Below are 576,716 nucleotides of genomic sequence, written 5' to 3' on the forward strand. Positions count from 1 at the left end.
TCACACATATACACAAAAGAATCACTGCAGCACTTTTTGCAATAGACTACAGGGAAATAAACTACATGACATCACAGAGATGGGCTAATAAATTATGGGATGGCCAAACTCTGACATACTAGCAGCAGGCTGGTCTGCGTGTGGAGAGATCTTTTTTTTCCTTCCTTTTTTTTTTTTGGCCATGCCACGTGGCTTGAGGGATCTTAGTTCCCCAACCAGGGATTGAACCCAGGCCCTCTGCAGTGAATGCACGAGTCCCAACCACTGGACCACCAGGGAATTCCCAAGGAGGTCCTTGATTTAATATTAAGTGAAGAAAAGCAAATTGCTAAACAAATGCCTACAATATAATTCCTTTTTTTCTTTTATAATGATAAATGGTCTAGAGCAGAGGTCAGCTTTCTGTAAAGGACCAGAGAGTAAACATTTTGGGCTTTGTGAACCATAAGGTCACAACTATTCAACTCTGCAAATGCAGCCCTAGACCATATGTAAGCAAACGAATGTAAATAACACTTTATTCACAAAACCAGGCGGGGGTAGAATTTGGCCCTGAGGCTATATACAAGCTGTAGTTACTGATTCCTGGTCCAGAAAGATAGGTACCAAAATAATGTCAAAACTATTGCCTCTGCGATAAAAGTGGGAGGGGGTAGAGGGGGGTTCTTAGAGAAAAAGAGGACTGCAGGATCTGGTGGCAGACTCCCTGGACCCAAATCCTGAAAACTATTGCCTCTGCGATAAAAGTGGGAGGGGGTAGAGGGGGGTTCTTAGAGAAAAAGAGGACTGCAGGATCTGGTGGCAGACTCCCTGGACCCAAATCCTGACTCCAGGGTCCCTGGGCCCATTCATCAGCACCCCTCACCACCAGGAATCCCCAAGACAAGCCTGCCCTAGGGGTTTGAGGGACCAAGGGGGCTATTAACTCTATCTGCTATGGGTGAGGACCCTTCCTTTTTGGGGGGGGCTATGCCACACGGCTTGTGGGATCTTAGTTCCCTGCCCAGGATCGAACCTGTCCCCGCCCCCGGCAGTGCTAATGTGAAGCCTCAACCACTGGACCGCCAGGGAATTCCACCTTCCATAGTATATTTACCTTCCATAATATATTTATCCATTCTATCACAGTAAAAAAAAAACCACTTCTATAGTGCTTACTAAATGGCAAATGCTACTATAAGAACTTTCGATTATTAAGTCATTAACTCCATTTAAGCCTCATAACAACAACTTATCCACATTTTAGATGAGGAAACTGAGGCACAGAGCAGTTAAGTGGGTTTGCTCAAGGTCACACAGCTCATCAGTGGTGGAGCCAGGATATTCAAATCCTGTGTCCAGAGATTGTACATCAGCATTACTTTTTTTAGTCCTGCTGTGTTGTTCTGTTTCTTTAAATAGTGTGCCAGCCATTCTAATAAAGAATTCCATTTTTATACTGAAGAAAAGGCATGATTGAGTGGAAAAGAAGCTATTCTCTCTCTTTATGCTGAGACCACGAAACATCACCATTTAACTGGAGTGAATATAAAACAAAGTTAAACACATAAAATGATCCGGAATGACACACTCCCCACCGGATCACAAGTTCCATGGCAACAAGGATTGTGCCTTGATCAGGTAAAGGAAAATCACACAGACGGAGTCTGGACTAGAGAGATGAAATTCCAAGTTTGAGTGCCAGCTGGGTATCCTCAGACAAGTCACTCAGGCTTTCTGAGCAGCAGCTTCTCCATTGGCAAAACAGACACATACACATGCCTTAGGGGTTGCAATAACCTTGCAATGGGATATATGCACGTAAAGCACCCAAGAGACAGTGGAGAAATGGGGTTACCAGCACAACTGGCCTTTCATCTCCCTGTGGGCACAGCACAAATTCCTGCAGGATTGGTGGACTTCCTGTTTGTTTTGGCCAAAAAGCCCAAGCCTGCTTTGCTCACAGCCATGTGTTTGTCTCCTGCACAGGCTAATGGAAGGATTACAGCCACAGCTGGGACTAGGAAGGACTTCTGAGGCAAAGCCCTGGAGGGCAGACCCGAGACACCACCAGAACCCTGGCACAGTCTGGGGATGGGAGGGAGTTTGCGGGGGCGGGGTTGGGGGGGAGGCGGGTGGTCCAGGAGCAGGGACTAAACCCCGAGAATAAGTAAGTGCGAGTTACAGTTCATGGATTCCTGAGTATCCCAAGCCAGGACCCCAAATCCAGGGCCGGTGAGAGAGCCCATTTTAGAGGTGGGCAAGGTGAGGAGCCTGAAGGAGCCTGGAAAGGCATCCACCCATTCTCCCAGGTGCCCTGACCCAAGGAAGGCCAAAGCCATCCCCACCCACAGAAGGTGCTCAGTTGAGCCAACAGCCTGTATTGAACTCAAACTTCCTTAAACCGTTGTGCACTCTGCAATTCACCTTCGTCCTGGGGATGCCAGCTTCACGCATGGATCTGACCCCGTCAGCATCTGAGTGGACCACCCCCAACAAACAGGACTTCATGGAATTTTCAGTCACCACCCCCAACAAACAGGACTTCATGGAATTTTCAGTCACCACCCCCAACAAACAGGACTTCATGGAATTTTCAGTCAGCCTAGGGTACTGTTATCCAGTTTGACAATGAAGGCCCAGACCAAAGTTCAACAGAATTAGGGAGTGAGGTCCTGGCAGTGTGGGTCCCTCCAAAATAGTCCGGCAGTTGGACTGGGCACTGGGAGGTGGTGCAAGGTGGGAGGGGGCTTGGGGCTGTGTCCTTAGGGGAAAAGAGGAGCACTGCGGGATCTGGCAGCAGGCTCCCTGGGCTCAAATCCGGACACCAGGGTCGCTGGGCCCATTCATCAGCACCCACTCAGCGCCAGGAATCCCCGGTACAAGCCCTGCCCTAGGAGGACTGTCCCTTTAAGGCTCTGGTGTGCGGGCCCAGCCATTTTCAAGGAGCTGACCCTGGCTGTTTTTCAACCTTCCAAACTCCAGGCCCAAACAGGAAGTGAGTCCCTGCAGGAGAATGCCAGGCTCCCAGCCTTAAGGGGATATTCACGGACGACCCTAGGTGCCCCCGGGGGAGGGGTGGGGGCCCAGGACTTTGCGGGGTGCATGGCTCTGCGGGTGAGGGAAAACGATTTCAGCATCTGCTTGCATCACTGAATGGTGTGTCTGAAGGAAGTTCTCAAACTCAATCCAAGTTCGTCCAGTTGACCAGGTCATGCAGCTCACATGGGCATCCTCCAGTCCCTGACCAGGTCCCCAAAACAAGAAATTGTTGCCTACAACCCCAGGAGGTAGTTAACCAGCGTCATCCCTATTTTGAACGAGGAAACTGAGGCTCAGGTTAAGGTAACCTGCTCAAGGTCCCAATCCTCTTGAATTTGAACCCGAGCTGCAGCTAGACAAGGAATGCTCACAAGTACATTCTAGACAGGGCAGATGCAGACAGATATGGGTTCAGCTCCTGGTTTGGGCACCCCCTTAACCTTTCAGTGCCTCTGTCTTCTCATATGTAAAATGGGGATCCCCTCATCCCATCAAATATGGTTAAGGATGTCCACCCGGTGACAGACACAATGACAGTGAATAACACACATGGCCTCCAGGAAAAGCAGACACAACGCAAAAGTAAACCAGTAAATAAAATCACGACAGGATGAGAAACAAGGGGCATAGAGGATGATGGGGGAGGGGAGGGTCCTATGAGATGACATGGAAGACGAACCAAAAAGAATAAAGTGACAGCCTTCTCAACAGTGGGTGAAAGGGCACCCCAGGGGGCAGACATAAATCAAAAGAATTCCAGTATTTGCACAACTTGGAGCAAATGTTCACAAGGAGAGGCCTCTGGGGAAGGTTCCAGTGGGGTGGCCCCCGAGCCCTGCTAGGTCATGCCCAAGAAGGGAAACCCTCATCGCTGGCACCTGCTGAGAACACCAGCTGGGGTGACAGCTGACCCCAGCCTCAGACGGGGCCACCTCGGCGCCCAGGGCCTGGAAATAACTCCCTCGGCCTTCAGGCACCCCACCCCTGCCTGCCGTGAGCCTGTACCAGCGGTGACCCCGCTGGTCGCCCACCTAAGCCGGGACATCTGGAGGGGCGCCCACTATGTGGGTTCGCGGGCAGCCGCTAGGCGCGCAGAGCCAGCCGATTTAAAACGAGTTTCATTGGGCAGCTTAGTGTCCGGGACGTCATGTCCCAGGACGTCGAGTCCCAGGCGGCTCCGCGGAGCCCACCTGCCGCGCTCGTGCTGTCCTTGGGTGGAGGCCCAGGCCTTCCCTTCGAGGCGGGTCCGTCGTCCCGGTGCCTCTCCCCGACGACCTCGGCGGCCCCTCCTCCCCCAGAGCGCCCTCCTCTGGCCCGGGTGCCTCAGCGTCCCCCGCTGTCACCACTTTCCATCCTCAGGACAGCCGCTCTGGCTCCCCTGGAGAAAGGGACAACGCTCTCTTGGGGCCCCGGTACCAGGATTAAGAACTCGGTGCTCACCGTGAGACGGGTATCCTTCCGTGTGAGGCGAGTATCCTTCCGTGTGAGGCGGATATGCTTCCGTGTGAGGCGGATATGCTTCCGTGTGAGGCGGATATGCTTCCGTGTGAGGCGGATATGCTTCCGTGTGAGGCATCACACCATTTCATCCTCCCTTACAGACGGGGAGGGCGAGGCAGAGTGGCCAACACTTGCCCAGGTGGGTGGGTGACTATACCCACAAGGCTCCATGTCGTCCGAGCACAGTGGCCAGCGCAGCCCCGAGGGCTCCCCAGGAGCCCGCTGCGCACCCAGCCCTGCACAGGGCAGTGGCCACAATGCCAGGCACCCAAGCTCCACTCTCATCCGGAAAATGGAGCTGGCAGGTATCTTCACCCTTTTCCATTACAATACTCATTACTAATACAAGGTACAGGTCTGTACAGGCTGGCAAAGGAAGAGCTCCAACTTATTTTTTTATAAATTTATTTATTTATGGCTGCATTGGGTCTTCGTTTCTGTGTGTGGGCTTTTCTCTACTTGCAAGGAGCAAGGGCTACTCTTCCTTGCACTGTGTGGGCTTCTCATTGCGGTGGCTTCTCTTGTCGCGGAACACGGGCTCTAGGCGCGCAGGCTCAGTAGTTGTGGCTCACGGGCTCTACAGAGCGCAGGCTCAGTAGTTGTGGCGCACGGGCTTAGTTGCTCCACGGCACGTGGGATCTTCCTGGACCATAGATCGAACCCATGTCCCCCTGCATTGGCAGGCGGATTCTTAACCATTGCACCACCAGGGAAGCCCTCCAACTTATTTTAACTGAAAACAAAAAGTGCAGTTGAGAGTGTATGTGACCCTTTTTGTATAGTTTTTCAGGAATACGTATATTTAAATTCATGTACAGAAATTCTAAAGTGCGCCCAGTAACTCTTGACAAGGTAGGGAGACTGGGGGTCTGCACCTCACCCTGATTTCCTGCAACGGGGAACTGCTCCTTGAAACAGGATTCCAAGCTGAGTAAATGCAATGGCTGGCACGCTCTGGGACCAAGGTCCTTCATTTCCTGCTGTGCCCATCAGCCCCGGCCTTGGCCCAGCTTCCCTCAGGGGCAGAAGGCCGCACAACTCCAGGCTCAACTCCACACACGACAACATCCCAGAGGAGACAGCTCAGGAAGACTTGTCACCTTGAACTTTTCCGTACTATTTTCCCAAGTGCATGTGTTACCAATAAAATTTTTAAAATGTAGAGATAACCAGGTAGTAGGACTTAGGACCCACTTTTATTTAATTTGCCTTCTTTTAAAAACAGAAACCCTGTCCCCCCCCCAGACCTTTGGATTCTGTATGTAGGTGGGGAGTCCAGGAATCTGTATTTTTAAACCTTTCCCAAGGTGACAGTCCCGCCAGGTGCAGGAGAGTCATCTCCTGGGGCAAGACTGCTGGGTCACTCCTGGTGAGTCATGATTCACAGCGCCCTGGGGCCTTGTGGGTGCAAACTTCCCCCTGCCACGCCCAGTAAAACAGCCTGCCCCAGAAGAATGTCCAGACTTCCTGAAGGCCTAAGGGACTGAAGGTGGCTGGGCAGGCAGCTAAGGGGAGCGGCGGGGTACAGGACCAGCTGCCCTCAGCCTCAGGGCTGGCCTGAGAGCCCAGTGCCACTGGCCACCTGCCCAATAAACAATCTGGAAAGGGCCAAAGCACCATTCCCCTCTGGATTCTCTGAAGAACCCACCAGAGGTCCTTGGACAGTTGTCTGTCACTAGAGGAGCTTGAAAAATGCTAGTGCCTGGGTCCCACCCCAAGGAGTCTCCTCTAGTGTGTCTGGGGTACACCTGACCATGGCTGATTCTAATGTGCAGGTAAGTTGAGAACCACGGAACTGGAGAGGAGACGAAATAGCAAAAGGAGCTGGAGTCGAGCATAGAACCCAGGAGAGATCCTTCTCACACTCTAAGGGGATTTTATCCAGCCAGGTGGACAATGGAGGGGACCATATTGAGCGGCTCCTGGGTGTGCTTCCCACGTGCAGCTGTCGTCCCAGGCATCTTCACCTCACCTCGGACAGGAGACAGCGCTCACCTCACTGACCACCATACCCTGGTTCTTGACAGACTGTGAAGGTCCACAGGGAAAAAGAGGGACTTTTCATGAAAATCTAGAAAACTTCAAGCCACCTTTATCTACTCACTCTTTCAAGAAATGTCCAAGTTCCTACACTTTGTGCCAGGCGCTGATATCCAGAGCTCCCAGGTTTTCAAACTGGGTGGGAAATCAGTGTAGTAGTTCAGACAGCATACTGTTTAGAGAAATAGCAAGAAACCATAAAGTCAAGTGCACCACACACAAAAAGGTAACAATTCTCTACAACTTGTTTCAGTTGTGGGGGGTGTGTGTGTGCATGTGTGTCCACACTAGGTCTTCAAGGGAAAGGTGTTTCTTACTGTGGATCACAGTCCAAATGCTCGAGAAACACTGAGATGGGCAAGAGATAACCCTTAACGTACCAAATATAATTGTGTAAGCAAACACAGTTCTGTAGACATTTATGTTAACCCAAGAAGCCCCAAACAGCACATCAGAACTTCGTGGTAGTTACAAACTTCTAGATACACCTTGAAATCAACACTGCCTTTGTGGTCGTGAGACTCACTGTAGAAGAGATGGGTGAAAAAAGCAATCAGCCTCCTCCATGATTTGATCAATGGTCTCCTCTCCCCCAGGAATTTCAGCCCAGCATCACCACCACCCCTAAGGAACAGATACCAATGGCCTGAGAATCCTTCCACAAATCCCAAAGGTACAGTGGCACATACCTTGGTGGACTTACGGGGGTCATCTGGATTAGGAGCCCACTGGGGCCCGGGGGGCTGAAAGCACCCCAGGGAAACCAGTGGGGGCGGGCTGCCCCAGCACCCCCAGCCCTTCTTCCTCAGGCTGCACACCTGCTGAGCCTTCCTCATTGCTGCAGCTGGATAAAGCCTAGGACTCCTGGCGCTCTCAATGACAGCTCCATGAACGATCGGAACCCTAAACACTTCAGGTAGCTCAAAGCACACACCCACCAGATCCGCAGCAGAGGACTACCCCAGCCCTACCAAGCGCCGCTGTGCTGCAACAAAGCACAACCGGGACCTGCACTGAACTCAGAGTGGACACGCCCACCCAGCACCCAGTCCCCTGGGTTCTGAAGGCCTGGCTCCCCAACTCGAGGATTAAGGACTCATAAAGGAAGGTCACCTGTACTTGCTGGCCTGTGGCATCCTAGGTAGGCGTTCAACTTCATTCTTGAAAGTAGGATCTCACGAACATGTAGACAAACTTTTGCCCTAAAAACTAATCATCACACAGACCCGCAAGCTTCACCTTGTGCTTGGTACCTACCCCTCTGTTCTCAAACTGTCCCAGGACATGGTGAAATCAGCCCATTTTCAAGCCTGGAGCTTCCACGTTCCAGTCTCTCACATCACTCAAGTGTGTGATCCAGCACTAACTCCTACACAGGAGTCAACCAGCACAGCTGAGTGGCCACACGCATGAAGGACTTAGAAACCTACAGAAAATTGCTTGGAAGGTTACTCTCCAAAACTATCCAGTTTTTACCTTTGGAGAGGGCTGAAAGCCTTTACGCTAATGTTTGACATTTTAATTTTCTTTATAAAAACGAGTATGTTAATCTTTTCAATGGCACATTAAAAAAAAAAAAACTATCAGCCACATTCCAGAGTTAATAAGGGCTCCACTGATGGAAGGCAGATTATAAATGCAGATGTAAATGTATCCATAGAATTCAAGTCACTAAGCTTCGCATCATTGTTTTCTATTTCACAGATGATGAAACCGAGCCCAGAGAGGCAAACTTACCCAGGCTCCCACACCTAGTGAGTGGAGGGGTCAGCATTCAAATCCACATGATTTCAAGCAAAGGTTCCTCCTTCATACAAGGGGGCAAAAGGCAAATGGAAATCGTGAGATCATTTCTCTCTGCAAGTAGTACAGCTACCCAACACTGGCTAAGATGTAGGGGGAAAGGCACTCTTATAACCATGTTGATGGAAGTATTAGCCGATCCTCCTTATTAAATATTAAATATTATATACATTATATATATACAATACTAAAGTATATCAATATTTTAATATTGAATTTTAATATGAAATTTAATATGAATTCCTTTGAACCAACAACTTTACCTGCAGAAATTTATCCCATAGGAACCTAAAAAAAACTTGAGTGTTCACTGTTACTAACTGGAAAAAACTGGGACCCACCATGAAGGCCCAGACATACCATGGAATTCTATTTAGTCACAAAATATCACCATATACATTCTTATGCAGAAAGACCTGCATATACTATAAGCTGCTGTGTGGCTGGATTTTTCCTGTTAAAAAAATTTTTTTTAAGCATTAACTCAACACAAATAAAATGAGGGGCCATCAGAAATTTGCAATAACATCAATGAAACTTCCCAGTTTTGCCGAGGGCCACAAAATTTGTGCTGGACTCTCAAAATCCTCTTGCATCACAGGCTACTCTGTGCTGGACTCCACAGAGAACATGCAGGGCCCACCACAAGAAGTAAAACCTTGTCAAGTGCATCAGTACAACACAAAGTGACCCCACTAAAACATCACACACCTCACAAACATTCCAGCGTGGGGTGTGGAAGCAAGACATACCAGGTGAGGTCATCTGAATTGATCAAAGTTGTAACAGCTTTCAAGGAGGGAGCAGGTACTATAACAACATCTGATCAGAATAACCTCCTAAACTTAACTAAATTAAACATATGAATCTTAAGTTTAAAATAAACAAGGGTTTCTTCTGGCGGAAGCTTTCACGTAACTGCACTCCAAGAGTCCAGAACCTACCTATGAAAGATTCCCAACCTCCTAACTAGACACCTAAATAATCAATCTAATGGATGAAGTGGCAGGTAGTAGCAAGCTATACAAAATAAAATGTAATGAGATTAATCTGCTAACAGTCACTATACCTCTCAAAAAGTTCAGGTAGTAATGGTGCCAAAAACTACTGATCCACTCATAATCATTTTCTGAAATTAACTGTGCTGCCTGTGTCCCCAGCTAAAGGCCCATTTCCAAATCATCTCTTGGCATCTTTCACCTTCATTGCACTGAGGCTAGCTCACCCTCTTGGCCAGGCCTTGGCGACCCCCCTTACTGTTCAGCAAATTAGCCCAGCTTTCACTGCTGTACGGCAACCTTAAGGCCCAAAAGCCACAGTAACTCAAGTTTAATGAGTTCCACCAGCCCTTGGGAAAAATATTTCGGCTAGTTATTTTTTAAGCCTGAACTTCATCTGATTATGTCAAAGTTGTTCAGATGTGATGACCAAAACAAAACTGCAGACAAGCCCCATAGTTTTTTTTTTTTTTTAATTATTTATTCATTGAATGATTTAAGGTGTGTACCACTACTCCAGTTGGGTAAACCACATTGAAGAATTTGACTGCAGGTCTTTAGATTCAGCCAAATGCTTTCCATTAATTTTGCTCTATAAAATACCAAACATTATATACTTAAGTTTTTAATGCTTCAGCCATGCTCAGAACACTGCAGCTTAAGGATAACTCAACCCACTCATGCCAAGTTAGGGTAACAGGAACAGAACTCATGAGCTATGACGTCTAAAAGAATCAGAGAATCTAGCTTAAGATGAAAAGAGGTTCTGTTCCCCCAAAGTAAACTGTCAGCCTACACTGTTCTCAAAAGACTGAAGGAAAAAAAAAAAAAAAACCCAACATTAAAAAGTATCACACAAATATGCAATCTTCCATGATTTGTTTTGCATCTAAAATGGCACAAAGAAAGGCTGCAAAAATCTAGCAGTCAGAACTAAGTTTTCCTAAGAGAAATCATTTCTCTTTCTACTCCTAGGTCTTGGTTTATTCTGTGCTCGGGTGGCACAGGAGAGCAACGGGACGGAGATGGGGGGAAGAGTTACTGCTGGGTGACAGAGCATTTAGAATTAAATGCAATGGAAAAAAGTAACAAATGCTAAAGTTTTCAAAAAGTTTAATGGAGCCAATAAGATATATAAATTGTGTTCTGGCAGACATGAAGACCTGCTTTCTCTTACCAAAGAAAATGGCACATGTTTTATCAAAATTTGACAATCGAGAGTAAAGGGTATTGAGATTAAGCTTCAGAGCACCAACTAAAACAAAAACCACCAAAAAAAATTTTTTTGTTGTTACTAACTTGGAAAGAGGAACTAGAACCAAGGCATAAAGGGGAGATTAAATATGTGTTCCTCAGCCTCAAAATCCTTTAGGAAGAGGAGTTCTGGCTGCTTGTGAGCAATGCTTCACACCACCAAACCCAATTCCAGAATCTAAATTTACGATAGAAAAACAAAGATAACTCCAGATTCATTTCTTGATATATTCCAAAGGGAAGCCTGAAAGTATTCATAATACATAGGCTCACCCGTTTCCGGTAAAATGATACATTGCTATAATTCTTCCTATCATATTCAAACAAAATAAATGATCCACTTTTGCAAAAATTTAGAAATGCCTCACTTTCATTCCTAGGTTTAGTATGGAATTGACTTTTTTTTAAATAAGGGCTGTATCTATAGTGAATACAGAACTTCTTCAGTTCACACATTACATTCACATCCCACCCAATGAATATTATGGTTAACTTAGCAAAGTTTCTTCACAGAAAGATTATTAAATGGCTGAAGAAATTGCAAACGTTAACAAAGTGCTGTGAGTAATTACTGGAAAAACCCTTACACTGATTTGTAATGGTCTTTTAAGGATAAAAACAAAGTAACTGATACTGAGCTACAAGTTTGCAAGGAAACATTTTCACTGTCCTACTTGATACATTTATAATAATATGATAGAATAAATTACAGTACCTGGCAGGCTGACATCAGTTCTTCATCTAAAAAAAGACTACCATTCAGTTCAAGATATTAAAAATGAAGATGAAACATGCTCTAAAACATTGTAGGTACAAGAGGTCTTATGTTTACTCAAAAGAGGAATCTATTGAGAACTTTTATTTAAGTCTACCTAACATCTAGAGAACCTCCATGCGATTCCATCTTTTCCAGAATGAGATTCCAAACTGCACTTTATAGGAGAGGGATTGGAGAGTTGGGTTTTGCTATTTAAGGTGTGATCACATTATTAGCAGATAAAAGACCTTTATCTTCCACCCATTCCAATGGAAACTGCACAAAGTAGAACATTCATGAAAAATGTTAAACAGAATATAACAGACTAGAATACCTACCCTCCCACCATCCATCTCGCTCTCACTAATACTGAACCAAAAAGGAAGCCCATGAAGTTCATGACCTCTCTACTTTAGGTCACCATGAATGCAGTCTACATGTTTACATTTACCATAAGGACAGTACCCTGCATGGGAAGTAGTACTTGTCTTAAAAATGAGTATTTCAATCCTACAAGGTTAATCTGGGGGCAATTTAATAATATTGCTACTTTTAGAGCACTAACACACACAAAGTGAATCCAATAAAGTTGTGTATTGATTTGATATTAAGTATTAATTGCATGACCATCATAGCACCTCTTTACATCACACAATCACCAGAATTAGAAACTGCTTTGAAAACTAAAAATAGGGCACAGTTCAATAATCAGAAGTTGCACACTGTTACTAGAGAGAAACCAGGTGCATGGTACAGTGCTGCTGCAAAAATGGAAGCCTGGCGATTTGACGAGGAAGCCAAATCACGTGTTTTAGACAATTTTAGGAACCTGGCAATACTGTTGAAGCAAAATACTCAACACACAGGAAATGGAGCCCCCCCCCCCCCAAAAAAAGCGTTCTATAACCAAATAAACATCTGATACTTCCTTTCCCTTTGAGAATAAATACAGTTAAGGTCACTTTTAGCCTTGAAACGGATATATGTTTGCCTATGATGATCTTGCTAACGACTACACGATATCTGATGTCCTCTGCTAGGACTATAGTTTTAAGAAAGCCATAGTTACAAGAGGCATCTACTGTAAATACCTAGAACTTCCTTTTATGGCAACCACTATAGAATTCACTTGTCTTAAACAGTGAACAAGGGAAGATGGCCTCATGTTTCCTTTGCAATAATAGTATATGTTGAGGATCAAGTGGCTTTCAAGCAGCATGGTGGGTGTGAAAATGTTTGCAGTTTAGATCATTCTGTTGCGTTTATGGGTTGGTGAGTCTGTAATGACATCGCCACACTGGGCTGAGGTACGCTTTCTAGTTCCACCATTGTCCAAGTGGAGTGCCATTTCTTCTGATATGAAAGTGTTCAAATCGACATCATGGAGTCCATTTCTCCTTCGACTAGCATTCGATCCACTGCTTACATGTGTAGGAGAGCCTGGGGTACTCGAACGCACGCTTATACTAGCCATTGCACCACTAAGACCTAGGAAGAAGAAAAAAGGTTTTAGAGTTGCTCGATTATTTAACCCTCTTGAAAGCAACCCAACTTTACTTTCAACGTCGTCATAGTGTCAAAGGATGTCTGCCTATTTTCCTTGCAAGGGGGTCACCGGGCAGCAGTTTTTTCCTGGAAGAACGAATCATCTGGCTTTGACATAGGAAATGTTCACTGGTAATACTACCAATATTTACAATATCGGTTACTACCAATTACTGGAAGCTTATGCGGCAGGCACCATGCTAGGTGTACAACTCCATTATGAAATCCTGCCATCTACTCTACTAGGTACGGACTATAGGTAACTTAGAGCTGAGGAAGGAGGTGCTTGCTTTAAACAGGAGAAGATTTTGGTTATACAAAGTCACCGTTCCAATAGATCCCTGTGCTGTGTGTGTGTGCAAACAGGGGAGCATGCAGTCACTTGCAGGCCTGAGTGGGCTTATTCTGACATTTCTATAGATAAGGCGACTTTTTAATTTAGCATCTAAAACAGTACACTACTGAACATGAAAAAGGGTCACTATTAAAAATGATCCTGGGACATCAAATACAAAGTGATTCTGCCCTGGACAAATCAGGCAATATGATCACCCCAAGGTCTGGACTATACTATACTTGGTATAAACCCCTTAGGGCAGCCACACTCAGCATCATCTCTAATCCTTCGGGGGGCGGGAGAACAAGGGTGGTATAAAAAATCCTGCTGCCTTGCCTTCAAGGTTAAGAGTTACTAAATCCAGAGTATTCCAGCACTCATGGTCAGACACTCATTCCTTAGACCCCTGAACAGTTAAAGGAGGCCATTGTATGTTCTGCTTCTAAATGTTCAGGATACACCTGTGAAAGGCATGAGAGGCCTGAAAACAAACCACAGCATTTAATTTAATAACCTGACATCACCGCCTGTAGATTTTCCTTCTTACGGACTCCCCCTTGGGCTATCCTAGCCTCATATATGGATTTTGTTAGTGCTTGACTAAACTGATATGATCTAGTATAATCAGTGTTTCCCAAGAATAGGACCTGTACCTTAAAGTAAGCTTAGAGGTTGGTTTCGTAGGGGCCCATTCTCATTTACTCCATAAATGTACTTTAAATTTGAACATTAAGTTGAAAAAGGATTCTCTGCTTCCTACCACACCAAAGCTATTAAATTCCCTTTCACATTGTTCTCACTCTACAAATACTGTGAACATTCCCAAACCCTTGGCCTCAACCACCTCCCATACATGCTGATCAAGTTCTGCAGTCCACACCTCCTTTCTAAACTGCTCTCAACTCCCTACGCTAGGAACCAACCAGTCCCCTCACTGCTCTCCCTGTAGAAGATGCATCCTCTCTCCCTTCCCCTGGTGGCCAGAGGAAATCTGATCTCACTCATTTCCAAGGCTAGTGCCTATTAAAAATAAATAAAAGCACTAATACTGGAATACTTCCTATGTCAGGCACTGTATTAATAAGCACTTTTTAATTTCATCCTCAAACTCAGCCTATATTTGTGCTATCTTTTTTGCCGATGAAAAGCCGAGGTTAAAAGGCTGAGCAAGGCACTCAAGGTCACAGAGCTAGTAAGCAAGAGCTGGGACCCAAGACAAACAGAATCTAAATTCCTACTCATGTTATGCTACCCACCTCTTCGAGCCTAAATTATTTCAGCCTCAGGACCTAGGGCCCGGCCTGCCTCGCAGGTCTGTCTCTGAGCAGCTAAAGCTAACTCTCCCTTCTGCCCTCTTCACTCCCATCCTAAGGCTTAATAATCATGCACTGCCATTATCAACTTATCTGCAGTTCCTAAAAATGGCCCAGGCTGCACCTGCCTCCCAACATCTGCTCCCCACTGCCTGAGGCCCAAGTTCCTCCAGCACCGCCTCCCAGTCTGGGGCTACTTTCCTGGTTCTCCTCCCTCTCCTTAGAAACTCTCCTCTTTGCTGTTCTCCAGCCTGCCTGCTCCTTCCTCACTGGCCTTTGCAGGCTTCTCTTCTGCCCCTCACAGGCTGATGTCACCCAGGTGAGAGCCTTGGCCTCTTAGCTTACCCACAGGCATCATTTTCCACATCCGTGCCACAGGAGCAGACATTTTTCCTGAGATCAAGGGCCCATCCATATTTCTAACTGCCTGTTGGCCCTCTCAAACCGAACATCTTCAGGAAAAAACCACGCTGCTTCTTCCCCGGCCCACACAACTTTATTAAAAGTTAAAGAGAAGGGAAAGAAACGCCTCGGGCTGATTTCACATAGCATAGCACCATTGCTCATCTCTTCCTATAGACACTGTGTCTTTACATCTGTATCTCATGAACACAGTGCCTGGCACATAACAGAATGCTTCAGAGCCCTACCCGTCACTCTGAAATCCAAAGCTGTTGATGTTTATTCACCTCTCCAATGCCAGGAAATATATACCCAGGTGGCTCTCTTCACTTAAATCTTTGCCATGAAGTTAAAACTCAATTATTCTCAACTTGCTGGGTTTGGTTTTTTCTTTTTCTGTTTTTAAGTTCTCCACCAAGACTGTAAACTCCTTGAGGGGAGAGCTGTGCCTTTTTTCCTAATCTCGCAGCCTCTAACATACTGAAAGGTGTCTGTGTACTTGAGACCACCTTTTCATACCTGTTTCATAATGCAGGAGATTCTACGGTAATTATGCTGCAAAATGTGGGCCCTCAGCAATAAACCGGGCTACTTCGGTAATTAAACTCAGGATCCCCTAAGCATTCAATACCCAAAAAAGAACTCAACAAACCCTGCTCCAATGCCCCTCTTGTTAATGTAGGAGCCACGTAGCTGTATGTTTAACACCCAAGGCTCAAAACGCTCCATCAGAAGTGAAGAGGCACCTCAAGCAAATCCTTCAACTGCTATCCTCCATGAAAAAAGAAGAGAGATTAAACATCAATTTGGTCAATTTGAAAATTCCCCAGTAACTTCCAGAAAACCATAATCTTTTTTCTGTTGGGTGTATGACTCTGGGCTTAGTTTGACAGCTAAAGCAAAATCACAATGTGCAACATTACCTATTTATTATTATCTACTCTCAGCAGTGAAAATTCTTTTCAAAGTTTAACTATCTAATCTTCCCCCAAAAGACTTTTCACAAGTGTCAAAAAAAATTAAGATTAACAACCAAAAAATATATATTTTAAACAACCCAAATTTTATTTTATAAACCAATGACAGCTACTAGAAGATGCTTTAGGAAACCTTAGCTAAGCCACATGAACAATCAGGCCTATACAAGTACAGAGAATCTAAACATGCTTCAGAACTAAAAACTAAGTTGTATGGCCCAAGGGCATACAACTTAATTTCTACCAAAAACACACTTTTTCAAAAGGGCTATGGGAATATCAATTGACAAAAAGCAGTAGAACAAGTAGTATGATTAGACAGAGAAGTCTCCATTGCTTAATACAAGATAAACTTATCAGTTTTAAAAGTTTCTGCATTCATTTTAAAGGATTAGTGCAGGGGTGGAAAAAAGATCAAGAGGATTTAATCATACTTTGAAAAGAAAGCTCCCACATGAGCTAAAACAAAGTTACAGTCCAAGTTATAGGAATCTAGGTTACATGGCAAATTGTTAAAAAGTAGCACAGAACTATTATTTTCATACCAAGGTCATGCTTAGGGTCATAAGAAAATCCTGTTTTCAGAATTAATTACATATAATTCCAGTTTACCAGCACATAGTTAGGTCACACAGAAAGAGCAAATGCAGAGCCCAGCCAGCCTCCCTTCCTCCATCCGGGAGCCCTGGAAGTGGCCTAGAGGCCGCCTCTACCCTTTCTGCTGGCCTCCCAGCCCCCTTCAGCACCTGCGAGCCTCGAGACTCGCCCTGGAGGAGACAAGGCAGACTGTTTACTGTGGTTCCACTCAGCACAGGTCCAGGACCCTCTGCAGGTCTGCGCCACCAGCTCTCTCATCTCCGGCAGAAGGGGGATGTGAAATCCCCACAACTTGGACAAAGTGATTAACATTCTGACTGGGAACCCTAAGAAACAGGCATTCTTGCATTTGAAATGAAATGCACTAATCAAATGGACATACACTCCCTTTGCACAAAGTTGTATTCTGAGGTTTTAAGCAAGCAAGCACTTGTGTGTAAATGTCGTGTTTTAAGTGCACCAGGGGAGGAGTTCAGTCCTGGAAAAGTGAATTCTACTAGGAAGATTTGGGTAATTTGAAGTAGATACCACTCCCCACCCCAATCTGTAAATTGTAATACTGAACTTTTATTGAAGTAAAGCACACTAAATCAAACCAATTACAAAGATACATGTGTCACACCAAGAAAACATTTTCAGTTATGCTGACAGCCCAAAATGCTTTCAATTTTTCAAAGACAGTTTTAATGCCATGGGAAAAATGCTCACGACGTTAAAATGAAAAAAGCAAGATACAGTACCATATACGCAGCATGATCTCAACTATGAAATAATTTTAATATTTATACATTGAAAAAAAAGACTGGAAGAAAATGCACCAAACATTTAACTGCAGTTATCTCTGTATAGTTGGAAAACAAGATACTGGATTTTTTACTTTTTGGAAATTTTCAAATTTTCCAAGAAATTAATATTTATAAATCAGAAAACTAGTGAAAAAAAATAAAACTTAAATGTTAAACTACCAATGGATTATTAAGGAAGTACTAGGTGAGTAAACTGGCTTTGAGGCATGGCTACATGGACTTCACCTCAATGAAAAAAATGTCCAAGAAAATTTTACTGCAAATTCATAACAGTTTTGTATTATTAATGTTGGAAGCTTTAGTTAAGTCCTACCCACAGAAACTTCAGTAGCTAATATCTAATCTTAATATACAGAAAATGCCAACTTTTCATCAAAAATTTAATGCTATCTTAATTGCCTTAATTGTTCTTGTTCTCAGAGGCTGGTCTGAACAAAGGGTATAATTTAAAAATTCCAGCCTTCACAAGAGTTTCCATTAAAGAAGGTTACTTGAAATAATCAATCTTAAGCAATTAAGAGATGAGATTTGCTTTTGGTGCATTAATCTCTTACATCTTAATTTCCAAATAAGTTTTTAAAACATTTTACTGTTAAATGACTATTGACAGTTCTGTTATTTCAAGAAGATGCAGAATGCAACATTCAACAAGCATTTATTACGAATCTACTGTGTTCCACACATTGTGCTAGGAGTGTGGGCAAGAGGAGGAAAAGGGATTTTGAAAGGTGGTTGGATATAAATCCCCCACAGGTCAGTTCTAATTAATTCTCTACAACAGAAAATTGCCAAGAAGTTTCTTTCATACTGTACCATTGGTTTAAAAGCACTTAACCTAAGTATCTGTGTGGCTGTCAATGTTTGTTTCTATATATTTAGCTTTATCAACAGAAGGAATGAAGAGTGATAGAAAAGGGGAGAGACACAGAACCAAGCATAAATAATCAAATTTCTTCTTAAATGTACAGATCTCAATTTTATCAGGAAGATTTGTTCTCACCGAAATTTGGTAACTTCTCTACTACACACAGGCCAAAGAATGTTCTGAAAAAATAACAAAAGCTACAAAACCTGTGGCTCGAAGGAGCAAGAAAATCCTATTGGTCCATGCTGCCTAAATTCACAGCTTTCCAAAACTCTAGAAGAAGGGATCCATTTTATGACAAATTCAGAATCTGCCTTACATTTTTTTCTAAAGTAAAAATTCCTACCTGACCTTACACCCCTGAATATGGTATCAAATGAATGCATTTTTCTTATATGGCCCTATACCCAGTCTCTCCAGATCCAAGAATCTTTTCAAGCAATTTAATGATTTAAGAGACTAAGGATCACCACATATGCCAGAAAAAGACTTTGTTAGACAAAAGAGAGGCCAGATATAGAGCCTAGTAACTCCTAAAGTGATGGCACTGTGCCTCAATCTGATTGCCTGGGATTATGTTTCAAACTAATAGTACAATTCTATTAGGCTAGAAACTCCTTGAGAGATTATGTGATTCATCTTTGTATTACCTGACCCTATCACTAGCCTCTAATAAATAGAATGCTTGGCTGTTTACTGTGTCCAGTAAATGTTGGGCAATAGGAAAGGCTACAGAATGACAAGATACACTTGCATTTTTAAATGACCGCACCTTCCACAGAAGCATTTTAATTGCAGAAATCAGAACTCATAACACCACAGCCAGACACACACACACACACACACACACACACAGTTTCCAGACTAAAAAGCTTCAGATTTTAACCCTCGCTAAAAAAGCTATCTTTTAACACACACAGTGTTTTCTCAAAAACAGACAGACAAAACAAAAACCTTTTCTTTTGTTACTTTCCTTTTTCGGGGGAAATTCTCCAATATCATATTAAAGGCTAGACTACCTGCATTTGCCTAAGACCCTTTCAGTACTTACAAATGTAGCAGCCCACTGTCTTTTTTAAACTTTTGTTGTTTAAACACAAAAGGAACTTGAACTTGAGCAAGGAGATATCTTAAAGCCAAATGCCAATGACAGCAATGGCTCCCACCAGTGACTAGTTTTAACACCCAGACCCTGTGTGAACTGATGAATTTTACAGAGGGTCAACCCAGTCCCAATGGGGTTTTAGTTCCCTGTACTACAGTCAAGAGAATGCCATCAAAATGACTTTTAGAACTACCAGCAAAACCAAGTGTCTCCAATTTTTATGGAACAGTCTGAACCAGGGCCAAAAACCTACAAAGTCCACCTATGAAATGACTGAGAGCAGGTTTTTAATAAAGTTAGCAAATGAGTGAAGTCTGACTTGGCATCCAGCTTACTTTCCCATCCAGGTCTCTATCTTCCACATATATGCCCCATTCTAGCTCTGGACCCTTTTTACCTAATCCCTATGATGACAAACAGAACCCAAAATGAGGAAACCAGATTTCAATCTAAGGCTTTCTAGACACAGCACTAGCTTGGGCAAGTCAGCTCAGAATCTCTTCATCCAGTAGACAGAGAGAACATTCAACTTCACCAGTTTATACCAACATAAAAGAAGCTCAAGATCTCAGCAAGTAATATAAGTAGGTAGTTAACACTAAGTTTTAAATTATCCCTTCCTCTGCAATGATTATCTGCAATTTAAAAAGCCACCCTTCCTGAAAAGGGAGAAAAAGTATCCTCAAAGGCCACCTGACCTCCAGGTCTGTTTTTGCAGTAATGCTAGCCAGAGGCAAAGAAGGCACTCAGGACTTAGAACTAAGCAGAAGTCCTCCTTCTCTCAAGGCAAAGAACACTTTGTTTAAGGGTGGGTACTCTGCTTCTCACTTTATGTATCTCCTTTTCAGAGGAGACTGCCTTGGAGACATTAGCCATCTTGCCCAAGGTCATGCTGGGAATGCAGCCTATGTACAAAGCCTAAATACTCTTCCTGCTAAAATGAACCAGAAATACAGGTTAAAGCCATTCATCTTCAAGCCTACTTATCCAGATTCACTTATGGGGAAAAACCCCAGCAAGAAATACCAAACTTATGTATATAGTCTGATGTCTTTAGGGAAGAAAAACAAGCCTAGAGACCTTTCCCATGCCATCCACCAGCCCTACTAAGGGGGGTGGGGGGGAAGAAACCCCAAATGTACACATGTAGAGGTACTGAATTGGGGAACCAGACAGATCTGGAATATCTGTTCTACCATTTACTGACCTGGTCTATTTTATTTAGCCAAATAAGCCTTCTTCATCAATAAAACGGCATTAATCCAGGGGAAGTATTAGTTTTAAATGAGACCCTCCTCAGCAGGATGCTGACGTGAAGTAAACACTGAAAGAACCGCTCTAAAGGTACATCACCCTCAGGTCCCACTCCAAGACTCAGTTGTTCAGTGTGAAGAGCTGACTTTGCAGCACTAAGATACACCCGGCTCTGTTCTCCATTCTCCTCACCCTCCTCATACTGCAGTCACCTGGGGATCTATAAGCCTCAACTCTTTGGAAAGGTTCTCTGCCCCCACTACGTTGACTTAGCAGACCTCTGAATCCCTGTGTTAAGCTCAGAACACATCTATGCCAGGTTCTGTTAAAGCCAGAAGCTCCAAGACACGGTCCCTGCACCACTGTAGCCCCAGTCTATGGGAAGGGATAGCTATGGAAGCAAAGCAAAAGGGGAGAGCAGACACACAGGTCAGGGAAGGTTGGAGAAAATCGGGGGAACTGAAGGAAAGCTTCGTCACAGATGTTCGATCTGTCTGAAGAGATGAACAGGCAGAAGAAAACCTTAGAAAAGAGCATGAAGGTATTCAAAAGATTACACGGTATAGCTAAGATATCTGACCCAAGGTCAGATCAAACCACAAGGGTCTTACAATGTTGTGCTCAGTTCAGACTTCACCCTAGAGGACACAGGGATACAAAGGTTATTTTTCAGTGAAGCAACAAGATCAAAAAGATCACTCCAGTGGTCCCAGGAAAGAGGGACTGGTGAATGGGTCAACTCAGGACTGGGAAGCAAGAGCAGGAAGGAGATTATTCCAAGCGCCCAGAACTCACCTCCTCCAGAATAGCCTTCTCTGAACCCATGGCCAGGCCGCACTGTGAAATGTCCTTTTCTGACCCCAGAACACCTTACATATAACATCAAAATAAATCATCCAAGTATGCATTGGCCTCAACAGAAAAGGAAGCACCCTATTCAATCATATATTCCCTAGAAACTGCACAGACTCTGCTACGTACGCATCTGCTGAGTGGCAAGGTCACAAAAACAGAAAAGACCTGTTTTTGCTGTTGTTGAGGCTAGATGAGTCCGCTCTGAACACCTACAGGACACCCTGGTGAAGATGTCCACCAGGGGACAATGGGGCATACGTCTTTAGCAGTCAGGAGAGAGGGTCTAAACTATAAGGACCAATTTTGTAAATTAAGACTGAAATGGCCCTTAAAGGGATTGCAGGAGAAGGTGGCTAAAGGCTAAACCCTGGGGAATGTAACCTAAGTCACTGAAAGGTCAGAGGTCAAAGTAGCCTAAAGAGAAGACAATAAAAGTCTCTAGAAGAGAAAGGATGACTAAGAGAGGAATAATCAGAAAGGCAGGCAGGGAACCACAAAATGGTCCAGATGATTTCTGGTCTATCTGAAATTTGTTTACATAAAAACAAGGTGCCAGCTATTAATTCAGTTCTCAGTAAATTTTTGATAATGTTATTTTAAGACAAGGATGAATAAGGAAAGGACAGAGATCAATTTAGCACATGCATATACATTTCCTTGATTTCTCTGGTGAGTTTAGCATCCAGATAAGGAGATACCATGTTACACAGAAAATAAACAACATATGTTGCAAACAAGTGCCAAAATAAAGCACTGGATTATATTCCTTAAACCTCCATAACCATTAGTTGACAGTTTTGATTGAAACTGTTTGATAATCATTAATTGATGTACTTTTAATTGCAATACTTAAATGTAAGGCTCATGAGGGTACTGATCAAAGGATCTTATCATCACACCCTCACTGTCTACATGAAAAACTCTACAATTATCTTATATCTTGGCCATCTGTCTTCATATAAAGAACATATAGCACATATGGGTGGCATTTGTTGGAAGTGAGCCGATAAAGAAAAAAAGAAAAAATTACAGGGGTAACTGTCCTCTTTTTTTTTTTTTTTGCTGTACGCAGGCCTTTCACTGTTGTGGCCTCTCCCGTGGCGGAGCACAGGCTCCAGACACACAGGCTCAGCGACCATGGCTCACGGGCCCAGCCGCTCCGCGACATGTGGGATCCTCCCAGACCGGGGCACAAACCTGTGTCCCCTGCATCGGCAGGCGGACTCTCAACCACTGCACCACCAGGGAAGCCCTGTCCTCTCTTTTAAGGACATGAGGTTGCTTATGGATAAGAATAAATCAATATGACTCCTACACTAATGTTTGCTTTGATTATAAATTTAAGTCAGCCTCAGTATACCAATTCTTTTCCTGTCTCCCCCGGCACCCCAAAACTTCATGAATTTAGACTCTCCCTCCAACGTAGAACCCCAAGAACTTCAATTTGACCTCACATTTCATAGATCTGGCTAAGCAAATTCTATGCAAAACCAAATTCTGACCAGTATGTACCCTAATTAAGATGAATTTCCAAACATATTTTAAAAGATCTAAACAGTTTTGACTTCAATTTACAGCTATTCAATAAATCAGATCATGAGGACACCTGGTTACAAAGTTAGTCATTAATCTGCTTTACAATTTAGTTAACAATGCCCTATTAGAAATCATTCAAATTACTAAAAATACTCAAGTCAGACTAGCATTCCCAACACAGCTATGTCCTCTAAAACCAATATAACACAAAACTCAGTATATAATGTTCTGTGTACTCTTTTCAAGGGGCCCTATTACTGCATAGCAACTTCATGTTTTAACTACATGAATTCAGTTTATGAACCCTAGGAATCCAATGTACTCTGGATTGGCACTACTTCGTAAGTTTATTGAAGGGAAAGGTTATTTTTCTATAGCTTTATAATTAAACTTTTTTAAACCCTCACAATTTAAACATAAGTCAAAATTATAAATAGTACCTTCCAAAATCTACATCACCACTAAAACTCCCAAAGTTCAGTAAAATAATAAATCACAAGTTGAATAAACTCAATTTAAGAAAATGTAATGGGATGTGGAGAATATAGTAGTTGCAGGGGGGAGGGCTGCTAGCTTGCCCTTTTTACAATGTGTACAACTGCATTAAGATTTTATAACAAGAGTGGCATTTATGTTTCTTAAAACTACCTTCTACAGTAGAGTATAATACAGAAAAAAAGACACTTCAACAAGAGAAATATGGAATGAATCATAAATCCACTTGATGACAAAGGAAATCAAAATGCTTAAGGAAAACACAACTACATCAAATACTACCATGCACTAAAATTAATCTGACAAACTATGTACACTTGTAGTAATTTTTTTCAAACAATGGTAAAAGATGTGAAACTAATTCAGTAGGAACAGATCAATCTCTATTTTGCCTGAGTTTCAAACTTTCTGACAGCATCAACTATTCCACTACATTAGAAACAGCAAGCAGTCTTATGTACTGCATCCATACATCATGGACTTCCTTGCAATAAAATATTTTTGTGTTTTTAACTTATCGTAAACAAATTCACAATCAGGAGGGGAAAAAAACAACACTTTTTCCAACTCCCATGTTCTGAATGGCGTTTTAGATAAAGAATCAATGTTTGCCAAAGAGAACAAGAATCTCTGTAAGCATTAAAGCTTCGATGATATAGAAGCCCTTTGTATACATCCCACTTTTTATCACCAGGTTATTTTATTTTAGATGACCTACACTATGGCTCAGAAATATGTTAACTTTTAACAGGACTCATGAGCTAACTCACTAATTACTTCTGTTTAGTCACTTGTACAATCCATGTTTTCATCTTGGCTTCAACCAAGTCTTATTATTTTGTTGTTTTATTTTTACAGCAGTATTGAATGTCCTATAAGTACCTCTCCCAGTTCTATCTGGAAGCCTGTATTAGAGAACAAGCAACAACAAACTTACTGACTACATACCCCAGGCTTCTCCAATAATACTTAAACCCCTCAGCCAAGAATGTCTTTTTATGGCAGGTCTGGCCTGGGGAGATGGTGATGGACCTGTTCTCTAACACTCCTATCAAAGCAAGGCCCTAAGGGACAACAGACATAAGGAAAGTCAATTTAATTATTCTTACATCTGTCCACTCCCTCTTGGGTCATCAACGCTCAGGTTCTACAGGCACACTCAATAACCTAAGGTGTCAAAGGGAGTTCCCATGAGAACTAGCCCAACAGTTATCTGCCTTACTTGCCCGTAACTGACTAGGCTCTCCAGGTAATTATAAATGCAACAGTATTCTTAAGACACAAGAACTTCCTCTTTGACTCAGAAGAGTAAGGAAACATGTACAATATCAGTGTGTAAAGCAATAAATTCTAATCAATGTTGCAAAAAATGCTGTTATTGTAACACCAATCAGCTCAAACTAACTTTCTAAAAACATTTTTTTTAGGATAGGCTGGCTAACATTCAAAAATTGCCCATGTAAGTTCTTAGCTTACATTCTATTTAAACATTTCTAGAGCAAGTAGTAACTAGAATAGACAAAAAACAGACAATATATCTGGACCTAAACCTAAATGTGAAATTGGGTCCACAGGCACACTCTTAACCATTTTTCCAAAGAAATATGTTTAAACGGCTTTACCATGCAGAGCTATGGCTTCCCGGAAGGGTTGCAAATCAGTCTCTACAGATGAGCTAGTTTCCGTTGAAGTAGCTCGGTTAGGGGACACTACAGTCAGTCTTGGGGGAGCTCTAGAGTTTCGCGGTGGAGGAACTTTTCCACACAGGAAGCTGATCAAATCTTCTCTACGAATAGTTCTTCTGCGCTTTTTAACCCAAGCCAACACATCCTTATTGCGTCGCTGATAGCCAATCTGAATTCCAATATCAAAACTTCGCTGATGGGTATCCACGCTTTCTGTTAGGAAAAAAGAAGAAGAAGAAGATACATGATGATCAGTAGAGCCAAGCTGCATTCTCTCCTAAAGAAAACCACGATTTTACAAGTTCACCAAAATGAGTATCATTAAGTATGGGGCTCTTTAAGTCTATCAGTAATCTATTAAACTGAACTTAATTCATGTTTAAAATATCATACCTGACACCTAATCATAATGTTCTAAATTCAGTAAACACATCACATAATCCTAGAGCTTCTGCCTTGTTCTTTAAAAAAAAAACTCAACAGATAAAAACAGAGACTACTTATTGTTAAACGAATTACCATTTTAATAATGTTATTTCCTTAAAAAAGCTTACTTAATCTAATCAAGCTAGTTTATTTAGTAATGCTAACAATAGGTGAATTGGGCTTCCCTGGTGGCACAGTGGTTAAGAGTCCGCCTGCTGATGCAGGGTGCGCGGGTTCATGCCTTGGTCCGGGAGGATCCCACATGCCACGGAGCGGCTGGACCCGTGGGCCATGGCCGCTGAGCCTGAGCGTCCGGAGCCTGTGCTCCGCAACGGGAGAGGCCACAACAGTGAGAGGCCCACGTACCGCCAAAAAAAAAAAAAATTTTTAAATAGGTGAATTATTAAATGCTTATTGGTACTATACCCAGCTTCCTCTGAGAAGAAAGGGACACGAATACCTTGAGAGCAGTACTACTGTCCCCTCATTGCAACTGAGCAAACAGACTCTACCACAGTATTCAAGAGCTGGAATTTTTGTTCCAGAGTCTGTGGTTCTTAACCACTAAGCTTTGAGAAAAGAAGGAATTCTCAGGAGTTCTAACTAAACAGGAGCGTTCACATCATTCACCAGATGACTATACACCGCAACAAATCACTCAGGCGGTGCTCACCTGGCATGTACCATGTCATTTCGGAGGTGTACTCCTACTGACAGGTTCAGCACCAAGAACTGGAAACACACTAAAAGCAGTAGCAAACATTTTAGAAATAATAAGGGAAAATTAATTCTGATTGACTGCTCAACAAAGCCAAACAGCACTGTGGAAACAAGAAGCTTCATTCATTTCCCAGGAACGTTTTCAATCTGCTTCCAGCTCCCAACAGTTTTCTGTAACTTATAACCACTTCCAAAAGACCCTGTCTTAAAATCTCTCAGACTGGTCTCCTATTCTCCCTGTAGATACTGCCCGCTCCCTGTACATACCGAACCCAGATTTTCAATAAAATGATGCCTGCCCCTTTAGTGGCTTTACACAGTTGAAAACAATATTAATACTTGCAAACTTAAGTCACTGCAATTTATTTTTAGTTGATCTGCTGTGCTAGCAGGAAAATCACCAATATATCTTCATTCCTCTTACTTTTCCTGACCTGGATTTTAATTCTGTCTGCGACATCTAAAGTAGATGCTGAAAGGATAAGCAAACCAGTGAATGAAGACCTGTGTCCCAGAAAGACAATAATCCAGACATCACAGAGGCTCCCAAGCTGCATGAATTTGCATTATTAAAAAAGATGGCAAGAGGGCAGCACAAACAGAACTTTATAACAAGGCCTATTCCTTAGATGATCAGTTCTTATTGCTAAAAAGTTAAAAAGAAAAATGAAAGAAGTTACCCACAGGAGTACTCTTTAAATATTAAACTCCATCACAACTTTCTAATTTTACAAATATAAAAAAAGCTACTCGTGGGACTTCCCTGGTGGCACAGTGGTTAATAAGACTCCGCCTTCCAATGCAGGGGGCCCGGGTTTGATCCCTCATCAGGGAACTAGATCCCACGTGCATGCCTCAACTAACAGTTTCGCATGCCACAGCTAAGGAGCCCGCCTGCCACAACTAAGACCCAGTGCAACCAAAATAAATAAATAAATAAAAAACGCGTCTAAAAGAAAAAGCTACTCATGAATGAAGTAATTTCTCCAGTGTCTCACTACTAGAATGCCCAAGTTACAATGTGAATCAACGTGTTCTGATTTCTCATTTCATCATAAACAAAACAAGCACGAACCCCATTTCAAAGGTAAATAGCATTTAAGAGGCTAATACAGTGCTTTCCCATCTCTTAGTCTTAAAGACTTAGATGAAGCCAACCTTAAAGGATGCATAATCTCTAAGATGACCTTGTAAAGTTATATGTAGACCTTAAGTGATTCTGAAAGAGCTAGAAACATTTTAAGAGAAATCAAATCATTGAGTAAACTAAGCCCATCCCATGGGACCACAGAAAGGAGGATAACCGTCCACTGTTATGGATCTACAAGCAACTAGATTTCTACAAAGCTGCCCTACCGAAGAGAGCTGTTAAAATCAAGCTCTTAACCAGAGAAGTTTGTTTCCAAAAAGAATGACTCAGGAAATTTTATTTTTCGAGAACCAAATGGAGGCAGGTCCAGAATTGGAAGTATAGAGGGACAAAAAGTTGAAAGGGGTACAAGAAACAAGTTCGAAGCAAGCATGGATAGTGCAAAGTAAGATGAAGCAGGCATGTAAATGTACACCTAGCAAACCAGACAGCAAATAAGAAAAGCTGAACTTGATACAAAACTCAAGAGCCAAAGGGAAGGAACCAGATGAGGCAGTTTAAAAAAAAAAAAAAAACCCTGACAATCCTGGGAGGAAGAGCTTTGATTCGTTTTGATTGAGGACACAAGGAAAGCCCAAAAGTCAGATCGGCAACAGGCTGATGCTTTAATCACAGAGTTGAACAAAGTTGGAAAACTCAATATTCATACTTTTGAAGGAAGGCAGTTATATAAGTAGTTGTGAACCTCTTTTAAAATGTATGCAACTGACCAATCACTTCACCTCAAAAATTCTGCACAAGTCTCAACAACACAACCAACCAAGAACACGCTAAAAATCAAGTATTTTGTAAACAGACTTTTACAGACTAAGAAGTACAGGAGGAGAAAAGCAGATTTAACATTTAAGGTCTTCGGGTACATACATGCTTTTGCACTGTCTGGGCATAATTTGGTCTTATACCATTAACATATCCTGAAAGCCAAATCCAATTACTTTACTGCCCAGATTAATCCAATCTCAGTTATTTCCTTAAACAGAGAATCTCATATTGACACTAAAACATAGTTTAAAATATAGTTCTTATGTTTGAGAACGTTAAAGAGTTACTTGGTTGAAAATTAAACCCTCCTATCACATCTTGCACTAAGTAGAAGAGATCTAAATGCTCATTGGAGAATCTTAGGAATGACCAGACTAGATTTTAATCACTGGTTAATTTAGTGTCCAGTAAAATAATAAACGTACACACAAAGATGGCCTCCAGAAGGCTCTCAGCCAAAGACTGCTTTGAATACTCCTGAACCTTCCAATTAGACACCCAAATTCTAGAAATGCAGAGCAAAGAAAACTGTGGGGACAGTCTTGTGTTCAACACTTTTACTGATGCCAAAGCCACTGTGGAAAAAGGCCATGATCTCGAAGGTTAGGCAAAGCCCAAGGGCATCAAAATGTCAATCTAACCTTTAATCATAACACATTCATTTCCTTATTCAAGAAACAAACTGATTCATACAACTCACAGTAGACATCTTTGTTTCATATTTTTTTAAACTGTTCTTATATAAATAGCTGAAATTGAATTCAAGGGATTTTTATTAGTCTCATTTTCCCACTGCTGGCAAGGGGCAGTAGGCAAAGAATCATATTGATTTCTGAAATGAAGACCAAATGCAGAACTTTCTTACATGAAACATAAACACAATCAGATTTCACTATCTATAATTTTTTGATACTTACTCACCTTATGTTGAGTTAGCCAAAGCAGATACCTCAATTTCATAAACAAGGAATTGGAACTGAGGCTCAAAGGGCCTTGCCCTAAAAAGTTACTAAATAGCAAAAGTTCTTTCTACAATCGATTTTTCCCTCAACAATAGAGAAGTCATCTCCCATTCTCCTTAGAGGATCTACAAACCAGAAAAATCACACTGCTAGATCAGGGTACATTTCCAAGGAATACTAGTAACTACAAAACATTTAAACTTAGAACTCAATCTGCACTAACCAACTAGTCTGCTGTAGGAAAAAATATGTATTTTAACTGTTTCATTAGAAACAAGTATCTAGGGACTTCCCTGGTGGCACAGTGGTTAAGAATAGGACTGCCAATGCAGGAGACACGGGTTCGAGCCCTGGTCCGGGAAAATCCCACATGTCGCAGAACAACTAAGCCCGTCCGCCACAACTACTGAGCCCACATGCCACAACTACTGAAGCCCGCGCGCCTAGAGCCTGTGCTCCGCAACAAGAGAAGCCACCACAACGAGAAGCCCACGCACCGCAACGAAGAGTAGCCCCCGCTCGCTGCAACCAGAGAAAGCCTGCACACAGCAACGGAGACCCAACGCAACCAAAAATAAATAATAATAAATTTTTAAAAAAGGAAACGATATGAGTCATGACCAAAATAAAACTACTTTTCAATTGTTTTTTTTTTAATATTTACTTATTTATTTATATTTTATTTGGCCGTGTCAGATCTTAGTTGAGGCACGTGGGATTTTCATTGTGGCATGCAGGATCTTTAGTTGCAGCAGGTGGGATCTAATTCCCTGACCAGGGATTGAACCGGGATCCCCTGCATTGGGAGTGCAGAGTCTTAGCCAGTGGACCACCAGGGAAGCTCTTTTTTCAATTGATTTAAGGAAACAATTTCTAAGTTCCCTAACAAAGTGGTATCCAAAGATAAACACGAACTTCTAGGTAACTTACATACTGACTTAAATCTTCACCTAGCACATACAAACAGCAGGAACCAGGGAAGGATCAGAGTGGCCACGGTTCCCTACCATCCAGTCCTCGTCCTCCCTTTCCTAAAGGTACTCACAAGTTTTTGTTTGGATAGCTCTGAATAAAGGCTTCTTCCACATTTGCTCAATTGATGATGAAACTTGTGGTATAGTCCCAAACAAATCTGCATAACCCCAAAACTGTGGCTATGATACTGGTTCTGAATAACCATGTGACCCAATTCTGTCCCAGAGACATAAGTCATTTACTGGTAGCTCCTGGGAAAGAAGCTTCTGGGCTCTTCTAACCTTCCGTGAGTAACCCTAAGCTGTGAGGTGTGAGCTGCCAACACTGAAACTAGCCTAATGACAAACCTGGTATGCGCAGGCCCACACATGGACTACAGAGAGCTACAGAGCAGGGAGGCCTGAGCCACTGGATTCAATCAATCCCACCTTCAGGCTTCAAGGCAGAGAGCAGCCAATCCATGTCCAGCCTGACTTGTCTTTTCTGCTATTTGCAGCTAAAACATCCTTTTACAGAGAAGTTACACATCAGAAACTGACAGTCTTCTATAAAAATTCACAAAAAAATCTATAAATGGTATTAATAATGACTGAGGCTGCTGCTTAGTAAAATAAAACAGGGTATTCAACTGCAATCCATACTAAGGTTTTTTGAACACTCTCAAAGTTCAATAGTTTTCTGCAGCAGGAGAGTCACAAACCAACTCCAGAAAGTCAAAACATAAGCTGAAATTTCATTATTTGCCTCCAGGTAGAACATGCTTTCTCTGACCAGTTGTTTATACACCAATCACTCATCCAAAAATTTTCAGTACGTTCCGTTCACTTTCAGTTCACAGAGAAGCCCAAGAAGGGCACAATGAAGTGACTACACACTATAAACAGGATCTGGAATCAAGATGTCTCAAAAATAAGGACTTTAAAGGGCATCACACTATTTTTCTCCTGTCAATTCTATTTACTTTCAGCCCTTTCAGGGAAAAATGAAGACACACCACAAAGGTTATTCTGACAGAAATAAAAATAAATAAATAAATAAGAATTTCTTCCCTTCATCTTAAGCACTGCCCATAGCCAAAAACATCATCTGAAAAACAGAACCTGACCACCAACACAGTCCATGCTTGAAGACTCATTGCATGACACACTAAGAGCCTGCACTCTAAGTTGTGCGTACTTACTCCTACTCACAATTGAGAAAATGAAGGCTTACAATAGTGAAATATTTTTTGTTCCATTATCTGTCTCCAGGACCATACGACTAAGTAAAAGTAACAGTCTAAAATCTGAACTAGAACAATCTAGCGGAAGACTCCATGATAATGATGCTGCTGGCCTTCTCCAAGTACCGCTAGTCACACCTTGGGGCAAATGCTGTTCAAGGAGAAAACCAAAAACATCTTTAACATAAACAGTATCAAGAGAAAGCTCTTAACATATGTGGGAGAAGTCGGTATACAACTAAAGTTTCAGACAGTTTTAAAATGCGGAGGAGCTTAGCATTAAACAACAACAACAAAAAAAATGGAGCTTAACATAAAACAAAAATCGAAAAAGAAAAATATTACAAAGCTGAGGGAAATGACAATAAGAAGCAGCGAGAAGTGGCTCTGGGGGATGTGGGTGAGCACTGGCTCCCAGGCAGCTGCTGCAGAGCAAGCAGGGCCCCAGCGCCCACCTCCGCTGACCACGAGGCTCCAAAGGACGGCCAGCCTCTACTGAGCAAGTAACCCCACACCGTAGAAGGAATTTAGAATTCATTATTTTCCTAATGAGGAGTCAGGAAAGAGGTTGCAACCAGTCACCCAAGGAAATGGGAGGTGTATTTAAGAGGCAGAAAGAGATGAGCTTGACAAAGCATTTTTCAGATAAGCATCAACCAGGCTAGTTAAAACCACCTCAGTAACTTCACTCCCTTTGCTGCAGACAACAGAAAACGTACTAAGCCAGGGGACACAACACCACTGAATATTTAACAAACATTACTTCCTTTAGATTTATCAAAGCAAAGTAAAAACAAAAACCAGCCATCAGAATTTTCTTCCCTTCCAAAAAAGGATGCCAATGTCTGACTCAACTTACTATGTGGAGCAAAAGGAACTCCATTTTGCCAAATTCTGTGCACACTGAGGACACCCCAATTCACTCTCCTCCAAGTCTCCAGCCACATTCAACCAAACCAACTGCATCGTTCAATGTTTCAAAACGCCACATCAAAAGGCGCCCTCTGCTAGACTTTTACCTCAATTCTGACCTTCCTATGTGCTCATCTTAGGTGCTATCAGGAAGCTGGTAGAAGTACCAACCTCTCCCCAGGCTGGGTGAGGCAAAATGAGCCATCTTTAGCTTGTCAGATAAGCGCTTAATCATACAAACTGCAAGAGCATTGCCCATTTACAAGGATCCTCCAAAATCTCCCCCCATCCCCGCCCCCATAAATTACATGTAGATATTGAATAAGAACTGTGAACACTCTAAATTTACCACTACTTACAGCTGCATGCACTGTGACACTACCTTGCTAATTTTATTGGTTCTATTTAAGGTACCCAATTATTCCTACAGTTGCATTCTTGTTCTCTGAAGACCACACCCTGAAAAGGAGGAAGAATGTGAGGATCTGCAGAACTTATCCACACTTTCCTTGAGTCAGCTAGGAACAGAATAATGTTGCTATACTACCAAATTCCACAAACCACAATTAACCATTCCTCAGGTAAAAGGGGATATATTTCATTTTACAGAAATAGGACACAAAATAAAGCTAAGGTTGGACTGACAATCCAGCATTTGCCATAATGCAAGAACTTCATGTTTATTTAAAAAGAAATTTAATGTCTTCCATTACATTTTCTGAACAAAGGAAACTAATACATTATAAGAAGCATTTTCAAATCAAGAAATCAAATTAGGGATTATTTCAGAGTTCAGCTTCTGAGCCCACTTTTTTACTTGAAGAATTAACACTAAAGAAAACCGTCAGCTACAGTCCTAAAGAGATGCATTCCAGGAGCACACAACAGCACCAAAAACTGAGAAGTCAGAGAACATTCATATTTTTCTACGGCCTAGTCCAAGAGCGTGGCACACAGATGCACTAAAACTATGTGTTGCTTTCCCCTTAAAGCAAAAAATAATTGCAAAACCTGAAATGGATAAACCGTGATACCTCCACACACAACACTAGTCAGAAAAACAAAAAGCACTTAACAATTTATTAATACCTGCAATGTGAACTGAATAGATCAATCTCAAAAACATTATGAAAAGTGGATAGAAGATACCAAACAGAAAAGGCTACCTACTATAAGGTTCTATTTATTACATTATGGAAACACAAAAACCATATATACAGAATTCAGATCAGCGGTTGCCTGGGGTGGGGGGAATAGATATATTCCATTTACTAACAATGTATGTTTGTCAAATTCATGCCATACACCTTAAAACGGTGAATTTACTATATGTAAATTATACTCCAAGAAAGCAGAGTTTTCCAAAAATATGAGTTTGAAGTATTATTTCAAAATTCCCTGTCTGGGTGAAACCAAGAGCCATTCCAGAGAGTGTTAAAAACCCTCAAGCAGTAATGAATGTTAGAGTCAAAATTTAAGGAACTCAGCTATATAAAATCAAAGCTGACCACTGGGGCACCACTTCATTAGGTTTCCTTTTCTCAGTAAGCCTAGATTATTAGCGCCTCATTCCCTGAAATTAACATTCTATTCACCAGGTTCAGTTTACATTCTCAAATTATCATCCCAAAAAACTGCAAGGTTTAAAAGGAAATCCAAAATAAGGGATTTTTTTGCCTAAAGAATGTTATCTTAATTGGCTTATTCTTATGCAGATAAGAATCTGAGAATCAAATCACTCCACAGCCTGTTTCAACCTTATTTAGATAATTCTGAAAAACACAAAGCTCTACTGCAATTATCAACAGCTTCTGGCAGTTTAAAAGCATTTATTTAAATTACATTTTTACTAAAATTAACACTCAAATTCAAATCCTTTTCCCACAGAAACCTTGCCAAATATCAAACCCAAATTTCCAAATCTTCAAAACAAATCTAAACCCACTGTTGCTGAGAGAACACGATGGGCAAGAACATTTACTCACATATCTTCACGTGGGGGGCGGGGATTAACTGCAGAAAAGCACTGCCATGAAACACAAATCTTGATATCAACTCAAACTGATCAGATTTCCTGCCAACAATGTACCGTCAGGCAAAAAGCAGCTTGGAAGGCAAATATTTGATGGAGTTGCTAGGGAAGAGCAACTCCATCAAATATCTGCATGTTAATGTGCGTACAGAGTACTCCAATTAGCTAGTTTTCGACGCACTTAAATTATGCTGTGCCACCATCATGCTCGAAATTGCCTAACTCAAGAAAAACTATTCCAAGAGGTGCTTTTCCACAAACAAGTTGTCCCTCCCACCTCTGTGCGAGACACACTCCTCTTCCCTGGGTGCCTAAGAAGCACATCTCAGTCTGGAGCTCTGGGCCTCTCAACCTCGGCACTACTGCCATTTGGGGGATGGAGAGGCTGTCTCGTGCACCGAGGACAGTTAGCGGCCTCCTCTCAGTGATGACACTCTGGAGTGCCCCAGACATTGTCAAAAATATCGCCATGGGGTGAGAGGACCAAACGCCCCCGGCTGAGAACCCGTTATCTAGATATAACATCACACCGCCAGAATTCTCAAGTTGCAAGATACTGAGAGTTAGTGGCTGGATTCAGAAGCAAAAAACACTCGGGAGATACCTCCAGGTCAAGGTGGCCAATGCACTAAGGAACGCAGGACTTAAACCCTGACGCAGACCGCCCTTCCCCTTAGCCAGCAATGCAGCAAAGTTGTCCTTACCTTTGTAAAGGTTGGTGACGGCAGTGGCTGCATTTTGGAAGGGAACCCAAAGAGAAAGTCCTGGCTGCTGACACACTCGGTCTGAAAAACGACGAAACGAAAGAGAAAAAACAAAAAAACACACAAAGACAAAAAAAGAAAAAGCAACGTTATTTGGGCGTCAATCACTCCGGAACGGCCATATTAGGTTTCGCCATTTTGTTCAAGGGTTCCGGGATCCCGCGCTAGGTGGGGAGCGGGCAAGAAAGGGGTCGCGGCGGGGCTGGAGGGGGAGCCGCGGGGCCCCCGGGCGCAGCCGGGACAGATGCGCGGCAGAGGGAGGCACCCCTTCGCAGTCCCCGCCCCGAGGCCGGCTCCAGCACAATAGGGGCCCCGCGCCGCCTCCCTTCGCCATTTTGTGACCGGGGGCTCCTCCCCCGCCCTCCCCGGCCCGGGGGCACCCAGCGGCCCGGCCCCAGGAGCGGGAGGGCCCCACAGGCGGCCCCAAGCCCGGCCGCCCCCCACGCCGGCCCCCGGCCGCCTCCCGAGGGCCCGCCTCCCGCGGCGCCATCTTGCGAGGAGGGGGCGGTGGGGCCGCGTTGCGACGGCCGGAGCCCAGCCAACCGCTCCCCGGGCTCTCCGCCGACGGCCGGGCGCGAGGCGGGGGCGGCGGCGCAAAATGGCGGCGGCGGCGGCCCTCACCTTTGTAGAGCTGGGCCACGGCGGTGGCCGAGTTCTGGAAGAGGTGCCACAGCTTCTGCTGCTTGTGCTCGGGCTGCGCGGCGGCCGCCGCCTCCTCCTGCAGCTCAGGGGGCAACTGCTCGTCCTGCTCGGCCTCGGCCAGGCACTGCCGCTCCCACTTGGAGAACCAGTGCTCGGGCCCGTGCTCCTGGATCTCGGCCTCGCCCTCCTCCTTCCGCTCCTCCATCCTCCGCGGCCTCCCGCGGCCTCGCAGCCGCCGCGGCCGCGTCCTGCTCAGGCGGGGCCCCCGCGGGAGCGTCGTCGTCGAGCGGCCCGGCGGCGGGGCCCAGCGGCCTGCGGCGGCTCCTCGCGGCGGCCCAGGCCTCCTGCACCCCGACGGCCTGCGAGCCCCGCCCCGCGGCCCCGCGCTGCCCGGGACAACCCCCGACCCAGTCTTCCCCACCCCCGGCCCCTGCCGAAGGGCGCTGCGGACCGGATGAACACCGCCGCCTCTCGCCTCGCCGGCCTGAGCACGTCTACCGCCCCGCCATGGCGCCGCGGCCTCCCTAGGGCCACCGCCGACCGCTCCGCGTAGCCCTACCGGCGCCGCCGAGCCTACCCCGAAGACTGAGGAACGTCGTCGTTGCTGCCGCCGTCGTCGACGCCTCTGCGGTTGCTGGTCCCCGCCCACATGCTGACGGGGAAGCACCGCCCACTTGGCCCCGGCTCCCCTGCCCGGTTGGGGCGCGCCGGATCCGACGGCTTCTATTGGTCCAATCCGACCGGTTCCGCTTGCCGGCCTCTAAACACAGCGCCGTGATTGGCTCATCGGCGTGTCCGCCTGACGTAACCAAAGGGCGGGGGGAAGGGAGTGAAAGGAAGGGTGAAGACGGAGAAGGAGGGGGAGGAGCTGACAGTGGTTGCGTCCGAGCCAACCTAAGGGGGAGGGGGGAGGGAGAGAGAGAGGGAGGGAGGGAGGGGGAGAGAGAGAGAGCGAGAGAGAGAGGAAGGCAGGGGGAGGCAGGGAGAGAAAGAGGGGGAGGGAGGGAGAGAAAAACGGGGAGGGAAGGAGAGAAAGAGGGGGAGGGAGGGAGAGAGGAAGGGAGGGAGAGAGGGAGGGAGGGAGAGAGGGAGGGGAGGGAGAGTGGGACGGAGGGAGGGAGAGAGAGGGAGAAGTAAAGAGCGAGAGAGGAAGGGAGGGGGAGGGAGAGAGAGAGAGAGGGGAGGGAAAGAGAGAGGAAAGACAGGGAGGGGGAGGGGAGAGAGGAGAGGGGAGAGAGAGAGGGGGAGGGGGGAGGGGGAGGGAGGGGGAGAGGGGGAGAGGGGGAGAGAGAGAGAGAGAGAGAGAGAGAGAGAGAGAGAGAGAGAGAGTGAATTGCGCATGCGCACTTGCTCGCTGGCCAGAGGCAGCGGGCAGGAGTCACGTGACCCGGGGCTCCGAGACCGCACCCCACAGGAGGGCTGATCCGGTGCCGCCAGGCCGTAGGGGACGCAAAATCAACTCCCGTGACCGCTCTGCGGGGACGGAAGGGTGTGGTGGGTGGCATCCCGCTACTCCAGCCCCTTGGGCTTCCAAAGGGAGGAGGGAATCGAAGAAAGTGAATTAAACGCCCAACTTGAATCCAAGTTGGCAAAGTGCTTCGCCAGCTGTTTACTTCAGACCCATTTCTTAGATGGGCAAGTTGAGCCTCAGAGTCCAAAGAAAAACTTCCGAGATGCGAGGCCCGCGGGCTCCCACCAGCCTGCTGGGCAGACAGCAGGCACGCGGCTCGCTGCGCGTTGTGCGTGGGGGACCCTCTGGCCCGCCCCACTAAGACGCTCTGGCGCTCTCCGAGGACACCTTCCCTTGACCAGACCGCAGCGGCCACGAATCTGAAAATAAACCTGAGTGGGAGACGGGGTGCCGAGGCCCGGCTGCGTCTGCGCCTTCGCGAACTTGGCGGCCCCCGCACCTGTCCCGAAAAAAGCACACTCCTGGGCCACGTGCGGCCGCCTGCCTCACGTGCCAGCCCCCGCCCCCCCCCCTCCTACTACCGGAATCCGCGTGGCCGCGCCGAGTGGGAGGCCCCGCTTCCAGGGGGAAAGTTCTGCGCCGACTTCTTGTTCAGCCTCCGTGCGCAATCGCCCGGTCAGCCTCCGCCGACCCGGGCTGCGCGACTGCTGTGGGCCAGGCGCGGGGCTGCGCGCTGCGGTCACCCAGCCGGGGGCGTCCTCAGGGGCTCAGGGTCTGAGGAGTAAGCCGCCACTTAAAGGGGCGATGACCGCACAGAGGCAAAACTGGCCCTCACAGTTTGGCGGCGGAGGCATGAGCCACTGGGGCTTGGAGAAGTCCCACGAGCTGCAAGAAAACCCTTCTACAAAGCAATTTGGCTGTAAAGCCATCACCTTGGGAATAAAATCTGACCTCCTCTCTGTGGGCTACAAGTCCCTGCAGGACCTGGCCCCGCCTCCTCTGTGTTCATCTCAAGGCCAGTCTCTGCTTGGCTTGGGCTGCCTAGCCACACTGGCCTTCTTTCTGTTTCCTCGGAAACTGCCTTTGCCCTCGCAGTTCCCTCTCTCTCTGGAATCTTTTCCTTCTCGTCGTCATTCCTCAAGGTTCCTCTCAAATGGCCCGCGAGCAGAGAGCCTTTGTCAGACCAGCCTCGTTAAAGCACCACCCTCCACACTCTCCTATTGCCTGGTTTTGTTTTTTCATAGCCTGTATCAGTATCTGAAATGATTACTTATGTGTCTCCTTTCAACAAAAAGTAAGTTCTTAGAGGGCAGGGAGCTTGGCAGTCTTGCTCCTGGTTGAATCTTAAAAAGATAAGGTTTAGAAAGAAAGGGGGATGGAGGCCATGGCAGGAAGGACATGCCAGGCAAAAGTAAGGCTTGTAGAGGAATCCCAAGTTCTTTAGGTCGACCAGAATGGGAGGGAGCGGCAGGCAGGGTACTTGTCCACTCAGTATTAGAGGAACACAGCCTAGGGTCTGTTTTGTACAGGCACTACAAAAACAATTTATTGATTCTATAATATGAAAATGTTTTTCAATTTTTTTTTTACAATAGGAAAAATCTTCAGTTATTTTTACAGCAAATAATTATTGTTATCATCATCATCTGAATGCATTGTAACGTTTTCTGTGATAAGTGAGATTCTTCTGGGAGCTACCAAGGTCTTAGATGAATCTCTCTCTCTCTCTTTTTCTCTGTCCCACACAAACACATACACACAAAATGACTGGAGACCAGGCTACTGGCTACTGGCAAATGAGTTTATTTTTTTTCATTCTAAACTGCCTTTTTTAAAACCTAAGCAACATTATTACACATCAACACCTGGTGGGTGCTCATAGCCAACCTGCAAAAGCTGTGGGGTGAGTCTCACAAGTGGCCACTGTGAAAAGCAGCATGAGCATGTGCCAAATGCTATTTCCCAGTGATGAGAATCAGGGAGGGCTTCCTGGGGGAGGAAGCGTTGTAGCTAAGCCATGAAGCACAGGCAAGGCTCCCTGAAGGGAGAGGCCCCTCAGAGTGGAGGGACCCATAGATTCAAAGGCACAGAAGCAGAAAGGGCTCCAGGAACCAGGAATGATCTGGTTTGACTTGAACTACATTCTCTTTCTGATGATGGTGAGATGGTGCCATGTCATCTGGCTTTCTAAATAATTGTACAGGCACTTCCTAGCTGAGTGTCCTTGGGCTAATTACTAAGTCTCTCTGAGCATAATAAATGGAGATGATGTTAGAAAGTCATAGGGTTAAAAAAGGGGTTAAAAGTCTCAGGATTAAATGATAAGTGAGGAGAGAACAAACTCCTACAATCCCAGCACACAAAATCATTCAACAAAGACTAGCACTCAAGGGGCCTGGGAAAATGCTTCTGGATTAGCCTCCAGCCTTGGAATTGGGAGGCTGTATGAGCCACAGTGAATATAACACCTTTCAGCTAAGATCTGGAAACTTCAATCCATTTAAAGTAACCAGAAGGAATTCCCTGGCGGTGCAGTGGTTAGGACTCGGTGCTTTCACTGCTGAGGGCCCGGGTTCAATCCCTGGTCAGGTAACTAAGATCCTGCAAGCCTCAAGGTGTGGCCAAAAAAAATTTTTTTTAATAAATAAAGCTTCTGAGTTTTGCATCAAGCTTAAAAAGGCCTTCCCCACTCCAAGATTCTTAATGTGATTGAACTAAAACCACAATGGCAACAACAAAAAAACCCACAATGGCAGCCCATCTTTTTCCTCACCTTTTTTTTTTTGTGTGTGGTACGCGGGCCTCTCTCTGTTGTGGCCTCTCCCGTTACGGAGCACAGGCTCCAGACGCGCAGGCTCAGCGGCCATGGCTCACGGGCCCAGCCACTCCGCGGCATGTGGGATCTTCCCAAACCGGGGCACGAACTCGTGTCCCCTGCATCGGCAGGCGGACTCTCAACCACTGCGCCACCAGGGAAGCCCTTCCTCACCTATTTGACTACTGAGCAGAAATGTCAAGAGAATAAAGGATACCAATAGCTTCTCACGATACATAATGCATGCATTCATCACAGTGGGCAGCAAAAGTGGTCTCATGGATTAATTACTGCTAGAAAGGTCAAAGTTAGACTCAAGGACATGAGACAAAAGACATAAGAAAAGTCAAAGAAAAGTCAAAGAAAAAAAAGAAAAGTCAAATCATATTCAAAAGGCAATACTAATAACAAGATAAAATAAAACATCTTTTATTTAACATTTAACAGCATACAGGGACTTCCCTGGTGGTCCAGTGGCTAAGACTCCTTGCTTCCACTGCAGGAGGCATGGGTTCGATCCCTCGTCGGGGAACTAAGATCCCACTTGGCACAGCCAAAAAAATAAATAAATAAAAAATTTTAAACAGTAAATAAATAAAAAATAAAGTGAGTTAAAATTCACATCACATGAAATTAGCCATCTTGCATACATTTAAAAAAATAATTTTGTCACAAAAATGCAAACAGCATCTTAAAAAAAACACCTAGCAAAAACGTTGCTGAAATCTAATATTGTTGCAATCAGAAGAGAGAAAAATAATCATGATGATCATTTCTCGAGTGCTGACTAAGCACCATGCACAGAAATAAATGACTTAGGTCAGCAGTTCTCAACTGGGGGTCATATTGCCCCCTCACGGGACATTTGCTAATGTCTAGAAACATTTTGGTTGTTGTAACTGGGATAGGGGAGACATTGTTACTAGCATCTAGTGGGTAGAGACCAGGGATGCTGCTAAACATCCTACAGGATAGCCCCACAACAAAGAATTATCTGGCCCAAATGTCAGTAATGCTGAGGTTGAGAAACCCTGATGTGTATCCATCGATTGTCCCCTTTTACAGATGAGGAGACTGAGGCTTACAGAGGTTAAATAACTCATATAAAACCACCCAGCTCGGACATCCCTGGTGGTGCAGTGGTTAAGAATCTGCCTGCCAATACAGGAGACAGGGTTCAAGCCCTGGTCTGGGAAGATCCCACATGCCACGGAGAAACTAAGCCCGTGCGCCACAACTACTGAAGCCCACGTGCCTAGAGCCCGTGCTCCGCAACAAGAGAAGCCACCACAAAGAGAAGCCTGCCACTGCAACGAAGAGTAGCCCGACTCGCCGCAACTGGAGAAAGCCCACGCGCAACAACAAAGATCCAACACAGCCAAAAATAAATAAATTCTTAAAAAGCAAAAAAAACCACTCGGCTTGTAGGCAGTAGAACCAGGATTGAAACTCAGGCAGCCTGTCTCCAGAATCACCATCCTTTGCTGAAGCAAAGACAGCAGGAGGGGGATGACTTAGTGAGAAGATCTCTTGGAGAAGAAGGAATCCAAACATCTCACTGAGAAGACACATATTCCCAGTCCACAGTCTGATCTTCAATGAACCAGGATGGTGAAATGAACAGATGAGGAGCCTCAGGCTCTCCACAGGCTGCTTGAGTGTCCTCAAGACATGGCTTCCCCAAAAGTGAGTGAGCTGAGAATACCAGGCAGAAGTTACCCTTTTTATGACCTAGCCTCAAAAGTCACACAGCATCATTCTGCCACATTCTATTCCTTAGACGCAACACACTAAGTCTGGGCCACATTCAAGGAGAGGGGGGAATTAGACCCCATCTATTGAAGAGAGGAGTGTCATAGATTTGGAGGACATGTTTTATATTATTTTTTTTAAGATTTCTTTGATGTGGACCATTTTTAAAGTCTTTATTGAATTTGTTACAATATTCTTCTGCTTTATGTTTTGGGTTTTTGGCCACAAGGCATGTGGGATCTTAGCTCCCCGACTAGGGATTGAACCTGCACCCCCTGTGTTGGAAGGCGAAGTCTTAACCGCTGGACCACCAGGGAAGTCCCATGGAGAACATGTTTTAAAACCACCAGATCTAGATTTCACCCAGGCTGCATTCAGCTCTCTAATGAAGGTGGGATTCTCTGATTGTTCAAAAAGTCCTAGACTCCAAAGGTGACCCAGAAGGCCCACAACTCACCTTCCAAAGTCATCTTGTACAGGAACAGGAGGTGAGTGTTCCAGCAAGTAGGGAAGGAAGGTGGAAGAGGTGGGTTCTGATTCCCCTTTTTGATGCCTTTCTGAGAGCATAAATGGCATGCTCATGATTGGATCCAGTTACAACCCACTTACCTCTTTTGGTAAACTGAAGGTAAACTCTTGTTTTAAACAGTAACACAGATTGAAAACAAAGATAAGTTTTAAAGAAAGAAATTTTTAACAGAAATTGGAAGCCTTATATGTTCTCCTCCCCTTGTTATGAAATACAGCTAACCTAGGGCAAGTAAATTCTACCTGCCTTGACAAACAATAGAAAATAGTGCTGCTAGTCTGTTATCTATGAGACAAAAAATCTTTTACCCAGACGTGTCACAGAATCTCAGACCTCATGGGGGAAATGGTGGATTTTCCTAAGGATCTCTCAAAACTGAGCACGGAATGGGATAATATATATAACAGAGTCTGCTAGCTCCCTTCCCAATTATCATTCCACAGTTGTTCTTTGCTAACAGAGCCTACATTTTATTCAAGTGGGCAATGTGCCCTTTTTCTTTTTTTCAGGTATGAAAACACAACATTTTATTGGGATAATCGTTCAGATGGCTCCTTTTGAGGCATTATAATGTCCAAGGCCATTTTATTTTGGAGGAGAGCTTTTTTTATTAGAGACATTCAGTGTTCAGGAAGAATGGGCTTTGTTGGCCATCATTTAAGCTTTTCTGGGTGAATTTAGCAAGGGCTATCATGTCCTCCAGGCCAATGGAGGGAACAAAGATGGCAACCAAATGATCGTACCTGTGGGAAACCAAACGTGCCCAGCTGGCCTTGAAGAGAAGGAGGTTGGCAGCTTTAGGAACTTAATGTGTCCATCTTAAGAACTACATTTCCCAGCATCCCTTGAAATTAAGGGAGGATGATGAAATAATAAGAGGAAGTCATTGGGTGGGGCTTCCAGGAAAGCTACTTAGAGGGAACTGACTTAACATGCCCACTTGCTACTTCCTTCTTCCTTCTACCTGGAGCACAAGCAAGATTGCAAGGGCTGCAGCAGCCATTTTTGACCATGAGGTAACCTTTAGGAAGGAAGCTATAAGCCAAGGATGGTGGAAGAGAAAGGAGGATATCCCAAACTGGGGTACAAACCCATGTCCCCTGCATCGGCAGGTGGACTCTCAACCACTGCGCCACCAGGGAAGCCCCTCAAAGGATTTTTAAAAATTTATTTATTTTATTTTTGGCTGCATTGGGTCTCTTGCACGTGGGCTTTCTCTAGTTGCGGTGAGCAGGGGTTACTCTTTGTTGCAGTGCATGGGCTTCTCATTGCAGTGGCTTCTCTTGTTGCAGAGCATGGGCTCTAGGCACGCGGGCTTCAGTAGTCGTGGCACACGGGCTCAGTAGTTGTGGCTCGTGGGCTCAGTAGCTGTGGCACACGGGCTTAGTTGCTCCGCGGCATGTGGGATCTTCCCGGACCAGGGAGCGAAACCGTGTCCCCTGCATTGGCAGGCAGACCCTCAACCACTGTGCCACCAGGGAAGTCCTCAAATGATTTTTTAAAACAGTTTTAAGTACATTCCTGTAGCCAGGTGTACAGCAGCCCTGGCTGAGGGTCAAATACTTTTACCCACTTGAAGGCGTCCCAGGACATATATGTATCACCAGCAATGGTGATACTCCACTGCCCTCTCCCCCAGGTGGAACAATCATGTCAGCCTCAGAGTCAGGGTTGAGGGAGCGGAATTGGGCCTCTGAGAAAGGTGGAGCTTAGGGGATGCCCAGCCACGTACGTGTATATATAACAGGACCACGTGTGTCTGTGTGCTCTCCAGAATGTGTACATGGCCAGCAGTCCATGGGGTTTATGAAGGAAGGTATACACCCCTGCCTCAGGACTCAGAAGACAAGAATCTCTGAGCCTGCCTGCGTTCTTTCATACAAGCTCGCGTGTGTCTGTGATGTAAATGGCACATGCCCCAGATGTGCCACCTTCATGCAGTTCACCGCCTGAACACCTACACTTTATGGGTCCCCAATACCCAGAATGTTTCTATGCATCATTCCCCAGACTCCTGCCACGATTAGCATAACATTTCTTCAACTGATGCTCTCAATCAGGAATCTGGAAGCTGGCTTGAGACCAGAAATTGGGAGCTGCATCATATTAATAGCCAGATTATTCTACTCATCCTTGGAGGACATCAACTAGCCCAGGAGCTAGCCCTCTAATTCATCTCTTCTTAAGCCGGAGGTAGCTTGAAATCAGCCACCATGGAAACTGGCACATGTGACAAATCAGAGATTTTCTTTTCTGAGAGTTGATTGTTAAACATTTACCAGCACACCGCTGATTTTACTTACATTTACCTATTCACATGCTCAGCAACTATTTAATGCTCTTCTAAAGAATACCAGGAGCTTACAACCTAGTAAATGGAGACAGACGATATATAAGTATACATAGAAACAAACCAGATAATTCTAGGTAGTGGTACAGTACAAAGAAAATTAAATGAAACAACTAATATGTTGAATATACTTCTTTTATCCTTTTTTTTTCCCCGCACATCATATCATGAACAATTCCCCAAGTTATAAAAAGGTCTAAGGACCATTCTTTTTTTTTTCTCATTTAGTTGATTTACAATGTTGTGTTTACCTTCAGGTATACAGCAAAGTGATTCAGATATTTCAGATATATGTAAATATATATATATCTGAAAAAGAATATATATATTCTTTTCCAGATTCTTTTCCATTATAGGTTATTACAAGATATTGAATATAGTTCCCTGTGCTATACAGTAGGTCCTTGTTGTTTATCTCTTTTATATATAGTATAAGGAGCATTCTTCTTTTTTTTAATTTTTTAATATTTTATACAATTTTAAAAGGTTACTTTCATTTACAGAATATTGACTATTGTTGTACAAGGAGCATTCTTCTTAATGGCTGCATAATATTTATTCCTTGTGGGAATCTTCTAATTTATTTAAGCATTCTCCTATAGTGCTGGGTTTGTCAACACTGGCACTACTGACATTTTGGGTCAAATAATTATTTCTAATTAATTTCTAATAATCCTAGCTGTCCTATGCATCATAGGATATTGAACAGCATCCCTGACTTCTACTCACTAATGGCCAGGACCAGTTATGACAACCAAAAATGTCTCCGGATTTTGTCCGCTGGGGGGAAAAAATCACATCAGTTGAAAAATCACTGCCATGGTTGAACTTCCCATTGTCAAAGAAAAGGTTCCAATCGGGTGGTGAGTCTCAGAGTGTGACCCTTGGCCCAGCATCACCAGCACCACGTGGGAACTTGTTAGAAATGAAAATTCTCAGGTACCTCTCCAGATAGAAGAAATCAGGTATAAGAAATCAGCATCGCTAGGGGTGGGACCAGGCACTCTGGGTCTTCACAAGCCCTTAGGGGATTCTGATGCACTCTCCAGTTTAGTAGGGGGCAGGGGATGAAGGTTTTAGAAATCAAAATAGTGTTTGATGTGGGAAGCTCCCGCAATGCGTGTTTGTGGTTGCATCCTGAGGACGTTCTCCTCTCTGGTTGATCCGCGGCTGGCATAGGTGATTAGTGCAAATTAGCTGAGTTCAGGTGTACTTTTGACTTAAGTACCCGCTTTCAGCGCAAGATTACCAAACACCTCTTATTTTTTCCCCAGGGAGGCTCCAGGGCCAAAGACAAAATTAAGAAGAGAGAGCAAATGGGTCAGCTGACTCTAGGCTTTAACCACCACTTGGGGTTCACCACTGCATGTAAACCTTAGTTCTTTAAATAAAGACAATTTTGGTCTTTTCAGATACTGAAGAACCACAGAATGCAAGGCCAAGCCAAGATGTGCTACTAGCAGTTACCTCTTGCTCTTGTGATCATCTTGGACCTCAGGCTACCATGAATTCAGTTCAGAAATATGGGGGTTCATAGGTTTTCTTCCATGGTTCCTAAATGGGGGCAGATCCTTGCCTAGTGCTGGAACCAAAGATCCTCTGGTCCAGTGGGTCTCAATAGTGACAGCACTGCCCCATCCCAGGGGGCGTTTGTAAAGGGGGCTGGGGGCTGGGTTATCACAATGAGAGGGACCTCTGGCATTTAGTGAGTTAGTGCAGTGATTGTTAAGCATCCTGTTAGAGTGCTCGTGGGAATGTAAACTGGTGTAATCACTTTGAAAAATAATTCAAGAGTTTCTTCTAAAATTCAACATGTGGGGGGAATTCCCTGGTGGAGCAATGGTTAAGAGTCCTCCTGCCAATGCAGGGGACACGGGTTCGAGCCCTGGTCCGGGAAGATCCCACATGCCGCGGAGCAACTAAGCCCGTGCTCCACAACTACTGAGCCTGCGCTCTGGAGACTGAGAGCCACAGCTACAAGCCCACGAGCCGCAACTACTGAAGACCGCACGCCTAGAGCCCGTGCTCCGCAACAAGAGAATCCACCGCAATGAGAAGCCCGCGCACCGCAAAGCACGGTAGCCCCAGCTCTACGCAACTGGAGAAAGCTCACGCACAGCAACCGAAGACCCAACACAGCCAAAAATTATAAATAAGTAAATAAATTTATAAAAAATAAAATTCAACATACACTTATGATAAGACCTAACCACTCCTAGATATTTATCAGAGAGAAAAGAAAGCCTACGTGCACATTTATACACAAATGTTTATACCAGCTCTATTTGTAACAGCCCCAAATTGAAGGCAACCTGAATGTCCATCAACAGGTGAAAGATACAGGGGCTATTGTACGTCCTTACAGTGGACCCGGCGATCCACAGCGATACGAAGGATGGACTACTGGTACCTAATACGACGCGGATGAATCTCAAGATAATTGTGTTGAGTGGAAGAAGCCAGACAAAAAAAGAGTACGTGCTTTATGATTCATTTCCTTTACATACAGTTTTGAAAAAATGCAAGCTAATCTATAGTCACAGAAAACAGATCAAAGGTTGCTGGGGACGTGGAAAGGGGAGGGGTATGTATGACGGGAGGGCTTACAGCGGGGATCCCACTGTAATCTCCTTTGGGAAAGGAAACAGTTTGGGTGATAATTATATTAACTAACTCCCCGTGGGGCAACCCGAGACCTGGCAGCTGGTTTCTTTCAACGGAGGGAGAGAGAGAAAGAGGGTGCTGTTCAAGACTTTTGATAGAGCTGAAATCCCCAGCTCCCCTCCACCCCTTCCTGGAGGTCGACGGTTGGGTGCTAAGAGTTCTAACCCTCCCGCCACTTGGTCTTTCTGGTGAGCAGCCCCATCCTGAGGCTGTCTAGGGGCCCCACCCTAAGCCGCCTCATTAGCCTAAACTCAGATGTGATTGAAAGGGGCTTCTTGTGAATAACAGAAGCCACCCCTGTCACTCAGGAAATTCCGAGGGTTTTAGATCTGTGCCAGGAAGCAGGGATGAAGACCAAATATATTTATTATACTATAGAGGTTAAACAACTCAAACAAGCTCCAATGGCCCTTGGCTGGCTGTCCTCTGGCCACCCTTCCAGGTCCACTCTGCACATTCTTCTCTCGGCTACCAGCACAGGAAGGCTGACCAGTGTAGCCCATGTCCACAAACTGGGATATGCCCTCTCATCTCCAGTAGTCTAGATGATGGGAGCCCAAAAAGAGAGCAGAGGGAGGGACATGAGTCAGGGTACTTATTCCCCCAGCTCCTTACCGGTGGGGTGGCAGCAGACTACCCATTCTGACTACTGGTGACCACTCCCTCTCCTTGCCTTTCCAGCACAAGAGAGGTAACTCAGCTGTCATTGGCCTCCAAGTACAACATGATCCCCTGTACTGCTCTCTCCTCAACTCACCCGATTTGAGCGGCCACCTCTCTGGTGCAGGGACCTTGGCTGATACAGAAAATAAGCAGTAGGGACTTCCCTGTCGGTCCAGTGGTTAAGACGCCGCGCTTCCACTGGGTGGAGGCCAGGGGGTGGGGTTTTGATCCCTGGTCCCCAGTCATGGAGCTAAGAACTAAGATCCTGCATGCCTCAGGGTGTGGAAAAAAGGAAAAAGCAATAGAGCTGGGATTGGCCTAGTGTGATGATATAATTATTTGTCAGGTTCCTTTCTAAAGTGCACTTTGATGGCTAAATACATAGAAATCACATGATTCAATGTAGTAGATCAAAGATAACTTTAAAACTTAAAACTAGGGCTTCCCTGGTGGTGCAGTGGTTGAGAATCCGCCTGCTGATACAGGGGATGTGGGTTCGTGCCCCGGTCCAGGAAGATCCCACATGCCGCGGAGCGGCTGGGCCCGTGAACCATGGCCGCTGAGCTTGCGCGTCTGGAACCTGTGCTCCGCAAAGGGAGAGGCCACAACAGTGAGAGGCCCGGGTGCCGAAAAAAAAAAAAAAAAAAAAAAAAAAAAAAAATTAAAACTAATTTTTTCTTATCACAAAATCAAAACATCGTCATTGTAAGGAAATGTAAAAATACAAATAAATGGAAAGAAACCAAACTCTTGGCCCACAACTCAAAAAACAAATGTAATATTTTCATACATATCCTTCCATTATTTTTTCTCTGCATATACATATATACATTTGTTTTACAAAATTAGAATTTTCCTATCAGTGCTGTTTTCCATCTTCTTTTCCCTGCCATAAATTGTGATTAGCTACTCACACCTTTATATCCTTTTAAATGGTTGGTTGGCATTGGATTGTGGGGTTATGTCATCGATTTTAAAGCTAATTTTCTATTTGGGGCACTTAGTTTATTTTCGATTTTTGGTTCCTACTAATATACCGTACTGAGTTGGATTGAGGTTTTTTGTTTATTTGTTTGTTTTGGTCAAATCTTGGCATATGTATTTATTTTCTTCATATAAATTTCTAAACATAGAACTGATGGATTCAGGTGGCACATTTTAAGACTTTGGGTGCGAAATGTCAAACTTCCTCCCCATCTTGACCCTAACTCCAGACGGCCTATGAAATGTCTGTTTCTCTACATCCCCACCAACACTGCATATTAAATAATTGCTTAAAAATCTCTACAAATCACTTCAGTGTGATATTTTAATGTAATTAAATGTATTCTATCTGAAAAAAATAAAAGGTCTCTCTTTAAAGCACGAATTCAAATCAAATAAGTTAAAACCAGCCTTCCTTTGAATAGATCTATGCAGCAAAAATTAATGTCAGAATTACAACCACACAGCCAAAGAGGAAACTGATGCAACAGTCTATTAAAATTAGGGCACATTACAGTGTGGAAATCTGACAGACACCATCTCTGCCAGGTGATCAAAGTTCACACCAAGAGTGAGAAATCATACTGGTAGCATACACCTTCAATGCGGGCAATGAGAAGATACTTTACCTCTATGGTTTTCCTCCCCAGAACCCATAACAGTAGCATCATCATGCGAAACATGTGAAGGACATTCTACAAAACACCTAAGCAGTACTCCTTGAAGTTATTAAGGAAAGTCATAGCAGCCACAAGTGAGTATGTCCATCATTGATAAATCCACATTTTGGATAGCCAAGATGTGCTATATCCCTTCAGTGGAATATTATTCAGTCGTGAAAAAGGAACAAAGGGTTGATACCTGCTACAACACAGATGAACCTTGAAGACATCATTCTTAGAGAAAGAAGCCAGATACAAAAGGCCACCTGTTGTATGATTCCACTTATATGAAATTTCCAGAATAAGCAAATCCATAGAGACAGAAAGTAGATTAGTGGTTGCTGGGAGCTGGGGGCTGGGGCCGTGCGGAGTGAGTGCTACGTGGGTGTGTGTTTTCTTACAGAGGTGAAGAAAATGTTCAGGGACTAGTAGTGATGACTGCACAATTTTTGAAGATACTAAAACCCACTGAAGTGTACACTTTGAAAGAATGGATATTGTAGTATATGAATTACATCTCAAATGGAAAAAACAAAAAACCAAGAAAGTCTGAGAAACTGTCACAACCAAGAGGCATCTAGGGAGCCATGATGCCTCCATGTAATTATGTGTGTCCTGTATGGGATTCTGGACCAGAAAAAGTACATTTGGTAAAAACTAAGGAAATCTGAACACAGTATAGACTTCAGTAAAAATGTATCAATATTGGTTCATTAACTGTAGCATATATATGGGAATAATGTAAGACGTTTATAATGCAGGAAAATCACAGAGGAAAGTGGGTGTGGGTTATATGGGAAATCTCTACTATCTTTGCAACTTTGCTGTAAATCTAAAAGAGTTGTAACTTTAAAAGTTTATTAAAAAAAAAACAACGATCAAGTCATACCCAGTGGTGATAATTTGGGCCACTTTAGGAAAAACAGAAGGGTTCTTGCCTCTGGCTTTGAGGACTCAGTATATTCTGATTTTGTCATCAGGAAAACTGCCCATTTGGTAACTGAACCCAGCGTTGGCACATCAGGTCACCAGGGAAGCTGTTGGCTGAGCTAAGGATAAACACCAGCGATTCTATTCTCAGTAAGTGGTTCTCACCACTAACCATCCTTCCTTCCCCTTCGGTTTGTCTGTATCATGTCCGGGCCTGAGGGTAAGTCCTGATTCTAGTGATTTTTGGTTTGAAAAATATTGGGAGATTTCAGTGGATTTGCCTAAAAATAAAATCTTACTTTTTTTTTTTTAAAACAGGTGGCTAACTTCAACATTAATGCCAATGCTTATGACCAAGGAAATCAGATGATGCAAAGCTAAGCAGAATTTTCAAATGACATGAGACTCTAGGTGACATCCAGGACACTGGTTTGCAAGGGTGCACTGGTGCACAGCCCTGAGAAGCAAGCTACTCTTGCAGAAACACCTAGCATATTGAAATATTAAATAGAAAATAACCCCCTCAAACTTGGAAGTTAGGGTCTTGTAAAAGTTTATATTAGGAGAAATTGTACTCAAAGAGCTTAAAAGTCTATGGAAAAACAAGGTTGTGGACTTCACATCTGTGAACATTCTGAGAAATCACTTAAATTCATTAAAATTATTATTTGAACAACAATAAAAATAGTCCTGGGTAACATTTTCTGCACATGCAGCAATGCTGTTTGTTCCCTTTTTAAGAGAAATCCTGTGACCTCTCTCTCCACAAAACCAAGTATTGAGGCTGAGGCCTGAATCATTCTGGATACACCCCTTGGAGAAGCTTGACCCAAACCAATTCAAAACAAGAAAATGCCGAAGTCTTGGCTTTTATGAGTTCCTAAGCAGGCTTTTGAAATTCATGGCAGAGACTATAATCTTGAAAGCCAAGGCTTTTGATTTGCAGGATTTGTAAAAGAGAGGCTTTTTTTTTTTTTTTAAAGGTCTCTAAACTTTCGTTTTGAGTATCAAAACTTTGGATTCAAAAGCAAATCCCTGATGAAATTTTGGAATAAAGTTTATGCCGTAACAAACAATACGTTTGCAGGGGAATTGATGAAAAGTCAGATTATCCTGTCCTTGAGCTGAAATTCTTAAAAAAAAAAAAAAAAAAAGAAATCCTGGAGTGGAGGAATTAAAAATCCCAGGGGTCCCGGCAGTGGGTAAAACTGGATTGGCCATAAGCTGATTAGCTGATTGTTGTTGAAATTATGTTCATTATTTTCTTCTCTCTACTTCTGTCTATTTTTTGAAATGTTTCCATAATAAACAGTTTGCTCTTGTGAGTTTTAATGTGGAAGCTGGGAGACCAGCCAGCAGTTTATTGATACACCTGAAACTAACACAACACTGTTAATCAACTATACTCCAATATAAAATAAAAAAACTTTTTAACCAAAAAATAAAAAAATAAATTATGTAATTTAAAAAAATAAAAGAGGGACTTCCTTGGCGGTCCAGTGGTTAAGACTGGGCGCTTCCACTGCAGTGGGCACGGGTTTGATCCAAGTTGGAGAATTAAGATCCCACGTGCTGCCTGGTGCAGCCAAAATTTTTTTTTTAATTAAAATCAATTAAATTTAAAAAAAGAAGAAGTTTATTTAAATTATGCAGGCAGGGCTTCCCTAGTGGCTCGGTGGTTAAGAATCCATCTGCCAATGCAGGGCACATGGGTTTGAGCCCTGGGCCGGGAAGATCCCACATGCCTCGGAGCAACTAAGCCTGTGCACCACAACTACTGAGCCTGAGCTCTAGAGCTCACGAGCCACAACTACTGAGCCCGCATGCCACAACTACTGAAGCCCATGTGCCTAGAGCCTGTGCTCTGCAACAAGAGAAGCCACCACAATGAGAGGTCCTTGCACCCCAATGAAGAGTAAGCCACGCTCTCTTGCAACTAGAGAAAAACCCGTGCACAGCAATGAAGACCCAATGCAGCCAAAAATAAATAAACAAACAAACAAATAAATAAATAATGCAGGCAAGAGGTGGTGGTGCCTGGATAGGGCAGCCGTGATAGAGAGGAGAAAAGAGGCTGGAGAGAGGCGTTTGGCTTCAAAATATATCTGGTGGGATCACAATGGATTATTACATCTCACACCCTAAATCCCCTGTGAATTTTCCCACCTCCTTCATGTTGAGAACTTACTGTCCCAGGCACTTGACTTTGGGGAAAGAAGATGGGTTGCGAGAAAAACAATATGGATGGGGTTAGCCCCTGGGCTGGGTTCCTGAGAAGGGTCTCTGTCCTGGACACCATCTACAGCCTGCGGGACTTTAGAAAACATCCAGACGCCTGTGGGCTTTAGTCTAGGAGCTGTGGGAACCTCAAAGGGTCTTCAGTAGGCTGTGGCCTGAGCTGATTTTAAAAGTCCCTCAACCCCAGCTACTGCATGGAGCAGTTTGGAGTGCGCTGTCTGTGGAAATGGACCAGTTATGAAAAGCTGAAGCATTCCGAGTACTTTACATAAAGGTGCTCTTTCACTCCTCCAAGCAACCTTGTGAAATGGGGATCATTATCCTCATTTTGAACACAGGAAATCTGAGATCAGACAGATTGAGTGAGTACTCATGGTCACAAAGCAATTACCTGTAAGGTTGCCAGATAAAATACAACAAAACCTGGCATGGAACATAGTGATACTAAAAAATTATTCACTGTTTATCTGAAATTTAAATTTAACTGGGTGACCTATATTTTTATTTGCTAAATCTGGCAACCTTAATTACTGACCAAGCCAAGATTTGAGTCCAGGATCTGTCTCCAAAATCCTGGTCCTTCCCCCAAACTACCCAAATTCTATGGCAAGAGTTTGCTCTGGTTCATCTTCATACCCTGCTCATGGCCTCACTGGGGCCTTGCCAACAGACAGAGAGTCCCTGGCAAATGTTTACTGAGTGAATATATAGAAGGACATGCAATGACAGAGAACTTGGAGGTTTTTCTGGACAATCAAAAATTCCAGCATAGTGAGTCTCCTATAGTGGGTAAGAGCGTAGGTTCTGATATCAACTCCCTGGGTTCAGATCCTGCTACCATTATTTACCCACCAGCAGCGTGATTTAGGACAAATCACTTAAGCCCTGGGCCTCAGTTTCCTCATCTGTAAAATGGGGATGATAAAAATAGCACTAATAATAGTATTTTGCTCAGAGGTCTGTTTTGAGGATGAAATTAGCAATGCCAATGCCATGCTTCACAGACAGTAAGACCTAGGGAAATGTTGGCTATGATAGAGGTCAAGAGGAAGATAAAGAAGTAAGTCAAATGCTGCAAACCCTCCTCACACTGCCAGAAATACTCAGTGTTTTTTTTTTAAGGGTGGGAACTCAGTTTCCTTCCCCATCTTCCCCGGTGTGGTCACAGAGCCCTGCTCCTGGTAGGGGGTGCAGTAAATACTGATTCAATCAATAAATGAGCCAGGAGCAGAGTTTGTAAGGGGATCAGAATTGACCTCTAAAAATAACCCAAAACTGCACAGAGAACTGTATTCAATATCTTGTAAAAACTTATAATGGAAAAGAATCTGAAAAAGAATATACACACACACATATGTGTGTGTGTGTAACAGAATCACTTTGCTGTACACCTGAAACATGTCAAATAAATCAGACTTCAATTAAAAAAAAATTTTTTAATCCAAAAACAAAAAGAAAAAAACAAAAACTATATTAGAGGGAAGTAATTTGAGGGACAATTCCAGAACGTGACAGTGAGTGAGTCAAAGCATCTATTATTGAAAAGTTTGTATTTTGAAACATTTTTTAAATAAATTTTATTTATTTATTTGGCTGCGTTGGGTTTTCATTTCTGTGCGAGGGCTTTCTCTAGTTGCGGCGAGCGGGGGCCACTCTTCATCGCGGTGCGCGGGCCTCTCACTATCGCGGCCTCTCTTGTTGTGGCGCACAGGCTCCAGACGCGCAGGCTCAGTGGCCGTGGCTCACGGGCCCGGCCGCTCCGCGGCATGTGGGATCTTCCCGGACCGGGGCACAAACCCGTGTTCCCTGCATTGGCAGGCGGACTCTCAACCACAGCGCCACCAGGGAAGCCCTGGAGGGGTCTACTTTTGATGGATGGTCATGGAAGGCTTCTTAGGGGAGGTGATCCCCAAGCTGAGACCAGCCAGGTCGAGTTGGTGCTCAGTAAGTATGGAAGGCACGAAAGGAAGCAAAACAGAGTGGGCAAGAGTCGTAAGTGGTGGTGACAAGCACAGACTTTCTGGGTTTGAATCCTGCACTGCTAGGACTTGCTGTGTCGTCTTGTGCAAGCTGTTTGCCGTTCTCCCATGCCTCAGTTTCTCCATCTGTAAAATGGGGGTGACAGCAACACTTGCTTCATGGGGCTGTCATGAGGAATCCATGAATTGATATTTATAAGGCACGTGCATGTTTGACCAGCCTGAATCAAGCATCACGCAAGTAAGTGTCCCAGAGGCTGTTGACTCTGGTTACATCCTCTGCTTCACCTGAGCTCTAACCTGCACTTCTCCTCTTCTCTACCTGAGGGCGCTCTCCAACTCAACCCAACACAGGCTCACCCTGGAAACGTGGGGGGAGTTAAAGTCCTGAGGGCTTCTCTCAACCAGGAAGGACAGACGTCGGTGGATAAATGCCTCAGGCTCTCTGCCCTCCATTGGAGTCACAGTGACCTGCACCCCACACAGGCTCTCAGGGGACCCCCAGGGAAACAGACCCTGTTGTCCAACATGGTACCCTGCCCATTAACGCACCCTTTATTGGTTCTTCTCCCTTCCCTGTCTCACTTCTCTCCCTCTCGGTGCTTCCTGGAATCAGCTCCCAGGACTGGGATGGGGCATGCGATGTGACTAGAGGGTAAAGCATAAGGATGCAGTTCAACTGATGAAAGGGATAAACACATATGGTCTATCCCTATGATGGAATAATATTCTGCCATAAAAAGGAATGAAATTCTGATGCATGCCACAATGCGGATGAACCTCAAAAACATCACAATAAGTGAAAGAAGCCAGACACAAAAGGTCACATATTGTTTGCTTCCATTTATATGAAATGTCTGGAAGAGGTAAATCTATAGACAGAAGGCAGACTAGTGGTTTTCAGGGGTTTGAGAGGAGGAGGAATGAGGAGTGAGTGCTTAGTGGGTACAGGGATTCTTTGGGGTGCTGAAAATGTTTTGAAACTAGATAGAGGTGATGGTTGTACAACACTGTGAATGTATTAAATGTCACTGAATTGGGACTTCTCTGGTGGTTCAGTGGTTGGGACTCCACGCTCCCGATGCAGGCGGCCCAGGTTCGATCCCTGGTGGGGGAACTAGATCTCACATGCATGCCGAAACTAACAGTTCACATGCCACAACTAAGGAGCCTATAAGCCGCAACTAAGGTGACTGCCTGCCGCAACTAAGACCCAGCACAACCAAATAAATAAATTAAATAAATAATAAATAAAATAAATATTAAGAAAAAAAAGTCACTGAATTTTTGGGACTTCCCTGGTGCTCCAGTGGGTAAGACTCTGCGCTCCCAATGCAGGGGGCGACTAGATCCCGCCTGCCTGACACAACTAAGACCCAGCAAAGCCAAAATAAATAAATAAATAATAATAAATAAATATTTTTTTAAAAAAGAGTTACTTTCTATTAAAAAAAAAGTCACTGAATTTTTCACTTTTTCTTCTTTTTAATTGGCCGAGATGCATGCTGGATCTTACGTTCCATGTCCCCTGCAATGGAAGCGCAGATTCCTAACCACTGGACAGCCAGGGAGTTCCCTGAACTGTTCATTTTTAAATGGTTAATGTTAACTTTATGTTGTATGAACTTCACCTCAGTTAAAAAATATATTAAACACACGCACACGCACACCCTGAACAACTTTCTCTTCCACTGCTCCGAGGCGGGGAATCCTCAGCCAGTCCTGGGACCCTGTGTGGGAATTGTCACCTGGCATCTGCTCCAGGGAAGGGAAGCCTCTTCAGTGCTGAAAACCATGTGGTCCTTCCTTCCTAAAACTGCAAGAAAGGGAATTCATATTTCTTCACTGAGGCTCTACTATGTGCAGGCCCCGTGCTGGACACTGGAAACTGTTTCCTTCAACGCTCTTTTTTTTTTTTTCTTCAATTTGGCTGCATCGGGTCCTAGTTGTGACACGTGGGATCTTCGTTGCAGCATGCGGGATCCTTCACTACGGTATACGGACTTCTCTCTAGTTGTGGCGTGCGGGCTCAGTAATTGCAGCACGTGGGCTTAGTTGCCCCGTGGCATGTGGGACCCTAGTTCCCCGACCAGGGATCCAACCCGCATCCCCTGCATTGGAAGGTGGATTCTTAACTACTGGACCACCAGGGAAGTACTCCTTCAACCCTCTTGACCCTCTCTTGCCTCATCCATTTAATTTTTCTTAATACCACCTGACATTACATTACATATACATGTTTTCTCCCACTAGGCTGTAAGTTTCACAGGTGCCAGAAGTTTGTCTGTCTTGTTTATTACCATATCGCTCTCACCTGGCACATAGTAGCTGCTCAATAAATACTGATCAGGTGAAGGAACCTAGCAAGATAGGCATTAGCATCTCCAGTTTACAGGTGGGGAAATGCATGCTCAGTGATTTGCCAAAATCACATGACTGGTAAGTAACAGAGACTGAATTTGAACTCAAGGCCATCTGGGGGCACAGCCCATGTGGCAGGGAGCGGTCCTTCATCAGCTTCCTATGCGTGGCTGGGATGAGTTAGAAGTCTGAAAATTAAAAGCCTCAAAATGATGACTCATCTCTTAGGCAAAGAAGCAGGGAATGGTGACCCGGAGCTGAGTCACTGTTTCCGCTTCCCTCTGCGCTGACTTGCTCAAACCTCCAGTTCTTGGCCTCCCTGAGCTCTTTGTGGGGATGAGGCCAGGGACTGAACATAGCCTGGTCCTCCATTCTCATCTTGCCTCTGCCCTCTCGGCTGGGACCGTCTGACCCAGATGAAACCACAGATGTGGGCCCAGGCCGGCAGTCGCTATACAGCCATGGCAAGCTCTGAACGCTGGCAGTGATGAAACTTGAAGACATTCCTGCTACGAGGTTTTTCTTGGATGGACGGCACCAGCTGTAACCCCTTCCATACCTGACTTATTTAAAACACTTATTTAATCTAACTGTTAGAAAAGAAGCCTTAACATCAGAAAGAGATGGGTTTGAAGCCCAGATATGTCATTTATTAGCTGTGTGACCTAGGGCTCACTACTTAACCACTCTGTTCTTCAATTTTCTCATCTGGAAAATGAGGTACTAATAGTATCTGCTTCCAAGTGTTGGCAGGAGGATGGAACAGGACTTTTTTGAGTGGGGGTGATTTGTACAGCCCAAAGAAGGAAGAAAAGGTGCTGAAGACTGAACCCCACGGTAGGGATAGGAGTGGAGTGGGGTTGGAGGTGATCAGGGTTCTGGGTGTGGGCCCCAGGATGACCAGTTAGTCAAAGGTTGAGACTGGCCAAGTGGCTTAATACTGGCAACTTCCCCTTCTCCAACTATACAAGAGTGGGGGATGGATCACGCTAAGCCCTGCTCTGTGCCACACAGAATTAGAATACGAGCTCACCCAGAATGAGAACATCCCACAAAAGGAAGAATGTTAATCAAGCTCACGGTTGGGGATTTCAGGGTGATGGATATTAAAACTATTACCCGGGCTTCCCTGGTGGCACAGTGGTTGGGAGTCCGCCTGCCGATGCAGGGGACACGGGTTCGTGCCCCGGTCCAGGAAGATCCCACATGCCGCGGAGCAGCTGGGCCTGTGAGCCATGGCCGCTGAGCCTGCGCATCCGGAGCCTGTGCTCTGCAACGGGAGAGGCCACGACAGTGAGAGGCCCGCGTATCGCAAAAACAAAAAAACAAAAAAAACCCCACTATTACCCTGGTAATCCTTGAATGTATTTTCGTTGTGAAAGATTCTAACACTCCAGATCTATATAGAGCAAACTATGAAGTCCCTCTTCATCCGTTTCCACTATCAACAGTTTGGAGCACACTCTTACTGTCTTTTTTCTTTGCATTTATGTAGATAACGTGCACAGGGCTAATAGCTAACACTAACCGGGCATTTACCACATATCAGGCACTGCCCCAAGCAATCTACATAGCTTAATATATTGAATCTTCACAACAGCCACATGAGGCAAATTCTTTTATCATCTTTCTTTTACAGAGGGGGAAACTCAGACCCAGAGAAGTGAAGTAACTTCCCCAAAGTCACGCAGCTTCGGAGAGGAGGAGTTGGGATTCAAACTCAGGCAGCCTGGCCCCGAAGTCTATACATGTAACCATGGCATTCTGTTGTCTCTCATATATTTTCTTTTTTCTATAAACGGGGTCATACCTTGTGCATCTTTTGCATCTTGTTTTTTACATTTGATATATTTTAGAGAACATCCCATGTCAGTTCACATAGGACTGCTCCTCTCACTTTAATGGTGGCACAGAACTGCATGGTATTCCACAGACAAAGATGCTATAATATATTTGTTGATTCCTTGTTGATGGACTGTTAGGGTGTTTCCACTCTCTCATTTTTACAAACAACCCTTTCACCGTCATCACTTAAACATGTATCTTTGGATCTTTGGGAACTCATAGCTATTTCTAGAGATTCCTAGAAGTAGGGATTTAAATCTTCAGAAAATATTGTTAGATTGTCTTCCCAAAAGGAAGTCCCAGTTTACACCCCATCATCAGTGTATAAGTCCCTGATCCCCACACTCTTGCCAACACTGGGTGGATATAACTTTCATTTATATTTTCACTGGATGGGGGAGATGGGAAAGTCATGTCTCGCTGGATGTTTTCCTTTGCATTTCCCAGATTGACAGTGAGCTCAGCATCTTTTCTTGCTTTTTTTTTTTTGATTGAAGTATAGTTGATTTACAATGTTGTGTTAATTTCTGCTGTGCAGCAAAGTGACTCAGTTATACACATATATACATATATATATATATATATATATATATATATATATATATATGTATGTATTCTTTTCCATTATGGTTTATCCCAGGAGATTGGATATAGTTCCCTGCACTATACAGTAGGACCTTGTTGTTTTCAGCATCTTTCCAAATGTGTATAATGACCATTTCTGTATTACCTTCTGTGAATGCCCTGACAGAGTTAATAGGGCTGTGGAAATTTAACGTTTTTTTTTTTTTTTATGAAATTTAACATTTCTTTCTCTGTGTACCCCAACTCCACCCTGTAGTCACCATTTATGGCTATCCAAATCCTCCTCTTTCCTGTGATGATAGTCCCTGTGTCCCCCTTTTCACCAATCTCCTGTGTGGTCACATTCACAGCCTTTGACCCAAAGGGAGCCAACAGGTCCATCCCCAGGTCATGGTGATGGGTTCAGGGCAGAGCTCACGACCCAAGAAGGGCCAACCAGAGAAAACAAGCCTCCAACCTTGACTTCTTTTCCATCTCTTGGACAGAGAAACTCTGTCTTCCTCTGCATTTGGATCAGTGACATGAGGAATCCAAAGTTGCCAGGGAACCCCAAGAGAAGCAGGAAAATGAAGAAACCACAGAGAAGGCAAAGTGAAGGAAGGCAGGGATTCTGAGTCTGGATGGTATTATTATCTGAGCCCCTGGATCCAGCTTCATCCAAAGTCAACCCATGCCTGAACTTCCCCATCATGTAAGGGAATGGATTTCTTTGTTTTAATTATTATTATTTTTAAAAACAGCTTAGGTTGAGATTGTTGGGTTTTTTGGTTTTGGTTTTTTTCATTTTCACCTTGTAGTGAGTGCTAACTGATCCCCATGTCCAGAAGAAAGAAAACACAGATTTGTATTGAAACAGAGTAGGACCCTATGGCCCTTCCCCCTTGCCCCAAGTCCTCAGCCTGCCTTTTGGCTGTGGAAAAACTTTAGCCAAAGAAAAAGTTTAATTAGAGAAGTGAGAAAACGCAGAAACAAAGGAAAACAGTCCAACAAGACTATATAATAATAGTTGAGTCATTAAGCATAGTCAAGGACTTTTAGTTCCTTCTCAAGAGCTATAGATAATATTCTGAGCCATATCCTGTGAGCTGTCTTACAGATACTGGAACCCCCAACAGGTGGAGAAGTTAACTACATGATGACCAGCCATGACATAAGCTGCCACAATTCTGAGAACTGGCCTCAAGAAATGGAAACAGAGATAGCCTCATCCACCAGAGGTCAGACAGCAGAAGCAAGAAGAACTACAATCCTGCAGCCTGTGGAACAAAAACCATATTCACAGAAAGATAGACAAAATGGAAAGGCAGAGGGCTTTGTACCAGATGAAGGAACAAGATAAAACCCCAGAAAAACAACTAAATGAAGTGGAGATAGGCAACCTTCCAGAAAAAGAATTCAGAATAATGATAATGAAGATGATCCATGACCTCAGAAAAATAATGGAGGCAAAGATCGAGAAGATGCAAGAAATGTTTAACAAAGACCTAGAAGAATTAAAGAACAAACAAACAGAGATGAACAACACAATAACTGAAATGAAAATTACACTAGAAGGAATCAATAACAGAATAACTGAGGCAGAAGAACAGATAAGTGACCTGGAAGACAGCATGGTGGAATTCACTGCCATGGAACAGAAAAAAGAATGAATAGAAATGAAGACAGCCTAAGAGACCTCTGGGACAACATTAAAAGCAACAACATTCGCATTATAGGGGTCCCAGAAGGAGAAGAGAGAGAGAAAGGACCCGAGAAAATACTTGAAGAGATTATAGTCGAAAACTTCCCTACCACGGGAAAGGAAATAGCCACCCAAGTCCAGGAAGTGCAGAGAGTCCCAGGCAGGATAAACCCAAGGAAAAACATGCCGAGACACATGGTAATCAAACTGACAAAAATTAAAGACAAAGAAAAATTATTGAAAGCAACAAGGGAAAAATGACAGGTGACATACAAGGGAACTCCCATAAGGTTAACAGCTGATTTCTCAGCAGAAACTCTACAAGCCAGAAGGGAGTGGCACAATATATTTAAAGTGATGAAAGAGAAGACCTTACAACCAAGATTACTCTACCTGGCAAGGATCTCATTCAGATTCGATGGAGACATCAAAAGCTTTACAGACAAGCAAAAGCTAAGAGAATTCAGCACCACCAAACCAGCTCTACAACAAATGCTAAAGGAACTTCTCTAAGTGGGAAACACAAGAGAAGAAAAGGACCTACAAAAACAAACCTATAACAATTAAGAAAATGGTAATAGGAACATGCATATTGATAATTACCTTAAATGTGAATGGATTAAATGCTCCAACCAAAAGACAGAAGCTCCCTGATTGGATACAAAAACAAGACCCATATATATGCTGTCTACAAGAGACCCACTTCAGACCTAGGGATACATACAACTGAAAGTGAGGGGTTGGAAAAAGATATTCCATGCAAATGGAAAGCAAAAGAAAGCTGGAGTAGCAATACTCATATCAGATAAATAGAATTTAAAATAAAGAATGTTACAAGAGACAAGGAACTACATAATGATCAACGGATCAATCCAAGAAGAAGATATAACAATTATAAATTATGTGCACCCAACACAGGAGCACATCAATACATAAGGCAACTGCTAACAGCTATAAAAGAGGAAATCGACAGTAACACAATAATAGTGGGGGACTTTAACACCTCACTTACACCAATGGACAGATTATCCAGACAGAAAATTAATAAGGAAACACAAGCTTCAAATGACACAATAGAACAGATAGATTTAATTGATATTTATAGGACATTCCATCCAAAAAACAGCAGATTACACTCCCTTCTCAAGTGCACATGGAACATTCTCCAGGATAGATCACATCCTGGGTCACAAATCAAGCCTCGGTAAATTTAAGAAAATTGAAATCATATCAAGCGTGTTTTCCAACCACAACGCTATGAGATAAGAAATCAATTACAGGGAAAAAAATGTAAAAAACACAAGCACATGGAGGCTACACAATACGTTACTAAATAACCAAGAGATCACTGAAGAAATCAAAGAGGAAATAAAAAAGTACCTAGACACATATTACAAAGAAAACACGACGATCCAGAACCTATGGGGTGCAGCAAAAGTAGTTCTAAGATGGAAGTTTATATGAATACAAGCCTACCTCAAAAAACAAGAATCTCAAATAAACAATCTAACCTTACACCTAAAGCAATTAGAGAAAGAAGAACAAAAAAAACCCAAAGTTAGCAGAAGGAAAGAAATCATACAGATCAGAAATAAATGAAAAAGAAATGAAGGAAACAGTAGCAAAGATCAATAAAACTAAAAGCTTGTTCTTTGAGAAGATAAACAAAACTGAAAAACCATTAGCCAGACTCATCAAGGAAAAAAGGGAGAAGACTCAAATCAACAATATTAGAAATGAGAAAGGAGAAGTAACAACTGACACTGCAGAAATAAAAACGATCATGAGAGATTACTACAAGCAACTATATGCCAATAAAGTGGACAACCCGGAAGAAATGGACAAATTCTTAGAAAAGCACAATGCTCTGAGACTGAACCAGGAAGAAATAGAAAATATGAACAGACTGATCACAAGTAATGAAATTGAAACTGTGATTAAAAATCTTCCAACAAACAAAAGTCCAGGACCACATGGCTTCACAGGTGAATTCTATCAAACATTTAGAGAAGAGCTAAGACCCATCCTTCTCAAACTCTTCCAAAAAATTGCAGAGGAAGGAACACTCCCAAACTCATTCTATGAGGCCACTGTCACCCTGATATCAAAACCAAATATACTATAAAAAAAAAAGAAAATTACAGATCAATATCACTGATGAATATAGATGCAAAAATCCTCAACAAAATACTAGCAAACAGAATCCAACAACACATTAAAAGGATCATACACCACAATCAAGTGGGATTTATCCCAGGGATGCAAGGATTCTTCAATATACGCAAATCAATCCATGTGATACACCATATTAACAAATTGAAGAATAAAAACCATATGATCATCTCAATAGATGCAGAAAAAGCTTTTGACAAAATTCAATACCAATTTATGATAAAAACTCTCCAAAAAGTGGGCATAGAGGGAACCTACCTTAACATAATAGAGGCTGTATATGACAAACCCACAGCAAACATCATTCTCAATGGTGAAAAACTGAAAGCATTTCCTCTAAGATCAGGAACAAGGTAAGGATGTCCACTATCGCCACTATTATTCAACATAGTTTTGGAAGTCCTAGCCCTGGCAATCAGAGAAGAAAAAGAAATAAAAGGAATACAAATTGGAAAAGAAGAAGTAAAACTGTCACGGTTTGCAGATGACATGATACTATACACAGAGAGTCCTAAAGATGCCACCAGAAAACTACTAGATCTAATCAATGAATTTGGTGAAGTTGCAGGATACAAAATTAATGCACAGATATCTCTTGCATTCCTATACACTAACAACAAAAGATCAGAAACAGTTATTAAGGAAACAATCTCATTCACCATTGCAACAAAAAGAATAAAATATCTAGGAATAAACCTACCTAAGGAGGTAAAAGACCTATACTCAGAAAACTATAAGACACTGATGAAAGAAAACAAAGATGACACAAACAGATGGAGAGATAAACCATGTTCTTGGATTGGAAGAATCAATATTGTGAAAATGACTATACTACCCAAAGCAATCTACAGGTTCAATGCAATCCCTATCAAATTACCAGTGGCATTTTTTACAGAACTAGAACAAAAAGATCTTAAAATTTATATGGAGACACAGAAGACGCTGAAGAGCCAAAGCAGTCTTGAGGGAGAAAAACGGAGCTGGAGTAATCGACTCTCTGACTTCAACCTATAATACAAAGCTACAGTAATCAAGACAATATGGTACTGGCACAAAAACAGAAACATAGATCAATGGAACAGGATAGAAAGCCCAGAGATAAACCCATGCACCTATGGTCAACTAATCTATGACAAGGGAGGCAAGGATATACAATGGAGAAAAGACAGTCTCTTCAATAAGTGGTGATGGGAAAACCGGACAGCTACATGTAGAAGAATGAAATTAGAACACTCCCTAACACCATCCACAAAAATAAACTCAAAATGGATTAGAGGCCTAAATGTAAGACTGGACACTATAAAACTTTTAGAGGAAAACATAGGAAAAACACTCTTTGACATAAATCACAGCAAGATTTTTTTTGATCCACCTCCTAGAGTAATGGAAATAAAAACAAAAATAAACAAATGGGACCTAATGAAACTTAAAAGCTTTTGCAAAGCAAAGGAAACTACAGACAAAACGAAAAGACAACCCTCAGAATGGGAGAAAATATTTGCAAATGAATCAATGGACAAAGGACTAATCTCCAAAATATATAAACAGCTCATGCAGCTCAATATCAAAAAAACAAACAACCCAGTCCAAAAATGGGCAGAAGACCTAAATAGACATTTCTCCAAAGAAAACATACAGATGGCCAAGAAGCACATGAAAAGCTGCTCAACATCACTAATTATTAGAGAAATGCAAATCAAAATTACAATGAGGTATCACCTCACACCAGTTAGAATGGGCACCATGAGAAAATCTACAAACAACAAATGCTGGAGAGGGTGTGGAGAAAAGGGAGCCCTCCTGCACTGTTGGTGGGAATGTAAATTGATACAGCCACTATGGAGAACAGTATGAGGTTCCTTAAAAAACAAAAAATAGAACTACCATATGACCCAGAAATCCCACTCCTGGGCATATACCCAGAGAAAACCATAATTAAAAAAGACACATGCACCCCAATGTTCACTGCAAGACTATTTACAATAGCCAGGTCATGGAAGCAACCTAAATGCCCATCGACAGACGAATGGATAAAGAAGATATGGTATATATATACAATGGAATATTATTCAGCCATAAAAAGGAACGAATTTTGGTCATTTGTAGAGACGTGGATGGATCTAGAGACTGTCATACAGAGTGAAGTAAGTCAGAAAGAGAAAAACAAATATCGTGTATTAACGCATATATATGGAACCTAGAAAAATGCTACAGATGAACCAGTTTGCAGGGCAGAAATAGAGACACAGATGTAGAGAACAAACGTATGGACACCAAGGGGGGAAAGTGGCAGGGGCGGGGAGGTGTGTGGGATGAATTGGGAGATTGGGATTGACATGTATACACTAATATGTATAAAATAGATAACTAATAAGAAACTGCTGTATAAAAAATAAATAAAATAAAATTCAGAAAAAAAAAAAGAAATGGAAACAAACCAACGCTGGAACTGAAGATTAACTGTACTTACAACAGTCAGGATGACACTGGTCAGACCACCGATGACCAATTTCAAGATGACTGTCAGAGCTGACTGTGCTGTTTCTGCATGTAGCCCTCTCCCTTCACCTATAAAAGCTCTTACCCCCAGATTTTCACAGGAGAGGAATGGGGAAGGAGCTGGCCTTTGGACAGGCGTCCACTGCCCCCACCCCCAGTTGCCCTCATCCAAAATAAAGCAGAGTTTCCTTTCCACCACCCTTGCCTTTTTATTGGCTTTTGGGCGACGAGTAGCCTGACCCCACTTTTGGTTACAATATTCAGCCAAACTTGGCTCTCAAGCCTGAGGGCCCATAGATGTGCTTCTAGACCTGCCCAGGTGTTAAGTATGATTTTTTTTAACGCTAAAGCAGACGAGCTTGAGCCGTCGCCCCGCCCTCTCCCTCTCTCTCTTTCTGCTGGTGGATTCTGGAGAAGATGCGCAGAAAGGGCACCTCGCAAGGGGAAAGAAAAGAAGGAAGAACAGATCATCAGCCTCGGCCCTCAGGTGGCTGAGCGAGAAAATGCATTTGGTGTGTGCCACCTTTTTGCATCCTTCAATGACACTTTTGTCCATGTCACCGACCTTTCTGGCAAGGAAGCTATCTGCCGTGTAACTGGTGGGATGAAGGTGAAGGCTGACTGAGATGAGTCATCCCCATATGCTGCCACGTTGGCTGCCTAGGATGTAACCCAGAGGTGCAAGGAGCTGGGCATCACTGCCCTCCACATCAAACTCCGGGCCACAGGAGGAAATAGGACCAAGACTCCTGGACCGGGGGCCCAGTCAGCCCTCAGAGCCCTCACCCGCTCAGGAACAAAGATTGGGCGGATTGAGGATGTCACCCCCATCTCCTCCGACAGTACCCGCAGGAACGGGGGGTCTCCGTGGTCGCTCTCTGTGAGAAGGACTCCTCAAATTATTGTTTTCTGTTAATAAATTGCCTTGATGTAAGCTCAAAATGCGAAAATGCTAAAGCAAACGGAAGGCATATGTCCCACTGTTTTGGAAGGAAGCAAGGTAGACACAGAAAAGACAATGACTGGCCCTCCGATCCTCGGAGACTTTTTATTTTATTTTATTTTTATTTTTTTACTTTTTTGCGGTACGCGGGCCTCTCATTGCTGTGGCCTCTCCCGTTGCGGAGCACAGGCTCCGGACACGCAGGCTCAACGGCCATGGCTCACGGGCCCAGCCGCTCCGCGGCATGTGGGATCTTCCCGGACCGGGACACGAACCCACGTCCCCTGCATCGGCAGGCGGACTGTCAACTACTGCGCCACCAGGGAAGCCCGGAGACTTTATTTTAAAAGAAGAAGAAGGAGGAGGAGGAAGCTTTGTGATCTGAGCAAACGGCATGGGCGGGAGGAAGGAACAGACGGTCTCGTTACTTTTTGTTTGACTCACGTTTTCTTGCATGGGGGGGGCGCGTGGGCAAGGGTGATAAGAGGGCTGGTGGCTCTCCTTTGTGGGAAGAACCACAGCTGTCACCGAGAGAGGCTTTTACACACTCTGTGAACAATTGCCTTTGACTTCTAATGTTTATTTTCCAAATAAAAATAACTGGTCTTGAGATTAGTCAGAAGTCCCCAGACTGGGAGAGAGGAGGCTGCTAGCCACTGGTAACGCTGGAGTTTCACCAGAAGGCGAGAGCGGGGAAGGGTGGAGGGTGAGTGAAAAGAGGTTGGGACTCCCAATGTCAAACCCTGACTCTCCCACTTACCAGCTGCTCTGGTTGCTATGACTGCAACACAAAGTACCCCCCAAACTTAGTGCCATAAAACAACCATTTATTTTGCTTACAGATGCCGTGGATCAGGAACTCAGGCAGAGCACATCAGTCAGGATGGCTTGTCTCTGCTCATCCTTATCTGAGGCCTCAGCTGGAAGATCCAAAGGTCAGAAGCTGGATCATCTGAAGGCTCCCTCCCTCACACATGGGGAGGTTCATGCTGCTTGTAGGCTGGGCCTCTCCAAGTGCTTGGCTTGGGCTTCCTCACAGCATGGCCGCTGGGTTCCAGGACCAAGCATCCTCAGAGAGAGAGGCAGCTGGAAGTTGTATCACCATTCATGACCTAGTTTTGGGAGCTACCTAGAGTCACTTCCCCCATATCCTATTCATTGAGGCAGTCACAAGGTCCTGCCCAAATTCAGATAGAGGAGTAATAGATTCTGCTTCTGCCTTTGGACCCTGAAGGTGGTTCCCAAACCTGCTTTGTGCAGTTCTCCCAACTAACGGTGTTTTCTTTAAAAAAATTTTTTTAGGGTTTCCCTTGTGGCGCAGTGGTTGAGAGTCCGCCTGCTGATGCAGGGGACACGGGTTCGTGCCCCGGTCCGGGAGGATCCCACATGCCACGGAGCGGCTGGGCCCGTGAGCCATGGCTGCTGAGCCTGCGCGTCCAGAGCCTGTGCTCCGCAACGGGAGAGGCCACCGCAGTGAGAGGCCTGCGTACCGCAAAAAATAAATAAATAAATAATAAAATAAAATAAAATAATAAAAAAAATTTTTTAGAGTATAGTTGATTTACAATGTTGTGTTAGTTTCTGGTGTACAGCAAATTGACTCAGTTATACACATACATATATCCATTCTTTTTCAGATTCTTTTCTCATATAGGTTATTACAGAATATTGAGTAGAGTTCCCTGTGCTATACAGTAGGTCCTTGTTGGTTATCTATCTTCTACATAGTAGTGTGTTTATGTTTATCCCAAGCTCCTGATTTATCCCTCCCCCATATGTTTTCCCTTTGGTAACCATAAGTTTGTTTTCAATATCTGTAAGTCTGAAAACTATGGAACGTTTCATGAATTTGCGAGTTATCCTTGTTCAGGGGCCATGTTAATCTTCTCCACGTCATTCCAATTTTACTGTATGTGCTGCTGAAGCGAGCACCTAACTGTGTTTTCTGGTTAAACATTATTTTCAAATTAATTTGACAAAGATAAAGTAGGGGTTATTGTTAAAACAAACAAAAATACCGAAGAGAATAAGTTCAAAAAAAGCAATCCCCTTGCAGTGACCAATCCCACCATAATGTGATAAGACCATTAACTGTTTGGTATATATTCTTCTTCTATACACGTTTGATAATTTGTACACAATATATGCTCTACAAAAATGAATGCATGGACAGGGTGTGTTTTCCAACAGTGAGTTCATGTGGTACGAACCCTTTTACTACCTGCTGTATTCAGTTAACATAGCTGGGAGATGAGATGAGAGCTGATGCCAGGACCACTATCATGTGCAAATGCAGAGGGCATCTTCATAGAGGACAGTGTGAATGGGTTGGAGAGGAAGCATCACAAGGAATGCCCAGGCCGTGAAGCTTCAGCACTGTGGACAGGGGCACAGCTCTCCCCTCCACCCCTGGCAGTAAGCATTTAGGTTTATGGTAGATGCAAAGATGACTTTGCCCTCAGGGTATTCACAGTCCTATGGGAGAGTCAGCTTTGCGGTTGAATAATAATTTAATACTGACATATCAAGATAAAACAGAAATAACAATTATCATTAACATTCACTGAGGACTTCCCTGGTGGAGCAGTGGTTAAGAATCTGCCTGCCAGTGCAGGGGACACGGGTTCGATCCCTGGTCCGGGAAGATCCCACGTGCCGCGGAGCAACTAAGCCCAAGAGCCACAACTACGGAGCCTGAGCTCTAGAACCCGTGAGCCACAACTAATAAGCCTGCGTGCCCGTGCTCCACAGCAAGAGAAGCCACCGCAATGAGAAGCCCGCGCACTGCAACAAAGAGTAGCCCCCGCTCGCCGCAACTAGAGGAAGCCTGCGCGCAGCAGTGAAGACCCAAAACAGCCAAAATAAATAAAAATTTTAAAAAAATTCCTGTGCTAAGCACTTTGCTTGCATTATCTGAGTTAATCCTCATCACCACACTATGATGGAGATAATTATATGATCCTGTTTTACAGATGAAGATGCTGACGCTCAGAAAAATGAACTGACGGGAGTGAAAGGTCATGACCTTACAAATGCACAGGGAAAGCCTCTAGAAGTGGTGTTTTGGTGGCAAAAGCCTGTGGCTGGGTATGACTTTCAGCTAACTGGCCTTGGGGGGTAAAGCACATGCTAAGAGAGGGTGTGCCTTGCTGTTGGGCTGTTTATTTATTTACGTCACAATAAGGAGGTGCTGCTAAATCTCGCTCACCTACTTACTGCACTCGAGAACTGCAAACACGTGTCTCCTGGCCTTTCAGCTGTGGTTGTAATGTTCCAGAGGGCCACGGCCACGTCTTGTATTGCCTTTGTGTCTGTGGAAGTGTCTAGAGCAGGACCTGCACTTGTTCAGAGGTGCCCCTAGGGCTTGCTGCTTTACTTCCCAGACAGGACTTCTGCTGGCTCCCTCCCGCCCCCTGCTGTCTGCTTTCCATACTACAGCCAGCATCCTCTAACAGATGCGTATCTGACCCTCCTTGGATGCCCCTTTGAGGCAGCCCACCGCTCTTGGGGTGTGGTGAATGCTCCTCGATGCCCCACACCTGGCTTCCAGTCCCCTCTTTGTGCATGGACCCTGCTGACCACCCCAGCTCCCATTTTTGCTCTGATAACCTGCACTTTACAGCGTGGCTATGCCAAGCGGCTGTAGGCACCTCCTTCCTCCTCAGGTCAGCCTGTCTTCTGAGAGGGAGGCATGCTCCACAGGAACCAGGGCTGCTCTCTGCAGCTCCTGGCAGGGCTCCTGCTCATCACACTGAGGACCTTTCATCATCCTCACCATCCGCATCAATAGTGGTAGGACATTACTCTGCGGATGCCTTCCCAGAGCTACACATCACTCCCCAGGAGGCTCTGAAACACAGCTTTGCTTACTTTGTTGAATCAGTTCCCTGGAGGAACTGGGGGTGCCTCAGGACTCTGGAGACTCCAGTGTCCTATCCTTCCTTTCTCCTCCCCCTTGCAAAAGTGTCTCCCAGCCTGTCTCTACAGAGAAAGTCAATCCTTGGAGACCTCAGGCTATCGTCTAGGGCCTGCAGCATGGCTGTGAAGAGCTGAGCCCAAGTCCAAGGTGGAGAGAACCACAGCAAATAGCAGACCTATCCCTACCTAAGCAAGAAAACAAGCAGAACACAATTGGAACTATACGCACCGTCTTAATCTGTCCGGGCTCTTGTAACAAAAATACCATAGACTGGGGGGCTTAGACAACAATCATTTATTTCTCACAGTACTGGAGGCTGGAAGTCCAAGGTCAAGATGTTAGCAGATCTGCTATCTCGTGAGGCCCTGCTTCCTTGTTTGCAGATGGCTGTCTTCTCACTGTGTCCTCACATGGGCAGGAATAATGAACACTCTGGGATCTCTCTTTTTTTTTTTAATATTTACTTATTTGGTTGCGCTGGGTCTTAGTTGCTGCAGGCGGGCTCCTTAGTTGCAGCTCACTGGTTCCTTAGTTGCAGCACGCAGGCTCCTTAGTCGTGGCATGCAAACTCTTCGCTGAGGCACACGTGTGGGATCTAGTTCCCTGACCAGGGATCAAACCCAGGCCCCCTGCATTGGGAGCACAGAGTCTTAACCACTGCGCCAGCAGGGAAGTCCTCGGGACTCTTTAATAAGGACACTAATCCTACTCGGTGAGGGCTCCACCCTCATGACCTAACCACCTCCCAAATGCCCCATCTCCAAATACCATCACATTGTGAGGGAGGATTTCAACATATTAATCTGAGAGGGTGGGGTGGTTGGACACAAACATTCAGTCCCTACCAGGCACCTTGGAGAATCTCTTGTCTCTTTGTGGAAGACAAAAGCCTGTTTCCTGTAGGGACTTGTTAAACTTTGTCATCAAAAAGCTATAGTTAGGGCTTCCCTGGTGGTGCGGTGGTTGGGAGTCCGCTTGCCGATGCAGGGGACACGGGTTTGTGCCCCGGTCCAGGAAGATCCCACATGCCGCGGAGCGGCTGGGCCCGTGAACCGTGGCCGCTGAGCCTGCACGTCCGGAGCCTGTGCTCTGCAACGGGAGAGGTCACAGCAGTGAGAGGCCTGTGTACCGAAAAAAAAAAAAGCTATAGTTAGATGTTCCACATCATCAGACATCAGGGAACTGCAACCCCAAAGCACAGTGAGATGCCACTTCACAGCCACTAGGATGGCTATAATAAAAAAATTTTAGGGAATTCCCTGGTGGTCCAGTGATTAGGACTTGGGGTTTTTCACTGCCAAGGACACAAGTTCAAGCCTGGTTGGGGAGCTAAGATCCCACTAGCCATGTGGCATGGCCAAAAAGAAAAAAATAATTAATTAATCAATTGAAGAACAGAGGTTTTTTGTGTGTGTATCATTTCAACAAATACTTGGTTTTTTTAAAGTTATTAATGAGATATTTTATGCTCTTTTTTTTTTTTTCATATCAAGTCTTGAAATCCTATGAGCATTTTACACTGTCAGCACATCACAAGTCGGGGACCCCACATATTTCATTATTTATTTGTTTGTTTGTTTTGATTTTTCTTTTTTTTTGGCTGGACTGTGCAGCACATGGGATCTTAGGTCCCCAACCAGGGATCGAGCCCCACGCTCCCTGCAGTGGAAGCGTGGAGTCTTAACCACTGGACCAACCAGGGAAGTCACACACACACATTTTATTTTATTTATTTATTTTTTTGCGGTACGCGGGCCTTTCACTGTTGTGGCCTCTCCCGTTGCGGAGCACAGGCTCCGGACGCGCAGGCTCAGTGGCCATGAATCACGGGTCCAGACACTCCGTGGCATGTGGGATCTTCCCAGACCAGGGCACGAATCCGTGTCCCCTGCATGGGCAGGCGGACTCTCAACCACTGCGCCACCAGGGAAGCCTCTCAAAGGATTTTTAAAAATTTATTTATTTTATTTTTGGCTGCATTGGGTCTCTGTTGCTGCACGTGGGCTTTCTCTAGTTGCGGTGAGCGGGGGTTACTCTTTGTTGCGGTGCATGGGCTTCTCATTGCAGTGGCTTCTCTTGTTGCAGAGCATGGGCTCTAGGCACGTGGGCTTCAGTAGTCGTGGCACATGGGCTCAGTAGTTGTGGCTCGCGGGCTCAGTAGCTGTGGCACACGGGCTTAGTTGCTCCGCGGCACGTGGGATCTTCCTGGACCAGGGAGCAAAACCGTGTCCCCTGCATCGGCAGGCGGACCCTCAACCACTGCGCCACCAGGGAAGCCCCCACACACATATTTTAAAGCCCTATATTAACCACATGTGGCTGACCGCTCCCATATTAGTTCTCAACAGGAAGTTACCCCCCTCCCAGGGAAACATCTGGGAAATTTAAGGAGCTCTTCTTGTTTCCACAATTATTGGGGAGCTCCTGGAATTGAGTGGGCAACAGCCAGACATGCTAACTCTCCTGCAATGCATGGGACAGTGCCGTCAAATGAAGAATTGTTCCGTGTCCCCGCTGTGACTTTTGAATCTTCCACTGAACATTCACAAAGGTGGTAAAACAAACAAACAAACAAAAAACTTGTAGGCTCTGAACCTACCTCTCTGTTTTATGTATAATCACAAAGGGTCTTTTGTACTATTTTGTTATACCCAGAATATTCCAAGAAGTTAGCTACCCTGTAAATCCTAGGAAGACCATGATTTGCTTGGTTCGGAATTTTACCAAGAGTCATGTACCATCTGGGAGATTCACATCCTCAAATGTGATATCCGTGTGGCTACACAGCACAACCCTATCAATTTGCATTTTTAGCATCTGCCTGCGAAAGTCTCCCAGAGTACTTGTGCCTAAGCATTTACTTATAGAAATGGATGTTATTTTATTATAATATTTTTCCTTTTTTTATATATATATTTTTCCTTTTTAAAATACAGTTGGAGAGGGGGGAACTTCCCTGGTGGGTCAGTGGTTAAGACTCCGAGCTTCCACTGCAAGTGGTACAGGTTCAAACCCTTGTTGGGGAACTAATATCCTGCATGCCACACAGTGCAGCCAAAAAAAAAAAAAAAAAAAAAAAACACAGGAAGAAGAATAAAATAAAATACAGTTGGGGCATGGTATTCATTTTTGTAAATTATGTGTGGAAAGAGGCTACATTGTCCATGAATTTTCTTTCAGTAAAGTGAGGTCATGAAATTTTTGTATTAAAAGGGAGCTTTGGGTGTAATGGTTTGTCTGCAGGACCCAGGCCCTGACCCAGCCCAGCTCTCATGTTGCTTTGAGGGACTGAACTGTCTTTTCACCACCTGGCGTTTCTAGGGCATCTCCTGATGACACACTTTGATTGTGTGTCCCAAACCCTAAAGGATCTGGGAAAAGTAGCCAGAACCAGGTCAAGAAGGGCCTTAACTGCCATCCTAAGGGCTTTGAACTTAATCCTAAAGGCAAAGGAAGCCAGCGAACGGTGGCTATTTGTTCTGTGTTTTATTGCAAAACTTCCACGCCCAAAGTAGCTCTTCAATTTTTCCCACATATTTAATAAAGCCTTCATGTTGAAATCATTTTAGAGTTCCAAGAATTTGCAGACGTGGTATAGAGAGCTCTCATCCACCTTTCACCCAGCTTCCCCTAGTGACAACATTTTACATAAACAAATAGAGCCCATTATCAAAACCAGGAAATTAACATTGGTATAGTGCTATTCACTAAACTCCAAGCCCCATTCACTTTCACCAGTTTTTACAGGCACTGGGTGTGAATGTGTGTGTGTGTGTAATACTATGAAATTTTATTACATGTGTCTAGATTCGTGTAACCACCACCACAACAGGATACAAAACGGTCCCAACACTACAGTGTGTGTTTAACAACTGTGTATTTTACTAATGTGAAGGTAATTTTGCATTATTTGGTAAGTATTCACAGTGGATCATTGTATAGTTTATACAAACAAGGAAGGGGAAAAAATGACAGGACACTTCCCTTTTTATTTCCTTTTGACCATGAAATTGATCAATGTAGTTTTTAGGGTTAGAAGTATTGTTTCCACATTCTAAGCAGCTAACGTTCCATAACTGCTCAGTCATATAACGTTGTTTCATCAACGTTTTTTATCTTTGTCAAAGGACCTCAAACTAGAAACCAAAACACGTGGGATGGCATGACATATCCTCTTTGCTGTATCTTTTTTTAAAGGAATCTTAAGAATAATTTGTGAAATAATTTTGATAATGATTCAGTATCTAGACAGTGAATCTCAATCTTGACTGCAAATTAGAAACACAAGACTAAAAATATTCTTACGGACACAGAGAACAGACTGGTGGTTGTCGAGGGGGATGGTGTTGGGGGAGGGTTGGAGTGGGAGGTTGGGGTTAACAGATGGAAGCTTTTATATACAGAATGGATAAACAACAAGGTCCTGCTGTAGAGCACAGAGAAGTATATTCAACTTCCTATGATAAACCATAATGGAAAGAATATTTTTAAAAAAGAATATATATATATATATATATATAAAAAACTGAATGAATCAATTTGCTGTATAGGGACTTCCCTGGTGGCGCAGAGGTTAAGAATCTGCCTTCCAACGCAGGGGACACGGGTTCGAGCCCTGGTCCGGGAAGATCCCACGTGCCGCGGGGCAACTAAGCCCGTGTGCCACAACTACTGAGCTTGTGCTCTAGAGCCCGTGAGCCACAACTACTGAGCCTGCGTGCCACAACTACTGAAACCCACGCGCCTAGAGCCCGTGCTCCACAACGAGAAAAGCCACCGCAATGAGAAGCCCGCGCACCGCAACAAAGAGTAGCTCCTGGTCGCCGCAACTAGAGAAAGCCCGTGCTCAGCAACAAAGACCCAACGCAGCCAAATATAAATAAATAAATTATATTTTAAAAATTTGCTGTATAGCAGTAATTAACACAACATTGTAAATCAACTATACTTCAATTTAAAAAGTAATTAAAAAAAAAAAAAAGACGAGGTGACTTCCCTGGTGGTGCAGTGGTTGACAGTCCGCCTGCCAATGCAGGGAACACAGGTTCGTGCCCCAGTCCGGGAAGATCCCACATGCCGCGGAGCGGCTGGGCCCGTGAGCCATGGCCGCTGAGCCTGCGCATCCGGACCCTGTGCTCCGCAACAGGAGAGGCCACAACAGTGAGAGGCCCGCGTACCGCAAAAAAAAAAAAAAAAAAAAAAAGACGAGGGGAATTCCCTGGTGGTCCAGTGGTTAGGACTCTGCGCTTTCACCACCGAGGGCCTGGGTTCAGTTCCTGGTTCGGAAGCTAATTTCCACAAGCCGTGGAGTGTGGCCAAAAAATATATAAAAAAATTAAAAATTCCTACATCCAGGTTCTAATTTAGACCAATCAAATCAGAATCTATTAGGATAGGGTACAGGCATCAGTAATTTTTTAAAACTTTTAATTTTGAGATTATTTTAGATTTATAGAAAAGTTGTAAAAATAGCCCAAAGAGTTCCTATATACCCCCTTATAATCATAGGGCAATAGGATTATTTGTTATGTAGCCATAAACAACTAATATATGTGTCTACCTCACAGTTTTGTAAAGATTAAATTTAATAATGTATGTAAGGGCTTATATAGTACCTTATATAAGTGCTTGTTAATGTATGTAAAAAAAATGATACACACACATGCACAGAGATTACAGACTGATAGAGATCCCTGGGACAGCAGCAGAGGAATAGGGGTCATCAGAATGTCTTGAGGAGAGAAAAGTACAGTGGCTATTGCTCAACGTCTAGAGAGATTGCTCAGGAAACTTAAGGAAAGAGGATTGCAAAGCGGTGGCCTGAAATCAGGATTTAGCCCAGGAAAGTGGGCTGGAAAAAAATGTTCTATAAAAAAAAATCAAGTTACTATATAAAACTCAAAAAATTGTTTTAACATCAAATTCCACACTTCCAGTTTCTCTTGAAAATTCCTAAGCTATGGCAACACTGTGCCTACACTTACCCTGGCAACAAGCAACTGGAATTCAGCAGTAGCTGCCCCTTTAAAAAGGGAAGGGTTGGGATTCCAGTTTGCCACAGTCTCTACTCCTCCCTATTGCCCTCCAGTGCTGAGGATGAAATCCAAACACACTTATCATTTGACCATTTGAGTTACTGTTTTTCTTCCAGCAGAGCCATATTTCTCAGTACCCACTTCTCTATCAAAAATGGGAAAGTTAGAGAGAAGACTTTTTGGCATTTGAAAAAATAAACCTAAGTACTGTATCATGCAAAGAAAGATTACTCAACTCTCCCTGGCATTTAGTTGCATGAACTTACCCTTTTGAACTTTAGATTCTTGCTAGCACTTGTCAGAAACTGACAAGCCGAGGAGGGAGGGGGTAGGGTGTGGTGGGCGGGGGGTGGAGAACACAGGAGATTCTAGGACTCAGATTGCATCATTGCTATAATTGTAAATGTTAGGGAATGAAAGAGAGCTCTGGGAGGCTCTGAAAAACAGGAGATGGACAAACTGCTGTTTTCTTCAAATCCCCAAACAGCCAGCATTCTTGGCATGCACTGAATTGTATGAGACTAGAGAAGGAATTTCTCAGCAATGTGCATTAAAATCTAACTGCAGATTTGATTCAGTGCATTTCCTCCTCACCAATAAGAAGTTGTTGTGTTAATACTCCTAAGAATTATTGGATTGAAAGGTATATTTTTAAAGATATGAGGAAAGAACGAATAAGAAGGATGAGGTTAATCATTTATCTGATCACCTAACGTGCCATGAGTTTTTACATACTCTGAGTTTTCTCCCCACGTCTTTCCCTTCCTTTTCCCCGAATTCATACTGAAGTCAGCCTAGTACTCATTGCCTCAGGGGAGAGACGTAGCAGGGGATAAAGTATTGGGTGGGCCAAAAAGTGCCTTTGGTTTTTTTGGGTTTTTTTTTGGCGGTATGCAGGCCTCTCACTGTTGTGGCCTCTCCTGTTGCGGAGCACAGGCTCCAGACGCACAGGCTCAGCGGCCATGGCTCACGAGCCCAGCCGCTCCGCGGCATGTGGGATCTTCCCGGACCAGGGCACGAACCCGTGTCCCCTGCATCGGCAGGCGAACTCTCAACCACTGTGTCACCAGGGAAGCCCCACAAACCACTTTTGACATGTTAGATCAGTCACGGCACCTTCTCCATACACTGCACAAATCTTTTTGTGCGTTTCAGTCCCCTGCATTGGGAGCTCGGAGTCTCACCGACTGGACCACCAGGGAAGTCCCTAGGAGCCTTTTGGATACAAATGAGTGAAACTCGTCTGAAACGGGCTTAAGCTAATAGGGAAGCGATTGATTCACATCATTGGAAAGTCCAGGCGGAGATGTCAGGTCGGCTGGATCCAGCACCCATGTGAGGCTTGGTGCCTTTCCTCTCCCGTCTCTTCCCTCTTCTCCTGTCTCATTTTGTGTTCCTTCTCATCTCTTTTCTAGCTACAGTTACCCTCCTCCTCCTCTCCATCTCTCTCACCATCCTCCCTCCCCCCCATCACCTCCTCTACCCACTAGAAACCAAGAGCACACACACACACACATGTACACACACACAGCACTTGTGACAACCCAAAATGTATCTAAACATTGCCAAAATGTGTGTATCACCCCTCTCCTGACTCATTTGAGAACCACTGGCCTAAAGGAAGAAACCTGTAGCTGTGAGATAATTACAGGCTGGAGCAGTGGGGAAAGGGAGTCGGTGTGTCCTGAATCTAGATTTTTCTGAAGATAAGATTCCCATTGCCATGTCTTTAGGTGATTTGGGGAGAGCCTGCGTGAAATCCCCTCTTATCAGTCCCTGAAGCTTTCTGCGTCTATGTCATTGTTTGTTTATGTTTTAATGCTGTGAGAATAAAAGAGATATTTATTTGAAAATGTAAAGCATGGAGCAGAACTGACAAGTTTATTTTAAGGTCAAGCAAACCAGTCATGAGCGCAGGGTTTGATTGCCACCTCTGCATCAAATTAGTGGCCTTCAAAGATGCATTAAATTGTCGCTTTGATCTAATAATTGCCTTTTGCTATGGTGATGCCTCCCAGCTGGAACCAAAAGCCACTGTTAACTCCTCCAACTTAAAGAAAAATGTGATTTTCTCAGAAATGAGGTTTAGGAGATGACGACTCACCCAGACTTGACCTTTTTCTTCCCAGATCTGGGCTGAGAATGACATCTGGCTTCCCTTCTGAACTTAGTTCCTTTTATCTGACAGCAAAAAGCTTACACTCTGTGTTTCCCTTTTCACCCCAGATTCCTGGAAACAGCTAAACTTAAGTACAGTAAAATGACTATCAAGTTCATTGACTGCTTCCTCCCTGGTTCCTGATGCAATTAGCCTGTCTTCCTTTTAAGTGGTTAGAGGTGAGTCTTTCTTCTTTATTTTAACATTTTTACTTGCTCTGGGTCATAATATTTCAGGAAGGAATCTCTGTAGATCCCATTGGGGAAATGAATAAGTGAATACATGAATTGTTGGATTTTAAGCTGAATCATATGAAATTCACGTTTTGTGACTCAAAAATAGCTGAATATCAACAACTTCATATCCTATAATCTAGTATTTATGGGACCCTGGAAAAGCCACAGAAGGAACAATGCACCCAGATTCGGGACACAGATGGTCAGGAGTGTCATTAGGTTACAAATGGTCCCAAAGGGGCTTCCCTGCTGGCACAGTGGTTAAGAATCTGCCTGCCAATGCAGGGGACACGGGTTCGAGCCCTGGCCCAGGAAGATCCCACATGCCATGGAGCAACTAAGCCCGCGTGCCACAGCTACTAAGCCCACGTGCCACAACTACTGAAGCCGGCGCTCCTAGAGCTCGTGCTCCGAAACAAGAGAAGCCACTGCAATGAGAAGCCCGCACACCGCAACAAAGAGTAGCCCCCGCTCGCCGCAACCAGAGAAAGCTCGCGCACAGCAATGAAGACCCAACGCAGCCAAAAATAAAAATAAATTAATTTTAAAAAGAAAAAATAAATGGTCACCAAACCCCAGCAACCCCTGGGAGGTCATGTGATGATATAGACCCACAGCTACCTATAGCAGCCAATGCAGGTGTGTTTTACTTTCTTCCTTACAGCATGTAGTTATCAGTGGTTGCTTGGAAATTGGAAGTAACGGGGAGGGAGGAAAGAGTAGGAGGAACACAGAGGGATCCCAGGAAACTTTTGGGGGTGATGGGTATGTTCACTACCTTGATTGATGGTTTTACAGGTATATATACATATATGTGTCAAAACTCAAAATCAAAATGTACCCTTAAAATATGTACCATTTATTGTATGTCAATCGTCCTTCAAAAAGTTTATAACATTCTGCACTGTTGCAAAGATTGTGTATCATTTTTAAAGTATTGTGAAATGATGTTGTCACACCCATCAGGATGGCTGCCATCAAAAGAACAGAAAATAACTGCTGGCGGGGATGTGGGGAAGTTGGAACCCTTGTGCACTGCTGGTGGGAATGGAAAATAGTGCAGCCACCATGGAAAATAGTATGGAGGTTCCTCAAAAAATTAAAAATAGAATTACCGTGAGATCCAGCAATCTCACTTCTGGGCACATATCCAAAAGAATTCAAAGCAGGATCTCGAAGGGATATTTGCACACTTATGTTCATTGCAATATTATTCACAGCAGCCAAGAAATGGAAGCAGCACACATGTCCACTGACAAATGAGTGGATAAGGAAAATGTGGTACGTGCACACAATGCAATATCATGCAGCCTTAAAGAAGGAGATACTGTCACATGTTACAATATGGATGAACCTTGAAGACATTATATTAAGTTAAATAAGGAGTCACAAAGGACAAGTACTGTATTCAGTCAGATGAAGTATCTAAAGTAGTCAAAATCCTAGAAACAGGAAACAGAAAGGTGGTTACCAAGAGCTTGAGGGAGGGGGATTAGCGTTTAATGGGTACAGAGTTTCAGTGTTGCAAGGTGAAAAAGTTGTAGAGACTTATTGTCCAACAATGTGAATACACCATTCAAGTGTATATTTAAAAATAGTTAAGATGGGGCTTCCCTGGTGGTGCAGTGGTTGAGAGTCCGCCTGCTGATGCAGGGGACGCAGGTTCGTGCCCTGGTCCGGGAAGATCCTACATGCCGCGAAGTGGCTGGGCCCATGAGCCATGGCCGCTGAGCCTGCGCGTCCGGAGCCTGTGCTCCGCAACGGGAGAGGCCACAACAGTGAGAGGCCTGCATAACACACACACACACACACACACACACAAAAAGTTAAAATGGTAAATTTAATATTGTGTGTTTTTACCACAATAAGAAAATGATTTTTTAATAACCTCAAACTGGAAACAACCCAAATGTTCATCATCAGGAGAATGGATAAATAAATCGTGGCATGCCCATACAAAGGAATACTACTCAGTAATAAAAATGAATGAGCTACTGAGACATGCGACAGCTTGGCTGAATCTCAAAATTATTATGCTGAATGAAAGCAGCCAGACCACCCAAAGATCGAGCACATGATTCCTCTTACAGAAAACTTTTTAAAAAATGCAGATGAATCTACAGTGACAGATAGCAGATCAGTGGTCACCCGGAGATGGGGGGGCAAAGCAGAAGAAGAGAAAGGGAGGGAGGGAAGTTTACAAAAGCCACCAGGAAACATTTGGGGGTGATGGAGAGGTTCACTGTCTTGATGGCCATGATGGTGTTACAGGTGTATATGTACATCAAACTCATCAAAATGGACACTTAAAATATGTTGCATTTATTATATGTCAATTAGCCTTCAAAAAAGCTATAGTGAGACAACTACCACTTTTTCAATGCTCATGAAGCACTGTTCTCATTGCTTTATACACACTATCTTGATTACCTCCTACCGCAGCTCCACTTTACAGATAGAAAGACTGAGGCCCAGGAAACTGAAGGGACTGCCCATGCCCACGCAGCTGATAATAGGTCTGTCTGGCCTCCAAGTTCATTCTCTTTCTACTCTCATCCCCAAACAGTGTCCCTGCCATACATATTACAGCTAATCTTCATTATTGCTCACCATGAGCTAAATACTTCTCACGCATTAATTTAAGCCTGAGCCTTAGAGAGTTTGGATTTGCCCAAGGACAGACAATGAGTAGAGTTGGGATTTGAACCCAGGGAATCTGAGGCCAGAATTACATGCCGAAGGCAGGTGCTTCCCACGGGACACCCTTACCAATTTCTCCTAGGAGCGCTTCTTGAATAAAATACTTGTCCACGAAACTTTGTCATGGCTTCTGCTTCTGGAGAATGGAACCTAAGACAGCATGAGGCTAAAAGGCTTTCTCCTGAGCATAAATATTCTAACCATCAAGAGGAGGGGGTATCCCTTTAGGGGTCAGAGTCACTGCTGTATCAACAGAAGCTAGAAACTGCATTGGGGGCCAGAGGATGCCCCAAGATGTGGAATCCTGGGGTGAGGCAGGAGGGGGAGTGCTGCAAAGCCACCACGGATCCTGAGAGGAGAGGCTTTGCCTAGTCCGTCTGATGCCATATTCTTGCCTAAGGGGCCAGCTCTGACCCTGATCAATTTGTCAGTTTCAAGTTGCCCCCCCAACTCAGTGTGGCTCAGCCATGGGGCAGGGAGGGGGCATCCCAATTACAAAGGAAGAGAGACCTATTCAATCATTCACTGACATTCACCAGGCTTCCCACTCCCGGGCACTGGAGGGGGCCGATGGTGAACAAATGCAGTCCCCTGGTCTCACGGAGCCAAGGAGAAAGCCCCAGAAATGAGCCATCTCAGCTGCACAGCGATTTGATGGAGGAAAGCACAGAGCGCTGTGAAAGTGAGATGAGGGGCATCTAACTCTTTGCTGCTCCAAGTGTGCTCCATGGACCAGCAACATCGGCATCACCTTGGCAGGTGATAGAAATGTAGAATCCCAAGTCCCACCCCAGACCTACAGAATCAGAATCTGCATTTTAAGAAAGGCCCACAGCGATTTGAACGCGCATTAAAGTTTGGGGCGTATTAATCTAACCGAATCAGTGGGGAGGCAGGCTGAGGTGTAGGTGGGGGTCAGAGAAGGCTGCCTGGAGGAGACAACACAGGAGCTGGACCAATGAGTACAAGTCAGCCAGGTGTGGCAGAGATTGGCTGGCTGTTCTCCAAATCCGCTTCTTCCTTTCGGGCTGGACCGCATTCCAGCTCCGGGCGGCCACGTGACCGGCTTCTGGCTGCTGGAACTTGAAGAGATGCCTTTGGCACCATTTGCAAGACTGGCCTACAGAAACCTCCAAGGTCTGATCCCCTTGCTCTTTCCGTGTTCGCCAACCAAACGGAGAGGACATTGAGGAAACCAGAGCCGTGGGACAGACCAAGCCTGAGTCCCTGACTGATGGGCTGGCTCACTAGCCAGGAGCTCCCACAAATAAAGTTCTATTGTGTTAAGCCCCTGAGGTGTGGGGGTGATTTACAGCAGTTGGACTAGCCCCATTAAGACAGCAGACAAAAGGGAGGGTGAGCTTTTGTTCATTTTTGTTTTATTTTTGGAAGGTGAACAGATGTAGGATCATGAGGGTGGCTGAGGCCATGCTAAGGAACAAGAATTTTCAGTGATTCATAAGTTTTTGGAGGGTTTGGAGTCAGAGACACCCTTAGTAGCCGATGAAAGTTATAGACCCTCTTTCTTCCCAAATACACACAAACAATTGAAGAGATTCTATTTCTGAGGCCTGTATGTGGAGACTCAAGTGGTCCGTGGGTTCCAGGTTAAGAAAACCTTCAGATGATGGGGAACCACTTTAAAAAAAGAAAGTCATTGGGAATTCCCTGGCAGTCCAGTGGTTAGGACTCTGCACTCTCACTGCCGAAGGCCCCAGTTCAATCCCTGGTCAGGGAAATAAAAGCCCACAAGCCATGACGGTGTGGCCAAAAAAAAAAAAAGAAAAGTATTTCTGGTAGTCAACTAAGAGTTTTATTTCTTACTCATGAGAGTCCATCTTCAATTCTGTGTGAAAATCAACAATACAACAACAATGAGATACCACTACCCACCTATTAGAATGGCCAAAATCTAGAGCACTGACAACACCAAATGCTGGCAAGGATGTGGAGCAACAGGAACTCTCCTTCAGTGCTGGTGGGAATGCAAAATGCTACAGCCACTTTGGAAGACAGTTTGGTGGTTTCTTACAAAACTGAACATATTCTTACCATATGATCCAACAATCTCACTCCGTGGTACTTACCCAAAAAACCTGAAAACTTAAGTCTACACGAACACCTGCACACAGATTTTTATTTTTATTAAAAAAAATGTTTTTTTGGCTGTGTTGAGTCTTCATTGCTGCACACAGGCTTTCTCTAGTTGCAGCGAGCGGGGACTACTCTTTGTTGCAGTGTGCGGGCCTCTCATTGCGGTGGCTTCTGTTCTTACAGAGCATGGGCTCTAGGCACATGGGCTTCAGTAGTTGTGGCACGTGGGCTCAGTATTTGTGGCTCGCGGGCTCTAGAGTGCAGGCTCAGTGGTTGTGGCACACAGGCTTAGTTGCTCCGCGGCATGTGGGATCTTCCTGGGCCAGGACTCTAACCCGTGTCCCCTGCATTGGCAGGCGGATTCTTAACCACTCGCACAAAGATTTTTATAGCAGCTTTATTCATGAGTGCCAACACTTGGAAGCAACCAAGACGTCTGTCCTTCAATAGGTGACTGGATCAATAATATTCCAGACAATAAAATATTATTCAGCACTAAAAAGAAATGAGCTATCAAGCCATGAAAAACCATGGAGGAAAATAAATAAGCTGCAAGGATATATTGTTCAACACAGGGAATAGATCTAATAATTTATGTTCCTTTCTTTCTTTCTTTCTTTCTTTCTTTCTTTCTTTCTTTCTTACTAGTATGATAAGCTTCATTTTTTAATTTTTTTAACATCTTTATTGGAGTATAAGTGCTTAACAATGGTGTGTTAGTTTCTGCTTTATAGCAAGGTGAATCACCTATACATATACATATATCCCCATATCTCCTCCCTCTTGCATCTCCCTCCCACCCTCCCTATCCCACCCCTCTAGGTGGTCACAAAGCACTGAGCTGATCTCCCTGTGCTATGGGGGAGAGGGTGTGGAGAAAAGGGAACCCTCTTGCACTGTTGATGGGAATGTAATTGATACAGCCACTATGGAGAACAGTATGGAGGTTCCTTAAAACACTACAAATAGAACTACCATATGACCCAGCAATCCCACTACTGGGCATATACCCTGAGAAAGCCATAATTCAAAAAGAGTCATGTACCACAGTGTTCACTGCAGCTCTACAATAGCCAGGACATGGAAGCAACCTAAGTGTCCATCGACAAATGAATGGATAAAGAAGCTGTGACACATATATACAATGGAATATTACTCAGCCATAAAAAGAAACAAAATTTGAGTTTTGTAGTGAGGTGGTTGGACCTAGAGTCTGTCATACAGAGTGAAGTAAGTCAGAAAGAGAAAAACAAGTACCGTATGCTAACACATATATATGGAATCTAAAAAAAAAAAAAGTTTATTTTTAAAATATTTATTTATTTGCCCTGGGTGTTAGTTGTGGCTCTCAGGCTCCTTAGTTGCAGGACGTGGGCTCCTTAGTTGTGGCATGCGAACTCTTAGTTGCGGCATGCATGTGAGATCTAGTTCCCTGACCAGGGATCGAACCCGGGTCCACTGTGCTGGGAGTGCGGAGGCTCATCCACTGCCCCACCAGGGAAGTACCTATAATAAATTTAAGTGGAGTATAATCTATACAATTGGACTTCCCTGGTGGTGCAGTGGTTAAGAATCCACCTACCAATGCAGGGGACATGGGTTTGATCCCTGGTCCAGGAAGATCCCACATGCCACGGAACAATTAAGCCCGAGCGTCACAACTACTGAGTCTGCACTCTAGAGCCCGCGAGCCACAACTACTGAAGCCTGTGCGCCCTAGAGCCCGTGCAACAAGAGAAGCCACCGCAATGAGAAGCCCTCACACCGCAGCGAAGAGTAGCCCCCGCTCACCGCAACTAGAGAAAACCTGTGCACAGCAACGAAGACCCAACGCAGCCAAAAATAAATAAATAAATAAAAATTTTAAAAATCTATACAATTATTGAATCACTATGTTGTACCCCTGAAACATATAATATTGTAAATCAACTATACTTCAATAAAAAATAATAAAAAGAAAAAAATTTTAAAGACATGGAGGAAACTTAAATGCATATTTTTTAAATTTTTATTTATTTATTTATTTGCGGTACGTGGGCCTCTCACTGCTGTGGCCTCTCCCGTTGTGGAGCACAGGCTCCGGACGCGCAGGCTCAGCGGCCATGGCTCACGGGCCCAGCCACCCCGCGGTATGTGGGATCTTCCCGGACCGGGGCACGAACCCGTGTCCCCTGCATCGGCAGGCAGACTCTCAACCACTGCGCCACCAGGGAAGCCCTTAAATGCCTATTATTAAGTGAAAGAAGGCTGTGAAAAGGCTACATACTGTATGGTTCCAACTATATGACATTCTGGAAAAGGCAAAACTATGAGGACCAAGAAGATGCGTGGTTGCCAGGGACTGGAGAGGCATGAGAAGGCAGAGCATAGAGGATGTTTAAGGCAGTGAAAATACTTTGTATGATAGTATAATTATGGATGCATGTCGAGAAACATTTGTCCAGACCCATAGAAAGGACAACAGTGAACCATAATGGGGACTTCCCTAGTGGTCCAGTGGGTAGGACTCCAAGCTCCCAATGCTGGGGCCTGGGTTCGATCCCTGGTTGGAGAACTAGATCCTACATGCATGCCACGACTAAGAGTCCGCATGCCACGACTAAGAGTCCACATGCCACAACTAAACATGCCACAGCAAAGATCCCTCGTGCTGCAACTGGGACCTGGCACAGCCTAAATAAGCAATAATTTTTTAAAAAAAGAGTGAACTATAATGTAAAGGATGGACTTTGGGTGATGATAATGTGTTCTTGTCAGTTCAAATCTACCACTGGCAGGGGGTGGGGGGGTCTTGATAGTGGGAGAGGCCGTGCATATGCAACAGGACTCCACATATCCAGCAGGCCATGCATATGAACAGGGCGTACATGAGAAATCTACATACCTTCCCCTCAATTTTGCTGTGAACCTTTATTTTTTTCCTATGAACTTTAAATGGCTCTAAGACACAATAAAGTCTTTTATTTTTAATGAGAAAACAAGATTCCTTTTATAACCAACATGGCTGGGGCACATTTATTTGATAAGGCCATGGACATCTGTGTTTATTTAGCACTATCATTCTTTTATTTATTTTTTTTAAATAAATTAATTTATTTATTTTTGGCTGTGTTGGGTCTTCGTTTCTGTGCGAGCGCTTTCTCTAGTTGCGGCAAGCGGGGGCCACTCTTCATCGCGGTGCACGGGCCTCTCCCGTTGCGGAACACAGGCTCCAGATGCGCAGGCTCAGTAGCTGTGGCTCACGGGCCCAGTTGCTCCGCGGCATGTGGGATCTTCCCAGACCAGGGCTAGAACCTGTGTCCCCTGCACTGGCAGGCAGATTCTCAACCACTGCACCACCAGGGAAGCCCTCATTCTTTTATTTTTTAAATTAATTTTTATTGGAGTAGAGTTGATTTACAATGTTCTGTTAGTTTCTGCTGTACAGCAAGGTGAATCCGTTATACATATACACATACCCACTCTTTTTTAGATTCTTTTCCCATATAGGTCATTACAGAGTATTGAGTAGAGTTCCCTGTGCTATACAGTAGGTCCTTACTAGTTATCTATTTTATATATAATAGTGTGTATATATCAATCCCAATCTCCCAATTTATCCCTCCCCCCACCATCATTATTTTAAAAGAGATGTCTGACTGGGATCCGTTCTTCTGAGTTGTCTCTGTTATTTACCTGGTAGTGCAAGGACTGGAGAGTGTGTGTTTTCGGCACCAGCTGGGATCCAGCTCCCAAATCTCTGCTGAGCTGCTAAGCAGCTGTTTTCTCGCCGTGGCCACTAGAGGGGGCAAGAACCCCGAGCAGCTGCTGAACCTTGGCACAATTCAGGCAACTGGGGTCAGGGCTGTGTCTAGTGATTCAGCACTGGAGGCCCTCCCTGCCCCCAACGGGCACGAACTGCAGGCTCTCCAAAGCCCTAGGACTGCAGGTAACCTCCCCCCCTACCCCGCCGTTAGCGTCAGAGGTTCTGTTGGGGTCCGTTCCAGCCATGCTGATGGCAGTCTGGGGTGGTAGTGCCTGGAGACCCAGAGGAGCATCCTCAGGGGTCTTTGCTCTCCCTCCCTCAGTTCTGCATTCCTGAGACTTGACCCCACGAAGCAGCCACAGGGCAGCTTGAAACCCTCTCAGCCCCTCTCCAGTCTGGCCGTGTCTGAGCGCACACAGGTACATTACAGGCTAGAATAACCCTGTAATGGATCAGGCTGCGCTTCCTGTACAAGTCTTGGTTTTCATTTACTGTAAGTAATACTGCTTCTCCGATGATACTTGAGAGAAAGAGGAGGAAAAGGGCAGGAGCGTAGCCATGAGTTTGCTTCAACCAACATGGCGGCCTCTAATGGCGGCCACAGCAGCAACAGGGACCAACCCAGGCCTCTTAGTAAAATCTAAGGAGCCTTGAGGACAGGTGGCACTGGGAAGTGCATAAGGGTCTGGGGCTCCGGAGTCAGTTTCTTTTTTTTTTTTTTGCGGTACGCGGGCCCCTCACTGTTGTGGCCTCTCCCGTTGCGGAGCACAGGCTCCAGACGCGCAGGCTCAGCGACCACGGCTTGCGGGCCTAGCCGCTCTGCGGCATGTGGGATCTTCCCAGACCGGGGCACGAACCCGTGTCCCCTGCATCGGCAGGCAGACTCGCAACCACTGCGCCACTGTAGTCTTTTTCAACAGAAGAAAGTCCCACAAAAGTTATAATGTGACCCTGACCATGCCTGGCACAGAGTAAGCCTCAATAAATGTGAGGTGTTTTTATCATCCTCATGATCGTTGCTATTATTGGCAAGAATGGGCATGGTTATCAGACCAGTTTAGCCAGGTGGAAGGGTAAATACGGCCAAAGTAATACTATGGACCAACAGTGGTGAGTGCTGAGTGGTGAGTTTACACACCCTGCTTTGTCCTGATGACAATCATTGTGATCCACCCAACATGCCTATCAGGTGGGTATTATTATCCCCATTCTACAGACGAGGAAATGGAGGCCAGAGCAGTTAAGTCATTTGCCTAGGATCACACAGCTGGTTAGACGGGAGGCAGGATTTGAGTCCAGGTCTGTGGGATGCCACAGCCATATCCTCTGTGTACTAATCAGAAAAGAGAGAAATCCTCCAATGACAGTCATTGGAATTTGGATTGGATCAAACAGCTAACAACACCGGGAGGCTTTTAGAAAGGAGCTAATGGCATTTAGGGAGCTGGATTTGGCAGCAGTGCTTGAGGTCTAGGTGGGTTGTCATATTAATTCCAGGGAACATTTGAAGAGGTGTCTGATACTGTTAAGGACCCTAGCTAGCCACCCAAGGGATTCATTCTCTCTGGAAACAGTCCACCTGGGTCATACACTGGTTTAGTATTAAAAGGAAGTTAGAGGCACTGCCAGCCCAACCACCCGCCCAGTGATGATCTGCTAGAAAACGATCTCTTTTAATACCTTGACTTTGTGGTGGGAAAAATGCTACAAACCCCACTCATGACCTGCAGGATGGCTTTGTTCAAAATGATCTGGCTCTAACAAACATTGATCTATTAAACAAACATTTATTACGTGCCTAGTTTGTGCCGGGTAGTCCATCAGATAGCGGGACGCAGAACTGAAAAGATTTACAGGGACTTCCCTGGTGGTCCAGTGGTTAAGACCACGTTCCCAAGGCAGGGGGCCCAGGTTCGATCCCTGGTCAGGGAACTAGATCCCGCATGCCACAACAAAGATCCTACATTCAGCAACTAAGACCAGTGCAGCCAAATAAATAAATAACTATTTAAAAAAAGAAGAAGATACCAAGGCCCATCCTAAAAAAAAAAAAAAAAAAAAGACTTACAAGTCTCTGTCCTCTCAGAGTTTATATTCAAAGAAGGGAGTGTGTCCCAAAGGAAACAGATAAGCAACTAAAATAATAACAGATTATGACCAGTGGTTCTGGGAAATAAAGAGGAGGCTGCTTATTGGAGATGGAACAGAGGTGACCGGTTGTCCTCCCATATCTCTTCTTTCTTTTAAAGTCATAGATCCCCCAGTTTGTAGCTGGGCACATGGCCATGCAGCACTTCCCAGGCTCCCTTGCAGCAGGCTTGGCAATGTGACTGAGTCCTGGCCAATGGGATGGAAGCTGAAGTGATGTGTGCACCTTACAGGAAGTGTCCCAAAAGAGGGGGTGGATGGGAAAATGCTGGAGTACCTGTCTTAACCATATAATGAAAGTCATGCACTGCACAGCAACAAGGTAGAAGGAGCCTGGGTTCCAGACACCATGAAGCTCCATCCCTACCCAGTATTGCCCACTTTCAGACTTTTAGGTGACAGAGAAATAAATACCTGTGGTTAGAACCCAGCTAAAGGGAGAGGGCTTACTCTGGGTAGGGTGGTTCAGGAAGGCTTCCTGGATGAGGGGGCATTAAATGGATGCCATCCATTAGAAACATAATGCAAACCATATATGTGATTTCTAATTTCCTAGTAACCACATTTTCAAAGTAAGAAGATACAGGTGAAAATTAAAAATTACTGAGGGCTTCCCTGGTGGTGCAGTGGTTAAGAATCCACCTGCCAATGCAGGGGACACGGGTTCAACCCTGGTCCGGGAAGATCCCACATGCCACGGAGCAACAAAGCCCATGCCTCACAACTACTGAGCCTGCGCTCTAGAGCCCGTGAGCCACAACTACTGAAGCCCACATGCCTAGAGCCCGTGCTCCACAACAAGAGAAGCCATTGCAATGAGAAGCCCGCACACCGCAATGAAGAGTAGCCCCTGCTCACCCGCAACTAGAGAAGGCACGCGTGCAGCAACGAAGATGCAATGCAGCCAAAAATATATAAATAAATAAAGTTATAAACAAAATTATTGATCAGATATTTTGCTTTTTTTTTTTAAAATGCTAAGTCGTAAAAATCCAGTGTGCATTTGACGCTTATGGGACATCTCAATTTGGACTAGCCCCATTTCAAGTGCTTACTAGCCATGTGCGACTGGCTGCTTCTGTGTTGGACAGCCCAGCTCTGGAGAAATGAAAGCGCCAAGGAGAAAGCCTGCAAAGGGCATTTTATGCTCAGGAAACCAGGCTGAGTACAAGAGACCAGGGTGGGGAAGATCGGATCTGAGAAATATAAGTCCTCGCTTGATAGAATCTTCAGCAAACACAAGATTGGCCCAGTAGGGGGCTGGCACGCTCTAACTAATATCTTTTTCTTTTCTTTTTTTAGCTTTATTTCCCCTGACACTTTTAAAAAAATTTTATTGAAGTATAGTTGATTTACAATGTCATGTTAATTCCAGGTGTACAGCACAGTGATTCAGAGAGATAGATATTTTCTATTTCAGCTTCTTTTCCCTTATAGCTTATTACAAAATATTGAGTATAGTTCCCTGTGCTATACAGTAGGTCCTTGTTGGTTATCTATTTTATTAACTAATATCTTGAAAGTGTCTTGATACCAGACAGATTTTCCTTCTTCCCCTGGCAAGTGTAATGCCAGGATTCACCACAATGAGTGATGAGTCAGATTTTTATTGTCAAATCTTTGCTGTTTCATACTGCTCTGTGACCTTGGCAAATTACTTAATCTCTCTGGGCTTCAGTTTTTTTCATCCCTAAAGGGTGGATGATAATAATAGAACTTGCCTCAGAGGTTGTCGCAAGGAGCGTATGTTAAGCACTTGGAACAGTGCTGGGCCTGTGGTGGGTGTCCTTTAGACACTGGCTATAGACTTGGAATGGATTTCAGCTCCTAAGTTAATGATGTGCAAGAAGAAACAAGTAGGAGATGAACCTACTGCCAGCTGGGTTTCCTGAGCTTCAGACAGGAGAGGTGAATGTTCCAAGAATGCAATTCATTTAAAGTCATAACATAAGGAAGTGGGTGGTGGTACAGATACAGAAGCAAGTTGGAAAAAGTTAGCCAGCAAGTAAAATAAGCCAGGAAATAAATGGGCACAGAAAAATAAGGGCCACTATTTTTTGCCTCCCCGCCAGGCCCCAAGGTTTGGAAACTCTAATGAATGCCTAAAGGATCTAGGCTGATTTTGCAAATAAGTGAAGCAGCCTGAGCGTAAGATGATAGAATACTGTGAGGTCTATGGCAGCAAGTTCCTAGGCTCAGCCAACTGAACTCGGTACTAAAGTGCATCTTCTCTATTTAGCAGAGTGAGTAAGAGCATTTACAGTTGGAATTTCATCAGTTATGTGACCTTGGACAAGTAGCTTAAACCCTCCGTGCCTCAGTTTCTTCATCTGTTAAATGGGGGAAATGGTAACTATTTACGAGAATGAATGCAGGTGAATTTGAACAGTACTTGACATGTAGTATGAGATATTCAACAAGTATTGTATACTATTATTATTGTTGTTGTCATTAGTTGCATTGCAGAAACGGGGGTGGTGGGGCATTGGCGCACCAGCTAATCCTCACACCCCTGTGATTAAAGGCATTAGCATGTAAGTGAGACAGACCCAGATCTGCCACTTACGAGTTGAGTGACTCATTTGCATTACATAACATCTGTGAATTCAGTTCTCTCAAATGTAAAATAAAGGTAAATGTCTACATGCATCAGCAAGATGTTTTTGGCTGTAAGGAACAGAAATTTATATCAACCATAAGAAAATGTATCACCTCACATAGCAAAATGCCCAGAGGTAGGATGGTCTTCAGAAACGGTTAATCCGGAAGATGAATCTGGTATCAAGGACCCAGAAACTTTCCATCTTTTTTATCTGGGGTTCAGCTTCAGGCTAAGGTTGAGTTTCTTTTGTGGCTACTGGATGGCTTCTGGCTTCTCGTGGTAATTGAAGCCACATGCCTTGTTGTTCCTAGCCAATGAGCAACAGTCACCCCCTGATCATAGAATAAAATTCCTTCCTTTCAGTCTAGTTGGTCCAATTTAAGACTGAGAACCCATTCCCTGGGGAACGCCTGAAGCTGACAGGCCTAGGCCTGGTTACCTGAACCAATCATAGGCAGCAAAACGGGATTACCAAGTTTAGACCAATCAGACCCCACTCATGGCTCTGGAGATGGGATTGGCTGGCCCTCAGTCACGTGGGCCACATGCATTTCTGTATTTCAAGAAAAGCCAGACTGGATGTGCCGAGTAGGAAATCAACAGTGCCCCCCCCCACTGCCTCCCAGGGTTATCAAGAAGATTAAATAAGAAAATGTCTTTAAAGCACTTAGTAAGGTGCCTCACACCTATTACTAAGCTTATCTGTGTTAGTGGGAGCTGAGTTGAGTGCAGGGAACTGCTAAATTGGTTTCCAAAGGAGAGGACAGAGAGTACTGGCAGGACTGATTTTTTTTTTTTTTTTGTACAGTTAAAAGAAAAAAAGTATAAATATTCTTAACCATTTGCCAGCTGTCAGGTGCCTTGTAGACAGACTGAGAGACTAATGTGGTCATGAGGCAGCGCTTGAGTTTAATCTGATATAACATCCTGGAAAAAAAAATAGATGCAAACAAATGAAATGACTGATGCTAAGTGAGTGTGAGGGTAATGAGCGTGAGTTTTGGGGGCCTGTACTTATCTCTTCCTAAGCACTGAGTGTATGACATTAGAGTGTTTTAGGTGCTATGTTTACAAGTCATACGTCTGCCTTTTTGGTACATTAGATCGGGGGTAAGCAGGGACATCCCTGGCGGTCCGGTGGTTAGGACTCCATGCTTCCACTGCAGGGGGCACGGGTTCCATCCCTGGTCGGGGGACTAAGATCCTGCATGCCACATGATGTGGCCAAAAAAACAAAACAAAAACAAAAAAAAATCAGGGGTTAGCCAACTATAGCACTCGAGGCAAATCTGGCCTGCTGTTTGTTTCCTAACAATTTTAAAATCATAATTAATTTTTTTTTCTTGAGGAGGGCCACTCCAAAATCACATAAACTGGAGGCCCCAATGTGACTTTCTCTTTTGAATACAAACCCAAACTTATAGAGCTGAGCTTGGAGGTAGCTGATGGGTGAAAATCGCTGGGAACTTCAGAGGTCGGTAAGAGCTCTTTCTCTTTCTTTGTCTCTCTCTCTTTCTCTGTCTGTTCTATGAGTTGCTGCCTGGCTTTATTTTGCATGGATATTCTTGCTACGTAGCAGAAACAATGACCTCTGGTGGCTTCAGACCCCCAGTTCAGTAGCCCCATTAGGAGAACTTTTGCCTCCAACATCTGTCAATCCATCCTAGAGAAGATTCTGATTGGCCCAGCTTGGGTCACATGCCTATGCCACGAGCCAATCCAATGGCCAGGGGAATGGTCTATTCTGACCAGCGTGCGCCACATGGAGAGAAGGGAAGGGCAGCCCAGGACCTCATGAAGTTCTCCCAGAGGAACTTGGAGAAAGGGAGGTGGAAACATATAATGGTTAACTACACAGTGTTATACGGAGGAACTGCGACCATTCACTCCATCCCCGTCATGTTATCTCTGAGGGTAACGTGACCCAGAGAAGGGACATTTCAGTTTATACAAGGTTGCCCTGTATTTGCATAGCAGATCAGTCAGTATTATGAAATCACAGACCTGCTATAAAATAATCCTCCTCTGACATGCCCCGGGTGTGGTCGGGGTGGGGGAGGGAGAAAGTGCCACATTTATCATGTCGCTGGATATGGACTCATCACCTTGGGCCTTATGACCCAGAAAAATGGGGAAGGCCTGGAGTCAGACTGTCTAGCAGGACTCGTCAAAGGGATTTCTTTTTTTTTTTTTTTTTTTTTTTTTTTTGCGGTACGCGGGCCTCCCACTGCTGTGGCCTCTCCCGTTGCGGAGCGCAGGCTCCGGACGCGCAGGCTCAGCGGCCATGGCTCATGGGCCCAGCCGCTCCGCGGCATGTGGAATCTTCCCAGACCGGGGCACGAACCTGCGTCCCCTGCATCGGTAGGCGGACTCTCAACCACTGCGCCACCAGGGAAGCCCCGGGGATTTCTTTGAATATTACCCCCAGAGACTCTGCCTTGTGGAAGCTTCTCTGGGTGCTGCCAGTGCTGCTTTCCTAGAATAGCTACAGTTCAGGGGGTGGAGGTGGGTATCTTCTCATCCATTAAGTGCAGAGAATCCGACGTCTTTTTTCATCACTACCTTCAGGGACTCCAGCACCACCACACCACTCCCCTTTGTACACTGGGTGTCATCAGAATCTCACCTCCCAGCGGTGTTGGGCAAAAATGTCTCCCTGTCAACCCAGGAGAATGACAGCTGTAACCAAATGCTTCCTCTGTTGTCAGGAATCTGCTGGGGCAGGAGTGCAGCCAGCTTGAGCAAAAGCAGGGGCGGGGGTGGGGAGTGGGCGGTGGGGAGCTTGATAGAAGGACATGGAGCGCCTCGCAGAACCTAAAGGCCTCAGGAGGGTCCAGAAATGGAAAGCCATCAGAAATGCAGACCAGATTTGCATTTCAAGAGCCTCTTGGCTCTGTTTCTCTCTGCAGGTTGCATTCTTTCTTTCTCTCTCCAGCCTGACTTTCTCTGCTCCTGGACCACTCCAAGGACTGGGGCAGCTTCAGAGCTCAGTCCTAGCCACACAGCGTCTTTCTCTCAATCTCTCTATGTGGCTGGTAGAGGAGATAGTGTGGCCACAGATGGTTAGGCAGGTTCCGCACTGCACAAGGGCCCCTGAGCAATGAACCACCTGGAGAGTGAACCCCAGTCCCTCCTGTGCTCATCAAGCCATTCATCCAGGCTGAGAGCTGCATCCGCCCAGGGGAAAGGTCTTCCTCTAATTCTGCAAAGATGTTGGATGGATTAGTGATGCCCAGAGCAAACTGTTATCTGAGCTCATCCTCCAACAGCAGCCCTTGATTTCCCTTCAAGGAACTTCTCTTTCTCAGCCACTTGCAGCTTGGCCGGATTTGTTGATCAGGGTACCAAAGGGTAAGAATGTGCTGGAACTCGACCTGTCTTGGAATCTGAATCTTGGAGCTGGCTCACCCTGCAGCAGTGCCTAGAGAGACTGTTGGATCCTGCTTCCTGGGTCCCAGGGCTGCTCTTGTCCCTTACTGGGGTCTAGGTTGTTCAGCTTTTCCTTTAGTTCTCTGATCTATCCTCTCTCCTTCCAACAAATGCCTATTTTTTGCTTAAGATAGTCAGAGTAAAGTTGTATGTTGTCTAGAACAGAAGAACTCTAATTTATAACAACAAAAACAAACATATTGAGCACTTACTCTGTACCAGGCACTGTGCAAAGCACCTTACATGTAAATTCATTTTCTCCTTAAAACAGCCCTATGAGGTAGGTACTATTGTAATTATTCCCATTTCACAGATGTGAAAACTGAGCCCCCAGGAGGGGAAATAACTTGCTTAGGACTACCCAGGTGTTAAGGAGTGGAGCTTGGATTTGGATTCAGGCAGCCTGCCTCCAGAATCCACATTCTTATTTAGTCCCAATTCCAAATTCCCAGGGAAAGGATTCCCCTTTGCCCAAGATGAGTCAGATAGACAACCCTAGTCCAATAAGTGGTGCAAGGTGCATGCTGCACACACGGCTGCCAGAGACTCGTTGCTATGGGTGAGAAGGGTGGCATGAAGGTCGTTAGTGATGTTGTCCAGGTATTCCCTGTTCCCCCTTCCCGGGCATACAGTGGGATGGTACTTCCTGCCCCCTAGTGGATGTGTGGGGCTCTGTGATTACTCTGGTCAATGAGTCATGAGTGGAAATGACTGTGTTCTTTTAGCATCCCCCATTCTGTTTGGCACTGAATCCGGCCACGTTAACCTGGGCCCCTGCGTCCCAGGAGCAGAGCCTCCAATACCTGGCAATGGATGTGTAGCATAAGCAGGATGTAGACCTTTGTTATCTTAGGCCACTGGGGTCACTGGGCTCTTGGGGTCGTTTGTTACTGCAACAGAGCCCAACCTATCCTGACTTCAAGGAGTCACCTTCAAGAGATGCTTAACAGCGTTAGTCATCATGTTCAGCGTAATGCTCTGTGCCAGTATTTTTTTCTTAATTAATTATTTTTGGCGGCACTGGGTCTTCGTTGCTGTGCGCGGGCTTTCTCTAGTTGTGGCGAACGGGGCCTACTCTTCATTGTGGTGCACAGACTTCTCATAGCAGTGGCTTCTCTTGTTTCGGAGCACAGGCTCTACGCGCGCGGGCTTCAGTAGTTGTGGCATGCAGGCTCAATAGTTGTGGCTCATGAGCTCTAGAGCGCAAGCTCAGTAGTCGTGGCGCACGGGCTTAGTTGCTCTGCGGCATGTGGGATCTTCCCGGCCCAGGGCTTGAACCTGTGTCCCCTGCATTGGCAGGCAGATTCTTAACCATTGCGCCACCAGGGACGCCCCTCTGTGCCAGTATTAGTTTCCAGTGGCTGCTGTTACAAATTACCAAAATTTAGTGGCTTAAACAACACACAATTATTATCTTACAGCTCTGCAGGTCAGAAGTCTGACGTGGGTCTCTTAAGCTAAAGTGAACTTGTCAGCAGGGCCATGTGCCTTTCGGGGGACTCTAGAGGAGAATCTGTTCTCTTGCTTTTTCCAGCTTCTCTCAGAGGGTGCCGCCCATTCCTTGGCTCATGGCCCCTTCCATCTTCAAAGCCAGCGTTGGCGGGTCCAGTACTTCTCACCATGTCACATCCCCAGTTCTGAATCTTCTGCCTCCCTTGTCCTTCTTTTAAGGGCTGTGATTACATTGGTTCCACCTGGATAGTCCAGGATACTAATCCCTATTTTATTTTAATTAAAAAAATTTTTTTAAATTTTATTTATTTATTTTTTTTGGTCGCATGACTTGTGGGATCTTAGTTCCCGGGTCAGGGATTGAACCTGGGCCATGGCAGAGAAAACACTGAGTCCTAACCACAGGACCACCAGGTAATTCCCCCTAATCCCTATTTTAAAGTCAGCTGATTAGCAGCCTCAACTCCCCCTTGGCATGTAAGGTAACAGATTCCAGGGGTCAGAATAAGGACAATGTTGAGAGGTCACGATCCTGCCCACCACTTCCTTCTGAGGAAATCACTAACCGTGGCAGGTACACATCAGATCGCCTCCTTTCTATCTGTTTCGGACAGAGTCCAGGCTCTGTTGGCTACCATGAGCCGCCCCGCCACACACAGTGCACGTGGCCGTCACAAACCGGAAGAGACCAAGATTAGTATGATCTCTCTGAGACGTCTCCGACCTCTGCAGAGGAGAGAGGGGCCACCAGGTAGCAATGCTGCTGCCCATATTGTCTTCCCACCCAGGCCAACCGGATCTATGTGTCTGAACATTTATAGCAATAAATCTACCCTCTTGTGGGTGGCGCCATGCTGAAAACAAGCATAGTGCGTATTAGATCCAAACTGTGGTCCTGACCACCTCAGCCCCAAGCATCAAATTCCCAACCAGTTCCCCTTCCTACTGTCAACAGCATCCTTGGAACTGAAGGGACATCTGATAGAAGTCGCAGCTGCAGCTGGAGGAAAAGAGGTCTCGATACCAACTCCATGGCCTGGGAAACATCTGGGGTGGGGGTGGGGGCGGGGAGCGGGACAGACTTCCTGTTCATGGTCCGTTCTGAACCTGCCGCCTGTTTAGGGCATCTGGTGTATGAAGGCAGCATGGCTATGAAGCACTCAGACAATCCTGAGTTCAAATCCCAGCTCTGCCTCTTCTATCTGTGTGACTTTGGATGAGTTATTTTGTTTCCTACTCTGAAAAATGGAGATGGTAATTATAGTACTGTCTCCTGGGAGTGTTAGGAGGATAAACATGCAAATGTGAATGCAAATGTCATGCAGATTTGCCTAGTAGGTCCTAAATAAATGTGTGCTCTTGCTTTTACTACTATCTCAGTAGAAATGATAGGTAATGAAGAGCTCATACATTTTCTAGACCCAGGTGATCCTATCAGCTGGTACAGACATGAATAAAGACAGAGAGATTTACACTTAGTTTAGCTATCCCCGTTTATTTTATTTTATTTTATTTTATTTTATTTTTGCATGCACCGAGCAGCTTGCAGGATCTTAGTTCCCTGACCGGATTGAACCCATGCCCCCTGCAGTGGAAGCATGGAGTCCTAACCACTGGACAGTCAGGGAATTCTATACCAATCCCCATTTAAAATAAAAATACCTATTGTATTCCCATGGATTCCCTAGGGGTGGTCCAAATCCCAGCTCTATCAGAGTCATTGTGTGTATGGGGGGAGGGTGCTGGGAGGGGGCTGGTGGAAACAGCAGATGCTCAGGCCCCAGCCCAGTCTGACTGAAAGTGGGACCTAGGAATCTGCATTTTTAAAAAACACCCCAGGAATTCTTGTGCTTATTACATTGAAAACTGCCCTCTCTTTGTACAGAGCCTCTGGAGGGAGATGAAAATTGCAGTCTGTTGTTTGGATGTCACGAGCATCTCAGCATAAGGCAGGCCGGTGGGGACGGGCGTGCCCGCTCTTTTTCCTTTCTGGCAACGCTGCCACCTGGCATCCCTCTGATGGCAGATGTGCAGAGCAGAAGTTGAGGGCTGGGTGTGAATCAGCTCCTGGCCTGCCCAGGAGTAAATGGGTGCTTCATGGTTTCTACTCTAGCAGTTCAGCCCATCAAAGTCACAGCTGGTCCCTCTGGCCCCCAGTGAAAAGGCTGACCTGTCGCCAGTCTGAAAAGATGACAGCTATGGTAGAAGAAGAATCAAAGAGAAGGCGGGCAGATGGAACAAGCATCCGCCCTACTTTCCTACAAGCAGCAGGCTTATGTCACCTACAGGTGGCACTTGGAGTGAGGGAAAACCCTGCCCCAGTTTTCTCCTGGGAAACTTTCCTCCCTTGCCCCTCCCTGCTTCTGGGAAAACACCCACTGCTCTGGATTCACCTGAGCTTGGCATTGCACGGAGGTCAAGAGCGTAGATTCTGGAGCCAGGTTACCTCCCTGGTTCTGCTGTGTGACATTGGGCAAGTTACTGAACTGCTCTGTTCCCTCAGTTTCCTCATCTGTAAAATGGGGATCACAGAACCTGCACCTCCTTGGGTCAGGGTGAGAATTGAATGAGTTAAGGGATGTCTGGGCCCAGAGCACTCACTGCCTGTGATACAGCAAATGAGAAATAAGTGTTTCTTGGTACCATTGTCAATACTACTGCTAATAATAATTAATAATGTTCTCCAAGCGCTTCCCAAATCCATGAGCCTGTGTGAAAGCTTTAGGTACATGATATAATCTTCGTAAAAACCCAATAGGTTCTGAAACTATTGGATAGTGGCGATGGTTGCACAACATTATGAATGTGCTTAGTGCCAGCAAATTGTGAATGGTGCACTTTAAATGGTTAAAATGGTAAATTTTTGTTACATATATTTCACCACACACACACACAAAGCCCACTGGGGTAGAAGCTATTGTGATCACTCCTTTATTACAAATGAGAAAAACTGAGGTCAAAGAGCCCCTGTGCTCGCCCTGGGGTCCCAGAGCTGGGAGTGGCTCAGCCTGGATTTTATCCCAGCATGTTTTGCACTGCTGTGAACACAAAGACCCAACGGGCTGTGCCATTTCCGCCCCCTCGACCCTTTCTCCTTTCCTCATTCTATTCTTTCATCCAACAAACTTGAGTTGTACCCCTACTATGTGCCAGGTCCTTTACCAAGTGCTGGGGATTCAACAGACAGCAAGGGACACAGTCCTCAAACACTCTCCCAAAGGAACGTGCATTTACCACCTGGGCTAGTGCTGAGAAGGAACGTACAGGGAGAGGAGATGACAACTGGTTTGAACCAGTCAGGGGAGCTTGGCAATGGCATCTTGGAGGAAGTGACAAAGCCAGGAGTGAGAGATGAAAGGAGTCCTCGAAGGGAGGTGGGAGGAGAAGAACATTCTTGGCAGAGGAAGCAGCCATTCATGCAAAGGCCCTGGGACCCGTGCGGCTGGTGAGGCGAGGCTGGGAGAGATGGAGGAAGCCAAGGGTAGAGAGGACCACAGGGGCCTCGCCACACAGGCTGCCCCTGGGGAAGCTTTGCCTTTGTCTTAAGAGTAATGGGGGGACTTCCCTGGTGGCGCAGTGGTTAAGAATCCGCCTGCCAATGCAGGAGACATGGGTTTGAGCCCAGGTCCCGGAAGATCCCACATGCTGCAGAGGAACTAAGCCCGTGCGCCACAACTACTGAAACCCACGCGCCTAGAGCCCATGCTCTGCAACAAGAGAAGCCACCACAATGAGAAGCCCACGCATCACAACGAAGAGTAGCTCCCGCTGGACACAACTAGAGAAAGCCTGCGTGCAGCAACAAAGATCCAATGCGGCCAAAAATAAATTAAAAAAACAGAAGAGTAATAGGGGCCTTTCAGGGGTTGAAGCCAGGAAACATGACCTAATTCGCCACCCCCAGGAAAGCCCACCTCTCTCTAGCCTCGACATCCCACGGCAGCAATAAGGAATCCAAGCAGTGCTCCTGCAAGACCTCTCCACACCCTCATCCTCCACACCGTACAGGGCCTTACCTGCCCTGCAGCCCTCTACCTGTGCCCTCCCCCAGCCTGCCCTCCTCCCGGCTTTATTCCTCTCCAGAGACCCCCTGTGACCCTGTGCATTTCACTTCTCAGCTTGGCTTTCCCCTCAGGAAGGAAGGCTCCTCAAGCCGAAGACTTTTGTCTCCATAGTGCCCCCAGCACCCAAACAGGGCTCAAGAATCAGGCACCCAACCCTTGAAAGGAGCCCAAATGCCACGTGCAGATGGCACAGGAACAAGAGTGGGGGGCCAGGTAGGGATCCGTTGTGGGAGTTTGGGTGGAGGTAGCGGTGCTTGGTCTGCAGAAAAACGAGAACGTTCCAGAGTGGTCGGGAGCAGACCTAGACAGGCTTCTGAAGATCATCTTGTCCCAGGAGAGGGGGACAGGTTTCCTTCTCAGAGGAGAGACGGCCCAAGGTCAACCTGGGTGTGAGAGTAGCACTGAGATTAGAAGCCTAATCCGGGTCTCCACCCAGCAGGCCAAACCTGATCTCGCACCCTCCCACCTAGACCCCTCCCGTCTTCCTGCTACTCAGAAAGAGCCCAAAGCCAGCCTCCAGGTCTTTGCCCTCCTGGTTTTCCCCTCCTTGATGTAGCCTCTGCCTTCTCCTCCCCGCTGGTCTAGCTTCAAGGCTCAGCTCCAATGCCAGTCCTCCCAAAAGTGTGGGGGAGGGGGGAAATGGGAGTGAGTGGAGGGGAAGGGAGAGAAGGTCAAAACACGGGAGTTCTTCGGATTCATTCATTCATTCACCAAACTGCTTTTGAGCCCCAATCATATGCAGGCTTTGGGGAGACGGAAAGCAGGCTGAGGAAGCTCTTCTGCTTCGTGGAGCTGACAGTCAAGTGGGGAGATGGACATTAACTGTTGGAACAAATTATTATGATTATGATCACTACTATTATTATTCTTTTGAACAGTCTGTATAGAGGTGAGCTGACCGCACTGGACATCAGAATCTGAAGGAGACGTCCTGGAAATACAGGGCTCCCTGCCCGGCCAGTGTCCTCATGACAGTGACAGCCAGCACTCGGGTTCTCTGGGCATTGCTCTGTTCCATCTGCAGAGTAACCCCAGGGGCTAGCATCCCTATCTCCATTGCTCAGAATCCAAACACTGAGGCACAGAGGGGCCTCCCCCTGGCAAAGAGCAGGGCTGACAGCCAGAGAAAGCTGGGCTGTTGAATGCTTACCTCCTACGGCCCCTCCTTAGAAGGCGCTCCTGGACTACCCTGTCTTACCCTGCCTTGCTTCTCTTCCTGGCACATAGAGACGGATCTATTTTTTATCCGTCTCCTCCACGAGAATGTAGGGCCAAAGGAAGCGTACTGATGACTCATCCCCTGCTGGTGCACACACCCGAAAATAATTGTATTTAGAAAGAAATGAGTGCAGTTGACTTTGATTAGCCCTTTAACATCATACCAGGTCTGGGAGGTCTCCTATTGACAGAAATCCTTGCTAGACTTGCTTGGTTCACACTCTTGCTCCCAGGGCCAAGCACAATGCCAGGCACATAGTAGGTGCTCAGTAAAGACCTGTTGAGGAAATGAATGGATGAGCGAAACCATTGGGGTCTTGCCTTCCATCACGGCTAAATTATAGCCCCAATGTCCACCCTGTCCTCCTCTCTCCTTCCCTCCTTCCTTCCTGATCTCCGCAACGTTTGAGTCCCTACTAGCTGTCATGCACTTATGTAGAGCCTCGGATAACAAACTAAAAGTGACACAAAGCTCACACTACTGGGTTCGATAGACACATTTTTTAAAATTCCCTTTAAGATAATTCCCTGATGGTCCAGTGATTAGGACTCCATGCTTCCAATGAAGGGAACCTGGGTTCGATCCCTGGTCAGGGAACCAGGATCCCACATACCACACAGTGCAGCCAAAAAAAAAAAAAAAAATGTAATGTACCAAACACTATTTAATTTATTTTTCTATCCCTTATTTTTTTCAGCTTTGGTATACTTAATATACAAAAATGGCACACCTTTTTTTTTTTTTTTTTTTTTTTTTTTTTGCGGTACGCGGGCCTCTCACCGTTGTGGCCTCTCCCGCCACAGAGCACAGGCTCCGGACGCGCAGGCTCAGCGGCCATGGCTCACGGGCCCAGCCGCTCCGCGGCATGTGGGATCTTCCCGGACCAGGGCACGAACCCGAGTCCCCTGCATCGGCAGGCGGACTCTCAACCACTGCGCCACCAGGGAAGCCCGGCACACCTTTAATGTATACATTTTTGTGAATTCGGACGTACACAGGTACCCGTGATGCCATTGTCACAGTCAAGGGAACACGCATATCCATCACCCCTAGAAGATTCTTGTGTCCCTTGCTTTTCTTTTTCTTCTTTTGTAGTACAAACTCTTACCCTGAAATGTACCCTCTCAACAACTTTTTAAGTGCATGACGCCACTGTGTTAACTACAGGACCTAGGTTGAAGAGCAAATCTCTGGAACTTTCTCATCTTGGAGTTAGACCAAAGCTAGAGGGGGGAATAATCCATTCTTCGGGGGGTGGGGTCGGGGTAGAGTGTAGAGAGTGGGGTCAGTGGAGAAGGCTTCAGAAAGAGCAGAAGTCTGAGGAAGACTCTGAAAAATGTCCAGAATTTCATCTCCTGTGGGCCATGGAAACTGCTGGAACAAAAGTGTGGAGGCAGAGAGAGACAATTATTTTATGATATCACTTATACGTGGAATCTAAAAAATACAAAAAACTGGTGAATATAACAAAAAAGAAACAGAGGGCTTCCCTGGTGGTGCAGTGGTTGAGAGTCCACCTGCCGATGCAGGGGACATGGGTTCGTGCCCTGGTCTGGGAAGATCCCACATGCCGCGGAGCGGCTGGGCCTGTGAGCCATGGCCTCTGAGCCTGTGCTCCGCAACGGGAGAGGCCACAACAGGGAGAGGCCCGCGTACCGCTCAAAAAAAAAAAAAAGAGAGAAAGAGACTCACAGAACCAACTAGTGGTTGGGGAGGTGCTATGGGGGAGGGAGGGGAGGGAGGTACAAAGTATTGCGTCTAAGATAGGCTCAAGAATGTATTGTACAACACAGGCGATACAGCCAATATTTTATAATAACTGTAAGTGGAAAGTAACCTTTCAAAATTGCATAAAAAAATTTTTTTTGGGCCTCAAGGCATGTGGGATCTTCGTTCCTCCACCAGCAATCGAAACCGCGCCCCCTGCATTGGAAGCACGGAGTCTTAACCACTGGATTGCCAGGGAAGTCCCTGTATAAAGTTTTTTAAAAATAATAGTAAAAAAATAAGACGCAAAAAAATAAGTAAAGCGGCAACTGACATCAGAGGAACCCCAGGGACCTAGGGTAGCTAAGTGTGAGGGGGTTTGTAGGGAGTAGCAGTTTGTCAGGCCAGTGAGTCCGTTTTAAAGTACTTATGACTCAAGTAGCTGCATATTTAACTAGCGGTTATATCTGCAGCAGAGTTTACATCAACATTAGAAGGGTTTTATGTTTTACCTTTATTGAGGCATAATTTACACATCATAAAATTAACCCATTTAAAGAGCACAATCTAATGATCTTTAGTAAGTTTACCTGACCTGTGCCACCTTCACTATAATCTAATTTTAGAATCTTTCCGTCACTCTCAAAGGATCCCTTGGGTCCATTTACAGTTAATCCGTTTGCTCCATCAGCCCCAGGCAACCACTAATCCACTTTCTGTTTTGATGCATTTGCTCATTCTGGACATTTCATATAATTGGAATTCCTACTTTCTGTGGCCTTTTGCATCTGGCTTCTCTCACTGAGCATCATGTTTACAAGATTCATCCGTATGGTAGCCTGTGTCAGTACTTCCTTCCTTTTTATGACTCAATAATATTCTGTGGTATGGCTAGACCATGTTTCATTTATCCATTCAGCTGATGGACATTCAATTCTTCCAGTTCTGGGCTACTGTGAATAACGCCCTTCGAAATGTTGACCCAAAGGTCTGTATGGCCGCATGTTTTCACGTCTTTTGGGTAGATACCTAAGAGTGGACTGGCAGGTTGGATGAGAAATTTATGCTTGTTAAAAAACCGCCAGTACTGTTTTAGGGGCTTCCTTGGAGGTCCAGTGGTTAGGACTCTGCGCTTCCACTGCAGGGGGCACAGGTTCTAAGATCCCGAATGCTGCACAGCATGGCCAAAAACCAAAGCAGAACCCTGCCAGTATTGTTTGAGAAGTGGTTTTTAATTTTTATTTATTTATTTATTTTTGGCTGTGTTGGGTCTTCGTTGCTGCGTGCGGGCTTTCTCTAGGTGCGGTGAGCGGGGGCTACTCTTTGTTGCGGTATGCAGGGTTCTCATTGCGGTGGCTTCTCTTGTTGCGGAGCACAGGCTCTAGGTGCATGGGCTTCAGTAGTTGCAGCATGTGAGCTTCCGTAGTTGTGGCACGTGAGCTCAGTAGTTGTGGCTCGCAGGCTCTAGAGTGCAGGCTCAGTAGTTGTGGTGCATGGCCTTAGTTGCTCCACAGCATGTGGGATCTTCCCGGACCAGGGATCAAACCCATGTCCCCTGCGCTGGTAGGCGGATTCTTAACCACTGTGCCACTAGAGAAGTCCCGAGAAGTGTTTTTTTAAAAGGATGCAGAGGGTGTCTTGCCCAGGCCTCAAGGCCCCCCAGATAGATGGTGGCCCCCCCAGCTAGATGGCAGTGGAATCAGGACTGCAACAAAGCTGTCAGCCTATACAGAGCATGTCCTTAACCACACACTCACTCTCAGAAGCCCTTTGTTCATTTAGAAACTTGAAATCAACCCTCACTCATGTCCTTCTGGAAAAATCCCAGGCAATGAAATCTTTTCCCATTAAGCAGAATCTTTCTTTTATTTTATTTATTTAATTTTTTTTACTTTCTTTTGATTTTTTTTTTTAGTTGATTTACAATGGTGTGTTAATTTCAGGTGTACAGCAAAGTGATTCAGTTATACATATATATATGTATATATTCTTTTTCAGATTCTTTTCCCTTATAGGTTATTACAAAATATGGAGTAGAGTTCCCCAGAATCTCTCTTTTAAAAGAATAGCCTCAGGAAGTGTTGAAAGAAATGACCAAAGTTTGCAAAACCCTCCTTTGTCATCTGGTACTAAAATTAACTGGAGTTGGGGTAACTGGAGTTGGGGGAAAGAGCCCAATGCGTGCAAATTTTGATTAACCTGTACATTAGTCATTTAACATTTTTGAGCATTTTTCGTGGTTTGTATAGGATATATAATTTGGTCAGTAGATTTTTTTTTTTTTAAAGAAAGCAAATGGTTTCAGATCAGTAGTTTGGACTAAGATGGTGCAATCATGGCAAATTGTCTCTCTGTTCAGCACCTGTTCCTGTATTAAGAGAACTGTTGATGACAAATAGTCATTGGGTGTTACCTGTATATGTAAAATTAGGCTGGAAGCTAAGTAAGGTGGGGATTAAAAACCTTTCTTGTTTGTATTCAGAAGACTTATTGTTCAGGGTCCTGTATATACTAGGTGCTCAATCAGTGCTTGTGGGAGGAGCAAACGTATGCATGAAAGTGTGGGAATTTAGTCCCTAGTATTATTAACCGTCAACCTTTGCTGAGGCCACCCTTCACATCAGGCATTGTGCTAGGCACTGGCTATAAACACAAACAGGTACTGTCCTGGCCTCCGGGGGGCCCTCAGGCCAGTGAGGGGCAGGCCAGGCCTCTTGTTCAAAAATTACGAAGGGGGGAAGGGTAAGCTGTGACAAAGTGAAAGAGTGGCATGGACATATATACACTACCAAACGTAAAATAGATAGCTAGTGGGAAGCAGCCGCATAGCACAGGGAGATCAGCTCGGTGCTTTGTGACCACCTAGAGGGGTGGGATAGGGAGGGTGGGAGGGAGACGCAAGAGGGAGGGGATATGGGGATATATGTATATATATAGCTGATTCACTTTGTTATACAGCAGAAACTAACACAACATTATAAAGCAATTATACTCCAATAAAGATGTAAAAAAAAAAAAAATATGAAGGGTTTCAAGCTGGCAACCAGTGTGGAGGCCTTCTGGGCACCAGCCTTTGTGCAACCATACATGCTGTACAACCGTGAAGGCAGCCCTGTGTGTTGGTTTCTCTACACATGCAAACCTCTGAAAGGACTCAGCAGAAATCATTCATGCTGTCTGAAGGGGCCCAGACAATGTCACTTCCATGCTCAAAAGTTCTTTGTTGGTACCCCGTGTCACCCAGAGTAATAGCCAAGGTCCTGACCCCCGGCGGCCAGCACACCCACTCCCTACTTCTTGGCTCTCCTGTACTCTTCTCCTAGCTCTCTCCACTCACCCACTGTGCCTCCTTGTGCTGTTTTTGTCCAGTAAACCTTGCCCAGACCTGCCTCAGGGCCTATGCACTTGCTATTCTCCCCAAAGCCTCCTGGCTAACTCCCTTTGTGAAGTCACCTCCTAGCATTCCTAGCTGCTCTGGTTAAAGCTGCCACTCCCTCTAATGCTCTACCCCCCCTCCACAAACCCCCTAGTCCCCTAATTTCCTTTCTTTTTCTCCATAGTACCTGTTACGTTTTAATAGACTTAATAACTTGATAAGACTTGTTTCATTTTGCCCCGCTCGCTCTAGAGTGTAAGCTCCTCGAGGGGGGGGATTTGTGTGTGTATATGTCTTTTTTGATCTCTGCTATAGCCCCAGTACCTGCAACAGCACCTGAGCTATAACAGGTGCTCAATAACTGTTTATTGAGGGAAAGAAGACAGACTTCTCACGTACAGGCAAACGTGGATCAAGCCTCTGAATTAAATACTATGACGGGTCCCATATGAAGAAATTGAGGCATGTCAGGGAGTCCTACTATCAAGCCAGCTCAGGTAACCAGTGTAAGAACCTCGGGATCACAGGGGAAGCTTTTGCTTTTCTTTCAATGCCTTTCTAGACTATTAGCATTTTAATTTTTTACCATGTGTCCATATTCTTTCTATTTAAGAAAAGAATCTACTACAATTTTGTAGAGAAGTTGTACAAAGAGCCTGTTGTTAATTTCCTAGATTTCTGACATTGATTTCATAGGGCGGTGCCTTGGCATTCAGGAGGCACTCAATATTTGTCTGTGGTGTGAATGGAGAGAGACTGTATACTCAGCAGAGGGAGAAAAGGAGAGACACAGAGAGATTTAAGAACAGTGCTGGCAACCAGTTAAGTGTAGTCATGAAAATGCAGTGGGGGGCTTCCCTGGGACTTCCCTGGTGGCGCAGTGGTTAAGAATCCGCCTGCCAATGCAGGGGACATGGGTTCAAGCCCTGGTCCGGGAAGATTCCACATGCCGCAGAGCAACTAAGCCTCTGCGCTACAACTACTGAGCCTGTGCTCTAGGGCCTGCAAGCCACCACTACTGAGCCCAAGTGCCACAAGTACTGAAGCCTGCGCGTCTAGAGCCCGTGCTCCACAACAAGAGAAGCCACTGCAATGAGAAGCCCACGCACTGCAACAGAGAGTATCCCCTGCTCGCCGCAACTAGAGAAAGCCCGCGCAGCAACAAAGACCCAACACAACCAAAAATAAATAAATAATTAAATAATTAAAAAAAAAGTGTAGTGGGTAGCAAATTTTCTGATGGCAAGAGCCTACACTCTATTTTCTTAAGACTTTTTCATTGAGTTATAAAATAGCCTATCCTCATCATTCATGGATTCTGTATTTGTGAATTCACTTACTCACTAAAATATGTTTGTAACCCCTAAATGTACACTCACAGTACTTCCGAAGTCTTTGACAACTATCTGAGTCTCCCGACAAGCACATTCCCAGCTGAAGTCAAACAAGGCGACCAACACCCTGACTTTTGTTTCGGCTCTGATACAGAGCACCAGTGTCCTTTCGTGGTCTATTTAGTGCCATGTTTTTTGCGCATTTGCACTTTTTGTGGATTATACTGTTTAAAGCGGCCCCCAAGCGTTGTGCTGAGGTGCTGTCTATGTTCCTAAGTGCAAGAAGGTGTGACGTACTTTAAGGAGAAAACGCATGTGTTAGAAAAGCTCCATCAGGCACAAACTGTAGCGCTGCTGGCCCTGCATTCAACGTACATGACACAACAGTATATATTAAATAAGGTGCCTTTAAACAGAAACACACAGTTTGGCCGTTCCCAAACACCTGTATGACAACCTAGTAAGGATTTCTGCAAAATATAAAGCTTTTAAATTTACCTGATTATTTCACATTCATGAACTCGTTAACGGGAGCTTTGTGAAGTATGCGTCAATATCGTACAGTATGTATGGCATGCAATCATGTTATACAAAATTATTACTTTTTAAATGATTTTTGCCTGCAACAATTATAGTTGTAGTATTGTTGCAAACTCTGTTTAAAAAAAATAAATGTATTTATTTATTTTTGGCTGTGTTGGGTCTGTTGCTGCGCATGGGCTTTCTCTAGTTGCGGCGAACAGGGGCTACTCTTCGTTGCAGTGAGCGGGCTTCTCATTGTGGTGGCTTCTCTTGTTGCGGAGCACAGGCTCTAGGCACACAGGATTCAGTAGTTGCAGCACACAGGCTCAGTAGTTGTGGCTCGTGGGCTCTAGAGTGCAGGCTCAGTAATAGTGGAGCACGGGCTTAGTTGCTCCATGGCATGTGGGATCTTCCCAGACCAGGGCTTGAACCCATGTCCCCTGCATTGGCAGACAGATTCTTAACCACTGCATCACCAGGGAAGCCCTGTTATATAAAATTATGTTTCCTTTAACTATGGAAGGAACCTCTACTGTAACGTAATTAAACAATGAAATAATGTGTTAAGGTTATGGGGATATTATCTAAAGTGGGCTTGATTCTGTAGCCCCAAAGGTACCCAGCAGAAGCTAACTCTGGGACCCACGAAGGGCTAAGTCTTCGGGGAAAGAATGGGTGAGATGAAATGCACAGTGTTGTGGGTTTTTTAAATTTATTTTATTTAAGTATAGTTGATGCACAGTGTTGTGTTAATTTCTACCGTACAGCAAAGTGACTCAGTTATACATATATATACACTCTTTTTCATACTATTTTCCATTATGGTTTAGCACAGGCTATTGAATTCCCTGTGCTATTCCCTGTGCTATACAGTAGGACCTTGTTGTTTATCCATTCTATCAATATATATAATAGTTTGCATCTGCTAATCCCATACTCCCAGTCCATCCCTGTCTCACCCCCCTCCCCCTTGGCAACCAAAGGTCTCTTCTCTATGTCTGTGAGTCTGTTTCTGTTTAGTAGATAAGTTCATTTGTGAAATGCATAGTGTTTAAATGGTAGACACTGATTTGGACCATTATTAAATGGATTCTATCCTCTTATCTACCTATCTATATCTGTCTAGCTGGCAAAATGTCATAGCGAATATTTGAATGAAAGTCCAAATATGAGGGAGTTTTGCATGTACTTCAATACAAGGTAGAGGCTTCAAAATTACTTTAGAGTAGTCCTTCTTTTGTCCTGGAACCACACCTTGCGTAAACCTTTAAGCTATGCAAATGAGCAAGGATTCCATACCCAGCCTTCGGAAGAGCTAGGGGTGGGGAAGGGGTGGTGGTGGGAGGGAGCCTTCAATAGGCTGGAGGCTGAGAAGGGTAGGACCAGATCTCTTTCCCTTCACTGCTGGGCCTCCCAAGCACAAGACGCTCTTCATGCTCCCAGAGAACTTACTTTCTTGGGATTCGCCATGCCGTCAAAGTCAAGGCCGCCTCAGAAAAGGAAACGGAAGCCTGAGTATAGCTGGAGGACCAAAGGGGCATATGTCCCCCAATTCCTGAGGCAACGTACCCCTAACACCCCTGGCACCAGCTTACGCTGCAGGTGGTTTCTGGATGCCTGGAGGGGCACAAGACAAAAACAAGGTATGTTTTTTAGAATCATGTTTTCCAACTTGATTGTCGGTTTGTAAGAAAGCTGTTGATTTCAGGGAGGTAGATCTTGCCATGGGCCAACTTATAGAAATCTTGAATTGCCTTCCATAGCTGGTTGGTTTCTTCTCGGGGGGGTTTTAGGTATGTGAGCGTGTGATTTGCAAATAAGCCTTTGACCTTTTCCTTTGCAGTTGAGCCTGTGTTTCATTCTCTTGCTTTTGGCGTTGTTCCTTTGGAAGTTGACTGAATCAACCAAAATGGGGTTGGGTCTTTGAACAGCTAGTGGAAGGATGGGTATGGGGGACAGAGGTTAGGGTTAGGGTGGAGAACAAAAGGGGAGCTTATCAGTCTAACCAGAATAATGGTTGAAAGGGCTCCTCCCCCAGGCTCCAAGATGGGCACAGATGCCCAAGTGCAGTCCTAATTACCCTTGAAAATCCCTTAAATCACTTTTGTTACCTATTATCTTCCAAGGAAGGAACAAGATTACCTTATTGAATACAGCTGAACTGACTGTTGTATTTAGAAATGTCATAACATTTCCCCCCTTCAAAAAAACAAAACAAACAAACAAAAAACAACTTCAAATCCAGAATCACACCAGTCCAGAGCTGAAGTCATGTAAGTGAACATGAAAATACTGAGCATTTGTTCTATCTCCATAAACTTGTAAGATCCCTTTCCTCCCTTGGTTTCATCTGAAGCTCGCAGCCCTTACTCCCATCCCTTTGTAATTGACGTTCAGGCCCACATTTAAACACCGTCTTCGGCTTTCTTTTGCATGGTTTTTGTGTTTCCCCGTACATTGGATGCCCTTCCTTGCTTTACCTGCACAGAGAATTCAACCTTCGGAACCCCACAGACAGGGAGAGGGTTGTGTGCCGATCGTGAGGTTGGAACATTGGAGAAAGGTGCGGGGCTTCACCTTAGTAGGTGGGGCGGCTACAAAGCTCTGCTAGTTCCCACAGCTGCCACTGAAATCCCGGCTCCGAGAAACCTACAAAACCTACAAACGAATAGGTTTGTTCCTTTAGTCGATATTTGAGTCTTTTCCTGTGGATTCTAACTTGAAGGAGATAAGGGCAGTTACTACCCTACTGAGCACACATTCCATTCTGATGGAGGAGGCAGACTTTTTTTTTTTAATTTATTTTTTGGCTGCACTTGGGGCGTGTGGGTCTTAGTTCCCCAACCAGGGATTGGAACCCGCGCCCCCTGCAGTGGAAGCGCAGAGTCTTAACCAGTGGACCAGCAGGGAAGTCCCTGTACAAGTTTTTGTGTGGACCTACGTTTCCAGTTCTCTTGGATGTATATCTAGTCGAATGGTTGGGTCATATGGTAACTGTTTAACTTTTTGAGGAACTGATTTTGAACTTTTTGAAATGTGACTCATAGAAATTTTAAAATTGCATATGTGGCTCGTATTATCCTACAGCTGGCCTAGAATGTCCCAAGCATTGTGATGAAAGGTTGGAGAGAATTTATACTAAAGGGTGTGACGGGGAGGCGAGGGCAATGCTGGGCAGAGGGTACCCTTCTGTAACTTTTATATCTTACTTTATATACCTTCATCATCTCTGTTGATGATAATTGCCAAAGCCTGTTAACTGGTCTCCCTGCTCCAGGGCCAATCTCCATCCAGCAGCCAGAGATATTTTTAAAAGTGTAATTCTGATCATGCTATTCCCTGTTTAAAACACTTCAATGGCCTCCCTGTTCCAATCATATCAAATGTAAATTCTTTCCCATGGCCTGGCACTCATTAGTTGCTCAGGAAATATTTGTTGAACAAATAATGGAAAATATTTTATGTCTTTTTTTGTTTCAAATCTATATATTTTTTAAATTTAAAGAAATTTCAAATTGAAAAGAGTAAAACACTTAAAATTTATATTTCAGGGCAACATCCCACGTGCAGTATAAGTCCATTTTCCTGTATCTTCTCCATCACTGGGTATTCATCTTTTTAATTTTTAACTACGGCCTATTTGCTGGGTGAAAAGTATCTTGTTTTAAAGTTGGATTTCTTTGTTAACAACTAGGTTGAGCATCTTCTGTTTGTTCACTATTTGTTATCTGGTTTTATGACCAAATTAATGATTACAAGCTTACTTTGTTTTTATCAAAAAGTATTCTTTTCCACATGAAAGATCTCCAACCTTTGTCTATGTCATATTTGTCCTTTGTTAGGTTAACAAAAATAGATTTTTTATTTTTTTAATTTGGCCACACTGCTCAGCTTGTGAGATCTTAGTTCCCCAACCAGGGATTGAACCCGCATCCTCGACAGTGAAAGTACAGAGTCCTAACCACTGGACTGCCAGGGGACTCCCAACAATAGATATTTTAAAAAATATCTTCTAGAAGAAAATGCATGCTTACAAATAAAACTAATTTAAAATACAGGTTAAAAAAAAAAGATCGGTTATAAAGCAGAAACTAACACACCATTGTAAAGCAATTATACTCCAATAAAGATGTTAAAAAAAATAAAAGATTGGTGTGTTAGGAAAATGGTTAATAAAGAAGAATAAATAGTAGCTGATATTTATATGGCAAGTGTTATTTTTTATTTTTATTTTTTTGGCTGCGTTGGGTCTTTGTTGCTGTGCGCAGACTTTCTCTAGTGGCAGAGAGCGAGGGCCACTCTTCCTTGTGGTGCACAGGCTTCTCATTGCTGTGGCTTCTCTTGCTGCAGAGCACAGGCTCCAGGCGCACGGGCTTCAGTAGTTGCAGCACACGGGCTCAGTAGTTGTGGCTCGCAGGCTCTAGAGTGTAGGCTCAGTAGTTGTGCTGCATGGACTTAGTTGCTCCGCAGCATGTGGGATCTTCCCGGACCAGGGCTTGAACCCGATTCCCCTGCATTGGTGGGTGGATTCTTAGCCACTGCCCCACCAGGGAAGTCCTGACAAGTGCTATTCTACCTAGAGCATCCTTTATCCCCTGGGGCTAGCAGTCTGTCCCAACTACTTCATTCTGCCATTATAAGAGCCACAGACAATAAATGAATGGGTGTGTCTGTATTCCAATAAACCTTATTAATGGATACTGAAGTGTGAACCTTCATAATTTTCACATGCCATGAAATACTATTCACTGATTTTTTTTTCCAACCATTGAAAAAAATGTAAAAAACATTCTTAGTTCTTGGGCTATGCAAAAACAGGAAGTAGACCAGACAAATGTGGCCCACGGGCTATAGTTTGCCAACCCCTGCTTTATCCCTTTTGAACTTGACTATAGCTCAGTGAGGTGGACAGGTAGGCATGATTCTCCACTTTCAGTACCTGCAGGAGCAGATTCAGGGAGGTGAGGGCATGGAGCTCACATAGTCTGGCTGGGTCCTGCCCCATCACACACAGATGCTCAAAGGAAAAACCAACAAGAGCAAACAATTCCGTGGAAGCCAAAAGCTTTTATTCAAATCCAGACTGTTATAGGTTTTAGAAACTTAAGTTTTTAATGAATCTAAAGCTTTAATGATTCCACCCTAGACCAAATACTTTGAAAAAGGAATACCATGTCCCTTTGAGTGTAGCTATTGCAACACTTTCCTTGCCCAACTGGATCCCATCAGTGCTATCCACTTTAAACTCAGAGGGTGGGATTTTTTCTTTTTTTTTCTTTCTTTTTTTTTTTTGCGATACGTAGGCCTCTCACTGTTGTGGCCTCTCCCGTTGCGGAGCACAGGCTCCGGACGCTCAGGCTCAGCGGCCATGGCTCACGGGTCCAGCCGCTCCGCGGCATGTGGGATCTTCCCGGACCGGGGCACAAACCCATGTCCCCTGCACGGGTGGGATTTTTAAACAACCAGGATAATTGGAGGGCAGTAGGGCCCCAGCTTCAGAGTGTAGACAGACTTAGAATCCTGTCACTTATTTGCTGTGTGACTTTCGACAAGCTGCCAACCTCTCCATAAGAAGATCACCATCTAGGGTTTCATTTTCAGTGCAAATTTGAATCAATGCCATAAAAATAGGAGTCAAGTCCCAGTTTTTGTCTGAATGTGAAATAATACAAATTCCTTAGACACCCCCCCCCCATATTAATTTAAGGCTCCAAAAATCTCCAAGCACAAAGGACCAAGAGGCCTGAAGCACCCATATGTGTCTAGACAACTAGGACAACCCCATGTGAGTAGGTAAACAGAAATACCCATCCTCCATTATCAAGGGTAGTCTTGAATGATTAGCCTTATTTTTTTTAATTTAAATTTATTGATTGATTGATTGCTGTGTTGGGCTCCTGTTGCTACGTGAGGGCTTTCTCTAGTTACGGCGAGAGGGGGCTACGCTTTGTTGCGGTGCGCAGGCTTCTCACTGCAATGGCTTCTCTTGTTGCACGGGCTCTAGGCTTGTGGGCTTCAGTAGTTGTGGCACACAGGTTCAGTAGTTGTGGCTCGCGGGCTCTAGAACGCAGGCTCAGTAGTTGTGGCGCATGCGCTTAGCTGCTCTGCGGCATGTGGGATCTTCCCGGGCCAGGGCTCGGACCTGTGTCCCCTGCACCGGCAAGCGGATTCTTAACCACTGTGCCACCAGGGAAGCCACTGAATGATTAGCTTTAAATGTCGCCAAGTCTTCAGGAACACAACCCGCTCAGAAAATATGGGAGCGTGGGATACATCCTTACCCGGCTGGTGTAAAAAGTGGAGTTAAAATAAGGAAAGTAGCTGGCATGGAGTGGATCAGGCAAAACAATGGCTATTTGTATTAGTTCAGTGGCAGAGTATTAATTGAGGAATTTCTTGGATGTGGGTTTTGAAATATTGACAGGCCTGCCTGGGCGAGGGCAACCTGGTGTGACTCTTAAGACCTCCTATGGAGCGGTGCTGAGGCTGCCAGAGTGGGAATCTGTTTTAGTTTTTTTTTTTGGAAGGCCACTGACTTTATTAATTTAAAAAAACTTTACAAGGACAGTGACTCTTCTGCCAGAAAGAGGACCAAATGGCGTAAAACAGACCCGAGGTGGGAGCAGGGGGCGGGTGAGGACAGGGCCAGGAATCACTCAGAAAAGCTGGTAACTGCTGTCACAAAACTGGCAGGGAAAGGCGAAGGGAGATGCATGCAAGGGAAAGAATTCCAAAAACGTTGAAAGGTGAGGGGAGAGAACTCCCCAAAGACCCTGGAGTACATGGGAGCTGCGCATGACAACAGCAATCTTTTCCTTTGTAGAGGACGGGGGAGGAGTCCTCACTTGGCTGCAAACTCTGGAGACTTAGTGCTGGGGCTCGGGGTCGGGGGCTCCCCAGAGAGCATCACAAGAACACGTCGCACCACTCTCGAAGGCAACCGAAGCAATCCCGCGACTGCTTGGCGTTGGCGCCGCACGTGTCCTTCGGCCATTCCCGGAAAAGATCTTCATCTTTCTTTAGCACCAGAAACTGACCAAGGACCACATAGGCCTTGTCAAAGTCCCTTTCCTCCAGCTTCTTGCCCAGGACTTCGCCAATCCCGGCCAGGCTTCCGGCTGGCTTTTCCCCCACGGGCTCTGCCATGAAGTCTCTGTGCTTTTGGGAGGTTGTCGTCTTGATCAGGCTTAATCGGGGAATCCTGTAGCTCCGGTTCCCGTAACGGCTTCTCCCGCCGATCCCTCAACCCATGAGTGTCTTGTTTTGTTTTGCTGAAGTAACAACAGCTTTAGTGAGATAGAATTCACATACTATACAACTCTCCTAGGTGTATAATTAATTCAGGTGTTTGTAGTGTATTTAGAGAGTTGTGCGGCCACCACCATGGCCAATTTTGGACATTTTCATTTCTCCCCCCAAATCCCATACCCACTAACAGTCCCTGTTCCCTGTCCCCACAGCTGCTGGCAACCACTAATCTGCTTTCTGTCTCTATGGAGTGACCTATTCTGGACATTTCGTATAAATGGAATCAGACAATATGTGGCCTTTTGTGTCTGGCTTCTTTCACTCAACATATTGTTTTCAAGGTTCATTAAGATAGCGTGTGTCAGTGTGTAATTCCTTTTAATGCCTGAATAATATTCCATGGTAGGATATGCCACTTTTATTTATCCATTCATCAGTTGATGGACATTTTGAGTTGTTTCCAGAGGTGAAATGACACTTTATTGGACTAGTTCTTGGGCCAGTTAACCTCCTGTCTTGGCCTCCTCATCTGTAAAATGGGGTAATAGCTCCCAATCACAGGCAGGGCCAGGACTAGCTTACACAGACCCTTTGCTCGAATTAAGAAGTGCCTCTCTTGACAGACACCCGTCTCATCCCAGGGCAGGGGAGCCTTTGTTGCCAGAAGCAAATTTGGCCAGGGGTTCTTAGCCTGGATTTCAGCCCAGTGTTTTGTTTTGTTTTTTTTAACGTAGAGTGCTTTAATTTATTTATTTATTTATTTATTTATTTATTAGTTTTGGCTGCATTGGGTCTTTGTTGCTGTGTGCGAACTTTCTCTAGTTGTGGCGAGCGGGGGTTACTCTTCATTGCGGAGCATGGGCTCTAGGTGCACAGGCTCCAGTAGTTGTGGCATGTGGGCTCAGTTAGTTGAGGCACGTGGGCTCAGTAGTTGTGGTGCACGGGCTTAGCTGCTTCACAGCATGTGGGATCTTCCCGGACCAGGGCTCAAACCCGTGTCCCCTGCATTGGCAGGCAGATTCTTAACCACTGTGCCACCAGGGAAGTCCCCAGTGCTTTGATTTTAGCTTTATATTTTCCATTAAAAATACCATTTTCCAAAGTCATGTGTCAGCTCCTGTTTTCTCCCACCCCCTTCAATGAGGTTATGTCGAACACTTGCGATATAGATTCACTTGTTACTGTCTGCATTCCATCCTAGGATCCCCCAATATCCCTCTTGATTTTTTAAAAAATTTGTGTACAATAAAGTTCACTCTTTTTTCTTTTTTTATAAATTGATTTTATTTATTTTTGGCTGCTTTGGGTCTTTGTTGCTGCGCGCGGGCTTTCTCTAGTTGCAGCGATTCGTTGCAGTGCGTGGGCTTCTCTTGTTGCAGAGCACGGACTCTAGGCGTGCAGGCTTCAGTAGTTGTAGCACATGGGCTCAGTAGTTGTGGCTCACAGGCTCAGTAGTTGTGGCGCATAGGGCTTAGCTGCTCCGCAGCATGTGGTATCTTCCCGGACCAGGCCTCGAACCTGTGTCCCCTGCATTGGCAGGCAGATTCTTAACCACTGCACCACCAGGGAAGCCCCAATAAAGTTCACTCTTGGTGAGGTTCTATCAGTTTTGCAGATGCATAGGGTCATGTATCCCCCTCCCCCACTATCAAAATGAACACCTTAAAAATTCTTCCACATCCCCCCAGCCCCGTAGTTGACTCCTCCTTCTCCCTGCCCCTTCCCGACACTGATCTGCTGCCCCACGCTTTGTACGATACACACACTGGACAACTACAAGCATGGCTCCGCTCCTGGGGTTGTCAGGACATGTAAATGAATGCATGAGAAGCACTCAGGACGGAGCCTGGCACTCAGGAGCCTGGCACGTGAGTGCCCACCACATCAGAGCTGTTGTAACTGTAAGACTGGGCTTTGTCCACCGTGGGGTGAGGGTGGGGATGCTGGACACCAGCAAAGCACAACAGGCTGCCAAGGGTGTGAGTCAGCACTGCCGGTGGGGCACGGAAAAATGCCCAGCCCCAGTCTCACCCTAAACCTACTTGAAAGAGTCTTCCTGGTACAGGATGTATTTTTGGCCGCACTGAGAGGCATGAGGGACCTTACGTCCCCAACCAGGGATTGAACCCGCGCCCCCTGCAGTAGAAGTGGAGAGTCTTAACCACTGGACTGTCAGGGAAGTCCCAGGCAGGATGTTTAACAAGCCTTTCCTGGGATGGAGATGCTGAATGTCCTGGGACATGCGCAGAGAAACTGCTTTGGGGTGACTTGTATAATGTGGATCAGAACGTGCTAGAGAAGTTCTGGTGACCCTGGGGGAGAAAGGGGACAAGAGGAGGTGTTCCATGGCACCAGCTCTGGCTGAACCTGGGAACCCATCGTACCAGATGAAACAACCAAGAAAAATGGTACAAGGGTGGAAGTCTCAGATAAGGGCCACCTGGACTCCCTACCACCGACCCACTCCTGAGCCCTGGGGTCTCAGCCTTCTCATCTCAGAGGTTCCCTGTAGCTCTGCTCGAATGCTATATAGTTTTGATGTGTATTTCCTCCAAATGTTATTATTACAGTATTATATGCACATGATTCAAAAAAATTCAAACAGTACAGCAGGAATTGACACACTTTCCATTAAGGGCCGGATAGTAAGTACTTTTGGCTTTGCAGGCCATATGACCTCTGGTCTTTATTGCAGCTTCTAATCCTGCCTTTATAGGGTGAAAGCAGCCATAGACAATACATACATGAATGAATGCTGTGTTCCAATAAAACTTATTTTTTTTAATATGCAAAATTAAAAAAAAATTATTGGCATACAGTTGATCTACAATGTTGTGTTAGTTTCAGGTGACAGCAAAGTGAATCACTTACACATATACATATATCCACTCTTTTTTAGATTCTTTTCCCTAATAGGCCATTACAGAGTATTGAGTAGAGTTCCCTGTGCTATACGGTAGGTCTTTACTAGTTATCTATTTTATATACAGTAGTATGTATATGTCCATCCCAATCTCCCAATTTATCCCTCCTCTACTTTACCCCCTGCAATAAAAGTTATGTTTACAAACAAGTGCTTCCATATTTGGTCCACGGACCATAGTTTACTAATTCCTGTGGAAAAGTAAAGTCAAAAGTAGACACAGAATCCCCCCACTTCCTCCAAGGAAACCACTGTTAATTTTCTTGTGCACAGTATTGTGGCTAAACGCACAAAAGTCAAGTTGTTACATGAAGGCAAAATAAAACAAGCCAGGTAACATCATAAGTTCAAGTGAAACCGAAAAAGCCCAAACCACTTTCCACCCTCTTCCATGCCTTGAATGTAATAGAGATACAAACATATTTGTTTTTCAATTGATAAAGCAAATCAGAGTCGATAAGTAACAATAGAAATGATCTAACATAAATGGCTCCTATGTTTAGGGTAATGACCAACTTAGTAGGTGTTCCAGATATGTTTGTGGCATCGTTTGATTAAAAAAAAAAAAACAAAACACGACTCCGGAATGACAGTCATTCTCCTAGAGAATCAGGGCAGTTCAATTTAAATTTGGCCCAGTTAATTAAATGCAACATTTGAAGCAGGGCTATAGCAATCATGTAGATTTATTAATTGAAGATTTGTTTTCTCTGCCATCTTCTTTTGAATTTCTACTCTTAGGGTATCTAAGAATTTAATTCTGTCTTAACTGTATTTTACCACTGCCCTCTTGCACTCATTTTCTTGGGAAGTTACTTCAAGTCAATAGCAGAATTAACCTCTGAATAATAATAAATAAAAAACAAGTACAAAGTGGTTAAATTAGGACTCGGGTAAAAGGTCACTTTTTCTCTAGGCCTTGATTTTTCTTATTGTGAGAAAAAATATCTCAGTAACACCAAATCCTGAAGCACATGGTTCTTTGCCACTTAAAAATACTATTGTTGATGTTTAAAGAAATTCAAAAGGCTCTCTCAAAATGTAGATACTTGAAGTATAGACAAGAATTCCCAGGGGCTTCCCTGGTGGCGTATGGTTAAGAATCCGCCTGCCAATGCAGGGGACACAATTCGAGCCCTGGTCCGGGAAGATCTCACATGCCACAGAGCAACTAAGCCCGTGCGCCAGAACTACTGAGCCTGTGCTCTAGAGCCCGCAAGCCACAACTGCTGAGCCCGTGTGCCACAACTACTGAAGCCCACGTGCCTAGAGCCGTGCTCTGCAACAAGAGAAGCCACCGCAGTGAGAAGCCCTGCACTGCAACAAAGAGTAGCCCCCACTCACCGCAACTAGAGAAAGCCCGCATGCAGCAACAAAGACCCAACGCAGCCAAAAATAAATAAATAATAAATTTATTTAAAAAAAAGAATTCCCTTTCTGCTTTACTTTGGTAGACATGCCAGGGAGGAGCAGAGATTATTTGTGAATAAAAACTACTTTCTAAAGAAATATGGTAGTTATTAATATAGGATATCTTTCTGTATTAAGTCTTTGGAGGTTCTGGACTATTTAAAGAAAAAATAGAGGTAGAACACTCACCAGGGTGCCTGGCATGTAGTAAATGCTTAATAAACGTTGTCCCTTTTTTGTGTGTAATTTTCTTTAACACGAAAGGGACCTTGGTGTTCTCAAGCTGGTTTGTTGCCCTCAGAACCTGAGACTCTTTCCCTATCAACCTTGATATCAAATGCCATTATTTTAATTAATTTAAATTCCCTGAGTTCCCATCTGGCAGATGAAATCCAGTTGCTCCTTGCAACAGTTACTGCACTCCTAACAGTGGTGCAAGAAATCTGCCTATGGCCAGCACGTGTATTCGTTGATTCAATCAAAAATATTTCCTGAGCAAGGGCTATGGAAGGAAAGAACTACTTCCTGACCGGCCGTAGAGCCCCGTAGCTTAGCTGTGCTCTGTGTCTAAGAGTCCTAAGAGATGGGAGAGCGGGGTTCTGAGAAAGGGCATTTCCAGCTGGAAGGATGAGCCAGCCTCATCAGCCAGGGGACCCAGATTACTGCCTTAAAGCAAGATTTCTTTTTTTCTGCCTCCATCCAGACCTTGAGTATGCGGGCCAGGAAAGGTGTTTGGCCAATATTTGTTGAAAGAATGAATGAATGACTAAGTGTGAGGTTAAATGAATTTTACTTTTAACACATAGATATTCTCCACCCTCATTTTCAAATGTCTTTGAAAATAATTTTCCAAGTCAGCAGTTTATTTTTAGGCTTATTAATAGAAAAGTAAGTTGAGTCATTGAACAACCCAGTGCCAGTTCTGGAAGCATTTTTGTTTGTCGCAGTTGCTATAGGAATCCAGTGGGTAGACCAGGGATGCAGCTAAACATCCTACAGTGCACAGGAGAGCCCTAAATGGCAGTGGTGCTGAACCCATCCAAAGCCAGGAGCTCCCTGTCCTTGGGAGGCAGCTCTTAGGCTCGACTTCTGAGACAGGCAGAGCTAAGTGTGAATCCCATTTTCACCATCTCCTCGCCATGCCTCAGTTTCCCCATCTGTAAAATGAGAACAATAATACCTTCTAACAGAATGTAAAGCATGGCATAGTGGTTAGAGGCATATGCTATGGGATGAGAGGATACTCTGGCTCAAATCTTTACCTTGTTATTCTTTTTATTATAGTAAAGTACATAAAATAAAATTTACCATTGATGACATGTCATCCATTCACCATGTTATGCAATCATCACCACTATTTCTGGAATATTTTCATTACCCCACTCCCCAAAACCCTGTATCCATTAAGTAGCCACTCTCTCTACCCCCATAACCAGCCCCTGGCAACCACTAATCTGTCTTCTGTGTCTGAGTTTGACCATTCTGCATATTTCGTATGAATGGAATCATACAACATGTGGCCTTTTGTGGCTGGCTTCTTTAACTCAGTGTTAATGTTTTCAAGGTTTATTCGTTTCGTAGCAGGTATCAGCGCTTCCTCTTTAGTGGCTGTGTAATATTCCATTGTAGGATATACCACCTTTGGTTAACCTATTCATCTGTCCATAGACATCTGGGTTGTTTCCACCTTTTACCTATTGTGCTTTGTGCTGTTATGAACATTTGTGTACAAGCTTTTGAGAACCTGTTTTCCATTCTGTTGGGTACATAGCTGGGTCACTCATCTGCTAAGTCTGTGCTTAACCTATATTAAGAAACCCTTCCCTTGTTTTTATTACCTCTGAGACTTTGCGCACCTGCCCTCTTTGTGCCTTGGTATCCTCCCCTGTAAAGAGGGGTGCATGACAGTTTTAGATCACAGGGCAGTTGAGAGGATTAAACAAATGAGTTGCTGTACACCCTTGGCCCCGTGCCCGCCACAAGGAAGCGCTCAGTAAACACGAGAAATTACTACTGTTCTTACCTGGTTGTGGGGATTCAGATACTCAACATAAAGCATGTTACCTGGCTCTTTAAGGAGTGCTTATTATTTGGTTTACAATTCGTGCTAAGAAAATTCTGTCAAGAATGTGCACTATGTGACAAACTTCTAGCCTGATATTAGCCAAATATAGAGTTCATTGCCCTTTAAATTTATGTGTTTATTTATTTTTGGCTGTGTTGGGTCTTCATTGCTGCACGTGGGCTTTCTCTAGTTGCAGCGAGCTGGGGCTACTCTTTGTTGTGGTGCGCGGGCTTCTCACTGCAGTGGCTTCTCTTTGTTGTGGAGCACGGGCTCTAGGCGCTTGGGTTTCAGTATTTGTGGCACGCGGGCTCAGTAGTTGTGGCACATGGGCTTAGTTGCTCTGCGGCATGTAGGATCTTCTCGGACCAGAGCTCGAACCCGTGTCCCCTGCATTGGCAGGCGGATTCTTAACCACTGTGCCACCAGGGAAGCCCTAGGAATCGTTTTGAGTGAAACAATGGTGGGTCAGGAATGGGGAAGGCCTGGGGTCTCATCTCATTCTCTCTCTTACAAGAACCATCTCACAATTTCTGGATGGGAAAGTAGTTCCTTAACAGCCACTTTAGGTAGAAACTGCCCTCCCCATTTCCCTGATAAGAATGTTGAGTTCAAAGAGGTTAAGTCAATTTCCCAAGTTCGAGTTTGCAGGACCCCTCTATGGAACCCAGATCATCTGGTTTGCATCCTAAAGCCTCTTACCCTCCCAAACTGTTTACAGCGGCATGACCTTGGCCAAATGCCTTATCTCTAAGCCCGCATCCTCACTAACCTTGTGGTTTGGGGGTTAGGTTGTCTTTCCAGGTATGGATTATAACTTAGTTATACTGGAAAAAAAGTGCCTCTGATTCCTATTTCCATTAAGTTATTTTAGACCCTGACCAAAACATAGCTTCCAGGTAGATAAATATTTTGGGTCTCAAGAAGAAAAACGAACCGGCTGTTTATGCCGAGTCATGGCATGGGCCCTGGGAGCAGCAAAATATGTTTTGCTCAGAGAGTAATGATAGGGTGGCGCCCCTCCCTACTTGGCTCTACCTAATGACAAGGCAGATGGTCCAGCGGTTCTTGTCTCCCCAGTTTTCTGTCTCTTCCTCCGGTCACTGGTTTTGGAACCAGGGCAGGGGTTGTGAAATTTCTAAAAATTAGCAGTGATCAGAAATAGTGCCCTAGGGGCTTCCCTGGTGGTGCAGTGGTTGAGAGTCTGCCTGCCAATGCAGGGGACACGGGTTCGAGCCCTGGTGCGGGAGTATCCCACATGCCACGGAGCAACTAGGCCCATGCACCACAACTACTGAGCCTGTGCTCTAGGGCCTGTGAGCCACAACTACTGAAGTCCGCGTGTCTAGAACCCATGCTCTGCAACAAGAGAAGCCACCACAATGAGAAGCCTGCGCAAAGCAACAAAGACCCAATGCAGCCAAAAATAAACAAATAAATAAATAAATTTATATAAAAAAGAAATAGTGCCCTAAATCCTCTTGCCCTTTGGAGTTCTCTAACAGATCCTTTGAGGCATCTTGGCATTAAACCTCCCAGGAAGTAGGCATTACGCAGCTGATACACTTCTGCAGAGTTCTTCCCCAAGTACCCCTTCTGTGTGCAAATGGTTGTTTTTTTTTTAAATTAATTAATTAATTAATTAATTTTGGCAGCATTGGGTCTTTGTTGCTGCACACGGGCTTTCTTTAGTTGCGTCGAGTGGGGACTACTCTTCGTTGCGGTGCGCAGGCTTCTCATTGCGGTGGCTTCTCTTGTTGCAAAGCATGGGCTCTAGGCGCGCAGGCTTCAGTAGTTGTGGCTCGCGGGCTCTAGAGCGCAGGCTCTGTAGTTGTGTTGCGCGGGCTTATTTGCTCCGGGGCATGTGGGATCTTCCCGGACCAGGGCTCGAACCCATGTCCCCGTGCATTGGCAGGCGGATTCTTAACCACTGCGCCACCAGGGAAGCCCGCAAATGGGTTTTATAATTCCACCAGGGGAAGAAGAAAACAGGCTAGCAGAACCCTCTGGAATAATTGAGTCTGGGCCTTCTTGGTAGGCCTCAAAGTGCACTGGTCTTGCCCTTTTTTCTGGTCACCTGGCTTGGGGGATCCTAGTTCCCCCACCAGGGATTGAACCCTGGGCCTTCGGCAGTGAAAGCGCGGAGTCACAACCACTGGACCACCAGGGGATTCCTGGTCTTGCTTTTCTAGTAGCCATGGTGGCCTAGGAATAACTTCTCCACCTGTCATCCACTCCTCCTTGAAAGATGGGCAAGGCAGGAAAAGAGAAAATAAGTGCTGTTATTGAATCCCTATGAAAATCCATCTGAGAAGCCTTTAAAGCACGCAGGCACTCTTTTCTACCTTTATATCCCAGACAGCCCCTAGCTCCTAGCAAGCAGTTAGCATCAGCTGAGGTGAAAGCGTTCATTCAACCTTTACTGAGCATCTGCTATGTGCCAGGCACTGTGCTAGGTGCTGAGGACAGAACTGTGAGAAAGACAGTTTCTCTCATCAAGATGCTTGTAGGAGGGGACACATTAGTTATGCATGTTCATTTTTTATTGCTGTGTAATAAGTTATCACAAACTTAGAGGTGGAAAACAGCACCCATGTATGATCTCATAGTTTTGTAGATCAGAAGACCAGGCCAGCTCCAATGGGCTCTCCTCTTGGGCTTCACCAGGCCAAAGCCAAGGGGTGGGCTCTCTGACAGCTCCAGGGAAGGGCTACCTCATTCAGACTGGCAGAATTTAGTTTCGAGGCCCCCGTTTTCAGGCTGGTGGCTGGGAATGCCCCCTTAGCCTGTAGGGGTTACTCTCAGATCCTTCCACGTGGCTCCCTACATCCCAATACCAGAGAACCTCCTCTCATCTGTCACATCTCTGCCTTCCTCTTCTGCCACCAGAGAAAACTCTGCTATAAAAGACCAATATGATTAGGTTGGGCCAAACCAGATGGTCTCTCTACTTAAACTCGACTGATTACCAACCTTAATTTCATCAGCGTAAGAGAATGCAATCGTAGGAGTAGGATCTAGGTTGAAAGTCCCTTGTAGAACTCTGCATACTATGCTTTGTAAACAGTTATTCAAAATGTGGTCCAGTGGTTAGGACCGGGGACTTTCACTGCCGAGGGCCGAGGTTTGATCCCTAGTCCGGGAACTGAGATCCCACAAGCTGCACTGAGAGAGAGAAAGAAAGAAAGAGAGAGAGGGAGAAAGAGAAAGAAAGAAAAAGAAAAGAAACTAAATGAAAGAGAAAGAAAATGCTGGTAAGTACTATGAAAAAGTAAACCAGGTCCCAGGATGGAGTGACTGGGTGGATGGGTGAGGGGCCTATACTTGAGACAGTCTGCTTTGCTGGTCCCTCTTTGTATCAGCCTCTGACTATGGCCCAAATCTGCTCTATCCCCACCTCCCTAGGTGGCCTCCAGGCTCTCATACCATCTCCACACATCTTTACCTCTAGCCCAGACTCCTGTTGAACTAACTCCTTACCACCTCTGTATGGATAATGTCTAACAGGCATCTCAAATGTAATACAGTCCAAAAAAAGCAAAAATACAAATAAAAACAACAAACTCCCCAAAATGAAGCCAAAAGAAACTTACTCTTAATTTTACTTCCAAACCTGTGCCGCCCCCAGACTTCTCCCCCATGTTAGTAACTGGCACCATCATTCACCCAGTTGCTCAATCCAGAAATCTGAGAGCGATGCTTGATTCTTCTCTCTTCCCTCCCACTCAGTTCCAGGCTCTCAGCAATTTGACCTGCCTACATACTAACCCGTTTGCTCCATCTCCACCCCCAACCCCACCCCCAGTCCATCTCCAACTCTCATCTAGAGTATGAACAGCTTCCACTCTGGTCTTCCTCACTCATTCTCATCTTTTAAAAAGAATTAGTTGGCGACTTCCCTGGTGGCGCAGTGGTTAAGAATCCGCCTGCCAATGCAGGGGACATGGGTTTGAGCCCTGGTCCGGGAAGATCCCATATGTCACAGAGCAACTAAGCCCGTGCACCACAACTACTGAACCTGAGCTCCAGGGCCTGCGCGCCACAACTGCTGAGCCCGCGTGCCACAAGTACTGAAGCCCGTGCGCCTACAGCCTGTGCTCCGCAACAAGAGAAGCCACCGCAATGAGAACCCTGCGCACCGCAATGAAGAGTAGCCCCCACTGGCCACAACTAGAGAAAGCCCGCGCACAACAATGAAGACCCAATGCAGCCAAAATTAAATAAATTATAATTTATAAAAAAGCAAAACAAAACAAATTAATTGTATTGAGATCTGACACATACCACGTAATTTACCCATTTAAAGTGCACAGTTCAATAGTTTTTAGTATATACGCCGAGTTGTGCAACCATCACCAGAATCAGATTTAGGATATTTTCATCACCCCCAAAAGAAATCCTGTACTTACTAGCAGTCACTCCCAAACCCTTAACCGTCCAGTCCTTAATCTATCTCACATCTCTATAGGTTGATTTTCCTGTTCTGGACATTTCATATAATTGGAATCATACACTATAAGATCTTTTCTGTCTGGCTTCTTTTACTCAGCACAGTGTTTTCAAGCCTCATCCATTCTTCATTGCCAAACAGTATTTTATTGTATTGGGTGTACAACATTTAATTTATCCATCGTGCGAGGTATTCTTTTTACTCTTATTCTTTTTAATTCCCTGGTTGGTTTTGAACCTAGTGATGAAGATAAGGTTGGCCAGTGTGGAACCCGATAGGCACCTTTATCACTCCCTGCCACCCCTTCCTTTGCCAGAGCAGTCCTTTCTGCCCTCCCCCAAGTCTCTAGAGAGCTGGAGAGAAGGATTCCTTTGCATCTGAGAACTGTTCATTAGCATTTGTGAGAATCTGTGTGAATAACAACACCTCTTCAGAATCTGGGGGTGACCCAGGGGCTGGGATTGATTCCTGGTGAAGTAGCTCCTTCCCTCTTGTCTGCTCACTGCTTTGGTCCAGCAAGAAATTCACTGGGGGGAAACATTTAAGTGTATGAAATGCTGGGGGGGGGGGGGTGGAAGGGAGCGGAATCATAGTCACACTTGAATCATACATTCATTCAACAAATACGTATTGAGTACTTGCTATGTCCCAGGCATCTGGGATACCACAGTGCACAAAACATTCTTTTCTGGACGGGGAGACGGACAGTGAATAAAGTGGAGAAAACTGGAGAAAAATGCAGGGACAGGAGATAGGGAGATAGAAAGTGGGATACGAATCACAATTTCTTGGTCATTTGGGGGCAAAATTATATTCTCCCTTGAGACGGTCACTTAGAGGTGCACCTATGTAGAGATGTGTATTCTTTTCTTCCATTCTCTTCTTTATCCACATTGCCTTGGTTGTCATCAAAAAGTTGAGACCCCAATCACCGGTCTCTCAAGGATCGGGAATGAGGGAGGCCCTGGGTGAAGGAGCTTAGCCAGACTGGGCTGATATGAAGGGGATAAATTAATGCCAAAGGAAGAGCTATTTGGGTTGGTTTTGAGGGACCAAAACCTGTTTTCTGGTTTGGGCTATAGTGAGAAAAGAAGTTCTCGTACGCGAGGTACTGGGTGAATAAATTACAGATCTATTAAAGGGGGTAAATAACAGTGCCAGCAAGTGCTGATCCGCGCTGGCCGCTCGCTCCGATCCGGGCCTTCTTCTCCGGAGTCCACGGGCGATATCAGCTACCGGCCCGAGGTCACCCGTCTGCGGGCAGGGTTTCTGCCCCTACCACTGGCGGCCGCAGGGGCTTTCTGGGTGACCAAATGCCCGGGATGGGGCATTTGCCGGGCCACTCGCCCCCTAGGGCTGGGGCACCCAGTCGCCCACATCGGAGCGCCCCCGGGCCCGGACGCGAGGCTCCGGGCGGGCACCGAGGACGGGCACCCGGCGAGAGGCCGAGGCGGGCTGGGCGAGGGGCACGGGGGGCGCGGCGCTGCGGGCCGCGGGCGGGCAGGCGGGCGGACCCAGGAGGCGGTGGCGGCGGCGGCGGCGGTGGGCGGGGCGCTCCCTGCTCCGCCTCCCCGCACCGCCTTCCCGCTCCCGCTCCGCCCTCCGGCTCGGCGCCTGCCCGCCTGCTCCCTGCGCCGCCCGCCCGCTCTCCTCGCTTGCTCGCTCGCTCTCGGGCCCCCCATGCGGATGTGACACTTCACGCCGCCGCCATTTTGAGAGCGAGCCGAGTCGAGCCGGCGGGCGCCGTGTCCGCTGCCGGAGCCCCAACGACGACGCCGAGGAGGCGGAGGCCGCAGCGCCTGGAGCGCGGCCGGCCCGTCGCCCGCCCGCGCCGCCGCCGCTCCCGTCGGCCCCAGGCCTCGCAGGCCCTCCGCGGCCGGCCAGGCCTCCAGCCCGCCGCGCCCGGCCCGAGGCGGGGCTGACTCCGCGGCCCCCGCCCGGCCGCCCTCCGCCCCCGGCCGGCCCGCGGCCCCGCAGCCCCGGCCCCGGCGGCGGGAGGCGGGCCCCGCGGCGGCGGCGGCGGCGGCGGCGGCCGCAGCGAGCGACGAGGCCGCCCGGCCCGGCCCGCCGGCCGCCCGCCCGCCTCGGCGCCGAGATTGGGCGAATCGCGAGCAAGTACGTGCGCGTCTCCCTGCCGCCGCCGCCCGCCGCGGGCCGCCCCGGGGCCGCCGCCGCCGACGACGCGCGGGAGGAGGAGGAGGCCGCCCCGCCGCCGCCGCCGCCGCCGCCGCCCCGGCTCGCCGCCGCCGCCCGCCCGCCGGGCCCGCAGCCCCGGCCCCCGGCCGCAGGCGAGGCCCAGGCCGCGGCCGACATGAACCACCAGCAGCAGCAGCAGCAGCAGAAAGCGGGCGAGCAGCAGCTGAGCGAGCCCGAGGACATGGAGATGGAAGGTGAGGCCCGGGGGCCGGCCGCGGCGGGGCCGGGGGGCGCCTTCCATTGTGGCCGGGGGGAGCCGCGGGAGCCACGCGAGGGGCTCGCCATCTTTAACCAGGCCCCGGGCGGCCGCGGGCCTCGGCCTGGCCGGCCCGACTCGGCCGGCCCGGGCCGGGCGAGGCTGCACAGTCATGCCGGGCCCGCGGGCTGGGGGCGGCCGGTGGTCCCCCGCCCGGCGCATTGTCCGGCCCGCGGGACCCGGGCGGCCTCGTCGGCACAAAGCGCCCGGAGCCCGGAGTTGTAAATTAGAGCGCTCCGGCGGGAGGGATGCGGGCGTTTGCGGACTGCTGGCGGCCGCTGCGCGCCCGGGTTGGGGAGCCGGGCTCCGGGGACCGTCTCCCCGTTCGGACGTCGCGGGGTCCTGGCTCTGGCCGGTAAAGTCGGGGAACCGGAGACCTCCTTGGGCTCGGGGCTCGCCCGCACCTGCTCCCGCGCGCTCCCCGGCAGAGCCCACCGGGGCTTCGAAGCGGACCCCGAGATCGTTCCATAACAGCACTTGCTGGCGTCGGGCTTCATTTGGAAACACCTGCAAGGGGCGCAGATGTTCTCAGCCTTTGGACGGGCCCAGAGTCCGGAGTCAGGCGCTCTTCGTTTCTGAGTTAGCTGTATTTCGGGGAGTTTGGCTGTGTGCGGTGCAGTCAGCCTCCGGCCAGGTGTGTCTTTGAAACTACGTGAAAGCCGCCGCCCTCCCCCCCGCCCCACGACTACCTATCTCTAAATCCACCCTGACTCCAGAGGTAACTTAATTTTCTGCCCATGTGCCAGCAGTTTTCCAGGGTATCCTGCTTTGAGATACAAGGCCATGGTAATAGAGGTTTGATGCAGAGGCACTGAGCGCGGAAGGGTCTCGGGCTTACCTACCTCAAGAGGACTTGGTAGTTGGAAGGCATCTTTTGTTTCTCGTGGCCCCAAGTACTTAAAAGGGCAAAGTCTAAGGAGTCTTAAAAGAGTCCTTACCTATTTCGAGGGGGACGGACAGGCAGGAGTCAAAAGAGTGCCCCTGAATGAACGGGACATTGAATGTTCTGTTCTTGTTTTGCTTTTAGCCAGAGATCTTGGGGTGTGGAAATGAATGGGGGTGCTAAGGAAGCTCAGGTGAAGCAGCATTTGTCCTGTGGGGTGGCTGCACGTGTGGGGTGCTACATCCTGGTTGGTGGGAACTCTTACCATGACTGGTACTCCCCTGTGAGTAACGTACTGCCAACAGTTGGATGTGCTCTGAAAAAAATGGCCTGCAAGGTGGCAAAAGGCGAAGTGGTGGAGATGCCTGTGGAAGGCACTTCCCGCTGGTACTTCAGTGGCCAGTAATGGGGTCAGGAGAACCCAGTCCATGCCAAGGACCAGGCTGTCCGTCTCACTTGGCCCCAGAAAGGCAATAACTTCGTAGAGTTTTTGTCACGTGTCATTAAACAATTAGCTGAAGGAATACATTGCTGAGAGAATTATGTATATTCCTTTTAATGCCTCGTAAAAAGGGATTGCTTTTCAATTTCCTTTTCAAGTTATCCCCCAGTCGAGACAAAAATCCACTAGTGTTAGCATATCCGTGTCCCACTTATGTTGTCTTAGCACTTTTTAAGCGTTTTGAACACAGGTGAGAGCTGATCAGCATGGGCCCCAGTGCATAGTGTATTTCTGGTACAGAACTGGGTGTCAAGGGAAATAGTCGTGTCCACAAGTTTCAAGGGCTTTTCTATAAGACTAGAGAGTGTTGAGTGGAGGAAGAGTTTTCAGAAGTCATGCGTGCTTTCAAGACTACTTTTTTTTTCCTCAAGGAGTTTTGTTCTCATATCCAAGTTTTCGTTGGAAAAGTCGCCCGTAAAATCAGTAATCTGCAAATTTACTGGCGTCTCAAACTGAATGGTAAAGGTTGTAGTTTATTATTGCTGATTCCGTAAACTTCAGTCTTCTTCTGAGTGGGCCTCAGGTTCATTATCCAGAGGGTACCTTGTCTTTGTAGGGCTTACGGTCGTCAGCACCCTGTGAGCAGCCGCAGGTGTGCAGTTTAAAGAGCTGCCCATGTCTTAGGCAGTCTCTTTCAGCCTTTCTTAGCCTTCCCACTCCGAAAATGTGGCGTTAGGTTTATACATTGTAGTTTAGGACCAACAAGTGTGAAAATCCTTCCTATTAAAAAGCGAGAAGGGTGGGATTTAGTGACCATCAGCTCTGCGTGGCCTCGTCTGCCAGGCTCTGTGAGTGACTCTCGCCTGCTTGGTGTTCGCCTTGGTTCCTGTGGACTCAGCAGCTGGAAGCTGTCAGGGCTCCCTCTGATCAGCTTGAGGAAGGGAAGCTTTGTGGATGTGGAGCATTTGCCCGCCCCTCCTGGGCAGGGCAGTTTCGAAGGAGCCGGGGAGACTGGTTTGGTTGGCCGTTTTTTCCTACCGACGGGTCCGGTGTTAGTTTGCTCTCCTGCTCTGCTTTATAGGGGTCACATTTGCTTTTGACTGATCCCTGCACAGCCCTTGCACATCTGCTGGAGAATAACAGTGCTCAGGATCAGTTATATTAAAAATGTCTTGTTTTGAGCCGTTAGGAAAGTTATGAAGGGTGAAGGGCAGAGAGGGAAAAGATGGGGGGGGGGCGTGGGGTATGGTGGCAGTTCTGTGGGGTTGAGACCACATGCTTCCTTCCTGTGAGGCCCGTGCAGGTTTTCAGGTTGGGAGGCAAAAAGCACCATGGAGGTGGTGGCCTTTGTCGGCCTGGCCAGGAATGAATGTGCTCCACAGTTTATTCATTCTCTAACTCAGAGGCAGCGCAGGCCGAGGGGCTGCAGGAGGGACCTGCAGTGGCCTCTGCCCTCTCGGGTACTTGAGAGGTGATAATCTGGTTTGTTACGCCCCCCTCCAAATCAACAGGAAGTTTTCCCAAGGCCTGGCTTCTGCATAGGCGGGCTGGCACAAACGTCAATACCTTGATGTTTGTTCCTTGGTGTGGTTCTGCCGCCCGTGTGAGCAGTCTCTGTTTCAGAGTGTAATCTTTGAGACTAATGGGCACAGACAGTTTTGGTTGACTTTTGTACAACACTCAGACCACTGCTATCAGGACACCAAGCTGGGAGCAAATCAATGAGTTGTCTGCAGTTTCTGAAAAGAATTGATCACTGACTTCTGTGGTTTTTGTTTGGGGGGAAGCAGTGGTGGATTTCTTTTTCTTTCCAACTTGTGTGGGTAGATGGAGTTTCAAGTTACTTTTCTGCTAAAGCAGGTTTGGGAGTGGAAAGTGAGTTCTCTTGTACACGTGTGCCCAAATAAACTACACTTGGGCATTTTATTATATCTAAAACATGTTTGTTTTTCAAATAGCGCTGTAACAAGACAAAAATCAAATAATATGAGAATATTGATTTTCCTCTCACATTAGCTTTGGTTGGTAAAAGAACTCTACAAAGTGAGCATCAACTTGGAGAACCCAGAAAAGATAGAGACACATAGAAGAAATTAGGCCAAACTTAGAAACATCTGACTGATGTGAGCCTGTCAGGTTTTGATGGGACTGGACGTTACTTTCCAGAAGGCATCCGCCCTCCTGATTCTTCCAGGCTGCTGATTTTGATTATCTGTAAACAAAAAATTGTTAACAGCACATATTGGAAAAAAGTGTATACCTTCATCTTGTTTTTTGGGGGGTGGGGTGGGGGGGATCAGTTTTGTGGAAAGGAGGAAAGAAGCCACTGAGTTAACTCACGGTGGGGCAGTGTGGTCAGAGAATACAGGCTTAGCGCCAGGCCTGAGTCTGAACGTGGACTTCACCGTTTAATTGTTGTGTGACCTCATGCACATTGCTTAAGCTCTCAGTGCCTCAGTTTCTGCATCCTTGAAAAGGAGGTCTGTCGTATCCTGCAAGGATGTTGTGAGGGTGGAAACACAAAGCATGTGTGACGTGCTGGGCACAGAGATAGGGGCATCAGTGTTCACTCATGGTGTTGTGATGGTAAAAGGGTTACACCTGAGGCAGGGATGGGCACAGGTTAATCAAGCATGGCGCACACAGGTGGGGCAAGTTGACTTTCCTGGTTCTACGGTAATTATATCCTGACTTGGATTGGGAAGAAAACTGACCAGCCTCAATCTAAGCAGCATTGTTTATGAAATCCTAGGCTTGATGTGCCTAAATAGCTATATAAGGTTAATGCTATAATATTTTAAGAAAAATGTAGTGGATGATAGAGGTGTGGATAGTGGATTTGGTGCGTTGTTACACTGCTGCCGAAGCCTGGTTAGCTCAGTGGCCTTCGTGATGAGAGTATTCTTGCTCTTGCACTAGTGTTAGAGCATCTACTAATGAATTTGATGAGGTTGCCAATCAGGTTGAAGCAGGGAAGCCAGGTTACACGAACCTCCAGACTTTGGGAGTCGGCCCTGAATTCTTGTCTCTAAATCCCACATCCTGTTACCAAAAGCCCTTTCGGTTTTCCATCCACCACCCTAAACCAGGCGGCCCCTGTTGCCTCATGCTGGAACTTTGCAGTAGCCTTCTTACTGGTCTCTGCTTCCACTCTTCCTGGACCGCACACAGCTGTCTTTTCACTGCCCTGCTTATTAGAAGGACTCAGGTGTGCTGCCTTCCTCATGCAGGTAGATGGGTAGTCGCACAGCCCGGCCTCTGCTATCAGGATCCTCGGTCAGCCTGCTTTGTGCTTCAGGCTCTGAGTGCACACACACTTGCACTGCATGACGTGCAACTCTGGCTTTTGGGCCCTGTACTTGCACAGGTAGTGTCTCCTTCTCCTTGAATGCAGACAGGACAAGAGACCCCAGGAAAGTGATTCAGATGCCACCTTTTCCCTAAACTTTTCTGGTGGTCTCAGCCACTTGCCTTGCATAAGAGCCATGTCTTGCCCCATGAGCTACTTGTGGGGTTGCTCTTCTGTACTCATCTTCCTCACCGCTGGACTGTTTGTCCATCTGAAGATACCCATCTTATGTTCCTTTTTTGTTAAATGTGTTTGTGGGAGACACTCATTCAGGAAACAGCAATTTTAAGGCAAAACAGTAGTACAGGAGATGGCTGGCTGGCAGGGTGGTGTGTGAAAGAGAATGCCAAAGCCATAAACCAATATTGCTTTGATAGCTGCTAATTCAGTTTTATTGCCTTTAACGTAAGTTGCTTGAAGTGGCATTTTTGATCCTTTTGCAAGGAAAAGCTCCTTTTCCAGACAAGGGTATTGATGGACCTTATTGAAGTTTTCTATTGAGTATTTTAAAATTTGTTACTGTTTCTGGTTTTTTGCATGGGTAGTATGTAGCCTGGGTACTTCTGCTTGATTTCCAAGGCAAAGGAATTTTACTCTGGGGACCAAGTTGTAACAAGGTATTTCTTGACATGTACTGTGACGGTTAAATGTTCAAATGTCACCTGCTTCAGAAACTTCTTGTTCTGAACTAATTTGGACTTAGGCAAGTTGGAGGAAGCAGGATTTTTAAGTGTCTTGCGTAGGCAAGAAAGTCAAGTTATGCCATTTTGGTAGTAACTTAACACATGGCTCGGCCAATGAGAAGTCAGATGTGTTGAAATTCTCTTGAAGAGAAGCAGGCCTACTTCTGAGCATTGGTGATTTAAACTTGGAAGTTGGACATGGAGGTAGTTAGAAAGTTGGTTGTGTAGGGAAATACACTGACCCGGACTAGAGTGAATGCTTCCAGAACTTAATGATGACACTAGTGTGAGCTAGCAAGAACCAGGGAGTAGGGAGGCGGAGGGGCCTCGGTGGGGCACGCCTTAGGGAGTAGTGTCACTGTCTTTGCTGTTGGGCAGAGCAGAGCGCTCCAGGGGGTGACGAGACTGGAGGGCTCATTGACTGTGCGGCTGGGCCCTCGCTGGGCTGCGCACGTGCTGTGTTGTCACCAGCTCGGCTGGGACCACTGTTGTGTGGGCACAGCTGTTAATATTCTCAGAGATGCCCAGGTGTCCTTCCAAGGAGCCCAAGTCATCTGCTCGACCTGGGGTTTATCTTAACAAATGTGAGTTCTGTATCAGAGTCTCAAGGTGGTGGTCCTCCCTTCTTTTTAGGTCATTTGAGAATCTGCAGGATAAAGAGCAGGAGGTTCCCTTCTGTGACCACAACAGTTCCACGTGATTTTCCTGCCTGGCATAGAATATTCGAAACCCAGGCCCTCCCTCGGTTCTGATTCCATGCTAGTGACTAATTGGTTTCCCTGACATCCTGATACTGGGAGGGCACTGTCCTGTATGAGGTACCAGCCCCCAGAATATTGACCAGAGGAAGGTCTAGCTTTTGCAATAAGTTGTTGAGCTGGCCTCTGCTTTGGAAAGGGGCTGTATGAGATTGTTGGGGTGACCTGTAATGCAGAGTGTGATCACACCCAGGGTGTGGCCACCAGTGTCTGGGTAGTGATCTGACTTCTTGGCTCCCTCCTGCCCCCCCCCCCCCCATGGTACTTTCAGAAAGAGTTGAGGGGGCTTTTCTCTAGGGTATAGGCTGAGAAAACTAACCTTACTCACCTGGAGTTGCAAGTGCATTTTGTCAATATGACTTTGGGGAATAAATTACATTTCAAGGCCCTTAATTGACCCTGTGCAATTGCTGTTTTCAAGTAAGGACATGTAATGCTCCTTAGCCTGTTTGCATGGTTAGAGAGTCCAGCTCCTCCTTGTAAATAATGTGGGGCAGGTAATTTTTTTTTAATTGAAGTGTAGTTGATGGGTAGGTAATCTTGAAGTGCTTGATTCTTAGAGTCGGTAGTTTATGTCAGCTAGGAGGAGAAATTATTCAGTCAAACAAAGTGTGTGTGAATTGGTTAAAAACATTCCTCAATCCCTATTGCTGTTTTATAACCATCATAGATGGGCACGGAAGAATACTCCCCCAAGAGTCTCAGCCTTTTCCTCTTCTGTCTTTAGCTTGTTAAGGACAAGAGGGAGAACAGATAGGGGCTGGAATGCCTGACCTGCAGAAAGTCCAAAGAAGTAGCTGGTGGAGTGAGGTTGCTGAGCTCGAACCCTAACCCAGCTCCCAGTGGTGGCCAAGCGGCGGCTTCTGATCTGTGTGATATCCTGCCTGTGCTAGCCAGAGGACTCCTTCATTCTCTAAAGCACTCCAGGTCTCCTGCTGCTACCCATGAGGACAAACTGAGTCTCTTTTCCTACTGAGACCTGGATTGCTTGAGAATGCCAGCTCGTATTCTTATGGGGGCAGAGGAGAAGACATGTGGGGTAGGAGGATGCTTAAGGGTTTACCCTGCAGTGTGCAGTAAGGTAGCCACCAGCCACATGGTGGCAATCACATTCCTTAACTGACTAGCCACGTTTCAAGTATTCAGTTGCCACCCGTGGCCAGTGGCCACCACATTGGACAAGCAGGTACAGCACATGTCCGACAGGGCAGACAGTGTTAGTGGCCAGAGTTCACCGAAACAGTCTGGTTGGATCCTTAGCTAGAGGGTGTTTCTGGTAGCATTAGTGTCACATTGGATGTTGGAAAGATACAGTGTGTCCTGGAAAAGCTAAATTAAAATGAGTGAATAAATAGTTCCTGGGCAAACGCTACAGAGCAGGCTTTCTTCGGTTATTTGTGGTGAAGAACCAGTTTTGTTTTGTTTTTTTTAATTTCCAGTCTGTTGTGGACAATTTCTTTCTGTATTTTGTAGACATGCAGTGTAAACAAATTGTTTAAGAAATGAAATAAAATACACATACACAATGCAAGCCCCAGGTTGTTATTAAAGTCACATTTCAACAGTTATTGCTTAGAACAAACACGCAGGGAGGATTTGCAGAAACTGTACGTGTTCATTGCAAGCGTGTATAGGCCATTAATACAAGGGAACGTGCTATTGCACTTGTAACTTTGTCATTCCACCATGGTAACTGAACAGTTTTGTGTGAAATATCAATTCCCCGTATTAAACCTTATTTGCACACTACTTTTTAAAGAAACAAATAATCTTGCTTCCTGCTTGGATGGATGGCATCCCTGCTCCTCATAGAGAATGTTGATCCAAGTCATTTCGATGTTCGTTTTACTAATATGCAAGTGAGTCCAGTGCTGCGGAGGTATACCCCTGAGATTGGGAGCCATCTTCCAGCAGTTTTCCAAAATGTATCCATAAACAGCTCCAACTCTATCCTATAAACTAACATCTAAATTATGTTTCGTTGAAAGAAATGGGTTCTGGGTCCTATTGACTTGGGTTGCAGTTAACCAGCTAACCCTAAACTCTTACAAACTGTAATGGGGTCCCGAGACACGTGACACCACACTCCAGTTTGACAGCGCACCCACTGGCCCAGGCTAGGGTGTTGCAGGAAGTCAGGTTGCTGCAAAGTCTCCCCGCTTGCTCTGTTTCGGTCAGGTCCGAAGAGGGCACCTGCTTGCAGGCTGTGTGCAGGCACCTTGGGCTTTGCCACCCCCGCCCCCTGCTTTCTCATCTGGATGTTCCCGAGCACCAGGCCTCATGGCTTGCTTCTGACTCCACTGTACCCTTGTGGCAGCAGAGCTGTACTTGCTGTGCACTCGCAGAGCCTGGTGCAGGGCTTCTGCCCACGAGATAGACATTTATGCAAACCCTCCCAACAGGCAGGTACAGGGCTGGCTGCCCCCAGCACGTGAGTGAAGGCTCTTGGTAAACATGTGCCAGGGAGGGCTGTGATGGGGGGGGTGGGTACTGACCTACGGTGGGGAAGCGAGTGGGTCATCGGAGGCTTCACAGAGGAGGGGACACAGCTAAGTTTGAAAAGAGGGAGGGGTGGTGTGCTCAGAGGCAGGAGGTGTAGAACAGCATCATGGGCTTGGGATCTAGAGGGAGAGGATCTGTGGTCACCAGAGCAATGGTCCACAGAGATGTCTGTCCTAATCCCTTGGAAGCCGTGACTGTGTTACTTACCTGGCAGGGAACTTGGCAGGTGCGATTAAGTTCAGGATCCCTAGATGGGGAGATTATGCAGTGTTACTCAGGTGGACCCAGTGTAATCACAGGGTCCTTAACCCGTGAAAGAGGGAGGTTGGAGTGGCGTGATGTGAGAAGGCCATTGCTGGCATTGAAGATGAAGCTGGAAAAGGCCAGGAAGCAGATTCTCCCCTCAAACCTCCAGAAGGAGCCAGCCCTGCTGACACACTGATTTTCGCCCAGTGAGGCCCATTTTGGACTTATGACCTCCAAAACTATAAAAGAATAAGTGTGTGGTGTTTAAGCCAGTAAGTTTGTGGTGATTTGTTCAGCAGCCAACAAAACTAATAATGATCCAAGAAGGTGGGTAAGAAGCAGTAGGTGGGTGTCCAGTAAACTGGGCTTGAACCTTAGAGAGCTACATAGAGGCTGGGAGAGCTTGGCAGCTACCCCTCCCTGGGCCAGGCCCCTGGACGTGAGGGCTGTGTCTGTATCAACTCATTGGCTCCTTACCACAACTCTGAAGTAGATGCATCATCATCCCCATTTTATAGCTGAGTGAAACAAGGCGCTGAGCAAGTTAAATAACCTACCCAGGGTTGGTGGCAGTGGTGGGATTTGAACCCAAGCCATGTGGCTTCACAGAAATTTGCGTCTCATCATAGTCAGTGGACGCTATTTGTCATGAAGACGTTGTTACTGCTTTTTTTTTTTTTTTTCCGGTACGCGGGCCTCACTGCTGTGGCCTCTCCCGTTGCGGAGCACACGCTCCGGACGTGCAGGCTCAGCGGCCATGGCTCATGGGCCCAGCCGCTCCGCGGCATGTGGGATCCTCCCGGACCGGGGCACGAACCCGTGTCCCCTGCATCGGCAGGCGGACTCTCAACCACTGCGCCACCAGGGAAGCCCTGTTACTGCTTTTTAATTTAAACTGCTGCCTTCTCCCGCGTTTCTTATCTCACCACCCCAAGTGGCAAAGCTGCAGTTGGGCTCCTCAGTCTGAAGATTTTTGTGTGGCTCACCACATGCTTTGAATATAGAAAGTAGCTCACTGCCGAAATCAGCCGGGGCCACCTTATACTTCAGCAAGTGGAATATGGTGGCAGAAGCAAAATAGATGTGTTTTTAAAGGTAGATGCCTCCCTTCTTTGAGAATCAGGTATTCAGTAATGTGATCCTAAGCTGAAATGAATCATCCCTAAAGCAAACCATTCAGGGCTCTGGGCATATGGAGAGATTTAAACTTGAGAAGGCTTGAGCCTTGTCTGCCAGGGCTCAGGGCGAAAGCATACTGCATTTCAGAGGGCCAAGTTCTGTGGAGCTACAGGGTCAGACCTCAAGGCACCTTGTCCACTCAGGTCCTCCTGTCACCTCACCCTCATGACCCTGCATCTGCACATGAGCAAACTGAGGCTCCTCCAAGCCACACAGATGGCACCAACCTGACTGTACCCCTGCTGTGTCTTGAAGTCCTGACCAGCTGCATTCCTCTCCTCCCTGTCGCCTGAATCATCTGTTTCTTTCTTAAGACAGCAGCTTCCACAAGGTGGAAGGAAAACAGGGTCGGAGGTGCCAGAGCCCGGGATTGCTCAGCTGAGCAGGGGTTGAAAGAAATGAGGTCCTAAGAGGCCAGCCAGTCTCCTCGCTTGACGGACTTCCAGCTAGTTGCGTGGTGGTGTTTCTGTGGCACACACAGAATATCTTCCTTCTGGGCCTCTTTCCCTGACAGTGAGTTTTAAAACATGAGATAGATTCATACATACAACTTTAACAAACTGCTAATGCATTCATCGCTGGGTTGGCGAAATTGAGACCTTCAAGCCAGTGCATTTGGGGAGTCTAGAGAAGATGCAAATAAATGAGGTAACTCTTGGGCATCCTAGTAGGGGGGACGACCCAGAATGCAAATGATCCGTAGAGGTGACTAGTTCAGCTTCAAGATGTGCGGCGGCCAGCCACACAGATTCGCACACGGTAAGGACAGGCGGTCCTGGTGGTGGCTGTGATGGTTGTGGGCTCCTGCAGGATGCCCAGGTCGTGGGGATTGTGATGTTACAGGCATGGTCCCTGGGAGCTGTCAAAAGTCTTCAGAATTATTCTCAAGTTAGTCATTAATTACCTTGAGGGCTACGGGGAAGAGGGAAAATTAGTACTACAAATCTGCAGGTTTTCTGTTATAGCCAGTATTTCCTTGGGAATCAGAGGCTATTATTTGGATTTCTATTTTGATGAAGTTAAAAATCCTATACTTTTTAAGGCCTTTTGTTCTTAAAATACTGGTTTCATTTTGGGTATGTTATCAGAGAGCTCTTGGTCACATAATTTTGTTTTAGAGCAGAAAGCGACTATTCTACCCCCTACTCCACGGGCCAAGAAACCATGTCTCTGGGGGCTTGAAGTGATTTAAGTAAAATTAAGTAAACCCTCAGGTCCTACGTCTCACTAGCGCTATTTCAGGGGCTCCATAGCCACCTGTGGCTCGTGGCTTCCGTATTGGGCAGCGCAGCTGTAGACCACCTCCATCATCACAGAAAGTTCTAGCGGCCAGTTGCTGCTCCAGACCCAGCCTGTGGACTGGGTTTAGCTTTGCCTTTCTAGAAGACTGCCTTGGAGAGGATTGTTCAGAATAACAGAAAACCGGGCATTTTCTTCTGTAAAAACCTGGGAAGACGGTTCCCCAAACTGGCTCAGCACAGCGCATACTTGGCCCTTCGCCTCAGATCGCTGCTTCAGGCCCTGGGCTGGGGGGTGGTTTACAGAGATGAAGAGGTGATAGGTGTCTTTGCAGAGGGAGAGTCAGCAGGATATAGATGGGTCACGTGAACATGTAATTAATGCAGGATAGAAAGCGATGAATGCTGCGAGAGGTGCAGAGAGAGGGCTCTGGAAGTGGGGGAGAGCAATTATGTCTGGGGGCAGGGGAGCAGGAAGGCTCCTGAGTAGTACTGGCAGTGGCCGGAGCGGGTGGTTAGGATTTGAGTTCTGGGGGATTTGAGGTGAAAATGGCAGAGGTAAGGCCTTTGGGTAGATGAAAATAGAGGCCCCTCTCTGATTCCTGCCCAAGTGCATGGATTGTAATGAACTGTGTTTCTTTGCTCTTCTCCCCTTTAGACTTTGAGGCCAGGGAGCATTCTATTCTCTACACCTTGAACAGCAGTTTCTACCAGATAATTGAACGCATTGCATTTTTATATTTTAGTTTCAGTAGGACTGGAACATGCCACCATGTTCAATGCCAAATAACCTTAATTTTACCTACTTTGGTAACCATTATAAAGGGTTAGATTTGCACCTGCCCTTCTATAAGTCTTTGTGGGAAAATGTTAGTAGTCACCATGAATTTTATTTGTATTTATTATTTATTTTTTCTAGAAAAATTTTATTTTTGACTGCATCAGGTCTTAGTTGCGGCACACAGGATCTTTCCTTGAGGCACGTGGGCTCAGTAGTTATGGCACGTGGGCTTAGTTGCCCCACGGCATGTGGGATCTTCCCGGACCAGGGATCGAGCCCATGTCCCCTGCATTGGCAGGAGGATTCTTAACCACTGCACCACCAGGGAAGTCCCTATTACACTTCTTGTTGTCAGGATCCTGGGACAGTTTTAAAATTGGTGAGAACCCCAAAGAGCTTCTGGGTAGGTGGGTTATAGCTATCATTATTTGCCAAATTAGAAATTAAAACAGTCTTAGTTATTCATTTAAAAATAATAAACCAGTACATAGTAACACATTTAACATACTGCTTGTTTTGGGGTTTTTTTGGGCCACGCTGTGCAGTTTGCAGGATCTTAGTTTCCCAACCAGAGATTGAACCCGTGTCCCCAGCAGTGAAAACACTGAGTCCTAACCACTGGACCGCCAGGGGATTCCCACATTTAACATGCTTTTTATAGGAAATATTTTCTAAAACAAAAATTTAATGAGGAATGGCATTGTTCATACATTTTGCAGATTTCTTTATTATCTGGCTTGATAGAAGACAGCTGGATTCTCATATCTGGTGCTGTCAGTTGCAATGTAAATTTTACTGGAAATATAAAGCAAACCCAGTCTTACAGAGGTATAGCCTTTTCAGGCAACTGTGGCAATTCTTTCATACTACATCAAAATTTGGTAGCTTCTTAAGGTTGATTACAGCATGCAGTTTGAAACCCTATGATTAACTTACCGTGCTCTGTTACATTAAAATTTATTGGGTTGTCTTGTACTTTGAATGGAGCATTTCTAATACCATTCATTGGTCATTTGGAAAATACTGATTCACAGAGTTATACAGATCTTTTAAATGTTGGCATATTTCATTATACAGTTACATTAAAAAGTCCTTAAAATACCACATTCATGTGTGTAACAGCCTACCTAACTCGGTATAGGGTTGTAGTTATAACTCCAGAAAGCTCGCTGGCACAAAGAGAGCAGTGACTTTTGTCCTGTATTTAAGAGTCTTACTACTATCTGGCAGAGGACGAAGATGGTTGGATGATAATTAGCTAGTGGCAGCCTAGTTGTCCGCAGCAGCTGACGCCATGGGGACGGGCAGCAGGGGACGGGCAGCAGGCAGTGCTGGGTGGTCCCCTGCAATGGGAAATCGTCCTCTGGTCCCCCTCACACTTAAAGGTGTATGTAAGATGGTCCTGTTAAGATGAGTAACAGATATTTTGTGAGAATTCAAGGAGAGCGTGCTTAAACCAGAGGTAATTGTGATTTTGATTATTTTGCTTTCTATTCCTCCATCATGGTCAGCCTTCCACTTGTTTATTGTTTGTCTTTCCCCCCATTTTCTCCGTTTTCCAGTAGCTTGCGTGGAACAGTTGGAACTCTTTGGGAATCGGTCTGATTTTTTTTTTTTTTGCGGTACGCGGGCCTCTCCCGCTGCGGAGCACAGGCTCCGGACACGCGGGCTCAGCGGCCATGGCTCACGGGCCCAGCTGCTCCAATGGCATGTGGGATCTTCCCTGACCGGGGCACGAACCCGCGTCCCCTGCATCGGCAGGCGGATGCTCAACCACTTCGCCACCAGGGAAGCTCAATCGGTCTGAATTTAAACGTAGCTTATGAAGTAGCACACCTTATTTATGTATGTGAGTTTACTGGAGCAAAGGGTGTGTCTGACCTCCCATTTTCCTGGCTTTTTGACGTTTTTGACTCCCTCTCTCCTCAAAGAACAGGAGCTGTGATGCACACATTTGTGTACAAGACCACCCGAACAAAGGTCCTGAGGCAAAAAGACTCAGACCTGTATATCTTTTATGCTCTCTCAGTTCTCTTTTCCCGAATGGTTAAAGATCTGAACCCATATCCCGGGGCAGTGCTTATTTAAAGAGTCAGTAAATCATTTCTTATTCTCCCTGCCCTCCAGGTGTTTTTTTCTTTGTTTTTCTTTCGTTGTTTTTCTTTTGCCTTTGGGGTGAATGGCTCTGAGTTTCAGCACAGGTGTAGGTCTGCGTAACCACTGCCCCAGTCAGGACCCAGAACCTCCCCTCACGCTGTGCTGGTTGTGTCTCCACCATGGCCATGCTCCCCATCCCATACAGGTTTGTCATTTTGCAGATGTCGAGAAAATGGAATCATACAGCATGTAACCTAATCAGTAGTTGCTTTTTATTGCTGCTTCCATTCTGTTCCACGGAGGGACACCTGGGTTGTCTCCAGTTTTGGGCAGTTACAAATGAAGCCATTATAAATACCCGTGTTCAGGTTTTTGTGTGAACATGAGTTTTCATTTCTCTAGAGGATGGTGTAGAGTTGTTGTGTGAGGTATGCTTCGTAAGAACCTGCCACCTACTTCCCAGGTGCCCGTGCCCTCTCCCACTCCCCCATTGATCTTCATCCTCGCCAGCACTCAGAGTGTCAGCATTTTTCACTTTAGTCATCCTGGTAGGTGGATAGTGGTTTTAATTTGCAGCTATCTAATAGCTCACAGTCACACATCTTTTTATGTATTTATTTGCCATCCCTATACCCTCTATGAAGTGTCTGTTCAAGTATTTGGGGTTTTTTTGTTTTGTTTTTCTGTCAAGTTTGGAGAGCTCTTTATATGTTTGATATAAGTCCTTTGTCAATAGGTGATTTGCAAATATTTTCTCCCAATCTGTAGCATGTCTGTTTATTCTCTTAACAGTGTCTTTCCGGAGAAGTCCAGTGTATCAAAATTTTTTTCTATGGATCTTGCTTTTGGTGTTATGTCTAAGAATTCTTGGCCATGTCTCACGTGATTACTTCTAAAAGTTTTAAAGTTTAAATCTATGTTCATCTACGGTCTATTATCAGTTAGTATTTTTATAAGGTGTGAGGTTGGAGGGTTTTTTGTGTTTTTTTTTGCCTATGGATGTCCAACTGTTTGTTGAAAAGACTGCTGTCCCTTTCCATTGAATTACTTACACCTTTGTCGCAAATCAAGTAGTAATGTTTACATGGGTCTATTTGCGGACTCTCCTGTCCCATTGATCTGTGTCTGCGTAACACAGCACCATCTTGATTACTGAAGCTTTATAGTGAGTCTCAAAATCAGGTAGTGTAATTCCTCAAACTGTGTTCTTTTCAGAATTGTTTCACTTACTCTGCTGGATTGCGATTGGAATTGTGTTCAAATATACCGATTAATTTCAGGAAAGCTGACACTGTTGCTGTGCCTACCAGCCCTGAACACCATATGTCTTCTGCTCCCACGACTTTACCTGGGAAACTAGTTTTCCTCCCAGGAACTTTTCAACACTTTCTTTGGCCACTGGTTTTTTAGAAGGTTTTGAAAGTAGGTGTTCCTTGACAGTCCGGGTGGGTCCCCTCAAAAGGAGGGTAAGGCCTGAGTGGTGGTCTGCTGACACCAACGTGGGGAAAAAAAACCAACCAGAAACAGCTTAGTCCTCTGTCCTAGGCTGTTCTGTTTGTGGCTTTATACAAATAAAGGAACTCATTTGAAATTGGCTGTGCTTGACTAGTTTTCAAAAGTTTTAGTTAGCACAGTCACAGTATGTTTAAAATCTCTCCTCTACTTCTGACCCCAATCCTCAGCCCCCGAACTTCCTTGTCTTTTTAAGTAGTTCTAAAGAAAATCCAGGCATTTAAGAGAGGATGCTGCCATTTGCCCCGGTGTAAAAGGACCTTCAAGGTCACAAGTAATCTAGGTAATCCCTTTGTTCTGGGATCCTTTTGTTCCTACTCCCTCCTGCCCCCAAATGGGCAGCTGCTGTACCCGTTTCTTTCTCTGATATAACCTTTTTTTAAAAAATTTTTTATTGAATTTGTTAAAATATTGCTTCTGTTCTGTTTTGGTCTCGGCATGTGGGATCCCAGCTCCCCAAGGATGGAACTTGTACCCCCTGCATTGGAAGGCGAAGTCTCAACCACTGGACTGCCAGGGAAGTCCCCACTGGTACAGACTTTATGGGCTGCTTGAGGTGGTGTCAGGCCTTAGGCAGTACTTTGGTTGTGCCTTTCTGCATCTGCTTTGCTTTGCTTCGCGTGTGTGGGTGGTTTTACCTTCATTATAAAGGCAGTACATATTCGCTGAGACATTAAAACAACATGGAAGCAAGAAGGCAAGAAAGACTCCGTCCCTCAGTGAACATGTGTACTTAACGTACGATGGGTGTTGTCCTGTTTTTCATCTCGTCCACATGTACAGCTTCCTTCATTCTGTAAGGACATCCTGCTAATTGATTTCTCTCTTGGTGGACATTGTCCCTTAATATAGTTTTACTTTCTTTGAAACTACATGAATGTAGAGTGAATTTATGTACATAAATAAATTTTGTAGATAAATGGGTTTTTCAAACACCAAAAATGTTTAATACTTTTAGAGAAATACTGCAGAAAATGGAACACTTACACCTGATTCAGTTGTTCAATGTACACATCATTCACTATGCCGGGCCCTCAGACAGCTGTGATTTGTGGAACTATTTGTTCCCACTCAGAATAGCCCATTTCTGTCCAGTTCTTGTCTCCCCCCCCCCAAAAAAAATACAGCTTTATTGAGATTTTATATATCCTGCAATTCACTCATACAATTCAGTGGCTTTTAATAAATATATTCACCCATCACTACAGTCAATTTACCACTCCAAAAAGAGACCCCTGCACTCCTTAGCCATCACCCTTCCACTCTCCCTCCCAGCTCTAGGCAAACACTGATCTGCCTTTTGTCTTTGTGGGTGTGCTTGTTCTGGGCACTTTATATGAATAAATGGCGCCATACAATATATGGCCCTTAGAATTAATGGGCATTTATGTTTTAAGTTTTTCTCTGTAAAAAATGGTGCTTCAGTATAAGAAATATGCTTGTATATATCTTTGGGCATGTATGCTAGTTTCTTTGGAATGGATATCTAGAAATGGCATTTTGAGTGAAAGAATATTTGACTTTGGTTTTAATAAATACTGCCTTTGGGGAGAATAATTTGACTATAAATTTAGACTTTAGCCATTTGACACCACCCATTTTGTGATGTGAGACTTAATCTGGTAGATGAAAAGTGGTATTGTGTTAATTAGGAAAGTTGACCAGATTTGTCATTTGTATTTCTTAAGAATTTCTCCTTGTTGTGGTTGCGTTGTCTCTTTTGATTGTAGGATCTCTGTGTGTTCTGCATATTGATCCTTTGACTCCTGTGGGTTGCTGATACTTTCTGCCTTCATCCTGTAGCTTCTGTGCAGCTCCGTCTCTGCTGGGCTTGCTGGGACTTGTTTTTCCTTTCCACAAGTGGACTGCCCTACCCAATATAGCAGATAAGACCAGATGTGTAAGCAAGCAGCACAGACATAATTATAAGCTCCTCAGTCGTGCAGGGTGTACACCCCTCTCCATGCCCGGCCAGTGTTCACTCAGTCATCAGTCATGGTTTGTGGGACAGACATGATGGCAGTTAGCATGATCCTCTAAAAACAGATGATTTTTACATAATGAAGCCAAACTGAAGACCCCAAACAAATAGTTTTATTTAAGGAACACAGATTTATACGTGGCCTTCTTTGGGGCTTTATTTTCATATAACTAATTTAAATCAGGATTATTTAAGAGTATAGAGCTAACTGTCAGGTTTCAATACAGAGTCTACTTTGAATCCTCAGACTCTCCCCAGGGCAGGACCACCACCCGCAAGTGGGCTTTCAGCTCCCTTCATGGGGCAGGCATGGAGCCAATTCATATAAAAATCAAAATAAAACCAGAACACCGTTGTGGTATTGATTAAGCCACGGACGGTTTCATTGTTAATATGACCGAAGGAATTCAGAGAGTCACTGGAGGCAGCCCTGCCAACTTGGCAGGGGCAAGATAGCCCAAAACCACACCTCACGCACATCCTCCACAGGGCAGCAGAGGCGCTTCTGATGGGGCTCTGCTGCCTGTGATGATGAGGACAGGCTTGATCAGATGGCTGCCTGGGGCTGGCAGCCAGGGTCCAAGCACCGGCACCATCTCAGTTCTGACCCACCTGTTTTTTGGTTTTTTTTTTGGTTTTGTTTTGTTTTGTTTTGTTTTTGCAGTACGCGGGCCTCTCCCGTTGTGGAGCTGGACTCGCAGGCTCAGCGGCCATGGCTCACGGGCCCAGCCGCTCCGCGGCATGTGGGATCTTCCCGGACCAGGGCACGAACCCGCGTCCCCTGCATCGGCAGGCAGACTCTCTACCACTGCGCCACCAGGGAAGCCCTGACCCACCTGTTATTGAGTGTCACAGTGCTTTCAGGGCCACCGGTGGTTTCCTCTTCATTTGGTGGGACATAGGCTTGACGTGAGCATTCGGAGATTTTCAAGGCCCTGCCCACCCTCAACCTGGGCCTCATCTCCCACCTCCTCCCTTGCCCATTGCCTTGCTCCTGGTCACTCTGGAACTGTCTGGAATGTGCTTCTTCAGGATCTCTGCCCAGCCGGCTCCCTTCACTCTCTGGTCCTGGCCCGGATGTCCAAGGCCTGTGGCTGTTTTCCCCTCTGTCGCATTAGCCCTCTTGTGTGAGGGCTGCTTATCTGTTCCCTCCTGAAGCCCAGGGCGCAGCCTGCTCTTGACACATCAAGACACTTGGCAAATAGGGGGACTGACTCCTGTGAGAAGAGGGCACCCAGCCTCAGCCTCTACCTCCCAAGTTAGTCGTGTGTGGAGAAGACCAGTGTTAGGAAACAGTCGTTAGAATGTCGCCCTCCTTACTGTAATTGCAGGCAAATACGGTGTGCCCGGGGTGGGGGTGGGGGATGAAATCCTTGTAATGCAGTAGTGGATTAGAAATGATGTTTTTGAACCATAGTTGCAGTTTTCCACTTCTAAGAGGTTTCACAAGAGGGATTGAGGGCCGGAAAGCACTTGGGCACTTCCTCATGGCCCACAGGCACTGTGGTCCTTGTCTGACTGGGGGGCGGGGGTGAGCTTGTTGGTGAATGGGCCCTGCTGCCTGGTCAGCACCTACTCCTTTCCACCCAGCGGCTGCCAGGACTGGTAAACCTGGGCGAGAGCAAAGACAGCTCAGACCTGCAATTTTGCTCCATACCTTTGTATCCTTGGTTCCCTCCAGGTTCTGCCCAAGGACTGGATCTGGATCTGTTCCCCAGTCTGTGCGAGGCCTGGCTTTGCCTGAGAATTCCCCCAAAGGGGACTGGAGTTGACACAGAGCCATCGAGTTCTCCCACAGAATTGTAGGTTTTCTGGGGGCGTCCAAAGTTGTTTCCCAATGCCCTGGAGGTTCTGGTTTCTTGGGGAGTGTGATAGCTGACACCTGTGGGTCCTTGCTTTTGTGGAAGCCTTACCAGACCGCCCCCCCTCTAATCAGCTCAGCTTCTCAGCTGGGCTTAGTACGAGTGGTACATCTTCTGTCTCTCACCTTCAAGTTATCAGATGTCTCTTTGCTTCTTTGAGCTTAGAGCCAGGTTTTTTGAGGATCAGCACATTGGGAAATCAATTATATCTGAATTCTTGAAAATAAGTGATGGCGCTAGAAGAGTTCTCCTGAGCAGCGTGAGAACTTGGTGCAGGAGGCTGTGCAGTGCCACTTGGTAGTGGCTTTGGATGCGTTGTTGATCTTTGCCACTGGGAAAGAGCACTGCTTGTGGGAGCTCAGTGTGTGAGAGAGATGACCCTGACAGATGACCACACAGTTATACAGCGTGCTGCAGGACAAAATCATTGTACAGTTGTTTGCTTGTAGTGTCACTCAGATGGCCAAAAAGGAGGTGGTGGTGGCTGGGAAGAGTCATCTGTAGGGGATGGGTGAGTAGATCATGACATAATGGTATGGTGCTATTCGAAATCAAATCCATGTACGCATATCTGTATGGATCCTGAATTGGGATCCACGTATTGTGAATAGTAAAAGTGCTTGTACCTTGTGCACGTGTATGTACATGAACATTGGGAATGCCTTCCTTCTACTTAGACTCAGAGGCAGGGAGGTCACGATTTCCCTTTATTTATCACTGCACCCCTTGCCTTGCTTCTGTGAGCATTTCATTCATTGTGTAAAATCCTGAAGTAAAAATACCTGTCTCTTTGCTCAGGACCTGTACAAAAATGTTTACAGCCACTTTATTCATATGTAATGCCTCCAAACTGGAAGCAACCCGGATGTTGCCGCTATCTGAGTGAGCAGATAGTGGCATGTCCTTGCCACAGAACCCTCTCAGCAGGAGAAAGGAATGCATTGTTGACATGAGTCTCAAGGGAATTGTGCTGTGTCAGAAGGTGCTCCGTAAGCTTACTTACACATGCTGTGTCCATTCTTCAAATGGCAGATTGTGGATATGGAGAAGATTGGCCATTGCCAGGGGTTTGGGGCGGGCACAGAAGGGAGGTGGGTGTGGCCGTAAAAGCACCCTCTGAGGGTCCTTGTGCTGGGCTGCTCAGTATCTTGAGTGTGGGGAACACACAGACCTCACATCATGAAATGCATGCAAGTGAATAGGAGGAGGATCAGTATATTGTCGCTCTCCCAGTTGTGATATTGCACTATAATTTTGCAAAATGGTGAGAGTAGGCATTTTTAAAGTATTTGTGGCTAAAGAACTTTTCACAGCATTGTGCCTCTTTGCTCAGGACTTCCTTCTTTATTTCTTCCTGACCGGTGCCTCTGGCTTCATTCAGGAGCTCCATCTAACATACTTTATTTCAGGGTGAGCAGTCCTCCTTAGGGAAGGGCCACTCCTGTCTCATGGAGGAAAAGCAAAGAGAGTAGCTGCTCCACAGCTTACAGGCCCAGGGCAACATCCCTCTCAGTCCAGCCGGGACCCTGGGTCCATCTGTAAACACCCCATCTGCCTGATCCCAGGCTGTGATCACTGCCTGAGAATGTTTATACAGCGCCCAGCACACAATAGGGACCAGTACTTGGGAGTTACTTATTTGTGAAATCCTGGGAGCAGACGTTAGATCCTTCTCACGTGCCCAGTGTTTCCTCTGCTGCTCCTGCCCCAGCATAGACGCCAGCCCTCTCTCCCAGGCCGGCCCCTCCTGAGGAGCTGTGCTCTGTGCACCCGCCCAGTGTCTGTGTGGGAGACTTTGTTTCGTATCTCAGCTCTAAGCTGCCTTGCTCTCTACCTTTAATTATGTGAGAATTTCACACATGCTTGTATGGATGCTTCATGCCGAAAATTTTCCTGTATAAGTTTAATAGCTATATTCCTTGCCTCTTAGGCTTGAGGGTTTCTTATGTTCTCTTTTTAAAAATAAACTTGAAATTTTGGGTTAATTTTAGATGTACAGTAAAGTTAGTAGAGTGTGTTCCCATGGACCCCTCACCTGGTTTCCCCCACTAGCAACTTACATCAACACCTGAGGGAACTAGTAACTCCAGACTTCTTTCTCCCACACTGATACTCTGTGTTTTGAAGGTGGTCGTGTAAATTGATGAGGTTGTTTGAATATGCTTCTGGCCCTAATTTTGTGGGGAGCTTTTTAAAAAAAAAAAAAAAAAGAATTCTGAGGGAGAGCTCCTGGAGATTCTGTGCAGTCACTCTGATGTAGCCAAGAGAACCCTCCCCGCCCCCCCCCCCCAGAAGATTCTGCTGCTGAGCCATGCAGACATGGCAGGGAACCATGGGCTTGTACCAGAAGGTGATTCAGGAGCCCAGAGTGGGGGCCTTACGCCACTGATGGATTTTCAGAACCAATATGCCATTTCTGAACACTCCTTCTGCAGTATATTTGGACTTGCAGAAAGATATCAGTGTTCTAATTTACCTTGATAACCCCTATTTTATGTAATATTCTTTAAAATGGATTCAGTGCCAGGAGAGAGGAGAGGAGGAGGACCAAGCAGAAGTCTGGGGGTTTTGACTTGGAAGTCAGGGTGAACTGGTAGACTGGGGCTTAAAATGTGCTGGTTAGGCTCTGCTTGACCAATTCAGGGACCGAGTGTTGGCCCATGGCCTCTGGTAATCCATGTGTTCTGCCCTTTTAACTGAGCCATGGTTTTGCTCACTGGATTGTATTACTAGTTGGGACTTTTTTTTTTTTTTTTTTTGCGGTACGCGGGCCTCTCACTGTTGTGGCCTCTCCCGTTGCGGAGCACAGGCTCCGGACGTGCAGGCTCAGCGGCCATGGCTCACGGGCCCAGCCGCTCCGCGGCATGTGGGATCCTCCCGGACCAGGGCAAGAACCCGTGTCCCCCTCATCGGCAGGCGGACTGTCAACCACTGCGCCACCAGGGAAGCCCACTAGTTGGGACTTTTGAGGAGAAATCTGGGGGGCTGAGTCGAGAGTGACTCTGGGGCATGGCTGGATCTTCGTGGCCCAGGTACCTCCTGGTGGCAGCATATAGACTCTTAGTTGGAAGACCGTGAGGTGGGTTTAATGGGGTTGTTTGGTTCCCTCTACCCAGCGTTTTGGGGAGAGGTTTGAGAAATATTTGTGAAGTGATAGAAAATGTCAAGGCCAACAATTTGGAATTTTCTATTTTTCTCATCCAGGAGTGAGATTCAGGTGCTAAATCAGCACCACATCATTTCCATAGCAATTGGCCAGTGTTCTTTGGGGTCAGGAGCTCTGGGTTGTGACATCACAAACAGAAGTCTGTGGGGAGAAAAGCTGGATGTAAGCACAGGCATCCTCAGTAAAAGAGGAGGAAATATAGGCTTTGTAACTAAACAAGGGAGCCTTTTGTGTTTCTGAAGTCACTCTTTAAAAAAGGTATTTTGTGCCACATATATATTAAAATATGCCTCTGGTACTTATCACAAGGTTGTTGTCAAAAGGCTTACCAATTGTGAGTAATGGAAATGAACTCCTTTCGTATTTCTGGGTGTCATGTATATATTTCGGAATGATAATTGCTCTCCTCCCCTCCTTGACATTTAAGTATATCAGAGACCTTTTTGTCTATGTGTTTGAGGCATACCATATTGTCATTGGTATTTGCAACTGTGTGTGTCAAAAAAATTAGTGTTGTAGTTCGTATTTGGCCAAATGAGAGTTAATACATTGGGAAAATTCCAACTAGGCAGGATATAAAATTCGGGAACAGGATCACTTTATATAGAGTGATAAATATATGTATGTGCCAATCTTGCACTTCTTCCTTGATGATAAAGACAGCCTTATCGTTTAGGATATTTCTGGAAGCTTAATACAGATTGTGGTATCAGGCGCTTTTATCATTTAATTCTGGTCCGGGGACTTACCGTGTCTTAATTAAAATTTTAATCCTCTTGTTGAACTAACTCATTTTTATGAGAAGCTTTTTTTAACTGGATATTCAGTCCCTTAGGAGCTAGACTTGAGTTGCCAACCTTTTCTCCAAGGGTCCCATGGCAGTTGGTTGGGAGGGCCTGTTGCTCGACAGGTTCCTCATGTACATGCTGGGCCAACCAGGAGCTTTTTGCAGTTTCACAGCCACCAGCCTGGACCACCGTCTCCAGGCCTGTGAAGGGTGGAAAATTGGTCAGCCCAGCAGGAATGTGTACCCATCGTGTGTAAAAGATGGGACATTGCTCAGGAGCACCTGGTTCAGCTGCAGAACCCTACTTGCCTTGCCTTTTAGGAGCCACCTGCAGAGAAACCTTTGTCATTTTTGCATTCGTGCATTATAGACTATGTTTTAAAGCTCTTGCCGTAGGCTGGATTTGAACTGAGGAACTAAATTAAAAGTACCAGGCCTACGTCAAGCAAATTACTTTAAGATTTATAGTGCATTCATGTGATGTGTGTGTGTGTGTCTGCAGTGAAGAATCACTCTACTGCTGCTTCTACAGAACCTCTTACTAGTTTGTGTTCTCCCAGTGTTTGCTTATTGGTATAAAGGGAAATGAGAATGTACACACTCTTATTCCATCACAGTCTCTCTCTTTTATAGCAAGGGTTGCATATGATGATATATATTGCTTGGTACCTTAATTTTTAAAAACTTTAATATAACTCAGAACATTTCATATAGGTACACTGAGAACCTTAAAAAAAACTGCTGCATAATATTCCATTGGTGGAATGTGCTGTTTATTTCAAAGGCCTTCATAGGGTTTTTCCTCATAAAATATTTTGTGTGATGGTTTGAGGTGGTTAATATATATGCGCATATATTTATTTATTTATTTATTTATTGGCGCCACACCGCGAGGCCTGCAGGATATCTTAGTTCCCTGACCAGGGATTGAACTTGGGCCCTCGGCAGTGAAAGTGCAGAGTCCTAACCACTGGATTGCCAGGGAATTCCCTGAAATGGTTAATTTAGGAGGGTAAATGTGGAAATTCTGTCAAAGCACCCAATGTTTCATTTTGCTTTTTAAGCATATAAGTTTTAGAGTTTAGAGTTCAAGCTAGTTAAGCAACAGGAAAAGGAATTTCTCCTTTCCCTACTTCCCTCCCCCAGTTTTTCTGTCAGGATGTCATGGTTGAGGGGTCAGTTTAAAATTTTATGTTTTCATAGACAGCTTTTAACACAATTGCTAATTAACTGTATATATTGATATTTAATAAAACAAAAGTATCAGGAGTGGCAGTGGTCTAAATTTGAGTAGTAATACCTGTTTCTTAGCTTCCAAGGATTTCTAACGTGTGTTTTGAGATGCTTAAGAAGGAAAATCGGATGGTTTATATTCAGGAATTATTTGAGAAAAGTAACCTGACAATTGGAGTTTGGAGTTTGTCTAGAGGGGAAAGGGGAGGGTGCTCTCCATGGTGCTGAATCAGATTGACTGCTGATCCTAATGGTGTAAAGGCTCTGAGTATTGGAGTCCAAGGACACAACTGTGCAGCTATTTAAAAAACCACATCTCCTGTTTGTAGTTGAGACACTTAATTTCTATTGGAGTGTCTGATTTACCAAGGAAAGCCGACTGTACAGGCAAACAGAACAGCATTAGTTGCAGTGAGCTATTCTGACATGCTGGAAGGACAGGATTTAAATGTGAAGTATGGGCAGTAGAGGCTATTTAAATCCTAAATCCCGCCAAAGCCTTTTTAAAATTCTTCTTTTAAACCGTGGACCTATGTCAAAATAAAGGTCATCGCAAATGGAGCTGATTATTGTGAGGTGTAATGTGTTTTCAAGTCCCATTTAGCATTTTGAAAGAAACAAAAGTTTATATTTAGTAAACATACTAGTAAATACTTTTTGGGTTAAAGTGCAATTATTTGGGCACAATTGGAACTTAATAGTGACTGGAAATTGTCAGAGTACAAGTATATATATATATTTTTAATCTAATTCAAGCCATGAAGGTAAAAATCATGGAATTTCTTTGTTTTCTTTAAAGCTGGAGATGCAGATGACCCACCAAGAATTACTCAAAACCCTGTTATCAACGGGAATGTAGCCATGAGTGATGGGCACAACAACACAGAGGAAGACATGGAGGACGGTAAGTACCTGGGCTTTGTTTACGCGCATTGGGCAAAAAACTGTCGGAAACAGACATTTCTTCCTTGAGTACTTCTGAGTTTCTTAAGAGTAGCTAGTTTTCAGGAGGTTGTATCTGAGGAAAATTTAGGAGCCTGTTTTGGTTTCAAATTTCAAGGTTGCCTACAGATTTCAAGGTAAGTTGATTTTCCCCAGCCTAGGAGAGAAGGTTGAAATACAGGAGTTTGTAATAGATGGGTATTTGCTCAGGCCTACAATTAATTTTCCAGCCACTCCTAGTATTCAGAACACAAGTATATCTTACTGTCCTTTCCTTCTCGTCTGCAGCACGATACTTCTAGACACTGGAACGTGGCTTTCTATTGCATTCTTATTGTAGCAAGTATATCAGTTGTTTGTAGCTAATAATCTCTCCCCACTCCGGTTAGGTGCAAAACCAGAATCGAGCTTTGGGCTTTGTCCCCCAGACTGACTTTTGGTCTTTATCTTCTCTGTGGAAAGTGTATGCATTTGTACGTGCATGGACATTTTGTGCCTAGGAAAGCCTTTCTTTTGAGGCTGTTTCTTCGCTGTAATTTATTAGACTGTGTGACCTGTGCATTTGCCAGGTCGAAATCATGAGAAGGTAGCAGCCAGTAATCACTTTATGCAGCCCCTGGAATCTTGCAGTGTAATATGAAACCATGTTCTGTCAAAAGCATGTCCATCAATCCTCATGAGGGTTGTGTCCTTCCCAGGGGTGTAACGGGGCAGTTGAAAGAAACCATCAGTCACGGGCTGCACCACCAGAAGGACTGCTGTTCAGACCTCCTGCCAAAAGTTCAGCCTCCATGAGAAACTGCAGCCGTAGTTGAGAGTTCTCTCACAGTGCGGTTTACCCCTGGCAGCTGGCTGAGGCAATATCTGAGGAAGGTAAAGAGGCGTGGTCTGACCCGCTGCTTTGTTACCTGTGGAGTGCACTTTCCACCGCAGATGAGGGCAACGGTGTGGGTGTGGTCTCTTGGTTGCTGGGCTCTTGGTTTTATTTCAGACCCTGGAGATGCCAAAAGAGGTTCAGAGAGTGCAGTTGGGAAGGCATGACCAGGTCTGATGTACCAGGCGTGAGTCAGGAATCGATTGTAGTCTCTCCTGGAGCAGTGAGCGGTCCAATCCAATCAGAGCCCTCCCGGTCTGGTTTCCACAGAGCAATTTCATTCTCGTTTTTCCCCAGGTGTTTTTACGGGGAGGGCTTGGGAGGAGACAGATGTGGATAAAAGGGCAGGTTCTGTTGGCCTCTGATGCCTTTTTTGGTGGATACTTCTTTGTTGGAAGGGACTGTCCTGTGCCTTGTAGGATGGCAGTGTCACCTGTCACCACCACCACCACCCCACCCCACCCCACCCCCTGTGCAGTCGTGACAACCGAAAATGTCTCTAAACATGGCTAGAAGTCTCCTGGGGGCCCCAGATTGCCTCATTTGAGAATCAATAAGGAGATCATAATGTACATAAAATCCCTTTTGAGGCAAATTTTACTAAATTATTGGTAGTAAATAATGGTGCTATAGAACCTAAAAGTAGAAATGCTCCTACTGCGAATTACCAGACGGGAAAAGCATGTTACAGGAGAAAGTAGAAGTGATCTTCAGTAACGCTTTGTTCCTGGCCTTTCTAAAGGCCCAGGGTCAGGAGAGAGAAAGATCGTATCTATGGCAAGGGGGGTGGGAGGGAGATGGTTCTGTTTCTAGGAGTAGAAGCCTTCGTTTACAGCAGCGTTTTCCCAGTAGTGATAGGTGTTTTGAAACACTTAATGGCAGGATATGTGCGTTGTGAAAAGTGATCAGAAAAATCTAGGAAGTTTGAGGAGTGCTGGCTTAAGCATGTTTCTTAAAGTACGTCTAAGCTGTCAGCCTCCTAACATCTTTCTTCAAAAGACTTGTTTTGTTAATGATTCCCCAAGCCTCTGAACGTTAGAATCTGTTTTTGCTGAATCTCCTTTTAACATCTTTGGAGGGCACACAGTATGGGAAACACTGAGTTAGAATCTGATTTTTACAGAGAGGCCTTCTTAGTAGGGGGAGTTTCTTACACAGTAGTTGAGTGGCTAGCAACACAGGTTGGAAGAATGTTTAGTAGAGGGAGAGAGTGATTGTTGTAGATCTAGATTGTTGGTACCCGTGAAAAAAAACTTATTTCTGGGAATTAACTAGGATTTGCAAAGACTTGTATTAGAATGAATAATCGATGTTTGATACAGTTACTGCAAGAGCGCCATTTGGGGAAACCTCAGGCCTGCCATTTTTTTAAAAAGACCTAAAGTGGTGGGTTATCGAGATTTCTGACAAGATGTGTTGAGGGCAGCAGGTAGCACGAGCTTGCCATCCTGTCATTTGCGATAAGATGCTGGAGTAGGTGAGTCCGTGCTCTGTGGTGTTCAGGCAGGTTAGAGTCTCTGTTTGGATGAAACACTAATCCTGCAGGATACAAGGTATCCTTCATAATCCCAAGTATACTACTTTTACCAAAAAAAAAAAAAAAGTTTTGTTTTGAAGCAATTATAGATACAGAGGAAGTTGCACAAATAGTACATGGAATCCCGAGTACCTTCCTCCCATTTTTTCATGTAGCTCCCTTAGGGGAGGGTAACAAGGCTGGCCCTATCTGCCAGAGATGGGTTTCACGTCTTCTTCTCTTTTGTAGACCCTCCTGTCTTGACCTGGTATTCAATACAGGTTTTCAGTTATTCAGTTAGTTATGAAGAGTTTGCAAGGCAGCAATGCTCACCTCTATACCACCAACGCCACACAGTATGAAGAGCTTGGAGCTGTGGGGTGGTGACATTTTTATTCACATGAAATCTCATGTTAAACTTCCTCATTAGCATACTTTGGAAGATAATCCTGTGCCTTGAACATGAGGCAGAATCTCACATCTAGTGTGTGATTCAGCAAGTGTGAACTGCACATGGGGGCCAGGGTGGCGCCAGGCTCAAGACCCAGAGCCTTGGCCTTGGAGGGCTAGCCCGCTTCTGGATGCGTGCTGTGCTGAGCTCCCCATCGTGTGGTCCTATTTAATGTTTAAGATAAATTGAGGAATTTGACTAAAGGGTCGGGAGGAAGAGCAAAAAGGCATTTATAATGTGTATCATTTTTTTGTCTGTATAAAACTAATCCTACAAAGACCTGAATGGTAACTGACAGTCAAGTAGGTGAGTTGGGGGGGGGGGGCTTGCGACATGATGTCCTTAGGTCCCAGGAGTGTGTCCTGCCATCACTGTACAGCAGGCCGGGTTTATTGGGCTCTGCGTTTGGTCACCTAAACTCTAGGATGGCAGTTTACAAACCAGAGGCAGGGTCACTGTGCTCAGTGTCCAGATCTTGGGTACTGAGACCCCCTGTGCTCACTTCTTAACACCTTGGATGAGATAAGCCACTTAACCTCAGCAGGCCTCGGTTTCTTCATCTGTAAAGTGGGAATTAAGTAACACCTGCCCTTGCCTACCTTGTGGGGTTTAAATGCTGCTCAAATATGATTTGTGTGGCTGTGGAGGAGTGGCCCACTCTTCTCCTCAGCCATTCTGGACCTCATTCTCTGGAACAAGTTGCTTGTCTTTTCCGTGGACTCTCATCTGTGCAAGGGATGAGGGTAATACCTGCCCCTTGAGGAGGCTCGAATGCAAAACGCACCCATCCAGCTGCTCTTCCTTTGAGGGCCTCTCTGCTAACAGCTGAGCCAGGTTACGGGTAGTAAAAAAAAAAAAAAAAAAAAAGATGGGGACGGAGAGCCTTTAAACGAAGATAAAAGCGCTGTTACACATCCTTTTGGGTTTTATTTCTTTGGTAAAGAATACTACCCTCTCATGAGGACTGATGGACATGTTTTCTTAAGAACAAATTCAGTCACAGTGGAGGCAGTTCTGTGTGCGGAGAAGTCTGCACCGCAGTGACCTGAGTGAAGTGTAGAGACGGGCTGAGGGCACAGACCTGCGAACCCCACTTTGTGCGTGGGGTCAGGGATGTCAAAGTAGCACCTGCTTCTCAGCCAGAGAAGGCCTTCCTGTTATTCTATAGACCAAGTGTGGCCCTTGGCCCCTGGGCCTGTGAACTGTCCCCAATCTGCCACGAGATAGGCACAGAGAGAGGAAGCGCTTAGAAACTTGTATAGCAATTTGGCCTTCCTGCGGCAGTTTTATTATATTTTATAAAAGTGCTGGCCGGTAACAGGTTGGCGGGTGGCCTTGGGAGAGCTGCTCCCCTCACGGGGAGAGCTGGAGAAGCATGGACACTGCTGGGTTTGTCAAAACTAATCCACAGCCTGGGTCACTTGAAAGGAATAGTCAGCAACAGAAAAAGCTGGAATTCCAAGTGTGACTTTTAGTTGAATTTGTATCAGTGCTTTGCATTTTATTGGGGGAAATCTTGATTTCTTAAATTGGCCTTTGGTCTTGCTGAGTAAATTTAATAGTTCATTTTGTTCACGTCAAAAGGAATGCCAGTTTCTTCTTTTTTTCAAATAATTCCCCTTAGAGAATCTAGTCTGATATTTCACCAAAATTGTGAACTAATGAAGTTAACATTTATTTTTAGCTAACTTCTTAGGAATCTTCTTATCTCTAAACAGTGCTGCGCTTCCCAGGAATGGCTGTCGCCCACTCCTCGGAAGTTCTTGTTTGCCTGCAAATTCATGTTTCTTCTCCACACTCAGCCCAAGTCTCAAGCCCTTTTCTTTTCCTCCTCAAGTCCTGTCCTTGAACAGATGTGACGTGAGAAGTTTTACTCCTTTTCTCCAGTCTCTCCACTCACTGCGGATTACTTGGGAATTAAGACAGAGTAGAATAGACATTCTTAATCACACTGAGCTCGTCTGGTGGGGAATGCAGGTGTGTGTTGCTAGCCCTCTGAGTTTGGGATTTCATTTACACAAACTATATGTCATCTCACAGTTTTAGATTGTTACTAAATTGGAAATGATGCTATCCTTTCCCCAAAGGGTTAGATTTTAGCAGTTGAATATAGAATGGTTAACCCAGGTTTGTGCTGCTTTCAGTGTTGTCTGACAATGCCGGGCTTGGTGATTGACAAAGCGTTTTCTTGCAGACACGAGTTGGCGCTCCGAGGCAACCTTTCAGTTCACTGTCGAGCGCTTCAGCAGACTGAGTGAGTCGGTCCTTAGCCCTCCGTGTTTTGTGCGAAATCTGCCATGGAAGATTATGGTGATGCCACGCTTTTATCCAGACAGACCACACCAAAAAAGCGTAGGATTCTTTCTCCAGTGCAATGCTGAATCTGATTCCACGTAAGACAGTTTAAATGATGCAATTACAAATCCGCAAGTAGTTCTAGTACATTATTGGAAGCCAAATTGGCCTCTTTGAATTTTGGATTTCTCTTTGAATTCCCTTTCTGCCTTTACATAGTCATTTGATTTTAAGTTATATTAAATACAATTCCCTCTTTAAAACTCACTGGTAGGTACTATATCCAAACTAGAAAAGGTGTATATTTTTCTTGCAAATAAACTGAACTTTGTGTGTTAGAATCTACCTGCCCGTGGAACATGGAATCAGGGCCTATCTGGACTAGCTGACTGCTGGATTACCAGGTGTATTTCTTATTCTACCAGTAACTGCTAGGGGGGGAAATTGTAGTTAAGGAAAATTCTGCAGGCAGACATCCTCACTGTATGTTAACCAATTTCTATGGGTTATTCAGAAAGTTAAAATTAAAAAGCAAAGTGTCGCTGTTCAACGTTTATCAGAAGCACAGTTGAGAGATTGAAGGGATGGATTCCAGATCACTGTCACCCTTTCTCATTCCACATCCATGAACCCACGGGAAAGCTGCTTCCTTGACCACGTCTCCCTGCCACTGCAATTATGGCCCTTGGCACCCTTGATGAAGATGTTCCCCAAAGGGCGCTGGTTCCAGCTGTTCTGCCAAAGCTTTCATTTTCCTCTTTACTTGAGTGTTTAAGAAGCCAGTTTTATGGGGCAGTCAGGGCCTTGGCCAAATTTTTACTTCTTGTGTTCCGTTCACATTATGATCTGATCTGATGAGCGTTGAGGCTGGGTTGGTTTTATTAGTCTGACAGACAACTTGAGCCTGAACGGTAGTTTGGGAAACATCCAGCAGTCCATGTCCAGCGATGGCATCCCGAGCGAGCGGCATCCCCGCGGGAACAACACTGCCCTTGCCCTTGTTCTGATGAGTCTGCAGTCGAAACATTCCTTTATAAAAAGCTCAGTCTAATGAGTTCAGTCAAAACCTTCCTTTATAAAAGCTCCACTTTAAGTTGGTTTTTAAACATTTTACACGTTGATCCAGGGACCCTTTTGGGGTCTGCCCCAAACAACCGCACCTGCCGTTATTCTCGGGTGGTGGCATCCTTGCTCAGAGCCCCCTATACAGCCTGGTGTGGAAGCCTCACAGCACCTGAGTGGGGCAGGAGTGACACTTATTAGTAGAGCCTACAGCTTTAGGTCTGTTCACCTAAAAAATAGCTTTATCATCATTCTTCTATTCAAGTAATAGCCGTATTAGGTACTAGAACTATTATCTGACCAAAAAGCTATTGTCTCTTGTAAAATCTAAGGACAGTATTTAAAGTTCAAACACTTGTATTTTATAGATACCAGTAAAAAACTTGAAACCTTTTAGAAATTCAAAAGACATAGGGGCTTCCCTGGTGGCACAGTGGATAGGAATCTGCCTGCCAACGCAGCGGACACAGATTCGATCCCTGGCCCGGGAAGATCTCACATACCGCGGAGCAACTAAGCCTGGGCGCCACAACTACTGAGCCTGAGCTCTAGAGCCCGTGAGCCACAACCACTGAGCCTGAGCTCTAGAGCCCGTGTGCCGCAACTACTGAAGCCAGCACGCCTAGAGCCCGTGCTCCGCAACAAGAGAAGCCACCGCAATGAGAAGCCCACGCACTGCAACGAGGAGTAGCCCCTGCTCACCGCAACTACAGAAAGCCCGCGCGCAGCAGCGAAGAACCAACACAGCCAAAAATAAATAAATAAAATTTTAAAAATTAAAGAAAAAAAGACATAAAGCATTGAGTTAAATCACTCCAGATCACACAAGGGCACCGCCAGACCCTCTTCACATTTTTTTCTCCATTAAAGATAATGTGTGTCCCCTTATTCCATCTAAAAAATAGAAGGAAAAAATATGGGAGGTTTTGTGTGCTGTTTTAAAAATTGTGTAAAAGTCAGGTAAATCTGTCGACTGAGGCTTAGATTGTCCTCCCTGAACAGGTCTTGGTCCTGTCATGCACAAGCGGTGCTGAAGATCATAAATTACAGAGATGATGAGAAGTCGTTCAGCCGGCGTATCAGTCATTTGTTCTTCCATAAAGAGAACGATTGGGGATTTTCCAATTTCATGGCCTGGAGTGTAAGTAGTAACAATGTACTCAGACTGAATAATCTGAGCGTTGTTCTTTGTTCCCTAATTCTCCATTCTTCACATCCATCTATTCATTATAGGATCAAAATGTTTGCTTTGTAAGTTGGATAGGTAACTGAAAACGTGTTTTCTCCAGTTTCCTACGTCAGGTTTTTAGCAGCCAACAGGACTTCATCTCGGTGTTTTGGTCAAACATTGTAAGGTAGTTTATAGCCTTCCTGATAGGCTAGGTTTCCTTTAAAAGAAATAATACTGAGGCAGGCATAGTGCAGGGTGGTTTCCTGTAACCAGTGAATTCTCAAGTCAGCGCGTTTGGGCTGCTTTTGCAGAGGTGGAAGCCAGTAGGACTTAGGAACGCCCTGCTCAGCTCTCTAGTGGGTTCTCGGCAGCCTCCCCAGACCCTGCCTGCTGAGTGGATGCTGAGCCCCTGACACCTCCCATTCCTCCAGGAGACATCCAAGCTTTTGCTGTTTTCATTCAGAGAACATTATTTAAAACAAGCCAAAGCACTGCAAAACTAGAAGCACAATTTAGGTGTTTTGAAAAAGTAGTATTTTAATTGATTAAGTACAGGGTAATTGTTTGGAATGAAGTGAGCATTTGCGGGTTCTTATGCAAGTTGGATATTCTTATTTTTTTTTTATAGGAAGTGACTGATCCTGAGAAAGGATTTATAGATGATGACAAAGTTACTTTTGAAGTCTTTGTACAGGCGGATGCCCCCCATGGAGTTGCGTAAGTTTTCCTTTAATTGGATGCTATTAAGAGATGTTGTGAATTCTAGTGAAAGGAGCAGAGGTGCATATATACAGCAGATAAGCACCCTCTGTGTGCTCATCCCTTGGCACACAGACCAGATCAACGTACGTGTGCCAGCTTCACGTTCATGCCTTTGTGTGGCGGATTTATTGAGCAGTTTCTATGTGCCAAACACTCTGCTGGGCTCTAGGAATATAATTATGTTGAACAAGGCAGCCGTGGTTTTCTGTCCTCGAAGAACCTCCAAGACCACTCGGGCAGAGGAGTTGACGGCAGTAACTGCAGCAGCAGATGTGCTGTTATTTTGTGGTGTGGATGGCGCTGGGAGGAGAGGGTTCCGTCCCTGGGTCCAGGCGGTCTGTGGGCAAGAGCACGGTGTCGGCCTTGAAGAATGTGTCGGATGTCCTTGAGGATGTCCTTGATTGATAAGGAATGACCGGGGGAATTTGGAGGTGGGGAGAAGGGTGTGAGTAAGGACACCTGGCAGGGAAGTTTGAGGTGGGCGGGGCACTAGGAGAGTGTGAAGAGGGCTGAGATGGTGCCTTGGGATCAGGTTGTAGACGAGCAGGACTCTTAAGGCCAACGAGCGAAGAAATAAAGTGCAGCCTAGGTGGGAAGGAGTCAAGTGTAGGCGCCCCTGTCTCTTCCCGTTTTTTTTTTCTCTTCCCACGTGGCCCTCCTCTGGCATGAGTGCGTAGGCTGCCCCGGGTGGGATGGGCAGCCGACAGCCCAGAAGGGTGGTCAGGTCATTCAGTCCAGGTCCTGGCTAAGGTGGCCTGCATGTGGCCCTGGGAAATTTTAAAACAAATAAGATTTATTAGTTTTCATATTCATTGGGCTGATATCAGAGGAATCAGGCTTTTCTTGAGTAGCCTTTTGGAAACATACCCTTGAATTGTATTCAGATACCAGGAGTGGGGGGTAAAAAGGTGGTATTTCTAGTTAAACTTTTTGTGGGGTTTTTCCCCTTCCTTTAGAAAACATTCCCCCTATGCTTATGATACATCTTTTGACTAAGAAAGTAGATTGGGTTTTTCAGACTTACCAATCAAAACAGGTATCTTGGTTCAGTCTTGCAAAAACCTCTTACCCCCGGCATCAGAGTCCTGCTGGCCTGAACTCACAGTAAATGTCTAGCAGTGGTCACACATTTGCACCGTGCACAGAGGGGGAGGGGATAGCGCTGGGGAGGGCTGTTCTGCTTCCTGTTAACTCTTGGGGGCGAGAGGGTACAGACCGTTCTCTCTCCTAACCAACCACCTGTATAACAGAGTAAAGGGAAACGGCTCTTGGAATTGAGGTCTGAACCTGCCGGTATGCATGCCTGTCCTTCTCCGTGTACGGGACGCTACAGAAAAGAGGGGTTTCGGCTGTTCCCGTCCCGCCTTGTGCTGACTACACGTGTGAGCCGACGTGTGTGTGAGGGAGCCACACTGGGACTCAGTTTGATAGAAATAGACTTGAACTCCTCTCTGAGAGTGCTGCTCTGGGTAAATGATGGCACTGCTGCTGTCAGCACACTGCGCGGAGGCCGCCTCTCCGGTGCCGGGCTGAGTTCGCACTGGCCCACGTGCTTGAGCAGACAAAACTGGTGACTGCCGGAGGGAGCCGTGTGATAACTGCCAGCCTGGCAACGAGTTATTCACTTGGAGGCGGGTGCTCGGACGTCGTCACCCCGTGTCAGGATGGTGGGAAGGAGGTGGTGGTGCAGAGCAGTGAGGTGCCGGCCCCCAGTCCCCTCGCCCACACACGTTGCAGAAGCAAGGAGGTGTCCTGTGCAGTTTTCCCTCAACCTCAAACTGATCTTGTAGGTGGGATTCAAAGAAGCACACGGGCTATGTCGGTTTAAAGAATCAGGGAGCGACTTGTTACATGAACAGCCTGCTGCAGACTTTATTTTTCACAAACCAACTGCGAAAGGTAAATGGATGGTGTTTCTCTCCCTCAACCTTCCACCCACCCTTTTCTCTCAAGTATTAAGGGGCAAGCAAAGCCCCGTCACCAGACTTGTCTCTTGCCGCGTCTCCAGGGAGGCCCCTGCTTTATGCTTATACATAGCTCTATTCCTCAGTGTTCGGACGCTTGTGAAGCTAACTTAGGTGATGAAAAGTTTACCACAGCCGACAAACCTAACTTTATTGGGCTAGAAATAATAAAAGCTTTTTTAAAAAATATGAAAGTCATTAGCAGCAACATTTGAAAAGTTTTATATTAAAATTGATTAGTTGAAAAACTCCTGGTCAGGAATCTTAATTTTTCACTTACTATAGCTAAAACTTCTAAAAAATATAAAATCTAACGGAGGATAGTTACTTGCCCTTTAGGAATGCCGTGCAAGCAGGGGAGCAGCGCAGGCAGCACACACTCCTGGTGTTGGGGGGACCATTGGCTGGTCTGCTGGCGTGTCCTTTTCGCACCATTCTTCCAGGCAGCGTTAATTACCAAGATAGGATGATATCTTGGGGATAGTTGAGTGTGGTTAATTGCAGTAGCATTGAAGTTCCATCAACTCTTTTGTTCAAAGTCATGTTAAGTTAAAAAATGTTGCTCTGCTCTAAGAAGTATGAAATAGAAGTGGTTCTCATTGGATGGTGAGCCTTAAGTCATTTTTAAAATTCTTTTTTCACTGTCTTGATTTTTAAAAGACCTTTTGACCCTTTGGGGGGGGGGATAGTTAAAAGCCCTACCCAACTGCCTTCGTCATTGTGGTGTTAGAAATGATACTTTCACATAAAATTCCATTTTTATTTCTGAATCAATTCTTTTAGGCTGTGTACATGATGCCGACAGAGGGCGACGATTCATCCAAAAGCGTCCCTTTAGCATTGCAAAGAGTGTTCTATGAATTACAGCACAGTGATAAGCCCGTAGGAACAAAGAAGCTGACCAAGTCGTTCGGGTATGTGTTGGGAGACCTGTCCATTCTGCTGCTCGAGGGCTGAGTTAGTGGACGGGGAAGGGTTGAGAGCAGAGCTCAGGCACTTGAGTATGTCAGGGCATTTTATCAGTGTCCTTTGTTTGACCTCTTTGGAAATGGAGGCTTTTAGAATTTTGCTTGAGAAGCAGTTCACCACTTAGGTTTACCTGTCAAGGAAAGGATAACATATGGTCTCCAAGTTTCTGTACATTTACTTGCAAACACGACCTCCCCTTGCAGTAAGATGTTCAGAACAGTATAAAGTTGTGAACGTTTTGGTGTCTGGATAAAATTCAGTTTGTCTTTGAATTATAATCTTCATAAAAATTTAAGAATAATGACTAATTACATGGTTCGGTTTTTTAGTCTGAGTTGCTTGTTAATTTACTCTTGTTTGAAATCTGGAAGTTTAAATATAAATTCATTTTATCTCTCTAAGGTGGGAAACGTTAGATAGCTTCATGCAACATGATGTTCAAGAACTCTGTCGAGTGGTGAGTTTTCAGCCGGAATTGTTTACTACTTACATTTCATATTTTGAAGCACTGTCAGAAGTTGTTACCAAGTAAAACCTCAGGCCTACTTCAGTCACTATCATTCCAGTTATGCCCATCTTTGTTCAGGACCAGAACTAGGCTAGAAAGAAAAGACAGCATGTATCTAGTTTAAAACCAGAAAGACTGAAAAATTATTTGATAGGGAAGTGTGAGGGAAAATGTAAATTTGAATAGTATAGGTAGTGTACTTTTAATGTGTTAAGTTGGCATAATTACCAGAGTTACTAATCCAAGAAACAACAGATTGGCTTGAGTAGCTGTCCTGATGATCCCACTTCACTTTAGAATAGTGACTTCTGTTCTTACTCTGTAGCACAAGACCCAGACCCCGCCTTGGCACAGAACTTCTGGTTGAGGCAGACCTCTGTGTGGGGGATCTTCCCCCAGACCATCTCTAGTCACTAGCAGACGCGCACTCTTCCAGTTGTGATGAAAGAAATACACACACACACACACACACACTCACACACAACATGAAATGGCTATTCAAGGTGATTGGCTGGGCAAGGTGTGTTTTCTTTTTTGCAGCACTAGCTGGATTGAATCCAGTTCATTAAATATCCATGGACAAACCAGTCAATCCTGTTGACAGGCTCAACCTCATTAATCTCTTGGTGTGGACCAATACGAGTTAAGTTTAGTGCTCAATTTACATGCTTTCCCACAGAGGTAAAATGAATATAAAAAATGCTTCTAAAGGCACTACAGATTAATAATTCATTCCAAAGGCTGTATAGAGGGTTAATCTCAACTGTTGCATGTAGATATTTTTGTAAATATCCAACCAAGGAAGAAGATTTTTGTATGTTTTTGATAATTGCATGCTAAAGGTCATAATATTTATAGTCTAGAATTTCTTTGACCATTGAAATTTCCTAGTCACATTTCAAATTACTGTACGTTAATTAAGCATAACATTTTCTGAAAGCCAAAACTTTCTCTTCCAGTTGCTTGATAATGTGGAAAATAAGATGAAAGGCACGTGTGTAGAAGGCACCATACCTAAATTATTCAGAGGCAAGATGGTGGTATGTGATAACCAGTTTTAAAGAGTGATTTTTAAAGATTTTAAACATGCAAATATTTTGACGGTTAATGCTTAAGCCATCTTATTTTCCTTATTTGTAGTCATATATCCAGTGTAAAGAAGTAGACTACCGATCTGATAGAAGAGAAGATTATTATGATATCCAGCTAAGTATAAAAGGAAAGAAAAATAGTAAGTTCTGTGTACATAATGGCACCACCACCTTTTCATAATTTGGTTTGGTATAATGCTTCATTGACACGGTGGTTTTTATTGAAATACAGTGTAGAGAAAATTGCCCAAATGATGAAGGTACTGAATGAACACAGTCTGGTGACCCCACCCAGGTCAAGAAACAGAACATTTGCAAAGCAAGATGGTGGCCCTTTCTGGTCACTGCCTCCCCCTCCTCACAGGAAACCACTGTTTGGCCTGCTGACATTCTTTCCTCGGTTACTTCTGTGGTATTTATTTACGTAGATGGCATCGTGTAGGGTATGTGTCTCGTTCTCTCTTTTCTTTTTCTCAGCGTTGCCTCCGTGCACTTCATCCTTATATTGAGCAGCAGTATCGGGTCATTTTCATGGCTTTATAGTATTCCACTTCAGGAACATAACACAAATGTTTGAAACCATTCTTTCCTTGATGGGTGTTCGGGTTGTTTTCAGTGTGAGGCTGGTAGGTGTGAGGCTTGTTGGCCGGTCTTGTGTCCGCCCCTGGTGCATTTACGGTGAGTGGAATGCTGGCTTGTAGGGCCTGTGTGTATATGTCGAGCTTAGCAGATACAGCAGTTTATCCATTTCTGCTCCACCAGTAGGGTGCGAGCAGTTGTTCCACATCCACTCCAGAGCCGTCAGTCGTCAGACTGGTGTTTTGGTGGGAGAATGGTGCTATCTTGAGTTCAATTTGCATTGCCCTGGAAGTCGGGGAGATTTTACCTTTTCGAACGCTTATTGGCAATTTGGGTGTCTTCCTGAACATATGGAATGTAGTTCGTAATAACTTGATGTCCTGGTCCAATAATTCCGTGATTTCTGGATCTTGTCTCCATCGATTCGCTTTCCATCTCTGGCTGTGAGTTCCAGCTTCTTTGCCTGTCTGGTCATCTTTTATTGGATGCCAGCTGTTGTGATTTTTATCCTGTTGGGTATTGGATATTCTTACCCTTTGTTCCGGGGCACATTTCGTTATTTGGAGATAGCTGATTCCTTCGAGACCAGGAGGAGCCTCTCACGTCGCCGGGGCTCTCCCGCGTGGCTCTCCCCAGGGCCCTCCGTCCTGCACGTGGCCACTGCCTCGGGCCCCTGAAATCCCCACTCTGTCTCAGGGAGACTCTGGGGCCCGTTGGGGTTTCTCTGCCCTGCGCTGCAGCCTGGAAGTTCCACGCAGTGAGCTGGGGCGTTGGAGGGCTCTCAGTGGCCACATCCTGTCCTGCCTGTTGTCTAGCGTGTGAATACGGTTGTTGGCCTTGTAATGGAGCCCAGTGCAAGGGAGGGAGTGCGCTTCCTGTTACTCCCTCACGGCCACAACGCGCGAGTTCTTCACGGGCTGTGTTCGCTGCTGCTCGCCTGGGTTTCGGGCTCTCCGCCAGCGTGGGGCTTGCCTTTTCACTCCAGCAGTGTGCCCATTTGGTTAACAGAATGTCATAACTGTAGTGAAATCCAGGGTATCAATCTTTGCTTTTTGTGTCTGAGAACACCTGCCCTGAAGTCTTAAGATAATTCTCTTATCTGTTACTTTTTTCTCTTTTCTGTTTATTTACAGTCCACCCAGAATAGTTTCTTTCTGCTTATGGTCAGAGTGGACCAAAGGTGCTCTGCTGCCCCTTTGTCAGCAGCGAGCCCTTCGCATCTGTGTAGACCTCTTTCTAGACTCTACCTCCTGGTCCATTGGCTATCATCCTTGGATGGATTCTTCCTTCTTCCTTTTCAGCTTTATTGTGGTTTAAGTGACAGGATCGTAAGGTGTTTAAAGTGTTCATCATGGTTATTTGGTATGCTCAGGTATTGTGACAGCATGACTGCCTTCTGGTCAATGAACTTGACTTACACGTGGCAGCGTTATCAGCCGTGTCCCTGTGCTGTGCACAGGAGCCTCCGCTCTTACTCCCTCTCACAGCAGAAGCCCGTGTCCCCTTCCAAACTCCCCCTCTTCCCCCACCCACCCTCCCACATGCCTGCTCTCTTTCTGCACTGACTTTAGAATAAGTGTTTGGGTTAAAATTTGTACTTTAACATTACTTAAGTTTATTAAAACATTGACTCCATGTTATCACGTAACACCCTCAGTGGCCTTAAGAGTTCACACCTTTTGCTGGATCGGTGAAGTTGCAGACCTGTGCTCACAGCTACAGTTATTTACATTCCTCCCTGGCGTGCCTGAATTGATTGATTGACTGTTATAATCAAAGCTTTAGTGATAACTTCGGCTGACTTTTTTCTCTTTCTCTCTTGAAAGTATTTGAATCATTTGTGGATTACGTGGCAGTAGAACAACTAGACGGTGACAATAAATACGATGCCGGGGAGCATGGCTTGCAGGTAACTTGGAGATTGTGTGCTAGTGTCCCGCTGTATCTTTCCACTTTGTTTTCAGATCTTTTGCTTGACTGTGAACTAAACATTCACTCGTATCTTTTCACATGCCGCTGGTGTTTAGAACGCAAAAGGATTTTATTTCTCAGTCTGGACGTTGTGTTAGAGAGCTCTGATCGTGTTGCTGGTGTAGACAGGCAGGGGTGGGGAAGGTGTTGTGCCTCCTGGCTACCAGAGGCAGAACCATCACCCGACACGTGTACCCCCCCCCACCTCCCCCCTGCCCCAATTCCATCCACAACTCTGCCCCTTACTTCACTGATGTCTGTGCCAGAGCTTCCCTCAGTTTCTCCTAGTCACAGATAGAACTGCTTAGTCACTGGGACTCTGGTTTTGGCTGGTGGTGGTGCTTTGCTCTCCCGCCGCCGCAGTGGAGTGTCAGTTAGTTTTCTGAGGATCCTGACTTCCAGAACGAGGAGTGCATTTTCTGTTATTGTTCCATACTCGGTGTCCCTGCTTGTTTTCCACAAGGCCCCGCAGGAACTCTGGCAGAACAATGAGTGTTGAAAACAAGCGGCAGTGCATGGTCAGATGGAGGGGCCCGGGCTGTGGCCTGGTCAGGCTGCTTGGTGGGTCAGCGGCATCCTCAGGGTCCAGCCCTCCAGGTTGGACCCTGCAGCCTCATAACCTTGACTCACTGGCTCAACTAATATATGATTTTTTTCGGACCATCCTGGGTTTACCAAGCTCGCACGTTTATAATTCACGGTGCTGGTGAGACCATTTTGCCGTGGGTCACAGACCTGCTGTCCTGCTTGGTCAGGCCACTGATTTGTAGATCAGTAAGCTACTTGGCAAACATGCCACTGGATTTGCTTAGGAAACACTTGAGTCAACTCACGGAATTGCCCTTATCCACACTGGATATTTTTGGCTCTGGGTGAACAAAATATATTTTAGAATCAGACTCTCAATGGACAGTGGCTGAGAAACATGATTCTTCTATTATTGTTTCAAGTTGTACTAAAACCGTGCCATTCCTTTGTGTGGCAGTAGGTTCCTGGGTTTTTGTTTTTCTTCCCAGAACTACCCAGTTTCCTTAACCATGCTAATGTACAACAGAGAACATTGCCACCTAGGACACCAGTTCCTCCAGGTGGGTGTGTTCTAGCCAGTGTTGGAAATAAGGTTTACAGCTCCGAAGGAATACAGCCGTGCTGAGGGCCGCCAGTGGCCTGGTGGTGACTGGCTTTGGTGAAGGCTTATTTGAGTGAGGACTCAGCTGGCTGAGGTGGGGGGAGGAGTGAGGCTGGGCCTCTCCCACAGAGGCCTTGCTCGGGGTGTCCTTTGCCCCAGAGGCTGGTGACGCCTGGGCAGAAGCTGTGACGGTGGTCAGAGGGCCTTGCTGATACCGAGTCGGAGGGGTCTTCAGAAGCAGGAGTGAACAGTTAGCACGTGACCGTGCTCACGGGGAAGGACGGCGGTCACGGGCAGTTCTCCCAACCCAGACCGTGCTCGTCTTACTCTGTTCTGGTGTCCATAGGCACACCTCATTCACATAATCATAATCCTCTGCTTTTCCATTTGATTTTCCCGTGTTTCTCCAGAATTTTCGTAGTGTTTAATGACTGTGTTAATAGGGCAACAAGTGACTGAGCTGTAGTTTACTTCACTGTTCCCCTGTCGCTGGACATCAAGATAGAGTATAATGCAAACTAAGAGGAAATCCCACACACAGAACATTTTAAAGGCACCCTGTGCCCATCTCCCTACCAGAAGTTCCCAACGTGTTCCACCCTTGCTGTGAAACGCTGTTGCTTTTGTTGCTTCGAGAAATAAGTAGAGGTAAACTAAACCTGTGCTTCTTTTTCAATGTTCAGGAAGCAGAGAAAGGTGTGAAATTCCTAACATTGCCACCAGTGTTACACCTACAACTGATGCGATTTATGTATGACCCTCAGACGGACCAAAATATCAAGATCAACGATAGGTAATCTAGAGTGGGATGTGAGAGTTAAGATTTACCCATCATCCTGATTTAGGGGGTTAGTCTCAGTGCTTTGTTTAGTTTTTCTGTTTTCGGTCTCATCTCTGATTTATTTAGGTTTCCTCTCTGCCGAGGTGTCCCAAGAACTGTGCTTTTAAAGGGATAATTTCAGGGGCTGCTTCCTCCGTATCTCCTCCTCAGGGAGCCCCTCTGTCTACACTGTGGCAGACTGAAGTCTGTGGGGAGAGGGTACTTTCTGCTGCACAGGCTTTGCTTTCCCCAGAAGTGGCATTTGCTATTATTACACTATTGGTTTACATAGGATTCGCCAATATGTTATCTCTCAGTTGGTATAGGCTTATAGAATGTGCTAGAATCCTCAGAAATGCTGGCGTAGGTGGGTGTGTCCCCCATTCCAGGTGTTTTATAGATCCTTAAAGTACCAGTTAAAAGGTTGGTACCACACACTGCTTTGTCTGGTTAAGGAGACAGAACTTGAACCCTGATTAGTTGGAGCAGTGACTTTGTACTCCTTGGTCAGGGGGTACAGCCTGACAATAACCAGCCTCCTAGAGGTTGGTCAGTCACCCCGGAAACTCGGCGGAGAGTGTGACTCGATCATATCACCTGCCACCAGCCGGGCCTGCTCGTCTGTTCTTGCCCTTTTCCGTGGGGTCTCTTGAGACGGCAGACCTCACAGACCAGCAGCCTGCAAGCTAGGCCCAACCTGCTGGTGTGCTTTGTTGGGTCCTCACCTTGGTTTTCTTTCTATTTTTATTGGAATTAGTTGCCAGCGTTTTTTCAGGTCGTGAGATTTCACATAAAAGTCCAGATTTCTGGCATCTGGCATTCAAAACACTTGGCAGTGCCGGGCCTGAGTTCCCAAGGGCCGTGCTGGGTGGCAGCTGCCCCTCCACGCCCAGGCTCGTGCTCTGCTCAGCACCACGGTCCTTGTGCACCCACCTCACGCTCTTCCTGCCTCTCAAGCACCCCCCGCCGCCCCCGTTCATGACAACATTTGGAAATATCCACATCCTAGAAAAGTCAGTGTGTTTTTGTCACAAAAACTGACTGTTATGTAATATCCTGGAATTTAAAATTCCGTTAGGTGTGTCAGTGCTTTTTAGGTATTTTTCTCAAATCAAGCTTCAGATTTTGTTGACGTGTGAATAATTTGTTGTGATGAGTAGGAGCTGCCCTTTCCAAGTAAAGAGGAGCCAGTGAATTAGAAGGTCTAGCAAGGAGTAAAGCCTAAAGGTGAAATATTTTACAAGTAAATGAAACCTGGATTTCTCTTAAAATGTTTTTATTTTAAATAGGTTTGAGTTCCCCGAACAGCTACCACTTGATGAATTTTTGCAAAAAACGGATCCTAAAGACCCTGCAAATTATATTCTTCATGCAGTCCTGGTTCATAGTGGAGATAATCATGGTGGACATTATGTGGTTTATCTAAACCCTAAAGGGGATGGCAAAGTAAGTGCTGGGGAGGGTGGACGTGATGCTGTGTAGGGGATTCAGTGACGCTCAGCTTCAGACTTGGCCTTGATAGTGAAGGATCCCTTCTTGGCCTCTGTGCCTGTATGTTCCTGATACTTTTAAAGGTGGATGGTAAATTATGATTGTACTTGATATATACATCTCGTTATTAGTATTGAACGTTGGACCTTATAGGATCCCTTTACATCTAACATGAGGCACTTAGTTTCCACTTAGAATAATCATCTGTGGCCCGCACTCACGGGCCCGCATTGGTTGTGTGTTATTGCACGTGCCCCATTACCCGTGCGATGTAATGCGCGGTCTTTGCCTGGTTCACGTGGATCCCATCACGTGATCTTCACCAGGAGGAGCAGATGAGGGTCTTGGGGTCTGTGTCCAGGGCCACAGGGCCAGTGAGGAACAGAGCCAAGGTGGAGCCCGTCCAGCTCATGCCGAGGGGATTTGAAGGCGGGACCCTCATGGCACCAGATGCGGAACCTGTAACTGTAGGATTAGTGCCATTTAAAACGACTCCATCCACAGTGGACAGAGATGGAGCCTAAGCTGAGGCTTAGGATATTTGAGTACATTACAGAAATTGCCCATGGACGGATATTAGCAATTTCTCCAGAATGTGGGATGAGGACGGCAGAAGTGCTGGCGAGTTTTGTGAGGGTCACCTGAGGCAGGTCATGTGTTTTCGGAGAATGCTGCCTTTTACTTTGTGTGCTCCTCAAAGTGCCGTATCTCTGCTGCTCCCCGTTGCAGTGGTGTAAGTTTGACGATGACGTGGTGTCCAGGTGTACGAAAGAGGAGGCCATCGAGCACAACTACGGGGGCCACGACGACGACCTCTCCGTGCGGCACTGCACCAACGCCTACATGCTGGTTTACATCCGGGAGTCGAAGCTCAGTGAGTGCAGCGGGTGTGTCGTGCCCTGGCTGTGCCAAGCTCGCGGCTGGGCCCTGAGTCTCGCCCGCTGGGGCATTTTATACCACGTTACAGTGGACCTAAGCTAGAGCCACCTGTCCAGACATTTGCCTGCTTATGCTGCCTTACAGCATCATCTGGAAGCAGCTGGATTGGGGTTGCGGGTTTGGATGTGGACCCAGGGTGCCAAGTAATTTTACTTTGAAGGGTGGCTTTATTTGCGATGACGTGCACAGAGGTGAAGGAAGATGCATTTGTCCTGCAGGTGAGGTTTTACAAGCTGTCACCGACCATGATATCCCTCAGCAGTTGGTGGAACGATTACAAGAAGAGAAAAGGATCGAGGCTCAGAAGCGGAAGGAGCGGCAGGAAGCCCATCTCTACATGCAAGTGCAGGTCAGCCTCTGGGCAGGCGCGAAGCTGCTTCACGGGCCAGGGCGTCGGCGACGTGTCTGGGCAGCCCCCTGAGCGTGCGACTGAGGAACTGCAGGCCAGTTCCCTGACCTTTGGGAATGTTCTTTCCAGTTCAGGATATGGGCTTAGATGTGAGAGGACTCAGGCTGCCAGAGCAGCGGTGTCTTAGTGTTTATAAAGCATGCAGGGGACCAGAGAAGGAAGGGTGAGCAGAACCCAGATGAGGCCTGGCAGGGAGAGCTCTGGCAGCTGGGGGGGTGGGGGGTGAACTGCCAGGTGGTTTTGGTTCATGATTTAGTTGCAGTTAGGAAACAGGCATTTGTTTTAACAAACAAATAGACTACCTGGAGAAAAAGGTACATGTGCATCCTGGCTTTATCATATTTGGGGATCACCATCCAGATGGATTTCTAGTTGATGTTTATGGATGAGTTTAGAATGGCTGCATGGAAATATGTAGGGTTTCCAAATATTCGTACCTGATTTAGTTCTTGGTCATTTTGGTGCTTTTCTGCTTGGGTCTTCTGTAGAAGGTTCATCAAAGCAAAAGACTAGTTGTTCTTTTGTCTGTTTTGTTTTGCGGTACGCGGGCCTCTTACTGTTGTTGTGGCCTCTCCTGTTGCGGAGCACAGGCTCCGGACGTGCAGGCTCAGCGGCCACGGCTCACGGGCCCAGCCGCTCCGCAGCATGTGGGATCTTCCCGGACCGGGGCACAAACCTGCGTCCGCTGCATCGGCAGGCGGATCTCAGCCGCTGCGCCACCAGGGAAGCCCAACACTAGTTGTTTTTAGTTTTAGCATTTGAACCTTGGTTTCGATCAGCCTGACCTGGTTCTCTTGTGTGTGTTAGTGGTGTAAACTCCATTCTGCATTTTCATCCCTATTTGCAGATTGTTGCAGAGGACCAGTTTTGTGGCCATCAAGGAAATGATATGTACGATGAAGAAAAAGTGAAATACACTGTGTTCAAAGTGTTGAAAAACTCCTCGCTTGCTGAGTTTGTCCAGAACCTCTCTCAGACCATGGTGAGCGCCCGTCCTCCTGTTGATAGTTCTCTCTCCTTTTTCATAACTGGACCCTGGAGGATCCTGCCCTTGGAGGCAGGCACTGTGTCCAGACACCACCTGAGAGTGAGCTTGGGACCAGAGTTCCTTCCCTTCCGGGTTGTGCCCTCTGGCATCTCCCCTAATTTCCCCCTCCTCCGCCCGCCTCCCCCTTGGTAAAATGGGCTTGAACTTCCGGGACACCAGAGATCCCGAAGGCCAGGTCACTGTTGCCCATACCAGCAGGGAGAGCTGTAATCATGATTTTTTTCCCCTTATAATCATAGAATCATTTCCTTGATGTTGAATTAAAATATAAGCTGATTTTGCTTCAACTAATTTAACTGTAATGATTTCCAGGGATTTCCTCAAGATCAGATTCGACTGTGGCCCATGCAGGCGAGGAGCAATGGCACCAAACGACCGGCCATGCTGGATAACGAGGCCGACGGCAGCAAGACGGTGAGTGTGGCGGTCTGGTCTGGTCTGGGTGTGCGCGGCAGGCACTGTGTGCCCTGCGGTATTCCCCTCGGTCCAGTTACATAGAGTTGGATCTTGTCTTCTACTTGAATATAGTTTTTCACTCTCACTTAGCCATTAAAATCTTCTAAGCCCAGCATCTCTTTTGGGAATAGATGATTGAACTCAGTGATAATGAAAACCCTTGGACAATATTCCTGGAAACAGTTGATCCGGAGCTGGCTGCTAGTGGAGCAACGTTACCCAAGTTTGATAAAGATCGTGAGTGCCTCCTCCCCCAGCCCAGCACCTCCAGAGAGTGGAGTTTTATTCCCGGAGTGTCGTTCTAAACACACAGGGTTAAGTGTTCTTCCCTTGCAAAGAAATCTTGTTAATCCCCCAAAATGCTCGCGAAACATCCACCGTGTTCAAGGCTTCTTGATGAAGTCAAATCAGACCGACTGTGGGTTGTAGCGTCCTGGCAGGTGAGAAGGTGGCAGCAGCGTGGAGTCCAGCACATTCCACATTTTTCTAATCACGCTGGTCTTGTGTATACTTGACAGATGGTGTAGAGCAGGGGTTGCTGTCAAGGGCCAGATAGTCAATATTTCATGCTTTGTGGGCCATACCGCCTCTGTCTGCTATTGTAGCTACTAAGCAGCTACAGAGATTAGGTAAAAGAACTGTCTTCCAGCGCAACTTTATTTACAAAACAGGTAGGTCCAAGATTGCTTATTTGTATTACTTCAAGTGGTCACTTCCCCGGCAAAGACTCAGACACAACCTTTAGCGATACTTCGATGGTAAAACACTGCTAGTGAGGACCAGGTCTTAAAACTAGGTTTCCTAAATTCTCTGCACTCATTCTCATCTTTCCTGCTTCAAATGCAGTGTTCCCCATGGGTTTGAGGTTAGAAATGATGCCTCAGACCTAGGATCAGCCTCTTAACAAACTTCATTGCACACAGTAACTTTTAGGTGCCCTAAGTTGTCGTTTCAGTTGCTATTTGTTAACATTGCACTGACCAGAAGATCCTAACAAAGCCTGTTTATTTAACCTTGTAGATGATGTGATGTTATTTTTGAAGATGTACGATCCCAAAACACGGAGCTTGAATTACTGTGGGCATATCTACACACCAATATCCTGTAAAATACGTAAGTCTGGCAGCACTCACCTTCTGAGTTGATTTTGCCAAAGTCTCAGTGTATCACAGCTTTGAATTCTTCATTTTTCTTGAACCTAGGTGACTTGCTGCCAGTTATGTGTGACAGAGCAGGATTTATCCAAGATACTAGTCTTATCCTCTATGAGGTTTGGATCCTTATTTTTCTGTAATCAGCACATGGTTAGTGGTTTGGGGAGGACGACTTCTGCCTGTTTTGCTAGCCCTGCATTTGTTGTGTCAAGACCACAGCTAAATGGGGCCTCGGGTGATCTTGAGTCAGAATCCTCTCTGTACATTTCTGATGTTTCCCTCTTTAGCGTCAGTGATTATTATATCCTTATTACTAGTATTTCGTACTCTTTATTTAAAATTGTAGGGCTGTTGGAATTGGGTATAGAGAAAATACATACAGTGTGTGGCCGTATTAAACATTGGACAGACGTTGCGTTGTAACCATGTCCTTTCTTTTACTGTAGGAAGTTAAACCGAATTTAACAGAGAGAATTCAGGACTATGACGTGTCTCTTGATAAAGCCCTCGATGAGCTAATGGATGGTGACATTATAGTGTTTCAGAAGTACGTACTTCTTGAAGTTCTCTCTGTGTACTAATATCAGAAGTCCTAGAACCAGGAAATGATTCTCTAGACCCTGAGTCACGTTTTGTTTGACATTGACAGAATGTTGACAGCAGTTGGCCTTCTCTGGGTTTTGGAATTAGGGGTGGCAAGCATTTTCCTCACGGAATGCTTTTATTTCCCAAAAATGTCTACAGCGAGCATGACAACTAGTAGCAGGAGGGCAAAGGTCTTTAGGGAAGAGCAAGATTGTTTTCTTTCCTTGAAAACATGAAATTCTTAGAATGCACCTACTTGGGTAATCACTTTAATCTGTCTGCGTGGAAGCTGGCAGGTGTGCAGTCTGAAGGCAGCCTGATGACGCACTCGGCCCTTTCCTTGCTCTTGAAGCCGTTTTGCCAGGGCAGGGCAGCCCTGAACACTGACCATAGGGAGGCTGCAGGGCCCGGTGGCCAAGAGCAGGGGTGGCAGACCTCTCGTTTAAGGGCCAGGCAGTAAACATTTTAGGTTTAGCGGCGACCCGATCCTGCAACCTTCGCAGGGAAGTGATAACCTATCAAGTCCCGGTTGGGGAGTAGACTCAGCAGAGCCAGCAGGGTGGGCCCCGCAGTGCATCCTGAGTCCTTTCCCTTGTCTGCGGAACGAGAGGGCACTGTTCTGTTTCGGGAGCGAGATCAGGAACGGAAAGCAGCCAGCCCTGTGCGTGGCTCAGCGCACACTTCTGTCCACGATCGCCTTTGCCTGGTAGCCGGGCAGGCTCCCAGCGTCGGAAAATGCTAGCCTGAGTTTAGATCCACACTGCTCAGCGTCACTGTTACTTGGGAGATGATGCCTGAACCCTGGCCTGGACTTTGATTGTCTGTGTTTTTCCCCCCAGGGATGACCCCGAAAATGATAACAGTGAATTACCCACTGCAAAGGAATATTTCAGAGATCTCTACCACCGTGTCGATGTGATTTTCTGTGATAAAACAATCCCCAATGATCCTGGATTTGTGGTTACATTATCAAATAGAATGAATTATTTTCAGGTATTTGATAAAATGCTCTTTTCCCGTCAGATTCCACACCAGAGAGACCAAGTTCTTTTTTAAAAAGCTTGCTGATGAGGCTGTGTAATGGGTTTGGTTCTGGAGGAGGGGTTGCAGTCCACTGTCTGAGGAAGTTCTTGATGCAAGTGGGTTGGTGTTGATGTTGCCGGGGGATCAGAAGCTCTTTTCCCCTCACTCGCCTACCCCCACCCACTGCCCTGTCTTCTTGCTCTTTGAAATCCTCTTGACCCCTGGCATAAGTTGGTTTCAGAGATCATAGTTTTAACAGCAGCTTTGCTTCAGTTATAACATGCCAAGTGTGAACCATTAAAAAAAAGCCTTCAGGAAATAAATCTACAGACAGACCTCCCCAATGAAAGTGAAAAACACTTTAAAAGGTTTTCTTCCTCAGATACGCTGTTCCTGTGGTGATATACTAAGGAATATAGTTTATTCCTGTTAGATGGTAAATTTCCGGGGCATTTAAATTCAGGCTGCTTATAACAGGTTTCTTTAAGAGCACTCAGCAAATGAACAGTGATAAAGTGTATCAGCAAGTTTCAGTTTGTTCACCGGATGTGAACCTTGCTCCCTGACTCTGGCCCTCCCTCCCCAGGTGGCAAAGACAGTTGCTCAGAGGCTCAACACCGACCCGATGCTGCTCCAGTTCTTCAAGTCTCAAGGGTGAGCCACACTCACAGATGCCCCGTGTTTGGTCTTGACTGCATGTGTCCCATAGTTCATCCAGACATCTCCGAACTAATGTAATAAGTAGCTGCCACCTCACCTGACATGCCATTTCTTGCTTAGTTTCAGATATAGAATTGTCACCACTTACATCTTGACCACGCTACCCCAAGATGTCAAAATAATTGGCAGCCTCATCTAAAGCCAGGCTTACTTTAGAGACCTCATCCACACACCTCCCTCCCATGTGTGTCCGGCTGGGCCTGGCCCGGCCCGGCTTCTGTGTGCCGTGTCACCCTTGCAGAGAGTGTTCAGGTGTGACAGACGCAGGGACTTAGGACCTGGGGACAGGAGTAGTCAGAGTCCAAATTTCAAGTCTAGGTGTCAGGCCAGAGGTTTGCTTTTATGCTCACTCACGGATATTTGTTTTAGGCAAATAAACAAGTCTTTTATTTATATGCTGTTTTCTTGTGTAGTTATAGGGATGGCCCAGGTAATCCTCTTAGACATAATTATGAAGGTACTTTAAGAGATCTTCTACAGTTCTTCAAGCCTAGACAACCTAAGAAACTTTACTATCAGCAGGTATGAGTCCAAATTAATGTAACCGTGGGTAATAAGGAGAAGGCTCGGGTTTCTGTGGAAGCGAATCTAAAATGAGTCTCTCTTTTCTTAATAGCTTAAGATGAAAATCACGGACTTTGAGAACAGGCGAAGTTTTAAGTGTATATGGTTAAACAGCCAATTTAGGGAAGAGGTGAGTCTTTTCTATGGTGTGAGTCTTTATTTTTATTGCATCTTGTGTATTGTATCTCTTCTCCAGACCCTGAAAACTAAAACCACCAAAGAAAGCTCCCTAAGCGGTAGCGTGTGTTAGCGGCTCGGCTCGAGAACCCCGGTGGGGGGAGGAGCTCTGTCCACCCAGCCCCTGCCGCCACCTCTGAGGCTTCAGGCAGAGTGACAGTGTCAGGGAGACCCTTTCCGACTGATTGGGACCTTGCTGCTTGGCCTTGGAGCCGGTGGCAGCTCCGCTGGGCCCTTTGCAGACGACACAGCCTCACATTAAGTGGTTCTTCTGGAAAGTCTGTACCTACTCAGACACCCAAGTCGTTCACCTTTCTAGCTCTACCGGTATTGAGAGGAAATCTGGGACATGTGCCATCCATGTTGTCACCCGTGTGCAGCTGTCAGGCTGAAATGACACAGTCCACCCTGGTCCTTGTCCTCTGTCTCACCATGCTGAGAATTGGACAGCCTCTTAGTGACCTTTCCGGGGGGAGAAATTCCTGAGAAGCTGTCCTGTGAATGGCGAGCTTTTTGCCTCAAAATGGCATTTCTTAGACTCCCTGCGGTGTGGGGCGGCTGCCAGCCTTGGACAGGTGGTCTGAGTGATGGTCGGCGGGGATGGGCCCAAGCAGGCCCTGCGTGTGTCTTGTTTCCTGTATAGCCTTCATCTTGTCGTTTCTTAGGAAATAACACTATATCCAGACAAGCACGGGTGTGTCCGGGACCTGTTAGAGGAATGTAAAAAGGCTGTGGAACTCGGCGAGAAGGCATCAGGGAAACTTAGGCGAGTATTTCCCAAATCCTGAAGGTGGAGGCAGGGGCAGCCCTGGCCCAGCCCTGTACTTGCGCAGTGCCCCCCCCCCCCCCAGTAGTTGCCATGCTCACCTTTCAGCCCATACTTTGCAACACTTTATATAAATACTTCACATTTAATCCTTTTCTTTTGCCCATCTTCCCTCCCTGTGTCTCTGGATATTAATTAGCAGTAGTGCAAAAGGGAGATTCAGGTAGAAAAGTCAAGCAGAGGAAGAGTGATTCAAGCAGACTGATCAGCTGAAGCTGGAAAACGTGGGCCTTGACTGTGTCTGAGAAATCTGGTCACTTCTCATCTGTTTCGCCAGCGTTCAAGCCGCAGAAAGAAGCCCAGATTTGATGTTCAGTTTTTATTTCAGAGTGTCAGGTGCTGGTCTCATCACCTTGTCTTACACTCGGCTCGCAGGATGGAACAACCTTTGGGGCTCTTTGGTTCCCGGAATGTTTTCTTTACAAAATTAATAAAAGAATGAGGCCTTTGTTATCTAAAGAGTGAGAAACATATCACAAGCCCTGCCCAGTTTGGAACCATAGCAAGAAAGATTTACACACGCTCCGAGGGTGTCCCTGGCCAGTGTTCTGTCTGCTCCCCAAGGATACCTGCTTTTGACATTTCAAATCTTCATAAGAAGACAAGCGAATCTTCGTAGCTTTGTAATAAAATGACGGACGAATAGTTTTCTAGAAAGTTTTTTTTTTTTTTTTTGCGGTACGTGGGCCTCTCACTGTTGTGGCCTCTCCCGTTGCGGAGCACAGGCTCTGGACACGCAGGCTCAGCAGCTGTGGCTCACGGGCCCAGCTGCTCTGCAGCACGTGGGATCTTCCTAGAGCGGGGCACGAACCCGTGTCCCCTGCATCGGCAGGCGGACTCTCAACCACTGCGCCACCAGGGAAGCCCCTAGAGAGTTTTTTTTACATGAATGTATATAGTTCACATTCTTCTTTGTTTTGCACAGGCTGCTAGAAATCGTAAGCTACAAAATTATTGGTGTGCATCAAGAAGACGAACTCCTAGAATGTTTATCTCCTGCGACAAGTCGAACGTTTCGAATAGAGGTGAGCGTCCCTCTGGCTGCACCAGGGAGGAAGGGCTCCTGAGCCCCGGCAGGTGGGGCGGCCGCCCGCAGCTTATTCAGGCAGCACGGCGGCTCCTGGCAGTGGCTGTCGTTTTGTTTGTGTGCCGGTAGATGAAGTGACCCCTGAGGTTAATGTAATTCTGCCAGATTTTGAAAAATTGAATGTTTTATTATGATAAAATAGACCTAACCTAAAATGTACTGTTCAGTAGTGTGAGCACATTCGTGTTGTTGGACATTCCTCACCGCCATCCATCTGCTCCGCTGAGACTCTCGCCCCAGCTTCCGGCAGCCACCCTTCTACTCTCTACTACTCCAGATAGCTCACTTATTTGTCCTTAGAAATTAATTTTAAGTATGGATCATCAAGCACATCTAGTCAGAAACTGGGTCCCTGTTGATTTTAAAACTGCTGAGATTTCCACAGTAACTGGAACAACTCATTATTTGGTCTCTTAAAACCCAGAGTTTTGGGACTCCCCAGGTGGTCTGGTGGCTAAGGGTCTGCCTTCCCAATGCAGGGGGCCCGGGTTCAATCCCTGGTCAGGAAACTAGATCCCACATGCCACAACTAAGGATCCCACGTGACGCAACAGAAACCTAATGTAGCCAAATAAATAGTTTTTTTTTAAAAAGTTTTCTTTTTTAAAATATTTATTTATTTTTGGCCGCGTTGGGTCTTCGTTGCGGTGCGCGGGCTTCTCATTGCGGTGGCTTCTCTTGTTGTGGAGCACGGGCTCTAGGCGCGCAGGCTCAGTAGTTGTGGCTCATGGGCTCTAGAGCACAGGCTCAGTAGTTGCAGCTCACAGGCTTGGTTGCTCCACAGCATGTGGGATCTTCCTGGACCAGGGATAGAACCCATGTCCCCTGCATGGGCAGGTGGATTCTTTTTTTTTTTTTTTAAATACATAAATTTATTTATTTTTATTTTTGGCTGCGTTGGGTCTTTGTTGCTGCGTGCGGGCTTTCTCTGGTTGCGAGTAGGGGCTACTCTTTGTTGCGATGCGCGGGCTTCTCATTGCGGTGGCTTCTCTTGTTGCAGAGCATGGGCTCTAGGCGCACAGGCTTCAATAGTTGTGGCATGCGGGCTTAGTTGCTCCGTGGCATGTGGGATCTTCCCGGGCCAGGGCTCTAACCGGTGTCCCCTGCATTGGCAGGTGGATTCTTAACCACTGTGCCACCAGGGAAGTCCCCAGAGTTTTCTTTTAAGCTTAGCTATTTCTCGTGGCTCTAAACTCTTAATTATTCTAACAAGCCCCAAACATGACATTTTGGCAAAAATCTGACCTAGCTTCCCTTGTTGGAGGAGTGAGTCAGAATTAAGAATTAAAATGTGGCGCTGTGTTTGCATTAACTGAATTTCTCAACCCCTTGTGTTAAAAACCTGTGTCCCCAGGAAATACCTTTGGACCAGGTAGACATAGATAAGGAAAATGAGATGCTGATCACAGTGGCACATTTCCACAAAGAGGTGTTTGGGACATTCGGGATCCCCTTCTTGCTGAGGATACACCAGGTGAGGCGTCCTTCTGCTAAGAGACTGAGTGTCTCGGGTCGGGACCTGGGCCCTCGCGCTCTGGGTTAGCGTTGCTCAGTGGGGCTCCTTCCCTGAGGCGGCAGCACAGGAGGGCATGAGCTTTGTGAGCACATGCGCCCTTTGTCGTCGCAGGGCGAGCATTTCAGAGAAGTGATGAAGCGGATTCAGAGTCTGCTAGACATCCAGGAAAAGGAGTTTGAAAAGGTACGCGCTTCTTGGATACTTGCAAGTAATTTGTCGGGCGGGATGCTAAAGTCTTCACTTTTTTTGCCAGAGGTGTGAGTTTTGCTAGTATTTGGAATGAATGGCGTTTTCGATTTTTGTCTCTCAGTTTAAATTTGCCATTGTGATGATGGGCCGACACCAGTACATAAATGAAGATGAGTATGAAGTAAACTTGAAAGACTTTGAACCTCAGCCTGGTAAGAGCCCTCCCACAGGGAAGAAGCAAGTAGTAAGTGGCCGGGAGGCCGGCAGCCCTGGGTTCAAGTGGCGGCCCTTGTATTTCTCCAGCTGGGAGATTGGGCCTTGTTTTCCTTATCTGTAGAACAGGGAGGAACGGCAGCCTGTAACTGATGAACTTGGCAGGCATCACACAATGGCCGAAAAAACTAAGGTCCCAGGGGAGACGGTGCCGCCCTTGGGAGCCCTGAGACCTCAGTTGGGGGTGGGGTGCACTCGCTCCAGGGGCCCAAGCCTGGGCTCTGTGGTCTCAGTTGCTTTCTCTCCCTGCCAGGTAACATGTCTCATCCTCGGCCTTGGCTAGGGCTCGACCACTTCAACAAAGCCCCAAAGAGGAGTCGCTACACATACCTGGAAAAGGCGATTAAAATCCATAACTGACTTCCTCCCCTGGCGGGTGGGCGAGGCGGACCGTGGTGGGTGTGCCCTTTAACAACAGCCAAGAACTCTGGTGCGCGAGCACTGTCCCAAGTCTTCAGCAAGAGGATTTGCTGCTGGTGTTAATTTTATTTTGTTGAGGCTGTTCAGTTTGGCTTCTCTGTATCTATTGATTGCCCTTTTTGAGCAAAATGAAGGTGTTTTTATAAAGCTTGGATGCCAATGAGAGTTATTTTATGGTAACCACGATGCAAGGCGCTGTCAGCGTGTCGGGGAACAGCCGGTGGGTGCGGCGCGGCGCTGGACAGGCTCGGCTGTCCCCGCTCCGGGGCCCGGCCGCCAGCCCCACAGCTAGTAAGTCTTCTGTTTAGGCTCGTCTGACGTCTTTCCCTCAATTATACTTTTCAATGACCTTTTGTGCATCTGTAAAGGCGAAACAGAGAAACTCACAACCTAATAAATAGCGCTCTTTCCTTCACTCGTGTATTGTCGCCCCTTCCTCGGTCTCCCCAGCTGCCTGGGTCTTTTTAATAAACTCGTCTCCCTTCCGTCAGCCACCGCTGTCCTGCAGCCCGTTTGCAGAGTGGATGCACTGAATACAGGCCTGACAGACACTTCGGGGGTCTTTTTATTAAATTGAAAACGCTGTTCAATACAATTAAGGTGTACTATGCTGCCTCTCGGCAAACCTAACGATCTCAAGAGTTCATTCGAGCAGGTGAAAAAATTATAAATAGACTTGTCTCCTTAAAACGGAACAGGCGGAACCAAGAAAGGAGGGCCTTTTAGCAAAGAGGGCATGCCCACTGGTGTTAGCAAGCTGTTGACTTTGTATAAAAAAGCTAAATAAAAAAGAAAAAAAAAGGAAAATTGAAATTGTATATTTAATGAATGAACATGTACAATTTACCACTGGGAGGAGGTGGCATTTTGTTGGGTGAATCTAAGTGACTTTCACTGATGTTGATATTCATTGTGTGTAGTTTTCTTTCAGTCCGGCCTTTTCCTTTGGAGCTGACGCCAGCTGCGTGTCTAGTTTTGAGTGCAGTAAAATAGAATCAGCAGATGACACTTATTTTTCATCCTTTTCCAGTATTTTTCGTTTGTTTCTGTAGCAGCAGTGTACACCGACTCTTCCTGTATATTGCCTTTTTGCTGGAAAATGTTGTATGTTGAATAAAATTTTCTATAAAAATTATAACTCAGTGAGTGACGTGGAAGTTGAGGGAGATTTCTGCTCTCCCTGCAAATAGGCCTGGGGAACCTATTCCTTTATAACGAGGTTTTCGGGGGGGGGGGGGTTGTTTTTGCCTCTGACTCATCCCATTTAAGCTTAAGAAAAAGTTTTTCCGGGCAGGAACCAAGTACAATAAGATGACCAGAAATACTGAAATGGTGGAAGGCGTGGCCCAGGGGAGGTGGCCTTGCATCCCGCGCCTGGCGCACTGTGTCCCTGGGCTGCTCACCACCTGGCGGGTACTTCCTGCCCAGGTGCCCACGGTGACCATAGCGCCACCCGCCCCACCCTCCTGCGGAAAGTCATTCTCCGGGTGCTCGACTTTGAACATTAAAGTATTGATTTCTTTTAGGTTTTGGCTCAGGGTTGATTATAGTCTTAAGTCACGGAAACTTATTGTCGAGTTACTAAATGGCTTTCCCCAAAGGCCTTTTCATAACGTGGACGGTCAGCAGGTAGCGCGTGCGATTTACTCTTCCATTCCCTCCCACTTACGGCCTTGAGTCCGAGTTCATAAAGCTGATGGGGGTGGTGGGAGGGGTGCAACCTGAAGAGGACCGCCTTTCACACGGCTCGCTCTGGACCCTGAGACTGGTGTGTCTTCCCCTCAGGCCCCTAGAACCACAGGGTAACGTTGAAGAGGGGCTTGGGTTCGTCATGACTGTACCGGCAACAGCAAGCTGGGAGAAACGGTCTCATTTTAGAAAGTAAGAGCAAACTGCATTTGCAAACATACATTTCAGATGTCAAGACGGAGCCGTAGATCCCCCGTTTGGGGGTGGGTGGTGCTGTGGCATTTTTGCCACTCTCGGCCTTTTTGTTCTGACCGCTCACTGCCCGATAGAATGTCCGCCGTTGGGGTGGAGGGTCCTCCGTCGGCCCTGCCCAGTGAGGGAGCCGCGAGCCCCAGGTGTCCGCTGAGCACCTGAAACGTGGCTAAAGTAGCAGAGAGAGTGAGTTTTCACTGATTTAATTTTAAGTTGCCACATGTGGCTCAGGCGTTCCAACCACATTTCCCTCGCTTTGTGTGTCTTTACAGTGATCAGCTCCCTCGAGCTGTCGAGTTAATATATGATACATAAAACGCTCACTCTGTGAGGCCTGGAACCCAGGCCCCCCGCCGGCTGAGCTGTTCAGACACAGAATTGCAGCTCATCGCAGCTTTAAAGGGCCACTGACCCACCCGACGGGCAGGCACCGTTGTTGATGGATAGATCCAGGGATGGGTGTTCACAGCATGATCCTGCCCAGTATGATGGATGTTCTGAGTTCGTCATAAGATGTTGGGAGAGAACCCACACTCAGCCCCCCTGAAGCCGAATCCTGCCCCCTTCCCACCGGTACAGAGGAGGCGCCCTCGTCCGTTCAGACCCAGTGCCTCAGAGGGTCAGGGCTGCTGCTGGGGGGCTGGTTCGTTTCACCCGTTCACAGGTGGGCAGGTGGTAGAGTGTGACAGTCCGGCCAGGCCCCTGTGTGCCCTCCCGGCCTTGTGACGCCTCCTCGCCTCTGGACACCCTGCCCAGCCTTGCTCCAGGCTGGAAACAGCGGGAGGTGTCCCCAGCACCCTGCCTGCAGCCGTATCACACCCCCCAGTCCACTCCTGGAGGGGGCGCGGCGGAGCTGTTCTGTGGCTCAGGTCAGGCGGGCAGTGGTCCTGTAGTGGCTGTCGCCGATGAGCACCCCACATGCGGCTGGCAGTGAGGCATCCGGGCCACCCCGAGTGACCAGGACAGGGATTCTGAGTTAATCTGTCAGGCTGGGCTCTCGGGGCCTCTGCTGACTGCAGAGCTGCCTTTGAGACCCACATTCACTGCTCCCTCTTTCCAGGTATTCGAGCCGGCCTCCCTGCTGGAAGGAGGGGCCCCCCACTTTGAGATGAGAGCTACGGGAGAGGGGGACAGGGTGGCCATCTCCCCCGGAGCCCTGGGCCCTCCTGGCCAGCCCCAGAGGTTGGTGCAGACAGAGCAGAAGCGTGGGGAAGCCTCAGAGAATGGCGCTGCGGTCCCACGCGCCCCAGCCTGAGTCTACAGTGAGGTCTCGGGACCCAGAACCAAGGCCTCAGACGTCAAGGCTACAAAATGGGAATGGTGGTTTAGGTCAAGTTGTACAAGGCAGTGAAGGAGGAGGCCCTGGGATGATGGGAACTGGACGGGCCGGGCCAAGGGGACAGCCCGACATCTGCCGGACCAGGGACCTGTGCAGCTGGACCGTCGCAGTTTTCAAGAGAAGCCAAAAATCGGGATTTTTTTTAAACGTTGGCAAGTGTCTCTCCTGACGCTGGGCAGTCTAAGTCAGAGTGGCCTGAGATGGCTTTGTGGGCTCGCAGAGGGCTGCTGGGGAGCTGGGCCGGACCTCGTGGACGGCGCATGGACCACGGTGAACAAAGGCCGGTAGAGGAGGGCCCAGGACACCACCCACACAGGCAGCACTGCGTTTGCCATGCCACTGAATATTCCTGCCTGTGGACCTCTCTGGGAATCCAGGTCAAACCCGTCAAGTAGCCTGGCAGGCGCAGAATCAGACTCCGGGCTGGAGCTCTGCAGGCGTGTCCGGGTCCTGTTCCGGTTCTGGCAGGGCCATCCAGGCCCCATGACCGTCGCCCGCCTGGCCTGGGTGCCTCTGCAGGGCTGTGGTCCTCCAAACTGCAGATTGGCCAAGTCCCAGGTCAAGACCTCGTCCTCTGGGGAGTGGTGGCCAGTGGGCCCGCCTGACCTCCCTTTCCATCAGTACACTTGGGACCTAGATGGGTGGCCCCCTGCCTTGTCGACACGGGTCCACTTGGAGCCCCCTTCGGATTTATTACAAATGAGAAGTTGGTTCCCAGGATGCCTAGTTTATGTCAGACGCTTCATCTTCTAACCCTAAAAATCTTAAGGTGGGTCCCTGTTTGGATGTGGAAACCAAGGCTTCCCGTCCTGCAGCTAGTGCCACCCCTCGGGAGTCAGTGCCCCACTCGGTTCTCTGGCGCATCTCTGGGGATGGGGGCAGGGTGGAGGGGCAGCTGCTGGCATCTTCTGGGGGCTGACATTCAGATCTGGAGAAATCTGTCCCCGGACTGGTCCTTTCCCCCAGCTGGTGGGACACACCCTGCCAGCGCTGTCGCAGCAGCAGGGCTGACCACCTGAAGGCTGCCGGGCAGGCCGACCCTAGTTTCCGGCTGCCCATCCAGTTACTGGATGCAGACCAGGCATCTCTCAGGCCTCGGCTTCCGTACTGCCCTCCCGGGTGGCGCTAAGCAAAACAGAGAAGCAGCTGCCACGGTTTAGTGAATAAAATGTAGGTCAGTGCCATACTCTTTCTTCTCTGCCTCTTAATTCTCCCACTTCTCTGCCCCTTCTCTAGGAAATTCCTTTTCATTGAAAAGATGAGGGAATAATATTTGTTATATTTTGCAAAGTAAAAAAAATTCCTTTGGGGAATTCCTTGGCGGTCCAGTGGTTAGGACTCCAGGCTCCCATAAGCTGCGGCACGGCCAAAGGAAAAAAAAAATTTTTTAAAGATAAAGACAGCAGGGGGAAATGCCCCATGATAAAAATTATTAAAAAAAAAAAAATCCCTTCGTGTGCCCTTTAGCCCATCCTGTGCCCAGCCTCACCCCCAGGCAGACCACATGGTACCCAGGAGGGATCATGCTCAGAAGCCAAATTGGGGCCTTTTTTTTTTTAACATCTTTATTGGAGTATAATTGCTTTACGATGGTGTGTTAGTTTCTGCTTTATAACAAAGTGAATCAGCTATACAAATACATATATCCCCATATCTCCTCCCTCTTGCGTCTCCCTCCCACCCTCCCTATCCCACCCCTCTGTGGTCACAAAGCACGAAGCTGATCTCCCTGTGCTATGCGGCTGCTTCCCACTAGCTACCTATTTTATGTTTGGTAGTGTATATATGTCCATGCTACTCTCTCACTTTGTCACAGCTTACCCTTCCCCCTCCCCATATCCTCAAGTCCATTCTCTACATCTGCGTCTCTATTCCTGTCCTGCAACTTGGGGCCTTTTAAATCCTAAAAATCCTTTTAAGTCCTAAAAATCTTGTTAAGATGGGTCCCTGTTTGGATGTGGAAACCGAGGCTTCCTGTCCTGCAGCTAGTGCCAAAATTCCTGCATTTGCCAAATTCTGCACAGCGGCCTTTGCAGTACAGAAAAGCTACTGTGCTGTAGCCATGAAGGAATTTTAAGGATTAAACCTCTTGTTGGGAATTGGGCACAGAGATTTGAGATTTGCTCCCCCATCCCAGCTCCCATAAACTGACCTGTCCCCGCCAGGCCCTGGGGGCACCAGGGCCTGGGGAAAGTGACAGAGACCCAGGAGTGAGAGATGGGGCTGGAAGGAATAGGTGGAGAGAGAAGGGGGCAGGCAGGGCCTTCCAGAGGCCAGGGGAAGAGGCTGGACACATGGGTGAATAGGTGAACGGGCCACTCTTGGTTGTGGGTGACTGGAACGCAGAACAGGGGAGGGAAGCAGGAGCCACAAATGGCCTCAAAGGGACCCCACGTTAAAAGTCTGGTCCCAGGCTTCCCTGGTGGCGCAGTGGTTGAGAGTCCGCCTACCGATGCAGGGGACATGGGTTCGTGCCCCGGTCCGGGAAGATCCCACATGCCGCGGAGCGGCTGGGCCCGTGAGCCATGGCCGCTGAGCCTGCGCATCCGGAGCCTGTGCTTCGCAACGGGAGAGACCACAACAGTGAAAGGCCCACGTACCGCAAAAAAAAAAAAAAAGTATTATAAACCTATTACAGTACAGTACTATATAGCCGATTGTGTTAGGTACCTAGGCTAACTTCGTTGGACTTACGAACAAACTGGACTTACAAACATGCTCTCGCAACGGAACTCGTTCGTATGTAGGGACTTAACTGTATATGTATACACGCGTATATACACAGAGATACAGGTACGTACATACACTTGTATATGAGTACATGCACACAGGTGTGTGGATAAACACACAGGCGTGTATGCACACATGGACATGCAGGTACACACATGTGCGAGTTTATGTGTTGCCTCACAAGTCCAGCTGCCTCTCCTGCTTGTTTAGCTGTGAGTTTGGGCAAAGCCCTAACTCTTTCTAACCCTCCATCCCCTGGCTTCCCTACCTGTAAAATGGGGATACGATAGCTGCCTTATAGGACTGTTATGGGATCAAATGCCATAACCCAGGTAATCGGTTCGGCCCAGGGAGTAAAGCCAGCATTTTTATTGTGAAATGATCGGTGGCCTGAAACAGCCAGAAGAGATGATCCCGACTGTAGAGGGCAGCCTCCACGCTGGGGCTGGCTCCGTGCTACACCTGGGGTCACAGCCAGGAAGGGCAAAGCCAGGGTTTGTGCGAACAAAGGCACGAAGTGAGGTCTGTGCGCTTAACCTGTATACTTCATGGCTTCTCATTACGCCTGCAGACACTGGGGAACATCCAAGATAGTCCAAGATAGCCCTGCTCCTATCAGATTGGCAGAAACCAAAAGTTATGGCAAGTCTGGGCGGGAACAGGCTTTCCTATACAAGCACTAGAAGGGGGATTTGGTGATACCTAGCAGAGTTACAGATGGGGGACCGTTTGACCCTGCCACACCATTTCTAGAAATCCATCCTAAAGGTAGACTAGCAAAAATATCAGGTGAGGTAGGCACAAGGCAGCAACAAAAAACGAGAAATAACCCAAATGTCCATCCATATAGTGACTCTGCAGCTACCAAAAATAAAGGGAGGAAAGAAGGGGAAAAAGGGAAAAAAGAGGAAAATCTCCATATATTACTATGGAACAGTCTCTTTTTGGATATACTGTCCAATAACAAACAAGAAGATATGTGTGTATATGTATATATAGTACTACTTTTTTTTTTTTTTTTTTTTTTTGGCCTTGCCGTGTGGCTTGTAAGATCCCTGACCAGGGATCGAACCCGGGTCCCTGCAGTGGGCGTGAGGAGTCCTAACCACTGGACCACCGGGGAAGTCCCTATATAGCCCTACTTTTAATGTCAGGAAACGGGGAGGGAGATAAATAATTTCCAAGAAGAAATAAAAGAAGGATTATTTAGGAACTAAAATGGTTAATGTTGAGAGTGGAAGCAGGTCCTAACTATACCTTGTTTATAGGTTTGACTTTGGAACCGTATCATTATTTTTACTAACTAAAAAGGAAGTACATCAAAAAGAAAAAAGCAACACCAAAAAACGGAAAGCAACCGAAAACTAACAAATGTGATCATGTGTCAAGATTTCTTACGTGACACAAGGCACAAACCACAAGCTATAAAAGAAAAACTTGAAAGACTACTTCATCAAAGCACCTGCTTCTTAACAGATACCATCTCTAGATACAATAAAAAGGCAAGCTACAGAGTGGAAGAAAATATTTAAAGTCCAAAGGACAGGGATACAGAATATAAAAGAACTCCTTCAATTGAATAATTTTTTAAAAAAACCTCACAATCTTAAAAGTGGGCAAAAGACCTGAACAGACACTTCACAAAAGAAAATATAGAAATGGCCGACATGCATATGAAAAGATGCTCAGCATCGCTATTCATCTAGGAAACACAAATTAAAAATCATAGTTACCGTTGGTTAAATGTTATTTTATTTTTATTATTTTTCTTCCCGAAACATAATTTTATTTAATTGAAAAAATATCAGTGTGCAAATTGGACATTTTGGGTACCTAAAGTCAAGTGCTAATTAAGTAAATGAGTGATCAATCATAATGTCAACACTAGTCATTAAATAAAATTGCATTTAAATTAGATTTACCAGATAGTTTCAGGACAAAAAATATAATGAGCCAACTTTAAAGAAAGTTTCCAATAATTTTATTCTTTTTTTTCCCTCAAATTTTATTTTAAAAACTCACAAATGTTCAGAAACTTGGACATAGGACGAAGAACTTTTTTTTTTTTTTTTTTTTTTTTTGCAGTACGCGGGCCTCTCACTGTTGTGGCCTCTCCCGTTGCGGAGCACAGGCTCCGGACGCGCAGGCTCAGTGGCCATGGCGTACGGGACGAGCCGCTCCGCGGCATGTGGGATCTTCCCAGACCGGGGCACGAACCCGTGTCCCCTGCATCGGCAGGCGGACTCTCAACCACTGCACCACCAGGGAAGCCCTCTCTCTCTCTTTTTGCTAAACAATTTTAAAGTCATATACGTTATGATATTTTGTTCTTTATTTCTGTATGCATCACCTAAATGGACATTTTACTATATAACCACAATACTGTTATCACACCTAAGAAATCTGACAATAATCCCATAATACCATCTAATATATGAAGTCAAGTTCCCCCATTTTTTACAAAAATGTCTCATATGATTTTCCTCCAATTTAAAATTCAACCAAGGTTCATGCATTGCATTTGGTTATATCTCTTTAGATTTTTTTAAAAATTTTTATTGGCGTATGGTTGCTTTACAATGTTGTGTTAGCCTCCACTGCACAACAAAATGGATCAGCCATACACATACAGGTATCCCCTTCCTTTTGGACTTCCCTCCCATTTAGGTTACCACAGTGCATTACGTAGAGTTCCCTGAGCTATACGGTATGTTCCCATCAGTTGTCTATTTTATACATAGTATCAATAATGTATATATGTCAATACCAGTCTCCCAATTCCTCCCACCCCACCCCTTTCCCCCTTGGTATCCATACATTTGTTCTCTACGTCTGTGTCTCTATTTCCGCTTTTCATATAAGATCATCTATACCATTTTTCTAGATTCCACTTATATGCTTTATTATACAATATTTGTTTTTCTCTTTCTGACTTACTTCACTCTGTATGACACTCTCTAGGTCCATTCACATCTCTACAAATGACCCAATTTCATTCCTTTTTATGGCTGAGTAATATTCCATTGTATGTATGTACACATCTTCTTTATCCATTCCTCTGCTAATGGACGTTTAGGTTGCTTCCCTGTCCTGGGTATTGTAAACAGTGCTGCTATGAACACTGGGGTGCATGTGTTTTTTTTGAATTATGGTTTTCTCTGTTCTATTTTTATTTATAAATATGTTGGTGGGAAGTGGAGTCTTTATTTATTTATTTATTTTTGGCCATGTGGCATGCAGAATCTTAGTTCCCCAACCAGGGATCAAACCTGTGCCCCCTTCAGTGGAAGCATGGAGTCTTAACCACTGAATCACCAGGGAAGTCCCTCCACTGGTTAAATTTTAAAAAACAGACAACCCCAAGTGTTGACAAGCATATAGAACAACTAGAACCTCCTACATTGCTGGTGTGAGTGTAAAATTGTTCATCATTTATGAAGACTGGCAGTTTCTCCTAAAGGCAAACATCCACCCACCTGGGGCCAGCAACTCCACTCCCAGGTTTTTACCCAGGAGAAATAAAAACATATGTTCAGAAAAAGACCTGTATGAGAAAATTCACAGTAGCTTGAGTCATAATAGCCAAAATCTAGAAACAACCCAAATATTTGTCAGCACGTGGGTGGATCATCATATCGTGTACATTATTTGTACCAAGGAATTCTGCACAGCGATGAAAAGAATGAACTATTGGTGTACTCAGCCAGATGCACACGTCTCAAAAAATGATTCTGAGCCAAAGAAGCCTGACTGTACATCTCCTATGAGCCTAGTTATTCGAAGTTCTGAAACAGGTCAAGCTGTGAGATGTGGTAAAAGTAGAGGTGACACCTGCAAAGGCAGAGAATCTGGGCATGAAGGCAGGTGTGCCTGGCATCCAAGGGCCACTTACATCAGAGATGTGTTAGATTTGTGAATTGTTGCAACCGTTTTTCAGCTGATGGAAAAGAAGCATATTGAGGAAGGCCTTTCCTGATTCCCACAGAGATCTTGTCTTCATGGAAAGAAAAGATGCCTCTTCTGTGGTCAGGGCCTCGCTCCAGCACCACCTCCTCCTTCACGGACCCTCTGACCTCCTGTCGCTGCAGCTCTTTTACCAATTCCAAGGCGTCCACACCTGAGAGTCTTGAAACAGCCAGCTTGGCGTTCCTGCTAGTCATTTTTGCCTCCACATGATGACGTGTCGCCTCACCCCCTCTTCTCACTCTGTCCCCTGCACCCCATCTCCTTTGGACAGTGTCTACATCCCTATGTGCATTGCTGTCTGAGGTTTGATGCCTGCTTCCTGTCCTGCTGCATCTCCCAACCCGCTATGGAGGAGGTGCTCCACTAATATAGATTGACTGCGTGAATGAATGAATGAATGAATGAGCTGCGTGATTCACCCATCACAGCCCACCCCATTTGGCTTAAAATCCTCCCGATTTCACACCCCAGGACTAGGGGGCTTTGTATAGACTTGAGGTTATACATCTTGGGATAAGGTTGGCGACTGCCTCGTTCTCCGGGGATTTTTGAGGACGTTGGTCCCCTTAACGCAGGGTTTGGACCCCGGCTGGCGCATCTGAACTGGGACACTCTGAGGGAGAATGAAGGAGGGAGATGGGCGATGCTCGCGGGCTCCGACCATCCCGTCCATCGCCACCAGGGGGCAGCACCAGGCTGCGCGAGTCCGTCTCACTTCCTCCCTCCAGGCTCTGCTGGACAGACAGGTCCTCATCTAGCGCAGTGGGGACCGGGGAGCAGGGCCGCCCCTGCCATTGTCCCTTTAGGGCTGGCCTGGTGCCTTCACACCGCCCTGGGGCTGAGGACTCCTGTCCCACCTGTCCTCCTCAGGCCAGGCTGCAAGGACTGAGGAGGCCTGAGAGAGGGCTTGAGGCCAGCCCAAGGGCACGCCTCCCGGTTAGACCCTAGTCCCTCCGCACCCAGATGCGGGACCCCATGGGAGAGCCATGAGGCCTGGCTGGGCTCCTCCTGGGCCTCTTCCATGAGGATCAGTTCTCTGCGAGGCTCAGGGCTCCTGGAGGACTGCTTTGTTGTTGTTATTTGTTTGGTTTTTTTGTTTTTATTTTTGGCCGTGTTGGGTCTTCATTTCTGTGCGAGGGCTTCCTCTAGCTGCGGCAAGCGCGGGCCACTCTTCATCGCGGTGCGCGGGCCTCTCACTATCGTGGTCTCTCTTGTTGCGGAGCACAGGCTCCAGACGCGCAGGCTCAGTAATTGTGGCTCACGGGCCCAGTTATTCCGTGGCATATGGGATCTTCCCAGACCAGGGCTCGAACCCGTGTCCCCTGCATTGGCAGGCAGATTCCCAACCACTGCGCCACCAGGGAAGCCCTATTTGTTTTAAACCTTTGCATCCCCTAAATAAGGCCTGGCATGGAAGAGGAAGAAGGTGGTTAAAGCATGGGCTCTGTCACTCCCAGCTGTGTGACGCTGGGCCTCAGTTTCCTCCTCTGTAAAATGGGTATAACAACAACAATAACAATGATAATAATAATAATAATAATAAAACTTCCTGCTAAGAGTGTTAGGAAAATTCAAGAAGACAGTTTTACTTGCTGGCTGATCCTTCACACATGCCTACTTTCTGTTCCTTCCATCCTGCCCCCCTCCCACCACCCACCCCCGGCCTTGCAGCTCCTGCCGCCTGGAGGGCTCTTTCCTGAGATATCCCATGTCTCATCGTCAAACTCAGCTCATACGCTACTTCCTCATGGAGGGCTGCCATGGACCCCCGGGCGAGAGGAACCAGCCACCCTCTACCAGGCCACCTGGTTCATTGTTATTTATTTATTTATTATTTTTTGGTGTTGCATGCAGGATCTTAATTCCTTGACCAGGGATGGAACCCGTGCCCCCTGCACTGGGAGAGTGGAGTCTTAACCACTGGACTGCCAATTTTGCCAGCACTTACCTCTGCCTGGAATTGTCCAGTTCCTGTTTAGTTTACTTGATCAGTGTCTGTTATCCCTAAAACTTCAGCTCTGTGAGGGCGGGAACCTCACTGATTTTGTTCACAGCTCTCTCCCCAGTACCCAGCACAGTGCCCGGGACATAGTAGATGCTCAATAAAGATTTGTTGTATGAATGATGAATGAAAGAAATCGTGTGAAGCACATAGAAAGCTTGCAATTAGGGACTTCCCTGGTGGCGCAGTGGTTAAGAATCCGCCTGCCAATGCAGGGCACATGGGTTCAAGCCCTGGTCCGGGAAGATCCCACATGGCACAGAGCAACTAAGCCACTGCGCCACAACTACTGAGCCTGCACTCTAGAGCTCGTTAGCCACAACTACTGAAGCCCGTGCGCCTAGAGCCCACACTCCACAGCAAGAGAAGCCACCGCAATGAGAAGCCCGTGCACTGCAACGAAGAGTAGCCCCCACTCGCCGCAACTAGAGAAAGCCTGTGTGCAGCGACAAAGATGCAACACAGTCAAAAATAAATAAATAATAAATAAATTTATTTTTTAAAAAAGAAAGCTTGCAATCAATAATGACCCTAATAAATTAAATTAGCAGAGTCCCCAAAAGCCAAGGCAGGGGGCAGGCCATCCTGGGAATGGAGTGAGCCTGGAGTTCTGGCAGCTGGGAGTCCTGGAGGACCCTGGTCCTCTCCTGCTAGTGACCCTGAGCTCCTCGCTCACCCTCTCTGGGCTCTGCAATGAGGACTCCGCAGCCAGGGCTGCTCAAGGAAAAAAGGAGATGGGACTTTTTTTTTCCCTTCCTGCTCATCCTGTTCCCAGAAGGGCCCAGCTCCTGCAGGGAAGCGGGGAGATAAGGAGGAAGGAATCTGGAGGAAGGAGTGGTAACTGTAATTATTATGAAAGAGATGGGGAGGGGAGCTGGGTTGCCAAGGGGCTGGGGAGGGGCAGCTGGAGAAGCTCTCCAGCCTGGGGAGGGGCTGTGCTTTCCCCAAGCCCTCCCTTCCCTCTCCTCCTGCCCATCAGAGGGGTCCCACCTGCTCTACTGGCAAAGGGATCCCTGAGCCCTGGGCAGGACCTGCTGGGTCATACTGGGACGTCCCCTACCTCTCTGGGCTGCATTTCCAGCTCTGCTAACCAGTCATCTGTCTGCTTTCTCTTCCTCCCAGCTTGTGGTGAGCTGGGGGCAGGAGGTGTGGGTGGTGAATGGGCTGCTTGCTGTAGGTGCCCCCTCCCCAAGCCCCATCGCTTATTGGGAGGGGGGAATTCTTGTCCCCTGGGCACAATCGGAGGCTCTCTCTCTGAAGAGTGGGCATCCCAGATGGGGATGACTTCTTCCCTGATGGGTGCCTTCCATCCCCTGCCCTAAGAACTCTGTGAGTGAACTCTGAGGCCTGCCTGGAGGAGGAGGCAGGGGGACTGTTTCTAGACTGAGAAAGCTCTGGGGTCTGGAGTTTGGGGGAGAATCCCAGGGAGCTGTGCAGTGGGAAAGTGTGGTTATGCATGTTTCCATCTGCGTGTGTTTGCATGGGGGGTATGTGTGTGTGGGGGGGCGGATATTGGTGTTGTGTGTGGTATGTGTCTTGTCTGCTCGTGTGTGTGTGTGTGTGTGTGTGTGTGTGTGTGTGTGTGTGTGTCCATGGCTATCTCATCTCATTTACATGGGGTGTTTGCAGTGCAGGTTTGTGTGTGGAGGTGTGAGTGTGTGTGCTCACAGGTCTCCATGCATCTCAGTGGGCTCTGTGTCTGTGCCCTTTTGGGAGGGGTGGTCTGTGTTTGGGGTGAGCTCACAAAGCTGGCTCCTGGGCTCTTTTCCCTCCTTCAGTCAGCAGGCTCAGCCGGCCCCGTTAGCCCCCTTGGACCTCACCCTGAGTGGGTTTTAGCCTCAGAGCTACCCGGAGGGGGTCAGCCCGGGAGGAGCAGAGCAGAGGGCAAGCTCCCACCTCCACTGGCCTCCCACCCGGCTTGGGGTGGACTTTCCAGCTCCCTCTCAACTGTAGGCTCTTCTGGTGCCATTTTACAGAAGGGAAAACTGAGTCACTCGCCAGTCCCCTCATCCGTGGCCGACCTTGCTACCCTCCATGACATTGCCTCTGCCCTGGTCCTTCAACATGTATTTACTGAGCACCTACCATGTGTCAGGCATACAAAACCAAGCAAAACAACGTGCCTGCCCTGGCGAGCCAATGTATTAGTGGGGGAAACAGACACCAAAAACATTCACAGGGGAGAAGGGTGAAATGGTAACCATGGGCGATGGGACAGACTGAGGGAGGGCACGGCATGCACTTAGTTCAGGGTGGGTGGAAGGTCCCCTCATTTGAGCAACGACCAGAAAGAGGCAGCCTGGGAAGATGCAGGGGAAGAGAGTGGCCCCAGATCCAGTCATTGGCAGAGTGAAGTTCACCCGCCATCTGGCCCCGCAGCCCGCACTCCTAGCTCAGCACAGCTGGATGGGGCCATTCACCCTGCTCACCAAAATATCCCGAAGATGTAAAGTGGCTTCTCAAAACGATGAAAGAATTAGAAGGAAAGAGGAAATGCCACAGAATATTTATCTAACCTTAGCAGCGGGCGGAAAACCCCAGAAGCAGCATAGGAAAGGATAGCCGGATTTGAGCACATGGATCAGGTGGGCCCTCCTGTGGATGCCGGTGATAACGATGTGTCAGTCGTCGGTTGTAACCAGTGAACCACTCTGGTGCAGATGCTGCTGGCTGTGTGGGGGCAGGTGATGTCTGATCACCTTGACCTGCCTACAGCAAGAATCCTGCTAGCTCAGTTTAGCCAGAATCCCCCTTGACCTGTGATGTTTCGTTTCTTCTTAGTAATTTTCCATCCACTGTCCTCCCCCCTCCCACCCACCCCCGCTATAAGTTTCCAGTTTTCCTAGTTGCATTTGGAGTTGAGCCCAATCTTTGCAAAAACCCCATTGCAGTGGTCCCTACACCGATCGTGATTGTCCTGAACAAAGTCTGCCTCACCGTTTTAACAAGTATCATGAGTAATTTTTTCTTGAACAATGGTTGGATTCGTGCTTTTGAAAGCTCATTCTGCCTGCTGCACAGAAAACTGGTGCGTGAGCATGGTTATTAGGGAGAGGCAGAAGCGACTGGATGGAGGCTGCAGCTCCTGGTGAGATGGTAGAGGCCTAAGTCAAGGTGGGAAGAAATGGGTACAGGTGGGTGGACATGAGACACACTTTGAAGGGAGGAGTCTCCATTCACACCTGCTTTAAGCCCTTACCTGGCTGCCATCGCTCCCTAATTGAGACCCATAAATTCAGCCCATTCCGGCAACTGCCATCTCACCCCACACTCCCTTTCCTCTCTCTATGTCTTAGCCCCACCATGCTCCTTCCCACCCCAGGGCCTTTGCACATGCTCTCACCTCTCTCAGGAATGTCCTTTTCTTCGTTTAATTCCTGATTAAAGATCTCAGGTCAATCAGCACTTTTCAGAGAAGTCTCTCCTGGCTCCTCCAGCACCATGCCTGACCCTGCTGTGGGTCACAGAGTGAGTTTGTACCTTGTGTGATTACTGGTTTAACATCTGCCTCTGCTATTAGAGTGTATCAATGGGGGTGGGGGGGCAGGGCTAATGAGAGTTTTGTTTAGCCCAGGGCTCGGAACAGAGTACAGGTGCAATAAATATTTGTCAGATGGCTGGCTGAACCGCTAATAAGGCCTTGTTGGGCAGAAAACTTAGACCACGTGCCCTCATCAGCTGTTAGCTCAGGTCTGGCTGCTAGGCCTGTGCCATCAGATGGGGCCAAGGTGGTGGGCTGATATCACTGACTGCAGGAGACTTAAACCACCACAATTTGGGAGAGAGAACTCCCTGCGACCTGTCTCATCCCATGGCGGAGGGCCGGCACCCACGGAGCCATGGAGGCTTATCTAGCCCACCACCTGACATCTCGGTTATTGGTTAGCAATACCCGCCTACCACTTCCCCAGGCTGTGACTCCTCAGGGGCGGGAACAGGGCAGGCACTTTTTATTTCCGGGTGCTCAGTGCCCAACACAGAGCCCAGCATGGGCAACACATCCAGTGAATTGTAGACCCGAACTGCACAACCTCAGGTGTGAAATTCTGAGAGGCTTCAGTTTAGTTGAGAAGGGCTTTGGGGAAAAAAGGAAGAGAAGGGACTGCCTTAGTTTGCTCTGGCTGCCGTAACAGAATACCACAGACAGGTGACTTAAACAACAGCAGCTGATTTCTCCCAGTTTTGGAGGCTGAGAAATCCAAGATCAAGGTGCTGGCCAATTCAGTTCCTGTTGGAGAACCCTCTTGCAGGCTTGTAGAGGGCTGCCTTCAACAGTCTCTTCTTTGTGTGGGTGTAGAGGAGGGAACAAAGGAGGTGGGAGGGAGAGGGAGAGGGAGATGGGGGGAGAGAATGTGTTACTGGAAAACTGGGTTCATCTCTTGGTGGGTGTGGAGCGAAAAGACACAACCAGGCTAAAGATCAGGAGAATGAAAGATTTATCATTACTGGCAGCAAGTAAGAACACCTGGGATCTTTCCCAAAGCAGTGTCTCCCCAACAGCAAAATCGGGGAAGTTTTTCTTTGGCCACACAGCTTATGGGATTTTAGTTCCCTGACCAGGGATCGAACCTGGGGGCCCCGCAGTGAGAGTGCCAAGTTCTAACCACTGGACCACCAGGGAATTCCCCAAATTGGGGAAGTTTTAATCCCCTAGTCATGAAGGGGATTGAGCAGAGGAGAATTCAGCATAGAATTGGGGCAAAGGTCGACAGAGTCCAAGTTTTAGTTGATTGAGGTCTGGAGGGTCAACATCATCATTCCCTTGAGGAGGAACTACAACTGTTTTATCGCTGAACTCTTGTTTCTTGACTACTTTTCCTTTGTTCCTGCATTCCCTCACTTCCCTGAAGATCATTAATTATTGAGCCCTGTTAAAGGACAAACATTGTGGCTGGGCTTAGATCACAAAATGGCTTAGGCCAAAAATGGCTTCTCTTATGTCAAGAAAGCCATGCCTGGTTCTTTCTCTGGGGACCCCTAACCTATCTGCATACAAGAGCAAGCAGAACTGGTGAGTTCCAGGAGGAACCCCCGTGCCGTCCCCACTCGTCCCCACTCCTGGACCCTGTTGTCCCAGGACAGTTACAGGATCCCTCCCCCCTTCCCGCCCCTCAACTACCAGCCTGAGCCTGGGTCCAGGGCTGGACTCCCTTTCAGAAGCTGCTCCCGACTTGCTGTGTGTGAGGGGGTGGGTCACCTCTCGTGCCTCGGTTTCCTCTCCTTTGAGTACGAAATTAATTAAAGAAAAAAAAGAAAAAAGGGGGGGTGGGATGAATTGGGAGATTGGGATTGACATATATACACTATTGATACTATGTATAAAATAGATAACTAATGAGAACCTACTGTATAGCACAGGAAACTCTACTCAGTGCTCTGTGGTGTCCTAAATGGGAAGGAAATCCAAAAAAGAGGGGATGTATGTATACGTATAGCTGATTCGCTTTGCTGGACAGTAGAAACTAACACAACATTGTAAAGCAACCATACTCCAATAAAAATTAATTTAAAAAAACCCCTGCAGACACAGAGGACTCAAGGAGGGAGTGGAAATTAAGGGCAAAACACGAACAAAAAGAACGAAATCAACAGATTTCCCTCGTTTTTTTGTTCTTTCTTTTTTTGCATTTTTTTGGTTTTCTTTTCCTCCCTTCGGCCGCTCTCTTCATTCCTTCTTGTCATTCCTAGATCTCTTTCTTCGCGCTAAAACGGAGGTGCCCCTGGGCCGTCCGGTTTCTGGAGCTAAGGTCAGGTGGGGGACCAGACCCGACGCCGTTGGCTAGGGGAGGGACCTGTTCGGGCGCGAAGACCAGATTCTCTCCCTTTTCAGGGGAGTTTTCTGGCCGGGGTATGGCACAGGCCTGAAGCCGGGTCCCCCCTAAGGCCATGCGCCCGGCGATCCCGCCAGTCGCGCGCGAGGACACAAAGATCCCGCCGGGGCTGTGCTCCCGCCCGCCCCGCCCCTGCTCCAGACCGCAGTCCCATTGGCTGAGAGCTCCTGGGGGCGGGGTCAGGGGCGGGGACGCGGCGAGCCCGCCCCGCGAACCGCGCCCCCTCCGCAGCTCTGTTCCCGCAGTTCGAGCAGAGCAGCTGGCTGAGCGGAGTAGATCGTCAGGTAGGGAGCTTCTCCGGGGACCCCAGGAGGGGTGTCGTGTGGTGCCCCCGCCCCGAGGGAGGCCCAGGAACCTCCGGGATGGGACCTCGGCCTCTTCTGCCGCCGCTGCCCCCATTCACCGCCCCCTCTGCAGGGTCTTCCAGCTCGCCGGCAGAGGGCCCCAGGCTGGGTCTCTCTAGGCCCCTAGGAAATACCCGGGCCGCCTTGGCCTATTTGGGGAGCGCGGGTCACTCATCCCCCTCTGGAGAATGGTGGGTGTGGCAGCAGCTGGAGGGATGTGAGGCGGACGTCGGGTTGCATTTCCCGTCTGCCCACCTGTTTTCTTCTAGCGGAAAAAAACCTCCCCTCCTCCTCGTCCCGCCCCCGCCCGCCCCCACCCCTTACCACCCTCCCCCTGCTTTCGCCTGTGGGCTGGAGCAGGATGGGGTGACTCGCGGTGCGCTGGGGCGAGGCGCGGCGGGGGTGGGGGGCGCCGCTCGGGGAGGTGGAGACAGCTCCCAGCCAGGCCTGGCCGCGCCAGCTGTGGGCTCAGTGGTGGGACGTCGGCCGGGCTTGGCGGGGAGGTGGGCTGGGGGTATCCCGGCGCCGGACGATTGGCCGCGTCTGGGGAGGAGGAGCTGCCTGGAGCTCGCCCGGTGTGTTTGCGTCTGGATGAGGGGCCCCAGAGGCCTTGCCGAGAAACTTCTTCCGCGCCCACAGGCTCCCTCCCGACAGCCTCACTGGCAGCCCAAGTTTGCAGGCCGGAAATGCAACGGTTTTTTGTTTTGTATTGATTTCTAACAAGGAAGCCCCTGGTCCCCATAGCTTATCTGGGGTTGGAGTGGATGTGTGTATTGGGGGTGGGGGACAGGAGATAAGCCCCTCCAGGCACGATCTCCGTTCCCACAGGCGGGGGTGTCTCACTGCAAAGTAGGAGGCTTCTCTGAGCCTCCGTCTCCCCATCCGTAGACTGGGGATGTAACTTTTCCTATCATAACGGGGTGAGTAAGAATAAAAGGACATGGCTGACCCAGTGCGGGGAGGAACGTTAGCTACTGTTAACATTTTTTACTGGCTTTTTGGATATTTCTTGGTCTCTTCACTCCCTCATTGGAGGAGTCTTGCCCCTCCAATGCGTTCGCCACCCTGAACCCAGGGAGGACTTGTAAAAACAGGTTCAGATCAACCCCCGGCTTAAAATCGTCCACTGATGCCCCCCATTGTCGGTCAAGTCTCAAACTTTTCAACAGAGCTTTCTATTATCTTCCCCCGAGACCCTCCCATCCTCTTTCTGCCGCCCGTCCTCCCTCCCCCTGGGCCTTTGCCCCTGCAGGTCCCAGGAAAAACTTCCCCACTCCGCCTTTAGGACTCGAAGCAGCCGCTGCCTCCTCGGGGCCAGGGCCCTCCTCCAAGCCCCCTCTGTGCTCGCCTTCCCCGGGCGGACTTGATGACCGCGCTTCTCAAAGCTGCCATGTTTGTCACTCCCTCCCCCCCACCCCCGCCCCCGCCCCCGCCCCCAGCTGGCGCAGGAGCCCCAGCAGAGCCCGAACTGGGGCCTGTAGCGCCGCCCAGCCCAGCCCGGAGTAGATGCTCGCAATGAGCTGAGCCAGGCCCAGCGCCGGGCTCTGGGTCCTGGGCGGGGACGAGGGTGGGTCTTTGTCTCACCGAGTGGCAAAGTCAGGGCATTTGGTTTGTGTCCCATCAGCAGGGACAGGAATGGGAGGGATTATTCTAGATGGCCCCAGGCCTGACAGTTCTATCGTTAGCGGCTCCACCATTGTTTCCGAGCCTTTGTATCTGGTACCCCCTGCACAACATCCTCCGCACGACGTCCGCCGGGCTGGGAGGCTGCACCAGGACTGTCCCATTTGACAGATGGGCAAACTGAGGCAGGGAGCGATGAGGTCGCTTGCCAGGGGTCACAGAGGGAGTGGAGTGCAGAGTTAGGCCTGAGACTCAGGTCTGACCGAAGCCCTGGGAGAATGGAGGCGAGAATGGAATACAGGAGGGCTGGAAGTGGGGGTGATGGGGTGCGGAGTAGGCCCCTAGTTACGAACAAGGGCTTGGGCTCCTCCCAGGAGGGCTGCCCAGGCTGGGAGCCGGCGGGCGCAGGGTCCTGGGCGGGGCGGGCGTGTTCGGGAGCGCTAACGGGGGGCAGTGCTGGAGGGGCGCCTCTTCTTCCTGGTCAATGGCCCTCGGGTTTCTGGCCTCTTCCTAGCACTCTGGGGCGGCCGAGCAGTTCCCGGCTGGGCTTGCTCCCCCTCCCCGGACGCGGGCATCGCGGGCTGCACCCTCCGCGCCGAGTTCGTATTTCTTCCTGCTGCTGGCGCTGCAGGCTCCAGCCAGGCCGCCCCGCCCTTGCGCCCCCTCCACTTAATTCCCCAGTTACCCCAACTCCGCTCCCTCCCCCCTGACTCCCCGCCCCACCCCTTGGCCTCGGCGCTCTCTGAATCCCCGCCCCTTGAGTCCCCGCCCCCTTCCTTTCCCCCTTTCCCCCTCCCCTCTATCCTCGCTCTATTCCCCGCCTACCCCGCCTGAGCCCCACTCTCCCCCGAACAATGGAGGGGAATGTGGCCCAAGCTCGCCTCGGGCTCCTCATGGGCCTCTCCTGCTTCCGGGGACCCCACTGTCCAGCCTCCGCTGGCTCACCCAGCCCCTCGGCCCACGTGCCCTTGGTTCTGCGGGGCTGGGGCTTAGCTGGGCTGGAGGCTGAGAAAGGAAGGGAGGCGTCTCTGCTGCCTCAGCTTACAGACGAGGAACCTGGGTGTACTAAGGTGACTTTGTGACTCATCTAGAGCCCCCCCCCCCAAAATTTCCCTTCCACCCTCTTATGCTGGTTGAGTGGTGGGCAAGGCCGATAACCCGGTAACCCGCACTACTCTTGTGTGTGTTCTACTCTGTGTCGGTTGACCAGCATCTACCTTGCTGGGGGGAACTCCTTAGAAATGCAGAATCTGGACTCCGCCCCCATCTTCAGCATCTCCATTTTAGCACCGACTTTCTCCAGTGTCCTGTCCTGTTCCCTTCACGCGGGCTAGTAGTCATCCCCACCTGCCAGACACCTGGGAGGTGTCTGAACATGGTGCCCAGCCCTGGCCTCCCCCATCCAGAAACCCATGGAAGGCTCGACACCCCATTTTTCAGAGTAGGCTTGGAGAGATCTGGCTTTGCTGAGAACCATGCTGAGAATGAAGCTCCCAGCTTGAACTCAGCTCTTCCCCTCCATCTCCCTGCCCTCAATCGTCTGAAAGCTACCAACAATGCAGCCTTGTGGAATGAACTGCAAACTCCTTCTCACTAAAGTGTAAATGATGGATAGCACTGCCAAGGATCCCCTCCCTGGAGTCAGCAACTGGCTACTTGGCTCAAGACAGACTTGTCCTTGATACGATTGGTGGGACTGGTGGGGTTTGAGGCTGAGAGGAGGGGAGGGGGTTAGCAGGAGCTCTGCAGGATTGGGTCTCCAGTCCCTTGATATGTGGGTGGGTGGAAGAGGGGTCAGGAAGACCAGAGCCTGGTGCCCAGCTGAACTCTCTGAACCTTCCAGGAGGACATGCAGGGCCTGTGGAAAATTCCCAGGCTATTTTGGTCTGAGGCCCCCTTCCTGCCCTTTCCCAGGGTAAAGGCCCTGCTGGTGCCGGGGGTGGGGTGGCCTCGCCCCATCCACTGATGTGCACAAACAGGCAGTGACAGGTGTGCATCCACGTGTGCGCCTGGCTTCAGACACACACGTGCGCACATACACCACACATGTGAGCAGAGCCAAATACGCCCATTACAGTCTTGTGCACACACAGCCACACGCATTCACGCACACGCACACACACAGGTGTGTGCACACAGCTCAGCAGCCGTGGCATGCCTTGGGCGTGACATTCCGTCTGAGTTTGCTGCAGCCCTGAGGCCCGTCCCGGGTCTGGCCTAGAGCCTCCTAGCAGACTGAGCCTCAGTTGCCTGTTTGCAAATGCCCTGCAGCTGTAGGGAGTTGAGGGCGTCCAGGAGGGGGGCTAGTGGCAGCGGGTGGGCCCTGCCTCCTCCAGGGTCAGTTCCAAAGCTCCCCTGGTGTTGCTGGGAGAGCAGTTGCTGGTTGGAAGCACCGGTGGGTGGGGATGAGGGTGGGGGGGTGACTGCCGCACACCCCCCATCTGTGTGTTGGAGGGCAGCAGTGGGCCCCAGAGCTGGCTCCTGGGCTACTGGCTCCCCCCTCCCCCAGCTGTTTTCCTTACAGCTGGACTTTAACCCAGGCCTCCCCACACAGAGGCCATGCACTCCTTCTCCCTGCCCCCTCCCCCATGCCGCTCCCCCTCCCCACGCAGGCCCCTGGGGGCGGGCTGGCTCTTGTCCAGGCCTGCTCCAGCTGCCCCAGCTGCTTTCAGCTCTGATGGCCCAGGGGAGGCGGGCAGGGTGGTGGTTAAGGATCCTGAGTCTCCCAGGCTGGCACTTACCTTCCCGTTCCCACTCCGAGAGGCTCTAGTGCCCCCCATGCCTCAATTTCTCCCACTGCCAGGTACTCATGCGTGGAGCCCCCTGCTGCTGCTCGACTGTGCAAGGCACCGAGCACACAAGTACACATGAACTCCAGCGGGGGCTTCGGGTCCTAATGCTGGTTAAGACCCTGCTCTGTCCCAGCCCCAGTGCCGGGCCCCAGGATGTGGAGGGACTCCATGCTGCCTTCAGGTTGCTCCCCGCTCAAGAGGGTGGGCTTCCATTAGCATCTCTGCTGGACTGGGTATACTAGGGGAGTCAAGGGGGCTGGGGTGGAGAGAGAAGGGGGGCCCCAGTTTGGGCCTGCTTCATTAACCTAGGGGGAGGTAGCCCTGGCAGGGGACATGGGGACAGTCAGACAGACATGGATGTGAAGAATGAAGACACATGGGGATGATGGTGTTGCCCTCCAACCCAACCTGCCTCTCACCTCTCACCCCTCCTTCCCCAGTGCCCCGGCCACCCCCCCGCCCCCAGTCTCCTTGCCAACACCTGCCCTTGCCAACCTCAGAGCCTTTGCACAGGCTGTTTCCCACACCTGGAAGAGCCTCCCTCTGTTTTGTAAATGGTCCACTCTTTCTTACTGTCCGGGACCCAGCCTGCACCCTCATTAGAGTGGCACCCCAACCCTGCTACTTTTTATGTCCCTCTATGTATTTCTTATCAGCCCTTTCAGCAGTCTGTAATGGTTATTTATTTTTTGGCCACACCACGCAGCTTGTGGGATCTCAGTTCCCCTACCAGGGATTGAACCTGGACCATGGCAATGAAAGCCTGGAATCCTAACCACTAGGCCACCAGGGAACCACCTGTAATGATTTTGCTTATATATTTATTGACCTGTTTCTTCTCTGGCTCCAAATTTAGCCGTGTCTCTAGTGCCATGAACAGGGCCTGACACCGGGCACATATTTGTTGAATGACTTTATGATGACAGTTATAACAACAATCGTAGCTGACACTTAATGCTCACTTGTTCTGGGTGGAGGGTATGCAGAGTGCCTAACATGTATTGTTTCATTTCAACTTCATGACAATGGTGTGAAGTCAGAACTATTAAAATCCCCATTTTCCTCATGCAGAAACCAAGGTCCAGAGAGGTTAAGTAACTTGCCCAAGATCACACAGCCGGCAGGGTGGGATTTGAAGTCAGATGTGCCTGACATCAGGGGAAAGAGGGAGATTGTGGATGCGGGGGAGGGCACTTCCCCGCCTCACCCTGGTGTCACCAGGACGCAGTGGTCCCACCTGCTGTCCTGCGTGGGGCTTTCCCTTCTCTGGGCTGGCCCCCTTCCCAGAACCCCAGGCATTGAACATTCTAGGACTCTATGACCTGTACTGGTGGGTCATGCTGGAGCTCTGACCCCCGGGCCAAGGAGCCGGGGCCTTTCTGGGCTGGCTGCGGCTGCGGCTGAGAGAAGGGTCAGGAGGTAGCTATATCACTTCCCCCGGGAAGCCAGGCAGCCCTCTCCCTTCCCAGCCAGAGGGAGCGAGTCCTGAAAGGGGAGTGGGGGGGGGTCTGTGGGGGACTGTGGGGACAATGGAGGAAGAGGTTTCGTCCTTTCGAGGAAGGAGGCGGCCCTTTCCCTGGAGGATGCAGGTTGAAAACTGGTGTCCTGGGGCTGCGTATTGCTATAGACCAGGCACGCATGGGGCAGGGCTGGTGGACTGGAGGCTCCAGGCTGTCAAAGCTGCTAGTTTTTTCAAACTAGTTGGAAACATAGATTTTGGAGCAAACTCCTGGGATGTTTAAAAGATAGCTCATATTTTAAATTTGAAAACCCCATGTGAACCACACAGAACCCAGCAGGGCTGCCCTGTGAACGGGGGTGATGTCCGAGTCGGCCTCCTCCACTGTCCTGGGGCCACAGGGCCCCGCTCTGCTCCACCTTGAGTCCCCATCCCCCTTCCTGAGCAGGTGCTGAGTGATGCCCACCCAGCTGCCCCACTGTGCAGATGGGAAAATTGATCCCAGAGAGGGGAAAGGACTCAGCCAAGGTCCTTTGGCTCCTGGGCTTTGGCTCCTGGGCTTTTCCTCGTGGCCTTGAGGCAAGGCTGCCAGTGTGTTGGGTACAGCGGCCACGTGCTGCTCTTGACACAGTTGCCAGAGCGAGGCAGGGACTATGGAGTCCGCTCCCTCCAGCCCCTCCAGCTGGGTCTGCCCCCAGCCTCTGATGCATGTTAGGGGTCACGGAGGGAATTCGATTTCTTAGCAGCAATTGGAGACTCAGGCTGTGTGGAAATTAACTTTAAGGCCTGGATCTGAGTAAGGGTCCAGGTGGAGATGCTGCCTTTGAAATGCCCCTGCCCCTCAGGGTCCCACACACTTACCTGCCGGGCTTCCCTCTCCCGGATGCAGGCCTGACTTAGGGTCTGAGCCTTCTTTGGTTTGTGTCCCGGAGTTTCCTGGAGGAACACTTGAGTGTTGGTCCCTTTTTTGCCTCTGCCTTCCCCACAGTGTCCGGCACTTAGCCGGGGCCAGGAAATGTCTGATGAGTGGCTGGAGTCCTTATCTAGGTGGTTGGCATTGAAACATCCCCGCCCGCCCTGCCTTCCTGCCTCCCTGCTCCCGCCCTCCCTCCTTTCCTTCCTTCCACAAAGATTTACCACGCCTGGCCTGGCGTGTGCCAGGGTCTGTGCTGGGCACTGGGAACATAGAGGGGGCCAATGGTGTCCTTGTCAGTGATGCGACCTGGCATTTCCGTACAGAGCAATGATAGCGGGAGGCCCACGGCAGCTGCAGGAGCCCAGACCAGGCGCCTGCCCCGGCTGGAGTGAGCCGGGCGTGTTTCTGGAGCAGGTGACCTCCACGCTGAGTGAGCCTCGAGCCTGCATTCCACAGCCAGAAGAATGAGTCTCAGATGGCAGACGCTGGGGTGGGGAGGCATCTGGGGAGGCCCCTCCTTGCAAGGCATGAGCCCCTGAGAGCCCCTGTCCCTCTCCAGGTCGGCCATGTCATCTGAGCCTCCTCCCCCATCACAGCACCCCACCCACCAGTCCTCGGCCGGGCTGCTGGATACCCAACAGGCCCGAGACCGCTCACCATCCCCGCTTCGGGGCAACGTGGTCCCGAGCCCACTGCCCACTCGCCGGACAAGGACCTTCTCAGCGTGAGTGTCAGGCTTCCTGAGATAGGTCGCCTGCGGGGTCCAGAGAGCCTCATGTCCCTGTCAGATGGGAGACTCGGGGTTGGGAAAGGGCTGATGGTGAGAAACTGGGCAGGCGCCTCGTAAACTGTACGGCGCTGCTCCAGGCCCACTTGAGGCTGTCACGAGCTGGGGGCAAGGATTGGCGATGGCCAGGGGTGGGAAACCGCTGGGGTCTTAAATCATCAGGCTTTAACGACACACAGGCCTCTTCCCCCGTGAGCCCTTGACTTCTTGGCTGCAAAAGGGGGACAGTAGCAGGGTGGCCACGGTGCCACAGGGGACCCACACGGTGCCTGGGAGATGCAGAGCTCAGGCCAACGAGTGGAGGCTGCTGCTAGCTGCTGCTGCTAATAGCCTTCGGAGGGAGGGATGCGCAGAGAGCTTTTAGTCAGAGGGGGAAACTGAGGCCTGAGAAAACTCTGCCAGCGTCATTCAGAGAGTCCTTGTCACCAGGGTCTCTGTGAATGGCTCCCAGAGTCGTGCAGTGCACAGCCTGCACAGCTGTACGTGGTGGCCCTGGCCAGGACTCCCTGGGGCACAGCGTGGGTGGGCACTGGGATGAGCTGGGTGTGCCCGGGAAGCCGGGGGCTGTTCTGGAGGGCTGGCGGGGGCCGCTCACGCTTTCTCCTCTCTCTGGCAGGACGGTGCGGGCTTCACAGGGCCCTGTCTACAAAGGAGTCTGCAAATGCTTCTGTCGGTCCAAGGGCCACGGCTTCATTACCCCGGCCGACGGCGGCCCTGACATCTTCCTGCACATCTCCGAGTAAGACAGCGGCCAGTCTGGGTGGGCTGTGTCTGGGGTGGGTGCTGCCGTGGCCCCGAGGAGGCAGGGAGAGCGTGTGACTCTCCTGGGCACCGGCTATGATGATGGTTGTGCAGCCAGGTGTGTGTGACTCTGCTTGTGATCTGTGTGTGACCGTGTTCAGCGGTGGGGTCGTGAGCCCGTGGTGGTGGTGGCAGTGTGTCAGGCTGCAGGCGACTGCGTGTGCGCATGTGTGAGTTGAGATCTGCTTGGCGTGGGTCTGAGTGCCCGTGTGGGTCTGGTGGGTGGGGAGGAGCGTCCCTGTGAGTCTGGGGAGCTGTGTTTCACCTGGCGGCTGGGCTCCTGCACTTCCTCGGGGGAAGCAGCTTGGTGAGGCGGGGGGCTGCCTGCGCTCTGTTCCAGGAAGGAAGTTTGGGGCTGGACCCTTTCTCCTGCCACTTGCTCACTGATGTCCTTCCTTCCTGAGTGTCTGGAAACCCTGGGGCGGGCAGTGGGGGGGACCCAGGGTGGAGCCCACACGTCCTTGGTCTTGGGGCTGGAAGGCATCCAGCAGCCTGTGCTTCACTTCTGATCTTCTAAGCAGCCTGCAGATCTGTGGGGATCCGATTGGCACCCCGACCCGCACCCCAACCCTTGACCTCAGCGGCAGCTCCCCAGTCTTTCCGATTGTGGCAGGCAAAGTCCTTACCCCACACAGCAGACCTTGTCTACATAGAAACCATGTTTTTGGAATTAGGATCCTGTTGCACATGTCTGCTGGGATGGGAGAGTTATCCCTTCTGACCCTCCCCCAACATTCTTACACGCCAGGTCTTCAGTAGACCCCCCCGTACAGCGTAGACACGAGGATGACGCTAGAGCAATGCCTTTCACGTATGTATGAATCATGCGTGGATGCAGACATGTATCTCCACATTGCCTCTTTCCAGAAAGGATTTGTAGTGGTTGACAAGGATACACACAGTGCACCAAAAAAATTAGAAAGGAAAGGGTTGGGGGGCAGATAAGAAAGATGGGGATACTGTGATGCCTAGTTCCACTGCTAGAAGTGGGCTACATGTTTATTCCTGAGCTTCCTGGTGGCCAAATCAAAGAGGGCAGCACCATCTGCGATGTTATTCTTCAGTCAAGGCAAACCAGTTCCGGGGGAGCTGGCTGGTATTGGTGCTCAGGATCTGAAGGGATTTTCCTCCTGGGGTCTCATCAAGGGGACATCAAGCTGGGCACCTCCCTATCACGGGTGAGATGGTGACTCATGTCCCATAGAAAGTAAGGGAAACGGACTTTCTGGAAAGCTCACTGGGGTTCTGAGGAGTTGAACAGCAGAGGTGTAGCCTGGTTTCTGGGACTCCTGGATGGGTCAGGGGGTCGGGGTGCTGCTCAGGAAACCCTCCCCCCAGGCCATCCCCCAACTCGGGCTCAGACTGCCTTTCCCCGCTGTTCCCTCCGTCAGGCCCTCGGTGCCCTCGTTTAACATGCCATGTGAGCATCCCCAGGGGGTGGGGCTCCATCTCTGTCTCAGCAACCGAGGTCCCAGGGAAGGAGCTGATTGGGTGTGGGGCTCCTTAGCCACGACCAGAGGGCCATGGTGGTGCCCCCTGGTGGCAGGGCAGGGCGGCAGTTCCTCTGCGAGGGCTGGTGTCCTGGCTTCTCTGAGTGCCGGCCCTGAGTGCTCTCTCCCCACCCCACAGCGTGGAGGGGGAGTACGTCCCCGTGGAAGGCGATGAGGTCACCTATAAGATGTGCTCCATTCCGCCCAAGAACGAGAAGCTGCAGGCCGTGGAGGTGGTCATCACCCACCTGGCGCCGGGCACCAAGCACGAGACCTGGTCCGGCCACATCGTCAGCTCCTAGGAGAGGCCAGAGGCGCCCCTTCCCCAGGGCTTGGGGGAGACTCTGGGGCCGGAGGCAGGACCAAACTGGAGAGGACATTCTACCGCTTGAGATGGGGCTTCAAGGGGGGAGCGTGGTCCCTTTCAAGTGTCTCCTGAAGGAAGGGGTGTGGGGTGCTCTCGGCCACCAGCACAGCCTCTCACCATCTGAAAAGCATTAAAAGCATTGAAAAAGGAGAGGCGCCCGCTAGTGGCTGAGTGGAGGGTCTGTCCGAGCCCCACCCGCGACTGGGTCGGGTGGTCTTCCCCAGCCCACAGCCCCTCATCCCTGGAGGAAGGCTCAAAATCCCCAGATCTGGCCCTCTGGGTAGTGACATGGACCCTGCGTGTTTTCCCGGGAGGAATTCCCGCCCAAGCGGCCCCCTTGTGTCTCTCCTCGGCCCTGGGCAAAGCAGGCTTTTCTTTCTGGTTCTCAGCTGGTTGTTCAGGGGGCTGGGAGGGGCGGGGAGTGGGGGGAGGTTGGTACCTTCGCAGCGGGAGGTGTCACAGCTGGGTGTCTGGGAGCCCGGAGTCCTCCACCTGGCAGCGACGTGCTCAGAGGCGAATCCTAACTCTCTTCGAAGCCTGGTCCTTTCTGTCTGTCTTCAGGGTGAGTGATCCTGGCTCAGCAGCCCGTCACTGAGGTGGTGGGTGGGAGTGGGGATGGCGGTGGGAGAGGGGAGTGTGGAGAGGGGAGGCTCTTTAAGACCAGACCTTTCTCCGGATCCATCTAGAAAAGAGCAGGTGGTTTGCTTCCTGACAGCCTGGTAAAGTCAGAAGTTGAAGGGGAAATACACCTTTGGTGGGGTTTTCTGGAAAACTGGTGTGAAGAACTGCTTAGGATTTTCTTTTTTTTATTTCATAACTGAAGTTCTCACCAGAGCCAGCTCTGTTTGCACTTCGCTGCCGACATTGCAAACCTTTGTAGATATTTCCAGTAAACAGATCCTTAGGATTTTCTTTGCTGTGGTTTGGTCTGGCTTTAGTTGTGTTTTAAAAATAGCAATAGCTGGGAAATACGTCTTGAAATATGTGGCCTGTATGTAGTCAAGTGTCCATTTGTCAGTGCAGGGAGGCGAGCCCTTGAAAGACAATGACGGCCTAATCCACTGTCTTAAATCTGGAAATTTCTGCAAGGGGGTGGAAGGCCAGAACTATTTTGCTGAGAACTGGTGGAGTTGTTATTGGGGGGTGTGTGTGTGTGTTTAAAGTATAACTGACCTACAACACTATGTTGGTTCCCTGTGCACAACACAGTGATTTGATATTTTCATACATCACAAAATGACCACTGGATTGTTTTAAATAGGCAAGTGTGTTGGTTTCCAGTATGCAGTGAAACATCATAGTTAAGGAAGTTGATCCTATTTCCTGGCCTGTCGTGCCCCTCGAAGGGTCCTCCTGCCTCTGCCTTCTGCTGCCCTGCGGTGGCCTTCTCCCCTCCAGCCTTGGATGGTCTGTTCCCAGGTGGCTCCTGGAGACCTGTCTGTTGGGTACAGACCACGCTTCCAGAGCCACTTCCCGAGACCCGTGCAGGCTCCCGGAGGTTGAGAACCTGCACCTTCCCTCCACCTGCTCCCCCAGGTGTCTCCACTGCCTTGTCCTCACCTTGACACATGGTTGGGGCTCCTTGTGACCTGCCAGCCCGCCAGCGGGCTGGGAGTTGGATCTGCTCTTCTGAGCTAAACTTTGGGCTCTCGCTGTGTAGACTCCTTTGTAAATGGCTCTTGCTCTGTCCTTCCTGGCGACCACATCTTTCTCAGTCAGAGCTGGAAGGGACCCTTCCCCACTCAAGCACAGAGTCTCAAGTTACAGAAACTCCGGAGGCTCTGGGAGGATGGACGGTGTTGGCGACGGAGCTGGGCACAGAATCCGGATTCCTGACTGCAGGTCTCCTCCCACCAGCATCCTTCTCTCAGTAAAGTCTGTTTTGCGTGAGGCTCTGCGTTATGTGTTAATGGGAATCTGGTTGCCAGGGAGCTTTTCCTTGAAGCCAGCAGGTAAGGGCGTCTCCCCAGAGGAGGCTGACAGTCATTCTACTTTGCAGTCTGGTTTTTTGGGGGATGAATAAGAAAATGGGATCAGCCCTTCCTTAATCATCATCCTCGTGCGTAGGCAAGCTTAGCAGTGGGATGTGGCTTCGTGACAGTAGAAAATGCCACTTACGTGGTCAGCTGTGGGTAAACGCACTGCTGACGCATTTAAATTGGTACTGTGTGAGCAGAAGCAGTCTGGCCAAGGGCGGTCCAGACGGAGGGAAGCTGGGAAGTGGGAGGGGAGGCAGCCCAGGTTCTTGGTTTCCAGGAGTGCAGCAGGGAGATGCAGGGGGCACAAGAGGCTGCGAAGGTCCTCCTTGGCCAACCTTTTCCTCGGGAGGTAGATAATGGCTTTGGGCGTGCAGAGGTGAACATGTTTATTGTAAAAATATACAGATTTTCAGAGTGCATTAGGACAAATTATAACCAGCCCATCGAACCTGATTAGGGAAAGGCCGGAGTAAGCATTGAACCCCAAACACGTGTGATGCCATGCGGCTCGAGGGAGGGAGGGTGGGTTTGGTGGAAGCCAAGGTGAGGGGGGCGGGGGGTGGGCAGATGTGGAAGGGAGCCTGGAGGCCTGGCCAAGTTGGCCCTGTCTGGGCAGGAGAGGGAAGCAGCCCTCAGGAAGTGATTCAGGGCCACCTAGGCCACCTTCGCCTCACCCAAATGTTTGCCAAACTTGTTTCGTGCTGGCCCTCCAGTCACTCCCTGCCCGGAAGCTAGACAGACCTACCCTCGTCACACAGATGGGCCTCCCCCGGCCCCTCCCTCGGGATCGAGTTCAGGCTCCTCACTGAGCTTTCTTTATATGGGCCTTCCAGCGGCCAGTAGCTGCTAGTGGTCTTTCCCTTGAGGCTTCTTAAGCCCTAGAGCCCGGGGCTAAATACCTGGTCAGCTTCTGCAGTGCAGGGGGTGGGGGCAGGGGGTGGGGAAGGGGAGGAGGAAGCTTTCTTAACAGCCCCACGCTGACCTGGGGCAACCTCTTTGCTTCCCTCTTGCTCAGCATTTAGCTACCATGTTTACATTTCTTGTGATGTTGTCTACCGTCCTGGAACGGCAGAAGGCTGAGGGAATGACTTATCCTCGTGTGTCAAGCAGGGTTGACAGTCCCGTCTTACGGGGTTTCTGGGGATGATTAAGTTAGCGATAGCTCACACTGTTCTAAGTGCTTCACTGAAGTTAACGCGGTTAAGTTACACGTGTGGTAGAGACTATAACCCCATTCGACAGATGAGCAAACTGAGGCTGGGGTGAACTCGTCCTCCATCACACAGCCAGTCAGCAGCAGCTGAACCAGGATCTGAATCCTGGCAGCCGGCTCTTACCTGCCAACGACAGAAGCTGCTGCTTTGTGAGCATGTGTAAGGCATCAGCCGCTGCTGCCTGCACGTTACTTACCTACTATTACCTGATGTCCCCACCACGGAGCCCAGCTGCGGAGGCCCTCGGGGAGCAAGGTGGGTGCTGGGGAATACCTCAAGAGAGAAGAGGTGGGATACATGGCCGGGGAGCTTGGACCGGGATAAGACCACCGCAGCAGGGGAAGGATGGCGCAAAGTCTGAAATCGTTGGAGGTGGGGAGGCAGGTTGAGGGAATTGTGGCAGTGTAGGGTAGGGGGCCCAGCCTGATGGCCTCGGGGTACCTACCCAGGGCAGCCGTGTGCAGGGCGGAGAAACAGTGCACCCTTCACCTCATGAAAGTTGGGACAAGTCTGAGTAAGACTCAGTTGTCTCGTTTTGATATATAAGGAAACTTCTACGGAATACTGGATCCTTACCCAGTGGGCAGAAAAGCCTGGAGGGTGGGTCGATGCCAGTTGGAAAGTGCAACCCCCAACATCGTGGGAATGTCAGCGTCGCAACGAGTGGCCCCTCAGGTCCAAGAGGGCTGAGCTCTTCCCCCAGAATCTGAGAAGATACCAACTCACTTAACTCGAGGAGAAAACAGTAATCAGAAAGAAAAATAGGAAACAATAAAATCACTTTAATTTGCTACTCTTCATTTGGAAAGATCATTACAGTATTGTGTAAAATTCAGCCAGGAAGGATGCCACAGGAGGGCACAGTCCTGGGAACCAGTGAGAACCGTCACCCCAGTGTGTGGCCCTGGGCAGGTGAGGGGGCTGACCTCGCAGCCTGGCGCTGATCCTGAGCTGAGACAAGCCAGGCTGGGGGAGGGTTGGGGGGAACCAGGTTCCTCTGTGATGAAGGTACCTGGTGGGGGCAGAAAGGTGGGCTGCTCAGAGCACCTCTGTAATCCCCACTTCAGATTCAGGTCTGCAAGTCCCCAGCAGAGGCCATGCCTGGACTGACGCTGGCCCCGGCACTGGTCTGTGGAGGAAGATGCTCAAAAGTGACACAGCAACCGTTTTCTTGGAAAGCTCTCTTCCGTGTTCTGTGTTGTGGACGAGGCTCTGCGCTGCCTTCCAGTTATACAAGGAACTTGCAGAAGGCGGGAGGGAGGAGTGAGGGTTACAGACCCGACCACGGCAGCTCCGAGGGCCTGGGTGGATGGGCTTATTCAAACATCCGGCAGAGAAATGGTACAGCTCCTGATCTGTTAGTTCAGGCTCTCCCGATCCCTGACGAACTAGGGCAAACAGGCCCTGGGGACAGCAGGAGGAGGTTCTTTGGGCGAAGTGTGACCGCCTCAGTTAGTCTCTAGGCCTGGGCTCGGGAGCTGCGTCCCGGGAGGGCCATGTGCCAGTTCTCGGCGGGGTTGTTGGTTCCACTGCCTCTGTCCCAATGGCTAGGAAACCAGCGGGCTCTTCAAAGTGTAGTGGATACAGAGCTACCCCTGCTTCCTGGGCCAGCTAGGTGCAAAGTCCCTGGGGTCAGTGGTCACTCGACCAGCACTCTCACGGGGGAGCTTCATTTCTGGAAGTGTTTTTAACCATGTCCCAGGGTCAGATCATTGTAAACATCTTGTCCTTTCTTTCTCATCACCAAAGCCCCCCTCCTGGTACTGATGCAGAGGGTCCCAATGTGAATATCTGTTATATTTTCCACAAGACCCATGAGGAAAGAGGGAGGGTCCAGGCACACTCGTTCTTCCTGTATCATTCTAGAATGATGGGAAAGTTTAAAAACAAAAAAACCCCAGGTGTACTGTGATCGCACGTATCAGGGCAGGGCTGGGGGTCCTGAGACTCGGGGTGGGGACAAAACCCTCTGTTGGAGACAGTCCTTTGAACCATTCTTGACAAGCCTTTTCTTCTCCCTTCTGGCTGCTTCTAGCACTGGAGGCGGAGGGCCATCTCCCTGCTGAGTGAGGACCCGAGTGACAACCGTACAGTGGGCTGGGGGTGGGCGTGGCGGGACGCCCCTCCCGCGGGGAGAGGGATGGTCAGCAGAAGAGCTGCTCACAGATCCTGCGTGTGTCCTCGGGCGCCGTCACGGTGTAGCCCACCGTCCTCGGGTCTGTGAAGATCTCGTGGTCGTTCCCGCCCTGAGAAGACACGGCGCAGATGCAGGCGCCACTTGGCTCCTCCTGGGCCAAGGCTGTTGCCACCCAGGGGCCTGGGGCCACCAGAGAAATAGGACCAGAAATGAGGACCCTGCGATTTTACCGGGTGGGGAGCATCTCTTCAGGCACCTTTTCTTAGCCCCCAGGAGAGGAACAGCAAGGGTACTGTCGTACCAAAAAAGGGTTTTTCACCTTCCCTTGAACTGCAGTTTAGCTTTGGAACATGCAATTATGCCTGTGAAAGAAATCACGATGTTCCCATGAAGATCTGTCTAAGGCTTATTTTTCTATCAAGAAAGCAGAATTCTCACCCCATCAATTTGTTTTAACTGCATCCAAACTTTCCTAACAGGTCATGGGGAACTGTAGGAGGGCAGACAGTGCAGAGCAGCACTGCCCTTGAGACTTTCTGTGACGATGGACACGGTCCACCTCTGAGCTGACAGAGGCCACACGTGAGGCCTGTGACAGAGGGACTGAGTCTGATTCACTGAAGTTTAAATAGGCCCATGTGGCTGGAGTCTGAGCCTGGTGGCCTGGGCTCAGATCCTGGTCTAGCACCGGTGAGGGGGGTATGTGGGCAGCTCCCCATCTGTGAAGTGGGGATCGTGGCGGCACTTCGCCCAAAGCACCGAGGCCACTGGTGGACGCGCAATCCTGGGGCAGCCCCAGCGCGCAGCTAGCACCGCTTCCTAGTGTTTTCATGCTTCCTTCCCCCTGGTGAGCCCCTAGGAGTTGAGGCCCGGTCTGGAAGGGGCCAGGCATGCTGGGTGCAGGGGGTCCTGTGACTGTGGATCACCTAGTCTGTGCTGCACCCCCTTCCCCAGTCCCGCCCATCTCAGGGGAATGCTGCTTCCACAACCCACAGCCCTGCAGGAAAGCCCCTGCTTAGCTATCTTTTCCTCATAACATTGGATAAGCAGTCTAACGCAAAATCTTGAAAAAAAAATCAATTAGTTTATAATGTGATGAAAATCACTGCAGCGAAAATGGATTTTTTCATAAAACACAGCGCACGAAGCCAGTATGGAGAAAACGATTCTGTATGAAAATGACATCCTTTTAAACAACGGACACCTGGAATTATGGCTGCTCTCATCTTTGTAAGAACCACCCACCCCCAAGCAGACGGCTTCCCTAGGAGAAGGTGAAGTTCATAGACCTCATGAGGGGCTACTGCCTGGGGCTGAGGCGCGCTGGGTGGAGCCATGTTGGGAGGCCATGACCTTGGAGCCACACTGGGGAATGTTCTTTCCCAGAAGCCTGCCAAGCCTTGCGCGGGCCTCACGAATTTATGTCCTGTGAAGGGGCTCTGGTCATTCAGCTGGCCCCCAGTTCATGGCCAGCATCTCCTGAACAAGTACACGTGAAGACAATTCTTACGACAAAAAAAAGATTTCTCTTAGGAATGGCCTGGTGTGGGGAAACCAGCACAAAGCACCTAACCAAGCAAGCAAGAACTCCTGCTCTATTCAGAAAAACCCAGCACCCACCTGGGGACACTTTCACTCCAGTGTCACTCACCGACCCTGGAGGGAGGGGTTAGTCTTCACGGATTAACCCAACAAACCCTGTGCAGCGCTCACTACCCTCCAGGCATGGTCTCAGAAGCTGGAGATACAGTGGCAAACAAATGACGTCCACCTAAGGGTCGCCTTCCAAGCTTACATTTAAGATGGACATAAACAGCTCTGTGGATGCTTTGCCGGCATCTGCAAAGAATAAGGGGAGGGGACCAGGGTGACAGGGGAGACGCCTTTGAGCAGAGGCCTGAAGGAAGAGAAGGGACAAGCCCTGTGACCGCCCATCCGGGAAAGGCTGCCAGCCGGGCTAGAGCCTGCTGGGCTAGAGCCTGCCGGGGAGGGGCCGGGCCGTGAGGCCTCGCAGGTCGAGATGAGGACTTGGGATTTTATGTGAAGCCTCCAGAAAGCCAGGAGCCAGGCTTCACACCATCAGGTTCACTTCACAAGAGGAACTTTCTGGAGAATGGATGGGGGATGAGGACTCAAAAGCGGAAGCAGAGGAGAGTCAGGAGGCTCCAGCCCCCAGCCAGGGTGCAAGGCAGACAGAAGCCACTCTCTGGGGAGCAGGACCTCTGGAGCAGCAGGCTTACAGATGCCACGCCTGCCCCAACCTGGAGAGGGTGTCCCAGGTGCCCAACAGATGCCTCACCTGACAGAGGGCCTGCTGGTGGCGACGGCGGGGAGCTGTCCGTGGAAGGAGGCTGAGCCCTGCTGCCTTGTAAGCCACTGACTCGTACCAAAGCCAGGTCCAGAGATTCCGATCACCCGGGAAGGAGAAACCTCCTGCAGCCCGGTGGGGCCCGCTGCTCTCAGAGGGCAGCAAAGCTGCACTGCCCGCACTGCCCACATCTCCCGCAGGGCAACTGGGCTCAGAGCGGGCGGGCTCCCTCCTGGGGCTGCACAGACCTTGCAAACCAGACTCGGAGTGAGGTCGGGAGAAGCAGAACCAAACCACCAAGCTAGTGAGTGCCACCCACTAGAAAAATAAGGCTACAGTGAACAGGAAACTTCAAAACTGGATTTGCATGTGCACCAAAGGTTACTGGATTCCTGCTGGGCAGGCTCAGCCACCCACAAGCTCCAAAACAAAGCTCCTGTTTCCTGGGAGAAGACGGAGGGAGGGAAGAGGCGAAGGGATGAGTAAGTGATCATGTTTCCGTTAAGGTGTACCTGGCAGGCCCAAAGTAGAGGCCCCGGATCAGCGCAGGCTGCCCATTGTTTAATCCCTACAAGGCCAAGGTCTGGGCCGACGGGAGGAGGGTCGCAGCAGGAGGAGGGTCGCAGTGCATGCTGATCTTCTTGCATCAGTGTCCCGGCCGCCGCCGGCTGCGTGCCCTGCTCCAGACACAACTCCCAGGGGGTCTCTGCTGTGTGGATACCTGCCCGCGGCACAGGCAAGCTCTCTAGCTGCACATGGACGTTTACCTCGGGTAGTTCAATAAGCACTTAGCCAATTTCTATCCATTATGGGTACAAAGGCCACCAAGACAAAGGCTCAGCCTTCAAAGATCCCAGAGCAGGGGTTCTCCCCTGGCTGCAAGTGACAGTCACTGCAGGAGCTTTAAAAATACATCAATAAAACTGGGAAAGAACAAGAGACATGGGGGCCAAAGGCCCAGGATGCACTAAGAGCTCCCGTGCCTGGGTGTCTCTGGCCACAGGAGAGCTGGGTGCCCAGGGCTTACACAGGAGGCTGGGGACCTGATGACTGCGGTGTGCGCTGCTCTCCCAGTGTGTCAGAATTAGCTGTGGATGAAAACAACCTCAAACAACTTTCACGTTTAAAAATGAATGCCCTTAGATAACTGTGCTGATTTTTTTCCTAGAAAGAAGTAAACAGCTATGGTCAAAAACAGCCTGGCCCCAGGGTCATGAGGTTTTGAAAGCGATCAGGTGACTCCAATGTGCCTCCAGGGCTGAGGACCAGCAGCTCAGAATCTAGTGATGACCAGGCTAGGGGTGGGGCTGACGCCCCCGGGTGACTGCCCCTTAGGGTCTGGCGATGGCTCTGGCACAGCTCCCCTCATCCGTAAAACGGGGTTCAGAGATGCGTGAGGGGCCCTGGCACGGGAGCACATCGGGGAGATGCTGATGCTGTGGACACCAGTGAGCCCTGGGGGCCTTAAGCCTGGGTCTCCCTGAGCAGGAGCGTTGGGGTGAGGGATGCTCCTGCCTTGGGGTGGGGCTGGTCCACCGTCCTGTTCTCTGGACCAACGAGGCCACCAATTCTGGGGTCCGGAAGGAAGGCAGGCCCCCAGTGGACACATGGGACCCATGGTTCCCCTGCACAGCATCTGGCTTCCTGTCCTCCCGCAGGGGGCCCAGGGTTCTCAGCAGGGTTGAGAACCTCTAATCTGGTCCATCCTCCTCCAGGAGGCTCAGACCACAAGGAGTGGCGATTTGCCCTGGGTCCCTCCAGGAACGAGCGACCCCCTCACCATGCTAACCTAAGCCTGCCACCAGCCACACAAGACCTGGGTCTCAGATTCTGCCACAGAAACAAACAGTCAGGTAGGTCTGTCCCAAGGACACATTCTGCACTTTTGTTAGCCCTAAGGAGCCTTGGGAGCCCTGGAGATGCCAGGAGATGCCGGGAGATGCCAGGCTCGCCGAGGAAGCCCAGGCCCCGGCCAAAGGCCTAACAGAATCTCAAGGGTCGCTGGGTACCACTCACAAGGGCAACCTGTCACCATCCCGCAGGCCCCCAATCTCACAGAGCAACCTCAGTACTAGGTGAGCCTTATCACAACTTCCTTAAAAGCAGGGGCCTCTGGATGCAGGCCAGGCAGGCCCGCCGCTGGGAAAGAGGCACATCCCCAACTCCCTTCCCTCTAAGACCTCTCACTTTGTTCGGTCCTTTGGAAGCGGACCCACAACCCCCTGGACGGCCCGGGGCACTGAGGCTTAGACAGACTCACGTGTGGTCACCGCGCCGGGCTTTTGGGGGGCCGACTTGGGTGCTCTCGGTTTCCAAGCCTACCACCTCATGCTGACTGTAAAGGATGAGCAGTCTTAGTGTTTTGGAAGTGAGAGAGGAGAATAAAAAGGGCATGGGCTTCCAGACAGCACTCAGCGAGCAGCTGGCCCTCTGCGGGGCCCCCGCATTCCCCGCCTCCCCCGGCTGGTGGCAGAGTGGAAGTGTCCTGCTCAGGGGTGGCGCTTAGGAAGAACCTGAAAAGCTTCGTTCCCTTCCTCTTTTCAATTTGACATTTTTAAGTTTTATTTTTCAATAGACAGCACCTTCATGCAGCTCAAAAATTTAAAAACAGGGTCTTGTCACAGCGGTAAGTCTCTCCCATCCTCGTCCCACCCCCACGGTAACTCTGTAATTTTGGGGGTACCCTTTCAGACCCCCCGTGTGCACTTACAAGCAGACACGAAGAGAGATGATTTCTCTGTGTTTACACAGAAATGGAGCCTCTTACCAGCACTGCTCCACACCAGCTGTGCTTATGCTACCTGGCATTCCGCTGTGTGGCTGGACCCCCGTTTATTTCTCCATCTCCTGCGAAGGGTGGGGTTGTTTCTGGCGTGCCCCTCTCTGTAGCCCTTTCTACACACGTAGGAGTGAACTGAGAGCCGAATTAACCAAAGTGGAACTGCGGAGTCACACCCATCAGTGGGTAATGCTCACCAAGTGTTCCAGTGGGTTTTCACGTCGCCCCGACTTCAAGTCCAGATGTTTTTTACAAGAAGCATTAAACAAGCAGAGGCACTGTTGCCTGGGAATTCGGCAAGGCTGGGGCTGAGCTGGCAGGCGCAAGCCCCCTGGAGAGCCAGGCCGAGCAGCCTGGGTGCATCTCCCCAGGCGCTGGCCATCTCCCTCCCCGCAGCAAACCAAGCCCCCCCCCCCCCGCCCCCACCCGCTACTCCCACCAAAGGCCGGGCCCAGGGCCTGTAAGCTGCCTGTTGTGGCTGCCGGGACGGATGAGGGAGTTTCCAGGAGAGCCAGGGCCAGCCCCTTCCCTCTTCCCTCTGCTCTCTGGAGGTGCTCGGGGCAGGGGCTGGGGAAGACACGGGGGACTCGGTGCAACATCAGGCTCCGGCTGAGCTGCCGGGCAGGCGTCTAAGCCTGCTGAGCTTGGCAGGGAAAGGGCTTTTTACTGACAGCGCTTAGCTCAGGTGCTGTCTCCCTGGGAGCCGGCAAAAACATTTTGCCTTGGCGCAAAGAAAGAAAACAGCTTTCTAAATATCTATCACTGAATACGAAAAGAAACTTAAAGCAAGTATTTGGATTGCTCAGGGCCTCAGGTTGTTAAAAGATTTAGATGGCTGGACTGCTAACTCCCATCTCCAGGAAACCACTGATAAAAAAGATCAGAGAGGAGGTCAAAGAATGATGCGAGAGCGTTTACTCCAGTGCTCGTGAAGACAACGAAGAGCCACAAACCCAAAGGGCCTCTGCCAGGGAAATGGGTAAATAAGCTGCGCCCAAATGCTAGAATGTTATACGGCCATTAAAGGCTTGTTTTCAAAGAACATTCCCCGACGTGGGGGGAACGAAATATAGTTAAGAGAACAAAAGCAGAAACCAGTGAACACACCGTGTCCCACATTTGGGGTCATATACATTGCAAAGAGGCTGAGAGGCATGTCAGCTGTGATTTACAAGTGTCTTTTCCTTTCTTCTTCATGCTTTTTCTAATTTTCTACAATGAATACCTATTAATTAAGAATGGGGGGGAACCTCCCTTCAATAGTATCCATTTTTTAAAAGTAGGTAAGATTAAAAAAAAACAAAAACTGACGTGTGGTAATGCAGTGGTTAAACAGAAAACTCTCTAATTTCCAAATGAAGAATTCCCCGAAGATGTTGTTTTCTAATTATCTCAAGAACTGCATTCCATCCTGCAAAGTCCCAGCTGAGGCTTCATCATCACAGAACAACCTGCCTCAGCCCCTCTGAAGAGCTGTCTTCTCAGCCTGCAGGAATCAGCCCAAAGCCGGGAGGATGGGGGGGAAGGCGGGGGACCGGCGAGGGCGGCTCGTGGGATCCTAGTTCCTCAACCAGGGATTGAACCTGTGGCCCCCTGCAGCGGAAGCGTGGAGTCCTGACCACTGGACGGCCAGGGAATTCCCCCAGTTTTATAATTTGGAAAGCAGGACATGAGACTATACTATCCAGAAGTCCCTTTCACGCTGGAAGACTAGCACGTTGAGATCTTACTGAAAAAGGCAGGTCCACATAGGAGAAACCTTAGCAAAACAGCACGCATTTTGGGTGGACCGGGGGTTGGAGGGATTAAAAACTCCATCCATGCAGCCTTTCTGCTGCTGCAGTACAGCCACAAAGCCTGAGACAGGAGCCTGATGGCAAGGTAGCTACCACCACCGGGTGGCCCGTGAGAGGGAAGCAGAGAGGCACGGGGGTGCAAGAGGAAGGTAAAGGGAGGCGGCCCCGGGCTGGGCAGTGACCATTGGGGGCTGAGCCTCCTCTGGGCCTCGATGGCGACAAAGCCCCTCCATCCAGCCCCTTGGGGACCCACCTGTCCTAAGGAGAGCCTCGCCTGCTACCTCGGTGGCTCTGGGGAAATTCCTCCTGCTGGCCTCTCAACACCTGGCTCTGCTCTCAGTCCCCAGTTTATTTTATTATTTTGGCCGTGCTGAGAAGCTTGAGGTATCTTAGTTCCCCGACCAGGGACTGAACCTGTGCCCTTGGCAGTGAAAGCGCCGAGTCCTAACCACTGGACCGCCAGGGAATTCCCATCAGTCCCCAGTTTAGATTTGGTCCCGGACTTGGGATTTCCGACAGCCCCCCCGGGACAGCCTCCTGCCCCTCAGTGTGTGATGCCCAGGCCTGACCCCCCACCTCTCATCTCTCCTGAATTCCAGACTCACGAGACTCTTGGTCCTCCTACCATTTAGGACTCCTAGTGCCCAACCTAAAGGAACACCCCTGGGGAAAAAACACAGCGGAAACATGAAACAAAAACAGCAAGGGCTTTGAAACACAAAGAGGATCTGATGACAGCACTGGGTCTCATTCCGGAAGGCGCTCGAGGTGGGTGACACTTAACTCAAAGTCAAACTGAAAGGCTCCATCCTTGCCTTCAGAGGTGTCGGGTGTCTGCGCGCAGAGAAGAGGGGGCTCCCTCACCCCCCTCTCATAGGACAGAAGCTATTACTCAGTTTGAGCTGGGCTGCCAGGTGAAGTGTGGCTGGGGGCAGAAAAGCCCGTCTGTCCGCTTTCCCCCTCTTCAAACCCAAATTGAACAACGAAACAGCAAAAACACTTCTATACTTACTGGCATGGTTTTGTCACCAAAGAAATAAATGGTCTCATAGCCGTCCTTTTCCACATGTCCCAGGCAATACCTCTTGTCCCAGCCATCAGGGAAGACATCAAAGCTGATCTGACCTCCTGCCGCGGGGAGGGAGACACACAAGCTAAAGGTGAAAAGGAGGCTAATGATATGTCACTGAAAGAAAATGTGCCCTTTGACCTTGTCGGCAACTGGAGTGCCAAGGTTGATTTTTATTACCTCAGTTTGCTAATTACAATACTTTACGGGTAGGTTCTAGAAATCAATTCTTGCATGACTTTTTTTTTCTCCAACATGATTTCACCTAAAACCTAAAAATCTAAAGTCTAAAAAAGAGACACAGTGCTGATTCATCAGAGTGAGACCCACAATGGCTTTGCACCCGAGCGGTCTGCAGAGCGCGCTTAAACGAAGCCCAAAGCAGGCCGGTGAAAGAGCTGCGAACAGCTTCCTTCAGCCGTGCTCCCCTGGAGCTGCACTGTGTGCTCGGCGGAGAGGCCTGGGAGCGGGATGCATCCAGCTCGTCGTGCAGGAAAATGAAAACCCCACGGACGGGGATTGCCAGGCAGCTTTCTTGGGCAACAAAAACCCTTTCAGAGCTGTGTCAGGGAAGACACTCATCTCACAGTTCAAGGATACTTAACAAGACACCCATTCATCTTTTACAGAGGCCCTCTGCAATTCCAGTTTTCTGGCAAGCGTACGCTTATTTGAGCCGGTGAAAGGAGAGGGCTGTAAGTACGGCTTGTCAGCACTGACAGCAGAAATCGGTCTGTTTAAAGCGTTTGACAGGCATATTCCACCAAAAAGCGAGGCAGAGACATCAGCGATGCAGGAAGAGCTCTGCATCAGACACTGGAAACGGCCGCATGCTGGCCTGTCACTATGAACAGAAATTTCGTGAACCTAGACAAGTGACTTCCCCTTTCTGGGCCTCGGCTTCTTGATTTGTAAAACCAGCCCAAGTGACTTCGAAGGTTCCTTGCCATTCGAACATCACAGGATTCCAGAACACATTCAGTCTACTTGATCTAAGAGGCCCTGTCCCACCTCTCTCCTACAGTCACCCATGAGCTAGCTGTCTTCTGCCCAAAGGTGTGGGGATAAGTTCTCACTCTTCATTAAGCAATCTTATTTTTGACTAGGAGAAGTGCAGGCAGGAAAAATCCTGCTGGGCGAGGACTTAGAACCAAACCCAGCAGCGTGGAAGTCATCTCCTAACCTGAGTCCTGGCTAGCGCTGATCAGGCAGGAGGGCAGTTTCCTGCCACGGACAGCCCAGCTGCAAACTCGTCACCGTCCAAGTTCAAGAGCACACCGGCCCACAACCACCTCCCAGCAAACAGCTCCCAGAGCCTGAAGCCCGCTTGAATGCATGATACCTATGGAAAACGTGAGGCCTTTCCCTGCAAACTCTCTCCGCAGATCCTCCACGAATTTCTGTCTTATACTTTCTTTCTGAGGAAAACAAAAAGATACCAATAGTCCACTGCATTAGAAGCACACTTTCTTGGCCGCAGAGATGCACACCACACGTCCATACACCCGGCTATTTCATAAAGACTCACCTGATCCAGTTCGTAGAACTCAATGCGTTCTTCTTGGCTGCAGCTTCTTCCGACGGGGGACACATTCAACATCCCATTTCGGAATTCGATGAAAGTACCCCTGGGGAGGAAAAGGGGACGGAGGTCCCAGAGATACATCATTTATTTGAGCAACACAACAGATGGACAGACAGGCTAAAAAGCCGGCCAATTCCAGGGACGTCCCTGGCAGTCCAGCGGCTAAGACTCTGCAATTCCACTGCAGGGGGCATGGGTTCGATCCCTGGTCGGGGCATTAAGATCCCGCATGCCGAGGTGTGGTCAAAAAAAAAAAAAGTGGGGCGATTCCGATGGCAGAGGCGGGTGTGATCAGCCTTTGGCGGTGCTGTGCTGGGCCGTGTGGCGGCCACGAGCCTCACGTGGCTAGAGAGCCCTGAAAACTGTGGCTGATCTGACCTGAGATCAGAGTTCACAGATTTCGTATGAAAAAGGAGTGTAACCATCATTGACAATGCTTTATACTGACTATATTTGAAATGACTATAGTTTGGATATAGTCAGTTAAATAAAACATATTAAAATTAATTTCACCTATTGCTTTCCGTTGTTTATTTTTTTTAAACATGGCCACGGAAAGCGGAAAAAACGGCACATGTGGCTCATATTACATTTCTGCTGGACGGTGCTGCTCTTGACAGAGAATGTTATAGTTAACAAAGAGCTATGAAAATGATTGCTAGCTCTTCAAGTTCCCTGAGGAATTTGAAAATATATGTCCCAGACACCTTTGCAAGTGACCTAGTGAAATGCTGATTTTTACCAAGAAAAGCAACACAGGAAAAGCTGCTGAGGATCCCCAGGTGAGCCTCAGTAATAATACTCCAAGGCCACACGCCAGGCGTGGGGCTGGGACCAGATTCCACGCCAAAGCCGCCACTTACCAGGGACCCTGGGCACCGCTCTGCTCTGAGCTCAGAAAGGGGTTAATGGCACTTGCTCTGAGGCCCCCTGAAAGGGCTCCGGAAATGAAAAGTACCAGTTTATCTAAAAAACTGGGAAGCAAGTAAAGTAAAAATAGCGGTATCTCCATCACTGGATCCTTCCCCTGCTGTGTTCAACTTGCAGAGAAAGAGGCAAACGATACAACAACGTATGTGCACCTAAGACACTTTTTCAAACACCCCGTCCCGGTTGTCCTGGACTCGGTACAGACCAGCCTGTCGCCTATACCTTCTACATCTACACTGGGGTATGGGACCCTGGTGATCATTCCCAGGGGGGATACTAGGCCTGTAGGTCCTAAACTGTCAGAAAAAGAGGTCATGCCCAAGGCAGGGAGGGAGGCTGATGCACTGTAGAAAGGCTTCTGTTCTAAAAACCAGGACTAAGGCGGTTGATCAAGCATTCACTTCCCCCCTGAAGACCTGGACGATGTGACGTCTTACTACACTTGCCTGGCGTGTGTGGGACATAGCATTAGACCCACGAGCAATGTGGGTAAACGCCGATCAAGGAGGAACTCAGCTCTGCCTTCTGAATTCACCGGGTGTCTCAGGCTAATTCGGAGTCACAGCTCTGCACGCTGGGCCCTCTCACTAGATGATATCTTCTTTGGAGGACAGGAGTGTATCTTATCCTTTTTTTATCCTCCCTCAATGCTCAGCCCAAAGTAAAGACTGAAATGACCTGGGGTATGTTATATGTTCACTTTCTACAATGGAGAATTTCTAATATACGTAGAAGTCAACAGCACAGGATAAGGAACCCTCACGGGCCGTCTCCCAGCTGCCAGAAAGATGGACTTCGGGTCCCTCCTGTCTCATCCATCCCCCTACCTGGGACAGATGTGAAAAAGGAAGCCCCTGCTCTCCGAGAGGAGGTGCCGAGCAGGGGCATCTGTTTCGGAAATTCTGGAAACAGGTCTCGAGCACTCTCGAAACTCCAGCATGTCTTGAAATCCAATCACCCTTTAAGAAATGTTTCACCCTCTAATCATTAGGGTGTTACACATTAAGTGCAGAAAACCGAGAAGATGAAAAGTATTTCAAAGAAACCACCTGAAATCTCATTACCAAGAAACAACCACCATTAGCATATGGTCCGTTTTCTGCCAATCTTTTAACTGTGGGCATGTGTGCACATTACTGTTGTTTTTATTTAAAAATGGGAATTGAGATAACAGTATTCAGAACAAGAGGTACGTTCCCGAATCAAATGCCTACCGAGGCCAGAAAAATGAGACAAGTGGCCCGTGAAAGACTGGGGGATGGGGAGGGGGGCAGCGCTGCCCGCCAGGCTGCTGCCACCTAGGAGGGAGCATCGAGCTGCCGGGTTTTCAGATGCTGCAGAAGCCGGAAACCCAGGTATTTTAATGTGTGAAATCAGACTTTTAAATGATAGCACTTACTGCAGATTTTACTGAACACCAGGGGCCAACTGAACTTGGCTTTGCACGGGATTTGGCCCGAAGGCCTCCAGTTTGAGACTCCTGAGCTGGGGCCTGGGCTGATGCTGCTTTTCCCACACTGCTGTTTCACAGGCATGTGCCTTAACTGATAGCCTTTGAAAGCATATAGTTTTCAACTTCCGTCACGTGGACGCACCATCATTTATGTAATCATTGGTCTACCGCTGGCTTTACAGAAGGTTTCCAGTGGTCCCTTACTAAGCACCTGGCTTTGGAGTTGAGTTAGCTCCAACCCACCAGACGGCATCAGCCATATTCCAGTGGTGCTTCTTTGCTAAAAGCAAACCCACCTTTTCTTCGGGAGTTTAATTTTCGCGATGTAGCTCAGACAGTAGTTGATTAAATCCTGGATTAGGGCCTCACCCAGGTGACCTTGAATGTTCTAGATAAAGAAAATACTGGAGTTAACTTGACACAGTGGGAGGCATTTTCAAAATGGCTTTCCAGCAAACCCAGGTCTTCAGCCTCTGTGGCTGGAGGGTCACCAAGCAGTGGTGGGGACACACCCCACTGCCTTTCTCCTTTTCTCCCTTTTTCTCTGGTTGAAAACATTAGGCAAACCAGAAAGGGCCTCAGTCAAAACCATTTTCTGCTTCATTACTCAAGATTTTTATATTCATTATCTCTCAAGTGCTTCCTGGAAGCCCCAAAGAGTTTATTGCTGCTGCCTTTTATTCAATTAAAATATCTGCAGACACTGATAGAAAATATATTTGTTCCACTTTGGCTTCCTCTTACGTCTGAATAGAAGGATCTTAATGGTAATAAGAGCTACATGGTACCTCTTAGAAATGCTTGCAGCAAGACAACTTGCCCTAGTCTTTGCTACCATAATAGAAATATTAGATTAAGTAACCTTGAAAAACAATTATAAAAATTTAGTTAACAATTTGGAATGTGTACTAGTCACATGGTTCAATATCCAAAATGTAAACAATACAGGGTGAAGATTCATTACCACTCTTCTCCCAGATATAACTCCCTGGAGGCATTCAGTATCAGATACCTTTTTAGAAAACATTTCACTAGTAGTACAGAGTAGTTTGGATACTTGCAAACCTACCTGTTTGCACAAGAGTTTCCCATCTTTGTATGCTACCAAGCCATTTTCTGGAAACACATAATCATATTTTTCAACCACTGCCAACAAAACAAAATTGAGAATGCAATGAATTGGACCCTGTGTTTCTATTTCTTGATTAACATTAATCGCCAATAAAAATGCTAAACTCCAGTAATGACTGTGAAAGCCTATCTCATCTTAACAGATTGGGAGGGTAGAAAAAAAGCTCCTTAAAAACTTTTTTAAGAAGGCTCTTCATTATAAATTTAAAAGATGACAATTAGGCTGCAGATTGGAGACTCGGTGGGCACCTCAACGATGGCTCCCAAACCCCACTGTGAATCTGCATCACTGGGGCAGTGATGAAAATCTGCAGAATTCCAGGCTCTGCTCCCAAGGTTTCTGAATCAGAATCTGCAGAGGCCAGGTTAAGAATCAGATTTTGTTTTTTAAAGCTCTTCAGGCGATACTTATATTCATTCACATTTGAAGACCACCCACATAAATCTTAATGGAGCCTCAAACTCTAGGTGCTTGCCAAAATGCAGATTCCCAGGCACTATGTGTTGGGTGGGGCTCCCACATCTCCATCTGAATGAGCTCCTCAGGTGATTCTGATACAGGTGGGTCTTCCACTTTCTTCTGGCTCGCTACTGTTTTGATTCTGGAGTTTCAACTCTTACTCTCTGAAATGTAAGACGCTGTGCTACACTGACAAAACCTCTCTGAGCCTGTGGTTAATTACGTGACCAGAGGCAGAAAGGGCAATCGGGACCAGGTAACAGGATCCCCGGGTCTTAATGTGTCCCATTATGTTGTTTATAGCGTTTCTAAACAGAGCACCTACAAGGAAAATTAAGTGTAACCAGAACAGAGAGCTTTAAAGGGACTACACAGATCCCTCTTTCAGTAACTGGTTCAATAAATACACCCCACACAGATTCTCACTGTAAGGTATTACATCTGGAACAGCGGTTCTCAACTGGGGGTGATTTTGCCCCCTGGGGACATCTGGCAGTGTCTGGAGACATTTTTGGTTGTCACACTGGGTGTGGCAGCACTACTGGCATCAAGTGAGCAGAGGCCAGGGATGCTGCTAAACATCCTACAGTGCACAGGACATAGAGAATTACTGGCCCCAAACGTCAACAGTGCCAAGAAGAATGCTCAATCTCTCTCTCTCTACCTGCCATTTCTTATAGGCCAGGCACCCTGGAGGCCCCGGGGCCATGGAGATGAATAATCCATAGCACTGGTCTTCAAGCCAAACACAACCAGACAGTTTCCAATAATCAGAGCGCTGCACCCACAGCACTAGACTCTCTTTGAGGGTAGTTGCTAAAGTATGATTCCCATGCCCCACAGACCCATGCCCTTCAGAATCTCCAGTGAAGGGGCACGTAAGCATCTCCACCTTCCTGGGGTCCTGGGCTTGAGATTCTGGTTCACTAGGTGGGGAGGAGCCTGGGTGCCTCCCGACTAGGGAACTCTGGGGAACACTGCGATAGGGCAACAGAGGGAGGCATGAAGACCCGGAGCACCCATCAACACCTGGGTGAGAAGGACGTCAGGAGATGGGGCCCGAACTGAGGCCAGAAGGGCAGTTAATGGGGACCAACAGGAAGGACTGCAGGCCGAGAAACAGACACCCATCTTTCTAGGTGAATCTGTCCATGTATCCGAGTACCAACTGTTCCACTAGCAACTCCAGAAATTTACTAATAGGACTAAAAACAGAGGAAAAATAAAGGCAGAGAAAATGTTTCCCCAAACAAGGAAGCAGGAAGCCTGAAGCCTGCCACACGGGGATGAGGGCTCGGGGCTCCTGTGATACTAAATGGCAACAGGTCCCAACGTTCTCATGAGAAGTTGACATTTTACCAAAATGTAGCCAGCAATGTGGAGTTTACCATCGTTTCCCAGTTGCTCCTGTACTTTCTCAAAGTCCGACCCGCCTACGACTCCAACTTTGATCTTCTGCCTCAGTTTTTGTAGAAAGCAATCCATGTCTTTGGTAATTTTCTGCATTTCAAAAAGAAAAACACAACAGTCAAGAGTCACGAAGTAATCGGGAGACTAAAATCCCAAGAGTGATATAACCCTTATTTTTATAACTGCCAATTGGGTTTCTAGGTCTACAGATAAGACCAACTATTTAGTCGTGCTTTTGGGACATCAACTTTTTTATCGGAAAAAAACTTGTTAAATTTTACTTATTTTTACCTAGTTTAAAACACACAAGAAATATATTAACAGCTGTTATGTACTGCTCTAGACTTTTTTCTGTGCATTTATATGTACACTTGTCTATATGCACATATATAAATAGGTGCTTTTTGAAACACAAGTGGACTCATTCCACATCTTGTGCAATGACTTGCTTTCTCAGCACTAGGTTGTGATTTTTCCACAACGCATGTAGACCTACCCCAGTCCTTTCAAATGCCACACTGTGCTCCATTTATGGATTTAAGTTGATTAAAACAAAATAACATAATGAGATTAAAGAGCAAGTTGAGAGTTGATTTATTATAATTATATAAACAAACAAAAAGCCTTAGAGTAAGACCACTAGATTTTTCAGTCTCTCCTGAAAGAAAAGCTCTATCTATAAATAGTGGTCTCAAGACTTCCCTGGTGGTCCAGTGGGTAAGACTCTGCGCTCCCAATGCAAGGGGCCTGTGTTCCATCCCTGGTCGGGAAATTGGATCCTGCATGCTGCAACTAAGAGTCCGCATGCGGCAACTAAGACCCAGTGTGGCCAAAATAAATAAATAAATATTAAGAAAAAATAAATAGTGGTCTCAGTGGTATAATTTTATGCTAGTTAAATTCCAAACTGTGTGCCCATTCAAAAGAAATTTTAAACTGACATGAAAAGATATCCCTGTGTTCAAGCAAATCACAATGAAGTTTTTAAACTTTTATTTCATTACTTTTAGCAATCTTAATTGTACACTTACATGGAATATCTACACAAATAAAGTTACCGGAAATTAAAAACAAAAACCCCACTTAACTCAACTTCAGTACAAAAACATCCAGAATTCAATCTTCTCCTTTTCTTTTTTTTTTTGGTACGCGGGCCTCTCACTGCTGTGGCCTCTCCCCCTGTGGAGCACAGGCTCTGGACGCGCAGGCTCAGCGGCCATGGCTCACAGGCCCAGCCGCTCCGTGGCACGTGGGATCCTCCCGGACTGGGGCACGAACCCACGTCCCCTGCATTGGCAGGCGGACTCCCAACCACTGCGCTACCAGGGAAGCCCTTATCCTTTTCTTAAAAAAAATTTTTTTAGAGTAATACATGCATATGATTAATAAAATTGTACAGAAGGGCTTACATCAGAGTGCAATCTTTTCTACATCTTCCGGTGGAATTTTGACCTAATAGACAAAATCTAGTGGCCTCTGAGTCAGTGATTGTGAAAATGGGTCCCAGAGTCCCCACAACTGCTTTACTCAGAGCCGACGTCAGAATGCAAGTGGGGAAGATTCCCATGACTGCAAAATATTAAAAATGCAACACAAACGCAATACTTCCACCTTCAAACAGAAGCCTAAGGGCACACTTTATTTTCTCTTGACCCTTGTGCACACTGATGAGTTAAATGGTATTGCTGTCCAGCTATCAGACGTGCTCTGCAACTTGCATTGGTCAGAAACACCTTTTTGCTTCCAGATGGCAGCAAATACTTTTTGACAGGAAATAAGACCTAGCTGCTCGTGACCACAATAGAGCATCTAAACTACCCCACACCACAGGAGAGATTTGGAGCAAAATAACCACACAGCCAAATTGTCATAATGTTTCTAAATAACTCTTGTGCTGATAATTTCAAGGAATTCTAAATCATCCCAGACAAAATAAAGCACAGAGAAAGAGCCAAAAGCTTGGAATTAAGGTGAAAAAATGTTAAAAGTTCACCTTCTGAAAAATTTTAAAAAAAAATTATAAAAGACTTTTTTGGGACAATTAAGGAAAACTGAGTGGAGTAGAGGAAGAGTTAGAAAATAGGGCCTGTGGGCCAGACCCAGCATGCTGCTTGTTTTTGTAGAGTGACTGGAACACAGCCATATATCCATTCATTTCCGAGGTGTCTGTGGCCACAACTATAGATGTGAGTAGCTGTGACAGAGACCATATGGCCTGCGAGCCCAAACCATTTACTATCTGGCTTTTTACAGAAAAAAGTTTGCTGACCCCTGGACCAGGGTATAAAATAATATTAGGGAACTGGTGATAGTTTCCTTAAGTATGATGACAGTACTTTGGTTACGACATATGTCCTTGTCCTCAAAAGCTGCAGGTGCGAACATTTAGGGGTGAAGTACCATTATGACTACAGCTTAGGAAGTGGCACAGAAAAGATTAAAAAAAGAGAGAAAATTAATATCAATCACTGTTGAATTTAAGTGGTGGGAATATGGATGTTTTGGGTACTATACTTTTCCAGCGATTCTGTACGTTTGAAATTTTTCATGATAGGAAGTTGGAAAACAATTCACCCAGGTTTATATCCTAGTTCTAAGTCTCAACTGCTTTTAGATGCAATGGCATTTCTTAGGAAAGTACTCAGAACAGCAAAATTCTACTAAAACACTAAAATGTGCAAAGCTCTGGACTCCACTCTAATTAGATTTTACCTGTTTAGGTCATATACTATTTCAGCAGCTGCAGGAAAAGATAACCCATTTGATTGCTTTCGGATTGTCTTGTGCTTATCAATGTTTGAGAATGCGAATACTGAGGAACGGAAAGGTTGTACAATGAATAAATCTGTTGCTAAAAGTTTTTATTTTTAAAATAGCTTTATTTTTTAACCTTGAGCACCCAGCACATAGAAACAATTCTATTTTTTTTTAATTTTTAAAATTTATTTTATTTATTTTTTTAGCTGTGTTGTGTCTTTGTTGCTGCACACAGGCTCTGTCTAGTTGCGGCGAGCGGGGCTACTCTTCATTGCGGTGCGCGGGCTTCTCATTGCGGTGGCTTCTCTTGTTGCGGAGCACGGGCTCTAGGCGCACTGGCTTCGGTAGTTGCGGCACGCGGGCTCAGCAACTGTGGCGCACGGGCTTAGTTGCTCCGTGGCATGTGGGAACTTCCTGGACCAGGGCTCGAACCCATGTCCCCTGCACTGGCAGGCAGATTCTTAACCACTGTGCCACCAGGGAAGCCCTGAAACAATTCTCTTTACAATTAGATTTTTTTTTGAGTGTAAAAATTTACTTACATTCGCCAAAGAATATCACGTTTCAAATGTTTTAAGGGAGAACACTGCGGGTTGCCTGGTCTCGCTGCTATCTCATACTTTATGCTTATATATCCTGGTACCTTCTGGGAATCAGAAGCAATTCCTGAATGACACACCTAGTAACACAACAGCCTCCACCTTGGAGCAGTAGCAGAAAATGGCAAACTTAGCAAATAACGATGCCCTGAGGCCCAGAGACTTGTACCAGATCTCTTGTGTGAAATCAAAGTCATGGTTCCACTGAGTCTGTTTCCTTATTTAAAATGGAAATAACAACTATCCTACCAGGGATGAAAGAGGGAGAAAGGTTAAAAGGGTCTAATGATACTGTGTAAAAAGGCTTGGAATGTAAATCCAAGGCCATTACAGCCAATGGGCCAAATTGAGAGCAGTTTTACTGGAACACAGCTATGCTATGTCTACATAAGGTCTATGGTTGCTTTTGCATTAAAGTCGAGTAGTTACTACAGACCATATGGTCGGCAAACACAAACGTATTTGCTATCTGGCCTTTTACAAACAATGAATTGCTGACATTGGCTCCAGACCACTAGGCGCTAATTAACAACCTACAGGTGTGCATGGATCACTGAACCTCAGAATCAAAAAGGGCCTCTGGAGAACTTGCAATTGAGCATCATCACTAGATACATAGCACCTGTGGCTCAGAAAGGTAAAATGATAGGGACAGCTAAGGTCACAGACATTCGTTGTGAATTCTGGAGCACACATACCACTGCTTTCACCTGGCCCAAACTAAGCAGGGTAGAGCTAGAACTTGAAGACAGTGAGGCTACTTGGGCCAAGTCTCAAGTTCAAATGGCTGGTGTTCAGTGACTAATCTGTGCAAGGGGGAGGTCAGAGTGGGCAAAGACCACAAATGTTAATCTTAACTGAAACATATCCGTGCCTACGGCAACAAAATCTGGAAATGAGAAGTTTCTAGGAGTCCAAGGAGGTTCTCAGCAGGCAGCCTGCAGCAATCTAGGTCTCCTCCATCACCCCACTCCACTGCAGGGCTGGAGAAGGGAGTGGTGGCGGTCGCTGATATTAACTTAATATTATTGAACCCAGTCTACCGTATGCAAGATACTTTCATGAACTTATATATTTCATTCGACACCCACAAACACCACATGCAACAGGTCATATCCCCACTTAATGCCATAGATGCTGAAGCTCTGAGGTTAAATGACTTTGCTCAAGGTCACACAGTTGTCAGGAGGTAAAGCTGAGACTCTACCAGGTCCGTTTGACCTGGAAACCTGTGTCTTTCACATCAGGCTACAGGCAGAGACCATACGTCATAGGTCTGAGAAGGGCACACAAGCTGGTTAAGGGGCAGAGCTGGGGTTCAAATCCGGGGCTGGAGGTGAGAGTCCAGAACTGCGTTTTCCAACCCAACACAAGTTTCTTGCTCTCTAGAGTTTTCCGGCCTGTCTCATCTCTTCTAGCTGGTGGGAGCTTCCATCTCATTCCTCCAGGAACCCAGAGTAGAGTTCGGTCCCTTCAGGGGAGATAGGCGGTCCTTAGCCCCGTCTGGGAGCAGCAGGGGGCTCTGCACTGGCTGCCGCCAGCCCGCCGGACGCCGCTTACCTGCCGCGGGGCCGTCAGGGTCCCGTCCACGTCGAAGAGGCAGAGCGCTGGGCCGTGCGCCGCCATGACCCCAGTTTCCACGCGTACCTTACAGGATTCACTGGCACCTGGAATCCGTCTCGGAACTTCCGGGACCAGCCCCCCTGCCGCAGGGCACGCCGGGAGGAGGAGAATCCACTCCCATAATGCCTTGGATTAGCGCTAGCTGTTCTCTCTGGACTACAGATCCCAGAATGCAATGCTCCTCTACGCTGTCCTATTAAGGCCGAACACGCGCTCTTAGCGGTTCCGGGAGTAGGAGGGATTCACTTCCGGCAGGCGGCCTTGAAGTCATGGTAAGAAGGCGGGTGGTGGGAAGTAAGGGAGGTGACGTGTTTTGTGGGTCGGGGGCAGGCCTGGGGCAGGCCTGCAGACACCTGGGGTTCTGATTCGGAGAATCCGTGGGAGGGACGTGGGTTCCGATTTGTTATTCCCCGCTCTCCTCTGCGCTCAGGTCACGTGGGCCCTCAACGGCGATAACTAAAACTCACTGAGCACTCGCCGAGCGTCAAGTGCATTTGAAGGCTTTAAAACCATCATCACATTCAGTATATTTTGGATCCCCATTTTGAAAGATGAAGAAACTGGGGCCCAGAGAGGTGGAGTAATTTGCCCAAAGATCCACAGCTGGTGACTGTAGGAGTCGGGATTGGAACCCAGATCTGACTTCACCGCCCAAAGTATCTTTCACTGCACTATTCGAGGTGTGGAACTGTGCATCTCATAAAACCCTTGTGCTACGGTTTGACGCCTCCCTCCTCCTCCGTTCTACCCCATCCCTCAATTTAGGCCAGGTAAACAGCGTTTCCCTTCCGACCCCAAGATGACGCTTTAAACCTGACCGAGAATTGGGTAGTTATTATGATGAATGTCTTGCGGATTTGTTCCCCACTGGGACATTGATTGAGTTTCCTGCTTGGGGAATTGTCACACACGCTGTGGTTCCAGTGCCAGCCCAGAGTTGGCCCTCCCAAGGTATTTGTTGAATGAATGAAGGCTGCGCCTCCTTTCCTATACCTACTTGAGCTGTCTGGAGGAAAGAGGACCGGTTTAAAAGTCAGACTCTGCCCCACTCACTGGCTATGTGTCTTTGGGTAAATTTCTTACTTTCTCTGGGCTTAATTTTCTGCGTGGTAAAGTAGAAGTAGTGGTTCCCATCGCAAACAGCTTTTGTGAAGATCACGTGAGGTAAAGCATCTGGCTTTACCTTTCTTTCCATCTCTGGCAGTGATGCAGGCCTCACAGGATTGGTGGGAACCTCCGTGTAAGATGCTTTGCAGCTGTTCCTTGTGTGATTAGCATGGTTGAGTTCCATGAGAGAAATGGTCTCCCTGTCTCCCTTTCAGGCCGCCTTCCTCCGAGCTGTGCCGCGGTCGCCAGGGCCAGCTGCATGGGGAAGGCCTCTCCACGGGCTGTGGTACTGCAGTGGGCGGGATCCTAGGAGGTGGGTGGGAAGCAGGCCACCAACCTCCAAGGAGAAACCACCCGGCACAGAGACAGAGACATTTCAGATGGTGTACCGGTTTGATGCCATCAGGTCTTTCGGGTACTTGTCTCGGCTGAAGGTGGCACAGACGGCCCTGACGGTGGTGGCCTTGCCGCCTAGCCTCTACTGGTACTCCCAGGGCCTCATGACCTTCAACTCCCTGTGCCTGGCGGGCGGGATCGCTGGCTTTGCCCTGGCCATGTTGTGCTGGATGAGCCATTTCTTCCGGAGGCTAGTGGGCATCCTGTACGTGAATGAGTCGGGCACCATGCTGCGGGTGGCCCACCTGACCTTCTGGGGCCGGCGACAGGAGACATACTGCCCTGTGGCCGACGTGATCCCCATGACGGAAAGCCAGGATCGGCCTCAGGAGCTGTTCGTGCGGATCCAGCAGTACAGTGGGAAACAGACCTTCTACCTCACCCTGCGCTACGGACGCATCCTGGACCGAGAGCGTTTCACACAGGTGTTTGGGATGCTGGACAAGTTCAAGTGAACGGACAGGGGGCCTCCTGCAGGCAGCCTGAGGGTGTGGGCGGGGCTGAAGGAGGGGGTCGGGCAGCTGGAGACTTTGCCGGGGCCCCTGGGAACTTGTCTTTTGGGATAAGGAAATTCATGAGATAGAAGTAACTGGGTTTAGAAGGAGGCCCTGAGTGCAGATTCTTAACTGCACTTGTGTGTGACATTCAGATAATGGCCAGAAGTTTCTGTTAAGAGCCAGTCCTTGGAGGAAGCGATGCCAAGCTCTCTCGAACAATTACACTGCTGTGAAACCAAAGAGAGAGGTGGGGGGCGGGAGCCAGAAGACTTGGGTCTGTCCGTTTCCAAATCCCTGTCCTGGGGCAGGTTATCAAGTCTCTCAGAACCTTGGTTTTCACATCTTAAAGTGGAAAAATCCTCCCTGTCTCCTGGGATGGGTGTGAGAATAAACAATAAAAGTCATTGTTAGTTCAGAGGTGATGGCCCCGCAAAAGGCTTCCAGGCAATGGGTAGGGATTTCACCAGTCCTATGCTGCGCCCCCTTGTGGACCCGGCGGCGGGGGGACCAGGATGAAGCCTAGAGCTGGGTCGTTCATCCTGCCAGCACGGTAGCTGCACAGCCACTGGGGCAAGGTTGTAATCCGAGCAAGTTCACCGCCCAGCGGTCTAGGGGCTCTCACATCAGAAGGCTTTGCAGTGTGATAAAGTCAGATGAACTATATGCTGGTGTGATACTTTATCAAATAAAGCCAGTTATATGTAATGTCCCCCGTAATTAGCAATATGCTTATTATATAATTTGTAACAAAGAGGAAAGAAGTCATGATCTTTAATTCTACCACTCAGAAGTCAATAACTAAATTTTGTTTTGTGACCTTCCAGTCTTTTTTTATTTTCAAATCGTAGTAAAATATAAACATAAATTTATCCTTTTAATCATTTTAAGTGTACACTAAGTGGTATTAAGTATATTTAGTGTTTTGCAACCATCACTTCTCTCCATTTCCAGAACTTTTTCGTTATCCCAACCAGAAGCTCTGCACCCATTAAGTAGTAACTCCCCAACACCCCGTTTCTCCAGCCCTTGGCAACCACTAATCTGCTTTCTGTGTCTATGGAGTTGCCTGTTGTGGATATTTCATGTAAATGGAATCATCCGCTGTGTGGCCTTTTATGTCTGGCTTCTTTCACTTGGCGTAATTTTGCAAGGTTTACCCATGTTGTAGCAGGTATCGGAACTTCATTCCTTTTTTATGGCGGAATAATATGTATATAGCACATTTTGTTTATCCATTAATCTTTTGATGGACATTTTGACTGTCTCCACCTTTTGGCTGTTGTGAGTAATGCTGCTGTGAACATTGGTGTACAAACATCTGAGTTTCTGCTTTCAATTCTTTTGGGTATTTTCTGAGAAGTGGAATTACTGGGTCATACGGTAATTCTAAGTTTAACTTTTTGAGGACCTGCCAACCTTTTCCATAGTGGCTACACCATTTTATATTCCCACCAGCAATGCATCAGAGTTCCAATTTATCCACATCTTTTTTTTTTTTAATATATAATAGCCATCCTAATGGGTGTGTATCTCACTGTGCTTTCAGTATTTACTTAAAACATAGATGTTATCCTGTATCTGAAATTGGCTTTTTTTTGCTTCATGTTATAACATAGGACTACGTCAGTTATAAACATTCATTTAAAATATTCAGTCACAAGGAAGAAACCTTGTGACTATGTGAGATGCTGGATGTTAACTTACTGTGGTAGTCATTTTGCAGTATATACATATATAAATCATGTTGCATACCTTAAACTAATACCATATTGTATGTCCGTTATATCTCAATAAAGTTGGAAAAAATGGGCAGCATACCTTACAAATAGATAAAAACAAAAGGCCCCGATTATTTGATTTTTTTTCATTTAAATACTTTTTATGCAAAAAAACAATCAGTAATTGCAAAATATTCCACTGAGTGGTTGTAGCTGGTTCTATAACCTTTCTTGTTTAAATGATCTCCATTTTTTCAGTGCTATAAAGAATGTGATAAATGCCAGCTATATGGAGAGATATCTTTCCTTTGTGTAAACTGCAAGTGGCATTTTGAGAAAAGTGACTTTATAATGACGATAACATGAAAGAAGTTGTTAGGTCTTCTCAATTTATTGCATTTCACAGAAGCAAGTAAAGCATGTAATTCAAGGCAGTTTGTCCCTGCAGGCTTCCAAATCAGCCAATCATCCCAGACCTCTTCCGCTCGGTGCTGAAGGCACCACGGTTCATAAAAGGGGAGGATTTGGGCCTTTGGACTGACAGCATCTTGGTGGGGAGGGAGGGCGGATGCTAAGTGCATGTGTATAATTAGAAATGGGGAGGGACTTCCCTGGTGGTCCAGTGGTTAAGAATCCACCTGCCAATGCAGGGGACACGGGTTTGATCCCTGGACAGGGTAAGATCCCACATGCCACGGGGTAACTAAGCCCGCGCACCGCAACAAAAGGTCCCGCATCCTGCAACCAAGACCCGACACAGCCAATAAATGAATAAAATGGGGGAAAGTGCAAGGAGAGAGAAGAGTGGGGTGGCCTGAGGGGGTGAGGCCTGGGGCCGGGACTTTGAAGGGGACCCCAGGTGTGTGGAGGAGATGGACATGGGCACTGCTTGTTCAGGCTGAGGGGACACAAGCGTGCGTTTCTGCCCTGGACAGGAGTGGGGTGGGTGCCTTTGCTAAGGGGAGGACCCTGAATTTGATCCAAATCACTGTGGGGAGCCTTTGAAGGTCAGTGAAAGAAAGCTTGGGAGCTCTTAAGAACAAGAGGAAACAGCTTTTAATTTGTATTTGTTTTTAATTAAAGATGCAAATGAAAGGGCATAGACTTATGGATTTGTCATTGCCTCTGTTAAATTCCCATCGTGTGTTAATTCCAGCCAGTTGAAGGCAATGGTCTGGGGAGTGTGTGACCATGTCCCTCAGATGTTTGGGAATGCTGGGCTCCCATTGTCAGCTGGGGTATATCTGCAGGGTCTGTCTAGATAGAGGGGCTGTGCGTGCCGTGGACGGTGTGACCCAGAGCCCGGTTGTGGGCCTGGGGGTTCCCAGAGAGCCGCAGACCCACTTAGAAGTGCCGGCTCTTAGGGTAAATGGCATGTGGTTCCACTGACTTAATTTTATACCAACTTTACTCTAAAAGTGCAACCAGAACCTGACTGCTCTCACCTGCTCCAGCCCTGCCATTTCGATCCAAGCTGCCCTCATAGCCTCTGGATTATTGCAACCTGCTGCTTCCATCCTTGCCCTTCTAGAATCTGTTCTCGCAGCAGCCGAAGTGATCCTTCCTTTCTTTCTTCCCTCCTTCCCTCCTGCCACACCTTGTGGCTTGCAGGATCTTAGTTCCCTGACCAGGGATCGAACCCATGCCCCCTACAGTGGAAGCACGGAGTCCTAACCACTGGACCACCAGGGAAGTCCTGCCAAAGTGATCCTTTTAAAAAAGAGAATCACATCACTGCTCTAGAAGCTGAAGTCCTTACTGTGACCTACAGGGCCCAGCATGGCCTGGCCCCGCCCCTACCCCCAGCTTTCTTCTCATCCACAACTCTGCATTTACCACTTCAGTTAGCTATATTTCCCTTGCTCTTCCTCCAATAATCAAGGACCCCGCAGCCTCAGGGCCTTTGCACTGACAGTTCCTCTGCCTAAAAGCCTTTCTCCCTAGGTATCTACATAGAAGTGTCTATCTGTCTGTCTCCAGTTTCTCTCTCTGTATAACAGGGGTGTTACTATTTATCCTCAAGAAGTTGTACTGAGGATTCAATTATATAGAAGACTCGATTATATAATCTTCAGAGCTGCTGGTTTCCTTCCCTACCTTTCCCTCACCTGCTTGTCAGTGACTTCAGTTCCTGTGAACCTCTTCTCCCAAAGACACAGTCTGTGCCTATAAAATGTCTTAAGAGGGATTAATGATCTGACCTTGACTTATTAAAACCAAAGTTAAGTAGGCCTGTTGGGCTACCTGTAAGCACTTACCTGAGTGAGCTTCACCCCCTGGAGATTCTGATTATGTCTGGGGTGGATCCCCAGAATCGGTCTTTTTGTCAAGCTTGAGGCTAATTCTGCTATGCAGCCATGCTGGGAATTTCTGAAATAGATGACCAGGGTGGACAACACCAGAATGACACATGCCTCTGTGTCCCTGGGCCAATTTTTTTTTTTTTCCTACAGAATAGGTTGTCCGCCTGGGCTCCGTGTGTAGAATCTCCTGGACACCTCTTAAAAAATACTGTTGCCCAGGCCCATGACCAGTTTCCCTAGAGGGGATTCTCATGCGTAGCCTGATTTGACAATTACTGCCCAGAAGTGTCAGTTCAGTGGGAGGTGACAGCCCCAGTTCTCACCGGCTCTGGCACAAAAGAGCCTCCACTTGGATGTATGGTTTGCTCATGCAGTACCAGCAGAGGGCGCACAGAGCAAATGCATTATTCTATCCCTTTATTTCCAAGCTAAAATTGCATGTGACAAGGGAAACAGTTTAGGGTTTCTGCAGTGCACCAGCAGGGCAGTAGTACCCAGTTCCCTTGCTCCAGATCAGCAACAACGAAAACAACAAAACTCGCCTGTGCTCAACCCTGCAGATTCTGGTTGGGCAGAAGCTGGGTATCTGTATTTTGATGCTTCCCAGGTAATTCCAAGGCACCCCAGGTTTTGAGAATCATTGTGTGGGATTGGGCCTTCCCAAGAGCCATGCCTCTCTGATGGTCAAGCAGCTTCTCAGAAAATGGAAACGGTCTTTAGATTCAGGTGGTGTGTGGTTATATTGGTGATTTCCCCCTTGGAAAACAGTTCCAAAATAATCATCTAATAGAAATACTCAAGCATGTATATGAGGATGTTCACTGAATGTTTCTAATAGTGAAACAAACACACAACAACAACAGGAAGTAAACTAAGTTGCCATTAGTAGGCAACACAGTTAAATAAGCTATGGAATATTACATGCCCTTAAAAAGAGTGAGGTTGAACCATATCTGCTGATGTGACAGGATAATCATGGGGTAGTGTTAGGTGGAAAAAGCAAATCAGAGAACAATATAGTTCTGTATGATCCTATTTGTGATTTAAAAAAACGCATTCCAAATTTTTCACAGTGGTTAATTCTGGGGAGAAGATTCAGGTGGATGAGACAGAGGGAAAACGTCTACTTTGAACTTTATGGCCTTCTAGTATTGTTTAAAATTTCCGTAATGATCATGTCATCCATCTTAACAAATGAAGTAAAATGCTGTACTAAACACAATCTCTTCTGCCATCCTTTCCCCCTCCTGCCAGCTTTCGAGGTAAAGAGAAAAGTTTCTCAACCATGAGTCTCCATTCTGGACTTGGAAGCTGGGTGGACAGTAGGAAACAGTCATTAAAAGCGTTAGTGATACAACCGTGTTTGTATTTTGTAGACTGGTTTTCATTCCCATCTGCTGAGAACCATCTGGACTTTGGGCACCCCACCTGCCCTGGGCTGTGTATTATTTAGATGCAGGAAATGGGGTAACCTGTAGCACGTCCATTTTCACGTGGTAGTTGCTAGGGACTTAATGTTTGTATCCCCTCCTAAAATTCATACGTTGAACCATAGCCCCCCATGTGATAGTGTTTGGAGATGGGACTTTTGGGAGGTGATTGGAGTCAGATGAGGTCATGAGGGTGGGGCCCCCACGATGGAATCAGTGCCATGTGAGGACACAAGCAGGAAGAGACCCTCACCAAGGACCCAACCCTGGACTTCCAGCCTCCAGAACAGTGAGAAATAAATGTTGGCTGTTTATGCTGCCCCATCTCTGATATTCTGTTAGAGCAGCTTGAGCTGAGACAGGTAGTCCTCCAGACCATGGTGAGGTCTGCTCCAACTGGGGACATTCACAGTGTGCATGGCTGGGAGCCGTTGTCCTTCCTACACCGGTTACCAGAACTGAGCCTTACCTGGTCATAGGCCCAGATATCCCACCCCCAGCCCATCATAAATAAAAATGTTTAATGTACTTCCCAGAACAGATTTGATGGGCTTAGCTGCTTGCAGGGGGCCAGCCTGGGGTGAGTTAGCCAAATAACTAGGAGCTTGCCCTTGGCTGCTTTAAGAATTCAGGTCTTGTGAGTCCCCAGATGGAAAGCCACCGGGTCCCTTTGAAACCTGGGCAGAGTCCAACTTTTATGGCCCTGTTTTGATCCTGCAGCATTCATTCAACTATAAAATCATGCCTGATGAGGGTTAATCAGGCAGGGTCAATACCATCTGGCCACGTTTGTACCAACTCTAGTGACAAACATCCGTTTTACTGATTAACAGTTGTAATCTGCTCTGGGATCTGGTGGGACTTGTCCCCGTGTTGGGAAGTAGGTTTAACATTTAGAACTATACGTGAGCCAGGTTCACAGAGATCGAGTGGCAAAAGGAACCATCATGTATTAAGCACCTACCACGAGTCAGGAGATGATTACATGATTTTTAAATTTTATTTATTGTTTATTTTTATCTTTTGGCTGTGTTGGGTCTTCGTTGCTGCGTGCGTGGGCTTTCTCTAGTTGCGGTGAGCGGGGGCTACTCTTCGTCGCAGTGCACTGGCTTCTCATTGCGGTGGCTTCTCTTGTGGAGCACGGGCTCTAGGCGTGCAGGCTTCAGTAGTTGTGTTGCGTGGGCTCAGTAGTTGCGGCACTTGAGCTCTAGAGCACGGGCTCAGTAGTTGTGGTGCATGGGGTTAGTTGCTCCGCGGCATGTGGGATCTTCCCGGACCAGAGATTGAACCTGTGTCCCCTGCATTGGCAGGTGGATTCTTAACCACTGCGCCACCAGGGAAGTCCTGATTTCGAGATTTTCTTGAATCCTCCCAGCAGCTGTTGGAGTTGGAGAACCGGAGAGGGGTCGCAGGTGTAGGGTGAAGCACGTGGTTTGGAAGCAAGACTTCCTACCTGCTTGAACCCCAGCCCTGCCACTCCCAGGCTGTGACTGTGGGCCAGTAATATAATCACTGTCTGTGCCTTGGTTTCTTCATCTGTGAATTAATGATAATAAAGGCACCCACCGAGGGTAGTTGAAGGGGCTGACTTACTACATGAAAAGCACTTAAAAACAGCGCTTGGTCCAGGGAAGCCCTCAGTAAGTGTCAGCTGCTTTACTGTGATCACTCTCTGCGGGTGATGCTCAGAGAGGTGAAGTGACTTACTCAAGGTCACCCAGCTAGAAAGCAGCAGAGTTAGGTCATTCTACTGCCTTGTCCTGCCTCCCCGGGGGGTGGAGAAGGGGGAAGACGGACAGAAAATGGAAACAGTGACTGTTTTTAACAAAGGTCCTGGCACCTTCCACCCACCTGCCTTAGGGATATACGCTTAGGAGCTCACACTAATGCTGACCAGTTCAAGTTCACTTTCCCAGGCCAGTGGCCAGGCTGGTGGTGAGAAGGGTCCTGAGTGGTTGATCCTCAACCAACCCCATGCTCACTGCATGTGCTCATTCACACACACCCGTGTGTCTCAAATCCTGGCCTCCAGGCTGTGTGATGCCAGGCGGGTTCCCCAATCTCTCTGAGCATCAGGCTCCTCATCTCACAAACAGGCAGACACATACACGGCTCATAGGTGTGTTGTGAACATGACAAAGCCCCAGCAGAATATGCTTGTGCATAGCAGATGCTCAACAAATGATAAATATTATCACTATATGTGATTATTCTTAAAAGCATATTTAATGGTAGATATTGCTTTCCTAGTCAGTTATTTCATAGACCTGTTTGGTGTCCCAGCCAGAAGGAACCTTAGAAATCACGTGGTCCAAACCATACATTTTCCAGGTGAGAAAAAGAAGGGCCATGGAGGGCCACTGAGACAGCTGGGTGCAGGTGAGTCAGGAGCCCACGGCCCGCGGTTCTAGGTCAGGATAGCAGGAGGACCAAAGAGCCAGCTCGTTTCCACAGGTGCTGACTCAGCATCTCTTCCGTGCCTTCCCACGCTGCACCTGCCTCCCGGCTGATTCCCATCAGTCATCAGCTTACCACCTCCATCCGTGAGGGAGAGAACGTGATTTAATTGGTTTGGGGTGGGGCCTGAGCATTAGGATATTTACAAAGTTCTTTAGGGCAACTCCAAAGTGCCTCTAGTGTTGAATGTCACTGTCCTGGATGTAGTGGATTTTGTGCTTTTCCCTCCCTCTCCATCCAGCCCATTACCGCTGTCCTGGTTGGGCCACCTGGTCATCTCGATGGCCACAGATTCCGACTGATCACCCAGTCTCTCTTGTTCACAGTGGACAATCAGGACATTCGTTCTAGAATGCATGTTGGATTACCCCCCTGCTCCAAACCCTGCTCCATCAGTTCATGGAAGGCCCAGACTGGCACAGGAGGCCCTCCAGGTCCGAGCCCTGCCTGTTTCTTTGGCCTGGTCTCCAGGCTCTTCTGCTCTCCTTGTCTTTGTGATCTAGTAATGCTGAACGCTGTAGAAGTCCCTGCCGCATCCTGCCTTCGTGCCTTCAGCTATAGCTGTCCTCTTGGTCCGGAATGCCTTCCACCCCTCCTCTGAGTCGCTGGAGCAGTTCCCACTCAACCTTGAAGTTGAAACTCAGAGGCCTAACCTCCACCCTGACTTGGGCCTATCCTTTGTTCATGTACAATATCCTCCTGTATCCTGGTCCTTATGCTGGGTTGCTGTGACCTTTGCCCCACTGGAAGGTGAGCTGAGGGTAAGGACCACACCTTGTCCATCCCCATTACATGGCATGTCTTGGATGAACTCTGATGAACTGAATGGCCTCACCAGACTTCTCAGCCCAAGGCAGACTTAACGCAGGAAGAGAATTCCCCCAAGACATCCCTAAGAGGTGCTTAATCATAGGCGCTTCATAAGAACTTGTGAAAGAAGTCCTTACCAAAACCATTTCCAACCAAAAAGACCACATTTACTCTGATGTTTCCATTATAAATATTTTGTTTTTAATTTAAGAATACTGATTAACACAGGAAACAGACTGAGTTCATGGACTTGCGCATATGGTCATCAGTTACACTGTGACGTGTTATTTCTTGATCATTTATTGGCACTGTCAACAGAATACTGTAAACAAGATCACTTTGTATGCGTAAGTTGGCAAGGCTCCCTAGCTATGGTTTTCTACCATGAGCTGATATACAGATAGATATAGACAGGTATAGATATACAGATTATATTAATGTTGTGCACGATTTTGCATGGTTACTGAGTGTCAGTAAAAATTATTTAAAAAACACCCATTTATAGTAAAAGTGAGGATGTGCTAAGATTTGCCATGACTGGACCTTGTTTTCTGTAAAAGTGATGAGATTTGCTGGCGACATTTACTAAAGTCTATGGCACTAACGTGTGATGGATTCGTTTCCGGACCGTCGGCCACAGAAGTTCTTCTGCGTGGGCTCTGCCTGAGCCAGCACCCTGTCCTCTGGGCTCCCTATGTTTTCACCAACCTCTAGCAAGTTTCTTGAGCGCTGCTGAGAAGGTTTTCCTTGAAATTCTCACAGCTACACCTCCACTTCCAAAAGAGAACATCTCAGGAACTCACTATGCCCTGAGTCAACGAGGACTGGCTGATAAATGGCTTAAAAAGTTTTATAAGTAACTTCCCTTGATAAGGAGTGAAGAAGTCTGGAAATGACTTTCCAGATAAAAAAGATTTCATTTCTCTGTCTGTGCCCTATGGGGAGAGAACAAAATATTGGAGCCACTCTCTCCACCAAAGAGAGCCAACGTTTCTGGTTGTGCCCTGGCTTAAAAACCTTTTGGACTCCAGCAATCTCATTGTATGTTTCGATCCAATGCTAAAGTTCTCAGGAGAAAGCATACATGAATTATGGTTTGGTTTGCATTTTGCTTGTTTGTTAAATAAGGCCTTGAATCTTGGGATATTGCCTGTGGAATCTGGATCCCCAGTGAAAAGTGTGAGGCTGTGAACTCATGTGTCTTTGCATATGCTGTTCCCTTTCTGCAACACTCTTCCTTGTCTTGTCTACTTGGTGAACTCTTGTTCATCCTGCAAAATCCTGCTCAAATGTCACTTTCTCCTTGGAACCTCCTCTGACCCTTAGGTGGATTGGGCCACTCCCTCTGATTTCCTGATGTTCCTACACATACGACTATTATGGCATTAATTGCTGGTTTAGGATTCTGTTGTCCGCAGTGGGATGTGAGTCCCTTGAGAGCAGGGACTAGGTTTTATTTCACCTTTGGATTTCTAGTGCTTAGCACTGGGCCTGGGACAGAGCAGGTATTTAATGCAAGTTTCATGAATGAATGACTGGATAAATAAATGAATATACAAATGAGCGAAAGCTTGCAGAGAGGGAGGCTCCATTTAGTTGGCAGTGCGAACGCCCTTGGACACGGCAGAGCTCCTTAAAAGCAACGGATTAGCACTGAGTGCAGGAATGCAGGGTGAACCGGGATTCAGGGATTCCCCCTCGTCTGTTAAACACGTGACTGCCTTTCATTCTTGGCAAAAATAGGATGATGACCAAATCTGCTGAAAAGCGGAAGCAGAAAAAAACCAAACCACTTTGAGATCTTTGGATGGTTAGTTATTAAAAGAGAAAAGTGCTGAATTGAGAATCTTGATCTGCCCGGCTCCCAAAATAGTCAACCAAGGCACCAGGAGACCAAGTGGCTTCCTTTTGGACAGACTTCCTTCATCTACCCGCTAAACAACACTCATTGCTGGAGGACGACCAAATGCTCTTTTTAGGAGCATCTGAGGTCAAATCAGTTCCAAAATGGTCTCGCCTCCAGCAGAGACCCCCTTAGCCTCAGCCTTCATCCAATTAAGCCTCTAAGTATCACCTGCCAGGTCATCTCACAGTCACTCATGGCAGGAAAATCTCTGACTTGCAGGGGTAACGACAAGGAAGCCACCTTGCACCAACAGGCTACTTCTTCCTGCATGGAACTGTGGCGCCCTCAATTCATGATACCTCCTGCAAGAAGACACCTAGTCCAGCTTTGATGTAGCAGCAAAGCCGTTCCTGGGACGGCTCAGAAGTGGAGCAGAGGTGGATGAGCAGAGCTAGAGACAGGGTCCCGGGGCGAGGGGTCCAAAGTCAGACCCCAGGTGCCGTGGGGACAGGAGGAGGGGTCTCTGCTGCCCCAGGCCTGGGCTTACACTCCTGGGCGTGTGTCCCTGGGATGAGCAGGTGCAGCTTGCTTTCCACAGAGGTCTGGGCTGACGTTTAACGGGAGGGAGGGAATTTGGGGAACGAGGGTGGTGAGTAAGACCTGTTGGCGATGCCACCCAGAGATTCTCCCAGGACGAAGCCCCATGAAGGCGAGAATTCACAGTTTGGAGAGGAATCCCCGGATGGATCAGGGGAGTGGCCCTACTCTTTAGGCCAGAAGACCCCTTCCCACACCCCCAAGCTCAATGCCGTGTCCCTACTCTCCTGCCTTAATATGCTCTGTCCTGCCCGTCACTGGACTGTGCATGGGACATGCTCAGAGCTTCGGGGCCTGGGCGCGAGGGGGAAGCATGTCTGTTTGCATAGGGCAGGGGGAGCCAGCATCCTCCCCGTTCAGAACGTGTCACTTGAGAGGGACGGAACCCAGGAGTCCCAGCCACCAGCCCCAGGAGCAGGTATCATTCCCCTGACTGGCTTCCAAAGGTATCGTTGGGGTCAAGGGTGGCAGATAACCTGGCCAGGACCCTCGGGGCCCAACCTGAGACTATGTCCAGGGCTCAAGCAGAATTTCTGGGCTTAAAACCAATGTGCACCATTGGCTTTGCAGGGAGAGAGCAAACCAGCCCCTCCCCTCCCCCCAAGCCACGAAAAACATCCCCTCCCCACAAATAATCCTCCAGTTTATGCATTCACCTCTGATACTTTAAGTGAAAACATGAATTAGGCAAACTAATCAATTTGACAAGGGGTGAGATCAGGGCTTCCTCAGAGCGTGGAGGAAATGGCTTCTTTACTTGAAGTCGGCTAAGATGTCGCTGAAAATATTGAGGAACAGGTGTGCGTGGTGGTCCCTGAAGACCAGAGTGGGACGGAAGCGGATGGATTTGTCGCCGCAGCCCCCCAGCATCAGGCCTAAAAGGAGAGGCGGGGGTGGGTTAGGGGCTTGGGCTCGGAGTCACGGGCCAGGGAGCCGGGCAGGGTCACACACGGTGGCTACCCCATCCGTCCGAACCGTTCTGTCCTTCCTTGCAGCCACCCGTCCAGCCCTCCTTCCCGTTCTCGCTCATCGGCCCGCTCAGCCGCCCTTCTCTCCCCTCCCTCCCTTCCAACTTTGAAGGCCAGCTCTGCTGCCCCTGAGCTAGGCCTGCTGATTGAGAAATCCTGACACAAAGTCCTGGCCTTCCAGAAACTCGTGGTGTGGCAGGGAAAGAAAATAAGAAATAAATTACACAAGTGTGGGCAGGTCAGCAGCGCTTATGAAGGATGGAATCTGAGTTTTGGATTTTTTTTGGGCCGTGCTTCGCGGCTTGCAGGATCTCAGTTCCCCAACCGGGGATCCAACCTGGGGCCCCGGCAGTGAGAGCGTGGCGTTCTAACCACTGGATCGCCAGGGAATTCTCGGAATCTGCTTCTTTTAAAGGGCGATTTCACCTTTGACTAGATGGGGCTCTTTGGCTGGGTTGTATAGCGTCTCTGAGACTCAGTTTTTTCATTCTCAAGAGGAGGTGAATTACCCCTGCCCTTCAGGGCTGCTGCAGGATTCTCTAAGCTGGTCCGGGTGAAAGACACCAGCTTTGACACATAGTAGGCTCTCTGATCTGCCCCACTTAAAACTTCCATGGCTCCTATAGCTCTTAGGAGAAAGTCCACAATCTCGAACCTCATCCCCAGGCTGACGTGAACCTGATTCACCCCCTGCCACCCGTCTGTCCCTCGTTCCACACCATGCATTTGTTTTCTCCCTCTGTATGCCCCATTCTGCCCAGCTAAAGGCACACATCCCTTCCCCTGCCTGGAATGCTCCTTCTCACCTTCTTCACCTGGCCAATCCCTATTCATCCGGCGAGATGTAGGGTAAAATGCCACTTCCTCAAGGAAGCCTTCCCTGATTTCCTGGACATTTTCCCCAGCTATTCGTTCTCTAACTCCTTTTCCTCTGTTCTAGGACTTATAACTGTAATAGATTGTTTATGGAATATTCTCTTTGATGTCACCCCTTCCTGCTAGACTGCAAGCTCCTTGAAGGAAGGGACCCTGGCTCTCCTGACCCTCTGCAGAGTTGGTACCTCTCACCTTCTGCTCACCTTCTTGGCGAATATCGTTGAATGAATAAATGTATAAGGAAAGCTCCCTGGTAACTTTCTCTTCTTTTGGGAAGGCAATTCAGACTATTTTTAGTCCTGTGAATCACCTTCCCCTCCCCCTCCCTCCAGGCCCCCCACCAGGAAATGTGGGTACCCCTGGCTGCCTTACCTTTGTTTCTGGCTATTGAAATGAGTTTATTCCGTATGGATTCATCTGGCGTGTCGAAGGAGCAGAAGGTGCCTCGTCCTCTCACTCTGCTGATGAGCTGGGGGTACCGGGCCTGCAGTGGGGACACAAGGCCGGCATCAAAGCCAAGGAAGGCAGCCATCAGCCCACGTGGACCTCATGGCCACTCAGGACAGGGGCAGCCTGCGTTTGTGAGAGCCTCAGAACAACAAGATCCCTGCCGAGCCCGGCCCTGGCGCGTCCCATACTCCAGCACCAACTGCAAGCAGGGTGCATCTGTCCCCCCAGGGGACATAAGTAAGTGCCTGACATTTCTTCTGCCACGCTGGTGACAGGGGAAGGAACATTGTGGCAGGAGGGAAGGGCCCAATCCTTCCACCCTTCCCAGAGGCTTTTCCTAGCACCGACCCCTGCCCAGCCTCAGTCTAAATGCAAATCCAGCCCAAGAAAAGAAAAAGAAATTCCCCCTAGAGCTACAGCACAGTTAGAGGCTCTCAGCTATCTCAGCAGCCACACTTGCCCCTTCAGAGTCTGCAGTCAGGCAGATCTGGGTTTAAAGCTCCCATTCTCCTCCAGAAAATGAGGAGAATTATAGTTTCCTAACTTCAAGTTGTTCTGGGTTAAGGGTGCCAGAAGAAAAACAGGACACCCAGTTCAATTTCAGATAAGCAACTTCTAATTTTTTAGTATAAATATGTCCCAAACATTGCATGGGATATACTTACGCTAAAAAGAAAAAAAAATTAGTTGCCATCTTTTAAATTTAACCGGGTGTCCTGGCATCCCTACTTGGGAGAGGAAGACGGTGGTCCCTGAAGCTCCTGCCTCCGCCCTGTGACTGGAACCAAGTCCAGTGTCTGCCCTTCCCTCCTGGGCTTCAGACTTGTGAAATTTAAATTTAACTGCGGGGGGGAACCTGCTTTTTTTCCCCCCTAAATGCAGCAATCCTATTCTGAGGATTAAATGAGATAAGGCACCTAACATAATGGTTGGCACAGAGCATTCTCAATTAATGGAAGTTCTCAATTAATGGAAATAATAATAAATAATAATAATTATTATTGTTATGTCCTTGATCACGTCAGAGAGGTAAACGCTGGCAAAGAGCATGGGCTTGGGAATTCCCTGGTGGTCCAGTGGTTAGGACTTGGCACTTTCACTGCCGGGGGCCTGGGTTCGATCCCTAGTTGGGGAACTAAGATCCCGTCAAAAAATAGAAAAAAAAAAAAAGAACATGGGCTTTGAAGGCTACAAGAATCAGGTTCAAACCCCAGTGCAAGCTGTGTAACTTTGGACAAGTTAATAACCCGCCACACCTCAGTTTCCTCATCTGTAAAATAAGGATCATGGTGGTGTCTACGCCCACAGCGTTACCGTTGGACTTAAGAGTGTATGAGATCCCCTATTACGGAACTTGGCAGGAGCAGGCTCTCAGTAAATGGAAGCTGTTGTCACTACCATCCCTCCTCGCTTCGTCATCACCATCACCATCACCATCAGTGGATCTGCTCAGCTCACTGGTGACTGGGTGCTTCAAGGAAGGGCTCTTTGTATCCAGCCCTCTGGGGTTAGGGTCATCTCTCCTCCTAACTCCTGGGCTGGGCTGGCCAGTCCTGGAAACACTGGTTCCTCCCAGCAGCATCCCCCGTCCCCAAATCTACGAGAGCGTGTCGGGCAGGGAGTAGACATAACAAAGACAAATAATTATAATAAAGAGCCCTACTGTCCAATGAGGTGGCCACATGTAGCTGTTGAAATGTGAGTCCAAATTGGAAGGCACTGTAAGTGTAAAGTACATACTGGATTTCAAAGACTTATTACGAGAAGAAGAATAAGAAATATTGAATTATTTTATATATTAGTGGCATGTTGAAATAATATTTTGGATATGATGGGTTAAGTAAAATATATTATTCAAATTAATTTCAGCTCCTTCTTTTTCACTTTTAGTATAGGTACTAGGACCTTTGAAGTTATGTGCATAGCTAGCAATCTGTTCCCCTGGAGAGCACTGCTACGGAGTGATCAGGATGTAGAAGGTGGTCCAGAGGAGGGAATAGTGGGCAAATGGGTGGGAACGAGAGACAGGGAACATTGGGGAGGTTTCTCAAAGGAGGGATGCCTGAACTCAGTGTCAGCAGAAAACCGGGAGTTCAGGAACTGGGAACGGGGCCGGGACGGAGCGGTGGGAAGGCGTCCCCTACAGAAATGGCGCAGCCTATTCAGAATCGCTGGGGCAGCGGGTGTGATGCTACAGTGAAGAGCTCAGCTGCTGCCCGCGGGGGCCGTGGGGAGCCGTGGATGGGGATCCGGGAGGGCCGAGCGGAGTACCTGGAGGTCCAGCAGTCCCGTGAGCAGGACCTTCCCAGCATGGGCCGCGTTATTCAGCAGGTCCTCCCGCTTGATGATGTTGATGACCTCAGCCAGCAGCAGGTTCTTGGACGGATCCCCCAGCCACGTGTTGAAGATCCGGTAAGGCTGGAACAAGACACAGGGCATCAGAAGGGTTCCAGGCACACCCCAGACACACTCCTCCCCATTTAAGAGGAGAGAGACTAACCCAGCGAATAGCTACTAAGTGCTGGGAGGATATCGCATATGGTCTCACCAAAATCGCTCCGTAACAGCAACCCTGTAGGCAGGTACTACTATTAGGGACACCAACTTGTCCAGGTCCTGGGAAATCCCTCAGTCCTGGGGAAACCGAGACAGTTGGCCCCTAATTACCGTAATCCTCATTTTATAAAGGAGGAAGCTGAGGTGCTGAGCGGTTGAGTGATTTGTCTGTGAAAATATGGCCCCTTAGGTGGTGGAGTCAGGAGTGGATTGGTGGCAGTCTGACCCTCAAAGACCACCCGCTTTACTCCCCCTTCAGGGTGTCAATGCAGCCAACTAAAACACACTTCCCAGCCTCTCTTGCAGCTAGGAGTGGCCATGTGACCAGATCTTAGTCAAAAGTGGTAGAAACAGAAATGTTGTGGGATTTCTGGGAAGGCTGCTTAAAGACGAGAAGGGGGCCACTTTATCCTTCCCTCCTTTTTCTTTCCTACTGCGTCAAATTGAGACGGCGCTCCAGTAGCCATTTTGGATCATGAAGTGACCTTGAGGGTAAAAGCTACATGCAGGAATGGTGGAAGGAACGATCCTGGGCCCTTGATGACTCTGTGCGTGTGTGTGTGTGTGTGTGTGTGTATGAGAATCCATACGTACAAGTGGCAGTACAGTAAAATGGTTTCGAGTATGAGCTCTGGGTTTAAATCTTGACTTTGTCACTTAACAGGCTGTGTAACCTTAGACAACTTACTTAACCTCTCTGTGCCTGATTCCTCATTAGCAAAACGGGAGAGAAAAATACCATCTACTTGGTTAGACTGTTGTAAGGATTAAAAGTACAAGAGGAATACTTAGAACTGGGCCAGGCACAGAGCAAATGCTCCATTCAGAGCAGCAGCTAATAACGATGTTTTTGCTTGTGCACAAAGCAAAAAATTAGAAGCCTGACAATGGACTGCTATGAAGTCAGCCCTGCAGAGAGAGCTGGGGTAATCGTAATCATTGGCTTTAAATTAAATTGATAAGAACTAGGCTTTAGGAAACCTCTGTGACACATTAGGTATTCACTTAGTTCCTTGTTGGTGAGAAAGAAGCAGTAATGAGACGTCGATGCCCCTTGCCCCGCCTCCCTCCCCTGCCATGGACAGGAGAGGGTCCACACTCACAGCGTTGGGCCTCAACTCCTCCTTGTGGAAGAAGCCCCCGGTCATCATCTTCTTGCTGAAGGTCATCACGTCTGCTGGGTCATCCAAGCCCCAGTGCTCGTGGGCCCAGAACTTGCCGGTGCAGCCTCCTCCGGTCTGGACCTCATCCACCAAGAAGGCACAGCCGTGCTGCCGACATGGAATGAAGGAGAAATAAACACCCAGCGCAACTCGCCCACCTCAGACCCCCAAATCCAGCCCAAGAGCCACTGCTTTCTGAACCTCAAACCAAGCCTGTGTTCTTGGGCTGTGCAAAACCAAACTAAGGCTGCAGGAGGGCAGTTCCAGCAGGGCTGTGTCTGGACGTGGCCTCAAACTGCTCAGCCTGTATGAAACCGGAACATCAAATGCTCCCTGAACCATCGGCTTCGGTCCCTGAGCAAGTTGCCCTGCTCAGAAGGAAGGGTGTCCCAACTGTAAGGCAGCCCCATTTCCCAAACTTCCGGTGCAGTGTTTGCCAGCTCTGCTCATCACCCGGACTATTATTTACTTAGCATTTGTGTTTAAATCAACTCGTGTCATGTCACCTTTATCCGTGAACTGACTGCTTGGACAGGCCAGTTATACGTGCAAGACACGTTAAAATAGACATGATATTAACATGAAGTTTGTTCATTTGGCTTCTGTTCAGTGTGGACCACAATGGGCTGAAAGATGAGGTGGGGTCCCTAGAAGGAAAAGGGAGGAGGCTTAGGCTTTCCCCAGGATGTTCTCGTGATTGGGAATGTCCCCGACTAGGATGGCAGGTTGGAGACTGACTTTGGAATAAGATTTTAGGGGAGAATCCCCCGTCCTGCCCTCACCCCCAACTTCTCTACCCATGAGGCCGACAGGCAGCCTCTGAACATCTGGAAGTTTACAAGGACCCCAGGCTAACCCTTTGCTCTGGAAAACCAACTGGAAATGGCCCATGGCCCCATCCAGCCCTGGCCCTGTGTGCTGACCTTCCTGGAGATGTCCCTCAGCTTCCGGAAGAAGTCGTCCGATGCGTGGTTGTCTCCACCCTCAGACTGGATGGGCTCCACTATGATCCCCGCCACCGTCTTCTTCTTCTTCCGGTATTTCACGATCAGGTCCTCCACCTGGATTCCAAAGGGGGACATGACAAGGATTCGTGGAGGCTCTTGGGCAGCCTCGGAGGATGGGCATGTGGGGTGCTGTGGACCCCTGGAATTTAAGTTGAAAATGTCATAGTGTCTTATCATTACATAGAATACACATGGAGAAAAGACAATCTCTTCAGCAAGTGGTGCTGGGAAAGCTGTACAGCCATATGTAAATCAATGAAGTTAGAACACACCCTCACACCATACACAAAATAAACTCAAAATGGCTTAAAGACTTAAATATTCAATATAAGACACAGCACTATAAAACTCCTAGGAGAGAACATAGGCAGAACATTCTCTGACATAAACTGTAGCAATGTTTTCTTAGCTCAGTCTCCCAAGGCAATAGAAATAAAAGCAAAAATAAACAAATGGGACCTAATCAAACTTATAAGCTTTTGCACAGCAAAGTAAACCATAAACAAAAGGAAAAGACAACCTACAGACTGGAAGAAAATATTTGCAAACGATGCGACTGATAAGGACTTAATTTCCAAAATATACAAACAGCTCATACAACTCAGTAACAAAAAAACAAACAACCCAATCAAGAAATGGACAGAAGACCTAACAGACATTTCTCCAAAGAAGACATACAGATGGCCAACAGACACATGAAAAGATGCTCAACATCACTAATTATTAGGGAAATGCAAATCAAAACTACTATGAGGTATCACCTCACACCAGTCAGAATGGCCATCATTAAAAAGTCTACAAATAACAAATGCTGGAGAGCGTGTGGAGAAAAGGGAACCCTCCTACACTGTTGGTGGGAATGTAAATTAGTGCAGCCACTATGGAGAACAGTATGGAGGTTCCTTAACAAAGTAAAAATAGAGTTACCATATGATCCAGTAATCCCACTCCTGGGCATATATCCAGAGAAAACTCTAATTTGAAAGATACATGAACCCCTATGTTTAGAGCAGCACTATTTACAATAGCCAAGAGGTGGAAGCAACCTAAATGTCCATTAACAGATGAATGGATAAAGAAGATGTGGTATAAATATACAATGGAATATTATTTAGCCATAAAAAAGAATGAAATAATGCCATTTGCAGTTACATAGATGGACCTAGAGATTATCATACTAAGTGAAGTAAGCCAGACAGAAAAAAACAAATGTCATATGATAGCGCTTATATGTGGAATCTAAAAAACCATACAGGGACTTCCCTGGTGGTCCAGTGGTTAAGACTCTGCGCTTCTACTGCAGGGGGCATGGGTTCGATCCCTGGTCGGGGAACTAAGATCCCGCATGCCACGCGGTGCGGCCAAAAACAAATGAAAAAAAAAATACAGATGAACTTACTTACAAAACAGAATCAGACTCACAGACATAGAAAACAAACTTACGGGAAAGTGTGGGGAGGGAGGGATAAATTAGGAGTTTGGCATTAGCAGATACAAGCTACTATATATAAAACAGATAACCAACAAGGTCCTACTGTATAGCACAGGAAACTATATTCAATATCTTGTAATAATCCATAATAGAAAAGAATCTGAAAAAGAATATATATATACATATATATACATACATATATATATGACTGAATCACTTTGCCACCGCAATGAGAAGCCCGCACACCACAAAAAAGAGTGCCCCCTGCTCGCCAACTAGAGAAAAGCCCGCGTGCAGCAACGAAGACCCAACACAGCCAAAAAATAAAAATAAAAATTTAACTTTTTTGGGCTTCCCTGGTGGCGCAGTGGTTGAGAGTCCGCCTGCCGATGCAGGGGACACGGGTTTGTGTCCCGGTCCAGGAGGATCCCACATGCCGCGGAGCGGCTGGGCCCGTGGGCCATGGCCGCTGAGCCTGCACGTCCTGGAGCCTGTGCTCCACAACGGGAGAGGCCACAACAGTGAGAGGCCTGTGTACGGCAAAAAAAAAAAAAAAAAAAAAAAAAAAATTAACTTTTTTAAACTATTTTTTTTAATTGAAGTATAGTTAATTTACAATGTGTTAGTTTCTGGTGTACAGCAAAGTGACTCAGTTACATACACACACACACACACACACACACACACACACACACACACACACACACATATTCTTTTTCAGATTCTCCTCCATTATAGGTCATTATAAGAAAAAAAATTTTAACTGTTAACAGTGAGAAAAGCATCTTATTTTCCCCAAGAGGTTATATTTCTTGAACTCTTGCTCTAAAATGGGCCTCTTCTTACAGATAATTAAAGACTAATAATTGTTGATACTTGGGGCTTCCCTGGTGGTGCGGTGGTTAAGAATCCGCCTGCCAATGCGGGGGACACGGGCTTGACCCCTGGTCCGGGAAGATCCCACATGCCGTGGAGCAACTAAGCCCGTGCGCCACAACTACTGAACCTGCGCTCTAGAGCCCCCGAGCCACAACTACTGAGCCTGCGCACCTAGAGCCCACGCTCCACAACAAGAGAAGCCACCGCAATGAGAAGCCCGTGCACCGCGATGAAGAGTAGCCCCGGCTCACCGCAACTAAAGAAAGCCTGCGTGCAGCAATGAAGACCCAATGCAGCCAAAGATAAAAATAAATAAATAAATTTATAAAAAATAAAAAAAATAATTGTGATAATTTTTAAATAATTTAATAATTACACATAATTGAAAAAACCCAAACCATACACCTGGAGAGAGTAACAAGTACAATCTTTCCCTGTTTTGCAGAATTAAGGAAAAACCTTCTATTTGGATGATGCAGTTTTAGCCTCGGTCTCACCAACTGCCCCAGGGAAGCTCTAAGATGCTTTTCTTTGCAATCAGTGTCATCTGCAATTTGTCATCATATAGCTATTTTCTTGCTTATTTGTCCAGTGCTGTGTTTCTGACTACCCTATACTCTCTGATAGGATGCAGGAAAGACATGTGGCTAGCAAGCGCTTGGAATGTAGCTGGTCCAAACTGAGATGCGCTCTACGTGTAAAATACAGCGTTTCAAAGATCTAACACGAAAAAAGACTATAAAAACATGTCATCAATAATTTTTAAATATTAATGACATGACACAATATTTTCGATACACTGAGTTCAATAAAATGTTATTAAAATTAATTTCACCCAATTATTTTTACTTTTAAAAAATGTAGTTACTAGAAAAGCTGTAGTGACATTTAGCTTGCCTTATTTTGCTTGGACTGCATCACCTTGTCTCTTTTATTTACCATTAAATACCCAGCGCCTAGCACCTTGCTTTACACCTAGTAGGTGTTAACTATTAATTAAAAAGAATGATGAGCTTAAGAGGCAAACCAGCCTTATGTGAGCTCAAATCCAAATCAAGGGTGATAGCCATTCCCCGCCACCCCCCACCTGCAACAGAATCCTTCCAATGTCTTACATGGAACCCCAATATATGGGACCCCAATATATGGGACAGATCAAAGGGGGGCTGTTGTGGTTGAAGTGGAGGCACGGGGACCAGAGTTGCCCATCCTTAGTCCCTCCCCGCCCCCACTGCAACCTCCAGGGCTCCCAAAAAAGCCCCAGGATTCTGGAGAAGACTGACACACAGTGGACTACAGGATCCCACGGAATTGTTTTTCCTATGAGTTGCCCTGTATTCTTTCCATCAATTCATTTTCTCTTACTCCAGAGGCAATGAAGCTTGTCCCCAAAGAAACTCACATGATACAGAAGTTGGTACCAGAAGCGGGGTGATGGAGGCTGGGTGCAAAATCAATGTCTCAGTACCTTTCCTAACATGGAACACTGGGGCAGGAAGTGCCCCCGTCCCTCCGTCCCACCCAGGGAGCGCCACGCGGGCCCCTGGATAAACTCTTTGTGTGTTCCTCTTCCCCGGGGCTAAGTCTTGGGGTGAGGGGTTGAGGGGGAGGTGAGGGGAGGACCTGGGGGTTACCTCTTCTAGACAACGGGCCTCTTCTTGTTGGTTCTCTTTCACAAACTCTTCCAGAGGATACTTCAGCCGTGGGAATGGTGCAATGGGCCAGTCGAAGGAAGGGATGTCGATCTTGTGAATAGCTTTGGAGTGCGTGGTCGCTAAGCAACCTAAGCCCAGCACAACAGAAGAGCAGAGGTTGGCTCAGGGAAGGAGGATGGATGGTCTCTGAGGAGGAGATGGGGCAGCCCAGGGAGGCCCGGTGCCTGCAGAACCCCAGTTCTGGGAACATCCTGAAGCTGAAGTGGCCCCCATGTGTCTTAATCTCTGTGTGTGTGTGTGTGTGTGTGTGTGTGTGTGTCTGTGTGTGTGTGTGTGTGTGTGTGTGTGTGTCTTTGCTTTCTGATCTATCACAGACTAACACAGACTCTGAAGGAAGAGAGACGAGGATTGAAATCCTAGCTCGGCCCCTGCATGGGCTTGGAATGTTCCTTCCCTTGCCGAGCCTCAGTTTCCACATCTGCAAAGTGGCAACAGCCGTCCCAGTCTCCAGGGAACAGTATGCAATCAATGAGACAATACGTGGAAGCCGCCAGCGTCAGAGCAGAGGCAGCCGTCACTATTGTTGTTGTTATTATTACTCTACCTGCCACCTTGGGATCTCACGGCCCTCCTTACCCATGGTCCTCCCATGGAAGGCACCCATGAAGGAGAGGATGCTGTAGTCGGGGCACCCGGGGGCCTGGAACCAAGAAACAGCCGTCAGTCAGGGTTGTGAGCTGGGGACCCACATGGTGGCCCCCACGAACCTCGAGGAGTACGAAAGTCTCAGGAGAACCGGGATCCCCTCTCAGGCAGAAGTTACAAACTGGACTCCAGAGGTCTGTATCCAGCCCACACGTGGTGTTTTCTGTTTGTTTTTTATCAAGAGATTTCATGAAATAGATATCCTGAACCTCTGTCTTCTCACAAGTTCTGCACCACGTGGGCCCATTTTTCTCGGTCAAGCCTGAAGGTGGGCGGGCATGCTGGCCCTGGGCCCTCACCACCCACCTTTCTCCTTTCCGTCACTGGCAGGCGTCCGCAGGCTTTTCAAACTCCCCTGCCTCAGTCCCCCTGCCCCCCCGACTGCTCCCACAGCCCACAGATGGGCCAGGTGCTGGTGGTGGTACCTGCCTCCTGTGACCTGAGGTTGAGCTGGGCCCCACACAGGACATGCCCAGGCTTTGGATGAGGTCTGCTGGGCCAGAGCGGGAGGGTGGGACCCCCAGCTTTCCCTCTCCCCACGGGGCTGCCCCTGAGCTCAGGAGGGACTCATGAACCCCAGGCTTCTTCCAGCCCCAAGCGAATGGCCCAGCAGCACTGCCTTCTGACCCTCCAGCTGGCAAGGGAATCAGACCTGCCTCCAGTGACTCAGGAGCCGCTGGGGACGCGGCAGAGGCCACCTTGGGGGCCCCTGAGTCTCTGGGAGGTTGTATGGCATTTTCTCAGGCCGGCTGATCTCCGCTGGGTCCCTGAGACCCCCGGGAAAAGCTCCAAGACCTCTTCCCACAAATCCCAGAATGCTCTATTGTCATATGCCTTTGTTAGTCTCCAAATGTGATATATAGGGCGTAACTTGTTTTACTGCACTTCACAGATGTTGCACTTTTTTACAGATTGAAGGTTTGTGGCAACCCTGCATGGAACAAGTCTTCTGGAGCCATTTTCCAACGGCATTTGCTCACTTCGTGTCTCTGTGTCACATTTTGGTAATTCTCACAATATTTGCGACTTTTGGGTTATTATTCTGCTTGTCGTGGTGACCTGCGATCGGTGATCTGTGATGTTGCTACTACAACTCCCTGAAGGCTCAGATGATGGTTAGCATTTTTCAGCAATGAAGTATTTTTGAATTAACGTGTGTACATTTTTTTAAGACGTTAAGGCTGTTGCACATTTAATGGACTACAGTATAGTATAAACATAACTTTCTATGCACTGAGAAACTAAAAAATATCATGTGACTCGCTTTATTGCGACATTTGCTTTACCGGGGTGATCTGGAACCGAACCCCCAGTATCTCTGAGGTGTGCCCCTATGCTGATTTACATGGTTGAGAGCACAGTGCCTATGCAACTTACATCCCCCTGTTTTCACTAAATTATAGCACACGTGTCTCCAGGCCAAGAGAAACCCTTGTGATTATCCTGGCTGCAGAACTTTGTGTCTGGACACAGTCGGTAACTGAATTCAGTGGCTCTCGATCTGCAAACACCCGCGCCCCCACCCCTTTTTTTAAGCGGTATACACTTCTGCCTCAATCATAGTGGGATTTAGGGGAAGGACTGGCCTGCTCTGATTGAAGCTGGCTGGGAATCTTGGAGCCTTACTTGGTCTTCCCCGTGCACCCCCGACTGTTGTACCCCAACACTGGCCCCCTTGGTGCCTCCCTGAACTGCTGGGGTTCCACTTGGAACCCCTACACTTAATCCATCTTTCCCCATTACTGGATATACAGGTGGTTGCCAATCTAAACACCAACGAGTGAACACCCTTGCACATACATTTGTGTTGACATTTTGGATTATTCTAGAGAATACATGAAATGCCACTTTAGATGGGTCAAATACAGGCAGCTGTCCTGGGAAACTGATGAGTGCTAGTCGGAAGAGTTCCACTCGGCCGGCCTTGAAACCAAGGGAATGGACTAGGGGGTTGGAATGCTTGAGGATCCCTTGTTGTGGACTGAATGTTTAAGTCACCCTCAAGTTCATATATTGAAGCCCTAACCCCCAGTGTAATGGTATCTGAACATGGGGTCTTTGGGTGGTACTTAGGGTTGGACAAGGTCATGTGGTTGGGGCCCTGTGATGGGATTAGTGCCCTTATAGGAATGGATACCAGAGAGCCTGATCCCTCTCCCTGAGATAGATGGAGGACACAGTGAGAAGGTGGACATCCCCAAGCCAGGAAGAGAGCCTGCCCTGGGAAACTGGATTGGCCAGCACATTGACCTTGGACTTCCAGCCTCCAGGACTGTGAGAAAAATACATCATACATGTCTGTTGCTTAGGCCACCCTGTCTAGGGGTTTTGTTATGGCAGCCTGCGCTAACTAAGACACCCTCCTACTTGAGGAGGACAGGGCCCCACGCATGAGGAGGAGGGGATGCTGGGCTCACCTGGTTGATCATGCACGTCTCCAGCTCTTCCTTGGAGAAACCCGATTGGCCCCTTTCCTTGCTCTGATAAAATGGAACAGAACAAACTCTCAGAGACGCTCTGGGGCAGGAAGGGCTCCCACTTTCCACCCAACCCAACATCTAGTCAACGAGGGGATGCTTTCTCAAAAGCTGATCATATACACGTCGACATTACACGTATGGACTGAAGCATGAGACCATTCATTGTCCTTGTGATGAAATAAATAGATGGATGAATAAGTTGCTTTACTATTCTACTGGCAACAATGAAGATGAAGAGATGGTATGTTATTTCAGGTAACACAGTATAAGGACACTGGGGAGGTTTTACACGACACACTGCCAGGATGTTTGGAAAACCCGGTCCAGGCAGTGGCCCTCCTTGGATTTCGACCATGACCACTGATGTCCAGTACTCTGGCCAGCTGGGATGAACAGTCGGACAAGGGCTGAGTGTGTGGCTGGGGGCTGGGGGGCCTGTGTGTGTGTGTGTGTGTGTGTGCACATTGCCTGCATGCAAGCCCCAAACCTCACCCGGTACCACATGAAGATGGTCTTGAAGGCGTTTTCGTTGGAGCAGGAACCGCAGGCCATCGTGATGAGCTGGGACATGCCTTTAGGAGCCACCTGTGGGAGGGAAACAGCTGTGGGCTCCCCGCCCCCTCAGCTGGAGCGGGGCCTCTGCAGGGGCTGCACACTGGGCCCCGGAGGCTGTGGGAGTCTGGGAGGGAAACAGGGATGCAGTCCCGGAGGCAGTCTGACTGGGGCGGGGTGGACGAGAGGCCCCAAAAGGCCCCAGGTTGGAGGCCAGACAGGAAAAAAGGTGAAGAAAAGCCCAGACATCCCTCCTGACGCAACCTCTGCCCAGAGACACCCGCATTTTACAGGTGGGAATTCGGGGTTCTGAAGGACTCTAATCCTTGTAGCAACTGAAACCCAAAGGAGGACTGAAGGGCACAGGCAAAGGCCCTGTCGTGGGATCAATACTAACTTCCCCGGGTTCCCTTTTTCCCGCACACAAGGGATCCCAGCTTTTCTTGCAAAGGAAAATTAAAAAGACTCTTCATGAAAGAAACAGCACGGAGAGCAAGACTGAAGTAGAAACATCCCATCCTTAATCATTATGGATCTCAGTTCTTTCCTTCCCTGCTGCTCCAGCCTCCTGGAGACCAGAGCTGCGGGCCAGCGTGGTGAAGGGCAGAGGTGGGTTCTCACGGTGGCAAGCTGTCCCCACAGACTCACTGAGAGCAGGGACTCCCGGAGCTTCTCCACAAAGTTCTCAGGAGGAAAGACTCCGAGGGCAGGTCTGTTGATGAATGTGCTCTGCAAAAAAGCCAGGAGACCAGCAGTGACTTCTCGACCTGACCCAGCTCCCACCCACCAGCGATGCTTTTCAGAGTGGATGTGTTCCACGCTGTGGGGAATGGTATAAATACTTCCCTGCGTTTTTAGAGAAATCCACTAGGATTGCTCTGGGTTTAAAACAAAGTGTCAATTTCTTGGTTGGGATATTGCACTATCACTAGGTAAGATGCTACCATTGGGGGAAACTGGATAGAAAATACATGGGACCTCTTTGTACTATTTTTTGCACCTCCCTCTAAATCTGTAATCTTAAAAAAAAATCAGAATGATTGAAAAACAAAAAATGGACAATAACAATTACTGGTGAGAATTCTCATTCACGGCTGGTGGGGATGTAACGTGGTGCGGCCACTTTGGAAAACAGGTTGGTAGTTTCCTATAATGTTAAACAGACACACACCCTATGACCCAGCAGTTCGCTCTGAGGCATTTACCTAAGAGAAAAATGACAGCATATGTCAGACAAAGATGTGAACGGATATGAAGGTTTGTTGTGGCTTTTATCTTCAGTTGCCAAGAAATGGAAACAGCCCAAATGTCCTTCCACTGGGGAAACGATAAATAGACCGTGGTATAGGCACACCATGGAACGCTGCTCAGCAATGACATGGAACAATCTACCCACACACTTAACAACACGGGAGAATCTCAAAGTCACGATGCCGAGTGAAAGAAGCTGGAATGAGGGTCACCCACTACAGGGCTCCATTCCTACGACATTCTGGAAAAGGCAGAACTATTGGGACAGAAAACAGCTCATGGCTGTCAGGGGCTCGGGTGCGATCGGCTACCCATGGGCTCAGGGGAATGTTTGGGGAGATGAATGGTTTGTGTCTGGATTTTTTTGGATTGTGGTTAAAAAACAAGTAACATAAAATTTACCATCTTAGTCATTTCTAAGCGTATAGTTCTCGGTAATGTTAAGAATATTCATATTGTTATGCAACCATCATCACCATCCGTCTCCAGAACTCTTCCATCTTACAAAACTGGAGCTCTGCCCCTACTAAACACTGACTCCCCATTCTCCCCTCCCTCCAGCCCCTGGCCACCAGCATTCTACTTCCTGTCTCTGATCTTGAGGCCGCTAACCACCTCAAATAAGTGGAATCAAACATTATGTGTCCTTTTGCGACTGGCTTATTTCACTTAGCATAATGTCCTCTAGGTTCATCCATGTTACAGCATACGGCAGATTTTCTTTCCTTTTTTTTTTTTTTCTCCTTTCCTTTTTAAGGCTGAATAATACTCCACTGTATGGGTATGCCGCATTTCCTGTATCTGTTCATCTGCTGATGGACACTTAGGTTGCTTCCACCTTTGGGCTACTGTGAACAGTATGAATATGGGTGTGCAAATGTCCGGGTTTTGACAGTGGCTGTACAATTATGCATTTTTAAAATTTTTAAAGTTTTTATTTATTTATTTTTTGGCCACGTGGCTTGTGGGATCTTAGTTCCCCAAGCAGGGATCAAGCCTGTGCCCCCTGCAGTGGAAGCGTGGAGTCCTAACCACCGGACCACCAGGGAATTCCCAGATTATGCATTTGTTGAGACCCCAGAACTGTACCTGCAAAGGATGGATTTGACTGCATGTGAATTACACTTTAATTAAAAAAAAAAAAAAAACGGGGAAAAAAGAGGCTTCAGTAGCTCTGCAATTTCTAAATAGAATGAGCCTTAGGAGAGCAATCTGATAAGGGAGCTGGTTAATAAATGAATGAGCTGCATATGAAAAAGCAGTGTTAGAAAAATTCCTCCCCGCCCCCACCCCACCCCCGCCCCGCACCATTTTGATAGATGTGCGTCCAGAGAAGGATTTCCCTCTGTAAGGAAATCAACAATGCAAGCCTGACGCTAAACAGACACTCGCTTCTGATACCCAGGAAAGAGGGAGTGGTTATTTACAACAAAAAAGAGAACCACTCTAAATGCCAACATTAGGTTAAGTAAACGAAGGCGCATTAACTGAAGGTGATGTTGTATTGCCGGAAAAATGTCGTGTAAAAAGAATGTTACAATTTTACTTTAGGGTTCGCTGAGTGTTGTACCTTCTATGGGTTTTGATAAATGTATAATGATGACACGTGTCCACCATTATGGAAAAGACACAAATGGAAATGCAAATGGGTATAAGAATAGAGCGGTCCAGTCCCTCCAGGTCTAGCCAGTGCCCCCTGGAAGGCTTGGTAAGAGTCTGGGAGGGGTCTGTCTGCTCAATGGACAAGAATGAGGTCATCAGGAAGTGGACTTGGGTAATAGAAAGGGATTGTACTAAATGCAATGCAGCGTACTGGATTGGATTCTGGGGACCAAAATCATGGACACTAGTGGAAAAACGGGAAATCTGAATAAAGTCTGTGGTAGGTAATGCACCAATGTTAATGTCTTAGTTTTGACAAGGGTACCATAGAGAGGTGAGGTGTTAACCTTGGGGGAAACTGGGTAAAAGGTAGATGGGAACTATCTTCACAACTTGTAAATCTGAAATTAGTCAAAAATAAAAACACTGAGTCTGGAATTCCCTGGCGGTCCAGTGGTTAGGACTCGGCGCTTTCACTGCCGAGTGAAATCCCTGGTCAGGGAACTAAGGTCCCGCAAGCCGAGAGGCACAGCCAAATAAATAATAAAAATAAAAACATCGAATTAAAAAGTATGGAAGGTTTGATTGAGCCTGGGATTTGGGAACTTCTCAGGCACCCCTCTCTCTCTCGGACTCAATCGTGTAATAAACTCAGTGCAAATCCAAATGGGGGCATCACTCCATCGGAGGAAACCCAAGGATAGGGAGGCCCCAGCACTCATCCTTCTGGTGGCATTGGGATTTGGCGTGGCCCACTAGAGTTCATGGCAGGCTCATACCTCTGTTGCCTCTTCTTCTTTGTGACCAGCCGGGTGGGTCTAGGATAAGCGGTGGAGGGAGTTAACCGTTTTCACCGTAGAGCTGGGGAAACGGAGGCCCAGAGAGGTCAAGCATCCTGCCTCAAATCACACAGACGGGAAGGGGCAGAACCACGACTCAAACCCAGGTTTGCTGACTTCAGATCCCACCCTCTGCCAGACGCCGCAAGCAGTCTCCACCCGAAAATGTCAGTGCCGGACACGAGTTTACTTGGCACAGCCCAGAGACCTTGGGTGGCCTGTGGGGGCTGCCGAGGGGCCTTTTGTTTTGGCTTCGAGTTATTAATGGGATCCAAAGAAATCAAGCACAGCACGAGATCAGGATGGAGGCGAACTGCCATCACTGGCAGCGGGGGAAGCGGCTCACAGAGGGGATGGCCGTGCTGGCAGCGTGACTGCCTATCTGGGCCCAGGGAAGATGTGGAGGTGGTACTCCTGTTTGGCAAAGCGTGATATTCATGAAGAACAGAAGATACCTGGGACTTTGGGTAGCAGAATCAATTGAGGACAGGTTTCTAGAATCCTCGCCATCAGACCTGCTGTAGCGGGAAGAGAATGAGCTTTGGTTTAAGCGGCTGTGCAACCTGAGGCAAGTCACTTAACCTCTCTGGTCCTTAGAGTCCTCATCTGCAAAAATGAGGATCCCTTCCTGGGTGCTCAGAAGGAGCCAGTGGGAAAACACAACATACAGATGAGGCAGGAGCTCAGTCTTGAAGGACAGAATCACGCAGGTGAAAAGGCCTGGAGGTCACACTGATGTCTCAGCTGACCAGGCCAGCTGCCCTCCAGCCAGCCTAGCCAAGGTGCCACGGATGTCAGTCGGCACTCATCACACATTGCAATGGCGGGGCATGTGCAATGCCCAATAATTATTGTGTAACCTGTGGGCAATGTAATGAGATGGCCCTGGTGACATAAGAAGTTCTAACTGGAACCCAGATATTGGATCCAGGTGACATGGCACATGAATAATGGATGATGTGTTTGGGGTACAAAAGGGTTGATAAGCCCTTCTCAGAACTTCAATGACTTGGCAGGAGCCTGCCCAGGACAGGTAAAATACCTTGACCACCACCTGAGCGCATTTCCCGCTAAGAGTTTGGAAGACCCAAGATGTCAATCAACGGTCGTCTGGTCTGATGCCCCAGATATACTCTGCTGAGCTTGTGGCGGTCAGCTGTCACTTCTCTAAGGCTGTGCTGGTCACCGTGCCCTCTGCAGGACGTCAGCACAGACTGTGATCTAGACCATGATCCAGACTACGGTCTAGATGGTGATCTAGACGGATCGAATCTGTGATCCAGACTGTGGTCTAGACTGTTCTGGACTGTAATCTAGACTGTGATCTCGCCATCAAATCCAGCACCAAGGACAGTGCCCAGCACATAGTAGGCACTCCATCCATCAGTAAGCAAACAGATGTCAAGAAGTGAGGCTGAAGAAGCAGAAGCCAGATCACAGAGGGCTTTACACTTGCAGTGGAGGAGCTGGGATGCATCCTGAAGGCAGTAGGTACCAGGAGAGGGTTCCAGGCACAGCGCAGCTTGGAGGGTGGTTTGGAGGAGGTGAGAATAGACGTGGAGGTGGGAGGGAGTGATGAAGAGGGGCTGTTGAGGAAACTCCAAGTGGAAGTTGGGGGCAGAGCCAGGACAGGCCCAGGACTGGGTGGGAGAAGGGAGGATGGGGGGTGGCATCCAGGTCCAGGTCCCGGGCAGGATGGGTGGGGGCAGGGCATCCCCCGAAATCAGAATCCCTGGGCCTGGAAGTCACGTGCTGCTGGGCAACTGTGCCTCCGGAGGCAGCTGACACTGCAAATGTGTCTGGTGTGTTTGTTGACATAGTTTTTTAGCACCAACTGCTGAGGCATCTGGGATCCGCAGAACGTTTCGAAACAAAGCGGGGCTCTGAATGTAAACACACGCCTGGAGCCACCGACGGGCCTTGCCAGACACCCTCCGGAGGACGCGGCCTCTGCTGGAGCAGCCCCTAGACTTGTCAACTAATTGGAGGTGAGAACCATGTCCAGGCCCCTCCCAGGCAGGCACACCCACAGGTAAAGAGGACCCGAGTTCTTTCCTATTATCTTCTGCTGTTCAGATTCAAGGGAAAACGTTTAAGACTGGATAGTCAGTTCCTGACGTGGTCGGGCTCTCGGGCCCCCTGCTTTTCTTTGATTTCCTTTTAGGAATCACACTCTTTGTCACGTGTGGACACGTATGTCACACCTGAGAAAAATGAAAGCCCCAATGACAGGCAATGCCCGGGAGGGTGGGGAGTGGCCGGAGCTCTCACACTGCTGGAGGGAGAAGATTTGGAAAAGTTTGGAAAGCTGTCCGGCGGGATCTGCTGAGGCCAACTGTGTGCGCTCACTATGGCCAGAGACGGACTGGCCTTGTATCATGGGACGCGTGAATGTGCCATTGAAAGACACACTGGAAGGTTCACAGTAGCAAGCGACCCAGATGCTCATCAGCGGTAGGCAGGATGTTAATTGCAGCGTGTTCACACAATGGAATGATTAGAGCCAGGAGGATGGATCCTCTGCGGCTACCAAGGATGCATCTTCAGGTGGATTTTGAGTGAAATAAGCCAGACGTGATAAAGGGCACAGCCGGTACGATTCTACTCATGTGCCGTTAGAAGTAAGGGGAGTGGTCGGCCTAATTTGGTCTGGGGGAATAGGAACTGGGTCAGGGCATGTTGAATTCAGTGGGGGTGAAAAGCATCTTACCCTTGTGATATAGAAAGCACAGACATCTCTATGGTGCTTATTATCTACGTATGTACCACATCGTATACATATATACCACACACCATAGGTGTGTTGTCGGCACAATTATGAAGATGCCCCAAGAAGATGTCCCAACCCTCATTCCATCCCCGGGACTGTGAATATATTGGCTTGGCCAAAAAGTTCGTTCGGGTTTTTCTGGGGAAATCGCAATGAACTTTTTGGTCAACCCAGTATCACACGGCAGAGGGAACTTTGCAGACGTAAGTAAGCTTCGTATTCAGTTCAGAAAGGAGGCTGTTCTGGATTTTCTGGATGAGCTTAGTGCAACCACACAAGCCCTTTGCCGAGGGCAGCGGCAGAGAGAGGGATTGGACCAGCCGTTGCTGGCTTGACGATGGAAGGACCACGTGAAACAAACTCTGCCAACAACCTGCCCGAGCCCCAAAGCGGATCCTCCTCCAGAGCTTGCAGCTAAGAGCTGACCTCAGCTTCGTGAGCCCCAAGGCAGAGCACTCAGCTGAGCCGACCAGACTCCGGACCCACAAGATCTGTGAAACCATAAATGCGTGACGTTTTAAACCCCTAGGCTGGCGGCAGTTTGTGATGGCAGCAACAGGAAACTAATGTCTAAAAAGGCTCCTTAATGGAGTGATAATTGAAAAAAGAAAGTTGGGAAACACTGGGTTACAAGGGAAAATTCATTCAGCAGTACACTCAGCATGTAGGCATGTCTCCACGTGTGTGTTACAGCCAGTGTCATCAATCATCAACGGCGCCCACAACAGAGAAGAATCTGGCTACAAATGTTAACAGTGCCGAGGATGAGAAACTGTGTGTCACCTGCCCCCTGCCTGCCACTCCAGTCATACTTGGATCCTTCCTGGCCCTCTCTGCTCCGGCTGTGCTGTCCTCTTTTGTTCCTGAAGCTCTCTGCTCCTCTCCCTCCCACCCTCCTCTCCCTGCAGGGACCACTCTTCCCTGACCCCCAGCCCCTCCATCCCCAAAAAGCCCAGCTCCTGTGGGTTTTATTCCCAGCACCTCCTCTAGCTGTGTGACCTTGGACAAATACTTAACCTCTCTGTGCCTCAGGTCCCTCCTCTGTAAAACAGGGATAACAACAGTAGCTGCCTCATAGACTTGGCAACATTCAATCTGTGAAGTGCCAGCCACAGTGTTTGCACATATTATGCTCGTAACTATTGTTTGTTATTATCATTATCACTGTTTTATGCCCACATAACACTGACTGCCTCGGTCTGTAGCACTTAGTATGTTTGCAATTCTCTACTTATGTGTGTGGCTAACTGGCTGCCTCCATGGGAGCAGGGCTCACCCAAGGCGTACCAAGCACTTAGCGCATAGTATGTGCTCAATAAAAACTTAAGGGATGACTGAAGGGATGGACTATTTCCAAAGGCTGCCCCAGTGATCCTCTGAATCTCTGTGAACACTGCATAACCCGGGGACTCACCACATTTTGAGGCTGTTGGATGAGTTTCATGAGAGCAGGATGATTGTAACCTGGGGAGAGGAAGATATGGTTAGAGACCAGCATCAGATCCGGGGGTCCCATGCCCCTCCCTCCCATTGCCTGCCCCCTCCCTTCCCTTCCAACCCTGCAACTCTCTTTACACACAAAGGCCCATTCCTGGGACCCAGCCCAGATTCCCCTGACTCAGAATCACTCAGGGTGAGGCCCCCAAGTCTTCCACTAGTTCTCTGGATGACGCTGATGTTCAGGTGGGAGACACACTGGACTAGACAGACAGTGAATGAAGGTTAAAGCTAACTCGGGACCAGGGTTGGGAGGGTTCCCCAGGCCTGCGTGACGAATTGCAAACGTGGTCCTTGCCTTCCCCGCCGGTGTCCACCGCTTGAGTCAAATCTCAACAGGCATTCAGTCAGGGACTGAGGGAGGGAAGGATGCTGGCTGCACTCTGCGACCAGCACAACCGGTGCTGCCTGAACACATTTGCTCATGTCCAGCCTGGGCCTGCCACCCCGCGACAAGGCCGAGGATGCCCTTTGATTCCGCAAAATTGCTCTTCTACGAATTTATCCTACACGTGGATAAAAACCCATGTAGGGACTTCCCTCGGGGTCCAGTGGTTAAGACCCTGTGCTTCCACTGCAGGGGATGTGGGTTTGATCCTTGCCCAAGGAACTCTGATCCCACATGCCGCAGGTGGCATGCCAAAAAAAGACAAAACCCAAAAAACCTGTGCATACCTATCTTCATGGTGACTCGCCAACATCTGCAGGCTTGAAAGCAACCTAACGTCCATCAACAGCAGATCAGTTGTTGCCAGGATTAGCAATACTGAACACAAAGTCTCTTGCACATAGTAGATGCTCGATAAAATGGGATATTATAGAGGAGGGAAGAGTAAGACAGGCCCACACAGCACTGGAGCCAGATGTCCTGGGCTCTGCAGAGCCTTTACTGCCATTTACTGAGCATCTGTGTGCAGGGGGCTTTCTGTTCCTTATTGCTAATCCTGGCAACAACTTGCGCAGGAAGGCCAAGTTTGTAGGAGGCACTGAAGTCAGGAGACCAGATGCAGGACCCTCAAAGGCAGATGCCAAGTGTTCAGCCCGATAGATATTGGTTGAATGATGGAACAATGTGAAGATACAGTAACACAGGCTAGAACTCAAAACTGTTACAGATCAGAAAACACATCAGTGACTCTTGGAGCAGGAAGCAGACTTTGGAGAAAAACCCCCAGTCTTCAAGTACCACATTTTTTTTTTATCATGCATATTTTGCACCTACTTTCTTTAAACCAATTAACTTTTTAATTTAAAGAGATTTACTTTGGGATTTCCCTCGTGGCCTAATGGTTAGGATTCCAGGGTTTTGCTTCCATGGCTCAGTTCGATCCCTGGTCCGGGAACTGAGATCCCCGCAAGCTTTGCAGAGAAGCCAAAAAAAAAAAAAGATTTACTTTTGAACGGACACTTTCTATCACTAGGGTAAGAAAGCTGCCCAAGGCTCTGAACCTGGGGCCTGCTCTCCTCCATAACAAGAGATTAACAAGTGTAGATTCAGGTGTTAAAGGCCCAGCATCACCCAGGGGAGACTCTCTCCTGATGGAATTAAAGAGTGAACAGATTTGAAAAGCCTGTGGTTTCACTCTGCGGGATGCAGGGAGCGTGGGTTGGGGCAGTGATGTGGGGACCAAGGGGGAGAGTAATTAACATTGTTCCTCTGCCTCTCCACTCCACCCCTCCCCGCCCCACTCACAGCTGTGCTGGGACCAAGGCTGGGGAGTGCTCAGTACTCAAGGAAGGTACACTCTGTGGGGCTTTTCCAACTGACCTTTGGCTAGAGGTCTTCCAGCTCTGACTCTTTATCACGCTGCCTGGGTATTTATGACTTTTCTGCCTCAGTAGATAAGGCAGTTTCAGGGAATCAAATTAAGCCACAGATGCAGCATTTCCTATTGGCTTCAGAAGGAGAGATGAAAGCAGAGCTGGCCCTCTGATCAGGAAATCCTATGCCTGGGCTTTTGATGCCATGGGCCCCCGCACTGCAGGGCAGGGGCGGCTGTCTGGGAGGCTGCTATTACAGAAGTCAGCTTGAGAGGCAGAGTCATTGGTTCAAATCCTGGGCTCCCTGGACAGCTGGGGGAAGCTGCAACCCCTTGAAACCTGGCTCCCCATCAATAAACTGGAAGTGATAGTAAAAGACCCGATGGTATAGGACGGTCTTAGGGATTACCTGAGATAACATGGAAGGCAGACAGTAACTTCTCAATAATTATTAGTTTAAAAAAATCATCTCGGGCTTCCCTAGTGGCGCAGTGGTTGAGAGTCCGCCTGCCAATGCAGGGGACGCGTGTTCGTGCCCCGGTCCGGGAAGATCCCACATGCCGCGGAGCGGCTGGGCCCGTGAGCCATGGCCGCTGAGCCTGCGCGTCCGGAGCCTGTGCTCCGCAACGGGAGAGGCCACAACAGTGAGAGGCCCGCGTACCGCCCAAAAAAAAAAAAAAATCATCTCATTGACTACAGATGCGGGAAAAAAGGTGGCCAGAGAGGGAATTTTTTAGAACTTCTTTTAACAGCTACTGCTAGCCTGATCCTCCCACCCCCCCATAGAGATGCTGGCTGGCTGGGGATTGAAGCAGAAGGAGCCCCGGGTGGTTGTGGTGGGGGGTGGTGTGAAGGATGCAGAGGTTAGCTGGGAAGAGACTGGCCCACAGTCCCAGGAAAACTCGAGATCTTATCCCGTTCACCCCAACAGGATATGGAGAGAGGGTTTTGTAAATCTTGGACTCCAAATCGCCTTCAGAGGCCAAGGGATCTCTGAATGATGAACTTCCCCCAAACAATGAGTCATCTGCCAACTGTTGAATCTAATCCCTTTTTTTTTTTTTTTAATTTGGCCTCACCGTGCAGCTTGCGGGATCTTAGTTCCCCAAGCAGGATCGAACCTGGGCCTCCATAGTGAAAGTGCTGAGTCTTAACAACTGGACCACCAGGGAATTCCCCAAATCTCTTTTTTCTAAAAATTTTTATTGGAAAAAAAAGTATAGCTTTTTTTTTTTTGGTATGATTCTTTTTATTTTTTATTTTCTGGCCGCACTGTGTAGCATGTGGGATCTTAGTTCCCCAACCAGGGATCGAACCTGCGCCCCTGCAGTGGAAGCGCAGAGTCTTAACCATTGGACTGCCAGGGAAGTCCCCTATGGGAGTATAGTTGTTGTACTAGTTTGTGTTGTGTTAGTTTCAGGTGTCCAGCAAAGTGAATCAGTTATACATATACATATATCCATTCCCTTTTTTTTTTTTAAGATTCTTTTCCCATAGAATCTCATCTTAATGGGAAATAAATAGGTTCAAGGGACTGGGCAGGAGAAAAGCAGAAGAGGCATGGGGACCTAAAGGGGGGTCTCAGGGGAAAGACCCCAGGCGGCTGAGTGCAGGGGCTTGGAGGGGGGTGGGGAGCTGTTGATGGGGAGCCCAGGATGTCTGCCATCATCCACTAAGGGACAGGTTTCATCCGACGCTCAGCCTACAAACCAGCGGATGCTATGGGTAATCCATCGACCCAAGAAACATGGACCATCCGAGCTACAAACAGCAGCCACCTGCACGTGCCAATCAGCCCCGTCTGTCCCGTCTGCCATGCCCTCCTGCAGCAGCACAGCCTCGCTCTGGATGGCCAGGAGGGGAGCCTGGTAAGGCAGAGGCTACTGGTGCCCCTCCAGGTCACCTTTCCTGGGCAAGCCACCCCTCTCCCAGCTGCTCTGTGTGTGTGTGTTGGCGGGGGGCGGGGGCCGTGCTGCTAATCGCTCCAGCTGCCTCCTTCTCTGGAAAATTGCCCCTGGTGAATGGAAGCTGCTTCGCCCAAGAGATGACACAAGTCCTTCCCTCTGGCAGCTGATGGGCAGGGACCGACTGGCCCAGGGGTACCAAAAGGCCAGCCTCTTTGCCTTGGTCTGGGACCGACTCTGGGGTGCAATGCCCGCTTCAGAGACCCCCGTGGAATCAGGCTGTGGCTGGTCTCTGGCTGAGACCTCATCCTTCTTAACTTCCCCTTGCCCTCTGCTCTCTCCCTCCCTGTCCTTTCTCCCAAGAGCTCTCCCTCAGTTAACCACTTGCACCAAATCCCTGCCTCAGGATCTTCTTCCAGGAATCCTAAGACTGCTGACATTGGACATGGGTTCACATTCTACCTATGCTTCCTCTCCAAGCTTTGCTCATCTACCTACAAAATGGGCATATGTACCCAGATCCATACTTGTGGGGTTTGGGGGAGGAGTAAATGAGAAAAGACATATAAAGTCCCTAGTAATACATGCTCTACGAATGACCTGTTCCTTTTCTCTGCCCTTGAGGGAAGTGTCTGGCTGCACACAAGGATGCACATCTTGGAAGGAATGGCTGAAGTCTGGAGAGCCACAACTACACGGAGACACAGGCTACATTCAGGGACTGATTTTCCACCTCTTACCTATGGGGACAGAGGAGATCTGGGAATAAAGATCCAACATCCGGTTGCCATCCACGTCCACCAGGTAATTGCCTCGGCTCTCTTCGTAATTGCAGAAAAAGTGCACGGCTTCTGCATTCTTGGGGAAAGGAGAGACTGGATCAGGCTCACTGCAATTCCTTAGACCCTCAGTCTTTCAGGATTAAGCTTGAATTGATGAAGTAAGCCATGTCCTGCCCATTTATGGACACATGGACGGTATCTGTGGGTGCTGGCAGTGTTGGATTTTTTGCCCTGCTGGTAATTACATGGGTGATTTGCTTTATAATTGTTTATTAGGCTGTGGATTTGTATTTTATGATTTTTTTCTGTATGTGTTTTATATATCACAACAAAAAAGATGGAGATATAACTCTGAAGAAGATTCTGAAAAGTTAAAATGTATATAGTAAGCCTTAGGGCCTAAGAAAACTAAAAAATATATAGTGATTATGAAAGAAATGAAAATGGTACACTAGAAGATATTCACTTTATGTACAAAAAATTAGTAGAAAATGAAGAGAGGAACAAAAAAGACATGAGACAGAGAGAGAACAAAAAATAAAACGGAAGCTGTAAATACAACTACACCAATAATAACATTAACTGTGCATGGATTAAGCAATTCAATAAAAAAAATCAGAAACCATCAGACTGGATAAAAAGATTCAGTTAAAAAAAAAGTTAAAAAATAAGATTCAGCTATACACTGTCTACATGAGACATACTTTAGATTCAAGAATACAAATGAGGTTGAAAGTAAAAATATGGGAAAAGATATATGATTCTCACAGCAATCATAAGAAAGATGCCATGGTGTCTACTAATATCAGACAAAATTGACTGTAAAACAAACAAAATGTTCCTAGAGGTAAAGAGAGGCATTTTATGATGACAAAAGGGTCCATCCACTAAGACGACTATAAACATATAAGCACCTGCTAACACAGCCCCAAAATACATGAAGCAAAACCCAACAGAATTGAAGGGAAAAATGATTTTATAAGACTAGTTGGAGACTTCGGTACCTGGTTTTCAGCAACGGATGGAACAAACAGGCAGAGGATTAACGTGAATACACTCCAGATCAATAGATCTCACAGACATGCATGGAACACCCCACCCAACAACAGTAAGGTTCATGTCCCTTTCGAGCGCATGTGGAACATTTTCCAGAATAGATGGTATGCTAGGCCATAAAAAAGGCTCAATAAATTTCAAAGGATTGAAATCACTCAAAATAAGTTTCCAACCCCAACAGAATGAGATGAGATTAGAAATCGATAACAGAAAGAAGTTTGGGGGGCTTCCCCGGTGACGCAGTGGTTAAGAATCTGCCTGCCAACGCAGGGGACACAGGTTCGAGCCCTGGTCCGGGATGATCCCACATGCCGCGGAGCAATTAATCCTGTGCACCACAACTACTGAGCCTGCAGTCTAGAGCCTGCGTGCCACAACTACTGAAGCCCACATGACTAGAGCCCGTGCTCCCCAACAAGAGAAGCCACTGCAATGAGAAGCCTGTGCACTGCAAAGCAGCATAGCCCCCGCTCGCTGCAACTAAAGCCCACGCACAGCAATAAAGACCCAACGCATCCATAAATAAATAAATAAAATTTTAAAAAATTTAAAAAGAAAGAAAGAAAGAAGTTTGGGAAGTTCACCAAAATGTGGAAATTACACAACACATAAATAACCAATGAGTCAAAGAAGAAATCACAAGGGAAATTAGAAAAAAAATGTTTAGATCAAAAGTCAGCTGCATGGGCTTCCCTGGTGGCGCAGTGGTTGAGAGTCCGCCTGCCGATGCAGGGGACACCGGTTTGTGCCCCGGTCCGGGAAGATCCCACATGCCGCGGAGCGGCTGGGCCCGTGAGCCATGGCCGTTGAGCCTGCGCGTCCGGAGCCTGGGCTCGGCAACGGGAGAGGCCACAACAGTGAGAGGCCCACATACCGCAAAAAAAAAAAAAGTCAGCTGCATGTTTTTAAAAAAGAGCCAGCACAGATTAAGTGTTTGCCTCCTTTGGTGAAACTGTAACAAAGAAGCAATGGAAGGATTGTTATTTCATCCCCACTCACCTGAATTACATTCAGCTGTTTCATCCCCACTCACCTGAATTACATTCAGCTGTTTCATCCCCACTCACCTGAATTACATTCAGCTGTTTCATTAACTCCTGCAGGAGAGAAGAGAAATGCATTAGAGCAAGGACACATGCTTGCCAGAGCAGCTTAAAATCTTTCATGTTTTCCCAATATTATAAGTATTTTAAAATTGCTTAAAAGAATTAGTGGGCAGGAAACAATTCCTGCCAGTTAAATTACCAGAGTACAACAGACAGGCTGGAGGTTTAGACACTTCAAAGATTACAGTCAAATAAACTATTTAACAAAAAAATTTAAGCTGAAGATATTTATCTAATGTCCAGAAAAGCATGGGCTCTCTTTTTATTAAGGGGTAAAAAAAAAAGGCTTTAACATCCCATTAGGAAAATAAAATTAACTGAAAATAGAAATTTGCACATCAAAGAACCATTTATAATTATAATCTGAACACCCCACTTGCACAATTCCACATAGAAACCGGGAACTACAAACTAGTGGTTTTACTATTACAAGGATTTCTTCTTTAAAAACAAGTCAACATAAAGTAAACTTTAGCGATTAGTGTCATAAAACTATGTATTTCCACGTAAAAATACAAAATAATATTCATGACAAGAATATGAAATTTATTCCAAGTATTTTACGATTATTAAATTAAAATCCACCCTCCCCAAAACAACTATGCATGAAAAAAGTCTTTTGTCAGCAAAAGACTATGCAAAATAACTACAATCATTTACATCGGTTCAAAGATTTCTGTATTTATTAAATAGTTTCAATGACAAAAGAGACAGCTTTTGACTTAAAAAAAAAGACACTGTGGATAAAATCTGCAAAATATGCAAAGAAAATAAATTTGTATTAAAAAGGTTTACACTGTTATATTTTAGGTGCAAACATTAGAAATAGTATTGCACATTACAACACAGAATCAAGGTTAACCAGCCTTCCAAAGTGTGTTGTATGCAGGTTTTGTAGCTTCTTTGAGGAGAAGCAGCAACACCCCTCACTCACCTGTGTCTCTTCCATCTCACAGGCTAACATCAATTCCAGGGATTCAGAGCTACTCTCATACACCCTGTACTGTCACCCTGAGGGCTTCTCTGTACATCATTCCCCTTGCCTAGAACAGAATGCACTCCTTCATCCAATTCCTCCTCGTGGCCCTTTAAGATCAAGCTCAGTGGGGCACGTGCTATACACGCCCTGTGCCATATCACATCGTCATGTTCCTTCACTGTTGTTGGAATGCTGTGCCCCAGCCCCTGACTCTGGACTCAAAGCAAGCCATGTAACTTGCTTTGGCCAACAGAATGAAGTGGAAATGATGGTGGGCCAGTGTGGAGCCTAGCTCAAGAGACCTACAGCAAGCTCTCCTCTTCGGTCACTGTGAGAACAAGCTCAGCCTGGCTGGCTGGAGCATGAGAGATGCACAAAGCAGAGCCAAGTCACCACAGTGACCCAAGACAAGCCTAGCCAGTCATCCCTCAGGCATGTAGATGAGCCCAAGAGAGCTGCCTACCCAACTGCCAGTTAACCCTGGATGCACGAGCAACTTGTATGCTGCTGAGGTTTTGTGACTGTTTGTTACACAGCATTATTGTGGCAATAGACAACTGATACATCTCCTCTGAGAAGACTTCTTTGGCTTCTTATGAAGGAATGGCTTGGTTTAAGGTTCAGGATCTCTAATGGTGAACTCTGAAAGGAGCTAAGGATACGGGGCCCTCAGCTTGGCTGTGTTCTTGCCCCATGGACACTTTTTGCTCTTTTCTGAAACACACCATTCAGCTGTGCTCAACTCACCAGAGATCTAGGCCCTGGGACTTCCGTCTTCATCAAAGGCCCATCATAATCAAATTCAATGTCGACTTTGGCTGCGGCCTGACTGATGTGTCTGGATCCTGCAGTAAACAAAGATGGTGAGAACCCCTGGGGACAGCAGATGTGAGACTCCTGCCCTTATAACACCCAATGTCCCTAACAGAGGCAGTGTCAGTACCTCAGCCCCATCCCCGCCAGACTGCCCCAGAACTCTGAGTGTGGCCACGTGGGCACCACAAGAACGCTGAGGATTTAAAGAAACGGGAAAGCCCGGTGCCAGTGAAGCTGTAAGCAAGAAGGCATGCTCACGTCCTGCTGGTGTGAGGATAAGCTGATGCTGGCTTCCTATTCCTTTCGAATGAGCAATCTCAGTGTTTAGGATTCATCCCAAGAAAATAACGGGACCAGTGCACAAAGATATAGGTTAAAAATATTGGGACTTCCCTGGCGGTCCCGTGGTTAATACTCCGTGCTTCCACTGCAGGGGGCATGGGTTTGATCCCTGGTCGAGGAACTAAGATCCCGCATACAGCACAGGGAGGCCAAAAGAAAAAAGAAAAAAACCAAAAACACACAAAAAATATTTGTCATAGTATTGTTTCTAACAACAACAAAGAGGAAACAACCTAAATGTCCAACAATGGAGAGTTGCTGAATAGAATATGCCACATTCTACCATTTCACAGACAGCGGAATACTGGCAATATTATGTACCCATTATAAAAATTATCCAAATTTTGTAAAAAATTTAATCTATATCCATATGTATATATAGACCTGAGTTTCTCCGCCTCGGGCCTATTGACACTGTGGGCTGTATCTTCTCTGCTGTGGGAGATTGCCCTGGGCACTGCAGGATGTTTAACAGCCTCCCTGGCCTCCACCCACTAGATGCCAGTAGCACCCACCCAGGAGCTGTGCCCCTAGTTGCATCGATCAAAAATCATCCAGGAGAGAATAAGCAAATGTCTAAATTCAGGTGGTCCTCACTTATAGATTTTTTTGGTTAAAAAATATTTGGGGCACAAGTCACTTGCTTGAAACTGATTTCACATTTTTTGCATAGTAATAAACTTGTAGAGGGTTAAATAAACTTGAGTTCCCAGGCTAACCTCACAGAACTTTTTAGCTCAGCATCTTGCTGAAATGAAGGGTAGTTTCAATTCCAAGTCTCACTGATCGCTAAGCAAAAGACGGCTGTGCGGAATCCAAGATAAGTGTGTAATGATTTATAATCAGTAACCCCTAGAAATCCTTTTAATGTCCCTGTTCATCTTTCATCTTCCTGGCACATATTTGGTGGTTGGCAAACGTGAGTTCCTCTTACACGGGTTGCCATACTTGCATCAAACTAGGGAATCTCTAGATGCTTCATATAAATCATATGTGTGATCTTATTTTATCTTTCCACAACCCTGAGGGGTAGGTCGTTATTGTTTGCATTACATAGGAAAGGAAACTAACACTAAAACATGCTAGCATCTCTCTCTGTTTTCTCTCTCTCTCTGTGTCTCACACACACACACACACACACACACACACAACTTGCCAAACTATAAAAAGCCATGATATTAGAAAACATATTTAAATTCATTCTTAATTTTTCATAATTGCTTTGAATATCAAAGAAGGTTTCTGAATTAATTATGCAATAAAGTGTAGCCCTTTGAACGTAAAATCCAGTTAAAATCCAAAACTACCCTTATTTTGAGGCATGAAGGTACCAGCTTTTATTATCTTTTGTTTGATCTTACACTGAAAAGGGAATTACCATTTATTCCATTAGCAGAGAGTTAAAGGTCATGGAACACACTGATGACTTCTAAGAAAACTGTAAACTCTTTCTCTCTTCCAGAGCTCAGGGTTACTGGCCAAGACTGAGTCCAACTAGACCTGCATTCAACAGGGATGCCTATTTGGATAAAAAGAGCTCTTAACCAGTGCTGGTCTTGCTTTGTCTCCAGCAAAGGGGGAAAGTGAAAAATCTGTAAGTAGTAAGTTGCCCTCTCATGAGGATACACAAGTCCTCCCTTCCTTTCTCCAGAAAATGTCTTGACATCGCATTGTAGGAATCAGACTTCTTGGGGGTTGGAAAGCAGGAATACCAGGAATGGAGGGAGTTAGCAGTAGGACCTGCAGCTGAAAGGATCCTGATGACAGGGAGCGTGTGGGGTCATGTGGAGTCACGGTTATGAAGATGCCAAGACCATGAGTAAACAGGACTGGGAGGTGGGGTTGGGGTAGGAGCTAGGAGAGGCAGTGGATAGAGGGGAAGGATCCTTCCACTGGGAGCAGAGATCAATGGGGCATGAGGCGGGGAGGCCATGGCCAGGTGCAAGGCGGATGGGTCTGGGTCAAGAACTGCACTGGTTCCTACCATGTGCCAAGTCTTTGTGGGTGTGGATGGAAGAGGGCCAAAACCTCTGGGCAGAAATCCTGAAAATCAGAGTCTGGTGAGTTTTTTGGCAACTGTGCTATCGGAAAAAGGAAGATGGGGAAGCTAACACAGTTTCAGTCCCTACTTTGTGCTAGACAGGCCCTACCTAGGCAAACGCTCACCTCTTGTTTTAATTAATCCACAACCTTTTTGTGAGATGATGTTGTCCCCATTTTACAGATGAGGATCAGAGAGGCTAAGCAACTTTCCTGAGGTCACACAGCTAGTGAGTTGCAAGGCCAGAACCTAAATCCAGAATACTTGTGCTTTTCCCACTATATCTCAATTTTGATTTTTTGTAGAGGAAAGTAACCAAATACCAATATGATAAATTTTCTCTTGATGATATATAATGCCATAAACCACAAAAAAAAAAAAGAACAAGATTTAAATTGTCAAGGAAGCCTTTTCTGGGATCGCTTATACCAAGTTGCATGAGTAGATGTCCATTTATTGAGCACTAATGGTGAACATACCAGGCATTATTCTGAGCAATTTACATGGATTACTGCATGTAATGCTCACAACCCCCAGGTGGTAAACGTTATTATGCTTCTCATGTTAAAGAAGACACTAAAGCTCAGAAAGGTCAATTAATTTGCCCAAAGTCACACGTCTGTTGAGTGGCTAAGCTGGAAATCTGTCCGCTGGACCTCTCCTTTCCCAGATACTGTGAATGTAACTGATGTATCTTCCATTTCATCTAGTGTGGGTCTTTCAAATGAAACGTTTGCAGCAAAACGACTCACTTCCCCCAGAGGCAAATTACTATCAAAAGTACAAGGAAGCCAAAAAATGTTTGCATTAATATTGAATGATCCAGCTTTTTCATTCATGAATAAAGCAGCACAACCAGAAGCCAGGGGTGTGCCCTGACGCACAAGACCAGGCACAGCGGGTAAATCCAGCACAGCCCTCTGTGGCCATGCCAATCCACACAGTCATTTTTTAACTCTAAACTGTAAAAGCAGCCATCCAATGTTTTTAACGTCCTATTAGTCTTCTGCTGAGAGTAATAAATGAATGTCATTTTCCCAAATAGCAAGGGTTCTGTATGTGAGCCTGGCCAAAATCAAGGTCACGTTCCACTGGAGTTGTTTGCTCTGCTTTTGTTTAAAAACAAAACAACATACCTTATCCCTCCCCTCCACTGTCCACCCCACTTACTCTTAACTAGGAAAATATCAGTAAGCAACAATGAAAAAACAAACACGTCTAATTTCACCACGCTGAGAGAACCATTTTGCTGTCTGGTCTCCGGGTCTCTGTGCTCTACCTGCTGATATAAGATTACAAACGCTTTGCATGATGCCATTGGGAACACTGCCTCAGGCCATGAACTATCAGCATGTTTAATGGCTTTGCAGTGATCCAGTGGGTGGAGGCACTGCACGGAAGCATCTGAACACAGTGAGCGTGGTAGCAGCCTGTGGCTCCCCACTTGGGCACCCACTTCTCTCCCTCACCCTGAGGAAGCAGTTGCCGTGTTGTGAGCTGCTGCATGAAGACATCCACGTGGCACTGAAGCCAGCCACAGCCACGTGACTGAGCTTGAGGGTGGATCCCCGGCTCCCCCGATGAACCTTCACACAGGATCACAGCCCTGGTACCAGCTCAGCTGTGCCTCATGAGAGACCTGGACCCAGAGCATCCACCAAGCCTTGGATTCATAATCCACAAAAACTGTGAGATAATAAACGTGCATTATTTTAACCTCTTAAGTTTGCAGGTATTTGTTATATCACAATAGATAATTAATATGTAGTTAAGGGTGTGGGTCCTGGGGCAACCTGGCTCGGCTCAAAGCCTGGCTCAGTCACTGGCAGGCTCTGAGACTCTGGGAAACTTACATAACCTCTCTGAGTCTCAGTTTGGTTCAGAGCAACGTACCAAGGTCAGTTCCTCAGTTGTGACAAACGCATCCTGGTGATGTAAGATGCTAACACTGGGGAAAACTAGGTGAGGAGCATATGGGATCTCTTTGTACTGCCTCTGCAATTTCTCTGCATACCTAAAATATTCCAAAAGAAAATGTTTATTTAAAAATAAAACCTGTGGGAGAGGAGAGAACATTCCTGCTTTTTATCGCACTCAGGATATAAACACCTGCAACATTCACCATGCAAATCAAGGCCTCCGCAAACAATTTGTCTTCAGAAGGCAGACAGGACTGACAATAAGAAGGGGACATTGTGACAGCAAGCACGGGGCTCTGAAAACTGGGGACAGCCTGGAGGGGCTGGCGTCCAAAGGAGGCTACTGCAAGCCTCCCTCTCCCAGAGCTGCTGGGAGGCACGTGGGGGAGTGGTGATGATAACCCAGTGTCTGGAGCCGGACTGACTTGCATTCAAGGGGCTGTGTGACTTTGCTTCTTGAGCCTCAGTTTTCTCATCTGTAAAATGGGATTCACCCTTTCCTTCCTCATTAGACTATAGGGAGGGAGGTCTCCTGAGATCACGCGGGCAGGGTGCTCACTGGGCTACACTGAACTCAGCGAGACAGAGAGAAGTAGAAGCATCTGAGAGAGACCACGGCGGCAGAATGAGCCAGTGCTGTTGGCCGGTTAGGTGCAGGGTGAGTGGAGGTGAGGGAGAGGGTGGGGTGGACATTCCTGGGATGGGGCCTCCCACCCAGTGCCCTTGAAGCTTTCAGGTGAATTACAAGGACTTCTGTAGTTTTCTTGTTTCTCCGCAGTAAACCCAGCTATGTTTTCTCCAGCAATCCCTATGCAGCCAGCTGGGCCCTTCTGGCTGCTGGGACCACCACCTCCGTGCCAGCAGAGTGGCTCCAGGATGGATCAGCTCCCTGACCACTGCAGAGCTGTCCACCCGGGGACAGGAACACATGGTGGAGATGGGAGGTGTGGCGATGGGGACAGTTTTATGGGGGTGGGTGGGACAGTGGATCCCTTTAACCCCAAGGACTTTTTCAGACCCCGAATTCCTAGTCTGGATTGTGTCTTCCATTAGGGCCAGTTCTTGCCGAGAACTCCCTAGGGCTTACCGGGCACCAGCAGGCGGTAGTTGTGCTGGAAGCTGCAGGCCAGCCGCCGGGTGAGCAACATGGAGGCCATGGTCACCTCCACCGGCAACAGAGACCCCCGTCACACGCTCCTGCCCTGAAAGAAAACAGAAGCACAGAGTCACGCCAACCAAGACCACACCCTTGCTGGCCAAGTATCCCACTCCCCACAATTTCCCCACACAGTGGAGAAGGTTCTTCTAATATGAAATCCTTTGCTTTTATACAGAATATAAACTTTTTTTTTTTTTTTTTTTGGCGGTACGTGGGCCTCTCACTGTTGCGGCCTCTCCGGATGCACAGGCTCAGTGGCCACGGCTCACGGGCCCAGCCACTCCGCGGCATGTGTGATTTTCCTGGACCGGGACACGAACCCGTGTCCCCTGCATCGGCAGGCGGACTCTCAACCACTGCGCCACCAGGGAAGCCCTAAACTTTTTTAAAAAATAAATTTATTTTATTTATTTTTGGCTGCGTTGGGTCATTGCTGCGTGTGGCCTTTCTCTAGTTGCGGTGAGCAGGGGCTACTCTTTGTTTTGGTGCACGGGCTTCTCATTGCGGTGTTTTCTCTTGTTGCGGAGCACGGGCTCTAGTCATGCGGGCTTCAGTAGTTGTGGCACGCGGGCTAAGTAGTTGTGGCTCACAGGCTGTAGACTGCAGGCTCAGTAGTTGTGGCGCATGGGCTTAGTTGCTCCGCGGCATGTGGGATCTTCCCGGACCAGGGATTGAACCCGTGTCCCCTGCATTGGCAAGTGGATTCTCAACCACTGCGCCACCAGGGAAGCCCAGAATATAAACTTTAAAAAAAAACCTTTTTGACCGCCTGACTTGCAGGATCTTAGTTCCTGGACCAGGGATTGAACCCAGGCCACAGCAGTGAAAGCTTCGAGACCTAACCACTGGACCTCCAGGGAATTCCCCAGAATATACACTTTAAATCAAAGCCTGTTCCCATGTTTTCATTTGACCTTGTAGCCAGGTAGGATTATTATGCCCATTTTCTAGATGGAAAAACAAAGAGAGGGGACAGAGTTGGCTTGAGAGCTCTCTGTAGGTGAGCTGGCAAGCTCAGGGCATCGTCCACCTGGGATAAGCAAGGCAGGCCTGTGTTCTACACGATGGAAAGACCCAGACGGACGAAACTTCACAGCAGACGTCATGATGACTGCTCAATGTGGGAAGCGGGGAGCTCCTTCTGCCCTGTTCACATACAGAATATCGGTGGTTGGGAATCCTGCAGATCCAGAGGTGTATCCGGTGGCCCATTTTGGGGGTTGTACTTCTCCCGAGTTTGTTCTGGACTGAGAGGGGTCCCTGGAATGTGGGATTTTCGTTTTGAAACCGGAACAGGCCCAGAGCCCAGTGGATAGTTACTCTACGCAGCCCCAGGGAGTCAGGGTTCCCAGCTCCCACTTTACAGGTGTGTTGGTTGATTCTCTCCAGATTGCTCCTAAGCCCTGATCCCAAATCCCGGCACCTAGCTCTGTTAGTTGCCTTTGCACTGTAGGCCTGGAGCAAAGCCTCCCTCCCGCATTGTTTATCTGCTTCTTCTTATGACCTCTCCCCGCTCCATCCCCCTCTCCCCAGGCCACCATTCAAACGTACTCCTGTGCATCTTTTTGTTTGTGGGTCTTCTCACTAAATACACGCTTTGTTACTTGGCACATGTATTTTCCTTGCGTGCCTACAATACTGGGTATAGACCTGTATTGTTTCTCAGAACAACGACGGAAGCATTCGCTTCTCATTATTACTGTTTCCCGAGTCCTTTCTACATGCTGCCCACCGTGCTAAGCACTTTACATACAGTATTATTAACATTTATTATTATTATTAACACCCACAACAATGCTATATCACACCCTTTTTACAGATGAGGAAACTGAGGTACGTAGATGTTAATGGTGGATCTGAAAACAGAACTCAGCTGTCTGAGTCCAGGGTCAGCAAATGTCACCATTCACCATTCTCAGAAACTTCTCCCTCCATCTACAGGGGTGTAGACATGGCAGCCAGGTCTGTTCTGTGTGACCCAGCCCCACTGGTCATACCTGACTGGTCCCGGCTGGGCCAGAGTCCTGGGAGCTGTTGGGTCAGCCACTATCTACCTTGTAAGAGGAGCTGGCGTTCAAACAGGGTCTTTTGTTTAATTAATTAATTTGGCTGCGCTGGGTCTTAGTTGTGGCATGCGGGATCTTCGTTGCCGTGTGCGGGATCATTAGTTGCGGCATGCGGCATCTAGTTCCCTGACCAGGGATCGAACCCAGGCCCCATGCATTGGGAGCAGAGTCTTAACCACTGGACCACCAGAGAAGTCCCCAAACAGGGTCTTTTCATGGAGAAGAATGTGGCCTGTGCACTAGAGAGAAGCAGCCACAGGAGAGAGAAAGTGGGTCCAGCATGTGGGGGACTCCCTGGTTCCATCTCAAGCCTGCAGCTCAGCTCGGCCATGAGTGCAGCACCCACTTCTGAACCTGTTGGGGGGACCTGAGTTACCTTCCCGGGGGGTGAGTGGGTGGGGGCAGGGGAGAGCCAGGAGTGTTACGCTCAAAGATGTCCCTCCACGTGGGAGGAAACATCAGGAGTGAGGGAAAAGTGTTCCCATCCTAATAGTGCCTTGGTAAGAAAGTCCAGAAAGCCTCCCCCTTCCCCACTTTTCGGGGCTTGCTTGCATTACTTTGAATGGATTTCTGTTGCTTGCAAACAGAATCCTAGCTAACAGCATGGTTAGAGCGTCAGAGCCCCAAATTTTGGGAGTGCATTGGGAATAATAATGATGCCTCTTCTGGGACTTCCCCGGTGGTCCAGTGATTTAGACTCTGTGCTTCCACTGCAGGGGGTGCAGGTTCGATCCCTGGTCAGGGAACTAAGATCTCACATGCCACACGGCACAGCCAATAAAAGAAAAAGAAAATGATAAACAAAACCATAATAATAAGGCTGCTTCTACTCAGCACTGCAGGTGGAGCAAGGCCCTGCAGGGTGGCTAAGGATGAAGACTTCTGGGCGGCAAACCTTCTCTGCCCAGTGGGGGATCGGGATTCCTCCAGGGTGGAAGTGACTGTTCTGAAGGGTACTTTATTCCCCTCAATCTGCTCAACCAGCAGTAGTGTATCTCTCCGTTTCAGAGACGACGAGATGGAAGCTCGGAGGAGTTATGGTATTTGGATTTGGTCATAGGATTGCTTCGGACTGCCTGACCCCAAACCCTTCATTACAGCATCGATTAAGTCAGTGAATAACAAAACACCTACTGTAGAAGCAACGGGGCTTGATGAATACAAATGATCTAGTTCAGAGGGGAAATTTTATGGCTTTTCACCCGAGAAAATATTATTGAGAAAAGCATGGGCTTGGAAGGTGCGACCTTAAATTAACTGAGAAACCAGACTCTTTCCTTGATAACTCAATGGATATTTGATCTATTCCAGAACAGCCAACTCAATGCAAGCCTGTTAATTTTTAGCAGCCTGGTAACTAGGTAGAAAGAGTAGTTGCTGTCTCTCATTTAAGAGCATTGGTCTCAAACGGGAGCACTTAAGACTCCACACAGTTCAATTTCCAGTAGACGTGTTTTTGAAAATGCTAGATGTGTTTTTGAAAATGCGAGAATCTCGGAGAGCTAGCATATTAACATTTGAATGCTCTGCAAAAGTGAAAGTCACATCTATACACTTTCAATTACAAAATGTCACACTGGGAAATATATCTCAGTGATATTTCAGTGGCCTGCAGTTGAAACTGACCTTATAACGAAACCTGATCTCTATCAGACGTTAGTTCTTAGCACAATATATTTCCAACAATCAGAAGAATTAATGTCATTCATTCACTGTCCCTGGCCCACTAATTCAATCAACAAAATTAATTAGGCACCTGTTTCAGGCAAGGCACTGCATTATTTAGGCATAGGAGAAAACGAAGATGGATAAAATGCTCCTCTCTTTCTGAAGCTCATAATTTAGTGTCAGAGGAATGAAGGGAGAAAAAATGGGAGAATTTAATGTACTAGCTGCTTTACGCATCATGTTGATAAATTCTTAAAATAACCTGGCAGGATATGCAGGTGAAAAAATTTCCAGTTCACTGTCAACAACTAATTCTGTATAAGACAGAATGGAACCCTGCCTTTTGCTGGTATAAGCAAGGTACCATGGGAACAGAGAAATTAATTCTGGGTTGGGGGGCGTGCTGCCCCTTGAAAGGCTGCGAGATTTCAGAAGTCACAGAAGAAAGGGGAGGTAAGGCCTGAGCTAATGCTCGGAGGCATGAAAGGACATGGAATGGCCAAGGATTCAGGCAAGAAATCACAGAGTGGAAGGGAAGATGAGGGGCAGAAACAGCTGATCGCCAGATGGAACCCTCTGGAGACCCTCTCGAGGAGGGAGGGTGCCAGCTGCTCGTCTTATCCGGAAGGATCCTGTTCAGTCAAGTCCCAGAGGACAGGGAGGGAATGAGTACTTAGCATGTCAATGAGATGCTGGGGTCATCGTTGAGCTGGGGAGGGGGGCTTGCTGGGGTGAGCTGAGTGGAGGGCACCAACCAGGGTGGGAGATGATGGCGAGGAAGCAGCCAGGGACCAGCTCCTAAACCCTCAGCCTTAGAGATGGTGGTTTAAGAATTATGCCTTCCTCAAAATGTTAAACGTAGGATGACTATATGGCCCAGCAATTCCACTCCCAAAAGAACTGAAAATAGGAATAAATACATAAACATGCATGTTCACAGCAGCACCATTCACAATCATCAGAAGCTGGAAACAACCCACTGTCCATCAATGGACGAGCAGATGAACACCATGCGGTCTGTCTAGACCAGGGAGTATTATTCGCCATGAAAAGGAAAGAAGCACCGATACAACATGGATGAACCTCAAAGACATTATGGTAAATGCAGGAATCCAGACGTCAAAGGTCACACATTGTAAGATTCTGTTTATATATAAAACTTCAAGAATAGGTAAATCTAAAGAGATAGAACTTAGATCAGTGGTTGTCAGGGGCTGGGAAGAGAGGATAGTGGGAGTGACTATGAATGGCCACGGGGTTTCTATTTTGGGTGATGAAAAATTTTGGAACTAGATAGGGGTGATGGTTGTACGACATTGTGAATGTATTAAAAGGCACAGAATTGTTCACTGAAGATGGTTGATAGTTAATTTTGTTATGTGAATTTGACCTCAATAAGAAAGAGAATTGTTGAGTGATCCCTCCTCTTTCACAGAGGGGAGAGAGAGGACCAGAAAAGGGCATAGAGGGGAATGACACATCCTGATCATAGAGGCCTGCGTTTGAATTCCTGCCGCTACAGGCTGTGTGATCCCAAGTTGTCATTTGACCCATCTGCTTCATTCATTCACTTAGCAGGTGTCCCTGTGCCCCTGTGATACGCCAGGCACCGTGCATAGGCACTCTGATGAAATGCAGAGCAAGGCCCAGCTTTAAAAGAGCTGTGATAGATTAGTGATGTCTGTCACGTGCACTGTAATAGTGCAGTCGTTGATTCTAGAGCTCTGTGGTCTGAGATCCCTGGAGGTTTCTGGGGTCACTAAGGAAAGGGGACAGCCTACAGGCAGACTCTCCCTGCAGACTCACTCTGGGGCCCCTCAGATGCAAGTCAGTCACAGGAGGGGCTCCCTTTCCCGGGCGGAGACCCCAAAGCAGCAACAGTGACAGCAGACAGCTGGGTGCCCAGGGGTCTTGCTGGGGGCCAGTCATGCCCGTCTCTCACCTGGCAGGGCAATGATGCCCTCAGGGGGTTCCTGGCTTTCTCTCTTCCTCTCCTTCTGTTTTCTAATTGGTTTCTGACCTTTTTAAAGGACAATTCATCTCACATCACTCTCCTGCCTAAAACCCTCCAATCACACTTAGAAAAATGCAAACCCCGAGAGAGTGGGGATGGAGTTTTTCCTGTTCACCAGGTACCCGGAGCTCAGCACAGCTCCCGGACTCATCGCATTCGAGCTGTGAAAGGCAGACATTCCCACATACCTTTTAAGGTAGATCATATTTAAAATTAGCGAGCAGGTCTGAAATTTGTGTTAAAACAACAATTTAACAATAACATTCCCCTCCCCTCAAATCTAAAGTCACTGTGTCACTGACTGTCCACCTCAGCCCTTGTTTGGCTCGGGCACAGAAGACACATCACTCTCCTGGCCTCGGTTTCCTCGTGTGTAAAATGTAGGTGTTGGATCATATGGTTTCTAAGGCCCCTTCTGACCCCGAGAAGCATGTGGCAAGCAGTTTGCTCAGAATACCTGGCAGCACTACTCCCCACCTCCACTCTTACCCCAGAAGGGGTCCCAGCATCACCCTGTTCCTCCCGCCATGCCCTCTGCCATCTGTGGCACATCTGGAAAAAGGAGGAGGTGACCTGAAGGATCCCGGGCCTGAGGGCGAACTTTCTGAGCACTGGCACACCCTGAGGCTTGTGGCCAAGGCGGGGCTGGAGAAATCCCAGACTCTGAATGGAAACAAGCTGGTTGCAGGCACCCCTGGTCCCTAAAATCCCGTCTCCCTCTGTGTTTTCCAAACCTCTTCCCAGCATACTACTTCTCCCTCACATTCTTAATCTCGTACAACATGTATTTACTTAACGTACTTCTTGAAATCAACTTGCTTTATATCTTTTTTTTTTAACTTTTTGTTTGTGCCGAGAGTCACCTGGGATCTTAGTTCCCCGACCAGGGATCAAACCCGCGCCCCATGCTTTGGAAGCTCCGAGTCTTAACCACTGGACTGTCAGGGAAGCCCAGAAATCAACTTGCTTTCTAAACTTTATAAAGCTATTTTCCTACAACCCTTACTAATCACTCCCCAGCCCCTTTTCCTCAAAGTTTCATCTGGGGCAAATAAAGGTGATGGGGGAAAGAATGTAAGAAAATCAAGACAGGTTGTTAAATTAAAAGCTGGATGCAGTTGACTACCCAAGGTTTCCGGCCTCGGCCAGGCCCCCTATTTTTGCTGGCATGGAGACCACCAGCTCTTAGACAGGTGTTAAAGGAGGACAGGGACTTTTCTCCTTGACAGAACCTAAAGAGAAATTTCAATCAATCAATAAATTAGACAGAATAGGAACCATCAGAGTACACGGCAGATGGGGGCGATCTTTGTTTCAGACACCCAGAGCCCCTACAATAAATGCTGTTTCTTACTGTGCGTTTCAGTCAAAACAAGTTGAAACCCTTGGGTTTCCACCCACTGCTCCCTATCCCTTTTCCTCTAATTAAAATGCTAATTAGTTCTCTCTGCTCCCTCTTATCTGCCTGGTGCAACTGAAGGGTGGGCAGGGCTGGGAGAAAGCAATGTGTTTAAATCAATAGGGGGAGAGGAATTCAGGTGAACGGGGTGGGGGGGGGGCGGGCGGCGGCGGGTGGGGGGGGGAACCTTCCCAATTTGCTTTGGTGGGAGAATAAAAAGTCAAAAGTACTGGTTGCTGGATTTTTTTTTTAACATCTTTATTGGAGTATAATTGCTTTACAATGTTGTGTTAGTTTCTGCTGTATAACAAACTGAATCAGCTATATGTATACATATATCACCATATCCCCTCCCTTGCTGTTTAAGGCTCACCTACTGTGTGCCCTGTATCTTCTATACTACTTTTCGTATCCACCTCAGGTGACAGGCTCAGAGGTGAATGGCTTCCCAAGCTCAAAAGCCAGTGATTTTGGGGTCTCAGAAGCCAGTGATTCTTCCCCATGCTGCTCGTGAGAATCAGGGGAGCTCTCCACCTACGACGCCCACCCCCCACCCCCGCCCTGGGCACACCCACGGATCTGACCTGGGCATTGGTGAAGCTCCCGAGGCAGGGTTGGAACCACATTCCTAAGGGGTAAACAGTGGACCCTGCACTTGACCCAGGTCTGCATGGCCCCCAAATCCTTGGAAATGGTTTCCGACTTTGAAAGTTAAACATCCCAAAGATGAAAAAGAAGAGAAAGAAGAAGATCAAGGTGGCACTTTGGGGAGGTGGTATGCAGGGTGTTTGATGTGAAACCAGCCTCTTTTGCCTTCTGTGTGACCTTGGGCACCTTAAGTAACCTCTCTGTGCTTCAGTTTCCTCCTCTGTAAAATGGGGACAATACCAATTGCACCTAACTCATGCGCTAGCAGAGGGTGAACTGAGACCTGGGACTCGGGTCCCTGCTGTATCCCCAGCCCCAGTGCCCGGCTGAGAACAATCACTGAATAAATAATAAACACTCCAGAACCATCCTACGAAGATGGACTCATCTCTCCACCATGCTGCCTCTCAGGCCCTATGAACACCAAATCTTTGCACGTGTCATTAGCTAGAGATAGAAGCCCCAGACCTCTCTGAGGCCCTGAAGATGCTCTTTCTCATTCTTCTATCTGCTCTAGGGACAGAGACAAAGGGGCTGGCAGAGGCTGGGGACATTCCTTTCCCATCTGCAGCCCTAGCCGTCGGCTTTTCTGCAGACTCAATGGGGACACAATGACACGTTCAGCTAAGTGGGCCTCCATTGTCAAGGCCAGGGGTCGTCATGGCAACCAATAAAGCCAGAAGCCGGGCCTTTACAGATGGCTAACAGGGCCCCATTCATGGGCCTGTGACGGTGGCCTTGGGACAGAAGGTTTCATCTCAGACCTGGCTTCCCTCCTCCGGCCCCGACTCCTGTGACTCCTCCTCCCTGGTTTTCTCTGCAAAATAGACCCCAGCCCTCCCACCCTGCACTCATGATTTCCTTTAAGAACCTGCCTCGTGGAGCATGATACTATAATCAGTGGCTTGTATCAGGAGAGAGGAATATTGTTCTTAGAAACAGGCAAGTGTTAACTCCTAAGACAGACTAAGGGTTCATTTGAGAAAGTAACGTGAGCCAGAAATTGGGCCCAAATGTGCTGTCTATTAGCTTGATGACTCTGGGCAAGTTGCTCAACTAGGGAATTCCCTGGCAGTCTAGTGGTTAGGACTCTGCGCTCTCACTGCCGAGGGCCCAGGTGAGTGCCTGGGGTTCAATTCCTGGTCGGGGAACTAAGATCCCACAAGCCGTGTGGCATGGCCAAAAAAAAAGTCGCTCAGGACTTCCCTGGTGGCACAGTGGTTAAGAATCTGCCTGCCAATGCAGGGGACATGGGTTCAAGTCCTGGTCCTGGAAGATCCCACACGCCGCAGAGCAACTAAGCCTGTGCACCACAACTACTGAGCCTGCGCTCTAGAGCCCAGGAGCCACAACTACTGAGCCCGCGTGCTGCAACTACTGAAGCCCACGCACCTGGAGCCTGTGTTCCGTGACAAAAGAAGCCACTGCAATGAGAAGCCTGCACACTGCAACGAAGAGTAGCCCCCGCTCACTGCAACTAGAGAAAGCCCACATGCAGCAACGAAGGCCCAACACAGCTAAAAATTAATTAATTAATTAATTAAAAAAAAAACATTGCTCAGCTCACCAGAGCCTCAGTTTTCTCATCTGTAAAGTGGGAAGAATAAAACCTACCCATGGGGTCACGAGGCACAGAATTTGGTTCCGGCCAACTGAAGCCGACACACAAGATATAGAAGAGAAGGCTCCCCGCAGGCCATGTTCTCAGTTTCCAAAGACCCCTCCTCTGCAGGGAAGGTATTTCTTCTACAGCCTCAAGTGCTGGGAGGGACCATTTGCACGTGCAAATCTCTAGCTCTGCTTGAGCCTGAACATCCAGCTTCCACGAGACAGAAGCTGGTCTGCCCCAACATCTCCCATCCTCAGGCTCCTGTCTCCCAGTTCACCTGCCTGCCCCAGCCCGCCAGGCTCCATCAGGAAGCATAAGGTGAACTTAAATCATGCATGCAGGCAGCATGAACAGGGCATCACTAGCACAGAGTGAAGGGAGGAAAGAACAGACAAGGCTTCAAGTCCAAGTCCTCTGAATGGGAGAGACACAGGCTTTATTCTGGGGGCAGGAAACAGGTGTAAAGACGCATCCTGGAATGGCTGGGCTAGTTTTGGATTTCCAACCCCACAAGGGAGCAGGAGTGAGAAAGCAGAATCTGGGCGGGGAAGGATGCTGTGCCAGCACTGAAGAAGCTGACCCAGGCCAACGTACGCGAGTCTGCTCAACTTCACAAATGTTTACGGGGCGCCTGCACTGAGTCAGCACGTGCTGCAGGGCGAGCACATGCCCTGCTCTGTCCTCAGGATCCAGTGTTCCCAAGCGGGGGGCCAACAAGCAACAGATAAGGTCAGTGTGATGAGAGGAGACGTGCTTCCTGTTTAGAGAAACCAAATCATTTTAAGGACTCCAGGAACTGCTAAGTATGCAAATACCACAGCGTATAACAAATGAGCCATTTATTTCCTTCCAGGTCTGCACCACAGGCGACTTGGAAGCACTTTTTTGGTGACTGGAGTTACAGTGTGTGCCCGACAGTATTCCTACGATCCCTTGGAAACATTTTAACTTTTCAGAAATTCAAAGGATCTTTCACTGATGCGTGATGCAGGGTCTGCTACAATTCAATGAACGAATCCCTCCTGTGCCAAGCGTTACCCACACTATCTCATCTACTCCTGGAAGGCAACTACTACTCTCCCATTTTTCAGGTGAGGGAATAGGCTCAGAGAGGTTTTGCCACTTAAGCAAGGACACAAAGCTGGAGATAGTGGAGCTGTGTTAGAACCACGGCCCTCTGCGCTTGAAGACTAAGATCTGGGTATATTACCAGTTTGGTGGTTGTGATCCTTACCCAGAGAGCTCATCAATCAACAGAGACCAACATACATACACCTCCTTTACAGGGACAAAAAACTTCAACAGTTACCGCTGCTTGCAGCCTTCCTGAAGACCGTCATCTTTTCTTTTTCTTTTTTTTTTTTGCAGCACCTTGCAGCATGTGAGATCTTAGTTCCCTGACCAGGGATCAAACACACGCCCCCTACACTGGAAGCATGAAGTCTTAACCACTGGACCGCCAGGGAAGTCCCAAGACCTTCATCTTTTAGCCACACACTCGTTTCCAACCTCAGCCCACACGTGGCACTTTCCCTGAACCCCAAAGCTTGTCCCACAGTCCCTTCCAGGGTGCAGAGGCCCAAATTCCACGAGGCGCCCCATCCCACCCCATGGCATGTAAGGTCCTTGGCGTGGAAGAAGCAGCATCTTTATGACTCCATGGCACTTAGGACAGCTCCAGGTAACAGAGAATGCTAACTGCATGTTTTAAACATCAATATGTGACCCAAGGGTTTGCCTACCTTTTCCTGCGTCCTAATTCTTCTAGCCAACGCTTTAAACATTTTGGTGCAGGAGAGACAGCGAAGGGGAGGGGAGGTCCAAAGATAGAGTCATGAAAAAGCAGCCGATTCGCCGCCTTCTGAGCCAATCAAGCAGGCTCACCCCTTGCTGTTGATGTGGCACAACGGCCATCAGTCATATGATCCTGGCCAAACAGTCAGGCCTTCGGATGGCACGTGTGTGTTGATTTCCAAGATCCTCATGCCAGCCTTACCTGCCCCCCCCCACCCCCCCCAAAGATCTGGCAGCATCTGAGACATCAAACGTAATCTGTCTGTTTAGGGAGTCTTCCCACGGGACCACAGAGGGCAGACGGCTGGAGCCCTTAACCCTACAGCTCACAATGCCTTGTTTAGCTTGTTTATTGAAAGGAGTGGGCCCCGGAGGACAGCATATAGCATCAAAGAAAGAGCTGGGACATGAATCTGGGGAAGAAGGCTGATCACAGCTGCCGGTGATTATCAACACGTGAGGCTGGAGCATTGATCTAGCGCAAAACATCCATCACTTCCACGGTGTTTTGTCCACACAGAGCCAGATACGCAGAGTAAATAAAACTGGCATGGAATATTTCCTGGTTGGCATCCTCCCTGGAGGGGAAACCCACCCAGGTGCCCAAACCTCCCCGGGTTTCTCTCATCAACAGCGTTCTCTGCCTTCCCTCCTGTTGAGAAAAATGCCTCCATTTTATGGCTTTTTGATAGTTTTAGGAAAACAAACTTGCTAATAAAAAAAAAAGAAAATCTCTAAAATGATACTCCTTGAGACATGTACAAAACCCCCAGCCATCCTCCAGGCAAAAAGATAAGGCTTTCAGGAATGAGTTGAGGGCTTCCTATTGAAACCATCTTATTTTTTCACATTTAAAAACTGTGAAATGCCCCAACATTCCTTGGCTCCTTGCTACCCCCAGGATAAAGCCCAGCTGCTTGGCTGGGTACCCCCTGCCCCCAACCTGTATGTCCTGCCCTCTGGACGCTGACCTGTACATACTCTGCTCTTCGCTGCCTCCGGGTTTTCACTCACATGATCCTGTCTGTTGAAGTGTCCTTTCTGCCCCTCGTCCTGTGCATATTCCCTTACCTCTTGTGTACCTTTTCAGAGTGGCCACCTCCGGCCACCTACTCCAAGAAGCCTTCCTGCTTCTCAGTTCAGGGTTAGATGCCACTCATCTGTATTTCTCCAGCAATCTTTCCTTTTATTATTATTTTTTAAATATTTCAGGGGAATTCCCTGGCGGTCCAGTGGTTAGGACTCGGCGCTCTCATTGCTGGGGCCCGGGTTCAATCCCTGGTCGGGGAACTAAGATCTCACAAGCTGCGTAGCATGGCCAATAAATAAATAATTAAATTTCAAACACACAAGATGAATCTGACTCTACCTACCACCTTGTTCCAACTGTCAACATCTGTCATGTTTAGATTAGCCACAGATTTATCTGCATATTCTTTTCCTGTTCACCTGTACTGTCTATCTGTTCACATCTCTGTCTCCGCCTTTAGCCTGTGAGATTCATGTATTCACTCATTCATTCACTCACGGGCCCGCCAGCAGGCACCGCTATGTCCTGACAGCCTATGGCCTGAAGACACAACACTAAATCCTGAGGACCCAGGTGGGATGGTGGGACCAGACAGCAGAGTCCCTGCATTCTGTTCCGGCGGAAGAGACAGACAACAACTAAGTAAACAAGGAAGACAATTTCACATCGTGACAAGGGTCATCAGCAACACTTGACAGCCATCAACCCGCCTGTCTCATCACCTCCAGCACTGAGCACATGTCAGAGGCAGAGGAGGCCCAGCAAACATCTGTGTGCTCCCAGAGCTGGATGCTCTGAGCACAGGGTTCCACCGAGGCAGCCTGGGTTCTGCGGTCACTATGGCAACAGTCCTTCCCTTTCCACTCCCTTGGAAGGGGGCAGTGGATGGGGACCAGGATGACTGAGGATCCGCCCCAGCTGCTCAGGACTGAGATACAGCTCCCCCCACCCCCGCACCCGCTGGCCACCACAGTCTGCTCTCAGGATGACTTTTCAAGTGTGCGAACATCTGGTTCACAAAACCAAAAGGCCATGAGTGAACTGATAAACACTCCCTACCTGGGTTCTTTCTTGATCACCCTGAAGAGTCACCCCCATAATGTCAAGGGGTGAAAGCAACACAAAACAGACAAAACACAGGAGGCTGCTTCCAGCCCTCTGGGATGGACTTCGGAGGCTCTGGTGAGCTCGTGGGCTTATGGGCTCTGACTAAACGTGTGTTTCCCTGGAGGTCTTTACAGCGCACCTGAGTAACTCGTTGCCAGGCGAAAGCAGGAGGGCAGTTCTGTTGGGAAGAGGTGGGATAGGGAGGCCTCTTACCATACCCCCCGCCCCAAGATCTCTGCAGTACCCACTAGGGGCCACCTGCCCAGAGGCCAGCTCTAGAAAGCCAGCCCTGGGTGCAGAAGGGAAAGACCCTCCAGGTTCATCCATCCCTGGCTGAGGCAGGGGTGCTGGGATTACAAGAATAACAGCAACAACAGTATTTAGTGATCACTTACTTCGGGCCAACCCTCTTTTAAGCTTTTCCATAAATAGTGCCTTTAATTTTTAGAACAATCCCCTGAAGCAGTTACAATGATCCTCCTCTCTTACCAACCCCCGTAAAAAGGGGGGGATGGGGTGGAAACTGGAAGCACAGAGAGGTTAAGTGACTTGCCCAGAAACACACAGCCACTAAGTAGGTAAGCCAGGATACAAGCCCAGGCTGGCTCTAGATCCAGCGCTCTTAACCTCTACACCACAGTAAAGAGGTGAAGTCACTCAGACTCAAACTGGAAGTGGGCAAGACTGTTGAGTTATCCTTCGTAATTTCACAAGAAGGGTGGCAGTGGAGCAGTGACATCATGTGGGTTTTGGCTGGGGCTGGAATCTGGCTCTGCCTCTGTTTTCTCAACTGGAAAATGGGTATGATAGAGTTCCCCCATCCCGAGGCTGCTCTGAGGATTACATGAGGCAATCCACGTGCCGAGCTAGGCAGAGTGCCCAGCATGTGGCCGGTACAGAAAAGATGCAAGCATAGCTCAACAACCACCCATAATCCCAGAACCACCAATTGTTAATACTTGGCCACATGTGTACCTAACGCATCTATTTATCAGTCTATGTATTTATTATCTCTCTTCTGGATTCTTTGAGAGATAGTTGCAGACATTGTGGATTTCGTCCCTAAATCCTTCAGCCTGTATAGTCTGAGAACAGGGACATTGTCCTATATTAACCTCAGTACAAATCATCTGAGATACAAGGTATTTCACCTTCAGGAAATTCACCATTGACATAATAGTATTATCTAATATATTCTGTATTCAGATTCCCCCACTTGTCCCCAAAATGTCTCTGGCAGCTGTTTCTGTTTTCCAGGCTCCAACCCGGGATCACTCATCATTGCATTCGTGTGCAAGGCTCTTTCATCTCTTTTTAACCTGGGACCATTTCTCAGCCATTTTGCTTTTCATGCCATTGACATTTTAAGAGTCTAGGCCAGTCGCTTTGAAAGTCTTTATATATTTTTAAGTCCTTGTAAGATAAACTGTAGCCCATGGGCAAATGGAGAAAGTGCCCTATAGGGTAGAGGTACAGGGGGTTTGGGGGCGGGGCAGAGCTCTACCCCTACCCTCTACCCCTACAGCATCAGCTCTACCTGGGTCTAAGTACGAGGTTTCCCGGAAGCAATGACAGAGGATGTTTAAAGGTGATTTGAGCTTTGAGCAGGTGGACCAAGGTGGCGGGGCCCCTGCAGACAGAGGCCATAGTGTAGGGAACGAGAGTGGCATCTTGGAATTACCAGTGGCAGCAACGCCTCTGAGGGTGAGAGCACCGCACTGAATAAGCAGGGTCTGTGCCTGTGTGGACCGGAACCTTCCTGAGGCCGGTCCTTGTCTCTGGATCTGTCTTATCCTCCAAGATGCCAAGGGCACTGCCCAGCCCACAGGCAGTGTTCATCCAGAGCGACCGGCCACCAAGCTTCCCAGAAGTTCAGGAACAGGCAAAGCACAAAGGATTCCCTTCCAGGGGTGACGGCGAGTCACCAGGATTCCCATGTCTTGCCCTGCAAGTGAAATTTCCCTTTCTACACCTGCTTGCCTCTTGCTGGTTCTTGGGGCTTGGGCTGCTTTGCTCAAAAAATTCAAAATGGACTTCTAATTGACCGCGGAAGTAAACCATGTGAGGAGGTTGCCATCCAAAGTTTCCTCACGTCTCCTTGACTAAGCCCTCCAGGTTGTCAAGCAAAATCCTTCCGTCTTGTGGCGGAAGAAAGTGAAATGCCCGCTGATGGGGCCCCGTGAGCCTTCCATTTTTCCAGAGTTTCAGAGAGAAAGGTGTGTGTGTGTGTGTGTGTGTGTGTGTGTGTATGTGTGTGTGTGTGCTGTTTTAACCCTTAGGACAGAAAGGAAGGATCTCTTTGGGGGGTTTGAGTGAAAATGCCCTTTCAAGGTGACCCACACTTCATTTCCTGGGGCCAGGAGGCAGACGCATGTCGGAAGTGGTTCTGCCAACCTACTGATAAATGCAAATTCCTTACTTGTCATTTTAACATCTGTCTTCATTTTGTTCCCACTTGAAAGGGGCCCATACTTTAAAAAGTCAACTATACTTCAATAAAAAATTAAATTAAATAAAAAGGGGTGGGGCTCATCCTGCTCTGTTCTCTCCACAAAATATCCTTGAAAAATCTGTCATGTAGGTTTGTGTGCCCTTCAGACAGAAAGTCACACACAGGCACACTTGTACGCCAAACACCACAGATATCAGTGACACACCTCCACATGTCAGCAGATACATGCGAACACATGGACACACACACACACGCACACACACGCACACACACGTCTACACTCACAGCGCCTGGTCGTCAGGGTCCTGCAGCAAGCCCAGCTCCCGCCTGCTTAAAATGCCTCCTCTATGCCATCCTGCAGAGTCCCAGGGACGCGGCCAGCTGGTTCATCCTAAGAGGCGCCACCGGGTACCAGCTCCCCCCTGGGGAGGATGCTCCAGACTCCCAGGCCGTCCGTCCCCAGAACATGGGCTCAGATACTGGAGGGAGAAAAGGGCTCCTCGGAAGCAAAGCAGATCTGGAAAAGGAAGCAAAGCAGATCTGGAAAAGGATGCGCTCAGCTGGTTCCCAGCAAGTGCTTAGAGGGAGAAGGGATGAGGAGGAGGGGCGGGGAGAGCGAGACATGGATTCAGAGAGAGAGAGAGAGAGCTTTCCAGACAGAAGCAGAAAGGAAAAGATCCACACGAAACACCTGCTCTGGGACTTTCTGAAATAGACTGTTTTTCTCCCCTTGACCCGTCGGGGGTCTCTCCCTAGATTTTTCTCTAACAGTCTCGGGAATTCCTGAAGCTACAAAGCAGAGATCCAAGGTTTCAGATTCCTAAATGGCTTCCCCAGGACTCGGTGGCGGCGGCAGCAGATCCAGCCTATGATGGGGCCACAGCCCTGAGGGGCTCTGAGGGGCGCCAGGTCATCTCCAAGACCTCCAGGGGCTGACGGGCTGCCCTGTCTCTTCCAGTCCCTCTGACCCCCTCTCTGGGCGGGGTCTGGGGGATTACTCTAGCCTCCCCATTACAGACCAAGCTGGGGTCAATGCCTGTCCACAGGGGGCCCAGAAGAGGAAGTGGGAATGGTCACAAGATGGGGAGGGCAAGTGGTGGGCGGAGGACACAGAGCTTTTGGTCACATGCTGCTCATCAGTTGCTATGACGACGGCAAGGGGGTGGGGGCACCCAGATTGGAGGCTGCGAGAGAGACGAGTTGGTTCTAAATCATCGTGACAGCGCTTCAGTTGAGCTATTACGCCGTTGCCGTGGCAACCAATGGGCTCAAATCGCAGAGGAAATCTATAATTATTACAAGCCAGATACCGGCGAACTTGGCGCGGTAATCAGCGTGTTGGGGCAATTTAACGTGAACTCTGGGAGTGGCGTGGGGATCGCTGACCCCCAGCCCCCATCTCTGGGAAGAGTAAGGCCAAAGGAGTCTCAGCAAGGCAGATCTGTTGATGCCACAGAAAGGAAACCTGGAAGGATCTTTTGGCCAAATGAAGAGTAAACATTCGGTGAAACCACATGAAAAATGTCAACATCTGACCATTGAAAAATATTTCCCCTGAATTTATTATGGAAATTTCCAACGTACACCAAAGTTGAATTTGACATTGAATACCTGTCCACTCACTGCCTAGCTTCTGCTGTTAACATTTTTACCATGATGGCTTTCTCACATATCCACCCCTCTTTCCATCCATTAACCCTCCCGATTTGTTGATGCATTTCAAAGTAAACCGCAGACATCAGTGCCCTTCCCCCTCAAATACTTCAGCGTGAATAAAATTAAATATGTGATCATTTTTAAGAACAAAACAGCAATTTAATTTGATTCAATCTAAGTAGAACAAAATCTAGATTTCTGTCATCTAGCTGTCCATCCATCCATCCATCCACCCATCTACCTTCTCTTCCACCCATCCACCCACCCAGCCTCCCACTCATCCACCCATCCGTGCATCCCTGGGAGACCTCATGCACACTCATGGTTTCCATGAATGATTCACCATCCCTGAATCTTCCTCCCTGTTCCAACAGGAGGTCCTGCACATTAAGCTCAATACCTTCTCAACTAAATATCATCATTTTTTCCCTTCACCACACCTATTCCATTTTCTGTGTTCAGCACCTCAGTAAGCAGAACCACTGTCTACCCATTTATTCAAGCCAGAAACTCGAGACACACCCTTGATTCCTCCCTCCCATTACCTTCACTTGGTACCATGCCCTGGGATTTTACTTCCACACTAGCTCTGGGCTCCAGCCTCTCCTCTTGTCCCAGTTCTGGTACCCGTCATGTCTTAGGTGGACAGCTGCCCCAGCCTCCTGGCTGGTCTCCCGGCTGCCATCTCACTCTCCCTCTGCTTTCTCCACACTGATTTATCTTCATGAAATATCTGGCCATGCTGGTGGGGGCACACATTTATACAAATACCTTGGAGAGCAATTTATCAAAATCTAAGTCAAAGAATTTGCAAAGGAGCATGTATGGGGCAATGTCTCCTAAGTCCCCAGCAGTTCCTACACTTGGGTATCACATTGGTTTGAGATTTAAGTCGACCAATGTGTCCAGGGAACGTGCTTTTATAAGCTGCCTCTTCTCTGTCACAAGTATCAACACTAGCTCTTCATCAGGAATACCTTCCCAGCCTTTCAAGCCTCCCCAGGTAACACACAGCACCCCAGCAGCACCCTTAGGTAAGGTCAGTCCTGTAGGGGCTGGTTGTACTAGGTGATGGTCTTCTCCCCTGTTCCAGGGATGACTGTGGAAAATACCTAACCGGAGGGTGAAGCAAAAACTGGAACACACTTTGGAGGCATGGCAAGTTTCAAGGGAGCGTGATGGGGTTGACAGGAAGGCGCCTGGCTCTAGGTCCTGCTCAAACCTCGCAGGGTCCCTGTGCCTCAGTCTCCCCAGATCTACAAGGGGCTGACCATACCTCCCAGAGGGGTTCTGAAGATCAAAGGTGGCAATGGAGGTGAAAACAGCATGGCAAAGTCATCTTGCTACACAAATGAGAGTTATTATTATTAGTTTATCTTCAGATCTACTAAGCCCACTTCTTTTTAAATTGAAGTATAGTTGATTTACAATGTTGTGTTAATTTCTTCAGTACAGCAAAGTGATTCTGTTATACATACATATATATATTCTTTTTTTTTTTTTTTTTTTTGCGTTACGCGGGCCTCTCACTGTTGTGGCCTCTCCCGTTGCGGAGCACAGGCTCCGGATGCACAGGCTCAGCGGCCATGGCTCACGGGCCCAGCAGCTCCGCGGCATGTGGGATCTTCCCGGACCGGGGCACGAACCCGTGTCCCCTGCATCGGCAGGCGGACTCTCAACCACTGCGCCACCAGGGAAGCCCATACATATATATATTCTTTTAAAATATTCTTTTCCATTATGGTTTATCACAGGATATTGAATATAGTTCCCTGTGCTATATAGTAGGACCTTGTTGTTTATCCATCCTATATATAAGAGCTTACATCTGCTAATCCCAAACTTCCAGTCCATTCCATCCCTCCCCCTCCCTCCCACTCTCTCCACCCCCTTGGCAACCACAAGTCTGTTCTCTATGTCTGTGAGTCTGTTTCTGTTTTGCAGTTAGTTTCATTTGTGTCATATTTTAGATTCTGCATATAAGAGATATCATATGGTTTTTGTCTTTCTGTCTGACTTACTTCACTTAGTATGATAATCTCTGGGTCCAGCTATGTTGCTGCAAATGGCATTATTTCATTCTTTTTTATGGCTGAGTAATATTCCATTTTATATGTGTGCCACATCTTTATCCATTCATCTGTCAAGGGACATTTAGGTTGCTTCCATGTCTTGGCTATTGTGAATAGTGCTTCTATGAACATAGGGGTCCATGTATCTTTTTGAATTAGCATTTTCTCTGGATATATGCCCAGGAGTGGGATTGCAGGATTATATGGTAACTCTATTTTTAGTTTTTTGAGGAACCTCCATACTGTTTCCCATAGTGTATTCAAGCCTACTTCTTTTAGATTTTATTTATTTATTTATTGGCTGCTTTGGGTCTTCCACTGCTGTGCGCAGGCTTTCTCTAGTTGCAGCGAGCAGGGGCTACTCTTTGTTGCGGTGCGAGGGCTTTTCGCTGCAGTGGCTTCTCTTGTCGTGGAGCACAGGCTCTAGGCACGCAGGCTTCAGTAGTTGTGGCACACGGGCTTCAGTAGTTGTGGCTCACGGGCTCAAGAGCGCAGGCTCAGTAGTTGTGGCACACGGGCTTAGTTGCTCCGCGGCATGTGGGATCTTCCCGGACCAGGGCTCGAACCCGTGTCCCCTGCATTGGCAGGCAGATTCTTAACCACTGCGCAACCAGGGAAGCCCCTCAAGCCCACTTCTGAATACTAAACACCCCTTAAGTGCCTGGAACAAAAGCTATACCTGTTGCTTCTGTTTGAGTGCCTATTTTTTGCCTAGGGCTGAGGTAAGCACTTTACTTGTATGATCTCATTTAAGCCTCAAAACAACTCTCCTGTAGTAGGGATTTTTGCTCCCATTTTACAGATGAGAAAGAGGCACAGAGAGGTTAAGTAGCTTCCCTGATAAAATACAGAGGGATGCTACCCAGATACCCCCAAATCTTTCTGACTGCAAAGTTCATGTTTCTCCCACTTCTTAATCATTCCACCTTCTTAAATCAGACCTTTAGACCAGTGTTGTTGAAAATATACACTTGACCCTTGAACAACGTGGTGGTTAGGGGCATCAACCCTCCACAGTCCAAAATCCGAGTACTGCTCTCTCTGCCTCAAAAACAAAGGAATTGATAAATGACTCACCCAAGGGCAGGAAGCTGAAATAGCGTGAATAGAATCAGGACTCAAACCCTAGTTTTTTGTATTCTACATACTGTGATCTCTAAATCCAACACAAACTCTCTGTCACACTTAGTTAATCCAAAGATCTGGAAAGTGGAAATATAGGTACTATATATATATTTGTGTGTGTGTGTGTATACACACACACACACAATATATATATTTATAGACTCAGTTTTTTAAAATTTAATTAAATTAATTTATTTATTTTTGATTGCACCAGGTCTTAGTTACGGTCCACGGGCTCCTTAGTTGTGGCTTGCAGGCTCCTTAGTTGTGGCATGTGAACTCTTAGTTGCAGCATGCATGTGGGATCTAGTTCCCTGACCAGGGATTGAACCCTCGTCCCCTGCATTGGAAGGCGGATTCTTAACCACTGCACCACAAGGGAAGTCCCTATAGGTACTACATTTATTGAAAACAATCCGTGCAGTTTAATCTGGGTAGGTCAAGGGTCAACTCTAAATGCGAGTCAGGTATGCAATTTAAAATTTTCTATTAAATCAACTGTACTTTAATAAAATTAAAAAAAATAAAATGGATATAGCCATTGGTAAATTCATGGATCACCTAACATCCAGAATAGGACAGGATAAAGGCCAGAACTGATATATGTATATGTATAACTGATTCACTTTGCTGTACACCAGAAACTAACACAACATTGTAAATCAACTATTCTCTAATAATAAAAACAAAAAAAGACCAGAGCCATACCCAAATTACTGAATATTCCCATTAAAAATTTTTTCTACTGAACACGTTATCAAAAAAGGGGAAGAAGTGAAATTTTAACGTTAGTTGTATGTTCTATTTAACCTGATACATCCAAAATATCATTTCAACACATAAGCGATGTAAAAACTAATTAATGGCATATTTTTCTTTTTTTTTTCTTTTCTTTTTTTTTTAACAATTTAATGGCATTTTAATTTTTGGGGTCTACTGCATCTTTAGAATCGCTTACAGCACATCTCGGTTCAGGTGAGCCACGTTTCTGGTGCTCAGCAGTCGTGTGTGGCAGCTTAGGTGGTGCCTTTACATACCTAGAATGACTCTAAACCTTCAATAATGTTTTTGGTCACCATTTACTGAGCACCTGCTAGATGCCTGGCCCTCTTCTAAGTGTTTCACATATATTAACTCCACTGTTCTCTCCACCCCGGAAAGCAGGCGCTCCTACAAGTTACAGAGGAGAAAAATGAAGCTCGGGTAGTTTAGGTGACAAGCCCAAGACCATGGAGCTAATTATCCGAGGAAACCTGGCCCTTCACGGCCACCCGCTAATGTCCGATCTCCTCCTACAACATATCAGTCTGTAAAAATTAAACTCCCAAGAAAAAGGATTTGACTTGCGGCACTTAATTTTAAACAATCTGATTAATCAATATATACGATCAAATAAACGTTAAAAAGTATGCAACGCACTCTGAACTCCGAACCAACGTGGGACCTTAAGAATGGAGGGCTTCCCTGGTGGCGCAGTGGTTGAGAGTCCGCCTGCCGATGCAGGGGACACGGGTTCGTGCCCCGGTCCGGGAAGATCCCACCTGCCGCAGAGCGGCTGGGCCCCGTGAGCCATGGCTGCTGAGCCTGCGCGTCCGGAGCCTGTGCTCCGCAACGAGAGAGGCCACAACAGTGAGAGGCCCGCGTACCTCAAATAAAAAAAAAATGGATAGCAAACCAGACCGTGAACCCCCCACCAGCATGCCTCCTTTTGTTTCGATGGGATATGAATTAGAGGGAATGACCAAGTTCAAGTTTCTACCCCTCAAAGCAGCTCCCTGTCGGACAATGGTGGCTTCATTCTTTTGTGAGATCTTAAGAGCTTGCTCCTCCCCCTGGTTTTACTTATGACATGCAAAGATTGGCTGTATTCTACTGGGGATGGGGATGGTGGTGGTGATTTTATGACTGGTCCTGGATGATCCTGGACCAGTTTGAAGCACAAGTGATACCTGACCTGGGCTGCCAACATCCCTAATGCCTGGTGAGGATGCACCGGAGTTCAGTCCAGCCAGCTCTTTGGCTCCATGGTGTGGCTGCTGCCTCAGAAATGCAGGCTGTAAACCGGCATAAAAGTCAACCACACCTTGGTGCTGATTCTTTGAATGTGACCAGAATTACCTGGTCATCAGCTTGAGGATGAAACCAGAGAAGGGAGGAAGAAAGGCAACTCTAATCTGCCTCTAACTCATCTGCTTCTCTCCATTTCCATTAGGTGCTCCAGCCTGGGCATCTCTCGGCAGGTCTACTGCAGGGACAGAGTCATCTTCCTAATTCCACGCTCTCAGCTTGTCACTCCACAGCTAAGGACAATTTGGTTCCCGGTCTTTCACGAAGCCGCCTGTCTATCTCTCCTAATTCATGTCCTGCCACTGCCTTTTGTTCACTGTCTCCAGCCATTCTGGCCTCTGAATCCTGGAAAGCACAGAGCTCTGTGGCCTCAGGGCCTTTGCATTGGCCATTCTTGCTGCCTGCACTGCTTCCCTCAGGCCTCCTCGGCCAGCTTCTGTGCATCCTTCAGGTCTCAATCATTGCGTGTTATCTCCTCATGGAACCTCATGGAAATATGCTTGTCCTGCTGTAATTTCTTACAGCTTCCTGTGTTACTGTTCCTTTCCACTTATCACAGCTTGCACTTAAACATTTGTGTATCTTCTTACTCCATGCCTTCCAGGATATTCCCCATTCCCCAGAGATGGGGTGAGCGCCCAGCACAGTGCATGGCACACACAAGGCGCACATTCACTATTTGTTGAGTGAATTCTTGCTATTCCCATTTTATAGATGAGAGCACTGAGGGTTTGGAAGAAAAGAAACTTCTCCAAATGACACAACTATATTAAAAAAATTGTTGATAGCTATCATATGATATCACTTATATGTGGAATCTAAAAAAAATGATACAAATGAACTTCTTTACAAAACAGAAACACACTCACAGACATAGAAGACAAACTTACGGTTATCAAAGGGAAAAGGGAGGGGGGGAGGGGTAAATTAGGAATTTGGGATTAGCAGATACAAACTACTATATATAAAATAGATGGGGACTTCCCTGGTGGTCCAGTGGTAAAGAATCCGCCTTACAATGCAGGGGAGGCAGGTTCGATCCCTGGTCAGGGAACTAAGATCCCACATGCCACGGGGCAACTAAGCCCACGTGCCACAACTACTGAGCTCGTGTGCCTCAACTAGAGAGCCTGCGTCCCGCAAACTACAGAGTTCACGCACCCTGGAGCCTGCGCGCCACAACTAGAGAGAAAAACCCACATGCTACAACTAGAGAGAAGCCCACACACTGCAATGAAAGATCCTGACTGCCTTAATAAAGATGCTGCATGCCACAACTAAGACCCGATGCAGCCAAAAATAAATAAAATAAAAATAAATAAATAAATAAAATAGATAAACAACAAGGTCCTACTATATAGCACAGGGAACTATAGTCAATATCTTGTAATCAACTATAATGGAAAAGAAAAAAATTATTGACATCCTCTTGTATGCAAAGTTCTAATCCAAAGGGTCTAGACGTTCTGCCAAGAAATGTGGCCAATTCGCTAGCACACAGTTATACTCAAGAAATAGCATCTGTGACTAGGAACCAAGATGGCGGAGTAGAAGGACGTGCTCTCACTCCCTCTTGCGAGAACACCAGAATCACAACTAGCTGCTGGACAGTCATCGACAGGAAGACACTGGAACTCACAAAAAAAGACACCCCATATCCAAAGACAAAGGAGAAGCCACAATGAGACGGTAGGAGGGGCGCAATCACAGTAAAGTCAAATCCCATAACTGCTGGGTGGGCGACTCACAGACTGGAAAACATTTATACCACAGAAGTCCACCCACTGGAGTGAAGGTTCTGAGCCCCACGTCAGGTTCCCAACCTGGGGGTCCAGCAACGGGAGGAGGAATTCCTAGAGAATCAGACTTTGAAGGCTAGTGGGATTTGATTGCAGGACTTCGACAGGACTGGGGGAAACAGAGACTCCACTCTTGGAGGGCACACACAAAGTAGTGTGCACATGAGGACCCAGGGGACCGAGCAGTGACCCCAGGGGAGACTGAACCAGACCTACCTCCTAGTGTTGGAGGGTCTCCTGCAGAGGCGGGGGTGGGGTGGCTGTGGCTCACCATGGGGACAAAGATACTGGCAGCAGAAGTTCTGGGAAGTACTCCTTGGCGTGAGCCCTCCCAGAGTCTGTCACTAGCCCCGCCAAAGAGCCCAGGTAGGCTCCAGTGTTGGGTTGCCTCAGGCCAAACAACCAACAGGGAGGGAACCCGGCCCCACCCATCAGCAGTCAAGCGGATTAAAGTTTTACTGAGCTCTGCCCACCAGAGCAACACTCAGCCCTACCCACCACCAGTCCCTCCCATCAGGAAACTTGCATAAGCCTCTTAGACAGCCTCATCCACCAGAGGGCAGACAGCAGAAGCAAGAAGAACTACAATCCTGCAGCCTGTGGAACAAAAACCATATTCTCAGAAAGATAGACAAGATGAAAAGGGAGAGCGCTATGTACCAGATGAAGGAACAAGATAAAACCCCTGAGGCTTCCCTGGTGGCACAGTGGTTGAGAGTCCACCTGCTGATGCAGGGGACGCGGGTTCGTGCCCCGGTCCGGGAAGATCCCACATGCCTCAGAGTGGCTGGGCCCGTAAGCCATGGCTGCTGAGCCTGCGCGTCCAGAGCCTGTGCTCCGCAACAGGAGAGGCCACAACAGTAAGAGGCCCGAGTACCGCAAAAAAAAAAAAAAGAAAAAAAAAAAGAAAAAGAGGGAGAGGACTCAAATCAATAAAATTAGAAATGAAAAAGGAGAAGTTACAACAGACACCACAGAAATACAAAGCATCCTAAGAGACTACTACAAGCAACTCTACGCCAATAAAATGGACAACCTGGAAGAAATGGACAAATTCTTAGAAAGGTATAACCTTCCAAGACTGAACCAGGAAGAAATAGAAAATATGAACAGACCAATCACAAGTAATGAAATTGAAACTGTGATTAAAAACCTTCCAAGAAACAAAAGTCCAGGACAAGATGGCTTCACAGGTGAATTCTATCAAACATTTAGAGAAGAGCTAACACCCATCCTTCTCAAACTCTTCCAAAAAATTGCGGAGGAACACTCCCAAACTCATTCCAAGAGGCCACCATCACCCTGATACCAAGCCAGACAAAGATACTACAAAAAAAGAAAATTACAGGCCAATATCACTGATGAATATAGATGCAAAAATCAACAAAATACTAGCAAACAGAATCCAACAACACATTAAAAGGATCATACACCATGATCAAGTGGGATTTATCCCAGTGATTGAAGGATTCTTCAACATATGTAAATCAATCAATGTGATAAACCATATTGACAAACTGAAGAATAAAAACCATATGATCATCTCAATAGATGTAGAAAAAGCTTTTGACAAAATTCAACACCGATTTATGATAAAAACTCTCCAGAAAGTGGGCATAGAGGGAACCTACCTCAACATAATAAAGGCCATATACGACAAACCCACAGCAAACATCATTCTCAATGGTGAAAAGCTGAAAGCATTTCCTCTAAGATCAGGAACAAGACAAGGATGTCCACTCTCACCACTATTATTCAACATAGTTTTGGAAGTCCTAGCCACGGCAATTAGAGAAGAAAAAGCAATACAAATTGGAAAAGAAGAAGTAAAAGTGTCACTGCTTGCAGATGACATGATACTATACATAGAGAATCCTAAAGATGCCACCAGAAAACTACTAGAGCTAATCAATGAATTTGGTAAAGTTGCAGGATACAAAATTAATGCACAGAAATCTCTTGCATTCCTATACACTAATGATGAAAAATCTGAAAGAGAAATTAAGGAAACACTCCCATTTACCATTGCAACAAAAAGAATAAAATACCTAGGAATAAACCTACCTAAGGAGACAAAAGACCTGTATGCAGAAAACTATAAGACACTGATTAAAGAAATTAAAGATGATACCAACACGGCTTCCCTGGTGGCGCAGTGGTTGAGAGTCCGCCTGCCGATTCAGGGCACACGGGTTCACGACCCAGTCCAGGAAGATCCCACGTGTCGTGGAGCGGCTGGGCCCGTGAGCCATGGCTGCTGAGCCCGTGCATCCGGAGCCTGTGCTCCACAACGGAAGAGGCCACAGCAGTGAGAGGCCCGAGTACCGCAAAAAAAAAAAAAAAAAAAGATGATACCAACAGCTGGAGAGATACACCATGTTCTTGGATTGGAAGAATCAATACTGTGAAAATGACTATACTACCCAAAGCAATCTACAGATTCAATGCAATCCCTATCAAATTACCAATGGCATTTTTTACAGAGCTAGAACAAAAAATCTTAAAATTTGTACGGAGACACAAAAAACCCTGAATAGCCAAAACAGTCTTGAGGGAAAAAAAACGGAGCTGGAGGAATCAGACTCCCTGACTTCAGACTATACTACAAAGCTACAGTAATCAAGACAATATGGTACTGGCACAAAAACAGAAACATAGATCAATGGAACAAGATAGAAAGCCCAGAGATAAACCCACGCACCTATGGTCAACTAATCTATGACAAAGGAGGCAAGGATATACAATGGAGAAAAGACAGCCTCTTCAATAAGTGGCATGTGGGATCCCGCGGCATGTGGGATCTTCCCGGACCGGGGCACGAACCCATGTCCCCTGCATTGGCAGGCAGACTCTCAACCACTGCGCCACCAGGGAAGCCCCAGAGGAATGATTTTTGAAGTGATGTAATGAGAGAGAAAAGACCGTAAAATTTTATATGCAGTCTGGCTATACTTTCATAGAGGTGCCAAAACAAACCCATAAACCAATACACGAGAAAGGAAGGCTGGAAAGAAATGGATTTTCTGTTCAACACCATTTTGTCTTGGATATGGGGCTATGGAGTGGAAGTCTACTTTTTTCCACCTTTTGGTATTTTCTGAATCATTGCTAATGACCTGAAAGCAGCCTCTCTCTCTAATAATATACAGAGAAATGATAACAGAGAGCTAGGGTAGCCTCAGCTGATGGCAGCAAAATGTGTCTAGACATTTAATTACAGGAAAACAAGTACTGAATAAATTGACACGGCATTAACAGAGAGCCTCACAGACACTGGAACATTGATCTCTGTGTTCGATTTGGTTTCTGAAGATGTGGGAGGAGGAGGTGAGCTTTCAAATGGACTCTAAAAGGGACGTTTGTTTCCTGGCATTGAACCAGGTCAAACCGGATTCCAATCCCAGTTGTAAATGCTTGAAAGTTGAAAGTAGGTCAGCACAGTCAAGGAGCTCAGGGCACCTGTGGTCAACACAAAGTGAAATTTCTCCACTCATCCCAAGACATAGGAGGAAAGGGAAGCTTGGAGTCAGGAAGCCCAGAATTCCTGGAAGGCCAGGAAAGAGGATGTTCTGAGGCTTGGCTGCCCAGGGATTCAAATTCTAAGCTATGAGTCTGCACAGTGTGGCCAGTTGCGTGATTTTTGCAAATGAAGATCTGCTCGTTCATTTCCGGCCACTGTGGCTACTACAAAGCACTACAAAGACAGCTGTGTAGCTGCAACAGAAATCACACGGCCACACTGCAGAAAATATTGACCATCTGGCCCTTTGCGGAAAAAGTTTGCTGAACGCTGATCTAGGCTTTCCAAGCCTTGAAACCACGGATCGGTCGTATCTTCCTAACGACACAACAGTGACCCATGTGCATCCACGTCCAGAGCGCAGTCTTTAGAGAAAGCGCGAAAACCCTGGTTTGGTGGAGCCACTCTTTGCAGCAGACGCTGTTTCCTTTCCTGCTAACACGTAGGCAGCACTGGAGGTGCGTGTTTCTCCAGAGCCAGCATTTGCAGTCTATACACACACACACACACACACACACACACACAATTGAATATTACTCAGCCATAAAAAAAGAATGAAATAATGCCACTTGCAGCAACATGGATAGACCTAGAGAATATTATGTTAGTAAAGTCAGACCGAGAAAGAAAAATACTATATGATGTCACTTATATGTGGAATCTAAAAAATAGTATGAGTCTATATACAAAACAGAAACAGACTCACAGACATAGAAAACTAATTTATGGTTACCAAAGGGGAAAGGGAGCAGGGGAGAGATAAATTAGGAGGAGTATGGGATTAACAGATCCAAACTACTATACATAAAAGACATAAGGAACAAGCATTTACTGTATAGCACAGGAAACTATACCCAACAGCTTGTAACAACCTATAATGGAACATAATCTGCAAAAAACCCAAATCAGCATGCTGTACACCTGAAACGAAGACAATATTGTATATCAAATATGCTTCAATTAAAAAAAAAGCTGTCTATCTTTCCCACATCCCCATAAGGATTCGAGCTCCCTAAATACAGAGCTTCGTGTCTATTTTGATCACTGAGATATGTGACATGATACAGCAATGGTCATTCTAATTTTACAAAAGGGGAAACGAAGGCACAGAGAGATTAAAGTAAACTGCCCAGAGTCACACCCGATGATAAACAGCAGAGGTGGGAGTCCAACCCCGTTGGGAACTGTCCCAGAGCCCGTGGCCTTCTGACTTCTGCCCCCATTATAATTTCATGCAGGGCTTGGCACATAATAAATGCTTCGCAGGCATTTATTATGCTTGCCAATGCAAGCATAATAAATAACAGAAGGCAAGCTCTTCTGTTGTCAGTATTGATATGATTCTCCCCAGATTTGGTTCTGTCTCACTACTGCACGCGCTCACAGCCCTACTGCAGCTTTTAACTAAAGCATTAATTGCAGGGTTTCACAAGCAGGAGGGAGATGCCCGACACCAAAGGGCATCTCCTGCAGATCCCATTCAGATGAAGTTCAAAAACAGACAAAGCGAATCTCTGCTGATAGATGTCAAACAGCGGTTACCCTCTGGGGGTTATTAACTGGGAAGGGGCACGAGGGAACTTTCTGGGGGCTGGGAATGGTCCGTATTGTGATCTGGGTGCTGGTCCCGTGTGTGTTTACATAGGTGAAGACTCATGGAGCCGTATGTTAAGTTTAGTGCAGTTTGCCATATTAAGCTATTCATCCATTTTAAAAAAGGTAAAAGGAAGGAGAAGATAACTAATAAGGACCTCTGTATAGCACAGGGAACTCTACTCAGTACTCTGTAATGACCTATATGGGAAAGAATCTAAAAAAAGAGTGGATATGTGTGTATGTATAACTGATTCACTTTGCCATACACCTGTAAATCAGGTGTACTGATTTGTAAATCAATTATACTCTAATAAAAAAATTTTTTTAAAGATGATCATAACAATTTAAAACATAAAAAAGGGTGAAAGGAAGGAGAAAAGGAATATCAAGAAAACCCAGGTCCCTTCCTCCAAAATCAATTGCATAATTTTAGTTCAGGACTCTCTCCAAGTAACTGTAAGCTCTGAGATGGCAAGAACCACACACTGGATGCCCTGTATCCCCACCATGGCACAGCACCTGGCACAGACAACATCAATAAATATTCACTGAAGGAATGAATAAATGGACTGATCAATGCCCCGTCCGTGCAGCAGTTTGCTTGTTGCAAAGGTGCTACTGCAGTATCTCCCCTCCTGCACATCCTGTCTCTGTGACCTTGCTCCCCGCCTCAGGAGGTAGGGGTCTGTCTCTACAACCTATTGAATCTGGAAAGGCTACTGTGGCTACTTTGACCAAAACAGTATGGCACGTTAGGGAGAACAGTTTGGCTGTTTCTTCAAAAGGTACACAGAGAATTACCAGACGACCCAGCAATTCCACGCCTAGGTAAATACCCCAAAGAACTGAAAGCAGCAACTCAAACAGATACTTGTAAACCAGTGTTCATAGCAGCCCTATTCACAGTAGTTAAAAAGTGGAAACAACCCAAGTGTCCGTCAACAGATAAATGGATAAAGAAAATATGGTCTATCTATACAACATAAAAAAGAATGAAGTACTCATACATGCTACGACATGGATGAACCTTGAAAACATCATGCTCAGTGAAAGGAGTCAAGTAAAGGACAGATAGTATATGATTCCACTTATTTGAAATGTCTAGAATAGGCAAATTCATAAAGACAAAAAGTTGATTAGAGGTTACCAGTTGGAGGGGGGAGGAGAGAAAAGGGAATTATTGCTTACTGGTTACAGAATTTCTGTTTGGGGGGATGAAAAGGATTTGGAACTAGATAGTGGTGGTGGTTGCACAGCAATGTGAATGTAATTAATGTCACTGAATTGTACTTTTAAAACTGTCTAAAATGTCAAATTTCACATTATATATATTTTACCACAATTAAAAAACACTAATAATGTAATATTCCCAAACTCATCGAATTGTGAAATGAATGTGTGAATTGTTTGGCATGTGAATTGTATCTTAATGGAGCCTCCAGGAAACAAACCAAAACAATATGGCGGAAGTGATGCTGTGCCAGTTCCAGGCAGAGCCTCTTCCTACCTCTTGGAAGCAGCCTCCATGGAAGCAAACGAACTTCTCTGAGACTTCCGAGCCATGCATGAGAAGCCCAAGTCACGGGGAGAGGTTCTGGAGGCTGAGAGCTGTGCAGAGAGAAAGGCCAGAAGCACCACAGGGCCAGGCCTGGGAGGGAAGTAGTGCTTTGGACACCCAGCCCAGTCAAGTCTTGGGATGACTCCCATCCCGTCTGCACCTGACCCACCACTGTATGAGAGACCCACAGCCAGAACCGCCCAGCTGAGCCCAGCCAACCCACAGAAGTGGGGGAGAGAATGATCAATTGTTGTATTAACCACACTCAGTTTGAGAGGCTCTGTCCACATCTCAGCACTTTTGGAGCTAGTGTGATGGAGGGAGAGCCCTGGTGAGGAAGGGCGGAAGGAAAGTACACAAGCCCTATGTCACGATGCTGCAATTCAAATATTGGCTCTTCTAGTCAATATCTGCTTAGTGCCATCTCTTTGAACCTCAGTTTCCTTCAAACCTGGGCACACCTCATTTCTCAGGTGGTTCTAGGGAGAGAAGATATATCTGGGGCACTGTCCCATTCTGCCTACCTCTTGGCTCTCCTGGCTCAGAGACCATGATGGGGTCGCCTGTAGGGGCCCTGGGGGGAGGGGACTGAAGGTACCTCCCAGCTGTGGACTCAGCTGCTTCCATTCTCCCTCGGGCAGACCGAGTCGGAGGTCTCGCGCCTCCAGAGGGAGCGTGGCCCTGCTGACACCTTGATTTTGGACTTCGGGCCTCCAGCACCGTGAGAGAATAAATTTCTGTTGTTTCAAGACACCCAGTTTGTGATACTTTGTTACGACAGCATCCTCTCAATGAATGTTTCTGACAGTCACGACAGATAGGCACTGTTCTCATCACCTCCAATTCACAAACTGTCGGCTCCTCCCATTTAAAATTTACACACGAGGAAAGGAAGGCTCAAGCTCGTATGCTCATCACTCGGGCTGGGATCTGAACCCAGGCACTGATGCCACTCCCTCAGGTCCTGACATCATTCCAGACATTTCCAGGACATCCTCTCTCTCTGTTTCCACCCGAATCCAAGCCACCTCCAAGTCACAGCAGCTTTCCCTGGGGCCCTGTTCAATCCACATTCCATGGGGCAGCCAAAACAGACCAATGTCACTCCCTGGTTAATAGCCTACCAATGGTGTTTGATTGCAAAGACAATAAAACGCAACCTTCTCATTACAACCTCAAAGTCCCTGGACCTGGGTCCTGCCGTGCACTTCCTGTACAGAGCCCTGCCCCCCCCCGCCCCCGGCCCCGGCCAACATACTTCACTGTCTCTGAATGGGTGGCACGTTCCACAGCTCAGAAATCACACTTTCAGAGAGGGCTTCCAGACTCCACTACTTCACCTTGCCAAATTTTATGTTCGTTGAGGCCCTTCACAGTTTCCCATTTGTTCATTGATGCATTCGTCTCCCTGCCCCGGAATGCAAGCTCCTCTTCACCTCTGTTTCATCATGGACATGAAATATAATTTATGTGTTGAATGTTGCTAAGTCCTTGGGATGTGGACACCTCTGGGAATGGGGGCAGCATGCTGACTTTGTAGGAGGGAAAACTAAAATCAACAAATGATTGGGAATTCCCTGGTGGTCCAGTGGTTGGGACTCAGGGCTTTCACTGCCAGGGCCAGGGTTCGATCCCTGGCTGGGGAGCTGAGATCTTGCAGCTTTGTGAGGCCAAAAAAAAAAAAAAAGAGCGAGAACAAATGATTCCTCAACCTAGGCAGCTTTCTCCTGGGGAAGTAGGCGGCCTTGGGTCAGCTGGGACAGGCCATCCAAGACCAGTGTTCCTTAGGTCTGCCCCCAGCACACCCGGCTGCTGGGAACACTCCCCCGTCTCTCCTGTGACAGTCCCATCAGCCGGTCAGCACCTGCAGATGAGAAGGGCTGACCAGGTCTCAGGGACACAGTCAGATTGCTGACTCCCAAAATTCCCAAGAGTTCTCAAGGTAGAGAGCAGCCTTCTCCCCGGGAGTCCCCCTGCACAGTCACACCAGCCCTGCTGTGTGCCCAGAAACCTGGGCAGAACAGAAGGCCGCAATAGGATCCCGAATAACATGGGGGCTATGGGCACGAGCTGAGCACGGAGACCTGGGTTCATGTGCCGGCTGTGCCTTGTGCGATGGCTGCCGTCTTGGGTAAGTCACAAAACGAGAGAGAAATAACCAAGACGGGCAGATTTCGGGCCAATAACTAAGGAAGCTCCTCGTGTTGGAGTGGGTTCGACTCCAGAGGCTGGGCGTCTTCTCATCTAGGATGCAGGAGAGGAGTTTCAAGCATCACGGTTAGACTGGATCAGCTCAGAGATTCCTCCTGGTCCCAGGTTCTGAGATTCTGTGCCCTGTTGGACTGTCCACTCCCCCGGGTCCACTGTCCAAGGAATGGCGGGTGTCCTGGGGCAAACTGCTCTGGTTGGTTGTCACCAGTAACTACCCTGTGTCTCTCTGTCACCACGAGTGCTGTTTGTTTTGAGACAAAACACCACTCCATCACATGGAAGACGTCTTCCCATTTAGTGGATAAGAAAACCAAGGCAAAGAAATCTGAAGCGCCCTTTTGTGGGTCAGGCTTTATCTCTGCTCTCTGATCACTGATGCATTTAAACATCTCGTGATGCAACGGCAGAGCCATTTTGCAGGTGGGGAGACAGATTCACAGAAGGTTAAGTAAAACTCACCCCCCTTCTTGTATTGAACAAGTTGACAGCTGGGGTTTGAACCCATATCTGTCTGGCTGCCTGGCTTTTCTGCAGAATCACGAGCATGCTGCTATGGGGCGATTCTACAGGTGCGGAGAAATGCAATCTCTACCATCATTTGGCTCCTGCAGAAAATGAAAAGTACACCAAGTCACCGGCCTCTTATCGCAGCCACTATGAACCATCTGCCTCTCCTTCTGGTCTTTTGACAGAAATCTCTGAGGAGTTCTCCTGTCTCTCATCCAATGCCGACTCAAGTGCAGAGATGTCTTGTAGACTCAGCAACTTTCCCCAATAACCATGTGGCGTCGACATGCCATTCTTCTTTCCAAAGGACATCCCCAAGCAAACCTGGGACTCTTCATTCCACAGATCTGAAGAGATGCAGAAAAAAGAGCTCACGGAGATATGGGCTCTGGTCAGACAAGGCTGGATGCCGGTGTTCCTGGTACCAGCTCGGCTCCCGGGCTCAGCGGCTCCCACAGAACACCGTCTACTGGGCCTTGTGTTCATGTGAGGAAATACGTGGGGAGCCGGAAGGAGGTTGGGGATGCACAGCGTGTGTGTGGGGAAGGGGGCATGGAGCTCTGGGGGACTCACCCCCGAGAGCCTCCAGTTGGAACTCTGTCAGGATGAGGTGGCCTCCCTGAGTTTCCTTTTCCTTCTCTGCCCGTGAGTGCCTGACCGGGCATGGGCCGAGACCAGCTTTCTAAAGTTACTCCAGGGATGGCTCAGCCTTCGGGGTGCACCTGTCACGGCCAAGTCCACTATTCCACCGGAAGCTCTTCTTTTAGCAAAGTGGCAGCGGCAACTGGGCATCTCAAATTTAAAACTTTCAGAGCTGGATAAAGACCTCAGAGATCTTGTCCAACCCTCCCATTTAACAGAGCGAAAAAACAAGGCTCAGAGAAGACAAGCAATCTGTCTGATGCCTCATCAGATGTGATTATTAACCCCATTTTACAGAAGAGGCACAGAGGCTAACTAACTTGCCCAAGTGTTCCACTGTTCAGTTGGGCAACGTAGCAAAACCCCACACAAAAGGCGAGAGTTTGCACAGCTGCTCATCCCCCAGGATAAACACGCAGGATCTCACCCAGACACGTGCGGTGACCCCGGGCACACGTGTTTAGTAGCTTCAGCATGAATGCATTCATGTGCTACGTTCCCACGAGAAGGAAAAGAATATAATATGGCAAGTGTCCTGAGTTTCAGGCCCCCATGGGGGGATTTTTCTCTTAACCCCCTATCAACACAGGGGTGAACTGGCAGTACTGGAAATGCCCTGGATCCAGAATGGTGGGTTTTTAAATTGTGGGAATTCCCTGGCGGTCCAGTGGTTAGGGCTTGGCGCTTCCACGGCAGGAGGAGGCCCGGGTTCAATCCCTGGTCGGGGAACTAAGATCCCGCAAGCCGCACCGTACAGCCAAAAAAAACAACAACCCATCTTGAGCTGAGCATCACAAATTCAGCTGCTGCCTCCTTCTTGGATGTTATCTAGAGCATTTTACTGACTCCAATGCAGAGCCTAGGCCATGCCATCCTAGCAGAAGAAACACCCAGAGACCCGGTAAGAACCAGTCCCAAGGCACAATGTGTCAGAGAGAGGCGTCCCCTTACAGAAACTTCCCAAGAAAACCTTCGAAAGGGGGTGGAAAAGGCGTGCTCTCAAGCAGGGTCTCCCAGCCTCAGCACTATTGACTTTTTGGGCCAGCCAATTTTTTGCTGTATGTGGGTTGGGGGCTGTCCTGTGCACTGCAGGATGTTAACAGCGTCCCTGGCCTCTGCCTACTAAATGCCAGTACTATCCCCTCCACCAGCTGTGACAACCCAAAATGTTTTCAGACCTTGCCAAAGGTCCCCTGTGGGGCCACAACTGCCCCACTGGAAACCCCCTACTCTTAAACAGGCACATGAAAAGATGCTCAACATCGCTAATTAACAGAGAAATGCCAATCAAAACTATGTCTGCCCCAAGGGGATTCCTGACCACTGACAGACAAATGCAGCAGGTCAGGCGACTCAGTTCAAATCCCAACTCCCGCAGTCAGTTTCTGGGAGTTGGTGCAAGATTTGTTAATAGCTCCTCATCTGTAAAATGGGTCTGAAATCCCATCCCAGGGTTGTTATGGGGTCCCAAGAGAGGGTAATTGCAGCACTCAGCACACTGCCGTGCACAGAAGGTGCTCAGTAAACAGAAGTGTCAGCCAATACGGGGAACGAGGCTTGCAAAGGGAGGGAATAAGGGAAATCCGTAGTCTGTTCCCACCCCCACCCACCAGCATACCCCACTGTGGAGGGGAAAGCCAATCCTTGTTCCAAAACTATACCATCTCTCCAGGCTCTGAGACCTCTCTGAAGCTCCTGGCTTCTTCATTCTCTTGCCAGCAAATTCCTGCCTTGAAAACCCATAAGGAACACAACAGATGCCCAGATTCATGAAAACATCATCAATCTTGTCGGCCCTGTCTGGATTTCCCATCCTGAAACAGGGACGGACCCATTTGATGAGATTTTAAGTGCTGGTGTAGATATAGCTCTCTCCCCCTCCCCCAGTTCTGTAAAACCCCAGCAGACATATATCTTGACATATTAAAACCTTCTCAATTATTCTACTCAGTGCAGAAAGAACCAAAACCCCATGCTGGCTACCAAATTGAAAAAGCAGTGCCAAGGGCAGAATGAGGGGTCTTAGGCCTGGGTATTCATCGGTTCAGTTCAGGGCACAGATCTGGGGATATTTTAAAATCCAGACTCAGTGTTGGAACTCTGCAGGTGAAATTCCTGAAGAATCTCACCCACTATTTTGAAAAGGAAAAAAAAGTACCATTCAAGTTTAGAAAATAAAATTCATAGAGAGCTGAAAACTGTCATGTTTGCCCCTTGGAAGCTGTGTGGTCTTAGGCAAGTGACTTGAGCTCTCTGAGCTGCTGTTTTCTCATCTGTGGGGTGATGAGTAGAGATGATGATGAATGAAGAGGAATGGCTCAAGTCCATGGCGCAGGGCCTGGCATCCCACAAATGCCCAGCAGGCAGGATACACTCTCCAGGCTGGGGAGAGAAGGGTTCCAGACCTGATATGGAGCTGGGCAGATGCTGCTGCCGGCAGAACTCGGGCTGCCTGCAAGGAAAAACTGTCACTTCCAGGAAAACCCAGACGCTCAGTGCCAGGAACTTTGGGATGAGGCTATAGGACCCATGTGTTACTACAGAGGTTGTCACACAGATTCTCCTGCAAAGAAGCAACTCTAGCTGCACTGAGAAGGTGCTTGGAACTGCCCTTAATCTGGAAGATTCCTGTTCTTTTCTTAGGGTAGTTGTTTTTGGTATAAAAACCAGCTCTTGAACGTGGTTCAAAAGCCTTGAGGTCTGGATCCTCTGACCTTTCCCACCTTCACGTACCGCAACTTCCCCTTCTCTCTAGGTTCTGCCACTTGGATCTAGTGTCCATCCTGTGTAGGTTTCTGTGCCAGAGCAACTTTGCAGTTGCTGTTCCCACTGCCTCCAATGCTTTTCCCTTGTTTCTGATTTCTTAATTCCTACTAACACTCAATTTTGATTCATGACACACCTCCTCTGGGAAGCCTCCCCTGATCTCTCTCCCACCAGATCAAACCTCCCCAAAGCCCCTGCCCACCCCATGCACACTCAGCCCCACATACCTCCCTCTTTGTGGCACCCCATTTACAGGACACCTCTGTTGTATAATTATTTGGGTCATGTCTGGTCACTTATAAAACTGTAAACTTCTTTAAGCTGTGTCTATGCTTAGGATCATACATCCATAAATTATACCGTTATTGAATTGTTAGTAAAAGTGTTGATTGGTTCAGCCTCTTTAGAGGCAATCTGGAATGTTCCATCATATTCTAAGGCTACAGTGGTTAAGACAATGTGGCGTGGGACAAAGAAACACACTTCACAAATGAAATAGAGAACAGAAAAACAGACTTACACTTATATGAATGCTTGATTTCCTATGAAGAGTCAGTGATATTGGGTCAATGGGATTATCCATATGGAAAGAAAAATTTATCATGATCCTGCCTCATTCGATACCTAAAAGTCAACCCCAGGCAGACTATAGAGATAAATATGAAACGCAAAATGTGAAAGCTACTAGAAAATTGAGGGGGCAATATGAATGACTTTAAATTTCTTAAATAGAACACAAAAAGCCTCAACCATGAAAAAAGATGAATATGAAATATGTAAAAATTAAAAATTCCAATAACCGAAAGTCACCATTGAAAATTAAGTCACGCCACAGAGTAGAATATACATAACATATAACTGGCAAAGGGATCACTATCCAGCATGATTAAACAACTCCTACAAAGCTATAAGAAAAAGAAAATAGACAAGTCCAAAGCTATAAGAAAAAGAAAATAGACAAGTCCAAAGCTATAAGAAAAAGAAAATCGACAAGTCCAAAGCTATAAGAAAAAGAAAATAGACAAGCGGGCTTCCCTGGTGGCGCAGTGGTTGGGAGTCCGCCTGCCGATGCAGGGGACACGGGTTCATGCCCCGGTCCCAGAAGATCCCACATGCCGCGGAGCGGCTGGGCCCGTGAGCCATGGCTGCTGAGCCTGCACGTCCGGAGCCTGTGCTCCGCAACGGGAGAGGCCACAACAGTGAGAGGCCTGCGTACCGCAAACAAAAAAAAAAGAAAGAAAAATGGACAAGAGATCTTAACAGGCACTTCATGAAACAGAAGCTTCAAATGGTCAACAGACATATAGAAAAGGTGATAGAATTCAGTTAGTAGAGAAATTTTTAAAACAACTACAGGGGCTTCCCTGGTGGCACAGTGGTTAGCAGGGGACACGGGTTCGAGCCCTGGTCCAGGAAGATCCCACATGTCGTGAAGCAACTAAGCCAATGCTCCACAACTACTGAGCCTGTGCTCTAGAGCCCGCGAGCCACAACTACTGAGCCCGCGTGCGTAGAGCCCGTGCTCTGCATGCAACAAGAGAAGCCACCGCAATGAGAAGCCTGCGCACTGCAACGAAGAGTAGTCCCCGCTCGCCGCAACTAGAGAAAGCCCGTGCACAGCAACGAAGACCCAATGAAGCCAAAAATAAAACAAACAAACAAAAAAACCCCCCACAACTACACACCCCCTGGAATGGCTAAAATATAATAGCAAGTCGAGGTGCTGGAGCTGGAAGGGGTATGAAGGAAGTGGAACCCTCATACACACTGCTGGTGGAGTCTAAAACACTTTGTTCTAGAATGTTCATGGCAACACAACTTATAGTAGTCTTGCTATGGACTGAATTATGTCTCACATGTCCAGTTTCTGGCCCTTCCTACCTCTGTGAACTTGGCCAAGAAACTTAAAACTCTCTGATTCTGTTTCCATGTCCACAGAAAGGTCAACCCCATCTGAAGTATTGACAGCATTAAATGAGATAATCCAAATAGAGCCCAGTGCCTGGCAGGTAGAAAGCATTCAACCACTCACCCTTATCATCCAACCTAATAACCACCCATACGCTGTTTCAAAGGGCAGTATTGTTGCCATTTTACAGACGAACAAACTGAGACCCAGAAGTCACAACCTCCAGGGCGCTCAGGGGGCCAGCAACACAGCTGCTTTCCAAATACAGGACTTCTTCCTTGACCCCATAGGAGGGTCTAAGAAACAGACCCCACCCCAAGCCCACAGCAGGACATTGAGGGGTTGCACAGGGTCGAATCTATCAATTACGCAAATGATCCGAGTTGCTGGTGGGTGGCTGCTGCTGGAAGGGCTTTGGGCTTTCTCCACCCACCACCAGCTTTATTCAGCATTTTTGACTTTCGAACCATGCTTTCTCATTTGCTGTGGCAGCTGGTCCTCCCAAACTCTGCTGTGATCATCAAGGGATAAGACATTATTATTCCTATTGATGGATGAGTAAACTGAGGCCAGCAAGAGCAGTGGGCATACCCAGAGGCATCCGTGTGGCTTAGTGTTAGACAGCAGGGGTCGGGGTCTGTAAGCCTGGGTTTCTCTCTAGACTTGCTGCTTTTACTATGAGAGCCCGGGAGTCAGTCATCCATTCTGAGCCTCCATTTCCTACCTCTGTAACCTGATCAGTCTTTCCTCCTTAGGTTGTGGTGAGCAATGGGATGAACAAAATACACATAAAACCCTCAGAATAGCCCTAGCACCCACCAAATTCTCAGCAAATATGAGTTGCCACTGTTGATAGGTCATTGCATTCGGATGGGCAGAGCCTGAGTTGAAACTCCGTCCAGGGTCCTCTGAATGTTTCCTCTTGTCCCTCTAGCTTATCATTACCCTGGCAGCCCAACCCTGGATCGCTCCTGGACGCTGTCCCCAGGTCAGAACGTCCATGCTCTTCTGTGTGTGGCTCTTCTTTGAGTCTTGCTTTCATCCCCTGGGAGGACTGTGCACTTAGGGCTGGGGCAGGATGCCAAGCATGCAAATTCGCATGCAGGCAGTAATTTGCACAAATGCTCCTTGGTGTGCTCATTTCCAGCCTGTCCCCAGAATGGCACTTGCAAAGCCAGCAGAGAGCTATTTACAGCTCTGGGCAAAGAGGGGAGGCAGACTCTGATCTTACGCAGGAAAGCCCTGCTGAGGTGACGGCTTGCTCTTTTGGCTGCTTTAAGAGGCTGTTTGGCCAATCTTGCCCTGAAGGAGCTTCGAGGTCCTGAAAGCTTTTGCTAGAAGGCCAGTGATCCGCCCCAGGGATTGTCTGATTCCCTCAGGGAACCCACACTCAAAGGGAGGGGAGCAGTGTCCCTGGACTCCCACCAACAGCTGCCAATGGACTCTAAACATCTCGAGAAAGGGACGCAGGAGACCTGTCAAAACCATGGACAGCTCTAGCCTCTCCGACGCTGCTCTAGATGAGGGGTTGACAAACTGTGGTGGGGGGGCATCTGGTCCCCCAGCCTGTTTTTGTAGATAAAGTTTTATTAGCACACAGATTCGTCCATTCATTTACATTTCACGGTACAGTTTGAGCAGTTGCGATCGTAACTGTGTGGCCCACAAAGCCTCAAATATTTACTACCTGCCCTTTAAAGAAAATATTTGCGGAGCCCTACTCTATGTGAAGCCCCCACCATCTCATCTTTTAACAGGCTTCTCCGTCTGCTCCTTCTACAACCAGTCCACTCTCCACGAATCTTCCAGAAGGATATTGCTCAAGTGCTAATCAAATCAGGTCACCTCCTTGTTTAAAACCCTTCCAGGTTCCCCAGGGGTCTCTAGGTCAAGTCTGAACTCATTACCTAGGGTCACCAGGCTGTCCATGATCTGGCCCCCCTGCAGCTTCCCTCTCCTAGCCCATCCACCCTGGGTGGGCTCCACCATATGCCTCCCCCATCCTCTGAACATTGGTTTTATAGAAAAAAAAATTGCATCTCAATGGAAAACTATGCATCGTTTACATACAACACAAACTTTTAAGATATCTGAGTCTAGCCCTGCTCATTATCTTCGAGCTATTTTTTTCAACTCTTTGTAAGTTGTAGGAATCTGATAGAGAAGCCAATTCTGTCTTGTCCAACCATTTTATTTTGTCTCCATTTGTAATGCATTTAAGCATTCCTTGACTCTGTAGACAATTGTGCTTTATTTGACTTTTCCTTTGAACCAGTTCCAACATCTGCTTGGTTCTCTCATTGAATGAGCTTACTAAAATCACTGACAAGTGTTTGTTTTTGCATCTGTATTTGGAACCATGATTTTATTCTCCCCCCCGCCCCGCCCGCCCCCGGCACCTTTTTCCTGAAGATTTTCTTTTAACAGTTTTCCATGAAGTCTCTGAGCCCCTGTTCATGTTCTATCTGTTGAGAATATCTTTCCTGGCTTTTCTGACTTTTCCCCCTGAAATTTCCTTCCCAGCATCCCCAGGGACAGGGAACCTCTTCCTTCTCTGAGCTCTGACCACTATCCGCTCCCACACGCACACCTGGCACTCATCTCTCTGAACGGTTGTTTATAGGCCTGTCGCCTGACAGCTAGCCTAGAAGATCCTCTGGTGTAGTAGCTGGGTGTTCATCTCTCCCTCACCATGCACACACACGCACACACACACACACGCACGCACACACACACACCACTAGTTCTGTCAGGACACACGGAAGTTGTGCAATAAATGGGTACACTCACAGGAATGAATGAATGCAGATGGCAACACTGCCCACCTAGACAGAAGCCACTAAGAGGGAGACCTTGTATTCCTTGTTAATACCACACACGTGATGCCGATGTCTGGCATCTACGAAGTACTCAATAAATACTTGTTGAATAAATGGCAAGATAGCACTTCAGCCCCTGTTTTTGGCCTACTTTTGAATCATCTCCCAGCTCTCCACGTTTGAAAAGCAAACCTAGTAGCCTCAGAATGCTACCCTCCCACCCCATATTTTCATGTGTCACCACCATGGTGCTTCAACTGCTCCCCTCTAAGGAATGGATGGCCGTCTCTCTGTTCTGCCTCACGGTCTTCATTTGATCTTGAGCGAGACGCTGCCCCTCCGGTTTTCCAGGGGGTAAAGCAAGGTCAGTTTAGCCATTCCAAGAGATAAAATACATCAGGCAAAGAGATGAATGGCCAGTAACGCGCTAATGATGTTCCAGCCCAGACACCATGTACAGTGTAACAGATGCTGTCAATATAACACATCAGCGAAGTTGCAAGGGATTAGCTCTGAGTTGCGAGGGTTATAGAGACAGCCTAGGACAGGCTTCCCAAACTACTCGAATGTGCACATGAACCCCCCATCCCACCAGGATAGTGTTAAAATGCAGACTGCATTTTGTAGGCCTGAGGGGGTCCCAAGAGCCTGAATTTCTAACCAGTTCCCCAGTGATGTCATGCTGCTGGGCACTGGACCACACTTGGGTAGCAGGGTTCTAGGGGTGCTAGGACATGGTGGGTTCCGGCTTTGAAGGAATTCTCAATGCAGTGGCTGAGCGGCAGATGTCCAGCATGTTGCTGACAGTCCAAAGCAATAAATGTTAGCACCCAAATGGGAGATGCTGGCAGTTAAGCTGTGAGACCTCTGAGGATGGACAGGCTGGCGGAGGTGGGAGAAGTCTGGTGCAGGGTTCCCAAGGGACATGGAAACTGGGTTGGGAGCATTCTGGGGGGCAGTGATTCAACGTAATTCTGGTGGTGGGACCGCAATTCTGGTGGTGGGGCCCATCAATCTTTGTTTTAACACACCCTCCAGGGGATTCTGATGCTCAAGTGTGAGAATCACTGCGCTAGGCAGAAAGGGGTAGAATATTCCAGTCGGAAGAAGAGTGTTTTGTTTCACATATTAGAGTTTCAGGCACATGTCCAAACCCTGTAAATTGCATTCATTATTTCATCCATCCATCCATCCATCCATCCCCCCATCCAACATCCAACAAGTAAGTCCTGAATGCCCACTATGTACCCTGTTAGGCACAAGAGATATGACTGAAGTTGTAGATACACACAACTGTCTAAGCCTCTAAACCACTGATTCTCAGCCAGGGGACAAGTGGCCCCCCAGGGGACATTTGGCAATGTCTGGAGACATTTTTGGTTGTGACAGCTTGGGGGGAAGTATGCTACTGTCACCGAGTGGAGTAAAACCCAGAAATACTGCTAAACATCCTATAGTGCAGGGACAGCACCCCCAAACGCACCCCAGCAATGGCACTAGTGCTGTCAAGAAACTTTGCTCTAAACTGGGAGCCCCTTGTGACCTAAACGGGAAGGAAATCCCAAAAAGAGGGGATATATGTATACGTATAGCGGATTCACTTTCCTGTACGGTAGAAACTAACACAAAGTAACTATACTCCAACAAAAATTAATAAAAATAAATAAATAAACTGGGAGCCCCTTGTGGGCAGGAACTGTATTGTAGTCACCTTGACATCCCGAGGTCGCAAGACAGTGCCTGACCCCCAGGAGCTGAGCAAATGTTTAAATGCAAGAGGAAATGGCAACACAAAGATATACGTAGGTATATAAAGAAGTCTTACAACAGCAACAAAAAGACAAACGACCCAATTCAAAAATGGGCAAAGGACTTGAATGAACCTTTCTCCAAAGAAGACATACACATGGCCAACCAGCACATGAAAAGATGCTCAGCGTCACTAATCATCAGAGAAACGCAAATCAAAACCACAATGAGACACCCCTTCACACCCACGAGGATGACAATAATACGTCGTAATAACAGTAATCAGAAAATAATGTGTTGATAAAAATGTGGAAAAATTGGAACCCTCACACATTGCTGGTGGGAATGTAAAATGGTGTAGTCTGGCATTTCCTCAAAAGGTTAAGCAAAAAATTACTATATGACCCAGCAGTTCCACTTCCCAAAGAACTGAAAACAGATCTGTGAACCAAAAGCTGTACATACATGCCCAGAGCTGCAGCACTTACAACTGTCAAAAGTTGGAAACCCAAATGTCCATCGACTGACAGATGGATAAACAAACTGTGGTCTATCCATGCAATAGAATACTATTTAGCCATAAAAAGGAACGAAGTACTGATACGTGCTACAACGTGGAGAAGCCAGACCCAACAGGCCACATACTGGATGATGCCATTTCTATGAAATATTCAGAATAGACAAATCTATTGAATCAAAAAAGAGATTAGTGGTCGCCAGGGGCTGGGGGAAGGGAGAGTGACAAGGGTTCCTTTCGAGGTGATAAAGGAGTTCTGGAACTAGGAGTGGTGAGGGATGCACAACACTGTGAATGTACTTAATGTCACTGAAGTGTACACTTTAAAATGATTCAAATGGCAAATTTTATGCTATATGTATTGCACAATAAATGCTCGTCCAGTCTCTACTGTGTGCCAGGAAAGGTGCTCTGTACTTGGGACAGGAGGGAATGAGACCTGACTGTATGATCTCTACTCCCCAGGGATACGGAAGGGGAGAAAAGACAGCAAACAGTCATGGACCCAAGGAGGCCTCAGATGTAAGTGCTGGGAGTTCCGAGGAAAAATCGATCTCCAGGCTGGGGCCAGGGAGGGTCAGGGAGAGAGCTTTTGAAGAAGGAGGGCAATTTGCCCTTGGGGAGTCGAGCCCACTATGGAAAGAATGTGTGACTAGAGGCCATATCACGCTATGCCATTCCGGGGATGGGTAAGACAATTTAATGCCTGAGACGCCTGGGCTAGTCAGACACAAGGGAGAGGGAGGAGTGCAGACACCTATAGAAACCCCTCCCGGACTTTCTGCAGGGATGCAGTGGAGGGAGGGGGGTTGGTGATTCAGCCTGGGTGTTCTTGAAGCCCTCAGGCTCCCACGAGGCTTTTTTCCCCTGCATCCTGGCAAGGGGGGCTGGCAAGCAGACAGAGATGGAGAGAGCCAGCGCTCACATTACCTAAGGGGGACCAGGTACCAGGTGTTTGAACAGGGTTTCAGCTAATCCTCAGAGTAACCCAGAGGTAGGTTCTACCATTGCCTCCCTCCCTCCCTCTTCCTTCCTTCCTTCCTTCCTTCCTTCTTCCTTCCTTCCTTCCTTCCTTCCTTCCTTCCTTCCTCCCTCTCTCCCTCCCTCTGGTCAGTGTGACCTCAAGACCCATTGGGATGCTGGTAGAAAGAATCCGCTGTGGCCAGGGAAGAGGCTCAGCCTGTGGACGTGAGGCCTCAGATTCCTGTCTCCTGGCCCCAGAACTCTTAGGAAGCTCAAAGGTCTGAGTTTCAGCCACTGGCAGCTTCTGGCCTGATCACTTCCCAGGAGAGAGGGACCAGGGTGTGCAGGAATGTCCAGTCCTTGGACCCCGCCCGCCACACTGACCTGGGGGCCAGGCAGCTGAAAGAGCCCCAGCCTGGGCTGTAGAACTCGGGCTACAGTCCCCCTGCCATCCTTCCTGGCTGAGGGACCCTGAGCAAGCCACAACCTCTGGGGACTGTGCTTGGCTCATCTGTAATGCACAGGAAGCTGGCTAGAGGATTCCTTTTCTTCTCCTTCCCCCGATAGATTCATTTACATATATATATGTATAGGTATATACACAGACACACAGGCCCATTTCATGCTCCTTGCTTCCCTATATGTATTTACATATACTTACTAAAATACTGTATATACTGATGCTGTAACTTTAGTGTTTTCACTAAATCATGTCTTGGAGGTCTTTCCAGGTCAGGAATGTAGCTCTCCCCCATTCTTCTAAAAAGACGGCTTATATTCCCATGTAATGGAACCCCTTCCCATCTTGGATTGCCAAGCCCTTAGGCGAACATTCCTGCATTCTACTGTGTGCTTGTGTGAGCATTTCTACAGGAGATTCTTAGAAGTGGGATGGCCGGGCCCAAGGGCACGCAGTTTAAATTCTGAAAGAGACTGCCGAAGGATCTGAGAAGGCCCCAGAACTAAGTGATTCCTAAAACTGTTTCTTGCATGGATGTTTCTTCGACTTCTAGCAGGGAAGGGGGTAATGCCTTTAGAAGAGTCCTTTCACTTCTGTGGGCCTCCGTTTGCTCACCTGTAAAATGGGAAACCTACAGTAACATACATGGAGGTGCTCCAGACTTTCCTGTTGAAACGTGAGGGGTTAATACTGCCCTCAATATCGGCAGGCTCAGCAGGTGAACACACCGCTTCCATGATGCACAAACCAGAACGAGGAACCTGAACGAGAAGGATGCTCTCTTATGTCAATCATCCACTATGAGTGGGGCACCTGTATTAGATCAGCAGTTCTCAAGGGGGGAGGACATCTGACAATGCTTGGAGATGATTTTAGTTGTCATAAATGGAAATGGTTGCAAGTGGCTTTACTGGGTAGAGGGTAGGGATGCTGCTAGACATCCTACAGTGCACAAGACAGCCCCCTGCCCCCCGCAACAAAGAATGATCCGGCCCCAAATGGCAACACTGCTGAGGATAAGAAACCCTGCTCTAGACCTCTCTCTTATCTGATGCCTACCCCCCAACAAACCCAATTCAAAGATAAGGAAACTGAGGCTCAGAGAGGTGGATGACCTGCCCAAGGTCCCCCGTCAGCAGTAATGGGAGTAGACTCCCGGCTCCAACTGACTTTAGGGTCTGCGGTGCATTCCAAATACTGTACGGTCTCTCTGGGAAGACATCACCCTTGTCTCCAAACAGGGGCTGACTGTTCGCTGCCTTTACCCCTGACAGATTATCTACACAGCGAGTCATAAGTTTTACCTAAAAGCACAACCTCCCTACCCAGGTTTAGAGGTTTTATGACTTGTAATCATAATCACTGCTTCCACCCACTTGCCCTGTGCCATGCACTTTACAAAGATTAACTCATTTTACCCTGATAAGGACATTGAGGGAACTGAGTCACAGAGAATTTAATAATTCCTCCAAGAAACATACTAAGTAGCAGATTTGGGCTCTAGACCCTGATAAGAGGGGTTCAGAGACCCATCTCTCAACCCCCATGCACTACAGTTCTCCCTCATACTCTGAACTTTCACCTCGGCACCTTGGACTTGGATCCCTGCTCTACATTGGAGCACAATAGCCAACCCCTTAGCTGGAGGCAGGGGGAGTTTCTGCCTCAAGACCCTCCCATTTGTAGGGACCTGGTTGCTGTTGACCCAGTGGGCTGGTGGGTATCCAATGCCTCAGGAAAAGGAGCAGGCTCTAAGCCGGGGCGCGACATTGCGGCAGGGAACTCGGGGTCGGAGGGAAAAGGCAGGGATCGAGGTGGGGGGCCCTGGAGGGAGGGGCCGTGACTTCCAGGTCTTGGGGAGAGCTCTGCCCAAAGTGCCTGGAGCAAGCCTCACCTGCAGCAGATATTCCTGCAGCAGCGTCGGCTCCAGACTGTTGCAACTGATCTCATTTGCTATCCCGAGTCCATTTGTATTCTGGCAAGCCTAGATTGGGCAGCGGGCTCAATACAAAGATCCCAAGGTCTGAGTGGTGAAGTGCAAAGCCCTGGGAATGGATCTACAAGGTGGCTTGTTGGGGGACGGCGCTGGGTTCCAGCTCGGTCTGCTCCTAGCTGCGTGACATTGGCAGAGCCTCTGTACCACCTCTGGTAAGTGGGGACCACAGTGCCCAGAAGTCCCGGTTCTAAATATGAGGGCAAGAGGTAGTGTCCAGGACCCCGGCAGCCCAGGAGTCCCGGAGAGGCTGTGACCAGCTTCGCTACCCACTGGCTAGGTGACCTTGAGCAAGTCTCTTCCCCTCCTCGTGCCTCTCTTTGCTCAACTGTCAAATGAAGGAGCAAGATCTTTGATCTGGAGTCCCTGGGAGGTCTAAGGACTCCCGACTGGGCCATTTTTCTCTCTCCAGGGCTGACCTCTTTGGGCGTCCAGGACACACGCTTCTCCTACTCCACCTCTAGGGTGAACTCCAAAGAGCAAAGCAAAGCTCCTTGCCTTTCTCTCCCCTGCCTCCCGCCCCCATCCTGGCCTGCCAGATTACAGCGGTGCCCAGCCCCGCTCAGGTCACCAACATCCTGTCCCTTAGTCCAGCTTCACTGAAGCCAGCCCAACAGATGGTTCCTGCAGCATCTCCCCTGGCCAAGGGCCTAGGGAATTCCACCAGGCAATGCCCACAGGAGCTGGGGGAGGGGCAGCCCCAGGGAGCAAATTGGGGCCCTTCTGTCTGCACTGACACCCTCTTCTCTAGAAGAGGGGTTGGCCTGCCTCAGGGGAGGATATTCTGAACACAGTCCTTTGTGTGTGTGTGTGTGTGTGTGTGTGTGTTTGTGTGTGTGTGTGTGTTGGCGGGGGGGGGGTGGTCCCTGCTGGTCCTGCTGCCTCAGAGCCCATCTCTGTTGGCAGTTTGGAGGCTCCTGGAATGATCTCTAGGCTCAGGATCCCAGCTTTAAGAGTTTCAGTCTTACTAAACCTCATCCTCTGGCCTTACCTCTGGCCAGGGTGGGTGAGGAAAGGTGAGATGGAATTAGGTGGGAAGGATGGGACTGGGAATGGTGGATGGGGGCGGGGGGGGGGGTGTTAGTGGGATGGGGTTTGTGTAAAAGGGTTACAGAGGGGTGGATTGAGGTGGGTGACTGGTGCAGACGGTGACCAGACCCTGGCCCTGTTTCTGAGTATGAAAACCCCTTCTGTTACATCTTGACTGGAGAAAGAGGGGAAATCCCCCAAATGCCTTCAGTGTGGAGGTGTCTGAGGCAACCAACCATCGTCTCTCTCTTACGGATGGGGGGGGGGGTGGGAGGAGGTAGGTAATCATCCACCTCTGAAGGCAAATCGCAGAGTCCAGTTTCTGAGTTGGGGGGCCCAGGGAGGTCTGTATCGCGTTTGAGGGTGACATGCAGAATCTCTGGAGAGGGATATCCTTCTCTTAGGGAGGGGCTTATTTCCCCTCCTGGAGGAAACACACCGTTATCTATGAGCTGAGAAGGCTGGGTGGGGAGAAGAATCCAAACTTAGTTTTTTAGGGAAGGGGAAGGGGCATGGGTCTCCAAAGAGATCAAGGGGCCCTAGATACCTGGGGAGGCTGGAACCCACTTTGAGGGGGCACGTTCCATTCCAAGGGGTAAAGTAGGAAGAGGAATCCTATCTTTAGAGCCGGGGGCCAGGAAGGAAAGGCCCATTTCTGAAGGGAAAAGGAAACTATCTTGCTCTCTGGGAGACGAGAGACCCTCTCTTTTCGGGGGGGGGGGGTGCGGGGGACCCGCGTCTCGGGAAGATGAGGGCTCCGTCTCTGTGAGAAGATGCCCCGTTTTTGCTCCCTGGGGCAGGGCCGAAGGATTCCGTCTCAGCTCCCGCGGAAGGGCTCGTCTCACGCGACCCAGCGCCAGGTCCTTACCTCCAGGCCCCTGCTTCAACGTTCGGACTCCGACCTGCCAGGCACCGACTTCAGGGATCCGCGCCCTGAGCTCCGGTTCCTCCCGGTCTCTGCCCAGCTTCCCCCAGCGACTCGCCGGGCTCCGTGGCTCCGCCGAGAGGCTCTGGCCAATCAGCGCTGCCGGTTCCGGCCCTCGCTCGCACCGCCGCCAATCAGCGCGTCCGCCACGGGCCACCGCCCCCGGGAGGGAGGGGGAAGGAGGGACGGGGGCACAGTCCGGCCTCCGGGGGCGGAAGAACTGGGGGCCTGGAGGAGGGACTGCGAGGGCCGGGAGCGAGGGTCCGGGCTGTGGCGGCTGCCGCGAGGAGCCCCCACCAAGCCTAACTGATGGGGGGGTGGGGAGCCCGTCTCTAAAAGCGGGGTGGCTCTATAGTTTGATTTCACCTAGACTTTAATTACCCCCTGACCATTTTCTGGACCCTCGCGGCTGCGGGCTAGTGTAGCTGCCCCATCTGCACCCTGCGGCCCGGATTCCGGGCTCTGGAAACCTAGATTCGGAGTCAGACAAGGTTCCGTATGAAAGGGAGGGGAAAGAGCATCGGGCCCTTCCCCGCCTCCACGTACCCCCCCACCCCCCCCCCGCCTCACGTGCTCCCCCCCACCCTTGCAGGTGCTCAGGGCCCTCTCATTCTCTGCCCTAAGAGCTGCCATTCACTTAACACCTCCTAGCCCATCAACTCCGGAAGACGAATAGCTAGTGCATCCTGGGGTCATGCAAAGATCACTGGACTAGGAGTACATGGTTCATTCTGCACGATCTAGGGCAGGTCACTCCGCCCCCCTGATACTCAATTGCCTCAATAGTAAGTGGAGACAGCTGTGATAGTACCTCCTTCATGGGCATAAGAGAGGTGGTAGATGTGATAAAGGTGCTTTTATAAAAATTAAAATGCTGTATGAAAACTAGTTAATACTAAAGTGTGAATGACTGATAGCCCCGTAGCTTTCTAAAGGTATTTAGAAAGAGGATGTGTTCATTCAATGGTAAAATCAAAACACAAGAAACTACCCATCAGAACAACATGAGATGACCAAGTGCTCATAATGAATGGATGAATGGGGATTCCAGAACTTAAAAGGCCAAGGAAGAATACAGCTTGGGTTTTCCCACTCAGCATGATCAGGTAACTATTTCCTTAGTCTGCTGGAATCTTGCAAAACCCTGAGGTCCTTCCTTCCTGCCTTCCACGAATCCAGGCTGCCCTATCTCTGATTAGGTGAGCAGGACTATAGTCCTAGGAATTAAGATAAATATAAAGCAAACAAATACATTTTAAAACCGCCAAACAGGGACTTCCCTGGTGGTGCAGTGGATAAGACTCCACGCTCCTAATGCGAGGGGCCTGGGTTCGATACCTAGTCAGGGAACTAGATTCCACATGCATACTTCAACTAAGGAGCCCACCTGCCACAACTAAGACCTCATGCAACCAAATAAATAAATATTAAAAAAAAAAAAACAACTCAAGCAAACCACCTGCCCCCTAGTGTGGTCTGTGACTGTAGGGACCAAAAGAAATAATAAGAGTAATACGAAGGAATAGACGAAATATAATTGATCCACAGTTCTACTAAAACTGAGCTTTGCCAGTCTCTTTGGTATGTTAATCCTGTCACCTTGCAGAACTTTATGAGGCCTGGGGTATAAATCGAGCAATTTTTCCTTAAAACCTAAGCCACACAGGTAATCCCTTTCATTGCCCAAGACACACTCAAAGAAATAAAATGATCAGTAAATATGGGAGGAAATAAAGTTTGTCAGAGAAAGGCAAATTAAAGAGATGGAAAATTTCATCTACAAAAATGGCCTCGTTTTTATTATAATAACCATTATTTGTGGAGGTTTCAAGGTAGTGGACAATTTCATAAATTGCTGTTGGGAGTATCAATGTTCAAAGCCTTTCTGGAAAGAAACTGAGTACTCCTATTTAAAAAAATCTGAAAAATGAGCTTACCCTTTGAACTAGCAGTTAAACCTTTATGAATTTATCCTAAAACAATGAATGATGCATAAGTTTAGTGATAAAGTGATTTACTGTCACTTTGTTTCTTGTAGCAAAAAACTGGAAACAACTTAAATGTACAACAGGGACTCGGAAGGGACATCTGTTACATGATACCGAATGCCTCCAATAACGCATAGGTGTTGAATATTGAATGGTATGGAGTTGAATAAAACATAGTATTGGATGTTGAATGGTTGACTCAAAATATTAAGTGAGTAAAAGATATTCACCTAAAAAGTTTATTTGGTGTTGTTCTATTTTTGGTAAATTTATATAAATAGATACAGATAAATCAGTGCTATCCAATAGAACTTTCTGTGATGGTGGAAATGTTCTTATCTGTGCTGTTCAACATGGTAGCCACCAGCCATAGGTAGGTACGGAACACTTGACATGTCACTAGTCGAATGAGAAACTGAATTTTAAAATATTATCTAATTTTATTATTTATTAATTTAGGCTGTGCCGCACGACTTGTGGGATCTTAGTTTCCCCAACCAGGGATCAAACCTGGGCCCTCGGCAGTGAAAGCATGCATCCTGACCACTGGACTGCCCGGGAATTCCCTAATTTTAGTTTTAAGTTAAATAGTCACACATGGCTAGTGGCTATCACACTGGACAGCACCAATATAGATGATAGATGATAGATAGATAGATAGATAGGCTGAAAAAATAAATGCCCAGAAGTAGTTCCCTCTTTATGTTGAAATTGTGGATGATTATAATTTTACTTTATCTGCATGTCACTAATTTCTAATTATTCTATAATGAATATATATTGCTTCTGTACTAAGAAAAAAATATTTAAAATGAAAAACAAAAGGCAAAAGTCTAAGTCAAATGCAACCCACCATCTGTTTATATGACCTGCAAGCTAGGATATAAAATAGGTTTTACATTTTTAATAGTAGAAAAAAGTCAAAAGAAGAAGACTATTTTGTATCTCAAGAAAATTGTGTAAAATTCAAATTTCGTTGTGCCTAAAGTTTTACTGGAACACAGCCATTCCCACCCACTTCTGCATGTCTGTGGCTGTCTTTGTGCTACCACAGCAGAGCTGAGGACTACTGGCGACAGAGACCACACAGCCTGCGAAGCCAAACATGTTCACCATCTGGCGTTTTTAGGAAAGTTTGCCAGGCCCTGGTCTAAGGCAGTCAGGGGAGACAAAGTGTGTGGAGTCATCTTCATCTGTTCATTCATTCATGCGTCTGTGTACGGAGCATCCGCTGTGGGTTAGGCCCTGGTGCTGGGCATCCAAGGAGGTGCTGCGTTGTTTCTGGTTCAGGGAGGGTGTGAGAGGGATATTTAGAGCGAGGGGCTTTGCAAGCTGGTTCTCAAATAGCTTCATTGTAACACTTATGAAGGAAACTGTCAGCAGGTAGAGAAAGCCCTGCTCACGTTAGCATTTTTTTTTGCCTGCATTTTCCTCAGCTCTGAGGCTTTCCTGTGGGGCTGCAGGTGTCTTCCAGGGGATGCTGAGAATGTCTTCCAGAGGCTGGCTGAGGCCCAGGATGGGAACTCCTGCCAGAAAAGCAGCTCTGCCTGTGAGGGTTCCCACTGCACCTCCTGAGAGGAGAAATGAGGACAATGGAGCCTGAGGCTCTTGGGGCTCTGAGCAGGAAAGACCCTCAGCAATCAGCAACTCACTGTACAGAAAACGAAACTGAGGCTGAGAGACGAGGATGAACTTGCCCAGAGACAGATTAAAATGTGTGCCTTATTTCTGAGGTCTGTGCTTTCCATACTCCCTGCTCACAAACTAATAAAGGGGTGTCATAGAGGGCATTTGGGTATAAGGGAAAGGGGACCAGTTTGGGACTTGATATTGATTTCCAGTTTCACCTTCCAGTGGCCATGTGACACTGGACAAGTCATTTACCCCTCCTCAGCCTCTGTGTTTTCATCTGTAAACTGGGTAATTAAAGTATCTACCACAAGATCCACATGTAAAAGAATGAAGTTGGACCTTTACTTCACACCATATAAAAAATTAACTCATAATGGATCAAAGACCTAAATACGTCTTAAAACTATAAAACTCTTAGAAGCAAACACAGGATGATGTTCCCAGGGTGGGAGCAGGTACATCAGCCATCATGGCCAGAGGTCACCTGGAAGGCTGGGACATAAGTGGACGCCTGAATGCAAACCTGGATGGGATTTCCTTGCACTGATTCCCATATATTTTGTTCCTTGTGCTGGGCTCCTGGAAGATCCAGGGCTGCCTGCAACTTTCCTTACCTGAAGGACAGATAAAACGGGGACAGCGTTTGATCCCTGGTCCAGGAAGATCCTGCCTCTGACAGTTAAGAGGGGTATGACTTTACATAGACAACTTAAGTTCTCCCAGCCTCAGTTCCACATCTGTGAAATGGGGATGATGATGATGATGCCTGCATGACTGGGGTCCCCTGAGTGTCCAGTGGGAGAAATGTCTGCAGAGCACATAGTGGAATGGTTGGCACACAGTAAGCACGCCACGATATTAGCCATTATTATGAACATCATCAAATCATCACAGTCAGTGTGGGTTCCTCCTGGAACCAGGATTTGATAGCTTTATCTGGGAAGTGATCCCAGGAGACCCCAGTACAGGGTTGGGTGGTGAGATAGAGAAGGAAAGGTGGATGATAAAAAGGTTTCTACGGGCGAGCAGAGCGGCATTCCCCTGGGGAACGCAGGAGCCGGCCTGGCTTACTGAGCACAGAGCAGGGCTCAGTATGTGTCTAATTGAACTGAAACAAAGTAGAGGAAACAGTATCATTTTTACTTTTTATTCTTCCTGAATTGAACATGGCCATAAAGATCCAGGCTTCCCTGGTGGCGCAGTGGTTAAGAGTCTGCATGCCAATGCAGGCGACGCAGGTTTGATCCCTGGTCCAGGAAGATCCCACATGCCATGTAGCAACGAAGCCCGTTCACCACAACTACTGAGCCTGCATGCCACAACTACGGAAGCCTGCACACCTAGAGCCCGTGCTCCACAACAAGAGACGCCACCGCAATGAGAAGCCCGTGCGCCGCAACGAAGAGTAGCACCACCTGCCCCCGCACTGCTCACCGCAACTAGAGAAAGCCCGCGTGCAGCAACGCAGCCAAAAATAAGTAAATTAAAAAAAAAAAAAATCCAGGGTTTGTGGGAAGCGGACATTTGGTTGACTGATGTTTCAAATACATTTCCCACAGAAAAGGTCTTCATGAAAACGAATCTTGGGGGTCCCTGGGAGTTTGCAGACATGAAGTACACGCAAGTACTCATACTCCTGCTGAATTCACAGCCTTGCCTGGAAGGTACCAGATGACATGCCAGCTCCCGGGCCTCTCCTTACCTGCATTCACCAGGGTTCCAGTCCCAGACCGGTTGTTACTTCCCAGCTGTGTGACCTTGAGCTTGTCACTGGCTCTCTCTGAGCCTCAGCTTTCTAAGTGGGGATGATGATTTCTCCTCGCTGGGTGTTGAGAGGATTAAATGCGGTAGCTTGTGCATACAGCTTGGGAAATCAGTGTTCGCATCACGTGAGGTCCCACCCTCTTTATGAGGACCAACGAACCAAAGCTACTTTCACTGAAATATCCTCCACTCTCCTCTGTAACCGCAGGCAGGTGACAGCCCTCCCCCCATGCCACGGTCCTATGTGTGACCGAGGGCCTGACGTCTGCCACGCTGGGTCCTGAGTGGGGTGCCCGTGAGTCTAGGCTGCTTCAGTCCGTCCTCAAGTCTGTGATACAGCACAGCAAGCTGAGCTGGGCGAGCCTATTGAACAGATGTGACCTTTGGGATCTGGAGTCCTTAGAGACTACAGTGGAAGCCACTCACCCAGCACTGCCGCTCACAGGCCCCGGGATCCTTGGGGGCTCCCCCTCCTCTCTGACCCTCCTTTCCCTGCCCATAAAAAGGGGTGGTACTGCAAGATGTGTCTGCTCCGGCGAGGAGGTTAGACGGTTGAGTTTCACCCTGCTTTCCCAGGTCCCTCCCCTAGTTCGGCCACTGGGCTCACACCCTGGGTCCCAGGATCCCAGGATCCTCGCCATTAAGGACCTCAGAGTTACATGATTACATGTGATCCCATGAGACAGGTCCTGTGAAAGAGCATTATACATGTAGAGCGCCCTACAAGTGTAAGGAATGACTATTAACCTAGCCTGGGGGTGACCAGCTGAGACACCTGGCCATGGTCTGGAGCCGGTTTGGGTTGTCATGACCAGGGGAGGAGGGAGGTGCTGGCATCAATTGAGTGGAAGCCAGAGATGCTGCTAAACATCTAATAGTGCACAGGCCAGGCCCCAACGAAGAGTTATCTGGCCCAAAAAGTCAACAGTGCCACGGCTGAGAAACCCTGCTCTAGTATAACTCCTCTAGTTTGACAAGACCGACCTTGGGCAAGTTTTAACCGCTCTGAGTCGAAGTTTCTTCATCTGTAAAATGGGGGTAAGAATAATAGTACTTAGTCCTATAGGATTGTGGTGAGGTTTAAAAGAGAGAACCTATGTAAAGAGTCCTACTGTACAAACACAGCCAGAAAAATAGGACTGGGGGGACGCCCCCTCCCCATCTCTCGAGTTTAGTTCTCACTCTTCCCCACATGGCTGCCTTCTCCCTGGAACATCCAGGTGTGGGTTGCCATGGAAACCTTTCAGGGATGGTGCATTCAAGAGCTCCTATGATTTATTTTTCTCCCCAAAATAACCCATCCTGTCAGTCAAATAACACTTAGGCGAAGTGGTTAGGCAAGTGAGATTGTTTTAGCATCGTTAACTGTTGAGCAAGGCGGCTGCTTGGGGGAGTTTCCATCCCCCACTGAGACAGGCAGTTAGTAGAAATGCAACCGTGAACAATTAATAATAGTGATGGCGATGATGCTGATGGCGGTGGTGATGCAAGTGATAATGATGATGACCACCAGCTCTTGCATCTCTCCTGAACCAGGTCATGTGCCGCGTGTTTTATATGCATTATCAAGTACAGCCTTTTACAGACACAAATGCCGAGGCTTGGAGAAGTGAGTTTTAGGGCTGGCTTGAGCCCAGTTCAGACACCTGGTGCCATGCTCTAACCACCAGGCTTTATTGCCTTTCAGGAGCCTTCAGTGGAAGAGGGTGTATGGGGAAAGCTCAGTTCCTTTTGTCCCTGGCCCCAGCATCCAAACCATTAGCTCCAGGCTCTCTTCTTGGTAAGCTGGAAGCTGGAAACTCCACAATTGCCCATGCAACCCATTTGTGAGCTTAACTCCTTGATCCAGACGTTGCTGCCCCCAAAGAAACGGTCCTGTATGGCTCCAATGTGCACTGCTTCCTAAAGCCTAAGGCAGGTGTCTCATTCCTCGCATATCAAACCCTTGGATCTATCCCAGCAAAATAGCATAGCAAACTCTCTGATCCACAGGGCTCCTGCTTGCCTCCAGACAAACAGTCCCCACCCTGGGCAGGGGGTAATTGTAAGAATGCTGACTACAGAGCCAGGCAGACCCGGGCTTAGATCCCACCCTTGTTACTTTCGAGTCCTGGGACCTCGGACAGCTTATGTGTGCTTTTTGAGCCTCAGCTTACCCACCTCTAAAATGGGTTCAGGGTTGATGTACTGATAAAGGAGAGCAGTAGTAAGTGCTTAATAAACGTGGGTTTGACCTGAATTAGGGTGTGGGGCTAACTAGGCCCTGGTGGCTCTCAGAACTAATGTGCCATTGGATAATGTAGCGCAGGTTGGGTAGAGAGTCCCTCGTGACTCCCAGGGTCCACTTGGGAGCGGCTGCCAGTGGCCAAGGGGACAGATGACTATGCCCTAGATTCCTCGCTGCAGTTCCCGCTGTCGATTCATGAGGCTGAGGCGCCACCTCGCGGCGAGAGTCCTCCGGGGAGCCGGCCTGGAGGTGAGGTGGGAGGAGAAAAGGACCTGCAGGCTCTAAGAAGTAGTTCCAGCCCCCGTCTTCACCTCCGGTTGGGGCAGAGCAAGGAGGACGAAGAGCTCTGGTTCCCTTGCGGTTCATTCATTCGTTCATTCCTCCGTTCCCTTCTCTGTACTGCCGGCTCCTCTGTCTTCAGGACCCGCCCCATCACCTCCCCCATCGTTAACGCTCTACTAGATGGCTTTACTTTTCTTCGTAGCGCTTATCAACCCCGTGGACGTTATAATTCTCAAAGCATTAAAAGGTAATTCTCTTCAAATTGATAGCGAGCACACTGCAGAACCTTGTTTAATTCACTAAAGAGGGACTAAGCAGGATGAGCTGGTTCAAAAGAGGATACGAAAACCAGAGATTTTCAGAGTAAGTTGGGAAAATGGTGAGATGAAGTTGCCATTTTAGACATAAATTTGGTTAATGTCCTATAGAGCAAAGGCACTGAACCCCTTGTGAGAGAGCTTGGGACAGAGGCACCCAGTTAAGCCAGACCCAGATTCCTGACCATAGAAACTGTAGGAGGATAAATGTTTGTCTTTTAAGCCTCTAAGTGTTGGGGGTATTTTGTTATGCAGTGAATAGGTAACTAATACAACCTCTGTGCTCTCTGCAGAGGGCCTCGCTTATATTAGAGTTCTCCAGCCACTGGGCAGAGGCTCAGAGGTCTGAGTCACTCCCCCTGTGGTGGCTGGATTTACGCCCACCTTCAGTTTGCTGCCATGTCCGTGAGGGCTCTCCTTGAAAAAGTAATGGGCTAGAAATGTGGATAAAATCTATGGCGCGACTCCAGCCTTTAGCGCAGACGGCGGCCATGCTCTCCTGGGCTTGGATATGCCAAGTTCCCAAACAGGAAAACCGGACAACGTGGAGCTTTATTAAATGGCCCCGAGTCCTCTCCTTCTGTGTCACTGTCATCTGGGTCTCAGCTGGAGGAGGACGGAGCACAGGGACTTGCAGCCCCAGAGCCACCTGAGGCATGATTTGGCCTCCACACGGGTAACTGTTTCTCTAAGTCTTTCTAGAGCCTTTGGGTCAAAATTGATTTTATTTTCCGAGATTGGCTACTGAGCCACATTCCAAAAGCATGGTTTGACCCATTTGCATTCAAATGTGTCTCTTGGTGGAGGTAGCATTTGCGGGTGTGTGTGTGTGTGTGTGTGTGTGTGTGTGTGCATGCACGCGTGGGTGCACGTGTGTGAGTTTATATCTTTATTTGCAGTAAAAAAGAAAAACACAAAAATACCCCACGCTGGTTGTAAAAACAAAGTACAGTTGACCCTTGAACAATGTGGGAATTAATCCAAGTATAATTAATTTCTAGTCGGCACTCGGTATCCGCGGTCCTGCCGCATCCACGGATTCAACCAACCATGGACTGTGAGGTTCTGTAGTATTTACTATAGAAAAATATCCGAGAATAAGTGGACCCAGGCAGTTCATACCTGTGCTGTTCAAAGGTCAGGTGTAGGTGTGCACAGTACAAAAGGCAAAGTCTCTTATCAACTCCTTCCTCAATCCCACGCCGCAGGATTAACCCAAGCCCGTCGTGCAGTGTGTAACTTTCCACGTAGAAACACATACCTTAGAGTTGCCATTTATAAGCAGTGCCGTGGTGGGCAGATTACTTGGAGAGGTGGATGGCCTGTGGGTGTGTTCAGACTCTAGGTCCAGACTGCCTGGGTTCAATTTCTGACTCCATCGCTTACCACCTATGTGACCTTGGGAGGGTTACCTGGCCTGCCCCCATGCCTTAGTTTACCCAGCCATAAAGTGGGGTTGATACTACCTGCCTCACGTGCATGCCGGGGGATTTACTGAGCTAACACCTCCAAAGTGTTCAGAACAGTTGGCTTTTACTACCTTGATACTCCAGGGCTCCCACAGCAGCATCGTACTCAGGCCTGGTTTTGAAGCAAGGCTTTCTCCTCCCCTGAGGTCATCATCTTTCTAGGTGGTTCCTCACTGCCCAGGTGCTTAGGGGAGGGTGTTGATGTGCTGTGACCCTTCTTCAAGTTCCCTCCTATGCTTAACTCTCCCAGTGGCTTGAGCCTTGGAAGTGATGGGGAAGCAGGTTTAATGAATTGAGTTCTAGTTAATTAAGGTTTTACTACATACGGCAGCTTAAGAATAAAGTTAGATTTTAATCATTACAACTCTGCTGCTTAAAATCACCTAGTGTTTCCCATGGGAAACCAATTCAAGACCCATTTTGACCAGGCATCTATCAATCAGTAGAGATTGGTGTTTCTACTCATTTATTTGTCCACTGCACTGCCTTTAGCTTTATTTCCCACGGGTTTAATCACCAATGGTGGTACTGTTTCTTCCTCTGATTCTTATGCTCTTTCCAATCATCCCATCGATTTTTTTCCTATCAGCACAGAACTCACATTCACTGGATGCCAGATTGTTCTGACGAGAAGAGTGTCCATGTGGGGACAGAGGTCAGGGCTGCCCCTAAGCGTCCAGGGCATCTTCCATCACCCAAGCCCACAGGTTTTTTTTTTTTTTTTTGGTCTGTGGGGCTGACCCTGCCCCTTTGTGGTTTTATTTTTATTTATTTTTTAAATATTTATTTATTTATTTTGGCTGCGCTGGGTCTTAAGTTGCAGCATGAGGGATCTTTTAGTTGCGGCATGCGTGCAGGATCTAGTTCCCTGACCAGGGATTGAACTCGGGCCTCTGCATTGAAAGCATGGAGTCTTACCCACTGGACCACCAGGGAATTCCCTGTGGTTTTAACAGAGGGTTAAAATGCACAAAACCATCAGGTTGATTTCTCAGTCTGTTGGTAGAGAGACTGTAACATCACTGAATAGTTCATGGATTTCAGAACCACCAGCTAGCTGCCCCAGTGTTGTGGAGAAAAACCACTCAGCAGTGTTGGGTCACCAAGTCCTGGCTGACACCTGCTTTGGGGCACGGGGCTGCCACCCTGGGTGGGGAACGGCACAGTCTGGGAGGTGTCCTGGGTTCTAGCTGGGACCAAGGGTGAACCCCTGCCTTCTTCCACTGTCTGCAGTGTGACCACCTGCTCAGCACCTCAGCCCGTGCGCTGGCCGAGGTGGGTTCGACCTTGCAGTCACATTCCCGAGATCTAATACCACACTTGCATAGCTTTCTAGAAGACTGCAGGGCAGGGAGCATAGCACGCACAGTGTCGTCATCCCATCGGGAGGACCAGCGCCCAGGTACCCAGTACGGCTGCTGCAGCCCAGAGCCCAGAGGCCTACAGGTCACCTTGATGCAGAGACACAGCAAGCTGGGGCTTCTACCAGGATGCTTTACACCAGAGTCACGGAGGGCCAGGGTCTGCCTGCCGACTTAGGGTCAGCCCCATGCACTAGTTTTCACCTCGGATGGGGCAGACACGACATCCCACTTCCAGCTCCACCCTGTATGAGATACCTGGACCCTGAGATCGCTTCCCCAGGCAGTGGTCTCCCCCACCAGTGGTGTTGAGGGTGACTTGCCTATTCCTCTGAGAGCCACTCAGGTCCTCCAAAGTGACCTTTGTGTGTAACACGGAGCCTGGAACTTAAGGCAGGCCTGTTCAGTATGACTTTTCAAATTTGCTCTCTGCCCAGCTATTGTGGCAGGATAGGTAACACACAGGATCTGGTTTTTTTTGTTTTTTTTTCTTTTCTGGCTGCACACTGTGGCTTGTGAGATCTTAGTTCCCCGACCAGCAATTGAACCCGGGCCACAGTAGTGAAAGCACCGAGTCTTAACCACTGGACTGCCTGGGAATTCCCAGGATCCGTTTTATGTACACAGAGAGGTAGAGATGGCTCTCAGTGACTCCTCTAGCAGGCGATGATGACAGACAACCAGACCTTTAAATCACCCAGGCCACGGTGTACAAACTGAAGATGCTCCCAAACCAAACAACTCCACGTTAGGACAATACCTGCAATCTACTGAAAACTTCCCCGGCGCATCTTACTCAGATTATCTAGTATCATCTTCACAATAACTCCATGAAGAGGGGGAGACTTACCATTTTACAGATGCGGAAGCTGAGGCTCAGAGAGACTAGGTCGTTTGTCCAAGGTCATCTGGCTGGTCTGTAGCAGATCCAGGATCAAACCCAGGTCTGCCCAACCCCAAAGTTTGTGCCCTTAACCAGGGGTGACACATTACAGTCTTGCTCTTCACAATGTGGTCCCTGCACCAGCATCATCTGGGAGCCTGGTAAATTGCAGCATCGAGCCCCACCCGGGACTGAGTCAGCATCTGCGTCTGTCAAAACCCTGGGTAAGGGGCTTCCCTGGTGGCGCAGTGGTTAAGAATCTGCCTGTCAATGCAGGGGACACGGGTTCGAGCCCTGGTCCGGGAAGATCCCACACGCCGCAGAACAACTAAGCCCGTGCGCCACAACTACTGAGCCTGCGCTCTAGAGTCTGCGAGCCACAGCTACTGAAGCCTGCGCGCCTAGAGTCCATGCTCTGCGACAACAGAAGCCACCGTGATGAGAAGCCCGTGCACCTCAATGAAGTGTAGCCCCCCGCTCGCCGCAACTAGAGAAAGCCCGCACGCAGCAACGAAGACCCAATGCGGCCAAAAATAAATAAATTAATTAAAAAAAAAAACAAACCCCTGGGTGATTCACGTGCATAGAATCTGAGAAGTGCTGGGCCCACAGCGTTACTATTTGTTGGTTTTACCAAATCTTTCCCGTGTAGGCTTGAACCACCAAGTCAAGTCCCCTCCCTGGGCCATATAGCCTCTGAAAATGTTAGAATATGTAAAAAAAAAAATTTGAGTCCAATGGCCTGGGTTAATTCTCTAGCAGAACACCTTGATGGTTTGATGATTCTGAAATAGCACTGCCAAACAAGCGCTTACAGAAGCTCGAGCAAAGCCTTAAAACACGGCGATAAGGGTGCATTTCCACTCTGAGAAGTGAAAATCTGACGATGCCTTGAATTATAGTGAATCAAGATTAATTCCAGGCTCCACTTAGAGGAAGCTTTCAGGCCAAGTGGTTTGGACATTAAAGCACTTGCCCTAACGCGCCAGGTGAAAGGCGTGACAAACTCTATTGCTTGGTGTCAATTACATTTATAGGCCTGTCCCCAGGAGCACGAGGAAAATGTCACCGGTAATGCTGATACATCACCAGCTGGGGCCCTGTCTGGGGGGGGGGGGGGTTCTATTTCGAAGACTTGTTATTAATAAATCCCATCGTGATCTGCACGATTATGGCGAGTCTATCAGGGATTATGCCTGATTATGGCGAGTCTATCAGGGATTTTTTTGTGTGTGTAGGAACCTTGGAAAGTGGGAGTAGCTCAAATGCTATGCCTCTCAAACCACTGTGTTCACAAATCACCCGGCGTCTTGTCAGAATGCAGATCTGACTCCGGTCTGGGCTCGTGTTGCTGCTACATGTTTAACAAGCTCCCAGGTGATGCCACTGGCGCCGGTGCTGCCGGTCCAGGCACCGCACTGTGGGGACGTGGGAAGAGCACAGGCCCGGGCTGGGAGCCCGACTCTGCCACTTGGCAGCTGTGTGATGGTGCGCAAATTGCTTAACCTCTCTGAACTTCAGATTTCTCACATTTATTTATTTATCTATCTATTTTGGCCACACCACGTGGCATGCAGGATATTAGTTCCCTGACCAGGGATCGAACCCATGCCCCCTGCAATGGAAGCATGGAGTCTTAACCGTTGCACCACTAGGGAAGTCCCAGATTTCTCACATTTAAAATGGGGATACTTCCTCCTCTCGGGATCTTTGTAAGATTTAGAGATGATGTGTGTAGACTTCCTTCCACTCCCAGAGGGAAGGGCTGGGACTCATTCTCCTGCACTGCTTTCATGGCAGGTACGGCGGAGGCCCACTTTTCTTTCCTAAAGTAGCTAATTCTCTTCTTCCAGGTCACGGTTTCTCCACCTTGGCACCACTGACATTTTGGGTTGGAGCATTCTTTGTTGGGGGGGCTCCCGTGCAGGACAGGATGTTTAGCAGCTTCCTTGGCCAGTGGCGCCCATCTCCTCGAGTGGTGACCACCCAAAATGTTTCCAAACTTTGCCAAATGCCTCTGGAAGCAAAACTGCCCACAACTGAAAACCACCATCCTAAGCAGTAATTCCTACTAACGATTCATTCAACAATATGTGCCGAGGGCTCCCCTGGTGGCGCAGTGGATGAGAGTCCACCTGCTGATGCAGGGGACACGGGTTCGTGCCCCGGTGCGGGAAGATCCCACATGCCGTGGAGCGGCTGGGCCCGTGAGCCATGGCCGCTGAGCCTGTGTGTCCGGAGCCTGTGCTCTGCAACGGGAGAGGCCACAACGGTGAGAGGCCCGCCTACCGCAAAAAAAAAAAAACAAAAAACCAACAACATGTGCCGAGTACCTACTTCGGGCCAGGACCATGTGCCGGGAATACACTGGTATATGAGACAAACAGGGTCCCTGACCTCATGGAGCTTTTTCCCTTTTGGAGCCTTAGTCTTCTCAACTGTTCAGTGGGTCTAACCAGGCTGCTGACTTCCTAGAGTTGTTGGGAAAATGAAATGAACTGAGACCTGCAAAAGCCTAGCCCACGGTGTCAGGATAAGCCAATGACGGGGGTGGGGGGTACGACGGGCCTGGCAATCGGACCTGTGCCTGGGGAGAAGCGACGTGGGCAGGAGCAGCTGAGCTGCAGCTGCAGGGGCAGCCGGGGAAGGGGCATGCCGGGCCCTGGTGGAAAGCGGGCAGGAGCAGCGAGGCGGGGAAATGGAGCCTCCGGGAGGGTGGGAGGGACCCTAACTGGAAAGAAGGAGAAGGAGGGAGAGGGGGTGGGAGGGGCATAAAGAGACAAGGTAAAGGGGGAGAGCAAGAAGGAGGGGGTGAGATACAGCAGAGGCACAGACAAAAAGATCAAAATCAGACAGACAGACAAACAAGTGCACAGGTGGCGCATGGTGGAGAGACTGAGGGGACAGGGGGAACAAGGCCAGGCTGAGGAAGGGAAATGCCCGCGAGGCAGGTGGCTGCGCGGACCCCAGCCCTAGGCAGCTGCAGGGCCCAAAGGACTGGCTTTTATGTTTGTTCTACGCACACCCGATTTTGGTTACAAAGGCTTAAAACATAAAACAAGGGCCACCGCCAGAGGCGTCCAGTCTGGGAGCTCCTGCCTCCTTCTCTGAAGGGGCCCCCAGCAGAGGGACAGGGACAGGGCACACGCAGCGTGGAAGGCAAGGAGGCTTCTGTGCCCCATTTTGCGGGGTGGTACTACGGCAACTGTGAAGATGGTATTAAACTCATTTGTAAGCAGTTAGAAGAGAACATAAAAGACTATGGGTGCAGCCTGGGGCCCCCGCTCCAAGGGAAGCACCTGGGTAAGGTCATCAGCTCCAGCGGAACCAAGCTGAGAACACCGCCCAACTTGACCAAGCAGCTCTCAAACACCCTGCAACACCTACTCCAAGCCGGCAGCACAAAAACCACATGCAACCAAATGGACTCCCAGCCTAGGGCAGTCACGTTCTCTGGCTGCTGCCGGGAAGCAGAAAACCGCATTGGGTCACACAAGGCCCACCTGCCGTATTTTTTAAACAATAAAATCTCAAGCACATTACTTTGTGAGCTTTCAATTTTATTAGAAACATCACAAGAACAGTCAAGAAGCTGTGTCTGCAGACACGATGGGTTCTGTTACTGGTTCCACAAAGACCTTCCAGAGCTCCTGCAGCAGAGAGAAGGGGAGATTCCGAGATGTGCAAATGAGACTTCACGATTTCATAAAGGGACGTAATCAGCAAAAGAGAAGCCCCAAACAAGACGCGAAAAACGGGCAGCATGAAAGCTACCGCGAGAGCAGGGAGCCTCTCCCGGTGCTTTTATTGCTCTGGGCTGTTCCGTGGAGGCGGAGCTGGATGCTGAGTCCTGGCACTGATCTGAGAGGCAGGAGGCTGCCACACTGTCAAAGGGACCAGAACGGCCACACGTCGCACACCTTCTCCATTCTGGGAGCCATGCAGCACAGCTGCTGGATTTTGTGAGGAGCTGATTTCTTGGCTGTGTGATGCTCCTCTTAATGCTGGCAGGTGGAGAAGGTACAAAACGCGCCAAGTTCTTAGTGGGAGCCTGGCACCCTCACTAGGAGGGGCCCGGGAAGCTCAGAGGCCGCGGAGTGATGAAGGGAAGGCCCTCCTCGCACATGGAACCCCACACACGAACGAACGCAATGCCGTGCTTGCTGGCGGAAGGGACCGGGGGGCGAGCTGAGCAGGCCCCTCCTCCTAAGAGCCAGGCCGGGTCTCCAAAGACCCAGACAAAGGGCGGCTGCAGACAAGAGGCCAAGAGAACGAAAGACCTTGGGACTTATATGAATCCAGCTCCTACAAAGTTTAAGGGATTTTAAAGGGTCTTCTGACTTTGCAGATTTCCCCCTAGTGCTGGTTTTAAAACTGTAACAGGAAGTGATTAACCCCAGTCCCGCCCTTTCCTGGCTGGGACTCTCGCTGAGACAGCCGGCACCTAGAGCATGTCATTGGGGTTATTGCTCAGAGGCCTATGTGATGGGACCCCACTTGCCCCGTCAGACGGGCCACCGGCCATCAGGCAAGCCCGCCTAGGCCACGAGGCCACACACTTTCACAGTGAAGACGTGGCCGTCGGCACTGGGGCTCCTGCGTCAAGATCTTCAGCCCAGTCAAGAGCAACCCACACGCAATGCCCCCCCCCCCCCCCCCCCCGCTTCCCCTGGAGTCTGCACTGCCCGCGGCAAGAGGAAGTGCTCTAAGGCCAAGTGACCGTTGGCCAGGCAGGCCCTCCTGGACCTGGAGAGAGCCCAGCGTCGGGGTCAGCGGGGAGAGCGCGGGCCGGGCTGGACCTGGAGGCTGGCTCACGACCTCCTCCAGCCGACAGCCTCACGCCAGAGCAAGCTGCCCTCGGGCGGGCGGGCACACCTACCAGCTGCTGGATGCGCTCGTAGACCAAGAGCTGCGGGAAGGAAACGTCCACCGGCTCCACCGCGAAGCGCAGGCGCCCACCGGTCAGCCCCTCCAGTCGCCGCAGGCATGAGCGGAAGTGGTCGTAGGCCTCGCACGTGACCTCCAGGTGCCGCAGCGTGAAGTTCAGCCTGCGCACAAGCCGCGACACACACACTGCCTGTCACCACCGGAGGCTCTGCGGCTCCCTCCCGTCACGGCACTGGATTTTGAGCGCCTCCTGCATGCTGGGCGCCAGTGCACGGCCTTCTGGCATCTGCAGGAGAGCCTGGGAGGTGGGGCCGGCTACGGCCTCCGCTCAGGTGGGGACTGGGGCTCAGAGAGGGGAAGGCATGTGCCCAAGATTCCACCCGAGTGATCGGGTCCACACGTTGCCACTGGTCACGTGGACCCTGAAGGGGGTCCTGGAGGTCATCGGTGTAAACAACGCTGCAACAGATGTGTCCATCTGGACGGCTCCGTGCACGGCTGGGATCGCCTCCTCAGGGCCGGTTCCAGATGCTGAACTGCTGGGTCAATCTGTGTTCGCATGTGTAAAATAGCTAGTGGGAGCTGCTGTGTAGCACAGTAGCTCAGCACAGTGCTCTGTGATGACCTAGAGGGGTGGGATGCAGGCGGTGGGAGGGAGGGGGTACATGTATACACACAGCTGATTCACTCTGCTGTACAGCAGAAACTAATGCAACGTTGTAAAGCAATTATACTCCAATAAAAAAAAATCAGTGTGTTTGGGTTTATGGCTTTTGCTATATACTCTAAATTGCCTTCAGAAAAGCTGTGGGTTATCACTAGAATTAGAGGAAAATGTGTGCAGGGGGCCCAGCACCGAGTCTATCACAACACGGTCCCTCCATCAACAAGAGCCCTAACGTTTCAGGACATCCGGGCAGAAACGCCCCGGAGGGGCTCTGTGTCAGGGCGAGGGCAGAGGCCCGGGGTGCAGAGTGGACGTGCGTCTGGGCTCTGACGCACTCACTGCCCAGCTGCAGCCTGGACGGGTCCCTGGCGCCTCAGCCCTCCTCCCGTCGGCTGCGCGATGGGGACGGCAGTGCCTGCACACGGGGCTGGTGAGCGGATTAAACGAGGCCACGTGTGTGAAGGACCAGCGGGCCTGGCCGCAGCAGGTGCTGGATAAGCAAGTGATGAGGACGACACCAGTGAGGACGCATCTGGAAGGTGAGAGTCCGGCCCCGCGGGGAGCTCACCTCTTTTCCACAGAGAGGATGGCGGTGGAGGCGTTCTTCAACCTGTGAGCCAGTCGGGACAGTGTTTTAAACAGAGCATCAGTTAGGTCATCGTCGTAAAACACTGCGGGGAAGAAAACAGGCAAATATCAGAGGAAATGAGTCCTCAGCGGGCCCCATGGACGGAATCTCTGATAAACATAACAGCCACAGCGCTCAGAATGAAAGCGGCACGGAGCCGTGGTGGGAGCCGGCCCGTGACGACGAGCGGTGACACCGGCTGTGCCGCGGAGGCGCCCTCACCTTCGGCCGCGAGCACGATGGTGGTGTGGCCGTACAGGTCGGAGATGTCCTCCTCCGACCAGCTGAAGGGGACCTCGGGATCTGTGAAAGGGGAAGGACACCTTGGGTTCAGCCCTTTCTCTGCGGGCCACCAGCTCTCACCGAGACAGACTGAAAGAAGCTTCAGGAAAAGAAATGGGGTCGGGTAAGCTCGGTGCAGTGGGCGCCACCAGGCAGTCCCGAATCCCAGCGCCTCTGCCACCCACGTGGAAAACTTCAGGGAAGGAGATGCCCCTTCTGCCGGGGCGGCTACCTTATCCATGGGGGTCTGACCTGCTGACTCGGCCAGCAGCCTGTGCAGAAAACGATCTACACCTCCGTCCATGGCATTCCTGCCCCCGTGGACTTGCTGTGTGACCCCAGGAAAGGTGCTTCACCTCTCTGGGCTGCAGTGTTTGCACTAGAATGGGCATAACAATGCTTCCCTCACAGGACTGTCGGGGAGACCAAAGGACCTCGAGTGTGCTAGGCGCTTGCTAGGTGACAGGCACTCAACAAGCAATGATTTTCCTCACCTGACATCTGACAGGGAAAAGAAAAGCTCCTGTACAAAGAAAGAGCAAAGGTGCAGGTCTCAAACAGTCTGCATAAGAAATTTAGAAATGTTCCCCACCCAGCAGCCCCTGAACCCCTGGGGCCGACTCCCTGCTGCAGGCAGAGGACGGGTGCTAAGCGGGAAGCTGCTTCCTGGCAGGCAAACGGTCTAGGCCCTGGAGGCCCAGACTTGGGTTCACACCCTGACCTGCCAGGTACCTGTGACCCTGGGCAGGCACTGAACCTCTCTGAGCATCAGTCTTCCCCGGAACTGGGGACTCTAGGACCGACTGGACAGTGATACTGTGAGTCTGAATGACAGAATGAGTGCAGGGTGCCTGACATGCGGCACCAAGAATGGCAGCTGTCACTCTTCAGCCAACGGAGCTAGGACGCTGCTGGGCGGTCAAGGCCACAGGGCTGATGGCCTGGGGGCAGCCCAAGGAACCAATGAATCAACTGGGACACAACAGAGGAGGCCACGCACCTGTGCAGAGATCGTCTTTCAGCCAGTCCAGTTCCTTGACCTTAATCACACCGCCTGCAAAACAAACACAAGTGGAACTCCCCAAACTCTGAACACAGTTAGGAAAGAAGATAAAACTTCCCACTACACACCAAGATCCATCCATCCCACATTTGTTGAGTGCTAAGCATCAGGCCTGGTGTCGGCCCAGGGGGCAGAGATTCGTGAGGTACGTCCCTGTCCTGGGACACAGGCAGGGAGCAGACACTGCTATGAAAAGGACGCACCAGGTGCACGGGAGGACAGGGCTCTCGTGTCGATGGGCGTCAGGGAAGGCTCTGAGAAGGCACTTCACACCACTCCTTCCTTCCAGGCCTGCTGACAGCCTGCTGTGCCCTGGGCATTCAACAAACATGACACAGGGGATCAGACAGGGCCCTGACCTCACGGAGCACGTGGTCTAGTGGGGTGGCAGATGCCAATCAACTAGTCCCACAAACAAATGTCAAAATACCATGGTTCAAGGTGTAAGGAGAGCCTGTAAGGGGACTGTGATCTTGCCTGGACGTCTGAGCATGATTAGGAACAGACGGGGGAAGAGGGAGAGGAAACAGGCCGGAGGAGAGAGCAGAGCAAAGGCCCCAAGTGGATGGAAGCTCCAGCAAGGCCAGGCTAGAGCGGAGGGAGCCGCTGTGGGGAAGGGGCTGCCGACAGGCGAGGGCCAGGCCCCACAGGGTCCGGAGAGGCCAAGGAGTTGGGTCTGTACTCCGAGAGCAATGAGAAACCTCTGAAGGCTCTGACGCCTGGGGGGCCAGATGACCCGGTGGGAGCCCAGAAGAGCGCCCCAGATCGCGCTTGGAGCAGAAGGCCTGGCTGGGCAGCTCCTCCATCATGGCAGCTCACTCCTGCGGCGGGGCAGGAATCTGATGGTCAGGCCGACAGGGCGGGGGCGCTCTGGGCAGAGGGCAGAGCATGTGAAGTGAGCCCGGGGCTCGCTGGATGCAGGGCTGGACAGCGGGGCTGCCAGGACGGAGACAGGAAAAGCCGGCCAGGGCCAGACCCGGAGGTCTGGAGCCAGAGGAGGAGCTTGGACTTCACCCCCGGAAGATGCTCAGTGGGGAGTGAAGGGGTCAGGCTGCATCTTAGAAAGGTCGCTCTGGACACTTGGGCAGCTCAGACAGGAGCTGGGGAGACCAGGTAGGGCCCTGCGACCTGCAGGGAGGAGAGAGCTGAGGTAGGACGTGGCTGTGGGCGTGGGAGGAGATGAGGCGAGGACAGAGCCGTCCAGCATCTGAAGTGACACAAAGCGAGACGTCCGCTCCCTCCGCTACCGGGGTGTCCAGGGACGCAGGGAGAACCCCGCCTCCCAGTGTCGTGGTTCTGGGTGTCTGTCTCACCTGCGAAACAGGGAAACCTCCCTCCCGGGCGGGGACCTGCTGGGCCTCACCTCCAGCGGCAGTCAGGTGGCTGTTAAGGGCAATGTTTCGCTGGCACATGGCCAAGAGATCTGCACCGACATCTGGAAAGACAGAAGAGCAAGTCATAAGGTGCCGGCCGTGACGACACTTTTATCTTTGTGCTTCTGCCTGGAGAGAGCTGGTACCAACAGCACGGCTGCAGAAACGTGCAAAATTGAAACAAAAGTTTCTCCTGCGTGTTTTACACTAAAATGAAATATGTTCACCTTAAGGCTCTTTCTAATGATCTCTGCCTTAAAACAGAGAAGACTGTCCTGGTGGGGACAGACTCTGCATTCCAGGGAAGGGTGAGAACTCCCAGCATCTTTAGAGCATATGACACATGCACACACTTCCCGAATCCACCCTCCATATTTCTAATGAACCTGAGCTGGTGTCACGGTCCCGTCACAGGCAAAGCGACTCTGGCAGCCACGTGGCTGGGCAGAGCCAGGGCTGGGATTTGAACCCAGGTGTCTCTGACTCCAACAAGCCTCGCTCTTTGACACCCCAGGAAACTGACTGGAGCCAGGAGGGCATTTGGATGTGATCGGTGGAGACAGAGCACATTCAGGCAGGCTGGAGGCAGGCACCCTGGTGCCTGACTCACCGTCCTGCCATCACGTCTCCCGAGCCACCTGCTGCTCTGATGAGATGGGGGTTCCTGTCACTCGAGCAGACCTGAGTTGTAGCACAGTGTATCCTTGACGGCAGTGGGGGCAGTGCTTTGCCAAAATTAACTTCCCATTAGGAGAGCGTGCATGTGGAGGGCACAGGGGGTCTTGTGAATGGCATTCGCCCGCCCACTGCAGACCTCCCGGGACTGGACCATCGTTTCCACCTCAGGGACCATGCAGAGCCGGGGACGTGTGTGTGTGGGACTCTGCTCACCGAAGGGCCGCACCTGTCCCTTCTCCTGGGCCACTGGGTAAAGAGAATACTGATGTATGTGCCTGACAACACAGGACTGGGTCAGCAGTTTTTAAGCCTTTATGGTACTTTTTGTCAAAACAGATCTTGTGCGGGATTCTAACACACCAAGCACATACGAGAGGAGCAGCGATGGCTGAGCGGCGGTGGGAGACCCAGAGCCCTGGGGCTGCCCCCGCCTCCACCCCTTGGCCAGACCCCGAGGGAGCCCACAGAAGCCTGCTCCACAGAAAACAGCCTGAGCCCCCCACATGATGAGAGGCACCGTGCTGTGAGCCAGCGGCCATGTATGTGACCTTCGCCCAGCCCCCTGACCTCAGCCTTACCCTGCCCACTTGGATGGAGGGGATGGTGACAGGCTCCCCGGCGACTGCCCAGGGTCACTGTGAGGTTAAAGGCGCTGATGCTCATGAAAAGGCTCTACTAACTGGAATGTGCTGACAGGATGCAAGCTCTCTTCCTCTCCAGTAAATCTCTCTCAGGGGTAAGATAACTTGATTAGATGCTGTTGTCAGGCGCTAGGCACTCTTGCTTTACGGCTTGTCTCTTGAGAAGTTCACTGGCGATTTACACTGAATCGTCAAGGAGGCGTAAACAGGGTGGCTTACGCAGGGTATCTGAAAAGTACGCCCGACTCCCAGGCCACCCCTAGCTTCCCCTTTCCTAGCTCAGAAGCAAAAGACGTGCGCCACGAAAACGTCAACTAGGAATCGACGAAACGCAAAGCACGTCAGCAGCACCACTTCCTGCCTAGCAGATATCGAAGATTTAAAACATAATGACACTAACAATAATTACCTGATAAGATACTATTGTACTTTCTTATAAACTGGTATACTCTCTCTAAAAAAGCACGTCGGCAAATCTGGAGTGTAACTGACAGTACTGCACTGTGTCAATTTGCTGGTGTGATCCCCAAACTACGGTGTAGAAGATGTTACCACCGGGGGAGCTGGATGAAGGGTACATGGCACTTTCGATACTAGTTTGGCAACTTCTATGTGAACCTAATATTATTTCAAAATAAAAAATTTAAAAAGCAATCATTTGACCATAAGTATCAAAAGCTTATGAAAGGTCCCACCCACTTCGAGGAATCTAGTTTAAGGATTATCAGACAATGAGGCACAAAGGTATTTGTTGCAGTGCAACAGACAAATGCAAACAAAACACAACATACGAAAACAGCCAAAATGTCCAGTAATATAAGAATGGTTAAAAAAAAAGGGACAAAACATTACCTGGTCATTGAAAGTCATTTATAAGTAATTTTTAACGACAGTGGAAAATGCTTTTTCCCTTTTTTGACATTTTTGGCAGGATACAGCACTGAATATATACAGTTTGACTTCTATTGTTTGGGAATAGGTACACACAAAGGAAAAGGAAAAAACTTGTAAAAAATATATATACGAACGTTAAAAAATAGATCCTAAAGCTCCCTGAGTACAGCGACTCGATCTGTTTCATTCACTCCTGGGTCTCCTGCATCTGGAACTGTGTCTGGCACGTAGTGGGCATGCAATGAACTGCATACTGTTGAATTTATATGGGAAATGTAAAATTATGAGGAAATGTTATTTGCTGTTCTACAAATTTTCCACAGAGAGTAGGCAAGATTTCCACAATCAGAAAAAAAAAAGAAGCTTGTTTTTAAGCCGTATGAGAGGCATATTCCTCATGGTTTTCTGAGATGTTTACTCTTTTGAGGGGCTGTGAACAGAGGTACCAGCAGAACCACTGGTCCTGCACCCGCCGGTCCTGCTGGGTCATCCTCACGCTGCTGAGAAAACAACGAAGGGTGGAGAAAACCAGCGAAAGAGGAGGGCAAAGGCGAGAGCAGCCAAGGTCCAGTGTCCAGTTTCCCGCCTCACTTTTTATCTAGTCAGCACACGCTCTGTGAAGAGCCTACTCCCCCTCAGCGTGAGACGGCGGGGCGTTACCTGTACAGTAGACGGTCTGCGCCACGGTGGCCGCGAGGATGCTGGCCAGCCCGGTGCCCGCTCCGAGCTCCAGCACCGTGCGACCCTGGAAGAGGTCCCGCTGGGACAGGATGTAGTCCGCCAGGAACAGGGCGCCCCGCCACACCTGGAGGGGAGAGGGACCAGGAACAAAGGTGGCCTGCGGCTCCCGAGAGACCCTTCAGGGCCGTGGGAAGCGGACGGGACCTACCCACCTGCTTGCCAACATCCTCCAGGGGGGTGGCCATGGTGTGCTCTGGACGGGACGGAAACCGAGAGAGAAAGGGCCACCGTGAAAACGGGGATGGATAGAACAGAGACAGACGGGGTGCGGGGGAGGCAGCAGAAACACAGGCCAGGCTACAGTCAGGAGGGGGCGTGTGAGCGTCACTCTCATTCAGATCCCTGGGTCTCTCTGCCCGCAGCCCGGAGACTCGGGTCACAGGAGGACTTGGCCCAACTTAATCAAACACACATACCCCACACTCCACTTTTTTATGTTCAGTAACTGCATGTTACGATCATAATATATTTATGTTCTTTTGATCAACTGTATGGGAATAATAATCACAACTCATTCCAAAATACTTTCTTACACTCAGAACCACACTAGAAGTTAACAAAATAAGTTTCAGATTATATCCTTTTTAGATGAAAAATATGTATGTTAGCGAGTATTCTCAAGCACAAAATACATTAGGACAAAATCTGGTGCTGGTTGTTGGGGGGGAGGTGGAGAACAGAACTATGAGATCAAGGAGAAAAGGGAATGATGGCAAACGTTTTTCCTGTTAAATAAGAACCGGCTCTCGTATCTTTAAGCAAGATGGTGATGGCCATCAAAACACCACAACACAGGCACGGCAGACTAGTTCACATCAAACCCCAGGCTCACCTCAAACCGGGAGCAGGGAGCGGGGATGGCGGGGGGAGGGGACAGCAAGGCTGAAGGGGTGTGTGTCTGTGTCTGTGTGAGTGTGCACGTGCCTGAGAGAAGAGGCCTCCTTGCTTTCCAGCCCTGCTCTGGACCCTCAGTGTCAGCTTCCCCCATCCTGCCCATCCCTCTTGCCCAGTCTCTGCAGCCCCACGGCACACTGTCCCTGGCCCACTGGCCCCCCGCTGCAGCCCCACGGCACACTGTCCCTGGCCCACTGGCCCCCGGCTGGGGCACGCGTCTCCCCTCCTCCCATCTTTCTTTGTCTCCTTCCAGTTTGCCTGGCTGAGCCAGTGGTGCCCTCCCACGGGGACCTCGGTTGTCTATGCCTGGTCTTTTCTCCGAGGGGGCCCGTGGACTTAAGTTTTGCCTCCAGCTGCATTTAAGGGGTGCTCAGCTTCCCTTGAGTGAGAACATGGACTGAGCTCAGAAAGACCTGCGTGTGAGCCAGGCTCAGTCACGCAGTCTGGCCGGTGGCGTGAGTCACTGAACTTCTCAGCACCAGAGCCACAGTTTGCTCCTTTACAAGATACAGAAATAACATCACCTCATTCATGGGCTCAATGGCCTCCCTAAACAGGGTCAAGGGCAGGGAGCTCCTGCCCCAGGGGAAAGTCACACTTTATATTTAAACAATTCCAGTGGCGTCTTAAGAACATAAAAGCCCAGCCTGAGGAACACACGAGAAACTCCAGGGTTGGCAAATGGGCTTAGACAGACAGTCTTTGTATCTGAGCTGTACCCTGCCCCTACCAGGACTGTCTCTAGACCTGCAGGAACCCAGACTCTCCTCCTCAGTCCGTCTCCCTGCTCCACGCTCAGATCGTCCCCTGGAATGAAAGCTGATGGCAGCTCACGTTTTTTGAGCACCTACTACGCACCAAGCACTGTGTTAAGAACTCTACATGTGCCATCTCTCTCAGTTCCCCACAACCAGAGATCATACCCATTTTACTGACAAGAAAACTGAACTCTGAGAGGTTAACGTACTTGCCCAAGTCACAGGCCAATGGAAAAGGCACGTGACTCGGGATCTGACAGCCCAGGTTCTAGCCCTGCCTCCTCTGAGTTCTCTTCGCATCCCAGTTTATCTATAAAATGGGGAAAATGATCATAATTTACTTTGAACCTTGGGTCTGTGGATTCCTAGCAGGTTCATGGATAAACTTTAGATTTTTGACAATCCCTGGAAGTAGTCTGGAAAACACATTCTCCTCCCGCTAAGAGAATTTGATTTTAATCAGTTTCTCAAATGGGTCTATAACCTTAAAAAAAGGCTGCGCTTACGAATGGGAGGAACAGGGTGGCCAGGGGAGGGACACCTGCTCAGCACCTGCTCTGCACCAGGCCCTGCAGGAGCACTTACGGGGCAGTATTTATGAAATCACCACCAAAACCCAGGGAGGGCAGCTTCCCCGACCCTCTTTCATAGGTCCAAAAACTTGAGGCTCTGGGTGGGCAGGATACTTGTCCGGGGTCCCCTGGCTTGTGAGGGGTGGAGGAGCTCTACAGGATCCTGAGACCAGGACCCCCTCCCCTGTGCCACATTCCTGAGACCAGGACCCCCTCCCCTGTGTACAGCTGCGGATGGAATAGTTAGGAGTTACTGCTTAAGCTCAGGTATTCAATGACCTTTCTATTCTCCTCCCTCAGGGCAGGTAGGGACCGAGCGACAGTGAGCCGAAAAGGAGGGCGAACTTCCAGGCGCTGTGAGATGGGGCTTCACAGCGAGGCAGAGCTGGCGGCGCACTGACCCTACCCTGCCCTGTGGGACTTTGTTCTCAGCTTGCAGGATGGGAAATTCCCGGAACATTAAACATGCGCCCTGGAGGCCAAACAGCTCGCTGTGAAGTCTGCTGCTCCCCTCCTCAGGGAGGCCAGTTAAGTGACGGCCGAGGGAAAGGAGCAGTCATCGACCCCCAAGAATAACACTTTCCAATGTTCTGATCACGTGACATGGGTAAGAAACATGGGCTGTGGTGTCAGATGGACCTGAGTGTGAGTCAAGGCTCTGCCACTGACTAGCTGTGTGATCTTGGGCAAGTTCCTCAACCTCTCTGAGCCTCAGTTCCCTCCTCTGTGAAATGGGAATACTCATCCCTGGAAAGGCCATGAGGACCAGAGGTAATCCACAGAAAACAGGGTAGGGTCCCCACCAGGGTGGTCTAGAACCAGCCTGCCTGGTACCCAGCAGGCCCTCGGTAACCGTCTGCTGAACGGATGACCACACGGCTATCAGAGCTGCTGTTCTGTCTGGGACAGAACAGTGGACCCCATATGCGCAACCCAGGCCAGTGCTGGGGGAGGCCTTTACCTGGGACCTCAGGCACCATCCAGGACCCTGCATCTCAGTGAACTGACTCACATCACAGCAGTGCTGGGGATGGCCAGAGCCCTGGCTGTGGAGACGGATCACACGGACTCAGAACCTTCCTCCCTGCCCCCAAACGGCACGGCCTTGGGCTCGTCACTTCCTCATTTGTAGCACCCCTCAGAGAAGCTGAGAAGACTATGTGAGGTGATGAAGGTGAACATCAAAGCACTACAGGTGCCTCATCGTGGCTGGCTTCCTTCCTGACCTGGCTGCTCTCCACTCCTGGCATTTCCAGACATCAAAATCCCCGACTCACCAAAGCCCTCTGCCTGCCCCTACGCCCGGGCATGGACCCTCTGAGCCCTGCCTGAGTGCCTGCTGAAACCTCCTTCCACCCCACCTCTCCTGCCACTGCATCCCTGCCTCCTCCACCCCCCACGCCCCCAGCTTCTAGCTCCCAGCCCATCTGATGGGCCCACACACTCCTCCAGGTTAACTCTGGATCTCCCTCCCCCTCCCTCCCCCTCTGCCCTGCTCCAGCTCCAGAATCTGCCATGGCTCCCTGCTGCGGGCTCCTGTGGGCCAAATCTTCCACAAACAACCCCGACCCACACCCTGGCATGCTACGTAGGATCAGAGTACTGATGCAGGAGGCAGCAGCACTGAAGCTTCCGGAGCAGGGGACGGCCAAGCTGGGACTTGTACGATCAGGAATGTGTTAGGGAGCGAGCCCTCTGAGAAGGAGGCAGAAGCAGAGGTGCGCAGGGAGAAAGTGCACAGAGGCTGAGCGGGTGAGGCTGGTGTGAGTTGAGGCTGGAGAGGAGGGCGGAGCCACCTCACACAGGGGCCCCGGAGCTATGCTGAGCCTGTGGACTGTGTCTCGAGGGCAATGGGGAGCCACTGAAGAGTCTGGAGCAGGAGGGTGACCCGACAGCACTTTGGCAAGCTCCCCTGCTGCCAGCGGCACTACTGGCTCCCAGTGTCTGGACACCGGTTCTGCTAACCTGTCCTGCCCTGAGATGCCTGGATGGGCCCGTGCTCAGCAGCCTTGCGCCCCGACCGACACTGTGGCGCCGCCTGGCGGCAGGTGAGCAGCCCTTTATTACCTATTTTGATGACATCGTAGGGGCCACTCTCTCGTGCTTCGTCTCCCAGGACGTCATCTTCCTCCTGCGTTAGAATCATGGGATGTACCTTGTCTCTCGGAGGCCCCGAGGGCTTGGAGGGAGAGGCAGCCCGTGGTCTTCTCACAACGTCCAAATCCCCATCCTCGTCCAGCTGAGCTGCCACCCCCTCCTGGCTGGTGGCGTCAGCCCCAGCCTGGAGGGAGACTCCCTCACTGCTGCAGCCGCTTCTGGCGGGAGGAGTCGCCTCTGCGTGATGGGCTCTGTGATTGCCACCCTCAGCCCCCGAGTCTGTCTGAGGGGCTTGGTTCCACAGAAGCTTGAACTGGGACAGGAAGACTGAAAGGCAAGACAAAACACAAAAGCAGTATATTTCCAAACAGTCTCCTTTTCTATTTCCCTTCCTCAATTTCCACCTGGGAAGAGTTTTAAAGGCCAGGCGGAAAAAAAAAAAAAGGACAAGGACCTACTGTATATATAGCACAGGGAACTATATTCAACATCCGGTAAATAGACCATAATGGAAAAGAAAAAAAAAACAAAGGCCAGGTGGAAATATCATAAAACCAGCAGCAAAGGTCTGTCTGATTCGGCTGTGACGCTGCAGCCTCCAGCGCAGCCCCGCTGATGAGCACCTGCGCTGCAGGCGCTCGGCCCACAAGACCGCATTTACTCCTTCCAGCGGCTATGGAAGTGGCAGTGTCACTCTATTTTATTTTTTATTTAAAAATTTTTTTGGCTGCGCCACACGGCTTACAGGATTTTGGTTCCCGACCAGGGATGGGACCCACACCCCCTGTAGTGGAAGTGCGGTGTCTTAACCAACAGACTGCCAGAGAAGTCCCAGTGTCACTCTGTTTTACAGATGTGGAGGCTGAGGCTCAGAGGTTACGTGAGCTGACCAAGGTCACACAGCTGTGGGCGTGGCTGAGGATTCAAACCCGGTCTACTGAACCCCTGCGCTTCTGCCCTCCTCACCGCACTGCTCACCCTTAAGGTTGGAAGTGAGGACAAGGATACTGTGTCCCTTACCACCTGGTGGCCAGAAAGTCACTGGGACAGGCTTTGGTAAGAGTATGGGTGCCGGGAGAGTTGGGCTGGAGGCAGGGGGTGTCCTGGGCCAGAGTCCTCCACGTCCCCCGACTGTCTGACCCTGGGGCAACTCGCTTATCTGTTCTGAGCCTCAGTTTCCTGAATCCAGGAATCCAAACTGGGACATGAGGGAAAGGGGAGTTATGAACTGCACCAGAACAACAAGCAAATACAACAGAGTGATCGGAGCTGGGGAGGGCGGCCAGGGAGGGATGAACGTTCTAGGCAGAGCGAAAAGCAAGAGCAAAGGTGCTCAGAGAGGAAGGTACATGCAGTGTGCGAGGGGCGGAAAGGGGCAGAAAGTGGCCACTGAGCAGCGAGGGCGGGAGAGAGAAGTGTGGACACACGGGCAGGGGCTGGGTGGAGCTGGGCCTCGCAGGCCAAAGTGAGGGCTCTGATTTCCTTCTAAGAGCAAGGGAAGCCACTGGAGGGTCTAAATCAGGGCAGTGGTATGATTTGTATTTTTCAAAGGACCCCCTGTGCTGCTGGGGAGAGCAGTGAGGGAGTGTGTACAGGAGAAAAACCAGGGAGCCCTGGTGGGAGGAGCCAGCCGGGGGTAGGGGAAGTGGGCTGGGGGAGCACTGGAATCGGGGCCTCCCCCAGGGCAGAGCTCGACTCATTCCCTTTGCCTTCCCGGCATCGCGTCCAGGTCTGGCACAGAGCAGGTGCTCGGGAAAGCACAGGGGTTTGCTCAGTGAAACAAGGGCACTTAAGAAGTGGTGTGAGGATAAGCTAAACAATCCAGTCTTCCCAATCTTTTCTGTGAGAAAAGCAGGAAACACAGTGGGCTCCCTGGGGTGCCGGGACCTTACCAGGCTGCCCCACGCCACTCAGCCGCACCATGAGGTGTCTCTGGTTTGGGGTGTGGAGGTGGACGTCTGACAGCACGGTGTCGCTTTTGAAGGTGATCTCGTCCATGGCCGGGGCGGGAGACGGCAACCATGGCCTGGGCTCCCCATCAACCATGGGACAGCAGCACCTGAGAGGCGAGAGCAAGTCCTCAGGACAGCAGGTCCCAGAGGGGAACAGTGCAAACGACCCCAGCCAGGTGGCAGAGAGCTCCCTTTTCAATCCTCTCTTAATTCTTCCTGAAGGAGAAAGTCTCAGAGCCTTGGCAAGGGAACAGAATCCAGCTAGAACTGTTATTTTGTTTTTCACTGTGTTCATTTTCATAGTAGTCGTTTATTTATGGTAAGAGATCTACATTTCCATTTATACTGATAAAGTTTTCCTTTTTTATTTTTTCCAATCTTTTTATTATGAAAATTTTCAAATAGCAAGTTGAGGGCATAGCATAATAAACAGCCATATACCCACTGCTTAGATTCAATGATCATTAATGCTTTTTCACATGATCAATCAATCCATCTATCTAGGTTTTTTCTCCCCTGAACTGAGCACCTTCTAGACATCACACCATTTAACCCCTAAATAATTCTTCAGCATCTGTCTCCAAAGAACACGCTCCTACATAACCATAAGACCATTAGCAGACCTAAAACAATGAACGGTTCCCTTATACCATTTAAAACCCAGTTCGTGATCAATTTTCTCCATTTGACACCCAAACGTCCTTTGCAGCTAGTTTTTCCTAAACCAGTATTCAATCACAATTTATGCTTTGCATTTAGAAGTTGTTTTCCCTATAACCTTTTTCTACTAGAAGTTGGCCCCAGCTGCCCATATGTCATTTGTTTTTAAACCTTCTTTTTAAATTAAAAAAAAAAAGTGAGTGGATTTAAAGGAAAAGCAACTAAGGGAATCACTGTACAGGTGATATACAGATGTGGAAAAATTATGAAGGCGACACAGCAGTAACTAAAATTTGGAAAACCATGCTGGAGGCAAGGTGGTCAAAAACAGGAAGGCTTTCCCTCCATCCAGATGTTCCACCTCATCAAAAAGCATTAAACAGCAGCGGCCGCGTGCAGACAGAGCCTTGAGCTGTGATGCTGGGCAGAGCAGGCATAAACCCAGTCTCCTATGTCCTTGCTACATGACCTTGAGAAAATTACTCCACCTCTCTGGACCCGTTTCTTCAGCTACATTCTCACCTTGCAGGGTTGGCAGTAGGTGGGGGGATGGGGGGAGATACGTGGGGGAAGGGTGTTAAGGGCTGAGCAGAGCCCTTGGTCCGCAGCAATTGTTAATAAATCCTTGGTTTCAGATGCTTGACCCAAACCTGCCCACAACCCCTGACCTCCTACGGGAACCGTCCCTACTTGGGTGGGTGCGTGCACTACGTGTGTGCCCCACGCATGTCATGAGACCTGTCGGGCCTCCATGTCTTCAACTGGAAAATGGGATCGTCATAACCCAGGCTGTCCACAATCTGAGTCCACATAACTGGAGTGCCTACACTTAAGTACTTTCCACGGGGAAGCAAAAGTTGTACCAACACAAACATTTTTATACAAGAGTCGCCCCCTGCTGGCTGGCTTTCCTATCTAACACTATACGCCAGCACAAAGCAAGCAGCTTGTGAAGTGAGCCTGTGAATCTGGCAGATGGATGCAGGATTTCATGGTGTCAATGAAAGCAATGGAGAAGAAATGCTCGACCCTCAGGTAAAAGTCCTCAACCAATGTGGACTGGAAAAATTAGGATGGATCCAGGAAGCGTATCCAGTATAAATACAGCTTAGACCTTCCATGACCAATCGTTTTAAAGACAGATCTGGCTCTCCAGGGACTGAAAGAGGTCCTGGCAACCGCATACCAAATTTTCTTAAATACAGAGAAAAGCCAAACCCGTATTCTTAATTTCTAGTTGAAATTTCAATTTTAAAATCCAACCTGCACAGGTCTCCCAGGAAACGCACTCTACAATGGAGTACTAGGTTAAGTGGATTCCCTTTAAGGGGCTTTTCCTACAACCAGATCTCTGGGAATGCAGAAGCACTTTGTACCTGTCTCAGCATCTGTGTGAGGATTAAATGAGACAATGATCATTTTCAGGGTTCAGGACATAGTAAGTGCTCAATAAATGACAATAGAAAATATTATCATTATAGTGTTGATAAGAATAATTATTAACTGATGTGCTGGAAGATGTAATAAGGCAATAGCTTCTCTATTTAGGAATAGCTGACTCACAGTCTCTGTCTGGGAATGCTGGGGCTGGATGGGCTTCAGTCCCCTCTTCTCACTGGGGAAGAGGGAAAGGACACCCCGACTGCAGATGGGACCTCTGCTTCCTCCTTTGGGCAGCTGACAAGTGTCCTTGGCTCCTTTAAGGCTGTGGGGGCCAGACGCACACGCTGTCATCCTAACCCCGTCAGGAGTGCCCACTAAAAGCAGTTTGCTGGGATCTGGGGGTTGTAATGCCTCCCCGCCTCCCAGGCTTTCTCTCTGCCAGGTGTCACAAGGTCATCAACAATCAGGAAGTAGGAGGGATTCTGACACCGAGGCCCGGGTCTGTGGGGCAAAGACTTGGCCCTGGCCGCGGCGCGGAGCCGTAGTCAGGGGCTCCAGGGTCCTCGACCCTCGGGGCTCTTCGTTCACTCTGTCTTGCCGCTCCCTTAACTCCAGCTGGCGAGCTAAGCATTGCCCTCTCAAACTGCAGTCACAGCTCGGGCATCACCCTCCCTTCCTAATCCAAAACCGAGGGGGCTGCGTGGACCGCGAACGGAAACCCAGAGGAAGGCATGGACTCCTCCCAACACCCTGGCTTAGAAGGGGAAACTGAGGCTGAGTGGGGACTTAGGCTTCAGGCCCGTGGGAGCCCGCACTTCAAGGCCAGGCTCGGTGCCAGGAGGCTCCCTGCACCCTTCCGCGTGCCGCCGCCTCTCCCACGGGCTTACCCACCGCCGGCCGCCGCCTGAAGTCCCAACCGAAACGCTCAGCACGGTGCGCACGCTGCCGCCATTGCAGGCAGCCTGCGCAGGCGCGGCCCCACCCCCTGCGCGTGTGTCCCTCCTCGTCGCCCGTGACCACGCCTATCTGCCGAATCGCGCATGCGTGCCAGCCTCGTTGGCAGACTGGTGCAGCCCTGAGGAGGTGAGTTTCGCACCTGCACAGGTCTGCTCTCACCTGCCCTGGTTTAATGGGGTGGCCGGCCTGGGTGGGACGGGTCTGCGAGAGGGGGGCCGTTAGGTCGCCCCAGGTCACCCAGCTAAGTGGCAAGGCTTGGATTCGAACCCGGGTAGTAGGGCTCTAGAGCCTGTGCCGTTAACCAGCATACTAGCTATATACTAATTATCGTTATCCCTGCTCTTAGTACTTATTAATATAATAGCTGGTACTCGTTTCATTCATTCATCCACTCGTCAAGTCTCCAACACCAGGCGAATGAAGAACCTTAGGTTAATTAGCGTCTAACAGGAAATGAAATCTGATACAACTGTTGCACTTCAAGTAAGCTTCCAAGCACATAGGACCACAGATGTAAAATGTGCACACATTTACATGCACATACGGAGGGTCAACATCAGTTTCATGGATAAAACATGAGGGGGTGGTTAATAGAGTGAGCAAGCAACATAAATAAGTGTTTTTAAAGGAAACAGATTGTTTCTTGAACTCCCCAGGACAGTACAGGGGGAGCCGGCTGGGCATCTTGGGACCCCGTTCTAGTCTTGGTTGGGTTGTTCCCAGGGATGTCTGGGTGCTAGGAGGGCACCGAGGAAGGTGGTGTAGACACCTCTGGGTTTTTTGTCTAAAAGCTTGTGAGAATAAAGCAGGCAGAGCCATCTTTTAAAAACAAAAGTCAGATTACGTCCCTCCTCTGTTCAAACCCTTGGAGGCCCCCACCTTGGACAGAAGGAAGTCAGTATTCTCACAGTCATCCCCTCCCCATCTCATACCCGACTCTGCTCCCTCCTATTCACCCGGGAGGCTTCTCTCCAGGACACCCACCTGCCTTGTTCCATTCCCTCACCTCCTTCTGGCCTGTGCTCAGGCATCATCCTCTTCTCAGTGAGATCTTCCCAGACCATCCTATTTAAAATAACCTCTTCTCGGGGAATTCCCTGGTGGTCTAGTGGTTTGGACTCTGTGCTTCCACTGCTGGGGGCCCAGGTTCGATCCCTGGTCAGGGAACGAAGATCCCGCAATCCCCAGGCCCTGGCCAAAAAAAAAAAAAAAAAAAAAAAAAAGCCACCTCTCCCCACCCAGGCACTCCCTGGTGCATAGGAGCTGCTCAAAAAGTTCAATTTGTCGAATGAAAGAAGAAAGGAAAGAGGAATGTGTGCTCATGGGGTGTGCAGAGAGGGTAGACAAAAGCAGACGTGATGTCACTGCCCATCTTTGGGCTGCCCGGATGTGTTAGGGAGCTGGACAGAGAGCTGCTGGGGGTCTGGGTAGCTCCTCACTGAGATGTTGAGGTAATTCACGTCATCCCAGGCTTCCTGTCATCCTCAGCGTCAAGTTCAAACTCTCCACTTGGACCCCGTTAATCTTTCCTCCCTGAGGCACGGACAGTATCCATTCTCCTCTCCTCCTATAGTTGTATAATATTTTTGCTGGGCACACGCCTCCCTCAAATTAAAGACTATTTCCCAGCCTCCCTTGCAATAGCAAGGACATGGGGTTAAACCAAAGGGATTAAGCCAATGGGATGTAAAGGGAAGTGTTACGGAGCAGTTTCCAGGACCCTCCCTTAAGCAGGAAACTGGGGAGTCCTTGGTTCCTGATACTTTGTCCCTTCCATCATTCATGAGGCCCAAAACAGATGTGCTATGAGGGCTCTACACTAAGTTATGGCAGAGTGGCAAACCTACTTGGGGGTCACCTCCTCCAGGAAGCCTTCCCTGATTCCCCCTCCTCCAGCTCACGACTATGAGTCTCTGGGCCCTCCCAGTCCTCTCTACGGTCTCCATCAGAGCACCTGTGACTCCCCCACCAGGTTGTGAGTGCCTTGGAGGCAGGAGCAGCTGCTGGTTCCCATCAGCAACTTATGCAGGATTTCTCCATATCCACAAAGGAAAAGAGAATAATGCTTGTAAAGCAGTTAGCATCATCCTCGGCATGCTGTGAGCACTCAAGAAATGACAAGAGCACCTATAAACTATAACAGTTGACCCTTGAACAACATGGGTTTGAATTGTGCATCATGGGTCAATTTATAGGAGGATTTTTTTCACTAAACAGGTACTGTGGTACTATACAATCTGTGGTTTGTTGAATCTGCAGGCTGTAAAGTTATATTTGGATTTTCTTTTTTTTTCTTTTTCAAATGATTTTCCCATTTAGGTTATTATAGAATATTGAGCAGAGTGCTATACAGTAGGTCCTATATTTGGATTTTCAATTCTGCAGAGTGTCAGTGCCCCTAACCCCTGCGTTGTTCACAGGTCAACTATATTATTGCTTATACTAGTTCATTCAGGTGGTAAACGCCCCAGACATGTCTGAGGGGGCGGGCAGGTGTAGACCCTCTGGTCAACAGGTCCAGCTGAATCCATTGTTCACCATTCCGCCAGGCCCTGCAAATGTGAATGATGGAACTGTATTAAGGTTCTTATGGCTGCTGTAACAAATTACCACAAGTTTGGTGAATTTATTTTCACCACAGTCCTGGAAGCCAGAAGTTCAAAATCAAGGTGTCATCAGGGCTGGGTTCTCTCCAAAGGCTCTCAGGAAGGATCCTTCTGTATTAGCTTGAGCTGCTGTAACAAACTATCATAGATTGAGGGGCTTAAACAACTGAAATTTATTTTCTCACAGTTTTGGAGGCTGGAAGTCTGAGATCAAGGTGCTAGCATGACCAGGTTGTGGTGAGGGGATCGCCCCTTGGGTTGCAGACAGCCACCTTCTCACTGTGTCCTCACACGGCCTCTTCTCTGAGTACATGAATAGAGAGAGGGAGCAAGCTCTCTAGTGTCTCTTATAAGGACACTAATCCTATCAGATCAGGGCCCCATCCTTATGACCTCATTTAACCTTAATGACTTTCTTAGAGGCCCCATCTCCAAATACAGCCACACTAGGGGTTAGGTCTTCTATATATGAATTTGGGGGGGACACATGCAGTTTGTAATACCTTTCTGGCCTTTCTCCTAGCGTCTGGTGACTCCCGGTGACCCCTGACTTGTAGATGAGTCATTCCAGTGACACATTTGCCTCCATCTTCACATGGCCATCTTCCCTCTGTGTCTATATCCAAATCCCCTCCTTTTCTCAGGACACCAGTCATTGGATTAGGGCCCACCTAAACCAGTATGACCTCATCTTCACTTATTTACCCTGCAAAGACCCTATTTCCAAATAAGATCCCATTCACAGGTTTGGGACTTGAACACATCTTTTGGGGGAACGTAATTTGACCCATAATAGAAAATATCTTAGAAGGGATGCTCCAGACCTAGTTTTTCAGCCCCCAACTGTGTGAGTCACCTCAGCTATGGGGGTCCTCCCGGCTGAGACTCCCAGACATCGTAGTGCAGAGACAAGCCAGCCCCACTGTGCTCCGTCTGAATTCCTGGCCCACAGAATCCATAAACATAACAAAAGTATTATGGTCTGTGCCACTAAATTTGGGGGTAGTTTGCAACACAGCAGTAGATGCGCAGAATAAGGGGGAAGGAAAGCTGCCCTTCTTCGCAGAACTTTGCAGATTAGGGGGAGAGCGCCCCCTGCGTTCCTGAGTCTCAGTTACATACACAACCACCCCTGAGGCTCAGACGGGTGAGGAGCTTTGCTCAAAATGCCAGCTGCTGAGTGGCAGAGCTGGGATGCAGACCCCGGTCTCTGATATGCCCCAGCGTCGGATGGGGCCTTAGAGTGAAAAGCCGTTTCTAGCATCCCAGGCACGTCTTTTCCTTTGAGAGTCTCCCCCGAGGCTTGGCGATGCAAGGGTTACTGGCTAACTCCCATATGCTGGAGTGTACATCACCCCCACTGCCTGGGCTAATGAAAAATCATGTATGCAACAGAGGAAAGCGGATGGCCTGCCAGATGTGTGATAAGAAACCAGCTTGCAGGAAATTGCTATCAGGTGATCATTATTAGCCCAGGTATTCAGAGCAACCCCGTTTCCAAAGGTCATGCGTTTACTAAATGCTTGATGCGTTTTCCCAATCGGCCCTGGAAGATTTTGTCCTCCTGGAGAGAAAGCTCTTCCCCTGGATCTGCTGAGAGCAGGTGATTATAATTCTACACCTCCCCACCCCCGCATCTCACCAGCCTCTAACAGCAGCTGCTACAAATGCACAGTGATTGCCTCTCTGGTTCCTGGTACTGCGTAGAGAAAAACCAAGCTGACCGTCGCGTGTGATGGAGCTGGGTTCAAATCCCAGCTCGGCCACTCCGTAATCATAGTCACTCATTTGATGCGTGATTGTGGAGAGCTTTTCACATGCTAGGTACTCGGGCAAGTTACTTTACTTCTTTGAACTTAATTTTCTAATTTCTCGAGTACTGATAATAATACCTACTTTGAAGCGTTGTTGTGAGAATGAGTGAACTAGAATGTGGAAAGTTCCAGGCACGACTTTCCTGTGCTTCTTGAGCTGATCTGAGCGTATCTCTTCATCTTAAAGAACGCACCAATTTCACCAAGTCATATATTGTTAGATTTTTAAAAAGCCAGTTAGGGCTTCCCTGGTGGCGCAGTGGTTGAGAGTCCGCCTGCCGATGCAGGGGACACGGGTTCGTGCCCCGGTCTGGGAAGATCCCACATGCCGCGGAGCGGCTGGGCCCGTGAGCCATGGCCGCTGAGCCTGCGCGTCCGGAGCCTGTGCTCCGTAACAGGAGAGGCCACAACAGTGAGAGGCCCGCGTACCACAAAAAAAAAAAAGAAAAAGCCAGTTAAGCCAGGTCACCTTTAAGGGGCCTGGAAGGAAGTGTTTGGCCTTGGTGATGGTGTCACGATGTGGTTCGAGATTCTCCCCGGGGTTGCCGTCATGGCCGCGTGCTTGTTCATCCCGGGAATGGCCACTGCACGCATCCACAGGTTCACTAACGGGGGGCAAGGAAAAAAGGGTTGCCCATTATTCGTATCTGTGGAACTCGGTGGAAAGAGATAGGCGCATCTCTGGAGTTGATCGTTACTATGTGCCAAAGGGTTTGGAGAACATTGATTAAGAAAGCATTTTCCTGGGGCTTCCCTGGTGGTGCAGTGGTTGGGAGTCCGCCTGCCGATGCAGGGGACCCGAGTTCGTGCCCCGTCCGGGAGGATCCCGCATGCCGCCGAGCGGCCATGGCCGCTGAGCCTGAGCGTCAGGAGCCTGTGTTCCGCAACGGGAGAGGCCACAGCAGTGAGAAGCCCGCGTACAGCAAAAAAAAAAAAAAAGAGCATTTTCCTGATTGATGAAAAATAACTCAGTTATGCTCATCTACCGCTGCTAGAAGGTTATGCAGTGTATTGTGTAGCATGCAGTGTATTTTGTACTCTGTAATAAAAATAAAACAAAAAAGTAAAATTAAAAAAATAAATAAATAATTTAAAAAGCCAGTTACATAAATCAGGAGCTTGGGATGAACACACACACACAGCTATATGTAAGACAGATAACCAACAAGGACCTACTGTATAGCACAGGGAACTCTACTCAATATTCTGTGATAACCTATATGAGAAAAGAATCTAAAAAAGAATGAATATGTATGTATAACTGAATCACTTGGCTGTACACCTGAAACGAACACAACATTGTAAATCAACTGTACTCCAGTAAAATTAAAATAAAAAAATTTTAAAAGCCAGTTACGATGCCATACATACTGTATAATATTAGTTAAGTAACAGAAAACACTCAAAAATTATATGTTTTCTCAGGATATGTGCATATTATATAAATACACAGAAAAAATCTGGAAAGATGCCTTCTCAGGATAGGGGCTGGGATGAAGGTAGGTTTGAGAGGACTTTGTTTTAATTTTTAAAGGGCTGCAACATGTATCACTTCTATGGTTAGAAATTTATTTAAAAATGAAAGTGCACAGGGGCTTACACTGGTCAAATGTGGGACAATATGAGCCTTTAAATGAATATTCATTGGCAAGAATAAAACATGACACATTGAATAAAAGCAATCTATGTAAACAGGTACTCAAAACAAATGTGTCTTAGTCCATTGAAACTGCTGTAACAGCATACCATAGAGTAGGTGGTTTATAAACAACAGAAATGCTTACAATTCTGGAGGCTGGAAGTCTGAGTTCAGGGTACCAGCGTGGTCAGGTTGTGGTGAACGCCCTCTTGGGGTGACACAAACATTCAGGCCAGTGCTTGTACACGAATGTTCATAAATCACTATTCATAGTAGCAAAAAGAAACAACCTAAATGTCCATCAACTGGAAAATGGATAAATAAAATGTGGTCTATCCATACAGGGGGAAATTAGCCTTAACATGGAAGGAAGTACTGATACATGTTACAACATGGATGGACATTGAAAATAGGATACTCAGTGAAATGTCCCAGACACAAAAGACCACACACGTACTGCATGATTCCACGTATAATGAAACATCCAGAAAAGCAAATCCATAGAGACCATAAGCAGACTGGTGGTTGCCAGGGCCTGGGGAGAGGGAAAAATGGGGAGCGACTGCTTCATGGGTGCGGGGTCTCCTTTGGGAGCGATGAAAATGGCTTGAAACTAGATAGAGGGCGTGGTGGTACAACACTGTAAATGTACTAAATGCCACTGAATTGTTCACTTTAGAATGGTGAATTTTATTTCAGTGAAAAACTCCATGAGTTCATAATGAAACTAAAAGACTTTTTAAAAGGGTGGTGGATGGAAAACTGCAGTGGGAAACTATAGAAGGAAGGATGAGTAGAAATAGAAAAGCACTCTTTAAGTCACCTTAATGCTGACTGATCCAGATAAGAATCATCAATGGATGTTTGGGAAAAAGACAGTTGAGGTACAAGACAGTCACACAGGCCACACTGACCTGACCGCACTGCCACCCTGATCTCAGACTTGCAGCCTCCAGAACTGTGAGAAATAAATTTCTGTTGTTTATAAGCTGCCCAGGCTGGAGCATGCGGTTATAGCAGCCTGAATGAACTAAGATACAATCTACATACTGTCAAATTCACTGTTTTAAAGTGTACAAATCGGTGGATTTCGTATATTCACAACATTGTACAGTCATCACCACTGTCTAATTCCAGAATATGTTCATCACCCCCAAAACAAACACTGTGCCCATCAGCATCCTCCTGTAACTGAAAGTGGGGTCCCTCTGTTCGCCACTCAAAAGCCAATAAAGGGGCAAAGTTGGTGGAAAGTAAAGTTTGCTTTATTTTGGAGGCCGGCAACTGGGGGAAGGTGCAGAGTCCTGTCCAAAAGCCAACTCCCCCCCACTGACAACCAGGGGGCAAGAGCTTTTATAGGCAGAGGGAGCGGGCTACGTGCAGAAACAGCACAGTCAGCTCTGACAGTCATCTTGAAATTGGTCATTGGTTGTTTGACCAGCACCATATTGATGGTTTTAGATACAGTTAACCTTCAGTTCTCCGGGTCGGTTTGTTCCCATTTCCTTGAGGCCAATTCTCCGAATTGTGGCAGCTTATGTCATGGCTACAGCCTGGTCATCATGTAGTTAACTTCTTCCACCTGGTGAGGGTTTCAGTATCTATAAGACAGCTCACAGGATATGGCTCAGAATTATTATCTGTAGCCCTTGAGAGGGAACTAAATGTCCTTGACTTTGCTTACTGACTAAACTATTATCGTTTCGTCCTGTTGGACTGTTTTTCTTTGCTTCTACATTCTCTCACTTCTCTGATTAAACTTGTTCTTTGGCTAAGGTTTTTCCACAGACAAAAGGCGGGAGGATATGGGGGCGGGGGAAGGACCATAGTGTCCTGTTTTGTTTCACTCTCCATTGCCCTCTCCCATGGCAAATGCCAAACCACTTTCTGTCTGTGGATTTGCCTCTGTGGGGTATTTCATATAAATGGAATCCTACAAAATGCACTCTTTGGTGCTTGGCTTCTTTCACTGAGCATGTTTTCAAGGTTTACCCGTGTTGTAGCATGTATTAGTACTTCATTCCTTTTTTTTTTTTTTGAGATGTCTTATCAATTGTCAAATTAATTTATTCTAAGTTGCCAGTGTAATTTTTTAAAACATGAGTTGCTAAACTCCAATATGATTAAACATATGTCTTTGGCTGAGAATACTTTTTTAATTGAAGTATAGCTGATGTACAATTTTATATAAGTTATAAGTCTATGGTATAGTGATTCACAATTTTTAAAGGTTATACTCCATTTGTAGTTATTATAAGTACTTCATTCCTTTTTAATGGCAAAATAACATTCCATGGTAGGGAGAGACCACATTTATTTATTCATTCATTAGTGGATGGACATTTGGGTTGTTTCTACTTTTTGGCTGTTATAAATAATGGTGCTGTGAACATTCATGTAAAGTTTTTGTGTGGACATACATTTTCATGTCTCTTGGCTACCTACCTAGGAATGGAATTGCTGGGTCTTTTTGTGACTATGTTTAATCTTTTAAAGAACAGTCAAACTGTTTTCCAAAGTGGCTGCATAATTTTATATTCCAGCCCCAGCTGAGTATGAAGCTTCCAGTTTCCTGGAGTTTAGTCTTATTGGGGAACTCTTGGAACCAGTGTAAAACACATGCCTCTGAGTTGTCTCACCCAAAGGGTGTGGGTGCTGGGGCATTTATACACCAAATCCCGCAGTCATTGGTCAGGGCTGCTAATTTCTTGGCTTTTCTGGTTGGCCGTGGGTGAGCAGCCTCTGCTGCTGCCTATTAGGTGTTGGGCCTGGATGCATGGAAAAAAGGGATGCGGTGAAGTATCTCGGCTGCTGTTCTTATGAATTGTTTAAGGATAACCCAGCCACTTCTCATATCTCCCACAGCCTGCTGTGGCCCTCACAGGACTGCAGATACCCTTTTAACTGTGTTAAAATCACACAATTAAGGATCTGTAGTGATCTGAAAAGCATCCTCCAAAAATTCATATCCACCTGAAACCTCCGAATGTGACCTTCTTTGGAAATACGGTCTCTGTAGACGTAATCATCTTGGATTTAGGGTGGACCCTGAATCCAATGACAAGTGTCCTTATAAAAAGAGGACTTCCCTGGTGGTCCAGTGGTAAAGAATCCGCCTTCCAATGCAGGGGGCACAGGTTTGATCCCTGGTCGGGGAACTAAGATTCCCACATGCCGCGGGGCAACTAAGCCCGTGCGCCACAACTACTGAGCTCACGCGCCTCAACTAGAGAGCCCGCATGCCACAAAACTACAGAGCCCACGCACTCTGGAGCCTGCGTGCCACAACTAGAGAGAGAAAACCCGCACGCCACAACTAGAGAGAAGGCTGAGTGCCACAACAAAGGCCTGCGCACCACAATGAGAAGATCCCACATGCCTCAACGAAGATCCCACGAGCCTGCAACTAAGACCCGAAGCAACCAAAATAAATAAATAACCAAATTAAATAAATATTAAAAAAATAAATAAAAAGAGGAGAGGATGCAGAGAGAAGAAGGTGATTGAAGACAGAGGCAGAGATTGGAGTGACCAGTCTACAAGCCAGGGGACACCAAAGATTGCTGGCCACACCAGGAGCCGGGAGAGAGGCAGAGGACAGAGCGTCCCTCAGAGTCTCTTGCAGGAATCAACCCTTCTGACATCTTGATCTTAGACCTCTGCTGTCCAGAACTGTGAGAGAAGAAACTGCTGTTGTTGAAGCCCCCTAGTTTGTGGTACCCAGTTAGGAAGCTAACGGGTGGTCTCAGCTGGTTGGTGCCTCAAGGGTTTGGTGTCCCCTGGGCTCCGAAGGCCAGTGCCCAGCCCGGTTTCCACCTCCACGATCAGCTCCTTCTGAAGTTCACAGTCTAAATGCTCCCTGCTCAGATAGGCCTTCTCCCCACCGCCCCATCCTGTGTTGCCCCCTACCATCTGCGCAAGGATCTCTATCACACACCTGTTTTATTTTCTTCCTAGGCCTGTCGCTCTCCAGAACGACCTGTTATTTAATTTCTCCGTGTTTATCATCTGTCTCTTGCACTAGCATGTAAGATGTATGACAGCGGGGCCTTGCCTGCCTGGTTCACTGTTTTCCTGAGCACCTGTGATCGGGGACTCTGCAGAAAGAACGAGAGGCTGGAGACCTTTGGAGCACCTCTGGAGGCGCTACTGCCCCAGATGTCATGGGGAAGGTGTAACTTCAGAGAAACTGGCCCTTGACACCCCACCCACTCGCTGTGCATTGTGGGCAGAAGAGGTTTTGGTGAAACACTTAGACCAGGATCAAAATGTTCTCTTTTGAGATGAGCTTAAGAAGTCATCCTGTTCTTTCCTGTGTCCGGCTTTGGGAGAATAATGAATATTTCCAAGTGTCCCAAGCCTGCTCTGTTTTCCTTCTTCCCAGATTACCCCAGGACCCAGGATGCTGGTGGAAGACTTTGAATGGCCTCTTCTCTTCCTGGTGAGGCTCCCTCCCTCTTCTGATTATGGCTGTCTCCTAGCAAGGTGTCCGATTGCTGCATCTGACCACTTATTGTAGGGTGGCAGTGGAATCACCAGGATCCAGATATCGGGGTACATCCTCTGAATAGCAGGACCAGTGTGGAGGGAGGCACAGGGGAGGCGAATGCACCATCTCCCCAGGGAAGGATTAGCTACTTTGATTGATTTATTTATTTTTAAAATTATTTTTAAGCTGCTTTTCAACTGTCTCTGCCCAACAGCTTCTTTGGGTCTCCCCTCTGATTTCTATTTAATTTTATTTAAAATGTCTTTTTTCTTCAAGCTTGGGCAGGGATTGATCTTTGCTAGCTGAGTAAGGGACAGTAACTCCGGAATGCGAAGCCATGTCCTGTTTAATAATTCCTGGACGAATGGAGGCTGTGCCAGGCATCTCATATGTTTTATCGCTTTTAGTTCCCACAACAACGCTATGAGTGAAGTATTGTTCCCATTTTATAGATGAGGTCAGACAGGTTAAGTCATGTGCCCAACATGTCCTTCCCTTTTCTTTTCTTTCCCTCCTGTTCCGTCCTTCTTTTCTTAAAACATGAAAAAATTAATAAACTTTATTTTTTAGAGCAGTTTTAGGTTCATAGCAAAATTAAGTGTTAAGTGCAGAGATTTATATCCAATATATCCCTTGCAAACTGCCCCGCCCCCAATCGGTAGCCCCAGGAAGCTCTCCAGCTGAGCTGTAGTTACCTGTTTCTCCGAGTGCCTTGAAATCCACCATCCAGGCGGGCAATCGTGGTCTCGACACTCAGGAAAGCGGTGACTTGACGAATGCCCATGGTTCCTCTCATAGAGATGCTTTCTTGTTTGTTCCTGAGAGTCCTCTGGGGGTCATGGCTGTATTGAGTAAGAACTTCCTAGAACACATTGTGGTTTGAAATGCTGGACTTGGTAGATGGGGAATAGGCTGGGGGAGCGAGAAAAGCACCGAATTGGGCCCAGGAGGGACCCTGGGCAGCTTAAGGGAGACATGGGTTGAGAGTCTGGGCTCTGGACTCTAGTAGACCTGGGACTGGCCCCCACCTGTGAGACTTCAGGTGTCCTCTCTGAGCGTTGGCTTCCTTCTGGGTGAACCAGGATAGGCTGGTCCAATGCCTTCTCCCCTGCAATCGCCCCCATCCTATAGGCAACCCCCCCGAACAGGAATGGGGGCTCTTGTTGGAGAGTCAGAATGCAGATGGCCCCTTTCATTCTGCTCCCAGCCTTTGTGATCTTTTTTTTTTTCTCTCTCCAACTCAGAATTTCTCGTTTTTAGCTGACGATACTCCGTGAGGCTTCAGCTCTTACAAAGACACCTTGATCATATGGCTCATCATCAGCTCCTTTTATCTTGGGAACATCTGGCGAACCAACTCTAATCAATCCAGAGTGGCAGAGGGCTCACGGAAGGTCCACATCGGCCCGGCTCTCCTTCAAGAGCACTGAGTCAGGATGAGGCTGCCTTGCCTGAGAACTCACACCTGTCTGGACATACCCAGCAGTGCAGAACACAGCACCCATGGGTCGGGGGCCTGCAGCACGCTCACACACGTCATCTCCAATTCTCCAGGCTGCCTTAAGAGGGAGAAACCAAGACTGGCCCCATTTTGCAGATCAGCAAACTGAGGCTCAGAGATGTGAAGTCACTTGCCTGCAGTAACTCAGTTCCTAGGGGACTGGCCCAGGTGGGTCTGACTCTGAAAAGTGGTTCAGAAAAGTAAAGTGACTCTTCTAAAACGTGCTTCCAGCTTTCTGGAGTCAGGCAACCTCGATGCCAATCTTAGCCCTGCCCCCTGCCCCATGTCTCAGGTCAGGTTCTCCCAGAAGCAGACCCAGAGATGGGAATTCACATGCAAGTGATTTTTCAAGGGTTTCCAGGAGAAACTGGAAAGGGAGTGAGGAAAGTAGGACAGGGAAGGCGAGAAGGCCAGCATGGGGCTCAGGTGGAATTCCAGCTTCAGCCTGATCCCACGGAGAGCTGTGGAGCATAAGTTGTACTACAGCCTTTCCCCTTCCTTGAGACAAGTGTAGGAGTTTCCTTGGGCTGTTGTAAGAAACCAGCACAAACTGGGTGGCTTAGAACAACAGAATTGTATAGTCTCACAGTTCCAGAGCCTAGAAGTCCAATATCAAGGTGTTGGCAGGGCCAGGCTCCCTCTGAAGGCTCTTGGGAAAGATCTGTTACACGCTTCTCTTCCAGTTGGCAACCCTGGACGTTCCTTGCCTTGTAGACGCATTGCTCCAATCCCTGCCTCCATCTTTGCATGCTCTTCTCTTCTGTGTCTGTGTCTTCTCTTCTTATGAGGACCCTTGGATTTAGGCCCCTAACAGGTAATCCAAGATGATCTTCTGATGACGGACTCACTCGTCTAATGTCTGATCCATTCTGCACGCTTTCTTAGACCTTTTGACCTTGCACAGCCCTGTGCCTGTTCCGATGGCTTGGTTGGAAGCCCCTGAAACCAGCAATGGCTAAAATATACTAAAAAATATGACAGTGTACAGGGGGACTCTCACACCAAAAGGATGGAAAAGCTGGGAAAGCCAGACCTTGAGAGGGACAGGGTCCAGAGAGCTCAGGAAATTTAGGACAAAAGCAAAGCGTCCTTCTTCAAGGCGTTACCTTAGAAATGGGGTAACCCTACGCCCCAAGCACTTTCCTTCATCACGGTCTCTATTCACGAGGCATATTCTGGAAAGAAGAGCATCTGATTGGTCTACCCTTTAGGAATTATGACTCCAGAATGCATATTGGGGGAAGATGGCGGTCAGAACACCACCGCCCCGCTCTGGAGCTCACGTCGTTTCCATTACACACACCTCATCTCCCACGTCCACACTCTAACCTTTTCACACTCCACACTGTCAGCTGACCTGGCAAACAACCCCTCTGCCCAACAGCGTGTGGCTAAAAAGCAGCTCGTAAAGAGTGTCGGAGAAGGAACGCTGGCTGGACGCAAAGGTCAGAGCCAGCGGGGCTGCGGTGCCCTGGTCCCTGCTCACAAGGGCTCCAGGTCTGGAGCTTTGTCAGCGACACAGTGAGCCCAGGACACGGTCTCTAGAAGGCTGAGGGGCTTCTCCGTGGCCCGCCCCACCCTGGCAACAAAAACAATCATAAATCGGCAACTGTTTGTTGAGTGCTTGCTGTGTGCCAGGCCCTGTTATAAATACTTTACCCATGTGAATTCCATCCTCGCAACAGCCTATGAAGGAATGTGCTATCATTACTCCCACTTGACAGATAAACTGAGGCACACAGAATGATGTAACTTGCCCAGAGCCGATGTTGCTAACCCTCCAATTCCCGCAGCGAAGAGGAGCAAGGTGCTCAGAGCCCACTAGAAGGGCAGCCATGTCCCCCGAAAGCCCCACTTTTCAGATCAGGAATATTTTCATAGGCATCACCAATGATGATCCCTCCTGCCTCATTAGGTGGGTTGGGGGCGGGCATCTCCCTGTTCGCCCCTGGACCTCATGTCCTAACACATTATCGTACGTAAGGAAGATGCCGATTGGGCCCATCCCCAATTCTGCACTAACTCAAAGTCACCCCACTATCTGCTCACCAAGACCCTTCCTGGCAGAAGGGCTGCTGGGCCTGTGATGAGTGTCCCTTGGTGGAGATGTGGACAGGAGAAGACGTTGGTCTCTGCCGATCTGCACAGCTGGGGCCTGTGATGAGTGTCCCTTGGTGGAGATGTGGACAGGAGAAGACGTTGGTCTCTGCCGATCTGCACAGCTGCTTCATCTTTCCAACCCACGCCCACCTTCGATGACTGCAAAGGTTACCGGTGGGGCAAGGGAGGTGAAAGAGCCAGGGTAAGGCAGGGTGGAAAGGCTTTAACATGCGTTTATTGAGCACTTACTATGTGCCAGCAAGTGTACCATGCCCTGGGGAGCAAATGCAGAGCGAAACAGCCCCAGCTGCCCTTCATGAGCTTGCACATGGACCGGTTTCCCAAGGGGGGGGGGGTGCATCTTCTGGAGGTGGGTGGGATGCATCCTCCAGGGGTGGGTGGGATTGGAGAGTGTTTTCAGATGTTGCATGTCAAGGATTGAGTAACATCTGATCACACAGAGAGACAGCCATTTCCTCTCCAATGCTCCTTCAGCCCTCTGATCGCTCCCAGAAGGAAGTCTCAATTTGTTGCTGGAACAAATGCCCTTATAGCGGACGCTTGTCCATTTCCCTTTTTACCAAGACAGCAAGCTTCAGGCTCAGACTTGGGCAGTTCCAGGCGAGAATCCAGTAGGCTTGCCTCGTTTCCCACGATATTCACTTTCACAGCCACCTTTTCTGCCTGGTAAGAAATGGCAGTTTTCCACTGCAGCAGTAGCACCCAGAGCTCTTTTAAAGATGATTTTAACAAGGTGATTCTATTTAAAGAAAAATATTAAGTAGGTAACTGGACATCTGGATTTTGGCAGAAGAAATGGGAAGGAGACAGTAGGTTTATAATTTTATAGATTATGTGGATTAGAGCTATGCCATCCAAAATGATAGCCACTACTCACCATGTGGCGATTTAATTTTAAGCATTTTAAATGCAGCTCCTCAGTTACACTGGCCACATTTCAAGTGCTCAATAGTCATTTGGGGGACTTCCCTGGTGGCGCAGTGGATAGGACTCCGTGCTTCCAATGTAGGGGGCCCGGGTTCCATCCCTGAGCAGGGAACTAACTCCCACGTGCATGCCGCAACTAAGGAGCCCACAGGGTGCAACTAAGGAGCCCTGGAGCCACAACTGAGGAGCCCACCTGCTGCAACTAAGACCCGGCACAACCAAATAAATAAATAATAATAATTATTTTTTTAAGTGCAGATTATTTTTAACAAAAGAAAAAAATAGTCATTTGGGACAGTGATTATCATAGTAGATAGTGTTGCCATACGAGACCCTCTTACTTTCAAGACAGGTCTAGGCAAGGCATATAAAAGACACTTCAGCTGTGGGAACACCCCCATTGTGGGTTCCAGGATTCCATACCCCACTCCTTTGCATCACTTGGGTTCACTGGATTAGATAAAGCAACTAGAACAGTGCCAGGCCTGCAGAAAGGGCTAAGTAAGGGTTAGCTTACATTATTATTATTATTATTGCTATTATTGTAATAGGGAAGAACAAATCCGACTCCATATTGGGTCTGTTTCTTTTACTTGAACCTTTGTATTCTATTGCTTTTGCTTCCAGTTAAGAATGTTGCCTATAGCCTGAAATAGACAGGATAGCCCATTCTCAAGGCTCTTTTCCATTCACATGGAGATAAAAAAATTGCAGAACAGAGAATAACATTTGTCTTGTTGGAGGTTTACAGGAACATCGAGACCTGACCTACATGGACAGCTGCAAGAACAAAGGATTCCGGCACCAAGAAATTTGCAACAACTAACCACGCCCCTCCCTTACCTTGCCTTTAAAAATGCTTTGCTGAAACCCTTGGGGGAGTTTGCAGGTTTGGGGGCACGAGCCACCCATTTCCTTGCATGTCCCTGCAATAAACTTTTCTCTGCTCCAAACTCCTGCGTTTGGGTTTGGTCGGCCTCACTGTGCATCAGGAACACGAACTACTTGCGTTTGGTGACATTATTATTATGTCTCCCCCCTCTTGAGTGTGAACTTCAAACTCTGGGAGGGAACAAAGACCAGGTCTCTGGATGCTCCCATTTTCTATCCAGCCCCAAGGGAGCTTTCTCATTCCTCTTTCCCAGTGTTGATTCTTTGAATACAAAAACTTTCGTCTGTGCTCAAGGAGAGAGATAATCCAGTCAGCCTCCCATTCTGCATGGCTTTTCCTGGCCACCCGGTTCAGTATGGCCCCCACCTCTCTCTCCATCCTGCTGCCATGCCTTGCCTCTCATAAGGGCAATTATCACCCCCCAATATTGCAGGTTAATTGACACATTTTCTCTCCCTCCCACTAGAACAGAAGTTCTGTGAGGGCAGGACTGGGTGGGTGTCTCTTTTGTTCACTGCTTTATTCTCAGCTTACAGAAGACTGCCTGGCACATATCATGCGTTTGATAAACATTTATTGAATGAATAAATTTCTCAGTGCCCTGTCTCAATCAAACATGGAAAACAAACACACAACGAAGACGTAGAAGAACTTGTGTTTCAAGAAAAATGGAAGATAGCTTATTCATCCACAAAAATGTTTACATTAGCAAACTGCATGTTGGCATGACTGGTGAGACCCCTGGAATCATTTGAGTTTGGGTTCCCTAGTCTACGGTGACACAGTGACAGTCTAGAAAGAATGAGACTCTGTATATAAGATATATATCTTATATATACACAAAGGGTTACCAACTAACCCTGTATGGTGCCAGAATAGTGAATAGTTAAGGCATTCCTGGCCATATTATCTCGGACACAACTATTCAGCTCTACCGTTGTAGCATGAAAGAGGCCATAAACAACTGTAAATGAGTTGGCCTGGCTGTTTGCTAATAAACTTTACTCACAAAAGCCAGGCTGTATTTGGCCTGGGACCGTGGTTCTATGAGAACTGTTCAGGAACTAAAGAGAAGCATGTGTGTTTATTGAGCAAATACTATAAACCAGGGACCAAGCTGGGCTGTTCCCTTTAAACCCTAAAACAACTCTGTCAGGTGGGCACTATTAACCCCATTTTATAGATGAAAGAAACTGAGGCTCTGAGACATTGATAACTTGCCCAAATTCACATAGCTCATTAACAAAAGAGGACTTGAATCCAAGACTCCAAGCCCAGGCCTTTGTGTGCACGTGGCACTGCCTCCCCTGGGGATGGCTGTTGCTTCCTGTATCCCATTCCAGGTCCCTCAGCCCTTGTGTGCCCCTGCCCCAGCATTCCAGCTTTATCCCAGAGAACATGAAGCACCTCTTGTTTGCCTTCCTGCCAGCACACCTTCCCTGAACCACACCCCTAAGCTATCTTGCTCTCTCCTTCTCCACAGAGCTCGGCACTGCTCTGACAGCAACACATTTCCCCAACTGGGAGAGAAGAAATAGAAATTTTTGTTTTTTTGCACAAAAGCTGCCCTTTTCTCCTGCAGCTAAAATTCCCCCACAGAACAGGAAGAATATCCAAAGTCAGACCAAAAATCGCTATTTATTGAGCTGGCACCAGGACCAGAAGCTGGATAGGGGCTGGAGAGGCGAGAAGGAGACCACAGCGCCACCACCTCTAGGAGCTGATAGAAGTAAGCCGAGGCCCCCCTGCGGGAACACAAAGTTCCCTTGATTCAGCCTGGCAAGGGGATGGGGAAGACTCCAAAAGATGGAGAGCCTGAAAGATGTGTAGGAACTAATCAACGGCCAAGTCACAAGGGAGGGCGTTCTGGGTGCAAAGACTCGGAGGGAGAGCATTGTCCTTGCAAAACCACCAGCAGCCTGGTACGGCTGGCACACCAGGAATCAGAAGGGACTCTACGGTGGACACCTGGGGTTTGAGGCTCCCCAGCACCCCTTCTCCTTCTTCAGGCAATGGTACCCTAATTTTTCTTAGGGGAACCATCCCCTGCATTGCGCAGTCTTAGCGGTGCTGTCAATCAAGGTGCCCCGCCCATTCTTCTCGCAGCACTCCTTCTTGAATCACTCTACTGACCTAGGTTCTGGGTGGGGCTGTCAATCATGACACTCCTGCCCCTGGAAGCTGGTCATGTGATCCAGGATGGCCAATCATAGAGCCCCAACCTCCTGGTGATGTAATTCTAGCAAGGGGTATGTGACCCAAACTGGGCCAATCATATTCTTTCAGGTTAGCCTGTGGATATTGGGAGAGGGATGCTTGTGTTCTCCCAGGCTTGCTAGGCCGGGAAGAAATAGGTCTGTCATGTGGATAGAGCCTGAAAAACAGAAGCAAACAGAGCTAATAGATTGGTAAAGACAGAGTCCTGCCAACAGATATCCTTCCAGCTCCGGGATACAGCCATGCCTGGAGCCAGCCACCCAGAACTCCCCAGTTCTGTGAGCTCTTTTTAGCTTAGACTGTTTTGAGTTAGGTTTCTGAAACTTGAAACTGAATGAGTACAAACACCGTAAGATTTATGGAGGACTGGCCTTGTGCAAGACGTGGTAGTAAGAATTTTACGAGCATTGTCTGATTCATTTCTGGTGAGTCACTTCATCTCCTGGAGACTTCATTTGCTGGTGTGTAAAATCGGTATAATGTGATAAGAATAGCATTGTTGGGAGACTTAAGTGAAGTAAAACATACAAAGCACCTGCCATAGGGACTTCCCTGGTGGTCCAGTAGTTAAGACTCTGTGCTCCCAGTGCAGGGGGCACGGGCTCGATCACTGGTCAGAGAACTAAGATCCCGCATGCCACGTGGAGCAATTCTAACCTTGTAGAATTGTAATTCTATAACCTTGTAGAATTGCCATGAGGACCGGGGCGATGCGAGTAAAACACTCAGAGCAGGGCCCCGCACCCTGAGAGAGAAAGAAATGCTACTATCATGATTTTATTCATAGAAAAAAGATTAGAAAGAAACGCACATGACAGGTTAACAGAGGTTTCTCTGCATAATAAACAACTTTATTTTTTTTCCTTTTCCCCAAGAATAAAAAAAAGTTACATAGTATTTTTATACTGAACATTTCCACTCCTTCCTGGCCCATCGCATCCCAAGAGTCTCTGATGGTACATTCTCTGTGGGATTCTATTCAGACTTGAAGTAATGGCTGAGGTTGGATAAGGCCAGGCTTGTCTGTCCTGTGTCTAGATGCCTTATTTCCCTCAGCTGTTGTAGAAAAGAGAGACTTCTTAATATTGGAAAGATGCCTCTGAACAAAATTCCAGGGCCAGGGAGATGAATGGAAGCAGGTTGGGAGGGTAGTGAATGTGCTTACTTACTTACTTTACTTATTTATTTATTTGTTGGCCACGCTGCGCGGCTTGTGGGCTCTTAGCTCCCCGACCAGGGATCGAACCTGTGCCCTCTGCAGTGGAAGCACGGAGTCCTAACCACTGGACCACTAGGGAATTCCCCTGAATATGCTTACTTTAATAGGCATCAATTATGCCCATTTTTCAGGTGGGAGAAAGATGCTTGTAGAGGTTTCAGAGATTCAGATGAGTTGGGGACTGGAGGTAAACGACTGAATTGTTGAAGCTTCCAGCCAAGCTACCATTTCTGTCTCGATGATATGGAACTACAGGGGCAAGTGGCCTGGCTTGTTTGGAGACATCAGCTACCTGGTTTCTTTCCCCCATGTTGCTTGTGTTGATGTTGGTCTGGGGAGCGGGGTGGAAAGTGTAGTCAGGTGTCCTGCAGTTCAACCCCAGAATGCCCCAAATGCCCTATTTATGCCCCAGTTGCAAAGGCAGTTTGGCTTGGGAAGCCTCTTTCGGGAAGTCTTCTTTCGCTGGCTCTAGACCTCAACCTTCCGTCTTTTGTAGCAGAGTAGAGACCAGACCATGCTCTGAGGAATCAGGTAAACCCACTTCAAATCTCTTTCCCTTTTGTGACTTTGGGTAAGTTACTCCATCTCTCTAAGTCCTGGTTTCCTGATCTCTAATGTGGGGGTGATAGTGAGTCCCTACCTTTTGGGGTTTGTGCTGGGCAGAATCATGGCCCCCCAAAAGGTGTCCGGGTCCTAATCTCTGAAACCTGTGACTGTAGTACTCTCCATGGCAAAGGGGACTTTGCAGATGTGATTAAATTAAGGATCTCAAGATGGGGAGATTTTCATGGATTGCCTGAGTGTGCTCAAGGGGATCACAGTGTCCTTATAAGAGAGAGCCAAAAGGGTCAGAGAGAGAAGGTATAAGGGCAAAAGCAGAGGGAGCAGAGGTCCGAGAGGAGGGAAGATGCTATGCAGCTGGCTTTGAAGATGGAGGGAGGGGCTACAAGCCAAGGAATACAGGCGGCCTGTAGATTCAGCACAGCCCTGCCCACACCTTGACTTTAGCCCGAGGAAACTAATTTCAGACTTCTGATCCCCAGAACTGAAAGAGAATGCACTTGTGTTGTCTTAAGCCACTCAATTTGTGATAATTTGGAATAGCGGCCACAGGAAACTCATGCAGGGTTGCGGTGTAGATGAAATCTCAGGAACGTGACCAGGTATGGGGGAGAGTGATTGGCTGGAGGAGGGAGTGGGGGGCTGTCTGAATATCCTGCTACGGGAAGGACTTTTAAGTCAGACCTTCACAAATGGTAGCTGTCCTCAAAGAGTATGGTTTCGACCTTCTTCTGTGACTGCATGTACTACGTCGTGTTGAGTGTATTCCTTTCCTGTTCTGTGTCTCCTGGGACACTGTGAGGTCCTCAGAGGAGGAAGGGGACCTTGTCTTATTCCTATTGTATCCTTTGTGCCTGGCACACAGTAGCTGCTCAATAAACGAGAGCTTTTGAAGCTGAACAGAGATGCCCCTCTTCTTGTCTTCCATGAGGGCTTGCAGAACTGTGCTCTTTCCTTTCTGGGTCCCGCTTTCCTCCTCTGTAAGATGATTGGGCTGATTCTGTGGTTTCTTCGAGCTCTATGGTTCTAGTGCCTCCGCCTCTCCCCCAAACCCCGCTGAGCCACTGTTTTGAGAAGGACGAAATCTGTCTCTCATGGTTGCAGGTCCTGGTGGGGAAGGGAGTGGCAATGGCCCCAGCAGCAGGCAATTTCAAGAGAACATGACCTCGGAGATCTGGCTGGTTCCAGACCTACCCCTTGTGATGTCCAGAATCTCTATTAGCAAATTTCTAGTCTGACCTTTGCTTACCCCAGCCTGGGAGGGCTGCAGGGAGCTGGCTGCAGGCTGACGCTGGGCACTGATGTGGCAATTCTGGCACTAACAATCTGGAGAGATGCTGTCTCCTTGGGAGCTGCAAATGCTTTCAGGGGGAGGGCTGGGGCAGGCTGTCTGCTGTCTGCAGCACTGGGGTAGGTGAAGGTGTCAGGCCTAATTGTTCAGATTCATACCCAGGTAGTGGCAACAGCCCAGAGTTGGGAGTCTGGCCTGGATTTGAAAGCCACGTCTGTGCCTTATTAGATATCTGACCTTGCTGGGTCAAACTCTGAATGACTGTGTCATGTTTTGTACAACAGGGACCCACGCTAGTAGCCAGAGCTAACATTTACACTGGCTGTTTTCTAGGGGTTTCCGGGGACTCTGCTCAGGGCTTCACGTGCTTGATTCCAGGTCGTGTCCTTGTAATCCCAAGGTCAGGATCATCTTATGTCTTCTCTACAGATGGAGAAACTGAGGCTTAGGGAGGCTCTGGACCTTGCTCGTAGTCCCAGGCTAGGAAGGGCTGCAGGGGTGGTTTGATCCTGGGTAGCCTGCCTCCAGAGCTGTGTGCTGGTCATAGACCCCCAGCCTCTCAACCAGAACTACCTCCCAGGATCGCCGTGTTCATGAAGTGATATCATGGATGCCACAGTGTCTGACACAGAGCAGACGTCCACTTTCAGTAAGCGGTGCCGTTGTGGTTACTATCGTCCTTGTCACCTCCACCGTCATTGCATCACCATTCTCGTTGCTCCTGAACTCTTCCCTTTCTGTTCCTTTTGTTCAGGCCTGGGCAAGTCTGGCCTAGGCTTCTATAAATTTGCATATCTATATTTGCATATCTATCTATCTATATATATAGTGTATATATATTTATATATACAAAATAGTTTTTAGTATATCTACAGAGTTGTGTAACCATCACCATAATCTAGTTTTAGAACATTTGTTTCACCCCCAAAAGCAACCTCATGGCTATTTACAGTTATTCCTCATCCCCTCTGTGATGGTTAATTCTTTTTTCTTTCTTTTCGGCCACGCCGCAGGGCATGCAGGATCTTAGTTCCCCGACCAGGGATTGAACCTGGGCCCTTGGCAGTGAGAGCGTGGAGTCCTAACTACTGGACCGCACGGGAATTCCCTGTGATGGTTAATTTTATGCATCGACTTGACTGGCCACGAGGCACCCAGATTAAGCCTTATTTCCGGGTGCGCCTGTGGGGTGTACCTGTCAGTGTGCTGCCCGATGAGATTACCATTTGTTAAGAGGGTAGATCTCAGGCTAAGTGTTCTTACTGAAAAATAAAAACAAAACAATAGCGACAACAAAACAACAGAGGGACACAAGGAAATTTTTGGAGGTGAAGAACATGTTTATTACCTTGACTGTGGTCATGGTGACACAAGTGTGTACATATGTCTAAACTCACTGAATTGTATACATTAATTTGGTGCAGTTTTTTTGTATACCAATTGTACCCATTATAAGACTGGGTCAGGGGAAGAGCATATTTCTTTCACAGGATTGATGTCAAGATTCAGAAAAGAAACCTATTAAAAAAAAAAGAAATCTATGATGCCTGCCACATTGCAACTATGCAGCATGTAAACTGTGGCAGGAATAGATTCCCAGAAGAGGACTTCTACGAGCCCTTTTTACCGATGAGAAAACTGAGGCTCAGAGAAGGGAAGCAATCAGTTCAGATCTCTCAGCAGGCTAGTGGTGCTGGAATCCAGGAACACTGGCTCATGGTCCTAGCTCTTTCCCTACCACATTGCTCCTGGAAGCGGCTTCTCTCTGGCTGAGGGATTTTTATTCCAATTTGGGAAGAGACTCCCTGAAATGAAAAAAGGGCAACTCAGACTTCATCTTGGCATCACGCCAGGTGTGCAATGGGAAAATTAGACCAGTGAGTTACTGATCCCTTTTCATTCTAAGCTGATTACATCATATAGGATATGAAGAGTGGCAGCCAGTCCTTCTAGAAGTTTCTAATGGACAGATGGAGGCTTTGCACTTAAACAGTTATGCAGGGGTCAAGTCCATGGAGTCCAACTGGCCAGCAGAACATCATGACCTCATGAGATTTAATAAACAGAGGCCATTTGTCTCTAGTGTGGCGATCTTAATAACTGAACCGATATCCTGGCTATATGTCTAAAGCCTTGAGTTGGTTCCTTACAAGTTTGCCACACAAAATAAGCTCTGTGCTTGCAAGAAGAGACTTTTGGGAAGGCTTTTCATTTATTGAATCCACAAATCTTCATTACACGTCTACTGTGTATCATGTACTAACCTAAAGGCCAATGATATGCATGGTGTAGGACCAACATATTCTGTGTCTGCCGCAGTTCATAAGGCATTCAGTTGCAAACACAGACAACCCGAAGATGGTGGCTTAAACTGATAGGGGCTTATTTTTATCTTATAACAAGAATTTCTGAGGTAGGCAATTCAAGGATGGGGCAGCTGTTCAACGATGCTATCAGAGACTCAGACTCTTTTTGTTTTTGCCTCCCACCAGGAGGGTTAAACTCATGGTTGTAAGATGGCTGTTGTAACTCCAGACATCACGTCTGTATTACAAGTGGACCAAAAGCCTTCTCCTCCCAGGGCCTGGCCTTTTTTAAATTGGGGGAGCCCTTCCCAACAGACTCTTGCTTCTATTTCATTGGTCAGAATTATGTTACGTGGCCACCACTGGCTGGAAGGTACCTAGAAATAAGAAGGGGGAGGTGGATCAGAATGGTGTTGGATGAACCATCCTCTAGTAACTACCATCCTGCTTGAATGTCCAAAGGAGTAGACGGACAGGTAGCAAATGACTTCATCACTCGATAATCATTAATTACTACGGGGAGAGTCTCAGTGCTAAGATAGCATATGTTTTAGGTTGGGTTTCTTTCGAAGTAGACTCTGATATAAGGATTTGAGAGCCAGTAATTGTATTTGGGGGGTGATCCTAGGACACACTGGTACAAGAGTGGGGAATTAAGATGAAGAAGAAAGGAAATCAATTGAAGACATCATTGCAGTGGGCAGCTGGGGTTCACTCCCCCTTGGAAACTCTGGGGGACAGAGTAGAACAGGCTTCAGAGCCTTTCCCTCCCCAAAGGGGTGAGATAGCTAGGGCTATTTATCCTCCAACTTCATCAGTGCTCGGTGTTCCTGGGGACCTTCACTCTCCAGTAATTCCAGCCTTCTCACTTGGGGAGAAAAGTCCATATGTGGAGAGTCACAGGTGTGTGTGGTAAATGTTGTAGGCGTGCCGCTGAGCAGTTGAGAGCCTAAGGAGATACAATGGACCTTAACCACACCTGAATCATCATAAATCATCGTATCCTAAGAGCTTTCAACCTAAATCGGGGGCTGGCTAAGCCCTTTCCAAAGAACTAATTTTTAAGTTAAGCCCCCCCCGAAAATGGAAAGAAATAAAAAGGAAAAAAAAGGTGGGGATAAGAGTATTTCAGTTAAAGGGAACAGCATGTGCGGATGCTCAGAGGCAGGAACAAACTTCACGTGTTTGAAGCCTGGGTTTGTGAGGCTGGCGAGGCAAGCAGGGCCTCAGGGCTGCAGAGTTGCACAAATCCAGATCTCACTGATTAAAAAAATGTCGGCTTTCCCATGATGCTCAATGCTTCATAATGAAAAGTAACCTTTCTTCCCGGTATCTCGACATCCTCCCTTCCTTCTGCCTTCCTCTTTTTTAAATTCTTTTTTAAAGAGTAAAATAGGATTTTATAAGAATTCCTTCACACATCCATTCAAAAACTACTGAGTATCTGCCATATGCCAGGCGCCATGCTGGGCACTTGGAATGTAACAATGCATAGGACATTGCAGTAACTGTTCTCTTTGAGGGTGGTAGTCTAGTGAGAAAATTAGATGGCATATGTGAACGCACAGCAGATATTCAGCAATTGTTGGAAAAGAAAACATGTTCCCTTTGATTCTCCCCACTTTTCAAGTATCAGAAGCCTTGCCCCAGCTGTATCAGTCTAGGAATGTTGATGACTTGAAGAGATTAAGTTATTTGGACGTCAAGACCACATACATCTTTGTATTCTCTAGCGTGCCTGGCCCCAGGATGTGCTCAGTCAATATTCGTTTGGCTCCATGGATGCCCCAAATTCTGGCTCCCTCTGCTTCCCGGCTGCCAGCAGATTGCTGTCCGTGGTGCTGAAAAGCAAATTCCTGCTTCTCAGTATGAGGCGCAGCGCAGGTGCTGATGCCCTCCTCTTTTTTTAAATATTTCTTCTTTGCATGTTTGAAATGCACTCCTCCCCTCTTCTCAGAGCGTTTCCACATATGCTAATAATTATGTTGGTATGACTCTGCATAGGTCACAAAGTACTTATACCCACCATCATTACACCCTCATGGTGCCCTTCTGAGATTGGTACGTATGAGTGCCCCCATTTTACAGCCGAGAAAACTGAGGCTCAGAGAAGACAGGCAATTTCTCTGGGCTCACACAGCCTGTAAGATGCTGATTTAAGACTCAAAACCAGCCTCTGGAATCCCCGTTCAATGCCCTTTCTCCACCAGTCCGGTACCCAGCATGGCGCCTGGTGTGGCTTGAATCCTAAATGCTGTGCTTCCTTTGCATTCCGCCTCAGGAGCCTTCAGGTTTTATCCTGCCTCTTCAGTTGACTGGCTGAGTAATGATAGCATCCGATATTTGATGTGCTCCATCCCTCCCCAGATTCATTGAAAAACATTACTCTCTGTGCTTTTTAGAGTGACCGAGCACGATTCAGGTACATTATATCAAAATCCTCAGGAAAAGTAGAATGATCAAAGCTTACACGGTTGTCTTTACAAAGGGGCCAGGAAGAAGTTCTCCTTATGCAGACGAGAGACGTGGGACTTAGTGAAGGAAAATGCATGTGCTGGGTGGAGGGCCACCATCCACCCTGCCATCACCCCTTCTCTTGTTTCTGGCACCTTGGTTTTGCTTTGGGGAGCCAGCTATGTTTGCCACATAAAAGACAGGACACTCAGTTAAAATTGAACTTCAGATTAAACAACAACAATAACAATTTAAAAAGTATAAGTGTATCCCCAATATTGCATGGAACGTATTTATACTAAAATCGTATTATTTATTTGAAATTCAAATTTAACCAGGCACACTGTACTTTTATTTGGTACATCTGGCAGCCTTGACACTGCTTAAACTCAAATGGTTAGGATGGGACCAATTCACCCTGACTTGGTTCCAGGAGCAGGCAGGCCATCCAGGCTTGGCCAATCAGAGCTTTCTATCCCTATCACTCATAGAGATTGGTTCAGAGATGGGGATATAGGCTTCGATTCTGGAAATGTGACTTGCACCACTGAGAAAGAGATTTGTTCTTTTTGTTGGGGTTGCTAAGCAGTGAAAGGTAGCTCCTGGGGTCCAACAAATGAGAGTCTGAATAAGAATGAAGCCAAGAGAGGAAAAACACTTGAGAGATGGAGAGAAAGGGAGAGAGAAGAGATTAAACCTTAAAGACATTATTAGGGGTCCTGGGACCAGCCTTATTGAATTTTACCTTCATGTAGGCTCCCTAATGTAGATGGAACAGTGGAGGACTGCTTGGATGATGATGCAATGGAAGATAACAGTAATAAGGTGATGGAGTTGAAGGCAAAACCATCAGTGGGGATGGTAATGGGAGAGATCAATCTTAATCAAGACGGTGGTTGAAGGGGTGATGCAGTAGAATGTGTGTAACATCAAGGGGAGGATGTGTTCTCGCTGATGATGGCTCTGTTCAGTGTGTTGCTGCTGCTGATAATGGACGTGAGGATGCCAATGATGAAGATTAAGATGGTGGTGGTAAGAGAGAACAAAGTAACAAGGAAAAGAATGGTTCTCAGCCTTAGTCTATCCCCAAGTCCTATCAATTCTACCCCTCTCAATTAAAAAAAAAAATCTATTTACTTCCCTCCCTCCTCACTGCTGCCACCACCGTAGCCTAGGCATCCAAGCATCTCTTGCTGCTTCTACTTCTATGTTGCTCCTAACTGGCTTCCTCACTTCCTTTCCTGTTTCCTTACAGTCTCTGTTCCACACTAAAGCCGATACGGAGAGTGAGATTTTTAAAATGTAAATTACAGCATTTCACTACTCTTCTCAAAACTGGTCAGAAGCCTAGACTAGAAACCAAACTCTTTATTGTGACCCCAGGACATGCATGGCCTGGCCCCAACCTATTCCTCCAGTCTCATTTCCCCTTACTTACTCCTCTCTCACTATGTTCCAGCCTGATTACTCTTGGAGTTTCTCTAAAATGTACCAAACCCTTTGTACAAGCCATCCCCTAGGCGTGAAGTGCCTTTATATTCTTTGTGTCTCATCCTCCATGTCACTTCCTGGATTCCGAATCCCAGTGAGACCTCCCCTCTTGTACTTTCTCTCAGAGTACCCTGTTCAAAGCAAGCTTTGTTGAAGGATTCTCTCCCCAATTCATCAAATTTTGGGAGTTGGCACAATATTTCCTTAAGAACGTGTCACAGGAGCACCAAGATTTTGGTCTCTCAGCCATAAAGGGCAGCCTCCAGGGGCCTTTGGTAGCTGCAGCCCCTGAGGCTGGTCATCTCCAGCTTCTAGAAGCGTCTTCTATTTATCCCGGTGTGCCATGCAAGTATGATTTTTTTCCTCTGCATTCCTGGCTTTGAAAAAGCTGGGAAGCCTACACCACACACTTCTTAAGGGTAGGGGTTGTGTTTGGATTGTTTATGGCTATATTTTTAATATAAACTGTAGTGTCTGCCACATCGTAGGCACTCAAGAATCTTTCTTGAAATAATGAAAGGTTTCATGGTGGTGAAAAATGTGGTGGAATTGATAAGGGTGATGGTGATGATAAAGAAGAGGATGGTGATGATAGAAGAAAAGAATGGTGATGGTGATGATGGTGGTGGTGCTGGTGGTGCTGGCGGTAGTGGTGATGGTGGTGCTGGTAGTGGTGGTGCTGGTGGTGGTGCTGGTGGTGGCAGTGATGTTGATGAAGACTTTGGTGGTAGAGATGATGGACTCAGAAGACGTGGCCCATTGCTTTAAAGAACTTAAAATTTTTTTAAAAAATTTTATATTGGGCAATAGTTGATTTACAATGTTGTGTTAGTTTCAGGTGCACAGCAAAGTGATTCGATTATACATATACATGTGTCTATTCTTTTTCAAATTCTTTCCGCATTTAGCTTATTACAGAATATTGAGCAGAGTTCCCTGTGCTATACAGTAGGACCTTGCTGGTAATCTGTTAAAGAGCTTTTATAAAAAAGAACCTGATCTGTCTTTTTCCTCTGTAGCCAGCCTAGAAAAATCAACTGAAGGTGGATTTTGGAGGAAGGGTGGTTGAAGCTGGAGCGAGAGGCTATTGAAGATTACCTGCAAACCCGACAGCCGTTGCCCGTCCTTCTTGCTCCCCCAGTTTGCGGGAAGGCCGCCCTCCCTCCCCCACCCCACCCAGCCCTTCTCACAGTGCAGGTCACCTGGGCGCTGTGAGCAGAGGAGGGAGCGGTGGGAAGGGCGGCAGACGGAAGACTCCTGGCGCACCCGGAGGGAAGTGGGAAGTTGAGTCGGTGGTGCGAGGAGAGGAGCCGGGCTTGGGGAGGAAAGGCAGAGGCAGGGCGTAGTGGCGAACGGCTGGGGGTTCGTGGAGAGCGCGGGAGGGGGTAGGAGGGAGAAGGGTCGGGGGAAAGTGAGGAGTGGGGGTGAGGGGCTGCGCTAGGGCTGGGAGTGTTGACTGAGGTGGGGTTTGGCTGGTATGGGGTTTGAGGGAGGAGCCGGGGCAGGTCCCAGGGCGCAGGTGAGGGGCTGAGGGGCGGAGCCAGGGTCAGAGGGAGGGATCGAGGTCCGGAGGCCGGCTCTCCGGCTCCGAGCTCAGGGACGCGGGAGGCGGCGCGGGGGGCTGCGGGCGGCGCGTGGGGTCCCGGCTCGGCGATGCAGGTGCACCTGGGAGCGCTGGCCGGCGCGGCGGCGCTGAGCGGGGCGCTCAGCTTTGTGCTCCTGGCGGCCGCCATCGGCACGGACTTCTGGTACATCATTGACACAGAGCGGCTGCAGCGGAGCGGCCCGGGGGCGCGGGACCCGGCAGGGGCCTCCAACCGCAGCCAGCTCGAACCTCTGAGCTCGCACTCCGGCCTCTGGCGGACCTGCCGGGGTAAGGACGTACCCGGGTACCCGGGGCGGTGGCCGCCACCGCCGCCCCTGCGCGGCGCCGGGCTCGCCCGGGACTTGTTGCTTGGAGCGCATCCACCCCCCAAGCCCCGGGGCGCGAAACGCGGTATCTGGGGTCGGAAGGGCAGGTGGGCAGGGCTTCTGGGGCTGCCTTCGCAGTTCCGAGAGGCGCCGGGGCGAAGCCTCGGTCCGGGGTCCGAACCCCGGGTCCCCCGCCCACCGAGTCCTCTGCCCATCCAGTCCAGAGCCCGTGCGCGCCGCTGATGAACCCCTTCTGGCAGGAGAACGTGACCTTCAGCGACTCGAGCCGACAACTTCTCAGTGAGTCCGGGGAGTGTGGGATGGGGGAGGACCCGGGGCTGGACACCAGTTTGGGAGCTTTTGTCCAAACAGCAGGCGAGGTGGGGTGGGGGGCGTTGGCGCTGCGTTGGAGAGGGCGGTCGGGGCGGCCTCTGGCACCGGCGGGAGAGGGGAACGCGGGTAGGAGCAGGAACCGGGGTCCACTTGCTCCACCCGGAACGTGTGGTTGAGGATTCATTCAACAAACGTTGGCTGAAGGCTTTCTGTGCGCCAGGCACCGTGCTGCTGCCGAAGGCCCAGGCCAGGCGCTCAGGGGGCGCACAGACTAGCTGGTGAGACCGAGGTGGAAGTGCGCAGTTACATTTCAGAGTGACAAGCAGCACGAGGGAGGGTGGCTGGGAGCCCGAAGAGACACCTAAACCAGCCCGGGGAGCTGACTGTCACAACCCCTTGTCAGCCTTCTCTGCATCCTCGGTGTTGAGAACAAGCGCTTGGCAGTAGGAGGGATGCAGTAAATATTTGTTGAATGATTCAAGAGAGGCAACCAGGAGGCAGAGGACGGCTCCCTGTCGCCAGGGACCATGTGTCTGTTGTTCCTGGCTGATTTCCCAGTGCCTGGCACGGTGATTGGAACTCTGGAAAGGTGGGAGGATAGAATTTGAGAAAGCAAACGGGCTGAATAAACAGTGGAGGAAGGAGGGAAGTCAAAGTCATAGTTCGATTCACTGAGGCTCGCAGCTGGCCAGACATGGAGCTGAACGCTCTCCATCTGTGTCCTCATTTCATCTCCACAGCCTCCCTATGAAGTTCTTTGTCATCTCTGTCTTAATCTTTATTTTTCCAAAGAGGAAACTGAGGCCCAGAGAGGTACCACAGAAAGGACACGATGAGGAAATGAGGACTGAGTTCCATAGACCTTGAAAAGTGTGCGCAGCTTTTGATAGACTTACTGAGTGAGGCTTGGGGATGTGACTCTTAGAATGAAGACAAGTCCCTAGCATGGCCCACAAGGGCTGCCAGGGTCCCTCTCCAACTCCACTCTCCCCTTTGCTCTTTCCTCTCTGGCTATGCTGGCCTTGGTCCAGTTCCTGGAGGGGTGCTCAGTTTCCTCCTGCCACAGGAACTTTGCACATGCCATTGCCTCCAATTGGAGTCTCCCTGCTCCCATCCTTCCAGCTTGACTTGGTCAGCTCCTACTCGTGCTACAGGTTGTGTGGCATTGTTTTCGACCCTGAGCTCCATGAGGGCAGGGACCACGTCTTTCTTGCCACTGCTGGATTCCCTGTGTTTAGCACAGAGCCTGGTATAGAGTAGCCCATGAGCCAAGGTTTGCTGAGCAGGCATGAGAGTGAATGCAAACTCTATTATTTAGAGGTAGAACTCAATCCAAATTTGTTGAATGACTGAATGAGTATACGAATGAACCAGACTCTTTCTCTAAAGTCCAGTGGTGGGCTGGAAAATACTTAACAATTGGCTGTCTGCGGGAGGGGAGAGTCTTGATTTGTGGCATTTGCCAATCTCTGTGGTGTAAATATTCCCACTGTGGTCAGTTTCAGGCTGTCACCATGATGTCAACTGGCTCCTCATACTGCTGAAAACTTAACAGCTGACCCTGTGATATAATCCAGCTCCAGCACACCACTGAATGAAGTTCCGTTGAAGGAGATATCCCCTAGATGCTTGGAATATGAGAGGGGTGGAGGAAAGGAAGTGGTCTCACGAACTCTGTCCTCAGCCCCAAGCTGTGCTAGGAGGAACTTTGGGTGTCCTCAGAGCATATCAAGAGTAATCAAGAATTCCTGTTCAAAAACTCCTGTGTTGGCTAACAGGCTTCTGAATGTAGTGCTGTGGTCCACAGAGAAGGCTGGAGAAGGTAGCAAGGAGATGGTGTACCAAGCTACTACAGCCTTAAAACAAAGCTGGTGTCTCTTTGGACTTTAAAATTGTTCCTGTGCAGCTTATTTTATTTATTTTTTATTTATTATTATGATTATTTTATTTATTTTTGGCCGTGTCGGGTCTTCGTTGCTGCGCATGGGCTTTCTCTAGTTGCGGCGAGCGGGGGCTACTCTTTGCTGCAGTGCGTGGGCTTCTCATTGCGGTGGCTTCTCTTGTTGTGGAGCACGGGCTCTAGGCACAAGGGCTTCAGTAGGTGTGGCGTGCGGGCTCAGCAGTTGTGGCATGCGGGCTCAGTAGTTGTGGCACACGGGCTTGGTTGCTCCGCGGCATGTGGGATCTTCCCGGACCAGGGCTCTAACCCGTGTCCCCTGCATTGGCAGGCAGATTCTTAACCACTGAGCCACCAGGGAAGTCCCCCCAGCCTCTTTTAGGTGCAGTCACATCTATGGCCCTTTGCTGGGCTGGGTGCTGGCATTCAGCCTGCTTATCACATCAGTGAGTAAACTGGATGGCTAACCACAGTCACCACTGGTCTGGCCTCTTCATGAAACTTGATAACGAACCAACCGTGTGTTGTCCAGGGTTTTGAGAAACAGGCAAAACTCACATCCACAGTCTGTTCATCTGTTCCCTTGGCCCTAGGTCTAACGCCCTGCTTCACCACCAACTAGGCACGTGGCTTTGGGCAAATTTCTTACCTCTCCGAGCCTCAGTTCCCCCACGGGCAAAATGAAGATAACTGCCATGTCTCCTCATAAGGCTAATTCAAGGATGAAGCGGGAGAGTGTTTAAAGAGCCTCAGGCAGTGTCTGGCTCCTTTAAGTCTGCTGTAAGTGTTAGCTGCTCTTACTACCACTGTATCATCACAGAGAGGAGGCTGCGCGTCAGACCTCGTGCTCACTGCACATCACCCCCAGAGAGAGCTTTTTCACAGAATCTCTTTATCCCCAGAAAGAGTTTTGAATGTTGTCCAAGTTCTTTTATTATATGAAGACGTTTCATTCCCTTTATGCAGAGCCCATAGAGGAGAGAGGCCAGGTGACAAGCAGCGTGTTCTGTGAGTCAGCCTCCTAGACAAATCCCCGTGGGGGTGTATGGGAAGAACCATTGGTTTTCCCTCCAAGAAAATCTAAGCAGGTAGCCTACTTCAGTACCCAATAAAAATCCACCTTGCTTGGATGTTTTATCTTCCTGATTAGCTCTGGGGATGTCATGGGTTTGGTTCCCTGGCTAGGGACTGGAATTTGTTTTGGTGGCGGGGGGGTCTTCAAATTCAGCACAGTTTACATAAAAGAGCCACAGTCTAGAACCAACCAGGCTAGCTGTATCAGCCAGGAGTCTTTTGATGGTAAGTGACGGAAACGCAAATCATACTAGTTGAAACAGAAAAGGAATTCCTGGTCCACGAAACTGAAAAGCTCAAGCCCCCTGGGATCCAGAGCTAAACTCGATTTCTTTTTCTCCTCTCTGGGCTTTGCTTCTGTTTGGGTTCTGCTTTCAACTAAATCCTCTCCAGAATCAGCAACCTAAGCAGAAGGAGCCTGTTGCCCAGTCATTCTGCAAAACCTCCAGGTAGGTCTCTGACTGGACTAGATTGGATCATGTGCCCAGGTCTGAGCCAGTCAGTGTGGCCGAAGGGAAGGAATGTGCTGATTGGCTGAGCTGAGTCATGTGCCTCTCCCAGCAGGATGTGGGGGGTGGGGTCAGCCACATCATAGATAAGGGCCCTCCTTCCTCCCAGCTGTGTGACCTCTGGCCAGCCACCTCCTTCCATAAATGGGCTGTTTTATAAACAGCAAGGTCCTACTGTATAGCACAGGGAACTATATTCAATATCCTGTGGATGGAAAAGAATATGAAAAAGAATGTGTATATATGTATGACTGAGTCACTCTGCTGTGCAGCAGTAGTTAACACAACATTGTCATTCAACTATACTTCAATAAAATAATAAATTGAGAAAATAACTGGGCTGTTTTGAGATGAAATGAGATCACAGAAGGAAAGCATCCAGCGTAGGGTATCACCCAAAGCAGGAGGTCAGTTATTGTCTCCTCCTTCTGCTCTAAGTCATATTGTCTCCCTGAACCTCAGGCTTCTCATCTGTAAAATGGAGCTAATCATTGCAAATGCCTTTGCTTAGTGCTGGGGATAAAACATGATGAGACAGGTGGGGTCCTTGCCACATAGGCTTAGTGTCTAGTGCAGGAGACAGATAATAAACACACGGACCAGTGAATAAATTAACATAAAATGGCTTCAAATAGTAGTAGGTATAACAAAGGAAATAAAACAGGGGCATGTAATAAAAGGAGGTGGGGACCACTTTCAGTGGAGTGGTTGAAGGGCAATAAAAATAACAGTCAATGATTACAGAACAGGTGCTGTGTGCCAGACCCTGTCCTGAGGTCTTTACGTGTTTAACCCATTTAATCTTCACAACAGACCCACGAGGCAGGTACAGTTATTATACTCCTCACTTTTCAAATGAGGAAACCGAGGCACAGAGAGGTTAGGTAAGTTACCAAAGTTTGCACGGTAACTGGTTGATCTGGGATTTGAACCCAGGCAGTTTCTATTCTTTTAGAATGATGCTACGTCGAGGGTAATTCCAGTATAACGTGAGTGTGCCAAGACCGGAGGCCACGGCAGACCAGGGGAAAAGTTCCCAGCCTGTTTCTTGGGTTCAGAGTTCTGCTATCCTCCACTGCCTATAGTAGGAACTCAACACGTGAGAACTAAGATTACCATGTAGAATTAATAACACTAATAATGTTGACAGGTCATTTTTTTCCATCAAGAGCAAATACGTACCAGGTGCAAGAGATCTTTTCGACTCAGAAGTGCTTTGCTGCAAAGGAAAAGCAAACCCAGAAAAATGCCAAGTCGTTCACGCCAAGGATAACTGTGTGAATGATTCATTATTGCACTGTTCAGAGAATAGCTCGATGGGAAAAGCAGCCTTGCAGAATGCTTGCGAGGTCAGGAAGCCCCGGGGTGGTTAGCGAAGTAACAGTCCTTCTCTTAAAGAGAGCAGAGAAGTATTATTCTCCAGAAACATCAGAAGCTCTGGCGAAAGAAGGAAGTCTCAGGAACCATTTCCCAAAGGGGAAGGTGTCACTATCTTTATTTTCAAACCTTGTCAGTATGACTTGGAGACTCCAAGAAATGCTCAGAGATATTCAGTCCTGTTATGCCTGGTAAGGAAGTGGATTTTTATAATTTTTGTAAATTTTCGAGTCTATTGTCATCAGAACATAGCTTCCTTGAGGACAGGGCTGCATGTTAGTTATCTTCCTGATCTCCAACATTATTAGTATTATTAACTCTAGACGGTAATCTTAGCTCTCACGTCTTGAGCTCCTACTGTAAACACTGTAGTGGATTGAAAGGTATCACCGCCCCCCCACAAAAGATGTGTCCACATCCTAACCCTCGGTACCTGTGAATGGGACCTCATTTGGGAAAAGTAACTTCGCAGGTGTAATTGAGTTAAGGCTCTCGAGATGAGATCATTGTGGATTAACCTAAATCCTGTGACGAGTGTCCTGGTAAAAAAAAAGGAGAATCACAGAGGAGAGAAAAGAAGGTCATAGGAAGATGAAGGTGGATGGAAGGATGCTGCCACGAGCCAAGGAATGCCAAGGATTGCCGGCAACTGCCAGAAGCTGGAAGAGTCAAGGAAGGATCCTCCCCTGGAGTCTCTGAAGGGAGCGCGGTCCTGCTGACACCTTGATTTTGGACTTAGGGCCTCCAGAACCATGAGAGAATAAATTCCTCCTGCTATTAAGACACCTAGTTTGTAGTAATTTGTTATGTCAGCTCTAGGAAATTAAAACAACGATCTCATCTATAGAAGTGCACCCCCCTCGCCGCCCACCCTGTTTTTCTGCATCATCACACTCATGTCCTTTGTGACACTCGGTCTGTAATTATCCCCTTTATTTCCTACTAGTCTGTCTCCTGTACTGGACTATGGTCTCCATGAGGGCAGAGACCTTGTCCCCTGCAGCAGCCCCAGGCTCTATGGGGCCCATAGACGTTTGTTTCTGAGTGAGATGTGACTGGAGGTGGGGACATTTCCAAGTAGAACATAACTCAGAATCAATATTTATGTCCCCAGACAGCAGTCCTGAAAATCAGAAAATAAAAAATACCAAGGCACATACCAAAAAAATATATATATACTAAACCAAATTTCAGCAGGCGATCTTACAGCTTTCCCAGCGGGTGTCCTGTTCTTGCACAGACATTTAATTGCACATGGACGCGAACTCAGCAGCAGCCTTGTCTGGGGACCTCACACGTGGGACTGCTGGGCCAAACCAGCTCCGGGAAACCTCATTACTTTCTAAATGAGAAATGATTTCATTTCTCAGCCATCATCTGGAGGCAATGCCATGCAGGAGACAGAGCTTACAGAACCAGGTTTTCACACCAGCTGCTGTGCTTCCTTTCCCAAAGTTTTTCCTTTAGAAAGAAAGGAAAGAAAGAAGGAAGGAAAGAAAGAAGGAAGGAAGGAAGGGAGGGAGGGAGGGAGGGAGGGAGGGAGGGAAGGAAGGAGGGAAGGAGGAAGGACTACAGGTCCCGCCCCCTGGAATCACATTTTATCGTGTGACAGCCCCGGAAAGGAAATCAGCTTTGTTTCCTCGACTTGCCAAGGCTGGTGGCATTTAGGGTCTTGAAGACAAAGAGATTTGATCACAGTGGAAGTCCGACTGAGTGATTATCTTCATCATCTTTATTGTTGGCAGGGTTATGGTTTATTTAATGCTTGCTCTATGGAACTCTCCATTTTCTCCACACACATTGTTCTTATGATAATACCATGAGCTGCACATTATGACCTCCATTTCATGGATGTGAAAATGGGGTTCTGAGGATTAAGTGACTCACAAAAGACAAGCAATTTGGGGTCAGAGGAGGGGGGGATGGATGCTGGTGGCACTTTTCTGAGTCATTCTTTCTCTGGCCTCCCCCTATTCTCTCCTGCTCATCCCCCCACCTGTCACTCTTCTCCAGCAGAGGATGCTTCCAGTGGCTGGGAAGGATATGAACTCCTGCATCCTTGCTGGCTTTGCTCCCTGCTGAGCCCTGGAACCTGGCAGGTGCTGGATACACACTTGTTGACTATCGCCTCCGTCCTCTGGTGAAGCCGCATTCCTTCACGTCTTAGCTGCAGCTCAGCCCCTGTGAAATTTTCTCAAACACCCTGGCTGAGTTGGGTCCCACTCTGTCTGCTCTCTGTTCCAACCTTCATAATAATGGTACCATATTGACACCCACCCAGATCTCCCACTGAACTCTGCTCTACTGTAAACCACTGCTTGTGGCATCTCTGCTTGGAGTCCAGCAGGCGTCTCACCCTTGACAAGTCCTGGTATCCATTGCAGCCCACTCTGCCTCCCCCATCTTTCCCATCTTGGCAGATGGCAACTCATCCATCCCGTGGCTCAGGCCCTAAATCTCAGTGTCACCTTGCCCCTCTCTTTTTCTCCTACTCTCATCAAAGTGGTTGCTTGTTTTACCTTCAAAATACACCTGGGCCCCGACCACTTCTCACCACCCCACTGCTTCCATCCAGGTCCAGGGTTATTGCAGTAGCCACCCCATGGTCTTCCTGCTTCCAGCTGGGTCCCTGTACTGTTTTCTCGGCCAGCTGAGAAGTTACCGCAAGCTCGGTGGCTTAAAGCAACAGGAATTTATCGTCTCAAGTTCTGGAGGTCAGAAGTCCAAAATCAAGGTGTCAGCAGGATTGGTCCTTCTGGAGGTTCTGGGGGAGAATCCATTCCAGCCCTCACTCCTGGCTTCTGGGGGCTGCCGTCCATCCTGGTGGTCCTTGGCTTGTAGAAGCATTACTCTGATCTCCATCTCTGTTTTCACCTCATCTTCTCCTCTGTATTTTCTCCCCTTTCTCTTATAAAGTCAAAGAAGATATACAGATTGCCAACAGAGACATGAAAGTATGCTCAATGTCACTAATATTAGAGAAATGCAAATCAAAACTACCATGAGGTATCACCTCACACCGGTCAGAATGGCCATCATCAAAACATCTGCAAACACTGAATGCTGGAGAGGGTGTGAAGAAAAAGGAACCCTCTTGCACTGTCGGTGGGAATGTAAACTGATACAGCCACTGTGGAGAACAGTATGGAGGTTCCTTAAAAAACTAAAAATAGAACTACCATACGATCCAGCAATCCCACTACTGGGCATATACCCTGAGAAAACACAAATTCAAAAAAAGTCATGTACCACAATGTTCATTGCAGCTCTATTTACAATAGCCAGGACATGGAAGCAACCTAAGTGACAATCGACAAATGAATGGATAAAGAAGATGTGGCACATATATACAATGGAATATTATTCAGCCATAAAAAGAAACGAAATTGAGTTATTTGTAGTGAGGTGGATGGACCTAGAGACTGTCATACAGAGTGAAGTAAGTCAGAAAGAGAAAAACAAATACCATATGCTAACACATATATATGGAATCTAAAAAAAATAAAAAAGGTTCTGAAGAACCTAGGGGCAGAACAGGAATAAAGACACAGACCTAGAGAATGGACTTGAGGACACGGGGAGGGGGAAGGGTAAGCTGGGACGAAGTGAGAGAGTGGCATGGACATATATACACTACCAAATGTAAAATAGCTAGCTAGTGGGAAGCAGCCGCATAGCACAGGGAGATCAGCTCGGTGCTTTGTGACCACCTGGAGGGGTGGGATAGGGAGGGTGGGAAGGAGGGAGATGCAAGAGGGAAGAGATATGGGGATATATGTATACGTATAGCTGATTCACTCTGTTATACAGCAGAAACTAACACACCATTGTAAAGCAATTATACTCCAATAAAGATGTTTAAATAAATAAATAAATAAATAAAGTCATTGGGTCTCACCCGAGATGAGCTCATCTGGAGACCCTGGACTTCGTTACATCGGCAACGACTCTTGTCCCTAATGAGGTCACATTCACAGGTTCCTGCTGGATGTGAACTTGGGAGCCGCCTTTCAACCCACTACGCCCTCTGCTGTCCACTCTCAATATAGTGGCCAGAGGGACCTTTAGAAACTGACGTTAAATTATAGTTTCTTCCGCCCCAAACTGTCTGGTGGCCTCCATCTCATTCAGAGAGAAGTTCAAAATCTTCCCGATGGCTCAGGAGCCCCACGTGAGCTGCTGTTAACTCTGCCTTCCTCCTGCACTGCCTTCCCCTCCCTGACTCCCCGCTGCCCTCGCCGGCTTTTGCCAGCCTCAGCCGCACCGGGCACACGCCCTCCCATCTCAGACTCCGCCCCCGCCCCTCCCTGCGGCCCCTCCCTTCCGGCCCTTGCGCAGCTGCCTCCCTCGCCTTCTTCAGGTCTTTGCTCCAATGTCACTTCTTCAGTGGAGCCACTGCTCTGGCCCCTCCTCTGCTTTATTCACGCCCCGCCCCAGGAGTTTGTCACCACCTCTCAACTTTGTCACTTATTTGTTCACTTGCTTGAATCCACACAGCCCGACGAGGGCAGGAGTCCTGGTGGATTTGCCGCTGAATCCGCTGTGCCGGGGACAGAGCCTGGCACAAAGCATGCACTCAATACACATGTGCTGAGTGAAGAAGCGAATGAACAAGGACAATACTTCCCTCGCAGGGTGTGTGAGAATTACTTGAGCTGATACTCATACAGCACAAAGTCTGGCATAGCTGAGCCTCGATAACTGTTGCTATTAATAATATTATTATCATTATTATTATTTTTTTTTGCGGTACGCGGGCCTCTCAGTGTTGTGGCCTCTCCCGTTGTGGAGCACAGGCTCCGGACGCGCAGGCTCAGCGGCCATGGCTCACGGGCCCAGCCGCTCCGCGACATGTGCGATCTTCCTGGACCGGGGCACGAACCCGTGTCCCCTGCATCGGCAGGCGGACTCTCAACCACTGCGCCACCAGGCAAGCCCTACCATCATTATTATAAGCAGCAGTGGTGTTGATTTCTTCCCCCAGCGTTTGGGTGCTGGCCCACAGGAGGTGCTCAGTGAATGTCTGTTGATTAACAGAAGGATGTTAGTAACCTGCTGTCCTCCTGTCTCCCCTAAGCCATGCATGGGACGTTTGTGATTCTGCTGCCCCTCAGCCTCATCCTGATGGTTTTTGGGGGGATGACAGGGTTTCTGAGCTTCCTCCTGCGAGCCTCCCTCCTTCTCCTGCTCACGGGGACCCTCTTCCTCTTTGGAGGTAGGTGCCCACCCTGCACGGGGCCCGGGTTCCAGGAGGGGCTGTGCCCGATCCCCCAGAAGGGAAGGGTTGGGGGGGTCCCATCGCTTCTGGGGCTTGCTTCCCCCTCCTGTGATCTCCTAGCTGGAAGGGATCAGTAGCTCCCCACCCAGGGTCCCTGGGTCTGTGTTCCCAAGAGAGAAGCGTAGGGGTGAGAGCAGATTCTGAGAATCGCTTTGATTATTTCACAGAAGAAGCGTGTTACGAGAGCGTCAGCGTTAGGGCCATGGGCTGGAGGGAGACCCTCACTCTGGCCACCCTCAGTCTTTCATGTGCACCTGCCATCCTGACAGGCGTTGCTTTGATTGATTAAAACCAAACTCACAGCTGGTTGTTTTATGGCCTCCCTGCTTCTGGTGCATTTGAAATGGACCTTAAAAAAGAACAAGAACAGTAATGACACACACACGCAGAATCCATGGAGGGAAATAAAGAAAAGTAATGCCTGGAGATGAGAATACGGTGAGGCTCTGATCCCCTCCACCCACCTGCTATTATTATTAATATTGGCATTAATAGTTTGCCCAGTGACTAATTCTCCAAACAGCACCTTCCAGGGGAACTCTCCTGATGGAGAAATTCTCTAATTTGCCACGAAACAGGCAACGAGCACTTGGCGTGTGGCAGGTGCCAACGTGGAGCTGAGATGTTCATTTAAATTAATAAAAGTTTAAAGAGCCGTGTGGGGCCAGTGGCTATGGGACTGGACAGTGCGTTCTAATAACGTATGCATGGAGCACTGCCGTGTGCAGGGTGCTGCTCTGGGGGCTGGGCATCCAGGGTGGACCCTCTGGAGCTCACATTGGGGCAGACAGGCATTGGTTAAGTCGTTTCACAAACAAATTCTGACCTGGGAAGTGATGGAGGGCCATGTGATGCTGTGAAACCCCACGGTGGGTTGGACTGGCTCGTGGGGGGGCGGGTCCAGGAATCGCCAGGAGCTGAGATGCGGGGATGGGCAGGAGTTACCAGTGGCAGGAAGGGAGGGGAAGGGAGGAGGGAGCACACTGGGCAGAGGGACCGGCAGTGGGAAGGAGGGGCAGTGCCCGGGGATGGGGGTCTGATCTGCTCTCCTTTGCAACCCCTTCAGCCTTGGTGACCCTCGCGGGCATCAGCGTCTACATCGCGTATTCAGCCGCCGCCTTCCGGGAGGCGCTGTTTCTCCTGGAGGAGAAGGCCCTGCTGGACCAGGTGGACATCCGCTTTGGCTGGTCCCTGGCCCTGGGCTGGATCAGCTTCATCGCCGAGCTCCTCACCGGGGCGGCCTTCCTGGCAGCAGCCCGCGTGCTCAGCCTGAGATGGAGGCAGGACCAGGCCATCTGAGCCCCGATGCCTGGTCGTGGTGGGAGGGAGGGGCTTGGCGTGGGGGCCTCATGGACCCATCTCGGTGGGCTGCGGCTTCCTCTTCCTCAAAGGCCACCACCTGAGAGCCGCTGTGGACCGGGCTCCAGCCCTGGCTGCTATCTGAGTGCTGCCTGGCATGGTGTGTGCTCTGTCTAGGCACGTGTGTCTCATGTGGGCTGGAGGAGGCTGAGTGCCAAACCCATGAAAAAGCAAAAGCACCTCCTTCATCATGTACAGAACTTACTGATTGCAACCTCCGTGAGTCTCCTCTGGCTTCACTTCATCCTCACTCCTGCCCTTTGGATGGGGTTCTCTTCTTTGTTAAAGAAACGGAGGACCAGAGAGGTTAGGTAAGTGTTGCAAAAACACACAGCAAGCTAGAGGCATGTTCTCCTTTATCACAGCTTTTCTGAGCAGGTTCATGCCGGCTGGCTGCGACGTGGATCCTGTGTGTGGAGGATGCTGCGTCTCAGACCCCGGGCTTCATGCTTCCCGCGACCTGGAACCAGGCAGGAGGCACCGTGGGAAATTGGAGGGCAGGCAGCAGAGATCTGGGCTTCGCAGCAACCAGGAGGTGGATGTGTCCTCCCTGACCCCAGCCGGGCTCGTGCTCACCTGGTCTAGAGTCCTGAGTCTCAAGCAGAAAAGGCTCAGTTAATGCAATGATTCTCCGTGGTCAGCGACTCGCTTTTGAAACAACACAGAGTCATCCCAGAGATGAAAGCCCCTCTTGGACGTTCAGGCGGTCAGTGGTCCCATTCATGTGTCACTTCACAGGTGCCAGGAGGTCCTCATGGGAGGAGAGGAAGGGTCAGCAAGCCACAATCAGCAGGAAGGGCAACAAGCCAACTTGTGATGCCCAAGAAGCGCTCATTGGCAAGCTCACCGCGGAGGAGAGAATTACCCGCGCTCACACTTAGTGGGAAACAGTGATCCTCCAAACACAACGAGCATCTCCTGGACCATCGGCTTTGCATTTAGCCTTCATTCCAACCCTATATGTGAGCTCAGGACACCCCGAGCCTGTGATAGAAATAGTTTCCACATCAAAGTGTTGATGGAGCCCAGTTCCTAGGTGTAACATCCAAGGCCAGTGAGATTTAAACACACTGGGAAACACATAACCAGTGTCATGTGCTAAGTCCTCTGACATCCCCTGAATAAGGCCTGTGCCTGGGCATCAGCAGATCTCAACCCTAACGCCCCACTGCAGTCACCCGGGGAATTTAAAAAATGCCCAGGTGTCACTTCAGGCCATGAAATCACAGTCTCTGGGGTTGGGGGCCCAAGCACCATTAGCTTCCAGAACTGCTCCGGTTTTTCCCGAAGTACAGCCTGGGTTGAGACAAGCATCAGACTGGCTTAGAACCCGGACAGATGCCTGTGTGTAACTTTATAAGACACAGGTGGGGTTTCCTGTGGTGATGGTCTCAGCTCCGTAAGAGGCTGCATTTGGGGGAACGACAACAATAAAAACCTCAAGAAGGAGAGCGGCCTGGCATCGGGTTCATACTAGCGCATCTCAAATTCATGGAGATCTTATGAAAATGCAGCCTCTGATTCGGTAGGTGGGGTGCGGGGCTGGCGATCCTGCGTCTCTAACCAGCTTTGATTGGGAGGATTTACACAGCGTGAACACACGCGGTCTCCTTGAAAGCAGCAGGGGTTGTGGCTCGCTTCTGCACTAGCATGGGAGGTCTGTACTATCACAGGCCGGGTCCTGGTGACATATTGCAGCCCTTCTTCTCTGAAATGATGACACCCCATAGCAGTCGTGTGGCCAGAGGAAGATGTTTTCTTGGCGTGGCTACAGCGAGTCTGGGTGAGGGGGTGCACCTATCTCCTCAGCCCTGTTGGTATTGAGAAGACTTGGCTCCTTTGGGGTGAAAATCACTCCAGTTTTGATACAGGGTGTTTATCGTGTGGGGTGGAGCTTTGGTCTAGAATATGGAGTTGAAAGTTTCCCACGGAGTTGGTCAATTGATAGGGTGATCTTTGGGGACTAATCGTAACGCTTTGTCCCTCCCCCAGAAAATTGCATCCCGCTTTTATCCTGATATTTCGGCCCATGGGGATGGGGGCCCCAAAGTGGCTGCATGTCCAAATCCACCTGGCCAGAGTCTCTGAGTCAGTGGGGCTGGGTGGGGTCCCACAGTTCACAGTTCTCACCGGTTCCCAGGTGGTGCAGATGCTCCTGGTCTGGGATCACCCTTTGTATCACACTGACCTGGGAGTTTGTTAAGTGGCAGGGCTGGTTGTCACCTTCCTGCATCTTAGAATCATGAGGGCATCTTAAAACCCCTGATTCCGGGGCTGAATCCCTGCTCTGATCACCTCTAGGGAGGGAGTCCAGGCACCGATAATTTTTAAGGCCTCTTCAGATGATTCCAACATCAGCTAAGGTTTAGAACCTGTTCCTGTAAGATGCTGAGTCATGAGATGTGGGGAGGGATTGGGGAGCCTCAGGTTTAAGAAACTGCCCGAGGGGCTTCCCTGGTGGTCCAGTGGTAAAGAATTGGCCTTCCAATGCAGGGACGCGGGTTAGATCCCTGGTCGGGGAACTGAGATTCCACATGCCATGGAGCAACTAAGCCCACACGCCACAACTACTGAGCTCGCGTGCCTCAACTAGAGAGCCTGTGTGCCGCAAACGATAGAGCCCACGTGCTCTGGAGCCCACGTGCCACAACCAGAGAGAGAAAACCAGCACGCCACAACTAGAGAGAAGCCTGCGAGCCACAACGAAAGATCCCGTGTACCACAACTAAGACCTGATGCAGCCCCAAAATAAATTAAAACATAAATACAATAAATTCAAAAAAAAAGGAAAGAAAAGAAACTGCCCGGGCAGGGCTGATGGCAAGAGGTTTGGGGACCACTGGTGTGGACCATGAGAACACCATTATCAACTGCATGATGTCATCATCCTCACCATGACCTCACCCCACCATGACACCCTTACTCTCACCATGACATCTCCTGACCATGACATCCTCCTCCTGACCATGACATCATTACTTGAACTATGACATCCTCCTCCTCATCATAACATGACCATCTCCATGATGTCATCATCCTCAGCATGGCATGACATCATCACAGCTGAAACCCATTGAGTCATCCCTTACCTGCATTGCTCAACGAGCTCATCAATCAATCAGTCGTTCAACAAACCCCCGAGGACAGGCCATTTCATGGCAGGAACTAGGGGCAGTGACCCACCAGAGCAAGCCCTTGCTCTCTGAGCGGCCACATGGTTGAGGAGAGACTGGCAGGTGAGACACAGTTGTTGGTGATGACTGGAGATAAGCGAGGCAGGGTACAGGTCAGGGAACTGAGGCACAGGTGGACTAAATTAAGGAGAGACAGGGTACAACTAGGACTGAAATTCAGATCTGCCTGATTCCAAGATGATTTCCTTTCCACTTCTGCCGACCCTGTCTGCTCTTGGGCTCAGGATGTTCCTGCTGCTTCTCTTTCACTCTAGTTCGGAAAAGCGCAAACTGAGTGGATGGCTCACAAAGTCCCATTGCACCGCGTGAACGTGGTTGCAAAACCAGTTTCTAGGCTGAGGAAAGAAAAATTTTTTCACAAAGCGAGAGCAACCGTGCTAGTGAGAGAGCGGTCTTTGCTGCCACCTGCTGGTCACATGGTGGAACTGAGGCTGGACTTGACATTCCAATCAGTCCAGGGACATTTGTTTTCAGCTTCCTGAGTGCCCAGCAGTGGGTTAAATACTGCAGGGCAGGGTGTCTCAACTGGGGAGATTTGCCACTCCCTCTCCACCTGGGGCTTTTGGGAATGTCTGGAGACATTTTTGGTTGTCATTACTGGGGACGAGTGCTACTGGCATCTGGTTGGTGGAGGCCAGGGGTGCTGCTCAACTTCCACAGTGCACAGGATGCTCCCACCACAAAGAACCGTCTAGTCCTTCATGTCAAAGTGCCGAAGGTGAAAAACCCTGCTAGGGGAACGAAAGGAATAATAACAAGAGAAAGCATGTGTGTTCTAAAGGAACTGACAACACGGCTAAAAAGAATCTCATTCATTAAATAAATATTTACCAAACACCTGTTATGTGTCAAGAACTGTTCTGGGGGGTCTGAGGACACGTCAATGGGGATGACTGACAAAATCCCTGCAGTTACATGGAAACAGATGGTACACGCATGAACCAATAGTACCCATGAGAAATTCACATAGTGAAGAAAACAGGGCTGTGAGCTGGAGGGTGGCTGGGAGGTGCTACTCTAGGAAGGAGAGTCAGGGAGGGCTTCTTGGAAGAGGTGGCATTGTGCTGAGACTCAAGTGAGGAACCTACCAGGTGGGGAAACAGAGGACCAGGCAGGTGGCAGCAAGTGCAAAGTACCTGAGGTGGGAACAAGCTTATGTGTTTTAGGGAAAGAAGGAAGGAGCATCGAGGGAGAGTGATAGACGTTAGAGGGGTGATGAGGAGGCAGAAGATGTGGGCTGGAGAGTGCCCGTGGTCCAGGGTAAGGAGGTGCTGATGATTAAGCTGGGTTTAGGATTCTACTCTATACTATTCTATTCTATTCTATTCTTCTATTCCATCCCATCCCATTCATTCCTGCTTTGGGAGCAATGGGACACCTCCAGAGATGGTGCAGAGATGCATCGGCTTCAAGACAGCGGTTCTCAACCCAGGCATCATTCAGGGGCTTTAAAATAAAATCAAACTTCTAACAACTGAACCTAAAGGAATCAAAACCTCAAAAGTGGGCCCAGGCACTGGTATTTTTAAAAAGTTCCCCAGGTGACTGTGCTGTGCAGGGGTGGTGTGAGAACAACTGCTGAAGCTCCTTTGGTCTGGTGAGTGGAGAGCAGATGGCAGGGAGGGGCTTCTCCCATCACCCAGGTGAGATGAAAGAGTTTGGACTGGGGGAGGCGTGGCTTGGATTCAGGGGGGGTTTGGGGGTTCAGGGGAGGCGACTTTTCCTCATAAAAAGGTAAATAGGACAAGAAGAAGGGTAAGTAGGTGCCTCCCCTTTGCGGCGGAAGCTCGGCCCAGACCTGTGTCCTCAAGTCCAGACCTGGCTGGATGGCCCATGGAACTGTCCCACTGCCCCCTCGGAGAGGACCCTGCCTGGCAGTGAAGGTTCATTCATTCACTCATCCATTCATTCCCCTCATTTACTCACACACTCGTCCACCCTCCAACCATCCATCCGCGGATTTGTTCATAATTTATATATTCATGTACCCATCCACTCATCTCTTCATTCATTTCTTCACTCACTTATACACTCATTCATTCATTTGTCATTCATTCATTCACTACTTCATACATTTGTCCATTAATTGATTCATTCGCTCATCCATCCATCCATCACCCATCCATCACTCATTCATTCATTCATGCCTTCACTCATTCACGCATTTATCACTCCATTCACTCATTCATTTAACAACTATTACTTACTGGATGTCTGATGTGCCAGGTGCTGTTTGGAGCACTGGGAATTTAGCCATGAACAAAAGCGACAAAAACCCCTGTCATCATGGAGCTGACATTTGTGTGTGTGTGTCTGTGTGTGTGTGACATACAGACAATAAACATGATGGATAAAACATAGGGTAAGTCACCTGGGAAGAGGTTCTAGAAAGAAGTGGAGGAGGGGCAGGGATGGGTGCGTGGGGAGTGTGACCTTGGCAGTGACCACAGTGTCCCAGGGAGCTGGTCCTCTGCTGAGCAGGATTGAAGAACCAGTCATTGATTCATCAATTCATGAGTGTTTCCTGGGCCCCTCTTGTAGGGTCTGGAAGGGGAGTCTCCCTGGAGGCTGGACACATGGGTTGAGTGAAGACCTGGCCTTGGTCTCCCCAAGCTGACCTCGGTGCCTTTTCCTGGAGATGAGCCTCAGGGCTGATAGGATCCTGGCTGCGGTGAGGGGAAGAGACTGGGGGAGACAGGAGCTCGCAGAGCAGGCACTGTTGCCCCATTTTGCAGATAAGGAGCCTGCGGCCCCCAGGCTCCTCATCTGCAGAATGGGGACTTGATGCTGCAGGTGAGACAACCAGGACCCAGACCCTGGCTTCAGGGCTTCAGGGCTTCAGCGTGGTCACTTGTTTCCCATCCTCTGACATCGTGGGCTGCTCCCTCGAGAGTCAGAGGCCTGGATTTCCTTTATAGCCAAAAAGGGAGCAACCCATGGCCTTTGCTTATCTCGTCAGTGAATTTCCGTTTGTCATTTCCCAGCACATGATACCCAAGGGCAGAGACGCTGATATGAGGCCTCTGTGAACACTGAGGAAGACGCACAACCTCTGCCTGTTCCAACAGCTGCCAACTTTCCCAAATATTTGGGTCCCCGCTGGAGCGTCTGGAGGATGGGGGAAGGGAGAGAGAGCGAGAGAGAAGGACAGAATAACAGATGGACCCACACCCACACCCACACCCACGAGAGACCCAGAGAAACATATCAACAACAGTAAAAGAGATAAAGACAGAGGTGCAGACAGAGAGGAGTGGACTGAAGACAGAGGAAGACAGAGAGGAAGGAGCTGCGTCCAGAGAAAGAAGAGAGAGAGACAGGAAGAGACCCAGGGAGGTTCAGAAAAAGGCGGAAAGAAGGGCAGAGAATCTGAGAGAGGAACAGAGAGTGAAACAGACAACGAAAAACCAGAGACGCATATACCTGGAGAAAACCATAGTTCAGAAAGACACATGCACCCCAATGTTCATAGCAGCACTATTCACAATAGCCAGGACATGGAAGCAACCGAAATGTCCATCAACAGAGGAATGGATAAAGAAGATGTGGTACATTTATTCAACGGAATACTACTCAGCCATAAAAAAGAACAATTGTGCCATTTGCGGAGTGGATGGACCAGAGTGAAGTAAGTCAGAAAGAGAAAACCAAACATCGCATAATATCGCTTTTATGTGGAATTGAGAAAAATGGTACAGACGAACTTATTTGCAAAGCAGAAATAGAGACACAGATGTAGAGAACAAATGTATGGATACCAAGGGGGGAGGTGGGTGGGATGAATTGGGAGAAGGGATTGACATATATACACTACTATGTATAAAACAGATAACCAGTGAAAACCCACTGTATAGCACAAGGAACTCAGTGCTCTGTGGTGACCTAAATGGGAAGGAAATCCAAAAAAGTGGGGATATATGTATACGAATGACTGATTTACTTTGCTGTACAGCAGAAAGTAACAACGTTGTAAAGCAACTATACTCCAATAAAAATTAAAATTAAGAAAAACACAAGAAAAAAAACCGAATGCAAAGGAATCAGGGTGCAGGAGAGACCCTCAGATCGAGGGGGTGGGTGACACAAAGGGGACTGTGAGCTTGTTCCAGGCTGGCAGGCAACGGGGGTCTGGGGGCGGGGCGTGTTGGGCAGCCCCCAGGGCAGCGCAGACTCCCAGCCCTCCTTTCACCTACGACCCTGGAGCCCCTGCTTCCTCCCTGCCCCTCGGGGGAAGGGGACGGTCACCTGGCTCTCGGGAGGTTCCCTATCTGGGATTTGCGGGCCTCTTGGGATGCAGGGACTACAGTATGGGGGAGGGGGAAGAAGAAAAAGTGACGGAAGGAGGAGAAAGACTGGGATGAGAAGGCGCAGAGAAGCAAAGAGCATTTATTATGCACCTACTACACACCAGGCCCTCCTCACCCGTGCCATGGGGTTCGATTCTTACAGCATCCCTAGGAGGCCAGCGCAACGGGCCCTGGGCTGAGGCTGGGAACACCCGCGGCTGCACAGTCCTCCGCGCAGTCAGGGTTCAAAGCCAGCGTCATCCACGCCGAACTTCTGATCTTTGCACTGTGCGTTGCCACCCGCATCTCGCCTCTTCTATGATTCTCTTGGGTGGGGGCGTAAATTTTATCCTGCGTCTTGTTACAATCAGCCGTGGGTGCCGTGGGTCTTTTCAGAGGCTGCAGACAGAACCTGGCTTTGCAAGCACTTTGCCCGCTCCTTCCGCTCGGCCCGCCTGCAGGGGGAGCCCGGCAGGGTCAGGCCCCAGGAGGAAGGTGTTTCTCCAAGGTGTCTGGGAAGGGAAGATGCTCCTCCCAGTCTCTCACCATCATGGCTGCCCAAACCTCTGCCCTGGAGGCTATGAGACCCTTCTCCAGCAGGGGCTCCGAGACCCCCAGGATCACACCTTGGCCCAGCTGAGACTGGGGAGTGGTGCAAGATCGAGGCGGAGAGGTCTGAGGAAGGCGGGGAACAGACGGATGCACCTCTTCCTGCTCAGGGTTGTGACTTTGGGGACGTTCCTGTCTCCCTCTGGGCCTCAGTCTTCTTGTCTGTAAAATGGGCCCACGGATGGTCCTCCCCAAGCCCGTTTCATCCAATTAAATCCCGCACATGTCTCCTGAGAGCCTTTCTGTGCCAAGTCCTCTGCCAGGTACTGGGGACGCACCAGTGAGCAAAACTGCTTGTCACCAGGCCCCATGAAATATCAGGTGTGGATGTGATTTTGGGTCTAGGAAGTCCCTCTTAGGGGAATGGCATCTCCTGTCCTGCAGGCTGTCTGGTGGCACAGCTATCCCACCACCCTCTCTCAAATGCAGGGGCCCAGCCCAGGGGACAAGAGACTCTGTAAGTGGGGCTGAGGCTGGCACGCAGGATGTGTGGTTCAGGGAGACGTAGGTGGGTGGGCTCAGGCAGCCGTGCTCCAGGGCACTCGCTCTTCTGCCTCCCAGACGTGTGCCTTGGGAAAGTTCCTTCTCCTGCTTGAGCCCCAATTTCTCACCTACCCTGCAGGCGTGAGCTTGGTCCTGAATCTGCACCACGGAACGAGCTGGTGTCAGACCTGGATGGTCTGATATCCGCATCTGACCTTCACCTTTACCCACGAGGCCCTTTGGGGTGAGGTGTGTGCTAAGCGCGCTGTACCTGCCTACCTAAACGTGGGCCTGCTGTGGGTTCAAGGCTATACTCCAAAAGATACTGGAGTCGTGATTCCAGTACCTGGGACCTTAATTGGAAAGAGGATCTCTGGACCTCCCTGGTGGTCCAGTGGCTGAGACTCTGTGCCCCCAATGCGGGGGGCCTGGGTTCGATCCATGGTCGGGGAACTAGATCCCACACGCCTGCCGCAACTAAGACCCGGTGCAGCTAAATAAATAAATATTAAAAAAAAAGAAAGAAAGAGCGTCTTTGCAGCTGTAATTAGTTAAATTAAGATGAGATCACACTGGATTAGGGTGGACTCTAACCCAACGACTGGTGTCTTTATAAGAAGGCCATTGGAAGACACAGACACACAGAGAGGAGGCCAGTAAGTCAGAGGCATAGAATGGGGTGGTGCTGCCGTAGCCGAGGGACACCTGGAGCCTCCAGAAACTAGAAGAGGCGGGAAGATCCTACCCTGGAGCCTTCAGAGTGAGCATGACCCTCCCGACACCTTGATCTTGGACTTCCGGCCTCTAGAACATGGAGAGAATAGATTTCTGTTGTTTTTAGCTGCCCAGTTTGGGGTACTTTGTCATGGTGGTCCTGGGAGATTAATACAGGCACTGTAACAGGATGGTTTTAAACCTCAGAATAATAACCACAGCTACACTAGCAAGTGCTTACCACCTGCTGAGTACACTTTATCTTCTTCAGTCTTAAGATACCTGTGAGGCAGGTGCTGTGATCACCTCTTCCACAATGAGGAGACTGGGGCTTAGGGAGGGGAGATAATTGCCCAAGCTGCACGCCGGGTAAGAGGTGGGGGGGGGGAATGGGTGGAGGCTGGCTGACTGGCATCTGTGCTCTTGGGCACCATCCCTGCCTGTCTCCTTTGTTGCTTCATAACAAGTCACCAGAAAAGCAGCGGCTAAAACCAGCAAGGATCATTTTTTATCCTTTGTCGTCTTTGAGGGTCGGGAATTCAGAAAGTGCTCAGCCGCTGGTTCTGCTTTGGTCTCTCTCATGCAGGGACTGGAATTGGAGCAACAGGGGGTACAGCCAAGCAGGCTGAGCACTCCTCTGTTTCTCCTCAAAGCCTTTCCATACATCTTGAGACAGGCTGGGACCCGGGACCTGGGACCTTTTGCCGCAGGGCTTGCACCTGCACAAAGGTCTCCTTGAGCAAGAATATACAAAGAACCTGTAAGGGACTAAAAATAACTGCATGCACGTGCAGTGGGGGCAAATTATGGACAACAAGATACGAAAAGACCGAAAAGCCTAACTGCCACTTCTGAAGAGCCGGGAGCAAAAACAGGGCGTTGGGAGCAAAAGCAGGATGGTGTGCACGCCCCCTGCACTCAACACCACCAAAGGGTGGGCAAACTACCTAAGCCGCCCCTCTGACCTGACCCCTGGACCCACCCCTACCCTCACCCCATATAAAGAACTAGCTTGCCCCCCACCCCGGGGAGCGAGTGAGCAACGGAACCTCTTACTTGTTCTCACTCCCCACCCTTGCTGCAGCAGGGGCCCCAATAAAGCCTTGCCTGAATTTCTTGTCTGGCCTCTGATCAGTGTCTGTTGATTAAGGAGGCCAAGAACCTGGGTTGGTAACAATCTCTCCACATGGGCTAGATTGGGCTTCCTGACAACATGGCGGCAGCAGGGCAGTCACAGGCTTGGGATCCAAGGAGCAAGGTGCCAGCTGCACGGCCTTTTGTAACTTAGCCTCAGAAGCCATATCCCCACTGCCGCCATCACCAGCCTGTCCTGATACACGGGGAGGGAACACAGACCCCAGCCTCCCTGGGAAGAGTATCAGAGTCACATGCTAAGAAGAGCCTGGGGTGTTGGATGTAGTGCTGGCAGCATATTCAGAAAACACCACGTGCCACCCTCTACAAGAGTAACCTGCTTTCTTTTTTTTTTTTTTAAAGGTACATCCTGGATCATTTTAATTAATTTATTTATTTTTGCTGTGTTGGGTCTTCATTTCTGTGCGAGGGCTTTCTCTAGTTGTGGCAAGCGGGGGCCACTCTTCATCGTGGTGCGCGGGCCTCTCACTATCGCGGCCTTTCTTGTTGCGGAGCACAGGCTCCAGACGCGCAGGCTCAGTAGTTGTGGCTCATGGGCCTAGTTGCTCCACAGCATGTGGGATCCTCCCAGACCAGGGCTCGAACCTGTGTCCCCTGAGTTAGCAGGCAGATTCTCAACCACTGCACCACCAGGGAAGCCCATAACCTGCTTTCTTTTTTTTTTTTTTTTGCGGTACGCGGGCCTCTCACTGTTGTGGCCTCTCCCGTTGCAGAGCACAGGCTCCGGACGCGCAGGCTCAGCGGCCATGGCTCACGGGCCCAGCCGCTCCGCGGCATGTGGGATCTTCCCGGACCGGGGCATGAACCCGTGTCCCCCGCATCGGCAGGCAGACTCTCAACCACTGCGCCACCAGGGAAGCCCATAACCTGCTTTCTTAATCTCACTGCCTCACTGTTTCCACCTGCAAGATCTCAGCCACCTGCCCCCACCCCCCTGCCCCCTGCTCCAGTCCCCAGGAAAAGTCCAATGATTGAGTCCTTAGCAAGAAAGAAGGCTGGGGGGATAGGCAGGGGCCGGATCGTGGAAGCCGCAGAGAGGAGCCCAGAGGCCAATGGGGAGGTTTTTAAGAAATTCTGGTAAAATATATACAGAGTAAAATTTCAACATTTTCAAATGCACAAGCCGGTGCCATTCAGCACCTTCCCAATGTTATGCAAGCAACCACCACCAAATGCGGTACTAAATGGGGAGTCTTCTGGAGGAGGTGACACTTTCTTGCTCTAGAAGGATCTCTCTGCCCATTGCTTGGGAGATGGGCTGGAGGGGGTCGCTGGTGAAGCTGCAGGGACAAAGGCCAGCAAAGAGGCTGTTACTGGTGTAGTGGAGAGAACGTGGTGGCCCGAGCAGGGCGGAGGTGATGGGAGGGCAAGAAGAATTCTCAGCTGGCATTTAGGCGGGGTGGGGGGGGTGTTGCCGAATTTGGTGTGTGTGTGATGTGCGCAGATGATGCCGGTTCCAGCTGGAATAGTAATGTGAGTGGAACCAGATTTCCAGAGGCGGAAAATGCTGGAAGGCAAGCCGACCGGAAGTATTGGGGGAGGGGTGCAGACAATGAGTTCCTTCTGGAAGATATTGAGTTTGAGACCCTGGGGGACAGCCAAGTGGACACGCCCAGGAGGCAGCTGGGAATACTTCTTAGCACAGAGTGGAATCAACCGGGACTTCCCAACCTCAGCCCTAGTGACATCTGAGGCCAGGTCACTCTGCGTTGTAGGGGCCACCCTGTGCAGTGGATGGGTGCCCAATCTCTGACCTCTACCCAGTAGACGCCAACTGCACCCCCTTCCCAGGCATGACAATCACAAACGTCTCCAGACATTGCCAGATGTCCCCTGGCGGCGGGGGTGGCTGGGGAAGCTGGCCCCGGTTGAGAACCACTTGGTCTAATGCTTTGGAGAGTCTGTATCTAGACGGCAGTGTAAGCCTTTGGGATCCTGGAGATGCTCAGAGCGTCAGTGTGGTGTGAGAGAGGAGAGGCCCCTGTGTGTCTGTGATAAACACAGGCTCCAATGGGGCAAAACCAGTGGAGACCACAAGCTTACTAAGAAGGAGGGACCAGCGGGGAGGAAGGAGGGAGAGTCCCAGAAGCGGGCAGATGGTGATGCCACCTGCTGCCTGCACCTCTCTCTGTGCACCCACCATGGGCATCATGTTTCTGCTTGGACTTTGTGTCGAGGGAGGGCCTGCAGAGCGTGATGCGCAAATGGCTTAAGCTTCCTGTGCCGTCACTTCCTCAGCCATGAGACGGGGCTCCTAGCGGTACCTGCCTTCGGGACGGTCTCAGCGATTACACGCGTCCACGCTGCGCAGAGCTTAGAATGGGGCCTCTCATTTGTAAGTGTGAACCAGGGCTGCTCATTTCCAGACCTCGGACCTTGCCTCACTCCATGGATTCAATTAACTCCACGGTTCATACTTGCAACAAATCTGTATGGGAGGCGTACTCTGCGCTCCCCCTGGGGGTGGAGCAGTGAGCAGGATGGAGGCAGACCCCACCCCACGGAAAGCCTGGTTTGGGGAGGGGCGAGGGAGGCAGATATTAATCAGGTGGCACACACGTAATTACCAACAGAGACATGTGAGGAGGGGCATGAAACTACGAAAAGCCAAGATGCAGGTACCCTCTCTGCCCAGCTCTGGAGCAGCTGTGCAGAAAACACTGCCTCATCTGTTTGCGCAGCCCCAACGCTCCACCAAGGGACAGATTCAGGGGTGGGAACCCTCTCCAGTGCATCTCTTATCATCCTGGAGGAAGGATTCCTGGGAAGCAGTCTTAGGACCTGCTATTTCTACTGAAATGGGCTTCAGTCCCTTCAAGTTCAGCTTTGGATGGAAACACCAAGGACTCAGAATGTGGATAAGAACGTAGAAAATCAGGGGCAGCGGTAAAGATGTTTCTTATGCTTCCTGGCTCTTCTGGAGAAAACCACCTGCTCGTACGTGTTGACTTTAGTATTGATGGTGAGGGCAGGGGACACACATGCACACACCTTCCCTGAAGCATCTTCCTGGCAGGGCACATGCCACCCAGTGGGATAGAAAGAACTCCTGGTTACAGGCTAGGAGATTTGGACCCTGGTCCAGGCTCGACCTCCAAACCCATAGGATGACCTTGCGCTCAGGGAATTCCCCTCCTCGACACTAGCCGTTCAATCACTCCCGCACTGGAGTCCAGGTCTCGGGGTTGAGACCAGGGTGAGGAGAGCAAGGCTTGGTGGAGCTGCAGGGTCAGATCCCGTCTTCATTTAAAGATGTTGACATTCTGTTCATCATGGGTATTTGGAGGATTACTTTTGATTTTAAAAGAAGCAGTGCACTGCAGTGTTATCTATCCGGATGAGTGAGTCATTTGGGGCCCCCCTACATCTTGCACCCAGGGCCTCACCTTAGTTCTGATCCACGTGGGCCTCCTGCTGGACCCACCCTTTATCTTGGGGGCATTTGGGTTGAAAATGTCCTTCCTATGTGCAGAACATCTTAGAGCTTCCAAAGCTTGTTCACTTCTGGGATCTCTTTCGAGACTTTGAATGCTCCAGAAAACACCCAGGGTGTGGGTGTTGGTCACCCATTCACAGATGAAGAAACTGAGGTCCAGAGAAAGGAAATAGCTTGTTTAGGTTCACAAACCAAGCTACCAGGTATGGGAACTAGGGTCAGATCCAAGTTCAGGGGGATTTTTCTGCTCCATTCCCTGGACAGCTGGACAGGTACAGTTTATTTATTTATTTATTTATTTATTTATTTAATAATTTATTTACTTTTCGCTGCATTGGGTCTTTGTTGCTGCGCGTGGGTTTTCTCTAGTTGCGAGGAGCGGGGGTTCTCTTCATTGCAGTGCGCGGGCCTCTCATTGCAGTGGCTTCTCCCGTTGTGGAGCACGGGCTCCAGGCGCATGGGCTTCAGCAGTTGTGGCTCACGGGCTCTAGCGCGCAGGCTCAGTAGTTGTGGTGCACGGGCTTAGTTGCTCCATGGCATGTGGGATCTTCCCGCCCTGCATTGGCAGGTGGACTCTCAACCACTGCGCCACCAGGGAAGCCCCAGGTACAGTTTAATGGGTCGACTCAGGTGACTTTAATAATATACTCTTACTTTTTTCTTCACAACAAAAATATGCGTTCTTTACAGGAAATTTGAAAACTACACACAGACAACAGAAAGAGAATAAAAATCTCCTGTAGGTCCAGCACTCAGCAGTGATACCTCTTAACATCTTGTTGTGTCTCTTTCTAGTCTTTATATCCACTTAACTATTCTTGATAAACACACACACTCATAATTAACTACCTGGATGGTTTTCCCTAATTCTTTCAGCATCTACGTGTTCCCCTTCCAACCTTGGGCATGTCTTTAAGTATCTACTTATATAAACAAGGCCACCAGCCATGTGGCACTAGTGCATATGGCACCTTTGGGTGAATTAGCAGAAGATGCCCCCTCCAGGTAGGGGCACATGGCTTAGCAGGTGAAACCAGAAAATGTCCTTCTGCGAACCAGCCCTGCACCAGGGCTCACCATCTGAGGAGCAGGTGCAGCTTGGGTTTCATTCCCACCGTTTTTTATTTTTGTCTGCACCATGTGGCTTATGGGATTTTAAGCCGGGCCCTCGGCCTGAAAGCACCTAGTCCTAACCATGGACCACCAGGAAATTCCCTTCATCCCCACCTCGGTTCCTTGGAGGGGTGCCCTTGTGCAGTGCCCAACCTGCCTCACTGTATGTGGTGGCCCTGGGCACAGAAGTATTCTTGAACAATGTAAGTATTTCTGAATCATTTCAGAAGAAATTGGTATTAATCAAAAATTCATGCAAAATTCATGCAAATTATAAAATTACTGTTGAGATAAGTAGGGCAATGAGCCCAAACACTTTGACTCCAGAGTTTTTAAAAAAAATATCTCTCTTCCAAATGGATCGCCCATTTCTGTCACCCTGGTATCTAGCAAAAATATGTGGCATAGAGGAAATGCTCTGTATTTGTAAAACTGAATGGAAACGTGTAGTGTGGTGGTTCTAAAATATGTCTGCAGATTCTTTGACACTCCCCCTCTGAAAAGATGGAGTCTCATTCCTCTTCTCTTAAATATGGGCTGGCCTTTGTGATTTGCCTCCAACCAGTAGGTGCTGGAAGTATTGTTGTATGACTTCTGAGGCTTGGTCATAAAAGATAATGTGGCTTCTGCTTGGTTCCCCTCCCCCTGCTCTGTGCCCTTGGAATTGAGCTGCCATGTTGTGAGGAAGCCCAAGCAGCCACATGGAGAGACCATGTGTAATGTTCCAGCTCCAGCTCCATCCCCAGCTGAGGGCCTGGTGACAGCCAGCATCAACCCCTGGGCATGTGATGGGGTGACCTTTTAGATCAGCGGTCCCCAACCTCTTCTGGCATCAGGGACCAGTTTTGTGGAAAACAATTTTTCCATGGATGGGGCGGGGGCAGGGATGGTTCAGGCAGTAACGTGAGCGATGCAGGGCGGCAGCTGAAGCTTCGCTCACTCGCCTGATGCTCACTCCTGCTGTGCGGCCTGATGCCTAATAGGCCACAGCTCGGTACCGGTCCTCGGCCCAGAGGTTGGGGACCCCTGTTTCAGATGATTCCAGACTCCATCCTCCGAGCTGTACCAGATGAGGCTGAGTGGAGCAGTGACTAGCTGTCTGCACCAAGCCTTGCATACTTGCAGATTCATGAGCAAAACAAATGGGGTCATTGTGATAGGTCACTCAGCCTTGGAGTGGTGTGTTGGCAGCACTAGATAAACAGAACAGTACTCTGTGGAATAGTATGTTTACAGCAGAGGCTGTCAGTGCCTGCCCATCTCCTTTTGGCCGTGACCATTTCCCCTTCTGGGCTGATGGTTTTCTACCTCAAGTATCTATGACCCTCTCTTTGGCCTCAGGAGTCTGCTTGGCTAATACGCGGGGTCGGCTGGAAGTGCAGGGGAGCTAGGAGCCCTGGGAGCATCTCTTAACCTACAGTGGGTGGAGCTTGTAGATACTCCGGCTCCCTTGCCTTCAGGCGGGACAATTTTCAGTTTGTCTAATGACAGATGACATCAGATGAATGGCCAATGAGGCAACAGCAAAAAAGTGTTCTTGGAAGAGGAAGAAGATGAAACTAAGGTAGTAACTTGTAAATTTTATTTGCAAAGTGCTGTCCTGTTTGCCGATCCCTTTCCTGCCTTTATCTCATCAGATGCTTGGAGCACATCTGCAGGTACAGTACAGTCATTCACGTCTCCAGGAGAGGTAAAGCCTTGTTGGCAAATGGTGATGCGACTCCTTGAATCCCCACCTCCTGATTCTTTAAACTCCATGGCCTTCTTCATTCTCCTGAATGGGTTCTCTGGCCGCAGGTACCTGCAGTAGGGACCACCTGTTGCCAGATTTTTCTAGGACTCCAATTCCAAACTATGAAATGATACGGATTAAATCACAGGTCATGGTTTGGAAAGCAGGATCCCTGAGCCAAAGCCCTGGGGTCAGCTTAGTATTTCTTAGACCAGAGGGATACAACAGCGGTGGTCAGAGGTCCTGCACTCCCCTGGCATTTCCATCGTGGCCTTTCAGCCCAGCAAAGGGCCAACAACAAAGGAAATGATGAGAAGGCGGAAGAAAACCTGGTGGGAAGCAGGAAGCTCGGCCGGATTAGTGACTGACCAGAACTAAGTCATCAAAGGGCGTGGATGAAAGGATGGAGATCACACAGGGAGCATGAAACACAGGCAGCTTAAGTGGTAAGAGACCAAAAGTGAGGGATCAAAGATGCATTGGAATCACAGCGCAGCCACCTGAGAGCTGAGAGCTGCATCAGCCTTGACTTGGGGGGGCCGCAGGAAGGGCAGGGGGGTTGTGCTGACCCAGCGAGGATTCACCTTCAAGCTGGAGGCAGAAGTCTCGGGGTTGGAGAACTCGCGAGAACGCCTAGATAACAGCCGTCGTCTTTAGTTGTTGTTTTTACTTGGCATTTTGAAATAATTATAGACTCACAGGAAATTGCAAAACTAGTACACAGAGTCCCGTGAACCCCAGGGGTGACACCCTATGTAACTGTAGTACAATGTTAATATCAGGAAGTCGGTGCAATGCTAAGGTGAGGACAGACCTCATTTCTGTGTGTGTGTGTGTGTGCGCGTGTGTGTAGTTCTATGCAGTTTCCTCCTACATACAGGTTCCTGTTACCGCCACTATAACTAAGATGCAGAACTTTACCATCACCCTAAACAGGACCCTCGTGCTACTTGTTTAGAATTGCACTTCCCACCCCTTCCACACCATGTCGGATCTCGTTTTCCATCGCCAGAGTTTTGTCATTTAGGGGCTACGACGTGAGTGGAATCATAAAGTACATAACTTTTGTTTTTTTCTTGTATTCTGGATTCTAGCGTTGCTGTTGAGTAGTTCAGAGTTGTGATTCTTTTTCTTTTTAAAATAAATTTATTTATTTATTCTGGGCTGTATTGGGTCTTTGTTGCTGCGTGTGTACTTTCTCTAGTTGTGGGCTACTCTTCGTTGCGGTGCACGGGCTTCTCATTGCGGTGGCTTCTATTGTTGCGGAGCACGGGCTCTAGGCACGTGGGCTCCAGTAGTTGTGGCACACGAGCTCAGTAGTTGTGGCGCACAGGCTTAGTTGCTCTGCGGCATGTGGGATCTTCCCAGACCAGGGCTCGAACCCGTGTTCCCTGCATTGGCAGGCGGATTCTTAACCACTGTGCCACCAGGGAAGCCCTGAGATCATGCATTCTTAACGTGAGTGAAAATTGGCTCTTTTTTAAAAAATTTAGGAGGTGCTTTATTTCTTTTAACACTAGTTCCTCCTGTATGTAAAATGTAAATATTTCACATTGTCATACTAATCAATTAATGTAAAGCTACCATCATCAATATATGTGTGTATATGCTTTGTACACGTATATACACAGTGAATCTTAGGTCGCTTCCCTCTGGGCAGGGAAGAGAATAAAAGATGCATATAAGATTTCACCCCTGTTCAGAAAATTGGTTCTTGGAGGTGAAAAAAATTCATGTTTTTTTTGCTCTCCAAAGAACCATAGTCCATAAACGGGTATACAGTGTATCTGTGCTATTAAAATTTCGTGGGTGGGGTGGCAATTAAGAAAAAAAAGTCTAAAAGACTCTTTGGGGAGGTGGTGATGAATAAAAGGTCATGAAGTGCTGCTGTAGATCTGCATGGGCCCAAGGGGCTTGCATTTGGAAATTGCTGACGTCCACTGCGGGATGCTACAAAGTGCCACCCGGAGCTCGAGATGTATGTGTCATTATTGGTGGCGTTTGTTGTGGGTCAGACCACCAAGCCCTTCACTTGCACCATTTTGCTCTGAGAGGCAGATGTTCACTTTGCAAACAGGGAAGTGGAGGGATGGAGAGGGTAAGGCACTTGTGCCGTCGGGTGCCCACCGTTGCTAAGCACCGAGGCTTGGATCCAGCTCGGGGCGTCCGACTTAATTTATTGGAAGATCAGGGTTTTCTGGTGTTCTGGCTTGCAGCGCCTCCGAGAGTGTGGAATGCGCATTTCCCATCCTCATGAAATTTAAGAAGTCTGGCCAAATATTCTGGGCAGAGTCTCATTCCTGGGATGCCTATCACCTAGCCTGGCATCATTTCCATAGCCCCAGCAAGGCCAGATGTTGGAGGGCAAAAGAGCAAGCCACGGGCCCATCGAAGGAATGATGGGCCTCCCACACCCAGCAATTAAGAGGGGATTCTCAGCTGTGAATGTGCCTCTTGGTTTCCTGATGAAAATCTACTGTGCTAATTAAATAACCATGACCTTGGGCATTCCCCTGCGGTCCAATGGTTAGGACTCAGCTGCTAGGGCGTGGGTTCAATCCCTGGTGTGGGAACTAAGATCCTGCACGTCAGGCATTGCAGCCAGGGGAAAAAATAAACAAAGCATGACTGTGGCCTGGGACTGCACGCAGCTTCACACGGAGGCCACATGAGGCCCTGCCTGGGAAGACAGTGACCCCACCCTTTGTGATCAGGAATGAAACCTTGGCTCTCCAAGGGCAATGGGAATTCATTTCAGGACCAGGAAAGGTACATGGAGACAGGATCTGGTCTAGAGTTCTTGTTCAATCTCCTTAAAGAAACCCTGATTGACTCTTCCTGCCCTTCCTTATTCCTCATCCTCTGCACTGCTGCTGGGATGATGATTTTAACGCACAGATCACACGTGTCTCAGCTCAGAAATTCCTAGAGGGCTCCCACTTGCCCACAGCCATGGCTGCCATCACCAGGGCCACATAGTCCTTCAGCATAATTACGGAGAAGGGCCCGAGAGCACATGCGCACAGCAACCATTGTATATAATATCCTAATGGGTCTTACATGTGTAAATCTTTTTATGAAATGCTTAGAGACCCCTCCCCAAGGTTCAGTTGGCTGGGACTTTCCTCTGGTTCCTCCATCTGACTGAGGAAACGAAGACCGACCAAACGAGCACAAGCAAAGGCTGTTTATTCAGAGCTAGCCAAGACGCGAGTGATGGTGGCTGACTCCCTTGTGTTTGGGCAGAGGCTCAAAGGCAGGCAGAGGAGAGGAAAAGCTTTGTAGGAGAAAAAGGGGGGGTCTTCAGATGTGCCCTGAGTGGAGGCTGTTGGCATGGGGAATTGGGGATGAGCTACTTAGAAGTGGGGCATCTTAGTGGTTGGTTAGGGGTATATACGAGACATTCTCTGGTTAGTTCCATGCTGGCAGAATGGACAACAATTAGGGAAGCCGTCAGTTATTAATCAAGTCCTGACCGTTTGGGGCCAATTTTGGCTTCCTGGACTGGTTGTTAGAGATAATGGTCTAACTTCCTACAGTCTGACCTATGGAATATATGTAGCTATAGCGAGCAGGCTGGCTTCCTGGCCTGGTTAGTGTAGATAACCTTCCTGGGCTGTTTGCTGCCGATTGTGGGTTAGAAACCTATTTTAATATGCTCTGGCCATTGTCTGTTTGTGTATTCAGTTTCTCATAATGAATATATAAACATAGAGTGATCACACAGAAGGTTTGGCTCTTAATTGATAAGTGTTTACATATACTGACAGGTGACAGAGGCAATGCAAATTAGAGGCATTCATTTACTTAGTTTGAAATGAGTTAAGAATTCCTATAATTCTTAGGAATATGTACCATCCATCGTAGACATCAAGCAGATGTTAAACTGTTATAGGGATTTTACGCATTGCCTGACATTTATTTCTTAAGTTAATTATTTCATATTTTTTGAGCATTTGTTTCTGACAGGGGTGCCCACCCCTGGGCCGTGGACCAGCACCGGTCTGTGGCCTGTTAGGAACAGGGCTGAGCGCTCACTCGGCGGGCGAGTGAGTGAAGCTTCATCTGCCGCTCCCCACTGCTCCCCACCGCTCCCCACCGCTCCCCACCGCTCCCCATTGATCCCCACCGCTCCCCACCGCTCCCCATCGCTCCCCACCGCTCCCCATCGCTCCCCACCGCTCCCCACCGCTCCCCACTGCTCCCCACCGCTCCCCACCGCTCCCCACTGCTCCCCATTGCTCCCCACCGCTCCCCACCGCTCCCCATCGCTCCCCACCGCTCCCCACCACTCTCCACCGCTCCCCATCACTCCCCATCACTCCCCATCGCTCGCATTACTGCCTGAACCATTCCCCCCACCCCCCGTCGGTGGAAAAACTGTCTTCCACGAAACCGGTCCCTGGTGCCAAAAAGGTTGGGGACCACTGGTTTTTGAAATCAAGGGTTTGAAAATTTTAAGAGGGTAAAAATATGTAAGAAATCCATGAACCCATAGACAGATTGCTAATAAAGTAGAAGAGAGATAATGTAAATCAACGGTCCCTCAACCAGCAGCATCAGTATCACCTGGGAATTTGTTAGAACGCCATCCTCAGGTCCCAGTCCACTGAATTAGGAACTCTGGGGCGGGGCCCAGCAATCTGTGTTTTAACCTCTGGGTGATGCTGATGGGCCTGAGAGTTTGAGGACCACCAATTTAGATGAACGCGTCAGAGTGTAACTTGACAACAACAGATTATCAATAAAGAATATTGAAGAAAGTGAAGAGCACTTATAGAGAAGAGAAAAGGTGCAGAACGGGCCTAGTTAAATAAAAGAGAGAAGCATCTGATAAAAACAGTCCATGAGTTGGTACCACAGTGGAAAGACATAGCGCAGAGACTATAGTACTTCAATGCTGAGCATCACAATGTCAGGTGCTGGGGAGAAGGGTAACCACGTGCAATAGACACAGTCGTATTTTATTTATAGCTACGAGGAGAACAGCTTATGTTTTGCTGGGTGCAGCTATTTTTCAAACGTCTATAGATTTGATTGGGCTGAACAAAGTACAAATTAATTTAAATGCATCACTGGACTTACCATAACTTTTGCTGTGATGTGTTTTCTCAGACAATTTGCACTGAAACTACTGCCATGAAATTTCTGAACATTGAAATGGGGTCCCCGTATGCCAAACAGTTATTATAGACCAGTGGCCTGTAGGATAAAATCGAAACTTGGCAGCAAGGTCTTCCTCTGTGTGTTTCATGATCCAGCCTTCCTTGTCTTAACAGGCTGGTCAGCTACCGGCCTCCCACCCCCACTCCATATGTGGTCCTCCAACAATATCACTTCACTTTTTTGAAGCAAACTGATGTACTCCTACGTATCCGTTAAGACCCTACTCAACATTACTTTCTCTAGAAAACCTCTCCCCAACTTCCCCAGGAAGCCTCATGCTTTGCTTTCCCTACTCCTATGGCACCCAGGACAAACTTCTATCATGGCAGGTACCCGTGCTGGGCTGTAATCACATCTGCTTCCCAGCAGACAAGGAACTCCTTCAGTGAGGGAACCATATGTTTTTCTTCTTTGGATGCATAGGGCTTAGCTTACTGCCTGTCTCACAGTTAATGCTTAACAGACATTTGCTATTTGGTTACTGCTTAGACAAATTATGCTTGTTATTCATCTAAATGGTGTGCTTATCTGTTAAGTCAGACATAAAGCATGCATCAGAGGGTATTTCCTTTACTTATTCTTTGCAGCCCAACTATATGAAGATGTTTGCAATACCAATGATGAATAAAATGAGAAAATAGGGCCAGTATATTGAAAGTAGAAAAGAGTAACAATAATAAAATAAGAGAGAGGAAAAGAGAAAATTAATCAGCAAAATCTAGACTAGCACCATCGTGATGATTAAGTATGGCATTTAACTTTGAGCTTCCTGGCAGGCTAGGCAAAAAGAGAAATAATGGGGGGAGGGATAAATTAGGAGTATGGGATTAACAGATACACACCACTGTATATAAAATAGATAAACAACAAGGATTTACTGTGTAACACAGGGAACTCTGTTCAATATCTTGTAAAGACCTATGGTGGAAAAGAATCTGAAAAAAATTTATTTATAACTGAATCACTTTGCTGTATACCTGAAACTAACACAATATTGTAAATCAACTATACTTCAATAAAAAAGGGAAATAATGGGTTATATAATTTGCTTTTTTTCACTGTTAAGACTTTGGCTTTTATTTGTGTTGGCTTTTTTTTTAACATCTTTATTGGAGTATAATTGCTTTACAATGGTGTGTTAGTTTCTGTGTTAGTTTCAGCAGAAACTATACGTATACATATATCCCCATATCTCTTTCCTCTTGCGTCTCCCTCCCACCCTCCCTATCCCACCCCTCTAGGTGGTCACAAAGCACCGAGCTGATCTCCCTGTGCTATGCGGCTGCTTCCCACTAGCTATCTATTTTACATTTGGTAGTGTATATATGTCCATGCCACTCTCTCACTTCATCCCAGCTTACCCTTCCCCCTCCCCGTGTCCTCAAGTCCATTCTCTGGACTCTCTAGTTGAATAAAGACGTCTGCGTCTTTATTCCTGTCCTGCAACTAGGTTCTTCTTTTTATTTTTTTTTAGATTCCATATATATGTGTTAGCATATGGTATTTGTTTTTCTCTTTCTGACTTACTTCACTCTGTATGACAGACTCTAGGTCCATCCACCTCACCACAAATAACTCAATTTCATTTCCCATGCTAATCTTCTCTGTATCGTTCCAATTTTAGTATACGTGCTGCTGAAGCAAGCACTAGAAGCTGGTTTGAGCAATGCTTCAAAGTAGTTCATCATGACAGATGAGTGGTTTCTTGCCAGGAATGTACTGTATAGTTTCCTATACAATGGGCATCAACAGTGTGTGAGATTAGTAATCATAAATAATTTATTCATTCATTCTTCCAATATTCTCTGAGGCATCTTCTATCCTAGACACTGTAGATGCTGGGTTACAGAGTTGAATAAGGTACATTCACTTTCTAGTGGAGGAGAGAGAGAAAGTGACTCATAGAACAGTGCGAGTGTGATAAGCTCTGGGTGAGAGGAGACACCTGGAGGCTTTGGGAACCCAAGGTGGAAATCTCAGCTGCCGGTGAGGAGGGAAGGCTTTTGGAAGGAGATGCTATCTGAGCTTTGAAGGATGAGTTGGGCTGGCCAGATGAAGAAGTGGGTGGGGAGGGTGTGGGGATGGATGTCCAGTGCAAATATTTGGAGGAATGAAGGTGCAGTGTCCCCCCCTCCCACCAAATTCATATGTTGAAATCCTGACCCCAATGTGGTGGTATGAGGAGGTGGGGCTTGGGGGATAATTAGATCATGGAGGTGGAGCCTTTATGAATGGGATTAGTGCCTTTATAAGGACACCCCGGGAAGCTCTCTTACACTCCTTCTGCCATGTGAGCACACAACGAGAAGACAGCCGTCTGCAGCCCAGAAGGGAACTCTCACGAGAACCCAACCGGGTTGGTGCCCTGGTCTTGTACTTCCAGCCTCCAGAACTGTGAGAAATAAATTTCTGTTGTTTATTAGCCACCTAGTCTATTGTACTTTGTTATAGTGGCTCAAATGGACTAAGAATGGTACATTGGAAAAATTGCAAGCGATTTGGGAAGACTGGGGCCCGTAGGGGAGGGGCAAGAGGTGAAATTGGCAAGGTAGCAAGCAAGTGCCTGACCAGAAGGCTCCTGAAGGACACCAAAGACCCTGGGTCTTTGTGTTCTGCTGGGCAGGAAATGGGAGCTGTGAAAGAAGTTTGAACAGGGAAGTGATGCAGTCTGTTACATGTTTAAAAGATGCAGACCCCTATGTTCACAGCAACATTATTTACAGTAGCCAAGATGTGGAAGCAACCTCAATGTCCATTGACAGATGAATGGATAAAGAAGATGTGGTACCTATATATACAATGGCATATCGCTCAGCCATAAACAATGAAATAATGCTATTTGCAGCAACATGGATGGACCTAGAGATTATCATACTAAGTGAAGTAAGTCAGACAGAGAAAGATAAATACCATATGGTATCACTTATATGTGGGATCTAAAATATGACACAAACGAACTTATCTACGAAACAGAAACAGTCTCACATAGACATAGAGAACAGAATTGTGGTTGCTAAGGGGGAGGGAGTAGGGGAGGGATGGATTGGGAGTTTGGGATTAGCAGATGCAAAGTATTATACAGAGGATGGATAAAAAACAAGGTCCTACTGTATAGCACAGGGCACTATACTCAACATCCTGTGTTAAACCAGAATGGAAAAGAATATGAAAAAGAATATGTATATATATATATTTATATATATATATATGTATAACTGAATTACTTTGCTGTACAGCAGAAATTAACACAATATTGTAAATCAACTGTACTTTAAAAAAAAAAAAAAAGATGCAGAAATGCAGGAGGGCCCAGCTTTGCTCTGCAGTCAACCCGCACCAGCCCTAAATTCCTTTGCTCTGAGGCCAGGCGCTTTGAAAACACTGAAGCCTTAATTGACATCAATTATGCTGAAAGGGGGAAAAATTAATTAAAAGTTTTCGAAGGGCTCTATTCTGTCTTCTCTACTTTCATGTTATCAGCAACACTGCTTTTTCTTCTGGCTGGGAGTTATTACAGTATAACATTTTCATGTTGCTTGTAGGGTAATTATGTCAAATATATGGGAGACGATAAGCTGCAGTTTGTATTATTCTGTGATTAATCTCCATACATCCTGGCATTTCAATCTGGCCTCAGAAGACGAGCTTTGCTAAACTCTGGTGTAGAAGGAGTATGTGGGGCAGAGCCAGGAGGATCAGAGAGCTGATACCCAGGTGGTTCTGGCTGGAAATATCCCAGTTTCCCCAAAGCACCCACCACCCCAGGCTTCGCGCTTCATGCTCCCACCAAGGCTTGTTCAGCCTGGTGCTTCTGAAAGCGTGATCTTCAAACTGCCTTTGTTAGACTCACCTGGGATGCCTGTGTCCAAGGCACACTCCTGGTCCCCATTCCCCCAACCCACGGGATCAGCATTTATAAGCTCCTGGTCCAGGAATCTGCATTTTCAACCACACCACTACCTCCAAATTATTCTTGTATACTTAAAGTTTTCCAAGAGTGAATCTAGATCACAGTGAATTGACTCAATTCTTTGTAAACCACAAACCAGATTTGAAGGTTTCCTGAGATGGTGTTGAAGGAAGGAACCGACCTTGGGATTAAAAGCCAGCTTGGATGACCAGGGGAGACCCTAGCAGCTCCTTCTCTGGGTTTCTTAAAACATATAGAATAGATGGAATTGGTTTGTTGCCAACCAAGGATAGGATAAAGCATGTCTTGAAGACTTCACAAGAGAGAAAATAGAATATTAGCAGAGATTCTGGATGAAAAGTTTGGGAATGGGCCCTAATGTTGGAACAGAGTCTGGAGCAGGGGCACCCGGTGGAGCGGGTGAGAGGGGGCCGGCTTCCCAGCCTTCTCGACAAGGGATTCTAAGTTCCCAAGTGGAATCCTTCTGCTAAGTTAACGTTGGCAAACTCCAGTAACCCCTACACAGACAGGCAAGAAATATTGTGACCCATGTCGGGTTCTCTTTGGTCTATGATTTATTGCTGGAGAGTATGAAATTTTCATTGAAACAGACTGCCGTTTCTCACTCATCTGTCACATTTAAAATTTATAGGTTAAAACATTAATAAAAGTGACAATTATTTTTTGAAATGTCAAATATATTTCACATGTGGGACTGGGTTAGAAGGGGGTTTCCTGTTGTAGCAGAGGGAGGAATTGTTTCGAGAAAGCCATCTTCTGGTTACACTGAGAACTCTTCCCTCCCTGAATCCCATGCTCAGCTTAATGGTCTCTGGTCTTTTTTTTTTTTTTTTTTTTTTCCGGTACGCGGGCCTCTCACTGTTGCGGCCTCTCCCGTTGCGGAGCACAGGCTCCGGACACGCAAGCTCAGCGACCATGGCTCACGGGCCCAGCCGCTCCGCGGCATGTGGGATCCTGCCGGACCGGGGCACGAACACGTGTCCCCTGCATCGGCAGGCGGACTCTCAACCACTGCGCCACCAGGGAAGCCCTGGTCTCTGATCTTTTAATGGACGTCATTGTTCCTTTCACGTTCTTTATCTTGAGTTGTTTTCTAGTGTGGCCTGGGACGGTCCTGCTTTATGCCTGCATTCTTGGCATTATTGATAAGGACCGGTGTTCTTGTTTGGGTGACAAATTGTATGGCCTTCTGAGTCCAAGGCTGCAAGGGCTTTGGCACTAGACATAACTGGTTCAAGTTCTTGGTAACCACAGCACCTTTTTTTTGAAAAAACATTTTATTTATTTATTTATTTATTGGCTGCCCTGCGTCTTCATTGCTGCGCTCGGGCTTTCTCTCGTTGCTGTGAGCGGGGGCTTCTCTTTGTTGCAGTGTGCGGGCTTATTGCGGTGGCTTCTCTTGCTGTGGAGCACAGCCTCTAGGCGCACAGGCTCAGTACTTGTGGCTCGTGGGCTCTAGAGCGCAGGCTCAGTAGCTGTGGCACACGGGCTTAGTTGCTCCGCGGCATGTGAGATCTTCCCGGACCAGGGCTCGAACCCGTGTCCCCTGCATTGGCAGGCGGATTCTTAACCACTGCGCCACCAGGGAAGTCCTATGTTCTTTTCCATTATGGTTTTTCACGGGATATTGAATGTAGTTCCCTGCGCTATACAGCAGGACCTTGTTGTTTACCCATCCTGTATGTAATAGTTTGCATCTGCTAATCCCCAACTCCCAGTCCATTAACCACCCCCCTACCCCCCGCCTTGGCATCCACAAGTCTCTTTTCTATGTCTGTGAGTCTGTTTCTGTCTTGTAGATAGGTTCATTTGTGTCATATAAAATGATATATTTTTATACATTGAGAGGTCAGGAAGAATTGGGTGGATTTTTAGGGGGCTACAAACGTTTAGTCTGTAGCATTCTGCCCCTGGCCCTCCCAAATTCATGTTTTTCTCATATGCAAAATACATTCATTACATCCCAACAGACCCCAAATCTTAACTCATACACAGTGAAGTATGTAAAACATAAAAACACAACACACACGTGTTTTGTCTGGGTTAATACAATCATACGGCCCAAAATTCCAAAGATAGAGTTGGGTCTGCAATGAGATGTCTCTCTCCAGCCTCAGGCCCCTGCCCACTGGGGCTTCTCCTAGAAACAACCAGCACCACCAGCTCTTTGGTTCTCCAGAGCAAGTATGTTTATATATTTTTCCTACTCCACCTTACTTGTTCTTTCTTTCTTTTTTTTTACACAAATGGGAGCAAAGTAAACACTGTCCTAACCTTGCTTTTTACACTTAACAACCAATCTTGAAGATCGTTCTCTATCAGTACACAAAAAAGCTTTCTTGTTCTTTTTACAGCTACTTTTTGATAGCTGTGTGAATGTCAGTGGTGAATTATTAATAGTAAATAAGTACAATGGAAAACTTCTGCAGGGCTTTGCTGTAATGAGTAGAAGTTCCTGGCATAGAATAGAACAGGGGAAAAAAAAACAGACTGTAGCTGAGCACATATATTATCGTGTTTACATAAAACAGAATACATATATATATGGATATCTATATAAATTGGGAAGAATGTTCATTAAAATATTAGAATCAGTGTTTTAGTCCATTTGGGTTGCTATATCAAAACTACCATAGACTGAGTGGCGTATAAACAACAGAAATTTATTTCTCACAGTTCTAGAGGCTGGGAAGTCCAAGATCAAGGTGCCAGCAGATTTGGTACCTGATGAGGGTCTGTTTCCTGGTTTATAGATGGCTGTTTTCTCTCTGTGTCTTCACATGGCGGAAGGGGTGAGGGAGTTCTCTAGGGTCTCTTTTATAAGAGAACTAATTGCATTCATGAAGGCCCCACCCTCATGACCTAATCACTTCCCAAGGCCCCGCCTCCTAATACCATCACCTTGGGGGTTAGGAGTTCACATATGAACTTGGGGGATCTACAAACATGCAGTCTATAGCATTCCACCCCTGGTCCCCACAGTTCATGTTTTCTCACATGCAAAATATATTCATTACATCCCAACAGCTCCCAAATCTTAACTCATTCCAGCATCAACTCTCAAGTCTAAAATCCAAAGTCTCATCTAAGTATCATCTCAATCAGAAATGAGTGAGACACCAGGTATGAGTCATCCTGAGGCAAATTGCTCTCCAGCTGTGAACCGTGTGAAACCCAACAAATGATGCGCTTCTAAAATACAGTGCTGGGACAGGTGTAGGACCGACATTCCACTCCCAAAGGGAGAAATAGAAAGCAAGAAAAAACCAACAGACCCCAAGGAAGCCCAAACTATGAGGCACACTCCATGAGATCTTAAGGCTGGAGAATAACTCTCTTTGGCTCAATGCTCTGTTCTCCAGGCTTACTGTGGCCGAGATCCCACCCTCCAGACCCACTGCACTGCCTTTTACTATAGGCTGAGGATGGAAGACACAGACCAGGAACGGTGGTGGGCCCCAGAACCTCAGCTGTGAGCCCACTTCTTTCCTGGCGCTCATTTCCTTAGCTGGGTGCCCGCCTGTCATAAGGTGAATGCCTTAGACATGCAGCAGACAAAAGGAAATGTGTCTGTACCTAAAGAAGCAAGAATGGCTTTGTCAGAGGGACCTTCGAATCCACTCCCGTTTGTTTTAGACACTCAGTTGCAGACTTCATTACTTTAGCTGATTTTAGTAACAAATTCGTTGTGACCGTCCCCATCGCTAGCCAGGGTTCACCAGTGCTGAGATACCTCTGCCTACTTTACAGATGAGGATGTATATTCCCTACACTGCTCCTGGGGTAGAAGACAAGCCTTGTTGAATTGAGTTAGGTTCAAATTAGTATATGAAGACCTTTCAAAACAGGCACTCCCTGGGGGAGAAAAATAATAAAATGGGTTCTTAGAGATGACAGAGTTGGGATCCAGGATCTATTCCAATCCCTTTATCTTTTTTTCCTTTTTTGCTTTTTACTTTATATTGAGGACCAGGAGAACTTGAGCAGGGAAGGGACTTGTCCAAGATCAAACCAAAGAGCTGGGGCGAAAACCAGGGTATTATTATTCCTAGCTTGGGGACTTTCTACTGCACCATGCTCCCTACACCCCTGAGAAGCACATAAGAGATGGCGGGGCTGTCTACACTAGGAGCCTTCTGTAGCTTCACCTTGATTTGACCTGATGAGAATTCTGCAGGAACCAAACTTTGCAGGTGATGTCTCCACGATGAATGATGTGGTACCCTGCTGCGTTCATCACAGAACTCATAAGAGCAGTGCCTACAGTTTGGAAATCCTTTTTCCTTGACAAATGATATATTTCATTTATTTTCCATGATCTTCTTGCATTATTTCAATATTATTAATACTCGGCAAATATATTAAAAAAGTAATAAACTGGCAATTATGATTGTGCTCTGGACCCCAAACTGCAGTTATTCATTACGTTTCAATTATTAACTTCACTTCAAATGTCTTTCAGCAAAGATTGCAAAAAGAAAAAAAAAAAAGTCCCGATGAAACTCGGTACCCTGGATCCTGGAAACCCATGTTTCACTCTGACTTGACATTGCTCTGATTTATCTTTTTTTTTTTTAATTTTAGAATTTTATTAATTTTTTTATACAGCAGGTTCTTATTAGTTATCCATTTTATACGTATTAGTGTATATATGTCTGCTATCTCAGGGCTGGGGGACTCAAAACAATAACAAAAAATTTTCCTCTCTACTTAATAAACAATAACCACCCACACCTTATATTTATAGAGAACTGTTTTTAAACCTTCCTAATGCCTTCGTATCTATAATTGCATTTTATTTGAAAACAGTGCTAATGGAGAGTGTGGGTCCAATGTGATCCCCAATATACTGATTGGGGACCCTGGGGCATGGAGAGGCTCAGGGATTAGGCAGAGCAGACACCTGGATGGAGAGACTTCCTAGTGCCTAGTTTCCCTCCAACAACATCTTAGCACCAGCCTCAATTCCAAGATGATTCCTGACCGGATGGTGAAGTCAATCTCTGAACATGATGAAGATGGTGATAATGATGGGAACAGCTCTTCACTGGACTTGCACTCGGCCCTAAGTGTTAGGCAGGCATTACCTTGTCTAATCTTCCCAAGAACTCCACAGGGAAGAGAAAATCATCATCCCATTTTATGGGAAGGTTAGGAGACTTGCCCAAAGCCCCACAGCTGGTATGTGAGTCGTTCAGCCATAACAATGGTGGCCCAACCAACAATGGCGATGAGATGACGATGTACATGGATCCAATGAGACCACGTGCCAAGCACAGTACTCAACGTGTTGCATGCGCCATCTTGTTCAGTCCTCGCCACCACCCCACGGAATAAATTTTCCTCTCACCCCCGTATTATAAATAAGGAGTCCCGAGACTTAGAGGAAACTAGAGTCTGTTCAAGGTCAATAACAACCACCACCTCGCTCACCTCGCCACCAGCTTCTCTTCCTCCAACATGCCCACCAAGGACTTATGCATATTATCCAAACTCTCCCAAAGGAAAATAGTGATGGTTGAACGTCTACCAACGTGGATGCCTTTGGAGAGACCCCCTTTCTAGAATCTGGTTCAAGATTCGCCCTCAAAGCAGTCCTACCGCCTCTCACATTCTCCCAGTAGGGTAAGTGATAGCCATAAGGGATATGAGGAATTTCATTTTTTCAAAATAAGCAAATTGTATTAAATTTTAACGGTGATCATTATGGGCTGGTTTGTCTCTGGTGCTTAAGTGAGTCCTTCAGTCCCCTTTGAAGAGTTCCATTTGCACAGATTAATTGTCTGCAATTTTGTCCGGCACGTCCTCATCCCAGTCATCGGCACTGCGAAGCCTTGTCCCCATCTGGGCACAACTCAATGATGTAGCACTTTGGCTTTAAAATATGCACAATAAATATTTTAGATTTGCTGACGAATGACTTGCTCTTACGACAAGGCTGCAGAGTTTGCAGAGATGGGAGGAGGAGGTTGAGTGGATTTTGGAATGAGAGCCACTTCAGGCTTCACAGAGAGGTACTGGGTACCAGGTGGTTTCAGTGGCTTTCCCAGCCAGATGCCACTGCAGCAGGCGTCACCCTGGCTTTCTGAAATGCCGGACCACGTCCTTCTCATGGATGGGCATCACCCTCCCAGGCTGACTCTCTTCCAAGGTGCACAGAGTAGGTACTTCGTACCCCATTCATTCAACAATTCAGTTTTCCATGAAGCATCCAGTGGGATCTTTAGAGCTAAGGACCAGATAATGCCACTCACCTACTTAATACATTCCAGAGTTTCCTGTCACATTTAGAATAAATTCCTAACTCTTGACCAGGGGCCTGGAAGGCTCTACATAATCCGCTCCCACTGCTCTTCTGACCACCTTACTTACTCACGGTCCCTCACTCACAATACTCCCTCCCCTGGGGCCTTTGTTCATCTTCTCTGAACACACAGAGCATGTTTCTGCCTCAGGACCTTTGCTCTTGCTACTTCCTCTTCCCAGAATGCTCTGCTTCAGCATCTTCCCATGGCTGCCTCCTTTTGGTCTAGATCTCAACTCATATGCTCCCTCCACTGTCAGAGGGGATGTGCCTGAGCACCTAATCTAAATAGCCCATCTCCATCACTCTCCATCCCATTACCTTATTTTATCAGCTCTTATCACTATTTGAACTTGTTTGTTTGTTTTGTTTATGTGTGCTTGTTTATTGTCTGTTTCTTCCACTCTAATGTAAGCCCTACAGAGGTAGAGACTTGATTTATGTTGTTTATCACTGTACCCTTACTGCCTAGGATGTAGACCATCACATTGTCAGTGTTCAGAGCACATCTGTTGAATGAATGAGTGGTTATTTCTCGAGCACTGATGACGTGCAGGCTGGGTGCTGGGAATACAGCATTGAATGACAGGCATGTGGTTCCTTTTAAGGGACCCCTTTACATTCTAGTAAGGTCTTTGGTCTTTGATCTTCTAAGGCTTGGATAACCAGCTCTCAGGCAGACATATCCAGACAGGAGTGACAAATGTCCAATTTTGGGCATGGTACTAGGGTCACATCTTGAAGTCCTAGAAGTTTCAGGGTTGGAAGAGTTTTTAGGAACCAAACCTCCCTATTTACAAGGTTCAGAGAGAGGACATGAATTGCACAAATCCACACGGCAAGTTGGAGGTTTTGTTTTGAGAACTAAAATGTAGAACTTCGAACTCTGGGAATTATATGTGTTCAATTTCATTGTCCTGACACTCAGGTCTTGGTTCTGAAAGGTTCTGGTTCAAACCAAGAGCCTACATATTGCTCCAAAAGATTTACCCTAGCACACTGCAATATAACCTATCAAACCAAGATAGGTGTGTTGGAGATCAACCCCACATATATCCCTGAAGACCTGTTCTTAAGGGGACACTGGGCCAGGTAAGCATTCTCATCAGCTCTTCCATAAACAATCGATCCCTCCTTTCTTTCAACAATTCTCAGTGCTTATCTTGTACCAGGAAACAAAAATAGCTGGGCAGGCTATGAATCCAACTTCATCCTTCAGATAGATGCGGCAGGGTCCCTAAGTCACAGCAAAGATATTTGCCAAGAGAATGTTCCTAGTTTTAGTTTGCAGAGTATTCTATGGTCTTTTCCATTAAACATCTGATTGGACAATATTTCTTTTTTTTTTTTAAATATTGAGTTATTTATTTATTTGGTTGTGTTGGGTCTTAGTTGCGGCAGGTGGTCTCCTTAGTTGTGGTTCAAGGGCTCCTTAGTTGTGGCATGCGAACTCTTAGTTGAGGCAGGCATGTAGCATTTTGTTCCCAGACCAGGGATCGATCCCAGGCCCCCTGCATTGGGAATGCAAAATCTTATCCTCTGCGCCACCAGGGAAGTCCCTGGACAATATTTCTGTGGGTAGCACAGACCATTCAACTAAATGTTACATCGATTATTTTGCTGGATTTTCCACCGACCATTTCCCTGGAAACTGTACATTTCTTTCAGCAGGAATTGAAGTTTCAGGTGGGGTTCCTGCAGTTGGGAAGTTGAAATAAACATGTGCTTGAGAGGCTCTTCTAGTTCTTTTTTCTTACTGTGCAGACTCCTTCAGCGCCCACTCCTTAAGGGAAACCCGCATGGCTGCCCCTGGTGATGACTCTCAGAGCAGTTCCAAACTTGGCCCTAACAAGCAGTACTTGAGATCCCAGCTGAAACACTTATTTTCTCAGTGTCCTAAGGAGGGAGTTGGAATGGGATAAGTTATGTGTTGTGGTTTTAGGCATTAATGAATATGAGAAACTAAATTATTGAATTTTGCAATGCAAATTATATTTTGAACACAAATTCTTCATTTCTGAATGCTAAGAACTCATAAAGAATGTCAGTGGTTTATGAATTAGGCCATTAGCATGCAATTTGTGATTCAAACAGCACACCAGCACCGTGTAATAAGTAACTATATAAAGAGTAGTGTTGTCTACATTTTCAAAATATTTTGTTTGATGCCTTAGAAAGTTCTCAAAAGACTCCTGTGGCCCACTCTTCCATTCTTCCTTCCCTCTTTCCCTCTCTCCCTCCCTCTTTCCTCCGTTCCTTCCTTCCTTCCTTCCCCCATTTTCTGCTTCTCTCTCTCCCTCCCATCCTCCCTGTCTTGTTTGACTCTATTCCCCTTCCTTCCTAACCTCTTACCTTTCTTCCCTCAATTCCTGTCTCCTTCCATCTCTTCTCCAACCCCCATCATTCTCCTTCCATTCGTTGACTACATCAACCATTATTCCTACCTTTCCCATTCCTTTCCCAGATTGGATTGTGGGAGCTAAAAATGAATCTAGACGAATTCCCCTAGTTTTAGGGGTGAAAACTCTGAAACCCAGAGAGTGAATGGGTCTTATCCAAGGTGCTACATGGGCAGAGCCAGCTGGAGCCAGGTCTCTGACATCTAAGACTCCCTCCTCCATCGACTCCTTCATTCTAAGGTGCAACTGACTCATCTCAGACACCTGCTTGAGAGTGTTTTCATGGAGGGAGAGAGATTAGGGCACTGGCTTCCAGGTGGGATTAGAGGGAGGGAAAGAGGTGAGGGCCCTGGAGAAGAAATAAGGATGTAACAGGGCAAAGGGAATGCAATTTCACCAATTTCAGTGAATGCAAATTTCATCAACTCTAGAGTTTGTCTGTTGGGGTGACCTGATCTCAAGGCAGGTAGGACCAGCATGTGGAATTGGTGTGGAGTGAAGTTTCAGCTCAGTTGGAGGAATAAGGTGTTAAAATTAGACAATCAGTCAAGGAATGAACTACCAGGTGAAGTGGTGAGCATGCCATCACTTAGAGAAATTCAAGTTGAATGCAGGCACGAATTCATGGAAATTCAAGAGCCTTAAGTTCCTCCGGTTCCGTGGTGGTCAACCTTGGCTGCATCTCAGAATCACCTGGGAGAGCTTATAAAGTTCTTCATGTCCAAGCCACATGGTGCATCGATTAAATCAGGATTTCCAGGGGTAGGAGCTGGAGTATCAGTACTTCTTAAAACTCCCCCTTTACAAATTCTAATGTTCAGATAGGGTTCAGAACCTTTACGATAGCCCAGAAGTTCTAAAATTTTAGTGTGCGTGAGAACCACGGCAGAAGTTGATTATAAATGCTGGTTCCTGGGCTCCTCTTCCCAGATATTCTGATTCGGTTACTCCCCTGCCCGTTGTCCAGCCACCACTTCTCCTCTTCCAGTGACAGGGAGGAGCCAGGTCCAGTGATGGGTTGATGTCCATGTGATAGGGTGTTACCCGAAAACTGGGTTCACCTCTCGGTGGCTGTCGAGCAAAAAGACACAACCAAGCCAAAGATCGGAAGAAGAAAGGACTTATTACTGGCAGCAAGTAAGGAGAACACCAGGGATCTTTCCCAAAGCAGTGTCTCCCCATCAGCAAAGTTGGGGAAGTTTTAAGCTAAGGTACATGCATATTCATGAAGGGGTTTGGGTGGATGCATATTCATGAAGGGGCTTGAGCAGAGGAGAATTTAGCATAGAACTGGGGCAAAGGTTGACAAGAGTCCAAGCTTTAGTTGACTGAAGTCAGGAGGGTCAGAAAAGGTCAACATCATCATCCCTTAGTTTCTGACCAACCTGGGGTCTCAGTGTGTAGTTACCATCCTCCACCCAGGTGAGGGCCTTAGTTCCTGCAGAAACTAAAGATATGTATCAGATTGTAATATATTTCCCTTGAGGACGAATTAGGACTCTGATTTTTGGGGGAACTATTGTTTCTTAATTGCTTTTCCTTTGTACTTGAATCCTTTTGTTCCCTTAACTGAGACCTGTTCAAGGGCAAGCAATGTAACCAGGCTCAGATCATAAAAAGGCTTAGGCCAAAAATGGCTTCTCTTATGTCAAGAAAGCCACACCTGGTTCTCTTCCTCCCAGGACCCCCCTTACCCTGTTTGCTTATGAGAGCTCTCACTCGAGTCCCACCATGGCTTTTGGGAAGTCCTGCTCAGAATCAGTTTGGGACAGCAACACTCAACATTTAGCTCCGGGGATATGGACATGATCGTCCCCTTGAATAAGAAGTTAGTGACATGAAAAAACAAAACAAAGCAAAACAACCCTTCTGAGACTTCCCTGGTGGTCCAGTGGCTAAGACTCTGCACTCCCAATGCAGGGGGCCTGGGGTTCTTTCCCTGGTCAGGGAACTAGATCCCACAGGCATGCTGCAGCTAAAGATTCCGTGTGCCGCAACTAAGACCCAATGCAGCCAAATAAATAAATAAATATTTAAAAAACCCAACAACAACCCTTCTTTCAAGTATAGCATTTCTTCTCTTCCCAGATTGAACGAGTCTTTGTTCTTGCTTCTCACCCTGGCCAGCTGCAATCTCTTCCAGGTGGTGAAGATGATGGGAGAGGCTGCTGTTTCCCCCTACGTGTTCTCCAAAGTGCTCATCTGAGTGTCACTCCCAGCCCACCCTGCAGGTTCCCCTTAGCCTTCCACAGATTCTTGCCGGGGAGACCCTCGAAGTCAATGATCTCTTGCTCAGTCCTAATGAGCGAAGGGCATTTGAGTCTGCTGGGGACACCTGCAAGCAGCCATTTTCCAGGAAGTTGGCTAGAAAAGCACGTTCAAAGGACCAGAGGCAACATAAACCACCCACACCCTCCCGGATCCTCACTTGATGGCCGTGAACTTGATGTGGGAGGGTCTTCAGAAGCTCACACACCTGTCGCGCCCCTCGCTGGCTCCGTATGTGATGGCCACAAGGCAAACAGCTCACCTTGGGTGATAAAATATTTAGAAGCCAACTTAGCACCCCCATGCTTTATCGAGAAGAAGGTTCATGCATTTTAAAATTATTTTGTAAATCACATTGAAGGCTGACAATGCAGATTTACCACTTGGGCTGTGATTTAAAGACCAGATTATCCCCTCATTATGTTAACAGAGCGAGGAGCAGCGAAGTCATTCCCCTCTGATCCGCGGAAACCTGTCCTGCTCCCTTTGACGGAAGCATCATCCTTCTGCTCAACCTTCCGCGAGGCGCTCCCTGCAGTGCCAGAGGCAGGGAGGGGGGGAGGCGATGATTGGATGCTTTGGGAGAACTTGCTGGGTTTGGGGGAGCAGGTCAGAAGGGGCGGCAGGGCCTATTAACTAGAACAGCATGGGATCGTCTGCAGAAAAGGGGAGACTGGGGAGTCAAGGCAGTTGCATCTTCTTTCATTATCTGAAAATATGGATTCCTTCATGAGAGAAAGTGTGTGTGTGTGTGTGTGTATGTAGGTGCATTTTGGGTGAGTAAATTCGTATCAGAAACTATCAGGAAACAAGTGGCTTGGAAGATATCATGGAGGTGACAGGGAGGGGAAGATAATAAGTTGCTAAAAAATAGCTCACACACACACACACACACACACACACACACACACACACACCCCGCTTATAGGGCAGAGGCAGGGTAATGCCGTGGATTTGGAGTCAGATCCTGCTTATTAGCTGTTTACAGCTGTGTGACTTTAGGCAAGTTCCTTAACCTCTCTGGGCATAGTTTCCTTTTCCATAAAGTGGGGCAAAAACAGTACCTCCCTTAATGGTCTCATATGAGGATTAAAAGACAACAGAAGAGAAGGAATTAGTGCAGGCTCAGAGTGAATGTGGATTGGCTAAAACCAGAAAAATCTCATGATTGAAAAAAAAAATTCTTACCACAGATACATTATCTCATTTTGTGCTCACAAGGAACCCACGGGAAAGTGTCTATTTCATGCCCATTTCAAGGCGAGGGGACTGAGTCTTGGATAAAAATTGAGCCCCAAATCACACAGGCACTAACAGGCAGAGTTGGGATTTGAATTTGGGTCTCCCTGACATCCAAGCCAGGCGTTTTTGCTTTCCCGTGCATCCTCACTTAGCAAGTACAGAACAGCCAACGACACAGTCTCCTTAGTAAGTCATTTGGTAAAAGGCCTCCACTCTATGCCTGGCACTGAGGATACACACAGAGAGAAGACATTTGCTGCTTTGGAGGACCACTTGGTTTCATGGGTTTGGGAGCTGCAAGGGCCTTTGAGAGGAACAGCGAGTGATGACATTCATGAAGCACCACTTGTGTACCTGCTAGAGTTAAACACAGTACTGGCTTTTGTATTGTGCAAGTTGTTACCATGCAAGGTGAGCTAGTTCTGTCCCAGGGCCTTTGTACTTACAAGAATGCTCTTTCCCACGATCTGGACACCCTGGCTCTATTTCACCTTTCAGATCCCACCCTCTCATGTCACCTCCTCCGAGAGGCCACCCTAGTGGAAGCGGTGCTCCTGTCTCGCCGCTCAATAGTGCGTCCCTCTTTCCTTCCCCACAGTTGGCACAATCTGTAATCATTGCGTTCAGTGATTTATCTCCTGCTTATTGTCTCTTGTCCTCCAGGAGAATGTAAATTACTCTTGTCTTTGCCCTGCTGTATCCACAGACCTGGAGATGTCATCTGGCACGAGGCAGGTGCTCAATAGATATTGCTGAATGGATTGAATGGATGAGTGAAGGACTCGATGAAGTTCTTTCATCTTCCTGAGCCCTGGCTTTCTCCTCTGTAGCACGAGGGCGGCCATCCCTGCACCACAAGGTTGGTCTGGGGACCCTGATTGCTAAGATGTCATGCACGCTAAGGCACCCAAGATGGTGGGAGCATCACAGAGTCGATCTGGGGGTAGCTGCACCCCAAGGCCATGCATGCTAAGGCATCCGGGATGGTGAGAGCTCAGTAAATATTGCCACCTTCTTCTGTTCCCACCTCCACCCCGGCTTTGACTTAGAAGAGGGAGAGGACAGACATTCTGTGTTCCTGCTTCACTGGGGCAACCAGCAGACTGGGAAACATAAGCTGACATTGGAGGGCTGTGGTCCTTGCTGGTGGGGTTGATTCTGAGCACTTCACTCAAGCAGGGGTGGGAAGGGTAGAGATCTGACTGCAGTTTCTGGGCTGGGACCACCCTGATCTGTCTCAAGGGCACCAGCCTGTTTCTCTGAGCAAGCTTCTTCCCCAGACTTTTCCTACCCCTCAGAGAGAGCCCCAACCTCCTCCCCTCCTGCTCTCCCAACTCCTCAACTTCCCTCTCCTTTTCCCCTACCCCAATTCTCCTCTCCCTTCAACTCAATGATTTCCTCCCTTCCTAAGGAAACTAACACATGTTTACTGAGCCCTGAGTATGTGCCACGTACAAAGCTAAGCCCCTTGCATGGATTATCTAGTTTTATCCTCCCAACAATCCCCAAATCGTTCCTATATAACCTCCGGGGGAGTGAGGCCAAAAGAGGTGAGAGGACCTGCCCTAAAGGCACAGCTGGTAAGCGGAAGAGCTGGGAATTGAACCCAGGCAGCTGGACTTCAGAATTCATGCTCTTAACCACCACACTTAGCATCTCTCACTCTTCCTAAGAGTTAATCCAACTCCTAAGAGCCTAAGTCCAACCCTTTCTTTCCTCCATTTTTTCTTCCCTCTTCTTTTCCATTTTCCACTATTTTCCTCTTTTTTTTTGGATTGGGATATAATCCATATATCACCAGATTCACCCTTTGAAAGTGTACACTTCCGTGGTTTTTAGTACATTCACAAAGTTATGCAAGTATCATCACTATCTAATTCCAGAAGATTTTCATCACCTCAGAGAGGAACCCATTTCCTCCTCCCACCAGCTCTGGCAACAATTCTACTTTCTGTGTCTACAGATTTGCCTATTCTGGACATTTCATACAAACAGAATTGTACAATGTTTATCTTTTTGTGTCTGGCTTCTTTCACATCATGTCTTCACGTCCCAAGTTTGAAGTGTCGATGGGAGGGTGTCTGTGGGTTAGTGGGAAACGAACTCAACTCACAACCATTAGCTTTTCTTGTATACCAGGGAATAGGGAGTGTCTCTTTGATGTGCTGGACTGGAGGGTATGATGGAAGTCGGAGTGATGGGGAGGCTAGAAATGTAGGTTTCAGGGGATCTTGTGGTGGCTTCAAATGTATGCAGTGATCTGTGATTCATTATCCCAGTTCCCCCTTCTGCTTTTGGCTCCTGCTTGAAGGTGCCCAAACGTCCTTCTATAGGGAAGCCTTGATGGTTGGGGGACACACCAGCTTCCTCAATGTTGCTCAGGCCATTCTCTGGAGGACTAGCCTTTCTAAGAGGGGGGTTCTGTTAGGTACCATTTTCCTGCACCTTTAAGTAGGTTCAAGTAAGTTAGGTAGATCCAGGTTATGCCAACCTCTTCTCTGCAGCCATGTGACCACTCCTGGCTCCAGCATGACCTGGGAGGGCAACGCTGACTCTGTCTCAGGATTCCCATTTGAAGAGTAACTGTTGATTACCTACAACATGTCCATGCTGTGCTTTACACATGGTGTCTTGTGTACTCTTCAAAATGGCCCCGAGGGGACTTCCCTGGCAGTCCAGTGGTTAAAACTCCACGCTTCCACTGCAGGGGCATGGGTCCAATCCCTGGTTAGTGAACTAAGATCCTGCCTACTGTGCGGCACGGCCAAAAAAAAAATGGCCCCAAGATGTAAGCAACTTAAAGGTCCATCAACAGATGAATGGAAAAAGAAGATGTGGTATATACAGACAGAGGAATATTACTCAGCCGTAAAAAAGAATGAAACAGTGTCATTTGTAGCAACATGGATGGACCCAGAGATTATCATACTAAGTGAAATAAGTCAGACAGGAAAGACAAATATCACGATATCACTTATATGTGGAATCTAAAACAATGATACAAACGAACTTATTTACAATACAGAAATAGACTCACAGACATAGAAAACAAACTTATGGTTATCAAAGGGGAAAGGAGGGGAAGGGATAATTTTGGAATTTGGGATTAACATATACACACTACTATACATAAAAGAGATAAACAGGGCCTACTGTATAGCACAGGGAACTACATTCAATAGCTTGTAATAACCCATAATGGAAAAGTATCTGAAGAAAAATATATGTATAACTGAACCACTTTGCTATACACCTGAAACATTATAATTCAACTACACTTCAATAAAAGAATAAACATAAAAAATAGCCCTGAGGGCTTCCCTGGTGGCGCAGTGGTTGAGAATCTGCCTGCTAATGCAGGGGACACGGGTTCGAGCCCTGGTCTGGGAGGATCCCACATGCCGCGGAGCAACTGGGCCCGTGAGCCACAACTACTGAGCCTGCGCGTCTGGAGCCTGTGCTCCGCAACAAGAGAGGCCGCGATAGTGAGAGGCCCGCGCACCGCGACGAAGAGTGGCCCCCGCTTGCCACAACTAGAGAAAGCCCTCGCACAGAAACGAAGACCCAACACAGCAAAAATAAATAAATAAACAAATGTGGGGTTAAAAAAAAAAACAGCCCTGAGAGTTTAGCAGTTTTATTCTCATTTTACAGAGGAGGAAATCAAGGCACAGAGACATGAGGGAACCAACTCTCAGCTATTCAGCCAACAGGCAGCCGAGCTAGAATTCAAACCTGGGTCTGACTTCAAAGCCCAGACTCTTTTCCACTCACCACATAAGCAGCGTGGAAATCACTGGCCATATTGCTCAGCCCAGTTTGATTGCTTTTACCTTCTCTGAATTTTACTGTATTAAAGTTATTTGGTTTGCAAGCAATAGAAATGGACTCTGGCAAACTTAAGTTTAAAAAAGTGGGGCTTCATTGAGAAGGAACGGGGGTAGCAAAAGGAACCCCAGAAAGTAGTGGATAACCAAGAATCAATAAAAGCAAGAACTGGGAGTTTCCTGGAGGCTCAGTGGTTAGGACTTGGCGCTTTCACTGCCAGGGGCCCGGGTTCAATCCCTGGTTGGGGAACCAAGAACCTGCAATAGCCAGGTGTGCCCCATGTGACATAAGCCCAAGAGTCCATGATGCTTCTCTTTGGACTGCCAGGACTCAGGTTCAATGACATACAGCCCTTAAATCTTAGCCTTCCAAATGTCTAAGTCCCAGTAGGGAATCCAGTTTGCCCAGCTTCGCTCAGGTGCTCATGCCTGGGGTCATTCGGTTACGGCTGGGTTGGCAGAAGGGGAGGCCACAGACCTGCACCCCTTTCCAGAAGTTACATTATTGTGAGCCAGGAAAGCATCCCTAGAGGTCTCAGTATGCTAATCTTGGAAGGTTTTGTCCTACTGCTGTTTTTCCTTCTCCATTCCCAGCGAAGTCCGTCTTGCTTTGAGACAAATCAAAATATAAATTAAGAAAACAGGAGCTAGAAGAAAGGATTACATTGGGATGGCTTATCTCTTAGGGTACCTTGATCCTGCCTGCTAACAAACTTGGCTCGGAAGTGGATCCATAAGATAATAAAGGGGAAGAGAAGCAAGGCACAGGGTGTGAGAAGGGAGTGATGAAAAGGACAAAAAAGTCTAAATTATAGTCTGCTCTGGAAGTATGACCCATGGTGTCGAGGGAGGAGAAACCACGGTGAGCTCATTTGGAGTGACCGCATTCTCATCCAGATTGTCACACAAAATGGATACTGGACCTATCAGAACAATTTCATTGTCTTGTTTTCATTAGTCACAACACAGTAAGCTCAACCCCCATGTCAGTTTGTTAGATGGCGGAATCTGCGATCACCAAGGCAGAGCGTCATTAGTGGACAAGACAATCTCATCAAACAAAACTTCACAAATAATATATTGCTGTTCGTCATCAAGACACTTAATACAACAGGGGCTGCTCCCGAAGCTCCCGTAATCAATTTCTGCTAATTTGCCCATTCTCTGGCTCTGTGAGGGTGCTGGTAATTTCATATTTTACACACCCACGGAGGTTACGGTAATGGATTCAGTTCTGGAAAGTGTTGTAATGACTTTGAATGAACTTGAAAGGTTTTGCATTTGTTTTCAGAGAGAGTGATTCAAACTCCACCACACGGGCGCGATTTGTAAAGGTTGGACATGAAAACGACGGATTAGCTTTACTTGGAGACAGCTATCTTCTCGTTATAACCTCCCTGCTCACAAGGCAGGCCGGGCTCGGCACTGAAACACTCGACTTCCTTTTTATCTGTATCTCGATGGTGGCAGAAATCATCTCTGAACATCTGAAGGAAAAAAAGGCAATTATTGAAAAATCCTCCTAGAATGACTTGGCTTCCTGAATTCTATTTTTTTTAAACAAACACCCAAAAAGTAAGTTGGCAGAGATGAGAAGTAGACGTTTTCTTCTTGACTTTGGCACTTCTGAAACCATCTATACGTGTTCAGCTTTCTTTGGCTTCTGAGCTGCCTGTCTCCTTTAAGTTGGTCAGGCATGACCGTGGAAGGGATTGCAGGAAAAGAAGTCTTTAACTTTCTTGCAGTGGCACCAGGAGCATGGCTATTGTGATATAATTATTAGAGAGGGATTCCTGTGTGCCTGACATTGAGGTGAGTGCTTTGTACAAGGAGGGCATTTAATCTGATGAATCCCTTTAAGGTGACCCAGCACTCTTTACAGATTACAAAATCGAGGCTCAGCAAGGTTAAATAACATACTCAGATTTCCCAGTCTGTCTGGTTACAACCCCTGTGAGCTTAACCACCCTACTACCCTACCATGCTACCATTGGTGTGCTGGTAACCTTTAACAACCAGCTTTCTGCAAAACCTAAACCCCAAAACCAAACCAAAGCACAGTGAAACTAAACTCTAATTTGTAGAGTTTGTCAATTACTGGGGTGTAAATACTCCCACCGTGGCTGATCTCAGGCTACCAATGTGATGTCACGGAGTAACACAGAGTGACGTGGGGGGTGATGGGTGTTGCTCCCCACCTAAACATCTCCCAAAGCTGTTCACGTGACCCACCATGGACTCTTTTCTGACGTGTCCCCGATCCTCCAGCTCAGACTGCTTTTGTTTGGAGCCCACTTTGCTCTCAGATGAACAGTTGGATACCACCACTTTGGTTCTGTCTTCTGATTTTCAGGTGATTCGTGATTCAGACTCACTTCCAGGGGAAACACCTTATTCATCTCTTGTCTGGCACCCCTGCCGGGATGACCTTCCTGCTGAAACTTGGATTTGCATGGAACTCATTTTTTCGGAAATACGTTAACGTCTAGGCCAGCTGCAGTGCGTGAGGATGTAGGTGTTCTCTTGTGAGCACGTGTGGGGACATTTTAGATCATTGGGTGTTCTGGTTGGTTGAGAGGTGAGCTGTAAACCCACTCAAACATGTCCACGTCGGAGACACCATGAATGGGTTGAGAAAGCACATTGGGCTCTTCAAGTGGGAGGCAAACTGTTTGGAGGATCCGCCTGACTTCCAGGGTGGAGAAGCAGCCTTTCTCCAGACTCTACAGGAGCAGGGACTCCGGGAGAAATCTACGAGTTACTTACTACACGTCAGTAAGGAGCGAGCCAGGGATGAGACTCCATGCCAGGCTCCCCAGAGTGCAATTAGGCCACTTTGACAACGTTCTCATCTTCGACTTGGAGGGGCCTCTGAGACTGCTCTCAGGAGAGGGTGGCAGAGTTGGATTTAATAAGGAGGAAATGAGCCAACGGGAAAGAGGGAACCCTGAATTTCAAAGGAGCCCCGTGAGTTCGGTGGGAGATGGATGGCGGCCGGGACTTGGGTGTGGGTGGCGCCTCGGGACACCCGGGGAGGATGGATAGGGCTGCGGAGAGGAGAGAGAACACCAAGGAACAAATGGCTCTGGCTTTCTGGAGGGTGATGGCAAATCTCTTGTACCCAGGGCTGGATGCAAGGCAATTGAGGCAGCCGAAAGGAAAGATGCCCAAGGCTTATTGAACGCCCTGCTCTAGGCTGTATACTTTACAGGTGGGGCTTTATTTTATCCTCATAAGAGCCCTCAATGAGAGTGAAGCTGAGAGCACTTGTCATTGAGCTGATGTTGTCCAGGGTCAACGCCAGGACTTGCTTCATCCCCCCTCACTGCCATCTCACTGGGAAGAAGACAGCATGTTTCTCCAAGCCCTCCCGTTCTTCGTTGGGCACTTCCTCTCTGTGCTGGAGCTCTTGGCTTCTGAAGCCCCTGCTTCTTGAGTTCTTACTAAGCTTTAGAAGATGGCTAAAGACTTTTCGCCCACTGTTTCATTAAATCCTCAGCACACAGAGGTAAAGCCACTTGTCCAAGGTTACACTGTGAGGGAGTGACAGAGCTGGGCTCCAACCCAGCCCCAATTGAGAGCCAAGACGTGCTCTTAACAGCTACGATATCTTGCCTCCTGCCCTTCTGATGTCTGGAGGACCAACTTGGCATCCCAAGATCTGGGGTCAGAAACAGCATTCGTGCAAGAGGACAGAATGATGCTTTGAATGACAGCCTAGAAAGCTCTTCTTTTTCTTCTGGGCTCTTCACTGCCGACCCCAGAGAAGGTGTCTTCACCTGCCATCTCCACACCTTTGCCCTTCAGCGAACATGTGACAAGTATCGGGAAAATAACCGACAGTTGTTAATTCTTCCATCCCAAACCCAGTTGGGAGTGAGTTAATTCCAGAGTTAGAATTGAGGCTTCAACTTCAAGTTTACATCCAGCAATGAGGTTTCAGGACAACTAGATGTTTGTCCTTTAAGGGAGAGGTTGTGTTGATGGAAAAAGGCTGTGTTGTGATGCTGTGTCCTTACTTCATCTCCATGCCTGTTAGGTTAAAACCCATCAATCAGCTCTAAAATTTACTAAAAAGCATGAGATTGTCTACTTATAATGGTTTATTGTTATGGTATAGAAATTACACTTCTTCTTTTTTTTTTTTTTTGCGGTACGCGGGCCTCTCACTGTTGTGGCCTCTCCCGTTGCGGAGCACAGGCTCCGGATGCACAGGCTCTGCGGCCATGGCTCACGGGCCCAGCTGCTCCGCGGCATGTGGGATCTTCCTGGACCGGGGCACGAACCCATGTTCCCTGCATTGGCAGGCGGACTCTCAACCACTGCGCCACCAGGGAAGCCCACACTTCATTTTTAAAACAAAGAAGAACTACAAAGGACAGCTTGGGATCATTTAAGGAAATTTTGATATGAACTTTCTATTAGTTAATATTATCATATCAATGGTAAATTCCTTGTATTTTTGTGGGCAAATGTTCTATTCTTGTTCATAGTATTTACAGGTGAAATGTGATGATTGCAACTTATTTTCAAATGGGTCAGTCAAAATAAAAACAAATATAAATAGAAAAAAAACCCCATCAATCGAGGTAAGTTTATCTTTTACCTACTACTTAGGGGCTCTTGGTATTGAGTCGGTTACTGTATCCTGCTGGGCCTTGATTGTTTTCATCTGTGAAATGGGTCTGATCGAGAAGAGAGAGAATAATTCCTCCTTACCTGGGTTATTATAAACCTTGAACGAGAAAATGGAGGTGAGCAAGTTCAGGTGCAGCATGGGGGCCATGATGTGGGAGGTGCGGCCAGATAAGCCAGGGGTTTGAAGCCCAGCTCTCTCATTTACTAACAAGGCAAATTTGGGAGAGCATTTCAGGCTTTCGGAGCATCTGTTTGCTTATCTCTGAAACGGGGGGTGGTAATAGCTCTTGTCTCCTGGGGTAACACATGGGAAATGCCCAGTGCAGTGCCTGGCGCCCTGTAAACACAGAATGACATCAGCGATTGTTCTAACAGGGACCTTGCTAATCACCCATCAGGGGGCTTCAGTAGGAGCTGGGAGGCAATATGGAAGGTGCAGACAAGCACTTAGTAGGGGGCATGGGGCAGAGGAGAGAAACCTCACTGAGGAATCCAGGAAGAGTCTGGGGGTTCGTGTCGTTTGAGCTGGGCGTAGGGGCAAAGGAGGCATTTTGAGAGTGGCTCCATTGAAAGTAAAGGATGCAAGGAACAATACTTATGGGACATTCCAGAGACTCTTCTCGACACTTTCACATACATCATTTCCCTCAATCCTTGAACAATACCAGTCAGGAGGCGTCCTTATCTCTGTTTTACAGATTAGAAAACGGAGGTTCAGGTGAGTGAATTGGATCCAGCAGCAGGGTGGGGAGTCCCAGCTGTTTTAGGGCTTCTGGGAACACAATGCTCTGTCTACTATACCCCTTAAGAGTCAATGGAGAAGCAAGTCTGAAGGGGAAGATGGCTCTTGGGAGAAGAAACCAGGGAGGATGACGCAGCTCCCAGCAATGCTGGTGGCTCAGTCCTCCCCCCACCTCCACCCCCAGGGGACCCGAGGCAGCCCCAGGCCCCAGCGGAGTTTCTGATGACCAGGACACCCCCCTGCTTGGTTCATTCTGCCTCTCTGCATGCCCCAGCCCAGCAAGATGCCAGTGGCCTCAGCTAATGTTCCCAAACAGCCCGTTCCGGAGACCTAGACAACAGCCCAATTATCTTGGGCCAATCGCAGGCCTGCTCCCTGCTTGGGGCCCACATCTAGAGGCGATTTCTCTTTTTCAGGAGAGTCGTCCAGGGACCTGAGAGCCGCTGTGAAGGTAATTAGGAAAGTTTGGCCACAGAAACCGTCTCCTCCTCCCTGTGGAAGGGAAGGGAGGGGCTGCGTCAGGATCAGAAGGGAGAGGGCAGAAAAGCAGGGGCCTGTGTGTATGGAGAACTGGGCATCACAGAGGTAGTTTTCATGTATTTTCGAAGCAGGCTGGAGGCGAATCTCTCTCCCCCTCCTCCAGCCACACTTCTCTCCTCACTCCCGCCTCTTCCCAGCAACTGGTGATTAATAGCAATTAAGGTATTAATTACGGCTCCTTCTCCATTCACTGCACCCAGGAACCATCCTCTCTTGTCCCTCCCTTTCCCCAAGTCCCGCTCGTCAGCAGGGTCTGCTGGCTCTGCCTCCAATATACACTGGGTCAGATCACTTCCCTCCCTCTCTGCTGCTGCTTTGGTCCAAGCCACCCACCTCTTGCCCAAACCACCAGGGCAGTTTCTTAACTCTGGATGATCCATTAGAAATGCAAATCCGGTTACGTGGCATCACCCTGTTTCAACCCTCTGGTGACATTTTTTTTTTTAACTTATTTATTCATTTCTGGCTGCGCTGGGTCTTGCATTGCTGTGCGTGGGCTTTCTCTAGTTGCGGCGAGCGGGGGCGCTCTTCGTTGCGGTGCATGGGCTTCTCGTTGTGGTGGCTTCTCTTGTTGCACAGCACAGGGCTCTAGGCACACGGGCTTCAGCAGTTGTGGCTCGCGGGCTCTAGAGCGCATGCTCAGTAGTTGTGGCTCTTGGGCTTAGTTGCTCTGCGGCATGTGGGATCCTCCCGGACCAGGGCTTGAACCCGTGTCCGCTGCATTGGCAGGCAGATTCCCAACCACTGCGCCACCAGGGAAGCCCTGGTGTCTTTTCTTTGCTTTTAAAATAAAAGCCAAAGTCCTCTCTGTGAGCTGACTCGTGCCTGCTTCTCTGAGGCAATATCTGCATCTGTCCCCTGGGCTCACGCCCCTTCCAGCCACCCTGCACTTCATCATGCTCCTCGCAAATGCTCTCTGTTCCCCTGTCTGGATGCCTCTCCTCCAGGTCATTGCGTGGCTGGCTCCTTCAGGTCTGAATATAGTCTTTAGTAAGAGGTCTTTCCTGACCACCCTTTTAAAGTACCAGCCCACCCCACTTCCCAGTGACCCACTCTCCCAGGCCCTCTTTGCTTTTCTTCATGGCATTTATCACTGTCTGAAAGTATTTTATTTATTGCTTGCTGCATTGTAAGCTGCATATTACCACTAAAATGTGAGTTCCATGGGATTAGGGACCTTTATCTTTGCGCATTGCAATATATATCCCCATCACCAAGAAAAGGTGCTTGAAAAACATTTGTGGGATGCATGAATGAATGCCAGGCATGAAGTCAAGTGATTTTTTTTTTAAATTGAAGTATAGTTGATTCACAATGTTCTAGGTATAAGCAAAGTGATTCAGTTTTACATATATATGTATATATATATACATTATAGGTTATTATAGGTTATTACAAGATGTTGGATATAGTTCCCTGTGCTATACAGTAGGTCCCTGTTTGTCTATTTTATATATAGTAGTGTGTATCTGTTAATCCCAAGCTCCTAATTTATCCCTCCCTCCCTTTCCCCTTGAGTAACCATAAGTTTGTTTCTACGTCTGTGGATCTATTTCTGTTTTATAAATAAGTTCATTTGTATCATTTTTTTAGATTCCACATATATGTGATATATGATATTTGTCTTTCTCTGTCTGACTTACTTCACTCAGTATAATAATCTCTAGGCCTATCCATGTTGCTGCAAATGGCATTATTTCATTCTTTTTCATGGCTGAGTAATATTCCATTGTATATATAGACCACATCTTCCATTCCTCTGTCGATGGACATTTAGGTTGCTTCCATGTCTTGGCTACTATAAATAGTGTTGCTCTTGGGGTGCATGTTAGAGTTTTCATCTTTTCCAGATATATGCCCAGGAGTGGGATTGCTGGATCATATGGTAACTCTATTTTTAGTTTTTTAAGGAACCACCATACTGTTCTCCATAGTGGCCGTACCAAATTACCTTCCCACTGACAGTGCAAGGGGGTTTTCTTCAAGGGATTTTTAGATCATGTCTTACTACTATTTCCCCTACCATCTCTGAGTTAGGGTTTATTTTCTTCTCCATTTTACCAGCGAGGAAACTGGGAGATTGAATAGACAAATGGACAATGGCCAGACCATATATGGCAACAGAATGTCTTCTTATTTGGGTGGTCTTTCTTATTTCCACAAAACTGAGGCAGCTTTGAGGGACAGGTGACTTCTCACGGTCACACAGCTAAGGAATAACAGCAGGAGGATTTGGGTCTTGTGTGTTTGACTCCATAGACCCCTTTCCTTCCACTGTGCCACGCTTTATTTCAAAGAGATCTCTCCCTTTCTCTGCCCCTAAACTGAGGAACCGGTGGTATGGCCACAGAAGGGACAGGATGGGGAAAGAGGGACAGGCAGAAGGGTGGGACCTCTGAGGGCAGCGGGGAGGAGAGTTCAGAGCAGAGGGTCCCGGGATGGTGGCAGGCAGACTGGCACAGGGAGCTTAACTGCAGAAGTTCAGCCTCGTTGCCCTCTTGCTTATCCACTTTACAAAAAGAGTGCTAAATGCCGAGAGTCCATCATTCGTCCTTAGATTGTTATTTGTCTAAAGATAAGTATGACTATGGAGAGACTGGTGGGAGAGGATCAATTAGTATTCCCATCCATCTCAGTGAAAGATAATAATAATATTAATTAACAGTCATACCAGGGTGCAGCGGAAAATTTTAAAGTCTACAAGCGAGAGACCTTCAGGGGCCGTGTCTTTTCCTAAGTTCCTCTCTGACAGGCGCCCATTTGTTATGGGAACAAGCAGAGACTGTCTGCCTCTTCCATCACCAGTAGCCGGTTCCCAATTCCTCATCCTGTCATGCCAGGTGCGGGCAGGTTTCAGGGACAGGTTGTGGAGCCCCAGGAAGCTAGTGGGCAAAGACTGGGGGTGGGGATGGGGGTCCCAGATGGAGTCATGGTCTCTGGGAGTAATGGGGTTACCCAGCTGGATTTGGGAATGGAGAGAGAGCCCTGAAAAGAGCATCTGGTAGGATTAACATTAACCTTCACCTTCTTCGGATTATAGCAAGGCATCTTCCTTTGGGGAACTCCCCCTGCCTAGCCCCCAGCCTTTATGGTTGAGTTAGGACTGTCCCAATATCCCCTTTCTAGCCCTAGGAATGAAATACGATCCAGGCAAGTGCAAGGTGATAGCTCCCTGTGATTCTTACTTGCCTCTCCCTATTGATTAGTGATGCTGGGTGTCTTTTCATGTAGCTGTTGGTCATTTGTATGTCTTCTTTGGAAAAATGTCTGTTCAGGTCCTTTACCCATTTCAAAATCAAGTTATTTGGTTTTTCTTTTGCCATTAAGTCATATGAGCTTCTTATATATTTTGGATATTAAACCCTTATCAGATACATGGTCTGCAAGTATTTTCTCCCATTCTGTTAGGAGGCTGTCAGCAACAAGTTAAAAGGTTGACAAGGATTGGCAAGGATGTGGAGAAAAGGGAATCTTTGTCACGGCTGGTGTGAATGTAAATTGGTGCAGCCACTATGGAGAACAGTATGGAGGTCTTCAAAAAATTAAATATAGGGGCTTCCCTGGTGGCGCAGCGGTTGAGAGTCTGCCTGCCGATGCAGGGGACACGGGTTCGTGCCCCGGTCCGGGAAGATCCCACATGCCGCGGAGCGGCTGGGCCCGTGAGCCATGGCCGCTGAGCCCGCGCGTCCGGAGCCTGTGCTCCGCAGCGGGAGAGGCCATAACAGTGAGAGATCCACGTACCGGAAAAAAAAAAAAAATTAAATATAGAACTACCACATGATCCAGCAATCCCACTCTGGGTATATAGCCAAAGGAAACGAAATCAGTGTCTTGAAGAGGTATCTGCACTCCCATGTTCTTTGCAGCATGTTCATAGCCAAGATATACAAACGACCTAAACGTCTGTTGATGGATGAATGGATAAAGAAAATGTGGTATTATATATACAGTGAAACATTATTCAGTCATAATAAAGAGTCCTACCATTTGCAACAACACGGATGAACCTGGAGGACGTTAGGTTAGGTGAAGTAAGCCAGACACAGAAAGACGAATACTGCATGATCCCCTTACATGTGGAATCTAAAAAAACAGAATTCGTAGAGAACTCAGAGAGTATAATGGTGCTTACTAGAGGCTGGGGACGGGAGAAAAGGGGCAATATTGACCAAAGGGTACACACTCTCAGGCATAAGAAGAATACATTCTGGAAATCTAATGTACAATAATAATGTATTGTATACTTGAAATTTTTTAAAAAAGAAATGTGATCAAGACCTGGCATATTTCACTCCTTTGGTTGCCATGATTGGTTCAAAGACAAAAGCTTGAGTTTGTTGAATTAAGGGTTTTGGAGAGGCAGGCAATGAGCAATAAGAGATCATGGTTAATTAGTGGATTAGCGGCATTCTTCCTCTTTTCTGTCTCTCTGGACAGCTGCTTTATCAACTGCTATTAGTTAGCCTCTCAGATGACCAGTTTGGCTTTTCTGATTGATAGATTATTTAGTCTTCTATGTGTCTGGATTCCCAGAACACATTTGCATGGCACAGTGCTCGGATGGCTAAAAGTCGGTAAATAGTAGTTGGATGAGTGAATGGAGGCTAGGTGTTGCCTCCCCTGCACTGTGCCTACAAATTAGGTACCTCGCATCATACGGAGGGTGGTACCCATTTGTGGTTTATCACCACAGTGGTTAAAATAGCCCAGGTGTGACTAATGGAGTGGAAAGAGACAACACCTGGGAAAGTTTCTTAATTATGCTACTTGTTGAAAGATAAGCTACCAAAATGACAGTATCTATTAACGACTGCAGAAGACTAAGAAATTGATTGGACGAGAAATAAAGATGGAGTGAAATGTAAAGAAATATTACACCTAGGTATATATCGCAGCTTACTCCTGTGTTTCTCAAAGTGTGGCCCATGGACCACCTGCCTTAGAGAAACTGAACCAGAATCTCTGGGGTGGGGCCAGAATCTGCATTTGATACGAACTCCCAGGTGAGCTGATGCACAAGAATGTTTGAGAACAGATGTCATGGCTTTGTGGGGATGACAGAGACATGTTTCTCAAGGGTCATGCACATCTGGACTCGGTGTGACTCTGTGTTATCAAGTTGAAAAGGTTGGGGCAAAAGACTGGGACACAGTGAACCTGAGATCAAGGAAAACAGATGGTGGGAAGGCATGAAAAGAGATGAAATTTGCCTCAAAGAAATCAAGTGAGTTTGAAAGAAGACGGGTGGGTTTAGAGTAGGATTTGCAGGATATTGAAGTCACATAGAATGAAAGAGGGGCCCTGAAAGGAAGGAAAAGGTGGGGATGGATGAATGTCCTGGACAAAAAGAAATACAACTACCATAGTCCCTTCCACAGGCCGGGGAGTTGAGTTAGGGATGGTGATAAAAACAGACGCAGAGGACATCTTGGGAAAGTAACCTGTGGTAGGAGCATTGAAAATATGAAAAATAGGGGAAATAAAGCTGGAATTATGGATGGAAACAGTGAAGAGCCTAAATATCATGCTGGTAATGGAAATCCATTTACTTTTTAAAATATGAAACATAAAATTTATTTTTTAAGCCATTTGAAAGCATACAGTTCGGTGGCATTTAAGTACATTCACATTACTGCACAACCCTCACAACCATCTATTGCCAGAACTTTTCCATCTTCCCAAACTGAAACTCTGTACCCCCTAAACATTAACTCCCCATCCCCTCTCCCCCAGGCCCTGCAAACTACTTTCTGTCTCACTGAATCTGACTATTCCATGTAACTCATGTAAGTGGGATCATACAATATCTGTCCTTTCATGTCTGGCTTACTTTACCCAGCAAAACGTTTTAAAGGTTCATCCATGTTGTACCATGTGTCAGAGTTTCCTTCCTTTTTAAGGCTGAATAATATTCCATTGTATGTGTAAACCACATTGGGTTTATCCATATCTGTTGACGGACATTTGGTTCATCATTTAGTGTTTCTGAACAAAAGACTGCTATGTCTGGATGTTGATGGAGAAACATGGTTTGGGGGTTGAGGGGATGGGCAGGAGTTTAGAAGGGGGGAAGCACTCTTTGTGGCTAGACAAGGAATGTGAGGCGTGGCTAACCAGGAAAGATAAATTTAATGCTACTACCAAATGGTGGTGAGTGCATGCCTGCTGTGTTGATCATGGGGTGAAGAACTCTGTGATGGATTAGCTATGTCTTCCATGCTCATGGCAGGAGGGGTAAGTGGCGGTCATGTATTTACATTCCTGGTCTAAATTGTTTGGCTAGTTTCATAGCCCCACTGGGTAAAGCGCTAGCTTCTCTAGCCCTTTAACCAGAGCTGAGGGGCTGCTGGCAGTGTCTGAAGGGTCATTTCAGCTTCAGATTATAGCTCTGGTTTAAGAGGCTTGAGCAATTCAGCCTCTGCCCTTGGCAATATCTTGAACCGAAGGATCAATAGTGTTTTATTTTGTTTTCTCTTTCCTCTGCTGAGTCATCAGTGGTGAGAACGGGACAGACCTAGAATGTCTTGATCACAGGAATCTGTGATAGTCCTTCTTCCAGAAAAGAAACATCTGCTCGTTGACTCAAACTCTTATCAAAGTGAATTGTTAGGGACGTGATTTCGAAAGGCAGGGAATCTTCCATCTGTGCCTATTACCTCGGGCTCGACACTTATTTTGATTTACTCACATCTTTGTAACGGGCTCCCTGGGTTTTGCCTGCCCAGCATGACTTCCCTCTTCTTCAGGTAACACCCTTGACTCTTCTCCAGGAGAAGAGACCCTATCCCATTTCCTGTGGCCTCAGTGGGGCTTTCAATCAAGGTGCCCTGTTCCACTTCCACCCCTGGCCACCAGGCAGGCCCATGACGAAGGCTGGCCAGCCAGAGCTTTCTCCATCCCTGGCAGCAGCGAGTGATGCAGGGAGAGGACCAGGACCCAAGTGTGACCCTTGGGAGTTTATACCTGCACAGGGCAAAGGTAGGAATCTTCCTTCCAGATCAGAGGGTGACAAGTGTTTTCTGTAAAGATGCAGGTGGTCAGTATTTAGACTTATACCATCCCTGTTGCAACTACTCAGTGCTGCTATTATAGTGAAAAAGTAGCCATAGACGATACAAAAATGGATGGGCATGGCTGTGTTCCAATAAAACTTTATTTACAAAAATAGGCTGGCTACTGGATTTGGCCCATTGCCAATTTCTGTTTTAAATTAAAACCATTGGAATGCAGGAATATAAGACCCACCTTGTGAAAAGAGCCATCTTAAAGCCAATTCAGAGGAAAACAGAACTACAAGTCAGAGAGAACAAACTCCAACAAGAGCCATTACTGACCCCTGGATCTAGCTATGCCTAAAGGTGGCTGTCCCTTGACTAGCCAGTAATGTAATCCAGTATTACCCTTTATTGCTTAAGGCAATTTGATATGGGTTTTTGTCATCAAGAGAGTCCCGACTCATATAAGACCCTGTCCAGCAGTCTGCTCCTTGAGCCCTAAAATTGTAAAATGCCTGAGCTGGAAAGACTTTGGAATCAGGAAGAGGGAAGTGTTCTTAAAATCTTAGTTTGGAGGCCTCCATGGAGCCTTACCCACTGCCAGAAGCAGGGAGGCTGATCCCATCCATCCATAGCCCACCCAAACCCCCACGTACCCTTTCAACCATTGACTGAACAACCCAATTTGACAGACCCTGTGCCCTGATCTAGAAGGAAGAGAAGAATGGACATTGATTGCCTGGTAAAATATATGCACAGTGTATGTACAGTATATGCACTGGGGACATGTGTATAGAACATTTCATGCCATCCTTGCAACAGCCTGAGAAATAGGATCATTATCCTTATTTTGCACTTAAGGAATCATCGGTACGACTCAGCAGCGTTAAGTGACTTGCCCAAAGTAACCAAGACAGTAAGTGAAGAAGTAAGGATGTAATCCCAACTCTAGGGGCTCCAAATTCCAATATTTTCCCCCAATATCATTGCTGTCTTCCCTAACAAGAGACCAAGAGTGGGGCTTTGTCCCTGTCACAGAAGCAGCATGTTTATAATAAGCCTGCATGTTACACAGATGAGGAATTGAATAAAGGAAAACCAATGGCATCTGTCACCCTGTTCACCAGGAGTGTTATAAGCAAACCCGGGCCCATGAGCTGTAAATACCAACGCCAGCTCTTCTTTCAAGTAAATTGGTGGTGTTGTATTAGAAAATTCCTCTTTGCAAAACGCTAACCATGCAGTGGTGCTTAAATTTATGTGTGCAAGATTATGACTAGATACATAAAACAGGAGGAAAGAATCTCCAGCTGACAAGAGTTGGGTACACAATGATTATTTTCTTCTTTTCACCCAGCCTCTTTCCCAAACAGTGCAAGAGTGTCTTTATGGAGAAAGTTAACAATAAAACTGCTGACTGTAAGCTGGTCCATGGCACTCATATGGGGAAGAGGAGAAGCTGGTGGTCTCTGCTATTCTGGGGAAGAATCAAAGACCATCCCTGGGAATATTGCAGCTTCCTTAAAAATAGTGACGGTCCTACGGAATCCATCAGCAGTTTGGATGTGCTTCCCCTGTGCTTGGGGCTGACTCGGCCCTGGAGCTCTGGCTGCAGGGTATTGTGTGGGGAGAGCTGCGACGTGAGTCCAGGTTCTGGGGCTGTTGGAGAGAGAAGAAAGGGAAGCCGGAGACAGTCAGGGTGCTCTCTTTTCTCTCTTGTTCTCCTTTGGCAGAAAATGGAAGAATGAGATGAAGATCAAAGACACATGCAAGACAGGGGGAGACAGATGTGGAGTGACAAAGATGGGAGAAGACTTAAGGGGAGGAATAAAAAAAATAAAAAGAGAAAGATGAGAGAGCCATCTCTCAGGCCAGAGCCCCGAGGACAATTGAAAGAGGCCCAGAGATGCCAAAGGAGAGAAACAGACACTCACATACAGAGATGCAGGTGCGCGGGCAAACACATGCACACATACGTACAGCAGATGTACAGGGAGAAATGTGTATGAGCTTTTCTTGGTGACTTTAATGGTGACATTCAACTTGAGAAAAGAAGCCAAGCGAACTCCATTTTCGAGCCTTTTAAAACTTATTATGCATCCAGAACTTCAGCTGAATGGGAAGATGTTTGAACACTCATGGAAAGCCTGCCCACAGCCTGAAGATGCTCTTCAGGGAGCAGTGGGGTCTCACGGGCGTCCTGTCCGCGGTCCAGAATCCTGATCCACTGTCCTGGCTAGCCAATCCCACTCGCTTCCAACCGGGGCCTGAGAGCTCTAGATTCCCTTAAAGACAGACACCTGGTGACATAACACGAGTTTGTACCAACCCACTCATGGCCCCCTGACAGCTTGGTGTGTCCAGCAGCTCCCTCATGTCAGGACACGCTGACATCCCCACAGCTGCACCCTGGCATCCCAGCACTTCACGGCAGCCTCTGACGTGACCCTCATGCTTTCTTTGAACCAACATCCTGGTGGACAAACCATGGCCTGAGTTGACACTGTGACCACACAGTAGCCTGAGAGGATTCCCACGACGGGAGTGAGGATTGTTACTTTGAGAGAAGAGGGTGTGGTGTTTGTGTGTGCATGAAATTTGCCTCATTCTTTTCCCATAACGGGGATGCCATCTTGGAGACTTTTTCCATATTTGTTCATAGGAATCGACATCATCAAGAGACAAGGTTTGATGGGAGGATAAGGAATTCTTCTTAAACCAAGGCCACTGCCATGCCCACTCAGGAAGAGTCTTGGATTCCTCAGTGAATGAAGCATCTTTGTGTGCAAGGTCACCTTGGTCAAATTCTCATTTTCAAGAGCATCCCCACATGTCCTGTCCGTCAGGAACCCAGCGGGGGAATGAACACTCATGGTATTGGCTTTCTCTCTACTGCTGCTTTGCGGAAGCACTATTTCATCTCACCTTGCCTTTCTCTTTCCTTGTCTTGCTTCCCCTCTGTTTCACACATCCAGACTCTCTCACTTGCTCTCAAAATTAAAAGGGACTAGCAAATGCCTCGGCAACCCTGACATGCTCTGGTGGCATCAAACACTCTGATCGGTCTGGGGCTCCTTCTGCCAGGGGCAATCAGCCCTGGAAGTTTGGAACAGTTGTATAACAGCAAGTTTCAGCTCTCATCCTCTGCGGGCTGGGGTGCCAGTGATGAGGGTAACATCGGGTAGCATGTGTCATCTTTAGATTCAGCAGAAAAATAAAACACAGTAGAGATATTTCCATTTGTAGAAATAAAAAGAGATCAGTGAAGGGCCATGAACTGATGAAGCATCTGAGCAGATCTGACAGGAAGATTTTATCTTGAGTTAATTGAGGGTAGAGATTAAGCGTGTTAGCTTTGGAGTCGGGTCCAAATCCTGGCTCCACAACATTGAGACTCCTACTTAAACTCTGAGACTTGTTTTCCCCATCTGTGACATGGGATTCTCAGTCCCTATCCCAAAGTTTGCATGTAAGCGTTGATAGAAGAAAACCCTCCATGTTCCACATCTGTCATTTTTGAAGCTCTAGCTTTGGGACCTTGGAAAAGTTGCTCTAATATCTCTGTGTCTCAGTTTCCTTAAATGTAAAATGGGAGAACCATTGGTACCTACCTCATTAAGTTGTTTGAATTTAACACCATTGAAGCACTTAGATTAGTGCCCACATATACATAGTACAGGTCCAATAAAGGTCAGATATGCCATTGAGGTTGTCATCAGGACTCTTGTTTGCAAACGACAGAAACCCTTTTTTTTTTTTTTTTTTTTTTTTTTTTTTACTTTTTGGCCACACTGCGCGGCATGTGGGATCTTAGTTTCCTGACCAGGGATCGAAGCTGCACCCCCTGCAGTGGAAGCGTGGAGTCTTAACCGCTGGACCACCAGGGAAGTCCTGAAACCCATCTTGACTGAACTGGAGGAGGGCAGAAGGTGGTGGTGGGTCATGGGCTTGAGTAACCAAACTATGGACAGGATGGGAATACAGCCAGGGAGAGAGGGTTTCTTTCTCCTTCCAATTCTCAGCTTTCCCCTCTACGCCTGCCAACCTTTTTCTTTTTTTTTTCTTCTTTCTGAGAATGGTTTTCACCCGTCTCCATGTTACATTTTTGTAGCTTCTCCAACAGGGAGGGCAGAACTCTACCTCCAGCCCCAGGTAGAAACATCCTGGGGGAGAAGTGTGATTGGTTTGGCTTTCATCTTGTTCCTGCCCCTTGCTTGGATCAATCACTGTGGCCAGGGTGGTAAGGTCCTGCCATTGGCTCAGCTTTAATCACATGACTGTTTGAGATCCTGTGATTGGCTCAGCTTTAATCACATGATGGTTCTTGGGGAGTGTATGTGTGGTTGGAATAAAAGGAGGTTATTTCCCTAAAGAAGGGAGGTGCCTCATAGAGAAGTATAGACTTCTGCTACAGTTTTTTTTTTTCTTTTTTAAGATCCCTGCATATTTTCTGGCATAGAAATAGGTCCTCAGCCATTGGCCTTAACCTCAAGGATCTTTATCTATAAGATGGGACTCTCATAGTACCAGCAGTGAGGATTGAGTAATACATTTTAGAACCTAATAGTGCTGGCATACAGTAGGTGCTTCATAAATTCCTTTGCTCTTCTGATTTCCGTAGCTAGAGATGCAGGAAGACCACCACATAAATAATACAAAGCTTCCTGAGCAAATCTACTGGAGAGATGCCTCCCTCCAGGACCCCAGAAACTCTAAAGCAAATGTAACTCAAGAAACGCCGCTCTTACCACTTAGTAATTAGGCTGTGATTGTTGTTTATCTGTGTGCTGTACCGTAACTCCCTCTGCCTGAGGCTGGTGCTAGAGCTGGGAAAATACAATTTCCTCCAAACTAATTTAGTTTTAAGAGGAAAATGAAAGTTTAAAGCAGTTTAATGTTTCGGCAAAACCATAATGGCTGGGAAAGATTGGACGACGTGAACCAATAAGGCACCCTAATTCTGATGATAACTCAAGGCTTAACTCTTGCCCACATCAAAATCCATCCCCATGCTGTCAGTCCACACAGGCCAGCACAGCACCGGCGGACAGTGGAACAACCATTCTTCTTTATTTATTTGGATTTATTTAAAAAATAAACAGCTTCACTTTTGATTTTAGTGGAGCCCTAAGGACACAGCTGTTAATATCATTTATATAGCCCTGTGGTTAGACCCTATGAGATGCCCCTAGGGTTTACACATTTCCATTCCATTCACATGTTTTCCTTAGACTGCGATTCGAGTCTTAGGGTAAGAGTCCATCCTTGGGTTGAAGGCATAAGGTAATTGTTGAAAAGGCCTGAGTTACAACATGAACTCTAAAATGTGAACGCTCTGAGAGCCTCAGTTTCTCATTTATAAAATAGAGAGGATGAGAAAGACTTGTAGGGTTGTTGTGCGAGTTAAATAGGATACTTTACATGTACCTGGCCAATGAGAGAGACAAAGAGAGAGAGAGAGAACCAAGAAAACCAGCATCCATTCATTTGCTACATTTGCTGAGTACCTACTCTGTGGCTGCCGTCATTATGAGGGTCTAAGGATTCATAAAGCTGTAAGACATGGAGGGTAGGTCTTAGCACCCAGATGACTTTTTTAATTGTTTTTTTGTTTTGTTTTGTTTTTTGATAAGAGAGTTTTCAGGCTTTTTTTTCCCCTGTTTTCCAAGTTTGTTTTTCATTAGTTCATTCCTCTGGCCTCTCCACCTGTCTGTCTCTCCCACACATGTGTGTGTGCTCTCTCTTACTCTTGTTTTTTTTTTTTTTTTGGTTTTGTTTCAGTTTTTAAAACTTTTTTTTTTTGTGTTACTTTCTGCTGTACAGCAAAATGAATCAGGTATACGTATACATATATCCCCTCTTTTTTGGATTTTCTTCCCATTTAGGTCACCACAGAGTATTGAGTAGAGAGAGTTCCCTGTGCTATACAGTAGGTTCTCATTAGTTATCTATTTTATGCACAGTATCAACAGTGTATATATGTCAATCTCAATCTCCCACTTTATCCCATCCCCACTTTTCCCCTTGGTATCTGTACGTTTGTTCTCTACATTTGTGTCTCTATTTCTGCTTTGTAAATAAGATTGTCTAATTTTTTCAGATTCCACATATATGTGTTAGTATATGATATTTGTTTTATTCTTTCTGATTTACTCCACTCTGTATGACAGTCTCTAGGTCCATCCATGTCTCTACAAACGACCCAATTTTGTTCCTTTTTTTGGTTGAGTAATATTCCATTGAATATGTGTACCACATCTTCTTTATCCATTCCTCTGTTGATGGACATTTAGGTTGCTTCCATGTCCTGGTTATTGTACATAGTGCTGCAATGAACATTGGTGTGCATGTGTCTTTTTGAATTATGGTTTTCTCTGGGTACATGCCCAGGAGTGCGATTGTTGGGTAATATGGTAGTTCTATTTTTAGTTTTCTAAGGAATCTCCATACTGTTCTCCATAGTGGCTGTATCAATTTTTAAAAAGAATTGGATTTGCCATTGCCAGATGACCTTTGTAGCTTTGCCCCCTCCCATCAGACCTGATATACTATGTGTTTCAGCCAATTAACATTTTAATTTTTAACCAAATTCCAGAAAAAACTTTTTCTCCTTTAGGCATGTTATCCTGTCTGGCTTAGCTATATTTTCCCCCTTCTTTCAACCGGAAAACTCCTTTTCTCTCTAAGATCAAGTTCAAGTTCCATTTATTCTACAGTCTTCTATTATTGCGCATAGTTCCTTGCTTCCTTCACTGTCCTGCTGTAGCACTGTGTTCGTATCTCTGTGATAAACCATATTTTAGTTTTATAACCTCTCCTTAGATGCAGCATGAGCTGGGTATGTCTTCCTGTTGTCCAGGTGTTTGGTCCATGTCTGCTCAAGAAATGATTAGAGTATAGATGGGGAACACATGACATGCATGCCACAGCTTTCCATTCCCTGCTGATGACAGACATCACTAATCAATAGGCTCAGGTTCAGGGTTTGTCTCAATCTAGCTCTTCAGCAGACACTCTTAATCAATTATGTTAACATGTGTAACATTGAACTAGAAGAAGAAGGATGAATTTTGGGAAGAGGGTTATAAGAGTATTGGAGGATGGTCAACTGGGTAGATTCCATTCCTTATCTGGCTCTATAAACACCTTTCACTAGAGGAGAGATGATCAAAAGCTAGGGAACATTTCCCCTTTTTTTTTTTGGTACAGCTTGTGGGATCTTAGTTCCCCAACCAGAGATTGAACCTGGGCCCATGGCAGTGAAAGTGCTGAGTCCTAACCACTGGACCGTCAGGGAATTCCTGGGAACATTTCTTTAGAGCATTTTCAGACTCTGTGCAGAGCTGGGTTTGGCCTGAGAGTTGGAGAAATGTGATTTTCTGCCTCCTAATGGAACAGAGCGACACTCTGTCCCTGTCCTCCTGAGCCCAGCAGGATTGCAAGCCACAGAGGCTGCTGGAGAGGGAATTCTCAGCACGGACATTGGGTAGTGGCTGCAGTGAAGTCTTCCTATGTGGGTTTGTGGGCAGTGGGTGCAGACCAGTGCAATCTGCAAAAGGAGAGAAGGAATAGCCATGCTCAACTTGGTAACTGCAGCTGATAGGCTGCTTTGTGTGCTAAGGTGGCACTACAAGAAATTCATAACTAGAGACCACTTTAAGTGGGGGTAGTTTCCAACAATCAGGCTGATGGGACACATGTACCATAACTTGTTCATTAAAAGGAAATGTGTTTGTCCTCAGGGAAAGGCAAATTGAAACCACAATGAGACACCACTTCACACCCACTAGGATGGCTGTAATAAGAATGACAGACAATAACAAGTGTTGGCAAGGATGTGGAGAAATTGGAAACTTCCTACGTTGCTGGTGGAAATGTGAACAGGTACAGCTGCTTTGGAAAACAGTCTGGCTGTTCCTAGAAAGGTTAAACGTAGAACTGCCACAGGATCCAGACATTCCACGCCTACAAATACACCCAAGGGAAAAGAAAACACATGTTCACAAAAAAAATTGTACGTGAAAGTTCATGGCAGCATTATTCACAATAGCCCAAAGGTGGGAACAACCCAAATGTCTGTTGATGAATGGATAAACAAAACATGGTCTAAAAATAGGATGGAGTATTATTCAGCCATAAAAAGGAATGAAGTACTGATATATGTCACAATATGGAGGAAGCTTGAATACATTATGCTAAATGCAAGAAGTCACAAGAGGCCACATATTTTATGATTCCATTTATAAGAGTCAAATTCATAGACCTAGAAAGTGTGTTAGTGGTTGCCAGGGGTTGGGAGAAGGAGGGAATGGAGAATGGCTACTGAAGGGTACAGGGTTTCTTTATGGGGTGATGCAAAGTGTTCTGGAATTAGATAACAATGATGGCAGCGCAACTTTGTGAATGTACTAAAAAAACCACTGAATTGTAGACTTTGAAAGGGTCCATTTTATGGTATGTGAATTATACCTTAATAAAAAACATTACAAAAGCAATAAATGTGAGATAATTTTGTGGTCCAAGAAGCTGAGGTCTGTGGTGGCTCAATGACATATGGAAAGTCACAATTTCTAGGAGGATTCTTTTTTTTTTTAACATTTTTATTGGAGTATAATTGCTTTACAATGGTGTGTTAGTTTCTGCTTTATAACAAAGTGAATCAGCTACACATATACATATATCCCCATATCTCCTCCCTCTTGCATCTCTCTCCCACCCTCCCTATCCCATCCCTCTAGGTGGTCACAAAGCAATGAGCTGATCTCCCTGTGCTATGTGGCTGCTTCTAGAATGATTCTTGACCCTTCCCATGACCCTGGTGGAAGTGTGGACACACTCCAGTAAGTGTTCCTGGATCCCAATGTTCTTTCTTGTGAGTATCTTTCCTCCTGATTCATGGCTTCCTACCCAAATCCTTCTATTCTATCAAGGTAGAGTGCAAACTACTTCTACTGGGGATGCAAATATTGTCTGTATCGTCTTACTTGTTAAGAACTTATTATATATATTATATGTTATATATACATACAGTGTGTGTGTGTCTGTGTATTTTACTAGGGCACTTGTACAATATTTTGCGTTATTAACAAATTACTTTGTTGGACTGTGAGATCCTCAAAGGCGGGCTATCTATTAAGATTCTTTTTGTTGCAAGGGATACAAAACCAGTTTCACTCTCATTAGAGAAAAAACAAAACAAACAAAAAACCATCTAAAGACTGAGCAACTTTCAGATGTGGCTTCACCTAGGGCTCGGTTCTCTCTTTCCATATTTTGGCTCCCTTTTCTCAGTCCTTACTACAGAGTTATCCTCCATCCTTTCAGGTCAACTCCAGTGGTGAGTGAAAGTGTGGTCCTCTTTCCTGTGAGACCCAGCTCAGCTCCAAGGTTTAGTTCTGAAACCATCTTCATGGGCAAGAGGATGGGGTGCACTGAACAGCTGGGATTAGACCACACATCCATCCTTGTGCTAAGGGGGATTTAGATGGACCCCCACAGTTTAGGAACAGGAAAGTGGCTGGTTTTCAGAAGGAAACTGGGATGGTGCTGCCAAAAGAATGGGGGATCTATATAGAATGGCAAAAATTAACCAGTGTCCACCGTGGTTCATTTCTGTATCGCCAGAACTTAGAACAGGACAGGCATTGAGCAAACATCTATCGAATTAAAAAGAACCCCGAAATACTAGCTTCCAAATCACAATCTGTAGGAAATAATGGGCTGAACAGGGAAGACATGTGGTATTAAACCCTCAACGTCTGTGTGGTTTATGTCTAAAAAGCGCGTGCTCTGATTGCTATCTTGGATATTTCTTTTAAACTAGCGAAGGTGTCACAGATACTCTGAAAGTCCAGATCAGTGGGTCCCAATCTTCTTGTTTAGTGACGTAGTTATGGTTACTCTTTTAATATTCAATGGGAGCTATAGACTCTTGTTTTTTTAGAAAATTTTACAGTATACGATAATTCACCTGGGATTTGTGGAGTTCTTGGACCCCTAAGAGTCCAGGAATAATTACTGACATTGGATTTTGTATATTTCATGATTCCCTATTGTTTTCAAAATCTTTCCTCTTGGAACTACCCTGACTCAGGACTAGAGGGCATTGTGTACCTAGAAACCACATCAGACACAGTGTGAAACCTCCTTAGATTTTCACACAAAAAGGCTTGTTCACTGCTCAGTTAACAAGTAAGTCCTTCCCCACTCCCAGGAGGGAATGAAGTCAGCCCCCTGTGAAGAAAGGGAATGGGGAGAAAGGGAGAAGCACTGCCTAAATGTTTCCCTCATTTGTATGTTGATGAAATGTCGGCAATCTCCCCGGAGTTCAAGTGCCTGGTTTGGACTGATTTCCCAGCAAGGATCCTGGTGTGTTGGGCCGTGCAGCATGTTGGGAGCATATGAGGTTCAAAGTCCCAGCCTTGCCCCTGGCTTCCTGTGGGATCTCCGGAAGGCCCTTCCCTTGTCTGTCCCTCCACGCTCTTATTTGCAAAATGAGGGGACTGGATTAGCTGCTCCCAGATAATTACAGTATGTGATGCCTCTCAGGTTCAAATGTTTCAGGAGTGGTGGAGAGATGAGAGGAGAAAAGAAGTGCAGCCAAGGAAGACTGTGTCTAGACTTGGAAATGAACATATCAGGAGATCCTGTGAGGATGGGGCAAAACAACAAATCCTGCAAGTGAATTTGGAGAGTTGAAGGAGAAGACCCCTCTACAATACTAAATGGTCGGTATGTGAAAGCGGTCTGCGTGTCCAAAAGGACGGTACTGCAGAAGGCAGCCTCTGAGACAGCCCCAGTGTCATCCACTCACCCTAGTGATTTACTTCTAACCAACAGAATAAGGAAAACGTATAGGATGCCACTTTGGAGATTAGGTCACAAGATGATGATAAATTCCATCTTGGACACTCTCTTTCCCTCTAGCTTTCTGCTCTGATGAAGCCAGCTGCCATGTTGAGAGCTTCCCCAGAGAGAGGACCCATGGCAAGGAACTAAGGAAGGCTTCCGGCCAACCATCAGTGAGAAACGGAGGCCCCTAGTCCAGCAGCTCACATGGAACTGAGTCCTGCTAATAATCACACAGATGAGCTTGAACTTGGAAGTGGGTCCTCCTCCATTTGACCCTGCAGATCAGACTACAGTCCTGGCTCACAGCTTGATTACAGACTCTGAGAGACCTAAAGACAGAGGCACCCAGCTGAGCCATGCCTGGATTCCTGACCTAGAGAAACTGTGAGATAATAAATGTTTGTTGTCTTAAGATGCTAAGATTTGGGGGTAATTTGCTATCTAGCGATAGATAACTAATGCAAGTATTAAAGAAGTGATTTTCAAACTGTTCTCCTTCCCAGCAATGTGACTTGGGGTAAGTCTTTTCGCTTCTCTAAGCCTTGGTTGGCTCATCTGTAAATGGTACCTACATCAGAGGATTGCTATGAGGTCTAGATGAGATCACACATGAAAAGTGCTTGCACGGAGTTTGGCACATGGGCAATAAATGGTAGCTATAATCACCATCACCGTCATCATCATCATCATCATCAAAGGAATCCAATAGTAGAGGGGTGGTAGTAGAAGCTAGTAGCTATTTCCTATTCTTTTTCTAGTAACAGACTACCATTATGAGCAAGTGACTGACCAATCAGAGAGCCCCATCCTCTGGCAACAATGATTGGCCCAAAGGGTAGGAGTTGAACTAAAAGGACCAATGAGGGTCATTTCCCCAGATTTACACAAAGTTTCTGGGAGAGAGAGTATGGGAGAAAGTTTCTGACATGGGGCAGAATTTCTAGAGGCTCAATCTTTAGAGAGAAATCCTCTAACCTTTCTCCAAAACAAAGGCTATCAGTAATTTCCAGGGAAGCTCTGTGATATTTATTTTATTTCCATTAGAGTTAAATTCCGGTGAGTAATGAAGCCTAAAAAAAAAAGAAATCCCCAAAGAAATAAACACAACAACAGGAACGGAACCTGACTAACGCCCTCCTCCAAAGTCTATCTGCAAATAATCTCTCAAGGTTTAATTGGCCCTTTTAGGTAAAACCTCTCACTGTTGCAACAGAAATTGGTTCTTTTTACTTCAGAGAGTGCTCAGGGCTGATTACCTCTGAGGAATGAGACCTGAGGGCAGATCATACAGTGGGTCCTTTTATCTATCCTGGTCCGGGCTTCACCAGGGACGGGTGGGCAGGAAAATACTCATCTCTCAGATACCCTGGGAGTCTCCTAGAAACCTCAGTGATACTCCTGAATGTCAGGCACTGATTTTTTCCTCCTGGGTGGCCAGGATGGGTAATGGCAGGTTGCCAGGAAACACAATGATTTATAGAATAATCCAGCTATAAATTACCTCCTTGGAAATTAGAAAAATAAAACTTATTTGTGAGCAATTTTTTTTGGAAGGGGTAAATCAGGACTTTGATTTTTTTTTTACTTTTTATTTTATATTGGAGTATAGCTGATTAACAATGTTGTGACAGTTTCAGGCACACAGCAAGGCGACTCAGCCATACATACACATGTATCCATTCTCCCCCAAACTCCCCTTCCATCCAGGCTGCCACATAACATTGAGCAGAGTTCCCCGTGCTATACAGTAGGTCCTTGTTGGTTATCTGTTTTAAATATAGCAGTGTGTACATGTCGATCCCAAACTCCCTAACTATCCCTTCCCCCCACCTTCCCCCCCTGGTAACCATAAGTTCGTTCTCTAAGTCTGTGAGTCTGTTTCTATTTTGTAAATACATTTGTATCATTTTTTTTATAGATTCCGCATATAAGGGATATCATACGATATTTCTCTTTCTCTGTCTGACTTACTTCACTCAGTATGACAAAAGTTTTTGCTAAAAAAAAAAAAAACAGAAGCTCAGCTGCCATAAAGGAAAAAAGACACCAGAAACAGGGTTAAGGAGTTTGATTTTGGACATGTTGAACTTGAGATACCTAAGAGACTTCTAAGTAGTACTGTCAAGAGGCAGTTGGGGGATTCCCTGGTGGCGCAGTGGTTGAGAGTCCGCCTGCCGATGCAGGGGACACGGGTTCGTGCCGCGGTCCGGGAAGATCCCACCTGCCGCAGAGCGGCTGGGCCCGTGAGCCATGGCCGCTGGGCCTGCGCGTCCGGAGCCTGTGCTCCGCAACGGGAGGGGCCCCAACAGTGAGAGGCCCGCGTACAGCAAAAAAAAAAAAAAAAAAAAGGCAGTTGGCTGCTTGAGTCTGTAGGTCGAGGGAGCGTCTAACTGGGATGTACACATTTAGGAGTGACCAGAGCACGCAGGGCATATGGGGCCATGGCCCTGGGTGAGATCATGGGGGGAAGTAAAATTCTGCTCCTCCTCACCGTGACATAGGCACCTCTTTCCTTTGGCAGGTAAGCTGAGCAGGGTCCTAGGATGCCCCATGGGGACTGATCAGTTTCTTTTTTGGGGGGGGATTACCTAGGAAACAGCTCCAGTCTTCCAGCCATCATTGTGCTTCTGACTCTTGGAAGGGACTATGTCTCACTGTCAGGAGCTGTATAGGAAAGAGATGAGGAAGGACTCATGGCTGTGATGGTCAATTTTATGTGTCATCTTGACTAGGGGACACCCAGAGAGATAGTAAAACAGTGTTCCTGGGTGTGTCTGTCTGGGGGCTGTTTCTGGAAGAGATGAGCATTTGATTCAGTGGACTGAGTAAAGAAGATACACTCTCACCAATTCAGGTAGGCATGGTCCAATCCACTGAGGACCTGAATAGAGCAAACAGGTGGAGAAAGGCTGAATTATCTTCTCTCTTCTTGAACTGGACACTCATCCTTTCCTGCCCTTGGACACTGGGGCTCCTGGTTGTTGGGCCTCCAGACTCCAGGACTTAAGCTAGTGGCCTCCCCCCTCCCCGAGTATCAGGCTTTAGGCTTTGGACTGGGTGTGATACCCATTGGCTCTCCTGGTTCTCAGGCCTTGAGACTTGGACTGAATTATACCATTGACTTTTCTGTATCTTCAGCTTGCAGATGACTCCATAGCAGTGTGAGCCAATTCCCCAAACAAATTTCCTCTTCCATCTCTCTCTCTCTATCCTTTTGGTTCTGTTTCTCTGGAGAACCCTGACTGATACAGATTCTGGAACTGAAAGTGGTCCTAGAGGAACAGGATTTTAAGGATGAGTTTTCTGAATTGGTTCTGGGTTTTCTGGAATGGGCTCTTTAATCTGATTAGATTTAAAGATGCGAATGACTCTTTTTTTCCCAGTAGTAAAGAAAGCGTGGATAGTCCATGGTTTGAACTGCTGATAGAGACACACAGTATCTGCACTGGCTGTGCCTCATCATATAACAGGTAAGGAACTAAATAACTCTGTACGTGACTCTTTTGAGTGTTTCTGGAAAACTAAGGAATATAGTGACATTGGTTGGTTTCTCCTAATGTTGCCAGACGAAGTGGTGAGAGAAAAGGATGAGCTCAGGGATTCCAATTCCCAGCTCAAGCCCACATAAATGACCGGAGAGCTTCTAGGTACGTCCTGAGGGAGAGCCTTATCTCCTGTAGTGGCAGGGCTGAAACTGCCGAAAATCAAACATAGGACCTAATCCTGTAATTGGCGGAATTATAAAGCCAGTTGAATTCCCAGCCTCCCAGGGTGTCTACTGTTAAAGTGAGGGAATTGATTGGAAAAGAATGGGATCTTATAAGTTGGGATGGGGACATGTGCGAAGACCCGGATGAGGTTGGGGACATTGAGCCTTAAATTCTGATGAAGTCCTTTTTGCCAGTGAAAGAGGTCTCCTCACCCTCTGTGGCAGCAGCCTCCCCACCTATAGGGGGAAGACCTTTCCATGCCCCACGGAAGGTGTTAACCCTGCATTGCCTGGGAAAATGCTACTGACCTCCCCTGAGGCAGTTGCCATGCAAGACCATGCTGATTCTCCTCAGGACCTCCCCTTCCCCTCACCTCTCTGGGCTTCTAGACCTATAGCTAGTTGCAAATCCCAACAGGTCCCTAAAGGTAAGGTTTGCATTGTGACCCATGAAGAGGTGTGTTACACTCCAAAAGAACAACTTGAGTTTTCTCACTTATACGAGCAGAAATCTGGGGAGGATGTGTAGGGCCGGGGATTAAGGGTGTGGGAGAATGGCGGAGGGAAGATAAAGTTGGATCAGGTCAAACTGATTGATGGCGCAGGAGATTCTGCATTGAGTGTTGTAGCTCGGAGAGTACGAAAAGACTCTAACAGTTTGGCTGGAATGTGGATCAGAAGATGAGTGAATTGGAAATGCCCCATCTCTTTTGGATCTAGAGGCTTAGGGAGATTGGAATGTTATAGGAGATTTGTCATTTAAGACCTACTCACCCACACTGAGAGGGCGCAGAGGACAGACTTTTTTTTTTTTTTAATTAATTCTTATTGGCGTATAGTTGCTTTACAATGTTGTGTTAATTTCTGCTGCACAGCAAAGTGCATCAGTTATACATATACATATACCCACTCTTTTTGAGATTCTATTCCTCTACAGGTCATTACACAGTATTGAGTTGAGTTCCCTGTGCTATACAGTAGGTTCTCATTAGTTATCTCTTTTATACGTAGTAGTTCATATATGTCAATCCCAATCTCCCAATTCATCCCACCCCCCTCTTTCCCATACTTTTGTTCTCTCTACATCTGTCTCTATTTCTGCTTTGCAAATAAGTACATCTGTACCATTTTTCTAGATTCCACATATAAGTGATACTATATGATATGTGTTGAGGACAGACCTTCTACCAATATTTAAAAAAATAAATTTGTGAGGGGAGCCCCAGTATCCTTGAAGAGCTTTGCGATGGCTCCTCTCTGTGGTCCAGAGCATAAGGAGGGAAACACAGCCACCCAGTTGGAAAACTTCAGTGCAGTGGGACTGGTTGGATCTTGGTGTGTCAGGGGCCAAAAGGCAGCACTCAACCACCAAAGACAAGGTGGGCAGGGTTAACCTCATGTGCAGCAGGGTCACAGCAGAAACCAGGATGGTCCAACTCACATAGACCCATGGTGTTGGCCAGTTAATTGTGGTGTTCCTGGAGGTAAAATAGGCAGGAAGCCTACTAAATTCTTACTTGATCTGTATAAGCAGAAAAGTTCTAGGTCAAGTAAACACAAGTTGAACTCGAATCATAAAAACAGAGAATCACATTCCTTCAATCAATTCCTAGCCTTGAACAAGTTCACGGACCCAGAGCCCCTCCGATGAAGGGAAGGTCAGGTCCTCTCGGGGCAGGACCCAGTACACTGCTGAAAATGTATACTGTGACTCTTTCTCCCAGCCTGACCGCAAAAGACCTAAGGCCTTTTACCAGGGTTGCTGTGCATTGGGGAAAAAGAAACAAATCTTTTGGGGACCGCTGGACCCTGGCTCTGAAATGACTTTGATTCCAGGAGAACCAGAATGTCACTGGGCCCTCCAGTCAGAGTAGGGGGCTATGAAGGTCACGTGGTCAAGGAGTCTGTCTCACAGTGGGTCCAGTGGGTCCCCAGGCCCATCCTATGGTTATCCCCAGTTCCAGAATGTGTAACTAGGACAGATGTATTCAGCAGCTGGCAGAACCCCACACTGTGCAGTGCAGGCTATTATGCTAGAAAGGTCCCCTGGGGTAAGTCACTTTGTCCTTGAACTTCAGTTTTCCGTCTATACAATAATATGCCGGACCAAGTGATTCCCATGGACCCATTTCACTGTGCACTTTGTTCTCTATCAATTATGGGAGGTTAAAAACCTGCATGTGCTTGAGCTACAGCCAAGTCCTAAAAAATTCTGTCAGGTACCACCTGGCTCCAATCTTCCGTAATTCTCCAGAGGCTTCTGGAGCACCCCCTACTCCGATTTCTCTCTATACCCAGGAGGCAAGGGAGGTGCTGAATTCTGTCATCTCCACTCACCAACCTTTTATGGTGGATCACTAAGATGAATTTGTCATGAATTAGAGAGAGGAGGTGCTGTGTTCAGACCTTAATGGAATCCTGCATTAGCAATCTTGTAAATTCCACTGGAATATTTTATGTCAGGCAATAGAGTATAATTTGAGGGCTTCTGTGAGTGGGGGTTTGTTAAGAAAAGACTGATCCTTTTGGGAACAGATCCAGCTTTCTACATAGGTGTCCTGGGTCATGGAAGAAAGGCTGGCTTAGTCAACAAACATTTAATGAGCACCTACTATGTCCTACCCACTAACTTCATGACGCCAAATGTCTCAGGCAAGGAAATCACTCTGGAGAAGGAGACTAAGTCCCCAGACACAATTTTGTCACTTGATAGCAGGGTGAATGTGGAGCAAAGTTCTTAAACTCAACAACCCTGTTTGCAAATCTGCAAAGTGGGCAAAATGGTATCATCCCCCTCTTGGGGTTATGCTGAGGTTTAGAGAAGACAGTCCTTGCCAAGAGGTTAGCCCAGCTCTCAGTGTATACAAAGCTCTTCAGAACTGGCTGTTATTATTACTTATTACCACATGCCAGGCAGAATGTTCCATGCTTCGTTTATGCCGCTGCATCAAGTTTTTTTACGTCATTTCATGGCCATCTGATCCAGCTCCGATATCTGATATACGAGAAAACAGTCTTGCCCAAGGTCACACAATGTGTGATAGTTGGTGACAAAAATTAATGGATGCCAAACCCAGGTAGGTCCCTGGGGCTGCCTAGAAATTCTTTTTCATTTGCTTTGATATAGATGATCACATTTGCTCTGCATAGCAAAGTTAAGTGGTAGTGTTGCTATGATCTCCATGGTACCGATAAGGAAACGGAGGCGTTACAAGACCACGTGGTCTTGCCTTCATCTCCATCATTCCGAATCCTCTCAACAGCCCCATCGCAGGTGATATTTTCATTTTGCAGACTGAGCAGCGGAGGCTTGGAGAGATTAAGCCAATCTCTCAAGGAAAGTACAAGGTAGAGATGGGATTCAAAGTATTGCTCTGATTCTCAAACCCATGGTCTTCCCCCTAACAATGTGGCAAAGTGATTAAGAGTTACAGTTTTGGAATCAGATGCCCTGTGTTCTAATCTATTAAAAATGACAAACCGCTAAAACTGTAGCATCCCTGCCCGCCTGACCGCCACCCCTGCCCCGCCCTGCTTCCCATTCTGGGTTTTGTTTTTCTCCTGAACGCTTATCACATTCTTACAGGTTGCATATGGCATTGTTTATTTTGTTTATTGCCTTCATTCCCTCTCCCAGAATATAAGCTCTGTGAATACAGGAATTTTTTTCCCCTGTTTTATCCATCGCTGTATCTCCACTCCTGGAATATGCTTGGACCAAGGCAGGCATATCCAAAATAATTCAGCCCATGAATAATCTCGACTCCTCCTTTCTACCATTTAGTGGCTGCCAGCTTGCTTCGGTAAGTTACTTATTCCCTCCACACTTCAGTTTCCTCAACAGTAAAATTGAGAAAATGCAATACCTACCTCGCACAAAGGCTGTGAGGATCAACGGGATTAGTGCATATAAAGGGCTTAAGACAGGGTCAGGAACGCAGTAGGTGCTCGATAATTGCTTACTATTACATAATCCGTTGCATGCCAGCACTCTAATGACACCAGGTATCCCTTAATGACATCTACTAGTCCATGTTTGTTTTACATATATTATCAAATTGACTCCTTTAAATGACTACTATCCTCGCTTTACAGATGAGGAGGTGGAGGGATGAAAGTGTGATGCCTTTTGCCGTCATGTCCTTAATCAGCGTCCAGGGAAGGCGTCTTCATAGTATCCCCCAAAGTCAACCATTCCAGGTTTCCTTCTATGGAAGCTGGCATTTCAAGCTTCCATTCATTAAACTTAAAAGCTTTACAGAATCAGTGTTGGTTTGCAGAATGCCTCAGTGACACCCTCCCTTAATTAATGCCAGTCTTAATGTAAAGCCACATTAATAAGACCACTGTATCTTGAGGTCCCGGGTGATACAATGCCCGGGACAACCTATTTATATCCAAGGTATTTAAAATAGTTTCCCTACTCCCACCCTACCAAAAAAAAAAAATCGATTTATACTACATGTTGTTGCAAAATCAGATTTATCACCCAGGGGATTAAGAAAAACGAAGGGCCAATTTAATGACAGGATTTAGTTCATTATTTATCTTCTAGCATGTAAATTATAGATTGTCATAAATTTTTCATTCTTTGGGTGCCCACTACCTAACTCCAGAAAAAGAACGCAGAAGCCTGTATTGCAAAGAGCAAGTGTGCCCTCCCTGGCACAGGGACCATCTCCTCTGCCTTCTGACAGATGATAATCTGTCAGAATGAAAAATTAATGGCCGCTCCCTTAATTCATCATTGCCTGCCTCTTTTCTATTAATGCCTCCCCGCTTCCTCCCTCCCTCCTTCCTCCCTCTGCCTCCATCCACTGCCATGGCAGGAGTCCATTCACCAGCAGTGAACTGGAAGCAGAGAACTGGACTAGCCGTGGGAACAGGAAAAAAAAAATCAAGTCCATTGACCTCTGCACCCACCTGAACAGTACATCTGTTCAAGTGGGAAAGGACTGGTTCTACTCTATCCACTAAATACAGCAGGACCCTGTGATGCAAGTGCCGATGCAGCATGTGGGTACCACCAAGGGCATCTTGAACACTCTACCCCTTAACAAGACCTGTTGTGGGAATTGGGTGGGGCTGTTATGCTGTGTGGAATTTCACTGAGCAAATGATGAGTCTTGGAATTTGGTAGGGAAACTGAAAAGCCATTTGCTCCAACTATTCTGTTTTACAGATCAAAAGACAGGGCTTCGGAAAGGAGATGGCTTTTGCTAAAGGTCATGCAACTGGTGAGATTGGCACCACTGCAAATTATGGATGTCAAACTCAGCTGGGCTCTCAAGGCAAGGTATCGATCTGTTCATTTGTTGTAAATCATCTCTCTTCTAATTCCCTTAAAGACTCTTCCAAATCTCATTCAACTTCCCTAACTCTTCATAGAGATGACACCTCATCATAATAACCAGTTATGCCTTTTACCAAATATTTCTAGCTCTTCTCTTTGTGGATAGATGCTAGGGTTGCACGGCTCTACTCACCTTGAGGTTAGGTTCGCTCATGTGGCTTGCTTTGGCCAATGAAATGTGAGTAGCAGCTTTAAGACCAGGTGTAGAATTAACACATTCCCTTCTCACTGCTGTGGCAATGGTTTAGGTGTGGTAGACTTCAGACCCCATCAGTCTGCGTCCTCAAGTGACCACGATGAGAACACCCCCACCGACCCAGTCTCCACTGACCCAGCTCTCACCCAGTATGAGTGAGAGTTAAATTTTATTGTCTCAAGCCTTTGAGGTACTGGCTCATTTATTTTTCTTACAGCAAAATTTAACTTATTCTGACTTTGAAATTCATGGAAACAATTGAGGTCACCAGGTTCTCCCTTCCCCAGCTTCCTGCAGGTGTATTTACCCGTCATCCTCTCCTTTCCTCCAGGCTGAGTAAATGAGGGATCTCTTCCATAAGATACATCATCTTCTCCTAGCTTCTCAGTTTCTCCCTTCCTTTTGTTTCTGCCTTGTCAACGTCTCCTTTCATTGGCTGCTCCTTGCCTGACCTTTTATCCACTCTCCTTTCTATTTTTCATCCAATATCTTTGAAAGCTGTCTACACTTTTCCTCTCCCATCTCACCTCTATTCCCTCTCAACCCATTGTAACTAGACTTCTCCTCTCAGGGCTCCAGGGACGCTCCTGATGACGCGCAGTGACATCTTGTTAGGTCCAGTTTGTTTACCGTGCTTGACCTTGTCCATGGGTCTGCTACTGTTGATTCTGTCTCCTCCTTGAAATACCAGGACCCTTGGCTTCTGTGACATGTAAGTCTCTCGGATCTTTGCATATCTCTTGGCCAGTTCCTTACTGAAGTATAGTTGATTTACAATGTTGTTAGTTTCAGGTGTACAGCAAAGTGATTCAGTTCTATCTATCTATCTATCCATCCTCTTTCAGATTCTTTTCCATTATAGGTTATTAAAAGATACTGAATATAGTTCCTGTGCTATAAGTAGGTCCTTGTTGTTTATCTATTTTGTATATAATAGTGTGTATCTGTTACTCTCAAACTCCTCATTTATCTCTCCCCCCATTCTTTGGTAACCATAAGTTTGTTTTCTATGTCTATGAGTCTGTTTCTGTTTTGTAATTAAGTTCATTTATGTCATATTTTAGATTCCACATATAAGCGATATCTTATGGTATTTGTCTTTCTCTGTCTGACTTACTTCACTTAGTATGATCATCTCTAGGTTCATCCATATTGTTGCAGATGGAATTATTTCATTCTTTCTTAATGGCTGAGTTTGTATTCCATTGTGTGTGTGTGTGTGTGTATATATATATATATATATATATATACCATATCTTCTTTATCCATTTATCTGTCGATGAGCACTTAGGTTGCTTCCATGTCTTGGCTATTGTAAACAGCACTGCTATGAACATTGGGGTGCATGTATCTTTTCAAATTAGAGTTTTTGTCTTTTCCAGATATATGCCCAGGAGTGGGCTTGCTGGATCATATGGTAATTCTATTTTTAGTTTTTTAAGGAACCTCTGTACTGTTCTCCACAGTGGCTGCACCAATTTACATTCCCACCAACAGTGTAGGAGGTTCCATTTGGAGGAGACAGAGAACCGATGGGGAGGAGGGTGGGGTTTGATATTGTGTATAGCCACAGTCACTCCCACCACTAATCTCTGGCCCTCCCTTCCCTATAATATCCTTAGTTCCTTCCTGCCTTCCATCTTAGTTCAAAGAACCTCAGGCAGCCAGATGAGAGACAGTGTACCATAACACTCAAGAACATGGGCTTTGGAGATCTGTGTGGTCTGGATTTATATTGTGGTTCCATCACATACCAGCTGTGTGACTTTGGGAAAGTTACTTTGCCTCTCTGTATCGCAAAGGCCTTTTCACGCAATAAGTTCTACTCTCCATCATCTACAACATCAGTTGTCCTCCAGAACAAGTTTTCATCTCTTCATTTAAGGTTGTTCAACCCCTCAGGCAGCCTGGGTACCAATGTCCCCCTCCCGAGTTGTATCCGACATCTGTGACCCTCCTTTCTGAATGCTGCCTCAATAGCACTGCCCTTCTTTTGTACTTTAAAAAATAGCACAGACATATGGAAGTAGAGAAAGGGCATAGAATGTGGAATGTGAGTCTTGCCTCCGTGCCTAGCTAACTGACACTGGGCAGAGCATGGAACCCAGCTGAAACTGTACCTGAGCCTCCCTTATTTTAAATCAAAATTCCAAATTAAAAATTAAATTAGAAATCAATAATACCTTTCTTCTCAGGTTTTTCTAAGTATTAAGTGTAATAAGATGCATGTTTTGGGCTTCATCCATTTGTAGGTACCAAGTGAAATGACATTAAAATTAAAATTTGAGCTCTTGACTATGCAGACCTACCCTCCCCCAAGAAATTCATGAATCCTTATGGTATCCACGTGGGTCCAAAAACCAGACTTGTTTTTTTCCCTCTGCCAGCCCACGTCAAGCGTGACAGGATGCTGCTCCTTCAAACGGCCCATGTTCTCGGTGATAGCTTTCCAATGTCTGGGTTTCTGAAGGGTGGGTCCCCTGTCACTCCTCAAGGCTGCTGAACCAGAAACGCCCCTTCTGAATCCCGAGGCGAAGGATCCGAGTTGTAAGTCTTGAAAAGTGAGAGGGAGGATACTTCTCTGTGCCGTGCCAAGATCGGTGGCCGCACAGTTTGTTGCCTGAGCTCCAGGTGTCACAAGGTTTGGTACTAAAACTTTCCCACACTCTTCCATGCCTCGCTGGACCAGGATTTCATACATTGCTTCTGGCCCAAGAGTTCACTGAGAGGCCACACAGAGGATGGGGCTCTGCTCCCCTCCCATCACTGGTGCTCAGGTGCCGTGGCACTAGAGCCCAGACACATCCAACATTGGTGGACTGGAAACACCAGCACTACGCCGGAGACTTAGACGGTATCTCAGGAAATGTGACACCTGCTCGGTTGTGGTATCACATGACTAAGTTGCTTGAGACTCAAAAGTATTACCGCACTGAGCGATGCCCACGTTTCCAGTCGTTTTCTTTTTATTTATTTATATTTTTTATTGGAGTATAGTTGCTTTACAATATTGTGTTAGTTTACACTGTACAGCAAAGTGAATCAGCTATACGTGTACATATATCCCCTCTCTTTTGGATTTCCTTCTCATTTAGGTCACCACAGAACATCGAGAAGAGATCCCTGTGCTATACAGTAGGTTCTCATTAGTGATCTATTTTTTACATAGTATTAATAGTGTATATATGTCAGTCCCAATCTCCAAATTCATCCCACCCTCCCCTTTCCCTCTTGGTATTCATATGTTTGTTCTCTACGTCTGTGTCTCTATTTCTGCTTTGTATATAAGATCGTCTATATTAATCTTTTCAGATTCCACATACATGCATTAATATACGATATTTGTTTTTCTTCTTGAAGCCACAGGAAGTGCACATCTTCTCCCCCCCAGTAGCTAGAATTCTCCTTCCTTTTTTAAAAAATTAATTGATTAATTAATTTTATTTTTGGCTGTGTTGGGTCTTCCTGCTGTGCACAGGCTTTCTCTAGTTGTGGCGAGGGGGGCTACTCTTCGTTGTGGTGTGTGGGCTTCTCATTGTGGTGGCTTCTCTTATGGAGCACAGGCTCTAGGGCACGTGGGCTTCAGTAGTTGTGGCATGTGGGCTCAGTAGTTGTGGCTCCTGGGCTCTAGAACACAGGCTCAGTAGTTGTGGTGCACGGGCTTAGTTGCTTCGCAGCATGTGGGATCTTCCCGGACCAGGGCTCTAACCCGTGTCCCCTGCATTGATAGGCGGATTCTCAACCACTGCGCCAGCAGGGAAGCCCAAGAATTCTCCTTCCTTTGGATGCTCATGACTTGCAGTTGAATCTGACTTGCAATGAATGCTAGCCTCTGTCTTCTCTTTAGAGTGTCTTCCCAGGAGCCTCTGTTCCTTCCTCTAACATGACCCCTGGTGCACCCTCACTCATCAGATATGTCTGAAATATTCCCGAATCCCTCTGTTGTCTGGGACCCTCTTCCAACTGGCTCCTTATCTCTGGAGTTGCAAATGGGTGGGACTATCTTCCTCCTCCAGCCACCAGAAGCACCCTGAAGCCCAGCTTTGCCCAGCTAAGACCAATTCTACAAAATTCAGTGCACCACGCGGGCACTCAGAGGTTAACTTCCTTTCCTCCTACCCTGTTCTAGCATGACCTTGAAGACAGAATGTCAGGACTTGTGAACATTACATTCTTTCTCTTTCCCATCCATCTCACCAGTAATTTTTCCCCTCTCGCTTGAATAAAACAACATCAAAAAATAGATTGGCTTGATTTCCCAGTAAATTGCCATTGCATAAGTGTCTGTTACTTTGCATGGCTGGAATATTCAGGGGGAATTAATGATAGTGTTCAGTGGCTACTACGAAGATTTATGTGTGGATCCAGGGAGATTTGCATTCTTTCTTTCTATCTTCCCCCCCCCCACCCCTTCAAGTAATAATAAAGATTACAAAAGAGAAATAAACAGGACAAGTTAATCTGAAATGAATCTTTAATCAGGTTTCACGTGTTTGAAGCAAACGTCTCCTTTGTTTGAGCACCGCTGCAGAGGCAGGGCCCGGAGACACCATTTTGTAGATGGATCCGCAAAGTCAAAGCCATTCTGACAGAAATCAAACAAGAAATAATTTCTCCCTGAAGGAATTCTGTTTTCGCTTAATGACGGCTGGAGTGTTTCTGTCGAAATGGCATAACGGTGGTTTTTAATTACGAGTCTTCCTGTCCGGTTTAATGGCAAGACTTTTACTTATTTGGTATTTTCCCTGAGCTCAGAAGCTCATTTGTTGAGTGTGGGCTTGCCAAATGCAGAGTTTACCCCAAGGTGAAGAAGTGAATTAGCTGCTAAAAGCTGACCCGTGCCCAAACTTCCCCTTTATGGAGGAGAAGGAGACTGACCTGGCCAGTGGGACTCCATAGGGTCAAGTTGGAGCTGGACACTTATTTCCTAAGACCATGGGAGTGGAACTAATTAAAGCAGCCAGGCTAGCCAATGGGGTAAGAGCCCCAAGCCCCAGAATCCCAAACTCAATCTAAACCATCCACAAGGACCAGGGTTCAGGCCAGGCACCTAACCGTTCAAACAGTTAAGGATGGACTGGTGTCGTGTAGTGGAAAGGCACTTGCCATGCTCTCACTGGCACTGTTTTCCAGCTCTGCGGAACACTGGGGTCATTTAACCCCCCTGAACTTCAGCCTCCAACGCCTAAGATGGAGACTTAAAGGGAGAAACCTATCTCAGGAAAAAGTGAGTTGAAATCCACTCCTTGCCTCTTGCCCATCTGCAGAGTTACTTAAGCTCTCTGAGTGTCCTTGGCAACACGGAGAAAACACGGATGCAGAAAATATTAGGAATCGTGTAATGTTCTCGTATGAAATTTGAAGGAGCTCAAACTATTCAAACCCAGCTCTGTTCCGCATTTGCTGCTGGAGAGAAAGCTGACATTATCTTCGGGTGTCTTGGCGTTGCTATTTATTTATTTATTTGGCTGTACCGGGACTTAGTAGTGGCAGGTGGGCTCCTTAGTTGTGGCATGTGAACTTTTAGTGGCGGCATGCATGTGGGATGTAGTTCCCTGACCAGGGATCGAACCTGAGCCCGCTGCGTTGGGAGCAGGGGGTCCTATCCACTGCACCACCAGGGAAGTCCCTCTCTTGGCTTTGAACGGCTGAACATGTACATAATGCCTTTCCTTTGTTTCTTGGCTGCCTAATGAATTGAGTTAGAGTATCTTAGTAACTAATAGGTCGCTAGATCTTGGGCCTGGATGGTTACAGGTTTTACAGTAAGACTATAGGTGGGCAGGGTGAAGCATCTGTATGTTTTCCAATTTGGTATACAAGCTGTAGAGCTCAGCACGATTCTGGCTTAACACATATATGTGGAATCTAGAAAAATGGTACAGATGAACCTATTTACAGGGGAGGAAAAGAGACGCAGACATAAAGAAGGGATGTGTGGACTCGGGGTGGGGGGCGATGGGATGAATTGGGAGATTGGGATTGACACATATACACTACCATGTGTAAAACAGATAGCTAGTGAGAACCTGCTGTATAGTGCAGGGAGCTCAGCTCGGTGCTCTGTGATGACCTAGGTGGGTGGGATGGGGGTGGGAGGGAGGAGGTCCAAGAGGGAGGGGATATATGTATACATACAGCTGATTCACTTGGTTGTACAGCAGAAACTATACTCCAATGAAAGAAAAATAAAGAATGAGGTAGGGCTTCCCAGGAAAGTAGGGGGAGGGATTAGCTGCCTTTTTTTCTTCTATACTGCTAAAGTTTCCTTTCTTCTCCCTACCGTGTAATTCTATGTGGATGTGGGTGGTTCTAGGGGAGGGTGGGAAAGGTTGTTGAATTAATTACAGTAGGAAATTACTGTAATTTTGGAGGTGACAGAATCTTCGTGAAAACCACACTCTCTGCATCAAGCTTGGCTGAGAACGTTCTCTTTCTTCAGTGCGTTGGTCAGCTGGACAATAATGGCACCTGAATTTCACTGCCAAGGCATCTCCACCCTAATTTGCAGGCCCCTAGGACCACAGCAAAGGAGGGTGAGGAACTTGAAACAGTAACAAGTATTATCTTGATTTTGATCCATATAATAGATGCTCAATTAAGTATACATTGGATGAAAACAGAATCTACCAACCAGTGATGCTGTGGATCTAGTAGGCATTCAATAAATAGTTATTGAACAACAAAGTTCTATAGCTTTGGATGACTTGATTAGCCTCTCCTGCATTTTATTTGCAATGTCTCCTCCATATCACATTTTATGAATTTATAATCATTAACTAGAATTAATAACTTCTTATTTTATGAGTTTAGGCGCATTCACCTTAAATCTTTTCTGGAATGATGCAGAGCAAAGGAATTAAAAAAAAAGAAAGGAGGAGGGACTTCCCTGGAGGTGCAGTGGTAAAGAATCCGCCTGCCAAGGCAGGGGACACAGGTTCAAGCCCTGGTCCAGGAAGATCCCACGTGCCGTGGAGCAACTAAGCCTGTGAGCCACAACTACTGAGCCTGCGTGCCACGACTACTGAAGCCCGCGCACCTAGAGCCCATGCTCCGCAACAAGAGAAGCCACCGTAATAAGAAGTCCACATACCGCAACGAAGAATAGCCCCCACTCGCTGCAACTAGAGAAAGCCCGCGTGCAGCAACGAAGATCCAACACAGCCAAAAATAAAAAAGAAATAAAAAAAAAAAGAAAGGAGGAAAGAGTAGGTTTAAGTATTTTGCATACCATGGAGTGGTATTTAAGAAGAGAAGATTCGACTTGACCGTATGAATCATTCATTGGCTAAGATGCCAAAGAAATAATTGCAGCGGTGGAGACCTCATGCTCCGTGGCGTTGAATAGTCATATACTTGGGATTCAGGCTTTTTGATGTTCACCTTTCATCCTAGAGGCAGCAGTTCATACCTCTTTTGCAAGAGCCTGACTTTGGGAGATAGTTCAGATACGAGGAGTATCAGGAATTTATATTTATTTCTGAATCAGACAAGAGCAACTCCCCCAAAATTCTTGAAGATTAAGAATTTAGTTCTGAGTGTAATGATAGAATAACAAGTTTTAAGAGTCTAAAGGGTCCAAGGAAACATCGAATCAAACAGTCTCAATAAGTGGCCATCTAGTCTCTGCTTAAATATCACCAGTGATGAGGAACTCACTACCTTATGAAGAAGTCTCTTGTTACATAACTCCAAGGCTATGCTGTTGAAATTGATCTCCCTGTAACTTCCACACACACACCCCCCCCACACCCTGTAAGAAGTCTGACTCTCTTCTCCTCATCATTCACATGTTTGAAATCATTGACCGTGCATCACTGAGTTTCCTCTTTTCCAGGAGAAGCACTCCCAGTTCCTCTAGCCGCTTCGCACATGGTCTGGGTATCAGTCACTCACACTTTAGTATGAAAGTCACTACTTGAAGAGGATTTGCATTGAGAACTGGCCTGTTGCAGCATGCACATCTGATCCAGGCACAGCTGATTATGGTTAGGAATATGACCAAGTGTCAACAAACTTCTTTAGGGAAGCCTTCCCTGCCTCCAACATTAGGTCAATTTTTCTTTTCATAATTTCTCTCTGTGCTGTATACTTTCCCTTGGAAGTACTTTGCAAAATCACAATCTTATAATTAATCATTTGATTCTTTGCTTTCCCCTCCCAAGGGCTCCATGAGGTTGAGGCTGTCTCTGGTTTTGCTCTCCAATAAATCCCCTCTGCTCTGCACAGTGACTGGCACATAGGCGCTCAAAATTATCTATTAAATGAATGAATCATCTGGACCTCAAGGGTCACTTTCTAGCAATTTTTCTTTCTTTTTTTTTTTTTTCTGTGGTACGCGGGCCTCTCACTGTTGTGGCCTCTCCCTTTGCGGAGCACAGGCTCCGGACATGCAGACTCAGCGGCCATGGCTCACGGGCCCAGCCGCTCCGCGGCGTGTGGGATCCTCCCGGACCGGGGCACGAACCCGCATCCCCTGCATCGGCAGGCGGACTCTCAACCACTGCACCACCAGGGAAGCTCCCAACTTTCTAGCAATTTTTGAGCTTGGATCTTAGATACACAGGAGGTGATTACCACCACCCCGCCCTCCCCCACAAATAACGAGGGTTAATTCTCTCCTTTAAATTAGGGGAGATGTTTCTCACCAGCCCAACTCTTACTTGTCTTGTAGGGACATTGTCCGTTGTAGGGTATTTGTCAAAGCCCTTAAAATGAAAGAATTGGCTACATCTGATTTTGACTGCTTCTGCTCCCAGACTGCTGACCTTCCTGTGTGACCTTGAACAAGCTTCCTCATCTCTGGACCTCAGTTTCTCCATTTGTGTTACCAAGGGACTGGAAGAGATGTTCTCGTAGGGACCTTCCTGTGTGCGTCCGTGGGCAGTGAGTCTGCCCACTCCGCACATTATAATTTTTCCTGCACTAGGCTGAACTCACAAAGCACCTTGTAAGGAGGTCCTTCAAAAGTTATGTGAACTCCACGTGGCTTCCGGAAAGCAGTGATAAAGTGAACTAACAGAGTTCTGAGCCTTGGGGGACAGCCGGGCCGGAACAAAAAGATCCACTTTCTGGCTGCCGCTGTGGCCAGGCCAAGACTAGGTGACAGCAGAGATGCAGAGTCCTGTGTGAGCTGGCAGGCCCGCTCTCCACTGTAATCAGTAGGGGGAAGCAGCCAGGGGGCAGGTCTCGGGGTGGGAGGTGTTAATCGGAGACTGGAGGCCTGCGTGGAGGTTGCTTGGGCCAGGGTGGTGGACTGGGCTGGGGGATGCCCCTCTATTAGTGCTGGGCCTCTTGTTGATATCAACTCCTTAGTTCTCCTAAGAGCCTTGGGAGTGTCAACTGGGAAAAGAAATGCACAACCTAAAAGTTGAGAATTCTATTTTATTTGGCAGACAAAACCAAGGACTTAAACCCGAAAGACAGCCTCTCAGATAGGTCTGAGGGCCTGCTCCGAAGAGATAAGGGAGGAGCAGGGATACAGAGGAGTTTTGCAACAAATACCAGGTGGTAGGGACATCGAAAGATCATTGTTAATTAAAGAAAACCAGACATTTCAAGTTAATGAATTTAGCGCTTTTCTATGTATGGGAAGATGCAAGAGTCTGGTCTCACCGAAATCATTCCTTTGATATAAACCTTAAGTATCTAGGGCCACTATTCTGAATCCCCAAGGGGTGCATATCTGGGGGCAGCTGCCGTGGCTGAGGGCTTGATGGCCGCAACATCCTTTGTTTACTGATATGGCGGGCGACATTTTTCATCCGCAGGAGGAAGGAATTCTTCCTGGTAGATGAAGAAACTGAAATACATGGAGGTTAAAATATTTGCTGAACAGTGTTACCTGGAGTAGGTTGAACTGGTATTACAAAGAGCGCCCCCTGACTTCAGAGGCTTAAAGAACAAGGGGGTTGAATTATTTCTGCTGATTGAGTCCAAAGGGAATGTTCCAGGCAGACAGGTGGCTTGGATCACACGGTTATTCGTGGTCTCAAATTCTTTGCACTTATTAGTGTCTGTGCCACCTCCTGGGGCCGTATTGTCATTCCCAGTAAGTAATAAATCATAAATACAGGAAGGTCACACATGCAAGGGTCTATGCAAGGTTGAAAGTTACACACACACACACGCACACAGAGCACGCACACTTCCACTTTCGCTCTTTTGGGGAGATCTTCCACCTCTTTTCCGAAGGGCTATCAAATGTAGCGTGTGAGTCCTGGGCGGTCACATCTCTGACACGACTCTATTGCTGTTGCACAAGTTGACGGGTTTTGGTGGACACCCAGGGCCTTCCTCCTTTTACATTACTCTTTTCCCGGTGTTTGAATGACCAGTCCCTTCGCATCCTTCAGTCCCAGGCCACACGTCACCTCACAGAGCTGGCCCCTCTCTCTAGGCATGGCTTTCATCTGGAGTTTTCTGTCTTCAATCTCAGCCATGTAGGATTCATCGATCTGAACCAGGGGACTTTCTGAGATGGTCTGATTTCCTCCCTGGCTTGGGGAGGCCATGGAAAGGAGAGAAAGTGTGCAACCAACGCTCTTGCTAATGTTGCTAAAGAAGAGAAAGCAAAGCAAGAGGCCGCTGGCGGGGAGCAGCCGTTCAGCCACCGACTGGGTAATTGGAAGCCCTCCTGTGTGAGTCCTCATTAAGGCTGAGAGATATGGATCATTTTCTAATGACGCCTCTTTGATCCCAGCAGCTCAGCGTGCAACCTGCCTCCACGGTTGGGCTGCACGTCAGGAGAGCCGGTGGGGTCTGCAGCCAGCCTGCCTGCCATATGCTGTTTCTTATAATTAGCAGGTGCTGGGGGTGTGGGCTGGGTACCCAGAGGGCAAGGTGGCTGCGTGTGCCAGGGAAGTTCTTGTGAGCCAGACCCAGAACTCAGGAAGAGAAAGAAGGTGGCTGGGCGGGGGGTGGGGGTGGGTGATGTACAGCCCCTGAGGCAGTACAACGTGATGGCCAGGAGGGAGATCTCTGTCTCCAGATCGTTTGATTCCTGAATTTATGACCTACTGCTGCAAATGGATGAATTTTCAATCCTGGAATTGTAGTCATTCCTGTAGGTCTGGGGTGGGAGATATTTTGGGATAGTTCTTTTGATGTCTCTATCATACCATGGAAAGAACCATCAGAATATGAGCTCTCCTCTGAGCAGTCAGTCTTTAATGGTATTGGTTATATTGTATTTTTCCCTAGTTTTTGGTTTACAGATTTTTCTTTTGGAGCAAGGTTTTCAAACAGTGAAATGCTTAAATTTGCCTAATGGCAAACCTTGATAAATACATACACCTACATGTAACTCAAACCCTTATCACAATATAGAGTATTATCATCACCCCAGAGGGTTCCCTCAAGCCTCTTCCTGGTAGTTTCCCCCCTGGAGGCAAATACTGTTTTGATTTTTCTGTCCTTCCTCAATAGTTCTTTCTGTTCTAAGATTTCACAGGAATGGAATCATACACTGTATACTGTTTTGTCTATGGTCACTTCACTCAGTGTAATGCTTTTAAGAGCCATCTGTGTTGCTGCATGTATCACAGGTTATTCCTTTTTCTTGCTGAGTAATGTTCCATTTGCATAGATATACCACAGTTTGCTGATAACATTCTCCTACTGAGAGACATCTGGTATGTTTCTGATTATCAGCAATTACAAATAAAGCTGCTATGAAAAAGTTTTTGCACAAGTCCTTTTGTGAATGTATGTTTTCTTGATCCTGCGTAAATATTTGGGGATGGAGTTGTTGGATCGTGGGGTCAATATACGTTTAGTTTTCTAAGAAACTGCTAGACTTTTTGTCTCCCCACAGGAGTTATATAATCAATGTATTTTTAAAGCCACATATAAGAGTTCCAGTTGCTCCACAATTTCATTAAGATGTGGTGTTGTGAGTTTTTTGTTTGTTTTAAATTTAGCCATTCTGTGGGTGTGAAGTGGTATTTCATTTAGTTTAAATGTGTTTTCCCTGATGACTTTTGATGTTGAGCACTTTTCCCATGCTTATTGGCCATTTGAATATATGGAGTGTTTTGAGAATCCCCTGGCGGTCCAGTGGTTAGGACTCCATGCTTTCACTGCCGAGGGCATGGGTTCAATCCCTGGTCGGGGATCTAAGATCCTGAAAGCCACACAGAGCGGCCAAAAAAAGAAAAAAAAGAAAAGAAAAGAAAAGAAAGAATATATGGAGTGTTTTAAAAGTTCATTGGCTCATTAAAAAAATGTTTTGTTTTTTTAAAATTTTATTTTATTCTGGATAAGAGCATGGACTTGATTCAGTGAGATCAAGAATCAATTCTGGCTCCTCCACTTATCTGTGTGGGTTTGGGAAAGTCCCTTTAACTCTCTAGGGTATAATTTTCTCATCTGTAAATAGGGTTAAGTTAATAGGGCTGTTTGAGGAGAAGGGGCAATGCATTGAAAGCACAAGGCACAGTTCCTGGAACATTTCAGGAGATCAACGCATGGGAGCTTGACTATTGCTCTTGTTTGTGGTCAAGGTGGCAAAGCCAGAGCTTGGAACTTTGCTGGGGTCTACTATATGTTTGTTGAATGAAAAGAAAGTTGAAACTACCTCCAGGACTCCTTCTAAAAGTCTTTGTGTTGATGCAATACCACAAATATGAAAAATGATGTTGGAGGAGGTCATTGAGAGGACATGGCCATGGGTTGACCCACAAACTGGACCCGGGCAATCGGAGGGTCCTCACCCCCTCCCCTGTCCTTGGAATTTACACTCCGCCCACTGTTCCCACAGTGGAAGCTCTTCCAATGATGCATCCTTGAGAGAGGGAGGTGTTGAGATCACCTGGACAGGATAGTGACTGAATCCCATTGAGGTCTCTCTATAAGCTGTTAAAATTCTGGTGGTCAGATGTTGAGATCTGCTCGCTCTGCAGCCACCCAAGATAAGCCTCGGATGCAAGTTCCCTTGCTTATTGCCATCTACCAATCTGGAGTGGTCTGCCTCTCTTTGGTCTTTCCTTGCCCTCTTTTTACGGGGCCCAGCTTGCATTGCAAATGAACAGACTTTAGAGGTTTCAAATATTTCCAGAGACCTGATTCCATTTCATTTTCACCACCACCCTTTCAGGTAGGTGTTGTCACCCCCATTTTATAGCTTAGGAACCTGAGGCTCAGAGAAGTGAAATGTTTGACCAAGATCACACAGTGTCTCAGTGCTATAGCCAAGGTCTGTCCCCACATGCTCAGATGTTTAATCCAGGCTCCTTCTACCATCCTGTCTCATGTGGCTCTGGGCCAAGCCTCAGTCACCCCATCTGCAATGTGAAGGAGCTCATGAAGGTGAATTCTGAGGTTCTGTCTGCCCTCTGGGTTTGTATATCTGGAAGACAATGGTTTTTTTTTTTGTTGTTTGTTGGTTTGGGTTTTTTTTGCAGTACGCGGGCCTCTCACTGTTGTGGCCTCTCCCGTTGTGGAGCATAGGCTCCGGACACACAGGCTCAGCGGCCATGGCTCACGGGCCCAGCCGCTCCGCGGCATGTGGGATCTTCCCGGACCGGGGCACGGACCCGTGTCCCCTGCATCGGCAGGCGGACTCTCAACCACTGCGCCACCAGGGAAGCCCCGACAATGGGTTTTATGATGTAGGGTATTCCTTAGGGCAGGCAAATCTTCATCCAAGGCAGGGGAGAAAGAGAAGTCCCCCAAATTCCTAAGGACCATGTCTAGGCTAGGGCACAGTTCATAAAAAGACTTGTTTGGTTGAAAGTGGTGGGATTTGCCATTTACCCAGTGATTAATGTCTCGTAATCCGTCCATCCATCCATCCATCCATCCCTCCGGTATAGTAAAGATCATGTCAGATAAAGGTAAAGATCATGTCAGGTAAAGATCATGTCAGATATTTGCCATACATTTCCAACCCTACAACAATGCTCCAAAGAGGACTGTGCTACCCCATTTTGCAAATTAGGAAGCTGAGATTCAAAGAGGTGAAATGATACATTCAGTGCAATAGGACGGGGTAGGGGCTATACCAGGATTCACGTGTATGTGTCTTCAAAGCCCACGTTTTCCCCACCTGTCCCTTGCTGCCTGCACCTTGGCTGGAGGTGGGGGGTGGTCCCAGTTAATCTGCTCAAGTTAAATTTGGTTCAAATTTCTTCCTAATGAAAGCCATCCAGCTAGGATCTCAGCAAGATCCATTATGGAGTAACTGACTGCCAGAGATTGCCAATAGGTAATTAATATAGAGTAATGATGAGTGATAAGAGATGAAGATCTAAAGTGAACTATTAAACGACAATATCATTTTCTTGTCTTCTTCCTTTATGCACACTGACAGGAAGAGAGTTGACATGGTAATTTTATAAAACTCTCTGACACTTCCTGTTAACTCCCCTCCATTAGCTTAGTATGATAATTGGCAAGAACAGACACACGGGAATAGGAAACACACACTTGAAAGATGGAGAGGTGCCTCACAACGGGACGTGGTACCCTTGTGTCTCTTAGGGCTCAGGATTCCAAAGCAGAGCCTGAATGGTGCACTCAAAATGATAAGTATTTCCTGGGCACATCTAGGAGTAGAGAATGTGCATGCTAGAATTGCAGAAGCAGAGGGAAAAGTGGACTTTCTACTCCAATCCTTTGTTTATATTCTGATTCCATTTGGTACACATTTCTGCCTCCTCCCCGCTTGCCTAAATATTACCCATCCTATCCTTCAAAGCCCAGCTGACTCTCCCATAGCCAGAATCCTACATCACATTCTCCTGACTTTGAACATACACTTGGGGGCAGGACCCCAGACTTTAGAGTTTGTCCATGACTGTGGGTAACGTGTGCGCAGTGGTCTGGAGTCTCCACTTCCCAGAGAACTCCTATAACCCAAACTCCTCACTTTTATTTACTTATATTTTAAAATTTTATTTTATTGAAGTATAGTTGATTTACAATGTTGTGTTAATTCCTGCTGTACAGCAAAGTGATTCAGTTATATATATATATATATATAAAATATATATACACATTCTTTTTCACATTCTTTTCCATTATAGTTGATCACAGGATTCTTTTTTTTAATAAAAAAATTTCTTTTTGGCCCCGCTGCCCACCACGTGGCTTGTGGGATCTCAGTTCGCTGAAGAGGGATTGAGCCCAGGCCACAGCAATGAAAGCCCAGAATCCTAACGACTGGACCACCAGGGAATTCCCCAAAGATATCGAATATAGTTCCCTGTGCTATACAGTAGGACCTTGTTGTTTATCCATTCAAAAATAATGGTTTGACTCCCATTTACCACTGCAATAAAAAGAATAAAATACCTAGGAGTAAACCTACCTAAGGAGACAAAAGACCTATATGGAGAAAACTATAAGACACTGATGAAAGAAATTAAAATTGATACAAACAGATGGAGAGATATACCATGTTCTTGGATTGGAAGAATCAATATTGTGAAAATGACTATACTACCCAAAGCAATCTACAGATTCAATGAAATCCCTATCAAACTACCAATGGCATTTTTCACAGAACTAGAACAAAAAATTTCACAATTTGTATGGAAACACAAAACATCCCGAATAGCCAAAGCAATCTTGAAAAAGAAAAACGGAGCTGGAGGAATCAGGCTCCTGGACTTCAGACTATACTACAAAGTTACAGTAATCAAGGCAGTATGGTACTGGCACAAAAACAGAAATATAGATCAATGGAACAGGACAGAAAGCCCAGAGATAAACCCACGCACATATGGTCACCTTATCTTTGATAAAGGAGGCAAGAGTATACAATGGAGAAAAGGCAGCCTCTTCAATAAGTGGTACTGGGAAAACTGGACAGCTACATGTAAAAGAATGAAATTAGAACACTCCCTAACACCATACACAAAAATAAACTCAAAATGAATTAAAGACCTACATGTAGGACCAGACACTATAAAACTCTTAGAGGAAAACATAGGCTCTATGACATAAATCACAGCAAGATCCTTTTTGACCCATCTCCTAGAGAAATGGAAATAAAAACAAAAATAAACAAATGGGACCTAATGAAACTTAAAAGCTTTTGCACAGCAAAGGAAACCATCAACAAGACGAAAAGACAATCCTCAGAATGGGAGAAAATATTTGCAAATGAAGCAACTGACAAAGGATTAATCTCCAAAATTTACAAGCAGCTCATGCAGCTCAATATCAGAAAAACAAAAAACCCAATCCAAAAATGGGCAGAAGACCTAAATAGACATTTCTCCAAAGAATATATACAGATTGCCCACAAACATATGAAAGGATGTTCAACATCACTAATCATTAGAGAAATGTAAATCAAGACTACAGTGAGGTATCACCTCACACCAGTCAGAATGGCCATCATCAAAAAATCTACAAACAATAAATGCTGGAGAGGGTGTGGAGAAAAGGGAACCCTCTTGCACTGTTGGTGGGAATGTAAATTGATACAGCCACTATGGAGAACAGTATGGAGGTTCCTTAAAAAACTAAAAATAGAACTACCATACGACCCAGCAATCCCACCACTGGGCATATGGTGGGATTATACCCTGAGAAAACCATAATTCAAAAAGAGTCATGTACCACAATGTTCATTGCAGCTCTATTTACAATAGCCAGGACATGAAAGCAATCTAAGTGTCCATCGACAGATGAATGGATAAAGAAGATGTGGCACATATATACAATGGAATATTACTCAGCCATAAAAAGAAACGAAATTGAGTTATTTGTAGTGAGGTGAATGGAACTAGAGTCTGTCATACAGAGTGAAGTAAGTGAGAAAGAGAAAAACAAATACCATATGCTAATACATATACATGGAATCTAAAAAAAGAAAAGAAAAGAAAAAAAAGGGTTCTGAAGAACCTGGGGCAGGACAGGAATAAAGACACAGACGTAGAGAATGGACTTGAGGACACGGGGATAGGGAAGGGTAAGCTGGGACGAAGTGAGAGAGTGGCATTGACTTATATACACTACCAAACGTAAAATAGAGAGCTAGTGGGAAGCAGCCACATAGCACAGGGAGATCAGCTCGGTGCTTTGCGACCACCTAGAGGGGTGGGATAGGGAGGGTGGGAGGGAGACGCAAGAGGGAGGAGATATGGGGATATATGTATATGTATAGCTGATTCACTTTGTTATAAAGCAGAAACTAACACACCATTGTAGAGCAATTATACTCCAATAAAAATGTTAAAAAAAAATGGTTTGCATCTGCTAATCCCAAACTCCCAATCCATCCCCAAATTCCTTACTTTTCTATAGGGGAACCTGAGCCCAGAGAGGCCCCAGGGATTCCAATGAATGAAGCTGAAGTTTGTTGAGTCATTGGAATTTTTTCTTAGAACTTGATTTTAAATTTATTTATTTTATTTATTTATTTTTGGCTGCACTGGGTCTTGGTTGCTGTGCACGGGCTTTCTCTAGTTGCGGAAAGCGGGGGCTACTCTTCGTTGTGGTGCGCGGGCTTCTCACTGTGGTGGCTTCTTTTGTTGGGGAGCACAGGCTTTAGAGCGCAGGCTCAGTAGTTGTGGCACATGGGCTCAGTTATTGTGGCGCATGGGCTTAGTTGCTCCACGGCATGTGGGATCTTCCCAGACCAGGGTTCGAACCCGTGTCTCCTGCATTGGCAGGTGGATTCTTTAACCACCGCGCCACCAGGGAAGTCCAGAACTTGATTTAAAAACCTTTGCCTGAGGTCCCCATATTGCCAACAGAAACAACTGTGGTATATGGGATGAATTGAATAGTGTTGCCCCCCCCCAATTCATATGTTGAAGTCCTAACACCCCCAGTAACTCAGATGTGACTGTATTTGGAGATGGTGGTCTTTACAGATGGTGATTAAATTAAAATCAGGGCATTCGGATGGGCCCTCATCTAATCTCACTGGTGTCCTTACTTATAAGGAAATAAGAGGAAATTTGGACACAGACACAAACAGAGGAAAGGCACAGGGAGAAGACAGCCATCTACAAGCCAAGGAGAGAGGCCCGGAACAAATCCTTCCTTCATGGCCTTCAGAAAGAACCAACCCTGCCGACACCCTGATCTCGGACTTCCAACATCCAGAACTGTGAGAAAATAGATTTTTGTGGTTTAAGCCATGTAGTCTGTGGTACTTTGTTACAGCAGCCCTAGCAAACAAACACAATTAGCCAAATAAACAGTAATACTATTTCAATAAATATAAAGACTTCTGCTATTATTAATAGCATTATCTTTTGACAGCGGCTCTACCATCACATGGGCTGCTGTATTATACATCTTAGCCCATTTATTCATAGTCTTTTCCTTTGATGGCAGCACAAGTTTCTCTGGTCCTAAATGTAGAATGCTACTGTGGACCAGCCAAAGTGGATGAATGACAAGAGGCACATTAGATGAGTCGCAGGGCGAGGCTGAGCCCTGGCATCTGTTTGGGTCAGAAGGAGAAGATAGGACAGGATATTGTTAATCAGGTGGCTTGACATTTGATGAGATTGGAACCTAGCTTGGAGCACTGTGATTGTATTTCTGCCAAGCCCTGGAATGTATGGGTGAGTGAGACAGTCTTTCTGTGCTTTTCCAGACGCCAGAACATCTCCAGGAAGCCCTGGAGGCTACTATATGCGTGACTGGATAGCTCCTTCCTTCACTCACTCATTCATTCATTCACCCATTTATTCATTGAAATAAACATTTAGAACAGCACTGTAGCGTCACTGAAAGAGCATGTCTTTGGATTAAAATCTTGGCTCTGCCGTATGCTAGCCATGTGACCTTGGTGAAACCACTTAACCTCTCTGAGCCCTGATTGGGGTGAATTAAGGCAGCCTGCTCCCATCGCTGCCAGTGACTCTGACCTGGGATTTTAGGGTAGGGCTGAGAAGACAGAAACCCACAGGGCTTGCCAACTTCAAATCCCTGAATGATTTCCTTGGTGGAAATAGAGGTACTGTCAAAGTAGTAAATGTCCACAAAATCTTATATAAATTAAACTCCCATCCATGTTGCAATATCTTTTTCTCCCTTCCTTCCTTCGTTCCTTCCTTTTTTCCTTCCTTCCTCCCTCCCTCCCCATCCCTCCCTCCCCATCCCTCCCTCCCTCTCTTGACTTCTCTCTTTTCCTGCAACCAGGCTTTTTCCTTCACCATAACAATCTACTTCCTGTTGTGTGCTGAATTATGTCTTCTCCAGAAGCTATGTTGAGGTCTAATCCCTCGTACCTGTGAACGTGACCTCCTTTAGAAATGGGGTCTTTTTGGATGTAATTAAGATATAAATTAGGATGGAGTCAAGATGGAGTAGGGTGGACCCTTAATCTGACATGACTGGTGTCCTTATAAGGAGAGAAGAGACACAGAGACAGACACATCCAGAGAGGAGGATGCCATGTGACAACGGGGGGCAGAGATGGGAGTTTTGCAGCTTCAAGCCAAGGAAGGCCAAGGACTGCGAAAGAGAGCATGACCCTGCTGACACCTGGATATCAGACTTCTGGCTTCCAGAACTGTGAAAGGATACATTTCTGTTGTTTGAAGCCACATAAGTTGTGTTACTTTGTAATGGTAGCCTTAGGAAACGAACACACTCCCCTCAGGCAGCTTTTCACCCACACAATACTGATCCTGGAGGCGTGGCTTGCTTGCCATCTCGGTACTGGGGTTGGTCTCTTACCTGCTTCACCACCAAAACCTAGAGAAGAAACTTCCCGTGGGCCACTGTGTTCGTGCCTTGCGCCAGGGCTGGATGCTATTAACAAACTGTAACGGGGAAGAGCCAAATCTGATTACGTGCTGGATCTGTTTCTTTTACTTTACCCTTTGCTTCCCATTGCTTTTGTTCACTAAAAGGATACTGTCTATACATAATGGTCTGCCTCGGGGAACCCTGCCCCTCTGCCTGAATGCTAAACCAAAGTGCCTTTGTTCAGGGAAGCATCCTGTGTGTGGATGGTTGCAAGAAAGAAGAAATTAACACATTCCCTCCCTGAGGCTGGCCATTCCAGGGCATATTTGCAAAACTTATGGCCTTTTTACTTCACTTCCTCATCTTCTCCCCCTCTCTGTGCTATAAAAGAAACTGGCACACAAACCCTGATAAGATGGTTATTTTGAGACTTTAGTCTGCCGGCTTTCCGAATAAAGTCGTATTGCTTGCCTAAACACCTCGTCTCTGATTCATTGTCCTGTCCTGCGTCTAGCAGAGCGAGCTTGGACTCGGTAACAAAACCAGGGAGAAGATGTTCAGAGCGACACTTTCCAGTGAAGTGCTTGGGATTCACGAGTGACCTTCTTCAACCAAAGAGCTACCATAAGGAAAAGCCAGCCCAATGTGTTTTCTTATTTTTGTGTGGAACTGCTTGACCTAGAAGTGGAGGAAATTTACTCCTAAGCCTTCTGCCTCAAAAGCTCACAAAAATCATCTTTCAGCACCTCTCCTGGTTGCGGTTCCTCCTGTCCAGAGCGCAGGCCTGATTCCAAACCGTTTGTGGGACAAGGCAAGGTTGTACCTTGTCTCGAGTCTTATTTATGAGCACATTACCACCACTAATCACAATTAGAAATAACTAGAATTAGAAATAATGATTCTAATAAATTAGAAATAATGCCATCAAGATTATTCAAATCAGGGACAACCAATTTCAACTACCATTACTTGTAGATGGAATTATGGGTCTTGCTCTCTCTTCAGCACTTTTAAAGGACTCCTTTCTTTCCATTATTCCTCCATCCCCCATCAGGCTCTTGAATTATACCGGGAATTAACCTAATATGTAAAGTCACTTCTAAATGAACCCAGTTCTGCTCCTTTGGCTTTGCCTGTCCCTGTATCTCCCGTGGTAGCCTTCAAATGTCAAGGCAGGGCATTCTGGGTCCAACATCTTGTATTGTTCTTGTAAACAACATGTTTTTGCCCGGGTAGATGTTTCTTGGGGTGAGTCAGTGCTTTGCTCATCTGGGTCATTTACATGGAAATCGTATTCTGCACTTGGTACTTCTAATATGTAGGATGTTTGGTCTTAAAGCATCCAGGGTTTTCCCATAGTATCAGATACAGAATGGTCCCCCACCTCCCCCTTCTCTTTCTCTCCAGGTCTCTGGGTGTGTGTGTAGGGGTACCTCAAGGGAAACTTCTCTACAGAGGTGAAATTTTAGCTGAGACGGGCACCATGGGAAGAAAGCAGTTTGTAAGTGTAAGGCCAACTGGCCCGAGGCAGGGGAACACAATCAGATTCACAGGTTGCATCAGACCGAAACTCTCCGGACCACCCAGTTCCAGAAACTGACCTGGAGACTCTCCGGACCACCCAGTTCCAGGAACTGACCTGGGGACTTTCCACCCCGCCCGGCCTTCCCACCTTTCGAGGGGCAGGACTCACGGTCCCAAGACTGATGCAACCGGCACCAGATATTGCCACGATACCCGAAGAGACCACCAAATAAGGAATACCCTGCGCCCTCCCAGATTCGCCACACCCCTTTCCCTTCTTCCCCTATAAAATCTTGCCCAACCCTCGCCCGGGTGCGACTTCTCTGGCCCCTTTCTCTCGGACCAGTGAACCTCGCCCGGGAGCGCTCCCTAATAAAGCTCACTTGAAGCTTTCCTCTGTTTCGCGGTGCCGTTTGTTAAGATCCGACCTTACAGTAAGGAATTTGTAAACTGCATTTAAGGCAGGAGGAGAAGCAGGGGTAAATTCGATGAGGTGAGAATGCCCTTGCAGTGTCTCAGGAGCAGAAAGGAGGCTGGTGAGGCTTGGGCATGGCAAGAATGGGAAGGTGGGATGGGGGTGGTAGAAGACCCAGTCAGAGAGGCAGGCAGGGTAGATGGTGCAGGACTTTGCTGGCACAAGAAAAACTCTTGATATTGGTTCCTGGAATACAGAGTGCTGGAGGATTCTTTGTCTGAGACGACACGCATGCGCGGGTCACCCTTCCTGCTGATGAGCACAGGTGACAAGTGTCCCCTGGGAAGTGGAGGCATATTCTGAGAAGGTCACACTTTGACTTACCATCAGTCACTTACCACGTCCGTTGGGGACATCAGTAGTGACTTCATCTACTGCTTCCTTCTCTCCATACTCACCTCCACTGCCCTAGATCTGGTCCCTTGAACTGGGGCTGTCACACTGGCCTCTTACTGTCCCCCCATCTCCTTCAGCCTATAACTAGAATCTATTCTTCATGCTTCCTGGAGTAATAGAAGTTCAGGCAGTAAGTGCCTCCCTACAGCTCTTCCGCCATTGACAACACAATGGAATCCACTCCGAGTTGGTATTTCAGATCCACTGGGATCAGAACCTATGCACCTTCAAAAATTCCTCCCTCCCTCTATACACATGCACTCTCCCCTCCCTTAGAAGGCATCGTGTGTAGCAGGAGCCCAACAAACGTTTGTTGAATGAATGAATGATGTCATCCACAGGAGTAATGGTTGTGGCTACGGGACAGTCCCTCTGAGAATCTGTCCTTGTGGTTATTTATTTAGTTATTTTTGCGGTATGCGGGCCTCTCACTGTTGTGGCCTCTCCCGTTGTGGAGCACAGGCTCCGGACACGCAGGCTCAGCGGCTACGGCTCACGGGCCCAGCCACTCTGCAGCATGTGGGATCTTCCCGGACTGGGGCACGAACCCGTGTCCTCTGCATCGGCAGGCGGACTCCCAACCACTGCACCACCAGGGAAGCCCCCTTGTAGTTATTTTTAAGATGGAATCTCAGTAAGGAGAGGCCACCTCCCTCTGACTTTGCCCTCATTCATTCATTCTTTCATTCAAAAAAAATCAAATGGGGGCTTCCCTGGTGGCACACTGGTTGATGAGAGTCCGCCTGCCGATGCAGGGGATGTGGGTTCGTGCCCCGGTCCAGGAAGATCCCACATGCCGCAGAGTGGCTGGGCCCGTGAGCCATGGCCGCTGAGCCTGTGTGTCCGGAGCCTGTGCTCCGCAACGGGAGAGGCCACAACAGTGAGAGGCCCGCGTACTGAAAAAAAGAAAATAAATAATTAAAAAAAAATCAAATGGATTTTGAACACCTACTCTGTAGCAAGAGCTATGCAGGGCTGCAGGGACACAGCAAACAAGACAGATTTGGTGCCTGGCTTCACACAACTTCAAACCCAGGGGCTTATTTTTGGGGGTGGTTTCTATTCACAATTGTATCACCAGTGTCTATCACAGTTTTTGGCATTCAGTAAACATGCTAAATAAAATAAAAAAGGAAACGGTTTCAGGACACACACACATCCAAGTGTGCTTATACAGAAAATGCAAATGGTCTTTCACCTAGGGAAGGAGTTAGGGTTTTCAAAGGAGAACAAGGCAGGTCCAGGGACACAGGTGTGGAGGCAGCAGGGCCACTGTGTTTAGACGGCTGGCTCTGCCCCCGTTCAAGTCCCATTTCTAGCATGATGTCATCTTTGACAGTCACTTTAATTTCTTTACACCTCCTTTTCTGCATCAGGAAAATGGGGATGGTAACAGAATTAGCCTCATTGGATTTGTGTGAGAATTCAAAGAGTTAATCAGTCCAAAGCTTCCAGCATAGAGGGAGTCATTTGTTAAATGTTAGCGTAGGAGTAGAGGCTTAGAATGATATGTTGTGCTTGGGAATGGCAGAGAGTGGAGTGTATGCGCGCGCGCGCGCGCGCGTGTGTGTGTGTGTGTGTGTGTGTGTGTATGTGTTTATAATGGTAGTAGAGAGTGAGACTGAACAGTTGGCAGGAGTCAAGCTATCATGTTTTCCATGCCAGGGGGCTTGGTTGACCTTAATGGGGAACCACTGAGGATTACATATGGTGGAGTGACGTGGTTATGTGTGTCCACATGAGAGAGGAGGGCTGTCTTACCCTACGCACTGGCAATAGGGATTCTTTGAGAAGAAGGAAAGGGAGAAGAGAAGGAAGGAGGAAAAAAAGTCAGAAAGAAAAGACAAAGGAAACCAGTGGATGGGGAACGGAAGAGTAGAGGAAAGGCAAGAAAAATGGTGGAAGCATCAGTTCGGTGCCAGGATCTAGGGCTTTGCATCTAGATTATCCAGGCATCTCAAGGTGGGTACCAGGGCTGGAGGAGGGGGAAGGGGAGTTGTCATGGTGATTTACAGGTCTCCATCTCATCGGCTGGTTGAATGGGAAGAGTGAACCCTCAGAGGTGCCCTCCCCCAGACCGTGCAGTCAGGATCTGTGGATGGGCTCCTGTCTTAAGGCTCACCTGAGTCTACAGGCTGCCTGTGTTAATTACGAGGGGCCAAAGCTCAAGGGCAGCTCACCCTGGGGTGTGCTTTGTAGCCTCTGGACATCCAGCTGATCTTGCAGGAGGATGTCCCTGCATTGTCACAGCCAGGCTGATCAGCACAGCCCCCATCACGTTTTCCTTCCGGCAGCAGATCCAAGGATATTTTTCTAGCTTTAATTTATTTTAAAGTAGCTTTATGAGCCTGTTAATAAAAAGAAAACTTGCTCCTTGCCTGACTGTCACTCAGCCTCGGCTTGTCTCCCCCTACTTGGGAAACTCATTAGAAACAATGCTGGCTTCTTTCTCCCCACACATAAAAAGGTTTATAGATCTCCAGTTCCCTACAACTCAGCCCAAAGTAGCTCTCGCTTGACAGTCTTCAGAAATCCACGTTGTTCCCCCTTCAACCAAGCTGCCGGCCCTCGCAAGGTCAGCCTTCTCTCCAGGAAGGAGCCAAGTGTTTGAATCTCACTGACTGGGGCTGCTTGACCCCCACCCCCGCCAAGCTGGGATGTTTCTCCTTCAGACGACACCTCCAATTTGGAGAGGCTTTGAAACCATTCACAGCACTGACAAGAAGCTTACACTTGTCAGACAGACTCTGTTCCCTGCTGAGCTACAGCTAGGGGCTTGGATGTGAGAAAGGGGTCTGGGCTGTTGGTCTACCCCCCCCCCAACTCCCCATTTTATTTCAGTGAAGGATTATGGGGAGGACGACTATTTTGTGTCCATGCTGCCTGTCTGGTGATGACCCCAGTGGCCATGACAAGTAGCCATGGGATAGGTCCCTCATCTGTGCAGTACGAATTGGCCTAAAGCTGGGGTTTTGCAGCCTTCATACTATTTGCATTTGGGACCGGAGCTTTCTCTGCTGTGGGCGCCTGTCCTGTGCATTGTAGAATGTCTAGCTGCATCTCTGGCCTCCACCCACTAGATGGCAGTGGCACCCTCACCTCCAGTCATGACAACCAAAAGTGTCTCCAGAATTGCCAAAAGGCCTCAGTTGAGAACCACTGGTTTAAATTACACATTCTTGACGGGGTGATATGGCGCCCATGGGGGGGACAAATTGGTCTTCGTGTGGTGAAATATCTTGTTCTTTTTATGCATAAAGTGCAGATATGCCTACGGTACATGCACAGATATACAGTATATCTGTGGTGTTAAAATTTCAGGGAGGGTGCTGGTTAGGGAAAAAAAAATCTAAAAAAGACTTTTTAGGGAGGTGATAATGAAAGAAAAAGATTGAGAGACACCAGTCTAAAGAAGATAACAATTGAGGCAAGTGTAGGTTTATTTTTCCACCTCTCTAAGGAACTGAATTCTCTCTGTTGAGTGTTTGCAATGTGCCAGGCTCTGTGCGGGGAATGTTGCATCAGTCCCCATAGTAATGCTCTGAGGAAGGAGTTATCACCATCCCCACCCTAAGAAGTGGTGGAGGTAAGATTTGGATTTGGAGATGAGATCAACTGCAGAGGACATAGTCCTTGACTCTGAGTAGATGCTCCGTAAACACGAATGCATTCATCTTCTTGGGTTTTCTCTTTTTTAGTATCCCAACTGAATTGGCTGTAATTTTAAAAAGAAGAGCAAGCAAAGTTATGATACGTTGGTTTAAATCTGTCTCTTTCTTCCATTCCCCCGGTAGTTATTGAGCACCTACTATATTGTATGCTCCCTGCTGGGTGAATAAGACAAGAGGGTCCCTGCCTATGTGATGCTTATAGTCTAGATCTGCTCTGTCCAATATGGTAGCCACTAGCCACATGTGGCTCTTCAGCATTTAAAATGTGGCTAGTGCGACTGAGGAATGGAAGTTTTAATTTTATTTAATTTAAAAACCGATACACAATTCAGTTATTAAAAAACTTTCAAGGACTCCCCTGGTGGTGCAGTGGTTAATAATCCACCTGCCAATGCAGGGGACACGGGTTCAAGCCCTGGTCTGGGAAGATTCCACATGCTGTGGAGCAACTAAGCCTGTGCACCACAACTACTGAACCTGCGCCCTAGAGCCCGTGAGCCACAACTACTGAAGCCCGTGAGCCACAACTACTGAAGTCCATGCGCCTAAAGCCCGTGCTCCGCAACAAGAGAAGCCACTGCAATGAGAAGCCCGCGCACCACAACGAAGAGTAGCCCCCACTCATCGCAACTAGAGAAAGCCCGTGTGCAGCAAGGAAGACCCAATGCAGCCAAATATAAAAAAAATAAAAAGCAAAACAAAACAAAGCAAAACTTGCAAGTGTGCTTGCAACATCTTGTGAATCTATCATTTCAATGGTAAAATTCATTAAATCTAAGTACAGATTGGTCATTTCCAGTGAAAATTTTGTGTCTACATTGAGAGGCTCTGTCAGTGTAAAATACACACTACATTTCCAAGACTTAGTAAAAAAGGTTGTACACTATTTCATTATTAATTTTTTAAATACTGACTACATGTTGAAATGATAATATTTTGCATATAGTGGGTAAAATAAAATTTACTGATTTGAATTTCACCTATTTCTTTTCCACTTTTAAAATGTGACTATGAGAATGTTTGAAATTATACCTTTGACTCACGATCTATTTCTATGTCCTGACACTAGTCTAGGAAGTTATGGGTTCATTTCCCTCTTTACCACAATCTTCTTGCATTGACTTGGGCAAGTTACTTCTTCTCTATGCGCTCATTTCCACATCTGTGAAATATAGGCTATAATAAGACAGCACAGGAACATTCTGTAAATTAAATAATGCATGTGAATTTCTCAGCATACTGATTGGCACAAAGTAGGAACTCAGCAAATGCTTGTGAAATGACCAAATTAGGCCACTGGTCTGATTGAAGGGGGCTGAATATTTTATTTCTTTTCAACAGAATAAACAGTTCCTGTTTATCATAAAATATTTGAATAATACATAAGAGTACATGAAAAAAGTAAAAATTACCTGGAGTCCCACTACCCCCTTTTATACAGACATTGTGCTTGTGAGCCCAGGCTCTAGGGGCAAATTTCAGCTCTACCACTCAGTCAGCTTGCTCTAGTGATTACTTAGTTCTCTGTTCCTCAGTTTTCCCATCTGTAGAGTGGGGATAATAACAGAACATATATCAGGTAGTTGTCAGGGATTCTATGAGTTAATATTTATAAAACCCTTAAAATCATGCCTGGCACATAATAAGCATTATGTAAATAAGTACTAAATCTTAAAAAAATACATGTGTGCTCTCCCTGCCCACCGCACGCCCACCCCAAAGTCAGCTAATATTAGGATCGGTTGTGGATCCTTCATACTTTTTTTTCCTGGCCCATAAATCATGTATGGTTGTTGGTAATTGCTTATTTTATAAAAATGTGTTCATGTTATCTACTCCTTTCTAGAACATGACTTTTTTTACTTACAATACTTAGACTGTGGAATCTGCTCTGCCCAGTAAATGGGCGTCAACAAATGACTTCATAATAATTCCACGGCAGAGATGTAAATGCCTTTATATAAACATTCCCCTATTCATGGCCATTTTCTTTGTTTGCTGGAAATTTCTGAGCATTAAAATGGTATGTCGGAAAAGCAAGGGAGAGGCCAACCTGATTAATTATACTTCCAAACTTGAGTAAGCTTTGGGGGCCGAGCTATGGATTCGATGCATACGGCAAGGCGTTCATTTTGAGTTCAGCAGCAATCTGAAATCACCCAACAGTCAGATAACTGACTCAATTTACTTTTCCTACAGAAGGACCACTGCTGGTCTGTCTCTTGATCTATAGGGATGTCACCATGCGTATAACAAACCAGTCGGCTAAGTATGAAGCTATTATTACAATTCAAATCACTTCCCAGCAGAGCCCTCACCTCCTCTGCCTCGCTAGCCCACCTGCCCACATCACCCAGGATTCACCCCTTCAGAAACGGTTAATGTGAGCCAAAATCAATAGCTCAATTAACAATCAGGATTGGGGCTTCCAGGCAACAGAGATGAGGATCAATAACCTATGTTCAGTGAAATTAAAGGAAGTTGTTAAGTCAAGTGTTTAAAAGCTGCAGACACGGACTATGGGGATATCCATCAAAACCCGTTGGGTTCTTTCTCTGGAGAGATTGGGAATTACATCTTTCTTCGGCCCATCTTCCACATGGATGAGCGCCTAATGAAGCAGGCATGTCCTCACAGATTCTTTTCTGAAATAAATCCCCAGGCCCTGGGGTGGCCATGAGCTTCCGAGCCGACATGAGGGAGACTCTTATCAAAGACAATACAGCAAAAGCACAGATTCAGAAGCATCACTCAAGATCCTCTTCAGCATCTTTTGGGAGCGTGGAGGGAATGAAGTTTGCCTTCATCTTTGATTTTGTTCAATCTGCTCAGCATCATAAGCATTTAGTCATTCAACCAACATTTAATGAGCACTTACTCTGTTCCCCTAGGCTTGACTTTTTAACCTTTCATGAGTTGAGCCCTATGTACAGTTCACATATTACTATTTGGATGAGTTAGGGTAGGCTAGACTGAAGCAACGAATAGCCCCAGACATGTGATGGAACCACACAACGGAAGTCTGGGCCTGTTCTGTAATAGTCCTTGGTGGGTATTCAAGTTGAAGGGCAGCTCTTCCAGAAGTGGAGGCTGAAGCTGCTTCTACCTCGCAGCTCCTCTGTCCTTCAGGACCTAGTGATCACCTTCATCCAGCTGATGGAAGGGGCAAGACAGCATGGAGAAGTTACACATCACTTCTTAAAAGCCTGGGCTCAGAGGGCATTCATTATTTCTGCTTCCATTACGTGGCCTAGCCACCAATCGCCATCCTATCTGCAAGAGAGGTTGGAAAATACGGTCTAGCTATTTCACCCAGGAAATGAAAAAGGGGAGAACAGATTTAGGGGAGCAGCTAGCTGTGCCTGCCTCATTATCTTTGCCTCCCATTGTGGGTATCTGTAATTTTACCTGCGTGTCATGTCTTCCCCTTTTTTTGGCACTAGAACGTCTCTGTCTTTTAGAGAACTCATTCCATCAGATGGAATAGTCTACACCCCCTGGCATAAGGAGGTGAAAATAACCCAAATCAGGCCAATCATAGTCCCTCTTGGGATATTTCTGTTGGATCTGTCAACAAATGGCCACCTCTTTCCAGTGAAGTTACTATGAGTCTTGGGCTGCCTGATACATCATATCTGCAACTGGAGACTTGATTATATCATTGAGTCCGCCCCTCCTACCCGTCTCATTGATTCCTCTTTTATGTCTTTAGTTGTAGAAGATCTTTTCTGGTAGGTTCCAGTCTTTTTCATCAGTGGTTGTTCTGCAGATTGTGATTTTGTTGTGCTCGTGAGAGGAGGTGAGCTTGGGGTCTTTCTATTCTGCCATCTTGGCCTCACTCCCTATACCTGCAATTAAAAATAATTTTATTTATTTATTTATATATTTGGTTGCACGGAGTCTTAGTTGCAGCAGGTGGGCTCTTTAGTTGTGGCTTGTGGGCTCCTTAGTTGCAGCACGTGGGCTCCTTAGTTGCGGCAGGTGGGCTTCTTAGTTGCAGCTCCAGAGGTCCTTAGTTGTTGCATGAGAACTCTTAGTTGTGGCGTGCATGTGGGATCTAGCTCCCTGACCAGGGATTGAACCCGGGTCCCCTGCACTGGGAGCACAGAGTCTTATCCACTGTGCCACCAGGGAAGTCCCCCATACCTGCAATTTGAATAACACCTGCCTAAGTCATAGAGAGACAGCATCCCATCATACCTTCTGGAAAGGGAGATGGATCCCTGTGAAAACTGCTTGAGTCCTTGGATCCAATAGTGCCTGAAGCCAGTTATTTCTGGACTTTTCCAGAAAAAAATAATATAAATGTTCACAAAGTCCTTGGTCTGTGTGGGCAGCCCACCTAACTGGAGACAGACTTGTTGGAGATCAGTAAATAACAAATGGTAGGGCTGGAATCTGAACCCAGGCAATCTGTCTACAAGGCTCTTGCTCTTAACCATTGTGGATGAGTGCCCCTGAGAATGCCGACCGGGGCACTCAGTGGAGTGATGAGGGTGGTGGGGAAGGAGGTGGTGCTGGCTGTGATGTCCCCTACTTTATCATGAGCTCCTTGGATCTTATTATCTCAACTTCCTTCACATTCTTCCGCAGTGCACCTAGTACCTAATAGTCCCTTTTACCTAGTGTTATTGAGCAGAGGTACCAAAACCTCTGATAGAAAAAAGGGATGCACAGTGGTAGATGGAAAGTTTAGAACATGTGGGTGGTCTTCCTTGACTCTGTTAGGTCAACTGCCTTGAAATCTTCAGATTCAAGAGGAATGGGAATGGCGGTCATTAAAATATGGTATATCTTCTTCTGGAGATAGCAATGATTATGATGGACATGCATGCCAAGGTTTCTACCGCAGCAGTCGGGATCCAGCCAAGTGGCACATCTTCTTCACACATCAGCCATTCTGGAAGTGATGCATTTGATCCGTAGCCATGTGACTAAACACAGTAGCAGCCTGCACTTATTAATGGATAAGCACTTTCCATGTATTCTATTATTTAATCATAAAAAACCTTTCATGATAGGCCTTTCACGTATTATTATCCTTTTAGAACTTTGTGATCAGTGCCTGGAGAAGTAGCTAGCATGTCATGGTACCTGCATTGACACAATAATCCTGCACAAAAAAAACTCCCCAAACTCAGCTTATACCAAAAAAAGGATTTACTTCTCAGACATCTGGGGGTCAACTAGGAGTTGGCTGGGTGGCTCTGCTGATTTTTGCTGGGGATCAGCGCTGGGCATAGGCTGACCTAGGCTGGCTTTATTAATGTGACTCTGCTCCACGTGTCTCTCTTCCTCCAATAGGCTACCCTGGGTGTGTTCTCATGGTGATGCCAGAGGCACACGCCCATTTCAAGCCTCTGCATTGCATCCAATTGACCAAAGCAAGTTGCATGGCTGAGCCCAGGGTCAAGGGCAAAGTGGGAAGACATTGCAAAATTACATAGCAAAGAGGGGACCTATAGGAAGGGGCCATCGTTGCAATTGACCACAGTACCCAATAAATTTGTGTTGTATAAATGAGCCAGTGGGTGACCAAGTCTCTGAAAAGTTAAGGGAAGCGCTGAGGGTTACACAGAGCTATGCTTTGAATGCAGGCGGGATGAATTCTCTGAGTGCCTAATTTTGGTAGAGGTCTCCTAATCTATTACCTAAAGCTTTTCCCCTACCTATTAGCCAAGGCCTGGAGTTTCTTATCCACGGACCAAAGCCATTTAGGTCCCAAACTAAAATCAGAGTGTCAAAACCATTGTCCCTGGGAGAGAAGACACAGTAATGCCAACTAAGGTAACAGTGATTGGTTTGAAAGACTCAAATGAGTCCAGATTTTTTTCTTCCATTAAAAAAAGGTTAAAAAAGCCATAAGCTACATATGTTCATTATATATAAGATGGCAAGAGGGAAATGCACAGCAAGTAAAATGAAAATCATTTATAACCAATAGATAACAACTGGTAATACAAATACTTGTATTTGTCTTATTATTATTTTCCTTATTATTATTAGTAGTAGTAACAAAATTGGGAGGTGTCTTTGATGCAAAATTTTGGCTTAAACACATGCCATAAACATTTCTGTCCACCATTAAAATCCCATTGCAAACATTATTTCCAGTGGCTGCATAATACTCTCTTACACAGGTAACATCTATGCAGGTAATTTATTTGACCAATCTTCAGCTGAATATTTATGTTGTTTTCAGCTTTTCACTGTTATAAATAATGCCGGTATTAACCAGTTTTTACTCTCATATATCTTTTCATTACAAAAGTGACAAATTGCTGTACATAAAGTTTGAAAAAGGAACAAAAAATACCACCCACCCACCACCATCATAACCACTGCTAATATTTTTCTATATCTTCTTCTAGTTTTTTCTCCCACACATAATTTTAGGCTCACCTTTTCCTGACTATAAAAGTAATGTATGGGGCTTCCCTGGTGGCGCAGTGGTTGGGAGTCTGCCTGCTAATGCAGGGGACACGGGTTCGAGCCCTGGTCTGGGAGGATCCCACATGCCGCGGAGCGACTAGGCCCGTGAGCCACAACTACTGAGCCTGCGCGTCTGGAGCCTGTGCTCGGCAATAAGAGAGGCCGCGATAGTGAGAGGCCCGCGCACCGCGATGAAGAGTGGCCCCCGCTTGCCGCAACTAGAGATAGCCCTCACACAGAAATGAAGACCCAACACAGCAAAAATAAATAAATTTATAAAAAAAAAAAAAGTAACGAATGATGACTTTCTAAGAATTCGAAAGCATAGAAACAAAAAGGCAGGAAATTAAGTCATTCATAAGTCACTAGCTAGAAGCAATCACTATTAACTCCTTCCCTATTTTCTCACATTATTATTATTGTTATAATTAGTATTAATTATTATTTCACATGACTGAGACTGTGCGAGACCTGCCAATTCTTTTTTTTTTTCTTATTTTGCTTAATACCATATCACGAGCATTTCTCCTTGTGATTAAAAGCTTTAAAAGATTTTTAAAAAGCATTAAATATTACAACATAATCCTTTAGTGATGGCACACTATCCCTTCAAATACATGTGTCACAATTAATTCAACATCCCCATGGCGGGGGACAACTTTAGCTGTCACGTTTTGCTGCAAGAAGCATCTTTACATATACATTTAAAAAATATATATATACATTTTAATATATATATATTTAAAATTAATTAATTAATTTTTGGCCGCATTGGGTCTTTGTTGCTGGGCACGGGCTTTCTCTAGTTGTGGCAAGCTGTAGCTACTCTTTGTTGCGGCACGTGGGCTTCTCATTGCGGTGGCTTCTCTTGCTGCAGAGCACGGGCTATTGGCACGTGGGCTTCAGTAGTTGTGGCTCATGAGCTCTAGAGCACAAGCTCAGTAGTTGTGGCGCACGGGCTTAGTAGCTCTGCGGCATGTGAGATCTTCCCGGACCAGGGCTCGAACCCGTGTCCCCTGCATTGGCAGGCGGATTCTTAACCACTGTGCCACCAGGGAAGTCCTATATTCTTTTCCATTATGGTTTATCACAGGATATTGAATATAGTTCCCTGTGCTATACAGTAGGACCTTGTTGTTGATCCATTCTCTATAATAGTTTGCATCTGCTAATCTCAAACTCCCAATCCTTCCCTTCCCCACCGGCCTCCCCCTTGGCAAACAGAAGTCTGTCCCCTATGTCCATGAGTCTATTTCTGTTTCGTAGATAGGTTCACCTGTGTCATATTTTAAATTCCACATATAAGCGATATCATATGGTACTTGCCTTTCTCTGTCTGACTTACTTCACTTAGTATGATCATCTCTAGTTGCATCCATGTTGCTGCAAATAGCATTATTTTATTCTTTTTTTAATGGCAGAGTAGTATTCCCTTGTGTACGTATACCACATCTTCTTTATCCATTCATCTGTCAATAGACATTTAGGTTGTTTCCATGTCTTGGTTACTGTAAATAGTGCTGCTTTTACACATACGTTTTGATCACATTTCTGGTGATTTCTTCAGGAAATCATGTGCTAGAAGTGGAGTTACTGTCCATGGACGGAAGTATATGAACACTTTATAGACTTCTCTTGCACATGTTTTTACACAGCAGACACAGCTAACACACAGGGCATGCCGTGCCGTATTCTGATTTTGTCTTATCCTGTTAGCATAAGATTTCCTCTAAATGTTGATTTCCTTGAAGGAAGAGACAAGATTATATCCCAGTTTATATCCCCAGCCCAGTGACTTGCGCAAAAAGAGGCACACCTCTAGGTTTAGAGGTGGTGTAGATTAGCAGTGAGAGCACCAGTTGTGAATCCAGGCAACCTGGGTTTGCCTCCTGGATGCATCTCTTATGGGCAAGTTAATTAACCTCTCTGCCCTTTAGTTTCCTTGTCTGTTAAAGGGGAACCAAGTTAGTACCAAACTCACAGCGTTGTTGGAAGGATTCAATACATCACTCCTAGCATGTGCTAAGCACACTGTGAGTCTAAGTCTCATTCGCTCTTTTGAATTGGAGGGTGCTGTGTGTTGGTTAAGAACATGAGGCTTCAGAATTATGCAGCCCTAAAGTCTGTGCTGCTGTCTGCTATGAGATCTTCAAATGTCATTTTACCTCCGAGCCTTACTTTCTTCACTGGTAAAATATCTACCTTATGGTATGATTGGTACGTGAAGATGAACTAAGGTGATGTGAGTTAAGCATTCAGCATGCTGTCTGGCAGCTAGGAATACTTTAATAATTGGGAGCTATAATAATTACTATAGAGGGAATACAGGCTTACAGTAACATGTTCTGACTCCTTTCTCAGTGATAGCCAGCATTAGGAATTTGATGTGTCCTTGTAGACATTTTTTTTTCATTTACAGTCATAAACACCTGTGTGTGTGGGTGCAGTCACCACTGCTACTTTGATCTTTATTTTTCTTTTCTTTTCTTTCTTTCTTTTTTTTTTTTTTTAACCCACTGATAGCTTAGAGCTTCTCCCTTTAATTTCTGTTCTGGAAGCAGGTCCTGGTAGTAAGATGAGAGGAGATGTCTTCATAGGCTCTTTTCACCTGCACTTTGGCAACACTGCCCCGGGCAAGACAGGGTGTTTAGAAGCAGAAGTTTGGAGAGATCACCCCAAGAGCACATGGCCTCTTTCGCCATCTGGTTTCTTTGTCCTAGGTAAGTTTCCTCACACATATGTACCAACCAGTACCCTGCTGAATACTCAAGGAGGACCTTTTGCAGACCTTCAGGGTTCTCTCTCTGTGCAGGTCTCTAATCTCCAGGGCTCTGTCGTGCAAATCCTAGCCACTTTGGTCTCCCTGGAACTTAGCTCCTCAACTCAGGAGGGCTACTCCTGGATTCCCCTTTCCTGTGTTGTGGCCTGAAGCATCCCTTAGGCTTCTTGGGAGGTCCTATGGCTCACTCATTTGTTTCCAATCTTCCAGGGATCACTGTCCTTTGTTGCCTGGTGTCCAGTGTCCTGAAAATTGTTATATGTATTTGTTGCTGTCGTTGTGTTGTTTTTTTGGGGGGAAATGTAAATCAGGTCCCTTTTACTTCATCTTTGCTGGAAGCAGATGTCCTCTACAGGCTAAATCATTTCCCAAGGCCACGCAGTTAATTTGTTTTAGCACTTGGAATCAAATCTCTGTATACTATGTCATATTTCAGTTCTCATCCCACTGTTTTTGAAAATTTCTGCCAATGTGAGTTCTCTATGGTCTTTTTTGGCTCATATTTTTAGAGAATACGATCTATTTTTCCTACAAGAATTTTATTTTGAGATGAGGATATATTCCATTCTGTTTTATAAGTATGCGACCATGCAAATAACAAGGACAAAGTAAGATATCAATGTGGTAATTTTACCAGTCCCCATGATTTGAGAGGTCTCTAAAACACTTTAGAAAATTATGCCGCATTTTTAGCTGCCATATCATGTTACATGTTGCAGCGTTCTTTTCATAATTGCATTTTTAAAATATATGCTTGATGAATAAACAGCTCCACCTCCCACTTTCAACTATATTTACTGTATAGCATTTCCCAAGGGAACTATGAAACACACACACACACACACACACACACACACACTCATTAACTCCAAGTATTTTCACAGAATACAATTGAGATCTCCTTTCCCTGAGATTTTTCTACTTAGGGACAAGAGTCCTGCCAACAGCATGACAGAGGCAATAAAAGATTTTGCTGAACTATCTCAGAGTGATAAAAATTTCCCTCTTTTAATTAATTTTCTCCTTAAACAGAGACTGACTTTGCCGAGTTTGAATTTAAATTTTTAAACATTTTCTGCTGAAGGGTTAATTGCCCACTTTCAAAGGCATCATCTTGGGATATTTCTGTAGGAAAATTTATAGCTTTAATGATTACTTAAATTGTTCTTTTCTTAATAAGAGCCTTAGACTGATAACTTGTAAAGTGATCCTCATCTCTTGCAGTGGTTCTCAACTCTGTTTTCACATTAGAATCACCTGGGAGCATTTAAAAGCTGTCAGTGCCAAGAGCCCCTACTCAGACCAATTAAATCAGTATCTCTGGGCATAGAGCCTGGGCATCTGTATATTTTAAAACTCCCCTGGTGGTTTTAGTTTGCAGCCAGGATTGAAAACCACCGATGGGGTGAAAAAGCCTCACTTTAGAGATGAGAAAATGGAAGTTTAGAAGGGCTAGCTGGTTGACTGATGTGATACTGAGAAATTACACACTCAGTGCCTGCACGCGAGGCACTGTAATAGTACTTCAAAGGCATTTTCTTATTTAGTCCTTACAATGACCCAATGATTTTCCCTCCCTATTTTATAGTCAAGGGAACCAAGGTTCACAAATGCTGAGTCACTTATCCAAGATCATATTTTTAGAAACTGGGACACACATCTGTTTCCTGATCCTCAGTGTAATGCTTTTCTCATTAAACCTCTCTGTGTATACCCTCACTGGAATTCCTTTGTAATCCTGTTCACAGAGAGGCGTCTTGGGATTTCCTGCATTGGGTTCAGTTAGTGACACGTCAATGGCTGGAGCTCTCATGGTGCCTGTTTATATCAGTTGCTTGATATGTTTGTTAAATAAACAAATAAATACATAAGCGCTGCTTATGCTCATCAGACTTGTTGGTTTTAAATAAAAGAGAACTTAGATTCAACGGCCTTAAGCTAAAAAAGAGTATATTGGCTAACATCATTTTTAAGTCTAAGTATCCTGAATCTAGGTGCTCAAATCCTATAGTAAGGAGTCTTATTTATCCCCATTTCTTGTTTTGGTTTTCTTGTGTTTTAGCTATGGGCTCAGATTGGCTTGGTTTGAGTCATGTGCCTGTCCTTGAATCAATCATTGTGTGGAAGGGAATGCAGTTGTCTCATTGGCTGGGTTTGAATCACCTGACTGCATTGGCACCCAAGAGATGGTGGCGTTAGAGCTACCGAACCACGTGGACGCCAGATGAGGAGGAGAGGCTCCTTTCCAAGAAAGTAGGGGTTGGGATGCTGTCAACAAATTGATTCCGGTGAGGCCGGACAATAGTGCCTGAGACATTGGACTAGGAGGGGTCTGATTAAGCTTTGAAAACCTTCTCTTGAGAGGATTGGATGTCAGGGAAGGGACCAGCCATTAGTAAGCTCCCATCTTTTCCCAAATTGCCTGCCCAAGGCTTTGGAAATCCACCTCCCCAGCGGCTCACAGAAGCACTTCATCAGGTCTAAGATGCCATCACATCAGTCCAGAAGCCATCAGTCCAGGCACCGCACCTTTCTGTGCCAAGACAGAGCTAAGGAGCCACAGGTAGGCATTTTTTTTTAACAAAAAAAATTTTTTTTTGGCTGCGTTTGGTCTTCATTGCTGCGCGCAGGCTTTCCCTAGTTGTGGCAAGCAGGGGCTACTGTTGGTTGCAGTGCTCGGGCTTCTCATTGCGGTGGCTTCTCTTGTTGCGGAGCATGGGTTCTAGGCGCGTGGGCTTCCGTAGTTGTGGCATGCAGGCTCAGTAGCTGTGGCTCTTGGGCTTAGTTGCTCTGCAGCATGTGGGATCTTCCTGGACCAGGGTTCATACCCGTGTCCCCTGCACTGGCAGGCAGATTCCTAACCACTGTGCCACCAGGGAAGTCCTGGGAGACATTTTCTGATGGGGTTTCAAACATTATTAGAGCAAGGTTTACTTACTCTGTGTGTGTGTGTGTGTGTGTGTCCCCATAAAACTAGAATTAGTTAAGGCATTAAGGCCCCATCAAGTAAATGGAAATCAGTGAATCTTGTCCATCTCCCATGTGACCTACTGGGAATGCTGCTGATTCATGTGGATCTTTTTTTTTCATTATCTATTTTAAAAATTATTATTATTATTATTGTTATTATTTGGCTGCATCGGGTCTTACTTGTGGCACGCCGAATCTTCATTGAGGCATGCGGGATCTTTAGCTGTGGCGCATGGGCTCCTCTCTAGTTGTGGCATGTGGGTTTTCTAGTTGTGGTATGAGCGCAGGCTCTGTGGGCGTGTGGGCTCTGTAGTTTGCTCCACGTGGGCTCTCTAGTTGGGGTGCACGGGCTTAGTTGTTCCGCGGCATGTGGGAATCTTAGTTCCCCGACAGGGATCCAACCCGCGTCCCCTGCATTGGAAGGCGGATTCTTTACCACTGGACCACCAGGAAAGTCCCTGATTCGTGTGGATCTTAAAACAAAGTAAGAGAGAGAGAAAAAGACAGAGAGACAGAGAGAGACACAGAGACAGAGGGAGGTATTGGGGCTGAATTCTGAAGAATCATTAAGAACTTGGGAGTACACGATTACTCTGCATATTTCATGAATCACGGCAGCAGCAGCATTTATTGCTCCAGTGATGAAAGTTCACAGCTGCTCGAAGTGTTTTTATGAGGCCCTGTTTAAAGAGAAATGAGCAGTGTGGTGGCAATCCTGTTTCAAGCTGAAGCACCAGAAGGCTGGGCCTTCTAGATGCTGGGCTGGAACCGGAAGGGGCTCCAGCTCAGGAATCAGAACACGGTATTATGCGGAGACAGGGATGGAAAGCAGGTGAGTAAGCGAAAGGCACTGAGGATATTTAGCTACTGGTTATGGAGTGTTCCAGAAAGTGAGAAGAGTAAACGGCAAGACATTTAGGTAATCAGAAGACCAGGCATGTGAAAATGCTGATGGGGATGGGTGAGATTTACATACAAAAATGTTTAGCACAGTTACCGCTAATAGCATGAAAAATGGAGAGAACTCAATTATTCCTCAATTATATAATGATAGAGGATTAAATCAATTATGATTCATTCATTTATAGGCTGTTATATAGCCATCACTAACAACACTGTGGAGAATTTGCAACAAAATGGGGGAAATACTCTTGATCCGTGAAAAATGAGCAGGGTACACAACAGAACATTGTCTCAATCACACTCCTGTTTCCACTTTATGGTCCCACCATTTTCTTCATTCTCATATACTTAATAGAAACATATTTTGTTTTTATGCTTCTGAAGTCAATACATCTACATCATGGAAACTTGGAAAGTATCGAAAAGTATGAAAAAAAAGGACCCACTATCAAGAGATAGTGACATCTCTTGCCAATGTTTTGGAGCATTTCCTTTAAGCTTTTTCTTTTTTTCTTTTTTTCTCCCTGTATGTGTTACCCTAGACTTTTCATATCTTCAGAATTTTTGGAAACACTCTTGCTTTGCAACGAACATAGCTTGAATCTCTATTTCTTAATCTGGGGGCAGTCCAGGGCCTTATAAAGATATCTGGGGATTTAGTGAATTCACTCTATTTTCTCCCATTCTGTCTCCAGGGATCTCTCACCCCAAAGGACACATTGGCCCCTCTCCGTGTATCTTCTCAAAAAGGCTGTGGTGTGAAAAAGGGCTGGGATAAGCTGGGGTTAATTACAAAATATGCTAAACATCACTCTTCTTGGAATTCATCGACAATTGTGTACCACTGGGAATTTCTCACTGTCATGCTCTTCTGTAAGTTCCAGGCTCCCACCATCCCAACTACTATCTTTTTCTCTTTTTTTTTTGCGGTACGCGGTCCTCTCACTGTTGTGGCCTCTCCTGTTGCGGAGCACAGGCTCCAGACACGCAGGCTCAGCAGCCATGGCTCACGGGCCCAGCCTCTCCGCGGCATGTGGGATCTTCCCGGACCGGGGCACGAACCCGTGTCCCCTGCATCGGCAGGCGGACTCTCAACCACTGCGCCACCAGCGAAGCCCCCAACTACTATCTTCATCAACTAGTATTCAATTAAATAATCCTATTAGTATATTCAGAGGTTTAATTCTCCTGTCATTTCATTTCATCTAGACATATATAAAGAGCCTTGAATTTCAAATTCAAAAATTACTATCCACCTGTACTCCCATCCTAAAGAGAAATTAGTTCTTTAATATATATATATATAGTTTTGTTTTTTTTTTTTGTGGTATGCAGGCCTCTCACTGCTGTGGCCTCTCCCGTCGCGGAGCACAGGCCCTGGACGCGCAGGCCCAGCGGCCATGGCCCATGGGCCCAGCCGCTCCGCGGCACGTGGTATCCTCCTGGACCGAGCCACTAACCCGTGTCCCCTGCATCGGCAGGCGGACTCCCAACCACTGCGCCACCAGGGAAGCCCTAATATATATTTTTATGTACTCCAGAACAAACAAAATTTAGTTTTTGAAGTGACATATATGAATATATATATACACACATACTTGTATACACACAGGCACACATAAAATATATATCTATAAAATGCACACATATGTAATATATATATAAAGAATATATGCGTATAAATGAATTTTAATGGTCAAGCACTATATGTATTAATTTACAACTGATTTTTCACCTATTAGTTTTCATAAAATCTAGGATGCTATCAAGTACAATAAACACCATTCCTTTACACACCACTAAGAAACTAAAAAAGCAAAACCTTTGCCAAAAAATTATGGCATGCCATTGATTATAAGACATAGCCTGACTTCAAGGATGTTACCATGTGAAAACGTGTATCTAAGAATACGTGAGACAGGCTATATATCAATCAACTGTTGCCACAATAAAATGACATAAAAAACTACCCCAAACTCAACTCAATAGAATACAATAATAAGGAATTTTTATTGCTTGAGCGTCTGCTGGTTTGCTTGGGTGTGGGAAGGAGTCTGCTCCGTGTTTGCCCTTTTGGGGCCCTAGCTGAAGGGGCAATGGCAGATCACTGGAGTATAAAAGGGCGAGTCAACAAACTAAGCAGATTTTTCGCCTCTGTTTATATCATCTATTGCTAACATCCCATTAGCCAAAGCAAGTTACACGGCCAATTCCAAAGCCAAGGAGTGTGTGTGTGGATATATATTCCACCCACAATGTTAAGGATGTGTATATCTAATCCACTACTGAGGAGTGAAGCATTGAGACCAGTAATTCGATCAATAGGATATTTCAAAATCATTATGTCTTGTATCATGCCCCTTTGTATCATATACTTGTCGGAACAAAGTAGATCAAACATACATACAAACATAAGGTGCAAGAAGAAAAAAAAGGAAGTAAACATACCAAGATGTTAACCATGGTTGTTACAGAGAGGGGGGATGAAAGATGGTTTTTGTTTTCTTCTTTGTCCTTTTGATTTCTCTAAGTCTCTATGATGAGTAGGTGTTGCTTTTAAAAGTCAGACAATAGGGAATTCCTTGGTGGTCAAGTGGTTAGGACTCAGTGCTGTCACTGCGGGGGCCCTGGGTTTGATCCCTGGTCACTGAAATAACATCCTGCAAGTTGCATGGTGCGGCCGAAAAAAAAAAAAGTCGAAACAAAAGTTAGACGATAAATCTACACCTACATAATTCTTTATTTCCTTTAAGGAAGTCCCTATAGGAAGGTAGTTGCAGGGAGACATAAGCAGTTATTTCAGAGGAAATTCAGAGGAACGCCTTGGTCTTTGGGGATGATGGCATCAGTATATACAATTAGGGTCCCCAATTTTAGAGAAAATTGGGGGTATGAGGCAGATGATTAAGATAAGAAGTTCTGATCCTGAGGAATGACAACAGGACCCGACCAACGTCTGTTAACAAGTTGAGTGTGGTCCACCACTGAGGACCATCTTTATTGCGTATCAGCATATCCTCCAGTGATCTGTAGAGAGTGTGAAAATAGATTGCTGGGTCCCACTTCCAGACATTCTGAGTTACCAGGTCTCAGATGTACAGAGAATGTACATTTCAAATAAGCACCAAGGGAAGGTTGCTGCTGCTGGTCCTGGGACCACATGTTGAGAACCACATGTTGAGAACCATGTTGAGTTGCTAAGGCAACTATTTTCAGCTTGCTTGCAATTTCTACCACCTGGAGAACTTTTAAATATCCTGGTGCCCAGGCTGCACCCCAGACCAATTAAACCAGAATCTAGGGGTGGGACTCAGTCATCAGTAATTTTTTTTAAAGCTCCCAAGGTGAATACATTGTGCAGCCAGGGTGGAAAACTGCTGCTCTGAGGAGAATTAATTTAGTCTGTTTAACTACTGAGTACATTGGCAGAAGGTACTAAATTAGCTCTTCACCAACCACCACCCCTTTCTCTGTGGACCCAGGAGTTTGAAATTTTGCCTGTGGAAGTTTCTTGGAAGAGTGAACCTTAAACTTGGAACTCAACCACCTTCCTGGATCCCAAGGAAAACAGACAAAACTCTTGATACTCGGTTTGAGGAGAAACATGGTGAATCTTGACCTGGGTATGTCCTCCTTGGAGAGGGACAAAGGTCACAGTCAGATGCAGGTTGCTTTAGTTGTAAAGGAGTGTTGTGAAGATGCTGAGGTCTTAAACACCATGTGGCATGTACCTAGCAGGTGAAAGGACTCTGTCATCCTTCTGAGTCATCTCCTTAAGTCTTCAGAGTTGCTGTGGAAGGAGTCAAAACTGCGTCACACAAGATGCTTCTAGAGCTACAGCTGGAAGGAGGTGGAATTTGCCCGAAGTCCATCTTCTTTATTTCTGATTTTGTTTCCATGACACTTTCTTTCTTCCAACCCAGGCAACCACCAAGATGCATTCTCTGGAGTGGTGTTTTTGTTTTTTAATCTAAGATAGCAGCCAGCTCTTTTCCGATGAGGCATTAGCTTAAAGCATACCTCCACCCATGGGAGGAGTCTTACACCCTTTTACCCTACATCTTAATAAAGTACACCCTGGAAATCAAAGAGTCTTAGTGTGAGGATTGACCCTCTAATGGTGAGATTACAGGCTTGCGGGCAGAAGAGGAGCTGTCTTCAGAGACTTTGTGATGGGCTGAATTGTACCCCTTCAAATTCATATGTTGTAGTTTTAACCCCCCAGTACCTCGGAATGTGATTGTATTTGGAAATAGCCTCCTTATAAAATGAGGTCATATAGATGGGCCCTCATCCAATATGACTCACACAATCTGTGGCGCACTAGCCCCCTTCAGGCTGTGGTCATGCAGCCAACTCCAGTCCTCTCCCTGGAATCTGTCCCCCGAAACCCAAGCCTCAGCTCCCAGCCCCGCCCACCCCGGCGGGTGAGCAGACAAGCCTCTCGGGCTGGTGAGTGCCGGTCGGCCCCGATCCTCTGTGCGGGAATCTCTCCGCTTTGCCCTCTGCACCCCTGTTGCCGCGCTCTCCTCCGCGGCCCCGAAGCTCCCCCTCTCCGCCACTCGCAGTCTCCGCCAGTGAAGGGGCTTCCTAGTGTGTGGAAACCTTTCCTCCTTCACAGCTCCATCCCAGACGTGCATGTCCCATCCCTGTTCTTTTGTGTCTGTTTTTCCTTTTTTCTTTTGCCCTACCCAGGTACATGCAGAGTTTCTTTCCTTTTGGGAAGTCTGAGGTCTTCCGCCAGCATTCAGTAGGTGTTCTGTAGGAGTTGTTCCACATGTCGTTGTAGTTTTGACGTATTTGTGGGGAGGAAGGTGATCTCCACGTCTTATTCCTCCGCCGTCTTGAAGGCGTCTCCTCACTGGTGGATTTTCATTTTACAGCTTCTTCCTGTGGCCTCACTAGACTCCTGCCCTTTGATCCTATAGCAGAACCCTGAGCACTTACAATACAATACATTCCCATTTGACTGAAGTCCCTCCATCATGACTCTTTACTGAACTTTTGTAAAACTTTGCTTGATGGGTGTGAAGACTATCATTTATTCATCTTCTTATCTGCACGATGAAGGTAGGCCAGATTACTGTTCTCTGCAACTTAAGAGCACTGACTTAGAATTCCTCTGTACCCTCCTGACCAGGCTGAGATGCCCTCCACTCATTCCCAGAAGCGCTATCTTTGCCGCTTCCTCTACTGAAGACTGACCATAGATTTGCAGAGTAGCTCAATAATCGCATATATTCTTAGTAAAGAAACTGGGGGTCCCTTTTTAAAACTAGGGATTCGGGGTGCCCTTGCAGTCGTGGACTCCGTTGCAATCCAAATTTAAACCAGAAGTCACTTGATTTGGCCTAAGAGGCTAATTAGGTTTGATTCATAATTTATTCCAATCTGTAAAGTTTAAATACCCAACTTGACCCCACAGCTGGACGCTCCTAAACTTTAATCCCTCCTGGTGGCCAATTAGCAATTTCTTTGTAGAAATACCTTGTGGGTGGCTGACTCACACATCGTGAATCACACGATGTTAACTCGTCTGACTCTCATTGTGTTTCCGAATCTCTAAAATGAGGCTATGATGTTATGGGACTAGAACTCCATGTATGAGTTAAGTTAGGTGAGGCCACAAAGAAGACACCCCAGGTTTGCCACCACAGATCATTCTTCCCCACTGTCTTGGTGCCAGGAGGGAGCATAGAGGATTGATGGATAGACCAGTTTGGTAGATTTTGTCTGTCCCATTTCCAAAGCTGAGGATTAACTGGACCCACAAGTTGGAACCTGACATGAGGCTTTATATCTCCTTGCCTGGGGAGGTGGTCATATATTTAAGCCTTCTGGCCAAGGAATCTTTCAAGGTCAGTTATTCAGCTGCTCCCTGTTGCACTGAATCAGCTATTTCCCAAGAAGAGCAGACGGGCCAGGTGGATGGGTTTGTAAGAAAACTGTGCTTGTAGCTGTGCATGTCTCTCTCAATATTTTGTAATAACCTATAAGGGAAAAGAATCTGAAAAAAATGTATAAGAATATACATACATATATACATACATTCTTATACATATATACCTATATGTGTAACTGAATCACTGCGCTGTACACCTGAAACTAACACGGGGTTATAAATAAATTAACTATACTTTGATAAAAAATAAAAATAAATAAAAATTAAAAAAATAATAATAATATAAAAAGAAAAAAGAAAGAAACTCATTTGTTTTGCCACCTTCTTCATCTTTTAAAAGACTAAATAAGGTAGTTATTTCTTTGCTGGTGTAGGGATTTTGATAAAGATTTTTGATAATCACTTTCCCGAAAGTTCTTTTAGAAGAATGCTTTGAATCTTCCCATTCTAGGGTTTCCCTTATAGCCAGAGATAAAACACCTTGATCAAGCTTCCATAAAACCACACATCACATCAATTAACAGATATTGCCAGGGGCAGGCTCCTTGTTCAACATCTGCTACTTTATTACCAACAGCACCAGCAGAATATATTATAGAGAGCGTGTCCACGGGTTTCCGCTGGCCTCCAGGAGTGAATAGAGGTTTCCACTAGGCCTGCTCACTTTTGTAATGAACCACATTGACACTCCATGTTGAACCCATGGGTGGCACATTTTCCTCTCCCATTCTGGCAAAACCATAAAGACTCATGTTATTATGGTGGTGGTGGAGGCTTGATCTATATCTTCTAGGAGCTTGTTTTCACAAAAGGCATCAAGACCAAGAAATAATGATAACGAGTGGTACTGAAATGGAGCAGGACCTTATGGTCCTTGCTCCCCCCCCCCACACTATGTCCTCCACCTGCCTGTGGAAAGGTTTAGCCTTAGGTTTTAGGTTTCTGTGGATAAACTTTAGCCAAAGAATAAGTTTAATCAGAGAAGTGAGAAAATGCAGAAACAAAGGAAAACTGTCCAACAAGACTAAATAATAATAGTTTAGTCAGTAAGCAAAGTCAACGACCTTTTAGTTCCCTCTCAAGGGCTATAGATAATATTCTGAGCCATATCCTGTGAGCTGTCTTACAGATACGGAAACCCCCACCAGGTGAAAGAAGTTAACTACATGATGACCAGACTGTAGCCATGACATAAGCTGCCACAATTCCGAGAACTGGCCTCAAAGAAATGGGAACAAAGCGACCCTGGAACCAAAGATTAACTGTACCTAAAGCAAGCAAGATGACACTGATCAGACCACTGCAGGACCAATTTCAAGATGACCGTCAGAGCTGACTGTGCTGTTTCTGCATGTAGCCCCCTCCCTCCACTTGTGCACCCCGAAACTCCCCTTTAAAAGCTCTTGTTCACTGGTTGTCAGTGGGGGGCGGGGGAGTCAGCCTTTGGACGGAGTCTGCCCTGCCTCACAGGTTGCCAGCCTCTGAAATAAAGCTAACCTTCTTTTCCACCAACCTTGCCTCTTTATTGGCTTTTGAGGGGCGAGCAGCCAGACCCCCGCTTTTGGTAACAGTAAGAGCTATATTTCTTGAGCATTTCCTGAATGTCAGTCACTGAGTTAGGCTCTTTACATGCATCATCTCACTGAACATTAAACCAATCTTACAGGGAGGCATTATTATTCATTTTGAAGATGAGGAAGCTGGGCATAGAAAGTTCATGTATGTTGCTCAAGGTCACATAGGTAGTGAGTGGCCATAGTGGACCTCTTTGTTTCCATGCCCCCTTCTTTTGGAAATGAGCCTCGCCTTTGGACCTGAGGATTGGGCATGTGATGTAGGCCACACTCATCATCTTCTGGGCAATCTTGGCTGATTGGTGTGTACACTGGCCCAGTAGGTCCAATGACAATCCATTTCTGGGATTAAGGTTCAGATGCTGGGAGGAAGAAGGAGTCTTTTCCCTCTAGGATTGCTAAGCTGAATGCCAGTGGTTATTTTGCTCAGCATGTGGAGATGTTCTTTCTGCCTTAGGGAAGAGAAGAGACCAACAGGCAAAGATAATCAGAGCAAACAAAGATGAGAAACAGATGGAGAGAGAATCAGAGTAGTATAGTGTTCCGTCCCCACTTCTTTTCCCAGGACTTGGTTTATGGAGTACTTCAATCCACACTGAAGCCAACAAATCCCCTCTGTGGTTCAAGCCTGCTTGAGGTGGGTTTGGTGTTTTAAAAATATCCACAAAGTGATACTCCTCCATTCAAGAGTAGAGTTTAATTCTGTTTTTCCTTGCCTATGGAAGGGACTTAGTGACTCACTTCTAACAGATACAATAAAGTGGAAGTAATGGTGTACTTTGGAGACTGGGTCGTAAAAGCACTGAAGCTTTCTCCTTGCTCTTCTCTTTCTTAGACCACTGACTTTAGGTCAAGGTTGCCATGTTGTAAGGACACTCAGGCAGCTCTGTGGAGAGGGCCACACACTAAGTAACTGAGGCCTCCAGCCAACAGCCATGGGCATGAGCCATCTTGGAAGTGTATCCTCCAGCCTTGAGATGAATGTAGCCCCCCATTGACACCCACACTGCAACCTCATGAGAGACCCTGATTTTTGACCCATAGAAACTGTGAAGTAATAAATGCTTGTTGTCCTGAACTGCTAAATTTCAGGGTAATTTGTTATGCAGCAGTAGATAACTAACACAATGGGTTTCTGTTACTTAAAATAGACAAGTTGGAAGGGATTAAATGGATGCTTATTGTTTGTTTCATCCATATCCATTTCCCTTTCTGTCACGGAGTTGTGACTTTCCCTGGGGTAAATTAGCATCTTGCCTGTTCTCAGTTGTGCACTTTGGGTGGGACTGACTCTAATGTTAGGGGTTGTCTGTGATTGGTTTAAGCAAATGCATTCCATTTCCTGGCTACAGTGATTGGTTTCAGGATGGGCACCTCATCCCCAAAAAGCCAATGAGATGCAAGGAGATACTTTTTGAACCTTCAGGGCAAATTTTTATTCTCCTCTGGAGAAGCCTTCATAAAATTCTTGCTTTCCTTCCCTGGAAGGTGTGGTATGAGGGTGTAAGGGTAGATGCTGCTATGGCCATTTTGCTGCCATGAGGCAGTGTCCAGTACAGGGTACTACAGCATCTGAGAGAGAAGAAAGACTGAGAGATACGAGGTCTTTAGTGATATTGCTGGTCTCACTAGCACAAGCCTTACCTGAAGCCCTCCTGTAGATGTTTTAGTCACTTGAATCTATGAATTCTCTTTATTGCTTAATACACTTTAGTTTGGATTTTCTGTTCCATGAAACAAAAAAATGTGTAACTGACACACAAACCCAGGCCTTTCTGAATTCAATGCTCATACCTAAATTGCTGAGAAGTATATGGTAACAGACTGAACGTGATCAATGGACTTCTGTTAAACATTGTATTAGACACAATCCTTTCTAATTTCATATTAAAAAATTGCTAGAAGACATAGAAAAATGGAAATCCACACAGCCCTGAAAACCAAAGCTGGGGCTTCCCTGGTGGTGCAGTGGTTAAGAATCCGCCTGCCAATGCAGGGGACATGGGTTTGAGCCCTGGTCTGGGAAGATCCCCATGCCATGGAGCAACTAAGCCCGTGCACCACAACTACTGAGCCCACACACCACAACTACTGAAGCATGTGCGCCTATAACCCACGCTCTGCAACAAGAGATGACATCACAGTGGGAAGCCCGTGCATCACAACAAAGAGTACGCCCCACTCGCTGCAACTAGAGAAAGTCCACGCACAGCAATGAAGACCCAACGCAGCCAAAAATAAATAAATTTATATTAAAAAAAAAAACCAACCAAGGCTGATACTGAAACTGTTGTCAAAACCTGCAAGAACATTCCACTAATGCTAAGACTTACGGATCCAAATTAAGAACTACATAATTATGGGTGACACATATTTTGATATCTAGAACAGGACAAACTTGATATCTATACACAGTGAAGGAGAAATGATCTTTTCCTCCTACTTCACAGCCTAATGACTGCATGACAATGTCTGATCTCTGCTTTGTGAATGCTGATTGTCATGACAGAACATTGTTGAAAAAGTTTTCTTTTTTAAAATCTTTTATATTTTATGTTAAAGTAACTGGTTATTTTTGGTTATGCAATGGCTTAGAAAAAAAATCTATTTCTTTTTTTTGATAAATTTATTTTATTTATTTATTTCTGGCTGCATTGGGTCTTCGTTGCTGCACGCGGGCTTTCTCTAGCTGTGGTGAGCGGGGGCTACTCTTTGTTGTTGTGGTGTGCAGGCTTCTCATTGCAGTGGTTTCTCTTGTTGCAGAGCACGGGTTCTGGGGCGCGCGGGCTTCAGAAATTGTGGCATGTGGGCTCAGTAGCTGTGGCTCGTGGGCTCTAGAGCACAGGCTCAGTAGTTGTGGTGCTCGGGCTTAGTTGCTCCGTGGCATGTGGGATTTCCCGGACCAGGGCTCAAACCTGTGTCCCCTGCATTGGCAGGCGGATTCTTAATCACTGTGCCACGAGGAAGCCCTGTCTGTTTCTTTAAAACAACACTTCAAGATACACTCTAGCCAACTGGGAGAGTAATTAAAGCAGAAAATGCAAGACTGAGAATATTTTGGTATCAAAGAACTGGCAATAAAATTGATTATAAATGTTGACACACTTTTTGAAAGACAAGCGATGTATTGGAGAAAATAAAAAGAAGCATGATGGGAAAGAAATGCATGCTAATAGTTTTCCTACACAGAGGACGTCAACAAATACCATTTCATTCTAGTCTTTGATAAATAATATTAATAATAGCAATTTACAAATAAAAATTATAAGATCCTTATTGTGTTCTAGGTACTATGCTAAATATTTCACAAGAAAAATCTTATTTAAGAAATATATGTTGGGAATTCCCTGGCGGTCCAGTGGTTAGGACTCGGCATTTTCACTGCCAGGGCCCGGGTTTGATCCCTGGTCAGGGAACTAAGATCCCACAAGTCATGCAGTGCAGCCCCCCCAGAAAATGTTAAAGTATGTTTTTAACTAACTTAAATGTAATGCATCACATAATGAAGTCAAATAAATACTATGATAGACCCAACTTGACTGAGGGGCATATTTGAAAGAATGTATCTTTTTTTTTTAAATAAGAAGATTAAATTTTATTAAGGTGTCAATTATTTGAAAATTTATATATAGGTTCTCAATATCCCAATCAAAATCCTATAGGGACTTTCAAAGATCTTTCAAAAATCATTCTAAAGTCCATCTGGAAGAATTAATGGGTGAGATTATCTAAAGACATTTTGAAAGAAGAAAAATGAAAATCCAATGACATTTTGAAATCAAAGGTACTTGCCTGACCAGGTCTTAACATGTTTTATAAAACTGTAATAATTGAAACATGGTGGTATTAGTACAAGGAACAATCAATGGAATAAAAGAAATACTACCGACACCGACTAAAACCTGAGCATACGTATCACATAAAAATACAACAAAGAAAGCGTCATAAGCCAATGGGAAACAAGTACTTTCTCCTGTTAGGAGAAACAGTTGTTTAGGGAAAAAGAAGCAAGTTAGATCTTCACAATTATATTATGCTCCCAAATATATTCCAAATGAATGAAAGAGGTAAATGTGAAAAAAAAACCTTGTAAAAACTGAAAAAAATTAGAATCAAATGCAGATAAATATTAATCTCATTTTGAGATATGATTTTTCCAAGCATGAAACTCATAGAAGAAATTACAAGAAAAATACTAATAGATTCAATTTAAAAAATTGAGAACTTTGTATAAGTTCTGGGGATCTAATGTATAGCATGGTTAAAAAAAATCTGAGAACTTTGTGCAACAAAGCACTTTGAGTCAAATTCAAGGGCAGGTGGCACACCCAACTTCGCTGATGTCATAGATTGTAAAAGTGGAATTTGGCTTGTGTACAGTTAAACAGGTCACCAGTTAGCTACTTCAAGAGCCTTCTTACTGGTCCTTTGCCTCACTCTTATGGATCTCTTTTCTGAATCCGTTCTCCAAAACAGCTAATACGATCTTTAAAAATGTTTGGAAGATCACAATACCCCCTCAATGAAATTCTCTCAAGCTTTTATCACATTTAGAACCAAATCCAAACTCCTTATCACAACCTACAAAGCTCTTGGTAATCTGACCTCCTGTCCCGATTTACACAGTCAAGTTATACTTTGCTCTCCCTTTAACCACTTCCCGTTGGGGGTCTCTCACTGTTGCGGCCTCTCCCGTTGCGGAGCACAGGCTCCGGACGCGCAGGCTCAGCGGCCATGGCTCACGGGCCCAGCCGCTCCGCGGCATGTGGGATCTTCCCGGACCGGGGCACGAACCCACGTCCCCTGCATCGGCAGGCAGACTCTCAACCACTGCGCCACCAGGGAAGCCCAGGTGAGGGAACTTTTAAATTTTATTCTATGTACTTGTATTTGTTAATATATTTTGTAATTGGAGATCTATTCAAATAACACGCACATTTAAAATAAAAGGAGAAAGACGAGGTATTATTGAATTTTGTAGTTTCACGCCGTGACACCAGTGGGATGTATATGGATCCCATTAGTTTCACCCGCACCACCTGCATCCGAATTCCGGGGGGGGTGGGGTGGGGGAGGGGAGTTCGGGATCTACGGAGATTCTGGATCACATAAATCAGTCTCTGGAGGAGGACGCTGGGAATCTGTAGGTCTGTCTATGACATTTCTAGGATCACTGAAGATCCAGGGAAAGTGAGTTTTGCTTGCTTTGGCTTCCAGGAACAAAACCAATTTCCACGCCACAGCACAGGTGGGATAAAAGCCCAGACTGGGGGACATGAGAGCCTCGTCCGGGAGGAAGGGGAGGAGGATGACAGCAGTTCCGTTACAGGTGGATGCTTAAGACTGAAGCGGACTTGATGGGAGAAGGAAAGGCCTATTTTGCACCACCCTCTGGGTTCTGAGAGTAATTGTAATGGTCTGAGGGTCAGAGCTGGTTCTGTCGGTCTGCCTGGGTCTATACTCACTTCCGGACAGCCTGGTGCAGCATGGTGGCCTTGGGTACCTGCTGTCTCGCACAAAGAAACAGATAAAATTGTTGTACAAATAATGATCCCTGCTCTACGCATCTGACAGGGCTGTGGATTAACCCAAATGAGATAACACACCTGCTGGTGCTGTGTCCAATGCAAATAGGAGTAACTGTGAGTCATGCATTCCTGGCTGGGTCTTTGCAGCGTGTCAGTCAAGTGGCTTAACCCAGGGTGGCAGAATGTCCCTTGCTTTAGCAGAGCCAGGTCCCTCGTTAGTGTTTTCTGGGGCTGACAGGGCTGCACTCATTCTTGGCTGTTGACCTGGGGGTCAGTCCTTTGTCACTCTGAGAGCTGCCGCCCTGGGGAGATGGAAACTCACTTCTTGGTGAAGCTTTGCAAAATTCCCTGAGTCAAAATTCCCTGAGTCAAAATTCCTGCCTGCCACAGGACTGAGCAGCTAGTTGGGGGTGAGGCCCTCTGATGGCCATCCATGGCTGCAGGCAGGAAGGGTGAACAAATGTCTGATTGAGGGGACTCTGGGTCGGAATCACTCCTGCTCTGTCTACATACGCTCTTGGAAACAGAACTTTATTCCAACCCTGGCGTTTCTTCTGTAGCCTTGACAGAAGATGCCAATTCATCTGAATTTAGTCCATTTCGAGGGTTTTTTTCAATAGCAACCATGTGAAGGAACAGGCTGACCTTTAATTTATAATCCCCGTGTCATAGAGTTTAGCAGAGCTTAACCTACGTCGGTTGTAGTTCGAAATCATCTGCCTTGCTTTGGAAAAGGCAGGCTATGCTTTCAGTGTCAGTTTGAAAAAATAAAATAAAATAAAAAAAAGGAACCAAATGGGATAATAGGCCTTTATTACAAAAGGCAGAGGAAGGCTAGTCAGAGAAGGGAAAACCGTCCAGAAAGAAGGAAACCTGGGATGTGGAAGAGGTTCTGGAAAACGAGCTGGAAGCTGATAAAGAAAAATGTTTGTGGCACTTGGTAACTTGAGAGCCGCCAAACAGAACCAAGGTGATGTCAGGGGCCAGAAGCTGAAATGGAAAGGCTGATGAGAGGGGCCGAGGTCTCATCAAGAAGAGATTTGGTACAACGTTTTGCATTCAGTGTTAATGAAGACGCGTCCTGTCTTTTTGAGGGATGCTCAGATGCTTGGCGCAGACGCCCCCTCTGGCATGAAGCCTTGTTCTCCTGGCGGCTGGGGGTTCTGCCTTGGGTGACCCTCAGCTGTCAGCCCTCTCTGAGGATCATCTCAGCTGAAAAAACCTGCCTCACCCAAGGTGACGCCCTCTCCCTGGGACTCCCTCATCCAGGCACAGATATTAAGGCCCGCTGCCCTCCCCTAGCTTGGGACACACCTGACGGGCATCCCAGGTCCAGAGTGGAATTGCCTGGGCCTTTGTTGGGCCCGCATCACAGCTTCGAGTTTCCCTCTGTCCAGGTCCTGCTTCCTTCCCCACCTTTCAGCAGGTGTTGCTCCCTAGAGCACCCCCTGATACGTGTACTTCCCACTGATCCCCACCCTAGACTCTGCTGCTCAGGACCCTACCTGTGACAAGGTTCTACTTGGTACCTAGTTTCTGAAAGTGCTGCTAAGAAAGATGCTGAGCTCTCGGTGAATGCATCCCACTGCAGATGGAAACCATAAGTGGTGTGGTAGGCATACTCATGATCCTTTCAATCCGTTACCTTCCATGGCAAAGGGGAATTGAGGTTGGAGGAGAAATTAAGGTTTGCAAACCAACCGAACATAAAACGGAGAGATGATACCGGGTTATCTGGGTGGGCCCAATGTCATCACAAATGTCCTTAAAGTCGGAAGAGAGAGGTAGAAGAGGAGTGTCAGAGGGTAGAAGAGGAGGATAGAAACAGGGTCAGAGAGATGCTACCATGCTGGCTTTGGCCAGGAGGTGGCCATGAGCCAAGGGATGAGGGTAGCTTTGAGAAGCTGGGAAAAAAGCAAGACAACAGATTTCTCTCTTAGAGCTTCCAGAGGGAATATGGCCCTGCCAACACCTTGATTTTGGTGCATCGAGACCCATGCTGGACTTCTAACCTATAGGAATGTAAGGTAATACATTTATGTTGTTGTAAACCGCTAAGTTTGTGGTAATTTGTCACAACAGCGATAGAAAATTACTACAAGTGGTATGACACTTTTTGGAAAGGTAAAGGAGAGTATGCATCAAAAGTCATAAAAATAGTTCTAACTTTTTACCCCTCAGTTATGTACCCAAGTACGGCCTACACCTGACATTTATCATTAAGGAAATAATGGAAGAAAAAGCTACATGGTTGATATGCATTATAGCATGATTTTGATATTCTAAATAATATATTCTCTAGCCAAATTGTGTTAATTATGAAAGCCAAGTTGACTCTGATATTGTCAAGCATTTCAGAGCCAACAGGGTGGGGAGTACTGTGGATGGGGAACATACTCTAGGACTCAAATTATACCGTGAATACATCTGCACAGGTCTGGAGGTGACACTGAAGGATAGCAAAGTGATGGAAAAAGACGAACTTGTTCCTCTTAAAACTTTCAGGACTCTCTGCCTCATCCTGAGGAGTTTTCATCAACTTTCTATCTTGTGGTTTCCTTCACTAGATCTGACTGATCCTGAAATAGGTCCTTAGCTTTGAAAATGTAGGGTACATTTTGGCCTTAGATCCACATGAATAATAACTGAAATGATGCATAGTTAACTACTCTGCACATCAATATCAATCTGCAATATTGATTGCTTAAATATTTCAGAACCAATGTCTTTATTTATATATAGGTGTGTGTACGTACATATATATACTATAAATATGTATTAAAAATACAAATTATTAAGTCCTTCCTCTGAGTCTGGTGCCCAACTCTTTTTTTTTTTTTGCTGTACGCGGCCCTTTCACTGTCGTGGCCTCTTCCGCTGCGGAGCACAGGCTCCGGACGTGCAGGCTCAGCGGCCATGGCTCACGGGCCCAGCCGCTCCGCGGCATGTGGGATCTTCCCGGACCGGGGCACGAACCCGTGTCCCCTGCATGGGCAGGCAGACTCTCAACCACTGCGCCACCAGGGAAGCCCGTGGTGCCCAACTCTTGAGAAGGCCAACCAAGCTTCCACAAAGTGGAAAAGTTCTTTCCAAATTCACCCTCAAGGCATAGGATATGGAGTGTAATGAAGACTTGGAAGCAATAAGGGTAAATTAAATGAACAGGTTCTCCATGTGGGAGGAAAGAAATGTCTTCACGCCTGCTTCTAGTGCTGTAACCTAACTGTCTGATGGGATACCAAATATTTCCTCTTCTTTGATCTCATCCAGAAATATCTACTTTGGGGTCTCCTCCTTCCTCACCCCCTAGCATCTTAACTGATCAACGAATGAGAAAACTTGAGAACAACTGCCTTACTGTTAAAATTAGAGACGCTCAGTTTCCATCACGCACAGATTTGGGCTCTGTAGGCCTGAGGCTGGGCGTAGGAATCTGAATTTTTATCAGGCACCCCGGAAAATTCTGATTCAGCTAGTTTGTGGACCACACTTTATGAAACTCTGCCCTGCTGGAATCCCCAAACAATTTCATGTGCAGGATTCCTTTGTGAAAGCAGCTGATGAGTTGACCTTCACTGTTAAGTAGGGAGTTGGAGACCCCCTCTTCCCTTCCTCTCTAGGGAGTCAGGTGAGTTAATCCATCCCATAAATAAAGCTTGGTTGCAAGTCAAATATTTATTTCCTCTGTGGACTAGTAGAGCCTCTTTTCTATTAAGGCTCATCATGACACGCCTTGGAATGGTGCCACTGGAAAGTGATTGCACTCGGGGAGATTTTTATTATGTGATTTCGACTAACAAAGGGAAGAGAAAAATCCAATTAAATTCCAGGAAGGAATGACAGAGAGTGATCGTAATGGAGCCATATTGTTCCAAGCAGGTTCCCCTGCCAGAGCGGAGACCCTGGGCAGAGCTAACTCATCTGCAGACTGTGGGGGATGGAGGGCAAGTGGCCAGGAAGGAGACCAGCCAGCAGGGACCGTGGCCACTCAGAGGAGGGAGTGACTGGAGTCGGAACGACACCGGCAAAGGGTCACCATGTTTCACAAAAGGCATGAGATTCAGAAACTTAAGTGTAAAAAATGATTTTAATATAATTTAGACTGTGGAGATGCTGCATGTTCAGCCTGGAAAGACAAGGGCTAGGAATGGAGGACTCTGAACTATTTAAACTTGAAGGAAGAAAATAAGGGATTTCTGAGCAAGGACACAGGGATCTATGGGTGGGGGTGGATTTCCGCCTTTTTTTTGGCCGCACCATATAGCTGTGGGATCTTCGTTCCCCAGCCAGGGATTGAACCTGGCCCCTTGGCAGTGAGAGCGCAGAGTCTTAACCACTGGACTGCCAGAGAATTCCTGGGATTTCTGACTTATTAAGGAGAGTAACTGATAGTGAGGGTGATGATGGAGATGATGAAGCAAATGATGACAATAACTTACACCTGTGATAGTGCACTTGGCAATGGGTGGGGATTTAGCTGGGGGGTCTGGATGCTGTAGGACACAAGGCGCTCTGTGTTCATGCCGTGGGAAGAAAGAGGCTCTCAGGACAACAGGCTGTAGGTAGGAGACCATTACTGGGGAGCGTATCTTGGCCCCTGGAAGGCTTCACGGGGTTGGAACGTCAGCACTGATGGAGTCTGGGCAGAGACCTGTGGTACCAAGTAAGGATGAGTAAGGATGGGTCTTGGGGTTTCCAATACGAAGAGTGGAAGTCAGGAGGCAACAGAGCCTATGGTGAGTGGTGCCTTTGGGGCTTTGGAGAGGACAGGACTTGAACATATCTGCTTCCTAGAAACTGGGTCTGGGGAACTGCTGTGTGGTCATCAATGGCAGCCCTAGAAGATAAGGAGAAACTCAGGCCTGGTGAAAGATGCCCTTGAATGTCCAGGCCTGGGGTCAACCCAAGTAACAGGTAGCAGCCCTCTAGCGCCTTCAAGTGCATACCCTTTATCTCATTTGTTTTGCATTTGTAATAAAAAGCACATTCTCTAATCAAAGCAGTAGATGCACATTGCGAAACAATCCAAATTATACACGAGGCTCATAACGGATGACAATGATCCTTCCTCCAACCCTTTCTATTGCTGAGTCTTTATCCTTGGAGCCAACCATCCCTTTGGCTGTTTGTCCTGGGTCCGGAGCATTGCTTGATGTTCAGAGATGCCAGTTGCTATGGCACTTATTTTATGGAGACACTGGACCCAACACGGGAGCTACTGGACACAGGCTGTTCTCTCTGATGGGGGCAGAAAGAACAGGACTTGGCAAAGGACAGAGCCCTATAATTACTATGAATTTCTGACCTCTGGGCTTAACATTTTTCTTGACTTTTTGAGCCTCTAAGAACTGCCAGAAATTAGTATCATATTTTTCACAGGTGGGAGTTCAGGCCCAGAGGGATTGGATATATTCCCCCGTTCGCTCTGGTAGATTATGGAGTCAGGATTTGAGCCCCAGAATCCTGACCTCTAAGCCCATTTTCATCCTTCTTTCACCACTCCTCCACTGACAAATGGAAAAAAAGTCTGAGGAGTCAGGTGAACATCTGGGGGCCTTTCCAACAGGCTACTTCCCTCATCAGAGTCTAAATTGTGAACCACTTCCTTTGATCCAGAAGAACTTTAGAAGAATCCAAGGAAATTAAAGAACGGAGTCCAGGTCACTGGCCCCTCCCAGGTGTACTTAGGTAAGCTGTGGAGGAGGCCAGGCCATTTATTTTCAGGACTAGCCTAATGATCACCCAGCAAGTCTAGTTACAGATGTGCTCCATCAGGCCACCTGGATATACTAGTGCAAAGAGCTCAGAGTCCGTCTCAGGCTGATGGATTGCTCGAGTTATTAATACGGAAAAGGAGGGAGATTTACTTTCGGCAGTGGAAGTAAGGTGCTTCAGTGCACCCTGGACTAGCTGTTTTAAAATAACAGGGGACTGAGTTTCTCTTGGAAAAAGACTTAATTTTTATTGAAAACCTACCACCTTCAAATGGCCAGGAAGCTGAAGAACTATAAAACTGTCCAACTGTCCCATTATTAAAAGCTTTATTTGACAAATCTTCCACTGCTATGGTAACTCATGCGTTTTGCCTCCTCTCGCAGAAGAAATAAAACCACTCACTTATGCAAACTGCTGACAAGGAATGGAAACAAATGGACTTCTAAACACAAGCAGAGACACCCCGGCCCCTTCCCGCAGCCTAATGGAAGTGCAAGCCATTCATAAATCTATGGCCGCTCGGACAGAATGGTGGTTCTGTAACTTCTCATCTGACTGCACTCAGGGCTGAGGAAAATGTCCTTGTTTCTGGAAGGCTCTGCCTTAGTGGGAGGGAATGGAGGGCAGGAAGAAGTGCTTTACTAAGGCAGCCCTCCTAAAGCAACTCACATTTATTATCCCATGACTTCTGTGGATCAGGGGTCCAGGCACAACTGCGACGGGGCCTTTGCTTATGAACTCATGAGGCTGCAACCCAACCAGGGTTGAGTTCCCATCTGGAGGCTCAGCTGGGGAAGGGGTCATTTCCCCATCGGTGGTGTAGTTGGCAGCATTCAGTTCGTTGATATTGCAGCCTACGTTTTTTGGTTTTGTTCTGTTTTGCTCTTTGCTGGCTGCTGTTCAGAGGCCATCCACCCTCAGCTCTTAACCCAAAGTTCCTTGCCACACCAACTTCTCCAACATGGTCACTTACGTCATCAAGCCAGAAAGAAGAGTCCCTAGTGAGTTGCTTTGCAAGATGCAGTCTTGCACGATGTAACATCATTACGGAAGGGATGGCCCATCACCTCTGCCATGTTCTATTGGTTAGAAGCAAGTCACAGTCTTGCCCATACTCAGGGAGAGGGGATTATGCAAGAGTGTGGATACAAGAAGGTAGGAATCATGGGGTTCTCCTTGGAGTCTGTCCACCTTGCCTCCCTGACCCACCCCCATGGGCTGATCAAGTTGAGTATATTTCACCTGAGCTGCTGGGAGAGAAAGAAAGAAGGAAGAGACGGAGGGAGGGAGGCATATTTATGGGGTGCTTTGAACATATAAGTAAGCAGTGGTCCTGTTTAGAATACTGTCCAAGAAGAAATGAAATATTTTTCTTGGCCAGGTCTACTTCTGAGTTTATATACTAATGAATGAGATGAATGAGATGTCAGTTCTAGGTGTCCAAGCCAATCTGATAAGATTCCCTGAGTTTAGGGAAGCTACTCGGCACCTTTAAAGCAGAGCAATTATCATTACAATTTCTACATAGTTTATGTGGTCTGGAAAATTGTCTCGCAATCCATGTTTTTGGAATAGTCTTCTCGTTGGCAATCATTCTCTGCCTGCCCACTCTGCACGTGTTTGATCAGAAGCTCTCATGAGCACTTAGAACATTGCAACTCCTAAATAAATGATCAGGGAATTTGCAGGGGTAGGTGTTTCTCCTTTTGGGTAAGTGACTGAGCAGATGAATTAGGAAGCAGATGAGGAGCAAAGGTGAAGACAGAGATGGAGGGAGAGGCACAACCAACCTTCTCACACACATTTGATAAAATTCAGGGTTTCTCAGCCTCGGCTCCATTGACATTTGAGGCCAGATAATTCTTTGTTGGGCGGTGGATTGGAACGTTTAGCAGCATCTCTGGCCTCTACCCACCTGGTACCATTAGCACACACTCCACAACCCTCTCCAGATACTGCCAATTGTTCCTTGGGGAGGAGAGCAAAATCTCCCCCACTGGAGATGCCCTGATATAATTCTAGCACAAAGTAAACGATACAGATTTGTTTTAGGGGGCTTGAGTTGTTTTACCCGGACCAATATAGAGATGTTTAGGTTTTTACAAATGCTACATGTGTCTCATGCAATGCCCCCTCTTGTTGGGATTCAGTAGCTGGATAACGACATGGGTTTTGGAGTTTTGGACGTGAACTTTCTAGTTTTGAATCCTGGTTCTACTGCTTACAGGCTGTGTGACTGGGGGCAAATTAAAAAAATGGCCTCTGTTTCGGTCTCATCTGCAAAATGGAGATGATAAGTCCTCTAGCTGCTGCTGTGAGTATACATAATATATGTAAAACCCCCAGTACAGGGGTCATGTGCAAAAAAAAAAAAAAAAAAGATGCACAATGTGTTAGTTACTCCTTAGAATGCCTTTAGAATATTTAGACATTTGGGCTATCTTCGGTTGGCTGTTTTCTTCCTTCGTTCCCTCTCGATTTAGGATCTCATTGGGATAAAACAATGGGAACAGAAGAGTCTTAATTGGGGGCTCAGCTACCTTGCTCAGGTGACGATGATTGGCAGGTACTGGGACACAGGGCAGGCCAGCTTTGATTAGGAGAGGAGGCGTGTTTGGGGCAAGTCACTGAGATATCCAGATACGCTCTATTGCTGCGAGTATTTTTCTGGGATTGCATTTCTAAGAATTCCCTCCTTTCTTTCTAGGAGATCTTGCTTTGTGTTGGATGCAAACTAATCTTTATGATCCCATTGATAGGGAGTATTTTCATGCATTGGCTCATAATGCGGTAGAGATGTATTATTGTAGTAAAATACAACATAAAATTTACTATATTAACCATTTAAAAATGTACAGTTCTGTGGCTTTAAGTGTGTTCATGTTGTCATGCAAACATCACTGCCATCCATCTCCAGAACTCTTTTCATCGTCTCAAACTGAAACTCTGTACCCATTAAACAGTAACTCCCATCCCCCACTCCCAGCTCCTGGCAACCACACTTCTACTTTCTGTCTCTGTGACTTAGACCACTCTAAGGTGCCTCATTCATATAAGTGGAATCATACAATAGTTGTCCTTTTGTGGTTGTCTTCTTTCACTTAGCTTAATGTCCTCAAGGTTCATCCATGTTGTAGCATGTGTCAAAATGTCCTTCCTTTTTAACCTGAATGATACTCCATTGCATGTATAGACCACGTTTTACTTATCCATTCACCTGTCGATGGACACTTGGGTTACCTCCACCTTTTGGCTCCTGTGCATAACGCTGCTATCTTCATGGGCATACAAATATTTGAGTCACTGCTTTCACTTCTTTTGGGTATATTCCCAGGAGTAGAATTGCTGGATTATATGGTAATTCTATGTTTAATTTTTTTGAGGAACCACCATGCCATTTTCCACAGCAGCTGCATCATTTTACATTCCCACCAGCCAAGCACAAGGGTTCAAATTTCTCCATATCCTTGTGGTTTGGGTTTGCATTTCCCTAATGACTAGTGATATTGAACCTATTTGCATTTATATTTTAACAAAGAATTTGGAAAACTTCCTACTGGAATTTCAGGCAGCTATAAGGAAGAGACAATTTGAGACAGTGAGACCTCCCCACTTCCAAATACCCCTACGTCCAGACGTGCACATGATGCCTGTTTACTGCCTGCACGAGGTCGTTCCGATGCTCTGAAAACTCCCCAGTATATGCCCTGCTCATTTATCTTGGTTTTCAACTGATATCCCGCCTACAAAGTCTGCTGCGGAAAGCATGGCCAGCTGCCTTCTCTTTAATATTTAGAAATCTGCCTTAATAAATCCTGGCTCTTCCCGCATGTTGCTATCTGTATTCGTGGTCTCCAGTTTTCTGGGAATTCAGTGGGATGGTTTCTTATCTGTTAGCTTGTCACAAACAGGCATGAGGACGATCAAATGTTCATCTATTCACATCTGGTGTTCTGCGGGGAACAGAGTTTAGACCCCTGCCATGTTTAACTGTATAAATAGTTTCTATCTATCATCTAAATCAGAACTGCTTACGTGCAGAGCAAACTGTAGCAGACAGAGATCCACAGAGGATCCGCGTTAGGGAGAGGGCAGACTATCCGCCCTCTTTGAACACGGGAACTCGTAGAATTCTCACCATCGTCCTCTCTTACTCTTTCCATCCTGATTTCTAGTTGAAGTTTAGTTTTTAGTCACTGCACTGTGTGACGCACACTTGTGTGTGTGCGCGTGGGTCTATGCATGTCTGCACCTTGTATTTCTCACTGCGTCTCACTGTATTTGTGCTTTTGTATATTTGTGTCCTCCATCATCTCCTGCATGTGTGTATGGGTTTCTCTGTGGATGTGTTTTGCGTGGTGTTTTGGTGTCTGTACGTCTCACTGCATGTCTTTGTGTCTCTCTGTGCCTGCATATCTGTTTGTAACTGTGATAAGCTGTCTCTGGGGGTCTCTCTTGGTGTATGGGTTTTGTGTGTGTGTTTATCCATGTCACTTGAATCCTTTCTCTTTTTGCATCATCCCTGTTTGTCCGTGGATGGAAGCAGACCATTTGTTTTCAAGCTTGAGGAGAATGATGGGCTTGGACCATTATGGCGTCAGGCAGCCATCCTTGTGATGTGTCTGAGGCTTCGTCTGCAGGGTCGCTCAGGACAGCTCCAACCCTCCGCTCTGTTCAGCCGTGTGCCGAAAACACACTAATGGGGCAAAATTACCTGTTTTGAAATCAATGCCTCTTTTCTCTCTGCTGCTAACAAGGCCCACACACAGGTGCCTTTGCAAACACCTACACTAGTCCCCACAAGGGAAGGGGTTTGGAGGCGGTTGAAACAATCCATTCTTCTGCCAGCTCCGGGTGGCTCCCTGCCCTGAAATCTCCTTGTTTCCAGGAAAAACAGCACTATTCCTTCAGCTGCCCAAGTTCCTGTCTCTTTGTTAACCAGCTTTCCCTCTGCTGTTACTCTGGTTTTCCCCTTTGAGCCCCCTTGGAGGGTTTCATCTTCCCACCCTATTATGTTATCAAGGGTCAAGAGGATGGTGATGTCATCATCACCACCATAATCACCACCATCATCATCACCACCATCATCAATCTCCACTTAGGTATAAGTGACACTGTATAGAGTACGAAGGTCTAGCGTTTACCACCCATTACCTCCTTTAATCCCCAAGGTGAACCCATGACCCAAGTAAAAGAATTTCCATTTTCCCAGAAGCAAAACTGGTATTGACGGGGTGAGTCAGATGTGATGCTCAGCCCTTTACATGAGTTCAACTACTTCCCATGGACCACAACCCCAGGAAGCAGTTACTGTTATTTTCTCCATTTGACAGACAGGAAAAAGGATACCAAGAGAGGTTAAGTAATTTGTCTGAGGTCACACAGCTAGCAAATGGTAGATCTAGGAAAAGAACCCAGACATGTTAGGTACAGAGCCCATGTTCTTAACCTCTTGGGAGTAGACAGATTGCGATCTGGCTGAGCTCCTGGGTTGTAGCTGGTCTTCTCCCTTGACTTTCTTGGGACCTGTATCACCGAGTATTGTCTCATAGCTTTGGGTAGTGTTTGGGCTGTTGGTCCTGCAAAGCACTTTCTTCCCAGATGCCTCCGTGTTCTTGCAGATTGGCTGTCGGTTTACCCATTCATTCTCCCTCTTCCTCTTTCTCTCTCCCCCACCCCCTCCCAAGGTCCAAGTCCAGAACTTCAGTGTCACCTCTGACGCCTCTTTTTCTGATATCTCCCATCTGGTACAGTATCGAATCCTGCCAGCTCTACCTTCAAGATACATGCAGAATCCAACAGCTCCTCTCCACCCCACGGCCACCACCTTGCTGGACACCGTCATCATCTCTCTTCTGGTAATAGCCTCCGAACTGGTCATCTTCGTCCTGCCGTTCCCCCTATTCTCCATTCTCCACACAGAAGCCAGAGCGAACACTGATGCTAAAGCATTAAGTCTGGTCACATCACTTCGCTCCTCCAAGCCCTCCGTGGCTCCCATTTCACCCAGAGTAAAAGCCAAACTCCCTCCTGCAGGACCCAAATGATCTGACCCACGGCACCTTTCTGACCTCATTAGCCACGCCCGCCCCCCGCCCCGCTCCGGAGCCACGTGGACCTCACTCATCCTCAGACACGCCTGGAACACGATCCATCATGCTGTGGTCCCAGCTCTTCCTGCATGGACTGCCTCCCCCTACACCCATCCGACTCTGTCTCCTCACTTTCTTTACTCAACAGTAACTGGCCATCCAGTTTCAACCCCTCTTCACCAATGCATGGCCCACAACGTTGTTTTATTTTTTTCTCCTTACATGTATGACTGGCATATGTGATGACATATTTAATTTATCTATCTTGTTTATTTTCTATCTCCGTGCCAGCAGGGCTTAAGGATTGTTGTCTGTTGATTACTTCCATGTACCTGCACGTGATAGGTACTTAGTTTAGATTGGCTGAATGACATATATATAGCAACACATGCATGTAACACAAAATTAAAAGGGTAGGGGAAGAACATTTTTCTTTCCTACTACTGTCCTTTAGACATGTCTTTTCACTCCCTGAAAGCAACTGCTCTGACTGATTATCCTGTATCCTGAATCCTTCCAGAGATATTCTATACAGAGAAGCATCTGCGTGTCTGTGTGTCTTTAGCTCTGTCTCTCTCTCCATCCTTATCCTTATCTCTATCCCTGGCTCTATCGTCGCTACTTTGACCTCTACCTATGTATCTATATCTGTCACAGCATCAATATAGACTGTTTTCATTCTTCTTTCTTAATATCTTGGCAATCCTTTTGCATCAGAATGTGAAGAATCGCTTTGATCTTTTTAATGTCTGCCTATTATGTAATTGTCTGAGCACGCATATATTCCTTTTTTTTAAAAATTTCTTTATTTTAGGCTGCGTTGGATCTTCATTGCTGCGTGTGGGCTTTCTCTAGTTGTGGCGAGTGGGGGCTACTCTTCGTTGCGGTGCGCAGGCTTCTCATTGCGGTGGCTTCTCTTTTTGCGGAGTACAGGCTCTAGGCGAGGGGGCTTCAGTAGTTGTGGCACGTGGGCTCAGTAGTTGTGGCTCGCAGGCTTAGTTGCTCGGTGGCATGTGGGATCTTCCCGGACCAGGGCTCGAACCTGTGTCCCCTGCATTGGCAGGCAGATCCTTAACCACTGTGCCACCAGGGAAGCCCACGCATATATTCTTTTACAGTCCCCTACTGATGGACTTTTGGGCAGTTCCCAATATTTTGCTCTTGCAGACATGACTACAATGAATAACACAGTGCTTACATAATTTCTCACAAATGTGACTATATCTGTGGGATGGATTCCTAGAAATGAAATTGTGTTGGCTTATTTAAAAAAAAAGTCAATGCTTGGCAAGCTCAGTTTTCTCAAGAGGGGTGTTCATGGCAATGCTGATCCAGAGGGTAGTGGCGCTACTGGGTTTCATAACGTCAGAATTTAAAGTGGACTCATTATAGAAATAATGCCATTTGCAGCAACATGGATGGACCTAGAGAGGATCATACTAAGTGAAGTAAGTCAGAGTAAGACAGATACCATATGATATCACTTATATGTGGAATCTAAAATATGACACAAATGAACGTATCTGTGAAACAGAAACAGACTCACAGACATAGAGAACAGACTTGTGGTTGCCAAGGGGGAGGGGGAGTAAGGGCGGAATGGAATGGGAGTTTGGGATTAGTAGATGCAAACTATTATGTATAAGATGGATAAACAACAACGTCCTACTGCATAGCACAGGGAACTATATTCAATATCCTGTAATAAACCATAATGGAAAAGAATATGAAAAGAATATGTATATACCTGTATAACTGAATCACTTTGCTGTACAGCAGAAATGAACACAACATTGTAAATCAACTGTAGTGCAATAAAATAAATGTTAAAAATCAACTCATTATATAGTTAATGGAGAACTCATGATGACTGCTGAGCTGGAAGCCCGTCCCTAACCCCTTACCCCACTCTCCACCTTGAGAAGGCGCCAGGAGTCTCAGAGGCCACACATGGCAGAGAGTTTCATAGGATGATTTTCCGTTAACAGGAGCATTAAACCTAATTTTCTTTAAAAGCAGCCCTGAAGTCGGGGTTATCTTCTATACTATAAACACCCCTCATGTTGACTTTGTCTACGGTCTCAGAGCTTATTTTCACTCCCCTTGTGCTGTTAGATGAGGGGGCTAGGGTGGGGTGTGGTTAGCAGGGCTACTTCTCGCAGCAAGTCAGCCATGTTTAAGCTTTGAGTGAAGCCCTGGATGTTACAGTTTCCCTTTCTGTAAAATGGGGATCATAATATCTACCCTTCCTGGACTGTTCTGAGGATTTAATTAGCTCATGTAGTCATTTGCTCAAATATATTCATTAAATACCAACCATGCGTGAGGCTCAGGGAATGTAGACCTGAAAGGCAATTCACACAACTCCTTGACTCCCTGGACGTTATCAGCACGTGTAGTGCTCTGCGTTATGCCTGGTGTATATTAGAGGCTCTAGCGCGTGGGTGTTTCTGGCATTTATCCTCATCAGAGTGTAGAGAGAGACGCATTCTATTTGGGGGGCTTGGAGCAGAGGGGCAGGTATGTGAATTTGCCTTAAAGGATGAGAACATGAGTTTTCAGGAAGGGAAGGGAGTTAGGTGCTTGGACTTTCAAGGCAGAAGGGACAGTATGGGAAAAGGGATGGAGGAGGCAGGACACTGGGGCATTTGCAAACCTGAAGAATCTGGTCCAAATGAAGCATAGGGGGTAACCCTCCCATCCTGATGTCATGCTGTTCCCAGATCTCTAGGTTGCCCCCAACCATGATTGATGATGGATTCCATGCTCTCAGTCTGGTGTCTTATCTCCCAATGTGCAGTTTTTTCTTTGCTCCAACCTCAGCCTGAGCAGTTCTGACCCATTGCTCCCTATATGCCACTGAGCTTCGTCCTACATAACACCCCATGTATTTCCTCTTTCCCTTCATACTCTATGACCTGGTATTTCAGCGAAGTAACCCAAGAAAGGCCAACTTTTGCTCATGTGTGTTCTTTGTCTGTTTCCTTATGGTTTTTAATCCTTCTCTTTTGATTTGATAAATGAGCCTTGGCTTCTCCCAACTTTTCTAAAGACCCAGGGTAAAAAAAACATCCTTGCCAGCAGCTATTGCAGTTGTGAGGGGAAAATGAGCCTCCTCTGTAGTCAATAAATCACTTTGTCACCTTAATCTTTTATTGATCTCAATAAAAGTTGTATTTTGTTTCTTAACAAAAATCCACCAGGGAAGACATCCCGTACAGGTGGGGGCACGATGAAAGTAGTGGTCAAGCCATCACCTCACATTGTTATTTATGGGAGAGCAATTGATTTGAGGGGGCCAAAGGGTGGTGGGGGGAAGAGACCAAGAAACCATTCTTGCAAGTGATGCATCATATTTTAAAAGACACACTTGACTTCAGGTAGCATACTCACAGACAAGACTCTGAAGCCGTATTTTATGCAGACTTTTTAAACAGGTCATAAACATCCCATTTCTCCAGGTCAGGAAGGGAGCTGTTCCTTCTTGCTTGCGAGTAATTCATCCATGCGGTCAGTTAAATGTAGGATATGGCAATCACTGTACTCAGACATGGTTTGATCTCTAGGGGAGGATTAGCAACACAGGTTACTCATGGAGGAATGAGTAACGTTTCATCAAGGCTTGGAATCAAGCTTTCGTTAAAGCTTGGAATTGATATATTTCCCCCTCAGTGCAGAGGTAAAGACATACTAATAAAAAATGGTCTCCAATGCTAATGTTTGTGTCTTGAACGTATATCACCCCAGGGTATGGGTAGAGGGAGGGTTTGGTGATTCAGGCTTGGAAAAAAAAAGAAGAAAAAAGGGCAGCACATACACACAATCCTTTTCTCTCTTGCCCACTTTTTCTTTAAGACTCGACTCAGTTGCCATCTCTGTGAGTGCTTCATCCCTGGGACCTTGATATTTATTCTCCCCCAATATCCTGTGATTTCCTCTGTCATTGTGTTATCACATTCTAGTGTACGGATCAGGCAATGTCCCTGCCTTTAAGGAGTTTACATTCTCTGGTGGAAAATACACATCTAAAGCAGAAAGCCTGGCACATAGTAGGTGCTCAAAACATGGAAGTTCAAGTTTATCTTCATCTGTTAGATAGTTGTCACAGCACCTCTGACCATTCAAAAAAATTTTTTTTTCTTGGTGTAGGAATGAAGGGCCCTTATCTCTTAAAGGAAAGATGTGAACCAAATGATCTCCAGAGAACAATTTTAACTCCAGTATAATAATAGCTAACATTAACTGACTGCTTTCATGGTGCCAGGCTCCAGGGGATCTTATGAATAGTAGATGGCATTGTGTTACCATGCACTTTGCTAAGTGCTTTTTATGTGTTCATCTTTTAATCTTCATAACAATCCTAGGATGTGAGTACTACTCGTATCCCTTTTTGCCAAAGAGGAAACCATCTACAGAGAGGTTAAGAAACACGTCCAATAGAGAACAGACTTGCGGTTGCCAAGGGGGGGAGGGGGAGGGGGATGGATGAATTGGGAGTTTGGGATTAGCAGATGCAAACTATTATATACAGGATGGATAAACAACAAGGTCCTACGGTATAGCACAGGGAACTACATTCAATATCCTGTGATAAACTATAATGGAAAAGAATATATATTATATATGTATAACTGAATCACTTTGCTGTACAGCAGAAATGAACACAACATTGTGAATCAACTATAGTGCAATAAAATAAATTAAAAAACAACAACAACAACAAAAGAAGTACATCCAAAGTCCCCCAACCGGCAAGGGCAGGGTCAGGGTAGCAGCCCAGGTGACCTGGCTCAACAGTCCACGCTGCTCATCTTTGCTCTGTCCCTCTAAAGTGTCATTATCCTAATTCTCCTAAAGGGAAAACTTGCATTATTAGTTCAACTACTCACCTCTCGTCTTTAATATCTAAACCAGGAAAATGGGATCTGTTCTGGCATCAACTTGACCAATCTAGGACATTGGATAGGAACACATTTACGTCTTCAGGCTTGATCTCCTTCGATCAAATGGGCCTTAGAGCCCATGAGCACTGGATGCATCTTTACAACTGGGTTTAATGTGGATGTTACTTGAGCACGTTTGACTGTGAAAAGGAAAGATACTCCAGTGGGACCCATCCAAACATCAATTAAAGGGAAGACTCCACAAGCCCCCAAATACAATGCTCTCACTGAAGAGCATCATTTCCTCTTATCTCTTCTCTGATCTACAGGAAGTGGGATGGGATGTGTAAACAAATTAGCACATTTAGCCTGGGATATGCCAGTGAATAGGGAAATGGCTCTAGAAGATTTTTGGTTGTCTTCCTCCCCCCCATCCACATGCAGTGATTTTTTCCCACTTGCAGATTGTGGAAAGCCCAGGCCTGTGCACATTCAGAAAAATATAAAGCACTACATAAAACAAAGGGAACTGTTAGTACAACAGATGCAGTGTTAATTGCACTTGTGAGAGCAGCATAAATAAAACAATACATGTACTAGAAAATCCTTTTATGATGCTCAGATTGTACAGAACTGGCTTTCCTGCAAAGGTAAGAAAAAAATAACAGCAGAATGACTAGAATTACATCTTGTAAAAGATTATTCAGATTGATGCTAATGGAGGCAATGATTTTCAATGTCTTATTCATTTTTCTATGCATCAAATATTTACTAAAGGTCTGCCATATGCCAGCCTGGATGCTCGGTGCTTATGAGAATAAAGAAGAATATTGAGCCCTGTCCTCAAAGGGCTACGAGTTGAAATGCCCGAGTAAATATTTAGGGCAGCAGTTCTCATTGGGCGGGGGTGGGCAAAGGGAATTTGTCAATATCTGGAGACATTTTTGGCTGATACAACTGGGGAGAGTGTGTTATCTAGTGGGTAGAGGCCCAGGCTGCTTCTAAACATCCTACAGTATACAGGACAGTTCTCAGAACAAAAAGTCATTTGGCCCCAAATGCCAGTAGTGCTAAGGTTGAGAAGTCCTACTTCAGAATCTTAGTTAATGAGTCCTCCCATAAAGGCACATGCAAAGGCACATATAGGAACACAGAATGAGAGCAACTAAACTGGCCTCTGGCATGGGGAAAGTTTTTATGAAGAATGTGGTATTACAGACACAGAAAACAAACTCATGGTTACCAAAGGGGAAAGGGGGAGGAGGGTTAAATTGGGAGTTTGGGATTAACAGATACACACTACTATATATAAAAGAGGGCTTCCCTGGTGGCACAGTGGTTAAGAATCTGCCTACCAATGCAGGGGACACAGGTTCGAGCCCTAGTCCAGGAAGATCCCACATGCCGTGGAGCAAATAAGCCCATGCACCACAACTACTGAGCCTGCACTCTAGAGCTCAAGAGCCACAACTGCTGAGCCCATGAGCCACAACTACTGAAGCCCATGTGCCTAGAGCCTGTGCTCTGCAACAACAAAAGCCACTGCAAGGAGAAGCCCGTGCACCTCAACAAAGGGTAGCCCCCACTCGCCACAAGTAGAGAAAGACCATGTGCAGCAATGAAGACCCAACACAGCCAAAAAAAAATAAATAAAATAAATAAATTTTAAAAAAATTTAAAAAGATAAAAAAATAATTAAAAAAAGCTAATTGGCTGGGTTACAGGTATGTTTGTATTAAATTTTTTCTATATAATCTGAAATATTTATTGTCTGTGGCTGCTTTCACTACAGCAGCAGAGTCGAATTGTTGTGGCAGAGACCATATGGCTGGCAAAACCTAAAATATTTACTATATGGCCCTTGATGGAAAAAGTTTGTGGATGCCTGAGTTAGAAAATAGAGAATGACGTGATCACACTACAGAAATCACTATCACATCTCCCAGGTTTGGAAGATGACCTGGAAGTTTAGAAGTTGAGGTGGAAACTATTGGTATCCAAGTAAGATATTTATGAAGGAAATGTATCAGTCAGGATAAGCTAGGTTGTGCTGTGGTAACAAGCAAGCCCTCAAGTCTCCGTGGTTTTCAAGACTCGTTTCTCATTAAAAATGCACCCCCATCATAGGCTATCTGGGTTTCTTCTCCATCCCACCCTCATTCCAGGATGCAAGCTGAGAGAAAGGCTTCCTGGAACATTCCAGCTATTGCAGCAGATGGAAAAATGGACATTGTGAATCACACTGGCTCTTAAAGGTTTTGCCTGAGGGACACACAATGCTCCCACTGATAATCCATTTGCCAAAGCAGCTCTTGTTACTCTTGGGTGCAACAGGACAAGAATATACAATCCTCCAGTAGGGATGGGACCCAAAGGTAGCAGAATTAACAGAGATGTGGAGACTTAGCCTCTAGCCATTCCGGAGAGACAGTGCCTTAGAAAGAGGGGGAGAGGGCAGAGTCTAGGGGACATCCAGTTTTGTTCCCTTAATGCTTTGGTGCCTGGTAATGACATTCACTGAGGATGGACAACCCAAGAGGAGAGGCTGGGAAGTAAGATGGTGAGTTCATTCAGGGCAGAGTGAATCTGGGGTGCCTGTGGGATATGAGGTGAGGGTGCCTCATTAGGCAGTTGGGGAAGTAGCTGCCCAGCAAGAAACTGGAGATTGCCATCCATCCTACTCCCCCTTCGTGGTTGTAGAAAGGGATTCTCTTCCCAAAGAAGGACTGAACCATGCTGCTATTTGGGGGAGAATTGCTCTAATCAGAGAAAAGAAAACGTGCAAAGGTCCTGGAATAGGAAGTTACTTGGCATATTCTGGGAAAAGCAGAGAGACCTGTGTCCCTGGGGCAGGCTGAGCTGAAGGGGAGATGTGGGAGGTGAGCTCATGAACGGTGCCAGGGAGCAGGTCAGGCGAAGGAGCCCCATTTGATGAAGGTCAGTGGGAAGTGATTGGAGGATTGAGAGCAGGGAAGGGCCATGATCTGATTCTCATTTCAGAAGGACCACCTGCCTTGGCTGCTCTGTGGGGAGGAGATTTTAGGAGGCAAAGGTGGAAACAGAAAGGTCAGTGTTGTTTCTGTAATTGCCCAATGATGAGGATCATTGTGGAGGAGGTGAGAAGTACATTTGGAGACATATTCTGAAGTTAGAATAAAAATAATTTGCTGAGGAGGCTTCCCTGGTGGCGCAGTGGTTGGGAGTCCGCCTGCCGATGCAGGGGACACGGGTTCGTGCCCCGGTCCGGGAAGATCCCACATGCCGCGGAGCGGCTGGGCCCGTGAGCCATGGCCGCTGAGCCTGCGCGTCCGGAGCCTGTGCTCCGCAACGGAAGAGGCCACAGCAGTGAGAGGCCCGCGTACCGCAAAAAAAAAAAAAAAAAAAAAAAAAAAAAAAAAAATTTGTTTGAGGGATGGTATGTGGAGTTTGGGACAATGGGAGGCATCGAAAATGACTCCGTGATTTTTAGCCAGAGCAACTAGGTGCTGTCATCTACAGAAATAAGGACCATTGAGGGAAGAGCAGACTTTGCTGGGTCAGGAGCTCTGCAGCCCTCCATGTAAGGAGGGCCATGTATCCAGGAATAACTCATATCCTTACAACACTTGACATTTTGCAAAAACAATTTCACGTCCACCTTACAAGCTGGGCACGAGTGATGCTATTTGTTTCCATTCTGTGAATGAAAATAACCAAGGCTCAGAAAGAGTAAGCCAGTGAGTGTAGTAGACCAGACCATTTTGAAACGGGGTACAGAAAACCACTCCAGCTAACACAACCACAAAAGAAAATGTATTGGCTCTTGCAAGGAAGGGATCTAAGGATGCAGTTGGCACTAGTCTTGGCTAGGACTGATGGTGAGTTCTGTCCATTCCTTTGTTCGTCTGTCTGTCCAAGATGGTACCTCCCAAGCCCAGATGCACGTTCTGAGCCCTCAGAACTCAGAAGACTCTGTGCATATATTCTTCCAGGCTGACCTCCCTTTCACTTGCTGAAAGACTCCTGCAGTAATGTCACGGCAAGACCCATAAAGATGGAAGATTGAGTGTTCAGCAGGTTGGCTGACAGCCTTTAGTTTCATTCTGATCTGGGAGAGGGGAATCCATCACAACCCTGTCACCTCACTGCCAGAAGAGATTGTCTTCTTTCTGCTCTGGAAAGATAAAGAACTCTCCCCCTCCCAGAGAAGCATTTTCCCTGAAGCTGATCACTGCCAGCCCTTCTGGGATAGAAATCCCTTGGACTCAGCTCCAGCCGGAGCCAGGCTTACAGGGAGGGCACTGCTGTGCCGTGTTGTGATTGGAAGGGTTCTCAGCCAGATGCCTCGGTATTTGGAATTCTACCAGTCAGAAATGACTCCTGAGGTCTTCAACTGTTATAGTTTCCTCTGCCTACTCCTCTTGAAAGACAGAAATGCCCAAAACGTCATGCCCTGTTGTGATTTACATTCTTACATCCATTCTTCTAAACACTGCCTCTCCTTTGGATCTCCATGATGCCACAACCAGTTCATTTTTTTTCCCTACCTCATTGGCTATTCATTCTCAGGTTTCTTTGCTGAGGTTTCCCCTCTCTAACTTCAAAATATTGGTGATCTTCAGGCAGCAGTCCTGGGTCTTCTTCTCAACTCTATCTGGTCTCCCCCTAGATGAGATGTCTTCTATTCCCTGTGGTAGAGACTACTGGCCACCTACCTGATACTCATCCCCCCTTCCTCTCTGTTAACAAAATTCCATTTGGTTTAAGTCTGGGCAGGCATAGGTTCAGAGAAAGTGGGCTTCCATCCCTAGCGGATGGTCCATGATGGAATCTAAGCCAATCACGGTAATCTTATTATCCTCTGCCAATTATTGGTTTAGGGATGAACATGTGACTCAATTCTGGCCACTGGGATCTTAAAGGAAGCTGGGGATTCTGGGAGAGATGTTCCACTCCAATAAACAGAGAGCAGTACCCATACTCACACTCAATAATTTCAGGTATCCTGAACCTTTTCATGTCTCCGTACAGTTAAATACTTTCTTCCCCAGACCTTGAATGTTGCCTCTGATGTTCTCCAGCTGATGGAGAGCCCATACTTCAAGATCCCATGAAAATGTCACTTCTCTCTAGCCCCCTTTTTTTTTTTTTAACATGCCCAGGCTTTCTCCTCTCTGTTCTTGCAATATCCCACACTTATCCGTATCATGAGATCTCTCAGGTTGCACTGTGATTGTGTCTTTCCTACTCAAGTTGGAGTTTTTCCAGGACAGAGGTGCCCGCTTACTTATTTTTGAAGCCTTCCCAGTGAATGGCGCTCCCCCTGACATGCAGAAAATGTTCAATTAAAGTGTGATGAATGGAAGTGTGACCTGGTGCAGCAAGGAAGAATTGGCAAATGTGACAAGTCAAGGAACAGAACTAAGTGGAGGAATCTGGAGGTAACATGTAGCCTTATTTTCCTGTGGTTTGCAGGCTGTCCAAACTCCTCATCATGACCTTCAGGGTCTTTCGTGTTCTCGCCCCTGATTACTGCTCTGCCTACAATTTCTTGCCACGATTCCACACTCATGCTGGAAGCTTGAAGTTTTGCAGCTGCACGAGTTATATTCTTTCAGACAGCCGTGGTTTTTGTTTTTGTTTTCTTTTTTTTTTCTGCTTGCACCACGGGGCATGTGGGATCTTAGTTCCCCGACCAAGGATCCAACCCAGGCCCCCTGCGGTGAAAGCACGGAGTCCTAACCACTGGACCGCCTGGGAAGTCCCCAGACATGCCTTTTCACTTGCTATCACCTTGCCCGCCATTTCTCCCCATCTTGTTCACCTTGTCAACCTCCTATTCATCTTTCAAAATCCTTTTCCAGTATCACCCTTCTAGGATGTCTTTGCAGACCACTCCCGAGCAGGCTTAATTACTCCCTGGGCTACTTCTGTGCTTTGAACATAATTTCAAGTAGGGCAGTTGGGTCTGTGTACTGCTCTTTTTGTGTCCGTCTCCTCTTTGGGACTATAGATTTTTCCAATACTGGAGTTATGTTTTCTTCATATGTGGATGCCCAGGGCCTAGCTCAGATCCCAGTACGTCATGGGCTCCATAGGCATTTACCCAGTTGAACCAAGTCCCTTGCTTCCTAATTCCACTGAGGCTACTTCTGATATATCAGTTCAGAGCCCGCCAGGCTCAAGTAAGTTTTAGTGGGCTTTCCAATGCGTAAATATAGTAGTAGTACTACTATGCATTTTGAGTACTTATTCTATGCCAGCATGGTTTCTAAGTTTGGCATCTATTGTCTTATTTACCTACACGTTTACTCTGTGGGGTAGGTACTATAGGTGTCTATATTTTATAGACAAGGAACCAGAGGCCCAGAGAGGTTAAGTAACTTGCTCAAGGTCACAGAGCCGGTATTCAAACTCAGATACTCTGACCCTGAGCTGCGTACACTTTGGAAATTGATAGCCACCTGTTGTCAGTACTTTCTGCCATACATCCTGCGGCTCCATTCCACATCTTTGCAGCAGAGCTTTTAAATTCAGAAGCCTGCTGGAATTACCCCTCCCTCCTCTGGCTGCAGAGAGCATGCCTTGTACATCTCTGAAAGCCTGTGGCATGGTGTTCAATCTTTTCCACACTCAGCCACTTCCAACCTTGACCTTAAAGCTGTGAAGACGATCCTTCTGGGGCCGTCACTCAGAGGAAAATTGAAATGGTCCCTGTGGGAAGACTGCAGGATTTTAGTTCCAGCCTTCTAATTTCAGATTGGCCTAGAGAAAAGAACGATGCTCGAAGTCCGTTTCGCAAAATTAGGTGAGCTCCGTTCTTCGCCTCTCTTAAGAAATATGGGCGCTGCTCTAAAAATCTTTTTTTAAACTCCTCTCTGGTCCACATAACAGAAAATTCGTCTCTGCCATCGGCCAATAAACCTCCAACAATTTTTTTTTTTTTTTTTTTTTTTTGGTGTACGCGGGCCTCTCACTGTTGTGGCCTCTCCCGTTGCGGAGCACAGGCTCCAGACGCGCAGGCCCAGCAGTCATGGCTCGCGGGCCCAGCCGCTCCGCGGCATGTGGGATCCTCCCGGACCGGGGCACGAACCCGTGTCCCCTGCATCGGCAGGCGGACTCTCAACCACTGCGCCACCAGGGAAGCCCCCCACTGTCCAACTGAAATGCCTACCAAGCAATGAGCCCTGTCTTTAATCCAGATTGAGTTACCTATCATTCCTATTAGTTTGTAAAGAAAAGCCTCAAAGACTGGTTGGTAAAGATAGAGTATATTGTATATAAATCCCTTAGAACAGTGCCTTGCATGTAATAATCGCTATGTAAGTATGGCTATTGTTACTATAATTGTTATTATTACAATTGCTCTTATTATTACTACTATCGTTATTACTATTATTATTATTTTTGCTATTTTTACATTACTATTGTTATTATGATTACTATTACATTATTATTAATATTATTATCTACTGAGGTCTCATGACCTGCTTTTCCCCTCTCTTTCCCCTGCTGTTTGACACATTTCGTCTCCCAGGTGCATCTTCTTGATTGCCTCTTTAGATCCTCTGGATTTAGGGCTCACTCTGTCTCATGAGCATTTGAGCTCCGATCTCCTGGTTGCCTCTGTGGTCTCCTTGTCACCTGATTTCTCCCTGTTCCCATGTCGACTGGCAGAACCATCCCTCCCTCACCTGAGTTTCTTGAACCGAGCTCTGGACTCTTCTAGAGGGGATAGAAGAAGGGAGGACACACTCGGACAAGAAGATCAAATACCAATGAGCTCTCTTTCTTTGGAGGAGAGAAGTGCTTCTCCCCAACACTGTCTTCCCCAAGGCAGGAGCACAAAAAGAAGGTTAATTTCCAGGCAGCTTTCTGAAGACGCTACCTCACCATCTTCTCTCCAAAATGTAATCTGGAGAAGGCATCACTGCAATATTACAGTAACCTATATCGGTGGTAAACTTTCCCACCCTCCCAGGAGAGGACCCCCATACAGATGGCTTTTTAGGACACTCTCTCCTTCCAAAAAAAATAAATAAATAAACAAGGCAGCGACTTGTTTGGTACCACTCGGACTCCAAAGTAATATTCAGTTTACAATTCTCTCCCCTCCTCCAAAAGTGGGTTATTTGCCAGATCCCGAGTGGTCCACAGTTGATGGATGGCGGGTGATTTCTACATCCGCGCACCTTGGAGCCCCAGAGCTAACCCTCTGACAGCGTTAGCATAAAAGATTTACATTTATGTTACGAGGGCCACATAAGAATAATAATTTTAAGATACATTGCCTTGGCTGCTGGTGCACCCTGGGAAATCTAGCAGCGGCAGGCGCCGAGCCACACTGTAATTACAAAATGGCGGTGCAGGAGAGGGCTCCTGGAGACAAGCAGCTAGAGACCAAAGCCATCTGCATGCTTCGGTGGATTGAAATTACAGTAATGTATGAAGACATTACCTGAAAAACCCGGCACCATTTAAATGATTTACTCTTCACCCCTAGCAAGCTTTAATTTAAGGATAAAGTCGTTCAGAAAGCTAATCTGAAAGGGGAGGCATTATTTCATACAGTTAAGTTAATTTACAGTAGCTGATGGTTGTGGTTGCTTTTGGTATTATTATCTTCCTACAAACAGCTGATCTGCCAGACAGAAGCAATATACTGTTTAACGCACTGTCTTAATTCAGCAGGCGAGCTATCTGTGATAAAGGTTTTGTTTATAAGTGATAATAGGAAAGTCCTTTTGAGGCCATGCTGTAACACTGATGAGAACTATTTTTTAAGGGGAAAATGCACAATTGAATAAATAAATGAATCAGCAAGCCCTGTACTCGTGGGTCTGTTTGTCTAGAATGGCTGTTCTGAGCGGTCATTTTCCATTGGCATGACCCTCTTCCCCTCCTTCATGAGTTTCCTGCCCTGTGGTCCTCTGCACATGTACCCCAAATTGTCCTCATGCCCAGCAACCACTTCTTCCCTATTGCCAAGTGGATTTCTCTGCCAAACCTTCAAGAAAACCACATCTTGGGAGCCCAGTGAATTCAGCTGCCCAGCCAGCTACCTGTTTTCCAAGGAAAAAGTGAGCTTTGATATTTGTCTTTAATGTTTTGGTTTTTTTTTAATCTTCAAAAGCTCCAGAGCATGTTCACTTATGGATGTTGAGGTAGAAAAACATCAGGAAGTGGGTATTTGAAAGGGAGCTAACAGACTGGAGGGTGAAATTGGAGATTTTGAAAGGGTTCGATAAAAACCAACTTGCCAAGGGGGAGGTGGGTGGGGAAGGGATGGATTGGGAGTTTGGGATTAGCGGATGCAAACTATTATATATAGGATGGATCAACAACAGGTTCCTACTGTATAGCACAGGGAACTATACTCAATATCCTGTGATAAACCAGAATGGAAAAGAAAATGAAAAAGAATATATATATAACAATCACTTTGCTGTACAGCAGATATTAACACAGCATTGTAAATCAAGTATACTTCAATAAAATAAATTAAAAAAAAAACAACTTGCCATTTGCTTGGTGCAACTAGGAAAGGGCAATCATCATATGTTGACTCAGGGTGCTGAGGTGATTCAAGAGATCTATGAGCAGGAACGTTGGTCTAATGGATTTGCCTTCATCTGCTTAGAAGGTTTTCTTTAAAGATAAACATTCCTTTGTCACCTCATGAGTTTATCTCAGTAGGAAAGGCACAACTTTTGGAAAGGGGCAGAGGAAGTGCTACCCAAGGGATCTGGAAAAATCACTTGCCAGTGGTCTAAGAAAGGAGTTTGTAAGGTAAGCATCTGTCAGAAAGGAAAAGCCACAGGGTCATAAAGGTGAAACAGGATGAGTTCAACCCACTTGCAGGTTAGCTATTACGTCTTGAGTTCTTATTATGAACCAAGATGAATATTATTGGTCCATAATAAGATGAACATTATTCCATTTCATCTCCAGTTTATAGAGGAATAATCCAGATTCAAGACTGTACATAACTTCAATCAAAACAGAGAGCAGGTACATGTACCCCAATGTTCATTGCAGCACAATTTACAATAGCCAAGACATGGAAGCAACCTGAATGTCCACGAACAGATGAATGGATAAAGAAGACGTGGTATATATGCACAAAGGAATATTACTCAGCCAAAAAAAGAATGAAATAATGCCATTTACGGCAACATGAATGGACTTAGGGACTAAGGATTATTATACTAAGTGAAGTAAGTCAGACAGAGAAAGACAAACATCATATGCCACACATGTGGAATCTAAACAAATGATACAAATGAACTTATTTACAAAATATAAATAGACCCACAGACATAGAAAACAAACTTATGGTTACCAAAGGAGAAAGCAGGGGATGGGGAGGGATAAATTAAGAGTTTGGGATTAACAGATACACACTACTATGTATAAAATAGATAAACAACAAGGACCTACTGGGTAGCACAGGGAACTATATTCAATATCTTGTAATAAACTATAATGGAAAACAATCTGAAAAAGAATATATGTGTGTGTGTGTGTGTGTGTGTGTGTGTGTGTGTGTGTGTGTATAACTGAATCACTTTGCTGTACACCTGAAGCTAACACTTGTCAACCAACTATACTTCAATAGTGAAACAAAACAACACAGAGAACAGGATGAGTCACTTTATGTGTATATGACAGGTAGCTTTCAAATGTGGCCTCAATAATTCCCACCACCTGGTATTCATACTGTGTAGTCCTCTCCCCTTGTGTGTGGGCTGGACCTGATTACTTTCTTCTAATGAGTAGAACACAGAAAAAGTAATGGGCTGTCATTTCTATGATTAGGTTACAAAAGACTGAGACTTCCTTCTTGCTCCTATTCTCTCCTATTGCCTTCTCAGTGTGCACGCTGATGAAGTGAGCTGCCGTGTAGGACAGACCCACTTGGCAGGGAACTAAGGGTGGCCTTCAGCCTCCAGTCAGTGAGGAGCTCAACTATGCCAACAACCACTGGAGTGGGCTTGGAAGTGGTCCTTTCTCCAGTCGAGCCTTCAGATGACTGCAGCCCCAGCTGACACATCATGATTACAGCCTGTGAGGGACCCTGAAGCAGAGGCCCCAGCAAATCCACACCGGGATTCCTGACCTACAGGAGCTATGCGATAATAAATGTTGTTGTTTAGAGCCACTATGTTGGGGGTCATTTATTAGTCAGCAGTAGACAACTTAAAAAAAAAACAAACGTGCACTTTCAAGAAGATGGCATAGTGTGATACAAGGAATTTGACAGACCTGGGTGAAAAAATCAGCAACTTGAGCAAATTGCTTCCCCTCACTTAGTCTTATCTGTAAAATGGGGCTGGCAAAACCTGGATGAACTCCTCAACTTCCCATTGTACTTCTCCCAATGAATCTACTTTATGATGTGTCAGAGAGTAATGCTGCCTTTTCTGAATGTTTTATACGGGAGCCAGAGGGGGTGCTGACATTGCACACATCACAAAACACAATTTATTCCCTATTTGATATTTCCCTTCGTCCCAAAGTCCCTCTTCAGTGAGGTCATCAGGAGAGATGTTCTTCTTCAGTCCTTCCCTACAGAGTGATTCGTTCTGTGCTCTGCTTTCCACCTGCTTCTGGAGCGTTAAATCCACCCCCCCGCCCCCCCCCCGCCAAACCAATCAAACACGGCATCTTCTCTCTCTCTTATTAGACCTGGTGCCAGGCCGTAGACACTTGTATCTAACCTATAGCAGGCTTATCAAATTATGTCAATAACGGTGACTCTCTCTCCATCCCCTCTGCTAAAAAAAAAAGACAATGTCTTCATAATTACCCAAATCACTGAGCCAGGGTCTAGCTCATATTAAGTATGCATAAATATCAATTCCCTTAACCCATATATGAAGGCATGCAGTAGAAGGGAAAAAAATTAAAAACAGAGATTAGAGAAGGCATCATAAAGCAGTGGGGACCCCCTTCTCCAGGGATGGAGAAGGAAATTACTTGCTTTGCACATGAACGGTTGTCACTCAGTCCTGCATGATTTCTATCAGTGGGGGCTACAGGCTTTAAAATAAGATTTGGTTCCATTCCAAGCACCTCTCTTCAGCCTTCAGGGGAGGAAATGGATCTGGGGAAGAAAGGCTGATGGAAATTGCCCACACTGGGCCCTGCTACCTAAATTTTGAGACTGGTTAGTCCTCTAGTTACACACTCTTGGTCCAAGTATATGCTGGTTGATTTTGATTTCTGGCCTGATTACCTAAGCAAGGGAAGAAAGTATCTCACAGGGCTTGGAGAAGTTAGCATGACCGAGCTTTTCCTGGGAAAGGTCTGTTTTCCTCTTGAGCAGGGACACAGGTGCCTGACCCAATGCAAGATCTTTTCCCAACCTGTTCTTCCAGCCAGGTGTCAACCAGCATACAGTCTGCACCAGGAAATGTGCTTTTAAATCAACTGTCTCTGTGCCAGACTATAACCTCTGTGAGGACAGGCTGTCTGTTATATACACCATTGTTTCCCCAGGGTCCAGTACTACCCCTGGCATATGGTGACCAGCCAGTTCTCCCAACCCCCAAGCACTTCTCTATAGTGACAGCTCAGGAATTCTTAAAAGGATGCATTTGGCTGTCCCTGACTCCCCATCTCCCCTCCCCCCGGCACTTCCCTATCGTCCTCCTTCAAAAGTTTTGCAAGCTACATTCACCAGCACCCTGGCAGTCTCCCTGGTCTGAAAGGCTGTGATTGTCCCATCAGTTGAGTTCTATTAAATATGAGACCCCAATACATTCAGAAGCACCAACCTCTGTTCCACACACCATGTCCATTTGACAAGAGTGAAGTGGATTAATTAACGTGGTGGGTCTATCTTCTACCCAGCTGTCTTGTGTTGCAATGGAGACCAAGAAAAATCCATTAGATTATACTGAGAGATAGCTGAAAGGAAGCTTAGATTAAATTTATCTCTCGAGGCAATTTTATTAGATAGATTAAGTTTCTGTTCATCTCTCCAAAGATCGTAGTAATAATCAGTGTCATGACTTTCAAATCCTTTGGACTGCAGAGGGTAATCAAACATGGTTGTCTTTTTATCCCCCTCTTTCACTTCTTAGTATTCTACAATCCTGCCTCGTTCATCTGTCAAAGGGATAGTATTAAGGGGATCAATGTTGACAAGTGATAGTACAAATTATGTAATGCTGATGACATTTCACTGTCTCCTTTTGATCTGCAATTCCCACTCTCAATCACTCCTTATTCTAGAAAAGCATTGAGAGAGAAAGACAGCTACGGAAGCCATGGGCTCGAGTCCCTGAGCTCCAGGGTCGAAACGGGGTGAATTTGAAGTGCACAGAATTAGACACAGGGCCTGGGAAGATGGCCTGACTGACAGAAGGGGAAATTGAGGTCACCTTCTTACAACACGCCTTTGGCAGCTGCCACTGGGGACCACGCCACAGCCTTTGGTCGTGCTGTAGTCCCATGAAGTACTTGATGTGTCTGGCCCACGATGGCAATGGCTTTTCTATTCCGAGAATATACCCTTTGACTTCTCCTCCATGGGGATTCCACCCTTCCTTTTGGGGAACTGATGGAGGATAATTTAAAAGGAAGAACTAAGCTGGTTTTGTAAAAGAAGAAGTCTAGGATGACAGGTACAGACACAGGAAGGGCTGTCTTTCCTGGGGTGGAGGATGGGGTATTAAGTTTTGGGCCCGGTAACAAAAGATCAAATAAGAAGAAACAGGTTCAAAGTACAGCAGAAGAGACTTTTGTGGGGGAGGGGGGCATCTTCCATCCTCATAATGTTTCCATCCACGTGGAAGAATCTCTGTTAGTATAACATGCCTGGACTTTCTCCTCTCTCTCTCTCTATCCCCTTCAACACACCTAAAGAAATACGGCTCTTCACAAACACGAGCTCTGGTTTGACAGATGTGCCACTTTCTAGCTGTGACCTTAGATGGTTGCTCAAGCCTATGAACCATGGTTTTCTCACTTGCAAAATAAAACAATAGCCCCAGTCTTGCAGGGACGCTATAGTAGTTAGGAGAATTCAGAAATCCTGAAGAAAACCTCTCTTGTGGAGTCAGATTTGCTATGGGTTTTACCTGATTCCCATGTTCTGACACATGTCATGTGACTATAAAATATTTTATGATTCTTTCAGACAAATGGACTTTGCCTTCCTTCCTAAAATCCCAGAGTAATGGGTGAATGGGATGAGGTTTGATAGCTTTAGCCTGGTTTATTGCCTAACTTTTCTAGTAGATCTATTCATTCCACAAACATTTATTGGTCCCATAACTAGGTATTGGGTATCTTCCTAGGCACCAGGGACTTAATGGTAAACAATACATATAAAGTCTTATTGTCAGCAGTTTGTCAGTTCATTGATGGGACAGCCCTGGTTCACTCACGCTGGTATTTCATGACCTGTCATGGTATCTGCAACACGGTGGATACTCAAATAATGTTTCCTGAATAGATGAATAGGTGAATGCGTGCAAACCACTCATCTCTCTAACCACTAAAACGAAGTTGCTGAGAGGCTGAGCCCTTCCTGGAAAAGTTTTTCAAGACATGAGAAAACCCGATCACTCAAGACCAACAGTCAAGGCTTTCATAACCTCAAGAAATAAGATTCAAGACCACATTTCACCATGAAGTATTCTTTAGAATGTAAAATAAAAACAAATAGAATTTTATTAATCTATTTTCGCCTACAGCCTGGAAAAGCCCTTATGTCAAAAATACCCGCCTCTAAATTATTCTTTGTCTTCCCATTATAAATTTTATTAACCACTCTTTTATTAGCAATCTTATTACAGTTGATCTGCACATGAACAGAACCAATTTACAAATGATCAGGGTTGGATTAGAGAAACCATACACTCAATGCAAATTGTTACAAATTATTTACTGGCTATTCACAAATCTGCATATAGATTGACGAAGTCAATCAGAAAGGTACCTTCAGGTATTCTTCACAAGATATGATTGTGAAGATAGCTGCAGACTGGTATGCATCGTGCAGAATAGAAATGAAAATAGACACATTTGTTAAATTCACTTAGGTGTGGCTCTCCGCATTTAATCAGAACTTTGGAGCACTGGATATCGGGGAAAATTGAGAAAAGGTAATGGCGGGGGGTGTTGAAGGTGGGCTTACCCTAAGTATAAGGTCAAGAATCAGATCTAAAGGGATTTTGGAAAAACAAGAAGGAGAGACATTGATCCAACGCATCAGAGGCTGACAGAATATTTCTCTTGTTGCATCTCATGAAGCTTCCAGCAATTCTATGAAATAAGGAGGACCATTACTGCTGTTCCTCAGTGGAGGGAACTGAGGTTTCATAACCAGGCTAAGGTCACATATCCATCAGGACTTGAATCTGCGGCCTCCACCTCCACGTGGCAGGATCAATCAATGGAAGCACTGCCTTTGTCCTTGGAACTGCCTTTTCAGGGTTGGGGTTTCTTGGGAATAGCTCTGAAGTCCTAACTCTCTGCGGCACCAGAAGACTTGAATTAATCTAGCTTGTCCCTTTGCTTCTCCTTTATGAGAAGGATGGTGTGAGGAGGTGGCATGATTTAATGCAAAGAATCATTGGGCATTTGGAGGGGTAAGCTCTTCTACCCAACTTGCTATGTGACCTCGGACAGTTCTTTTACCCTTTCAATGACTTGGTTTTCTCGGGGGATAGGATTAGGTTTCTCTAAATTCTCGGAAATTTTACTAAATTTCAACCCAAGACCCAAAGACGTGAACGTCAGTATGTATTCTCTACTGCCTCATACCAGCCCTTGGCAAGGGGGAAACTGGGTAAAGTTGGAGTTCCTGCCTCTTATTCTCACCTTTTGGTGATGCATTACTTATTTCCTGTCTCTAAAATTTCAGTTTTCCTCCTTCAGTCAAAAACTGCCCTTTGGTTGTTTTCATTCCTAGTAACTCAACTCTCTCCCATGGATATTTGGCTTTTAATGGAGATCAGAGTCTTTACCTAAATGGTGAAATGCTTCATGGTGACATTTCAGAGCTTTCCTTTCGATGGGAAACGTTTTTGAGGATTCAGGAACTTCTCAGAGCCCTGAAAATTCAGCTCTATATTCTGAATTTATTCTTTTAGATTCCATGTACAGCACTGTGGAGCTGCCGGGCTGAGGATGGAGATGAAGGCACCTCTTCCATTGAAGACATTTTATTTCCCCTCCTTGTTGCCGTTGCACTGTGACAATGATGAGTGTAAGAAATACTAAAGTGGGAGACATTCTCCCCTTTCTATTTCCTTACCAGCTGGGGGACCCACATCACTTCATATGAAAAATGAGCATAATCATAATATTGATGGTCACAAGAGCCACATTTAAAAACTAACCGGGCTTCCCTGGTGGCGCAGTGGTTGAGAGTCCGCCTGCCGATGCAGTGGACACGGGTTCGGGCCCCGGTCCGGGAAGATCCAACATGCCGCGGAGCGGCTGCGCCCGTGAGCCATGGCCACCGAGCCTGTGCGTCCGGAGCCTGTTGCTCCGCAACGGGAGAGGCCACAACAGTGAGAGGCCCGCGTACCGCAAAAAAGAAAACCAAACCAAAACAAAACAAACTGCTAACCATGGGCCCGCCATGAGCTCATAGCTTTATGTGCTGTATTTCATGGAATAAATAGCTCTATGATCTGGGATTCTATTATCACCCAATTTGACAGACAAGGAAATAGGTGGGGATGATTCATTTAATTACTTACATCTAGGAATTGGAAGCAATGGGACTCTATCTCAGTTCTGACACCAAAGTCTACATCCTTAACCAATAAACTACATTAATCTTAAGACTTTGAAATACATGGTAGTGGACCAGATAACCTTGATATAGATCTTTCCCATCTCAAAGATATAATTGGTAATTCTTGGAGTTAGACAATTCCTTTGAGAGCTTCTGGTCCAACACCCTATGTTACAGATAAAGACGTGGGGCCATGAGACAGGGATTTTTTTTTTTTTTTTTCTGCCGTACGCAGGCCTCTCACTGTTGTGGCCTCTCCCGTTGCGGAGCACAGGCTCCGGATGCGCAGGCTCAGCGGCCGTGGCTCACGGGCCCAGCCGCTCCGCGGCATGTGGGATCTTCCCGGACCGGGGCACGAACCCGTGTCCCCTGCATCGGCAGGCGGACTCTCAACCTCTGCGCCACCAGGGAAGCCCGAGACAGGGATTTTTTTTACAAACACAATTTTTTTTTTTTTACAGGAATAACATTGGGAGCAATAGGGAAACGGGCATGAGAATACCTTGACTCTTCTCTCATCCAGACCCTCCACACATAGTGAACTGTTGTGCCCTGCACAACTCCACTGGGTGCCATTTGCATTAATGATTGGTGACATACTGTCTTTTCTTCAGTTCTCCTATGCTGTCATATGTGACTAGGATGTTTTCTTATCTTCCTATAATTTTATTTCATAACCATTTCAAAGACAGAGGAGAGCTAGCACTCCTCTGTCTTTTCTTTTTTTCTTTTTCCTGAAAGAGAAGCTGAGAGCTTGCAGAAAGTAGGGTTGCTGGCATCACTGACTTTGGAGGTTGCTAGCTAATCAATCAGAGCTGCATTGTGAATGCTTGGCATGGATTTTCTTTTTTCTTTGTGGGGTGTGTGCGTGTGTGTTTGTGTGTGTATGTGCGGGTGCCTTTGCACCAGCAAAGGACTCAGGAGCTGGATATAATTAAACAGCAGCAGTATACTGTGTTCAGCCTTGCTTTGTACCCAGATCTTCTCCCTGGCTCCATTTACAAATGCCCCTCTAGCTCTGTGCTCTGTATTCATTAAACATCCTTGCGCCTGGAATGTTTCAGAGCCTGCTGACTGGTCTCCCCAAGACGGCGATCCAGAGTCTGGGCCCCATAAGGAATTCCAGGCAGCGGTTAGCAATCTTCTAGGCCGCTCTGAGGTTACTCAGAATGAACTGAGCAAAGTCAATAGGACGTCTGCAGGGACTTCTGGTGGTGACACCAGTGGCCGAGACTTTGCTCCTCTCGGAAGGCTCAAAGTCCTCAGGAGTTGAATTCGGATACAACTGAAAGGTAAACTAATTATAGTGGGGCTGTTTGTGCTTTTGTGGTTCAGCTTATGTCAGCATTTCCAGGCTAAACTGAGCTCTTTGGGGATTTCAGACTCTGCTTTAAATATCTTTTTTTCCACCCTTATTACTATTCTCCTTGGTTCTGAATCTAGTTCCATTATAGGTTCTGATATTTAGAAAAATGGACTTTGTCACCACTCTTTTGTGTGGCTCAGGTGCAAATTTGTTTCACACACACACACTCATTAAAAAACAAACAAACACGGATGCTGTATTCACTGAAGATGGTTTCAGTTTTAAGTGACAGAAGCCCAAATCAAACTGGCTAAAGGAAATGTATGGATTTGTGCAAGTGAGAAGTCCACGGGTGAATCAGACTGTCTGATCCTGAAACTCAAACACGTTATTGGCACTTTCTCTCTCTGACTCTGTATTTCACAAATCTGCTTGTGTCAGCCTGACATCATTCTTCACAGGCGAAATCACTCCATGGTAGGCAAGATGGCTGCCGGCAGCCATGGAGTAGAAAGTGCCCTTCCCTCATAATCCCTGACAAAGATAATGATTGGCTTTGCCTGGGATCATGTGCCCAAACCTGAGCCAATCACAGTAGCTGTGGGAGGGATTAAGGTTTGGCTGGCCTGTGTTAAACACGGAGGGAGTGTGATTGGCAGTTCTGCCAGGACCACAGGAAGTGGAGAAATTAGGGCTCTGCTGCTTCCTGGTGGTATGACTGGGCAATGATCTTAACTTTTCTGGTTTTTAGTTTCTCCAAATGTGGAAGGCATGGCATGCCATTCATCTTACAGGGACCATTAAGGATGAAATGAAATGATGATACATATAATAGCCACTTATAGGGGAGTCACTAACGGTAGACACTAGACACTTAATAAGCATTTTCTTGTTGAGCTAGTCATCCCTAGAGCATGTAGCATGGGATGTAAATAAGAAAGGTCCAGTGCTCATATATGTGTGTGCAAAATAAGCAGGTTTCTTTACTAGAGGACTACTCAGAGTCTTTAGCATGAATATCCAAAATCAATTGCCAAACCAATTTTCACCTGGATGGATCCACTTGGGATAATAGTGTTTTACATGACCCAGTTTTAGAAGCTTGTTTTCTATATTGTAAAGTCTAAATTCTAACGAAAGGGAGACCAGGGAGCTTTGTACTTGGCATCTTTCTTTGGCCCCCTCCTCATTATTTGTACTGAATTTCTCTTTGACGGACATTTCACTGTAAGATATGAAACCTAGACTTAAAACCAGTTAATGTATTTATTGTGGGATGTGGTTGAGGTCATAAAACAGTGTTCCCATCAAAACTGAGAGATAAACTTCTCTCAGGCTTCAGTATCAGGGAAATGTGCACCTTACCCAAGCAGCTACATTTTAATTTTCTGGAAGCTGTTTCCCTCTTTGCTTTGGCTGCCAGGAGGCTCAAAGTCAAATGAAAGGCCCACTTCGAGCAAGTGCACAGAACTTCGGCCATGCATTTTGTGTATAACTCTGTCCCTGACTGTATCTTTCTTTCCTATTCCTTCTATTACGTTTACTCTGATCTTTAACAATTGTATTTATTTTATTTTATTTCTCTAAGTGACTCAGATCTTTGTGGGGCTGGGATGGGGCTAAATAAATAAATAAATGCAATAAATGCGGGTGGGATCTCAGGGGCCTTTTTCTGCAAAGATAATGTTGCCCGTGCTAATGCCCTTTCTCCTTCACTGCTAATGTGTTGGCTCTGCTTGGAGCCACTTGTTCAATTACAGCGCCAAGCTCCTGTTTTACAAGGCTTCCTTTGAGCACATCTAATCGGGAACAGCTCCTCACTGCAGTCTTTTTGTTCACTGACTGGAACCTTGAATGCCTCGCTTTGCCTAATAAATAACCCAGGGGCTCAAACTTGGCCTTAGCCTTTATTTAGAAAATGGAACTGGCGAAGCTCTGAAGCATATTCAAAGCCAAGGCCTTTGGAAGGTCAGGCATCTCTCAGGCACTCTGGGAAGGTTGAATACTGCTCCGTCCCCCCAGCCCTGTCCCCCGCCCCCCCCCCCAAGTTATTGGACAATTTATTTTTTCACTGAGCGCTCTGCTTGCTCCTAGGTAGGCACAGACAGCAGTGGATAAATCCCCCCGAGGTAGGGTTTACTCAGCGGCTCATTATTTCTACTCCTGGGTGTGAACTCAAAAGGTAATGCCGGCAATGTGCAGGGTTGGGTTAAGTCTAAGGGACCATCTGT

The 576,716-nt window shown here is 47.2% G+C and overlaps 8 protein-coding genes, 1 long non-coding RNA gene, 2 other non-coding genes and 3 pseudogenes across 35 annotated transcripts; 8 read left to right on the forward strand and 6 right to left on the reverse strand.

Moving 5' to 3' along the window:
* Nucleotides 1-10,458: 10,458 nt before the first annotated feature.
* On the reverse strand, nt 10,459-38,068 carry HAPSTR1 (HUWE1 associated protein modifying stress responses). 3 transcript variants are annotated; one of them, XR_012326125.1, is made up of 6 exons: nt 37,705-38,027; nt 35,692-36,606; nt 35,011-35,091; nt 25,083-25,358; nt 15,623-15,737; nt 12,635-12,861 (listed from the first exon to the last, which is right to left on the reverse strand). XR_012326125.1 is itself a non-coding variant. In XM_033840309.1 (5 exons), the coding sequence occupies exons 2-5, from the start codon at nt 35,915-35,917 to the stop codon at nt 12,617-12,619; spliced, it is 828 nt and encodes a 275-aa protein (XP_033696200.1). In that variant the 5' UTR covers nt 35,918-36,606; nt 37,705-38,018; the 3' UTR covers nt 10,459-12,616. The 3 variants fall into 3 exon arrangements, 2 of the variants coding, with proteins under 2 accessions (XP_033696200.1, XP_073648423.1); XM_033840309.1 differs by lacking the exon at nt 15,623-15,737 and having other exon boundaries at nt 10,459-12,861; nt 37,705-38,018; XM_073792322.1 differs by lacking the exons at nt 12,635-12,861; nt 15,623-15,737; nt 25,083-25,358; nt 35,011-35,091 and having other exon boundaries at nt 35,917-37,542; nt 37,705-38,068.
* A 28,092-nt stretch (nt 38,069-66,160) lies between these two features.
* Nucleotides 66,161-70,421, forward strand: LOC117308165 (small ribosomal subunit protein uS11-like; annotated as a pseudogene).
* LOC117308402 (U6 spliceosomal RNA) lies at nt 68,601-68,707 on the reverse strand. The gene has a single exon (XR_004522382.1). It is a non-coding gene; the product is annotated as a U6 spliceosomal RNA (small nuclear RNA).
* A 59,238-nt stretch (nt 70,422-129,659) lies between the features above and the next one.
* USP7 (ubiquitin specific peptidase 7) lies at nt 129,660-186,155 on the forward strand. 2 transcript variants are annotated; one of them, XM_019928730.3, is made up of 31 exons: nt 129,660-129,998; nt 155,559-155,663; nt 160,737-160,935; nt 162,902-163,040; nt 163,699-163,787; nt 165,623-165,731; nt 166,580-166,710; nt 167,168-167,222; nt 168,233-168,313; nt 168,414-168,504; nt 170,770-170,852; nt 172,727-172,836; nt 174,153-174,309; nt 175,084-175,228; nt 175,512-175,642; nt 176,550-176,684; nt 177,063-177,164; nt 177,338-177,443; nt 178,227-178,319; nt 178,409-178,476; nt 178,807-178,907; nt 179,785-179,938; nt 180,555-180,622; nt 181,102-181,210; nt 181,305-181,382; nt 182,095-182,195; nt 183,181-183,280; nt 184,697-184,816; nt 184,970-185,041; nt 185,169-185,259; nt 185,574-186,155. In XM_019928730.3, the coding sequence occupies exons 1-31, from the start codon at nt 129,920-129,922 to the stop codon at nt 185,678-185,680; spliced, it is 3,309 nt and encodes a 1,102-aa protein (XP_019784289.1). In that variant the 5' UTR covers nt 129,660-129,919; the 3' UTR covers nt 185,681-186,155. The 2 variants fall into 2 exon arrangements, with proteins under 2 accessions (XP_019784289.1, XP_019784290.1); XM_019928731.2 differs by lacking the exons at nt 129,660-129,998; nt 155,559-155,663 and adding an exon at nt 156,439-156,574.
* A 17,576-nt stretch (nt 186,156-203,731) lies between these two features.
* On the forward strand, nt 203,732-216,019 carry CARHSP1 (calcium regulated heat stable protein 1). 3 transcript variants are annotated; one of them, XM_033841047.2, is made up of 5 exons: nt 203,732-203,833; nt 211,243-211,407; nt 212,087-212,209; nt 213,020-213,082; nt 213,901-216,019. In XM_033841047.2, exons 2-5 carry the CDS (start codon nt 211,250-211,252, stop codon nt 214,061-214,063), a joined length of 507 nt encoding a protein of 168 aa, XP_033696938.1. In that variant the 5' UTR covers nt 203,732-203,833; nt 211,243-211,249; the 3' UTR covers nt 214,064-216,019. The 3 variants fall into 3 exon arrangements, with proteins under 3 accessions (XP_033696938.1, XP_033696940.1, XP_073648424.1); XM_073792323.1 differs by lacking the exon at nt 203,732-203,833 and adding an exon at nt 208,110-209,727; XM_033841049.2 differs by lacking the exon at nt 213,020-213,082.
* A 664-nt stretch (nt 216,020-216,683) lies between these two features.
* LOC117308310 (uncharacterized) lies at nt 216,684-222,096 on the forward strand. The gene is made up of 2 exons (XR_004522277.2): nt 216,684-217,576; nt 217,869-222,096. It is a non-coding gene; the product is annotated as an uncharacterized lncRNA (long non-coding RNA).
* Nucleotides 218,084-239,451, reverse strand: PMM2 (phosphomannomutase 2). 6 transcript variants are annotated; one of them, XR_004522276.2, is made up of 9 exons: nt 239,296-239,451; nt 234,358-234,469; nt 232,448-232,524; nt 231,675-231,766; nt 228,939-229,038; nt 228,753-228,828; nt 227,354-227,469; nt 221,110-221,297; nt 218,084-219,567 (listed from the first exon to the last, which is right to left on the reverse strand). XR_004522276.2 is itself a non-coding variant. In XM_033841044.2 (8 exons), the coding sequence occupies exons 1-8, from the start codon at nt 239,359-239,361 to the stop codon at nt 219,466-219,468; spliced, it is 741 nt and encodes a 246-aa protein (XP_033696935.1). In that variant the 5' UTR covers nt 239,362-239,451; the 3' UTR covers nt 218,084-219,465. The 6 variants fall into 6 exon arrangements, 3 of the variants coding, with proteins under 3 accessions (XP_033696935.1, XP_033696937.1, XP_033696936.1); XR_004522275.2 differs by having other exon boundaries at nt 218,084-219,820; XR_012326126.1 differs by having other exon boundaries at nt 219,689-221,297.
* Nucleotides 239,452-239,540: 89 nt separating this feature from the next.
* Nucleotides 239,541-265,469, forward strand: TMEM186 (transmembrane protein 186). Of its 4 annotated transcripts, XM_019928733.3 has the most exons (3): nt 239,541-239,630; nt 240,681-264,344; nt 265,122-265,469. In XM_019928733.3, the coding sequence occupies exons 1-2, from the start codon at nt 239,628-239,630 to the stop codon at nt 241,314-241,316; spliced, it is 639 nt and encodes a 212-aa protein (XP_019784292.2). In that variant the 5' UTR covers nt 239,541-239,627; the 3' UTR covers nt 241,317-264,344; nt 265,122-265,469. The 4 variants fall into 4 exon arrangements, with proteins under 4 accessions (XP_019784292.2, XP_073648425.1, XP_073648426.1 ...); XM_073792324.1 differs by lacking the exon at nt 239,541-239,630 and having other exon boundaries at nt 239,640-264,344; XM_073792325.1 differs by lacking the exon at nt 239,541-239,630 and having other exon boundaries at nt 239,640-264,022.
* Nucleotides 253,182-338,808, reverse strand: ABAT (4-aminobutyrate aminotransferase). The gene is made up of 16 exons (XM_033839756.2): nt 338,680-338,808; nt 288,995-289,109; nt 283,537-283,634; nt 281,772-281,801; nt 279,607-279,724; nt 275,119-275,168; nt 267,891-267,971; nt 267,183-267,275; nt 266,628-266,690; nt 264,142-264,205; nt 263,485-263,633; nt 259,456-259,593; nt 258,473-258,640; nt 257,085-257,231; nt 254,736-254,847; nt 253,182-253,394 (listed from the first exon to the last, which is right to left on the reverse strand). Exons 2-16 carry the CDS (start codon nt 289,062-289,064, stop codon nt 253,273-253,275), a joined length of 1,503 nt encoding a protein of 500 aa, XP_033695647.1. The 5' UTR covers nt 289,065-289,109; nt 338,680-338,808; the 3' UTR covers nt 253,182-253,272.
* On the forward strand, nt 255,876-255,948 carry TRNAE-UUC (transfer RNA glutamic acid (anticodon UUC)). The gene has a single exon. It is a non-coding gene; the product is annotated as a tRNA-Glu (tRNA).
* Nucleotides 338,809-354,198: 15,390 nt separating the features above from the next.
* METTL22 (methyltransferase 22, Kin17 lysine) lies at nt 354,199-371,809 on the reverse strand. 11 transcript variants are annotated; one of them, XM_073792327.1, is made up of 13 exons: nt 371,717-371,767; nt 371,010-371,151; nt 368,727-368,893; nt 366,805-367,161; nt 362,666-362,706; nt 362,433-362,577; nt 359,550-359,621; nt 358,124-358,177; nt 357,618-357,646; nt 357,064-357,223; nt 356,782-356,884; nt 355,539-355,707; nt 354,199-354,309 (listed from the first exon to the last, which is right to left on the reverse strand). In XM_073792327.1, the coding sequence occupies exons 3-13, from the start codon at nt 368,878-368,880 to the stop codon at nt 354,244-354,246; spliced, it is 1,350 nt and encodes a 449-aa protein (XP_073648428.1). In that variant the 5' UTR covers nt 368,881-368,893; nt 371,010-371,151; nt 371,717-371,767; the 3' UTR covers nt 354,199-354,243. The 11 variants fall into 11 exon arrangements, with proteins under 11 accessions (XP_073648428.1, XP_033695193.1, XP_073648430.1 ...); XM_033839302.2 differs by lacking the exon at nt 371,010-371,151 and having other exon boundaries at nt 371,717-371,809; XM_073792329.1 differs by lacking the exon at nt 371,010-371,151 and having other exon boundaries at nt 354,199-354,663; nt 371,717-371,809.
* A 4,847-nt stretch (nt 371,810-376,656) lies between these two features.
* Nucleotides 376,657-377,145, forward strand: LOC101317823 (NADH dehydrogenase [ubiquinone] 1 alpha subcomplex subunit 1 pseudogene; annotated as a pseudogene).
* A 23,822-nt stretch (nt 377,146-400,967) lies between these two features.
* Nucleotides 400,968-412,992, forward strand: TMEM114 (transmembrane protein 114). Of its 2 annotated transcripts, XM_004315502.3 has the most exons (4): nt 400,968-401,187; nt 401,445-401,525; nt 411,493-411,630; nt 412,760-412,992. In XM_004315502.3, the coding sequence occupies exons 1-4, from the start codon at nt 400,968-400,970 to the stop codon at nt 412,990-412,992; spliced, it is 672 nt and encodes a 223-aa protein (XP_004315550.2). The 2 variants fall into 2 exon arrangements, with proteins under 2 accessions (XP_004315550.2, XP_019784189.1); XM_019928630.2 differs by lacking the exon at nt 411,493-411,630.
* A 23,537-nt stretch (nt 412,993-436,529) lies between these two features.
* Nucleotides 436,530-436,588, reverse strand: LOC117308413 (U6 spliceosomal RNA; annotated as a pseudogene).
* Between the last annotated feature and the right edge of the window lie 140,128 nt (nt 436,589-576,716).

The sequence above is a fragment of the Tursiops truncatus genome, chromosome 15, assembly GCF_011762595.2.
Source record: "Tursiops truncatus isolate mTurTru1 chromosome 15, mTurTru1.mat.Y, whole genome shotgun sequence".
NCBI lineage: Eukaryota > Metazoa > Chordata > Mammalia > Artiodactyla > Delphinidae > Tursiops > Tursiops truncatus.

Bases quoted from the DNA above. Each gene is read 5' to 3' on its own strand.
- HAPSTR1 (XM_073792322.1), bottom strand. From the start codon at position 37,217: ATGCCACCCACCACACCCTTCCGTCCCCGCAGAGCGGTCACGGGAGTT.
- USP7 (XM_019928730.3), top strand. From the start codon at position 129,920: ATGAACCACCAGCAGCAGCAGCAGCAGCAGAAAGCGGGCGAGCAGCAG. The intron at 155,664-160,736 runs GTAAGTACCTGG...GTTTTCTTGCAG, and splicing joins AGAGGAAGACATGGAGGACG to ACACGAGTTGGCGCTCCGAG. The intron at 176,685-177,062 runs GTGAGCGCCCGT...AATGATTTCCAG, and splicing joins AGAACCTCTCTCAGACCATG to GGATTTCCTCAAGATCAGAT.
- CARHSP1 (XM_033841047.2), top strand. From the start codon at position 211,250: ATGTCATCTGAGCCTCCTCCCCCATCACAGCACCCCACCCACCAGTCC. The intron at 211,408-212,086 runs GTGAGTGTCAGG...TCTCTCTGGCAG, and splicing joins CGGACAAGGACCTTCTCAGC to GACGGTGCGGGCTTCACAGG. The intron at 213,083-213,900 runs GTATGTATGAAT...CCCACCCCACAG, and splicing joins GCTAGAGCAATGCCTTTCAC to CGTGGAGGGGGAGTACGTCC.
- PMM2 (XM_033841044.2), bottom strand. From the start codon at position 239,361: ATGGCGGCGCACGGCCCAGCGCTCTGCCTCTTCGACGTGGACGGGACC. The intron at 228,829-228,938 runs GTGAGTCTTTAT...TGTTTTCCTCAG, and splicing joins AGTTCTACGAACTGGATCAG to AAAGAAAGTATAAGACAGAA. The intron at 227,470-228,752 runs GTATCATGCATT...TCCCCGCGGCAG, and splicing joins AGGCCTCACGTTTTCCATAG to GAGGTCAGATCAGCTTTGAT.
- TMEM186 (XM_073792324.1), top strand. From the start codon at position 240,648: ATGAGAGAAATGGTCTCCCTGTCTCCCTTTCAGGCCGCCTTCCTCCGA.
- ABAT (XM_033839756.2), bottom strand. From the start codon at position 289,064: ATGGCCTCCATGTTGCTCACCCGGCGGCTGGCCTGCAGCTTCCAGCAC. The intron at 259,594-263,484 runs GTAACCCCCAGG...TTTGGAATCCAG, and splicing joins AGGCCCGTTGTCTAGAAGAG to GTGGAGGACCTGATCGTGAA. The intron at 257,232-258,472 runs GTGAGTGTGGAC...GTCTTGTTCCAG, and splicing joins AGGAGTTGAGGCCCAACGCT to CCTTACCGGATCTTCAACAC.
- METTL22 (XM_033839302.2), bottom strand. From the start codon at position 368,880: ATGGTTGATGGGGAGCCCAGGCCATGGTTGCCGTCTCCCGCCCCGGCC. The intron at 367,162-368,726 runs GTAAGGTCCCGG...CTTGCCTTTCAG, and splicing joins GAGTGGCGTGGGGCAGCCTG to TCTTCCTGTCCCAGTTCAAG. The intron at 362,578-362,665 runs GTGGGTAGGTCC...TCTCCCCTCCAG, and splicing joins TGGAGGATGTTGGCAAGCAG to GTGTGGCGGGGCGCCCTGTT.
- TMEM114 (XM_004315502.3), top strand. From the start codon at position 400,968: ATGCAGGTGCACCTGGGAGCGCTGGCCGGCGCGGCGGCGCTGAGCGGG. The intron at 401,188-401,444 runs GTAAGGACGTAC...CTGCCCATCCAG, and splicing joins CCTCTGGCGGACCTGCCGGG to TCCAGAGCCCGTGCGCGCCG. The intron at 411,631-412,759 runs GTAGGTGCCCAC...CAACCCCTTCAG, and splicing joins GACCCTCTTCCTCTTTGGAG to CCTTGGTGACCCTCGCGGGC.